This window comes from Microcaecilia unicolor, chromosome 5 (assembly GCF_901765095.1).
Source record: "Microcaecilia unicolor chromosome 5, aMicUni1.1, whole genome shotgun sequence".
NCBI lineage: Eukaryota > Metazoa > Chordata > Amphibia > Gymnophiona > Siphonopidae > Microcaecilia > Microcaecilia unicolor.
In genome coordinates, this window is record NC_044035.1 from 217325948 (window position 1) to 217809083 (window position 483136).

The 483136-nt window shown below is 45.6% G+C and overlaps 3 protein-coding genes across 7 annotated transcripts in view; all 3 read right to left on the bottom strand.

The window, feature by feature from the left end:
• The window catches only part of LOC115471232 (ICOS ligand-like), a gene marked incomplete at its 3' end in the record, with an annotated part of 119548 nt that extends 6375 nt beyond the window's left edge, over nucleotides 1–113173 (bottom strand). Inside the window, 2 exon segments of the mRNA XM_030204936.1 lie at nucleotides 69420–69460; nucleotides 112848–113173. Coding sequence (XP_030060796.1) covers nucleotides 69420–69460; nucleotides 112848–112870 — 64 coding nt within the window.
• Nucleotides 113174–131912: 18739 nt separating this feature from the next.
• NFKBIL1 (NFKB inhibitor like 1) lies at nucleotides 131913–166976 on the bottom strand. 4 transcript variants are annotated; one of them, XM_030203771.1, is made up of 5 exons: nucleotides 166542–166976; nucleotides 153487–153776; nucleotides 153219–153346; nucleotides 134378–134519; nucleotides 131913–133219 (listed from the first exon to the last, which is right to left on the bottom strand). In XM_030203771.1, exons 2-5 carry the CDS (start codon nucleotides 153755–153757, stop codon nucleotides 132669–132671), a joined length of 1092 nt encoding a protein of 363 aa, XP_030059631.1. In that variant the 5' UTR covers nucleotides 153758–153776; nucleotides 166542–166976; the 3' UTR covers nucleotides 131913–132668. The 4 variants fall into 4 exon arrangements, with proteins under 4 accessions (XP_030059631.1, XP_030059630.1, XP_030059632.1 ...); XM_030203770.1 differs by having other exon boundaries at nucleotides 153487–153773; nucleotides 166542–166975; XM_030203772.1 differs by having other exon boundaries at nucleotides 131915–133219; nucleotides 153234–153346; nucleotides 153487–153773; nucleotides 166542–166975.
• A 23379-nt stretch (nucleotides 166977–190355) lies between these two features.
• DNMT3L (DNA methyltransferase 3 like) lies at nucleotides 190356–422737 on the bottom strand. 2 transcript variants are annotated; one of them, XM_030204937.1, is made up of 12 exons: nucleotides 422685–422737; nucleotides 395704–395805; nucleotides 349297–349341; nucleotides 324094–324173; nucleotides 320169–320281; nucleotides 303875–304043; nucleotides 286820–286904; nucleotides 267636–267724; nucleotides 257712–257787; nucleotides 249252–249394; nucleotides 205992–206077; nucleotides 190356–190510 (listed from the first exon to the last, which is right to left on the bottom strand). In XM_030204937.1, exons 1-12 carry the CDS (start codon nucleotides 422713–422715, stop codon nucleotides 190369–190371), a joined length of 1161 nt encoding a protein of 386 aa, XP_030060797.1. In that variant the 5' UTR covers nucleotides 422716–422737; the 3' UTR covers nucleotides 190356–190368. The 2 variants fall into 2 exon arrangements, with proteins under 2 accessions (XP_030060797.1, XP_030060798.1); XM_030204938.1 differs by lacking the exon at nucleotides 349297–349341.
• Nucleotides 422738–483136: the final 60399 nt, after the last annotated feature.

Below are 483136 nucleotides of genomic sequence, written 5' to 3' on the forward strand. Positions count from 1 at the left end.
AGAATTGACTGGATCAGCTGGTACTCTGATAGCAGCGCCAGTAAGAACTTTGTCTGCATGCGGAGAACTACTCTGTAAAGATGAGGAGTAAGGTAAGGCGCTTGAGCTACTAGAGTCTGAAGCTCACCGACCTTACGAGTTGAAGGAACAGCCACTAAGAAAAAACGACCTTCCAGGTCCAATACTTCAGATGACAGGAATCCAGTGGCCCGAATTGAGCTTGCAGCAGCTGGATGAAAACGACATTGAAACCCCAAGATACTGAATAAGGAGTGATAAGGGCTCTGACCGAAGCATAAGAGCCAACTGTGAAAATTATTGTGCTAAGCTCAACAGAAATAATCCCCCCTAGACACATAGAAGGAATTTTCTCAACACTGGGGGAGAAATAAACCTCTCATGAAGTGGACAGCTAAAGGCTGACCTTTTACACGTTGATGATAAGCTCTCATTGCACGAAGATGAATACTGACAGAGTTGGTCTTGAGACCAGACTCAGACAGGTGTAGAAAGAACTCAAGCAAGGTCTGTATAAGACAAGAGGCAGGATCTAGGGCCTTGCTGTCACACCAGACGGCAAACCTCTTCCATGAAAAGAATAACATCTCTTTGTGAAATCTTTTCTGGAAGCAGGCAAGAGTCGGGAGACACTCTTCTGGAAAACTCAACGAAAACTACACATTCAACATCCAGACCGTGTGAGGCAGAGATTGGAGGTTGGGATGTAGAAGTGCCCCCTCGTTCTGTGTAATGAGAGCTGGAAAACATTCCAACTCCAGAAGAAGAGGGAATCGTATCTGACGTAGCTAGAAAGGAGCAATCAGAATCATGGCTCCACAATCTTGCTTGAGAATCAGCAAAGTCTTTTCCACCAGATGTATGGGAGGATACGCATACAGAAAACCTGTCCCCCAAAAAAGGAGAAAGGCATTCGATGATAGACTGCCGTGAACCTGCAGCCTGGAACAGAACTGAGGGACTTTGTGATTGGACTAAGTAGGAAAAAGATCCACTGAGGGGGTATCTCACTCCCGGAAGATCTTTCGAGCTACAGCCATGCTCAACAACCATGACTGTAGCATTATCCTGCTCAGCCTGTCGGCCAGACTGCTGTTTTCGCCAATTAGATAAATGGCTTGGAGAAAACATGCCGCGTTGGCGGGCCCACCGCTACATCTGCATGGCATCCTGACTCAGAGGACAAGATCCAGTACTCCTTTGTTATCGAGTACATCACAACCCGATTGTTTGGTTGAATTAAAATAATTTGGTTGGATAGCCAGGAGGGATGCAACCCTCGTGAGCAGCTTTTGACTGAATAAGGTGGACGGGAAGCCTCAGAATCAAAATGGAGAGAATTAACCACCTCTGAGGGGAATTCCGAAGACTGGCAAACAGTTGGGTCACATCCTCTAGATACCCTAAAGTTGATACCACTGGGAAGCTAGGATGCACTGAGCGGATGTCATGTGCAAAAGTGCCATGGGTGATAAGGGAACACATGCACTCCCAGTCCATGAAGATACGCTGCAGAACAGCCAGGCACTAGGAAAAACATACTCTGGACGCAAAGTGAGTATAAGTATCCTGTAAGTCCAGAGAGCATAACCAATCGTTTTCCTGAAGTATGGGAAGAAGAATGCCCAGGGAAATCATCCTGAACGAAATCTGTTTAGGCCTCCTATGTCTATGATGAGACGCAACCCACAAGGAAGGACCTGGAATAGAAACTCAACCCTTCTTGTCCTGGTGGAACGGGCTCGACTGCATTGCACTGAGAAAGACAGAGAGTTCCTCTGCAAGTACTCACTGATGATGGAAGCTAAAGGATTAAGCTCCCAATGAACAATGTGGAGGGTTTGATTCCAGATTGAGAATGCAGATTGGCCGGTACGGACGTTTTTTTTTTTTTTTATATTGGCTATGCTGAATTGGAGCCAGTCAAAAACCCCTCTCCGGTTCCTGCGGAACAGCTGCAGGAGTCTGATTAGGTGCACGCCGCTAACTAGAACGAGCGTGCTGAGGCATAGCCTAAACCGGCTGTCGAGAAGTAAGAGTATACGTACGACCCCTTAAGGCACAAGGAAAACTACTCTTCTCTTCAAAGAACTTCCGAGATGAGGAAGTGTAAGCACAGCATATCTACAATTTTCTGCTGAGTCTCCTCCTCCAGGTGAGAGGCACACAGTCATGAGAGTCTGCGCATCACTGTACCTAGAGCAGAAATCTAGGTGTTACATTACAAGTGTCGAAATGCCATTGGACAGGAACTTGCAACACACCGTGTGCCACCTGACCACTTGGTGAAAAGGTGTAGCCTACTCTGGTGGGAATGCTCGTATAGATCTGGCAGGACTTGGTTTTGGACGCGATCACGCCAGCCTGGTACGCCATTCCCCAAAGGAGGCTAAGGATGTATGCTCTGGCCCCGGGGGCGCCGAAGCAAGTTCTTAGAACTCCTATCTGTTCTGAGTGGCAGAAGACTCAGATGAAGATGGTAGTCCAGGACCTCGAGCATCTGCATTGGGTTGATTCACAATCTCGACTGTAATGTCAAGACAGATAGAAGATCTAGAGGATTCTCAGCAGAGAAAACCCCATGACCTTCATGTTCATCAGATGAACCATCATTGAACTGAGCTAACTACTCAAACAGAGCAGCTCAGATCCAAACATTGACCAGTATAGAGCAACTGTCATACATACAATTATACCAGAACAGCTATGGAAAATTATGTTCTCCTGTAGGCAAACTGGCTGTTCTTAACATGCATTTCTGGGCCTGGAAGCCAAGGTATGGAGGCGCGGTAAGTTCTACGACGGGGTCAAGAAGTTGCCCCAGTAGGCTGCGAACACCCATACCAGAGGCAGCATCGGTGAAGGAGACCAGGTGAAAAGCTAGATGCCGCAGGAGGCGGTAGCACCCATGGCATCCAATGGTACCCATGGTCCCAAAGCCAAGGACAAAATCTGGAAATGCAAGGGAATCGAAACCAGACTGCCAGGTGACTTCCATAACAGAGATGCGACCGATGGTACCGATAGTACCCATGGCACCGACGGTACCGATGATACACATGGTACCGATGACCCCCGGTACCAATGGAATCCATGGTACTTTACCCATGATACTCTGGTATCGATGGTACCCTTGACATGTGGTACCGATGGTACCCATGATATCCGGCACCAACAGCACCGACGGTACCGATGTACACATGGTACCGACGGTGCTCAAGACACCTGGTACCAATGGCACTCATGGTACCTGGTCATGATATCTGGTATCGATGGTACTCATGTACCAACGGTATCCATGATACCTGTCCATGGTACCGATGATGCCCGATACCGATGGTACTCATGATATTCGGTACCGATGGGCGATGATACCTGGTACCGATGGTCGATGGTGCCCATGATACCTGGTGCCGATGGTGCCCATGACACCTGGTACCGACGGCACCCATGCACCGAAGACACTCGGCACCGACGGTACCCATGGTACCGATGATACCCGGTGCCGACGGGACCCACGGCACCGATGACACCCGGTACCGACGGGACCCATGTACCAATGTTCCTGGCACCGATACTCCTCGGTACCGACGCACCGATGACATTCGGCACCGACGGCACCGATGATACTCGGTACCGACGGCACCCATGGTACCGATGATACTCGGTACCGACGGTACCCATGACACCCGGTACCGATGATATCCACGGAACCGATGATACCCAGTACCGATGGCACCGTTGATACCTGGTACCGGTATCGACGTCCAATGCCAGGATACCTCCATAACAGAGGGAGCAACGCTCTCGGCACCGACTGATGTGAAGCCCCGATACCTCCATAACAGAGGGAGCAAAGCTCTGGGCACCGATGGTACCGACACCCGCTGATGCGCCCGAATGACCTGCCAAGCAGGAGGCGCCGAGGCAGGTGGAGACCTATTCGATGCATAACTATACCCAGCGTGCATCGGTCTCTGTCGGACTCCAGAATGATCTCCTTTGGGCATCCCTGGCAGAGTAGAATACGTCTCGTCTTTGAGACACTACTTGCGCTTCACAGGGAGATGATCCGGCCCAAGACACATCCGCCGATGCGCCCAAATCTCCTTTGGGCATCCCTGACAAGTAGCATAAGTCTCGTCTTTGAGACACTACTTGCGCTTCACAGGGAGATGATCCGCCAGAATCTCCTTTGGGCATCCCTGACAAGTAGCATAAGTCTCGTCTTTGAGACACTACTTGCGCTTCACAGGGAGATGATCCGGCCCAAGACACGTCCGCCGATGCGCCCGAATAACCTGCAGAGCAGGAGACGCCGAGGCGGGTGGAGACTCGCTTCAAAGGTGACACCACTGATTTTGTGTCACCAGGTTGCCCATTCAGTGGCTGAGCAGGGATGCACCTGCTTAACATACACCTTCACCACTTGTGTTGAAGCAGGCTCTCACAGCTCTCGAGAGCCATTTGTTTAAGTTTTAATAAATGGATCTAAAAATGTGGGCTTGTTTTATTTGCTGGCGAGAGAGAGCCCACAGATAACAATATACCAGCACTTTTATAAGAAAAAAGAAAAGAGAAGCTTATAAGCTTTGTTTTCATTTCAGGCACAGCCCCTTGTGACTCTGGCAATTAGTTAACTTTTTCTTGCCCCAGGTACAAAAAGAACCTGTATAAATATAAGCCACAATGAGCCTGCCATGAAAAGTACAAATGAAAAATAAAGAACACCCAAAAGGGTAAAATAAAAAAAAAAAGAGATTTTACTCCGAGGACCTGATGAAAACACGAAGCCCTAACGAACTCCGTGTCTCCTCAGACGCGGAAAAAGAAAAACTGAGGGGCGTGTCCGCACAGTGAGCGGGAAGAGGTGTGCGCACATGCGCAGTACGATCGCTCGCGCGACGGAATGCCGTAAAGAGATTTTGAGATTTTGCTTTAAAATCCTCCGGGGCCGACGTGGCGTCACCCACTTGTGAGAATATCAGCCTGCTTGTCTTTGGAGAATTCTCAGTATCCCAGCAAGTGGTAGAGGTGCAAGGCTGCACAGTCTCGACTGGTCTGGTAGGCCTGGGGATTCCTAATCCTAAGGGGGGGGGGGGGGGGGAAGCTATGGGGTTAGCAGTGTTTGTAATTCATTCTGGCTCCTAATTTCTGCTTCTTAACCAGGGCTCCTTGGCTGCAACTGTGGTCCATGGGGGTCAAACCTGGGTGAAATTGAAAGGGAATGGGACTTGATATACTGCCTTTCTGTGGTTTTTGCAACTACATTCAATGTAGTTTACATAGTACTTATGTGTACCTGGGGCAATGGAGGGTTAAGTGACTTTTCCAGTCACAGGGAGCTGTGGTGGGACTTCAACCCAGTTCCCCAGGATCAAGGTCCACTGCACTAACCACTAGGCTACTCCTCCGCACATTCCTTCCCCCCCCCACCCCTCCCCCCATATACTTTCTGGATCCATGGCCCTGGGGAGCTCCTTTCAGTTTCTAGAGGTCCTTTTTGTGCCTCTGCCCCTGGTGCAGTCTAGGGGCCTTGAGTGCCTGGGAGGTGAGCCTCACCTTTGGTCTATGTAAAAAAGGAAAAAAAAAAACCTAGCCTCTCTAGTTTGGCAGTGCTCTGCGGTCTCTTTTTGTTTTGTGCTCAGTTTGGAAGCACTCAAGCTTTGCCTTGCTGAGAAGGGTTTTTCAGTGGTGTTCTTAGAACCCCCCCCCCCCCCTTCTCCCGTAGCTCTTGACTTTATTCCTAGCTAATTTTTAGTTGAGCTATTATTCCTTCTATGGAGGCTTTCTCTTATGAGCCTGTTTTATTCTGAGTTACCTTGGCCTTGGAGGGGCCTTTTTGATTTGTTTTTTTGCAGTGGCGTAGCAGGGGGGGCTGCCACCCGGGGCGGGGTGGTTCACCGTTGCACCCCCCCCCGACCAGCTCCCGCACCCTACCTTTAAAAAGAATATCGGGAGGCGAGGCGCAGCGCCTCGCGCCTATACTGCACGTAAAAGAAATGTGGACTGTCGGCCCTTCTCTCGCTCTGTCTGTCCCGCCCTTGCGGAAATAGGAAGTTGCGTCAGCGGAGGGCGGGACAGATAGAGCGAGGGAAGACTCGACAGTCCACATTTCTTTTACGTGCAGGGCAGGCGCACGGCGCTGCGTCTCGCCTCCCGATATTCTTTTTAAAGGTAGGGTGCGGGAGATGGTCGGGGGGTGTCGATTCGCCGAGGGAGGGGAGCTGGCAGGGAGCACTCCCCCCCTGAGCTGACACCCGGGGCGGACCGCCCCTCTCCCCCCCCCCCCCCCTCCCGCTACGCCACTGGTTTTTTGTTTTGTTCTGAACCAGTACTTCTGCTGCGTTTTTCAAGTTGGGGGTGCCTTTGGGCTTTTTCTCCTGGTTCAGTTTATATCTGGGTTTCAGTTGAGTGCCTTTGTTTGGCTCTAGCTCCTTTTAAAAACAAACACAAAAAAAAAAAAAACTTGGCACAGAGGTACATCTCAGAGGTCTCTCAAGTTCCCTATCTTGCCCTCACCCAGATCATTGAAGCCTCCATTAGAAGGCAGCATGGTGAGTTTGTGTTATGTGGTTTTCTGGCATTTTTGCTTCCCCTCCCCCCCCCCCTCCATATCAGTGTCTGCCATTGTGAGAGTGTGTGCCTCTGCCCTCTTTCAAGCATGAGAACAGTTGTTTTCCTTTTTTCTTCTGGCACATGATTATTGACAGCATAGGTCAAAAGCTCCCTCTCCTTTGGCTGTGGTGAGGTGTATTTTTTCTCTGCTTTCTTAAACTGTGCAGAAGTGGGCAGTAGTTTATCACTGCATTATCTCCATTTTGCAGAGTTGTTTGGCACCTGTGAGTTAGTGCCTGGAGTTCTAGAATTTTCAGATTTCCATGATAACCATTTAGAGTCCCTCAGCTCGGGCTGCACAAGGCTGGAATATTGGCTGGGGTTGGGGAGATGCAGTTTTTCAGAACACAGTCTTTTAATTATGTGTAGCAACATGGTCAGACTTTTAGGCTGTTCTCTGGACACTGACAACCAAGATGTGTGGAGTGCTTTAGGAGCAGTTACATTTCAAAATAAATAAATGAATACATAATAAAAGGTCAGTAGCTCCTTTGGAAGTGAATACAGGAACGAGGAGTGAGGTGATCAAATTTGCAGATGATACAAAACTATTCAAGGTTGTTAAAACACATGTGGACTGTGAAATATTGCAAGAAAACTGGGTGTCCAAATGGCAGATGAAATTTAATGTGGACAAATGCAAGGTGATGCACATTGGAAAGAATAATCCGAATCATAGTTATCTGATGCTAGGGTCCACCTTGGGGGTCAGGCTCAAGAAAAAGATCTGGGTGTCATTGTAGATAATACACTGAAATCTTCTGCTCAGTGTGTGGTGACAGCCAAAAAAGCAAACATGATGCTAGGAATTATTAGGAAAGGGATGGTGAATAAGACTGAAAATACTATAATGCCTTTGTATCTCTCCATGGTGCGTCCCCACCTTGAGTACTGCATTCAGTTCTGGTCGCCGTATCTCAAAAAAGATATAGCGGAATTAGAAAAGGTTCAAAGAAGAGCGACTAAAATGATAAAAGGGATGGAACTCCTCTTGTATGAGGAACGGCTAAAGAGGTTACGGCTCTTCAGCTTGGAAAAGAGACGGATGAGGGGAGATATGATTGAGGTCTACAAAATCCTGAGTGGTGTAGAACGAGTAGAAGTAAATCGATTTTTTACTCGTTCCAAAAGTACAAAGACTAGGGGGACACTTGAGAAAGTTACACGAAAATACTTTTTAAACAAATAGGAGGGGTACAAATGAGATAAAAAATAAGTAAATATTTTTTTTTTTTTATTATTTTATTTATAAGTTTTAACAAATTATTACAAGAACACTTGTAAATGAAAAAATGGAAGAAAGTATACATCATTTTCATAGGGAAATCAAAATATAAGGTTATAACTTTATCTCATCCATTTCAAGTCCACAATATGAGAGAAAAAACAAGGTACAATTCCAGGAAAAATTTTTCTCATTAATACATAAGATCAAAAAAAGGGGAAGAGAACATAATATGCCTGTTATAATCCTTTTTACGGAGTAGATGTAGACAAAGCCTGCAATTGCTGACTAGAATCAACTGCAAACTTAGAATCAAGAAAATTATTCAATTGACTTGCATCATAAAAAATATATTTGACTGAGCTATGTTTAATCACGCATTTACATGGAAAATTTAACCAGAATAGTCCTCCCAACTGTAGGACCCTTGGGCGGAGCTTCAAAAACAACATTATTAGTGGAGCCATTAGTGTAGTTTTTGGAAAATTAATCAACCTAAGAGTTTTAGCTCTTAGTTGATTTTCCAAATTTTCAGTCTTTTGATGCAAAATAATGTTCTCTTTTATCAAATTTGATTGTATTTGTTGAGAAGTTTTTAGTGCTTCATTACATGAGATTAAAGATTTTTCAGTGTTACTCATTCTAGTTTCTAAAGCTTCAATCTTTTCCAAAGGCAACTGAGTTACTTGTAACACCTGAGATATCTTCTGTGTAAAAGAGTTCTCAAGTCCTACCAAGGCTTCCCAAATCGAGTCAAGAGTTATATTCCCAGGTTTAGAAGGCAAAAATGACTTACTGGGTATAGTAATCGCAGTCAAATCTCTCTTCATTGTCTGCTCCTGGTTCCCAGCCAGCAATTCACTGAGTCTTTTTCCTCCGACTTCCACAGCCGGTAGTTCTTGGTCTGCTGCAGTTCCCTCCACTGAATGCATTTCCAGGTCAGAGACGCCGAGTGCTTCCTGCCCCTGCTGCAGACCCCTTGCCGGCATCATCGGAGGACTCCGCTGTTCGGGGCTAAAGGTGATATCGGCCTCAAGCTGAGGGAGCAAGGAACCTCCCATTGCTCCCTCCTGCAGCGAGGAATCCTGCCCCGTTACACCCACAGGCTGCGCAAAACGGTCCATCGGTCCCGAAACCACGGCAGCTGTGGAGGGAGTCACCCGCTGCCTGCCCCTCCGTTTCGGCATCGCAAGGTAAAAAATTTACTAAAGATTGAGGGGAAACGGGTAACGAGCCGTCTGGCTAGCGTTCCCTTCCGGACGCCATCTTGTTTTTCCTCCGTCAGAATCGTGCCCACCAGTAAATATTTTTTCACTCAATGAATAGTTAAGCTCTGGAACTCTGCCGGAGGAGGTAGTAGTTTAGTGTATCTGGGTTTAAAAAAAGGTATGGACAAATTCCTGGAGGAAAAGTCCATAGTCTGCTATTGAGTCAGACATGGGAAGCAACTGCTTGCCCTGGGATTTGTAGTATGGAGTGTTGCCACAATTTGGATTTCTGCAAGGTACTTGTGACCTGGCTTGATCACCGTTTGGAAAACAGGATACTGGGCTAGATGGACCATTAGTCTGACTTAGTATGTTCTTATGACGAGTAGCCTAGTGGTTAGTGCAGTGACCTGAGAACCTGGGTTCAATTCCCACTGTGACTCTGGGCAAATCACTTAACCCTCCATTACCCCAGCTACTAAAATAAACAAAACAAAAATACACACACACACCTTAGATCGTGAGTCCACTAGGGACAGAAATGTATCTGCATATAATGTGGGCAGCACTGCATAAGTCTAGTAGCACCACAGAAATGAGTACTAGTAGTCCTGAATTCACATATTCAGTTGTCACTTATTCTCCTGAGCTGCTCTCATTATTCTGCTCCACTGTAATTTCCTTTTCATTTCTCATGGCTTTCAAGGGTTCAAGAGAGTTTAGTCTTGTGGTTTCAGCTAGGTTTGCCAACTTCTTAGACTCAGCTCATTTGGGCCTATTAGCTGAGTTTAACATCATAGATTCCACTGAGTATCTTCTCAGCATAGTTTCTGCTTTAATTAATTCAAGTTTAAGGGAAGGGAAATTACTACTACTACTACTACTTAGCATTTCTATAGCGCTGCCAGGGTTACGCAGCGCTGTACAAGTTTAAACACGGGGAGGGACAGTCCCTGCTCAAGAGAGCTTACAATCTAACGGTAATAGACTACGCAGTCAGTGTAGGTAACAGGAATGGGGAAGGTGGTTAGGCGCCAAAAGCAAGGGAGAAGAGATGGGCCTTGAGTAAGGACTTGAAGATGGGCAGGGAGGGCGCATGGCGTATGGGCTCAGGAAGTCTGTTCCAGGCATAAGGTGCTGCGAGGCAGAAGGGGCGGAGTCTGGAGTTAGTGGTGGTGGAGAAGGGTACAGATAGGAGTGATTTGTCCTGAGAGCGGAGGTTACGGGTGGGAACATACGGGGAGAGGAGGGTAGAGAGGTAATGGGGGGCAGCAGATTGAGTGCACTTGAAGGTCAATAGAAGAAATGGGACTTGATATACTGCCTTTCTGAGGTGGTTTGTGCAACTACATTCAAAGTGGTTTACATATGTTCAGGTACTTATTTTGTACCAGGGGCAATAGAGGGTTAAGTGACTTGCCCAGAGTCACAAGGAGCTGCAGTGGGAATCGAACTCAGTTCCCCAGGATCAAAGTCCACTGCAATAACCACTAGGCTACAAGCGAGCTTGGTGGCCTAGATTCAGCCAAGCTTATCTTGAATTCACCAACCTAGCCTCACATGCTTCATCAACTTTAGCCACAGATGCTAGGTCCACCTTATTGGCATATGCTAAGCAGGGTTTATGTTCGTGTGTTGTGTGGATTTCAATTTCCCAGTTTCAGTGGAGCCTTGCATCTTCACTTCTCTGTGTAATGCAGTTGGTGGAGTGCTAGGGTAATACACTGCCTTGAGTAAATTCCTTCAAGCGGCGGTAAATTACTCCTAATAAATAAATACAACTTGCTGGGAAAGCTATACCTCATGGCTGGATATGGCTCCTGTTCCAGGGAGCTGACTTATAGCTATTCAGTTGTTTGGCTTCCCAGCTCACCAACATATCTCACTTATCCAGAAGCTCAGTACTTGTGGGTTCTCTAGCAGCTTTGCAACATAGCTGCACCTAATCTCAAAGTCTATCCTGTCTTTGTATGCACAGGCTCACCTGATCTTAATTTCACAACCTCACCGGGCCTTAACCTTTTGGTCCCATTTGAACCTCTATTTTAAGATTAAACTAAGCTTCTCTAAGCTTACTTGTACTCTCCAAGCCATTGTCCTCTCTTCTCAACTTCCTGTGTCAAGTGGCTTAGCCTAATGGTTTCAACTATATATCTTCTAGTAGTACCAGCTAGATTTTCATTTTTTTCTCTTCAGCTACCTGAAGAGAAAATGTAGCCTGTTATGGGTCAGAAATATTTCTTTCTTTTTTGGAGAGCTGCTGGGATTTCTTCGTAGGTGTTTACAGATTACATTACTGTCACTTTTGGTAGGCAGCTGCCTTTCTGCTCTAGAGTTGTTCTTTTTCATTCTGCCCTGCCTAGGTTGATTCTTTCTGAGTTATCTTTGCCCTCAAGGCTTTGGCAAAATCTTTCCTTTATAGACTCAGTGGCATTTCTCTTGCAGAAGATGCAGTACCTTGAGTAGAGGTTCATAATACTGCTAGCCTCTACATCTCACATTTAGGTGAGAACTGCAATTTCATCATACAGCTCTCTGACACGTTTTCCAATTGCCTTCTGAAGTTTTGATCGTGATTAGGCCTTAGCTCCTACTTGGTACAGCTCTAATTCAGCACACTCCAATAGATGTTGATGTGGTGGATCATTACAATTCTGTTTTGTTGATGCTGTCTGCAGACTGTTTGTGCCTCGGCCGTTTTTTCCTCCTGAGGTAGGGAAGTGTTCTGGGGTGCCTGTACTCAGGGGCAGCCCAAGACAATCTGCCACCTGAGGCGAGGAATGAACCATTCCCCCCCCCTTCTTTCCCCAGCCCCCTTCCACCAATTTACCTTTTCTTTCTCGTTTTTCCAAAGACAGCGGTGGCAATTCCCAGAGGCTGCCCTGCCACTGGTCCTGGCCCCGTTTCTCTACTGCGGCCCACCTCTCTGATGTAATTTCCTATTTCCTTAGAGGCAGGCTGCAGTAGACAGAAGGGGCCGGGACTGGTGGCAGGGCAGCCTCTGGGAATCACGGCTGCCACCTTTGGAAAAACAAGAAAGGGTAAATTGGTGGAAAGGGGTTGGGAAGGAAGTGCAGGAGGTGATACTGTCTCAGGTAGCCTAATGGTAGGGCTGCCCCTACCAATACTGAAGAGACTGCAGACTGTTTTGTGCCTTGGTCATGTTCCCTCAGGTAGGGAAGTGGCCTGGAAAGCCAGTTTTGTGCCCCAGTCATGTTCCCTCAGGTAGGGAAGTGGCCTAGAGAGCCAGTTTTGTGCCCCGGTCATGTTCCCTCAGGTGGGGAGGTGGCCTGGAGAGCCAGTTTTGTGCCTTGGTCAGGTTCCCTCAGGTAGGGAAGTGGCTGGAGAGCCAATTTTGTGCCTTGGTCAGGATGGTCTGTTATGTTAGCTGGTTGGAGAAAGGACCTGGTGGCATTTCAGGCTACCATAGCGCACTGGATTAAGGAGGTCATTGCCTCGGCTTACCTTTTTGATGGCAGGGTGATTCAAGATGCCCTTAATACACATTCTACCAGAGGAAGGCAGGTTTGTGGGCGGAGAGCACTTTGGTACCACAACAGGAGATTTGTAGAGTGGCAGGCTGGGTTTTTTTTTTCATTCCTTTGCTAGGCACTACTGCGTAAATGTTCTCTATCATCAAGGCACTCGTTTTGAGACTTGGATATTAGAGTCAGGACTCCGAGGGTCCCACCAGGGCCGATCTTAGCAAGTGCAGGGCCCTGTGCAGACCAATTTGGTTGGCCCCCACCCTAGCTCCACCCCATTGATAAGATTATTCAATTTTTAGAAATTTTTTTATTTATGAAATTTCAAATAAAGACAAATGAAGCTAAACTTGTACAGAAAAACTGATTGAAATAATAAGCACAATGCTATCAGGGAACCCCCCCTCCCCAGAAATTATTCAAGTCCACTACAATTAGTAGTTCCAATTCTCATAACCCCGGGGGGGTCAGAGGTGTGGACACACAATCTCTCCACTGCAAAACACTATACACAAACTTGTGCAAAAACACAATCATAACCTTACCAAACCATAACAGCACTAATTCCAAGGACAGGACAAGCTACAACCTTATGCGTGGAAAGGCAGAACTGTAATTACACCAGGCTCTAAAACACCAATACACTACCTCATGAAAAAAACAAAACAAAAAGGGCTGCAAATACTACACGCTAGCAGGATACTGCACCTTGATCACACATGAAAAACACATGACACAATAGATATGAAGGCAAAATACTGAACTGGAAAGTTACCTCAAGAAGTCAGACTCAGCATGCAGCAATACTAGAAAAATTGAAACTTAGATGCAAAATATCACAGATGCACATTTCCAAAAGCTGACATATTCCAATTAATAAATTCTGAATAAAATACTTTTTTCTACCTTTGTTGTCTGATCATTTAGTTTTTCTATTCGCTTTGGTCCCATTGTCTTCTGTTTTATGCAGTGTCTTCTTTCCATTTGATATTTTTTCTCTCACCATGTCCACCATCTTCCTGTGTCCGTATGTGTCCTGTCTAACATCTGTAGCCCTGTCCCTATCCTTTCTCCAGTTTCAGCATCTGCCTTCAAAGTGTTCCGACCCAGCCCTTAAATTCAGCAATTTCCCCTCCATCCATATCCAGCATTTCTCCTCACTCCCCTCCATCCATGTGCATCTACTTTCCTCCCCTCCCTACATCCATGTCCAGCATTACTCCTCTCTCCCTTCCCCTCCATCCATGTGCATCTCCTTCCTTTGTCTTTCCTTCCCTCCATTCCTGCCCAACATTTCTCCTCTCTCCCCTGCCCTCCCCTCCATGTCCAGCAATTTCTCCTCTCTCCCTGGGCCCTGTCCTCCCATCCATATCCATCCTTATCCATCGATGCTCCTCTCTCTCCTTCATCTATCCATATCCAGCAATTCTCCTCCCTCCCCTCCATGTCCAGCAATTAATCCTCTCTCCCTGGGCCCTGCCCTCCCATCCATGTCCATCGATCAACTCTCCCCATCCCTCCCGCTCCCATCTCCACCTGCCCGCCCTCTTCTCTGTACTGTTTCAATTCTTCTAGTAATATTTAAATTTACCTCCGTTGCAGCTGCGAAGCGTCAGTGAAAGCGCTGTCTGACGTCTCTCCACCAGCCTTCCCTTGGCTCGTTCGTTCCCTCAGTGCCCCGCCTTCTTCTGATGTCATTTCCTCGAGGGCAGGACACTGAGAGGGAACGAACGAGCAAAGGGAAGGTTAGAGACGTCAGGCAGTGCTTTCACAGACGCTGCGCAGCTGCTGCGATGTCGGAGGCTGGAGCCAGGTAAATTTAAATACCCCGAGTGCCGGGATGGAGCGGAGGAGGCTGACTGAGGCGCGCCACTTGGGGCCCCTTTAAGCACGAGGCCCTATGCGGCCGCCCCGGCCTAAGATCGGCCCTGGGTCCCATCCTAGATACCACTGCTTTGGTACTTCCCATCCGTCTAGGCTGGTCTGGAGAGACACTAAGGAATGAGAAAGTAGATCGTACCTGCTAATTTGCTTTCTTTTAGTCCCTCCAGACCGGCCTAGAATCTGCCCATACTGTTATGATCTGTTTTTCTACATTTTTTGTTATCTCCATGGGAATTTGTTTCCCTGTACTTCCCAAGGGGGTGCTGCCTTTTGGATAGAAGTGGTTTTTTGTTAGCAAAAAAAAAAAAAAAAAAAAAAATCTCTTTAAGCGATAGAGAGAGCTCTCTTCTTGGATAATAGAAAAGGAACCAAAGAGCATTGTACAACTCATTTGAGGCAGCAGATTCTCTGTGACCGCTCTTGCTGTTTGAGGCAGTTGCTTCTTTTGCAGCGCAGCATTCCTGCACATCATGTGGGATTTTGAAGCCACAGGAAAGGGTTAGGGGATATTTGGTTCTTATTCTATTTTTTTAGTTCTTTCTGCTTCTCACATTCATACTGACTCTGGGAGGGACTGGTAGGTGTTAGGTATAGGGGTTAGGAAAAGCACAGGCTTACTGTCTGTCAAATTTTGGGTGACACACCTGCCATCTCTTGCTAACATACCAGTGTGTCCTGGCACACTGGTTGAGAATCACTGCCTTTCGATGAACGCTTTTCCCATTTATTTATTTATTAGGATTTATTTACCGCCTTTTTACTACTAATAATAATCATTTCTATAGCGCTACTAGATGTACACAGCGCTGTACACTTGAACATGAAGAGACAGTCCCTGCTCGACAGAGCTTACAATCTAATTAGGACAAACAGGACAAATATAAGATAAGGGAATTACTAAGGTACTGAACAAGTGAGTAAGGGTTAGGAGTTAAAAGCAGCATTAAAAAGGTGGGCTTTTAGCCTAGATTTGAAGAAGGCCAGAGATGGAGCTTGACGTACCAGCTCAGGAAGTTTATTCCAGGCATATGGTGCAGCAAAATAAAAGGAACGGAGTCTGGAGTTAGCGGTCGAGAAGAGTACAGATGAGAGAGATTTACCCAGTGAACGGAGTTCCCGGGGAGGAGTGTAGGGAGAGATGAGAGTGGAGAGGTACTGAGGAGCTGCAGAGTGAATGCACTTATAAGTCAATAAGAGGAGTTTGAACTGTATGCTGAAACGGATAGAGAGCCAGTGAAGTGACTTGAGGAGAGAGCTAATATGAGCATAGCGACACTGGCAAAATTTAATTTGTGCGGCAGAATTTTGAACAGATTGAATAGGAGAGAGATGGCTAAGTGGGAGACCTGTGAGAAGCAAGTTGCAATAGTATAAGCGAGAGGTGATAAGAGTGTGGATAAGGGTTCTGGTAGTGTGCTCAGAAAGGAAAGGGTGAATTTTGGTGATATTATAGAGAAATAAATGACAGGTTTTAGCAGTCTGCTGAATATGTGCAGAGAAGGAGAGAGAGGAGTAGAAGATGACCCCAAGGTTACAAGCTGATGAGAAAGGGAGGATGAGAGTGTTATCCACAGAAATAGAGAATGGGGGAAGAGGAGAGGTTGGTTTAGGGGAAAGATAAGAAGCTCAGTCTTGGTCATGTTTAGTTTCAGATGGCGGTGAGACATCCAGGCGGCAATGTCAGACAGGCAGGCTAATACTTTGGCCTGGATTCCTGCTGAGATTTCTGGTGTGGAGAGGTAGATCTGGGAGTCATCAGCGTAAAGATGGTACTGAAAACCATGGGATGAGCTCAGAGTACCAAGGGAAGAAGTATAGATGGAGAAAAGAAGAGGTCCCAGGACAGATCCCTGAGGTACACCAACTGACAGTGGGATAGAAGTGGAGGAGGATCCACCAGAGTATACACTAAAAGTACAATGGGAGAGATAAGAAGAAAACCAGGAAAGAAGAGAGCCCTGAAATCCAAGTGAGGACAGCGTATCAAGGAGTAGACTGTGATCAACAGTGTCAAAAGCAGCAGATAAATCAAGAAGGATGAGAATAGAATGTAGACCTTTGGATCTGGCCAGGAACAGGTCATTGGAGACTTTAGCAAGCGCTGTTTCAGTTGAATGAAGAGGGCGAAAGCCAGATTGAAGTGGATCAAGAACAGCTTGAGATGAAAAAAAGTCAAGGCAACGGCAGTGAACAGCACATTCAAGTATCTTGGCTAAGAAAGGGAGGAGGGAGATGGGGCGATAGTTGGAAGGACAGGTAGGGTCCAATGAAGGTTTTTTAAGGAGTGGTGTGACTACAGCATATTTGAAGGCATCAGGAACAGTCGCAGTGGAAAGTGAAAGATTGAGGATATGACAGATAAAAGGGATGACAGTAGGAGAGATAATGTTAAGTAGATGGGTAGGAATAGGATCGGAGGAACAGGTAGTTAGTTTTGAGGAGGAAAGAAGATGTGCAGTTTCCTCTTCAGTGATTTCGGAAAAGGAGGCAGGGGTTGGAGGAATGAGAGAATGGTCTAAGGGAAGGAGAGGTGGAGGTGACTTGGTTGAGAATTCAAGTTTGATCTTGTGAACATTATCATGAAAGTACTCAGCCAGAGTCTGGGGAGAAGGTGAAACGAGAGTTGGAGGTCAAGGCACTTTGAGGAGAGAGTTCAGTGTGGCAAAGAAAAGTCAAGGGTTTGAGCCAAGAGAATTTGTCAACTGGATGTAATAATCCTGTTTGGCAAGTAAAAGCGCAGACTGGAAGGAGGTCAGCAAGAATTTGAAATGTATGAAGTCAGTATGGGCACGGGATTTCAGCCAAAGGTGTTCGGCAAAGCGGGCACAGGAATGTAGGTAGCGGATTCTAGAGGTCAGCCAAGGCTGGGGTTTGGTACACTTTACAGGACGAGGAATGGGAGGAGCAAGAATATCCAGAGCAGAGGAGAGAATAGTATTATAGGAAGAGACAGTCTCATTGACAGATTTGGATAACATAGTAGTAGAGAAGAGATTTGAAACACTGGAGGGCAGAGTAGGAGGGTCAATAGCCTGAAGGGAGGGTGTTTAAGTGTGAAAGTTATCAGATGATAGTCAGAGAGGGGAAGAGCTGAGGCACAGAAACTGGACAGTGAGCAGTATGAGAAGAGGATAAGATCAAGACATACATAGTAACATAGTAGATGACGGCAGAAAAAAGACCTGCACGGTCCATCCAGTCTGCCCAACAAGACAACTCATGTGTGCTACTTTTTGTGTATACCCTACTTTGATTTGTACCTGTGCTCTTCAGGGCACAGACCGTATAAGTCTGCCCAGCACTATCCCCGACAGTGGCCATTCTGGTAAATGGGGGTAGTGGAGCACAGTTGAAGATTGACAGAGGATGTTAAAGCGAGAAACTGAGAAGCCTAAGAGTCAGAGGGATCATTAGCATAAGTGTTAAAATCCCCAAGAATGAGGGAAGGAGATGAAGGTTCAAGAAAGAAGGAAAGCCAGGCAAAGTCAGTAAGAAAAGAAGAAAAGGACTTATCAGGGGGTCGATAAATGACTGCTACTCGGAGAGGCAGAGGAGCGAATGGACAGATGGAGTGGACTTCGAAGGAAGAAAAGCAGTGAGACTGAGGTAGAAGAAGAGGTTGAAATCTACAAGAGGGTGAAAGTAGTAGTAGCCCGACACCACCTCCGCAGCCAACCGGGCGAGGAGTATAGGAGAAAAGATAACCTCCATGGCACAGGGCCGCAACTGAAGCACAGTCTTCAGGGCAAAGCCAAGTTTCAGTTAGGGCAAGCAGATGGACAGAACAAGAGATAAACAGGTCATGGATGTAGGAAAGTTTGTTACAGACAGTACGGGCATTCCACAGAGCGCACGAGAAAGGCAGGCAAGAAGGGGGGAGGAGAGGAACAGAAATTAGATTGGAGACATCACGGTGTGACCTGCACAAATAGAATGAGAGCTGATGTGGAGGACCAGGATTGGGATTGATGTACCCAGCGGAGAGCAGGAGAATGAGCAAGAGAGTACAGAGAAGAGTAGGCAAGGTATGACAACAGCGACGAAGGCGAGATGTACTCAGGTAGAAAGGAGATGGATGAATGGAAGGAAGGAAATGTTGAAGGAAGAGGACAAAAGAGATGGTGAGATGATGAAAGCAGAGGGTGGGCAATGTGTTCGAGCAGTGTACAGTGGTTTCAGATGGAGAAACAGATTAGGAAGGGACAGTACCAAGAAGAGAAAGTGTGCTGAGCCATAAGTAATAACTGGGAGAAAATATAAATGTAAAGAAATAATGCCCCACGCACCTACAGCGGAGGCCCTGAGTGGATCGGAGTGGACCTGGGAGTCACCCTGGAGAAGGCTGTGAGGATATGCTGATGAGTGCAAGTCCTCCACAGCACCTAAAAGGCAGCCGATGGGAGAGCTGGGCACCTCTCAGCCAAGGAAAGGCTTACCAGGGATTAGGCCAAAGCCAGCATTCCTCCCCCTGAGGAAAGAATAAGTCAAACATAAGCAATAGACAATTACAGCAGTAAAAATATTCAAACAACAATACAAAGTATGGCCTAATATAGTACTTACAATGTCAACACAATACGTAATAAACCATTTTAATAGACAGCGTAGGGTATAAACAAAGATGGAACATATAGATAGGTAAAAGAGTAAGAGAGGGGGGCTTGGGTGATACACCGGGGGGGGGGGGGGTGATGTGCAGGGTAGGGGACGCTGATGCGCTGGGGGGGGGGGGGTGCGCAGCTGCGATCTGCCCTGGGTGGAATCCAACCAAGGATCGCCACTGGCCACAAGGGGTACTCTCTGTGGTTTTATTTTCTTTGTACTGCAATAGGTTTTCCCTGGGTGTTTTAAGTTGTTCCCCCACCCCACCTGGTTTTCAGCAGACATTTAAACACTTAGGTGTGGTGGTTTCTGTTTCTGTGGAGAGAGCTGGGGAGCTCTTTGCTTGTCTGCTGCCTGAAGGAAACTCAAACAGATAAGAATTGTGCTGGCTTTATTCCTGGCTTTCCCTCCCCTACAGCTGTGGTTTTACACATTTCTAGTGCATTTCTTAACCTTGTCTTCCCCTTGTCCCAACCAGCTGTGTAGAAAAGTGGCTTAACACAGTCCTAGAGATAGGTTTTACAGCAAACACATTCCACAGGTTTTAAGTTTAAGCCCACCCACCCCAAGACTGACACTTCCTAAATAGCTTTTCTAAATACACTACTTATCACAAATTAACTCCACCCTAATTACAACTGTCTCAGTTTGCTGAGGAGTAAAATTAATCTTGCACACTTTTAAACCCCATCATAGCATACCTGTTCATGCCCATTCCAACAAATCAGGATGACTTTTATTCTCTGTAATAATTGTGGTGCTTTAGTTTCAAGGCAAATCATCTGGAGCCTTAAGGCTTGTCCTATCTGTCATCAGCTCACTAGTTTAAAACAGGAGCTCAGTAAAGTACAGCAGGAATTAGATGCACTTAAAGCAACTTCTAAGATTGCACATCATAATGCACAGAATCAAGCCAAATTCACACCACTGCCTCAAAGGATAAAACCACCTAAGAATAGATGGTTCACCGTAGGCTCAGGCAGGCTTCGTTATGTGACACAGAGGCATCCACCCTCACAAGTGTTGCCCCTACAAAATTCTTTTGCTCCATTACAGCACTGTGATGTTCCTCAAAATAGAACTGAGGCGGAAGAAAAAGCAATGGAGGTGGAACAAAAAGATATGAAGGTACCCAAAGACAAAAAGCACCCCCAAATCACAAATGTTGAAACTTATACCAGAAAATGTAGATGGAAAGCGATGACCACAAATGCTCGCAGTCTAAGCAATAAAGTTCATGACCTTCAAGCCCTGATGTTGGAGGCAGACGTTGTTACAATCAAGGAGACATGGCTAAATGGTTCCCATGATTGGGATGCAAACATACCGGGCTATAATCTATTTAGGAAGGATAGAGAGGGTCGAAAAGGTGGAGGAGTAGCTCTGTATGTGAGAAATGACATCGAGGCAACTGAAATGTCAGGGACCTGGGGAAAGGAAGAAGCAATATGGATCACCTTAAAAAGAGATGATAAAACCTCTGTACACTTGGGTGTTGTCTACAGACCTCCGACACAATTGGATGATCTAGATAAAGATCTGATCACAGATATCCATAAGCTGGGAAAGAAGAGAGAGGTGCTGTTGCTGGGAGATTTCAATCTGCCAGATGTAGATTGGAAAGTTCCGTCTGCGGAATCAGAAAAAGTAGAGAGATCGTGGATGCTTTTCAAAGTGCTCTGCTCAGACAAATGGTGACGGAACCCACGAGGGAGGGAGCGACGCTGGATCTGGTGCTCACAAATGGGGATAGTGTGTCAAATGTCCGAGTGGGTGCCCACCTGGGCAGCAGTGACCATCAAACGGTTTGGTTTGATATGATGGCTAAAGTGGAGGGCGGCCACTCAAACATCAAAGTCCTGGATTTCAAGCATGCTGACTTTAGTAAAATGGGGGAATACCTGAGGAAGGAGCTGATGGGATGGGAGGATGAACGAGAAGTGGAAGGACTGTGGTCCAAGCTGAAAGAAGCTATAAATAGGGCCACAAACCTTTATGTAAGGACAGTAAATAAAAGCAAGAGAAAAAGGAAACCGATATGGTTCTCCAAACAAGTGGCTGAGAAAATAAAGGCTAAAGAGTTGGCGTTCCTGAAATACAGAAAACTTCAAGAAGAGAAACACAGGGAGGAATACCGGAGGAAACTGAAAGAAGCCAAGAGAGAGATACGTCTGGCGAAAGCGCAAGCGGAAGAACAAATGGCTAGTAAATGTAAGGAGGGGTGACAAAAATTTCTTCAGGTATATTAGTGAAAGGAGGAAGACTAAAAAGTGAGACTGAAAGATGCTGCGAACCGCTATGTAGATTAATGATGAAGAAAAAGCAAATTTGCTAAATAGATACTTTTGTTCTGTTTTCACAGAAGAAAATCCTGGAGCAGGACCGTGTTTGACTGGCAACATGTGAGAATAGAGTAGATATAGCACTGTTCACGGAAGAGAGTGTGTATGAACAACTTAAAAATCTAAAGGTGGACAAAGCCATGGGACCGGACGGGATCCACCCCAGGATATTGAGGGAGCTCAGAGAGGTTCTGGCGGGTCCTCTTAAAGATTTGTTTAATAAATCCTTGGAAACGGGAGAGGTTCCATGGGATTGGAGAATGGCAGAGGTGGTTCCTCTTCACAAAAGTGGTGATAGGGAAGAAGCTGGAAACTACAGGCCAGTAAGCCTCACTTCGATTATTGGAAAAGTAATGGAAGCGATGCTCAAGGAAAGGATAGTGAATTTCCTAGAAGCAAATAAGTTGCAAAATCCGAGACAACATGGTTTTACCAAAGGGAAATCATGTCAAATGAATCTCATTGAATTCTTTGACTGGATGACCGGAGAATTGAATCAAGGACGTGCTATGGACGTAATCTACTTAGATTTCAGCAAAGCTTTTGACACGGTTACCCACAGGAGGCTCTTGAATAAACTAGACAAGCTGAAGATAGGTCCTGAAGTGGTGAACTGGATTAGGAACTGGTTGACGGGCAGACGCCAGAGGGTGGTGGTAAATGGAGTTCGCTCGGAGGAGGGAAAGGTGAGTAGTGGAGTGCCTCAGGAATCGGTGCTGGGGCCGATTCTATTCAATATATTTGTGAGTGACATTGCCGAAGGGTTACAAGGTAAAGTTTGCCTTTATGCGGATGACACCAAGATTTGCAACAGAGTGGACACCCCAGAGGGAGTGGAAAACATGAAAAAAGATCTGCGGAAGCTAGAAGAATGGTCTAACGTTTGGCAATTAAAATTCAATGCGAAGAAATGCAAAGTGATGCACTTAGGGAGTAGAAATCCAAGGGAGACGTATGTGTTAAGCGGGGAGAGTCTGATACGTACGGTCGGGGAGAGCGATCTTGGGGTGATAGTATCTGATGACCTGAAGGCGACGAAACAGTGTGACAAGGCGGTGGCCGTAGCTAGAAGTTTGCTAGGCTGTATAGAGAGAGGTATGACCAGCAGAAGAAAAGAGGTTTTAATACAGATTTTGGAGGCCGTATCTTGCTAAGGATGTTAAAAAAATGGAAGCGGTGCAAAGAAAAGCTACAAGAATTGTATGGGATTTGCGTTACAAGATGTATGAGGAGAGACTTGTTGACCTAAACATGTATACCCTGGAGGAAAGGAGAAACAGGGGTGATATGATACAGACATTCAAATATTTGAAAGGTATTAATCCGCAAACTAACCTTTTTTGGAGATGGGAAGGTGGTAGAACTAGACGGCATGAAATGAGATTGAAGGGGGGCAAACTCAAGAAAAATGTCAGGAAGTATTTTTTCACGGAGAGAGTAGTGGATGCTTTGAATGCCCTCCCGCGGGAGGTGGTGGAAAAGAAAACGGTAACGGAATTCAAACATGCGTGGGATAAACATAAAGGAATCCTGTTCAGAAGGAATGGATCCTCAGGAGCTTAGCCGAGATTGGGTGGCAGAGCCGGTGGTGGGAGGCGGGGCTGGTGGTTGGGAAGCGGGGATAGTGCTGGGCAGACTTATACGGTCTGTGCCCTGAAGAGGACAGGTACAAATCAAGGTAGGGTACACACAAAAAGTAGCACATATGAGTTTATCTTGTTGGGCAGACTGGATGGACCGTGCAGGTCTTTTTCTGCCGTCATCTACTATGTTACTATGTCAAGGGAAGAGGCCGTCTTCTTGGAGATCATTTTGGGATTGTAGCCTTTTTGTTTGAAGGATTTAGTCAGGATTTCGAAGTGCTTCTCTCTCTGTCTCTTGGGTCAGAGCAGATACAATGGTATCGTGTGGCTTGGCTGTGTATAATGAACTTTTCTGTATGTGAAGTGTGGAGGTTTTATTAGTGGAAGTAGCTGTATCTGTCATAGATGATTGAAGGATAGTATATATTGAAAGAATTGTAACATTGTTTAAATTGAACGTCTCTTCTACCTCAGTCCAAATCATAAAAAAGTTATCCATGGTAGTATTTAAGGTGTGTAGTCTGATATGTATTCAAGAATGTCTCTTCCAGTTGACAAATTTTCACAAAATCCAGAAGTCAGCCCAAAAACATAAAGAGCCAGCAGTGGACACCTCTCTTGCTTCTCGCTCCCCATCCGTCTATCATTGTCTCCAGTGAAGCTGGGGGAGGGGGGAATCCCCTTCCAGAGCAGAAATAGCTCTTTTAGAAACTGGCTTACTAAGGGCTCTTTTCTTATTTTGTGTCTGTGAACAAAGAAACTTTAGTAAATCAGTTTCTTACAGTGCCTCTGCAAATTACTGGTAAAAGTCAGTAATCTAATCTCCCATTTCCAAAGCATGCTGTCAGCTATGTGACAGCGCCCTCTAGATAGGTGAAACAAAGAGACAATTGCCTCAGTTTCACATGTCACCAAAACCTGGGTCCTTACCAGTCTCTCTCTCTCTCTTTTGCTCGCATATACCTATTCCCCCAGCCTTCACCTAGTTTCTCACTCGCTCATACCCACCCCCAGCCTTCACCCAATCTCTCACTCGCTTATACCCACCCCCCCAGCCTTTACCCATTCTCTCACTCGCTCATACCCACCCCCCAGCCTTTACCCAATCTCTCTCAACCCACCTAGCATTCACCCAGTCTCACTCGCTCATACCCGCTCCAAGCCTTCACCCAGTCTCTTGCATGCTCACATATACCCACCCCTCAGCCTTCACCCCAGTGGCGTAGCAAAATTGTGCACTCTTGCTATGGCTTGCAGAGGTCATCAAACCCCATCAGCTGAAGATTTCCTCCTTCTCAGGCAGCCAGAGCTCTTTCAAACGGCAGCTGGCAGCACTTGCCTCGAGCTGAAACCAACACCAGCCCCTCTTCACATGCTTAGTTTTCATGCATGCACAGCCTGCTGGCCATGGCATTAGCTCAAGGAAAGTGCTGCTGGCTTGTATGGAAGAGTGCTGACTGTCTGAGCAGGAGGAAATCTTCAGCTGGCAGGGTTTGTAGATCCCCTCCTGCTCAGGTATTTAATATTGTGGGCTTGCAGGTGAAGGGAGTGATGAAGAGCAGAGCAGAGGGGGACTAGGGGCGGGGAGAGGGCATGAATTCCATGCCCACCCACCTTGGACTCAGGCCCACCCAAAATTGGCTGTCTGGCTACGCCCCTGCTTCACCCAGTCTCTCTCAACCCCCCTCCTCAGCCTTCACCCAGTCAAATCGCCCCCAGCCTTCACCCACTCTCTCTCAACCCCCCCCCCCCCACCTCTTAGCCTTCACCCACTCTCTCCTCTCTCTCAACCCCCCTCCCCCACCCCTCAGCCTTCACCCACTCTCTCCTCTCTCTCAAACCCCCCACCACTCAGCCTTCACCCACTCTCTCTCTCTATTCCCCTCACCTCACAGGCTGCCTTTGCAGAGTAAACAGCATACTTCCTAGGCCCCGCTATGATTCAGCTCTTGTGTAAATTTGAGCTGCACAGTACAAGAAGCAAGTCCCATGAGACTCGAAACCTTGAGACTCCCGAGCTTCCTGCACCGTGCAACTCAAGTTTATATAGAGAGTCGAATCGCTCTGCAGAAGAAAAAAAAACACTAAAATTCGGAAGGCATTAAATCCTGGGCACCAGTATGCAATTTCTATGTGCCATGGTGTCATGGCACCCAGAATTTGTCAAGCCCTGCTCTAGATAACCACCTAGTGGCAAAATAGAATCCCTTGTTACAAACATATTTGATTCAACAGGAAAAGGTACCCAACAATAGTACATGTGGCATAGAAACATTGATAAATAGCAATGATTCAAAGAATCCTAATTAGCTGGAAAATAAACAATGAAAACTAGTATTTATAACCAACTAAGAAAATAGGGTTGCCAACTAGATCCAGATTTGCTTGACAGGGTTGATCCAGTCCTGACCTTACCCCATTGCATGCAGGGACTTGGGGTTCTGATTTCCCCATTGGATTCCCTAAGAAAAGCCAAGCTACAAGTCTCTGCATGTATCGGGGTAAGCCCAGAACTGGATCAACCCTGTTGGGCAAATCTGGCTCCAGTTGGCAATCCTACTAAGAAAAGAAGCTCTAACTATTTCCCTTCCTCTTCATCAGAGATCCTTTGTACTTGTTCCATCCTTTCTTGAATTCAGAAACAGTCATTGAATCCATCACCTCACCTTTGCTGGGAGGCTTTTCCTGCCCAATGCCTCTCCTCCTTTGAAATGGCTTCTGGGACTTCCAGCAGCCCTATTGAGATTGCAACCGGCATAAGCAGGAGCAATCTTCAGTCACTCCTACTTAAGCCAGATCCAATCTCACAAGACTGCTGCTGGAAGTCCCAGAAGCCATTTTGAAGGAGGAACCGACCATGGGCAGGAGCGAGTGGGGATCATTCCTGCGCCCACCACCCACCAATGACACGATAGGTCCAGGAAGGGGGCTTCTGGTGGAAGGGGGGGATCTTAATGAAGGGGAGCTGCTAGCAAGGGTTGGGATCAGGAGGGGGGGGGCCAGTTTTGTTTTCGTCTTTGGTTTCAGCTGAAACCAAGCAGCCAAGTTCAGTCACAGATTCGGATTTAGTAGAAACCGAAGATCCTGGTTTCAGTCGAGCTGTACTCTAAATCAGGGCCATTTCCAAGCCCCAGCCCCCTTCTCCCACACGGAAACCTATTTTCAGCTCCCAGCCCCCTTCTCCTACCTGCCTCCGTATTCAGCCCCAACCCCCTTCTCCTACCTGCCTCCCTATTCAGCCCCAGCCCCCTTTTCCCACCTGCCCCTATTTATCCCCTAGATCCAGCTCTTTTCCCACCTGCCCCCCCTTTTCAGTCCCCAGCTCCAGCCCCCTTTTCTTATCTGTTCCCCTTTTCAGCCCCCAATGCCCTTCTCTCTCTTGCCTTCCCCCTTTTCAGCCCCCAGCTCCAGCCCCCTTCTCCCACCAACCCTGCATTTAAAAAATCATTGTAGAAACAAGCAAAGCAGATCTGTAATAGGTGCAGCTCTTTATTGTAGGATATCAACTTCATGCACAGATCCATTTTTCAGTGCGCCTGTAAAAAAAGGTCTTTTTAAAATTTTTGACGAAAATGGACGTGCAGCAAAATAAAAATTGGCACGCATCCACTTTGGGTCTGAGGCCTTACCGCCAGCCACTGACTTAGCAATAAGGTCTCTCGCGCTAACCGTGCAGTAATCACCTAAGTGCATCAAGTCAGAGTTACTGCCCGATTTTCGCCACATGCCAGAAAATAAAATATATTTTCTGGAGAATGTAGCGGACGCACATCAAAAATGAAATTAACGCACAAGCCACACGGTAGCCTGGCAGTAACTCCAAACTGACACGCGTTGGGCACCTACGCGGCTTAGTAAAAAGGCCACTAAATGAATTAAAAGGCTGCTGGGTGACCACATAAATAAAAACAATATATGAAAAAGTAAATTAAATAGACTGGTTACTCACTTGCTGGCCAAATGACTATTGGGCTCATTTTCAAAAGAGAAGGACGTCCATCTTTCGACATAAATCGGAAGATGGATGTCCTTCTCCCAGGGACTTCCAAATCGGTATAATCGAAACCCGATTTAGGACGTCTCCAACTGCACTCCGTCGCAAGGACGGCCAAAGTTCAAGGGGGCGTGTGGGAGGCGTAGCGAAGGCGGGACTTGGGCATGCCTAACACTTGGACGTCTTTGACCCATAATCGAAAAAAAACAAAGATGTCCCTGATGAACACTTGGACGTTTTGACCCAGACCTGTTTTTCTTACGACTAAGGCACAAAAAGGTACCTGAAATGACCACATGACCACTGGAGAGAATCAGGGATGACCTCCTGTTACTCCCCCAGTGGTCACTAACTTCCTCCCACCCTCAAAAAACTTCTTTAAAAATATGTCGTGCCAGCTCAGATGTCATACTTGGGTCCATGACAGCACATGCAGGTCCCAGGAGCAATTTTAGTGGGTACTGCAGTGTACTTCAGACAGGCGGACCCAGGCCAATACCCCCCCTACCTGCCTGTTACATTTGTGGAGGGAACAGCAAGCTCTCCAACCACAAACCCACTGTACCCATATATAGGTGCCCCCCTTCACCCGTAAGGGCTATGGTAGTGGTGTACAGTTGTGGGTAGTGGATTTTGGGGGGCTCAGCAAACAAGGTAAGGGAGCTATGTTCCTGGGAGCAATTTATGAAGTCTACTGCAGTACCCCCTAGGGCAGTGATGGCGAACCTTTCAGAGACCGAGTGCCCAAACAGCAACCCAAAATCTAATTACTCATCGCGAAGTGCCGGTACTCATTATGGGAGGGGTCACCACATATGACTCCACCCCATGATAGCCACACCCCCTTACACCAGCCTTGGCGTATATAAACAAACATCATTGAAAATATTATACTAGTATAGGAGAAAAAAATAACATGATTTTCTTTCATTATAAATCATTTCTGTAAGTTATTACAGCTCCAGTATACCCAGTGTAAAATAAGACAGCAGATGTAAATTCTCAAATTGGACATATTCCAAACACTAAAATGAAAATAAAATGATTTTTTTCTACCTTTGTTGTCTGGTGATTTTGTTTTTCTATCCATATTGGTCCTAGTCGCTGATTCTGCTGCTATCTGTTCTCTTAACTCTGTTTCCAGGGCTTCCTTTCCATTTATTTCTTTACTTTCCTCCTTTCTTCTTCATTTCTTGCCCTCCATCCATGTCCAGCAACCCTCCTCTCCCCTCCAGCCACAAATGTCCAGCCACCCTCCTCTCCCCTCCAGCCGCCCATGTCCAGCCACCCTCCCCTCCAGCCACCCTCCTCTCCCCTCCAGCCGCCCATGTCCAGCCACCCTCCCCTCCCCATGCCCTCCCCTCCAGCCACCTTCCTCTCCCCCCTGCCCTCCCAGCGGCAGGCCTCCCTCCCACCCAGCACCAGGCCACCCAGCATCAAGCCTCCCTCCCTCCCACCCAGCACCAGGCCATGCACCCACCCAGCACTCCCACCCAAGCACCAGGCCTCCCACCCAAGCACCCAGGCCTGCCTCCCTCCCACCCACCCAGCACCAGGCCATCCACCCACCCAGCACTCCCACCCAAGCACCAGGACACCCACCCAAGCACCAGGCAGGCCTCTCTCCCACCCACCCAAGCACCAGGCAGGCCTCTCTCTCTCCCTCCCACCCACCCAAGCACCAGGCAGGCCTCTCTCCCTCCCACCCAAGCACCAGGCCATGTACCCACCCAGCACTCCCACCCAGCACCAGGCCACCCACCCAGCACCAGGCCTGCCTCCCTCTCACCCAAGCACCAGGCCATGCACTCACCCAGCACTCCCACCCAAGCACCAGGCCACCCAAGCCTCCCTCCCTCCCACCCAAGCACCAGCCCTCCCACCCACCCACCCAAGCAGCAGCAGCAGCAGCAGCAAGCAGGCAGGCCTCCCACCCAAGCACCAGGCCTCGCTCCCTCCCTCCCACCCAGCGTGCACCAAGGCACCCTCCCACCCACCCGGCGTCAAGCATTCCTCCCTCCCTCCCACCCGGCACCAGCCCGCCATCCCTCCCTTCCTCCGAACCCCAAGAAATTTAAAAGTCTTCCCTTGTCCGAGTAGGTGGCGTCAGCATCAGCAGTAGCAGCGAAAAGCGTGCTGCTGGTTTGGCGCGTCTTCAGCCTTCCGTCTCTCAAGCTCTCTGGTCCCGCCCTAACAGAAAATGAGGGCGGGACCAGAGAGCTTGAGAGACGGAAGGCTGAAGACGCGACGAACCAGCAGCATGCTTTTCGCTGCTACTGCTGATGCTGACGCCGCCTACTCGAACAAGGGAAGACTTTTAAATTTCTTCGGGTTCGGAGGGAGGGATGGAGGCCGGGCGGGCTGGTGCCGGGTGGGAGGGAGGGAGGAATGCTTGACGCCGGGTGGGTGGGAGGGCTAAGTTTCGGGTTAGGCGACCGGCGGCGCACGTGCCAACAGAGAGGGCTCCGCGTGCCCTCTCTGGCACGCGTGCCATAGGTTCGCCATCACTGCCCTAGGGTGCCCAGTTGGTGTCCTGGCATGTCTGGGGGACCAGTGCACTACAAATGCTGGCTCCTCCCACAACCAAATGGCTTGCATTTGGCCGTTTTTGACATGGACGTCTTTGGTTTCGAAAATCGCTGAAAGTCAGAAACGGCCATGTCTAGGGACGACCAAATCTAGGGACGTCCAAATTTAAGGATTTGGACGTCTCTGACGGTATTTTCGAAACGAAATATGAATGTCCATCTTGTTTCAAAAATACGGGTTTCCCTGCCCCTGGATTTCGTCATTTTGCAAGGACGTCCAAATCGCAACTAGGACGTCCCTTTCGAAAATGCCCCTCCTTAGCACCATAACAAGTAAAAAAAAAAAAAAACAGCACAGTTTCTTTCACAAAGGTTAGAACTGTGAACCAAAAAACGAATCACAGCAGTTAGATTTTCTAAAATGTCTCTTTATACCATCACCAAAAGATAGCAGCCTGAGAGACATGTCTAAAGCATAATAAAAAAAAGATAAAAGAGAAGTAACCTATCACTCTCCAGAAAATAGCAGCGATGTTGATTTTTTTTTTTAACCTTTAAATTCAGTCTGACGTTGTCTTTATAGGCACCATATGTTCTGTGAAATGATGCTTACATACATTTTGGTTTTTTTGGAACTTTTACAGCAGTTTTGTAGGTTCTTATGATGGAGTGATTTTGTTTGCATAGTTTCATTAGTAGCACTTACGATTTAAATTTTCCTGCTACCAGTGTTAGTGATCTTGTGTAACTTCTTTTGGATTAATCAAGTGGGATATCAGATTTGGTACTTGAGTCACACTATACTTTTATCATAATATTCAGTACATTTAATTGGTATTTTTGTTGTAGAATTAAACCATTGCATATTCATTATAACTCTTGATGACATCAATTGCAGCATTTTGTTTTTTTACCTTTCAATTCACTGTATCTTACATTGTGTTTATTGGCATCACATGCCGAGTGAAATGTTTACACATACTTTCATTTTTTTGAACTTATACAGCGATTTGGTGGGTTCATATGATGATGCTATTTTATTTGCATATGTTTATTGGTAACGCTTAGAATTTCATTTTTATGCATTTGTGCAGCTCTGTACTTTTAAGATTTGGATCTGTAAGTCAACATTATTTTATACAGCTATACAACCTTTAGGTTGGAAATAGTTTTTTCAAGTTATTTTGGTGCCAGCATTCTGGATGAACTTTGACCTCTGTAAGAGTATAAGTAACGTTGGCTCCCCTCACCATGTTTTTTCCCAGCGAAACAGAAGTGTGTGGCAGTACGTTGCTATTTTTTGTAGAGCGATAGGTTACTTCTCTTTTATCTTTTTTTACTATGCTTTAGATATGTCTCTCAGAACTAGTTATATATTAGGTTTAGGCTGCTATTTTTTAGTGACAGATGGTATAAAGAGACATTTTAGAAAATCTAACTGCTGTGATTTGTTTTTTTGGTTCACAGTTCTAACATTTGTGAAAGAAACTGTGCTGGGGTTTTGTTTTGTTTTTTACCTGTTATGGTGCCGTGGAGGGGCATCGCCGGCGAACTATTTTGGCGGCAGTACAACAGCTGTCCGGAAGCGTATTATCAGAGCCAGCCATCTTTTTTTCCGATAATACGGTTTAGGCCGGCCAAATGGCAGAGTTCGCCGGGTTTGAGATCGCCGGTTTTGTTTTTCAGCGATAATGGAAAAAAATGCCGGCCATCCCGAACCCGGCGAACTCCAAGGCATTTGGTCGTGGGAGGAGCCACCATTTGTAGTGCACTGGTCCCCCTCACATGCCAGGACACCAACTGGGCACCCTAGGGGTCAGTGCGGTGGACTTCAGAAAAAGCTCCCACATGCATAGCTCCCTTACTTTGGGTGCTGAGCCCCCCAACCCCCCCCCCCCCCCAAAACCTACTACCCACAAATGTACAACACTACCGTAGCTCTTAGGGGTGAAGGGGGCAACTACATGTGGGTACAATGGGTTTTGGAGGGCTGCCATTTACCAGCACAAGTGTTACAGGTAGGGGGGATGGGCCTGGGTCCGCCTGCCTTAAGTGCACTACGGTACCCACTAAAAGTGCTCCAGGGACCTGCATACACGCAGGCCTCTAGGACTTGTTGCTGCTATATATAACCTTGGCACACCAGTTGACACCTGAAGACTATCTCTTTGAAAAAGTCCTTTATTTGAATAAGTACGTTTACTCACAGTTAACTGCAGATCAGAGGTTGTGCCCCACTGGCAAAGAGTCTCCCTGGTACTGAGATTAGCAGTAGGTCAGAGCTGGCAGAATGGTGTACAATGCCCTCTTTCAGCAACATTCAAGGTAATAACACATAAAAGGGATCTAAAACTGGCTTACAAAAATGGCCACTACCTCATGGACTACCGGAAACAAAACTGGACACACTCTGACCCAGTTAGCAGGGGGAAAAGCATCATAGGAGTAGAGCCCACTACCGTACACCCACCACAATGCATTGCTGATGCGACTCTGCAGTGCACCTAACAGAAAAGGTGTTACACTCACCCGAGAGCCACATCACAACCAGAGAAAGGCTGTCAGAGGATAGAACACATTCTGCTGTCATGGAGGTGGGTACAGCATTTGAGGCTGGCATACAGGCTGGCAAAATATGTTTATAATTGTGTTTTTTAGTGTGGGAGGGGGTTGGTGACCACTGGGGGAATACGGGGAGGTCATCCCCGATTCCTTCCGGTGGTCATCTGGTCAGTTGGGGCACCTTGTTGAGGCTTGGTTGTGAAAATAAAAGGACCAAGTAAACCCGGCGAAATACTGATGAATGCCATTTTTTTTCCATTATCCGCGAAAGCCGGCCATCTGGTAGCCCTGCCCATGTCCGCCCATGTCCCGCCTTCGCTACGCCGTCGACATGCCCCCTTGAACTTTCGCCGGCGAGGCAACGGGAAAGTGGCAATGCTGTCAAAAAAGCGCTTTTGGCCGCTTTTGAGAGATCGCCGGCCATCTCCCGATTTATGTCGGAAGATGGCCGGCGATCACTTTTGAAAATAAGCCTGATAGTCATCTGGCCAGCAAGTGAGTAACCAGTCTAGTTAATTTGCTTTTTGATATATTGTTTTTATATATGTGGTCACCCAGCAGCCTTTTTATTCATTTACCTTTTTGTATTCATCATTTTTTTTTTTGCTTTATAGCTGTGTATGGTATGGTGATGAAGCCACAGAATAGGTATGTGTCCTATTTATATATATATATATATATGACTATTTATGTTTTTGTTTCAATAACATTAGATATTTGTTCCTATCTACTGGCTAAGTCTATATAATATTACTTAGTATTATTATTATTACTGTATTATATACGTCACGTATATGTATGTTTTTACATGTCATGGTTTTCTAGTTTTTATTCTGTATTTATGTCTTCACATTTATAATTTTGATTGTTATTTATTATTTTGTAGCCCCTGAAGCAGCCCCTTTGGGCGAAACATGGCCTGTGTTGGGCGTTTGATTAAGTTGATATCCTACAATAAAGAGTTATACCTACAACTGCTTTGCTTGTGTCCACACTGGAGTTTGCGGATTGTCTGCCCTCTTGTTTTAAAAAAATCATTTGCAGAGCGATGGGAGCATCTCTTTTTGCTGCCACCACTCTGCCTACTTTCCATCAGGTCTGGCCACTGGCATCATATTAGTGATTATCCATTTCCTGTTAAATGGAGAACTTTGGTGGCCCTTCTTTTCTGACACTGATGCTGAATAGGGTTGGCACAGTACAACAAACAAACTGGGAGAGCGACCAAGGATACCAAAGACAGGAAGATGTACATTAAATGAGAAAGTTTATTTGAAGTATGAAGACTCGACATAACGTCGTGTTTCGGCCGTTAGGCCTGCATCAGGAGTCTCTTTCGCAGAATGTTTCTGAAAAATGATGAAGAGAAATCTTCAAAGTAGCACAAGAGTCTTCAAAAAGACTGTTGTTAGCGTGGACACGTTGGTCTAAACAGACTTCTGCACGCACTGCGAAGTGTTCGATTTTTTTCAGAAACATTCTGTGAAAGAGACTCCTGATGCAGGCCTAACAGCTGAAACACGACGTTGTGTCGAGTCTTCATACTTCAAATAAACTTTCTCATTTAATGTACATCTTCCTGTCTTTGGTATCCTTGGTCGCTCTCCCACTTTGTTTATTGTATCTACCGTGGGGCGGTTTGAGTTCTCCGTCTTCTGGTGGATTTCTTCTTACAAATAGGGTTGGCACAACAGGTAAGTGTGGCATCTTTTGGTGCCCCCCAAATGTTGGTATCCTTCTGCTGTGCTTACCTGCTAATCGTGTTATGCCGGCCCTGAGCCAATCTGTACAGAGTAGCATCTTATCATGTCCAGTGGCAGAATTTTTTTTAAATATGATGCTTCAAGCAAATACCAGCAAAGCAACTATTCATAGCTGGCAAAGACTCATTCAGCTGCCATATCTTTAAAACCCTTCATCAGTTCATATGCTCTGAGTATCTGCAGATTCTACAGTCCATAGATATTAGGTCATAGGTGTCTTTATTAAGATCCACCAAGAAAAGCCCAGCCTACTTCTTGATGGTTTATTTCATTCATACTCTGTATATGATCAAGTACAGTGCAATCTGCTTAAGTGCAAGGGTCTGGGACCAAAAAAATACATGCAGTTAACTGGAGCGTGCACTTCACCGTTGTGACCCAAAGAAGCTTGACATCTGATAAATATATGTACAGTACTGTTTATTATACGTACAGTATACAGTCTCCGTTAACTGACGTTATACAGTCTCCGTTAACTGATGTTAGGCTTACTTGAAGTAATCACTCATAGTCCTCTGTACACTCTTGCGTCTGTGAATTCCACAGACTATGTCTGCCAGACGGTAAAAACTGTCATAGCACTGACATCCAGTGGCCTCCAGATAGGCCTGCACAGTGTTGAGACTCTCCAGCGTTCTTTCAAAAGTGGCAGGAGGTTGTTGAATTTCGTCAGCATGTGCCTCGTTGCTCATTTCATCATCTATTTCATCATCAGCCATTGCCTGCGTGTAGGCGCATATCTGGACATCAGTGCTATCGTCAGCTGTTTGTAGATGGTAATCAACAGCTACGTAGTGATGAAACTCCTCTTCAGTAACACAGGCTGGGATGTCAATAGCCTGTTCATCTGACGCATTTGCAACAGCTGCATCTGTTTCGTCCCTCTCCACATCCCTAACAAAGCTTGCCCGATTGTAGCAGTTCACAATGGTTGCCTGTGTAACATGATTCCAGGCTTCTTTCTGCATATGTAGGGAATCCAACAGTGATAGATTATGAGCCAGTTCAACAGCACGTTTATCCTTGCCAGTCTGGTCATCCATAATGCTCATCAGACGACGTAGCACAAGAGCCCGATAATATTGTTTGAAATTGGCTTTTATGCCCTGATCCATAGGTTGGATCAGAGAGGTAGTGTTTGGTGGCAGGAAGACCACCTTGACGTTAGACAGCCTGACATCATCACTGTGTGCAGCACAATTATCACTAAGCAACAAAATCTGACACTTTTGTGCCCGCATTCTAGTGTCTGCATTAACTTCTTTAGCCACTGCTTCCAAATTTTCCCCAGTCATCCATGAATTTGCGTCAGGTTTTGTTGCTTTGCAGAAAAAGGAAATGATGTCAGAATGACACCAGAAGGCGGGACTAAGGGAACGAACTCATCACGAAGCAAACAGGGAAGGCTAGAGAGGGGCAGCAGGGCTTTAAATAACGCAGCGCTTCAACGGAGGTAATAAAAAAAGATGGATGGGAGCGGGAGGGATGGGGGCGATGGAGACTCGCTGGACATGGATGGGATCGGGAGGGGAGGTAAGCATGGCCTGTGGTGGCGCCCTCCTGCCATGCTTACCTCGTTCACTGGAGCCGGCTCATCCTGGAGAACAAGCTTGCAAGATCTTGCAAAATTTAAGAAGTGGCTCTTGCGAGCCAGTGCGAGCCGGCTCCAGCACACCACTGCTTTGTACCCAAACATTGTGTTATCTCTGTGATATATTGTACCCATACATTGTAAGCCGCACTGAACCTGCTATCGAGCGGGAAAGAGAGGGGTATAAATGCTACAAATAAATAAATGACACAGGAAGTCGCTTAACATTCTTGAAGCAACGGGGCTGTTTGTTCTTTCCAATGACGAGTGGTTCCAACTTCTCACTCCCATCCATATTGCAGCAAAGGAGGATCGTCAGTCGGTCCTTCGACGTTTTACCTCCTGTAGTTTCGGCTTGTTTGAATGCAAGTGTTCCATCAGGAATTGCTCGCCAGTAGAGACCGTTTTTGTCAGCATTGAAAATGTCACAACGTGCAAACTCATTCAAGATGGTAGGAAGAACTGAAACAACCCAATTTTCAGCACCAAAGTCATCAGTGTCTTATTTTTCACCATGCTGTTTCTTGAATTTTATGCTGTTCCTCTCCTTCCATCTTTCCAACCATCCAACAGTGGCTTTGAATTCAGTTAATCCAAGACTTTCAGCTAGCTGATTAACTTTCTCCATAAGCAGTGGACCACTGACAGGAAACTGTCTGCTCCTGACTTGAGAAAACCACCGAAGAAGCGCATCTTCTACCTCCTCAGCTTTTCCCGCCCGTGTTCGTTTCCGGTGTGGATTTGTATTGTTTTGCCAGTCTTCCAGAAGCTGGTCTTTCTGCTTCAAGATACGTGAAATTTGACTGGGATTCACACCATATTCTTTAGCAATAGATGCTTGACTTTGTTTGTTTTCTAATTTTTTAAGAACTTCTATTCGTTCAACCAGTGTTAAAGTCTTACAGATGACGACGACTCCAGTGTACACTCTAACAACATTCTTTCGCTTATTCTGCCTGTGGCAGTTAAAGGGGTGGTAAATTTGAAATCTCGTCGGTTGTCACGCGCCAATCAGCTTCCGTATTCCGTGTGCGCGCTTATGTGGAGTCTTTCCTGCAGAGGAGCGGTCTTAAACCATGCATATAAGCGAATCTTGCACTTATCAGTGATGCGCTAAACTGAAGTTTGTCCCCATAGAAATTGATGGCGCCAAAAACAGAGCATGCGTTTATCCGACGTGCACTTAAATGGAGTACACTGTATTGATATAAGAAACTATTTTCATTTTAAATCAGAACAGTCTAGCAATCTCACTGGATGTATCCACCTTTAACAGCTGTGCCTAGGCTTCATGGATTCAAAGCTTAGACTTTCCTTCCTATGGCAGATCAAATGATCAGCCATTAAAAATAACTGTACTAATTGAATGACTTATTTATTAAGCATGAATATGCTGGGCTCTTATTCTGGTTTAAGAGCCTTTAATAAAGGTTTTGTTCAACCCACAGGACAGGTTATCTGCATGTCAAAAGTATTCCTTGAAACTTATTCAGAGATAGCTTTGAGAATAATTCAACAAAGAACCATTCATTGCCAAAGTGGTGTAGTTTCAATGTAAACTGGGCACACTGCCTAACATGGTTCATTAGCATTAGAGATTTGGGATTCCCTCCCCTTTCCCAGAAACAAGGGTGCAGCAGAACTCTGGATTCCTTCCCATGTCCTAGAATCAAAGGCGTGAAAGGGCTGGGGATTTCCTTGCTTATCCCAAAAACAAGCCAGCATAAGACCTAGGAATCCCCTTTCCTGTCCCGAGAAATGGGGATTTCCCTTCAGGCTCTTTGCAACAGAAAAAAATTCCCTGCCCTTCTGCTTTTCCTTCGAGTTGAGGAAGTATTGAATTTGATCACTGTGTTTGGGTATATAGAGAGAGAACCGCTAGAAAATTAGAATGTGGTTGAACTTGATGGTTCTCTTTAACCCAGACAGCACAATCACCTAGGAAGTGGTATAGATTTTATTATTTTTCTCTTTACTTATACAAGGGTCAGTTCTGAGATTGCAAAGCACATGTATGTGTCAGTGTGAGTGTAAGTGTGATTCTGAGTATTGAAAAGTATGTTTGTATGAATGAGTGGGTAAGCACGAGAGAGCATGGATGACAAGGGGTTTTGTAAATAAATGAGCTCAAAGACATCCTGGAAGACTGCGTAGTAAGCAAACATTTTATGCATGGTCACATACTCTTATCTGTCAAGTTACAGCACTTTCTCCCCAAGCACTATCCACTGAGGTCAGACTAACCTGCCTGAAGTTCCCAACTTCCTCTTTACTTCCACTGTTATAGAGAGAAACCACATCCACCCTTCTCTAGCCCTCTGGGACCAACTCTAGACTCTAAGGAAGCATTGGAAAGGCCAGACAGTGGAGACACCAGCACTTCCTTAAGCTCCTTCAGTATCCTTGGATGTATCCCACCTAGCCCCTTCGCTTTGTCTACCTTTAGGTTAGCTAGCCTCTCATGAAGTCGTCTGAAAATCTGGCAAGGTTTACCACACAACATATATAGAGGATAAAAGAGACTGTTCAAATTCTAAAATTATGACTCTTTTCAATGTCCAGCTTGTGTACTTAAAATAACAGACATTCCACAATAGAGTATGATTTATTTGGGGGGAAAAAGCCTCAGAACCCTACCTCCACCTGTGCTTTATTTATAAGTGGCAGAATATATCAGGGTAGTTTACATCACAAGCATAAAAATCCTCAATTTAATCATTAAAACTCCATATGTTCTCAGTCCTCTGGGAGGGGTAGAGTTAATACCTAGGAGTTTAAAACAAGGAGGTTTGATTGAGAACAGGAGACGGCATTACGTCAAAAAGTTAAAGACACTTAGGTTAAGCTGTGTTTCCCTTTCCCCGCACAGATGTCATTCTTTGTACACTCAAAACAAAGTAAACAAACCTATGAGCTGCTGCATCCACATTGTTCTTTATTGTTGGTAGCATTTTTATTTAATGTCACTTATTTCAATAATTTTTATTGATGATCAACAGGTTAAACAGACCGCCATATGTCATCCCTATACAATAAACAACTAACCATGGTTATACATCTGAAGTTAGCTCATACAGCTAGATCATCGTTAAAGTTTCACATTTTCTCCCCATCCCCATTTCCAACATGTAAAGTCTTTTTATTGGAACCAGTTGCCTCAGAAAACAGACACCAGTACAAGCAAAGCTTCTCACGTATACTACAATATTACAACGTACTGCAAAATTCACCCCAACAACTGTCCAAACTGAAACGATCACTCCCTCCCCCCCTCCCTTCCCACAACCCACTTGTGAACTTTTTAAATATTCAAAATAAAGCTTCGTGCTCTGGAGGGCATGGTTAACCACAATGGCTCCCATACCATGCGAAACCTCTCTCCCTCTGTGCTGTCCAGGGACTTCACACGACATCTATCCAGTCGCATTTGATGTATCAACTGTGCCCGCCAGCATGTTAAGGGTGGCATAAGATCTGATCGCCAAGATTTCAGAATCGTGGTAATACCAAATAAAATTGACCACTGCACATATCTCTTAAAGCCTTTAGGTGGCGTTGCAGTAAATTTGTAACTAAAGAATAATATCAGCGGGTCACACACTACAGAACATTCTCCGAGGACAAGCAGGCTGCTTGTTCTCACTGATGGGGTGACGTCCACGGCAGCCCCTCCAATCGGAATCTTCACTAGCAAAGTCCTTTGCTAGCCCTCGCGCGCCCGCGCGCACCGCGCATGCGCGGCCGTCTTCCCGCCCGAAACCGGCTCGAGCCGGCCAGTCTTCTTTTGTCCGCACTCGGTACGGTCGTGTTTTCGCCGTGTCGAGCCCCGGAAAGTCGACCTCGCGCGTCCAAATTCTGTTTGAGCGTGTTTTTTTCCTTCGGGAAAGCTTTGTTAGTCGGGAAGTGCTCCGGAAACCCTCCGACCGGGTTTCGTGTCAATCCTCCCCGTACTTCCAGCTTTTTGCCCCGGTAAGTTTTCTTTCGTCGTCGGGGTAGGCCTCTTTTCGGCCTCGGTCGAGATTTTTTCTCCCTCTAAATTTTTGGTGCTTCAATTTTCGCCATTTCGGCTTTTGATTTCGCCGGCGTGATTTTTCCGCCCATGACATCGAAGCCTTCCAGCGGCTTCAAGAAGTGCACCCAGTGCGCCCGGGTTATCTCGCTCACTGATCGACACTCGTCGTGTCTTCAGTGTCTGGGGGCCGAGCACCGCCCTCAGAACTGTAGTCTGTGTTCCCTTCTTCAAAGGCGGACTCAGGTAGCGAGACTAGCCCAGTGGAACGTGTTGTTCTCGGGCTCTTCGTCGGCATCGGCACCGGGATCTTCGAGTGCATCGACGTCGTCAGCGTCCAGACCATCTTCCTCGGCCGCCCCTGCATCGAGTGCATCGAGGCATCGGGCCTCTGCATCGGCGCCGAGACATCGGATAGCTGCATCGACGTCGGTGGTACCAGGACCTCGTCTGCTGATGTCGTCGGACGGTGGTGCATCGGGTGGAGTGCAGGTGAGGGCTGTCCATTCCCCTGCTGGTGGCGGTGAGCCCTCGGGTGGGTCTCCTCCTACCCTGAGGGCTCCTGCGGTACAGCCCCCCCGAGATCGACCTTCTTCAGTCTCGGCCCCGAGGAAGCGACGGATGGATTCGACGTCCTCCTCGTCGGTGCCGGGGAGCTCCGGTGACATGCTTCGGAAGAAATCGAAGAAGCATCGACACCGGTCTCCTCCCCATGTCGGCACCGAGAGCTCTGGGTCGCCGAGGGATTCGGCACCCAGCAGGCATCGGCACCGAGAGGACCGCTCACCCTCTGTTCAGGAGGTGTCGATGCGCTCCGCTCTGGACAGCCCGGTACAGCCTCCACGCCCGGAACAGGTACTGACGTCGACGCCTGCATCGACCTCACAGCCTTTCTCTACAGCCGCTCTAAACGAGAGCCTCCGGGCCGTTCTCCCAGAGATTCTGGGAGAGCTGTTGCGCCCTACCCCTCCGGTACCGGCGGTGCTTGCGCCTCCGGTACCGTCGAGCGTGGCGCCGGCTGGCCCATCGCCCAGGTTGAGGTCCCCGACGTCGGTACCGCGTGCGGTACCGACCGCGGCCACCTCCCAGGAAGGCTCCCCGACTACGTCGGCGGAGGGAGCTTCGCCGATGCGGGCGAGGGAGTCTACCTCTCGACGCCCCCATCGTGGACGTGGCTCCACTGAGTCGAGCAGGGCGAGGTTGCAGACACAGGTTCGTGAACTTGTGTCTGACACCGAGGGTGAGGCCTCGTGGGAGGAAGAGGAAGATCCTCGATATTTCTCTGACGAGGAGTCTGAGGGTCTTCCTTCTGATCCCACTCCCTCTCCTGAAAGGCAGCTTTCTCCTCCCGAGAGTCTGTCTTTTGCTTCCTTTGTCCGGGAGATGTCTACGGCCATCCCCTTCCCGGTGGTTGTGGAGGACGAGCCCAGGGCTGAAATGTTTGAGCTCCTGGACTATCCTTCTCCACCTAAGGAAGCGTCCACTGTTCCCTTGCACCATGTCCTGAAAAAGACATTGCTTGCGAACTGGACCAAGCCATTAAGTAATCCCCACATTCCCAAGAAGATCGAGTCCCAGTACCGGATCCATGGGGACCCAGAGCTGATGCGCACTCAGTTGCCTCACGACTCTGGAGTTGTGGATTTGGCCCTAAAGAAGGCTAAGAGTTCTAGGGAACATGCTTCGGCGCCCCCGGGCAAGGACGCTAGAACCTTAGACTCCTTTGGGAGGAAGGCCTACCATTCCTCTATGCTCGTGTCCAAGATCCAGTCTTACCAGCTCTACACGAGCATGCACATGCGGAACAATGTGCGGCAGTTGGCGGGCTTGGTTGATGCTCTTCCCCCTGAGCAAGCCAAGCCTTTTCAGGAGGTGGTCAGGCAGCTGAAGGCGTGCAGAAAATTCCTGGCCAGAGGAGTTTATGACACTTTTGATGTTGCGTCCAGGGCCGCTGCTCAAGGTGTGGTGATGCGCAGGCTCTCATGGCTGCGCGCCGCCGACCTGGAGAATAGAATCCAGCAGCGGATTGCGGACTCGCCTTGCCGTGCGGACAACATTTTTGGCGAAAAAGTCGAACAGGTGGTAGAGTCTCTCCACCAGCGGGACACCGCATTCGACAAATTCGCCCGCCGGCAGCCTTCAGCTTCTACCTCTACAGGTAGACGATTTTTCGGGGGAAGGAAGACTGTTCCCTACTCTTCTGGCAGGCGTAGGTACAATCCTCCTTCCCGACAGCCTGCGGCCCAGGCTAAGCCCCAGCGCGCTCGCTCTCGTCAGCAGCGTGCGACTCAGCAAGGCCCCGCGGCTTCCCAGCAAAAGCAAGGGGCGAGCTTTTGACTGGCTCCAGCAGAGCATAGCCGACATCCAAGTGTCCGTGCCGGGCGACCTGCCAGTCGGAGGGAGGTTGAAAGCTTTTCACCAAAGGTGGCCTCTCATAACCTCCGATCAGTGGGTTCTGCAAATAGTCCGGCAAGGATACACCCTCAATTTGGCATCAAACCCTCCAAATTGTCCACCGGGAGCTCAGTCTTACAGCTTCCAGCACAAGAGGGTACTTGCAGAGGAACTCTCCGCCCTTCTCAGCGCCAATGCGGTCGAGCCCGTGCCATCCGGGCAAGAAGGGCTGGGATTCTATTCCAGGTACTTCCTTGTGGAAAAGAAAACAGGGGGGATGCGTCCCATCCTAGACCTAAGGGCCCTGAACAAATATCTCGTAAAAGAAAAGTTCAGGATGCTTTCCCTGGGCAACCTTCTCCCCATGATTCAGCAAAACGATTGGCTATGCTCTCTGGACTTGAAGGATGCCTATACACACATCCCGATACTGCCAGCTCACAGACAGTATCTGCGATTTCAGTTGGGCACCCGCCACTTCCAGTACTGTGTGCTACCCTTTGGGCTCGCCTCTGCGCCCAGGGTGTTCACAAAGTGCCTAGCTGTGGTAGCAGCGGCACTTCGCAGGCTGGGAGTGCACGTGTTCCCATATCTCGACGATTGGCTGGTGAAGAACACATCCGAGGCAGGAGCCCTGCAGTCCATGCAGATGACTATTCGCCTTCTGGAGCTACTGGGGTTTGTGATAAATTACCCAAAGTCCCATCTTCTTCCAGTGCAGAACCTCGAATTCATAGGAGCCCTGCTGGATTCTCGGACGGCTCGCGCCTATCTCCCAGAGACGAGAGCCAACAACTTGTTGTCCCTCGTCTCCCGGGTGCGGGCGTCCCAGCAGATCACAGCTCGGCAGATGTTGAGATTGCTGGGCCACATGGCCTCCACAGTTCATGTGACTCCCATGGCCCGCCTTCACATGAGATCTGCTCAATGGACCCTAGCCTCCCAGTGGTATCAGGCCGCTGGGGGACTAGAGGACGTGATCCACCTGTCCACGAGTTTTCTCGAATCCCTGTATTGGTGGACGATTTGGACCAATTTGACTCTGGGACGTCCCTTCCAAATTCCTCAGCCACAAAAGTGCTGACCACGGATGCGTCTCTCCTGGGATGGGGAGCTCATGTCGATGGGCTTCACACCCAAGGAAGCTGGTCCCTCCAAGAACGCGATCTACAGATCAATCTTCTGGAGTTACGAGCGATCTGGAACGCTCTGAAGGCTTTCAGAGATCGGCTGTCCCACCAAATTATCCAAATTCAGACAGACAACCAGGTTGCCATGTATTATGTAAACAAGCAGGGGGGCACCGGATCTCGCCCCCTGTGTCAGGAAGCCGTCAGCATGTGGACCTGGGCTCGCCGGAACGGCATGGTGCTCCAAGCCACATATCTGGCAGGCGTAAACAACAGTCTGGCCGACAGACTGAGCAGGATTATGCAACCTCACGAGTGGTCGCTCAATTCCAAAGTGGTGCGTCAGATCTTCCAAGCGTGGGGCACCCCCTTGGTGGATCTCTTCGCATCTCGAGTGAACCACAAAGTCCCTCAGTTCTGTTCCAGGCTTCAGGCCCACGGCAGACTGGCATCGGATGCCTTCCTCCTGGACTGGGGGGAGGGTCTGCTGTATGCTTATCCTCCCATTCCTCTGGTGGGGAAGACTTTGTTGAAACTCAAGCAAGACCGAGGCACCATGATCCTGATTGCTCCTTTTTGGCCGCGTCAGATCTGGTTCCCTCTTCTTCTGGAGTTATCCTCCGAAGAACCGTGGAGATTGGAGTGTTTTCCGACCCTCATCACGCAGGACGAAGGGGCTCTTCTGCATCCCAACCTCCAGTCTCTGGCTCTCACGGCCTGGATGTTGAGGGCGTAGATTTTGCCTCTTTGGGTCTGCCAGAGGGTGTATCCCGCATCTTGCTTGCTTCCAGGAAAGACTCCACTAAGAGAAGTTACTTCTTTCATTGGCGGAGGTTTGCCGTCTGGTGTGACAGCAAGGCCCTAGATCCTCGCTCTTGTCCTACACAGACCCTGCTTGAATACCTTCTGCACTTGTCTGAGTCTGGTCTCAAGACCAACTCTGTAAGAGTTCATCTTAGTGCAATCAGTGCATACCATTACCATGTGGAAGGTAAGCCGATCTCAGGACAGCCTTTAGTTGTTCGCTTCATGAGAGGTTTGCTTTTGTCAAAGCCCCCTGTCAAGCCTCCTACAGTGTCATGGGATCTCAATGTCGTTCTCACCCAGCTGATGAAACCTCCTTTTGAGCCACTGAATTCCTGCCATCCGAAGTACTTGACCTGGAAGGTCATTTTCTTGGTGGCAGTTACTTCAGCTCGTAGAGTCAGTGAGCTTCAGGCCCTGGTAGCCCAGGCCCCTTACACCAAATTTCATCATAACAGAGTAGTCCTCCGCACTCACCCTAAGTTCTTGCCAAAGGTCGTGTCGGAGTTCCATCTGAACCAGTCAATTGTCTTGCCAACATTCTTTCCCCGTCCTCATTCCTGCCCTGCTGAACGTCAGCTGCACACATTGGACTGCAAGAGAGCATTGGCCTTCTACTTGGAGCGGACACAGCCCCACAGACAGTCCGCCCAATTGTTTGTTTCTTTTGATCCCAATAGGAGGGGAGTGGCTGTAGGGAAACGCACCATATCCAATTGGCTAGCAGATTGCATTTCCTTCACTTACGCCCAGGCGGGGCTGGCTCTTGAGGGTCATGTCACGGCTCATAATGTTAGAGCCATGGCTGCGTCGGTAGCCCACTTGAAGTCAGCCTCCATTGAAGAAATTTGCAAAGCTGCGACGTGGGCTTCTGTCCACACATTCACATCCCATTACTGCCTGCAGCAGGATACCCGACGCGACAGTCGGTTCGGGCAGTCAGTTCTTCAGAACCTGTTTGGGCTTTAGGATCCAACTCCACCCCCCGAGGGCCCTGTTTGTTCTGTTCCAGGCTACACTCTCAGTTAGTTGGTAAAATTTTTTAGGTCAATTTCTGTTATGTCCTCGCCGTTGCGAGGCCCAATTGACCATGGTTGTTGTTTTGAGTGAGCCTGGGGGCTAGGGATACCCCATCAGTGAGAACAAGCAGCCTGCTTGTCCTCGGAGAAAGCGAATGCTACATACCTGTAGAAGGTATTCTCCGAGGACAGCAGGCTGATTGTTCTCACAAACCCGCCCGCCTCCCCTTTGGAGTTGTGTCTTCCCTTAAGAGTATTGTCTTGCTACATACTGGACTGGCCGGCTCGAGCCGGTTTCGGGCGGGAAGACGGCCGCGCATGCGCGGTGCGCGCGGGCACGCGAGGGCTAGCAAAGGACTTTGCTAGTGAAGATTCCGATTGGAGGGGCTGCCGTGGACGTCACCCCATCAGTGAGAACAATCAGCCTGCTGTCCTCGGAGAATACCTTCTACAGGTATGTAGCATTCGCTTTCCCACTGTGACTGCAATGAGGAAAGTATGGCCCTCCAAAAGGCCTGCACCCGTGGACAGAGCCAGAACATGTGCCCAAGCGTAGCTGCCCCCCCTCCACATCTTGCGCATGTCCCGTCACAAGACTCAGTTACTCTGGCCATTCTTTTGGGGGCCATGTAGGTTCTCATAAAAAATCTATATAACCGTTCACCCTGAGGGACTGAAAAGTGCATTTTATAGATACTACCCAAGAACCTCTGTCCAGTGTCTGTTGTAACTATGCAGCCAAGATCCTCAGTCCACGCTTTAGTCACCCCTATGTAGTCTATTTCCTGTGTTGTGTCTTTTAGTTGCTGTAAATGAAATCTTAAAGGAACAGAGACCTGTGCCCCCAAAGAGTAGTGTTCCGTCAGGATATCAATTACATCCTCTGTGAGATCTGTCCATGTTAGGGAGGATACATAATGTTTTAACTGAGCATAGGCGAAATATTGTAATCTAGAGATACCAAATTCTTCTATTAGCGCATCTAGTGTTTTGATCTGTCCCTCTTCTGTGACTATATGAGACAAATAAATAATTCCTTTATCTTTCCATTGGCCAAATACACTCGTTCCTGTCCCCGGGGGGAAATCTGGGTTATTACAAATAGGGAGCAGGGGTGTGACTTTTGCACTAAACTTGTATCTCCGACATACCCACCTCCAAGTGGCCCTCATCGGGCGCAAAAGTGGATGCCTTTGGAACGCTCTCGGTGGTATGCTGTGTCCCGTATGCAACAGGTAGCTAAAGTGAGTCTCAGGGAATACCGCTATCTCTGCCTCTGTGTTAGAAAATTCTGTAGTACCCCGGAACCAGTCATTTATGTGGCGCATTTCACATGCTATTGAAAGATTCCGCAAGCTCAAAAGACCCATTCCCCCTTGTTCCCGTGGGGTGGTGATCACTTCCATAGATAATCTTGGACGCTTGCCCTGCCACAGAAAGTTCTGTGTGAGCCTATTTAAAGCTCTCTCCTCTTTTACCCGCAAAAATAGTGGAAGTTGTTGAAACAGGTAGAGCCATCTCGGTGCAATAATCATGTTAAAAAGTGCAACCCGCCCCCACAGCGAGAGGGGAAGGGCCTGCCACAATTTCAGTCTTTGTTTCATATTCCTTATCATTGGGTCGACATTAATTCGGTATAGCACCGATAATTCCTTGGGAATTAATATCCCTAAATACTTAAGAGCCCTGTCCTCCCATCGCAACGGGAAATGCCCCCGCCAGGCCCGTTGTAATGTATCATCTGATGCCAAGGCACATGACTTTTGGAGATTTAATGAGAACCCAGAGAGTCTCCCATATTGTTCTATGATTTCCAGAGTGTATTGTAATGACTTTTGTGGTTCTCTCAGCACCAGCAGGATGTCATCTGCATATGCCAAGGTTTTCACTTCCTCATTCCCAAGTATCACCCCTTTAATGTTCCCTGTTCTATTTAGTGTCCTGATCAAGGGCTCTAAGGAGATATTAAATAGGAATGGTGACAGTGGACATCCCTGTCTCGTTCCTCTGCTAACCGGGAACCATTCTGACCTGCCCCCATTGGCCACCACCTGAGCACCCAGCCCTTTATATAGTGCCCGGACGGACTGAATGAAAACCTCCGGGAATTCTAACCACTCCAGTACCTGGAATAAATAACTCCAGTCCACATGATCGAAGGCCTTGGCCGCGTCTAAACCAACCACCATACAAGGTTCTCTTCGTTCAGTGCACTGGGCCAATGCGAGAAGAATACGTCGCACATGCAAAACCGAGTGTCGTTTGGGAACAAACCCCACCTGCGCCGCACTAATCAACTCTGGTATGTATGCTGACATTCTGTTGGCTAAAACTTTTGCCAAAAGTTTGATATCTACATTGATAAGAGAAATAGGGCGATATGACTCTGGATCGTCTGCTTGCTTGCCCGGTTTAAGTAAAAGCGTAATCAATGCTGTGTTTTCATTTGGAGGAAATTCCCCATCATCTATTACTGCCTGATAGTACTCAAGTAAAGGTGCCACTAGGGACAATTGTAAAGCTTTGTAAAACTCTCCGGAGAAACCGTCCGCACCTGGTGCTGTGTTTGTTTTTAAATCTTTGATAGCCCGCTGTAGTTCCCTCGGTTGTAGGGGAGCCCCTAAACACTCATGTACCCCAGGTCCCAGTTTTGACATCCCCGATTTATCCAGAAACTGGTGTACCAATTCCTTGGGTGGCGGGGCCATAGGGGAATACACTTCACTAAAATGTTTCTGTAGTAGTCTTAGTAACTGAGTTGTTTTATTATGTACAGTCCCTTGATTGTCTTTTAAGGCTACAATCGTCCGATTCCCCATCCGTGGACCCACCATCCTGGCCAATACCCTTCCTTGCTTGTTCCCATACTTGTGTAGCCGAAATTTGTGGTATAAAAGGTGTTTTTGCGTGTGTTCATGTATCAAGGAATTAACTGTGACCTGTAAGGCTTCATAGCTATCTCTATGACTTTGGGTAGGGGATGCCATGAACATTTTTTTTACTTTGCTCAATTGTCTTGTCAGATTAAGAATACTGGCCGCTACTTTTTTCTTTCTAGTCGCCACATACGAAATCACCTCTCCTCTCAAAACTGCTTTAGCGGTACACCAAAACAGGACTGGGTCAGATCTATGTTCAGCATTATACAGGGCGAATTCCTCCCACTTTTGCTGCAAGAAGAGGACAAACTCTGGATCCTTCACCAAATATCCCGGAAACCTCCACCTTTTCACCATCGGGATCCCCGTCCCAGTGTCCAATGTGAGCCGCACGGGGGCGTGGTCAGAGACCAACACCTGTTCAATGTCGGCCGCCATGACACATGGGAACAAGGATGCCGAAGCCAATATGTAGTCGAGACGAGCCCATGACCCGTGTGCACGGGATCTATGTGTGAAGTCCCTCCCTTCAGGGTGAAGAGTTCTCCAGGTATCTATCAATCCAAGGGCATTCGCAAAGGAAGACAACTCGCTCCGACAATGTCCCCGCCCTGCCCCTTGGCTCCTCTGCCCCGTGCAGTCCACCTCTGAATTCATTAGTGCATTCAAGTCCCCAGCCAATATTATGTCCTTTTCACTGTATGGGAGAAGAGCCCTCATTAGGTCAGGGAAGAAGACCGGATCTGAGGGAGTGGGTGCATACACCGATAACAAGTATATTTCTTTCCCTTGAATATTAAGCTTAACCATCAAATATCTGCCCTCTGTGTCCCTCAGAATAATTTCAGAAGAATAGACTAAGTTCTTGCGGTATAAAATAGCTACCCCCCCTCTTCTCCCCCCCGATGATACATAGTCCACCTGTCCCACCCATGTCCTTCTCAGTTTCTCATGCTCTTCATCCGATAATCTGGTTTCCTGGAGGCAGGCAATGTCGGCGTGAAGCCGTTTTAAATGAGTAAGGATCTTTGCCCGTTTTATGGGGGAGGAAATCCCCCCCACATTCCAGGTCACTATGTCATACGATGAAGATTTCACTAGGCAAAGGATCTAACAGGAAAGACAGTAACCCTATACACATGGCTGCAGGGGCCCAGCCCTCCCCCTGCATCCAGAATTCTATTATAATTCTACACAGCATTTTGATAATTTGGCCAATGCGTCAACCCGTCCTTTAACACTGATAAAATTAGTTCACAAGAATCCCCTTTATCTCTCAAACCCTTATCTTCCCCTTCCCCAACCACCCCCTCCCCTGTGACCCAACACCCCAAACAAACTTTTATACTTAGCGATGAATAGTCTTTCATCGTTGATGGTCACCCTGGTGCAGAGGTTCCCCCTCCGTCTGGAAACATTCGTGTTGCAAACATAACAGTATTATCAATTCAAGTTATAACAATTTACTCCCCACTCCAATAACGTCCCATGTTTCTGGTAATAGTATTCCTGCTTCATTTTCAGCTTCCCCTGACGCTGCTTGGCCTTCATGGTGGGCCTTTCAAATTCTCAGGCTGTTGATTTATAAATTCCAGCGCTGCTTTCTCTGACTCAAACTTTGACCATTTGCCTCCAATTTGAATCTTTAAAGTTGCAGGATATGCCAGTGTAAAGCGAATTTGTTTTTCCACCAATTTGGAGCACACTGAGTGGAACCGCTTTCGCTTTTCTTGAATGCTTGCTGGATAATCCGGAAAAATCAGAACCGGAGCTCCATCATAGCGTAAAGTGTCTCTTTTGGTTCGGAAACCTTGCATAATTTCCTCTTTATGAATGTAATTATGAATTTTCACAATTACTGCACGTGGTCTCGAGTGCTCCGATTGCAGTCTGCCTATGCGATGTGCTCTCTCGATGCAAAAGGCCCCACGACTGTCTGAAAGCGCGAATTCTAACTGCAGCCATGTTTCTAGTCGAGGCCCCAGGTTTTTTTCCGGGGTAGACTCGGGAATACCAATAATTCGGATGTTTGACCGACGGGCTCTGCTTTCGAAATCTTCTAGCTTGGCGTTTTGAGCTCGCACTTTCTCTTCGAGTTCTTTGATCACCGGTAAGTGTTTGTTCCAAGAGTCTTCCACCTCGGATACCCGGTGTTCTAGCTCTGTCGTGCGCTTCGTGTTGTCAGCCATGCTCGCCTCCAATTTCTCCAGCTGTCCCGCCAGCGATTCAAATCTGGCATTTTGAGCTGCCCCGACCGCTGCTGTTAGCTGTGCTAGCTGTTTGTCGGAGAACTCCGGCTCCGACTCGATCTTAGCGTCCGCCATCTTGGATTCAGCCGCGGGCAGCTGCTGTTTGTTTTTATCGCTTTTAGCACTTCTTTTCGCGGATCCGACTGGCATTGGGACAAGGTAGGCTTCCATGCACATTAGTATGACGCTCTCAGCTTTCCAAATAATCGCTGCGGGAGTTTTCAATCAGTTTAAAGTGCGATAAACGGAGTGGGAACCTCGGAGCACAGCCTAGCCCCTGCTGCTGCTCTCAGTGCATCACGTGACTCCCCCTTAATGTCACTTATATTTTCAAACATGCCAGCTTGTGCAGCAAACAGATGTATACAGAGGAAGTATAATAATGGAATAACTTTTCATTGGTAGAGTAATAATTTGTTATAAATCATAATCATTGTGTCATTTGGAGGGGCTGGTTATAAGGAATATCCTAGCATGTGTTATATTCATGCAGAGACTGTTTTAGTGGCCCTTTACCAGGAGAAAAACAGACATCATATTATGAGAATCAGGTGCTCAACATTTAGAGTTTGTATCTATCTATTTATTTATTACATTTATATTCCGCATTAAACATGAATTAGGTTGAAACCTGGGAGCATTTAAAATCTTTTTTTTCCTGTGCCTAGATCAAAAGATAAAGATGATTTGTGGGACTTGCTCCTTTTGTTTTGTAGAATGCAGTGGTATATTATTAAAAATGCACTTAATATTGTTTATTATTACTATTTAAAAGAGAGAGATTCAAGAATGAGGGAAGGTGCAGAACTGTCCAGAGTCAGTCTAAATGTGCCAACATTTTCCAGTTCTGTGATATATATATTTATTTATTTTTCAAGTCATTTTTCAATAACATTTTCTCAGTTACTACCCAAATCAAACACAATTATGTTAATTAATACATTTTAGATGTAACTAAATTCTATTATTCTGTCTCACTGTACTTCCAGTTTTGGCACAGTGTAAGTCATCACAAGGACAAAATATAAGAAAACAAATGGACTGCAATAGGAGCTTCTAGCCCCATTTAGTTATGTTTAAACAAATGAGAGATCTGCATGAAAGAAAATATTTATTTTTCTTATTTTGACTTATGAAAACCACTTGTCCCTGAAACATGCTGAAAACAGAATAATCCATTCGTTCAAAAGAGATGAGGTGAAGATGTGATTCCATGTGCCCCAATGAAAGGAGAGTTTAATTGTACTTCTAATCTTTATAACACCAGGCTTCCCAAGGCAGATACAATAACAGATATGATGAACCCATAACTAAACAGGATATCCTCACAGAAATTTGGACATTACTGTATTATACAGAACAGTGTAGAAAAATGAGCACAAAATAAAGCCTTTATTAGTGCTGTTTCCACCAGCTACAATAATTTTTGAAGCTGTTTTAGTGATATTCAGTTTTAATTTCATGATATTTACATCTATATATGGGATGCTTTCAAATAAATTAAAAAGCTGCCAAATAAGTTAAAAAAAAAATATATATATATTGTTCTCCACCTTTTAAGGCACTGTCTATCCAACTGGAACAGCTTTTGACTACAGATGGAGCATGCCTAGGCAGTTCGTTATTTCTAATAATATTTTGCTATTGTTTTCAATAGCGTTTGCTATTGTGGGTGAACCAGTGTGGCAATCTCCGCCTACTGCCAGCAAGCTCTGCCCACTGGCTTCAGCTTTGTACTGTCTCCTGTTCTCAATCTAACCTCCTTGGTTTAAAAGACAGGGCCAGCATGAGGTTAAGGAGGCCCAGGGAAGGAAGAACTGAAGCCCAAGTTTATAACTTTACTGAAAGTGGTTAGATAACTTTGTTCTTTTTAAGACTTGCAAGCCTTGCTAAGGTCTGGCAGGAGCCAGACAGGAGTCGCAGAGGACTTGAGAGTTCACTGGCTGTGCTTGGGGCGGGGCAGCCCCACCAGCCACAGACTGCTTGGCCTTCTAGCCAGAGGACTACTCAAGACTGTTACAAACTCAGAGAAACTGATGCATCTGAGAATCCTGGCCTGTGAGGTAACAGATCCCAGGGCACAGGTGAATAAAAACATTTACTTTCACCTTTATCTAGCTTGTCTGGTGAGTTATTTCCAGGACCACCCCAGAAACCTCACCCGGGGTCTCACACATGTCTTTTCCCCCTATTTTATCTTACTATTTTTTCATTTTATTTGTATCTTTACTTTCTCCGAGGACAAGCAGGCTGATATTCTCACATGTGGGTGACGTCACGTCGGCCCAGAGGATTTTCCAGCAAAATCTAAAAACTTATCAACTGTCCCTGTCGCGCGGGCGGACACACTGCGCATGCGTGTGCACATCTTCCTGCCCGCCGCGCGGGCATGTTCCTCAGTTTCTTTTTTTCCGCGTCTCAGGTGACACGGTGTTCTTTGAGCTTCGTGTTGTCTTGGAGCCCGGAGGTGAAGATATTTTACAAATATCCTTTTCCTATTTTAATTCTTAGTTATTTTCGTTTAAAGTTTCCTTTCTTTTTAGTCGCGACTGTATTTTGGTCGCTCGTTCGGGTTTCTTTGTCCCTTTCTTTTTGTGTCCTTTCATTCTGACACCATCGCATCTTTTGATTTGGCAGGGGCGATTTTTCCTGTCATGTCCTCGAAGACGCCCAGCGGGTTCAAGCCTTGTGGCCGATGCAGTCGGACCATCTCTGGCACTGATCCACACTCCTGGTGCCTTCAGTGCCTCGGGCCTGACCATCGCTCAGAAAGTTGCAAACTGTGTCTTACTATGAAAAAGCGCACGCAACCTTCCCGAGAAGCCCAGAGAGAGAAGATTTTTGGGTCCGGTACCTCGACGTCCATGTCGACCTCGGTACCGTTCACGTCGAGGGCAGCATCGGCATCGGGAGTCCGGGTACAGGCTGCCAAAAGACCGATGCATGCTGGGAGCAGTGATGCATCGAGTGGGTCTCCACCTGCCTCGACGCCTCCTGCTTTGCAGACCCCCCGGGACCGTCCTGCATCGGACCCGACCCCGAAGAAGTGTGTGGATTCCACGTCTTCTTTGCCCGTACCGAGAAGTCTCGACGGCGAGCGTTGGGCGAAGGCCAAGAAGCATCGCTGTCGATCTCCTTCTCGACACGGTACCGGGAGCTCCGGGTCATCGAGACATTCGATACCCGAGAAGCTTCGGTGCCGAGAGGGTCGCTCACCCTCTGTTCTGGAGGTACCGACGCGTGGGTCATCTGGCAGCCCAGTACCGGCTCCCCAGCCTCAACAGACTGTGCCGCCACCTCAGCCTTTCCCGACAGTGGCTCTGGAGGAGCGCATCAAGGCTCTGTTTCCTCTTTTTATGGAGACTATGCTGCACCAGTTGCACTCGGTGCCGGCGGTGTCGGTGCCGATGGAAGCAGAGGTATCGGTTCCGCCGGTGCCGGAGGTATTGGTACCATCGGTGCCGGATGCTCCTGCGGCATCGTGCCTTTTGCCTGAGGTGAGGTCTTCCTCATCGGTACCGCCTCCGGTATTGGTGTCGGCAGCCTCCCGGGTCGATTCTCCATTGGCATTGGTGAAGGAAGCTTCACTGGAGTCTCCTGGTCCTTCGACTTCTCGACACCGTCATCGAGGCCATCATGCCGCTGCGTCGAGACGAGCTCAGATTCGGGCGGCTCTGTCTGAGCTTTTAGCCCCATCTGATGATGCCTCATCTGATGACGATGGGGAGCGTGGAGAGTTCTCTGTTGAGGAATCTTTGGGCATTCCATCTGATTCCACTCCCTCGCCTCAAAGACAGCTCTCTCCTCCAGAGAGCTTGTCTTTCTCCTCTTTTGTGCGGGAAATGTCTGAGGCCATTCCCTTCCCTGTGGAGCTTGTGGATGAGCCCAGGGCTAAGAAGCTCGAGGTTCTGGACTATCCATCTCCACCTAAGTCTTCTGCCACAGCTCCTTTTCATGATACACTTAGGAAAGTGCTGTTGAGGAACTGGGAGAAGCCTCTTTCTTGCCCAACTATTCCCAAGAAAGTTGAATCCCAGTACCAGATCCACGGGGAACCCAGCTTCAAGTGGTCTCAGTTGCCCCATGATTCAGCGGTGGTGGATTCCGCTCTCAGAAGGGCTAAGAGTTCTAGGAACTTTGCCTCGGCGCCCCCGGGGCGGGAGCATAGAACCTTAGATTCTTTTGGGAGGAAGGCGTATCAGGCTGGTATGCTCGCCTCCAAAATCCAGTCATACCAGCTCTTTACGAGCATTCATTTACGGAACTCTGTGCGGAAGCTTGAGAATTTGGTGGATGCACTCCCACCGGAGCAGGCCGAACCCTTTCGCCAAGTGGTCAGGCAGCAGAAGGCGTGTCGCAAGTTCCTGTCCAGGGGCGTTTATGACACTTGCGATGTGACATCTCGATTTTCTGCTAGGGGTATAGCGATGCGCAGACTCTCATGGCTGCGTGCCTCTAACCTGGAGGAGAGAATTCAGCAGAAAATAGCGGATATCCCATGCCGGGGGGATCATCTTTTTGGAGAGAAGGTCAAAGAGTTGATTGATCATCTCTACCCTGTTTCCCCGAAAGTAAGACATCCCCCGAAAATAAGACCTAGTAGAGGTTTTCCTGAATTGGTAGATATAAGGCCTCCCCCGAAAGTAAGACCTAGCAAATTTTTGTTTGAAAGGAGGGCCGCCGAGAGCCGGAAAAGGCCGCCCCCCCCCCCACCTGAGGTCGCCGGGCCCCCCTCTACCCACCCTCCGTCGCTCCCGGAACTAACCTTAAACGCCTCCTTTCACCTTCGCAGCAAGCAGCAGCAGGGCAGACTTCTCCTTCCTTCCGTGCCCCGCCCTCACGGACGTTACGTCAGGCGAGGGCGGGACACGGAAGGAAGGAGTGGCTTGCCCTGTTGCTGCTTGCTGCAAAGGTGAAAGGAGGCATTTAAGGTTAGTTCTGGGAGCAACGGAGGGCGAGCGGGCCAACCCCGATCCAACCCCGATGTTTCCCCGAAAAATAAGACAGCCCCTGAAAATAAGACCTCGCGCATTTTGGGGGGCAAAAATTAATATAAGACAGTGTCTTATTTTCGGGGAAACACGGTACCAGCGTGACAACGCTATGGATTCTCGCTCCTGCCGGGCGCCTTCTGCATCCACTTCCACTACTAGGAAGTTTTTTAAGGGAAGGAGAAGTGCTCCTTACGCTTCTAGGAGTCGTAAATACACTTCTACTTCTCGACAGCTGGTTCAGGCTCTGCCCCAGCACGTTCGTTCTCGTCAACAGCGTGCGCCAAAGCAGGCCCCTGCAGCTCCCCAGCAAAAACCAGGGACGGGTTTTTGACTGTCTCCAGTTGAGCATAGCCGCTATAACAGTGTCCGTGCCTGACAATCTAACGGTCGGGGGGAGGTTGAAATTTTTTCACCAAAGGTGGCCTCTCATAACCTCCGACCAGTGGGTTCTTCAAATAGTCCGGTCCGGATACACCCTCAATCTGGATTCCGAACCTCCAAATTGCCCACCAGGAGCTCAATCCTACAGCTCTTACCACAAGCAGGTACTTGCAGAGGAACTCTCCGCTCTTCTCAGCGCCAATGCGGTCGAGTCCGTTCTACCAGGACAAGAAGAGCTGGGATTCTATTCCAGGTACTTCCTTGTGGAAAAGAAAACAGGGGGGATGCATCCCATCCTAGACCTAAGGGGCCTGAACAAATATCTGATCCGAGAAAAGTTCAGGATGCTTTCACTGGGCACCCTTCTTCCCATGATTCAGGAGAACGATTGGCTATGCTCTCTGGACTTAAAGGATGCTTATACCCACATCTTGATACTTCCAGCTCACAGGAAGTATCTGCGGTTTCGGTTGGGAGCACAGCACTTTCAGTACTGTGTGTTGCCTTTTGGCTTGGCGTCTGCGCCCAGGGTATTTACCAAGTGCCTGGCAGTTGTTGCAGCGTCTCTACGCAGGCTGGGAGTGCATGTGTTCCCTTATCTGGACGATTGGTTGGTGAAGAGCACCTCCCAGGAAGGAGCCTTACAGTCCGTGCGGATGACTATTCAGGTGCTAGAGCTGCTGGGCTTTGTAATCAATTACCCGAAGTCCCATCTCATTCCAGTCCAGAAATTGGAATTCATAGGAGCTCTGTTGTGTACAAAGACAGCTTCTGCCTATCTCCCCGAGCCGAGAGCAGACAACTTTCTGTCTCTGGAGTCCAGGGTTCAAGCGTCTCAACAGATCACAGCTCGGCAGATGTTGAGACTTCTGGGGCACATGGCTTCCACAGTTCATGTTACTCCCATGGCACGCTTGTACATGAGATCTGCTCAGTGGACCCTAGCTTCCCAGTGGTTGCAAGCTGTTGGGAATCTAGAGGATGTGATCCAACTGTCCACCGACTTTCAAAATTCCCTTCAGAGTGGACAATTCGATCCAATCTGGTCTTGGGGCGCCCATTCCAAATTCCTCAGCCACAAAAAGTGCTGACGACAGATGCATCCCTCCTCGGATGGGGAGCACATGTAGATGGGCTTCACACTCAAGGAGCTTGGTCCCTTCAGGAGAAGCGTCTTCAGATCAACCTCCTGGAGTTGCGAGCGATCTGGAACGCTCTAAAGTCTTTCAGAGATTGGCTATCCAACCAAATTATTCTGATTAAAACAATCAGGTTGCAATGTACTACACGAACAAGCAAGGGGGTACCGGATCTCGCCCTCTGTGTCAGGAGGCCGTGCAGATGTGGCTCTGGGCTTGTCAACACGGAATGTTTTCCAGGCCACTTATCTAGCCGGCGTAAACAACAGTCTGGCCGACAGATTGAGCAGGATAATGCAGCCTCACTAGTGGTCATTGAACATGACTATTGTAAGAAAGATTTTTCGAGTGTGGGGCACCCCCTCAATAGATCTTTTCGCCTCTCAACTCAATCACAAGATCCCTCAGTTCTGTTCCAGACTTCAGGCCCATGGCAGGCTAGCATCGGATGCCTTCCTCCTTCACTGGGGAACAGGCCTTCTGTATGCATATCCTCCCATTCCTCTGGTGGGGAAGACTTTGCTGAAACTCAAGCAAGACCGCGGGACCATGATTCTGATTGCTCCCTTCTGGCCCCCTCAGATCTGGTTCCCTCTTCTTCTGGAGTTGTCCTCAGAAGAACCGTGGAGATTGGAATGTTTTCCAACCCTCATTACTCAGAACGAAGGGGCCCTTCTGCATCCCAACCTCCAGTCTCTGGCCCTCACGGCCTGGATGTTGAGAGTGTAGATTTCGCCTCTTCGGGTCTTTCTGAGGGTGTCTCCCGAATCTTGCTTGCTTCCAGGAAAGATTCCACAAAGAGGTTTTATGCTTTTAAATGGAAGAGGTTTGCCGTCTGGTGTGACGGCAGGGCCCTCAATCCTCGTTCTTGCCCTACACAGACCTTGCTTGAATACCTTCTGCACTTATCGGAGTCTGGTCTTAAAACCAACTCTGTCAAAGTCCACCTGAGTGCAATCAGTGCTTATCATCGTTGTGTAGAAGGTCAGCCTATCTCTGGACAGCCTTTAGTTGTTCACTTCATGAGAGGTTTGCTTTTGTCAAAGCCCCCTGTCAAACCTCCTCCAGTGTCATGGGATCTCAATGTCGCCCTCACCCAGCTGATGACAGCTCCTTTCGAGCCACTCGATTCCTGCCATCTGAAGTACTTGACCTGGAAGGTCATTTTCTTGGTGGCTGTTACTTCAGCTCGTAGGGTCAGTGAGCTTCAGGCTCTAGTGGTTCATGCACCTTACCTTTCTTTTCATCGTGACAGAGTAGTCCTCCGCACACACCCTAAGTTCTTACCGAAGGTGGTGTCGGAGTTCCATCTGAACCAGTCAATTGTCTTGCCAACATTCTTTCCCCCTCCTCATTCAAGCCCTGGCAAAAGCAAGCTGCACACTTTGGACTGTAAAAGAGCATTGACCTGGTACCCCTTCAGACAGTCCGCCCAGTTGTTTATTTCTTTTAATCCCAACAAGAGGGGAGTTGCTGTCGGGAAACGCCCCATTTCCAATTGGCTAGCAGATTGCATTTCCTTCACTTACGCCCAAGCTGGGCTGACTTTAGAGGGCCATGTCACGGCTCATAATGTTAGAGCCATGGCTGCGTCAGTGGCTCATCTGAGGTCAGCCACTATTGAAGAGATTTGCAAAGCTGCGATGTGGTCATCGATCCACACATTCACATCTCACTACTGCCTTCAGCAGCATAGCCAACGCGACAGTCGGTTTGGGCAGTCAGTGCTGCAGAGTCTGTTTGGGGTTTAGAATCCAACTCCACCCTCCTAGGCCCATTTTTATTCTGTTCCAGGCTGCACTCTCAGTTAGTTGCTTTTTGTTTCAGGTCAATCTAAGTTATGTCCTCGCCGTTGCGAGGGCCGATTGACCGTTGTTTATTGTGTTGAGTGAGCCTGGGGGCTAGGGATACCCCACATGTGAGAGTATCAGCCTGCTTGTCCTCGGAAAAAGGGTAGTTACTTACCTGTAGCAGGTGTTCTCCAAGGACAGCAGGCTGCATATTCTCACAACCCTCCCACCTCCCCTTTGGAGTTGTATTCCTCTCATCTTTTGGATATAACTGAGGAACATGCCCGCGCGGCGGGCGGGAAGATGTGCACACGCATGCGCAGTGTGTCCGCCCACACGACAGGGACAGTTGATAAGTTTTTAGATTTTGCTGGAAAATCCTCCGGGCCGACGTGACGTCACCCACATGTGAGAATATGCAGCCTGCTGTCCTCGGAGAACACCTGCTACAGGTAAGTAACTACCCTTTTCTGACTACTTTAGCAGCTTCCCTTAGATATTCCAGGTATTGTTGCCTATCTTTCTGCCACATTTTCTTGGTCTCAGAATGTATTTCCTGGTACTTCAGGATCTTCTCCCTCGCCACACGATTCACAGAATAATCACTAGGGACTGACACCTCTATGATTAATATTGTTCTGGTGTTTTTTGGATTTACTACTAAATCCGGTTATCTTGAATCCAGCTTTTTATTCAGTCAGGATGGGAATGTGTCAGATGATCATAACCTCCTTGTTTTCCACAATCCTATTAGGGTCATGATCCCAATGGTTTTCTGGTACAGGGACGTTGTAATGTTTACAGAGTTTCCAATGAATGAGACTTGCCACCCTTTTTGTGCCTTTCTGTATAAAAATTTTCTGCCATCAGCACTTCACAGCCAACCATGAGATGAGTAACCATATCCAGCTCTTTCTGTAAAGTGGTGTAGTAGCCTAACACGGCTACCACACCACTTTACAGAATCTACAAATGTCTGTTGTACCAGTTTTTTCTATGATCACTGTGAACCATCTTGTCTGTAATCTGCTGTCCTGAGCTGCACCTACTGATTCATGTATGGTTCCTGAAGTAGCACTCTATATTTCTCAATGTATTTATGAATTTTCCACTTGTTTTTTCCTTGTTTGCTGATCTGCTTCTTTAAATATCATTTTCTCCTGCTCTGCGTATTCTTTGGGTTCAGTTCCTGTTCTTAAGGTAGATTCTCACTCATTCCTTCTGCTTCTTGTAATACCTGCCCAATTTTAATGATGGAACTAAATTCTGGATGCGTCCTCTTATAAGGACTGTCTCTGCATGTTCAAGTGTACAGTGCTGCGTACATCTAGCAGCGCTATAGAAATAAGCAGTAGTCACAGTTCAGCATCAACAGATCCAAACGTGCACAAAGTCCTGTTAAATAGGCCTGGAAGCCTGTGAGAGTAGTCCTATATGTATAATCTATCTCTATATGGCCCATTCCTCCTTCAGCTCTAGGAATGTACAGTCTTAGCATACACCGATTCTTAAAAACCACTTCAAGAGCGTGGAGTTTTCTGGTTCGCAGCTATGGAAGAGCAGTTCTGTCTCTGCACTGTTGAATGATGACCCACTTGTATGTCTGACTCAATCCTGCTGTCTATGAAAAATATCTGTTATGGTTGAGTAACATTGTTCTATGGAAAATTGTGGAATTTAACTGCGGGGACATTTTTCAAAGTGATTTCTGCTTTGAAAATTACACTGGGTTCTATGCTTCTCTTCACGGGAGAAAATGTGGATAAAGGAGATGAAGCAGAGCATGCACAGGGATTTCTTTTTGAAATCCCCTCACCTGTTTTTCCCCTTGGCACCAGTGGCCAGGTGATTTTTGAAAAGCAAACTCCACAGAGTTGTCCTTTAAAAATCTACTTAAAAACTTTGCAGATACCAAATATCTGCAAGCCTGGAAGCTAATCAGACAAGGTTACACTTGTTCTCCCCTTGACATATGTGTCAGTGATGTATATAATTGGTGTGTTTGGAAATTGGTCAGATTGATAGAATTATACTTATTAGGGTGTATCTATGAAACTGTTGTCTGCAGCTGGGGCATCCATGTGACTCTCCACTGGTCTCCATCTTCATTACTGCATGTAAATTATTACAGTAAAAGGGCAATTTAAAAAATATATTTGTCCCGGGACTTCCGGTGGAGCTGCCGGCCAAGATGGCCGCCGCACATTGAGCTCCACACAGTCGCGATCGGGGGCTCCTGAAAGTCAGATGCTCTCACCCCCCCATCAAGGAACAGATTGCTGATAAGTGGTAGGGACGGAAACGAGAGGGCGATCCAGCTCCCGAAATAACAGAATCGGCGAAATCGGAGCGGAGAGAAGCGGATGCAGCGAGTCACCCCTCCCCCACACCACACGGAGAGCGGCCGGCACCAGACAGCTACCCGACTGGAGAGCAACACATGGCCAGAAGGCAGGAACAGAATGGGCAAAGTTTAAACATGCCAGCAGAGTGAGTTCCTTAAAGAGCAAGAGGGTGCTGGTAAGGGAAGGTGGATCTATGACTGGGGGGACAGATGACGGGGAGTTGGAACTGCTGCATGCAGAAACAGAAGAGTGGGTCAAACGGCCTAAATGAGTGAAAAGAAAGCAGCATGGACTTTGCAATCCATTATCAGCAGATTTAACAGCTGGTAAGGCATACCTACATTGCCACAGGAATAGCAAACGTTGCTGATGAAAGCAGAGCAAATCTGTATCAAGCGCGCAGCCTGGAAATTTAAAGGGACAGTGGCAACCTCCTTCCACTAATATAATTTCAATTCAGGAAGACTGCCGAATATATAGAGCAAAACCTGCCTCATAAACCACTGAGGAGGACAGAGTACTTGGGACACTATCAGGCTCCAAAAGACAGACATCTCAATAGAGCTACTTTACTAAACCGTGTATGGCGACCCGAGGGTCTAAAAAAGAGCCGGAAAAATCCAAAGGTAGAGGCTCAAAGATGGCGGAGAAAAACATCCCTGTCATCACCATTGGTGAGCTCGGCTTGGGCCTCGGAAATCGTGGCGGAAGTTAAGATGGCGGTGGAGGAAACTATGAGTCATCAACTTCAACAAATGATAGACAAGCTGGATGGAATGGACCAAAGGTTCACTACCTTCAAAAGACTTTCAGGAGGTTCAGCAGAGACTGGGAGAAGTGGAAACATCGACGCAGGAATCCTCCACAGCAATAGACGGCCTCAAAAAAACGGTAGCAGTCTTAGAAGATATGTGGATGATTTAGAGAACTGCTCTCAACGGAATAACATAAGATTGGTAGGAATACCAGAATCAATAAAGGAGGGAGATCTGAGAGACTTTCTGGAACCCTGGCTCGCTAAGATATTGCACACTTCAAATACAACTGGACCCCTCAAGATAGAGCGGGCACATTGTCTAGGGCCCAGGAAGGCTCCCACTGATCGGCCGAGGGTGGTCATTTTGTGCTTGCTCCACTACCAACATAAAATGGAGATACTCACAGCTCTCAGGAAAGGTGCAACACTCGAGATTGAGGGACACAAGATACCATGTTTTCAAGACTATTCTACTAAAGTCTCTCACAGGTTTGTGGGCGTCTACATAAACTGTAAATCCGTTTCGGCCTATTATACCCGGTGAAACTACGAATCCAGCATAATGGAGTGGTGAAGTTTATGAAACTGTAGAAGCGGCACAAGCGTTTGTAGACCAGATGGAGAGAGACAGACAGAGTCCTTCCAAAAACAAGTAGACTTTGTTGGTGAGATGGGAGCCATGAGTAAATGAAAATAACTTATGTTGGTGTTTAGTTATTTATCTCTGAAATGGTTACTGTTGCTAATGCTGTTAATGATGTTATATTTCACAAAGGGGGGAAGCAGACACATAATTAGGAAACACACTTGTTATAGGGAGTCCCCGAACGGAGACACGGAGGTTGAGCACCCAAGGTGCCCTTTAGGAGTAGGGGAAGACAGAGGTTGGGAGGGATAGGGGTGGGACTAGGGGGGGGTGGGTACATCGAGAAGACACATCTTCATGGTCAGGAAGGAGAAGAAGGAAATAGGTGGACTGTTAAGGGTTACAACGGGAACACTACCACACAGAGTGCTACCAAAAGGAAAGTGAGGGGGGAACTGGCTGGGATGCCCCCATTGCTCACTAAGAGCAGGTATCAATTTGGTGTATCATTTGAACAATGACATCACGTAATGGCACTTAAGATAGTGACCTGGAATGTGGGTGGCATCTCCTCACCAATCAAAAGACAAAAGATACTCCAGACACTCCATAAACAAAAGGTAGCAATAGCCTTACTCCAAGAGACACATCTGAATGCTAAAGAACATGAGAAATTATGCAGGTGGTGGGTGGGATCCTACTATGAATCCCCGAAACAGGCCAAAAAAGTGGGAGTTATAATATTAATCAAGAAAGGGATTCAAGTTCTTACTCATAAGATTGTGGCAGATACAGAGGGAAGATATGTGCTAGTGCACTTAACGACAGAACATCAACCAGTAGTCTTGTGTAATGTGTATGCCCCCAATACGTATAACAAAGCTTTTTACAAAAAACTGCTCCTACATTTAACAGGTTTTGATGGAATTCCCCTGCTGGTAGGAGGGGACTTCAATGCAGTGGCTGATCCTCGTCTGGATAGGTCGCATGGGGAGAATAAGGGGTCGGGGTCAGATTCGAGAGGCATAAACATGTTAAGTGAGGTCCTTGACCTGGTGGATGTGTGGCGAACCATGCACCCACTGGAGCGGGATTATACTCATTTGTCCCGTGCACACGGCACCATGTCACGTATTGATTATATCTTTCTTTCCCGCACTCTTTTCACAAGGCTGCGTAAGGCAGAAATAGGTCCCATAAAAATATCAGACCATGCAATGGTAACAGCGGTACTGGCCACTTCCTATGGAGATTCCCCACCAGTCTGTATAACGATAAAATATTTTTAGACTATATTTTACAAAAATATAGGCAATTTCAGGAAATTAATCAGGAGCATAGGGGCAACCCAATTTTATACTGGGATACAGCTAAAGCTGTACTACGGGGGGAGATCATAGCATACACGAGCCATAAAAGGTAAGGGAGAAGGAGTTGCTCAGATTGGAAAAAGAAGTAACACGGGTAAGGAAAGCATATGGGCGTCGTCATAGTTTGCAACTAAAAGCCCAACTTTTAGAAATGCAGCAGGCCTTAAAAGAAAGGATTCATCAAAAGGCCCAAAAAATTATGCTTATTACAGATACAACTATATAAATATGCAAACAAAAATAGTAGGATGCTAGCACGGCTGTCAAAACCTAGGCAGGGGCCTTATAAAATAGATGCTTTGTATTCATCTAGCGGTGTACTAGAGAATAAAGATGCTCAAATCAACAAAATCATGCTAGACTATTACACGCATTTGTACTCACCCCCTAATCCACCTCCACTGGAAAGTGAGATGTATCTAAGTGGACAAGATATTGTCCGAGTGGAACTGGAGAGTCTGGCTATGTTAAATGCTCCCATAACAGATGAAGTATCATGGGCAATACAGCAGGGACCCCTTGGAAAGGCCCCAGGCCCAGATGGGTATAGAGGGGAATTCTATAAAATGTTGAAAGAGGAGGTGGTACCACCGCTAACAGCCATGTTTAATGCCATAGTGCAGGAACAACAAATGCCTCCATCCTTAAGGCTAGCACAAATTATAGTATTACCGAAGCTGGGACGAGATACGAAGAAGCCAGAATCATATAGGCCGATTTCGCTCTTAAATTATGAAGCCAAATTATATGCAAAAGTCCTAGCAAACCACCTAGCCCGCATACTGCCAGATGTTATTGAGGAATCCCAAGTAGGTTTTGTGCAGGGCAGAAATATTACAAAAAATGTTAGGAAGATACTTACAACGTTGGAGGTTGCATCCAATCAGGGCACGCCATCTGTGTTAGTCAGCTTCGATGCCGAAAAGGCATTAGACAGAGTGGTATGGGATTTTTTATTTGGGACACTAGAAGCATATGGAATAAGTGGGTTCTTTCAGGAGGCAATACGGGCGCTATACTATCTTCCACAGGCCCAGATTTGGGTTAATGGAATACTATCTGCCCCCTTCTCTATACACCGGGGTACTAGACAAGAATGCCCACTGCCACCTCTACTGTTCATCTTAACATTAGACCCCTTGATCAGACATGTTCAGAGGCATAGGCGGTCGGTGGCCCAACTGTTTGGGGAGGCTAAAGGGGGCGGGGTTAGGAGTGGAGCTTAAATCCATAATTGTCTGATAACACAGAGAAAATAAAAGTCACAATTAATACCTCTTATTAAATTTAGATATTAGATATGTATCATATGTCAAAGAATAAAGTGGTTGCTCAAAGCATATACTAACCACAATCGCTCAACTGCAAAACACTATGCACACCTTTGTGCAAAAACACACTCAGAACCTTACTGTACCATAAATATTACACTGGGCAGAACCTAATACACCAATATACCACCCATACGGAAAATGCAGACCGTCAACAATATGAAACAAGGATTCATAATATCACAATTCTCATGTACAGCCACAAAACACCCTAATTCATGTTTAATGTGGGATAAAATGCCATAAATAAGTAAATAAATATAAACTTTTAATGTTGAGCACCTGATTCTCAAAGTGGACATATTCCAAACACTATAATGAAAATAAAATGATCTTTTCTACCTTTGTTGTCTGGTGACTTTGTTTTTCTGATCTTGCTGGCCCAGTATCCGATTCTGCTGCTATCTGTCCTCTTAACTCCGTTTCCAGGGCTTCCTTTCCATTTATTTCTTTACTTTCCGCCTTTCTTCTTCATTTCTTGTCCTATATCCGTAAGGAAAAGCTGGGTCCTCCGCAGACTTGACTGTCCAGTGGATCCAGCTTCTGCCTATTTTCTCCATCCATGTGCAGTTTTTCTCCTCTTTTCCTTTTCCCTCATCTGCTTCCTCTCTCTTCCCTCCCCTCCCCTCTATGTCCAGCAATTTCTCCTCTCTCCCTGGGCCCAGTCCTCCCATTCATGCTCCTCTCTCCCCTGCCCCCTCCATTCATCCATATTCAGCAATTCCCCTCTCTCCCTGAGCCCTGCCCTCCCATCCATGTCCTTCTCTCCCCTGCCCCCTCTATTCATCCATGTCCTTCTCTCCCCTGCCCCAACTGCCCACCCTCTTCTCCCCCCAAGATCCCTTTCCTTTTTTTTTCTTTTAAATTTACCTCCGAAGTCTGGCAGCGCAGTGTCAGTGAAAGCGCTCCCAGTGAATCCCGTAACCTCCGCTCTCAGGACAAATCACTCGTTTCTGTACCCTTCTCCACCACCGCTAACTCCAGACTCCGCCCCTTCTGCCTCGCATCACCTTATGCCTGGAACAGACTTCCTGAGCCCATACGCCATGCGCCCTCCCTGCCCATTTTCAAGTCCTTACTCAAGGCCCATCTCTTCTCCCTTGCTTTTGGCGCCTAACCACCTTCCCATTCCTGATACCTACACTGACTACACAGTTTTTACCTTTAGATTGCAAGCTCTCTTGAGCAGGGACTGTCCTTCCCCATGTTTAAACTTGTACAGCGCTGCGTAACCCTGGCAGCGCTATAGAAATGCTAAGTAGTAGTAGTAGTAGTGAATGAAAGCGCTTCTCTTCGCTCAGTGACCCGCCTTCTTCTGACGTCATGACGTCAGAAGAAGGCGGGACACTGAGCGAAGGGAAGCGCTTTTACTGGGAGCGCTTTCACTGACGCTGTCACTGAGCCTGTGCTGCCGGACACTGGAGGTAAATTTAAAAGTAAAAAAAGGAAAGGGATCTTGGGGAGAGTAGAGGGCAGGCAGTTGGGACGAGCGGCGAGCCCCGGGCGGGCGGAACTGGGTCGTGTGGGCATCGTTGCGTGAACGTCGTCGAGTGAAACAGGTGACGTCATCAGGATCCGATCCTGCGGCTGGGGAGGCTTAACAAGCCTGAACATGTATACCCTGGAGGAAAGGAGGAACAGGGGTGATATGATACAGACGTTCAAATATTTGAAAGGTATTAATCCGCAAACAAACCTTTTCCGTAGATGTGAAGGCGGTACAACGAGAGGGCATGAAATGAGACTGAAGGGGGGCAGACTCAAGAAGAATGTCAGGAAGTATTTTTTCACGGAGAGGGTGGTGGATGCTTGGAATGCCCTCCCGCGGGAGGTGGTGGAGATGAAAACGGTAACGGAATTCAAACATGCGTGGGATAAACATAAAGGAATCCTGTGCAGAAGGAAGGGATCCTCAGGAGCTTAGCCTAGAATGGGTGGCAGAGCTGGTGGTTGGGAGGCAGGGCTAGTGCTGGGCAGACATATACGGTCTGTGCTGGGGCTGGTGGTTGGGAGGGCGGGACTAGTGCTGGGCAGACTTATACGGTCTGTGCCGGGGCTGGTGGTTGGGCGGCGGGGATAGTGCTGGGCAGACTTATACGGTCTGTGCCAGAGCTGGTGGTGGGAGGCGGGGATAGTGCTGGGCAGACTTATAGGGTCTGTGCCAGAGCTGGTGGTTGGGAGGCGGGGATAGGGCTGGCCAGACTTATACGATCTGTGCACTGAAGAGGACAGTACAAATAAAAAGGTAGCACATATGAATTTATCTTCTTGGGCAGACTGGATGGACCGTGCAGGTCTTTTTCTGCCGTCATCTACTATGTTACTATGATACCGGGTGCCTATGTTCAGAGGTCGCCTGACATACAAGGGGTCACAGTGGGCACAGAAATTTTCAAGATCGCAGCATTTGCTGATGATTTACTAGCCCATCTGACTCATCCTTCACTGCCAGCTCTATTAGAATGTATGGCAGAATATGGAGATTTTTCTGGCTTCAAGTTAAATTTAGAGAAGTCAGAAGCACTGCACGGTGAGGAGAACCAAGAGGAGAGTTGGCAAGGCCGTGTCCCGCTGAAATGGGCAGATGGGTCCTTTCGTTACTTGGGAGTGCAGCTGTCCATGGATACCTCAAAATTGTATCAATTGAATATAGAGAAATTGCTACAGGATACAGGACGCTCTCTTGAGCAGTGGAGCCATTTACCCTTATCACTCATAGGTACAATCAATTTGTTTAAAATGCTCTTTTTCCCAAGATGGCTCTGCATCCTACAAGTTATGCCAATACACTTATTAAGAAGGGATGTACGAAAGTTAAATAGGATCTGTAGGAAATTCCTTTGGGAAGGGAGGAAGTCAAAATTACGTTTAGAATACCTTTATGATAATTGGGCACAGGGAGGCTTGGGATTACCCGATATTCGACGGTATAACCAGGCCTGTCTTATTCGACACCTCCGAGACTGGTTGCTAGACACAAATCAGTTCACCCCGATTAGATGGGAGAGGGCATTGTATAAGCCTTGGCATGTGAATTTTCTTCTGCAGGCCAAATCAAATAGCTTACCGTCAGCATGTAAGAAAAGCATTTTGTTACAACCTTTAAGACAAGTTTGGCGCTTCCTAATGAAAGCTTGGAATCATAACCCAAATGTTAGTGATCAGTTGCTACTTCGAGGAAATGGGGACTTCCAACCTGGAATGGAAGCAGGGATCATTAAAAACTGGTCAGAAAGGGGAATCACTTTAGTTGAACATTTAGTCAACAAGGATGGAAGGTTGTACACATTTCAAGACCTGCAGTAGAGGCTTTCCCTTACCAACAAAGACTATTACACTTGTAGACAATTACACCACTATTGGTTTAGTTTAGACCAAGAGGCTTTGGGTACAAAATTGGGTCAAAAGCTTCGAGAATTCTTAAAGGGGGATGCATATGATCAGGTTTCAATATCTAGCTTGTATAAAGCGCTGCTGCTGCTCTGCCCCCCCCCCCCCTGAATTATGAAGCACTCAAAGAGGCATGGAGTAAAGAATTGGGGTATGAATTGAAGGGAGTAAATTTTGCAAAATTGATAAAAGATATCCCAAAGCAGGTGGGAGGGGCAGAGCTGCAGGAGAGTCAATATAGGATAATACACAGGGGATACATAACACAAACACAAGCAGCAAGAGCAGGGTGGACACCCGATGCTCAATGTCTTAAATGTAACAGAGGAAGAAATACCTTTTTGCATGCATTTTGGAGTTGTGATAGAGTAAAAACATTTTGGAAGGCGGTGCATAAATACTTTGAGAATATCACTGATCAAAGAATAATCCCATCCTGGAGAGGAGCACTTTTAAATAAAAGGGCAGCTTACATCTCAGATAAGAACTTGGATCTATTACTAAGCAAGGCATATGCTGTGGGGAAAAAATGCATACTTAGACACTGGATGCAAGAGGAACCGCCCTCCTTCTGGTATTGGAGGAACAGATTTCATGAGCTGAGGCCAGGGCAGCCCAGGGCACTTCAAAGAAAAGAAAGATGTTTGTTTCTATTTGGAACAAGTATTTGAAAAGCATTTCCCATAAAGCTGAGAAGTGCAGTGTTAAATAAACTCTCAACAGAATAGAAGAAGGAGTAAGGGTGGGGGAGTCTCAGTTCATCTTGGTTGGTTGAGGCTGGAAAGGAAACATAAAGAAAGTGAGGATAATGGCAGATAGAGTTTTAAGTAGCACTAAAATGGGGAAGTATACCTTACCCCACATATTAGGAATGTAGGAAGGTGAAAAGGATGTGTATGAATAGACCATGAAGCGTGGTGCGGGAATTTTAAGAAGGGGGGGAGGGAGATGAGTGGGAGGGGGGGAATAATATCAAACAAGGCGATCAAACATAGAACAAAACATGAGCTATTATTATTGGAAATTAATGTTTGAGTTTATGTTCATTGCTGTATACCGTTTCTTTATTTGCACAAGGAGTATGTTAAAGGCAATAAGGAATAAAGGGGGGATAGGGGAGGAAACTGTAACAAAACAAAATTTGATGATAGCAGCTTAAGATTATTGTACATAAGATCGACAAATTTTATACCTGTCATGTACTTAATCAAATGAGTGTGTTACCATGTGAAATCATCAATAACAATTGTTGAAACATAAAAATATATTTGTCCCGGGTAAAAATACATAAGGAAAGGCTCAGATGCAAGGTTAAGTCAGGAGAGGCAATAACATGAATAGTTTTGGTTTGATTATTGCAGAAAGCCTTGCAGGTAAAAACTACCCATGATGTTCGAACCTATGTGGGCAATTTAATTATTGATCTTGTAATAGATTATTACAACTTACCAACTTGTAGGACACACAGAAGCAGCAACAAAACCCCGGATCTAAAACAAAGCAGTACATTGCAATTAGGATAGTGTATGTTTCACCAGACAGCTTTCACACTGAACCCCCAACAGACCATGCACTATACACCATAAACTTCCATACTTCATCACCAGCAGTTCACATTTTCTGCATCAACAGCTTGATACAAAATCCAGTATGAAGCCTCTTTACAGAAAAAAATTTCATTTACAACTGAATTCTTAAGCCCCGATATCCAATGACACTTAACTGGAGAAAATCTCTGGCACCAACATGATATATATTATTAGTATTGGGGATTGTGCATCACGGATATCCTTGTACTGTCTTCATGAGAAATGAATTTGTTTTTTTCTCCCCAGTGTTGTGGTAAATACTGATTTTGGCTTCTTGAGGTTACCAGTTCAATTTTTGTTTTCCTATTTCTAATTTGTGATCTCTATTTGGTGATGGTCTATCAGTGCATAGGCACCAATGTTTCAAAATGATTGGGAGTGCCAGACACAATATAAATAACCCCTCCCTGGACATAGGGAAGGAGCTTGCTCAATATTAGGGGTACTCAGCATCCACTGGATCATAGGCGGTCGGTGGCCCAACTGTTTGGAGAGGCTAAAGGGGGTGGGGTTAGAGGTGGGGCTAGGGGTGGAGCTTAAATCCATAATTGTCTGATAACACACAGAAAAAATAAATAAATAAAAATAAAAGTCACAATTAATACCTCTTATTAAATTTAGATATTAGATATGTATCATATGTCAAAGAATAAAGTGGTTGCTCAAAGCATATACTAACCACAATCGCTCAACTGCAAAACACTATGCACAACTTTGTGGAAAAACACACTCAGAACCTTACTGTACCATAAATATTACACTGGGCAGAACCTAATACACCAATATACCACCCAAACGGAAAATGCAGACCGTCAACAATATGAAACAAGGGATCATATCATCACAATTCTCATGTAAAGCCACAAAACACCCTAATTCATGTTTAATGTGGGATAAAATGTCATAAATAAATAAATATAAACATTTAATGTTGAGCACCTGATTCTCAAAGAGGACATATTCCAAACACTATAATGAAAATAAAATGATCTTTTCTACCTTTGTTGTCTGGTGACTTTGTTTTTCTGATCATGCTGACCCAGTATCCGATTCTGCTGCTATCTGTCCTCCGTTTCCAGGGCTTCCTTTCCATTTATTTCTTTACTTTCCGCCTTTCTTCTTCATTTCTTGTCCTACATCCGTAAGTAAAAGCTGGGTCCTCCGCAGACTCGACTGTCCAGTGGATCCAGCTTCTGCCTATTTTCTTCATCCATGTGCAGTTTTTCTCTCTTCCTTTTCCCTCATCTCATCTCCTTCCTCACTCTTCCCTCCCTCCATCCATGTCCAGCATTTCTTCTCTCTCCCTCCCTCTCCTCCATCCATGTCCAGCAACTCTCCTCTCCCCTGCCCCCCTCCAGCCATCCATACCCACCCAGCGATTCTCTCCTCTCCCCTGCCCCCCCTCAAGCCATCCACACCCACCCAGCGATTCTCTTCGCTCCCCTGCCCCCTTCAGCCATCCATACCCACCCTCAACAATTCTCCTCGCTCTCCTGCCTCCGTTGCAGCAGCCGCAGTGAAAGCCCGTCTATAGCCTTGTAAGCCTCCCCTTCATTTCCGTCAGTGTCCCGCCCTCGCGGAAAGAGGAAATGATGTCAGAAGAAGGCGGGACACTGACGGGAACGAAGGGAAGGCTTACAAGTGAAATATTCAGATCCTTTTCTCAATAGAGAAACCTCAAACTTGTAAATTTCCACCAATCTCTTTTCACTCATATTTTCTCATTTACCACATAATCAGGCACTCTTTTTTATAATTTCAATTCTTTCTATCAATCCTTACACAAGGAGCTAAAAGCTGCATGTCCTCTCAGTCCAAATCTTCATTTGCTCTCTTCTCTCTGTTCCCGGGCAGATTTCTAACAGGAGCTGCTCATCCAATCAGAGAGCTCTATTTGAATGCAGATTAACATACAGACACTCTAATGGGAATTTTTAGTCAAAAACACTAGATAAACCCTTCGTTTTTGGATCAAACTTCACATTTTTGATCAGAGCCATGCCCTAACATTAAGGCTGTAAACATTTCCAACAATTTTTACCCATAAATATGCAAATGATAACCTCCCAAAAACAGACTAATTTGCATATAGCTTGAGCAAATTTGAGTACATAGCATACCAGGAGGAGGAGCAGTGGCCTAGTGGTTAGGGTGGTGGACTTTGGTCCTGGGGAACTGAGGAACTGAGTTCAATTCCCACTTCAGGCACAGGCAGCTCCTTGTGACTCTGGGCAAGTCACTTAACCCACCATTGCCCCATGTAAGACGCATTGAGCCTGCCATGAGTGGGAAAGTGCGGGGTACAAATGTAACTAAACAAACAAACCAATCCCACTTCCTAGCACCTAAATTCTGCAATTAGATTTAATACAAATACTTTTAAAACTTATTTTTAGCACTTTTAAAATCTCAGGTGTCAGTGCAAGTCTCTTTGGTATGAACTGCTCATGCAGGAAGTCATCCTCGTTAAATATCTCCCTGGCAACCCAGGACACCTCCAGCCAACCCCCCTGCTCTCCCAGCAGTAAGGTAAACAAATTAAACCATAAACCAATTTCTACAACTGGTTACACAAGGCTAGAGACAGGCTTTCACTGCAGCTGCTGCTGTGAGGATGGAGGTAAATCAAAAATTTAAACCCCCCAGAGCAGCGGGACTCCCCGGGAAAAACAGCTGATCCATCCTGCTGCAGCAGGGGAGGCTTAGCCTCCCCAAGCCTCTTATACCGGGCGCTTATGCACTGGATCCACAGAGCTACCTCCTATGTGGCAGTTTTGCCTGTGACCAAGATGCAGTATGCTGTTTGCATGTAGTTTGTGTAGAGATCTATAGCAGTTCTATTTGTTCTGTTTTACCCATAGTAGGTGTACTGATATTTATGTTTATTAAAAGGTTTGATATACCGCTATTCAGATTAAAATCAAAGCAGTTTACAATAGGCTCCAGTGTAATATTTGTAGTGCTGCCTACTCATAGGTAGGGTTCTTGCTGTTTGATTTATAGGAATTAGTGTTACTGTTGTATGACAGTTTTGCTACATGTATATTAAATTCGGATTTTTTTCAGGTTTTGTATTTCACAGTGTGCCTGGTAGTGGACAGATTTATGTTGCTATTGACAAGATGACATGAGAATTACAATATTTTTACATGGGTGACTTCCAAAGAGAAATGTCCTGCCTGTGGTTGGGCAGAGATTGCATTTTTCTAAATTCAGAGCATGTTTACATTTAACTCGTATGTTATGTTTACAGTAATAACAATCATTCTTTTTGGTTTTTCATTTATGTAAGATATCATTATCATTAGCCCCCCCTGTTTACAAAGCCGCCCTAGCGGCTGATGGGGGGCTAATGCCAACACTGCCCATTCAATTTGAATGGGCTGTGTCACCATTTACTGTGCAGCAGCTGCTAGCATGGCTTGGTAAACAGGGGGGTAAATCAGTTAATGTTAAATTACACAATTTTTGCCCTGAATTATGCATTTTCTTTATGTCTATATTTTTACAGAGAGAGAGCGGTTGCATTTATAAATGACAGAACATTTTATAATACTGTGCAGTATTCCTCCATTCCCACCCAGCTACTCCTTTATGCCACTAGCCAGCTAAAATTTTCTGGGGCAGAACACTGTAGTATCAAATGTATGAGTATTGAGAAAAAGACTAATTAGTCCATTATTTTGTTCATAATGTTGCAAAATTGTACAACTGTTGGTGACATTCTTTAAAACGTTTTATTAAATATATGAATTTTCCAAGTATGTGTACATACCAACTTCCTTTCTAACCGCAAATGAAGTATTGTGTCTGTAGGAGTAAAGATCCTGGCCCCGCCCCCAGTTCCACTTCCTTTTTGTCTAGAAATTAAGTGCTGTAAATAAGTATATAAATGTTTGTGCTTGCTGAGTTGGGTCAAGTATGGGAGCAGCTGGTATTCTGTCTGTCCTGCCCCTTCTCCTCCAGTTCTGCGGTCACCACAATAAATTAGTTATTTTACCCAGGACATGAGGGAACTGGAGAGAACAGTGGTAGCATGTTTTGCCATGGTCTGAAAAATGTCTGAACAATTGTTCCTGTTTCAGAAAAATAAAACAATTGTTTGCTTGTTACATCCCATGGGAGGCAGTGGAAATAGGCTAAGAGGGCTCATTGTGCTGCATCTTCTCAAAAAATTGCCAAGAAAGCAGGAAAAGGGGATAAGAGAGATGAGTGGAGCTGTAGAGTTTGCAAGAACACTACTTCCCCCCCCCCCCCCCAATTATATGCACATTTTTTTTTGTTTTGTTTCATTTATGGCTTAACCACTGAGCCCTAGCTTCCCTTTTCAGTCCTAGCACAGCTCTGCTGATCAAACCTTTCACATCATCTGAGCAAAAGAGAATATAAGAATAGTTTATACTGGATCAGACTGTTGGTCCATATAGGTCAGTGTCCTACTTCCAACAGTGGCCAACCTAGGTCACCAGTACTTGGCAGAATCCCAAAAAGTAGCAAGATTCCATGCTACTGATCCCAGGGATAAGAGTGGCTTTCCCCATGTCTGTCTGTTACCACATCCTCTTGCAACGAATTGGGGAGCTTAACTACACATTAAGTGCTAAAATATTTGCAAATACTCGATTTCCATTTACCTATTTTGCTCTACTCAGGATTTTGTAGATCTCTATCATATCCTCTCTCAGCAATCTCTTTTCCAAGCTGAAGAGTCCAAACCTCTTAAGCCTTTCCTTGTATGAGAGGAGTTCCAACCAGGGGCGTAGCCAGACACCCAATTTTGGGTGGGCCTGGGCCCAAGATGGGTGGGCAGAACCTCGCCCCGTCCCACAGGTGATTTGGTCTCTCCTTCTCTCGCCTGCATGCCATATGGTCTCTCAAACATACCCCCCTCCCGTATACCTTTGAAATAGCAGATTTTCACCAGCAGCAAGCAGCAACTAATACATACTGCTCATGTTGGCCCCATACCCTTCCCTCTGATGCAACTACCTGTTTCCGCCTAGGCAGAAATACATCAGAGGGAAGGCTGTGGGGCCAGTGCGAGCAGTATGTATGTCACTGCTCACTGCAGGCGAAGATCTGCTACTTACAAGGTATGTAGGAGGGACACTTGTTGGGGGGTTTTGGCTGGTCGGGCTTGGGGATCCCTGCCAGCCACATCATAGGTATGCTTCCACTGGGTGGGCCTGAACCCAAAGTGGGTGGGCCTGGGCCCACCCAAGCCCACCCCTGGCTACGCCACTGGTTCCAACCACTTAATCATTTTGGTTATCCTGTGAAACTTTTCTAATTCTGCTATATCTTTTTTGAGATAGGGTGACCACAATTGCATGCAATATTCAAGGTGAGGTCGCACAATGGAGTGATACAGAGGCATTATAATATTCTTTGTCATATTTTCCATCTCTTTCCTAACAATTCCTAACACTGTTTTTTTGGCCACTGTCACCACAATTTCAATGCATTATCCACGATGACACCTAGATCTTTTTCTTGGGCGGCATCTCCTAAAGCAGAATCTAGTATTGAATAACTATAATTTGGATTATTCTTCCCAATGTGCATCACTTTTCATTTGTCCACATTAAATTTCATGTGCCATTTGGATGCTCACTGTCTCCTAAATTCCTAAGGTTCTCCTGCAATTTAACAACTTTTAATATCTGAGTCATCTGCAAATTTTATCTCCTCACTCCCACTTTCAGATCATTTATAAATATGTTAAATAGCACCAGTCCCAGTATATCTTTTAACCAGTTCCCAATCCACAACAGAACATTGTCTGAAGGTGTGCTGGGTTGCCAGGGAGATATTTAACGAGGATGACTTCCTGACCTGCACGGAGGACAAATAGCAGCAGAACGGATACTGGGCCAGCATGATCAAAAAAAGTCACCAGACAACAAAGGTAGAAAAGATCATTTTATTTTTGTTATAGTGTTTGGAATATGTCCACTTTGAGAATCAGGTGCTCAATATTAAAAGTTTATATTTATTTACTTATTTATGGCATTTTATCCCACATTAAACATGAATTAGGGTGTTTTGTGGCTGTACATGAGAATTGTTGTGATATGATCCCTTGTTTCATATTGTTGACGGTCTGCATTTTCTGTATGGGTGGTATATTGGTGTATTAGGTTCTGCCCAGCGTAATATTTATGGTACAGTAAGGTTCTGAGTGTGTTTTTGGACAAAGTTGTGCATAGTGTTTTGCAGTTGAGCGATTGTGGTTAGAATATGCTTTGAGCAACCACTTTATTCTTTGACATATGATACATATCTAATATCTAAATTTAATAAGAGGTATTAATTGTGACTTTTATTTTTATTTATTTTTTCTGTGTGTTATCAGACAATTATGGATTTAAGCTCCATCCCTGGCCCCACCTCTAACCCCACCCCCTTTAGCCTCCCCAAACAGTTGGGCCACCGATCGCCTATGCATATAATCATATAGTTCCTTAAGTCCCAAAGGGCAGGTACTACCCCTGTGAAACACTGCAACTGTGTCCTCACCAGTCTAAATTCCTTATAGGGTGCAAACTGTAAGTAACATACTAAGTGATGGACCTGAATGGTCCATCCAATCTGCCCAACAGTCACATTCATTATCAATTCAAGATTTAAATCAACAATGAACATGATATTATATACTTGATCATGGTCTTTCTTTGATGTTTCTGGGACACAGATTATAGAAGTCTGCCCGGCTCTGTCCTTGTGTTCCAACTACTGGAGTTGCTGTCAAAGCCCTGTCCTTGTGTTCCAACTACTGGAGTTCTCGTCAAAGCCCACTCCAGCCTATCCAAATCCGTCTTGTCATTTGTGGGACAAAGACCGTAAAAGTCTGCCCAGCACTATCCTCATGTTTTAAATTACTGAAGTTTCCGTCAAAGCTCTTTCCAGACCATCCTAAACCGAACTACTATATGTGGGACTCAGACCGTACAAACCAGCCCAGCCTCAGTTGATGCAGCCAGAGTCGCCAACTAAGCACCACTTGGCATGCAAACACATACGCAACACTTTAAGTTTTGTTTTTTATATCATTCATTTTCTAATTAGAGATCCTTGGTGTTTATCCCACCCCTTTTTGAATTCCACCACAGGTTTTTTTTTTCCCACCACCTCCCTCAGGAGAGCATTCCAAGCATTCACCACCCTACCACCCCGCCAACCTCAATTCATGTCCTCTAGTTTTACCACTTTCCCTTCTCTAGAAAATATTTGTTTCTATATTAATACCTTTCAAGTACTTAAATGTCTGTATCATAACTCCCCTGACCCTCCTCTCCCCTAGGTTATGCATATTCAGGTCTTCCAATTTCTTCTCATATGTCCTTTGGCACAAGCCCAATATCATTTTTGTTGCATTCCTCTGGACCGCTTCAAGTCTTCTTACATCTTTAGCAAGATACGGCCTCCAAAACTGAATGCAATACTCCAGGCGGGGCCTCACCAACAGGGGCATCAACACCTCCTTTCTTCTGCTGGTTACACTTCTCTCTTTATAACCTAGCATCTTTCTGGCTATGGCCACTGCCTTGTCACACTGTTTCTTCGCCTTCAGATCTTCATACTATCACCCCAAGATCTCTCTCTCTGTCCGTGCATATCAGCCTCTCACTGCCTAAGTGCATCACTATAGAGAAATGTCCCAGTTCTACTCTGCACCCACTGTTGGTGAACGGTTTGCAGAATATATGGCTCAAAAAGAAAACATGAGAACCACAGTGCAGTTTATAACACCAAAATAAGATTAGTTATAATTTTATTTTGGTGTTATGAACTAAACTGTGGTTCTTATTTTTCTTCTTTCTGTTCCTTGTATCTACCTTTTTGCAGAATATATATACATTTATATTTAACATCATCCTGGCTAACTGTGCAGTGTATGGAATGTTTTATATTTAAGACTCAAGCTACAGTGGTGGAAATAAGTATTTGATCCCTTGCTGATTTTGTAAGTTTGCCCACTGACAAAGACATGAGCAGCCCATAATTGAAGGGTAGGTTATTGGTAACAGTGAGAGATAGCACATCACAAATTAAATCCGGAAAATCACATTGTGGAAAGTATATGAATTTATTTGCATTCTGCAGAGGGAAATAAGTATTTGATCCCCCACCAACCAGTAAGAGATCTGGCCCCTACAGACCAGGTAGATGCTCCAAATCAACTCGTTACCTGCATGACAGACAGCTGTCGGCAATGGTCACCTGTATGAAAGACACCTGTCCACAGACTCAGTGAATCAGTCAGACTCTAACCTCTACAAAATGGCCAAGAGCAAGGAGCTGTCTAAGGATGTCAGGGACAAGATCATACACCTGCACAAGGCTGGAATGGGCTACAAAACCATCAGTAAGACGCTGGGCGAGAAGGAGACAACTGTTGGTGCCATAGTAAGAAAATGGAAGAAGTACAAAATGACTGTCAATCGACAAAGATCTGGGGCTCCACGCAAAATCTCACCTCGTGGGGTATCCTTGATCATGAGGAAGGTTAGAAATCAGCCTACAACTACAAGGGGGGAACTTGTCAATGATCTCAAGGCAGCTGGGACCACTGTCACCACGAAAACCATTGGTAACACATTACGACATAACGGATTGCAATCCTGCAGTGCCCGCAAGGTCCCCCTGCTCCGGAAGGCACATGTGACGGCCCGTCTGAAGTTTGCCAGTGAACACCTGGATGATGCCGAGAGTGATTGGGAGAAGGTGCTGTGGTCAGATGAGACAAAAATTGAGCTCTTTGGCATGAACTCAACTCGCCGTGTTTGGAGGAAGAGAAATGCTGCCTATGACCCAAAGAACACCGTCCCCACTGTCAAGCATGGAGGTGGAAATGTTATGTTTTGGGGGTGTTTCTCTGCTAAGGGCACAGGACTACTTCACCGCATCAATGGGAGAATGGATGGGGCCATGTACCGTACAATTCTGAGTGACAACCTCCTTCCCTCCGCCAGGGCCTTAAAAATGGGTCGTGGCTGGGTCTTCCAGCACGACAATGACTCAAAACATACAGCCAAGGCAACAAAGGAGTGGCTCAGGAAGAAGCACATTAGGGTCATGGAGTGGCCTAGCCAGTCACCAGACCTTAATCCCATTGAAAACTTATGGAGGGAGCTGAAGCTGCGAGTTGCCAAGCGACAGCCCAGAACTCTTAATGATTTAGAGATGATCTGCAAAGAGGAGTGGACCAAAATTCCTCCTGACATGTGTGCAAACCTCATCATCAACTACAGAAGACGTCTGACCGCTGTGCTTGCCAACAAGGGTTTTGCCACCAAGTATTAGGTCTTGTTTGCCAGAGGGATTAAATACTTATTTCCCTCTGCAGAATGCAAATAAATTCATATACTTTCCACAATGTGATTTTCCGGATTTAATTTGTTATGTGCTATCTCTCACTGTTACCAATAACCTACCCTTCAATTATGGGCTGCTCATGTCTTTGTCAGTGGGCAAACTTACAAAATCAGCAAGGGATCAAATACTTATTTCCCCCACTGTACATAATTAAACTACTATGACTTTTACTGTATACAAACAGCATTGCAGATTTTAGTTCTATATTGCATATAACATTCTGGTTACTGAACAATTAAATATATCAAAGAAACACAGAAAAATGTAGGCAGATAAAAATCAAATGGCCAACGAAGTTTGTCCATCCATGCCATCTACTCTCTCTATCACTCCCTTAGAGATCCTATGTATTTGTCCCAAGCTCTCATGGCCATATATAGAATGTATTCAAAAAGTGCCCATGCAATATAGAACTATATGTTTGATTACTGTTATATTTATTCATGCATGTATGGTATCTTCAGACCCATCAGAGGTGGTACTCCGTTAGCTGGCGGTCCACCTTCAATAGTTCACATATGGTGAATATTTCCCACCTTTTCTCATCATCGGTCTCAGGTATGAAATACCTATATGTATGTGTATTATATTTTCTTTATATACTTAATTTTCTGATCAGTTTCTTATACCAATTTCCTATTAAGACAAAATTATCATCTTTACTTAGCTTTTGAATTATCTTGATGTCTGTCTATCAGACTAGATATTGGGGCTGTATACCGACAGAGATTTCGCTGGAAAGAGCTTTTTCAAGGTATGCCCCTTTCTGTCTCATAGAAGAGTATCAAATGTTCAGACCCCTTCAACCAAGAAATCATGACTAAGACTTCTTAAAAACACCCATAATATTTTTGGAAAAATAATTCTTCTTTAAAATAAATAAGTACAATGTTATCTGCAACCAATGTTATCTGCAAACAATGTCGTCTTTAATCAAATGCAGGCTATTTCAAGGTGTTCAACTGGACAGATGGGAGCTAATTTAATTGGCCCTTTTACAAAGCTGCAGTAAGCATGTTTACCACAGCAAACAATAGCACCCTGCTGTAATTTTGCCATGTGCAAAAGCTAAAAAATAACATTTTTTTTTGGGGGGGGGGGGGAGTTCTCTGTGGTGCGGTCAATGACAACGAAAGTAGACTTTCATGTGATTTCAGGTTTATTCCTGATGAGTTTGCTGATTTTTTTTTTTTTTTTTTTTTTTTAGAAAAAGGTGTCTAAAATAGTACAAGCTTTTTTGAGTGTTGTGACTGTTGGTGATCAAGCTGGGGTGAATAATAATTGCTGGAACACATTTTTGTCAGTGTCTGGAAGATACGTGTAGGCATATTTGAATTTGTACCAGCCAACAGGATCGATCATGGATCCTTGTAGTCCATATGTTCTCAGGAGTATGTCTGCTTCAGTTGTGTCTGTGTTGATGGTGAAGAATAATAAATCTCTGGAGAGTGGTTTTATCCCAGATGTTCTGAAAGTATCTACTCTTATCCCTAAGGTGAAGTATCCTACTTTGGGAACTACTGTACTCAGCGTTTTTCACCTGGTGGCTATGCTGTGTTGGTGAAGATTGCTGAGAGGGTGGTGTTTCATCAACTTGAAAAACATCTGTTGCAGGGATGATCCATTTCAGTACGGATTCCATAGGGCGCACAGAATGGAGGGGTTGATAGCAGCCACATTAGATGAGGTTTGTCAAGGACTGGATAAACATACTAAAACATAGTAGATGACTGCAGAAAAAGACCTGCACGGTCCATCCAGTCTGCCCAACATGACAACTCATATGTGCTAATTTTTGTGTATACCCTACTTTGATTTGTACCTGTGCTCTTCAGGGCACAGACCGTATAAGTCTGCCCAGCACTATCCCTGCCTCCCAACCACCAGTCCCGCTTATGGTGTTCCTTGATGTGTCGGCTGCTAGTTTTGACACCCTTGATCACTGGCTGTTATTACAGTATTTAGCTGAATGGTTCAAGTCATATTTTTTGGGTAGAACAATGCAAGTACGAATGGGTGTTAAACTTTCTGAAATATGGGTGATGTCTACGAGAGTACCCAGGATTCATCTTTGTCTGGGATATTGTTTAATGTGTACCTGGCTCCAATTGGCCAGGTTTTTTGATCTCATGAGCTGAGTTACAGCATTTATGCAGATGACATACAGTTTTTCATGCCATTAATGGAGCCAGTCCCTGCTATGGTTGATCGATTGAGAATGATTTTGGATGACACAGTGGATGTTTGAAAATCGGTTGACTCTCAATATGTCCAAAACTGGGATTTTGTTAGCAACCAATGATTCTCCTGTCCATTTTCTTTCTGAGGTGGAAGCGTCTGGTACCACTATTAAGATTTCCTCTGTGAATCTTGGAGGTTATGTTGGCCTACCCTCTGTGAATGTACAAGTGTCACGGAACCCGGGGTGGTGAGCCCTTGGGCTGCAGCAGACAAGTCCTCTGGGGAGGCGCACAGCAGAGGCGAACCAGGCACTGAATACAAACAGGCTACCAGACATGGCAAACAGACAGAGCACACTCAAGACAAGCAACAAGCACCACAGGAAAAGGGAGATAGACCAGAACCCACTCATACAGAGTCCAAGCATACGGGCCTCATGGCCAAACTGGAATCGAATCATACCAGAGGGAAGGGGAAAGAAACAGAACGGAATCTCTTGAGCAAGTACAACTCAAGCAGTGCACACACACTGCACTAAACAAAGCCACAAACAGGAGTTCAAAAGACCGTACACACAGGCACAAAGAAACTGAAGGGGAAAAGACAATCCCACTTAGACTTACATGGTAGAAACCACAAATAAAAGATAAGAAAACCACACTGGAAGGCAGCACAGGACTGGGCTTAGAACCCCAGCTATAAATGAATAGTCCTAACCATGTCAAACAAATCACACAGAGAGGTAGCTCAAGGCTTAGCTAGTAGTCCCAGCTAAACGGAAGAGCTGTCCACTCATGGCACACAGAGAGGCAGCTCAAGGCTGAGCTATTAGTCACAGCAAACAGAAGAACCACCCACTCAAACAGAGAGGATGCACAGGAGTGTGCTACCCTGTTTCCCCGAAAATAGGACATCCCCCGAAAATAAGACCTAGTAGAGGTCTTGCTGCAATTGTAAAATATAAGGCCTCCCCCAAAAGTAAGACCTAGCAAAGTTTTTTTCTTTTAAAGCAGGGCTGCTGAGAGCCGGACAAGGTCGCCCCCCCCCCCCCCCACCAGAGGTCGCCGGGCCCCCCCTCCACCCGCCCTCTGTCGCTCCCGGAAGTTGGAACTAACCTTAAACGCCTCCTTTCACCAAGTTCACACTCGCAGAAGCAGGGCAGACCACTCCTTCCTTCCGTGTCCCGCCCTCGCCTGATGTAACGCAACGTCTGCGAGGGCGGGGCACGGAAGGAAGGAGAGGTCTGCCCTGCTGCTGCGAGTGCGAACTTGGTGAAAGGAGGCGTTTAAGGTTAGTTCCAACTTCCGGGAGCGACAGAGGGCGGGTGGAGGGGGGGCCCGGCGACCTCGGGTGGGGGGGGGGGGGCGACCTTGTCCGGCTCTCGGCGGCCCTGCTTTAAAAGAAAAAAACTTTGCTAGGTCTTACTTTTGGTGAAAGGAGGAGTTTAAGGTTAGTTCCAACTTCTGGGATCGACGGAGGGCGAGTGGATGGGAGGGCCCGGCGACCTCGGGTGGGCGGGCAACTCCGATGTTTCCCTGAAAAATAAGACATCCCCTGAAAATAAGACCTAGCGTGTCTTGGGGAGCAAAAATTAATATAAGACAGTGTCTTATTTTCGGGGAAACACGGTAGTAGACACAGCTAAACGGAAGAATGGCCCACTCGTGCCACACACAGAGACCGCTCAAGGCTGCGCTAGTAGTCACAGCTAAACGAAAAACCTCACAGGGAGAACTAAACAGAAAGCACATAGGGAAAACTCAAGACAAGGCCACACAAAGGAACACTCACGGCTATGCCACACATCACTCAAGGATAAGGGAAGCCACTCATGAAGGAACACTCTAATCTGTACCATACAGCACTCAGGGAAGAGGGAAGCCACTTAAAGGAATAATCAAGGGTGTGCCACACAGCACTCAAGGGTAAAGGGAAGCCACCTATTGGAATACACAAGGCTGTGCCACTCAGCACTCAAGGGTAAATGGAAGCCACTCATAAGAATACACAAGGCTGTGCCACACAGCACTCAAGGATAACGGGAAGCCACTTATAGGAATACACAAGGCTCTACCACAGAGTCAAATAACAGTCCCTAGAGACAAATGGAAAAGCAAGCAAACAGGGAAAGCTGCCTTTACATACACAAATCAGATAAGGAGCAATGCTCACAAGAATCAGGAGACAAACACAAACAGGGGTGACATGATACAGACGTTCAAATATTTGAAATGTATTAATCCGCAAATCTTTTCCGGAGACGGGAAGGCAGTAGAACTAGAGGACGTGAATTGAGGTTGAAGGGGGGCAGAGTCAGGACTAATGTCAGGAAGTATTTTTTCATGGAGAGGGTGGTGGATATGTGGAATGCCCTCCCGCTGGAAGTGGTGGAGATGAAAACAGTAATGGAATTGAAACATGCATGGGATAAACACAAAGGAATCCTGTTTAGAAGGAATGGTTCCATGGAATCTTAGCGGAGATTGGGTGGCGATGCCAGTAATTGGGAAACAAAATGGGAGTTGAGCAGACTTCTACGGTCTACGCCCAGATCGTGACTGAATAGATAGGGATGGGCTGGAGTGTAAATTTTAAGGGGCTTCGACGTTAGCTTCAGAACTTAGTACAAGAACAGTACTGGGCAGACTTCTACAGTCTGTGCCCTGAGAAAGGCAAGGACAAATCAAACTTGGGTATACATATAAAGTATCACATACCAATGTAAAATGAGTTTATCTTGTTGGGCAGACTGGATGGACCGTACAGGTCTTTATCTGCCGTCATTTACTATGTTACTATGTTACAAAGAGTTAAAGCAGGCTAAAGGGAAGGGCTGCTTCTACTATACAAGTCAGAAAGAAGCAGGACTTACACTGCAGTCAACGGTTTATGTTTCAACTTTTTTATTGATATTATATACATATTATCACCTCTATAATCCAGGTTCGACAACATGTCTCCCCAATGTTTCCAAACTTACAACTCAGTGATATCATCCATCAACGAACAGTTAAACAGTTTTTTATCCCCCTCCTTTACCCCCCCCCCCTTTTTTCCCCCCCCTCCCTCCCCCTCCCCTCCCCCTAAGACAGAGATCATTCAAGGGGTTTTTATCACATTCTATATCCTCCTTAAGTACAAATATATATTCTTGTATCTAACATGTCAAGTTCAAGAGCAGGCTGCGACCACGCGGGCTCAACGTATCTACATAGCTATTCCAAATTTGCATAAAGGCTTTTTTCTTCTTGAGGGATCCCCGCGCCTCTCTGGCTTCCCATGTGGCTAACAAATGAATTTGATTTCTCCATTGCCAGTAGGACGGGAGGTCCGGAGAGACCCATTGTTGTAATATAGTTTTCTTGGCCACTAAACATACTTTCCGACACCAAATCCTTATCCCTTTATCTTTCATCCGAAACCCTGACTGTGTGTCCAGTACATAATGGTCCCAGGACCCTCGTAATACTCGTCCCACTATAGTGGACATATACGACTGTATCCTACTCCAGAAGGCTCTGATCTTTACACATCCCCAAAAGGCATGATACAGCGTGTGTACTGCAGCATTACATTTAACACAACTTGTACTACTTCCAGGGTTTATATGTGCAAGTTGTTGTCTGGAGAAGTAAGCTCTCATAACTCCTCGGTAACCACATTCTCTCAACCTCTCATCCACCGTAAGGGCGGGAATGTTTCTCAAAGTAGCTCTTACATCCCAAGTCTCCAATTTCCCTCCTGATTCCCTTTCCCACTGTTGTTTAATAGACTGAAATTTCTTGGGCATGGATATTAAAGTTAATGCCTTATGTATTGCCGACACTGTCGCCCCAGTAAACTCCAGCTTTTGGAAAAACTCTCGCACTTTCTCTTCCACTTTCATCTGCAGAGCTGGTTGGTCTAAGCTTAGAATATAATGTTTAATCTGGGCGTATGCAAACCTATCTCCCCAATGTGTGCCCAAGCTATTTTGTACCTCCTCAAATTTCATCATCTTCCCCTCCCCATCCAACATGTGTTCTATCCTTGAAATCCCTTGAGCTTCCCACCTACAAAACGCCACATTCTCTCTTCCCGGATCAAAGTTCAAGTTACCCCTTATTGACAGTAACCCCGTAATTGTGGCTTTTCCCCCCAAAAGTTTGACAAACCCTCTCCATGTCTCCCTCAATGGCTGTAGCAGCACACACTGCTTGAGGCCTATGGGCAGGCCTCGCCGTTCTTGATGTAGCAATGTTAAAAGGTCGTGAGGAGCAAAGTATTCTAGTTCCATCTCTACCGGAGTGTAATCCTCTGCTTTGTTCACCCAATCCCCTATATGTCTCAATAGACAAGCATTATTATAGCTACGCAGGTCAGGTAAACCTAGTCCCCCACTCTGCCATCCCCCCATCAAAAATTGCATTTGCAATCTGGGTTTTTTCTTTGCCCAGCAAAATTGACTAAAAGCCCTATTAACTTTCTTCAAATCCTTCTGTAAAAGCCGAAGAGGCAGCGTTTGCATGGCATAAAGCCATTTCGGAAAAATCATCATGCGAATTAAATTTATTCTGCCTCTCAGTGATATAGGTAGCCCTACCCAGTTAGCAAGATGTTTCTTCGTGTCTGATAATAGGTTATTTACATTGAGCGTATACAGCTGCGTAGTGTCCATAGTCAGTCTAATCCCTAAGTATTTAAAGGAATCTGTCGCCCAACTCAGGGGAAATCCCTGTCTCCATCCCTGTTTTACTTCTTCTGAGGAAGCTAATGCCTCTGATTTCAAGAGATTCAGTCTAAAGCCTGCGTAGTCCCCATATTCCTCAAACGTTTCCATTAAATTAGGAAGGGAGTTCTGAGGCTCAGTAATCATTACTAGTAGATCGTCTGCAAAAGCTGCTATCTTAAAGGGATATTTACCAATGGGCATCCCTTTTATCAAAGGATTTTCTATGATGGTACGGATCAAAGGATCCAAGGTCAGCACAAAGAGTAATGGGGATAATGGGCATCCCTGTCTGGTACCTCGCCTTATCGGGAAAGTCTCTGTCTCCAACCCATTAACTCGTATTGTTGCCCTCGGGTCGTGATATAAAGCTTTAATTACTGATGTAAAGCGTCCCGTGATTCCATAGCCTTCTAACGTGTCGAAGAGAAACTCCCAGTGCACTCTATCAAACGCTTTTTCTGCGTCAAAGCTGATGAGTAGCGCTGGTGTGTTATTTCTTTTTCTCATCTCTAATGCCCCTAGAATTCGTCTTATATTCTTAACAGACGTCCTTCCTTTTACAAACCCTACTTGTGCCTCATGTATTAGATTTGGCAGCACTTTCGCTAACCGATTTGCCATTATTTTTGCTAACAGTTTCACCTCCACATTTAACAGTGATATCGGTCGATATGATTCCGGTATCTGTGGATCCCTGCCAGGTTTTGGTATCACTGTAATTTGTGCCCTGGAAAGATTTACCGGTAATCTTTCTATATCTATTGTCTTATTAAAGTATTTAGTAAGCGCAGGCGTAATCTTCTCTCTCATAAGTTTATAAAATTCCATGCGCATCCCATCTGGTCCTGGGGCCTTCAACAATTTCCCTCTCGTTATTTCCAAATCTACTTCCTCTTCTTGAATTGGACTGTTCAGCATATCTCTTTCCCTTTGAGTTATACCTGGGAGTTGTAGTGTGTCTAAATAAAGAGAGCCCTGGAGCCCTTGGTCCATTGGTGTTTCATATAATTGTTTATAGAATCTGGCAAAGATTTCACCTATCTTCTCATCCTGCCTTACGATCTGTCCCTGACTATCTCTCATTTGTAGTATCCGCCCATTTTGTGGTTTAGGTCTGGCCAAGCGTGCCAACATGCGACCTGATTTATTACCATATCTATGTAGTTGGAATCTATAATAGTTTTGCGATTTAATTGCTCGCATGTGCAGTAATTCATTAAGAGCCACCTGCAATTCCAATAGCTTAGTACGTTGCTCTGGCTGGTTTGTTTTCCCATATGACTGTCTCGCTCTACAGATCATAGAGCTCAATCTTATTATTTCCCTATTTCGGGCCTTTCGTACATGATGTGTATGGCTAATAATTTCGCCCCGAAGAACCGCCTTGGCGGCATCCCAGAACAGTAAGGGGTCAGTCTCGTGTTCCTGGTTTAATGTCTTATACTCCTCCCAGCTTTTCTGAAGCTTTTCACCCAGCTGTCTATCTGTAGATAGTTCCAGGGGGAACTGCCAGGATCTTTGTTTGGTATTTCTATTAGGCATCTCCCATTCCATATATACCCAGGCATGATCTGATATCGTGTATGGTCCTATATTTGTTGTAACCACCTGTCCAAATAAGTCTCTAGTGAGAAGTAAATAGTCTATTCTGGCTTGTGATGCATGTGCGCGAGAATGATGTGTAAAATCTCTCTCTGAGGGGTTAAGCATCCTCCATATGTCTATCAAATCTGCCATTTTCCCCAGTCTTTTTAATCCCTGGTTAGACGCTGTCCCATCCCTCCTCTGTCCTTGGGTACTATCTATCGCTGGTTCCCACACAGTATTAAAGTCTCCACCAACTATTATAGGTAACCCAGCATATTTCATCAGATGGCCTATTATCGAGTTATAAAATTTTTTATCATACTGATTAGGTGCGTATAAGTTGCAGATCACACTCTTCTGTCCATCTACTTCAAGCTCTACTATGACATATCTCCCTCCGGGGTCTATCGTGAGGGGTCTCACTGATGTTGCCACTCCTTTCCGTACTAAAATCGCCACTCCCCCTCTTTTTCCCATCGCATTTGCGGCTATGCAGTCTTGTACCCACCAGGTGCGCAGCTTAGCATGTTCCTCCTTGCTTAAATGTGTCTCTTGTAACAGTGCCACATCAATTTTATATCTTTGTAATTGCTGTAAAATTTTAGATCTTTTAATGGGTGAGTTGATCCCGCCCACATTCCACGTGATCAACTTAACCATTGAAGCTTAAATTGGTCTTCATCAAATTTTACATAATTTCTTACTCCTAAACCTACCCGGGGGGCATCCCAGCCACTGCCCTCCCGGGACAAATCTTGTGATGTACCCACATATTCATCCATTGTTATTCCTTCCCTCCCTTTTTCTTGGGCCTCTTCCCCTGCAATATCCCCTTGTGTCTCTTTTAGTGTGTCCAGCTCCCTTCTCATTTCCCTCTTCCCTCCCCTATCTTTGTCCCTCCTCCCCTCTACTCCCTCCCGTCCCCTTCCCCCCTCCCCCCCTCTTTTGGGCCGTTCCCTGATAGGGAATCCCCACGTATAGGCACCCCCCAACCTCCCTCCCCCTATTCAATGTCTGTTTTGTGTTGTGTCTCCTTATCTTAAAAGAAATAGGGAGATGATAACTTCAACATATGGTTCTTTAACATTCACAGATATTTAACTCAACCCATACTCACACACATTCCTTACTCATTCCATCTCTCAATTCTCCGTACTTCATCCAGTCCATAGGCTTGTGCCCCAGTTACCTCCTTCTCTCAAAACTGTTAACTCTATAACAACTGTAATACCCTCTTCTATTATACTGGCCACTAGCCCATGTACCGATAGTTATCAGGCATACATGTCATTATAGTCCACGATAGCTTCTTTCATTATCTCCTGTTATCCTTCTACATTTCTTAATCTGGTACTCCTCCGCTCCGGTTGTTCCCCTCCTCCTGTGCCATCTGCTCCACAAAGTCCTTGGCTTCTTCTGGCTTTTCAAAAGTGCGAGTTGTTCCCTCGTGCGTTATCTTTAAAATCGCTGGATACATCAGAGTGAAGCGTTTCTTCATTGCAAAACGTTTTGAGCAGATTGACGAGAAAGCTTTCCTTTTTCCCGCCACTCCCACTGAGTAATCCTGAAAACAGATAATACGTTTGTTTTCAAACATCAGATTTTTCTCTCCTCGTGAAGCCTGTAAAATCCACTGCTTATGAGCAAAATTTAAGACTTTCAAAATGACCACACGTGGTCTTGCATCCGTATCTCTGGCGTGTTCCCAAGCGATGTGCCCTTTCCACTCTCAGTGGGCCTAATCAGGGGGAAATTTCACTTGCTCCATTAACCAGCGTTCCAGAGCTGATGTTAAATCCCTGCCCCCCAACTTTCAGGGAGGCCCACCAAACGGAGGTTGTTTCTGCGGGACCTATTTTCCAGGTCCTCTATCTTTTGTTCCAAAGTCTCCACTGTTCTTAAAAGTGTTTTTGTGTCTCTTCCACTTCCATTACCCGGTCTTCCACCTCTCCTGTTCTCGCTGGAAGGCAACACATTCGCGTGTGAGATCTTCCATTCTCGTCTGTAGTATTTCCATTTCGTAGCAATTGGTGTAAGTCGCCGTTCTAAGTAAATCTTCTAAAACCGCTGTCATCTCTGTTGTTATTTCAGAGACCCAGATCGAAGCCACTGTCGGGTCCGCGCTGCTGGATGCGGCGGCCATCTTAAGATCCGTTGTCTTTTGGCGCAACTTATCTTTCTGTGCTGTTTTAGACGCCATCTCCCCTTGTTTTTAAGCTATTATTTACGTGTCCTTAATCAGCTCCGTTTCCCGTTCCAGGAATGGATTTCAGCTAAGCGGAATCGTTATTCAATGCGCGTGGGGGAGAGGTCAGGTGCCGGAGAAGCGTTCAGATGCTACCGCTTTCCAGCATGGCGTCACGTGGTCTCTCGCAGTCAACGGTTTAAAGCAAACAAAGGGAAAAACAAACGTTCTTACCAGAACTCAGCCAGCACCAGTGGCGTAGGAAGGGGGGGGCGGGAGGGGCGGTCCGCCCCGGGTGCACGCGCTCAGGGGGTGCTGGCCCCGCTGGTTCCATGCTTTCTCTGCCCCAGAACAGGTTACTTCCTGTTCTGGGGCAGAGAGAGCAGGGAACCAGCGGGGCTGATGCAGCTCCGAGTGACGTGCACTCGGGGCGGATCGGCCCTCCCGCAGGTAAGAATGCGGTCCGGGGGGGGGGGGGGGGTTTGCACTCCGGCGGGGTGCACCGCAGAGGGGGGGGGGGGGGGGGGTCGCACCGTGCTGCACCGCAGCGGCGACCCGCCGCGGGTGCCATTAGCCCTTGCTACGGCACTGGCCAGCACCCACAGCCAGGTAGGGAAAGGAAAGGCAGGCAGAGACAGAGCACACCCAGCTGCATGGAAGCAAGGAAATCAAGGAAAGCAGCTGGGCTGGCAACAACCAGCTCTCTGAACAGTGAAAGGTAACAAGGGAAACCACACAAGAAAAAAGAACAGGCTTATGCTGGAGAGCCTAGATAACAAGGAAGGAATCTATTCAGGTTCAAACCAGAACCACACACACACACAGAAAAACAGAACAAGGCTTTGCTTGGAAGCAAAGTTAACAGGCTAGTAATCCATACAGGTTTAAAGCAGAACAACACACACAGAGAAACAGAAGAGGGCTTTGCTTGAGAGCAAACCTAACAGGGAAGTAATCATACAGATTCAAACCAAAACCACTCACACAGGGCTCGGGGCTGTACCACAGAGACACAGCTTAACAAGAAGACCAGTTCCCTCAGAATCAAACAACAGTACAACAAGAAAAGAGAAAAACAGACCTGTTGCAAAGGCAAAGCAGGAAAGCTCCCTGGGTCCTTATAAAGGAGTAGGCTGATGATGTCACAAGTAGGAAATGAAGCAGAAGCAGGGAGACCAAAGCAAGGCTTGGCTTCAGGGATACCAAAGCGAGGCTTGGCTAACAAGAAGAAGAACAGGAAAAAAAGGCAGACTGGAGAGGTCACACAGCTAGATACAGAGAAACAGTAGGTCTGGACATAAGGGCAGGGCCACAACCGTGACAGTAAGCTTTGCAAGCTGTGATGAATTCTACTGTTCATTTGTTGTTTGGTTTATCTAACTATGATCACATTACTCCTTTTTTTCTTCTGCAGTTGAAATGTACTCACTCTGCTGCTCCCCAGTATCTCTGCACACTCGTCCTTCCCTACACCCCTTCCCGTGCACTCCGCTCCATGGATAAATCCTTCTTATCTGTTCCCTTCTCCACTGCTGCCAACTCCAGACTTCGCGCCTTCTGTCTCGCTGCACCCTACGCCTGGAATAAACTTCCTGAGCCCCTACGTCTTGCCCCATCCTTGGCACCTTTAAATCTAGACTGAAAGCCCACCTCTTTAACATTGCTTTTAACTCGTAACCACTTGTAACCACTCACCTCCACCTACCCTCCTCTCCTCCTTCCTGTACACATAATTGATTTGATTACTTTATTTTTTGTCTATTAGATTGTAAGCTCTTTGAGCAGGGACTGCCTTTCTTCTATGTTTGTGCAGCGCAGCGTACGCCTTGTAGCGCTATAGAAATGCTAAATAGTAATAGTAGTAGTAGTAGAGATGGCAATCCATGAAGTACAAGATAAAATTTTGACTTTTGCCGTCAGTCAATCGATGTGTATACCATGAATCATTTGATGGACTGTCTTTGTTGGTATCATCCGAAGCAGACGCTTTGTTCTGACTACTCATGCACTTTAGAGGTGCCTGACTTTCGACTTTTTCGTCTGGAAAGCACTAGGAAACGAACTGTTTCTGTAGCAGGTCCTAAAGAATGGAACAAACTTCCTGGTGTCCTTAGAAGTCAAAAGAACTTTGGACAAACTATTGAAGCAGCATTTTTTGATGTGAGTTGCAGGAAGCTCCGATTATGGTGAATGCGCCACACAGTGTTTGGTATTTTTGTTATTTTTATTGTATAGACCGGTGAGTCTGACGTTGGTGCTGGGCAAAATGGTGGAGACTATTATAAAGAACAAAATTACAGAGCATACTCAAAAGCATGGATTAATGAGACAGTCAATGTGGATTTAGTGAAGGGAAATCTTGCCTCACCAATCTACTATATTTCTTTGAAGGGGTGAACAAACATGTGGATAAAGGGGTTGATATTGTGTATCTGGATTTTCAGAAGGCGTTTGACAAAGTACCTCATGAAAGACTCCAGAGGAAATTGGAGAGTCATGGGATAGGAGGTAGCGTTCTATTGTGGATTAAAAACTAGTTAAAAAATAGAAAACAGAGAGTAGGGTTAAATGGTCAGTATTCTCAACAGAGAAGGGTAGTTAGTGGGGCTCCCCAGGGGTCTGTGCCGGAACCGCTGCTTTTTAACATATTTATAAATGACCTAGAGTTTGGAGTAACTAGTGAGGTAATTCAAAGTCGTTAAATCGCGGAAGGATTGTGAAAAATTACAAGAGGACCTTACGAGACTGGGAGACTGGGCGTCTAAATAGCAGATGAAGTTTAATGTGAGCAAGTGCAAAGTGATGCATGTGGGAAAGAGGAACCCGAATTATAGCTACGTCATGCAAGGTTCCACGTTAGGAGTCACAGGCCAAGAAAGGGATCTAGGTGTCGTCGTTGATGATACGTTGAAACCTTCTGCTCAGTGTTCTGCTGCTGCTAAGAAAGCAAATAGAATGTAAGGTATTATTAGGAAAAGAATGGAAAACAAAATGAGGATGTTACAATGCCTTTGTATCGCTCCATGGTGCGACCGCACCTCGAATATTGTGTTAAATTCTGGTCGCCGCATCTCAAAAATATATAGTGGAATTAGAAAAGGTACAGAGAAGGGCGACGAAAATGATAAAGGGGATGGGACGACTTCCCTATGAGGAAAGACTAAAGTGGCTAGGGCTCTTCAGCTTGGAGAAAAGGTGGCTGAGAGGAGATATGATAGAGGTCTATAAAATAATGAGTAGAGTTGAACAGGTAGATGTGAAGCGTCTGTTTACGCTTTCAAAAAATACTAGAACTAGGAGGCATGCGATGAAGCTACAATGTAGAAAATTTAAAACGAATCTGAGAAATTATTTCTTCACTCAACTTGTAATTAAACTCTGGAATTCGTTGCCAGAGAATGTGGTAAAGGTGGTTAGCTTAGCGGAGTTTAAAAAAGGTTTGGAATGCTTCCTAAAGGAAAAGTCCATAGACCATTATTAAATGGACTTGGGGAAAATCCACTATTTCTGGGATAAGCAGAATAGAATGTTTTGTACTTTTTTGGGATCTTGCCAGGTATTTGTGACCTGGATTGGCCACTGTTGGAAACAGGATGTTGGGCTTGATGGACCTTTGGTCTTTCCCAGTATGGCAATACTTATGTTTTTGTATATTATGCACGTGATTTTTGTGTTCCACTCTGGATAAGAGCAGTTTATAAATGCTAATAAATGAAATGAAAATTGCCATGCATTAAATGATTAGAACATGCTCTATATGTAAGCTCTTACCACCTACATAATGGGTAGCGGTAAGGGCTCATGTGCTAATCTGTTTTAATGGCTACACGTTAAACAGCAAAATTTAGCAGGTGACCATTAATACCAAAAATAGGAATTTCAGCCATTTTATCCCAGTGGTAAAAATGGCCTCAGTGCGCTGGAATAGTCCACATAAGGGCTCACTAAAGCCACTTTTTACCACTCTTTGGTAAAAGGGCCCCTTAATCATTAACTGCTCCAAAATTAGGACAAATAATAATAATGAGGACAGTAGACATGAGTGTTATGCTGCATCTTAAATATTAAGTAAATATAAAGCTACCAAATACTCACATTTAAAATCTTTTTTGGATCCTCAGACGACCCATGGGTAAATAACTTCTTTCAAACTCGGCTCTGGCTAATATCCTCATCGGTCCAATCTTCTTAATTTTTTATAAGGTTTTATATATATTATTTTACTTTGTCTATAATCAATTTCTTTTAATCAACTTTTATAATCAAACTGATATTACTTATCTTCAATCATGTATTAATTCAAACTTCAATGTAAGGCCACCTTTCCCAACATGAATTCATGTTTCAGCAATCTGTTTTCAAAGTCGAGGTACCAGAGATATTGTCAAGATTTGCCTGTGCCCAGGAACAGGTTTAGACATGGCTGGGGGCCATGAGAAAAAACCTCCAGTATTCTCCAGCATTGCAGGAGTAAATCTCCAGCATTGGGATGGGCCACCCTTGGCATCTCTGTCACCGAGTGTGAGATACCCTAGATAAACTAATGGTTTCAGTGAAACTGTTAGTTGGTCATTTACTAACAGTAGATATGTGTAAATGCCATTTTATGCAATGAGCCCTGTGGCAGATAAACTGTAATAACTGCATTAGCATGTGCTGTTAGCAAATTAACTCCTTATGTACTAATTAGTATAACATACAAACTTTTCTTCTCCATCCTTTTATACCATATCCCTCCCAATTCCTTCCCCTTTTACCTATCCTATCCTTGTCTACCTCCCCATATTCCAATTTATATATTATTGGGCACTGTTGCCACTATGTTTTATCATAGTTTATAATATTCTTCTTACATGTCCTTTGTAGTGTTTTTTTTACTATGTAAGCCGCATTGAGCCTGCTGTGTGTGGGAAAGCGCAGGGTACAAATGTAATAAATAATAAAAAAATAATAATACAGGTACATTTTTAATGCTTTTGAACCACATGAACCATTGAAAGGATGGATCAGCCAGGCTATATTCAGCACAACATGCCACTGCAGCCCAGCCCAGTGCACTGGAAAGCAAAACATGGATCCTGAAGCTGCACCACAGAAACCACAAAAGTGGACTGCAGAGTTAAAGAGTTCCACCAAAAGCAGCAGAGGTGAAGATCAGAGTGGGCTTCAGTGAACGAAGACAGGGAGAGATTACAATGGAAGGAAGGTAACAAGTAGAGAGCTAGCTAAAATGTATACTGGGAAGAAAGAGCAAGGTTAGGTGAGGGAACTAAATGGAAAGAAAATATGAAAAAAGAGCACAAAGAGCAAAGTAAAAATGTTCTCCCTGGCTCCCAGAGGCGTAGCTAGACACCCAATTTTGGGTGCAATTGAGCCCAAAGTAGGTGAGATGAAAATCGCACACACACACACATGGCATCTCTCCCTCCCCTCCCTCTCCAGGCAAACGGGGTCTCTGTCTCTAACTCCACTCCCCAATCCTCCGGTCATCTGCTTCTTGGCCGGCAACCAGCACTGACTCCTACCCATTGCTCATGCCAGCCCTGAACTTTCCTTCTGATGTAGCTTCTAGGTCCCATGAACTGGAAGCTGCATCAGAGGGGAGGCTTGGGACCGGAGTGAGTAGTGGGTAGGAGTTGCTGCTCACTGCAGATGAAGGACTGAACTTGGATTTTAAAAGGTACCAGATTTTTTTTTGGGGGGGGGGGGGGGGGGAGTTACAGACCCCTGATCACCTGGAAGGGGAAGGAGAGATGCCAGTAGTCTTCAGCTGGTTGGGCTTGGGGATCCCTGCCAGCCACATCACAGCAGTGCTGCTGTTGGGTGGGCCAATTTGCACTGGCATGAATTTTTTTTTCTAGATATGTTTCCACCCCTGCAACTAATTCTCCTATGTAGGACTGCTTTATATAAGATAATACAGGACCTGACTATGATCCCTAACCTTGCAACTAACTAAATCCTATATAATAATTCTCACCACCAACGTTCTAATGTGTCTGCCTGTGTCCGTGGCTCCTTCGGAGTTGCTGAGCTAGGCTCCATAGCCAGGCTGACGTTACTCACAGCTGATTCCCAGGCAGGGGGAGGAGCAGGGAAACACGCGGAGCAAGTGGCAGGGAGCGACACATCAAACAATGACCCTACTCTCCCCCTGCCCCCCCCTCTAGCCATCCATGCCACGACCCCGCTCTCTCACTTGCCCCTCCTTCATTCACCCAGGTTGTGTAAACAATTCTTCGGGGCAGGCAGGAAAGATCCCCGGTCCTGCCTGCTTGCTGCTGGCGCTGGTGCTGACGCTCCCCTGCTGCCGGATCGCTGTTCAAAATGGCCGCCTCCAAGGGCGACCTCCAAGACTTCAGCAGAAGTCTCCTGAGTCTGCCTTTGAAAGTATCGGCGGCCATTTTGAACAGCGATCCGGCAGCGGGGGAGCGTCAGCACCAGCGCCAGCAGGGGGCAGGAAGGACCAGGAATCTTTCCTGCCTGCTCTGAAGAATTGGTTACACAACCTGGTGGATGAAGGAGGGGCAGGTGAGAGAGCAGGGTCGTTGGACATGGGTGGCTGGAGGGGGGGCAGGGGGAGAGTAGGGTCGCTGGACATGGGTGGCTGCAGGGGGGCAGGGGGAGAGGAGGGTCGCAGGACATGGGTGGCTGCAGGGGGGCAAGGGAAAGGAGAGTCGTTGGACATGGGTGGCTGGAGGGGGGGCAGGGGAAGAGGAAGGTCAAAGGACATAGGTGGCTGGAGGGGGGGCAGGGGAGAGGAGGGTCGTCGTTTAATGCGCCGCTCCCTGCCATTTGCTCCGCGTGTTTCCCTATTCCTCCCCCTGTCTCGGAATCAGCTGTGAGTGACGTCAGCCTGGGTGGCTGAAGGGGGGGCAGGGGAGAGGAGGGTCGCTGGACATGGATGGCTGGAGGGAGGGGGAGGGAGGGGTGAGGGGGGTCCTGAGACCAGAGAGGAGGGGGTGGAAGGGGGGCCTCAAACCATAAAGGGAGGGGGGAGGGGGCACACACTCACTCACTCTCTATCTCTCACATACACTCTCTCTGACACACTCTCTATCACACTCTCTCTCAAACATACACTCAGAAGAAAACCTTGCTAGCGCCCGTTTCATTTCTTTTTTTTATAAATGTTTTTATTGTTCCATGGATTCATATACAGGCATCAAGAGCAACATTAATACAAACAACAAAGCATGTCCTGACAACTCTGCCAACAATCTACTGAATTCCATGTTTTATTTTATTTCCCCCCCCCCCAGCAAATACCCCTCCCCCTCCCCTCCCCCCTCCCCCCTATCCTTTATCACTTAAACAGCACACAGACTTAATCAATTATGCTCTTCTTATGTAGGCATCATGAACAAGGCACATGTTCTTCCCCACAGGTCACGATATTGACGAGCACCCAGAGAGGTCACAAATTTATATCTCATAGCCACCCAATGAGCCATCTCAAGCATACTATGTTTCCACACTGCAAGGGCCGGGGGCTCTCTCTGCACCCACTGTTTCAGCACACACTTTTTAAGCAAAATCAAGGCTAACAAAACAAATTTACATTGTGAGACTCTCAACCCTTGCTCCTTAAGAGCCTGCCCACAACCCATTAATGTAATTGAATATTGCCACTCCATTGAGCGCTGTAATATCTCTTCTAAGGTTGTTAGCGCCCCAGACCATAGTTCCTGCAGAGTAGGACATTCCATGAAAGAGTGCTGCTCCCCCACACTTGTCACATGTGTCACTATCCCACATTCCCAGGGCTTTCCCCCTAACTTTAGTGATATGTACCCTGTAAAGAATTCTATACTGTGTGTCTTGTAAAGACGCATTCGGTGTGAGCCCCCGCAGACCTCGGAAGACTGCGCTCAATCTCTCCACCGACACCTCTTCCACAGTATCCTCACTCCACGCTGCAGCTAGTGATTTTAAGTGGGGGGATTGCATTTGCTCCCTAATCAACTGACACCAGCCGGTCAACCTATTATGAAGCGGGGTCATCTGCATAAAGGTGTAATCAAGTTTTGTAAATTGCGCTATCGCCTTGCTCTGACGCTCCACACTCAGTATGTAATCTCGTGCCTGGAGGTATGCAAAGAAGTGAGAGCCAGGAATCTGTAATTCGTCACACACTGTGGCGAACGTGGGAAAGACATCCTCCCCCCGGAATTGACCTATAAACCGACAACCTTTATCCCTCCATTTACAGAAGACTGACCTTCCCATCCCCGCCGGGAAAGCCATATTCCCCACCAACGGTAGGAACGGGCTGACCCCCACTTTATTTCCCGCCTGTCCTCTCCACCATCTCCATGCCAATTGAAGGGCTGCTACATAGGGATTATCCACTTTCTTTCTTGCCCCCTGTACTGCCCAGGATTCTAAAACTGTAAAAGGGTCATTTGGCCTGCACCAGCTCTCCCAAAAGCCCTGGGGGGGGCAAAAAAACCCTTCTCCGTAATCAATTCGTGTATCCACCGCATCAGTGCTGCTACATTATAAACCCGTAGGTCTGGGAGTCGGAGTCCCCCCTGCCCATTATTCCTAGTCAACTTGGTAAACGCTATCCACGAGCATTTAGCATGCCAGATAAAGGTACCTACAATACTTTTATAGGAATGCTCCTCCGAAGCCCTGACCCATAAAGGGAGCATTTGTAACGGGTAAAGTATCTTGGGCAATAAGACCATTTTAACCAGCACTATGCGCCCTAGAAAATTCACAGGTAGGTCTTTCCATTTTTGGCATGTTTTTTATCTCTCCTAGTCGGTCTAACACATTTTTTTTGTATACCCATGCCAGGTTCGCACTAATGTGGATCCCCAAATATTTGATACCCTCTGTAGCCCAACGTAATGGGAAGGAGTGTAAGGTTCTACTAATACACGGGTCATTTACCGGTAGGGCCTCGGACTTGTCAAAGTTTATACTGAGGCCCGAAAAAGCCCCAAATGCTCGGATAAAGGACATAACCAGTGGCAGGGTACGAGTTGCCTCATCCAACAAAAGCAGCATATCGTCTGCAAATAAATTAATGATATATTCCTCCCCACCCACCTTTAGTCCTTTCAGCGTGGTGTCCTGCCATAGTTTTGCTGCCAGGGGCTCCAGAGTCAGAAGAAATAGCAGCAGTGAGAGGGGGCAACCCTGCCTAGTCCCTCCCCCCAAAGTAAATGTATCAGACAGGGACTCATTGACAAGAAGCTGCGCTGTTGGGTGGCAGTATAATGCTCGAACCCATCCCAGAAAATCTCCCTGAATACCAAAGTGGTCAAGGATCCAAAACAAGTAAGGCCAGACAACCTTATCGAAAGCCTTTTCTGCATCAAGGCTTGCCACTATGGCGTCTCCCTTTCTGCCAGCACCTTCCATTAGTATTCGGCTCACCTTCAAGATGTTAGCTGATGCATACCTCCCTTTGACAAAACCCACCTGGTCCGGGTGGACCAGGTCGGGAACCACCTTCCCCAGTCTGTCCGCCAACACCGCTGCCAGGATCTTTATGTCTTGGTTTAATAACGATATGGGCCTGTAGGAACCCACCAATTCCTCATCTTTCCCCGGTTTAGGGATCAACACAATATGCGCATGATTTAATACCGCCCCCAATGCACCCTTTTCCTTGCTCTCTTCACACATAGCTATAAAGGGTGCAACCATGACGTCCTGCAATATTTTATAATACTCCACCCCTAGGCCATCTGGGCCTGGCGCCTTGGCCAACTTAAGGCGCTTAATCACTTGTTGCACTTCCTTACCCTGAATAGGTGCGTTTAACCCCCTCCTCTGTTCCTCAGAAATCCTGGGCAGCCCTAACCCTTCAAAGAATTCCAGGCATTTATCTTCTGAGAAATCCCCTGCTTGGTATAACGCTGAGTAATACTCAACAAACTCTTTTTTAATATCAGCTAACTGAGTTCTGACTTCACCCTCCCTATTCCTTATTTTAGTTATAAATCTTTTTGCCGTTCTTTGCTTCACTAGGGATGCTAGTAATTTACCCGTCTTATTGCCCCACCGGTGTAATTTGTATTTGTATAATTTTATATTATATAGTGCGCTTTCCTCCAACACTTTTTGCACCTCTTTCCTCCGTTCCATATATGCCTTCCTAGTGGTGTCAGAGGAACACCCAATGAGCGCTCGTCGCGCTTCTCTCAGTTGCGAGGTAAGTGTTCGGATTCTCTCCCCTCGTTTTTTATTCAGTGAGGCCACATACGAGATAATCTTCCCTCGTAGTACTGCCTTTGAGGCCTCCCAGAATACTCTTGGGGTCACATCCTGTACATCATTTTCTGCGACATAATCTATCCAGCTCTTTCTCAGATAGGTATTGAACTCCCTGCTTTGATGCCGGGTTCATACGCCACCGGTCAGCCCCCTCCCGTCCTCCCCCTTGCCACTCCATCCACACCGGCGAGTGGTCAGATACCTCTGGCTCCCCGATTCCCGACTGACACACCCCCAAGGCTACCGAGTAAGGCACGAGCAAGTAGTCAAGACGAGAGTGTGTCCCATGAGGGTGCGAGAAAAATGTATAATCAGCCTCATCTAGATGTTGGTGTCGCCATATATCCACTAAATCTAACTCCTTCATCAAAAGTTGACTCCTCTGTCGTCTTGATCTTTGCCTGCCCTTCTGGGGGGTTTACAATCTATAGAAGGGTCACTGACGACGTTAAAATCCCCCCCTATTACTAAGTGATATTGATCAAATGTTACCAATTTAGCGGCCAGCAAGGTGAAAAAACTGTGGGAGTATACATTGGGTGCGTACACACTACACAACCCCACCCGTTTGCCCTGCAGTTCTCCTGCTACTATGAGAAATCTTCCGTCTGGGTCTTGGTACATTCTATGTAAGTCAAAGGTAATGGATTTCTTAAATAGTATGGCTACCCCTCGTTGTCTCCCATTGTAAGAGGCAAAAAATACATCTCCTACCCAGTCCCTTTTTAATTTTAAATGTTCCGTCTTACTTAGGTGGGTTTCTTGCAACATAGCTATATCAGCCTTCTGCCTCTTGAGTGCCTGCAATATTTTCGTACACAATCCTTAAATTAACCATTCGACTGCCACTCATCGTCTCCCCTTGCTTGTATTTCCTTTGCAGAACCCAAGAGCCTCCCAGCTAAGCCCTCGGGCCATTCGTTCACTCTTGTCTCTTTCCATTCTGTGCCTTGTCTACCTACTAGTTTTCCAAATCTCCACCCCTTGGTGATCGTTCCAGTGCTGTTCAATGCATTAACCGCTAAGCCCCCCAATTCCCCCTCTCCCTGCTCCCTTCCCCTAATCCCACCCTCCCTCTCCCCCTTCCAGGTCCCCATCTTAATAATTCCCCCCCCCCCCAGAACCGTTTCCCCTCGCTCACCCAATTCACCACACACACACCCTTCTGACACACCACCAACTCTTCCCGGCTACTCCGCCCCCTTCCTCTTCCCTCCCTTTCCCTGACTCCCCAATGTTTATCCCAGTTAATAACGATAACCTTAACACATAACAATGTACAACACAACCTGTCATCAATACATACTACCAGAAAGTTTTCATCAGGGAGCTCCCACACTTTTAAAGTCTGATAATCTGGACTTATTATTGCAGAGGGTCGAACCAGAAGCTTCTCATATCCGCAGGGCCCGCAAGTGTAGTAGCCATGACCTTCACCACCATGATGTCCTGCCCTGCTGCTTTCATTATAATCACCATCTCTGGTCCTCAAGACCCACTCGTGTATGGTGACTCCCTTTTCTTCAAGATGTCTCCTGACGAATGCTTCAGTGTCCTACAGCCATCCTCAACTAGCTGTGTCACTAAAATCCTTGCAGTTCAGCAGCTCCCACCTCATTTTAAGTTGGTCACAAAGGTTTCCAATGCTTCTGACTTCGTGAAAAACAAAGTCTTATTCTCGTGCAGCACACATACTTTAGCCGGGTACAATAGAGAGAAGCGAACTCCCTTCTCATACAGTCTCTTACACTGGCGACCCATAATCCTCCGCTGGTCAGCCACCGCCGCCGAGTAGTCCTGAAAGAGCAGGATTTTTTTACCATTGTACTCCAAGTCAGGTTTTCGTCGGTAGGCCTGCAAGATAGCTTCTTTATCCATATAATTCAGTAACTTCGCCAGGACTTGTCTCGGTCTGCTATCAGCCGGCCGTTCTGCTCCCACTCTGTGTATGCGTTCCACTTGTGGCGGTTTCCCGCCAAAATCCAGCCCGAATTGTTCCGGGAGCCAGTGTTCTACAAATTTCCTGAGCTCCGACGCTTTGACCGCTTTGGGCAGGCCCACAATCCGCAAGTTATTGCGCCTACTGCGGTTTTCTAAGTCATCTGCCTTTCTCTCCAATTGCTCACACTTGCGTTCCAGCACCGCAATTCTCCCGCTCGCGCCCGCAGCCTCATCTTCACACTGTGACACTCGGTCCTCAACTTGTTGTAAACGGGCGCTCTGGCACTCCACCGCTTCGCGGATATTGTCCACTGATGTCTGCAATTTAGACAGCTTTTCCTCTAGGACCACTGACAGCTGCTGCGCCAATTCTTTAATTAGCTCAGGCGGAATCGGCCCCATTATCGGAGTCTCTGTAGCCGCCGCCATCTTGTTTTCCTCGCAGCAGATGCTTTTCTTCCCCCGCAGGGTCTTTGCTGGCATACCCTGCTTCTCTTTTTTTTATAGGCACTCGCGAGCTTCTCAATTTGCTGCACTCACGATCCTGTGCACGGATATCTCGCTGAGGAGTCACTTCGGGAGGGATTAGCGGGTTATTTCGCCGATTTATTTGAAGGCAGGCTGGAGCCGGTGCTTCGGGCATCCGCTCAGCTCCGCGTCATCAAGTGACCCCCGCACCCGTTTCATTTCTGACAGAAACGGGCCTTTTTTACTAGTAAATAATAAAAGCAAAAATATGTCCAATTTAAAGGGAAAGGGAAATAGGACTTGATATACCGCCTTTCTGAGGTTTTTGCAACTACATTAAAAGCAGTTTACATATATTCAAGTACTTATTTTGTACCAGGGGCAATGGAGGGTTAAGTGACTTGCCCAGAGTCACAAGGAGCTGCAGTGGGAATCGAACTCAGTTCCCCAGGATCAAAGTCCACTGCACTAACCATTAGGCTACTCCTCCACTCATACTTGTCATACTAATTCGAAACTAATTGATGTGGCAACAAACCTCTCTATGAAAAATATGGTTGTACAGTATTTTCTCTACAGGAATGTATAGCAACACCCACTAGCAAAATAACTTACCCTTTGCTATACATGCAAAACACACAAAATACAGAACAAGGGACTGCAAATTAGAAAAGCGCGGACGAAACTGAAACAAGAAACCACAAAAGTCACATGCATCACATTTCCTTTTATATTGTGCACGATACAAATATATGAGAGATGAGCATTCTCAAAGCTGAAATTTTCTGATCACTAAACTAAATTCAATTTTATTTCCATCTCTTGTTGCCTGGGTATTTTTTTTTAATCCCTTGTTCATGGGTTTTCCCCCAGTCTCTGCTCTACAAGTCTCTAAACCCCCAAGTCCTGACTGCCCTCATATTAAATGTCACAACCCATGCTTCTTCCTCAAGTTCCCACTCTTTAAATTAATCCCCTCCCCCCAGTTCTTGTGGAGGGGAGGAAGGGTCTCTCCTCAACCCAATCCCAGTTGGTATTGCCCAGGCCTCTTTCTTATCATCTCATCTCCTTGTTCTTGCTTATCTACTCACCCTATCTCTAAATCACTACTCTCCTGCTTAGTTTCCCAGTCCCTAGTTCTCCTCTCCCATCTCCAAGTTCCCACTCAATCCCCACTCAGGTCACTGGTGCTGCCATTCTGCAGTCTAGAGTTGGGCCAATAGGGGGCGATAGGGAAATTTGGTCAGACCAAAGAAAAATTATTTGGGGCACTAAACTTAACACAAGTGAATGCTTTCTGGCCACAGCAAAGGAGTTTGGTCAGTATTGGGGTCCTCAAGTTCCCCTAGAGCTGGCACCTGTTTGTGATACAGTAGGCCAAGGAGCTACTGAATTTGGGTCTGGTTCCAGACCCAGAAGAGAGGCAAAAAAATAAATAAATTAAAATCAGACAGAAGAGAAAGCTGAGAGCATAAGCTACAATAATGCTGTGACTGGGCCTCTGCAGCCCTGTTGAGTGATTCAGTTCACATTTCCCTTATGGAGCCAGGCAATGGTAAGTGCCTGGCAGGAAATGCTGATTGGCACATGTGTGTCAATCCAGCTCTGAAAAGACCTGTGTAATTTTCAACCTCTTGTCTAATATTTACCAGCAGCTGTCCCTTTAGTGATAAGTAGTCTTTTTCAGTGCTATCAACACTTTCCCCTCTGTATCCCTCTAGATGACCACTAAAATGTGGTATCTTTCCTCTACCTAGGTATTATTAGGAAAAAAATGGAAAACAAAAATGAGGATGTTATAATGCCTTTTATCGCTCCATGGTGCGACCGCACCTTGAATATTGTGTTCAATTCTGGTCGCCGCATCTCAAAAAAGATATAGTGGAATTAGAAAAAGTGCAGAGAAGGGCGACGAAAATGATAAAGGGGATGGGACGACTTCCCTATGAGGAAAAGCTAAAGCAGCTAGGGCTCTTCAGCTTGGAGAAAAGGCGGCTGAGGGGAGATATGATAATGAGTGGAGTTGAACGGGTAGATGTGAAGAGTCTGCTCACGCTTTTCAAAAATACTAGGACTAGGGGGCATGCGATGAAGCTACAATGTAGTAAATTTAAAACGAATCGGAGAAACTTTTTCTTCACTCAACGTGTAGTGTAATTAAACTGTGGAATTCGTTGCCAGAGAATGTGGTAAAGGCGGTTAGCTTAGCAGAGTTTAAAAAAGGTTTGGACAGCTTCCTAAAGGAAAAGTCCAAACACCGTTATTAAATGGACTTGGGGAAAATCCACTATTTCCGGGATAAGCAGTATAAAATGTTTTGTACATTTTTGGGATCTTGCCGGGTATCTGTGACCTGGATTGGCCACTGTTGGAAACAGGATGCTGGGCTCGATGGACCTTTGGTCTTTCCCAGTATGGCAATACTTATGTACTTATGTACCTACCTCCTGGTCCAACATCTCCCCTTCCCACCCCACATCCAGCATTGGTTCCAGCACCTCCCCTTCCCTACTCTAGCCCTGTGGCCTGCATTTCTCCCCACTTACTCTTTACCCTGACCACCACTATCACCCTACCTCTTCATGGCAGCTGCAAAGGTACAAGGCACCAGCATGGAATCTTTCAGTAAGTACCCACAGTCAAGCACTGCCAAGTCCCACCCTCGCTGATGCATTTCCAGTCAGGGGGGAACTACAGCATTGTTTGAGCACAGACCTCTCCTGAAGCTAGGAAGATGTAGGGTGTTAACAGTGGAAGGGGAGATTATACTGCTGTACTGTTGCCCCAGCCCCCTCAAATGTTGCTAACCTAAGCAGGTGCCTAGTCTACTAGTGGCAGGGCAGGCCCTGCCCGACTCTTTAGTGCTGCAAAAGCCAGGTGGTGACGAGGAACAGAGTGAGATGGTGGGAAGGGAATGTAGGGAGATGCTGGAAACTAAGGGAGAGGTAGGAAAAGACAGCAGCTGGACACGTGGAGGGTGGGTGGCAAACAGAAGGAAAGGAGAGATGCTAGATATCTGGGATGGGCGTATGGAATGTTAGGGGAGATGATAAATATGAAAGGGAGGAAAGGGGGTGATGCTTGGACACAGGGGGTAGAGCCTTGAGTTGCCCCTGGTGGTTACATGGCTGAAGATTTGTCTAGGATACCAGATACCAATGAAGCTGTAAGAAGCCAATCACCAAGGCATAGAAACACCAAGAGGCCCTGTTTGTGAATATGGGCTGCCACAACCACAACACACTCGGAGAACACTTTCCTTCTGAAGAAGCTGGGTTAGGCGAGACCATCTGAGAGGCCGTTCAGGAGGAACAGAAAGACACCTGAGGTGACATCCAGACTTGATGATACTGAGCACCCAGGAATCCATTATTTTCTTCCATGCCTGTAGAAAGTAGCGTACTCGACCCCCATCAGGCAAGGGAGTTAGGGTCCTCCAATTTTCATGTACCATAGACAATTTTAATATGAGTTTACAAATTACTAATAGATAATTCTATTTGTAAGACTTAATTCACTGAAATTCTCTCATTTACAATCTCTATATATAAAAGGCACCTCCAACGTTCCAATGAAGCCTCAAGCCGGAAACGTGAGGCGCCAGAGATATCCGGTTTGGCCTGCAGTCAGTGTAGCTCCGCCCTCGCGTCAAAACGCGATGACATAGAGGGCGGGGCGGGCCTGCAGTCACTGTACCTCCACCCTCGCGTCAAAACGCGATGACGTAGAGGGCGGGGCGGGGAACACAACGCACGAGTCCCACAGATTCTGTGACAGCAGCGGGGAGTCCCACACATTCAGTGACAGCAGCGGGGAGAGCGCTGCAAACTTTAATCACAAACTTGCAACCAAGTGACTGAGGGACGGAGGGAGGGAGAGGGGGGTGTGGAAATTGGAAGGGAAGGACGGAGGGGAGGGTCTGGAACTCGGGAGGGAGGGAGGATGGGGGGGGGGGGGATTACCTTGCTAGCGCCCGTTTCATTTTTATCCGAACGGGCATTTCTCACTAGTATAAACATAAAACACATAGACCTTGTAACATAACCTTGCCTATTACAAAAATGTAGATTCCTACCAACTAGACTCCAAAATCATCAAGCCAAAATCTACCCTTTCCCAAAGGACACTTATGGCCCAGTAAATTGGAAATAAGGAATAGCCTAGATGTTAGAGCACTGGGCTGAAGAAGGAACGTTCAAATCCCATTGCTTACTCCTTAACCATCCACTGCTTTAGGTACAAGTGGCGTGGAGGAGTGGCCTAATAGTTAGAGCAGCAGACTTTGATCTTGGCCACTTGCGTTCAGTTCGCACTACAGCTCTTTATGACCTTGCGCAAGTCACTTAACCCTCCATTGCCACAGGTACAAAAACTTAGACTGTAAGCCAGAGAAAATACCTGCATATAATGTGTACAGCACTACGTACCTCTAGTAGTGTTATAGAAAGATTAGTAGTAATACAAGCTAGTGTGCCAATGCATAAAGGTTTGTAGTATAATCAAATTTTACCATGAATCTAGCACAGCAAAATTGCCATGGCATGCTCAAAATAATGAGCATGCAAATTAATGCTTTCGTTAAAATCGTGCCATTAATTTGCTGCTCACTACTTTGCACAAATTTTCCTGTCAGTGCCTGAGCACTGATTGGCTCAGACACTGACAGGAAAGTTGACTTTTTTTTTAAGCATGCCACAGTCTTTTCCCCAACTCCTTCTCTATCAATAAAAAATAAAATTAAAAATCTGGCCCGGCCAAGCATTGCACCCCCCTCCAACCTTTAAAAAAATGGTAGACCCCTCCTTGCCCCCTCACATAAGGCCTTTGTGGTCCAATGGACCACTGAGCCCCCTCCAAAAATAACTTAGAAAAGGCAGGCCAGCCCCCCCCCCCCCCCGAATCCCCCAGAGTCAACCCTGATGGCCTAGTGGTGGCCTGGCCCCTCCCCAAACCACTTCATACCTCTGGAGAAGAGAGGAATGCCTACTCCCTCCTGCTCTGGGCACTGTCATCAAAATGGTGGCGCAAAGCACTGGTTGGCCCCTAACTACCACATAAGGGAAAAAACTCCCTTGTATGGTAGTTAAGCCCCACCCAGTGCATCCCAGAATGCACCGGGCAGGGCATGGCACTGCCATTTTGATGACAGCACTCAGAGCAGGAGGGAGTAGGCATTCCTCTTTCCTCCAGAGGTATGAAGTGGTTTTGGGGGGGCAGGCCACCACTAGGCCATCAGAATGGACTTTGGGGGATTTGGAGGGGGGTCTGGTCTGGCCTTTTCGAGTTATTTATTTTGGCATTCCTCCCTCCTATGGAAGTATGAAGGGGTCTGGGGATAGGCCCACAGCTAGGCCACCAAGGTTGACTTTGGTGGGGGGGGGGGGGGGGGGTCCTGGTCTCTTACTGAACCACCACGGCTTTGCTTTTTCGACCGGGAGAGGTCCACCACAGGAATGATTGTTGGAGTGGGCGGGGGGGCATGTCACAGCACAGCAGCATTGTTGGTGAAGTTCATTCGGGGTCGGGTGGTCAGGTTGGTGGGAGAGAAGGGATTCTGTTAGAAACCTTTTCTCTCAAACAACCTTCTAATGTTGTCCCGGACCTGGCGTTATTTTTCTCTGTGCTAAACACACCCAAGAGCTTTTTTTTAAAGAATTTGTTCAGGTACTAAATGACTGTATTCAAATGTGGTCTTCGCTGAAATCATTAGAGCATCTGGGAGCACACTAATGCCGGTGCTAATCACCTTTAGCACTGGCGCCAGGTTTTGAGCATTGGCCTGTTACATTGTAAGCCCTCCAGGGAGAGAGAAAATATCTAGTGTACCTGAATGTAACTTACCTTGAGCTACTACTGAAAAGGTGTGAGTTAACTTGAAATAAACAAACATCTTCCAGTCTGACTTCTAACTTCTATTACCAGACCTATAAATGACAATGCATTAGTCCACTGCCTTACTAAACTCTGTAGGGATCGCTAGCAATAGTTGCAATTCTGATCTTAGTGACCTTCTTGTCTGATAACTTTTCAAAATATCACTCAGACAACTAGGAGCTACACCATACACCACTTTATAAACAGCTATGGCCTGAAACCTACAGTCATTCATGTTTTCCCAAGAACATCCAGAGAAAACCTTTTGGACCGACTGCACTACCTCGCCACTCCTTGAATAAATCATTGCAGTAATCCAACTATGTTAATATTATAGACTACTCAAAACCAAACAGTGGAAACAAAAATCTTTTTTTTTTTTAATTAGCTCTTTAATGAGACAGATTCAAAATAAGGGAGGAAAAAGACCTCAGTGAGCCAAGTGCACTCAGACTAAAACTCAATGACCTTTAGTGCCGCTTATGTAGGCTCCTATCATAATTATTGGTCTAAAAACCTCCCAATGAATCAAAAAATATTCAATAAATGTCCATGTTAACAAATAGTGTTCATCCAAACTGCTAGTTCAAATCAACTGCAGAAAATAGCCAAGTTGCACAAACAGCTCTGCTCTTCCATCAAGCAAAGCACTGTAATACAGAACAGGACACAGCACTTTACTTTAGAATGAAATGCCAGTGGGAAGTCCAGTAGGAATCCTCGTTTCACCAAAGGTTTCTTCAAGGGTTGCTGCTTGACACAATTACTCCTCACTGTAACTTGTTTCAAGACGTAAAACTAGCACAAGTTCAAGCACATCACAGTGTTAGATCCTGGCTTCAAATACTTCAAATTTCATATAGGGCAGATTTTAAACAACACTCATCTTGCCATTTGACCCACACCATTCTTAAAAGAAAGAGATCCATCCCAGACCATCTCTAAATTTCTTGCTTCCTTCATATTTCATTATCTCCAAAAGAGTACAGATCACCCAAATTACTATGACCAGCTAACTGGCTTCACTTTGATATTATCCAAATTTACAGGGATGGTTTTGTGAGAACAGATTCATCACTATATCAGCACTCTCTAATACATCAAATTCATTTTAATACTAATCACCAGCTGAATGTTCTCAATATGTAGAGCTAGATTTACTATAATGTGAGCAAGTGCAAGGTGATGCATGTGGGAAAAAAGAACCCGAATTATAGCTACGTCATGCAAGGTTCCACGTTAGGAGCTACGGACCAAGAAAGGGATCTGGGTGTCGTCATCGATAATACACTGAAACCTTCTGCTCAGTGCTGCTGCGGCTAGGAAAGTGAATAGAATGTTGGGTATTATTAGGAAAGGTATGGAAAACAGGTGTGAGGATGTTATAATGCCGTTGTATCGCTCCATGGTGCGACCGCACCTTGAGTATTGTGTTCAATTCTGGTCGCCGCATCTCAAGAAAGATAAAGTAGAATTGGAAAAGGTGCAGTGAAGGGCGACTAAAATGATAGCGGGGATGGGACGACTTCCCTATGAAGAAAGACTAAGGAGGCTAGGGCTTTTCAGCTTGGAGAAGAGACAGCTGAGGGGAGACATGATAGAGGTATATAAAATAATGAGTGGAGTGGAACAGGTGGATGTGAAGCGTCTGTTCACGCTTTCCAAAAATACTAGGACTACGGGGCATGCGATGAAACTACAGTGTAGTAAATTTAAAACAAATCGGAGAAAGTTTTTCTTCACCCAACACAAAATTAAACTCTGGAATTCGTTGCCGGAGAATGTGGTGAAGGCGGTTAGCTTAGCAGAGTTTAAAAAGGGGTTAGACGGTTTCCTAAAGAACAAGTCCATAAACCACTACTAAATGGACTTGGGAAAAATCCACAATTCCAGGAATAACATGTATAGAATGTTTGTACGTTTGGGAAGCTTGCCAGGTGCCCTTGGCCTGGATTGGCCGCTGTCGTGAACAGGATGCTGGGCTCGATGGACCCTTGGTCTTTTCCCAGTGTGGCATTACTTATGTAAGGTGCTACCACATTAGCTCCTACTAACGCTATTAACCTGGTTGTTCCACTGGAAGTCCAATTTAATGCAATGGAAGAACCTACTGATTAATAATTTGGGTTAGCAACAATTATTTATCAAACCTAAGATAATATTTTTCAAGTCTTAGTTCAAGAGAATGAGTTCCACAAGCCAGGCACCACAGCATTAATAATTTCTTACAGGACGATGACAGATGTAGGTGAGAAGACACTGGAAAGCTCAATTTACTGTACTGGCAAACGATTAGCTCTAAACCTAGATCTCACTAGTAATGGTTCTCCAAACAAGTGGCTGAGATAATGAAGGCTAAAGAGTTGACGTACCTGAAATACAGAAAAACTCAAGAGGAGGAACACGGAGAAGAATACCGGATGAAACTGGAAGAAGCCAAGAGAGAGTTACGTCTAGCGAAAGCACAAGCGGGAAAACAAATGGCTAGAAATGTAAGGAGGGGTGACAAAAATTTCTTCAGGTATATTAGTGAAAGGAGAAAGACTAAAAAGGGAATTGTGAGACTGAAAGATGCTGCGAACCGCTATGTAGATAATGATGAAGAAAAAGCAAATTTGCTAAATAGATACTTTTGTTCTGTTTTCACAGAAGAAACTCCTGGAGAAGGACCACGATTGACTGGCAAAAGTACATATGAGAATAGAGTGGATATAGCACCGTTCACGGAAGAGAGTGTGTATGAACAACTTGAAAATCTAAAGGTGGACAAAGCCATGGGACCGGACGGGATCCACCCCAGGATATTGAGGGAGCTCAGAGAGGTTCTGGCGGGTCCTCTTAAAGATTTGTTTAATAAATCCTTTGAGACGGGAGATGTTCCATGGGATTGGAGAACAGAGGATGTGGTCCCTCTTCACAAAAGTGGTGATAGGGAAGAAGCTGGAAACTACAGGCCGGTAAACCTCACTTCGGTTATTGGAAAAGTAATGGAAGCGATGCTGAAGGAAAGGATAGTGAATTTCCTGGAAGCCAATAAGTTGCAAGATCCGAGACAACATGGTTTTAACAAAGGTAAATCGTGCCAAACGAATCTCATTGAATTCTTTGACTGGGTGATCGGAGAATTGAATAATGGACGTGCTATAGACGTAATCTACTTAGATTTCAGCAAAGCTTTTGACACGGTTCCCCACAGGAGGCTCTTGAATAAACTTGACAGGCTGATGACAGGACCCGACATGGTAAACTGGATTAGGAACTGGTTGACGGACAGACGCCAGAGGGTGGTGGTTAATGGAATTCGCTCAGATGAGGGAAAGGTGCGTAGTGGAGTGCCTCAGGAATCGGTGCTGGGGCCGATTCTGTTCAATATATTTGTGAGTGACATTGCCAAAGGGTTAGAAGGTAAAGTTTGCCCTTTTGCGGATGATACTAAGATTTGTAACAGAGTGGATACCCAGGAGGGAGTGGAAAACATGAAAAAGGATCTGCAGAAGCTAGAAGAATGGTCTAAGGTTTGGCAATTAAAATTCAATGTGAAGAAATGCAAAGTGATGCACTTAGGGAGTAGAAATCCACGGGAGACGTATGTGTTAGGCGGTGAGAGTCTGATATGTACAGACGGGGAGAGGGATCTTGGGGTGATAATATCTGAGGATCTGAAGGCGACGAAACAGTGTGAAAAGGCGGTGGCTGTAGCTAGAAGGTTGCTAGGCTGTATAGAGAGAGGTGTGACCAGCAGAAGAAAGGAGGTGTTGATGCCCCTATATAAGTCATTGGCGAGGCCCCACCTGGAGTATTGTGTTCAGTTTTGGAGGCCGTATCTTGCTAAGGATGTAAAAAGAATTGAAGCGGTGCAAAGAAAAGCTACAAAAATTTTATGGGCTTTGTGGTGCAAAGCGGTGCAAAGAAAAGTTACAAAAATTGTATGGGATTTGTGTTACAAGACGTATGAGGCGAGACTTACTGACCTGAACATGTATACCCTGGAGAAAAGGAGAAACAGGGGTGATATGATACAGACATTCAAATATTTGAAAGGTATTAATCTGCAAACGAACCTTTTCCGTAGATGGGGAGGCGGTAGAACTAGAGGACATGAAATGAGATTGAAGGGGGGCAGACTCAAGAAAAATGCCAGGAAGTATTTTTTCATGGAGAGAGTGGTGGATACTTGGAATGCACTCCCGCGGGAGGTGGTGGAGATGAAAACGGTAACAGAATTCAAAAATGCGTTGGATAAACATAAAGGAATCCTGTTCAGAAGGAACAGATCCTCAGAAGCTCAGCGGAGACTGGGTGGTGGTGGGAGGTGGGGCTAGTGCTGGGCAGACTTCTAAGGTCTGTGCCCTGAAAATGACAGATACAAATCAAGGTCAGGTATACACATAAAGTAGCACATATGAGTTTATCTTGTTGGGCAGACACAGGTCTTTCTCTGCCATTCACGTGTTCTGTACCTACCCTCTCATTTCACCAGCAGCCACTGCTTACAAATCCATCCAGTCTCTGAGGAGTGATCCTCTCTGTTTCTAAATGTCACAAACGGCGATGCAACTACAGTAAACTTCACCCCAGGAGGACCTCCTGTCTGGGGTAGTGCGAAGGCGGACTGCAATGGTCCCTCCCTCCATACTGCCAAGGTTCTTTACCACCACTATAGGAAAAATACCATCACAACCGCGCGCTAACACAGCTTATTGGTTCCTCGTTCCCCCAATCACACTCACCTATTCTCCCTGGCTGAACCCATCGGCGCCGACTGAAGGAGATCTGGCGCTCCCGCTCGTCTCTTTCTCTCGGTCTGAGGCTCCGACCCGACCGTCTCTTTCTGCGTGTGCACTACAGTCACGCACGCGCTCTCTCCCTGCCGGCCTCCTCTGACTCGTCGCTTCCCAGGGCTTCCGCTTGTCTTTCAGCAGGTGTCTAGACTCTGTTCCGGGCTCCCTCCCGCCTCTCTAGATAAGGTTATCACCTTTACTGGGTGCTGTTCGCTCGAGGCGAACGTCGGGAGCTTCCTTGGCTCACTAATCCCCGCTCAAACGGGTTAGGGTTAGTCCCCTACTACTTCCCACCTCCTTCTCTCAGCTTTGTTCATTGACGCCTACACACCTCCTCCTCTTCCGCTCTCTTGGTGGTTTATTCTTTATTTGTGCAAACTCTGTACATGCGTCTTATCTGAGGCCCCTCGAACTTTGGAAACGCTGGTAGGGGTTATTTTCTGCAGAATTACAGATGTGAATAGAAAAAATATTGAGTGGTTCAGAATACAGTAACAGAAAAATTAAGGCACAGATTGACCATATGACCTATCCAGTCTGCCCACGCCATGCCCTCTACTTCCCATTTCACTTCCTTAAAGATCCTATGAACTTGTCCCAAGCTTTCTAGAATTCAGTTTTTGTCTCCACCACTTCGGGGTAGCCATTCCATTAATTCACCACCCTTTCCACAAGAAGCATTTCCTCAGGTTAATTCTGAGTTCTTTTCACCTTCTTCCTATGTTACCTCATTCCAGAGCTTCCTTTCAATTGAAAGAGATTTGCCTCCTGTGCATTTATGCCATGTTGGTATGTAAATGTCTCTATCACATCTCCCCTCTCCTGCCTTTCTTCCAAAGTATACATACTGAGATCTTTAAGTCTGGCCCGATATGCTTTATGACGAAGACCACTAACTATTTAAGTAGCCGCCCTCTGGCCTGACTCCATCCTATATCTTTTTGAAAGTGCCATCTCCATCATTGTACACAATATTCAAAATGAAATTGCACCAGTCTTATACAGGGGCATCATCACCTCCTTTCTCCTAATAGCCATTCCTACCCTGTGCACCCAAGCATCCTTCTACTACTACTTCTTAACATTTCTAGAGCGCTACTAGGGTTACGCAGCGCTGTACAAATTAATAACTTCTAGCTTTCGCCCTCACCTTTTCTACCTGTTTGACCACCCTAAGATAATCACCTATGATCACACGAAGTTCCGCTCCTTTTGTGCACAAAAATTCTTCACCCCCCCCCACCTAACCATGCAGGTCCCTCTGGTTTTTGAGTCTCAAATGGATGGCTCTGCATTTTTTAGCATTAAATGTTTGCTGCCAAATTCCAGACCATTCTTAAAGCTTTGCTAGGTCCTTCTTTATGTTAGCCACACCATCAGGGGTGTCTACCCTCTTGCAGATTTTGGTATCATCTGCAAAGAGGCAAACTTTACCAGGCAGCCTTTTAGCAATATCACTTAAGGCTGTAGAAATTTGTGGTTTGACATTTTGGCCGGTGCTAACTTGTGATAAGTTGCTGGTCACCAACTAAGCCAGAGACTCCTATGACTAAAGACACCTGCTGTATCCAGATAAACAATCGGAGAAGTGAGTGGGTGTGGGTAAAACTGTAAGGGTGGAGGGGGTATGATGACTGTGCATACCAAGGATAAAGGTCACCCCATATCAAATGAAAACTTATGCTTCCATATCATCAAGCTGATCAATCCATAGACTGGTTGTGTCCATCTACCAGCAGGTGGAGATAGAGAGCAAACTTTTGCCTCCCTATATGTGGTCATGTGCTGCCGGAAACTCCTCAGTATGTTCTCTATCTCAGCAGGTGGTGGTCACACACAGCAGCAGCTCTGGCTAGGCCTCCAAGCCTAATCCTTAGGTTTTGTTGAGGCCTGGGTTGAGGGCTCTTTTGAGCAAGTGCAAACCTGGTGGTGCCAGGTCCCTCCTTTCTCCCCCCTCCCGCTGGCTCCGTAAAAAAAAAAAAAAAAAAATTTTAAACGTCTTTAAAGGCGTTTATTTCGACGTTTCTTTAAACGTTCATTGCAGCTACTCACTGGGACACCAGTTCGTTACAGCTCGGAGCGGCAAGCAGGTAATTTTACCTTTTTATAGCGGGCAGGGGGTTCCCCGATTCTTCTCCTCGTGGCATATGGCGTCGGAGGGCGAGGGCGCAAAGGGTCACTCCCCGGATCGCTGGAAGCGCTTCTAGAGGGGGATGCGGGGGTTTACAACCTGATTCGCCCTTGATGGGTGACAGTTTAGTGACCGATGAATGTCCCGGTCGTTCCTCCGGCGTGGCGGTTTTTTCCCGCCATAAACGCCCATCCCCCCGCTCCTCGCCTCCGCCATCTTGGCCAGCCACGCGGCTCGGACGGCTTCTTCGTGGGCCGCCCTTGAGGTTGGAGACATTAATGCCATGAACGCCCTTAATTTGGGCGACGGCACAAAAGCGGCTAAAGTTAAGCGCCGTTCTTCCCGCGCGGCTCCTTCGCGGAGTTTCGCGCCGGACGCCATTTTGGATGCGCAGCATGTCTCTCCCCCGCTATTGCGAGCGCCGGTTGAGAGTGCGTCTAGGGCTGTTGCCCAGGCTGCGGAAGTGCACAGTCTGGGGGGTTTCTCCCCCGAGTTTGTTTTGCTGCTGCATCAGGCTTTCCTCATACAAAACGCTGCCCCTGCTCCCTCTTCTGATAAAGAGGTTGAGGTTCCCAGAGGTAAACGCCCTCGGGTTGATTTCCAGGCCTTGGAGGACTTTGTCTCCTCCGATGTAGATGAGGGCAGCGTGTCTGAGGTCTCCCAACGGTCCTTTGCGGATTCCTTGGAGGAGATAGATCCCCGCTCGGATGGAGTGGATGACCCCTCTGCAGCGCGGCTTTTTAGCCCAGAGGATTTGCCCACCTGTTGTTACAGGCCATGTACACTTTGAAGATTTCCTCTCCGGAGGACGTCTCTCCCTCAGCCCCTGTTGGCTCTGCCATTATGCTGGGGACGAAGCGCCCGCCTAGAACCTTCCACGTGCATGATGCCATGCACACCTTAATTGCGGCTCAATGGGATGTCCCGGAAACGAGCCTTAAAGTGGCTAGGGCTATGTCCCGCCTCTATCCTTTGGCTGTGAGTGAACGTGAGGCCTATCTGTGGCCTACCGTGGATTCTTTAATCACTGCGGTGACTAAGAAACGGCGTTGCCGGTGGAAGGTGGCACGGCCCTAAAGGACGCCCAAGACAGAAGATTGGAGGCGGCCTTAAGGTCGTCCTTTGAGGCAGCTGCTTTAAGTTTGCAGGCCTCAGTTTGCGGCTCCTATGTGGCCAGGGCGTGCCTGACTATGGTGCAGCGGGCTTCCCCCTCGGATCATTCCTTGAGGGCTGATTGGCCGGCCCTGGAATCGGGCTTAGCCTATTTGGCAGACTTGCTGTATGATGTCTTGAGAGCCTCAGCTAAAGGCATGGCTCAGACAGTCTCTGCGCGGCGGTGGCTTTGGCTGAAACATTGGTCTGCTGACCACGCCTCTAAATCCCGCCTGGCTAGATTGCCTTTTAAAGGCAAGCTGCTCTTTGGGGTCGAGCTGGACAAAATCGTGACCGATCTCGGCACGTCTAAGGGCAAGAAATTACCAGAGGTCAGGGCTCGGGCTAGTACTCGTCCCGGTACCTCCAGAGGACGGTTGCAGGAAGCCCGTCGGTACCGCCCGGGCAAGTCGGGTTCCTCTGCCCCCTCTTCCTTCAAGAGGAATTTCTCCCCCAAGCAGCATTCCTTTCGCAGAGACTGCCGTCCCGGAGGTGCTCCCTCCGGTCCTCCCCCAGGGTCTCGTACCCAATGACGGGGCCTTGGTCCACGCCCCAGTGCAGATTGGAGGACGGCTGTCCTCGTTTCTGGGCGAGTGGACCACAATAACTTCAGACGCGTGGGTGCTGGAAGTCATCAGAGACGGCTACAAGCTAGAGTTCTGCCGACCCTTAAGAGACGGGTTTGTACTCTCTCCCTGCAAGTCTCCGGTCAAAGCTGTGGCAGTGCAGCAGACCTTGGACAACCTGATCCGCCTGGGTGCGGTCGTTCCGGTGCCAAAAAATCAGATTGGCAAGGGACTCCATTTACTTTGTGGTTCCAAAGAAAGGAGGTTCTGTCCGGCCTATCCTCGACCTCAAAGGGGTCAATCGGGCCTTGAAAGTGCGGCACTTTCGCATGGAGACTCTCCGCTCTGTTATAGCGGCAGTGAAGGCAGGAGAGTTCTTGGCTTCCTTGGACATCAAGGAAGCGTACCTGCATATTCCCATCTGGCCTCCTCTCCAACGCTTCTTCTGCGTTTTACAGTCCTGAGACGACACTCCAGTTCAGAGCCCTCCCTTTCGGGTTGGCTACTGCTCCGCGGACCCTTTCCAAAGTAATGGGGGTCATAGCGGCCTTCCTGCTAAAGGAAGGAGTACAGTCCATCCTTATCTGGACGACTGGTTGATCCGAGCCCCCTCTTATGCAGAGTGCGGCTAAGCTATGGACCGGGTAGTTGCTCTTTTGAGCTCCCTGGGATGGATCATCAACTGGAAGAAGAGCCAGCTGCGCCCGACTCAGTCCCTGGAGTTTCTGGGAGTTCGTTTCGACACCCATGTGGGCAGAGTGTTCCTGCCGGACAATCGGATTGTCAAGCTTCAGGCTCAGGTGGACTAGTTCCTAGTAGCCTCCTATTCGGGCTTGGGACTACGTGCAGCTGTTGGGCTCTATGACGGCCACGATGGAAGTAGTGCCCTGGGCCAGGGCTCATATGAGACCACTACAGCTATCTCTGCTGCTGCGCTGGACTCCGATGTTGGAGGATTATGCTGTGCGCCTTCCCGTGGACCCAGCAGTGCGCAAGGCGCTGAGCTGGTGGACGCAGACAGACAAGGTGTCTGCAGGATTGCCTCTGGTGACCCCGGAGTGGATTGTCGTCACGACAGACGCCTCTTTGTTGGGCTGGGGAGCCCACTGCTTGGGAAGGACAGCGCAGGGGCTCTAGTCTCCTGCAGAGGCAAGTGGTCTATCAACCTCCTGGAACTCGGAGCCATTCGGTTGGTGTTATTGGAGTTCATCCCGGTACTGGTGTTGAAGCCTGTACGGGTCCTGTCGGACAATGCCACGGCTGTGGCCTATATCAACCGCCAGGGAGGTACCAAGAGCGCCCCTCTAGCCAAGGAGGCTATGAGTCTTTGCCAGTGGGCGGAAGCGAACCTGGAGCAGCTTTCAGCGGCCCACATTGCCGGAGTCATGAATGTCAAGGCGGACTCTCTCAGTCGCCATACCTTGGAGCCCGGAGAGTGGCAACTATCTGCTCAGGCGTTCTTGGACATCACGAAGCGCTGGGGCCAGCCGAGCCTAGATCTGATGGCGTCATCGGCCAATTGCCAAGTGCCGCGCTTTTTCAGCAGAGGACGGGACCCTCGATCCCTGGGAGTAGATGCTCTTCTCCAACAGTGGCCGACACAAGAGCTCCTCTATGTGTTCCCGCCCTGGCCCATGTTGGGCAGGGTGCTAGACCGGGTGGCAAAGCATCCCGGCAGGGTAATCCTGGTGGGTCCGGATTGGCCCAGAAGTCCCTGGTATGCGGACTTGATCAGGCTCTCAGTCGACGATCCTCTGCGGCTGCCTGTGGAGCAGGGCCTGTTACATCAAGGTCCCGTGGTGATGGAGGATCCCTCCCCCTTTGGTCTTACGGCCTGGCTATTGAGCGGCAGCGTCTGAGAAAGAAGGGCTTCTCAGACAAGGTTATCGCCACTATGTTGAGAGCGAGGAAGCGCTCTACTTCTACTGCTTACGCCAGGGTTTGGCGTATCTTTGCAGCGTGGTGTGAAGCAGGCTCACTTTCTCCCTTCACTGCTCCAATTTCTTCAGTGTTGGCATTCCTGCAAGAAGGTCTGGAGAAAGGCCTGTCGCTCAGTTCCCTTAAAGTCCAGGTAGCGGCTCTGGCTTGCTTCAGGGGCCGCCTGAAGGGTGCTTCCCTGGCTTCGCAGCCAGATGTGGTGCGCTTTCTCAAGGGAGTTAATCACCTGCGCCCTCCTCTGCACTCAGTGGTGCCTGCGTGGAATCTCAACCTGGTGCTAAGAGCATTGCAGAAGCCGCCTTTTGAACCCTTGTCGAGGGCATCTCTGAAAGACCTGACGTTGAAAGCAGTCTTTTTGGTGGCTATCACTTCAGCCAGAAGAGTTTCCGAGCTCCAGGCGCTCTCATGTCAAGAGCCTTTTCTGCAGTTCACTGAGGCAGGAGTGACTATTCGCACAGTGCCTTCCTTCCTGCCCAAGATTGTTTCTCGCTTCCATGTGAATCAGCAGCTCTGTCTCCCTTCCTTTCGTAGGGAGGACTACCCAGAGGAGTACTCCGCTCTTAAATATCTGGATGTGAGACGAGTCATCATCAGATACTTGGAAGTGACCAATGATTTCCGGAAATCGGATCATCTGTTTGTCCTGTTTGCAGGTCCTCGTAAGGGTCTGCAGGCTGCTAAGCCTACAGTGGCAAGATGGGTCAAGGAAGCCATTGCAGCGGCTTATGTGGCCGCGGGGAAGGTGCCGCCTATCCAGCTGAAGGCTCACTCCATGAGAGCTCAGGCGGCCTCGATGGCAGAGGCCAGTTCCGTCTCCTTGGAAGGGATATGCAAGGCGGCAACGTGGGCTTCGGCTCGTACATTCTCCAAGCATTACCGTTTGACTGTGGCTGCACGGGCGGAGGCCCGGTTTGGAGCTTCAGTGTTGAGGTCAGGGATTTCTATGTCCCGCCCTGGGTGAGTACTGCTTCGGTACATCCCACCAGTCTATGGATTGATCAGCTTGATGATATGGAAGGTAAAATTATGTATAATCATACCTGATCATTTTCTTTCCATTAATCATAGCTGATCAATCCATAGCCCCTCCCAGATATCTGTACTGTTTATATTCTGGTTGAATTTTAGGTTCAAGTTTAGCCTTCAGTTACTTCAGGAGGACTTCGTGTTCAAGTTCTTCTTTCACTTGGATTCTTCAAGAGTTGAGACGAGTTTGTGTTACAGTGAGCTGCTGCATTCCTCTCCCCTCCGTTTTACGGGGCTGGATTGAGATTTAAATTCTGCCGGCACTCCCTCCCGCTTCGTGCGGCTGTAGGGCAGCTTTGTACCCCTCCCGCTTCGGCGGTGTTAGGGTCAGTCAGCTCCTCCCGCGGTTGCAGGATAAGCCAGATCCCCCCGCATTGGCGGGGGTGGTGTCCCTCCCCCGCTCCGCGGGGATGAGCTGGACGGATTCCCCTCCCCCACTTGTGTGGGGATGAGCTGGGTTAATTCCCCTCCCCCGTTTCGGCGGTGGTGAGCTGGGCAGAGTGTCCCTTCGTGGGTGTAATTCTCTAAGTGCTGAGTCCTGCGGATGGAGCTTTGATATCGACATACTGAGGAGTTTTCCGGCAGCACATGACCACATATAGGGAGGCAAAAGTTTGCTCTCTATCTCCACCTGCTGGTAGATGGACACAACCAGTCTATGGATTGATCAGCTATGATTAATGGAAAGAAAATTATCAGGTATGATTATACATAATTTTACCTTATGTGCATGAGAGGCCCTAACCGCCTTTATAATAAGAGAATAAATGATAGAATTTGATTCATAACAGGAAACAGAATTTCTGGAAAGATGCATATTCATTAGGTAGGAAGGGTAATTATAATTAAGATAATGAAGAAAGGAAGAAAAAAGTATTTAAGAGGAAACAGAACCGAGGATGGCGAGCCTCAATGTGCCTATACTAGCAGGTGGACATACTGACAGCTCCCAAGGAAAACTGTTTTTATTTGCTACATGTTATACTGTATTGAGTTTATTTGTTGCTGTTTCAATAATTACTGATTAGCTTCTTTGACAATTTGAATAAACATTTATGTCTAATGCTTATTTAGTAGCCAGAGTTTTCTTGCCTAGAATTCTGCCTGGGGGGGGGTGGGGGGGGGGGGGGGGGGGGGGGGGGGGGGGGGGGGGGGGGGGGGGGGGGTGGGGGGGGGGGGGAAGTAAAAATTTACTCGAGGCCAGGAGATTTCCAGAAGGTTACTTCTGTCCCAGAGGCGACAGAAGGTGAAAAAGGTTACCAGTACCTTGGCACAGATGCCTTCTACATCCACACCATGACTTAATTGAGCCTGGTTATTCCTCCTTATTACTTTGGATTTAAAGAATATAGTTGTTATTTTTATTTGAACTTGACCTTGCTTCCCCATTTGTTGTGATATTTATATTTTCCCATTTTTTCTGTTTTGACTTAATATTTATTTATGGTTCATTTCTACCCCACATTTTCCTGTATTTTAGAAATGTAGGGCTCCTTTTAGAAAGCGGCACATTGAATGTGAAGAAGCCCATTCAATTCCCATGGGCTTCTTCCCATTAAGCACACACTAATCGGTAGCACTGTTTTCTAAAAAAAAAAAAAAAAACAAGCACTAAGTGATAATACCCTCCTGTTCTCTTGGATATAAATATAAAATACCTATAAAAAAAGGAGAATGAGAGAAAAATCAAATGGCAAATACAAAAGCAGAGAAGAGAAAAGTGAAAATAAACAGAAAAAGAAATATCAGTGCCAGACATGAAAGAGAAGAAATGTAAAGGAAAACCTAGAAAATAATTTAGGACATAAAGAAAGTGTAAAAGAGACTGGGACCAGCCCAATTAGAAAAATAAAATGCCCAGACAACAAAAGTAGAAAAGAAAAGTGTTACTTAATTAGGAAATGTACATCTTTTCTATTTTGCAGAGTAAAAGAGAAAATGCATTTTTTGTAATATTTTTGAGAGTTTTTGAAGTAAACAGATCCAACAATGCATCGTATACAGCTATAAAATGGTACATTGTAACCCTCAACCATCCATCCACCTACCCCCAACCCCCCCCCCTCCCGCTCAATGCGAGAGATGATATGCATATGTCCTCTACTAGACCATTTCCAAATCTCATTCAAGTGGGATTCAAGAATCAGAGTCACTGTCTATACCACTGGGACTATTAGCCGAGGGGGCATCCAAGTCAATCCCCGATAGAGATCTCCACTCTCTATACTTGTCCCAAAGTTTATAAAATTGAGTCACCTGTCCAGATCGAATAGCCATAAGTTTTGACATCTGATATAAATAATCCATTTTGTGGATCACCTTTATCACTGGTGGTGGGTGTGGGTTTCTCCATGATGAAACCAGTGTTATCTTGCCCGCCACCAGAAAAGTTGAGGCCAAGCGATGTAAAGCTGGTGGGATCCCTCGGGGGCGAAAATACAGTAGACAGTGTTCCTGCTCCATGCATAACGTAGGCATCAGAATTTACACCAGGTTTTATTTGGCGTAATTGACCGTGACTAAATTTAATTGCGTGGAGCAGCACTCAGCATCCTATATAATAATTCTCACCCCCCAACATTCGAAACCTGGCTGCCTGGTGTCCGTAACTTGGGTCTCCGAAGCCCTCTGACGTCACGACACATTACGCAGAAAACCAATCAAGTTGGACTCTGTGCTCGTGCGTCTGACGTCAGACGCACGAGCACAAACTGAGTCCAACTTCACTACTTTTTCCTCCATCACGCGCCGCCGAGAAGGGGACACTTCGGCTGGCTGGCGGGGGTTGGGGTCCCCCGCCAGCACAGGTACGCCAGAGCAGCTGTGGCGGTTTGGCGGAGGGAACGGGGGCTCCCGATGCGACAGGGGGGTCCACTGTCAGGAACTGCGAGGGAGGGGAGTCTAAAAATCGGAGAGAGGAAGCCATGGAGGTGGGGTCTCGAACACGGAGGGGGGTCTGTAATTCGGATTGAAGGAGGGAGGGGGTCTGCAACTGGGGGGGAGGGATGGGGTCTGGAACTGTGGAGGAAGTGATGGGGGTCTGGAACTGGAGGGGGGGAGGAATACCTTGCTAGCGCCCGTTTCCTTTGCCTGAAACGGGCCCTTTTTACTGGTATCCTATAACGTACACCTAAATTAAAGCATACTTTATAGAATATGCTTTGATTTCCGCACAGAAATCCAGGCGCGATATATAGAATCTAGCCTATAATGTCTAAGTAGGAATCTGTAACAGTCCAGCTTGTTCCCCAGTAGATGGTATATTGATGTTCTAGGAGCCAACTTCTATGGTCTGTGTCCCAAAATTGGCGAAGATAGATTTGGATGGGCAACAGTAGACTTTAATGGCGGCTCCAGTAGTTAGAAAGTAAGGCCAATGTCAGACAGACTTCTATGGTCTGTGTCCTGAAAATGGATAACAAACAACCCCCCACTCCCGAGAAAAGACCCCACATAGAAACCCAGACAAAAAAATAGTAAGAGGAGGATTCCAAAGATACAGGTTGAAAAAAAGTTTATTGTAGAAGCACCTCATATAATTCACAAGAGACCCAGGGGCTCCCTGGACAAGACACTGACAACTAAAGGTGTAGGAAGAAGCGGAAGCCCAAAGCTCCAGATCCCTAACAGAGAGATTAATAGCTGAACTGGAAGACAAGAAATGAACCCCGCAGGAGGATACAGATATGAATCTATACTTGTCCCAAAGATTATAAAATTGTCTCATCAGCTCGTAACCTTGGGGTCATCTTCGGGTCCTCCCTCTCCTTCTCTGCACATATTCAACAGACTGCTAAAACCTGTCGTTTCTTTCTCTATAATATCAGCAAAATTCGCCCTTTCCTTTCTGAGCACACTACCAGAACCCTCATCCACGCTCTTATTACCTCTCGCTTAGACTATTGCAACTTGCTTCTCACAGGTCTCCCACTTAGCCATCTCTCTCCTCTTCAATCTGTTCAAAATTCTGCTGCATGACTAATATTCCGCCAGGGTCATGATGCTCATATTAGCCCTCTCCTCAAGTCACTTCACTGGCTTCCTATCCGTTTCCGCATACAGTTCAAACTCCTCTTATTGACCGATAAGTGCATTCACTCTGCAGCTCCTCAGTACCTCTCCACTCTTATCTCTCCCTACATTCCTCCCCGGGAACTCTGTTCACTGGGTAAATCTCTCTTATCTGCACCCTTCTCCTCCACCACTAGCTCCAGACTCCGTTCCTTTTATCTTGCTGCACCATATGCCTGGAATAGACTTCCTGAGCCGGTACGTCAAGCTCCATCTCTGGCTGTCTTCAAATCTAGGCTAAAAGCCCACCTTTTTGATGCTGCTTTTAACTCCTAACCCTTATTCACAACCCTTATTTTATCATCCTCATCTTAATATTCCCTTCTCTTGTTTGTCCTGTTTGGCTGTCCTAATTAGATTGTAAGCTCTGTCGAGTAGGGACTGTCTCTTCATGTTCAAGTGTACAGCGCTGCGTACGCCTAGTAGCGCTTTAGAAATAAGTAGTAGTATGAATCTTACGAAACCCTGAAGCAGGCGGTTATTCCTCCGCAATACAGTCCCAAGTTGGGTCTCTTGTGGAATTACATGAAGTGCTTCTACATAAGCTTTTTTCAACCTATATCTTCAAAATCCTCCTCTAGTTTGTTTGTGGAAGCTCATGGTCTACCCCTACTTTCTTTTTGTCTGAAAATGGAAAACAGAGATTAGGATCAAGCATGCACATTTTATATCATATACTACAAGTGTTGTGTATCTCAGTGGGAAAAGAGGAAACATCTTAAGGTTAAAATTAGCAAATAAAGGGCCCTGTTTACAAAGGTGCACTAGTGTTTTTAGCGCATGCTAATTTTTAGCGCACACTAAAAACGCTAGCGCACTTTGTAAACAGGGCCCAAAATGTTGTTAGCAATATTGTTTGAACTTTTGGATTAATCATGTATTGATAATGAATATGACTATGCTTCAGCCATAATCACACAATCTTGGTATTAGAGTTCTAAGATTGCATTACAAGTGCAAAGTGATGCATGTGGGAAAGAGGAACCCGAATAATAGCTACGTCATACAAGGTTCTACGTTAGGAGTCACTGACCAAGAAAGGGATCTAGGTGTCGTTGTTGATGATACGTTGAAACCTTCTGCTCAGTGTGCTCCTGCAGCTAAGAAAGCAAATAGAATGTTAGGTATTATTAGGAAAGGAATGGAAAACAAAAATTAGGACGTTATAATGCCTTTGTATTGCTCCATGGTGCGACCGCACCTCGAATATTGTGTTCAATTCTGGTCGCCGCCTCTCAAAAAAGATATAGTGGAATTAGAAAAGGTGCATAGAAGGGCGACGATAAAGGGGATGGGACAACTTCCCTATGAGGAAAGGCTAAAGCAGCTAGGGCTCTTCAGCTTGGAGAAAAGGCGGCTGAGGGGAGATATGATAGAGGTCTATAAAATAATGGAGTGGAACGGGTAGATGTGAAGCGTTTGCTTACGCTTTCCAAAAATACTAGGACTACGGGGCATGCGTTGAAGCTACAAAGTAGTAAATTTAAAACGAATCAGAGAAAATGTTTCTTCACTCAATGTGTAATTAAACTCTGGAATTCGTTGCCAGATAACGTGGTAAAGGCGGTTAGCTTAGCAGAGTTTAAAAAAAGGTTTGTACGGCTTCCTAAAGGAAAAGTCCATAGACCATTATTAAAATGGACTTGGGGGAAATCCACTATTTCTGGGATAAGCAGTATAAAATGTTTTGTACTTTTTTGGATCTTGCCAAGTATTTGTGACCTGGATTGGCCACTGTTCGAAACAGGATGCTGGGCTTTATGGACCTTTGGTCTGTCCCAGTATGGCAATACTTATGTACTTATAACTACCTAGGCTTAGAGAATTAATATTATAAAATCCTCCATCAGATGTATATGCATCCTAGATGGGCTCACAAAGTATTGCCAGCAAACTCAGACAACTGTTAGAGAGAACACTGGCTTGAGCATTTCAAAGAGACATGAACAAAAATTTTCTGTTACCTTACCCTGTAAGCACTTCTTACAAATGCAAACAGATATACACACACATATATATATGTAAACATTCACAGGGAGATTGGAAAGAATTCCATAAACAATGCTCTGCATACTTTCCCTACTTGTTTGCCTGTAGTTTAACTATATGCTTATAGCTACTCTGTATTTACTTAGCTACTGGGTGTTGAGCGCAGCTTAGAGGAAACACTGTTCCACTTCTATGAACACAAAAAAAGGGGGGAGAGTAGGGACACTTATGAACACAAATGCAAAAAGGAAAAAGATAAAAAGATAAACGCAAATAAAGAAAATAGTGGGGTAGGACCAATCCAATATCAACATGATGACATAAAAATAGGTTTATTTAACAAATTCTTAAAATATAAATTCTGAAAAAATGAACAGACTCGACGCAGATATGCATTTTGGCACAAACACACCTCCTGGCTCAGGAGTTGACAAATTGACAAATATACCCCCTGTTTACTAAGTCGCGCTAGTGGTTACTGGGTGGAAGCGCCAACACAGCCCATTCAAAGTGAATGAGCTATGTCAGCTTTAGTGCACCATCAGCCATTAATGCGGCTTAGTAAACGGGGAATAAAACTTACAAATGCAAAACTTTATTATTTATAAATCAGGTTAATTTGCAAATATAAAACATGCATAATTGAATTATAAATCATATAAAAATATTTTTTTTATAAAAATAAAACAGCAATGAACATCTACAACCTAAAGCTTGCACCAACAAATAAGACATACCAATTCAGCAGAGTATTAGCAACAATGTTCACAAATCCATGTGAATAAAGTGCTGAATTGCACAAATCACCGAGGAAGACAACCACATTAATTATATCAGTAAATAACATTTAAAAAAAACTTAAAAGTGATGGTGACACAACCATAGAACCTACTAGAAAAGCCTAATATACAAAGAGGAAACAAAAATGAAAATGCATCTAAATAAAAAAAAAAGGAAATTGATGACTGATTTTTTCCCCCCCTCTCTCCCTCTTTTTTCTGTCCTGTTATTATTGTTGTTCCTTTCCTTCTCTGTTATTGTGAACCGCTCAGATGGTATATACTTATGATGCAGTATATCAAGAAAAATTAAACTTGAAACGCGACAGAGTGAAAAAGTGAAGAGACTCAACTGTAATATTGTTGAACAAAAGTGAAACTTGAATTAATGAAGCATACTAACACCTGTGGTCAAGTCAGTATTGGTATAGGAAATGTGGCATTATGACTAAAAGATAACAAAAACAGTGTATTGTACAAAACAAGCATGTATAATGAAGGATGATATCAAAAGTGAAAACTTTATCATTCAAAATATAAGCACTGACACGAAAAACATAACTTAAAACTAAAAAAAAATCAATAGCATACTTATTTAAAAACAGGGCATGAGCTCCAATGGTAGCAAAGCCTACTGCTTGAAGACCAGCATGAGGGAGGCTGAAAATTAATGGAGTACAAAAACACTGACATGCAAGCAGCATGAAGGAAGCTAGACTCAAATGGAGTACCTCTTAAAACTGCCAAAACTAATGAAAAAATGTGAAATAATTGATTGGAGACACCCCAACGACATGAACATGTGGTAATGATACAAACAATATAAAAATCACTGGCAACGTTCTATTTGGAAACTTACCAGGAATGAACTACACAGTAAAAAAAAAAAAGAAGAATCAACAAATAACCTGTTAAAATAACATAAATATTAGAAAATATATATAAAAAAAAAGGATACTTACTAATCCATTGTGGTTTTTCAGAATACGGCATAGCCACAGCAAAACGATTGCAGCTAGAAACTGCATCACATAGAACTGGACACAAGCACTATGGGCTAGATTCATATGGCTCCAAAAAAGTGCTATTCTATAAACCATGCTTAAAGTTAGGCACAGGTTATAGAATAATGCTTATGCCCCGGAAGCATGCCTAACTTTAGGCATTAACATTTCCACCAACTGAAAAGAACTGAAACTGCAAAGGACTGAAATACAAAACAACTTACGCATCCGGCTTCTCCTACATAAGCGCACAACTATGGAATGGCCTCCCAAAAGCTGTGAAAACAATCCATGGCTACCTGAACTTCAGGAAATCACTAAAAACCAACCTCTTCAAAAAGGCCTACCCAACGACCCTACATAAACCTCTTCACCAAGCAACAAAGGATGACTGATCGTACTGGACAACGCACAACCTTCATCCCTTCCGACCCTCCACATATACCTCATTCGATCACTATACAACCTTGTATTTGTTATCAACAGACTGCGCAAATGCCTTTGACGGTACTATGTAAGCCACACTGAGCCTGCAAACAGGTGGGAAAATGTGGGGTACAAATGCAACAAATAAAAAAATAAAATAAAACTTGGTAAAAATGTAGCTGCATACTTATAAGGATTTATTTACCGCATTTTTGAAGGAATTCACTCAAGGCAGTGTACAGTAAGAATAAATCAAACATGAGCAATAGGCAATTACAGCAGTATAAATATTCAAACAATACAAAGTATGGCCTATATACTACTTATAATTTTCACACAATATGTAATAGAACATTTGACAGTGGAGGGTATAAGCGTAGATGAAACATATAGATAGGTAAGAGAGTAAGTGGTGATGCCTTGTAGCGCTACAGAATTGATTAGTAGTAGTAGGTGTTAGAAAATAAGGTGACTAATTTAAAGAACAGTGCACACATGAGGTCATAGAGATGGTTAAATATTATCCCAGCTAGGGTAGGAGTGGATAAACATGTCCTCAGTGGCATTCCTAGGTCGGCTGACACCCGAGGTGGATCGCCGATGCGCCCCCCCCAGGTGCATTTTTACCTGCTGGGGGGGGGGGGGGGTGCCGCACGCCTGTCGGCTTCGCTCGTTCCATGCTCCCTCTGCCAATTGGCATTAATTAGCTTATTATTCAATTAAATTACGTACCAAAAGCCCACTGTCAAAGAAGAGAATGATTACCAAGCTTCAATTTTGTGAGGAACCAAGCCCAAGTGACCTACAGGGGAATAGATTTGATTCTGTGAGGAAGTGGTTTTTGATTGCATTTGTGATTGTTGTTAGGGTGTGTGTGGCCTTCTTTGAGTGTGGCTTTACTATTTTAAATTGGTGTTCTTTTTCTTTCTTTCTTTCTTTCTTTTTCTGCTCTTGTTGTTTTGGGATTATTAACCACTGTGATCTTGTTTTGAGCTAGGTGGTATATAAATGAAATAAACCATAAAACACCATTTTAGTAGAAGTTTGTGTCTCTGGATAGGTGGATGTCTCAGCTTCAGGATTACATTAGAAGTCCACAAGGAAGTAAGGTTGACTGCACAGGTGAGCCATGAATCTAGCCCGTGTCTTTGCAGAACTCTTTATGAGAACCTTATGACTTTATGAGTAAAGTCTTTGTGTCCAGGGCGAAATCCAAAATAGTAGCCCGAGCATAAATCCTGGAAGTGGGGGAGGGGGAACAATATTTAGCAGTTGGGAGGCCAAAATGCTGCTGCCTAATCCAACCTCAACTGGTTTAAGTGTCCCTCTACAGAATGAATCTAGGATTCTTGGTGTGATATTAGACTCTAAATTAAGCATGAAATTCCATGTAGGTTAGGTAGTGGTGTGGAGCAGGTAGAGGTGTCGATTTTTCACTTGTTCAAAAAGTACAAAGAGCAGGGGACACAATGAAATTGCATGGAAATACATTTAACACAAATAGGAGGAAATATTTTTTCACTAAAAGAATAGTTAAGCTCTGGAACTCGTTGCCAGATGATGTGGTAACAGCGATTAGCGTATCTGGGTTTAAAAAAAAGGTTTGGACAAGTTCCTGGAGGAAAAGTCCATAGTCTGTTATTGACATGGACATGGGGGAAGCCACTGCTTGCCCTTGGATTGGTAGCATGGAATGGTGCTACTAATTGGGTTTCTGACAGGTACTCGTGACCTGGATTGGCCACTGCTGGAAGCAGGATCCTGGGTTAGATGGACCATTGGTCTGACCCAGTATGGCTATTCTTATGCAAGAAAATCTTTTTACGATTCGAGGTTAGTCAATCAGATTAAACCTTTTTTTTTTTTTTTTTGGGAGCCTCAATATTTGGTTTGCAATTGTCCAAGCTATGTTTTTCTCTTAATCTGGATTACTGCAATGTTGCATAGAATTACATAGATAGCAAGGTTTACAAAATGTGACAGCCAAACTGTTTTTAGGAGAAGGGAAGGCAGGCCAGGATGCCTTACCTGATTCAATTGCACTGGTTCCCAGTAAGGGCACATATCACATATAAGTTTCTGTTAGTATTTAAAGTTCTTTATGACCTGGCTCCAGGGTAGCTAAACCATTTTGTCTCTTTAGGTCTCTTTCACAACTACCTTCTGTACATGAGAATCACTTGATGGTTAAGTCATTTCAATTAAGGGAAACAAGAGACAGGACTATTTCAGGAAGGGGTTCAAAAACCTGGAACTCTCTGCCTTCTAAAGTGAGATCTATACCATCCTACAGGGATTTCCATGCTTTAAAACTTGGCTATTTCAAAATACCTTTGCTAAACTATTGGTTTAATGGTCTTTGTTGTTTGGACTCCTTCATAACTGTGTTTTATTTGATGTATTTTACATGTTGTGCAAACAGCAAGTTGTACTATATTGGAATCTGTTTTTAAACTATTTTGGTAGCCTATAAATGCCTATTTTAAATTAAATAATGACCCAAAAGTTCGGAGTATTCAATACTTCACCATGAGCCCTGGGGAAAACATATGCTGAATATGCTCCCTCCCACACAATATCATAGTAACATAGTACATGACGGCCTATAAAGACCCGCATGGTCCATGTAGTCCAGAGCCACATCTGCCACTCTGTATAGGTTACACTCAGTCATGATCATATACTAGCAATGGCATTACAAATAGGGCAGTCACACAATCATGAAAGAATAGTTTTATAATTTTTACGCAGGAAAATCACATTCATTGTCAATACGTGATTAAACCAGCAATCCAACAATGTTGCAAACTGACAATATTTTACTCACCATCAACCTTAAGGTGTCTTCCCTTCCCCCCTGAGATACACTCATAGCATGCAATATGAATGTGACACAAAAAATACATACTTGTTCTTGATTTGTCTCTGCTATTCTCGGGGCACAGACCGTAGAAGTCTGCCCAGCAAAGTCCTACTTCCTAATTACGAGAATCACCATCAAAGCCCACTCTAATCCATCCAAATCTTACTACAATCAGGACATAGACCATAAATGTCTGTCCCATTTTGCCATATATGGGACACATACTGAAGTCCGCCCAGTACTGGCCTCACTTCCCTAGTACTGGAATTACTGTCTAAGCACCGACACGTTTTGTTTTGATTCCATCCTTCGTGTTTATCCCATCCTCTTCCACCAACAACTTTTCCATCATCATTAAATTAGGCAACTCGTATTGCTAATCGCAAGATGAGGGATACACATTCCTCCAGGTCACTGTACCACCATTTTCTTTTTCCCACCCATCATGCATGCCCTCTGGATGAACCCTCTGCTTATTCTCACAACCCTCCCAAAGGATCTTGGGCAGTCATGCATTACCCCTTCTAATTTAAACTACTACTTAACATTTCTAAAGCGCTACTAGGGTTACGCAGCGCTGTACAATTTAACATGGAAGGACAGTCCCTGCTCAAGGAGCTTACAATCTAAAGCTTACAATCTAAGAGACAGGTTTACAATCTAAAGACAATCTAAACAATCTAAAGACAAGTGTAGAGTCCGTCTGATAGGGCACACTATATTTCACGAAAGGTTAGGTGCCGAAAGCAGCATTGAAGAGGTGAGTTTTAAGCAGAGATTTGAAGATGGGTAGGGAGGGGGCTTGGCGTAGGGGTTGAGGAAGATTGTTCCAAGCATAGGGTGAGGCAAGGCAGAATGAGTGGAGCCTGGAGTTGGCAGTGGTGGAGAAGGGAACTGAAAGGAGGGATTTGTCCTGTGAGCGGAGGTTACAGGTGGGAACATAGGGGGAGATGAGGGTATAGATCTTCCAACTGTTTCAGTATCTTTCTTTTTTTTTTTTTTTAATTTTTAGAAGATTTTATTCATCATTGCATAGGATAAACAGTCCACTCTCAATAGAAGAAATTACACTTTCATAACACAGTGTGAGTCTAACATTGGGTATCTAGCAAAAGAACGCACCATCACCAACACAATGCTATAACAGTACCCTATTGTACTTCCAACATTTTTAATTTTATACAGAAGTTCCCTCACTCCTTTCGTCCGTGTTTCAGTATCTTTCTATTAGCAGGCATCTCCACAACATACATACCAATGTACCCACTCTTGAAAGAATGCCTCCATCTTTGTCCGTAACACTGTCTCAACCAATTAATAAAATACCTAACCTGTGGGCAGGCATACAAGTTTTTGTTACTTAATCCATATGGTTGACTCCCTTTCTCAAACAGAACCATCTCCCTTAAAGTTGCAAGCCTGCCCCCATCTGCACTTCCCTCTTTCTTTTACCAGACATACTGTTTTTCAGGGAAAGGGCGACCACTAGTCTACTCCTGAACCTGAATTCAACTCACAGGAAGCCAATTTCCTCACAAAACTAATGTGTTCAAGGAGAACAAGGGGCTTGAGAGCAAAGATAACCTACATCTGCCTCTGGTCATCCTGACACATAACCTTTAAAGTGGTTTACAAAGTGCTATTAATTTGCACTGGAAAACTTAAATGAGAAAAAACACATCCATTTTTCACCATGTTTATGTTTATTTGCCACACATTGATGTTGATTTTTATAAATTGTATTACACTAAAATATCAATAAAAATGGCTCTTCCACAGAGTACCCTCTCCTCCATACTCCACTTATGGCTATGCTAAGCAGGAACTATTTCACACTTCCTGCTAACTTGTTAAGGTTCTGAGACAATGCAGTCACAGTATCAAGAATTCGCTGTCGGTCTGCCTCATACAGACGAGGTCCACAGCGCTGAAGGAACTTATCTGGGTGCCAAAGGGCCTGCTGCCTGCGCAGGTAGCGCCTGTATTCTGTTGCATCACTGGAGTCTATGCCATGGAGAATAATGGCCACCATGTCCTCCACACCACCCTTTAGACACGGCCATGGAATGTTGTGATACCTTAGCTGCTCAGTGGCACTTGCAGAAAACACAGTGGCACATTGGTATTCATACCACTGCTTCTTGCTGCTGCGCAGCTCCTGGTGTTGCCGCAAAGATTGCTCCTGGTACTGACGGTGCTCCTGCTCTAAACGCTTTTGGAATTCTTGTCGTTCCTTGTCTCTGTGTTGCTCTTCTGCTGCCTTTGCAGTGCTGCCACTAGGCTGATTTCTTTGATGTTTCCTGCTGTACTCCCTTGCCATGCGCTCTGCCCAACTGTCAAAGCTCTCTGGTTCAGAATCTGCTCGACAGAAGTCCTCTAAAACAACCAGAGAAAATGTTCAGTATTCATAGACTTGTTAAATTATTTCAGAGTTACACATGCTGTACAAGATAAATGTTGATAAGCTAGGACAGATCACACCACCACAATAGATTAAAGAGGTTCTTAACATGAGAAGTTTACAATCAAGTAAGAAGAATGAGAAAAAAAATGGACTGGGACAAGTGCTGTAGTGATAGGTGACAAGAGTGGAATGCTTCTCTCAGAAATATATCCTAACGAAAATGTAAAAAGATGAGGCTCGGTGTATATTAAGAGAAAACCTTCTAACCCAAAAAGAAGGAAAGCAAGGGACAAAGGCTGAAGGTGAGAGAAGCCTGTGCTGAGAATAAAGTTTGGGAAAAGGGGTGTAAATGAGAAATGATGGGAAGCAGGATCAAAGCTGCATTCAGGATGTGATCAGAAATGAGCACTGAGATACAGGAAAACAAAAATAGATGAATGTAGAGTCTTGAAAGTGTTAATACTTCATAAATATTTCCTCCCCATATCAAATATACAAACCTTCAACACATCATCCAACCCAAAATACACCTGTCTTGTTTGTAAGCCATTATTAAATATTTACCTAATAGTTTTAATAAGTAAAAAAAAAAAATATATATATATATATATATATATATATATACTCTTCCTTCTACTTTCCCCCATATTCCCCTACAATAATTCTTCATCATTAAAGTTCTACGATCAGTGTGTTTTTCTAGCAAAAAAGGTGCCGGTACTCAAATGCTAGGACACCTTTCAGGAGTTGGGTGATTACTGAGGGACCCACCCCATAATAGCCAGGCCCCATGCAACCAAGCAGAGAATCTATGACAAGGCAGAATTTGTGTGTAGAGCTTTGAGTTCTATCATTAAAAACTTGGGGACCATGGGTCAATTTTAGCAGACAATGGAAAAGGTGCCGGTACTCAGTACCCCCAAGTACCCCCTCAAAATAAGCCCTGTCTACGATATACATTTTTATCCTGAGCTTTCAAGGCCTCTTTTTAAATTCTATTTTGGAAATATATATTATGTTATTCCCCCTCCCTCGAAGTCTACTTGTTACACTGAGCTGTGAATAAAGTCTTTCCCATTCCATCTTTGTGACAGTTACATTCTCCAAGCTTCTCAGTGATATTTTATTACCATCGTACTGCCCAAAGCTCTCCTGAAACTCATCCTGGCATTCTTCAAAGAGTTTCCAATGCCATTCTCTCTCCACCGCAGCAGGATCCCTCTCTGTATCATCTCTTCCTCCTTCGCTAGATGCCGTCACTCCACAAGAAGACTAAGAAACAGGAGAAATGCCTTTTAACAAGGCTCATAATAATTTAAATAGCAGGGCAATTGCTAACTTAATACACTCCTCCCACCATTAACAAGCATATGACCCCTAGGGTTACCAACTGTCATGAATACAAGAAATCAACTCCCTTATTCTCTGTAGCCACCCTCCAATCAATGTCCCCTATTAAATGCCTCCATGTGTCTCCCTTTCCCTGTCCTTTTCTTCCACTATACCTCCTAACCTGCTCAACTCTTCCCTGCCAAAGCTGTGAGGAGGATCTGGTCACTGTTACTATCAATACATGGCCACAGCAGCAGAAGGTCCCTTCCTGAGCATGAGGACTACAAGTCAGTAATGGCCTCAACTGTCAGTGTAAGCAAATTTCCATATCATCATGCTGATCAATCCATAGACTAGTGGGTTGTGTCCATCTACCAGCAGGTGGAGATAGAGAGCAATCCTTTTGCCTCCCTATATGTGGTCATGTGCTGCCGGAAACTCCTCTGTATGTTCTCTATCTCAGCAGGTGGTGGTCACACACAGCAGCAGCTCTGGCTAGGCCTCCAAGCCTAATTTTTAGGTTTTGTTGAGTGCCTGGGGTTGAGGGCTCTTCTTGAGCAAGTGCAAACCTGGTGGCGCCAGGTCCCTCCTTTTCTCCCCCCTCCCGCTGGCTCCGTTAAAAAAAAAAAAATAAAATTTTGGACGTCCTTAAAGGCGTTTATTTCGACGTTTATTGCAGCTACTCACTGGGACACCAGGTCGTTACAGCTCGGAGCGAGAAGCAGGTAATTTTTACCTTTTTTATAGCGGGCAGGGGGTTCCCCGATTGATCTCCACGTGGCCTATGGTGTCAGAGGGCGAGGGCGCGAAGAATCGCTCCCCGGACCGCGTGTGCGCTCCTAGCGGGGATGCGGGGGTATTAAAGTCTGATTCGCCCTTGTTGGGTGTCAGTTCGGAGGCCGGTCAGTGTCCCGGGTCTTCCTCCGGTGCGGCGGTTTTTCCCGCCATAAACGCCCATCCCCCGCTGCTCGCCTCCGCCATCTTGGCCGGCCACTCTGCTCGGACGGCTTCTTCTTGGGCCGCCCTTGAGCTGGGAGACGTTCATGCCATGGCCGCCCTTGATTTGGGCGACGGCAAAAAAGCGGCTAAAGTTAAGCGCTGTTCTTCCCGCGTGGCTCCTTCACGGAGTGTCGCGCCGGACACCATCTTGGATGCGCAGCATGTTTCTCCCCCCGCTCTACGAGCGCCGGTTGAGGGTGCGTCTAGGGCTGTGTCCCAGGCTGCTGAAGTGCACAGTCTGGGGGGTTTCTCCCCCGAGTTTATTTTGCTGCTGCATCAGGCCTTCCTTATGCAGAACGCTGCCCCTTCTCCCTTATCCGATAAAGGGGTTGAGGCCCCCGGAAGTAAACGCCCCTCGGGTGGATTCCCAGGCCTTAGAGGACGCTGTTTCCTCTGATGTAGATGAGGGCAGCGTATCTGAGTTCTCCCAACGGTCCCTTTGGGGATTCCTTGGAAGAGACGGATTCCCGCTCGGATGGAGCGGATGACCCCTCGGCAGCACGGGTCTTTCGCTCAGAGGATTTGCCCAACCTGTTAATGCAGGCCATGAGCATTTTAAAGATTTCCTCTCCGGAGGACGTCTCTCCCTCAGCCCCTGTTGGCTCCGCCATTATGCTGGGGACGAAGCTCCCGCCTAGAACCTTCCACGTGCATGATGTCATGCACACCTTAATTTCGGCTCAATGGGATGTCCCGGAAGCGAGCCTTAAAGTGGCTAGGGCTATGTCCCGCCTCTATCCTTTGCCTGAAGGTGAACGTGAGGCCTTTCTTTGGCCTACCGTGGATTCTTTAATCACTGCGGTGACTAAGAAAACGGCGTTGCCGGTGGAAGGTGGCACGGCCCTAAAGGACGCCCAAGACAGAAGATTGGAGGTGGCCTTAAGGTCGTCCTTCGAGGCGACTGCCTTAAGTTTGCAGGCCTCAGTTTGTGGCTCCTACGTGGCCAGGCGTGCCTGACGATTGTGCAGCGGGGCTTCCCCCTCGATCCTTCCTTGAGGGCTGATTGGCCGGCCCTGGAATCGGGCTTGACTTATTTGGCAGACTTGCTGTATGATGTCTTGAGAGCCTCGGCTAAGGTATGGCTCAGACAGTCTCTGCGCGGTGGTGGCTTTGGCTGAAACATTGGTCTTCGGACACGCCTCTAAGTCCCGCCTGGCTAAGTTGCCTTTAAAGGCAAGCTGCTCTTTGGGGTCGAGCTGGACAAAATGTGACCGATCTCGGCACGTCTAAGGGCAAGAGGTTACCATAGGTCAGGGCTCGGGCCAGTGCTCGCCCCGGTATCTCCAGAGGACGGTTTCAGGAAGCCCGTCGGTACCTCCCCCCCGCCCGGGCAAGTCGGGCTCCTCTGCCCCCTCTTCCTTCAAGAGGAACTTCTCCCCCAAGCAGCATTCCTTTCGCAGAGACCGCCGTCCCGGAGGTGCGCCCTCCGGTCCTCCCCCAGGGTCTCGTACCCAATGACGGGGTCCTGGTCCATGGCCCAGTGCAAATTGGAGGACGCCTGTCCTCGTTTCTGGGCGAGTGGACCAGGGTAACTTCAGACGCTTGGGTGCTGGAAGTCATCAGAGACGGCTACAAGCTAGAGTTCTGCCGACCCTTAAGAGACGGGTTTTGTACTCTCTCCCTGCAAGTCTCCGGTCAAAGCTGTGGCAGTGCAGCAGGACCTTGGACAATCTGATCCGCCTGGGTGCGGTCGTTCCGGTGCCAGAAAATCAGATTGGCAAGGGACGTTACTCCATTTACTTTGTGGTACCAAAGAAAGGAGGTTCTGTCCGGCCTATCCTCGACCTCAAAGGGGTCAATCGGGCCTTGAAAGTTCGGCACTTTCGCATGGAGACCCTCCGCTTTGTTGTAGCGGCAGTGAAGGCAGGGGAGTTCCTGGCATCCTTGGACATCAAGGAAGCGTACTTGCATATTCCCATCTGGCCTCCTCATCAACGCTTTCTGCGTTTTGCAGTCCTGGGCCGACACTTCCAGTTCAGCTCTCCCGTTCGGGTTGGCTACGGCTCCGCGGACCTTCTCCAAAGTAATGGTGGTCATCGCGGCCTTCCTGAGAAAGGAAGGAGTACAAGTCCATCCTTATCTGGACGACTGGTTGATCCGAGCCCCCTCTTATGCAGAGTGCGGCAAAGCTGTGGACCGGGTGATTGCTCTTTTGAGCTCCCTGGGGTGGATCATCAACTGAGAGAAAAGCCAGCTGCGCCCGACTCAGTCCCTGGAGTATCTGGGAGTTCGATTCGACACCCAATTAGGCAGAGTGTTCCTGCCGGACAATCGGATTGTCAAACTTCAGGCTCAGGTGGACCAGTTCCTAGTAGCCTCTCCGCTCCGGGCTTGGGACTATGTGCAGCTGTTGGGCTCTATGACGGCCACGATGGAAGTAGTGCCCTGGGCCAGGGCTCATATGAGACCACTACAACACTCTCTGCTGCAGCGCTGGACTCCGGTGTCGGAGGATTATGCTGTGCGCCTTCCCTTGGACCCAGCAGTGCGCAAGGCGCTGAGCTGGTGGCTGCAGACAGACAAAGTTGTCTGCAGGGATGCCTCTTGTGACCCCGGAGTGGATTGTCGTCACGACGGACGCCTCTTTGACGGGCTGGGGAGCCCACTGCTTGGGAAGGAGCTCTGGTCTCCTGCAGAGGCAAAGTGGTCTATCAACCTCCTGGAACTCAGAGCCATTCGGTTGGCACTTTTGGAGTTCCTCCCAGTACTGGCGTTGAAGCCAGTACGGGTCCTGTCGGACAATGCCACGGCTGTGGCCTATGTCAACCGCCAGGGAGGTACCAAGAGCGCCCCTCTAGCCAAGGAAGCCATGAATCTATGCCAGTGGGCGGAAGCGAACCTGGAACAGCTGTCAGCGGCCCACATTGCCGGAGTCATGAATGTCAAGGCGGACTTTCTCAGTCGCCATACCTTGGATCCCGGAGAGTGGCAGTTATCGGCTCAGGCGTTCTTGGACATCACGAAGCGCTGGGGCCAGCCGAGCCTAGATCTGATGGCGTCATCGGCCAATTGCCAAGTGCCGCGCTTTTTCAGCAGAGGACGGGACCCTCGATCTCTGGGAGTAGATGCTCTTCTCCAACAGTGGCCGACACAAGAGCTTCTCTATGTGTTCCCGCCCTGACCCATGTTGGGCAGGGTACTAGACCGGGTGGCAAAGCATCCGGGCCGGATAATCCTGGTGGGTCCGGACTGGCCCAGACGTCCCTGGTATGCGGACTTGATCAGGCTCTCAGTGGACGACCCTCTGCGGCTGCCAGTGGAGCAGGGCCTGTTGCATCAGGGTCCCGTGGTGATGGAGGATCCCTCCCCCTTTGGTCTTACGGCCTGGCTATTGAGCGGGCAGCGTCTGAGGAAGAAGGGCTTCTCAAACAAAGTCATCGCCACTATGCTGAGAGCGAGGAAGCGCTCTACTTCTACTGCTTATGCCAGGGTTTGGCGTACCTTTGCAGCGTGGTGTGAAGCAGGCTCACTTTCTCCCTTCACTGCTCCAATTTCTTCAGTGCTGGCGTTCCTGCAAGAAGGTCTGGAGAAAGGCCTGTCGCTCAGTTCCCTTAAAGTCCAGGTAGCGGCTCTGGCTTGCTTCAGGGGCCGCCTGAAGGGTGCTTCCCTGGCTTCGCAGCCAGATGTGGTACGTTTTCTCAAGGGAGTTAATCACCTGCGCCCCTCCTCTGCGCTCAGTGGTGCCTGCGTGGAATCTCAACCTGGTGCTAAGAGCCTTGCAGAAGCCGCCTTTTGAACCCTTGTCGAGGGCATCTCTGAAAGACCTGACGTTGAAAGCAGTCTTTTTGGTGGCTATCACTTCAGCCAGAAGAGTTTCCGAGCTCCAGGCACTCTCATGTCGAGAGCCTTTTTCTGCAGTTTCACTGAGGCAGGAGTGACTATTCGCACAGTGCCTTCCTTCCTGCCCAAGATTGTTTCTCGCTTCCATGTGAATCAGCAGCTCTGTCTCCCTTCCTTTCGTAGGGAGGACTACCCAGAGGAATACTCTGCTCTCAAATATCTGGATGTGAGACGAGTCATCATCAGATACTTGGAAGTGACCAATGATTTCCTGAAATCGGATCATCTGTTTGTCCTGTTTGCAGGTCCTCGTAAGGGTCTGCAGGCTGCTAAGCCTACAGTGGCAAGATGGGTCAAGGAAGCCATTGCAGCGGCTTATGTGGCCGCGGGGAAGGTGCCGCCTATCCAGCTGAAGGCTCACTCCACTAGAGCTCAGGCGGCATCGATGGCAGAGGCCGGGTCCGTCTCCTTGGAAGAGATTTGCAAGGCGGCAACTTGGGCATCGGCCCATACCTTCTCCAGGCATTACCGCTTGACTGTGGCTGCTCGGGCGGAGGCCCGGTTCGGAGCTTCAGTGTTGCGGTCAGGGATTTCTATGTCCCGCCCTGGGTGAGTACTGCTTCGGTACATCCCACCAGTCTATGGATTGATCAGCATGATGATATGGAAGTAAATTATGTATCATACCTGATAATTTTCTTTCCATTAATCATAGCTGATCAATCCATAGCCCCTCCCAGATATCTGTATTGTTTATATTCTGGTTGCATTTCAGGTTCAAGTTTAGTCTTCAGTTCCTGGTCAGGAGGACTTCGTGTTCAAGTTTTTCAATGGATTCTTCAAGAGTTGAGACGAATTTGTGTTACAGTGAGCTGCTGCATTCCTCTCCCCTCGTTTTACGGGGCTGGGATTGAGACTTAAATTCTGCCCAGCGCTCCCTCCCGCTTCGTGCGGTCAGTAGGGCAGCTTTGTACCCCTCCCGCTTCGGCGGTGTTAGGGTCAGTCAGCTCCTCCCGCGGTTGCGGTTGCAGGATAAGCCAGATCCCCCCCGCATCGGCGGGTGTGGTGTCCCTCCCCCCGCTCCGCGGGGATGAGCTGGATGGATTCCCCTCCCCCACTTGTGTGGGGATGAGCTGGGTTAATTCCCCCTCCCCCGTTTCGGCGGTGGTGAGCTGGGCAGAGTGTCCCTTTGTGGGTGTAATTCTCTAAGTGCTGAGTCCTGCGGATGGAGCTTGGATATCGACATACTGAGGAGTTTCCGGCAGCACATGACCACATGTAGGGAGGCAAAAGGATTGCTCTCTATCTCCACCTGCTGGTAGATGGACACAACCCACCAGTCTATGGACTGATCAGCTATGATTAATGGAAAGAAAATTATCAGGTGTGATACATAATTTTACCTTCCTTTGCAAACAGGAAGCCTGCTTAGGGTGGTAACAGGGGATTGCAAGTATGTGCTAGTTCAAAGTTTCTGTACTCAGGACCGAAGTACTGCTCCAGAAATGCACAATGAATATTAATTTTCTTCTTTATCTTTTCTATATAATAAATGGAGTTACCTCTTTCATTTTTTCTTTTTGTATGTATTATCTCAGCTTTTGTTAAATTAGCTATTTTTAAACCACTTAGATGGTGCCCAATGGGCAGTGTAGACCGTTCCTTACAGGGCTCCACAGGTTCACTTTGCTAACTTTAAGGTTTCAAGGGAAACTTGTCCTACCTCAGTTTAAGCTCTGCTTCTAGCAAACACAGGGTAGGAACATCTGTTGAGGGCCACTCCTCTTTCCAGGGTTTTCGCCAGGTACTGCAGCCAACGGGAACAACCTGAGAGAATTCCGTCACTTGGGGCCTTTCCATTCTGTTCTGCTGCAGGCATTTTACCTCCTCCCTGCCCTCCCTAACTCAGCAAGTTAACTCCACCAACCCTTTGCTTCGGTCTTCACTGAGTAAGATTTGGGTGGGATACCAGTGCCAGAAATGGTATTCGAAGCTGACGAGTCGGAGAAACTTAATGAATTCTCTGTAAACCTGGAGGATGTAATGGGGCAGTTCTACAAACTGAAGAGTAACAAATCTCCTGGACCGGATGGTATTCATCCCAGAGTACTGATAGAACTGAAAAATGAACTTGCGGAGCTATTGTTAGTAATATGTAATTTATCCTTAAAATCGAGCGTGGTAAAGCACTGGGTAGGGCTTAATCAACCAGCTATGCTCTTATGGCTGCCCAGAAAGCGTATACGAGCAATGGCACAACTTTTGCCAGTGGCCTTGCAATTCCCCTTACTAACATGGAGTGCAGGTCGACAGTGGTTCTGCCCTAATAGACAATATTTTCGTAAAATGTACATACGGGGTGCACCAGACTTCGGATGGGAATAAGGGGATAAAATCTATAAACAATGGGAGCAGAGAGGACTGAAACACTTAGGGCAACTGTGGGAAGAGGGAACAATGTGCTCATATGAGAAGATACAGGAGGAATTTGATCTCCCACCACATCATATCATGTATTTTGCGAGGGTGCGAGACTATATTACTAGGAAAGCTAAGAAAGAGTTGCAACATAAAGAGACGGAGATAGAACGGGCGGTAGGAGGGGGGGATAGTCGGAAAAGCATTACACGACTATATGCAGCCCTGCAGTCACTCAAAAACCCACTTGTACACTATACACGAAAGTGGGCCAAGGATATGGGGATCAATCACGACCACTCAAAATGGGAGCGAGCACTAGGCTCGCTACTGAGAGGTTCTGTAAGTAGTGCCATGATAGAGAGTGGTAACAAGATATTATATCGCTGGTATTACACTCCGGATAGAATAGCAAAGATATACCGGGGGTATCCAATCGATGCTGGAGAGGCTGTTTAGAGGTGGGAGATATGCTCCACATATGGTGGTCATGTCCAAAAATCAAAAACTTATTGGGAAGAAATCATAGAACAATTGAACAAATGTTAGACAGAACCTTCCCATTGACGATAGAACAATGTTTACTACACTTTAGACCACAGGGATTGCCACTACCATTATATCAATGGCCACCACATTCCTGGTGGCAAGTAAGATAATGTGGCGGCAGCATGGAGAAATCTGGTGGCCCCGCCAACGATAGCGAATGCTACATACCTGTAGAAGGTATTCTCCGAGGACAGCAGGCTGATTGTTCTCACTGATGGGTGACGTCCACGGCAGCCCCTCCCATCGGAATCTTCACTAGCAAAGTCCTTTGCTAGTCCTCGCGCGCCCGCGCGCACCGCGCATGCGCGGCCATCTTCCCGCCCGAAACTGGCTCGAGGAGGCCAGTCCAGTATGTAGCAAGACAATACAAGGGAAGACACAACTCCAAAGGGGAGGCGGGCGGGGTTTGTGAGAACAATCAGCCTGCTGTCCTCGGAGAATACCTTCTACAGGTATGTAGCATTCGCTTTCTCCGAGGACAAGCAGGCTGCTTGTTCTCACTGATGGGGTATCCCTAGCCCCCAGGCTCACTCAAAACAACAACCATGGTCAATTGGGCCTCGCAACGGCGAGGACGTAACTGAGATTGACCTAAAAAAATTTACCAACTAACTGAGAGTGTAGCCTGGAACAGAACAAAACAGGGCCCTCGGGGGGTGGAGTTGGATCCTAAAGCCAAACAGGTTCTGAAGAACTGACTGCCCGAACCGACTGTTGCGTCGGGTATCCTGCTGCAGGCAGTAATGAGATGTGAATGTGTGGACAGATGACCACGTCGCAGCTTTGCAAATTTCTTCAATGGAGGCTGACTTCAAGTGGGCTACCGACGCAGCCATGGCTCTAACATTATGAGTCGTGACATGACCCTCAAGAGCCAGCCCCGCCTGGGCGTAAGTGAAGGAAATGCAATCTGCTAGCCAATTGGATATGGTGCGTTTCCCTACAGCCACTCCCCTCCTATTGGGATCAAAAGAAACAAACAATTGGGCGGACTGTCTGTGGGGCTGTGTCCGCTCCAGATAGAAGGCCAATGCTCTCTTGCAGTCCAATGTGTGCAGCTGACGTTCAGCAGGGCAGGAATGAGGACGGGAAAGAATGTTGGCAAGGACAATTGACTGGTTCAGATGGAACTCCGACACAACCTTTGGCAAGAACTTAGGGTGAGTGCGGAGGACTACTCTGTTATGATGAAATTTGGTGTAAGGGGCCTGGGCTACCAGGGCCTGAAGCTCACTGACTCTACGAGCTGAAGTAACTGCCACCAAGAAAATGACCTTCCAGGTCAAGTACTTCAGATGGCAGGAATTCAGTGCTCAAAAGGAGGTTTCATCAGCTGGGGTGAGAACGACATTGAGATCCCATGACACTGTAGGAGGCTTGACAGGGGGCTTTGACAAAAGCAAACCTCTCATGAAGCGAACAACTAAAGGCTGTCCTGAGATCGGCTTACCTTCCACATGGTAATGGTATGCACTGATTGCGCTAAGGTGAAGTCTTACAGAGTTGGTCTTGAGACCAGACTCAGACAAGTGCAGAAGGTATTCAAGCAGGGTCTGTGTAGGACAAGAGCGAGGAGCTAGGGCCTTGCCGTCACACCAGATGGCAAACCTCCTCCATAGAAAGAAGTAACTCCTCTTAGTGGAATCTTTCCTGGAAGCAAGCAAGATGCGGGAGACACCCTCTGACAGACCCAAAGAGGCAAAGTCTACGCTCTCAACATCCAGGCGTGAGAGCCAGGGGACCGGAGGTTGGGATGGCAGAAGAGCCCCTTCGTCCTGCGTGATGAGGGTCGGAAAAACTCCAATCTCCACGGTTTCTTCGGAGGATAACTCCAGAAGAAGAGGGAACCAGATCTGACGCGGCCAAAAAGGAGCAATCAGAATCATGGTGCCTCGGTCTTGCTTGAGTTTCAACAAAGTCTTCCCCACCAGAGGAATGGGAGGATAAGCATACAGCAGGCCCTCCCCCAATCCAGGAGGAAGGCATCCGATGCCAGTCTGCCCGGGGGCCTGAAGCCTGGAACAGAACTGAGGGACTTTGTGGTTCGCTTCGAGATGCGAAGAGATCCACCAAGGGGGTGCCCCACGCTTGGAAGATCTGGCGCACCACTCGGGAGTTGAGCGACCATTCGTGAGGTTGCATAATCCTGCTCAGTCTGTCGGCCAGACTGTTGTTTACAGCCTGCCAGATATGTGGCTTGGAGCACCATGCCGAGACGGCGAGCCCAGAGCCACATGCTGACGGCTTCCTGACACAGGGGGCGAGATCCGGTGCCCCCTGCTTGTTGACATAGTACATGGCAACCTGGTTGTCTGTCTGAATTTGGATAATTTGGTGGGACAGCCGATCTCTGAAAGCTTCAGAGCGTTCCAGATCGCTCGCAACTCCAGGAGATTGATCTGTAGACCGCGTTCCTGGAGGGACCAGCTTCCTTGGGTGTGAAGCCCATCGACATGAGCTCCCCATCCCAGAGAGACGCATCCGTGGTCAGCACTTTTTGTGGCTGAGGAATTTGAAAAGGGCGTCCCAGAGTCAAATTGGACCAAATCGTCCACCAATACAGGGATTCGAGAAAACTCGTGGACAGGTGGATCACGTCTTCTAGATCCCCAGCAGCCTGAAACCACTGAGAAGCTAGGTCCATTGAGCAGATCTCATGTTAAGGCGGGCCATGGGAGTCACATGAACTGTGGAGGGCCATGTGGCCTAGCAATCTCAACATCTGCCGAGCTGTGATCTGCTGGGACGCTCGCACCCGCGAGACGAGGGACAACAAGTTGTTGGCTCTCGTCTCTGGGAGATAGGCTGCGAGCCAGTCCGAGAATCCAACAGAGCTCCTATGAATTCGAGTCTCTGTGCTGGGAGAAGATGGACTTTGGGTAATTTATCACAAACCCCAGTAGCTCCAGGAGGCGAATAGTCATCTGCATGGACTGCAGGGCTCCTGCCTCGGACCGTGTTCTTCACCAGCCAATCGTCGAGATATGGGAACACGTGCACCCCCAGCCTGCGAAGTGCCGCTGCTACAACAGCCAGGCACTTTGTGAACACCCTGGGCGCAGAGGCGAGCCCAAAGGGTAGCACACAGTACTGGAAGTGACGTGTGCCCAGCTGAAATCGCAGATACTGTCTGTGAGCTGGCAGTATCGGGATGTGTGTGTAGGCATCCTTCAAGTCCAGAGAGCATAGCCAATCGTTTTCCTGAATCATGGGGAGGAGGGTGCCCAGGGAAAGCATCCTGAACTTTTCTTTTACGAGATATTTGTTCAGGGCCCTTAGGTCTAGGATGGGACGCATCCCCCCTGTTTTCTTTTCCACAAGGAAGTACCTGGAATAGAATCCCAGCCTTCTTGGCCCGGATGGCACGGGCTTGACCGCATTGGCGCTGAGAAGGGCGGAGAGTTCCTCTGCAAGTACCTGCTTGTGCTGGAAGCTGTAAGACTGAGCTCCCGGTGGACAATTTGGAGTTTTGAGGCCAAATTGAGGGTGTATCCTTGCCGGACTATTTGCAGAAACCCACTGATCGGAGGTTATGAGAGGCCACCTTTGGTGAAAAGCTTTCAACCTCCCCCCGACCGGCAGGTCGCCCGGCACTGATACTTGGATGTCGGCTATGCTCTGCTGGAGCCAGTCAAAAGCTCGCCCCTTGCTTTGCTGGGGAGCCGCGGGGCCTTGCTGAGGCGCACGCTGCTGACGAGAGCGAGCACGCTGGGGCTTAGCCTGGGCCGCAGGCTGTCGAGAAGGGGGATTGTACCTACGCTTGCCAGAAGAGTAGGGAACATCCTCCTTCCCCCAAAAAATCTTCTACCTGTAGAGGTAGAGGCTGAAGGCTGCCGGCGGGAGAACTTGTCGAATGCGGTGTCCCGCTGGTGGAGATGCTCTACCCACCTGCTCGACCTTCTCTCCAAAAATATTGTCCGCACGGCAAGGCGAGTCCGCAATCCGCTGCTGGAGTCTATTCTCCAGGTCGGAGGCACGCAGCCATGAGAGCCTGCGCATCACCACACCTTGAGCAGCGGCCCTGGACGCAACATCAAAGGTGTCATACACCCCTCTGGCCAGGAAATTTCTGCACGCCTTCAGCTGCCTGACCACCCTCCTGAAAAAGGCTTGGCTTGCTCAGGGGGGAGCGCATCAACCAAGCCCGCCAACTGCCGCACATTGTTCCGGCATGTGTATGCTCGTGTAGAGCTGGTAAGACTGGATTTTGGCCCACGAGCATAGACGGAATGGTAGGCCTTCCTCCCAAAGGAGTCTAAGGTTCTAGAGTCTTTGCCCGGGGGCGCCGAAGCATGCTCCCTAGAACTCTTAGCCTTCTTAGGGCCAGATCCACAACTCCAGAGTCGTGAGGCAACTGAGGTGCGCATCAGCTCTGGGTCCCCATGGATCCGGTACTGGGAGTCGATCTTCTTGGGAATGTGGGGATTACTTAATGGCTTGGTCCAGTTCGCAAGCAATGTCTTTTTCAGGACATGGTGCAAGGGAACATTTCAGCCCTGGGCTCGTCCTCCACAACCACCGGGAAGGGGATGGCCGTAGAACATCTCCCGGACAAAGGAAGCGAAAGACAGACTCTCAGGAGGAGAAAGCTGTCTTTCAGGGGAGGGAGTGGGATCAGAAGGAAGACCCTCAGACTCCTTGTCAGAGAAATATCTGGGGTCTTCCTCTTCCTCCCACGAGGCCTCACCTTCAGGTGTCAGACACAAGTTCACGAACCTGTGTCTGCAACCTCGCCCGGCTCGACTCAGTGGAGCCACGTCCACGGATGGGGGGCGTCGAGAGGTAGACTCCCTCGCCCGCATCGGCGAAGCTCCCTCCGCCGACGTAGTCGGGGAGCCTTCCTGGGAGGTGGCCGCAGTCGGCACCGCACGCGTAACCGACGTCGGGACCTCACCCCGGGCGATGGGCCAGCCGGCGCCACGCTCGACGGTACCGGAGGCGCAAAGCACCGCCGGTACCGGAGGGTAGGCGCAACAGCTCTCCCAGAATTCTGGAGAACGGCCCGGAGGCTCTCGTTCAGAGCGGCTGCAGAGAAAGGCATGGAGGGTCGATGCAGGCGTCGACGTCAGAACCTGTTCCGGGCGTGGAGGCTGTTCGGGCTGTCCAGAGTGGAGCGCATCGACACCTCCTGACCAGAGGGTGAGCGGTCCTCTCCGGTGCCGATGCCTGCTGGGTTGCCGACTCCCTCGGCGACCCAGAGCTCTCGGTGCCGTGACGCGGGGAGGTGGAGGACCGGTGTCGATGCTCTTCGACTATTCTTCCGAAGCATGTCACAGCGAGCTCCCCGGCACAGCACGAGGGAGGACGTAGAATCCAGCCGTCGCTCCTCCGTGGGGCCGAGGTCGGATCTCGGGTAGGGGGGCTGTACCGCAGGAGCCCTCAGGGTAGGGGGGAGACCCCATCCCGAGCTCACCGCCACCAGCAGGGGAATGGACAGCCCTCACCCTGCACTCCTGACGATGTGCACCACCGTCCCGAACGACATCAGCAGACGAGGTCCGGTACACCCGACGTCGATTGCAGCTATCCGATGTTTCGGCGCCGATGCAGGGGCCCCAACCCGATGCCGTCGATCGCACTCGATGCACTGGGCGGACCGAGGATGAAGGTCTGGACGCTGACGACGTCGATGCATCCGAGACACTTTGGTGTTCGATGTTCCCGACGAAGAGCCCGAGCGCATGATCTGGTGAGGGACGTTATGGTACTGGGGCCCGCGCTTGATAACAGTGACCATAATATGATCAGTTTTGACATCGACCTTGAAGTAACTGTACACAGAAAGTCAATACGTTAGCGTTTAACTTTAAAAAAGGAGACTATGATAAAATGAGAAGAACGGTAAAAAAAAAAACTTAGGGGGGCAACTGAGAGAGTAAAACTGTACAACAGGCGTGGACGCTGTTCAAAAATACCATCCTGGAGGCCCAGGCCATACATATTCCGCAAATTAGAAAAGAAAGACGGAAGTCCAAAAGACACACGGCCTGGTTGAAAAGTGAGGTGAAGGAAGCTATTAGGGCTAAAAGAAACGCCTTCAGAAAATGGAAGAAGGAACCGTCTGAAAATAACAAGAAACAGCATAAGGAGTGTCAAAGCAAATGCAAGGCGCAGATTAAGAAGGCCAAGAGGGAGTATGAAAAAAAGATAGCATTAGAGGCAAAAAAACATAGTAAAAATTTTTTTCAGGTATATTAAAAGCAGGAAGCCGGCAAAAGAATCGGTTGGGCCGCTGGATGACCGAGGGGTGTAAAAGGGGCGGATCAAGGAAGACAAAGAGCTAGCGGAGAGACTGAATGAATTCTTTGCTTCGGTCTTCACCGAGGAAGATTTGGGTGGGTTACCGGTGTCGGAAATGGTATTTCAATGCGGACGAGTCGGAGAAACTTACTGACTTCACGGTAAACCTGGAGGACGTAATGGGGCAGTTCGGCAAACTGAAGAGTAGCAAATCTCCTGGACCGGATGGTATTCATCCTAGAGTACTGATAGAACTGAAAAAACGAGCTTGCGGAGCTACTGCTAGTGATATGCAACTTATCCTTAAAATCGAGCGTGGTACCGGAAGATTGGAGGGGTGGTAATGTAACGCCCATTTTAAAAAAGGCTCCAGGGGAGATCCGGGAAATTATAGACCGGTAGTCTGACGTCGGTGCCTGGGAAAATGGTAAGGCTATTATTAAAAACAAAATTACAGAGCACATCCAAGGACATGGATTACGGAGACCAAGTCAGCATGGCTTTTGTGTGGGGAAATCTTGCCTGACCAATTTACTTCAATTCTTTGAAGGAGTGAACAAACATGTGGACAAAGGGGAGTCGGTTGATATTGTGTATCTGGATTTTCAAAAGGCGTTTGACAAGGTACCTCATGAAAGGCTACAGAGGAAATTGGAGGGTCATGGGATAGGAGGAAATGTCCTATTGTGGATTAAAAACTGGTTGAAGGATAGGAAACAGAGAGTGGGGTTAAATGGGCAGTATTCACAATGGAGAAGGGTAGGTTAGTGGGGTTCCTCAGGGGTCCGTGCTAGGACCGCTGCTTTTTAATATATTTATAAATGATTTAGAGATGGGAGTAACTAGCGAGGTAATTAAATTTGCTGATGACACAAAGTTATTCAAAGTCGTTAAATCACGACAGGATTGTGAAAAATTACAAGAGGACCTTACGAGACTGGGAGACTGGGCGGCTAAATGGCAGATGATGTTTAATGTGAGCAAGTGCAAGGTGATGCATGTGGGAAAAAAGAACCCGAATTATAGCTACGTCATGCAAGGTTCCACGTTAGGAGTTACGGACCAAGAAAGGGATCTGGGTGTCGTCGTCGATAACACACTGAAACCTTCTGCTCAGTGTGCTGCTGCGGCTAAGAAAGCGAATAGAATGTTGGGTATTATTAGGAAAGGTATGGAAAACAGGTGTGAGGATGTTATAATGCCGTTGTATCGCTCCATGGTGCGACCGCACCTTGAGTATTGTGTTCAATTCTGGTCGCCGCATCTCAAGAAAGATATAGTAGAATTGGAAAAGGTGCAGCGAAGGGCGACTAAAATGATAGCGGGGATGGGACGACTTCCCTATGAAGAAAGACTAAGGAGGCTAGGGCTATACAGCTTGGAGAAGAGACGGCTGAGGGGAGACATGATAGAGGTATATAAAATAATGAGTGGAGTGGAACAGGTGGATTTGAAGCTTCTGTTCACACTTTCCAAAAATACTAGGACTAGGGGGCATGCGATGAAACTACAGTGTAGTAAATTTAAAACAAATCGGAGAAAATTTTTCTTCACCCAACGTGTAATTAAACTCTGGAATTCGTTGCCGGAGAAAGTGGTGAAGGCGGTTAGCTTAGCAGAGTTTAAAAAGGGGTTGGACGGTTTCCTAAAGGACAAGTCCATAAACCGCTACTAAACGGACTTGGAAAGATCCAAGATTCCAGGAATAACATGTGTGGAATGTTTGTACGTTTGGGAAGCTTGCCAGGTGCCCTTGGCCTGGATTGGCCGCTGTCGTGGACAGGATGCTGGGCTCGATGGACCCTTGGTCTTTTCCCAGTATGGCATTACTTATGTACTTATGAACAAAACGTTCCACTGGGCCAATCTCGCTACCTGAGTCCGCCTTTGTAACAGGGAACACAGACTACAGTTCTGAGGACGGTGCTCGGCCCCCAGACACTGAAGACACGACGAGTGCCTATCAGTGAGCGAGATTACCCGGGCGCACTGGGTGCACTTCTTGAAGCCGCTGGAAGGCTTCGATGTCATGGGCGGAAAAATCACGCCGGCGAAATCAAAATCCGAAATGACGAATTTGAGCACCAAAAAGTTTTAGGGAGAAAATCTCGACCGAGGCCGAAAAGAGGCCTACCCCGACGACGAAAGAAAACTTACCGGGGCAAAGACTGAAAAATACGGGAAGGGGCAAACGAAGCCCGGGGGGCTTCCGGAGCACTTCCCAACAATTTTTTAAAGATTTTCCGAAGAAAACACACGTCAACGAAAAAAGGACGCGCGAGGTCGACTTTCCGGGGCTCGACACGGCGAAAACACGACCGTACCGAGTGCGGACAAAAGAAGACTGGCCGGCTCGAGCCGGTTTCGGGCGGGAAGACGGCCGCGCATGCGCGGTGCGCGCGGGCGCGCGAGGACTAGCAAAGGACTTTGCTAGTGAAGATTCCGATTGGAGGGGCTGCCGTGGATGTCACCCATCAGTGAGAACAAGCAGCCTGCTTGTCCTCGGAGAAAAAGGTGATACATAAAATGGATTACATCTACCAGATGTCGAAATTGACAGCGATTCGAAATGCACAAATGAGCCAATTCATTAAGGTATGGGACAAATACAAAGCATGGAGAGCACAGGCTGGGAGAGAGCTTGATGCTCCTCAGCTAATAGTGCCTCGGATGTGAGGACCAAGGACAATGAGAGAAACATACTCCAGACTGGTAGAGACTCTAACTATAACTAACCAGGATAACTGTGTTATAATATTGAACAGCGAGGAACTCCTTTAAAAGGAGATAGGGAGGAGGGAGGGGGGGTAAAAGACGGGGTTGCAAGAAGGTCAGGTTATTAGACACCTTGAATGTTAAATGTTGGATTTGATGATTGTATTATGTTAAGTAATTGGCTTTTTGATGCTATGCTGTTATAATTCAAGGCATATATAAATAAAAAATTAAAAAAAAAAAAATAGAGCGTGGTACCAGAAGATTGGAAGGTGGCCAATGTAACACTGAGTTTTAAAAAAGGTTCCAGAGGAGATCTGGGAAATTATAGACCGGTGAGTCTGACGTCGGTGCCAGGCAAAATGGTAGAGACTATCATTAAGAACAAAATTACAGAGCATATTCAAAAGCATAGATTAATGAGACAAAGTCAACATGGATTTAGTGAAGGGAAATCTTGCCTCACCAATCTACTACATTTCTTTGAAGGGATGAACAAACATGTGGATAAAGGGGAGCCGGCTGATATTGTGTATCTGGATTTTCAGAAGGCATTTGACAAAGTACCTCATGAAAGCCCCCAGAGGAAATTGGAGAGTCATGGGATAGGAGGTAGTGTTCTATTGTGGATTAAAAACTGGTTCAAATATAGAAAACAGAGTAAGGTTAAATGGTCAGTATTCTCAATGGAGAAGGGTAGTTAGTGGGGTTCCCCAGGGGTCTGTGCTGGGACCGCTGCTTTTTAACATATTTATAAATGACCTAGAGATGGGAGTAACTAGTGAGGTAATTAAATTTGCTGATGACACAAAGTTATTCAAAGCCGTTAAATCGCAGGAGGATTGTGAAAAATTACAAGAGGACCTTACGAGACTGGGCGTCTAAATGACAGATGATGTTTAATGTGAGCAAGTGTAAAGTGATGGATGTGGGAAAGAGGAACCTGAATTATAGCTATGGCATGCAAGGTTCCACGTTAGGAGTCACAGACCAAGAAAGGGATCTAGGTGTCATCGTTGATGATACATTGAAACCTTCTGCTCAGTGTGCTGCTGTGGCTAAGAAAGCAAATAGAATGTTAGGTATTATTAGGAAAGGAATGGAAAACAAAAATGAAGATGTTATAATGCCTTTGTATTGCTCCATGGTGCAACCGCACCTCGAATATTGTGTTCAATTCTGGTCGCCGCATCTCAAGAAAGATATAGTGGAATTAGAAAAGGTGCAGAGAAGGGCGACGAAAATGATAAAGGGGATGGGACGATTTCCCTATGAGGAAAGGCTAAAGCGGCTAGGGCTCTTCAGCTTGGAGAAAAGGCGGCTGAGGGAAGATGTGATAGAGCGTCTGTTTATGCTTTCCAAAAATACTAGAACTAGGAGGCATGCGATGAAGCTACAATGTAGTTAATTTAAAACAAATCAGAGAAAAGTTTCTTCACTCAACGTGTAATTAAACTCTGGAATTCGTTGTCAGAGAATGTGGTAAAGGCAGTTAGCTTAGCGGAGTTTAAAAAAGATTTGGACGGCTTTCTAAAAGAAAACGTCCATAGACCATTATTAAATGGACTTGGGGAAAATCCACTATTTCTGGGATAAGCAGTATAGAATGTTTTGTACTTTTTTGGGATCTTGCCAGGTATGTGTGACCTGGATTGGCCACTGTTGGAAATAGAATGCTGGGCTTGATGGACCTTTGGTCTTTCCCAGTATGGAAATACTTATGTACATATGTAGCTCACTCTCAGCTTCAGTAAGGGAGTGTTCTTATGGGAACCTGGCCATATACTACCCACTCCCTCACACTGACATTACTCCCAAGTTGACACCCCTCCCCCCACAACTTCGACTCGTGTCCTCTAATTCTACTACTTTGCCATCTCTAGAAAAGATTTGTGTAAATTCAGCTCCATGCATGACCCCAATTGTTACAGTACTTACATTTTGACTCATTACCTTTGTCCTTTTTATCCACTTCAAGAGATCACATGGTGTCTTTCCATCCTTGTTTGTAACTTCTACAGCAACCGGGCAGTATTTTTTCAGAAGGACCACCAAGTCTTCATATACTGGAGAGAAAGAGAGACTGCTGGAGTGTGTGATGTGCTGGTACTTTAAAGCACGGTTAGTGCATAAAATTTAGTTACATTCCTCTACATTCACTCTTCACTGTGTGACATCAGATTGAGTTCTCACTGTCCTATTTTACCTCTCTGCCCCCGCCTTGTGGCTTGCCTCGCTGCGATATGCAAGGCTGTATTGCCCTGATGGTCCTGCAGTAGGGGGTCAGCACCATGCTTAAGCAGTATGTGCACCACAGCATCATCGAATAATGCACAGGCTGCATGCAGAAGTGTACGTCCCTTGCGCAAGGTGAAATTAACATTCAGGCCGGGGTGCTTGCGCAGGTATGACTTGATTTTCAGAACGCTGCCCTCCTCCACATAATGGCAAAGTTTTTTCTGTTTCCGGGACACCATCAAGCTCTGGGAGCACCTGCTGGGCAGACAGCATAAAGGAGATAAGCATATAACAGTAAGCACCACTGGTATGCGTTTCAGAATCAGGAAGGAAACATTTGGTTCTCTAGTATACACAACGAGATCGAATACCCATAATGATTATATTGGTTCTACAGTTCATTTTTATATTGAAAATCAAGCCTGTTTGTGATGCTCAAGGACTAGAATTACCCAACTCTCTGACTTAAGAAAGCTGCTATAATCACACATACTCATAAATCACCATTTACACTCACTTTCATACATGTGCCCTATGAATATGTTTACATGACTTGGAAAAGTCTTCACACATCTGTACATCTTTGCATATTGCCTGTTGCAACATGCAGAGCTGTGCTGCCCTGATGACCCTGCAGTAGTGGGGGGGGGGGGGGGGGGGGTGGTCAGCCCATGCTTAAGCATTATGCACATCACGCATCATCACATATTGTACTGACTGCATGCAGAAGTGTACATCGCTTGCACAGTGTAAAATAAACAGTCAGGCTACCTGGATTAATATTTTGCTGTCTAAAAACTACAATTCAGATTGCAACATACATTACACTTGAAATGTGAAAGATTAAATATTCAATAATTAAGCATAAGTCTTTGATTGCTAAGTCTTCACAGCCTTTGTCATACCAAACCAAAATTTCCTCCGTTTCTAAAAACTGCCTTTACAAGGTTCATAATAAGTTACATAGAGCTTGTGTCCAATTATGATTTAAATACTCCCAAATGAAAAATCAAGCTGTGCGCTTTGTACAAAGTGAATTTGTAGCAAATGTCTAAACACGCCGAACACTGGATTTGCCAAAAGTATGCAAGGATAAAGTTATTTGAAGCTACAGACTGGGGGAAGACTATAAGAAAATATATTTGTTTGAATATCCCTTTAGGCACTGTGAATATGACTTGGCACCCTGCTTTGATCAGGCCTCCCCTCCAATATTATTAGTAGCTTGTGGGTTAATGAAAATGATGTGGTAGGTCAATGTGAGGCTTAAGTATCAAACAACTACAGCAAACTCTGGCTGGGAAAAATATTGACTGTTCAACAATTTAAAGATTAGGTCACAAACATGCCCTGTATGAGAGTGTCAAAAACCCAAGAGGACCAAGAACACTAATTAGCTCTAAAGGGAAAGTTCACACAATCTTAGCACGAGAATCCCAGAGTACTACACTCTTTAACTGAGCGTTATACTTAAGAGCAAAACATAATGTTAAAGTGTGCTTATAACTTTAGAATAGGACCATCATGGTCAGTTACAGGAGGACTATGGATTACCATCCTCCCATCTGTTTCATTATCAGCGTTTTAGAAATTACATAAATAATACGTACATAAGTAATGCCATACTGGGAAAAGACCAAGGGGTCCATCGAGCCCAGCATCCTGTCCACGACAGCGGCCAATCCAGGCCAAGGGCACCTGGCAAGCTTCCCAAACGTACAAACATTCTATACATGTTATTCCTGGAATTTTGGAGTGTTTCCAAGTCCGTTTAGTAGCGGTTTTATGGACTTGTCCTTTAGGAAACCGTCCAACCCCTTTTTAAACTCTGCTAAGCTAACTGCCTTCACCACTTTCTCCGGCAACGAATTCCAGAGTTTAATTACACGTTGGGTGAAGAAAAATTTTCTCTGATTTGTTTTAAATTTACTACACTGTAGTTTCATCGCATGCCCCCTAGTCCTAGTATTTTGGAAAGTGTGAACAGACGCTTCACATCCACCTGTTCCACTCCACTCATTATTTTATATACCTCTATCATGTCTCCCCTCAGCCGTCTCTTCTCCAAGCTGTATAGCCCTAGCCTCCTTAGTCTTTCTTCATAGGGAAGTCGTCCCATCCCCGCTATCATTTTAGTCGCCCTTCGCTGCACCTTTTCCAATTCTACTATATCTTTCTGAGATGCGGCGACCAGAATTGAACACAATACTCAAGGTGCGGTCGCACCATGGAGCGATACAACGGCATTATAACATCCTCACACCTGTTTTCCATACCTTTCCTGATAATACCCAACATTCTATTCGCTTTCTTAGCCGCAGCAGCACACTGAGCAGAAGGTTTCAGTGTGTTATTGACGACGACACCCAGATCCCTTTCTTGGTCCGTAACTCCTAACGTGGAACCTTGCATGACGTGGCTATAATTCGGGTTCTTTTTTCCCACATGCATCACCTTGCACTTGCTCACATTAAACATCATCTGCCATTTAGCCGCCCAGTCTCCCAGTCTCGTAAGGTCCTCTTGTAATTTTTCACAATCCTGTCGCGATTTAACGACTTTGAATAACTTTGTGTCATCAGCAATTTAATTACCTCGCTAGTTACTCCCATCTCTAAATCATTTATAAATATATTAAAAAGCAGCGGTCCTAGCATGGACCCCTGAGGAACCCCACTAACTACCCTTCTCCATTGTGAATACTGCCCATTTAACCCCACTCTCTGTTTCCTATCCTTCAACCAGTTTTTAATCCACAATAGGACATTTCCTCCTATCCCATGACCCTCCAATTTCCTCTGTAGCCTTTCATGAGGTACCTTGTCAAACGACTTTTGAAAATCCAGATACACAATATCAACCGACTCCCCTTTGTCCACATGTTTGTTCACTCCTTCAAAGAATTGAAGTAATTGGTCAGGCAAGATTTCCCCACACAAAAGCCATGCTGACTTGGTCTCAGTAATCCATGTCCTCGGATGTGCTCTGTAATTTTGTTTTTGATAATAGCCTCTACCATTTTCCCCCGGCACCGACGTCAGACTCACCGGTCTATAATTTCCCGGATCTCCCCTGGAGCCTTTTTTAAAAATGGGCGATACATTGGCCACCCTCCAATCTTCCGGTACCATGCTCGATTTTAAGGATAAGTTGCATATCACTAGCAGTAGCTCCGCAAGCTCGTTTTTCAGTTCTATCAGTACTCTAGGATGAATACCATCCGGTCCAGGAGATTTGCTACTCTTCAGTTTGCCGAACTGCCCCATTACGTCCTCCAGGTTTACCGTGAAGTCAGTAAGTTTCTCCGACTCGTCCGCTTGAAATACCATTTCCGACACCGGTATCCCACCCAAATCTTCCTCGGTGAAGACCGAAGCAAAGACAGAACTGGTTTTGGAGGAGGTAGATATAGAAAAAGCAATGAGGGCGGGCAGTCATAGGGGGTGTGTATCACATCTATATGGGGCTCTACTTGCTGATCAGGGCCCAATACAACATTATATACAGCGATGGGAGTGGGATTTACAAATAACCCTAGATAATACTCAGTGGGACAAAGCTTTAGAACATATGTTACAAGCCTCTGTCTCCAGTTCCCTCACTGAAAACAGCTATAAAATACTGTATCAATGGTATTATACCCCAAAGACACTGGTAAAAATGTATGGGAAGGGGTCTGATCAATGTTGGAGAGGATGTGCAATGGTGGGGGATATGCTCCATATTTGGTGGTCCTGCCCTAAGATTCAACTATATTGGGCGGAACTGATTGATACGTTCGCCCAAGTGACCGGGGTGCGATATCCAGCTAAACCTGAGGTATGCTTACTACATATTCGCCCACCTGAAGTCCGACTTTCCGACCATCGACTTACGTCCATATGGTTTATAGCTGGGAAAATAGCATTGGCGGCAGCGTGGAAAAGTATAATGACACCACCGGTGATTCGAGTGATACATAAGATGGACTATCTTTACCAAATGTCAAAATTGACAGCCTTGAAATCGGGACATATAACAAAATTTAATCTGCTATGGGAACGATATCGAACATGGAGAGGGCACAATGGGATAGATCTTGATGCACCCCAATTGATTGTTCCTAGACTCTGAAAGTGGAATGATCGATCTTAGTAATACTAACCTTCATTAGTGAGTAAGAGGTTTATGTTAGGGTAGAGGGGTAGGGACGAAGGAGGGAATATGTTATTTCTTCTGTTATTTGTTATGTAAGTTTTACATATATGCTATGTGATTGATACGTGACTATTGTTTATATATTGTTATTCAAAAACTTTAATAAACATAAATAAAAAAAAAAAGAATAGGACCGTCATGGTCCAGACGAGACTTTGTGTTCTTTTCCACACTTATAAGGAAACAGTTACATAGGTCATGGTCAAGCCCCAAGCACCCCACACACCAATTTGTGAGGATCAGTGCAAGATACCACTCGATTATATTGGGTGCATCTTAAAGCCACCGGGGGTCTTCTGGGCCATGTAAAAAGAACCGCATCCAGATCAAACGGCTCAATGGTGATGCCACAAAGGGGCTTATCTCAAATTGAGCTTGGTGCTCAGGCCTAAGAGGGCCTCTGGTGCAGCGAAAAATAAAGAAAACTTTAAAATGCTGAAAACACTAATAAAATAAAAAAGGGGGGGGGGGGGGAAGAAACTAAACTTTTGTGAAGAAAAACAGGTAAACTAGTGAAAAAACTTGCACCGGAAGGCACAAAAAACGAACAGGAGAAGCACTGAGGAGAGATACAAAATGCAACTTCCTAGCTCCGTGGAAAAAAAAGAAGACCGAGAGTCCCACGCTTGCACATCAGACAGGAAGACACTCGCATATACACGGTGGAGCCGCTGCCAAAAGCCTCTTAAAGTTATAGAGCGCTGGGTAGTGTCTGGGCTCTGTCAGATGACATCACCCAGATGTAAGGACATCACTGTCCTCCTTGCCTCAGAGAAAAAGGTACCTACACTGGCCTTCGCAAGGCCAATGTGAACTGCTTCTAAAGCCTTGTAAAAATACTCATTTCAGTAAAAATTTGAATCAGAAGCCAGCAGTCTCTCTCCCAAAGCATGCTGTTGTGTAACAGCACCACCTTGATAAGTGAAGTGGCAACTGCCTCTTTGTTTGACATATCATCATGGCCTGGGTTATAAGAATATAAGCGTTGCCATACTGGGAAAGACCGAAGGTCAACTAAGCCCAGTATCCTGTTTCCAACAGTGGCTAATCCAGGTCACAAGTAGCTGGCAAAATCCCAAAACAGTACAATGCATTTTTTTTTTTGTTACATTTGTACCCCGCGCTTTCCCACTCATGGCAGGCTCTATGCGGCGGGCAATGGAGGGTTAAGTGGCTTGCCCAGAGTCACAAGGAGCTGCCTGTGCCGGGAATCGAACTCAGTTCCCCAGGACCAAAGTCCACCACCCTAACCACTAGGCCACTCCTCCACTTACGCTGCTTATCCTAGAAATATGCAGTGGATTTTCCCAAATCCATCTTAACAATGGCTTATGGACTTTTCTTTTAGGAAGCTATCCAAACCTTTTTTTTATACCCCGCTAAGCTAACTGGTTTTACCACATTCTTTTACCACTTCCCTACCCCCAGTCTTCACTCTCACTCTCTTATCTGCCCCACCCAAGTTTCACTCAAGCTCTCTCATTTTAATAACAGTTACTCCCAGGCAACTGCACTTTGTAGTCTGCCACATATTGCCATTGCCTTGCTAGTCGCAGAGCTGTGTGATACAACAAGTTTGGGAAGTCTCACAGTTTCAAGTCCCATGAGACTTGATAAATGCAAAACTTCCTACACCACTATTCAAGTTTATAGAACCGAACTGCAGTGCACAGCTGGGAGACACTGTTTGTGAGACAACTGTAAAATAAGGAGGAAAAAACATTCAGAGGCATGAAATCCTGGGCACCAGGGTGCAATTTCTAGGTGCTAGTGCACCTAGGATTTGTACAGCATTGGACTAAATGAATTATTTGCTTTGATTTTTACTGAGGTGAGTTTAACCTGTTGCTGATCAGTGTTTCAAAAATGGTTAAGAAATTCAGGGTGTGGTTAAAAAACTTAAGCAAACAGGATAACGGGCTACCTTGCCAGAAATAGTATTAAGGGTGATGATATGGAAGAAATGAAAGAAATCTCATAAGAACAGCCATACTGGGTCAGTCCAATGATCCTCTAGCCAAGTATCCTGTTTCCAACAGTGGCCAATCCAGGTCACAAGTACCTGGCAGAAACTCAAATAGTATCAACATGCCAAGCAACCAGTTTCAGGGTAAGCAATGTCTATCTCAATAGCAGAGTGTGGACTTTTCCTCCAGGAACCTGGCCAAACCTTTAAGCCCAGATACACTAACCGCTCTTACTACATCCTCCACCAATGAATTCCAGAGCTTAAAAATTCATTAAGTGAAAAAAATATTTCTTCCTATTTGTTTTTGAAGTATTTCTATGTAAGTTCATTGAGTGTCCCCTAGAATAGAAAAATTGATTCACTTTTACTCGTTCTACACCACTCAGGATTTGGTAGACCTCAATCATATCTCCCTTCAGCTGTCTCTTTTGCAAGCTGAAGAGACCTAACCTCTTTAGCCTTTCCTCATATAAGAGGAGTGCAATCCCCTTTATCATTTTGGTCGCTCTTCTTTAAACCTTTTCTAATTCCACTATATCATTTTTGAGATGCGGTGACCAGAACTAAATGAAATACTCAAGGTGAGGTCGCACCACGATGTGATATAGAGGCATTATAGTATTGGTCCCTTTCCTAATAATTCCCAGCATCCTGTTTGTTTTTGGCCGCTACTGCAAACTGGCAGAAGATTTCAGTGTATTGTCTACAATGAGACCTAGATCTTTTTCTAGGGTGCTAACTCCCAAGGTAGACCCTAGCATCAGGTAACCATGATTTGAATTATTCTTCCCCAATATGCATCACTTTGCATTTGCCCACATTAAATTTCATCTGCCATTTGGATGCCCAAAGTCTTCCTGCAATCGATCACAGTTCAATGTGTTTTAACAAAAAATTTGCAGATGACACAAAACTATTCAATCACATCATTCATTGTTCCAATTTCCAGATCATTTATGTTAAATAGCACCGGTCCCAGTACAGATCCCTGCGGCACTCCACTATTCACCCTCCTCTACTGAGAAAAATGGCCATTTAACTCTACCCTCTGCTTTCTGTCTAATAACCAGTTCCTAATCCACAACAGAACATTGCCTCCTATCCCACGACTTAATTTTCTCAGGAGTCTCTCAAGAGGAACTTTGTCAAAAGCTTTCTGAAAATCTAGATACAGTACATCAACTAGCTCACCTTTATCCACATGTTTATTCACACCTTCAAAAGAAATGAAGCAAATTGGCGAGGTAGGTCTTCCCTTGGCTGACTCTGTCCCACTTAACTATGTTTATCTGTGTGTTCTGTAATGTTATTCTTTACATTAGTTTCTACTATTTTTGCCCAGCACTGAAGTCAGGCTTACTGGTCTGTAATTTCACAGATCACCCTTAAAAACAAAAATAAATTGGTACTACATTGACCACTCTCCAATGTTCAGGTACTATGGACAATTTCAATGACAGGTTACAGATCACTAACAGCAGATCAGAAATTTCATGCTTGAGTTCTTTCAACACCCTAGGATGCATGACATCCAGTCCAGGTGATTTGCTACTCTTTGTCAATTTGGCTTAGTATGTCTTCCTGATTCACCAAGATTTCTTTCGTTTCCTCTGCATCACTCTTGAAAAAATAGTTTCTGGTACAGGTATATCTCTTACATATTCTTCCATAAAGACTGAAGCAAAGAATTAATTCAGTTTCTCTGCTATGGCTTTGTCCTCCCCGAGTGCCCCTTTCACTCCTTCATGATCTAACGGTCCCATGGATTTCCTCACAGGTTTTCTGCTTCTCATGTACCTGAAAAAGTGGATCCTGTGAGTTTTTGTCTCTGTGGCAAGTTGCTTTTCATATTTTCTTCTAGCCTTCTTTATCAATGTTTTCCATCTAACTTGTCAGTGTTTATATTGCTTCTTATTTTCTTCGTTCGGGTCCTTTTTCCATTCTTTGAAGGATATTCTTTTGGCTCTAATAGCCTCTTTCACTTCACCTTTTAAGCATGTTGGCTGTCATTTGCTCTTATTTCCACCTTTGTAAATACATGGAATACATCAGGTCTAGGCTTCCAAGATGGTATTTTTAAACAATGTCCATGCCTGATTTAAAGTCCTAACCTTTGCAGCCGATCCTTCTAGCTTCTTTTTAACCATTTTCCTCATTTTTAGTCACCTTTCGAAAATGAAACGCTGCTACAGTAGATTCCGTTTGTGACTTTGCTCCAGATTTTAGCTCAAATTTGATCACTGTTTCCTAGAGAACCCAACATTGTTACCTCTAGTACTATGTCCTGCATGCCACTAAGGACTAGATCGAAAATAGCTCCCCCTCTTGTTGGTTCCTGGACCAGCTGCTCCAAGAAGCAGTCATTTATTACATCTAGGAATTTTACCTCCCTAGTGCCCCCTGATGTAACGCTATCCAGTAAATACTGGGTTAACTGAAATCACAATTATACTGTTGCCCAATTTGCCAGATTTTTAACATTTCTGTAAAAATGTCTTCACCTGTTTGTTCTGTCCTGGCAGACGGTAGTATAGCCCTACCAGAATACTCCTTCCCTTCACACATGGAATTTTTAACCGTAAGAATTCCACGCTGCTGTTTCATGCAATCTTTATTTTGACTCAATTCCCTCTTTAACATATAGTGCAACTCCCCCCTCCAATTTGATCCACTCTATCATTGTGATATAATTTGTACCCTGTTAACACAGTGTCCCACTGATTGTCCCCCTTTCATCAGGTCTCTGAGATGACTATTATATCTATCTTTTCATTTAGTGCTATAAACTACCTCTTCCATCTTATTTTTTAGGCTAGTTCTAGCATTTGTATACAGACACTTCAAATTGTGTATTTTCTTTGCATTTACAAGCTGCTTAGAAGTTGACAGGGATAATGTACATCCTTTACTCTACTCTCCCCTTAAACTCTCTTATTAATTTATTAACCGCCTTTTTGAAGGAATTCACTCAAGCTTTCTTTCACCATTGTTGAAACCTCTCTATTAGGATTCCCTAAATTACCTGTTTCAATAGTATCCTTCAAGGATACTCCACACTGAACCATGAGCCCCTGGGTGACTATCAGCTCCCCCCCCCCCCCTTTTTTTTAATTTAAAAGCTGCTCTATCTCCTCTTTAAATGTTAGTGCCAGCAGCCTGGTTCCATCCTGGTTAAGGTGGAGTCCATTTTTTCAGATCAGCCTCCCCCCTTTCCCAGAATGTTGCTCAGTTCCTAACAAATCTAAACCTCTCATCCCTGAACCATTGTCTCCCCTATGCATTGAGACTTTGGAGCTCTGCCTGCCTCTTGGGTCTCGCGCATAGAACTGGGGGGCATTTCCGAAAATGCTACCCTGGAGGATCTGGATTTCAGCTTTCTACCTAACAACCTAAATTACATATGTACATAAGTAATGCCATACTGGGAAAAGACCAAGGGTCCATCGAGCCCAGCATCCTGTCCACGACAGCGGCCAATCCAGGCCAAGGGCACCTGGCAAGCTTCCCAAATGTACAAACATTCTATACGTTATTCCTGGAATTGTGGATTTTTCCCAAGTCCATTTAGTAGCGGTTTATGGACTTGTCCTTTAGGAAACCGTCCAATCCCTTTTTAAACTCTGCTAAGCTAACCACCGTCACCACTTTCTCCAGCAATGAATTCCAGAGTTTAATTATACGTTGGGTGAAGAAAAATTTTCTCCGATTTGTTTTAAATTTACTACACTGTAGTTTCATCGCATGCCCCCTAGTCCTAGTATTTTTGGAAAGCGTGAACAGACGCTTCACATCCACCTGTTCCACTCCACTCATTATTTTATATACCTCTATCATGTCTCCCCTCAGCCGTCTCTTCTCCAAGATGAATAGCCCTAGCCTCCTTAATCTTTCTTCATAGGGAAGTCGTCCCATCCCCGCTATCATTTTAGTCGCCCTTCGCTGCACCTTTTCCAATTCTACTATATCTTTCTTGAGATGCGGCGACCAGAATTGAACACAATACTCAAGGTGCGGTCGCACCATGGAGCGATACAATGGCATTATAACATCCTCACACCTGTTTTCCATACCTTTCCTAATAATACCCAACATTCTATTCGCTTTCCTAGTCGCAGCAGCACACTGAGCAGAAGGTTTCAGAGTATTATCGACGACGACACCCAGATCCCTTTCTTGGTCCATAACTCCTAACGTGGAACCTTGCATGACGTAGCTATAATTCGGGTTCTTTTTTCCCCACATGCAGCACCTTGCACTTGCTCACATTAAACGTCATCTGCCATTTAGCCGCCCAGTCTCCCAGTCTCGTAAGGTCCTCTTGTAATTTTTCACAATCCTGTCGCGATTTAACAACTTTGAATAACTTTGTGTCATCAGCAAATTTAATTACCTCGCTAGTTACTCCCATCTCTAAATCATTTATAAATATACAAGTAAAAAAGCCCCGTTTCTGATGCAAAAGAAACGGGGGCTAGCAAGGTTTTCTTCTGTGTGCATGTGGGAGTGTGTGTGTCCCTGCCCTCTGCCCTCTCTCCTGTGCTGTCTGTCCCCTCCCCCCTCGGAGTCGAGTCCTTCAGTGTTAAGTTTCTTGCTGTGTTTGTGTTACAGAGATAGTGAGAGCTTCTGCCCTCTCTCCCCTCTGAGTCCTTCACTGTTACAGAGAGAGCAATTTGATTTCGTGCTTTGCTGTGTTTTCCTTCACTGTTTGTGTTACAGAGAGAGCGAGGGCGGGGCAGACACTCATGGGGAAACCGGATCTCTCTCCTCCTTCACACTTCCGGCTGGAGGCTTCATTTAGAACGTTGGTGGTGCCTTTTATATATAGAGATTAAAAAGCAGCGGTCGTAGCACAGACCCCTGAGGAACCCCACTAACTACCCTTCTCCATTGTGAATACTGACCATTTAACCCCACTCTCTGTTTTCTATCCTTCAACCAGTTTTTAATCCACAATAGGACATTTCCTCCTATCCCATGACCCTCCAATTTCCTCTGTAGCCTTTCATGAGGTACCTTGTCAAACGCCTTTTGAAAATCCAGATACACAGTATCAACCAGCTCCCCTTTGTCCACAAATTTGGCTAACAGAATCTCCCTCCCATATATTCCTATGTCACTGGTAGCCATACGTACCAAGACAGCTGGCTCCTCCCCGGCACTATCTAAAATCCTATCGAGGTGACGGGTGAGATCTGCCACCTTCGCACCAGACAGGAAGGCCACCCAGGTATCTACATGCCTAATGATCAAATCATCACCTACTAAAGCTGTCCTAACCCCTTTTTTCCTGGGAAGAAGTTCCTGGAGGAGAGACAGTTGAAGGAAGATATGACCAAGGTCTACAAAATCCTGAATGGTGCAGAACACATAAACATTTTGTTTACTCTTTCAAAAAGTACAAAGACTACGGGACACTTCATGAAGTTACATAGTAGCACATTTAAAACACATAGAAAATATTTTTCACTGAACGAATAACTCAAGCTTTGAAACTTGTTGCCAGAGGATGTGTTAAAAAAACAGTTAGCATTATAGGGTTTAAAAAAGGTTTGGACTAGTTTCTGCAGATAACGTCCATAAACTATTATTAAGGTAGACAAGGGGAAAGCCACTGCTTATCCCTGGGGTTGGCACTACTGAATCTTGCTACTTCTTGGGATTCTACAATGTAATTGTGACTTAGATTGGTCACAGGTATAGCAGGACATTGGGCTAGAAGGATCTTTGATCTGATCCAGTATGGCAATTTTTCTGTTCTTAAGAACTCTTCAAAGTACCAGGTCACTTGAGCATCTAAAATACGGGATCTAGCACCTGATGACACTATCCACAACCAAGGGAGAAAGGCTCATGTACTGCTGCCACCACCAACCCAAGGCTAGAGAGATAGCTGTAGATCCTGCAGCAACAGCCTTGCAGAAGAAACTGTAAGACTAGGAACAGGTAGAGGAGAGAAGGAAGCAGCGTGTAGAGAGGCAGGAGAAAAGCCTAGGCAAAATGAGGCAAAAAAAAAAAAAAAAAGTATAAAATACCAACTGACACAACAGTTGAATGTTGCTGGCCAATATTTAGCTATTTTGATCCCCTTCGCTAGAGAACTGAAAACAAACTTTGAATCTAACCCAGGTGAAAAAAAACAAGGTCCTGAACAGCACTAATCAACCCAGTAAATAAACAGGCTCCAGAAGCAGTGTGTTATATAGGTCATTAAATTTATCCTGAGATTTTTTCATTTTTAGTACCACTATACATGATGAATTCATAGCATTTTTAAAGCATTATAATAAACAAATCAATACAATAAATAGGGATCAGCAAGAGCAAGAATATGCACAGAAATAATGCATACAGTACTGAATTCAACCATACCAATATGAAAGAAAGGTACTGTAATGTTTACACATCATTTTAAAGAAGCTCAATAACGGTTTTTTTTTAAAGACAATATACAAAGAAAAAAGACAAAACAAAATAAGGGAGAAAAAAAGCATAAAGGGGAAAAGTCTTTTAACAGGAATATATATAGTTTTTTAACCCTGTCTTCAAAAAAGTTTTTTCTGGCTAATTCCACCCGTGATAGAGTTCTACAAAAATTATTAGCACTATAAATCTGGAAAAACCCATCACACATCCAATGAAACGGAACCATAAGAAATTTCGATCTACTAACATCTGTCGAATATTTCTGATCTGTATTTGTCAAAAAATACGATGCTGTGCTCACTGGACCTTGGTCCGATTCAGCATGGTTTATGTTATCATAGCTAATACACAGATCACTTAAATATGATTTCATATATCTAAAGTTGATAAAATGCTGCAGAGAAAAAGAAACATACTCTTACACAGGTACACACCTTCTGTATATCTCGCTCTTTCTTCCCGGGGATCTCGGATCCAAATGTTCACAGCTGTATATAAACAGCAGAAAGCTGGTTCTGGACGAGGATATGAAATTGATACAGATACATATACACACAGAGAAGAACGCTCACAGGGCCACCACAACTAATGCCTACTGAACACAATAACGCCCACAGTGGAAGCCAATTGGTGGGGCTCAGATCGCAAGCGGAGAACACGGGGTTTTTAATCATCACATCTAGAATTTGCCGGGTACTGCTTACTCTGAAAACAGGAGGGAGGGAGAAAGACAAATTAAAGAAAGTTCAAGTTTCTTTTATATATACGATAGCATGAGCGAAGACAAATAAGCGCATCACTACAGAGATCATTTCCTGTCCTATATCGAACAAATTCCAGTGGAAAGCAAGAGCAGCTGCGGAAAGGTTCCGGGTGGAAAGCACCCGCAGGAGGTGTTTCTGCTGTGCTGTCCAATGAGGTTTAATCAAGGAGGTCTAATAGACAGGAGATGAAGTGACGTCAGAACGCTGAACCCAATTAGATAAATCTACGTTTCCCCTTCCTAGCGCAGCCGTCATCCCCATTCGCTCAAAACAAAGCAAGCAACTCTATGAGCTGCTGCATGCACCTTGTTCTTTATTGTTGGCAGCATTTTTTAAATCTTCATTTATATTTTCAAACATGCCAGTTTGTGCAGGATACCGATGTAAACAGAGAAAGTATAATAACGGAATAACTTTTCATAGGTAGAGTAGTAATTTGTTATAACTCTTAAATCAATGGTCAGTTGGAGGGGCTGGTTACAGGGACACCCTAGTACAGTGATGGCGAACCTTTCAGAGATAGAGTGCCCAAACAGCAACCCAAAATCGAATTATTTATCGCAAAGTGCCGGTACTCATTATGGGCGGGGTCACCACATATGACTCCACCCCTATGATAGCCACACCCCTTACACCAGCCATGGCGCATATAAACAGACATCATTGAAAATATTATACTAGTATAGGAGAAAAAAATAACATGATTTTCTTCCATTATAAATCATTTCTGTAAGCTGTTACAGCTCCAGTATACCCAGTGCAAAATAAGACAGCAGATGTAAATTCTCAAATTCGACATATTCCAAACACTAAAATTAAAATAAAATTATTTTTCCTACCTTTGTTGTCTGGTGATTTTGTTTTTCTATCCATATTGGTTCTAGTCGCTGATTCTGCTGCTCTCTATCTGTTCTAACTCCGTTTCCAGGGCTTCCTTTCCATTTATTTCTTTACTTTCCTCCTTTCTTCTTCATTTCTTGCCCTCCATCCATGTCCAGCAACCATCCTCTCCCCTCCAGCCACAAATGTCCAGCCACCCTCCTCTCCCCTCCAGCCACAAATGTCCAGCCACCCTCCTCTCCCCCCTGTCCTCCCTCCCAGCACCCGGCAGCACCCAGCACCAGGTCTCCCTCCCACCCAGCACCCAACATCAGGCCTCTCTCCCACCCAGCACCCACCATCAGGCTTCCCTCCCACCGAGCACCCACCATCAGACCTCCCTCCCACCCAGCACCAGGCCTCCCTCCCACCCAGCACCCACCATCAGGCTTCCCTCCCACCCAGCACCTAATATCAGGCCTCCCTCCCACCCAGCTCCCAACATCAGGCCCCCATCCCACCCAGCAGCACCCAGCACCAGGCCTGCTTCCCTCCCTCCCAGCACCAGGCCTGCCTCCTGCCCTCCCTCCAACCAAACAAGCAACCATCAACCCGCCCGCCCGCCCATCCGTCCTCCCTCCCAGCAACAGGAACCCCCCCTTCTCCTCTTAAATTTTAAAAGTGTACCTCCTCGGAGTTCATTCAGGCGAAGTGCGTCGGCAGCAGCAACGAAGCGTGTGTTCTTCGCTCGGCGCACCTTCCTTTCTGTCTCTCAAGCTCTGGTCCCGCACACCACCTGAATGAACTCCGAGGAGGTACGCTTTTAAAATTTAAGAGGAGAAGGGTGGGTTCCTGGTGCTGGGAGGGAGGGAGGACGGGCGGGCGGGTTGATGATTGCTTGTTTGGTTGGAGGGAGGGCGGGAGGCAGGCCTGGTGCTGGGAGGGAGGGAGAGTGGGCGGACCAGCGATGGCGCGCGTGCCAAGGGAGAGGACTCTGCGTGCCCTCTCTGGGACACGTGCCATAGGTTCGCCATCACTGCCCTAGTGTTATATTTGTGCAAAGATGTTTTTGCTCCTGGTAATGGGCCACTAAAAGAGACATCATGTTAGGAGAATCAGGTGCTCAACATTCAGAGTTTCTATCTATTTATTTATGACATTGATATCCCACATTTAACATGTATTAGGTTGAAACCAGGGAGCATTTTAAAGCTTTTTTTTTTTTTTCCTGTGCCTAGATCAAAAGAGAAAGGTGGTTTGTGGGAACTTACTCCTTCTGTTTTGAAAAGAATGCCAAGCCTCCCCAGCCCAATTGTGGACTTCCGGTTGCTTGACGCACCCCACACTCCCACTCCCTTTGCGCGTGTGTTTTAATCTTTTACTTCCGTGGCAGCGACGTCAATGAAGAAAAAGACGCTACAGGCTCGCCTTTTTCTTCATTGACGTTGCTTCCATGGAGAGTATGGAGGTAAGCTCCACCCCCTTTAGCCTCCCCAAACAGTTGGGCTACCGACCGTCTATGTCTAGCGCATGTCCTTCATCCGGTTCTTTGGTCACCCAGTCAAAGAAGTCAATAAGATTTGTTTGGCAGGATTTTGGCAACAGCCACCATGGTTAACAGGTGAGGTGAACGAGGCTATTACAGCTAAAAGAACATTTTTCAAAAAAATTTAATAAAGGATCTGAATGAAGAAATCAGGAAGCAGCAAAAGCACTGGCAAGGTGGATGCAAAGTATTTATAAGGAAATCTAAAGAGAATCTGAAGATTGCCATAGAGGCAAAAAAATAAATCCCAATAGTAAAAACCTTTTCAGGTACATTAGAAGCAGAAAAGCCTGTGAAGGAGTCAATGGGACTCAAGGAGTAAAAAGGGCATTCAGAGAAGACAAGGCTACAGCAGAGAGACTAAATGAATTATTTGCTTTGGTTTTTACTAAGAAGGATGTACCTGTGCCAGAAATGGTATTGAAGATTAATGATATGGAGGAACTAAAACAAATCTTGGTGAACCTAGAAGATGTAATAAGCCAAATTGACAAGTTAAAGAACATGTAAATCACCTAGTCCCCCCCCCCCCCCCAAAAAAAAAAAAAAACATGCCCACAACATTTGGACAAACAAGTGTGAAACATCCAAATTCTGACTTCCCAAAATCAGGATTTGGATATTTTTAGCAGATGGATGTATTTTTAGGCATTTTAAGACATCCATCTGCATTGAAAATGAGCACCACAGTAACATAGCAAACAACATAAGAGTAGCCATAATGGGTCAGACCAATGGTCCATCTAGCACAGTATCCTGTTTCCAACAGTGGCCAAACTAGGTCACAAGTACCTGGCAGAAACCCAAATCATGGCAACATTCCATGCTACCAATTCCATGGAAAGCAGTTGCTTCCCCATGTCTTTCTCAATAGCAGACTATGGACTTTTCCTCCAGGAACTTGTTCAAACCTTTTTTAAACCCAGAGGTGTCCTGTGGTCTGATTACCCGCCCTCGACGTCATAATGTTTAAACACAAGGGCGGGGCCCCCCCGAAGTCATCACGTTGTGACGCAAGGGCAGGGCAGAGACAGACGGCCAGAGACGGAAGTCTACACTATGACAAACCTACCAACCCTGGTCTCTGCACTGAAGCCACGGAGTGAGCTTCAGAACGTTGGAGTTGCGAATTATGTCCGGGGTGGGCGGGGCTAAGGGCGTGGCACCCTACTGTTGAGGGCACTACAGAGGGGGGCTTCAGGGGCAGGCTTCAGTCTGGCACGGAGTGAGCGTCAGAGGTGGGAATTATTTATATAGATTTTCTGGCATGTGGCGCTAACCAGGCGGTAATCGGCATTGTATGTGCATAGATGATTACTGCGTGGTTAACGTATGAGACCTTACCACTATTTGAATGGGTAGTGGTAAGATTTCAGACCCAAAATGGATGCGTGTCAATTTTAATTTTGCCGCATGTCCATTTGCGGTAAAAAAAGGGCATTTTTTACAGGTTCACTGAAAAATGGATATGCGCACGTCCAAAACAATCACCTACACTAGCGCAGGCCATTTTTCAGCGCACTTTAGTAAAAGGACCCCTTAATGTTTTACCTAAGAAGGAGATGTCAGGCTGAGTTTGGGGAGTTCTGGGAGGGCTCTGGATTCAGGACTCGTTGGGGTTGGGCCCACCTCAGGATCGCATTCCTGATGTAACCAGTGGTGTGCTGGAGCCGGCTCGCAACGGCTCACCAGAGCCGTTTGTTATTTTTTAAAGAATTTTGGGAGCCGATTGTTAAACTTTAACAACCGGCTCCTAAAATTTGGGCTGGGGTGGCTCGGGTCTCTTCCTGAAAACATCAGCTCCAGCTGCCTGTGGCTTGGAAGTCTCACTTAGTTGTTCTCCTCCTCTCCGCAGCGGCAAAACAAAAAAAACAGCTGATAAAAACCATGCGTGGGGCCGCAGCCCTGCGTGTGCACCTGCCGACTCCCTTCCTCCTCCCTCTCCAAAACAGGAAGTTACAGTCTGAGGGGAGGGAGGAGGAAGGAAGCCGGCACTATGACCCCATGCACATTTCCATTCAGTTTTTTTTGTTTTGCCCTCCGCCAGTGTGACGATCACAGCTCGTGGTTCCGTTCAGGCCGCCGCAGTAAGGAAGTCGGCAGCAGCGAGTGCAGGACTGTGGTTCAAGGTTAGACTGAGAACAGGAGGCGCATGATGAAGTCAAGTAACTTCATTCCAGAGAGGTTTGTCTCTTTTCCATCCCTGTACATTCAAAACAAACAGTCCTTTGAGCTGCTGCATCCATGTTGTCGTTCTTTAATGTTGGTAGCATTTTTATTTAATCTCAATTATATGTTCAAACATGCCAGCTTGTGCAGCATACAGATGTACACAGAGGAGGTATAACAGTGGAATAACTTTTCATAGGTAAAGTAATAATTTGTTATAAATCATAACTAGTTTGCCATTTGGAGGAGGGGCTGATTATAGGGACACTCTAGCACGTGTTGTATTTGTGAAGAGATTTTTTTCTCCTGGTAAAGGGTCATTAAAACAGGCATCATGTTATGAGAATCAGGTGCTCAACATCCAGAGTTTCTATCTATTTATTTACCTATTTTAAGTTATTTATGACATTTATGTTATCCCACATTAAACATGAATTAGATTGAAAACTGGGAGCATTTAAAATCTGGGTTTTTTTCCTGTGCCTAGATCAAAAGAGATAGTCGGCATCCCTGCCAGCAAAGCTATGCCTACCATGCCCGCATGGGGGAGGGGGAGTGAGGAATGTATTGCCCCCCCAATCCACCTCAGCCCTCCCCCCCCCAAATTGTACAGTTGGCTATGCCCAGAGAGAGAGCCTGTTGTTAAAAATTTTGCAGCACACCACTGGATGTAACCCACAGGTCCCGGGCCGCTCCACAGTTAAAGGAAGATAGCTTGAGTCGGCAGAAAGGTTCCCGGTCTTGTGGAGGCCTGCTGGGTCTTAAAATGGCTGCATGTGTTTGCACTGCATTGGGGAACGGTGATGTCAATGATGACATCACATGCGCATGCCATTAGGGGAAAAATTGCCCAATGCTCCGGCCGGTTCGGAAACACTGTACCTCCAATATTTATTAAATATATAAAATGGGGAATACTTGTTTGACCAAAGGTGGGTCTATTAAACATTGAAACCACGATTGTGTCAATCGCGGCATGGCTTTCTGTAATTGTGCAATCATGTATGCGCAGGTCAGGTGCATATGGTGCATTTTTAATTAAAATGAGACCAGAGGTTGCTGGGAGTGAACAGGGGCTCCCTGGTGACCTTAATGACCCTGGAACAGCGTGAAAAGTCACGCATGAGTAGTGAGGTCTAGGGAGACCTGCACTGACACTTGCAGCCTAAATAATTTAAACATTTAAAAAAAATGCAAGGTTTAAAAAGAAAGAATTCTTATTAGGAGAGCTTATAGATGTTTGCCCAAGTGCCATTTGGCCCGTTTTTGAAGAATTATATCTGAGGTATTTGGAGATCTAGAAGAATGCACATTTTTACATAATTCACATTAGGGCATTACTCTGATCTGAATTATATAGTTTAAATCTAAAAATTAAGGTTTTAAAGACTATTTTTTTAATATAAAAATAGAGTAATGGAATGTTAAGTAGGGTCTTTGGGGCCCTTTTAATAAGGCACGTAGGTGCCTATAATAAGGGCATATTTTCAAAGCACTTAGCCTCCCAAAGTTCCATAGAAACCTATGGAACTTAGCCTTCCAAAGTGCTTTGAAAATAAGCCTGTTTGTGTGTCCAACATGTATCAAATTGGCACTACTACCCGGTTACTGCATTCCCCGGGCAGTAATTCCATTTTTGGTGTGCGCACAAAACATGCGGTAGAAAATATTTAAGGGACATTTTACTAAGGCATGCCAAAAATATTTTCTATTTTCTACCGTGGGGCGCTTACCCGGCGGTAATCGGCAGTTGGTGAGCGCTGAACACTTACCACCCAGTTAGCACGTGAGACCTTACTGCTAAGCAAATGGGTGGTGCTAAGGTCTCAGGCCGAAAATGGATGCATGCTGGTTTTCATTTTGCCACACATCCATTTTTCAGCACAATAAAAAAAAATCCCTTTTTTCCAGGCGCACTCAGGAAATGGACCAGTGCAAGTCCAAAACACATGCCTACACCAGCACAGGCCACTTTTGGGCGTGCCGTAGTAAAAGGGCCCCTTAGTGAAAGGAGCTTTCTGATTGGCTGCACTAGTCAGAAAAGGAACCTGACAAGAAACAGTTGGAAAGAGAGCAACGGAAGACATCAGAGAGAGAAAAGGTGTTTCTTAAGGTGTCTGGTTGAGAGGGTGAAATGTGAGAAATAAGTGAAAACATTTGAATGGAATAATAAAGAAATGTTTGAATGTGAAGTAACAGAGAATATTTAAGGGACCTTTTACTAAGGCATTCCAAAACCTGGCCTGTGCTGGTGTAGGCGCGTGTTTTGGACGTAAGCAGGTCCATTTTTCAGCACACCTGCAAAAAAGGCCTTTTTTGTGGCCAAAAATGGATGTGCGGCAAAATTAAAACCAGCGCACGTTCATTTTCGGCCTGAGACCTTACCGCCACCCATTGACTTAGCATTAAGGTCTCATGCGTTAACTAAGTGGTAATCATTAGAGCGTGTATGCTGCTAATTACCACTGGGTAAGTGCCACGCGATAGAAAATTTGTACGTGTTTTAGATGCGTGTCAAAAATGGAATTACTGCCCAGGGCACGCGGTAGCTGGGCTGTAGTTCCAATTTGAAGTGCATTGAACATGTGTAGGCACCTATGCATTTTAGTAAAAGGGCTCCTTAAAGCATTACAGGAGGTTTTGTTTAATTTATGAGAAGAAAAACTTAACCTTAATTCTTCTCTGCTGTTAAATGGTTAAATTTGAGATTATAGAAATTTAATTTGGTGAGGAATTTAAATATAATTCTGAAGAACAGAAGCATATTTCTGGTTCGTCCAAAGAGTATGGAGATGCTCTAAAAAGTTGGAAATATTGCATAAGAAACTGATAAAGTACTGTTCCTGAAAGAAAATAAATCATCCACAGTATTTTTAGCTTTAGAGTTGAAAGGAGAGAAGAAATCTGGGGCCTCTTTTACCAAACTGCGGCAAAAGGGGGCCTGCGCTGCCTTCGGTGCATGTTTTACATGCGCATCTAGGCCCCCCTTTACTGCAGTGGGTAAAAGGGAAGTCTCTCTTTCGTGCAGGAAATGGCCATGCAGTAAGTAAAGCACTGCTCGATTACCGCCGGGTACACTACATAGCACCGAATATGACAGTGCAAGGGGTGGGAAGTACTGCTGGCGGTACTTCCTGTTTAACGAGCGGTAAGCCCGCATTGGGTTTACCGCTGCTTAGTATAAGGGGCCCTGTTCCTTCTTTATTTAGATAGACTCAAAACCTGAGTCTATAATAAGATTCACATTAATTCAAAGAAAGAAAAGAAGATTTATGGAGATATAACATTTCTTTATTGAACCATTTTAGAGTGAATTGAACCGAGAATAGGAAAATTGAGTTAATGTGATCTTTATCTAATTAGATTTTATAGTGCAGGTTTCCTGTGACAGGCATATATATATATATATATTTTTTTTTTTGACACACACTGTGGGGAGGCAGATTCTCTCCTATTATTTTTATGTAAAGGTTTAGGGAGAAGATCAAAGCAGTCATCCAAGACAGATGAAGCAATGAATCCAAGAAAGCCTGAAAATAAAGATAAGAAAAGAAGACGACAGTTACAAAGGACTCTAGGACTTTTAAAAGAAATAGCACATTCACACTAGAGACTTGAACAGGAACAGGGTTCGCAGGAATCTCGCAGAACCCGTGGGGTTCCCAAGGGGATGGAAGCAGTTCTGCGGAGTTCCTGTGGGGACGGAAGCCATTTTTGCAGGGTTCCCGTAGGGACGGAAGCCATTTTTGCGTGTTTCCCTTAGGGACAGAAGCCATTCCTGAGGGGTTCCCGTGGGGATGGGAACAATTCCTGTGGGGTTCCCATGAAAGTGTACACTGCACTTGCGCCTGCCTCTCACTTACTGAGCACCAAGTTCTTTGAGTGCTGTCTACTCCCCCTTGCTTTAACAGCACAGATGAACACATTAGAAAATGGAAGTTATGGAAGGAAGTGACGTCACCGAGCGGAATGGCAGCTTGAGCGCAGAGCTCCGAGTGACCCATGGGGCAAAGATAGAAAAACGACCAGTTACGAGCGCCAAGAACCTCAATAATAAAGCAGAGAGACGCTGCTAATATCGGAGGTGTGAGGAGCTGAGCTGATTGCGACCAGCAGCAGTGGATCTCTCGCAGTTTGCCTTCCCGGGTGAGGGGACAGCACAAGCAGTAAATAAAATGGCCGCTGCAGCACAGGTCCTGGAGAAACGAGCAGCAAGCATGACTGTTGCAGAGCCCCAGGTGGGGGGAATAGATGTGGAGGGACCTGAGGAGGCGCAATGCCCTGACTGGAAGCAGTGGCTTCAGGAAATTCGAGCATATCTGAAGGCGATGTGGGGGGACCTAGCCACTCTTGAAGCGACCTCAGAGGGGAGATACGTGAGCCGGGGACCGAATTGAAGAAGCAACGAGTAGGGAAAGGCCCGAGATGTCTACAGCAGCAGCAATCGGCTGCCAATGTCACTTGATTATGCTTGGTGAACATTTAGCCAGTGTTACGCTCTAATGGACAAGAATCCTGCAGCCACCTGGATGGTCAGATCGTAAGCAGGAGGTTTAAAGCAATTTAAAACAGTTAATAGTGAAGTACATTAATAGTTAGTGTATACAAGTTATATTGTTGTGTTTAGAGACTGAAGGTTAGTCGGGTTAAGTTGAAATGTATAGCGTCCCCTGTGGGAAAACCCGGGAAGGGCCATCTGACTCATACTTTCTCCTTTAACTACCCATGGTGTTGAACGTGGGCAGTTGTAATTGCTTGGGGGGAGGTTGGGAGGGAGGGAGGGGGTTACTGGGAGTGGGGACGGGAGGTAAGGGAGAGGGGAGGGGGGAGTTGAATGGGGGGGAGAGTTGTTAAAGGATAGAGCTCATGACTTATTGGAGGAGCAGGAGTGGGGGGAGAAGGAGTCACGAGGAAGGGGAGCATCAGTTGTGGTGTCCATAGGTCCATCTCAGATAGTTCATGACTGATGTAAATCTACTATTGATAAACGCGAGAGGGTTGAACATCCCCAGAAAGCGACAACTCCTATTTAGGGAGCTGCTCCACCTTCGGGTGGATGTGGCTCTGGTACAGGAGTACCCTAGTATCTATTTTGCATCCAATGGGGAGAACACTAAAAGTAAGGGAGTGCTGCTAGCATTCAGGTGAGATAAGCCATGGAATATTTTAAAAGTGGTCAAAGATAGAGGGGGGAGATATCTGTTGATAGTTTTTTCCCTAGCAGAGCGGATCTATACTATAGTAAACGTTTTCGCACCAAATGCAAATCAGGGGTCCTTTTTTTCTGAATTAGATCAGGTGATCTAAAAAAATATAGAGGGCTCTTTACTTGTAGGAGGGGACTTTAATCTTACGTTGCAGCCTCACTTAGATAATTCCTCACGAAAGACAGGTTATGGCCAAAGAGACAGAGCAAAGCTCAAGGAATTTCTCAGGCATTGGCAACTGATTGACCTATGGCGTCAGGTGAACCAATCTAAGCGTTGTTACACCTATTTTTCAATGGTTCACCAGTCCTCATCTAGGATTGATTTTTGGCTAGGAGAGGTCTCGATACTGGGGCTGGCGGGATCACAACAGATATTATCCAGCACATGGTCAGATCATTCCCCAATACTACTGCAGTTGGTTTTTCCCAAATCTCAGAGAGAGAGGGGGAGTTGGCGGCTAGACGACACTCTCTTGCAAGACCCCACCAATCTGCTTAGCTTAGAACAACACATCAAGGATTATGTCCAGTTTAACGAAAATGGGGAAGTAACACCTACTGTATTATGGGAGGGTTTTAAGGCAGTCATGCATGGCCACCTGATAGCGTTAAAGGCACATGTGTGGAAAACGCGGATATCCAAAAAAGCTGAGTTGCAGGGACAATTGGAGCGTGAGGAGGCCCAACTTCATCGAGATGGGCCTGAGCCTTCCGCGGAGGTCTTAGCCCGGATCCATAGACTTCAAAATCAAATAGGTGACTTAGAATTAGCAGACCTCGCAGAAAAGCTTCAAAGAGCTCGTCAATCACATTTCGAGTTTGGCAATAAAGCAAGTCGGCTTTTAGCCTACAAGCTCAAGCAAAACGCTACCCACAATGTGGTTGTGAGCCTCAGGAGTGGGGGGGGGGGGGGGGGAGTTCATACAGACTCTGAATATATTGAATCGGCATTTGGGGATTACTATAAATCATTGTATGCGGCTGGGGAGGAGGTGTCAGTAGAGGTCCTGGAGAGCTATTTTGATGACATAAAACTTCCCAGATTAGCGGTTAGTGCTGAACAGGCCCTATTGCACCCCATCGAGCTGGAGGAGGTTCTTCAAACCATCAAGGAGCTTCCTATGGGAAAGGCACCGGGACCCGATGGGTTTACTAATAAGTTTTATAAGATCTTTGGGAAGCTATTGGCCCCTCTAATGTTGGGGGTTTTTAATTCGCTTGAGTTAAGCCAGGGGTTACCTCCTATGTGGAATCTAGCTAGCATTACGGTCATCCCCAAACTGGGTAAGGACCCACAACAGTGTGGGTCATACAGGCCAATCTCTCTTCTGGGGGTGGACTATAAAATCTTCACCAAACTTTTAGCGACTAGATTACAGAGGTACCTCCCCACACTGGTTCACGAGGACCAGGCGGGTTTTGTGCATGGGAGGCAGACATTTGACAATATAAGTAGGGCTCTCCATATGCTATACCATACGCAAGAGAGGAACTCCCCCTTATGCATGCTATCCTTAGATGCGGAAAAGGCATTTGACAGAGTGAGTTGGCCCTTTCTCTTTGCGGTGCTGAAAAAGATGGGCTTCTCGGGGCAATTCATACATTGGCTCCAGTTGATCTATAAGGCACCCTTAGCCTCGGTTAGGGTAAATGGTAAGCTTTCCAAGCCTTTCCGGTTACAAAGGGGGACAAGACAAGGCTGTGCGTTGTCTCCTCTACTCTTTGCGATAGTTATGGAGCCGCTGGTAATACAGATACGAACACACCCCGAGATTCGGGGGCCATGAGTGGGGGGGGGGGGGGTTGGAAACCCAGGCTCTTCTTTTTGTGGATGAGCTGGTAGTGGGAGGTGGGGATAGTGCTGGGCAGACTTATACGGTCTGTGCCAGAGCTGGTGGTGGGAGGCGGGACTGGTGGTTGGGAGGCGGGGATAGTGCTGGGCAGACTTATACGGTCTGTGCCAGAGCTGGTGGTTGGAGGCGGGGCTGGTGGTTGGGGTGCGGGGATAGTGCTGGGCAGACTTATATGGTCTGTGCCCTGAAAAAGACAGATACAAATCAAGGTAAGGTATACACAAAATGTGGCACATATGAGTTATCTTGTTGGGCAGATTGGATGGACCGTGCAGGTCTTTTTCTGCCGTCATCTACTATGTTACTTATGTTAAGAGAGCCTTGGTTCTCCTTTCCGAAGGTATTGGAGTTGCTTCAGGCTTATGGGAGGGTTTCGGGTTTCAAGGTTATTTGTAGTAGTAGTAGTTAGTAGTAATCTCGATAAATCTGAGGTGCTGGACATAAATATATCGGTTGAGCAAAAAACACAGCTGCAGGCAACTTCCCCATTTCATTGGGCCCCATGACATATTCGATACCTTGGGGTTAATATCCCAAGGCACTTAGAATAACTTTTCCAATCAAATTTCCCAGAAATGGTAAAGCGACTTTTTACAGAACTACATAGATGGGAGGGATTAACATTGTCCTGGATTGGGAGGATTAATGCAGTTAAAATGGTCATACTCCCCAGAATTCTATATCTCTTTATGGCCCTACCTATCTCCATCCCAGACAGTTTCTTACGAGGCCTCCAGAATAAAGTATTCTAATTTATTTGGAGGAAAAGACCCCCAAGGGTTAGAAGGGAGGTAATGTATCAGTCGAAGGAAAGGGGAGGGATGGGGGTTCCCTCCTTCTTGTCGTACTTTCATGCAGCACACCTCAGAGTATTAGCCACATGGCTTCAAGATACAGGGAAGGCATGGATGAGAGTGGAGCAGAAATGGATGGGACCTTTTCCATTTAGGGCTATCCCCTGGCTATCAAGACAAGACCTAGGAGAGATAATTAAAGGAAATCCACCCATGATTCGATGGCCCTTGCTTGTCTGGAGTAAGATAAGGGATAAATATTTCCCAGGGCGGATATATTTTAGACATATGTTCCTCCGCTTCGCCCCCCAGTTTAGGCCGGGAACACAGTATATGGCTTATCGTCGGTGGGAGGAGATTGGGCTCTGTGAATTAGGTCAAATGTGGGAAGAAGATAAGACCATATCCTTTGAGGAGTTGCACAGGGAATATGGGCTTTCCCCCTTGCAGGCTTTTCAATACTATCAAGTGTGAGACTTCATCACCCGAAGAGCGCAGGGAGAACTAAGTTTGCCAAAAACAAAATTAGAATATGGGTTGGCGAGAGGAGGGGGAAGGGGAAGCATTTCGAGAATCTATGGGGCCCTGCTCCTTTATCATAATCCAGTGGAGCAATACCTATCTAAGTGGGGAAGAGCTCTAGGGATGACATATACATTTCCACAGTGGAAGCTAGCATTTAAATCATTGCTTGCAGTCTCGGTGTCCAGCGCCCTGGTTGAAAATGGACATAAAATCTTATATTGCTGGTACTATACCCCCCCAGCACTTAGTTAAAATGTTTCGGACTGGGTCAGCCATGTGCTGGTGTCAATGTGGTGAAGTGGGGGACATGTTTCGTGTGTGGTGAGCTTGCAAGCATGCACAGCGTTATTGGGAGGGGATACTGAAATTTTTAAGTGAAGTAACAGGGATGGAATACCCGCTGAGAATGGACCATTGTTTGCTTCATTTTAAACCAGTGGGAATACGGAACTCTGTGCATCGCTTTGCTGCTCAGCTGTTTGTAGCCAGTAAGTTGGTGCTGGCGGCGGCTTGGAAACAACCATCCTTGCCAGAACTGCAGATGGTACTACGGAAACTAGACCACATCTGCCTAATGTAAAAGTTGACGGCCTTACGGACTGGTTATTTGCTGCAACACTATAAAACCTGGCCTTCGTATGAACAATGGCTGTCTGCCCAAGCCGCTCCTGACTAATGTTATACATAGATATGACTAAAGAAAATGAGTAGAAGATATAGGGGGAGGGGGGAGGGAAGGGGGGAAGCATATGAGAGAAGGAGAGATGGAAACATGTGTACGGGGTAAGAAGGAGTGTTGTAAATCATATTTTGTATAATGATACGGTTTCTATGACGTTCTGCTTTTAATTGAAAATAATAAAATAAACATGGAATAAAAAGAAAAGAAAATGGAAGTTATAAAAAACCTACACTTAAATGGCTGCTTGTGTGTGGATGTGTCGAGTGATGTTTAGATGGTGACTCTGGCTGTGATGAACTAGGGCCAATACCGGGCAGACTTGTATGATCTGTCTCATACAGTGGGGGAAATAAGTATTTGATCCCTTGCTGATTTTGTAAGTTTGCCCACTGACAAAGACATGAGCAGCCCATAATTGAAGGGTAGGTTATTGGTAACAGTGAGAGATAGCACATCACAAATTAAATCCGGAAAATCACATTGTGGAAAGTATATGAATTTATTTGCATTCTGCAGAGGGAAATAAGTATTTAATCCCTCTGGCAAACAAGACCTAATACTTGGTGGCAAAACCCTTGTTGGCAAGCACAGCGGTCAGACGTCTTCTGTAGTTGATGATGAGGTTTGCACACATGTCAGGAGGAATTTTGGTCCACTCCTCTTTGCAGATCATCTCTAAATCATTAAGAGTTCTGGGCTGTCGCTTGGCAACTCGCAGCTTCAGCTCCCTCCATAAGTTTTCAATGGGATTAAGGTCTGGTGACTGGCTAGGCCACTCCATGACCCTAATGTGCTTCTTCCTGAGCCACTCCTTTGTTGCCTTGGCTGTATGTTTTGGGTCATTGTCGTGCTGGAAGACCCAGCCACGACCCATTTTTAAGGCCCTGGCGGAGGGAAGGAGGTTGTCACTCAGAATTGTACGGTACATGGCCCCATCCATTCTCCCATTGATGCGGTGAAGTAGTCCTGTGCCCTTAGCAGAGAAACACCCCCAAAACATAACATTTCCACCTCCATGCTTGACAGTGGGGACGGTGTTCTTTGGGTCATAGGCAGCATTTCTCTTCCTCCAAACACGGCGAGTTGAGTTCATGCCAAAGAGCTCAATTTTTGTCTCATCTGACCACAGCACCTTCTCCCAATCACTCTCGGCATCATCCAGGTGTTCACTGGCAAACTTCAGACGGGCCGTCACATGTGCCTTCCGGAGCAGGGGGACCTTGCGGGCACTGCAGGATTGCAATCCGTTATGTCGTAATGTGTTACCAATGGTTTTCGTGGTGACAGTGGTCCCAGCTGCCTTGAGATCATTGACAAGTTCCCCCCTTGTAGTTGTAGGCTGATTTCTAACCTTCCTCATGATCAAGGATACCCCACGAGGTGAGATTTTGCGTGGAGCCCCAGATCTTTGTCGATTGACAGTCATTTTGTACTTCTTCCATTTTCTTACTATGGCACCAACAGTTGTCTCCTTCTCGCCCAGCGTCTTACTGATGGTTTTGTAGCCCATTCCAGCCTTGTGCAGGTGTATGATCTTGTCCCTGACATCCTTAGACAGCTCCTTGCTCTTGGCCATTTTGTAGAGGTTAGAGTCTGACTGATTCACTGAGTCTGTGGACAGGTGTCTTTCATACAGGTGACCATTGCCGACAGCTGTCTGTCATGCAGGTAACGAGTTGATTTGGAGCATCTACCTGGTCTGTAGGGGCCAGATCTCTTACTGGTTGGTGGGGGATCAAATACTTATTTCCCTCTGCAGAATGCAAATAAATTCATATACTTTCCACAATGTGATTTTCTGGATTTAATTTGTGATGTGCTATCTCTCACTGTTACCAATAACCTACCCTTCAATTATGGGCTGCTCATGTCTTTGTCAGTGGGCAAACTTACAAAATCAGCAAGGGATCAAATACTTATTTCCCCCACTGTATATGGCAATCTGGTTTAGGATGGGCTGGAAAGGGCTTAGACAGCAACTTTAGTGACTGGAACACAGGGGCGTAGCCAGACTTCCGTGGGAGGAGGGTCCAAAGCCCGAGGGGAGGGGGCACATTTTAGCCCCCCCCCGGCGGCGCCCCCCCACGTCTTTTCCGACCCCCCTCCCGCCGCGAACCCTCCCCCGCCGCCGCCTACCTTCACTTTTGCTGGCGGGGGACCCCACTCCCCGCCAGCCGACGTCCTCTCCGTCCTGCTCCTGCTCTTGTTGCATGCATTGCTGACGTCCTGCACGTTGTACGTGTAGGACGTCAGACTCAGAGAACAGAGTTCTGTTCTCTGAGTCTGACGTCGCACGTACAACATGCAGGACGTCAGCAATGCATGCAACAGCAGGACGGAGAGGACGTCAGCTGGCAGGGAGTGGGGTCCCCCGCCAGCAAAAGTGAAGGTAGGCGGCGGCGGGTTCGCCGGGAGGGGGGTCCAGGCTGGAATCTACGGGGGCCCAGGCCCCCTCAGGCCCCACGTAGCTACGCCACTGCTGGAACATGAGGACAGTGCTGGACAGACTTTTATGGTCTGTTTCCCTGCAAATGAGAAGACAAATAGTTTGGAGTGAGCTTGAATGACAACTCCTGCAGTTGGAACATAAGGATAAGGCCGGGTGGACTTCTATGGTCTATGTACCACAAACGCCAAAGAAAGACCATAATCAAGTATATAACATCATGTTCATTGTTGATTTAATTATGAACTGATAATGAGCATGACTATTGGGCAGACTGGACCATTCAGGTTTTTATCTGCTGTCACTTACTATGTTACTATTAATCCTTTCTGCTCCCAGGCTGATGCGCAGACCTCATCTCTGACACAGGCATAAGAATCAGATGTCACCTGACCTATTGGCGCATGCACATAGCGACCTCTCAGCACACAGTGCTAGTGAATCAGAGACAAATCTTACGTGTGCACACCAGAGTGTTCCAAAATCTAGCTTCTGTTCCTTCCTTGTCTGCAGTGCTGTAGCTCAAACCCAGAGAATGAGCAAGCCGACCAGAATTTTATTTATGTACCATTAAATTCTTGCAGGGACGGGTGACCTCCAAATCCACTACCTACTTTCCTGTGCCCACTCTGCTGAGCGTCTTTTGCTAAAATCCCACATCCATGTTGACTTCACATATTTTAAATTCTTGCTGACCTCCCTCCAGCCTTCTCTTGCACTTGCAAAACAGGACTATTACATCCAATTGACAAACTCTCTTGGCTTCAACCCTCGCTCTTTGCTATATTGAATTCTCTCTTCAAGGTGGCTCAACCACCAACCCTTCCCTTTTCTCCCCAAACGATGGTTGAGCAGTTCCATAACAAGGTTCATAATATTAACCTTGAGTTCCCCATCAGGTCACCTCCATCTCCCCTCCCCCCACTGCATTCTCACAACCAACCCCTGATATCTTTTCTTCATTATCTACATCACTGAAGAAGAAACTGCACATCTTCTTTCCTCCTCCAATCTACCTGTTCCTCTGATCCCATTCCTATCCAACTACTCAGCTCTGTCTTTGTCACGACTGTGGTCGTGACCTCTCTTTGACTCACTTTATTTCCCGATGGTCAGCTTCTGAGCTGGCTCCTGTCTGTTCTTTCACCTTGCACTGTTGTTTCTTTCCTGTAGTGTTTCCACTTCCTGTGTGTTTCAAGCCTCACTTTGGTGTTCAGTGTGTTTCCTGCCTCTGTCCTGTAGTTGTGACATCATTAGTGAGGGCCTTTATAAGGAAGTGGTGGACTTTCATTCAGGGCCTTTGCAATGCCAAAGGTCTCCAGGTTGGTCCGTGTGCAGTGAAGCAGTTCTGTTTTGTTCATAGTCTGTGTGCTCGTGGGCACTTCTGTCTTGATTTCTTGTTTAGGGTGCCTGTGTGCACTTCTGCTTCTGTTCCTCTCTGTTTGTTTGTGTGCTAGGGTCAGCCTTAGTTCTGTTGTTTGTCTGTGTAGGTCAGCTTTGTGTTCTGCCTAGTCTGCCTTGCTTGCTCTAATCCCCTCTACCTTCAGCTCCAGTCCTGTTGTTCCAGTCTTGTCTGTCTACAGCTTCAGTTCCAGTCCTGTGTGTTCCATCATTGCCTGTCTACAGCTTCAGCTCCAGTCCTGTGTGTTCCAGCATTGCCTGCCTACAGCTTCAGCTCCAGTCCCGTGTGTTCCAGCATTGCCTGCCTACAGCTTCAGCTCCAGTCCTGCTGTTCCAGTCTTGTCTGTTCCAGCATTGCCTGCCTACAGCTTCAGCTCTAGTCCTGCTGTTCCAGTCTTGTCTATTCCAGCCCTGCCTGCCTACAGCTTCAGCTCCAGTCCTGCCTGCCTACAGCTTCAGTTCCATTCTTGCTTGTTAGTCCAGTCCTGGTTGGGGGGGGGGGGGGGGTTGCCTCCTGCTGCCACTCGATGACAGTAGGCCAAGGGCTCACGTTGTTCCAGAGTCCGTGACTGTTTGTTTAGAGCCTGAGACCGTCTTTCCTACTGTGATCCCTTCTATCTGTCATATCCTCAGTCTTTCACAATCCAACCATGCTGTAGTTGCACCACCTCTCAAAAAACCTTCACTGGAACCTACCTACCCTTCCAATTATCACCCTATCTCACTCCTCCAGTCGGTTCAAAACTCTGCTGCCCGTCTCATCTTCCGCCAGGGTCGCTTTACTCATACTACCCCTCTCCTCAAGACCCTTCACTGGCTCCCTATCCGTTTTCGCATCCTGTTCAAACTTCTTCTACTAACCTATAAATGTACTCACTCTGCTGCTCCCCAGTATCTCTCCACACTCGTCCTTCCCTACACCCCTTCCCGTGCACTCCGCTCCATGGATAAATCCTTCTTATCTGTTCCCTTCTCCACTACTGCCAACTCCAGACTTCGCGCCTTCTGTCTCGCTGCACCCTACGTCTGGAATAAACTTCCTGAGCCCCTACGTCTTGCCCCATCCTTGGCCACCTTTAAATCTAGACTGAAAGCCCACCTCTTTAACATTGCTTTTGACTCGTAACCACTCGCCTCCACCTACCCTCCCTCTCTTCCTTCCCGTTCACATTAATTGATTTGATTTGCTTACTTTATTTATTTTTTTGTCTATTAGATTGTAAGCTCTTTGAGCAGGGACTGTCTTTCTTCTATGTTTGTGCAGCGCTGCATATGCCTTGTAGCGCTATAGAAATGCTAAATAGTAGTAGTAGTAGTCTTATCCAAGCTACTTGAACCTATTTACTGCCATTGTCTTAATTTTTTTCATCTCAACTATTATTGATCCACTACAATCCAGCTTTTACCCTTTACATTCAACAGAAACAGCCCCTGCCGAGCCTCAAGTGGCCTGTTCTGGCCAGTTCTAAGAGCTTTTATTCAATCTTTATCCTTCTTGACCTATTTTCTGTTTTTTTACACTGATCACCACCTGCTCCTTGATATGCTGTACTCACTTGGATTTCAGGACTCTGCTCTATCTTGGTTTTCTTTTATCTCCAATCAGAATTTTAGTATATGCCTCCTCTACTGCTATCCCACTGTCAGTTGGTGTACTTCAGGGCTGTCTTGGGAACTCTCTTCTCCTCTCTATACACTGATCTCCTATGGTGCTCTGATCTCATGGTTTTCAGTATCATCTTTATGGTGATGACTCCTATCTAACTGCCATCTGAAACTGAACATGGCCAAGACTGAACTTCTTAATTTCCCCATAAACCCACCTCTCCTCTTCCCCTGTCCTCTGTATCTGTGGATAACACTCTCATTCTAAGCTAGTAACCTTGGGGTCACTTTTGACTCCTCTCTCTTTCTCTGTATATACCAAACAACTAAAATCTGCCCTTTCTCTCTGTCATCACCAAATTTGTCTTTTCTTTTCTGAGCATACTACCAAAACCCTTATTCATACTCTCATCACTTCAAGCTTAGATTACTGCAACTTGATTTTCACAGGTCTCTCACTAAACCATCTCTCTCCCCTTCAATCTGTTCAAAATTCTGCTGCATGACTTATCTTCTGCCATTGTCACTACACTTACCTAACTCCTCTCTTCAAGTCACTTCTTTGGCTCCCTATACATTTCCATTTACAATTAAAACCCCTCTTAATAACTTACATGGGCATTCATTCTGCAGCTCAGTGTCTCTTACCTCTCCCTACACCCCTCCCCAGGAACCCAGTTCATCTGGCAATTCATTCTGTACCCTTCTCCTCTGTTGCCAACTCCAGACTCTGTTCCTTTTACCTTACTGCACAGTTTGCCTGAAATAGGCTTCCCGAATCAGTATGTTTTGCTCCATCTCTGGCCCTATTCAAATCTAGGCAAAAAATCCACTTTTTTTGAGGCTGATTTTAACTCTTAACTCCCTAATCATTGGTTTATTATCCATGTTTGTTTTAATCTCTTATTTGTCCTTTTTGTCTGTCTTGAATAGATTGTAAGCTCTGTCAAGCAGGGTCTGTCTCATAAGTGTTTTATGTACAGCGCTGCAAACATCACTGTGGATTGAAATTCCATGTGCAAAGGGGAAAAGGATAGTGATAGGAGTGTACTACCGTCCGCCTGGCCAGGACGAACAGACGGATGCGGAAATGTTAAAGGAAATCAGGGACGCAAACAAACTGGGCAACACAATAATAATGGGGGATTTCAATTACCCGCATATAGACTGGGGTAATGTAACATCTGTACACGCAAGGGACATAAGATTTCTTGATGAAATCAAGGACAGCTTCATGGAACAGCTAGTTCAGGAGCCGACAAGAGAAGGAAAAATACTAGACTTAGTCCTTAGTGGTGCTCATGATCTAGTGCAGGGGGTAACGATACGAGGGCCGCTTGATAACAGTGATCATAATATGATCGGTTTTGATATTGGCATTGAAGGAAGTGAAACTAGGAAATCAAGTACGCTAGCGTTTAACTATAGAAAAGGTGATTACGACAAAATGAGAAAAATGGTGAAAAAAAGACTGAAAGGAGCAGCTCGCAGAGTAAAAAACTTGCATCAGGCGTGGATGCTGTTTAAAAACGCCATCCTGGAGGTTCAGGACAAATATATTCCACGTATTAGAAAAAAGGGAAAAAAAGACTAAACGTCAGCCGGCGTGGCTAAACAGTAAGATAAAGGAAATCATTAGAGCCAAAAAACAATCCTTCAGAAAGTGGAGAAGAGAACCAACTGAAAGTAACAGGATAGATCATAAGGAATGCCAAGCCAAATGCAAAGCGGAGATAAGGAGGGCAAAAAAGGACTTTGAGAAGAAATTAGCGTTGGAAGCAAAAATACATAGTAAAAACTTTTTTAGATACATTAAAAGCAGGAAACCGGCCAAAGAGTCGGTTGGGCCGCTGGACGAAAATGGTGTTAAAGGGGCGATCAAGGAGGACAAAGCCGTAGCGGAGAAATTAAACGAATTCTTTGCTTCGGTCTTCACCGAGGAGGATTTGGGGGGGACACCGGTGCCGGAAAGAATATTTGAAGCGGGGGAATCGGAGAAACTAAACAAATTCTCTGTAACCTTGGAGGATGTAATGGGTCAGTTCAGCAAGCTGAAGAGTAGTAAATCACCGGGACCTGATGGTATTCATCCCAGAGTATTAATAGAACTAAAAAATGAACTTGCGGAGCTACTGTTAGAAATATGCAATCTGTCCCTAAAATCGAGTGTAGTACCGGAAGACTGGAGGGTAGCCAATGTTACTCCGATTTTTAAGAAGGGTTCCAGAGGAGATCCGGGAAATTATAGACCGGTGAGTCTGACGTCGGTGCCGGGCAAGATGGTGGAGGCTATTATTAAGAATAAAATTGCAGAGCATATACAAAAACATGGACTGATGAGACAAAGTCAGCACGGATTTAGTGAAGGGAAGTCTTGCCTCACCAATCTAATGCATTTTTTTGAAGGGGTAAGCAAACATGTGGACAATGGGGAGCCGGTTGATATTGTATATCTGGATTTTCAGAAGGCGTTTGACAAAGTGCCGCACGAAAGACTCCTGAAGAAATTGCAGAGTCATGGAATCGGAGGTAGGGTATTATTATGGATTAAGAACTGGTTGAAAGATAGGAAACAGAGAGTAGGATTGCGTGGCCAGTATTCTCAGTGGAGGAGGGTAGTTAGTGGGGTCCCGCAGGGGTCTGTGCTGGGTCCGTTGCTTTTTAATGTATTTATAAATGACCTAGAGATGGGAATAACTAGTGAGGTAATTAAATTCGCCGATGACACAAAATTATTCAGGGTCGTCAAGTCGCAGGAGGAATGTGAACGATTACAGGAGGACCTTGCGAGACTGGGAGAATGGGCGTGCAAGTGGCAGATGAAGTTCAATGTTGACAAGTGCAAAGTGATGCATGTGGGTAAGAGGAACCCGAATTATAGCTACGTCTTGCAAGGTTCCGCGTTAGGAGTTACGGATCAAGAAAGGGATCTGGGTGTCGTCGTCGATGATACGCTGAAACCTTCTGCTCAGTGTGCTGCTGCGGCTAGGAAAGCGAATAGAATGTTGGGTGTTATTAAGAAGGGTATGGAGTCCAGGTGTGCGGATGTTATAATGCCGTTGTATCGCTCCATGGTGCGACCGCACCTGGAGTATTGTGTTCAGTACTGGTCTCCGTATCTCAAAAAAGATATAGTAGAATTGGAAAAGGTACAGCGAAGGGCGACGAAAATGATAGTGGGGATGGGACGACTTTCCTATGAAGAGAGGCTGAGAAGGCTAGGGCTTTTCAGCTTGGAGAAGAGACGGCTGAGGGGAGATATGATAGAAGTGTATAAAATAATGAGTGGAATGGATCGGGTGGATGTGAAGCGACTGTTCACGCTATCCAAAAATACTAGGACTAGAGGGCATGAGTTGAAGCTACAGTGTGGTAAATTTAAAACGAATCGGAGAAAATTTTTCTTCACCCAACGTGTAATTAGACTCTGGAATTCATTGCCGGAGAACGTGGTACGGGCGGTTAGCTTGACGGAGTTTAAAAAGGGGTTAGATAGATTCCTAAAGGACAAGTCCATAGACCGCTATTAAATGGACTGGAAAAATTCCTCATTTTTAGGTACAACTTGTCTGGAATGTTTTTACGTTTGGGGAGCGTGCCAGGTGCCCTTGACCTGGATTGGCCACTGTCGGTGACAGGATGCTGGGCTAGATGGACCTTTGGTCTTTCCCAGTATGGCACTACTTATGTACTTATGTACTTATCTAATAGCATTACAGAAATGATAAGTGATAGTAGTAGTAAGATAAATACTTAACTTTTTAAAACTTGTCAGTTTAACCAAGGCTTGTCAAAGTTCAGTCCATGAAGGCTGCAAACAGGCCAGATTTTAGGATTCCCCTAATGTGCATGGAAGTAGTGGATCCACAAACTTGTCCTAGTGGTTAGGGTGGTGGACTTTGGTCCTGAGGAACTGAGTTCAATTCCCACTTCAGGCACAGGCAGCTCCTTGTGACTCTGAGCAAGTCACTTAACCCTCCATTGCCCCAGGTACAAATAAGTACCTGTATACAATATGTAAGCCGCATTGAGCCTGCCATGAGTGGGAAAGCATGGGGTACAAATGTAACAAAAAATAAATAAAATAAATTGCTTTTGAAGATTAGCCTCCTTAAGAGATAAATAGAATATTTTAACTGATCTTCCTTATTCTGTATTTAGGCAATATCTTACTGTTGCATTTAGAAATCCTGCTGGATATTTCTGAAATACACACTGAAAAAGAGAATTAAATCTCAGTTTGAATATTTGATAGTGACCAATCCCATTATTCCTGCATTTTCTTGTTTGTCTAACCAATTTCTTTTATAGCCTTTATTTTGGGCATTTTGTTGTTGCCATTTTATAAAAACTTGATTAAATAGAAAACAAAATGCTTGTGCAAGAATATTTGTTTATTTAACATATTTTAATATGCAGTTAAAGAAAATAAAAATGTCAGCTGTTGTCTATAAGAATTCTGGAAAACATTTGAAATATTCCTTCAGTGGAGCTAAAAACTTCTTCAACATCTCAGGCAAGGACTGAGTTTGAAAATCTCTCCGGAAAGATGTAGACAAGTCCAGGTCCCAGTCTGGCAAGGCATACTTACTGCAAGAGAAAGGAACAAAAAGGCAAACTAAGATTCAACTGGATTTCAGAGAAGTGCTAAGAGATATAGGAGGAACCATGAGGATTTTCTTACATACTCTCTAAGAGCCTAGGGACAGGGCAAGAGTAGTCTCCTATGTGTTTGACATCTGTGAGAGTCTGGAGACAGGGGAAGCAATCTCTTGCATGTTCTCTGCTTTTCCTTGTTGCAGCTTGGGAGCAAGGGAAGAGCATTCTAATGCATACTTGCCCATTGTAAGCTGGATATAGGAATACATCCGTTTCCTGTATGTTCACTCTCTATTCTCCACTCCTACCCCACTACATGACAACTGAAATTGGCCATTTCTTGAATAAGAATTATGGGCCCAATATTCAGCCAGAGGTGGACAGCATACTTGCTGTCTGCTGCTGGTGTTAAACCCAGATATTCAATGCCAGGCTGTTTCCGCTGACCAGCAACTGACTATCTGGATTTATTTTGGCCGATAAAAAGTTAACTGGCTATGCCAATATTCAGCGCTAACTGGTTAACTTTTTAGTGGTCAAAGATAGGCCTGCTATTTAAGCGGCCTATTTTGACCACTAAACATAGCCAGTTTGGCCCTGACTATCCACACCTAACCAGTTATATTACGCAATATAGCTGGTTAGCGATTAGCCACTAACTGGGATATTCAGTGGAAGATAACTGGTTATCTCCCGTTGAATATCCATGGTTGGGCGCTTAAATGTTATTTAACCAGCCAGGAGCCGTTCCTGTTGGTTAAATAGATTTGAATATCGGGAGGGGGTTGTCTTTCTTTCTGAGTTCCTATTCTATAGTTCTCCCACAAATCTAGACCACAGTACACACACACATGGAACTGCAGTATTAAGACTACATCAACTCTCACAATGAATGCCTAAAGACTTCCTTCTAGTATACAAGCCAGAGTACATAGGTTTCACAACACATGTATTTGTAGAGGCGGGGAAAAGGAATGAGGAAGGGGAAGGGGAGACAAAGGACACCAGATGATATGCTCAGATTTCTTCCTTTTGTCTGGGCCCCTGGTTTTAGGCTCGCTTCTCATGAAAGCAGTAATCAGAATCAGTGCACTGGCACTGAGGCTCTAATGAAAGAGAGAAAGGGCTCAAAGAGCCTGAGAGCGAGAAAAATTTTCAAATGCATGTGACACACTCCTAACATTTGTCACTGTGTCATAATCCCTTTCAGGGGCCCCCTTTGCCTCTCAAACTCATTGTGACTGAGGTGTATTTTGTGCCAAATTCATCGGCACTGCCATTTGCTCCTGGAGGTGTTTCTTTCTGTGCCAAGACCAACAGGCATCTCCACAGATGTGCGATGTGACTTCACTGAGGGGCCGCATAGGGCCAACAAGAGGCTTGCGAGATTGTGGTGTGCGACCACAGACATGTGCCCGAAGGGGAGTGTCCAAAGAAACACCCTGCCTCTTAGGAGCACCTTGTAGTACTAATGGAGCACTGGCAAAGTATTGGAATATTGCTAATGTTTGACTGGTGTTATTAAAGATGTTAATCTCCATAGGGAAGCCGAAGACAAGGGCCAAGTCTGGTGTGGCTGCTGTATCTGGATCAATGGGCAAACATCTTATCCCTGCGGGAGCTGTTGGTTCTCCAAGTTTGCAGGTACTATCTCCAGTTGGCATTTCTTTGAGCTTCTTGGAACATACTATTCTTCCTTGCCCTCCTAATAAGACATGCTCTTTTGGGGTGTTGGAAGTAGATGATTTATCTCCCTTGGAGTAGAGGCAGCTATGAGTTAAGACCCCAAACATTTTATTGACTTATACAAATTTGCCAACAGTTTTACTATTGCCTGAGGGGGTCCAGCAACCCAGTACTCAGGGGGGTCAGCAGGAAGTTACTTTAAAAGATTTATGGTTGCTTGTTTCTTGCATGGAGATTGGCTTTAAAATGTAATTACCTATAATGTGACTTTTTCTCAAGAGGCTGTTTTGGATAAACATTTATAATCATTGGAAGCCCAGGTGGCTCCTTTGTAGGCAGCCTCAGTTTTAGTGATGGGGTTGAGTTAATAAGTTAATCAATAGAAATAGAATAAAATAAAACAAGATGATACCTTTTTTATTGGACTAACTTAATATATTTTTTATTAGCTTTCAAAGGTAGCCCTTTCTTTGTCAGATCAGAAATAAGCAAATGTTGATAGATGACAGTATATATACAAGTGAAACATCAAAGCATTTCAGTGACAGTCTAACAGGATGAGGGTAGGCTAGCTGAGGGATAGGGAGGGCCAGGTGGATGAGGGACAGGGAGATATGCATGGTGATAAGAGGGTGTCAAAGCAGTAGAATTTTATGATTTATAATGGGCTAGAAAACCCAGATCTTTGTTAAGTCCTGTCTGGTGAGTGTCTTCAAAGGACTTACATTCCTGTATTGTTTTAAAGTTCCCTTTTAGTATTCTTACCATAAAATCATTGGTACAGTGTTCTGCTTTTTTAAAGTGCTGTCCCACAGAGGTGACATTCTGGTTGGTACTGGCATTTTTCATATATCTATGTAAATTAAATCTCTTCTTTAGCATCTGGCTTGTTTCTCCAATGTAGCACCCTTCGTCGCATTTTTTACACTGAATGATATATATCACATTGGAAGATGAGCGTGTGAAGAACTCCTTTATGTTTATTTATTTGTTACATTTGTATCCCACATTTTCCCACCTATTTGCAGGCTCAATGTGGCTTACATGGTACCGTAGAGGCGATCGCCAATACCAGTTATAACAAATACAAAGTGTAGTAGTGGTAAAGTAAAGTTCATGTGTGACAAATACATTGGGGAATCGTAAGAAGAAGAGTTACGTTGAATATTTTTCTTTTCTGAATGAATGTGGGATCCTGTGAAATGTTTTGGCATAGTTTGCAGCTGGATAACTCGTAACCACTCGCCTCCACCTACCCTCCTCTCCTCCTTCCTGTACACATTAATTGATTTGCTTACTTTATTTTTTGTCTATTAGATTGTAAGCTCTTTGAACAGGGACTGTCTTTCTTCTATGTTTGTGCAGCGCTGCGTACGCCTTGTAGCGCTATAGAAATGCTAAATAGTAGTAGTAGTAGTAGTAGATATATTTGAAGGATGTGTGCCACTCTCTTCTTTTTAAGTCTGTGTTGGAGCTTACTTCTCACTAGCTCGTGTTTCAAGTTGGGTGGCTGTTGGAAGACCAGCACTGGTGGGGATGGGAATATCTTTTTCAGTAATTCATCCTCCTGGAGTAGTGGCTGTAGATCTTTTATTATTTTTCTTAATTTTTCCAGCTCTGGGTTGTATGTCACTAATAAGTTAGAAGTACTTGAAAATGCCTGCACAGTTAGAAACCTGTATTTTAAAAAATTTCCTTGTATTTATCTGCTGTCACCCAAGATATTACTATCTTAAGGAAGTGTTAGCACTGCCTTTATCTGATACAATGGCTGTTGCTAATTACTATTATATTTCTAGTAAGAAATGGGTTTCATCAGATAGCTATCAAGATGTAGATCAGTTAATATCCCCAGAACTTGATTTAACATGATTTCTGGAAGACTCTCAGGACACTATTACTTCTAAGTCAACTCTCTTGGTGCCTTTTGTGAATGAGAAAGATAAACTTGCAGTTTTGCTGCAACATTTTAAAAACAAAGATATTTCCTTTTGTGGAGCCACAGTTATAGTATTTCCTTATGTTGCAAGACCTACTCAGCTTGGATGGAAAGCATTTTTGGCTTTGAAGCCTAGAGTCATAGCTCCTGGATCCACATATTTGCTCAAGTTTCTTTGTAAATTATGGGGTTTTGGCACACACTAGGCCATTTTTTACTGCAGCCGGGAAAAAGGCATTTTTCAATAGGGCAGTAAGTAGCTGTGCACTAAAATGAAAAGTAGCATACGGCTATTTACTGCCTGATCCCTTACTACCACCCACTGACCTATAAGTAAGGGCTCAAACGCTACCCATGTGGTAATCATGCAGCATGTGTCAATATGGCCGATTAACCCCAGGAATGCCCCCCATGGTAAAAAATAGAAAAAATACTTTCTACCACAGGAAACAGTGTGCACCAACTTTAAAACTACCGCAGGGTGCCCACGCTACCCCTGCGGTAGTGCTGATTTTGGCACACACTACCCACGTATTAGCCCTTGTAATCAACGCTCCTACTGGCTAAGTCCGAGCAGACTCCTCACCACCAGCCCGGAGCTCTCTGTTTTCCTCCTATTAAGTCAGGCTGTTTTAAACACAGTCCAAGTACAGCCAGGCTTCTCCCAGCACAGTTCAATTAAGTCAGGCTGTTTTAACCACATTCCAAGTACAGCCAGGCTTCTCTCAGCACAGTTCAATTAAGTCAGGCTGTTTTAAACACAGTCCAAGTACAGCCAGGCTTCTCTCAGCACAGTTCAATTAAGTCAGGCTTTGCGCGGGCTCAAAGCCTTGGGTCCCACCCTCTAGGTCAGTCTCTATTCTCCTGACCTCCTCCCGCTTGACCCAGGACTTCCCCCCTATACCTTGAGTGCTGGCTGAGCCATAGCCAAGAGCTCCATGGGTTCGTCTAAGATCAGCTCTGCCTCCTCTTGCTCCATTGCCTCTGGTTCATTCTCCTCTTCTCCTCCAGGAGCCCAGTCCATTTTCTCCTCTCCCCACCCCTTTTCCAGCTGATTACACTTTTCTTCATTAACTCTGATAGGCTGCTTTTCCTTCTCCTGCCACCGGTTCAGCCACCTCCTCCACCAGGGTGGTGACTCAGCTTTTCCCCTTTTCTGGTAGCCCCCTTCTGGAGCTTCTTGGTTCTGCACCCTATTTCTCCTTACCCTGGGTTCTCCTGGGGCTTTCTGGGAGTTGTAGTTTCTTATTGGTATGTCCCTCTTGGAAAAAAACTGAGCAACCTTAGGGTCTTCCCTCCTACCCTCCGGCTCTCTTTTCTCCGGGGGGGTAGCTGGGGTCCCTCTTCCTTTCGGCATATTCCTTACACCCTACCACTGCTTAGTAAAAGGACCCCATATGATATCTTTTCAGGATAAGGCTTGTGTATTTTAGGATTCTTTATAGTTGGATAAGTTCTTGCAAGGTCATAATGGGTGATCAGTTTAGCTTTTGAGTACAGGAGTCTTATTGTGCACTGTTATTAGTGTCAGATCCTTGTTTAAGTTTCTGATTTTGATTACTTATATTTCTTATTTTTTTATAATCACTTTGGGGCCCTTTTACTAAGCTGAACTCAAAAGTGGTCAGCACTGTTTGCAGTATGTAGGTTTCCCGTGTGCTGCGGCCAATTTTAGCCTGGTGGCAAAATGGCCACATTTTGTATATATTCCTGTAATGGCCATTACCGTGGAAGCCCTTACTGCTACCCATCTACTAGGTGGTAAGGGATCCTGCGCTAATCGAGCAGCATGCGGCAATGTACCTGTGCTACACAATTAGTGCAGGGCACACCTACTCACTACCCACTGACATGCCTCCCACGCCAAAAAATTAAAAGATTTTTTAGTGCAGGATTAGTGCGTGCTGATGGGCACACTACCGCAGAATGCCTCAGCATGTTCCCCAGCAGTGCTTTTTGGCATGTAATAGGCATGCGCTAGTGCCTTCCATGGCTTAGTAAAAGGGCCCCTTTCTTTCCTCTTGATGTGTGCTTGTTGGAATAAGATTTGGTGTTTTTTTCCATTATATTTTTGATTTCCTATTGACTTCCATATTCTTATGTTCTTTTTTTCAGAATTGTAAAATTAAAATCTTTCATCAAAAAAAACGAAAGAAAGAAAAGAAACTGTTTGAATAGAAGACAACAAAGGGCAATGGTGAATAGGGTTCAGTCTGAGAAAAGAGATGTTACTACAGGTGTACCACCTGGTCTGGTTCTTTTTAACATTTTTGTGAGCGATATTGCAGAAGGGTTGTCTGCTAAGGTTTGCCTCTGTGCGGATGTTACGAAAATCTGTAATAGAGTAGACACCCCTGGTGATGTGGATACCATGAGAAGGGATCTAGCAAAGCTTGGCCTAGAATTTGGCAGCTAACATTTAGGGCTCCTTTTACAATGCCATGCTAGCAATTCCGGTGAGGCAAACGCAATGAAGCCAATCAATTCCTATGGGCTTCATCACATTTGCCATGCCAGAACTGCTAGTGTGATATTGTAAAAGGAGCCCTTACTGTTTTAAAAAATGCAGGGTCATGTATTTGGGCTGCAAGAACTTGAAGAAGTCATACAGCACAATGGGTAAAGTACTTCTGTGCACAAAAGAAGGGTGGAACTTGGGGATGATCATATCTGATGATCTTAAGGTGGCCAAACAGGTAGAAAAGGCAACAGCAAACATTAGAAAAATCCTTGGGTGCAATGGTCAGCAGGAAAAAAAAAGAGGTGCCTCTGTATAAGTCTCCAGTGATGCTTCATTTAGAATACTGTGTACAATTCTGGAGTCCTCACCATCAAAAAAATATAAACAGGATGGGGTTGGTCCAAAGGGCAGCTACTATAATGGTCAGTGGTCTTTGTCATAAAGCATAAGAGGACAGACTTAAAGATCTCAATATGTATACTTTAGAAGAAAGGTAGGAGAGGGGAGATCAGATGCAGAGTTTTAAATTTAGCGCTATATTGTACTAATTGCCACTGAAGTATTTGTATAAATGGTGTGATGTGATCACGTTGTTTACAACCTTCTTTCAGTTGTGCTGCGGCATTCGTTAAACAGCCAGGCCTGAGAGCTATTTATTTTTGTGTTTCTTGAACTTACAAGACACATGTAAGCCTGGAGTCAATAAATTCCTTACAGTAAAAGTGAACATTCTCCTTTCATGCCCATGCAGGGGTGGAACTACCCTGCAAACAGCACAGGGTGATAAACACCTAGCACTGCTGGGCACCCATGTAAGAAATTAGGACGGTTCCTTAGCTTATTTAAGGCCCCAGTTTTCTACCACCCTGTAGCGTGTAGATCTTCCTCCCAGCGGTATATGGCCTTGTGGGAATGGGCCCTAAAAAATCACCCCCGTCTCAGGGCAACAGTAAAAGGACAGCACTCACAGGAAAGGAGGTTGTTGGATTCCTTGTTCCTAAAACCCAAGAAGCAGACTGAGCTCTAACTAGGGAAGAGCTGCACATCCTTTGAGAATAGTGGGTAAAGGGTTAAGAAGAACAGGCTACCCTGAGCAATTTTGCCAAGGAAGAAGGAGACTTCCCAAGAAGATGCTAGCTTAGACCCAGGGAAAGAAGTGGAGGCTTTTTTCCCAGGAAGAAACCATCCAGCCACCTAATGTCTAGTGAAGAGCTCACTAGTAAAGGACTGGAGCCAAGTTGAAGGGTGGAACTTATTGTTGAGCTTAATTAAGCTGTGGGCTGAGAAGAGAGTTATCCTCCAAAGGAGATGAACAGGAACATCCTGTAAAAAGAGACGGCATGTTCAAAGTGAATGGAAAATGGAGTTGGAGGGATGAGCTGGAGCTGTGTATTTAAAGTACCATTGAAAAAAACTGTATCTCTCCCAAGTGTCTTCCAAGAAGATACTGTACCAAGTTAAGTTGTCTTAGTAGTTAATCAGTGAAGTTGGAGTTGCAGTTATTTATCACCACCCCGCTTATCAAGACGTGGAGAGCTTGAGACAAATGGACACCAAAAGAGCAATTCAATAATTACATGCTTGCATATAACAAAGATTCTCCGAGGACAAGCAGGCTGCTTGTTCTCACTGATGGGTGACGACCACGGCAGCCCCTCCAATCGGAAACTTCACTAGCAAAGGCCTTTGCTAGTCCTCGTGCGCCCATGCGCACCGCGCATGCGCGGCCGTCTTCCCGCCCGAACCGGCTCGTGTTCATCAGTCTTCTTTTGTCCACGCTCGGTACGGTCGTGTTTTCGCCGTGTCGGGCCCCGCAAAGTCGACCTCGCGCGTTCGTCGTGTTGTTTCAAAAAAAAAAAACAAAAAAAAACAAAACCATTCTGTGTGGAAGGAGACTCTCCGGTCTTTTTTCCCCCCACTATTTTCAGCTTTTTCGCCCCGGTAAGTTTTCTTTCGTTGTCGGGGTAGGCTGCTTTTAGGCCTCGGGTCGAAGTTTTCTTCCCCTTGTTTTTCGGGTGCCTTTTCCGCCATTTCGACTTTTGATCTCGCCAGCGTGATTTTTCCGCCCATGACATCGAAGTCTCCCAGCGGCTTCAAGAAGTGCACCCAGTGCGCCCGGGTCATCTCGCTCTCTGACAGGCACGCGTCGTGTCTTCAGTGCTTGGGGGCTGGGCACCGCCCGCAGGCCTGTAGTCTGTGTTCCCTTTTGCAAAAGCGAACTCAGGTAGCGAGATTGGCCCAGTGGAACGTTTTGTTCTCGGGCTCTTCGTCGGCATCGGCACCGGGGGTATCGAGTGCATCGACGTCTTCAGCGTCCAGAACTTCATCATCAGCCGCCAGTGCATCGAGTGCATCGAGGCATCGGCCCTCTGCATCGGCGCTGAGACATCGGACAGCTGCATCGACGTCGGTGGTACCGGGACCTCGTCGGCTGATGTCGTCGGACGGTGGTGCTTCGTCTGGAGTGCAGGTGAGGGCTGTCCATTCCCCTGCTGGTGGCGGTGAGCCTTCGGGTGGGTCTCCCCCTACCCTGAGGGCTCCTGCGGTACAGCCCCCCCGAGACCGACCTCCTTCGGCCTCGGCCCCGAGGAAGCGACGGCTGGATTCTACGTCCTCCTCGTCGGTGCCGGGAAGCTCCGGTGACATGCTTCGTTCCAAGAAGTCGAAGAAGCATCGTCATCGGTCTCCTTCCCATGTCGGCACCGAGAGCTCTGGGTCGCCGAGGGAGTCGGCACCCAGCAGGCATCGGCACCGAGAGGACTGCTCACCCTCTGTTCAGGAGGTGTCGATGCGCTCCACTCTGGACAGCCCGGAACAGCCTCCACGCCCGGAACAGGTTCTGACATCGACGCCTGCATCGACCTCCATGCCTTTCTCTGCAGCCGCTCTGAACGAGAGCCTCCTGGCCGTTCTCCCAGAGATTCTGGGAGAGCTGTTGCGCCCAGCACCGCCGGTACCGTCGAGCGTGGCGCCGGCTGGCCCATCGCCCGAGGTGAGGTCTCCGACGTCGGTGCCGCGTGCGGTACCGGCTGCCGCCGCCTCCCAGGATGGCTCCCCGACTACGTCGGCGGAGGGAGCTTCACCGATGCGGGCGAGGGAGTCTACCTCTCGACGCCCCCATCGTGGACGTGGCTCCACAGAGTCGAGTCGGGCACGGTTGCAGACACAGGTCCGTGAACTTGTGTCTGACACCGAGGGTGAGGCCTCGTGGGAAGAGGAAGAAGACCCCAGATATTTCTCTGACGAGGAGTCTGAAGGTCTTCCTTCCGATCCCACTCCCTCTCCTGAGAGACAGCTTTCTCCCCCCGAGAGTCTGTCTTTTGCTTCCTTTGTCCGGGAGATGTCTACGGCCATCCCCTTCCCGGTGGTTGTGGAGGACGAGCCCAGGGCTGAAATGTTTGAGCTCCTGGACTATCCTTCTCCACCTAAGGAAGCGTCCACTGTACCCATGCACCATGTCCTAAAAAAGACATTGCTGGCGAACTGGACCAAGCCTTTAACTAATCCCCACATCCCCAAGAAGATCGAGTCCCAGTACCGGATCCATGGGGACCCAGAACTGATGCGCACTCAGTTGCCTCATGATTCTGGAGTTGTGGATTTGGCCCTAAAGAAGGCCAAGAGTTCTAGGGAGCATGCTTCGGCGCCCCCGGGCAAGGACTCTAGAACCTTGGACTCCTTTGGGAGGAAGGCCTACCATTCTTCTATGCTCGTGGCCAAAATTCAGTCCTACCAGCTCTACACGAGCATATACATGCGGAACAATGTGCGGCAGTTGGCGGGCTTGGTTGATGCGCTCCCCCCTGAGCAAGCCAAGCCATTTCAGGAGGTGGTCAGGCAGCTGAAGGCGTGCAGAAAATTCCTGGCCAGAGGGGTGTATGACACCTTTGATGTTGCGTCCAGGGCTGCTGCTCAAGGTGTGGTGATGCGCAGACTCTCATGGCTGCGTGCCTCCGACCTGGAGAATAGAATCCAGCAGCGGATTGCGGACTCGCCTTGCCGTGCGGATAATATTTTTGGAGAAAAAGTCGAACAGGTGGTAGAGCAGCTCCACCAGCGGGACACCGCATTCGACAAGTTCTCCCGCCGGCAGCCTTCAGCCTCTACCTCTACAGGTAGAAGATTTTTGGGGGGAAGGAAGACTGTTCCCTACTCTTCTGGTAAGCGTAGGTACAATCCTCCTTCTCGACAGCCTGCGGCCCAGGCTAAGCCCCAGCGCGCTCGCTCTCGTCAGCAGCGTGCGCCTCAGCCAGGCCCCTCGGCTCCCCAGCAAAAGCAAGGGACGAGCTTTTGACTGGCTCCAGCAGAGCATAGCCGACATCCAAGTATCAGTGCCGGGCGACCTGCCAGTCGGAGGGAGGTTGAAAGCTTTTCACCAAAGGTGGCCTCTCATAACCTCCGATCAGTGGGTTCTTCAAATAGTCCGGAAAGGATACACCCTCAATTTGGCCTCAAAACCTCCAAATTGTCCACCGGGAGCTCAGTCTTACAGCTTCCAGCACAAGCAGGTACTTGCAGAGGAACTCTCCGCCCTTCTCAGCGCCAATGCGGTCGAGCCCGTGCCATCCGGGCAGGAAGGGCTGGGATTCTATTCCAGGTACTTCCTTGTGGAAAAGAAAACAGGGGGGATGCGTCCCATCCTAGACCTAAGGGCCCTGAACAAATATCTGGTCAAAGAAAAGTTCAGGATGCTTTCCCTGGGCACCCTCCTTCCCATGATTCAGGAAAACGATTGGCTATGCTCTCTGGACTTGAAGGATGCCTACACACATATCCCGATACTGCCAGCTCACAGGCAGTATCTGCGATTTCAGCTGGGCACACGTCACTTCCAGTACTGTGTGCTACCCTTTAGGCTCGCCTCTGCGCCAAGGGTGTTCACAAAGTGCTTGGCTGTAGTAGCAACGGCACTTCGCAGGCTGGGGGTGCATGTGTTCCCATATCTCGACGATTGGCTGGTGAAGAACACATCCGAGGCAGGAGCCCTGCAGTCCATGCAGATGACTATTCGCCTCCTGGAGCTACTGGGGTTTGTGATAAATTATCCAAAGTCCCATCTTCTCCCAGTGCAGAAACTCGAATTCATAGGAGCTCTGCTGGATTCCCGGACGGCTCGCGCCTATCTCCCAGAGACGAGAGCCAACAACTTGTTGTCCCTCGTCTCGCGGGTGCGAGCGTCCCAGCAGATCACAGCTCGGCAGATGTTGAGATTGCTAGGCCACATGGCCTCCACAGTTCATGTGACTCCCATGGCCCGCCTTCACATGAGATCTGCTCAATGGACCCTAGCTTCTCAGTGGTTTCAGGCTGCTGGGGATCTAGAAGACGTGATCCACCTGTCCACGAGTTTTCTCGAATCCCTGTATTGGTGGACGATTTGGTCCAATTTGACTCTGGGACGTCCTTTCCAAATTCCTCAGCCACAAAAAGTGCTGACCATGGATGCGTCTCTCCTGGGATGGGGAGCTCATGTCGATGGGCTTCACACCCAAGGAAGTTGGTCCCTCCAGGAACGCGATCTGCAGATCAATCTTCTGGAGTTGCGAGCGATCTGGAACGCTCTGAAGGCTTTCAGAGATCGGCTGTCCCACCAAATTATCCAAATTCAGACAGACAACCAGGTTGCCATGTACTACGTCAACAAGCAGGGGGGCACCGGATCTCGCCCCCTGTGTCAGGAAGCCGTCAGCATGTGGCTCTGGGCTTGCCGTCACGGCATGGTGCTCCAAGCCACATATCTGGCAGGCGTAAACAACAGTCTGGCCGACAGGTTGAGCAGGATTATGCAACCTCACGAGTGGTCGCTCAATTCCCGTGTAGTGCGACAGATCTTCCAGGTGTGGGGCACCCCCTTGGTAGACCTCTTCGCATCTCGAGCCAACCACAAAGTCCCTCAGTTCTGTTCCAGGCTTCAGGCCCACGGCAGACTGGCATCGGATGCCTTCCTCCTGGATTGGGGGGAGGGTCTGCTGTATGCTTATCCTCCCATACCTCTGGTGGGGAAGACTTTGTTGAAACTCAAGCAAGACCGAGGCACCATGATTTTGATTGCTCCTTTTTGGCCGCGTCAGATCTGGTTCCCTCTTCTTCTGGAGTTGTCCTCCGAAGAACCGTGGAGATTGGAGTGTTTTCTGACCCTCATCACACAGGACGAAGGGGCGCTTCTGCATCCCAACCTCCGGTCCCTGGCTCTCAAGGCCTGGATGTTGAGAGCGTAGACTTTGCCTCTTTGGGTCTGTCAGAGGGTGTCTCCCGTATCTTGCTTGCTTCCAGAAAAGATTCCACTAAGAGGAGTTACTTCTTTCTACGGAGGAGGTTTGCCGTCTGGTGTGACAGCAAGGCCCTAGATCCTCGCTCTTGTCCTACACAGACCCTGCTTGAATACCTTCTGCACTTGTCTGAGTCTGGTCTCAAGACCAACTCTGTAAGGGTTCACCTTAGTGCAATCAGTGCATACCATTACCGTGTGGAAGGTAAGCCGATCTCAGGACAGCCTTTAGTTGTTCGCTTCATGAGAGGTTTGCTTTTGTCAAAGCCCCCTGTCAAGCCTCCTACAGTGTCATGGGATCTCAATGTCGTTCTCACCCAGCTGATGAAACCTCCTTTTGAGCCACTGAATTCCTGCCATCTGAAGTACTTGACCTGGAAGGTCATTTTCTTGGTGGCAGTTACTTCAGCTCGTAGAGTCAGTGAGCTTCAGGCCCTGGTAGCCCAGGCCCCTTACACCAAATTTCATCATAACAGAGTAGTCCTCCGCACTCACCCTAAGTTCTTGCCAAAGGTCGTGTCGGAGTTCCATCTGAACCAGTCAATTGTCTTGCCAACATTCTTTCCCCGTCCTCATTCCTGCCCTGCTGAACGTCAGCTGCACACATTGGACTGCAAGAGAGCATTGGCCTTCTACCTGGAGCGGACACAGCCCAACAGACAGTCCGCCCAATTGTTTGTTTCTTTTGATCCCAATAGGAGGGGAGTGGCTGTGGGGAAACGCACCATATCCAATTGGCTAGCAGATTGCATTTCCTTCACTTACGCCCAGGCTGGGCTGACTCTTGAGGGTCATGTCACGGCTCATAATGTTAGAGCCATGGCAGCGTCGGTAGCCCACTTGAAGTCAGCCTCTATTGAAGAAATTTGCAAAGCTGCGACGTGGTCATCTGTCCACACATTCACATCTCATTACTGCCTGCAGCAGGATACCCGACGCGACAGTCGGTTCGGGCAGTCAGTTCTTCAGAACCTGTTTGGGCTTTAGGATCCAACTCCACCCCCCGAGGGCCCTGTTTGTTCTGTTCCAGGCTGCACTCTCAGTTAGTTGGTAAATTTTTTAGGTCAATCTCAGTTATGTCCTCGCCGTTGCGAGGCCCAATTGACCATGTTTGTTGTTTTGAGTGAGCCTGGGGGCTAGGGATACCCCATCAGTGAGAACAAGCAGCCTGCTTGTCCTCGGAGAAAGCGAATGCTACATACCTGTAGAAGGTATTCTCCGAGGACAGCAGGCTGATTGTTCTCACAAACCCGCCCGCCTCCCCTTTGGAGTTGTGTCTTCCCTTGTCTTTGTCTTGCTACATACGGGACTGACGAACACGAGCCGGTTCGGGCGGGAAGACGGCCGCGCATGCGCGGTGCGCATGGGCGCGCGAGGACTAGCAAAGGCCTTTGCTAGTGAAGTTTCCGATTGGAGGGGCTGCCGTGGACGTCACCCATCAGTGAGAACAATCAGCCTGCTGTCCTCGGAGAATACCTTCTACAGGTATGTAGCATTCGCTATAGGCAAAAACGTCCAAATTCTGATTTAGATGTTCTATTGAAAATGCCCCTCTCTGTATGTATGTCTGTTCTTTCCATTTTTGTAGTTCCTTTCCATTTTACTTTTTTGGTTTTAGATTGTAAACCGCCTTAATCTGCAAGTTAGTGAAGGCGGTATAGCAAATGTAACTAAACTAAACTTTTCCCAGAGACAGTCACATATGGCAACATTTTAGTCATATAGGACTAGAGTCAGTAAATGGCACCAAAATTTGTGTGCCAAAAAATAAACACCAAGCACTATTCGATAAACGGTGCTATGAGTTGGGCACCATTTATAGACTAACACATAGTGCCAGGATCTGATTTACATCAACTGAAACCTGGTGTAAATCCTCATGTGTAAATTAGGTGCGGATCCCCCGGATTCTATAATTCTGCGTGCACCTTTACTGAACACCACTGACCTGCCCATGCTCTCCCATGGCCACATCCCCATTCATTTATGACCTAAGAGATCTGTGTGTGTATCGTTATAGAATAGTGCATAGCAAGATGCGTGCACAAATCCTAATTGTTGCCAATTAATGACAATTGTTAGTACCCAATTATCAGTGCTAATTGGCTCGTTACTCAACTGTGGGCACCATATATAGAATCCAGGGGATAGAGGGTAATTGTATAAGGAGCTGTATACTTTAAGCGGTAACATATGCATCCACTGTGGGATATTTTAGTCATTTCTGCAAGAAATTTTAAAGCAAAGGCAACCAAAATGAAAAGAGTGGCTCCCTTGTAAAGTAAGGCTAAATAGATTATGGCTCTTCAGTTTGAAGAAGAGATGACCAAGATGAGAAGTAACAGAGCATTACAGAGTCATAAGTGGGAATGATTATTTACTCATTCAAACAGTACCAGGACTAGAGGGTATTCTGATAAATTAATTGTTAGTAAGCAGATTTAAAACAAACTGAAGTAATTTTCTACTCAACACAGTTAAATTGTGGAATTTATGCACAATCCCCCCCCCCCCCCCCCCCCCAAATATTCAACCAGCGGCAGGTAGTATGATTAGCTGACACTGGCAGTGCTGACCCCAGATATTTAATTCTGGGCCGTATTCAGTGACCAGCACTGAATATCTGGTTTCAGTTTTGTCTGCAGCAACTTAACCGGTTAAGCTGATATTCAGTGCTAAATGGTTAAGTGCTTAGCAGTTAAAGATAGGCCACATAAATAGCAGGCCTATCTTAACTGCTAAACTTGGCCGGTTAGTGCTGAATATTCATGCTTAACTGGCTAAGTTGGGCAACATAGTTGGTTAACGGCTAGCCGCTAAGTGATAATATTCAGAAGAGATAACTGGCTTTCTCACACTGAGCTGTTGCTGGCCGATTAAATTGTGCTATCGGGCCCAATGTATCTATAAACCAAGTTCTCTGAAACATAAAATTTCTGAAATCCAAAACAATTCTATGACATAATTATTTTTCACAAGTTCCCAGATGATGCACACAAAACTTTTCTCCCTGTTATCGCTGTGCTACTCTAATGCAAACCCATGGCACAAATCACACAAACCTAACTTAGCTTCTCACTCGCTGGATTCAGGCTAAGAACAATAAGGGAAGATTCACCTCTTCAGGGATGGGATGTTACTCCAGACATGAACTTCACTGAAAATACCTTCATGCTGGACATCATAGATGGTAACTGGGTTTGTCTGTGAGAGAAGAAGGTGTTTGGATCAGAGAAATTTCACAACCAGGTGTGGAGGTGTATTTTCAAAGCACTTACAAAGTTATGTGGAGAGGCATTTTCAATATGACATCTAAGTCCGACTTTGGACGTTTTGCGAAAAACGTCCAAAATCTGAATAGGAGAAAAGGTCATTTTCGAAAGACAAAAATGTCTCTCTTTTGTTTTTGAAAATACAGTTCCGAACATTGTGATTTAGACGTTTTGTTTTTTTGGTCCATTTTCAAAAAAAGAAAAAAAACTGTCCAAGTGCAAAATGCACAAAATCAAGCCATTGGGAAATAGGAGGAGCCAGCATTTTTAGTAGGTTCATCCCCCTGACATCCCAGGATAGCAATTGGGCACCCTAGGGGGGCACTGCAGTGGACTTCATAAAATGCTCCCAGGTACACATCTCACCATTGCTCCCTTACCTTGTGTGCTGAGCCCCCCAAAACCCACCACCCCCAACTGTACACCACTACCATAGCCCTTAGAGGTGAAGGGGGCACCTATATGTGGGTAAGTTTTGGAGGGCTCACAGTTTCCACCACAAGTGTAACAGGTAGGGGGAGAAAGGAGCCTGGGTCCACCTTTCTGCAGTGCACTGCACCCAACACTAGACTAACTCCAGGGATCTGCATGCTATTCTAATGGACCAGAGTATAACATCTGAGCCTGGCATAGAGGTTGGTAAGTAATGTTTTTCATCATATTTTAGGGAGTGGGAGGGGGTTAGTGACCACTGGGGGGGGGGTGGAAAGGGGAGGTCATTCCTGATTCCCTCCAGTGGTCATCTGGTTATTTAGGGCACCTTTTTGTGCCTTAATTAGCAATAAAAACAGGTCTAGCTCAAAACGTCGAAGTTTTAGTCCTGGACGGTTTTCTTTTGTTCCATTATGAATGAAAAGGTCTAAGGAATGCCCAGGTTCCACCCTGAACATGCCCCTCACACTCCCCTTGAGATTTGGATGCACTTCTGGCGGACTTCAGAGAAAAACATCTAAAAATAGATTACGAAAATGCTGATTTGAACGTTTTTGTGAGAAAAATGAGCTCGCTAGTAACCTATGGAACTTTGTAAGTCTGCTTTAAAAATGAGCCCCATATTCTATCAAGAGTTAATTGTTATTTATAGGCAATCTAACAATCATGTTTTCTCTCTTCTCATGGCTCTACCTTTGGTCCTTATTTGCTTTCACATTTAATTCATACAAATTTGCTCAGTAAAATATCTATTTACAAGAATACATTGCGAACACTAGTACACTTGTTATTAGTAACTTGGACCACTGCAATTCCTTATTCCAGGGAATTCAAACCACTGAGATTCAGCAACTTCAGCTTACTCAGCAGTTAAACTAATTACTGGAGCAAGGAAGTATTATCACACAACTCCTTTATTGCAGGCAGAACACTGGCTGCTTATCTCACACAGGGTTATATACAAACTATTAACATTGATTCATAAAATACATCATACAGGTCTGCCCTTATTTTTGTCTTGACTAATAATTCCTTACTCGTTTCTCAGAGAGCTTTGCTTATCCTATCAAAATCATTTTGTTATTCCTTCATTTAAGTGCAGTAGACTTGATAACCATTCATAGCTCTGTCTTCAATGTTGTAGAGTCTATAATGTAGACCCTACACTTTGGAACACTCTGACTAGCCATTTACAACTGGGAATACCATTTCTACCCACTCAATAATGAACGCCCACCATATACAACTTCCCTAACAACTCTCCTCCTTCTTCCCTCTTCTCTTCCTTAATCGCTACACATTATTAACTGTATCTGATCTCCCTTCCTAATCGCTCCACATTACTAACTGTATCTGATTTCCTTATATAACAATGTTAACAAATCTATGTAAGCCACATTGAGCCTGCAAATAGGTGGGGGAATGTGGGATACAAATGCAATAAATAATTACATTTCAGGTATTTAAAAAGAGGCTTAAAACCCATTCTTTTTACAGATGCATTTCATGTTTAATATTCCTGCTTAAATTCACTTTCTAGTGACAGGGTGGAATATGTCAGAACCTACAAGGAGTACTTAGTTGATGCAGCTGTGACTTTTTCTTTCTCTTTTTTTACTTGAATATATTGTATTTTTAAAAAGCTTATTTTATGTTGTTTTTAATGTAAACCGCTGAGAGGGTCAACAGGTGAAAAACGTCTAGGACAGCCAGATGATGAAAGGATGGATACAATGTAACACCAGTGTAGTAAATAAAGGATAGTTTATTGGATGGACACAAATCTGATGTGGCCACGTTTTGGCATTTGCCTGCATCAGGAGTATTGTTTCTGAAATTCAAATCAAATCAAATGAACTTATTACATATATATCTGTAATTAAGAACTAGATTCTATAAATGGTGCCTAAATTATTGCCCCCCCCCAAAAATAGCGCTTATCGCTGTTCTATAAACAACACTCTCAGGCTTCCTTAAATAGATGGGTCTTCAATGCTTTTCTGAAGGGCAAAAGGCCGTTGATTTTTAGGATTGGTCTTGGTAGTGTGTTCCAAAGCTGGCTACCCAGAAAGGTAAAAAAAGAAAAAAAGGTGCCGGTATTCATTATGGGCGGGTCATCAATATGGCTCCACCCCCATGATAGCCACACCCACATTAGCCACACCCCTTAAACCAGCTATGGCGCATATAAACAGACATCATTGAAAATATTATACTAGTATAGGAAAAAAATAACGTGATTTTTTTCATCAGAAATAATTTCTGTAAGCTATTACAGCTCCAGTATACCCAGTGCAAAATAAGACAGCAGATGTAAATTCTCAAATTGGACATATTTCAAACACTAAAATAAAATGATTTTTTTCTACCTTTTTTGTCTGGTGACTTTGTTTTTCTATTCATCACAGTCTCTGATTCTGCTGCTCTCTATCTGTTCCCTTAACTCCGTTTCCAGAGCTTCCTTTCCATTTATTTCTTCACTTTCCTCCTTTCTTCTTCATTTCTTGCCATACATCCACAAGTAAAAGCTGGGTCCTCCTCCATGGAATTGACTGGAGGAGGTATAACGTGGATCCAGCTTTTGCCTATTTTCTCCATCCATGTGCAGTTTTTCTCCTTTCTTCTCTTTCCCTCATCTCCATCCATGTGCATCTTCTTTTTTTTCTTTCCATCCCTCCATCCATGTCCAGCACTTCTCCTCTCCTCCCATCCATATCCAGCAATTCTCCTCTTTTCCATGCCCAGTGATTCTCCTCTCTCCCCTCCCCCCTCCATGTCCACTGATTCTCCTCTCTCCCCTGCCCTCCCCTCCATGTCCAGCAATTCTCTCTCCCCTGCCCTCCCATCCGTCCAGCGATTCTCCTCTTTTCCATGTCCAGCGATTCTCCTCTCTCCCCTGCCCTCCCATCCATGTCCAGCGATTCTCCTCTCTCCCCTGTCCTCCCCTCCCATCCATATCCAGCAATTCTCTCTTCCCTGCCCTCCCCTCTCATCCATGGCCCAGCGATTCTCCTCTGTCCCCTGCCCTCCCCTCTCCCATGTCCAACGATTCTTCTTCCAGCCCATCCTCTTTCTCCACTGCCTGCCAGCATCGGACTCAGCAGCGCGAACGGTGCAGGCAGCGATTGAAAGAGGCTGTCAGCATCGGAGCTTCCCTCTGCGAGTCCCGCCTATGCGGAAACAGGAAGGTGAAACAACATAGGCGAGATTCGCAGAGGGAAGCTCCGACGCTGACAGCCTCTTTCAATCGCTGCCTGCACCGTTCGCGCTGCTGAGTCTTAAAAAAAAAAAGTAAGTAGGGGACTAAGAGGAAGTGCAGGACTCGCCGGGGGGGGGGGGGGGGGAAAAAAAGGTGCCGGTACGCTGTACCGTTGCGTACTGGCACAAAAAAAAGCACTGCAGCTTTGAGACAACAGGATATATTTGGAAATTTCTGATGATCCTTCAGACCACATTTTTACTCAAGTAGAATCTTTAGCTCAAGAAGCAAGGACAACATTTTGACATACAAGACATTTAAAATACCATTTTTTAAACATTCTTCCTAAAATACATAAAAATTTTGAAAATCATCCAGGTAATCTGATTGTTTCTGCAAGGGACTCCCTCCTTGAAAGAATATGTAAATATGTGGATACTTTTCTATCTCCCTTGGTGATGCAGAACAAATCATATCTTAAAGATACAACTTACTTTTTTAATATATTTCAATCTTTATCAATGTCATGTTTTTAATCTTCATGGCTATTAGTTTCTTTGGATGTGTGTTCCTTATATACAAGTATTTCTCAGGGTCAAGTATCGGAAATAATAAGTAATACTATTGAACAAAGCCCTCGTCCGCATGACGTACCAACAGAATTTTTTGTAAATCTCAGCAAGATAGCTTTGATGCAAATAGGGGTAGCCATGGGGGTGTTGTTTGCACCCTCTGTAGCAAACTTGTTTATGTCATCTTTCAAAGATCAATGGGTGTATTCCTCAATATATTACAAGAAGGTGGTCAGCTGGTACGATTAACAGATCAGAATAAATACACAAAGGGTTTCAAATTTTCCAAATATCCCCCAAAAAGCATGAAACATGCAGTCAACTAACAAGATGGCTAACTCAGACTCTGTGTTTAAATAAACGAGGCCTCAAATCTTAACAGACTGGCCTGACCAAATGTGTCAGTCTTTCCCAAAGGAAAGACTTGAAGCATTTAAAGAGAGCTCTTTTATGAACTGGAACAGTAGAAACTGGATGATCTGGTATTGGGAAAGGATGCTTCTTCAGTTAAACTAAGTATTTGTGGGAATTTGTTTTGATATAACTCGTGAACTACCAGCAATGTTTGTTGTAACTTTCTGGATTTGATGTGGACATTTTTGTTTTTTTTTTATGACTAAAACAGACTGTGTGGGTTTTAGCTATTTTTCTCGGGTTTTTTGGTGAGCAACTTTTTTCTCCATTCTTTGAGTTTTTTTTGTTGCTATCTTTTTTCAGGAGAAGGATAATTTATGTTTAAATCATCTTTATTAAGGTGAAGCCAACATTTACAAGTAGGACTCCGAAGATTCATAAGATCTCATCATTCAAAAAAAACGATAAACATTTTGAAATTATTCCTATCCAAAACAGTACTAAATCTTCCCTCCTCCCTCCCTCACCTGGCGTACATCACTGTTAACCATAACAGTCCCTCAGAGGTACAATCATGGCTGGTTCAACAGCTGGCTTCTCACCCTGGGGTGTAGGGTATCCCAAAAGCATTCCCAGACACGCTGAAAGTCTTCCCCTTCTGTGGAGGCAAGGTCCTTGATATCAAAACGTTCCCATTTAAGCAAGTCGATCATGTGTGTTCGCCACATTGTGAAGGTAGGGCCAGTAGGCTGTCTCCAGCAAATCAGTATGACTTTCTGACCAATCATAATTGCACATTGTAGGAAATGTTTAAAACCTACCAGGGCAGGTGTTTGGTATTGAAATACATTGAACAACAGTAACGAATTCTTCTTCACTTGTTGATTCCACAGTCTATTTATACTTTGTAAAATCTGTGACCAAAATTTGTTGACAAAGGAGCATTTCCAAAACATATGGCTTAAATTTGCCGAGTTCTGATTACACTTTGGGCAGTTTCCAGTGGTTCCAAATGATGCTTGATATACTCTGAGTGGTGAAATATAGAGCCTCAGTGTGAATTTATATTGTAATTCCCAATATCGGATGAAAGAGGACTGCTTCTGTATGTCCATAACAAACTGTTTAAACTGTTCCATTGCTACTTCTTCTTCCAACTCCCTGGACCACGCTTGGGCAAATAAACTGTAATCCAAATCCTCTGTGGAATCCAACAGATACCTGTGATAAAATCGTAATGGTACGACTGCTTGTGCTCCCAGGGTCAGAGCTGTGTTCAAAGTGTCCTGTACATCCTCCGTCAGATTCTCCCAGCCCAGTGCTCTAGTATAATGTCGCAGTTGTAGGTATGAGAATAAGTTGGTGGGTGGCCAATTATGTTCACGCTGCAGCTCTGCGAAGAGCTTTAGTCTGCCCTCCTCATCCAGTAGTTGAACCAAGTATTAGATTCTCATTTGCTTCCACCGTGAAAACACTGAAGACATGGTACCTGCCGGAAAATCTGGATTATGAAATAAGGATAACTAGGGTGTAGCTGCAGCGGAGAAGTGATGGTGCCTGCACAGCCAGCACCAGTTTGCTATTGCTGACAGCAAAAGCGGGTTGTGATGTAATGCAGAGTCAGTCTTTCCTGGGATGGTGTGTAGTAGCCAACTGATGTGTACCTTGGGCGACATACAGGCCTCCAACTGCACATTAGAAAATGTACCCAACTGTGTGAACCAGTCATTTATATGCCTCATGGAACAGGCTATTGACAAATACCGTATACTAAGCAACCCCATACTTCCCTGAGCTTTTGGCTTTTGCATTATTACAATAGGTAATCTAGGTCGCTTCCCTCTCCATAGAAACCCCTGAATCGCTGCATTCAGTAATCTTTCTTCCCTCTGTTTTAAGTATAATGGTAGCATTTGAAACAAATATAGCCAACGGGGGGCTAGTAGCATGTTAAACCAGCCTATCCTCCCGACAAGGGAAAGTGGGCTCTCTGTCCAAAGTAGTAACATTCTCTTAGTCTCTTTTAGCAAAGGACGAACATTCATGTCATATAATTGCGATAGATCCCCAGTTGCATTAACTCCTAAATATTTAACTTGATGAGTGGCTCACTGAAAAGGAAAGTGCCCCGTCCACTGTTCTTTAATGAAGTCTGTTGAAGGAAGGGCCACTGATTTATCCAAATTTAAGTGAAAGTCAGACAATGCTCCATATTGTTTAAGCTGTTGCATTGCTAGTGGTAATGACTCTTGTGGCTCTTTCAATATTTAAAGCAAATCATCCACATAAGCTAATGTTTTAATTGAGTGGCCATTCACTTCCGCTCCCTGTATCTCCTTATCATACATAATAAAGGCTCCAGCGAAAGGAGAAACAACAGCGGGGACAAGGGACATTCCTGACGAGTGCCTTTGCCTATAGGGAATTCTTCTGTCCTTATGCCATTTACCAATACCGCCACCCTAGGGGATGAGTATAATGTCATGATCGCTTGCACATACCACCCCCTTAAGCCCACCCAGCGCAGTGTCTGAAACAGAAAGGGCCACCCTACCATATCAAACGCCCCATCCACGTCTAGGCTGGCAATTAAATAAGGGGTGTCAGAATTTCTCCCTAGGAGCAGTGCCTGTAGTAGCTTTCGTACATTCAGCAATGACTGTCAGCCCCTTACAAAGCCCACTTGCTCTTTTTGTATTATATGGGGTAATAAGGGCGCTAGCCTGTCTGCTAAGATTCTAGACAATATCTTTACGTCATCAGAAGGCGGGACTAAGGGCACGATGAACAAACTCATCGAAGCAAGCAGGGAGGGAAGGCTGGAGACGCAGCAGGGCTTAAATAAGGCAGCGCTTCAACGGAGAGGTAATAAACAAGATGGATGGGAGCTGGGGGGAGACGGTTGGGGCGAAGGAAAATCGCTGCACATGTTTGGGAGCGGCAGGGGAGGGAGGAGAATTGCTGGGCAGGGATTGGTAGAGGGGGGCAGGGAGAGAAGCCAATTGCTGGGCAGGGATGGGTAGAGGGGAGAGAAGCCAATTGCTGCTGGGCAGAGATGGGTAGAGGGGGCAAGGGAGAGAAGCCAATTGCTGTTGGCAGGGATGGGTAGAGGGGGCAGGGGAGAGAAGCCAATTGCTGCTGGGCAGGGATGGGTAGAGGGGGCAGGGGAGAGAAGCCAATTGCTGGGCAGGGATGGGTAGAGGGGGGCAAGGGAGAGAAGCCAATTGCTGGGCAGGGATGGGTAGAGGGGGCAGAGGAGAGAAGCCAATTGCTGGGCAGGGATGGGTAGAGGGGGGCAGGGGAGAGAGGAGAGTTTCAGGACATGGATGGAGGGGAGGGCAAGAGAAATTCTGGACATGGATGGAAGGAAGGGAAGGGACAAGGGAGAGAGAAGAATTGCTGGACACGGAGGGAAGATAGAGGAAGGAGATTAGATGAGGGAAAAGGAAGTGAGGAGAGAAACTGCACATGGATGGAGAAAATAGGCAGAAGCTGGATCCACTGTACAGTCAAGTCTGCGGAGGACCAGAAATGAAGAAGAAAGGAGGAACGAAAAGAAATACATGGAAAGGAAGCCCTGGAAACGGAGTCAAGGGAACAGATAGAGAGCAGCAGAATCAGATAGTGGGCCAGCATGATCAGAGAAACAAAGTCACCAGACAACAAAGGTAGAAATTTTTTTTTTATTTTCATTATAGTGTTTGGAATATGTCCACTTTGAGAATCAGGTGCTGAACGTTAACAGTTTATATTTATTTACTTATTTATGGCATTTTATCCCATATTAAACATGAATTAGATTGGAACCTGGGATCATTTAATTTTTTTTTTCCTGGAGAGAGTAATGCATTGCCCCCCCCCCCAGCTATAGCCAGCTCTGTAATTTTGGGGGGGCACAGAGGTGGACGCGGGGGCGCAGAGATGGATGGGGGCGCAGTGGTGGACGAGGGGGCACCGAGGTGGACCGGGGACAGAGCCTGTTAAAAATTTACCAGCACACCACTGCATATACCCTCCCTCTGATGCATACTGAGTGCTAAAATGCTGTTTAAATAACTCTGCAAGGCGACTTCCGGTTGGGGAATGGAGTAGAGAGGCGGAAGGTGAAGCTACTCCGGGACACGAAGTGATCCGCACTCGTAAACAGCGTTCTAAACGAAAATAAAGCGCTTACCTGAAAGCGGGAAGGTGCCCTGCACAGGCGAGAGCCAAACAGCTGAAAACCGCGAGCCATGGCGGCGAAAATAGGGCGGAAAGAGCCTAAAGACCGAGCACGCCCCGGAGAAAACAAAATGGCGGATAAAGGAGCGCCTGACTCGCCCTCGCCTAGTTCGCTTTGGGCCGCGGAGATCACTGAGGAAGTGAAGGCGGCAGTGGAGCAGACGATCGATCATAAAATGCAACTGATCATAGATAAGCTGGACGGCATGGAAGAGAGGCACACCACGCTGATGACGGAGTTGCACGAGGTACAGCAGCGAGTGGGGCAGGCGGAGGAGGAGATCCGGAAAGTAGCAGAGGAGCACCCGAAAATGGCCCGTAGAATGGGAGAGCTGGAAGCGAAGCTGGAGGACCTTGAGAACCGCTCAAGGAGGAACAATTTGAGACTAGTGGGACTCCCAGAGAGTTTGGGGGAAAAAAATCTGAGTGCTTTTCTTGAAAAATGGCTGCCGGGAGCGTTGGAACAATCAGGTCTGGAAGGCAAGTTGAGAATAGAGCGGGCACACCGGCTGGGACCCAGACATGACAACGCAGAGAGACCACGAGTGACCATATTAAAGATCCTGAACTATGCTCATAAGATGGAGATTCTGCAGTGCCTGAGAGCAGGGCAGAAATTGGAATACCAGGGGAAAAAAATTTTATGTTTCCAAGACTATTCGCAAAAAGTATCTGCAGCCAGAAGGGACTTTGCCCCCATCTGCTCAGCTTTGTTTGATCTTAAGTATAAGTTTAGTCTCCTGTACCCAGCAAGATTGAAGGTGATTCATAATGGCCAAGCAGTCTTCTTTGAATCAGTGAGGGAGGCTAAAGATTTTGTGAATAAACTGAAAGGAGCAGACGGAGGAGCACCTGGAGAGAACATTGGTTGAAGTGAACACCGAATAGTAGATCACAATGAAAGGCCGACAGAGAGATGGGGATTAAAGACAGCAGAAACATGGAGGAGACTTTGCGTTGATTAACACACATGTTGATGGTGACTCGTCGTTGCGAGCCAAAAGGACTTCTGGTTGCAGTTGTGCGCAGACTGTTTACTGATCAAGGACACCAGAGGGCTGTAGCCCTCAGAACAATAAGAGAGTGTCCTAATCCTGGGGACACGGAAGCTCACTTGCCTTTGGGCATGTTGGGGGTAAAGTATACTGGGGGGGGAGAGGGGGGGGGAAGGGTTTAAGGGGAAGAAGGGAGGGCGGAATAGGAAGCAAGGGGTAGGCCAAAGAAGGGTTAAGAAGAATGGGCGAATGTGGGTGAATGTGATGTATGTAAGAAAGATGTGGCTGTTTGTTTATAATGGTGGGCGAAATGTAGACAAAGAACTGAACCCGGGAGGTGGAGGCTGGGACACCTCCGGGGTGTATAAAAATTGGAAAGCAGAATTGGAGCCACACATTAATATACAGGGATGACAACTTTAAAGATTGTGACTTGGAATGTGGGGGGCATTCACTCACCAATAAAGAGACAAAAAATCTTGAAGGTCCTTAATGACCAGAAAACGACAATAGCCCTCCTACAAGAAACGCACTTGACACATATAGAACATGAGAAGCTAAAGAGATGGTGGGTGGGTGAGGTCATAGATTCCCCGGCAGTAGGAGGGAAAGGAGGAGTGATAATTTTGATTCGTAAGGGGCTGCATGTGAAAATACGGAAAACTGTAAGGGACACTAGAGGGCGGTATGTTCTGGTGGCCCTGGAGATAGAGAGGCAACCAATGTTGATATGCAATATATATGCACCCAATACTTTTGAGAAGGTGTTTTATAAGACGCTCTTGCGCAGAATGCAAGACATGGGAGAAAGCCTTGTAGTGATGGGTGGTGATTTCAATGAAGTCAGAGACCCGCTACTAGACAGATCGAGGCCGACGGGGAGGGAGCTGTCCAGGGGCCAGAGGGGGTTGGGGTTACTAGAGGAGGCGCTGGATGTGATAGATGTCTGGAGAACCTTGCACCCATTGGAAAAAGATTACACGCACCTGTCCAGAGCCCACTCCACACTGTCCCGTATTGATTATATATTGATTGCAAGGGAACTGTTAACACAAGTGCATAGGGCTGAGATAGGACCAATAGTTGTTTCTGACCATGCCTGGGTATCGATGGAGATGCGACTGGATAACAGCGCGCAGAGGAATTTCTCTTGGCGTTTCCCGACATACCTCTATCGAGATAGGCAGTTTCAGTTACAATTAAAGGCTAGATGGGAACAGTATCAAGGGGAAAATGAGGCCCATAGGAATGATCCGGTGCTTTTTTGGGAAACCGCAAAAGCGGTTCTCCGAGGTGAGACAATAGCTTATAATAGTTTCCAAAAGAAGGTACGAAAGCGAGAAGTATTGAGATGGGAGAAGAGGGTAACAACCTTAAGGAGAGAATATGGCCACACTCAGACACCAGAAGCGCGAGCCCGGTTGTTAGAGGCGCAGCAAACCTTAAATGAACTGCTGCAGCAGACTGCGCAAAAGTCTGCAATGTACTACAAATATCAATTGTATAAATTTGCCAACAAGGGTGGGAGATTTCTGGCTAGACTATTGAAAAGACAGGTGGGGTCCAGAAAAGTGCTATCACTAGCTAATAGCCAAAATGAGTTGAAACACACGGATAATGCGATAGCGGAGATCTTTAGGCACTTTTATGAGCAGCTGTATAAACGGCAAGCAGAGGTGGTGACCCCGAGTGCAGCATATCTTGGCAGTGTGGAGATACCAAAGTTGGAAACTGCAGACTTAAAGATTTTAAATGCAGAAATATCAGAAGATGAAGTAGACTGGGTAGTGCAGCAGAGTTCCCTGGGGAAGACACCTGGGCCGGATGGCCTTAGTAATGAATTTTATAAATTACTTAGACCAGGAATTGGACGACAACTAGCAGAAGTATTCAATGAAGTGGTTAGAAGGGGGCAGATGCCTGAACATATGAATAAGGCTAATATTATGGTAATACTGAAGCCACATAAGCAGGCACACTTACCGGAATCGTACCGACCTATTTCTTTGCTGAACTCGGAGACGAAATTTCTAGCTAAGATTCTGGCGAATAGACTGGCCCGGTTTTTGCCGACATTGCTGGAAGAATCACAGGTGGGTTTCGTGAAAGGTCGAAAAGTGGTTAAGAATCTGAGACGAATACTTGGGGCACTGGAGAGAGTGAGGGACGAAGGGTTGCAAGCCATGTTAATAAGCTTTGATGCCGAAAAGGCCTTTGACAGAGTGGACTGGGGCTTTCTGTTTGAGATCTTAGTGGCCTATGGCATAAAAGGTTTTTTTGAAAAAGCTGTAAAGACATTATATACGGATCCTAAGGCGCGAATTAGTGTCAATGGGTTATTCTCCGACTGGTTTGATATAAGGCGGGGCACCCGACAGGGATGCCCGCTTTCGCCGCTGCTGTTTGTATTGACCCTGGACCCGCTATTGCGGGAAATTAACAGCAAAGTAGAAATTAAAGGCGTTCGGATCCTGGATCAGGAATTTAAAACCGCAGCATTTGCAGATGATTTACTGGCGTTGATAACGGAACCGAAGAATTCATTGCCCCGGTTGTTGGAAAGTATAGGGGAATACGGGGATTTTGCGGGCTTCAAACTGAATCTAGAGAAATCAGAAGCCCTAATCAGTGCTGGGGTAGATCCAGAGATTTGGAGTAGGTCAAAGATTCGCCAGGCGCACATGGAATTTAAGTATTTGGGAGTGCAACTGTCGATGAACCCGGCACACTTATATAAAATTAATGTCCCTCGATTAATTGGGGAAACTAAAGCACAATTAACAGCTTGGGTTTCCTTGCCGCTGTCTCTTCTAGGTAGAATTCATTTATATCGCATGGTCGTATTTCCGAAATGGCTGTACATGTTGCAGATCTTGCCTATCAAGCTGCTGGTCAGAGATCTGAAAATTCTGCAGAGGCACATAGCATGGTTTTGCTGGGCAGGGAAAAAATCGAAAATGAAGTGGAAGTATGTGTATGGGACTCAACGTGAAGGTGGATTAGGCATGCCTGATTTAAAAGATTATAACTGGGCTTGCATGGCTAGACACTTGCGAGATTGGGTCTTGCACTCGACAACATACACTGACATAGGCTGGGAACAAGCTTTGTTTCGACCATGGTCTTTAAATTGCTTATTACACACTAGAAAAGCGAAGATACCAACTCCTTTCCAAGATAGTGTGCTTTTACATCATTCTTGTGTCGTCTTTTCCTGATTTTTAATTTTGTTTATACACACATTTTGTGTTTCATTTTTTTATTTTTTTATTTTTATGTGTATATTTTTGGAATTTTTTTTCCTTGTCACAATTTTTATGTTTTTTCCTGTTTTCATCTTCCTTTCCATTTTTTCACTTTATTGGTATTTAGTGTCATCTTCGCTGTTTTTGTTTACTATTTACAACTGGAACACTATTTCAGAAGCTTGCCCAGACCTGCACTCACATTGGAGTTTGGGAAGAAGGTTAGGGATTTTCTGAAAGGGGATGCAATAGGGCAAACATCAATCTCCTGGTTTCATAAGGCGCTGAGGGAATTAAAACCCCCCAAAGAGGTCAAGGAGGTAGTGGGGAGATGGGAACAAGAGCTGGGAAGTTCACTTGCTATGGAGAAGGTGATAATAGCACTAAAAGGGATGACAGGAGTAGTACATAGTGCAGAACTGCAAGAATGTCATTTTAGAACAATACATAGAGCATACTTCTCGGGTAAGCAAGCATGGCATGCAGGGATAGTGGAGGCCGATAGATGCAGGAAGTGTGGAGTGGCCATGCCTTCTTTGGCACATGGGTTATGGCAGTGTCAGCGAATTCGGGGTTTCTGGACAGCTCTTGCCCGGTTTGTATCGAGGATTCTGGGGTATAGAATACAGTTCACTTTTGAACGAATCATGTTTAGCTCGCCAAGAGTGTGGGCATGGGGAACAACAGAAGAGAAGCTATTTCTGAGTAAGTCTTGTATTTTGGGGAAAAAATGCATATTGAATCATTGGTTAATGGACATACCGCCCTCCTATTGGTACTGGAGGAATAAACTGCATGCGCTTATGATGTGGGAGGCCAGAGGTGCGAGATTTACTCCCAAAAGAAGGAAACATTTCATAAAAATTTGGACAGCATATCTGAATGTAGTAGCGCCCAGAGTTAGAAGTCAGGTATTGAATGAGTTGGAGTGAATGGGGATGAATGCGGAGATAAGAGTGAATGGTGCGGTAGGGAGAAGTATTGGGGGAGGGGAGAGGGAGGGGAGGGAGGGAAGAGGAGGGGGGATGATGCTGAGACATACACCGCCGACAACTGATCATATGGGAACTGTTTTAGCCTTTAAGGGTGTTGATGTGATCAATAAAGCTGTACGACTCATGTAAAGGTGGAGATGCTAGACGAAGGGCTATAAGAAACAAGGCCCTAGGTAGCAGGTCGTGCTTTTAATCTACTGCCTTATGAGGAAGAGTTTTCTTATTCTTAATACCTTGAACGAGTTACTCTATGGATGGTAGCACTGTTTGAAGCTGGTTTTGTTCATAGCTTGAGGGGAGAGGGGGGGGAGGGAGAGGGGATGGGGAGGGGGGAAAAAGTAAAATGTTAACAAGCTGATTTGAATTAGCACATTGATATTTGGTTGGATACCTTTCATTGTATAACATGTACAATTGTTGTTGTTCTCAATAAAAAAGATTTAAACATAAATAACTCTGCAATTTTCTCTTGCTGAGTCGTTACTGTCCCATTCTGATCTCTTAGAGTTGGGATATAGAGCAATTTTCTACTCCCCTTCATTATATTTATTAGCATGTTCTCTGATCTCTCTCCAAACTTTTGAAATTTATATTTGCGATATAATAAAGATCTCATTGTTCGCCCATGTATTAAACCATTGAGCGCTGTTTTCGTGGCTATGAGAGTTTCATATAAGGCAGCTTCGCGGTGTCGTATGTAATGCTGATTTTGTGTCCTTAGCTTGTGCTCAAGATCTATTATGCTTTTCGCTATTTGTCTGTTTCTATTATGTAAGAAATATAAAGTGCAAAGAGTTGAAAAAAGTTCACAGCAACAGGAAGTGCTGACAGTGATTGATTAATGCAACCTCCCCCCCCATGTCTTGAGAGAGAGTGCTGCAGAACGGGCAAGGGCAAGGCGCCTGAGTGTCTGTAAGAGAAAAGAAAAAGTGATCAATAATGGGAAGCAGATGCGGCATATGTTCTGCTTTAAGTTAAAGGATTTATGGTATGATATAGTCTGCACGTGATGTTAGAAGAAAGAGCAGGGAAAAACAGTATTTAAGCAGGTTGAAAGGAATATGTATTAAGCATTCTGACTGCTTTGTCTGAACATGCTTCTTGCATACCTTATAAAAGGTATCCAGTACAATTGTAAATAAACTGTTTATATGGAATATGAAATTCGTCTAACCTTTTCTTCAAAGTGGCGAGCCAGCCAGGAGCGCAGATTTATGCCGCACATGGAAAAGAGAAGGCGAGACGAATGACAAATTAAGTGTTTGTTGTTAATGAAGTTTTTTACAGGATTTTGAGAGAGAGCAAGCGTTGTTTACGCCTGATTTCTGTGTACCACGGATTTGGGAGTGATCAACCTATTGACGTGGACATACGGGTGACGACTCCTGGGCTTGCTAAAGAGAAATAAGAAGACGCGTGAGTAAGCTTACATTGTGGACTTATTAGTGGTATATTTGTTTAGCTTTGTAGTTTTCTTTTTTGTATATTTTCTTTGTTTAAGTGCATTAGTATATTTTTGTAGATTGTGGCTTTATAGGAGAAATTTTAATAGTCAGAATAAAATGGAAGGGAAAGGGGCAGAGAAGAAAGAAACTCCTGTATTTACTTTGTATTTAGATTTAGATAGTTCAAAAAAATGCACCCCTTTGCAGCATGTCATAGAATTATTCCCGTTAGAAAAAAAACAGATTGAAAAAATACATGAGAAATGGGTCAAATATGATGCAAAGGATTCTTTTTTGAGCTGGTCTCAGTCTGGATCGTTTGATCGTCCAAAATTATTATCTCTCCTGACATACATACAAGAAAATAAGAAAAAGAAGAAAAGCTTAGAGAAGCATCTTACTATTTGGAATTTATTTTCAGTTGCGTCTGATTTATTCCATGCAGATGTAAAAAAATTACAGCAAGAACAGGAAAATTATAAAAATTGGCCACCTCCTTATGAGTCAGGTGGAATTACACGAGAAATCCTTTGCCCAATAAGGGACAAAGGATTGAAAGGAGAGCAGAAGCGCCCTAAACCGTGTGAGGGATTTTCTGCTTTAGACGACCCCTCCAGTGATGAAGATGGTTCAAAGGGAGGGGATAATGAGGACAGTGATGTGGGGACTAGGGAACAAAAAAAAGAGGAAAAACGGGTGAGACAGAAAGAAAAAGGAAAATCTAGTGCAGAATCAGGCACTTACCCTGATTTGAAAACCCTAATTACATCAGAACAATATGATCTGGCAACTCAATTTGAAATTGAGGGACGACTGCGGATGTATTCCGAGCCTCCCATGACCATGTCAACCCCAACTCATAAGCGAACAAAAACTATGCCAACATCTTTAACCCCAGGGCCCCCCAGGCCAATTTTTCGAGGCACGCATGTGGCTGCAGAGCTTATGAGACTGAATAATACTAGATATGGTGAGGAATGGTGGGGGGCTACTAGACACTTGTTAAATGTAAAACGACTCCCTTGCCGTGCGATGAAAATGGTCCTAGTACACATGAGGACATTCAGGAATTATTAGAGGTTGTCAATAAATCTTGCCCGGGTATAGGGAATGGAACATTTGTAAAGGAGGGATTGGAATTTGGGATCATTGGTTCCACAAAATAAAACGTGATTTGGAAGAAGAGGTGGAAGAGGAAGGTAAACAGGAGATTTGCAGCGCTTTAGATAGTAGTGCTTTACACATGCCAGTTATGACGCGCTTAGACGCAGCTGGCAATCGAGTACGCCATTACAAACCATACACCCCCGTAGATGTTACAACTTTAGTTGCAAAAATTCCCAGTATAGTGAAAGGAGCTCGTATGTGGTTAGATGGGATAGAACAGGCAACTGCAGGGACTCAATTGACTATTGGAGATTTTAAAGCCCTGTGTGCAGCGTCAGGTATTAGTATATCTCAACTGGCAGTGCAGTGTGGATATCAGCGCCTGCCATCACATACTGTGGATGGGGATGTATACGCAGGGAATAGTAAGGCTGCTCTTTCTGCAGCACTGCATGTGATGTATCCAACCCCAATTGATTTTTCAGCCATTACGGCAAATAAATGGGACCCTAAAACTGATTTTTCAGCGCATTTGACAAAATGTATAAATTTGTATAAGGCTCAAACAGGGCAAGATGCAGATGTGGACCATAATGTAGCAGTATTTTTACACCTATTCATGTCCACACTGCCTGATAATATGCGTAAGAATTTAGACGCTGTCATTGCCCTGTCCTCAAAGCCGTGGCCAGAAATAAGAGAGACATTGATGCATTTTAGTAATGTGCATCGTAAACTGATAGAGACCCCACAGAAAGAACAGGCTAAATTAACTTCTAAGTTAATGACTATGCAGTTAAAAGATTTGGAAAATAAGGCACAGGATAGAAACAAAAAACAGGAAACAATTGTACCTCCACAGGTCATTTACTATGTACAACCGGGATATAGCCGGCCATACCAACCAAGGGGACGAGGCATGGTTAGAGGCACGGGTAGAGGTCGAGGGATGCAAGGATCAGGACCATCACCTAATAGAAGGACGCATGTACAATGTTGGGGCTGTAATCAATTTGGTCACTATGCTTCAGAATGTTATCAGAATGCAGGAATGCCCCAAGTACAAATGCAGACGCAGCAAGGATTGATGCCACAAGTAGTAGGGATACCTGTGAGTGCCCCGCAGACTGCAGTGCAGCAGCCGGCGACGCAATCACAGGGACCAGGGGCTGCAGTACAGAGACAAGGCACTGTAAATGCCTTTCCAACTTGGCAGAATACTCCAGACCAATGCTATTGACTGGAAGCGGACCCGTGTCAGGAAGAGGGAATGATTTTCAGATTAGACACAAGGGAACCCTTTATTACATTGACAATTGGAAAATATGGAACTCCTGTGAGATTTTTGATAGATACAGGGGCGAGTACCTCTGTGTTATGTGCAAAACCACAGGGAGTTAAGCTTTCGAATCAGTATAGAACAACAGTGGGATTTACGGGGATAGAACAAAGAAAAAGGCTAACAGAACCGACTCTGGTGCGCTTGGAATGCCAACCGCACGGTTCAAGGGAGGCTGTGGTACCCTTCTTAGTGGCACCTGATTGCCCAGTAAATTTGTGTGGTAGAGACTTGTTGTCTCAATTAGGACTGTGTTTAGATTTTGGAAATAAAGAAATACCAAGTTTGCTCACTATGGTCCAACAGTTGAATAATGAAAATAAAGTAAGGGTTATGGAAGAATTACCACAACATATTTGGAGTACAAGTGATTCACCATATGGACTAGCCGTAAATGCAAAACCCCACAAGATAGAATTAATAGAAGGGGCAAAGGGGCCGAAGCAAGACCCTTACCCCATACGACCTAAATTAGTATCCAAAACCCTGGAACACATTGGTAAATTATTGAAATGTGGTATTATTGAACCTTCAGTATCCCCGTACAATACCCCATTGTTTCCGGTTCCAAAAGGGGAAAACAATGTAAGGATAGTACATGATTTAAGAGAGCTAAATGAGATTACAAGAAATCAATTTCCGATTTGTGCAAATCCTGCTACTCTTTTGCATACCCAAAATATATATGCATATAACACTGTTATTGACTTGTCTAATGCATTCTTTTCAATACCTCTTCATCCAGAGTCTAGGGATTTGACGTCATTTATAGTACAGAATGAGGCATACAGGTGGACTAGGATGCCGCAAGGCTTTACTGATAGTCCATCGGTATTCTCAAAACAACTAATGATGGATTTAAAGGATTTCAGGAGTCAATTGCCTGACACGGTGTCATTGTTTGTCTATGTAGATGATATTCTATTGTCTGCTGAGACTGAAGCAGAATGCCTAGAATGGACTAGAAAATTATTTTTGTTATTAGGAGAGTTAGGATATAAATGTAATAAGGAAAAATGTGTTATAGCTCAGTCTACTGTCACCTTTTTAGGACAAAATGTTTCAGCAGAACATAAGGTCATTATACCAGAAGTTATATCTATTTTAAATGAAACCCCGGTACCGCAAACAGTTACCCAGTTACGTGCTGTTTTGGGAATGTTAAATTACTGCAGACAATGGATACCAAATTATACACAAAAAGTAATGAGACTGTATAAACATTTGAAACTGCCCGCAGCTACACCAAAGAATACACTCATTGTATTGGAAGAGCAGGATAAGATAGTGCTGGCTAAGATTGTGAGGGATTTGTTATCCCCAGGACCCTTAGCAGTAATAGATATACAATCACCTGTGCATTTGTGGGTAAAAGACATCGGAAATAGTTGGGCAGCTATGATTAATCAAAATAATGAAGTAAATACACCAGTAGCTTTTTTATCAGGCTCTTTTAATCATGTGGAAAAGGGAATGAAAGAAATACCAAAGTTATTGACAGCTATTGTGTCAGCAGTAGGTAAATGGAGAGCACAAATGCCTTTTGTTCCTATTGTAATACATACCAACCACACGATTAAAACGCTGTTGAGCCCTAGCCAGACAGCATTGACAGCCACTAGATTTGGAAAATATCAAGCAGTACTTTTAGGACAAGATATAAGAATAATACCATTAACTAAAGAAAAAGAAATAAGATAGATCTGCTTTTTCCTGTCGATCTAGAGGGTGAGATCGATACTATAGAAATCCCTACATTTCACTGTCTTACTTTTGAACCCTTATCTGATGGGTTAATATGGTTTACAGATGGAGCTTGTGAAAGGACTGTTGCAGGCTTTGCCTGCGTGCAGGTAGATGAGAATCTAAGAAAGATAATGCAAGTACAATATAAAACCCCTCCTGACCATACTGCACAGCATGCTGAACTTTTGGCCGTTATTACGGCCTTACAACACACTGATATGACTCAAAATGTCACTATATATACTGATAGTGGTTACGTTGCAAGTTCACTACAGTATCATATATTAAAATGGCAACGTAGGAGGATGATAACCAGTGCAGGTAAAAATTTACAACATTACACATATTGGAAATTGCTGTTTGAAATTTTGGCCAGAAGGGAACGTGAAGGTAGAAAAACTGCAGTTGTGTGGACCCCGGCCCACACTGAAAGGCCAACCTTTGAGGCACTAGGTAATGCAATGGCTGATGCAGCAGCAACGGAGGTGGTTAAGCAAAGTGAAAAGATTTTGTATAATACTAGACAGACACAGGAAGGGCCACTTACGAATGTAGATAAGATTGAAATGTGGCAGCCAGAGGGACAGGAAAGTGAAAAATGGTTGAAGAGAGGATGTATGAAATTGGGAAGTGAATGGTTTAATGCAGAAGAAGGATTACCTTGCATGCCAATGAGCCAGGCGATTAAGGTATTGCTCAGGTGGCATGCAACCATGCATTGGAACAGAGAAACAATGAAACTGCAATTTGAGCAAAGATTTTGGACTTTAAAAATTGATAACCTGATTCAACAGGTTGTGCAGAATTGCATGGTATGTAATATTAACATACCTAAAAGAGGTCCTAAAATATCACCTGGGACACTTCCAATACCAGAAGGCCCAGCAAAAGAATGGTATATTGATTTTACTGATATGATTGTTCCAGTGCAGGGAAAAAGATATTTGTTAGTTTGGGTGGATGCTTTCTCAAGGTGGATAGAAGCATTTCCATGTAAAAGGGAGACAGCACATGAGGTGGTACAATGCCTGGTAACTCACATTATGCCAAGCCATGGGTGTCCGTCTAGAATAATTTCTGATAACGGGACACATTTTAATAACAGTGTTTTGAAAGAAATGGAAATGATTATGGGTTTAACACACAGAAAAGTATCAGTGTATCGCCCCACCTCCAATGGTTTGGTGGAGCGCTACAATGGCATTTTAAAAACAAAATTGAGAGTCTTATTAAAATCTCTCAATAAATAAATGGTGGGAAAATTATATACATGGCTTGATGTATTGCCATTAGCATTAATGACAATAAGGGCCCAACCAAATGGGCGTACTAAATTGTCCCCATTCCAAATTCAGACAGGACGTCATTTCTTCCCGATGCAGATAGCAAGTACTGATAGCACAGCTCAGTACTGGCAAAAGCTACAGCCAATGTTGAACCTGACAAGTGATATGATCCGAACAAATGTAGCATCACAGGCAGGGACTACTAATGATGTTTGTGCTTTTAAAGTAGGTGATCTAGTACTGCGAAAGAACTTTACACATAAAACATGGAAAGATCCTGTGTATGTAGGACCTTTTGCTATCACGGCCCTTACTCAGACCGCTGCCCGTCTGGAAGGTCATACTTCTTGGATACATTTATCAGATATTCGACGAACTAATAATATTGAAATGGACAAAGAATAAACAAACATCATGTCCCTAAACATGATGGTATTGGGATGTTGTTGTTTTGTTGTTGTTTGTTAATGGACAATGAACACATATAGACTTGTTACAGCGGCCAAGATGTTGAATTTGACTGATTGTATCATATGTGCCCACTGACTGACATCATCCTTGTCCTTGCCAGCTATGATATATGGGACTACAATGATAAAATTATGTCTGTTATCCCAATAATACCTGTGTAAGGGATGATGGAAACTTCATTGGACAAATGAGACTATTTATAAGCAAGCCTTGCTTACGGACAAGTATCCACAGACATCATTTTGATGTCTAATTAATAGTATGACAACTGAAAACATTCCCCTGATAAAGTACAATTACACGCACAATGTTGTAACAGGTAATTGGTCTATAGGAAAAAGTACAGTGATTGTAAATGTCACAGCCACCAGAGAAAAATGTGGCAATAAAACAAGCTGCAATAAGACTTTAACTCAATGGTATGTAACAACCGATTCAATGAATGTTAATAACCTTGGAATATGCTTTTAATTTGTGTAATTTTTAATGCCACATCAGCTAATGAACAGTAAGAATGAATGACAGTGTATTCTCCTGTGATGAAGCTCACTGTCCTATAAATTATATACCTCAAAAGATATAAATTTTGTACCCTAGTACAATTGAATCTGTTTAATGCTGTGTAACATGTGTATTAGCATGTTTGCAAAGATGTGCCAGGATACTTTTAAAATGACAATGGTAACTGAAATCAAGAATGAATAGAACTTTAATATGTCAGCAGAAATATTGAAAGACGTATGATAAAGATGATGGAAAGACAGAGCTTGCAGGCATAGCATACCATAAATAATGAGGGGGTGAATTAGAGGAGGTGTGTATATGAATGTCCTATTTTCTAATCTCGCAGACAAAAGGAAGCCAGTACCAGACCCAAAAGTGCACGCACATAAGAAAGTGTGAAATCTGATAGGTCAGATTTCAAGGGAGGATTGTAAGAAATATAAAGTGCAAAGAGTTGAAAAAAGTTCACAGCAGCAGGAAGTGCTGACAGTGATTGATTAATGCAACCTCCCCCCCATGTCTTGAGAGAGAGTGCTGCAGAACGGGCAAGGGCAAGGCGCCTGAGTGTCTGTAAGAGAAAAGAAAAAGTGATCAATAATGGGAAGCAGATGCGGCATATGTTCTGCTTTAAGTTAAAGGATTTATGGTATGATATAGTCTGCACGTGATGTTAGAAGAAAGAGCAGGGAAAAACAGTATTTAAGCAGGTTGAAAGGAATATGTATTAAGCATTCTGACTGCTTTGTCTGAACATGCTTCCTGCATACCTTATAAAAGGTATCCAGTACAATTGTAAATAAACTGTTTATATGGAATATGAAATTCGTCTAACCTTTTCTTCAATTACTAACAAATGCAATTATTTCTCCCCTAAGAACTACTTTTGCTGTAGACCAGAATAGTATGGGATCATCCAGGTGTTGTCTATTTGTCGCAAGAAAATCCTGCCATTTGGCAGTCAGACATTTGCCAAAGTTTTTGGAAGCAAACAGATATGCCGGAAACCTCCAGCTTGGCATTTACTGAAAATGCTGTGTCATCCCCACATCAATCAACACCATTCTGATATTTCTTCCGGGCCAATTACTGCGGATGACACCTGGGCTAACAGCTCTTGTGAGATGAAAATGTAATCTAAACGTGACATTGTATGATGTGCCCTTGATGTATGTGTATAATCCACTTCCTCAAGGTGCAGCAAGCGCCAAGGGTCTACCAGATCTAGTGCTAAACAGAACGTCTCCAGAATTGACGGGGACACTGGAGTTTGACGATTTTGAGGGTTCGACCGATCTAAATAAGAATCATATGTCATGTTCATGTCCCCTGCTACAATTATTGGTAACTTCGCGTACTGTTGACAGCCTGCATCTGCATTGCAACTTTAAGTGTTCCTCTGCTGAGAGCCTAGTCTCCTGCAAACAAAATATATCTGTGTTGTGTCTCTTCAAGGACGTTATTATTTTGGATCTCTTGATAGGAGAAGAAATCCCCCCCACATTCCATGACACAATGCGCATCTTTTGTCTCGATGCTCTAACCATCACCTAATTTATGCTTATATTCTCTACTGGTCTCAGTTTTCTCTATTTGTCCTGGGGCGCCCAGCTTCACCCCAGCACCAAGTCTCCCAGTGCCCTGTTTTGAATTGTACCTCCAAACCCTTTTTAACCTCCAAGGGTAGTGTAATGTAACCAACCGCCAAACCCCTGGCACATTCTGTTTGTCCTCACAGTGATCCTCAACTTGTCTCCTTCTTTGCCCTTCCCTTTTGTAATCCCCCCCCCCCCCCCAAAACCCTTCCCCTTCTCCATCAGAGCCCTGTCATTATCCATCTCCGCAAGATGGATACGGAAACTCACTTTGTGCTTGAGGTCCTACCCCCCACAGCAATGTTCATTACATCACACGTTATATAATAGAGTTTGCACTTTTTGCTTACAGTATTTCCATTGCCTTTCAACCACACAATCACTGCACATGCATTCATACAATACTTGATCTCTTCCTGTCCATTTAGTTCTTTGGTTACAAAGTCCTTTGCGGCATCTACCCTGTCAAAAACCCATCAGCGGCCTTGCTTCTGTATTTTAAGTGTTGCTGGGTAAATAAGCATAAAACGAACACCTTTCTTGTGTAGGTGACGACAGAGTGGTGTAAATATCTTTCTGCGCTCCTTGTAAGGCGGCAGAATAGTCTTGAAAGATTTTCACTGGGTGCCTGTCATAATGCACTTTGCCTCCTTTCAATCTGTATCCATGTAAAATTTCCATTTTATGAGTGTAGTTGTGGATTTTCATTATAACTGCACGTGGCGTGTGTCGGCCATCTTGGCAGCCCACATGATGCGCTCTCTCCAGACATAATGGCCCATTGTGATCAGACACTGCAAACTCTGAGGTAAGCCATTTTTCCAGCACTGAGACAATGTGTTATCACTAACCGACTCAGAAAAGCCAATTATTCTTAAATTCGCCCTTTGCGACCGGTTCTCTAGGTCGTTTATCTTCTCCGTGAGTTCCTGTACTGTGCTTTGCAGTTTTACCACTGCTGCCTCCGTTAATGGGGCGTCCTCTAGTGCTGATACACGTTGCTTGAACTCGACCAGTCTCTCACCCACATCTGTTAGGGTTTTTTCAAAACTGGTCAGCTGCTTAGAAAGATTATCCAGCTTGGGTTCTATCGTGTTTTCCACAGCAGCGGTCAACTGCAGCAGCTATTCGGCGGAGGACTGGTTGTTATGCGGCGTTGGGCCATCCATATTGTCTGCCGTCGTACGAATTTTCTCTTTTTCTCTTCTAGTACCTTTGCTGACCATCTCTCCTGGCACTGTAGTTATGTATTTGTCCATTAAGGAAGGTCTCGTTGTATCATTTGAACAGTTTTCGTGATGATGGTTTAAAGCAAGTTTAATATGGGACTGGGAACTTTAGAGAGAATGTCGACACGTCTTACTCCCTCAACGAATCACCTGGTCTCCAGAAGGATAATTTAGTGAGGCCAATGATAATATCTGGGAATTGTCAGGTTCTCAGGTTCAGAGCCCGCGGGGCCGGGCTCTGGAGCAAACGTGAGCCCTTGGGCTGCTGCCGAGGAGCGACAGCAGCAGGCAAAACCCACCAACCAACACTGGGTAAGCACACCAGCAGGGACTGCAGGCACTGCCCAGCGAACCGGAACACCTGGACTGGAATCCCCCGGACTGGAGGACACAGGACTGGAACACTGGACTGCAATCCCTCGGACTGGAACACACACCAGACCGGAACACACTGGACTGGAGCACACCAGACTGGAACACACACCGGACCGGAACACACTGGACTGGTCCCCCGGACTGGAACATGGGACTGGAGCACACTGGACTGGTCCACACAGCTTCACCTGCACTTAGCTACTAAGCCCCCCAGAAGTTGAGCTCCTGGGTTCGAGTAGCCGACAGGACTTACTGGATACCGGATGACATAGGGACCAGGACTGGAAACAGAAGTGCTCCTAAACCTAAACTGATCTACTTGCTCCCAAGCCCTAAACCAGCAGGAGTGTTCCTAACAGTAAACTGACAAAAGGACTTCCTAAGCCCTATACTAAACAGGAGCTCCTAAGCCCTGCTCAAGAAAGGGACTTCCTAAGCCCTAAACTAACAGAGCAGGGTACTAAATACAAAGCTAACACAGGTGCTACTAAGCACCAAGCTACAAGCAGAGCTTTACACTAATAAGCTAAACACAAAACTAAACCAGCTACCTAAGCACTGCTCTAGCAAGCTAGATACAACTAACAAGGTGCTTCCTAAGCACTACTCCGGCAAGCAACCAGAAGAGCTCCTAGCACTAAAAGGGAAGACAGGGGAGCCACAAGGAGGGAAGCTAACACATAAGCCAAAAGTGCTTCTAAAGCACCAAACACCAACAGCAAAGACTGCAATGCTCCCAATAGCACAATCCCAGAAGTACTTCTAACAGCAAACTCTGCAGTGTTCCTAACAACACCAAACCCTGAAGTACTTCTATCAACAACAGAGCTTCCAAAGCCCTACACACAGCAATGCTTCCAAAGCCAAGAGGGAAAAGCAAGAAAGCTAAACACACAGTCACCAGTGCACACTGCACTAACACTAACCTGGCCCTTAGCAAAAGCAAGCAGGGAAACTAGACACAACATCAGAAGTGCACACTGCACCACCCTACCTACAGCAAACACCACTGTTGCAAAGGCCCTGAAGGAAACAACACCACTTCCTTATCAAGGCCCTCCCTGATGATGTCACACTCCCTAGACCTAGGCAAAAGCACACTGACCCAGAGAGGCCCAACCCACACCAATGCAAAACCGTGAAACACTTGAAGCCAGTACACCCAAAGAGAGTTAGAGCAACTCAGACTACACCCACAGCTGCAGTGAAGAGACAATTAGCCCCATGCTGCTGGAAGCTGCCAGCACAGAGAGACAGAGCCAGCTCAGAAAGGAAAGAGAAAAGAAACAGAAGCCAGCTAAGAAGCTGACCCTCAGGAAAGAGGTAAGTTTGAGAGGGGTTCAGACCCCAATCATAACAGGAATCCTTTTGGGAAAGACTGACATGTTTGGTCAGACCAATGCTATTTGAGCTTTGAGGCCTCGTTTATTTCAATTTGAGATTTTTTATAGTCCCCACAGTCTTGGTTAGCCATCTTGTTAGCAAGCTGCATGTTTCACGCTTTCTTGGATAAAATTTATACATGACATTTTTTTCCTGTGGCTGGGGACACAAGAAGAGTTTGAAGGAGTTTGTACAATATTTGAATCAATGCCATTCCTTTATTAAGTTTGAAGTGTCTTTTCATCCTTCATGTTTCACATGTTTGGATGTGGTGACAGAGTGGGATGGTAGTCTTTCAAAACATCAGTGTTCACCAGTGCTTTTTTTGTGCTGGTACACGCCGGTACGGTGTACCGGCACCTTTTTTTGTAGGTCCCCTCCCCGACCCAGTCCCCACCTGCCTACCAGCTCCATGCCGACGACCCTCTTCTCATGCCACCCGGCACCGTGACCCAGCCTTTAAAAATAATCTACGAAGCGGCGGAGCGGTGCCTCGCGTCTGCCTATAAAAGAAGAAAAATCGCCTCGTCAGCCGGCCTTCCCCTCACTGTGTCCCGCCCTCTGACGTAACTTCCTATTTCCGCAAGAGCAGCCGACAGATAGCAGCAGAATCAGATACTGAGCCAGCATGATCAGAAAAAACAAAGTTCACCAGACACGAAAGGAAGAAAAAAAAATCATTTATTTTCATTTTAGTGTCTGGATATGTCCAATTTGAGAATTTACATCTGCTGTCTTATTTTGCACTGGGTATACTGGAGCTGTAACAGCTACAGAAATTATTATAATGAAAAAAATCATGTTATTTTTTTTCTCCTATACTAGTATAATATTTCAATTATGTCTATTTATATGCGCTATGGCTGGTATAAGGGGTGTGGCAAATGTGGGTGTGGCTATAATAGGGTTGGGGTCATATGTTGTGACTCCGCCCACAATGAGTACCGGCACCTTTATTTCTACAAAAAAAGCACTGGTGTTCACTAAACCTACTGACTGGAACTCACTGTTGCATTTTTCTAGTATGCATCCCAGACATATATACAAATATACCATTCTCTCAGGGCCCCTTTTACTGAGCGGCGGTAAGCCCAAAGCGAGTTTACTGCTGCTAAACAGGAAGTACTGCTGGGCTACTACAGCAGCCTGGCGGTACTTCCCACCCCTAGCACGTCATCATATCCGACACTACAAAAATATATTTATTTTTGTAGTGCCGGAGTGTACCCGGTGGTAATCGGGCAGCGCTGCGAGCTGTCCAGTTAATGCCAAGGTTAGCACAGGAGCCCTTACTGCCACCTCAATGGGTGGTGGTAAGGGCTCCCCCCCCCCCCCAAAATGGCCACATGACAAGTGCTTTACTTGCCGCCAAAGCCATTTCCTGCAGGAAAGAGAGACTTCCCTTTTACCCACTGTGGTAAAAGAGGGCCTCAGCACGTTGTGAAAAACATGTACCAACGCCCAGCGCAGGCCCCCCTTTTGCCGCAGCTTGATAAAAGGGGCCCTCAATTTCATAGATACCATCACACTTTAAAAGGAAAATTTTATGAGCAGGGTTATCTACAAAAGGTGGTGAATAGAGCTGCTATTATAGCCAGGGCCGGTCTTAGGCCAAGGCGACCGCTTAGGGCCTCACGCTTAAGGGGGCCCTGCGCGGCACGCCTCAATCAGCCTCCTTCGCTCCTGATTCCCGGCGCTCCGGTGGTATTTAAATTTACCTCCGTTGCAGGCAGTTTGGCAGCATCAGTGAAAATGCTGTCTGACATCCCACCAGCCTTCCCTTCGCTCGTTCATTCCCTCTGTGTCCCGCCCCCGAGGATATGACGTCAGAAAAAGGCGGGGCACTGAGGGAACGAACGAGCGAAGGGAAGGCTGGTGAGACGTCAGACAGCGTTTTCAATGACGCTGCCAAGCTGCCTGCAACAGAGGTAAATTTAAATACTTGAAGATTTAAAGAGAAGAGGGCGGGCAGGTGGACATGGGAAGCAGGAGGATGGGGAGAGAAGAGAGCATTGATCGATGGACATGGAAGGGAGTGTCAGGGCCAGGGAGAGAGGATTAATTGCTGGACATGGAGGGGAGGGAGGAAAATTGCTGGATTTGGATAGATGGAGGAGGGAAGGGGAGAGAGGAGCATCGATGGACATGGATGGGAGGGCAGGGCCAGGGAGAGATGAAATTGCTGGGACATGGAGGGGAGGGAGGAGAATTGCTGGAATCTGGATAGATGGTAGAGGGAAGGGGAGAGAGGAGCATCGCGGGACATGGATGGGATGGGAGGGCAGGGCCCAGGGAGAGGAGGAGGGGCAGGGGAAAGAGGAGAATTGCTGGATATGGAATTGGAGGAAAGGAAAGACAAAGGAAGGAGATGCACATGGAGGAGGGGAAGGGATGAGAGGAGAAATGCTGGGACTGGGAGTAGGGGAGGGAGGAAAGTAGTTGATGCACATGGAGGGAAAATTGCTGAATTAAGGGCTGGATCGGAAACACTTTGAAGTCAGATGCTGAAACTGGAGAAAGGATAGGGACAGGGCTACAGATGGTAGACAGGACACAGGCAGGACTGGTGGACATGGTGAGAGAAAAATATTCAAATGGAAAGAAGACACTGCATAAACAGAAGACACTGGGACCAAAGCGAATAGAAAAAACTAAATGATCAGACAGAAGGTAGAAAAAAGTATTTTATTCAGAATTATTAATTGGAATATGTCAGCTTTTGGAAATGTGCATCTGTGATATTTGCATGTAAGTTTCAATTTTTCTAGTATTGCTGCATCCTGAGTCTGACTTCTTGAGGTAACTTTCCAGTTCAGTATTTTGCCTTCATATCTGTTGTGTCACGTGTTTTTCATGTGTGATCAAGGTGCAGTATCCTGCTAGTGTGTAGTATTTGCAGCCCTTTTTGTTTTTTTTTGTTTTTTTCACGAGGTAGTGTAATGGTGTTTTAGAGCCTGGTGTAATTACAGTTCTGCCTTTCCACGCATAAGGTTGTAGCTCGTCCTGTCCTTGGAATTAGTGCTGTTATGGTTTGGTAAGGTTATGAGTATGTTTTTGCACATGTTTGTGTATAGTGTTTTGCAGTGGAGAGATTGTGTGTCCGCACCTGTGACCCCCCGGGGTTATGAGAATTGGAACTACTAATTGTAGTGGACTTGAGCTGAATAATTTCTGGGGAGGTGGGGGTTCATGATAGCATTGTGCTTATTATTTCAATCAGTTTTTCTGTACAAATTTAGCTTCATTTGTCTTTATTTGAAATTTCAAAAATAAAAAATGTTCTAAAAATTTAATAATCAATGGAGTGGAGCTGGGGCAGGGGCGGGGCTACGGCAGGGCGGGGCTAGGATGGGGCCCCACCAAATTGGTCTGCACAGGGCCCTGCACTCGCTAAGACCGGCCCTGACTATAGCATTGTATAATCCCGGTGAGCAGTTGCTTGCTTACAGATCCAAACCACAGGAAAGGGATTTGTTCTCTTTTGTAAAGAAATACACATCTGCTTCCGAAAGTCTAAAGCAAAAGATCTGAAATTATTACCAGAATTGGCAGATTCTAAATTTTTTTTTTCTTTTCAACATAAATGCAATCTATAGGATAAGCTGAGTTTCAGTGATGTTTGGACCCCACAGAGCCCCCCCCCCCTAAAAAAACCATGGGTTGTCATAGGAATTGTGGCAATTGCTCGGTATGCTCTATAATGATACACTGCACGGAATATGTAGACTACAGGACAGGTAAAAGATACGAGCTTACAAGTAATACAACCTGCCAGCCTTCCAATGTGATTTATTTACTAATGTCCTTGTAACCTACTGTATATAGGTTAAGCCTCACACCTTTTGAAAGATGAATATTAGAAAGTTGATGGTACCACTGGTCCCTCATTGTTATGAGATGTGCCATACTTTTGAATCTTTACAATGCCTCGTTTTACAGCAATTGCAGCCATCCTGACGTTGTGAAAATACTTGCATTATTCTGTGCCAAACTGAACAGAAATGGATATTTCTTCTTGATACAGTGCAATCCTGGGGTTTAAACACAGTGATAGAATGGGCAGCCTTCTTTTAGAAATACTATGGTAGAGCTTGAATGGTTCAGCCTGCTTTTAGGAACATTACAGTAGTGCTGAGCTGCCTGATATGCACCTTGAAGAGTTTGTTTTAGCCTCTCTGCCATGTTAGAAACCAGTTTACTGCAAAGTGCTTGTGATTCCACTGACACAGCATAAAGAGAAACAGAGATTTCTCTGTTGGGAATTTTGAGCTAAAATGCCAAGATTTGACTTGGAAATGCAGCTCAACTTCTAAATCTGGAAGACATTGTTAGCAGCTTTGAGACAGATTAAGTGTGAGTGCCTTTACTTGTTTATAGTTTGAATTGAATGCTCTGATATTGAACTATACTGTTTGGACTACAGCTGCTTGTTAAATTATTGTAACATAGTTTCACTCCAATTTGTCTTTCTAATCTTAGTCATTTCCTATTATACATATTTTAGTACATTAACTTTGTTTCTCCTCTTTTCTACATCCATCTTTTTCTTACTTTCTTTCAGATAGCTTTTTAAAAAAAAATCTCATCTCTTTTGCTTTATTACCATTGATTTAGCTCTTCCCTTCTCCCACCCATTCTTCATCTCGCTATTTCCCATGGTTTCACTGCTCTAATTTCCAAAGTGATCTCTCCTAGTCCACCATCTTTTCTTTGTTGGCCTTCAGTTCTCCCTCTCTGTGTCAATCTTCATTAACTTTTCTCTCCATACTTCCCAGACCTACATGTCCTTCTGTCTGAGTCTCCCTATTTCTTAGCCCTCTATCTCTCCTTCTATAGTTTCCATCCTGTCCACCCCAACTTATATATACACTTCGGCATTCCATCTGGCTTCCCCTATTCCCCAGCTTCCATTGCCTTTCTCTGTATTTTCCTGTCTTCCTTTTCTTATTCTCTCTCCCCTTCTGCCAGTCCCCTATAACTGCTTTCTGTTCTCAACTCCCAGTCCCCATCCTCTTTCATAGCTATTCCTACCTCTCACCACTCTGTTTCTCCAATCTTGCTCTTTTTCCTATGCAACTGGGAAGCAGAAGCAAAACAACCTTCACAAATATGGGAGTAGTAGAGCTTTGAAAAGGTAGTAGGCACCATGAAATCACCATAATACGCTGACATTTTCTGCTCAGTGTGCAGCGGTAGCAGCCAAAAAAGCAAACAGGATGCTAGGAATTATCAGAAAAGGGATGGTGAATAAGACCGAAAATACTACAATGCCCTAGTATCGCTCCATGGTGCATCTGCACCTTGAGTATTACATTCAGTTCTGGTCACCATATCTAAAAAAAGATATAGTGGAATTAGAAAAGGTTCAAAGAAGAGCAACTAAAATGATAAAGGGGATGGAACGCCTCTTGTATGAGTAAAGGCTAAAGAGGTTAAGGCTTGGAAAAGAGACGTATGAGGGGAGATATGATTGAGGTCTACAAAATCCTGAGTGGTGTAGAATGAGTAGAAATAAATTGATTTTTTTTACTCGTTCCAAAAGTATAAAGACTAGGGGACACTTGAGGAAGTTACATGGAAATACTTTTAAAACAAATAAGAAATATTTTTTCACTCAATGAATAGTTAAGCTCAGGAACTCTTTGCCAGAGGAGGTGGTAACAGCGGTTAGCGTATCTGGTTTAAAAAAAGGTTTGGACAAATTCCTGGAGGAAAGGTCCATAGTCTGCTATTGAGAGAGACATGGGAAGCAACTGCTTGCCCTGGGATTTGTAGTATGGAGTGTTGCCACGATTTGGATTTCTGCCAGGTACTTGTGACCTAGCTTGGCCACTGTTTGGAAAACAGGATAGTGGGCTAGATGGACCATTGGTCTGACCCAGTATGGCTACTCTTACGTTCTTAGGATAGTAAAAGTATTGCATTTCTAGTCTGACAGCTTCTTCTTTCTCCTGCTCCGGTGCAGGTTTCACTTTTAATTAGGAAGCCCATGCCATTTGGAACCAGGAAGAGAATGTGGCAAATGAGGGCTATTCGATTTTCTTTAAGTCCTCAAAATTTTAGAAGTGTCACTCAAGCAGTATTATTGCCTTATTTAGATTACTGTAATTCATTATATGGGAAAGTTTCTGTAAAGTTGTTAAAGTTACAACTGCTCCAAAATACTGCAACTAGATTAAGTTTGAGAAAGCTTCTCTTTTATTAAGGAGTCTTCATTGGGTGCCTGTAAATTCCAGAAAAGAATTAAAGATAGCTGGTATGGTTTTTAAATCATTGACAGGCCAAAACTCGAAAGAATTGGCAAACTATTGTGTACTTCTATAACTATATTGATTCCTGTTATGCACAAAATTTAACTTTGGCTTTTCCAAGTTTTAGAGGAGACAGACTGAAAAGTCTGGAATCTTCTTTTAGGTAAGTACAAAAATTTGGAATAGTTTTCCCATCCAAACTGAAAGATCTAACTCTTGACTGCAGTTTTGTAAAAATTTAAATACTTATTTATTTTCTGTAAATGATACGGAGCAGTTTCAGTGGCGTACCTAGGGTATTTGACACTGGGGCCAATCATTTTTTAACACCACCCTCCAAAATCCAGTACTAGGCATATTGAGAATACAAAACACAACAAATGTCACTCAGGACCTACAGAGCAATTCTACCATACCATAAGCAGTAACTTCTACAAGTCACACAAGGGTGTACCTAGGAAAAGACAGCATCTTAAACATTGCAGTGAGCACTAGAACATCAATAAACCTATTGTAAAACCAAACCAGCCAGAATAGTACAGATCGTCAATCCTGCACAGTCAATGCCAACAGAAAACCATCCCCCCAATATTCAGAACGGCTGCTGATCAGTTAAATAGCTCTTAACCAGCTATCTGCCAATCAGCAGGGGGATAACATGATTATCCCCTGCAAAATACCCACAGTTAGCGGCTATCTGCCGATTTTTAAACCAGGTTTCGTGGCCATATTTGGCTGCGTTTGGCTGATTTATTTCCATATATTTTATTATTTTCATACATAAACACGCCAGAGTATAAAACATTTCTAATACAACCATCTTGCTAAACAGATTTCCAAATCAGTTTCACATTGCTGGTTTGCGTTTGGCTGATTTAAAGATAACCAGCTAAGTCTGAATATTGACTTAACCAGTTATCTTTACACCAGGCGAAAATAAAATGGATATTCAATGCTGGTCATTGGAAATGGCCTGGCATTGAATATCAGGGCTTAGCGCCAACCACTGGAATTAGCCAGTCTAACTCCTGTGCCTGAATATCAGTCCCCCATGTCTTTTTCACAGACACAGATACAAGACTGATAACGTGTATAGAGGTAATTAATTCCACTCCCTGGCAATTTCATAAGGAAGTGTCGATTCTAGCTCCCTGAGACAACGAATATTGAAATTTTTGGTAATGCCTAGAATTACTCTTATAATTTTTGTCAAGTATAATAATAAATATCATGTATTATGGAACCAATCCATGAAGTATCAAAAGGCAAAGCAACAAAGTTTGATTATTAAACTGGCAACCAGTGGAGACTATGCTTTCAAATTCAGAAGTTCTAAAAATCAGATGGGCCACAATATTTTGCATCGTCTGCAGGTGTCACCACATCTCCATTGACAACCAACATAAATAATATTGCAGTAATCTAAGTGCGTTATCAAATAAGGTCTGGACAATCAATTGGAAAACTCCTGGTTGAAAGCAAGATCTTATGCGCTTTAATTTCCATAATAGGTTTTTTTTTTTAAGGTTTATTTATATTTATTGAGTATTAACATAGCATACAACAATGAAAGCAAACACACAATACAAATACTTCCAACTGAAAATATCAAAACTCTTTGTTTATTGCTACTCTTTAACCCCTTTGTATGTCCCCCTTCCCCTTCCCCCCACCCTCCCCCCTAAACAACTGGCAAGGTAGGGTCGGGCTGCGCCAACCACTCAGTATATGGATCCCAAACATGATGATACACTATTAGGCGACCTTGTCGCATTGCTGTTAGCTTAGACATCAGCTGGATAGTCCAGTTTTCGTAGGATCACTCGTAGTCCAATTTCCATAATAGTTTAAACATCTTGGATGAATATGATGGTCAAAAGTAAAAAAATTATCCTGGAGTTCCTTTCCCTTTCTAAATTAGTTTGTAAACTGCCTTGAACACTTACTTATTAGGGGATATATTAAGTGCCATGTAAACAATAAACAATGCTTTTCCTTCTCAGAGTGAGTTTGCAGGATGTGGGGGGGAGGTGGTGACTATGGCAAAACTGGTAGTAGCTGCAGGCTGCTGGTTAAGCTGTACAGGAGCTGCAATGGTGACAGCAGCAACAGTGCAGTATTGAGACAGGAAGGAGAAGGTTGTGCCACAGCTGTAGAAAAGGTAACAAGCCTGAGGAAGGGTAGCTTGTGCTAATGGTGGCCCCTTTACTAGAGGCCAGTGGGGGTAGCTGAGGCGTACAGTCAGCCTGCAGTTGCTGCCCAGGCCCAAGGAAGAGTACAAGGAGCAGTGTGCAGCCACCAGATCAACATTCTGGGGAAGGGGGAGCCTTAACCAGGGTGAGACCAGGCTGCTGGCATTGGCATTTAAAAAGGAGATAGAGCAGCTTTTAAACTAGAAACTAGGGGAAGGCCGACAGGTGTTCAAGTGTTTGGTTCAGAACAAGGTATCTGTCAAAGATATCACCAAAACAGGGAAGATAGGGTATCCTGATAGCGAGGTTGCAATAGAGACCATAGTAGACCAGGTGTCTTTAAATAGAAAGCAAATAGATTTTTAAGATTGCAAATTATCACTGTCAACTGATGAGCAAGATGTTAATAGGAACAACAAACATAGTTTGAAGTGCCTATATGCAAATGCCAGAAACCTAAGAAATGGAATATATTGCACTAATTCTCTCGGATGAGGGAAAGGTGAATAGTGGAGTGCCTCAGGGATTGGTGCTGGGGCCTATTCTGTTCAATATATTTGTGAGTGACATTGCCGAAGGGTTAGAAGTTAAAGTTTGCCTTTTTGCAGATGACACCAAGATTTGTAACAGAGTGGACACCCCGGAGGGAGTGGAAAACATGAAAAAAGACCTGCAGAAGCTAGAAGAATGGTTTAATGTTTGGCAATTAAAATTCAATGCAAAGAAATGCAAACTGATGCACTTAGGGAGTAGAAATCTACGACAGACCTATGTGTTAGGCGGTGAGAGTGTGATATGTACAGATGGGGAGAGGGATCGTGGGGTGATAGTATCTGAGGATCTGAAGGCTACGAAACAGTATGACAAGGCGGTGGCCATAGCCAGAAGGTTGCTAGGCTGTATAGACAGAGGCGTGACCAGCAGAAGGAAGGAGGTGTTGATGTCCCTGTACAAGTCGTTGGTGAGGCCCCACCTGGAGTATTGTTCAGTTTTGGAGGTCATATCTTGTTAAGGATGTAAAAGAAATTGAAGTGGTGCAAAGAAAAGCTACAAAAATAGTATGAGGAGAGACTTGCTGACCTGAACATGTATACCCTGGAGGAAAGGAGAAACAGGGGTGATGTGATACAGACGTTCAAATATTTGAAAGGTATTAATCCGCAAACGAACCTACTACTACTTAACATTTCTAGAGCGCTACTAGGGTTACGCAGCGCTGTACAATTTAACAAAGAGAGACAGTCCCTGCTCAAAGAGCTTACAATCTAATAGACAAGTGAACGGTTGGGTCCGATAGGGGCAGTCAAATTGGGGCAGTCTGGATTCACTGAACGGTAAGGGTTAGGTGCCAAACGCAGCATTGAAGAGGTGGGCTTTAAGCAAAGACCTTGAAGACGGGCAGGGAGGGGGCTTAGCGTAAGGGTTCAGGAAGGTTGTTCCAAGCATAGGGTGAGGCGAGGCAGAATGAGCGGAGCCTGGAGTTGGCGGTGGTGGAGAAGGGTACTGAGAGGAGGGATTTATCCTGTGAACGGAGGTTACGGGCGGGAACGTAAGGGGAGATGAGGGTAGAAAGATAGTGAGGGGCAGCAGACTGAGTGCATTTGTAGGTAAGAAGGAGAAGCTTGAATTGAATGCAGTATCTGATCGGAAGCCAGTGAAGTGACCTGAGGAGAGGGGTGATATGAGTATATCGGTTCTGGCAGAATATGAGACGTGCAGCAGAGTTCTGAACAGACTGAAGGGGGGATAGATGGCTAAGTGGGAGGCCGGTGAGGAGTAAGTTGCAGTAGTCCAGGCGAGAGGTAATGAGAGCGTGGACGAGAGTTCGGGTGGTGTGTTCAGAGAGGAAAGGGCGAATTTTGCTGATGTTAAAGAGGAAGAAGCGACAGGTCTTGGCTTTCTGCTGGATATGCGCAGAGAAGGAGAGAGAGGAGTCAAAGATGACTCCGAGGTTGCGGGCAGATGAGACGGAATCTGTTCCAGAGATAGGAAGGCGGTAGAACTAGAGGACATGAAATGAGGTTGAAGGGGGGCAGACTCAAGAAAAATGTCAGGAAGTATTTTTTCACGGAGAGAGTGGTGGATACTTGGAATGCCCTCCCGCGGGAGGTGGTGGAGATGAAAACGGTAATGGAATTCAAAAATGCGTGGGATCAACATAAAGGAATCCTGTTTAGAAGGAATGGATCCTCAGAAGCTTAGCGGAGATTGGGTGACAGCACCGGTGGTTGGGAGGCGGGGCTAGTACTGGGCAGACTTCTACGGTCTGTGCCCTGAAAATGGTAGATACAAATCAAGGTCAGGTATACATATAAAGTAGTGCATATGGGTTTATCTTGTTGGGCAGACTGGATGGACCGTACAGGTCTTTTTCTGCCGTCACCTACTAAGTTACTATGTAGAGAAAAATTAAACTTAACCCCTAAAAAGTCAGACTCTGCATACAATGCAACACCACAGAAAGAAACAGTGATAGTGTTGTATGTCCCCTAGTACTGTGCAAAGTATAACTCCCCCCACCCCCGTTTACTAAGCCACATTAGCGGCTGCCGTGCGCTAATGCTGATACAGTCCTTTCACTTTGAATGGGCTGTGTCGGCATTGCCACAAGGCTTAGTAAACAGGGGAGAAAGATAGCAGATGTAAACTTGAAAAAACTAACAAATACCAAACACCACTTTACAAATTAATAAATAGAAATAAAACAAATATGGAAAATACAATACCATTTTACTGGATTAATATATTTAGGTTTCAGAGGCCAGGGCTGTTCACCGATTAAAATTTTTAATTGCATGGTTAATTGCGATTAAAATTTTTAATTGCATGATTGATCGCATAAAGTGTTCCCCTCGCATTTTCACCTGTATAGTGCAAAATACAGACTGCAAATGTAAATTCTCAAAACTGATACATTGTACTTCAGTTACTAAAATGAAAATAAAAATTTCTCGTACCTTTGTTGTCCGGTGATTTTATTTTTCTAATCATCTTATTCCCTGTCTCTGGTTCTGTTCCTCTATCTGTGCTCTGAACTCCTTGTGACCATGGGCAAGTCACTTAACCTTCCATTACCCCAGGTACAAAAAAAAAAAACTTAAGATTGTAAGCTCTCTAGGGACAGAGGAAGTACCTGCATATAATGTGTACAGCGCTGTGTACGTCTAGTAGCGCTACAGAAATTATTATTATTATTAGTAGTAGTAGTATTTTCAGGGCCTCCTCTCTCCTCACTATTTCTTTTCTCTCCTCCTCTCTTCTTCACTTCTTCCCCTATAATATCTTTCACATTCAACTTTCTGCCATTTTTCTTCCTCCTTATATCTGTCTTGTTTCTATCCTTTCCTTTCTCCTGTAACCATGGGCACCATCTCCTCTCTCCTTCTATCTGTCCTCCCCTCCTTGGGCACCATCTCCTCCGGTCTCTCCTTCCACCCAGTGGGCACCATCTCCTTTCTTCTCTCCTTTTTCCTTCCTCTCTATGGGCACCATCTCCCTTCTCTTCCTCTCTATAGGCAGCATCTCATCTCATTACTTCCGTTCCTATCCTCTCCACTTGCACAATCTCCTTTCCCCTACCCCCGGGAGCGCCTGCAGCTTTTTCTTTCCAGCTGCCACACATTCTCTCCTAACCCCCCCCCCCCCCCCCCGTGATTCTCTCAGACTCTTCCTCTCTCCTGCATATATTTTTCTCTCTTACCGCTCTCCCCCTCCCTCCCCAATGTTCCTGCAGCTTGTTCTCTCCTGTCCACCGCACACCCACCCACTGGCAGCCTTTCCTCTGCTGCCACCGGACTTCTCTGGCATCTCATTCCACTGTCCCCCTGCTGCACATGGCCCTGCAAACTTGACTTGTACACATGGAGGGGTATAATCGAAAGGGGCGCCCAAGTTTTCCTGAGGACGTCCTCACAGGACGTCCCGGCAAAGGGGTGGGGAAACCCGTATTATCGAAACAAGATGGCCGTCCATCTTTCGTTTCAATAATACGGTCGGGGATGCCAAATTCTGGAAATTTAGGTCGACCTTAAAGATGGTTGCCCCCGATTTTCGCCGATAATGGAAACCGAGGACGCCCATCTCAGAAACGACCAAATCCAAGCCATTTGGTCTTGGGAGGAGCCAGCATTCGCAGTACACTGGTCCCCCTGACACGCCAGGACACCAACCGGGCACCCTAGGGGGCACTGTAGTGGACTTCAGAAAAAGCTCCCAGGTGCATAGCCCCCCCAACCCCCCCCCCCCCCACCACAACTGTACACCACTACCATAGCCCTTAGGGATGAAGGGGGCACCTAGATGTGGCTACAGTGGGTTTCTGGTGGGTTTTGGAGGGCTCGCTGTTTCCTCCTCAAGTGTAACAGGTAGGGGGGATGGGCCTGGGTCCATCTGCCTGAAGTGCACTGCACCCACTAAAACTGCTCCAGGGACCTGCATACTGCTGTCATGGAGCTGGGTATGACATTTGAGGCTGGCATAGAGACTGGCAAAAAATATTTAAAAAGTTTTTTTTTAGGGTGGGAGGGGGTTGGTGACCACTGGGGGAGTAATGGGATGTCATCCCCGATTCCCTCCGGTGGTCATCTGGTCAGTTTGGGCACATTTTTGAGGCTTGGTCGTATGAAAAAAAATGGACCAAGTCGCCCAAGTGCTCGTCAGTGACGCCCTTCTTTTTTCCATTATCGGTCGAGGATGCCCATGTGTTAGGCATGCCCCAGTCCCGCTTTCGACACGCCCCCATGAACTTTGGTCGTCCCCGCGACAGAAAGCAGTTGAGGACGCCCAAAATTGGCTTTCGATTATGCCGATTTGGGCGACCCTGGGAGGACAACCATCTCCCGATTTGTGTTAAAAGATGGGCGCCCTTCTCTTTCAAAAATAAGCCTGATAGTGGCATTAACTACACGATGCTCCACTTCTCTCTGTGACCGTGTCACGGTTGTGGCCGTGCTCCGTGTCTATACTCACCTCTCCTCCAGTGACCAGGCTCTATGGCTGCTTTTTCCCTGTTTCTCAATCATGTTGCGGAGATCATTCCAGTCCTATTCTGATGTTCCAGCATTCAAGCCTCACTCTGGTGTTCCTATAGCCAAGCCTCACTCTGGTGTTCCTGCAGCCAAGCCTCATTCTTAGTTGTGACATTATTAGTAAAGTCCTTTATAAAGCACCTTGGAACGTTCATGCTTTGCCTTTGCAAAAGAGGTCTCCAGATGAGTTTTTGTCTGTGTGTGTTTGTTGCACTCCCAGAATGCTCTTGCTTTGTCTTTGGTCTGTAATCTTGCTTCAGTCCAGTCCCGCTTGTCTAGTCCTGCCTGTTTTCAGCTTCAATTTAAGTCCTGCTTGTTCCAGTCCTGCCTGTTTTCAGCTTCAATTTAAGTCCTGCTTGTTCCAGTCCGGCCTGTCTTCAGCTTCAGTTCCAGTTCTGCTTGTTCCAGTCCGGCCTGTCTTCAGCTTCAGTTCCAGCCTTGGTTGTTTCAGTCCAGCCAGTCCTTTCAGCTTCAGTTCCACTCCTGCTTGTATCAGTCAGGGGTGTAGCTGCTATGAGGCCCCTGTAGATTTGGGCCTGGACCCCCCCTGCCGGTGAACCTCTCAACCCCCCCTCCCGCCAATCCGCCGCCTGCTACCTTTGCTGGCGGGGGACCCCAAACCCGCCAGCCGAAGTCTTCTTCACTTGGTTTCTTCTGACTGAGTCTGACGTCCTGCACGTTGTACGTACAGGACGTCAGACTCAGTCAGAAGAAACCAAAAGAAGGAAGAAGACTTTGGCTGGTGGGGGTTGGGGTCCCTCGTCAGCAAAGGTAGGTGACGGCAACAGCGGGCGGGGGGTCGAGAGGGTCATCAGCGGGGAGGGGGGGGTCAAAGTTGTTGGAGGTGTCGGTAATGGCGGGCGGGGGGGAGGTGTTGGCAATGGGGGGGGGGGCTAAAATGTGCCCCCTCTCCTCAGCTCTGGACCCCCCTACCGTTGAAGTCTGGCTACACCCCTGGTATCAGTCCTGTCTGTTTTCAGCTTCCCTCCTTGTTTGGGTAGTTTTCCTGCTGCTGCCGTTCGCCAGCAGTGGCCCAAGGGCTCACTATTCCTGAATCAGTGTAACAAGGCAAGTTCGGAGGGTTGCGGGTGGGATGAGATGCCAGAGCGCAGGGTGGCAAGGGAGAAAAGGCTGCTGGTGTACAGCTGCAGTAGGAGACAACAAGCTGCAGGTGTATCAGGGAGGAAGAAGGGCGGTGGTAGGAGAGAACAGCATGATGCGATTAATCAAGTTAAAATTATTAATGCTAGTTAAAAATTTTAACACTTTAAATGAACTGCCCAATTTATAAACACTTATTAACACAGTTACAATACTACTTATCCTAAAGCAAAAAAAGAAAAAAATATATTTTATCTACCTTTGCTGTTTCTGGTTTCTGCTTTCCTCATCTTCTCCTTACTCTCCCCCTTTTATCCAGCATCTGCCCTCTCTCTTCCCACCCAGCATCTGCCTTCTCTCTCTCCCTGCCATCCAGTGTCTGCCGTCTCTCTCTCTCTGCCCCCTCCATTCAGCATCTGCCCTCTCTTTCTCTTCCATCCACTGTCTGCCTTCTCTCTCCTTCTGCCCCTTCCAACCACTATCTGCCCTCTCTCCCTTCCATCCAGCATCTGCCCTCTGTCTCTGCCTCTTTCATCACCATCTGCCCTCTCCCAACCACTGTCTGCCCTCTCTGTCTCTGTCCCTTCCATTCACCATCTGCCCTTTCTCTCTCTCTTTCTGCTCCTTTCATCCACCATCTGCCCTTTCTCTCCTATCCATCCAGGGTCTACCCTCTCTCTCTCTTTCTGCTCCTTTCATCCATCATCTGCCCTTTCTCTCCCTTCCATCCAGGGACTGCACTCCCTCTCTCTCTCCCTTTTTCCATCCACTGTGTACCCTCTCTCTTCCCCTTCTTATATCCAGCATTTGACCTCCCTCTCTGCCCCTTCTTCCATCCAGCATCTGCCCTCTCTCTCTGCCCCTTCTTCCATCCACCGTCTGCCCTCTCTCTCTCTTCCCTTTCTTCCATCCACCATCTGCCCTTTCTCTCTCTGCCCCTTCTTCCATCCACTGTGTGCCCTGTTTCTCTCCCTTCCATCCAGTGTCCCCTCTCTATCCTTTTTACCAGAGCTAACCCCACCCCCACCTCTGCTGCTGCTCCCACTGCAAACTAGCAGCAAAAAAATCAAAACATTTTTAAAAAATGCCAAAAAGGTCATGGGGCCTTACCCACCTGCGGCTGCTAGCTTTGCTCCAGAACAGAACTGGAAGTGACATCAAAAGGGTGGGATCGGCAACCACGGGTAATGCAGACCCTGCAATCTTCCTAATTTTGTTTGTCACCACCGCTGCTAGTCTGCAGGAGGAAACATAGCAGTGGTGGTGGCTGGAAATAGGTTTGGGACCGGCCAGAGGAGAGGCAGCAGTGGCGGCCCAAATAAAGGGACTGGAGCAGCGGGAGCAGAGCACCCCCTTTTGATTTACACCTGGGGTGACCTGCCCCCATCGCCCTACCCTTGGTATGCCACTGAGTAGTTTAACGTATATTTTTTTGGTGTAAGCTGTAATTCACTCCGTTTGTGGGAGGTCTTTTTTTTTTAAATTGTAATCTGCATTGAATCCTAACAGAAAAAATGTGGAATATAAGACATTTTACAGTACAGTAGTATAGTATAGGATATGAAGCACAATACTTTTACTGATTTCTGCAGTACTGCTGCCTATTCTCTGATTAGTTGTTTCTCTTGCTCATCTCATATTAGTGGTGGCCATTGTGCCTGCTCCCCAGCTGCTACATGACTGAAGGATGCCACAAGTGATCTAGGAGACAGTAAAGATTGATACTAGCTATGGATTAATAAGAACAAGAAGACTGGTTCTTCTAGCAACAGTGGCAGGTGATTGTCTCTAGCAGTTCAGGCTGCCTTTTCCATGTGCCCTCAGTAGGCTTCCATGTAGTCTTGGTTGAAAATCACAGTTTTTACATCACCCTAGTATTTTATGTCACTACTTCTTCCTCTGCCAGAACTACTAGCCTGCCTTTCAATGCCACCCTTTCCCTGTGAAATGTTTAAAAAAAATCATAACTTTTCTCTTGCACTGTAATTCCTCAGTGCTGTCAGCACGGTCTGAGTTTCTAAAGCCCCACAGTGCAGTTCTTGTACCTCAAGGAATCGAAATGTCGCTGCATCTTTAACTTCTTCATCCAGCACCAGATTATCCACAAACATCCAGAAGAAGCATTTTGGATTATTGGCTTGTGGCTGCACATAGCTCAAAATGCGGTAATACTGATAAAAATACCAATCTGTAGTAGGATAGAAGAACATATATAAAACCGTAGTTACTGGCCACAAAGAATACCCTGCTGCTCACAAAGGTAATAGTACATCTGTCACCAAGGATATAAACATAGTATCTTGTAGATGTTTTCAGAGATTGACAGTGCAGTTTTATTTTGGGAGTTCTGGGTTAGAAACTGTGCAGCCTTGAGCAAGGTTGCCTAAAAAATGGGAAAGATGCCTCAAAGAATCAGGACAGAATGAAATCAGACAGGTACATCTCTAACAATGATAATGGCTTAAAGTTATAGGAAGACTGTTCAGCAGCAGCAACTACCATCTTCAATATTTTCTTAGTGGCTTAATATAGCTGTTATCGGGACAATTTTGCCTATCTACTGTTGCTTTGCTCTCTCTCCATCCCTCCACTATATGGATATCAGGGCAGTTAGATGTTGTCACGAAACGCCTAGCCATCTGCCTGGGCTACCCCCACGACCATTTAGAGGGTCTATCCCCAGCACAGCTGAGGTCCGCTTGCTGCTTCTGCTCTACACTAGTACCCTCCTCCCACCGACTGGGTCCCAACTGCCTCTGGGCGAGTCTCCCGTTCTCCAATTATACCTAGTAATTTCTAGGTTACTGGGGGCCACACTCCCAGTGGTCCCACAATTCCCAGAAAGCACTTACAGACCCAACACACAAACCACCAGGATTCTTAGTCAGTCCAGAAAAGCAGAGGCAATAAACTAAAAATGTTTATTGTCATGAAAAATCTGAACAATGAACAGAAAAAATGCAATCAGCAAAACAATAACAGGTAACTGAAATATGAATCAATTATAAAACTAACTAAACATTTGTTTACTATCTAAATAGTACCTGAGGAGATCAGGACATATAGCTGTTCACAGGGCCTCAGCAAAGAGATCCTTCTCTCTTTTCTCCCTGGCTAAGACTGGAGAAAAAGCCAGTACATCCTAACTGAATTTTGAGCTTCTGGGCCAATCAGATCCCAAAACAAGTTTTACAAAATAGCTGGCCACATCACTGCAGGTTAACTCTTATCTGAGTTATCTGTAACAGTTTTAAAAATAAACAAGCACCACCTGCTGGCCAAACTAGAAATACACCAAGAAATAATACAGTTTTACAGGCTTAAAACCCACAGTTTTGTCACAGACGTATTTTAAGCCCATTATTACACATACAGAAGCTGAAAACACGCAGATAGCAAAGTTACATATTAAATGGTGGCTGCAAAACACAGAACTTCTTTTGAAAACTGACCCCATATGCTTTATCTCTTATACATAAGTACTGCCATACTGGGACAGACCGAAGATCCATCAAGTCCAGCATCCTGTTTCTTACAGTGGCCAATCCAGGCCACAAGTACCTGGCAAGATCCCAAAAAGTACAATATATTTTATGCTGCGTATCCTAGTAATAAGCAGTGGATTTTCACCAAATCCATTTTAATAATGGTCTATGGACCTTTCCTTTAGGAAGTCATCCAAACCTACATTCTCTGGCAACAAATTCCAGAGTTTAATTACACATTGAGTGAAGAAAAATTCTCTCAGATTTGTTTTAAATTTACTACTTTGTAGTTTCATCGCGTGCCCATAGTCCTAGTATTTTTGGAAAGAGTAAACAAGCGATTCAAGTCTACCCGTTCCACTCCACTCATTATTTTATAGACCTCTATCATTTCTCCCCTCAGCTGTCTTTTCTCAAAGCTGAAGATCCCTAGCCGCTTCAGCCTTTCCTCATAGGGAAATCTTCCCATCCCTTTTATCATTTTCGTCGCCATTCTCTGTACTTTTTCTAATTCCACTATATCTTTTTTGAGATGCGGTGACCAGAATTGAACACAATACTCAAGGTGCGATCGCACCATGTAGTGATACATCCTCATTTTTGTTTTCCATTCCTTTCCTAATAATACCTAACATTCTGTTTGCTTTCTTAGCCACCACTGCACACTGAGCAGAGGGTTTCAACGTATCATCAATGACTACACCTAGATCCCTTTACTTAGCTATAATTCGGGTTCCTCTTTCCCACATGCATCACTTTCCACTTGCTCACATTAAACGTCATCTGCCATTTAGACGCCCAGTCTCCCAGTCGCGTAAGGTCCTCTTGTAATTTTTCACAATCCTCTTGTGATTTAACAACTTTGAATAACTTTGTGTCGTCAGCAAATCTAATTACCTCACTAGTTACTCCCATCTCTAGATCATTTATAAATATGTTTAAAACCAGCAGTCCCAGCAAAGACCCCTGGGGAACCCCACTATCTACCCTTCTCCATTGAGAATACTGACCATTTAACCTTACTCTCTGTTTTCTATCTTTTAACCAGTTTTTAATCCACAATAGAACACTACCTCCTATCCCATGACTCTCCAATTTCCTCTGGTCTTTCATGAGGTACTTTGTCAAACGCCTTTTGAAAATCCAGATACACAATATCGACTGGCTCACCTTTATCCATATGTTTGTTCACCCCTTCAAAGAAATGTAATAGATTGGTGAGGCAAGATTTTCCTTCACTAAATCCATGTTGGGTTTGTCACATTAAGCCATGTTTTTGAATATGCTCTATAATTTTGTTCTTTATAATAGTCTCTACCATTTTGCCCGGCACCGATGTCAGGCTCACTAGTCTATAATTTCCTGGATCTCCTCTGGAACCTTTTTTAAAAATCGGCGTAACATTGGACACCCTCCAATCTTCTGGTACCATGTTCGATTTTATTGAAAAACATCAACAAAAAAGAGAAAAATTACAGCTAGACCCACACTATGGGGCTCTTTTACGAAGAGGCAGTAGGGCTAGTGCCGAGTTTACTGCTGGGCTTGCCCAGGAGCCTAGTGGTAATTCTAGGTCTGCTGCTCACCATTTCCAGCAATAGAAATTATTTTTAATTTTCTGGCACTGATGGGCGAGGAGTGGGCATGCCTGGTGGTAATCTGGCAACACCGCATGCTGCCCAATTACTGCTGGGTTACTGCAGTAAATGGCCGTGCGTCAATTTTTTATATAACCGCATGGCCATTTACTGCCTCCTTTTTTATATTTCAACTTTTTTATTGATGATTCAACATTTTAAACATTGCCAGTATATCTAACATTTGACATTGTAAATAATACAGCATACTAACGTGCATACATCAATAAATTCCATCATCAATGTTTTTGTCATTCCCCCCCCTTCCCCTTCCTACCCTCCCAAACATTCTCATTAACATCCAAACATTTAAGGGGTTTTTGTTAAATAAACATCACATTCATCTTATGCATTTTTTTACCCACCTTTCCCCCCTTTAGTTCCTCCCCCCACCCTTCCCCTTCCTGATGTTCACTAAAAGCATATTTGTACTTATGGGTTCATGTATGTGTACCATTATTCTATAGTTTTATCAGAGTGTGTTGAGTATGAGACTCCGGCCTCTCTGCGATAGTATATCCAACATAGGCCCCCAGATTTTAAGGCAACATTTTTTTTCGACGACAAAATCCTTTTGCATCTCTTGCTTCCCATGTCATTAAAAGATGCACTTGGTTTCGCCAATGCCAGTATTCTGGGGATTTATCCGAGGTCCAGCATTGCAAAATGCATTTTTTTGCCACTAAACATAACTTGCAACTTAGCAATATTTCGTCTGCCGTAAAGCCACGGAATGCCCCTGGGCAGTCCAATAGTAATTGCAGCGGGGTGCCTACTATGTTACGCGATGTGATTGAATTCATAAAGGCCACTATCCTTTTCCAAAAAAGCTGTATCTTTGTGCATTCCCAAAATGCGTGATAGAACGAGTTTTCCTCCAGCGTGCATTTCAAACAGGTTGGTGTGTCAATCCCTCCCATTCTAAAGAGCTGGCGTTGTGTAAAATATGCTCTGTGTGCCACTCTAAATGCACATTCTCTATAATTTGCACCACTAATCAATTTAGCGATGTTCCGAATGTAGGCTGCTATGTCCCAATTACTTAAATCTACTTTTGTATCTGCCTCCCATCTGCGGCGAAGCAGAGACCAATCCCTACCTGGCCCCAAAGTCCACAGTTGTTTTTGGAGCTGTGAAATTGTGGGAGCTTCCTCTGATATTTCATTATAAAACTGTTTAATTTTTTCCCCCAATTGAAACTTAAGTCCTACATTGAGTGTTTGAACACAGTGTTTTATCTGGCCATATCCAAATACATCCCCCCATTTTTCAGCATCAGCAGGTATAAGTTGTCTTAAAGGTTTAATTTTCCCTTCTAAATCTAATAGTGTTTTCAGACACGTGAGCCCCCTCCTTGTCCACTGCTGAAAAACCTGGTTTTCCTGCCTCCTTTTTTAAAAAACTCTTTTACCTGCTGTGGTAAAAGGTGGTCCCAGCTTGCGGTAATCCCACGTCGACGCCGTGGGCCAGCTTTTACCGTCGCTTGGTAAAAGGGCCCCTATATTTGTGACCACAACAGAAAAGCTGGGTCTAACCAGAGGTGTTTGCACATTTCAGTGTATGTCATTACTACAAATTTTGTTATATTTTACAATTTTTTAAATATAATTAGATATTGACATAATTGGAGAAAGGACCTCACTCATACTCCCTTTATGATACCGTAAATATAGTGTTCTTATGGGTTTGCAAATATTGTCATTCGTAGATCCCAAAAAAACTCAGCGGTTGATATTCAAAGCAATTTAAGTGGGCAGGAGCCTCTCCTTCTCACTTAAATAGCTTCCCAGCACATAACCAGGGATATTCAGATGCACTTAACCGAACAGTGCCACTAAATATCCCGAACCACCCAAACAAAACGTGGGCAGGTCAGGGGCGGCACTAGGGAAAAGCCCAAGGTTATGCAGGTGTCGGCAGTATTCAATGTAACGCTGATTTTTAAAAAAGGTTCCAGAGGAGACACCTCATGAGCAACCGGCTCACCATTATCCACATGTTTATTCATGCCTTCAAAGAAATGAAGCAGATTGGTAAGGCAAGACTCTGTCCCATTAAATCATGTTTGTCTGTGTTCCATAATTTTATTCTTTATAATAGTTTCCACTATTTTCCCAGGCACTGAAGTCAGGCTTACCGGTCTGTAATTTTCCTGGATCACCACTGGAACTCTTTTGAACAACTGGTGTTACATTGGCCACCTCCAATCTTCAGGCACTACGGACGATTTCAACAGGTTTCAGATCACTAACAGCAGATCAGCAATTTCATGTCTGAGTTCTTTCAATACCCTGTCAAGGTGATTTATTACTCTTTAATTTGTTGATTTGGATCAGTATGTCTTCCAGGTTCACCGAGATTTCTTTCAGGCTGCACTACTGAATTAATTAGTGATAAATGAAAAAAGTTCTTATAAATTACAGCTAAGCACCCTCTTCCTCTATCCAGTCTTGGAAAGTGGAGAATATTATAACCTGATGCACATAAATGAGATAATACAGGGCTATCTTGCTCATTTAACACTAATGTTCACTGACCTAGCATTAATATAAGAACATGGTACTGGCACTAAGGAGTTATCAGTAAACAAGAAAAGGTCCACAAATACAGATCCCAAGGTCAAAAATGTACATCAGGCATGGATGCTGTTCAAAAATACCATCCTGGAAGCCCAGGCCAAATATATTCCATGTATTAAAAAAGGCGGAAGGAAGAGCAAACGACAGCCGGCATGGTTAAAAAGTGAAGCAAAGGAAGCTATTAGAACTAAAAGAAAAGAAGAAGGAACCAACTGAAAATAATAAGAAACAGCATAAGGAATGGCAAGTCAAATGCAAAGTGCTGATAAGGAAAGGCAAAGGGACTTTGAAAAAAAGATTGCGATGGAGGCAAAAACATATAGTATATTATATTAGGTATATTAAAAGCAAAAAGCTAGCAAAAGAATTGGTTGGACCGCTAGATGACCAAGGGGTAAAAGGGGCACTCAGGGAAGACAAAACCACAATGGAGAGAGTAAACGAATTCTTTGCTTCGGTCTTCACCGAGGAAGATCTGGGAGAGATACCAGTGCCAGAAAATGTATTTAAAGCTAAACAGTCAGAGAAACTGAATGAAATCTCTATAAACCTGAAGGATGTAATGGTGCAATTTGACAAATTAAGACTAGCAAATCTCGGTTCCGGAAGACTGGAGGGTGGCCAATGTAACGCTGATTTTTAAAAAAGGTTCCAGAGGAGATCTGGGAAATTACAGACCGTTGAGCCTGACGTCGGTGCCGAGCAAAATGGTAGAGACTATTATAAAGAACAAGATTAAAGAACATATCCAAAAGCATGAATTAATGAGACAAAGCCAACATGGATTTAGTGAAGGGAAATCTTGCCTTACTAATCTATTATATTTCTTTGAAAGGGAGAACAAACATATTGATAAAGGTGAGCCGGTCGATATTTTGTATCTGGATTTTCAAAAGGCATTTGATACAGTACCTCATGAACGACTCCAGAGGAAATTGAAGAGTCATGGGATAGGAGGTAGTGTCCTATTGTGGATTAAAAACTGTTTAAAAGATAGAAAACAGAGAGTAGGGTTAAATAGTCGGTATTCTTAATGGAGAAGGGTAGATAGTGGGGTTCCCCAGGGATCTGTGCTGGGACCGCTGGTTTTAAACATATTTATAAATGATCTAGAGATGGGAGTAACTAGTGAGGTAACTAAATTTGCTGATGACACAAAGTCATTTAAAGTTAAATCACAAGAGGATTGTGAAAAATTACAAGAGGATCTTACGAGACTGGGTATCTAAATGGCAGATGATGTTTAATGTGAGCAAGAATTGAACACAATACTCAAGGTGCGATCGCACCATGGAGCGATACAAAGGCATTATAACATCCTCATTTTTGTTTTCCATTCCTTTCCTAATAATACCTAACATTCTATTTGCTTTCTTAGCCACCACTGCACACTGAGTAGAGGGTTTCAACGTATCATCAATGACTACACCTAGATCCCTTTACTTAGCTATAATTCGGGTTCCTCTTCCCCAAATGCATCACTTTGCACTTGCTCACATTAAATGTCATCTGCCATTTAGACACCCAGTCTCACTCTACCTGTCACACTTGTGGTGGAAAGTGTGAGCCCTCCAAAGCTCACTAAAAACTTACTGTACCCCTTATATAGGTGACCCCTTCACCCATAAGGTTTATTGTAGTGGTGTACAGTTGGAGGCAGTGGGTTTGGAGGGTTCAGCAGAAAAGATAAGGGGGTAACGGAGAGATGTGTACCTGGGAGCTTTTATATGAAGTTCACAGCAGTGCCCCATAGGGAGCCCCACTGCTCTCTTGGGATGTCTGTGTGGCCAGTCTATCAAGATCATACGCCACATACCCTGTTTTAGGAATGAGAGTCATTACTGGTCATAGTGTATGCGCAAAACTGACCCATTTGGAGACACTGCCCCAAGTGTTACTTTGTGCAAGAGCAATGTAAACTCTTTATGCAATATTGTAAATATATAAATTGAACAAAAATACATATTAGGTATAGAACACATTAAAACTGTTTATATATTTTTAATGACTGGTGAATTATTTCATTCTGAAAAATGTGGTATTTTGAAGAGGAATATGATAATATTTGAACAAAGGCTAACAGTTTGTTCCTGTAGCAGTGATATAATGATACCTCTACTACAAGAATTTTATATCAAGGAGAACAAATATGTAATAAAAAAAACACATGAAATGCTGTTCTAACATTTAATACAGTGCTTCTCAACCCAGCCAGTCAGATTTTCAGGATATCTACAATGAATATGCATGAGAAAGATTTGAATGCACTGCCTACTTGGTTTGCCACTCTATTCTATGCATATTCATTGTGTATATCCTGAAAACCGGTCTGCCTAGGTGCGCCCCAAGGACTGGGTTGAGAAGCACTGATTCAATATATTAGAAGAAATTTTGTGCACCAGTTTTGGTTTGCATATCTTAATAAAACAGACATAAATTAGGCACGGTATTTGAATTATTTTACAGGTAACCGGTTACTAAATTACCTCCTCATAAGTCTGTAGAGTCCTCTGTGAATGTGACAATATCAGATATGATTGGTGAATTATAGTAGCTGGCAAAAGTTGTCAATAGAAGGATGAGTTGTTTTCAGATGACACTATATTTACCTTGGAAATGGGTTGGATTTTTTCCAAATGTTTAGTGTGCTGATATGGTGTCACTAAGGTACCTTCCCACACATGATCAGAAGTTTTTCCAAGAAATCTGTTTAGACATTCCTTCATCACTGCTTGCAGTGCATATCACATGACTTATATGCGTGCACTCTCTTAAATAGTATGTCTTTACAGAACATCTCTTACCAGAGGGGTGGGCAATGTAGCCTCTAGTATCAGGTATGGCTCCAAACACAAAATCTATGTCGCCTAATTCTTTCACCTATGGAACCAAATACAAGCACTTGAACATCATTTGACTGCTGGTTATCTCCCAAGGTTCAACCAACAAATGCTCAATTATTTGCAGTCTGTGTTATCTTTTATTGGATCAATTTATGTGTTATTCAATGTTGCTGTTGCACATCAAATTTTGATACCACATATGTTCTGTCTTTAGATGTTATGGGGCTCATTTTTGAAACAGAAAAATGTCAAGAAAATGGCACAAAGCAGCAGATGGACATTTTTTTTCATAAAAACATCCAAATCGCTATTTTCAAAAGGTAAAATTATGTATCATACCTGATAATTTTCTTTCCATTAATCATAGCTGATCAATCCATAGACTGGTGGGTTGTGTCCATCTACCAGCAGGTGGAGATAGAGAGCAATCCTTTTGCCTCCCTATATGTGGTCATGTGCTGCCGGAAACTCCTCAGTATGTCGATATCCAAGCTCCATCCGCAGGACTCAGCACTTAGAGAATTACACCCACAAAGGGACACTCTGCCCAGCTCACCACCGCCGAAACGGGGGAGGGGAATTAACCCAGCTCATCCCCACACAAGTGGGGGAGGGGAATCCGTCCAGCTCATCCCCGCCGAGCGGGGGAGGGACACCACACCCGCCGATGCGGGGGGATCTGGCTTATCCTGCAACCGCAACCGCGGGAGGAGCTGACTGACCCTAACACCGCCGAAGCGGGAGGGGTACAAAGCTGCCCTACTGCCACACGAAGCGGGAGGGAGCGCCGGCAGAATTTAAGTCTCAATCCAGCCCCGTAAAACGGAGGGGAGAGTAATGCAGCAGCTCACTGTAACACAAATTCGTCTCAACTCTTGAAGAATCCATTGAAAAACTTGAACACGAAGTCCTCCTGAACAGGAACTGAAGACTAAACTTGAACCTGAAATGTAACCAGAATATAACCAATACAGATATCTGGGAGGGACTATGGATTGATCAGCTATGATTAATGGAAAGAAAATTATCAGGTATGATACATAATTTTACCTTCCATATCATCATGCTGATCAATCCATAGACTGGTGGGATGTACCGAAGCAGTACTCACCCAGGGCGGGACATTGAAATCCCTGACCTCAACACTGAAGCTCCAAACCGGGCCTCCGCCCGAGCAGCCACAGTCAAGCGGTAATGCCTGGAGAAGGTATGGGCCGAAGCCCAAGTTGCCGCCTTACAAATCTCTTCCAAGGAGACGGACCCGGCCTCTGCCATAGAGGCCGCCTGAGCTCTAGTGGAGTGAGCCTTCAGCTGGATAGGCGGCACCTTCCCCGCAGCCACATAAGCCGCTGCAATGGCTTCCTTGACCCATCTTGCCACTGTAGGCTTAGCAGCCTGCAGACCCTTACGCGGACCTGCAAACAGGACAAACAGATGATCCGATTTCCGGAAATCATTGGTCACTTCCAAGTATCTGATGATGACACGTCTCACATCCAGATATTTGAGAGCAGAGTATTCCTCTGGGTAGTCCTCCCTACGAAAGGAAGGGAGACAGAGCTGCTGATTCACATGGAAGCGAGAAACAATCTTGGGCAGGAAGGAAGGCACTGTGTGAATAGTCACTCCTGCCTCAGTGAACTGCAGAAAAGGCTCTCGACATGAGAGTGCCTGGAGCTCGGAAACTCTTCTGGCTGAAGTGATAGCCACCAAAAAGACTGCTTTCAACGTCAGGTCTTTCAGAGATGCCCTCGACAAGGGTTCAAAAGGCGGCTTCTGCAATGCTCTTAGCACCAGGTTGAGATTCCACGCAGGCACCACTGAGTGCAGAGGAGGGCGCAGGTGATTAACTCCCTTGAGAAAGCGCACCACATCTGGCTGCGAAGCCAGGGAAACACCCTTCAGGCGGCCCCTGAAGCAAGCCAGAGCCGCTACCTGGACTTTAAGGGAACTGAGCGACAGGCCTTTCTCCAGACCTTCTTGCAGGAACGCCAACACTGAAGAAATTGGAGCAGTGAAGGGAGAAAGTGAGCCTGCTTCACACCACGCTGCAAAGATACGCCAAACCCTGGCGTAAGCAGTAGAAGTAGAGCGCTTCCTCGCTCTCAGCATAGTGGCGATGACCTTGTCTGAGAAGCCCTTCTTTCTCAGACGCTGCCGCTCAATAGCCAGGCCGTAAGACCAAAGGGGGAGGGATCCTCCATCACCACGGGACCCTGATGTAACAGGCCCTGCTCCACTGGCAGCCGCAGAGGATCGTCGACTGAGAGCCTAATCAAATCCGATACCAGGGACGTTGGGCCAATCCGGACCCACCAGGATTATCCGGCCCGGATGCTTGCCACCCGGTCTAGCACCCTGCCCAACATGGGCCAGGGCGGGAACACATAGAGAAGCTCTTGTGTCGGCCACTGTTGGAGAAGAGCATCTACTCCCAGGGATCGAGGGTCCCGTCCTCTGCTGAAAAGCGCGGGCACTGGCAATTGGCCGATGACGCCATCAGATCTAGGCTCGGCTGGCCCCAGCGCTTCGTGATGTCCAAGAACGCCGAGCAGATAGCTGCCACTCTCCGGGCTCCAAGGTATGGCGACTGAGAAAGTCCGCCTTGACATTCATGACTCCGGCACATGTGGGGCCGCTGACAGCTGTTCCAGGTTCGCTTCCGCCCACTGGCATAGATTCATGGCCTCCTTGGCTAGAGGGGCGCTCTTGTACCTCCCTGGCGGTTGACATAGGCCACAGCCGTGGCATTGTCCGACAGGACCCGTACTGGCCTTCAACGCCAGTACCGGGATGAACTCCAAAAGCGCCAACCGAATGGCTCTGAGTTCCAGGAGGTTGATAGACCACTTTGCCTCTGCAGGAGACCAGAGCCCCTGCGCTGTCCTTCCCCAAGCAGTGGGCTCCCCAGCCCGACAAAGAGGCGTCCGTCGTGACGACAATCCACTCCGGGTCACCAGAGGCATTCCCGCAGACAACTTGTCTGTCTGCATCCACCAGCTCAGCGCCTTGCGCACTGCTGGGTCCAAGGGAAGGCGCACAGCATAATCCTCCGACATCGGAGTCCAGCACTGCAGCAGAGAGTGTTGTAGTGGTCTCATATGAGCCCTGGCCCAGGGCACTACTTTCCATCGTGGCCGTCATAGAGCCCAACAGCTGCACATAGTCCCAAGCCCGAAGAGGGAGAGGCTACTAGGAACTGGTCCACCTGAAGCCTGAAGTTTGACAATCCGATTGTCTGGCAGGAACACTCTGCCCACTTGGGTGTCGAATCGAACTCCCAGATACTCCAGGGACTGAGTCGGGCGCAGCTGGCTCTTCTCCCAGTTGATGATCCATCCCAGGGAGCTCAAAGAGCAACTACCCCGGGTCCACAGCTTTGCCGCACTCTGCATAAGAGGGGGCTCGGATCAACCAGTCGTCCAGATAAGGATGGACTTGTACTCCTTCCTTTCGCAGGAAGGCCGAAATGACCACCATTACTTTGGAAAAGGTCCGCGGAGCAGTAGCCAACCCGAAAGGGAGGGCTCTGAACTGAAAGTGTCGTCCCAGGACTGCAAAACGCAGAAAGCGTTGATGAGGAGGCCAGATGGGAATATGCAGGTACGCTTCCTTGATGTCCAAGGAAGCCAAGAACTCTCCTGCCTTCACTGCCGCTATAACAGAGCGGAGAGTCTTCATGCGAAAGTGCCGCACTTTCAAGGCCCGATTGACCCCTTTGAGGTCGAGGATAGGCCGGACAGAACCTCCTTTCTTTGGTACCACAAAGTAAATGGAGTAACGTCCCTTGCCAATCTGATTTTCTGGCACCGGAACGACCGCACCCAGGCGGATCAGGTTATCCAAGGTCTGCTGCACTGCCACAGCTTTGACCGGAGACTTGCAGGGAGAGAGTACAAACCCGTCTCTTAAGGGTCGGCAGAACTCTAGCTTGTAGCCGTCTCTGATGACTTCCAGCACCCAAGCGTCTGAAGTTACTTTGGTCCACTCGCCCAGAAACGAGGACAGCCGTCCTCCAATCTGCACTGGGCCATGGACCAAGACCCCGTCATTGGTTACAAGACCCTGGGGGAGGACCGGAGGGCGTACCTCCGGGACGGCGGTCTCTGCGAAAGGAATGTTGCTTGGGGGAGAAGTTCCTCTTGAAGGAAGAGGGGGCAGAGGAGCCCGACTTGCCCGGGCGGTACCGACGGGCTTCTTGAAACCGTCCTCTGGAGATCCCGGGGCGAGCACTGGCCCGAGCCCTGACCTCTGGTAACCTCTTGCCCTTAGACGTGCCGAGATCGGTCACGATTTTGTCCAGCTCGACCCCAAAGAGCAGCTTGCCTTTAAAAGGCAACTTAGCCAGGCGGGACTTAGAGGCGTGGTCCGCAGACCCAATGTTTCAGCCAAGCCAGCGCCGCGCAGAGACTGTCTGAGCCATGCCTTTAGCCGAGGCTCTCAAGACATCATACAGTAAGTCTGCCAAATAAGCCAAGCCCGATTCCAGGGCCGGCCAGCCAGCCCTCAAGGAAGGATCCGAGGGGGAAGCCCGCTGCACCAACGTCAGGCACGCCCTGGCCACATAGGAGCCGCAAACTGAGGCCTGCAAACTTAAGGCAGCCGCCTCGAAGGACGACCTTAAGGCCGCCTCCAATCTTCTGTCTTGGGCGTCCTTTAGTGCCGTGCCACCTTCCACCGGCAACGCCGTTTTCCTTAGTCACCGCAGTGATTAAAGAATCCACGGTAGGCCAAACAAGGCCTCACGCTCACTTTCAGGCAAAGGATAGAGGCGGGACATAGCCCTAGCCACTTTGAGGCTCGCTTCCGGAACATCCATTGAGCCGAAATTAAGGTGTGCATGGCATCATGCACGTGGAAGTTCTAGGCGGGCGCTTCGTCCCCAGCATAATGGCGGAGCCAACAGGGGCTGAGGGAGAGACGTCCTCCGGAGAGGAAATCTTCAAAATGCTCATGGCCTGCATTAAACAGGTTGGGCAAATCCTCTGAGCGAAAGATCCGTGCTGCAGAGGGGTCATCCGCTCCATCCGAGCGGGAATCCGTCTCCTCCAAGGAATCCCCAAGGACCGTTGGGAGAACTCAGATACGCTGCCCTCATCTACATCAGAGGAAACAGCGTCCTCTAAGGCCTGGGCATCCACCCGAGGGCGTTTTACTTCCGGGGGCCTCAACCCCTTTATCGGACAAGGGAGAAGGGGCAGCATTTTGCATAAGAAAGGCCTGATGCAGCAGCAAAATAAACTCGGGGGAGAAACCCCCCAGACTGTGCACTTCAGCAGCTTGGGCCACAGCCCTAGACGCACCCTCAACCGGCGCTCGCAAGAGCGGGGGAGAACCATGCTGCGCATCCAAGATGGCGTCCGGCGCGACACTCCGCGAAGGAGCCGCGCGGGAAGAACGGTGCTTAACTTTAGCCGCTTTTTTGCCGTCGCCCAAATCAAGGGCGGCCATGGCATGAACGTCTCCCAGCTCAAGGGCGGCCCCAAGAAGAAGCCGTCCGAGCAGAGTGGCCGGCCAAGATGGCGGAGGCGAGCAGCGGGGGATGGGCGTTTATGGCGGGAAAAACCGCCGCGCCGGAGGAAGACCCGGGACACTGACCGGCCTCCAAACTGACACCCAACAAGGGCGAATCTGATTTTAAAACCCCCGCATCCCCGCTAGAAGCGCACACGCGGTCCGGGGAGCGATTCTTCGTGCCCTCGCCCTCCGACGCCATAGGCCACGTGGAGATCAATCGGGGAACCCCCTGCCCGCTATAAAAAGGTAAAAATTACCTGCTTCTCGCTCCGAGCTGTAACGACCTGGTGTCCCAGTGAGTAGCTGCAATAAACGTTTAAATAAACGTCGAAATAAACGCCCTTAAAGACGTTCAATTTTTTTTTTTTTTTTTTAACGGAGCCAGCGGGAGGGGGGAGAAAGGAGGGACCTGGCGCCACCAGGTTTGCAACTTGCTCAAGAAGAGCCCTCAACCCCAGGCACTCAACAAAACCTAAAAATTAGGCTTGGAGGCCTAGCCAGAGCTGCTGCTGTGTGTGACCACCACCTGCTGAGATAGAGAACATACTGGGGAGTTTCCGGCAGCACATGACCACATATAGGGAGGCAAAAGGATTGCTCTCTATCTCCACCTGCTGGTAGATGGACACAACCCACCAGTCTATGGATTGATCAGCATGATGATATGGAACTAATTTTTAATGTTTTTCTATGCAGGTGTGTTTGGGCGGGGGACTAGGGCGGGCTTATGATTTGTAAATTTTTCAGTGATAATGGAACATTGCAAAATGTTGCAGGGCAAAAAAAAACAGGACTTTTTGGCTAGATATGTTTCAGTAACGACTAAGTGCCAAAAAAGGTGCCCAAACTGACCAGATGACCACTGCAGGGATAAAGGCATGATCCCCCCTTAATCCCCCCAGTGGTCACTGATCCCCTCCCACCCAGGTGGCATAGCCAGACAGCCAATTTTGGGTAGGTCACAAAATTTTCTCTGCCTGGCTCTACTCCCACCCTCAAAATATAAACATATTAGCTAATATGGATTGTCAAGCTCTGTGAGATGAAGACTTTCTCTGAAGGTAGTCAGAACTCCCTTTTACCAAGATTGGCAGAAAGCAACGTCCCTAAGCCACTGATGCTGGCACCCTTCACATGCTTAGCTGTCGGTGGCTCAATGATGCAGTTGCCGACTGCAGAGCCTGATAGAAGGGAGTTCTGGCCGTCTTTGGAGGAGGCCCTCAGCTAGGGATGCTTCCCACCAGCTATACAGCAAGGGTCAGGACCGGTGTTAAAATGTTAGGGCCCAGATCAGATAATAAAGGAGGGCCTCCCTCCCAAATTCCTTCTCCTCCATGCCTTCCCTCCAATTCTCCACCTGCCATTACTATCACACCCACAGACCCTCACCAAATACAAAACAAGGGATCACAAATTAAAAATAAAAATATTTAGACAAAAATTGAACTGGGAACCCCAAGAACTTAAACTTAGCATGTACTGCAACACTGGAGAAATAAAAACAGAAATACATTTCCTTTTCTACTGAAAACATTACAAAGATATTTGCTATGTACATTTCCCAAAGCTAACATATTTCATTTAAAACATTCAAAATAAATGGGTTTTCTACCTTTGTGGTCCGGACATTTTATTTTTCCATCATGTTGGTTCCAGTTCTGTTTTCCTGTCTATCGTCTGCTAATTCTCCTTCAAGCAGCTGCTGCCCATTTGTCTTTTTGCCTCTCTCTTGTCTATTCCCTCACTACATCTGCCTCTGACATACTGATCGTTCCTTTTTAGTTCTTTACTTTTTTTTTCTTTTCTGCCTCTGTCAAATCAAATTTCACCCTCTCACCCTTTTTAAATTTCCATCTTCTTCTTTCACCCACTAGCGCTCCCATTTCCCATCTTCCCCAACCCTCCATTTCCTTTCATCTTTAATCTACTCCCCATTACCATACCTCTGTAATCACTATCTGCTCCTTCATTTCCTTGCCACCCTTTCCTGACCTCTCCTACATGGTTTTCACCATTCCCTCCACCCTTCTAGCCCAGCAGCTGCTCCCTATTTCTCCCCTCCCCATTCTCATAGCCTGACATCTCCCTGTCCCTTCTCTCTTCCCTCCTGCTCTCTCCCCCATGGTCCAGCATTTCTTCCTCTCTCTTCCCTCACTCCCATTGTCCAGCATCTCTCCATTACTCCCTTCTGCTCCTGGATCCAACATTTTCCTGTTTCTCTCCACTCCATCTCCTATGTATCTCTCCCTCCAGCTCATCCACCCCCATGTCCAACATCTCTCCCTCTCTCTCTTCCTCCCTCCCTTGTGCCCAGGGTCCAATATCTCTCTTCCCCCACCCTCCATGCAGCATTCTCTCCCTTCCTCCCTTCTACTGCCATGTCCAACATTTCTGCCTCTCTCCCACTGTCCATTTCTCTCTCTCCCTCTCTTGTGCCCTGAGTTCAACATCTCTCCCTTCCTCCCCTCCACCATCATGTCAAACATTTCTCCCTCCCTCCACTCCATATGCAAAATTTCTCCCACTGTCAATTTCTCTCTCTTTCCCTTGTGCCCTTGTCCAACATCTCTCTCTCTCCCAAAGCAGCATCTCTCCCTTCCTCCCCTCCACCATCATGTCCACCATTTCTCCCTCCCCTCCAACCCATATGTAAAATTTCTTCCTTTCTCGCCCCTCTCCACCCCATTGCTGTATCTCTCCATTCCTCCTCTCCACCTCATGTCCAACATTTCTCCCTCTCTTGCCCCCTCCCCCCTTGCAGCATTTCTCTTTCCCTCCTCCACCCCATATACGATTACTCCCTCTCGCACCCCTCTCCCCATTGCAGCATCTCTCTTTCCCTCCCCCACCTCATATACAAGATTTCTCCCTTTCTTGCCCCTCCACCCCATTGCTGTATCTCTCCCTTCCTCTCCTCCACCACATGTCCAATTCTCCCTCTCGTGCCCCTAGTCCATGCAGCATCTCTCCTTCCCTCCCTTACCCCCATATACAAGATTTCTCCCTTTCTCACCCCTCTCCACCCCATTGCTATATCTCTCCCTTCCTCCCATCCACCTCATGTCCAAGAATTCTCCCTCTTTCACCCCTTCCCCCATGCAGCATCTCTCCTTCCCTCCCCCACCCACCCACAACTCTCCCTATTGCTTCAACAGATCCCTGGCATCGATTCCCACACGCTGCCTGCTGCTAACCTGGAACCTACCTCGTTGCTGTGTCCTGCCCCCTCTGTCACAACTTCCTGTTTCTGCCTGGGGCTGGACGGGATGCAGCAGAGAGGAGGCTTCTGGATTAGCAACAGACAGCATGCAGGAATTGCTGCCAGGGACTCTTTGAAGTGAAAGTGACACTTAAACGAGGGAGATGCAGGACCACAGGCGCTGAGCTTGCTTTGTCAAGGGTGCAACGCTGCTGGGTGAGCTTGAGCCCAAACTGTGTGGGCCCAGGCCCACCTGGATCCACCCATGGCTAGGCTCCAGTCTCATCCCCCTAAGAGGTGAAAGTAACAGTACATAGCCGGCTCTATGATAGCTGCAGATATAATGGTCTTTTTAGAACAGCAAGCAGGTCCCTGGCATAGCCTAGTGGTCGATGCAGTGGACTGTAAAGAAGGGGACCTAGGCCCATATCCCGCTCTAACTCGTACACTTGCGGTGGAAAGTGTGAGCACCCCAAAAAACCTACTGAATCCACATATAGATGGCACCTGCAGCCATAAAGGCTACTGTAGTGGTGTACAGATGGGTACAGTACATTTTTTGCTAATCCTGGAGGACTCATCATACAATATAAGGGGATTATGAGGTGAAGTGTACCTGGAACCTTTTATGTGAAGTTCACTGCAATGCCCCTTAGGCTCTCCACTGCTCTGCTGAGATGACTGTGTGGCCAGTCTAGTAGGACTGCTGACCCTCAGACATCCCAAAGACTTGTTTTTTTGCTTGAAATGGCTCTAAAAGAAAGACGCACTGAGCAGACAAACATCTAAACTAGGGTGATCTTCAAACCACAAGATAGACATTTTTCTGGTTTGAAAATGACCATGTTTGGCACTGAAGTTTTGGGCGTTCTTTTAAAGAAAACACATTATTTTTGGCAGAAAGTGAACATAAAGATGGCAAGACCAGAGAGAAAGCATAAAAATCTGGGAAAAAATAAAAATCTGGAAGATGTAATAGGCAGACAAAGGGGGGGGGGGGGGGTTATGCAATAAGACCCAATGCTAAAATAACCTATTTTAATAGTAACCCACTTTGACAACTTCCCCCCTAACATGGTACATCTATAGTGTACCAAATACTCTGTCTCCATTATAATGTGAAAATTGACAGCTATGGAATGTATCAGCACTTTCAGAACTATACTTACATCCTTCCTTGTAATAAGGCTCACATCATGGACATATGTTATGCTCCCATTACCAAATGTATTCCCTATGAATCCCAGCTTTTTCATCTCTGAACAAGAGGAATGAGAAACACAGTTAACATCTCAATTTACATCATATAAACAACTTTTATTAAAAGTGATTTTCTGTATGTTGGATTTAGAAGCCCAACTCCGCACCCCACTAAAATACTTTCATGGCATGTTGAGAGATAGAATTGGAAAATATGAGCTCTCTAAAGAAGCACAGAAATGGAGCCAAGAATTAGTCTTAAATATGAGACCGGACCAGTTAGAATCATGTCTAATGTCAGTTTACCATTTAACAGACAATGCCAGCTGGTGGGAGTTACATTATAAATTTGTACTACGATTACACATCTCTCCTCACAGAGCCTATCGGGCTACTCTGCGAGAAAATAGTAAATGCCCAAGATGTTCAGAGGAGCAGGCCCATTTGGGTCATATGTTTTGGACCTGCAGGAGAATCAAACAATTTTGGATAGCCCTGACCAGGCATGTTTCTACCTTTTGGGAAATTGTTTGGCGCCCATCACCGGATCAATTGTTTGACATCTTCCACATACAGAACCCTATACCACGAGGCATGAAAATCTTTCTAAAAAAAGCTATGTTGATGGCAAGGAAGGTGATATTGCAGCTGTGGTTGGATCCGGCTGGCCCCACGATTGCACATTGGCGCTCGTCAATGATTCAATTTTGTACCTTGGAACGCTCAGGAATATCGGACTTAGCCTCAAAAAAAGGGGATGTATTTTGTTCAACTTGGGCACCTTTTTGGGACACATTGACACCATCAGCACGAAGCAAGATATTGAATTTATAAATTGGACTACTACTACTACTATTTAGCATTTCTATAGCGCTACAAGGCATACGCAGCGCTGCACAAACATAGACGAAAGACAGTCCCTGCTCAAAGAGCTTACAATCTAATAGACAAAAAATAAATAAAGTAAGCAAATCAAATCAATTAATGTGAACGGGAGGGAAGAGAGGAGGGTAGGTGGAGGCGAGTGGTTACAAGTGGTTACGAGTCAAAAGCAATGTTAAAGAGGTGGGCTTTCAGTCTAGATTTAAAGGTGGCCAAGGATGGGGCAAGACGTAGGGGCCAGAAGTTTATTCCAGGCGTAGGGTGCAGCGAGACAGAAGGCGCGAAGTCTGGAGTTGGCAGTAGTGGAGAAGGGAACAGATAAGAAGGATTTATCCATGGAGCGGAGTGCACGGGAAGGGGTGTAGGGAAGGACGAGTGTGGAGAGATACTGGGGAGCAGCAGAGTGAATACATTTATAGGTCAGTAGAAGAAGTTTGAACAGGATGCGAAAACGGATAGGGAGCCAGTGAAGGGTCTTGAGGAGAGGGGTAGTATGAGTAAAGCGACCCTGGCGGAAGATGAGACGGGCAGCAGAGTTTTGAACCGACTGGAGAGGGGAGAGGTGACTAAGTGGGAGGCCAGCAAGAAGCAGATTGCAGTAGTCTAAACGAGAGGTAACAAGGGTGTGGATGAGGGTTTTGGTACAGTGCTCGGAAAGAAAGGGGCGGATTTTACGGACTGAACATTAAAAGATAGATATGCACTAGCAGAAATAGTAAACTTCCTGGGGGGAGGGGGGAAGAGGGAGGAGGGAGGGAGGGAGAGGGAGAAAATATAGTAACATTCATGTTTGTTTATTCTGAGAAGAGACCAACTGTTAAATATGTTTTTCAAATTTGTAAAATTAATCTGCCTATTAATAAAAAGAGTTTAAAAAAAAAAAGTGATTTTCTTGTTTCATTGTGTGCAGAAACACCACATGTACAGAAGATACAAGTTATATTACTGTATTTCATTGGGTGGCATATCTCATATAATGCTGAAACACAGTTAGAGCTCAGCGTGTGCAGAAGTGTTGTGGAGATCTTTGGGAAATGGGCACTGCCCTTCTACAACACTTACACAAAAAATGTCACTAAGTTCATTCCTGGTATCAGGAATTTATTCTGCCAAATTATAAACCGGTTACTACATATTTTATAACTACATATTATAGACTATTGCAATAAATAGAGACAGTAGAGATACACATCACAGATTTTTGGAGAGATAGTCATCGGGAATAACTTGTCCCAGTACCTCCAAAGAGTAATATTGCTAACTAACCCCCAAAATATGTGTAGTCATGGGTATCTCTTATCCAAAAATGTTCAAAGAAAGTGAAGTGTCCCCAGGTGGCCTTTCCTGGGAGCTCACTTCTTTCTTCTTGTTCTTCTTATAGTCAACATTTTTCTTCTATTCTTTGTTGTTGAAATTTTTTCTGTTCTTCTGCTAGTGTTATCTGTTCTTTCTGCCACTGACTTCTGTGACATAGCTCTATATTTGCTGAAGGCACTGGACTAATCAGATTGCAGGCTCTGCCCCAAATGGTATAGTCATGGAAGGGATGTTTTATCCGATAGGCCCATACCAAGTCAAAACAGTGAGGGGTTCTGGAGGTGGACATAAGCTCTGGGGGTCGGGTTGTTCTGCATGTCAGTCTCACTGCCTCTACAGTCCCCACCTGCACAGGAGAGGCTGATAGCCAGATATTTTGAAGATATCTCCAGTCAGTCGCAGACAGCAAAAGCCATAACTTTCACGTCAAAGAGAGGGCTCACGCCTGAGTACTGTCTACCAATTGCAGGCTTTTGTTTTCATCCAAAAATAGAAAAAACCCGAATAGGAATTAGTCAATTGATCAATAGAAAAAAATTCCCATAGACAAAAAAAACAGTAAAAGTGCAGCGAGTATGCAAAACTACTAAATATTATATAATGTGAAGTGAAGGCCTCAGTGTGAGTTATGAGACATACTATACTGCAAGACAACTGATTAGCTGCAATGCTCTATAGTCTGTGAAGTGAATCGTTCCATTTCAGTTCACTCACAGCTACACAATCACAAGGCTTCTCTTGTGTTAAATGTTACAACCGATGTAACTCCACATGTAAAAACTAATAATAATTTTTTAACTGTAGTTTTAAACACACTCAATAACACTATCATTCATAGGGGCCGGCTCTATGGGTGCTTGAGCACCCCCAATATTGAGAAAATTCCTTGTTTATGTCCAGGAAGGGGTTATTTCCACTAGGTTTAGCACCCCCAATAATTGCGAAAAGCTGGCTCCCATGCTATCACTGAAAGCTAAACAACAGCTCGGTCCTCCTACAAAAAGCAAGCAACCCTTTAATTCACAGCTCATTAAAAAGGGTGCCAAAAAGTCAATCAAACAGGGTACACTTATCTTGAAGCATCTTCCCAAACTTCCTTGACAAGAGATGCCAACCAGTTCTACAGATCCATTTCAAAGAAAAAAACCTTCTTCTTCAGGAACCTGTTGTTTTACTTGGCTCTCTTATATTGGTTAATACACATGAAGTCCTGTGATGGTGTGGTTGTGAGTGAACTTGAAACGGAACAGTTCACTTCACAGAGTATAGAGCATTACAGTTGACCAATTGGCTTGTGGTATGTCTCATAACTCACACTGAGGCCTTCACATTGAAAAATATTTAGTAGTTTTGCACACACTCTACACTTTCACTGTTTTTTTTGTCTATGGGATTTTTGTTCTTTTGTTTTCATCCATCACCCCTGCACATTCCTGTTCATCAAGTAACTGGCTGTACCTTACAAAGTCATTTTCTTTTAGCCAGGCATCTCTGAAGCAAATCAGGCAATTTTCTTTGGTTTTGTTCATAATCAAAATTGAGTCTGCCCACAGTGACCTTCTGTTGTCCAAAAGCCTGGGATAAACCAACAACTTGGTACTCTCCATCCCCTCTATCAATTCTGTCTCCCAGAGCTCCAAAGGTGGACACTGTAACCCATGGTGGTACCCTTAGGAAGAAGACCAAGATAGCGTCATGAACTCCAGCAATGCAGCCGACCCCGGCACTGAGGCAGACCACTCTCGAAGGTCGTTGAACTCCTGCTGTTCCTGCCTCAAATCTTCCTTCAGCTCTGTCCACAGGAAGTGTGCCTAGCAGCAGTATTAGCAGTGTATCACTTAGCCCCCCCCCCCCCCCCACCCCCAAAGTTTGGCTCCACAGCAACTCGAAAGCTCTGCTCTAGACAGAGGGCAAGGGACTGAAGGGGAAGAGATACTTCCTCCCTTGGTAAAGGGACCTCTGCTAGTGGCCTCTTCTCACATCTACCCAGATGGAAGACATCCTGAGCAGCAAGTGGTGAGCGATTCTGTCCAGATTGTAGTGCTTCTGGTATTGCTGTGCAAATGCTGCCCAAACTGTCAGTTGTGACTTTGGAGTCACTTTGGGATGCTATGCTGTTTCTTAATACCTCCTTGGCTAATGTGGCCAATAAATTTGTGGTTGATGTATCGAAAGCTGTCAAAACTACCGAGAAACCTTCTAGGGTACTGGAACTGGATACTGTATTGTATATTTTTAAGCTGTAGTTAGATATGGTTTTGTATTAGTTTTATATTATGTATTTTTGTCCTGTTTTGTGATTTATTTTTACTTTGTATGTAATTTTTGCTCTCCGCTTAGAATGATTCAGAGGGCTAGAAATAAATTTTATTATTGCTATTATTAACAACACACTAGTACATTTTTTTTTTTGTTACATTTGTACCCCGCGCTTTCCCACTCATGGCAGGCTCAATGCGGCTTACATGGGGCAATGGAGAGTTAAGTGACTTGCCCAGAGTCACAAGGAGCTGCCTGTGCCGGGAATCGAACTCAGTTCCCCAGGACCAAAGTCCACCACCCTAACCACTAGGCCAGTCCTCCACTGGAGTCAAAAATGGGAGATTTTCAAGAGATTAACAAGGTTCTTCTGTTGAAATGGTGCGTAAATATGTGTGTGAGATTTTGAAATTTCCACCAGACTCTTTACCCCCAGTGGCAAGGGCTCAATATCTGTCATTACCAGCCCACGCTGACTTCAGTGTGGTATCTGGAAAGGAAATATCATGTCTGAACTTGATGGAGTTCTTAGAATCTTCCTTGGAGGTTGTAACACAAAGGATCACTTTAATTGCTAAATTTGGCCTAGAGATGGACAGGTGGTTTTGATATGTTATTTCCGTGTGATGGATGAACTATTTTAGGATCTAAGATTAGAATATTTACTATCTCTAGAGCTACCCAGAAGTGCCACCAAGAGTTCCTAGTCTTATGTTCTAGGGCCTTGGTGCTGGACATGAGTTTTGTTCTTTGATTTCCTTGTATGTGTGCTAAAAATGTTTGAGAGTAAACATTATTTGATTTTTTTTATTATTATTTATTTATTAGTTTTAATCAAATTAAACAAATTATTAAATTTGAACAGGTAATACAGATAAGAAAAAATTTTTTTAACCAAAACATAATTTTCTCCCTAAAAAGGGAGCAAAATTAACAAAGAGAGGAAAAAAACTTAAATCTTCTTTAGACCACAATAAGTGGGGGGAAGGTCGTAAACTAGAATTTTCCAAGTAATTAAATAACAAAATATGCATAGCATGCAACCTAACTCACTTATTTTTCCATTATCTTCAAGTGGATTAACAGCTGGCCAATTTCTTTACACTTATAAATGCCTTCAACTGTTCTGGTTGATGAAAAATATACTTTAAACCCAAATACTTTACAGCGCATTTGCAGGGGTAATTAAGGTAAAAGGAGACCCCTATAGATATAACCTCTGTTCTCAATAATAAGAACAATTTTCTCCTTTCTTGAGTTTGTTTGGTTATATCGGGGTATATCCATACTCTCTTACCCCTGAACAATGCCTGCATTTTTTAAAAATATAAACGTAGCACAGCATCCAAGTCTTGCTGAAAAATAAACGACACTATTAATGTTGATCTTTCAGAGTTCACGTTTAGTTTTGTCTCTAATATCTCAGTAATGTTTAAAGAGTCCTCTTGGTTTTCCCTTGGGTTAGCCGGAAGAGAAGTTACAGATGATTTCTTTTGAGGAATATAGTATACTTTATTAAGTGGTGGAATGGATTCCGAGGAAAAACTTAATACTTCCATCAAGTATAGTTTAAAGGCATCAATGGGATTAATCCCCAGTTCTTTTGGGAAATTCAAGAGTCTCAGGTTGAGTCTCCAATTGAAATTTTCAACTTGTTCTAATCTACGTAATGTAGATGAATTGTCTTTTATTAATGATACGGAGACTTCATTTAATTTAATAACATCTTGCTTTAAACCATCCAATTGCTCCTTAGTTTCTTGCTGCGCTGTAGTAAATGTTTGGGATAAAGTCGCCACAGTACTTACAAGATCTTTAATTTCTTTTGCTGAAGTGGCCACCGTTATTTCCACTCTCTGGAGTGCAGTCAAAATGCTCTCCAGGGTCACTGCTGAATTATCCCCCGGAGTCCGGGCTTGGTGTTCAGCCCTCGACATCGGGCCTCCCTCAGCCTGCGCCGCTCCTGTTCCTCGAACCGAGACCGCCACATCGACCTCTTCCAGGTCACGCAGGTCACGCCAAGGAGGGCGCGCTTCGGGATTCGGCGGTGGTTGAAGATCCGGAGGGGAGAGAGTAACTTCAAGTCCCAAGTCTGGTATGGAATCTTCACCCACGGAGAAAGCAGGGCCCCTCACGGATAATGAGGTAGGTGGTTGCATGGCATATCTCTCGATGGACTGCTGAACAGGAGAGGACGTTCTAGTAGCCGAGGTTGCTACTTTGACTGTCCCCTTACGCTTGGTATGAGGCATAAGGATAAAGGAAAATCTCTAATCACAGCAGAAGAACGAGGAGCTCCAACGCAAACGCTCAGCATGCCGCCAACTTGGACATACCCCCAACAAACATTATTTGATTTTGATCCTAAACAATTACTAGAATTTCTGGTGTCCAGTGAAAAAGTGAGAATGCACACATAATTATCTGACAATCACTGTATGGCTGGCTTGGAGTTTCAGACAGAAAGTTAGCATTTAATGATTTTTTTTATTACCTTATTTGATTTATTTCATTATTCCCCCCCCCCCCCCCCCCCAAAGTTATTATGGTTGAATGTTTAGATAGACTATTCCTTCATATTCTGATTTGTGATTTCTTATTATACTAGTAAAAAAAGGCCCGTTTCTGACATAAATGAAACGGGCGCTAGCAAAGTTTTCCTCGGAGTGTGTATGTTTGAGAGAGTGTGTGTGAGAGTGACTGTGTGAGAAAGAGTGAATGTGCGAGTGTGTGTGTGTGACAGAGAGTGAGGGAGTCTGGGTGCGAGTGTGTCTGTGAGAGAGTGTGTGTGTGAGAATAAGAGTATATGTGTTTGAATGAGAGTGTGTGTGTTTGACTGAGAGTGTGTGCGAGTGCGTATGTGAGACATAGTGAGTGTGAGAGTGTGTTTCACACAGATACACTGTGTGTGAGAGTGTGTGTGAGACAGTGTGAGAGAGTATGTGTGCAATACACAGACTCTCTGTGAGACCGAGTGTATGAGACCGAGAGAGTGTGTGAGAGTGACTGTGTGACACATAGAGTGTGAATGTGATAGTGTGAGACTTAGTGTGTGAGAGTGAGAAAGACACTGACTGTGAAAGAGACAGTGTGTGTGAGAGAGAGAATGTGTGTGTGACAGAGATACATCCCCCCCCCTATTTCTGTAGTCTCAGGACCCCCTCCCTCTGTGGTATGAGGACCCCCTCCTCCCCTCCCCACCCTCTCAGGTTGCAGCCCCCCCTCCCCCCCTCTCAGTTCTCAGGACCCCCTCCCAGGTCTCAGGACCCCCTTCTCTCCCCTTTGGTCTCAGGATCTCCTCCCCCACCCAGCAACCTTCTGTTACTTTATAGGGGAGTCTGTCTTTATGGCGGCACAGGTGCGTGCAGGACCTTGTTTTTCTCTCACTGGTATGTGTGGAGAGGGTGGTTGCGATGTTTGAGGGTTGTTGGGGCAGCGTGGAAGGGCGTCGTGCAAGTTGTTTTTGCGGTGTGGTTCTCGATCGTTTCGTCGTTATTTATTCTCTGTTGCTTTTCGCTCTCATGTCTCGTCACTCATTAACCGGGAGGGCGGCTAATTCGCGAAGCAGGCAGGCTTGAGCCACAGCGGTAAGTCGGGAGGGCAGCTGTTGACCTTTTTTTTTTTTTTGGGGGTTCTGATGTTGACTCATAATGGCTAGGGCGACATCAGCCTGTGCTACGGAGCCTAGCAAACCAACTCCGAACAAGTCACGAACACAGGCAGCCAGACCCATAGAACGTTGGAGGTGGGAATTATTATATAGGATTCCATTTCTCTACTTGTCACAAATGTAAATTGTGATCAGATTATTGGAATAAGTAAAAATAAGAGGTGAAAAATAGAACTGCTGTTAATCTCAGTATGTAAGTCATACGCAACAGTTCTTAGAAGTGCTATTACAGCACAGAAAATGATGGCCTATCCAGACCATATGGCCTAGCCAATCTAATCGTCCATGCTAACTACTAAGCTCTGGAGTCCTTTCCTGTCCCTCAGAAATACTCTCCAATGAGTTCTTGAATTTGGATACTGTCCTTATCTTTACTACCTCCACTGGAAGACTATTCCATACATCTACCATCCATTTATTATTTCCAAGCCAATGAATGTTAAAAAGAAATAATACATAAAGGCCGAGATTCTGTAAATAGTGCTTACACCTGCAGAAACCTGGTGTAAATGCGACGGCTAAGTTAGGCACACTGAGGCTGTATTCTATAACTGCACACACAACTTTTCGGAATGCCCCAACACATCCATGGCCGTGCTCCATTTTGAGTTACACATTAGTAGAGTTAAACGCCATGACTTACAGAATAGCGTGCAACTAGATATATGCATTGTATATTCCTCCCTGTCATGCTCCTCACCTGTGCGCTCATTGCCCGCTCCGCGCCTCCGTGGGAGGGAGCGTCAGGCGTCGGCCTGGCCGACGGTCTTGTGGCCACACACCGCATCTTCGCCCGGGGGCATGGGTCAGAGGGGGCGCCGGCCATCTTGGCAGGGCCGTCGCCACGGTAACTCTTTCTCTTCTGGGTGCGGGACACGGGAACGCGGAAGGTCTTGCTCCGCCTCCAGCTGCCGAGATTGGGTTCCCGCACCACGGCTCCACCCCCCTCCAGCTGCCAGCCACTCCGGAGCCTCGCTCCTCAGCTGACTCCTGTTGCTCCCGATGGTGGGGGCTATTTAGGAGCATCTACTCCTTCCCTCAGGGCTTCGGCTTCTACTTTGGTAGATCTGCGTGTGCTCCTGTGTGACGTTGTCTACTGCTTGCTGCCTGACCTGATCTGACCTCAGCTGGGATCCTGACTACGCGCTGCCTGCTGCCTGACCTTTGCCTGAACACCGGATTATGCTCTGCCTGCTGCCTGACCTTTGCCTGAACACCGGATTACGCTCTGCCTGCTGCCTGACCTTTGCCTGAACACCGGATTACGCTCTGCTTACTGCCTGACCTGACTTTTGCCTGAATACCGGATAACACGCTGCCTGCTGCCGGACCTGACTTTTGCCTGAGCACCAGATAGTCTCCACCTGCTGCCGACCTGACCTTGGCCTGAACACCGGATTGCCCTCTGCCTGACCCCTGCCTGAGTCCTGACAACTTTCTGTTTGCCGCCTGATCTGTTACCTGCTTGAGTCCTGTTTGCGTCCTGCTCGCTGACTGACCTGGTTCCTGCTAGATTCCTGTCTACTCTCTGCTTGGTGCCTGACCTACGACTGCCTGTACCTAGCTGCTCTCTGCCTGTTGCCGTCTGACCCTTGCCTGTATCCGGAAGTCCTGTCGACTGCCTGCACCTGGGGGCTCAACCTTCGGGGCAACGGTGGTCACCACAAGTGAAGCCGCGGGGTTGCTCAGCTGCCTAATGGAGCACAGGTTTGAGTCTTCACCTCTGTGCTCCCAACGGACACAAGAACTCACGAACGTGACAATCCCTATGCTTATCTGCAGGCCTGGCCTGCAAGCACTCAGATCTGCTGTCATCAGCATAAGTTTTGTTTCTCCCTACTACAGCCTGTATACAGAGTACATGAGCCTTATCAGTAAATAGCAAATATTGGTATGCACGTCTTGTAAAGCACATGACAAGGAAAAACACATGAGGAACTGAGGCTATGCGGCCCATAAGTGGCAGACAAAAACTGATATAACCTTAATGGTGAAGTGAGACTGAGGACCCTCCAAAGAAGAAGATGTTCCTCCACAAATATGTGTTTAGAGAAGAAGAAGCCAGGTGTTTCATACAACTTGTTTGTTTGCTGTTGCTGCATGATGGGATTACGCTTTACAGATAAGGGATTAGCCAATGACCACTAAGTGTGCTTGTGAACACAAGCAGGAGAGGATGGTGGAATAAAGGAAATTGCCATTTTTGTATAATGACAAAAAGTAACAGATTATAACCATATACAGTGGGGGAAATAAGTATTTGATCCCTTGCTGATTTTGTAAGTTTGCCCACTGACAAAGACATGAGCAGCCCATAATTGAAGGGTAGGTTGTTGGTAACAGTGAGAGATAGCACATCACAAATTAAATCCGGAAAATCACATTGTGGAAAGTATATGAATTTATTTGCATTCTGCAGAGGGAAATAAGTATTTAATCCCTCTGGCAAACAAGACCTAATACTTGGTGGCAAAACCCTTGTTGGCAAGCACAGCGGTCAGACGTCTTCTGTAGTTGATGATGAGGTTTGCACACATGTCAGGAGGAATTTTGGTCCACTCCTCTTTGCAGATCATCTCTAAATCATTAAGAGTTCTGGGCTGTCGCTTGGCAACTCGCAGCTTCAGCTCCCTCCATAAGTTTTCAATGGGATTAAGGTCTGGTGACTGGCTAGGCCACTCCATGACCCTAATGTGCTTCTTCCTGAGCCACTCCTTTGTTGCCTTGGCTGTATGTTTTGGGTCATTGTCGTGCTGGAAGACCCAGCCACGACCCATTTTTAAGGCCCTGGCGGAGGGAAGGAGGTTGTCACTCAGAATTGTACGGTACATGGCCCCATCCATTCTCCCATTGATGCGGTGAAGTAGTCCTGTGCCCTTAGCAGAGAAACACCCCCAAAACATAACATTTCCACCTCCATGCTTGACAGTGGGGACGGTGTTCTTTGGGTCATAGGCAGCATTTCTCTTCCTCCAAACACGGCGAGTTGAGTTCATGCCAAAGAGCTCAATTTTTGTCTCATCTGACCACAGCACCTTCTCCCAATCACTCTCGGCATCATCCAGGTGTTCACTGGCAAACTTCAGACGGGCCGTCACATGTGCCTTCCGGAGCAGGGGGACCTTGCGGGCACTGCAGGATTGCAATCCGTTATGTCGTAATGTGTTACCAATGGTTTTCGTGGTGACAGTGGTCCCAGCTGCCTTGAGATCATTGACAAGTTCCCCCCTTGTAGTTGTAGGCTGATTTCTAACCTTCCTCATGATCAAGGATACCCCACGAGGTGAGATTTTGCGTGGAGCCCCAGATCTTTGTCGATTGACAGTCATTTTGTACTTCTTCCATTTTCTTACTATGGCACCAACAGTTGTCTCCTTCTCGCCCAGCGTCTTACTGATGGTTTTGTAGCCCATTCCAGCCTTGTGCAGGTGTATGATCTTGTCCCTGACATCCTTAGACAGCTCCTTGCTCTTGGCCATTTTGTAGAGGTTAGAGTCTGACTGATTCACTGAGTCTGTGGACAGGTGTCTTTCATACAGGTGACCATTGCCGACAGCTGTCTGTCATGCAGGTAACGAGTTGATTTGGAGCATCTACCTGGTCTGTAGGGGCCAGATCTCTTACTGGTGGTGGGGGATCAAATACTTATTTCCCTCTGCAGAATGCAAATAAATTCATATACTTTCCACAATGTGATTTTCCGGATTTAATTTGTGATGTGCTATCTCTCACTGTTACCAATAACCTACCCTTCAATTATGGGCTGCTCATGTCTTTGTCAGTGGGCAAACTTACAAAATCAGCAAGGGATCAAATACTTATTTCCCCCACTGTATGTATAATGAAGAAAACAGGAAAATCCTTATATGACCGATAAATTAGAATAGATTATGATTTAGAAGAAATGAAACTTACACCAGTATATAAGTGCAGAATGAGAAAGCTTTGCTGAGCAGATTTTGCTATTCAGTCTGAGTGTCTGGCTTTTCTGGGTGACAAACTGCTCCAGAGAGAAAAATCATTTTGTATTGGTTTAGAGAAATACCAATAAAGATTTTACTTGGTTGCGCTAAATCTGAGTCAGATTTGTCTCTCTTATTCCAGCCAAACAGATTTTTCTCTACGGCTGAAGTGTTTTCCCCTCCCAAGGGCAAGGGACGGGACTACAGCGTAAATTTTAATGAGTGCCAATTAACTTTAATAATTGGTTGTTAACACTGAATTATTGATAGTTACGGGTTCATTACTCAATTAAATTACACATGGATCTTGGGCACATGCCCAAAATTAGGTGAACAAATCTGGGCACTATATATAGAATCCAGGGGAAGGGGTAATTCTATAAAAACAGGTGGCAAGTGCAAGCCTAGAAATAGCAGATAAGTGCCAAGACAACAGGGAGGAGAAAAATGTGTGTACATCATGGCAAACGCAAGTATGTGCCTACAAAAGTGGCATGTTTGGGGTGGAGAATGGACATGCACTGGGAGGGACCAGAGAGCACACTCGTATGATATCTACTATAATAAAACGCACCTCCAAAGTTCTGAAGCTGACTCCGTGGCTTCACTGAAGGGTTCGTAACGGTGTCACATCTTTCTCTGATGCGCCCTCGCGTCAAAACGTGATGACGTCGAGGGCGGTTAATCAGAAGGCAGGACTAAGGGAACGATTCAACGAACTCGAGACAGCCAGGACTTTCAATAACAGGGGCAGGGGATACAGGACAATCGCTGGGTGGCTGGAGTGGGGGCTCGCTGGATGGCTAGAGGGGGGGCAGGGGATATAGGACAATCGCTGGGTGGCTGGAGGGGGGGGGCAGGGGACACAGGAGAATAGCTGGGTGGCTGGAAGGGGGCAGGGGAGACGAGAATCACTGGGTGGCTGGAGGGGGAGGGGGGGCCAGGGGAGAATAGCAGGGTGCCTGGAGGGGGGGCAGGGGACAGATGACAATTGCTGGGTGGCTGAAGGGGGGGCAAGGGACAGAGGACAATCGCTGGGTGGCTGAAGAGGGGGCAGGGGACACAGGACAATCACTGGGTGGCTGCAGGAGGGGGGGCAGGGGACACAGGAGAATAGCTGGGTGGCTGGAGGGGGGCAGGGGACAGAGGAGAATCAAATGGTGGCTGGAGGGGGGGCAGGGGACAGAGGACAATCGCTGGGTGCCTGAAGGGGGGGCAGGGGACAGAGGAGAATCGATGGCTGGCTGGAGGGGGAGGCAGGGGACACAGGAGAATCGCTGGATGGCTGGAGGGGGGGCAGGGGATAGAGGAAAATCGCTGGGTGACTGGAGGGGGGGGCAGGGCAGAGAGGAGAATTGCTGGTTGGCTGGAGGGGGGCAGGGAACAGAGGACAATCACACACACTCTCTCACAGACACACCTGCACCCAGTCTCACTCTCTCTGTCACACACACACACACTCGCACGGTCCTGCAAACCACGCAGAGGGGGGGACAGGCAGGGGGTCCTGAGACCAGAGGGAAGGGGATCCTCAGACCAAGGGGGAGGGAGTCTTCATACCAGAGGGGGAGGGGCTCCTCAGACCACAGAGGGAGGGGGAGGTATCTCTGTGGCACACACACTCTCTCTCTCTCACACACACTCAGTCAGTGTTTTTCTCTCACTCTCACAGTCTCTCACACTATGTCTCACACTGACATTCACTCTCTATGTGTCACACAGTCACTCTCACACACTCTCGGTCTCACACACACTCTGTCTCATACACTTTCGGTCTCACAGACAGTCTGTGTATCGCACACATACTCTCTCACACTCTGTCTCACACACACAGTGTATCTGTGTGAAACAAACTCTCTCTCTCTCTCACATTCACTTTGTCTCACATACGCACTCGCACACACTCTCATTCTCACACACATTCGCACCCAGACTCACTCTCTCTCTCTGTCACACACACATTCGCACATTCACTCTCTCTCTCACACAGTCACTCTCACACACAATCTCTCAAACATACACACTCCAAGGAAAACCTTCCTAGCGCCCGTTTCATTTCTGTCAGAAACAGGCCTTATTTACTAGTATTCTATAAGCACTGGATGTGCATGCTTCATCAACATTTACACCTGCTATATAAACTAATTAGAATGGAAAGATGTCTCCTTTGACCTGGAGTGTTGGTTGATGCACTGTGTTGCTGTTTTGCATCCCGCTCTGGATAAGAGTGGCTTGTAAATGATAATAAATGAAATGAAATGGTGTCTCAGTGCATGTGTGTGTGCATTTGGACATGCCCCGTGCCATTGCTTATTTGTGTGTCTGTATTTTGCAATGTTTGTGTGTGTTTGTGCGTTAGTCCTTGTGCCATAGTTAATGCAGGTACTGGGTGTTGCTGTTGGTGGTGACAAGCATGAATGGAAGAGAAGCACTGTGTCTGTGGGCACAGTGGGGAAGAATGACAGCTGACAGAAGTCTGTCATGGTTTGGTGTTTCCCAGCTCTTGCTCAGGGAAGTGAATATATTGGGTGACTCTTTGGAGAAAGATCTGTAGAAACTGAGCAATGCAGCATGAGACAGTTGAAATGATCCTGTGGCAAAAAAAGCTAGAGCTGTAGTGACCTTGAGGCCAACTGGCAGGGCTTGTTCCCTCCAGGCAATGGACTGTAGGTCTTCTTCCATCTGGTTGCAGAGGTGTACTATTGTCTGTATCAAATCTGAACCTGTGCACACATAGCTCCTATCAGGAGAATCCCCTAACTATATGAACAATTTGATAGACCTTCCTATCAGAAATAGATCAATGTCATCACGAACATATCTCAATTTACACCTTCCCAACAGCAAAGGTATCAAATACAAAACCTACTATGCATCAAGTTTCTTCTTTTTGGGTAGTCAACTTTGGAATGCTCTACCAAGACCCATTCGAGCAATTAACAACTATTTACCATTCAGGAAAATGTTAAAAGTCCCATTTTTTCAAGCAAGCTTATCCTAATGGACCAACTTAATTCTACCAGCCCACCTACAATACTCCTGGCTCTGACGATGACACTGACTCTGACACCAATTATACCTCTCACCTTATTTTCAAATTCCCTTATACTCAATCTCCAATCTTCTCATTAATCCGCAAACGAACCTTTTCCGGAGATGCGAAAGCGGTAGAACGAGAGGACATGAAATGAGATTGAAGGGGGGCAGAGTCAAGAAAAATGTCAGGAAGTATTTTTTCACGGAGAGAGTAGTGGATGCTTCGAATGCCCTCCTGCGGGAGGTGGTGGAAATGAAAACGGTAACGGAATTCAAACATGCGTGGGATAAGCATAAAGGAATCCTGTGCAGAAGGAATGGATCCTCAGGAGCTTAGTCGAGATCAGGTGACAGAGCCGGTGGTGGGATGCGGGGCTAGTGCTGGGCAGACTTATACGGTCTGTGCCAGAGCCGGTGGCGGGGATAGTGCTGGACAGACTTATACGGTCTGTGCCAGAGCCGGTGGTTGGGAGGCGGGGATAGTGCTGCGCAGACTTATACAGTCTGTGCCCTGAAGAGCACAGGTACAAATCAAAGTAGGGTATACACAAAAAGTAGCACATGAGAGTTATCTTGTTGGGCAGACTGGATGGACCGTGCAGGTCTTTTTCTGCCGTCATCTACAATGTTACTATGTTCTCCTCTCCATCCTTTTTACCATATCCCTCCCAATCTCCTTTCATTTTACCTTTCCTATCCTTGTCTACCTTCCCTATTCCAATTCATATATTCTTGGGCATTGTTGAAAATGTGTTTATCACAGTTTATAATATTCCTCTTACATGTTCTTTGTAATGCTTTTTCTTTTACTATGTAAGCCGCATTGAGCCTGCTGTATGTGGGAAAGCCCGGGGTACAAATGTAATAAATAAATAGCTCCACTGTCATGTCCATGAACTCTCTACTGGGTCTGTATACCCTCTGCAGAGGCTTTCTTTTCCTCTCTGCAGAAGTTTTCCTTTGTTCCTTTGCCTCCCTCTTGGAGAAGTTGAATGGGGGGCTACGGAGCGAGGGGCAAGTGGTTAGAGGGTTGGACAGGGTGTTTGGTAGAAAACGGCAAGATTAAGCGGTGTGGATGTTAATGAGTTTGTAAATGGTTAGGTGAGAGCAGAAGGGTTGCTAGTTAGAGAATGGCCTGACCGTGCACTGAGACACCAGCCGGAAACACAATGCACCAACCAATTCTCCAGGTCAAAAGAGACATTTCTTTTCCTATTAATAGCAGGTGTACATTTGGCATGTTCATTTGGTGCTTTCATTGAATCTAATTCTTATGCAATGTGTCATGCATGTGTGGTTCCTGGTCCCACCCCATGTATGTCCACTGTCCCCCAAAATACACACCTTTCTAGGGCATGTATATGTGTGCACCATGCTGCACATGTGTTCACCTGTTTTTGCAGAATAGCACGGTTCCTGACTATTCGGCACCCAGATGCTGTTTTATGGTCCTAATCTTTATAGAATTGTTTCCAGTGTTTTCTACTTGCCTATGTTTAAGCCTACTCTTGTTGCCTTATCTTGTGTCTTGAAAGAATGCTTTTTAGATACATGAAAAAATTATTATGGCTTCTTTTTCTTCCCACTTACCTCTGACTTCTTAATACTTGATCTATTTTTGTATCCTCAATCTCTCTCCTCTTTAGTTTGCCCTCAGCAAATCCTCACTATCTATCACTGGGGAGTGTCTTCAAATGCAAGAGTCTCCCAGACATCTGATCTGGGCTTTCTCCATCTTGTTACATACCTTTCTACTTATTCTATGTCTAATTTGAAAAAAAACTTGTGCCTTCCACCATGGCTAAAACAAATCCAGATTTTCAGAACGAGTATCTGGATAGTGGCTGGCACTGAATATCCAAATACTGTGGTTAATGCTGCTGCTTCAATGCTGCTATCCAGACAACTTAGGACAATTGTTTTGCTGAATATTAATGTTATCTAGATAATTTCACCGCTCTGCCTTAGCTCCAAAAATAGACCAACCCAGCACTATCCTGATAGTGCTGAGACAGTCTGTAAGGCTATCTAACAGCACTGTCCATAAAGTGCTGCAGAATATCCCAGCCACCACAACGTATCCAGTTAGCAGATATAACTACTAATCGAATAAATACTGCTGAATACTGGACCCTTAAGACCCTCATTATTTGGTCTTTTAAGGACATAAAGGTACCCTTGTCTATCTCTACCATGGCATGTGCTATTTTGCTATGTTTTCTTCTTTTCATATGTTTCTAGGCTTTTCTCACTTTGGGTGCTGTGGAAGCTCACCAGCCTTTTGAGTCACTGTGAGCCTGCAAGTCCACAAAGGAAGAGAAAGAAAGCAAATCTTGTCCAAGCAACTATTTTGTGCAGCAACTGCCCTCTGTATTTATTATTATTTTTCATATGGGATTGAGAAATTCATTTTAAATAAAAATCAAAGACAGATAACAAATTTTTTTTTGTTACATTTGTACCCCGCACTTTCCCACTCATAATTTTAAGTTGTTTCTTTAATTTCCAAAGCAATACAACATTCAGACTTTCCAGATTTACATTCCAGATATAGTGCCTGAAAAGTCTCACTCTCTGGTTTTCAATCTCACTTATTTCAGCAGTAAATCTCAGACTACCTTTGGTATCTAAGTAGTATCTAACAGGGCCGCTGAGAGACTGAGCTGGGCCCGGGTCAAGGCCGCCGTTGCACCCCCCCCCCAGGATCGTCGCCATCCCCCCCCCAGGATCGTTGCTACCGCTGCCCCCCCCACATCGCTACTGCTGTCACCACCCCCCTGATCGCTGCTGCCTCCACCACACACTCCCCCCGATCGCTGCTGCCGCCCTCCTGCCGCAACTGTTAAGTACCTTGGCTTGCAAGGAACCCCAAGGCCCCGCCAGCAGAACGATCCTCCAGCGCTGATCTACATTCTGCTGCGTGGCCTTCCCCTGCAGCTGCTTTTCCCTCAGGCCGTCTGCCCTCTCTCTCCCTTCCATCTAGCATCTGCTATCTCTGCCCCTTCCATCCACCTGTCTATACTCTCTCTCTCTCCCTTCCATCCAGAGTTTACCCTCTCTCTCTGCCCCTTTTATCTACCATTGCCCTCCCTCTCCCATCCATCCAGGGTCTGCCCTCCTTCTCTCTGTCTTCCATCCAGGATCTGTCCCCTCTCTCTCTCTCTGCCCCCTCTTTTCAGCCCCCAGTACCAGCCCCATTATCCCACCAGTCTCCAGTTTCAACCCCAGTCCTTTTCTCCCACCACCAGTCCTGAGATTCAGCTCCAGCCACTTTCTCTCTGTCCCCTTTTCAGCCCCAAGTCCCCCCAGTTTCAGCCCCTGCCCCTTTTCAGCCCCCAGTTCCAGTACCAGCCCCCTTATCCCACCTGCCCTCCTTTTCAGCCCCCAGTTCCAGTCTCCTTCTATCACCTGTCTTGCATTACGACCCCTCTTTTCAGTCCCAGCCCCAGCCCCATTCTCTCATCTGCCCCCCCTTTTCAGCCCCAGACCTGTTCTCCCACCTGCCCCTTCTCAGACCCCAGTTCCAGCTCCAGCCCCCTTCTCCCATCTGAGCCCCTCCCCCAGTCTCCACCTGCCTACCCTCAGCCACCTGGCCCCCTGCATTTAAAAATAAAATCTCTCAATCAGCAGCATAGCACCAGCGTGCAGCACCTCGCATCTGCGTGAAAGAAGCAGATCGCCTCAGACCCGGCCTTCTCTCACTGTGTCCTGCCCTCACGGAAATAGGAAGTTACATCAGAGAAGGGTGGGCCACAGTGAGGGAAGGCCATGCCCGAGGCGATCTGCTTCTTTCACGCAGACATAATGCGCTGCACGCTGGCGTTGTGCTGCCGATTGAGAGGTTTTTTTTTTAGTGCAGGGGTGGACCACCGCCCTGCCATTGATCCAAGCTGGAGACCCCGGGGCTGGGCCCCCCAAGAAGGCCCGGGACCAGGGAATTTTGCCCCCCCCCTGCCCCCCTTCTCGGCGGCCCTAATATCAGAAGCTCACTTACACAGCTCAGAGCTGAAGCATGCATGGCACTCACCTATGGAAATGTCACTGAAGAGAGACAGGACCCGGATGGGATTACGCTTGCTAGCAGAAAGTGGCTTAAAAATGTTGACAAATCCCTGCCAAATAAACAAAAGAGCATAATGGAGTGAGGTGGAAGAGCAGCCTAATAGTTTGAGCTGTGGGCAAAGAACCAGGGAAGCCCAGTTCAAATCCTACTATAGCTCCTTGTGATCTTGGGTAAATCACGTAACCCTTCATTGCTTCAGGTACAAACTTAGGGTCCCTTTTACTAAAGCTTAGCATGCAATAACAGAGTTAGCATGTGTTAAATGCTGCACATCCTACTTTAAAACTATGGGCCATATGGCACATAACGCACTCTAATTCTGTTAGCACGCGTTAAGATTTAGATTGGATTATAAGCCTTCTGGGGACAGGGCAATACTTAGTTTACCTAAATGTGACTCACCTTGAGCTACTACTGAAAAAGGTGTGCGCTGAATTCAAATAAATACAATAAATAAATACCACTGAGAGCTGCTGGATAGCAGGGCAGTGATAGAGAGGGAGACATCAAGGAGATGCTGGATAGTTGCTGATGGGGGGGGGGGGGGGTAGAGAGTGGAGATGCTGAATGGCAGGGGAGAGAAAGACAAAGAGATGGAGGAGATGGCAGATGGCGAGGTGGGGTAGGTTGTAGGGTAAGAGGAGATGCTGAATGGCAGAAGGGGACAGAGGGAAGAGTTAGTGAAAGACTGGGGAATAAAAGGAAGGAAATTACATGAAAGCTGTAGGTTGAAGACTGGATAGTAAGAATGAATGAAATCTAAGTGGACAAAGAAGCAGAAAAATACATGGAAGAAAGACAAAGGAACATTTTTATGTCAGAGAAGGCTCTAATGATGGAGGTGAAGAAGACAGGAGGAGAGAGAAAAATGAAATGGACAGGTGCTCTGGAAAGAGAGTTAAGAGAAGACACGAAAAGCAGTAACCAGAGACTGAGGCCGCACAATTAGAAAAATTAATAAAGGTAACACAAAGAATTTCATTCCTAATTTAGGATACAGGCCTAAATTCTATACATGGTGCCTGAAAAATTGGTGCCAAAAATATTTCTGCCTAGGTGTATTCTGTAAACCGTGCCTAGATTTAGGCGCAGTTTATAGAATACGTCATATGCCTACTGGCCATACCTGCACTTACCTCTAGATGCTTCCATTTATGCCAAGTAAAACTTGGTGTAAATACAGGCGCCTAAGTTAGGAGCAGAGCAAGTGTATTATACTATAACCCTGCACGTAGATTTTCGGAACACCTACAGCCGCCCACTCCACACCCACAGCTATGCCATCTTTTTCGCAGTGAACATTGGAATTTACGTGCACCACTTTACAGAATATGCTTAGCAAATTGTGAGTGTAAATTCTAATTAATGCCAATTAGTGTCAAAAATTGCTTAAGTGGCAATCATTGGTGCTGATTGGCTCGTTAAGTAATTAAATTGTATGTGCAAATTCAGAATACGACCAGATTTGCGTGCACAATTTAAGTTGCGCCATATAAAATCCGGGGGATAGTGTAGTAGCTGTATTAGTCCACTCCAAAGGTTAATAAATGAAAATAAGGCAAAATTGGAACATAAAGTAACCCCAGAGTTGTATCACTTGAATGCGTATAATAAGTTAGAGAATCTTAGATACCTTTGTGATAGATGGAAGATGTACCTTTATCCTTCTGTGACCAAACTGCACTTTTTAAAATGGTGGCATTGCCCAAGTTGCTATACCCCCTTCAGATGCTGCCATTTTGGCTGCTAGGAAAAGAGAAGACTATTGGACTCATTTTCGAAAGAGAAGGACGCCCATCTTTTGACATAAATCGGAAGATGGACGTGCTTCTCTCAGAAACGTCCAAATTGGTATGATCAGAAGCCGATTTTGGACATCCTCAACTGCACTCCGTTGCAGGGACGGCCAAAGTTCAAGGGGGCATGTTGGAGGCGTAGTGAAGGCAGGATTTGGGCGTGCCTAACACTTGGACGTACTTGACCCATATTCGAAAAAAAGAAAGACGTCCCTGACAAACACTTGGACGTTTTCACCCGGACCTGTTTTTATTACGACTAAGGCACAAAAAGGTGCCCAAACTGACCAGATGACCACCGAAGAGAATCGGGGATGACCTCCCGTTACTCCCCCAGTGGTCACTAACCCCCTCCCACCCTAAAAAAACATCATTAAAAATATGTCGTGCCAGCCTCAGATGTCATACTCAGGTCCGTGACAGCAGTATGCAGGTCCCTGGAGCAGTTTTAGTGGGTGAGTGCACTTCAGACAGGCGGACCCAGCACCATCCCCCCCCATCCCCCCTCCACGTTTGTGAAGGAAACAGCGAGCCCTCCAAAACCCACCAGAAACCCACTGTACCCACATCTAGGTGCCCCCCTTCACCCGCAAGAGCTATAGTAGTGGTGTACAGTTGTGGGTTTTGGGGGGCTCAGCACACAAGGTAAAGGAGCTATGTACCTGGCAGCAATTTATGAAGTCCACTGTAGTGCCCCCTAGGGTGTCCAGTTGGTGTCCTGGCATGTCAGGGGGACCAGTGCACTAGAAATGATGGCTCCTCCCATGACCAAATGACTTGCATCCGACATGGACGTCTTTGGTTTCGAAAATCGCTGAAAATCAGAAACTAGGGATGTCCATCTCCAAGGATGACTAAATTTAAGGATTTGGACGTCCCTGGCAGTATTTTCGAAATGGAAGATGGATGTCCATCTTGTTTTGAAAATACGGGTTTCCTCGCCCCTGGATCAGGACGTTTTGCAAGGATGTCCAAATCGAAATGTGGACGTCCCTTTCAAAAATGCCGCTCTAAGTATAGTGGCATAATACAGCATTTTATTTGTTGCATTAAAATCTCAAACAAAGTTATCATAAATTGACCAGAAAAGACACAATGGGGTATTCTGCTCCCAGATTTACGTTTGTATAATGTAGTGGCATTACTTAGATAGATTCAGGGGCTATATAATGTAGTGACTCATTATTTACCTCCAGAGTTTGGTATGTTAGTGGCAAGTGACTTTGATGGTATGACTGCTTCATTTGCCAGGTTTTCCTCATTGGATGAAGGGCTTAGAACCTTTAGGTGGCAGAGATTCTGAAATCTCTCTCTGAAAGTATCCCCCTTCTTGGATTTATTAGGTAACCCTCAATTTAAACCGGGATTGGGGCAGTCACTTATTCAACAATGGGTGGTTGCAGGTTGTAGGGCTCTAGGTGACATTTTGCAAGTAGCAGACGAGGATTTCCCTATTTGAACAAGTAAAATGAAAATGAAATCTTTCAAATTATTTAATACATCACTTGCAGATGCAACATTGTCGGATTAGTCTTCAACAGAGAGCACAAACTTGTGCCAGATGGAATGAAATGGATGAAGATTTTCAGGGTTTACCATATAATCCATGTCCATTTGGTATCAAGATGGTCAGTCTGCAAAAAGAGTGACACAAATTGTGGTCTTCTGATTTGGGGGTATAATACACTATGACTAATTTGATTAAGATATGGAAGGAGGGTTATAGGCTTCTTACTAGTGTGGATTATCACAAAATAAGCCCCATATTCTAGCAAGAGTTAATTGTTATTTATAGGCAATCTAACAATTATGTTTTCTCCCTTCTCATGGCTCTACCTTTGGTCCTTATTTGCTTTCACATTCAATTCATACTTCTAACCTACAAGCAAATTTGCTCAGTAATATATCTATTTACAAGAATACATTGCTTTTGCCCACGTCAAAGGGTGGGTGGGGGGGGGGGGGGGGAACGGACAAAAAAAGTCATTCTCTTTTGTATACTCTATAGAGATCTGTCCCTTCTGGCACTGTTAGCAGTAGCAGAATTGTTGGAGGGATAACCAAGAGAAATCATTATCACTTAACTGTAACCTACATATTGAAATTAGACAATACTACAAAACTGAAATTGGACCAAATTACAAAAAGATACACACAAACTCTTCCAACTTGTGAATAAATTATTAGATACCACTCCAGTCACCAACAACAGCATAGACACACCAGGAGCTGACGACTTGGCGAAGTACTTCAAGGAGAAAATCATTCAACTGCGACTTAAAATACCTGTTAGCCACATCGAATACACCACACTCCTAGACTGCCTGGACCCAGACCCTGGAATCTATCCAGCAGACAGGATCTGGACTGAATTCACAATACTACCGGAAGATCTTATCTCACAAACGCTTAAAAGATACACCAAATCTCACTGCAAACTAGATATATGCCCAAACAACCTCATGAAATCGGCCCCTCAACAATTTATAATGGACCTAACAAACCACGTGAACTTTATGCTACAAAATGGACTCTTCCCAAGGGAAAAAGGTAGCATTTTACTCACCCCTATACCCAAGGATGCAAAGAAAAATGCTAATGAACTAACGAACTGTAGACCAGTAGCATCCATCCCCTTAATTACCAAAATAACAGAAGGTATAGTGACCAAACAACTCACAGACTATCTAAACAAGTTCTCAATATTACACGATTCTCAGTCAGGATTTCACTCTAATCACAGCACTGAAACCGTACTAGTTACGCTCATGACCAAACTCAAACAATTGATAGCAAACGGCAACAATATTCTACTGTTACAATTCGACATGTCAAGTGCATTTGACATGGTTGACCATGGAATTTTACTACACATCCTCGAATACTTCGGAATCGGAGGCAACGTTCTCAATTGGTTCAAAGGGTTCCTCACTACACACTCATATCAAGTGACATCAAATTCGACTACATCAGCTACATGGATACCTGAATGCGGAGTTCAACAGGGATCCCCCCCTCTCACCGACCATATTCAACCTAATGATGACACCCTTGGCCAAACTACTATCGAATCAGAACCTAAACCCATATATATACGCTGATGATGTAACAATCTTCATCCCATTCAAAAAAGATCTAAGGGAAATCTCCAATGAAATCAAGCAAAGCCTACATATTATGAATTCCTGGGCAGATGCATTTCAGCTGAAGCTCAATGCAGAGAAAACCCAATATCTGGTTCTAACCTCGCAATACAACAAGAATAAATTTACCACCATCAACACACCTAAACTAAATCTACCAGTGTCGGACTCCCTAAAAATCCTTGGAGTCACCATTGATCGACACCTAACACTTGAGAACCATGCAAATAACATAACTAAAAAGATGTTTCATTCAATGTGGAAACTGAAAAGAGTTAGACCATTTTTTCCAAGAACTGTCTTCCGCAATCTGGTACAATCATTGGTACTCAGTCATCTGGACTATTGTAACTCACTCTACGCTGGCTGTAAAGAGCAAATACTTAAAAAAAAACTCCAGACAGCACAGAATACAGCAGCCAGACTAATATTCGGCAAACCAAAATATGAAAGCGCGAAACCCCTGCGGGAAAAACTACACTGGCTCCCACTAAAGGAACGCATCACGTTCAAACTTTGCACCCTAGTCCATAAAATCATCCATGGTAACGCCCCAGCCTACATGTCAGACCTGATAGATCTACCTCCCAGGAATGCAAAAAGTTCCTCTCGCACATTCCTTAATCTTCAACCTCCCAAGTGCAAGGGTCTGAAATACAAATCAATGCATGCATCTACCTTTTCCTATACGAGCACGCTGCTCTGGAACGCGTTGTCACGTAACCTGAAAATGGTCTATGAACTGACCAATTTCCGCAAACTATTGAAAACCTATCTCTTCGACAAGATATATCACAAAGATCAACATGTGTAATGGTATAATCTAACATGTGTAACTGTATAATCTTTAAAACTTCCAGACTGTCTTATAATGTCTTTCTGCTTTGACACCTTCATGTATTTCTCCACCATGTAACACAAAACCCTCTGTAAACCAAATGTATCTTCACTGCTATTTCCAGTATCCATGACAAATTGTAAGCCACATTGAGCCTGCAAAGAGGTGGGATAATGTGGGATACAAATGCCATAAATAAATAAATAAATAAATAAATAAATAAATAAATAAAATAAATCCATTGAATTAGGCTTACAACCAAACACTACACATCAGGAAAAAAAATTCCTAAAACCTGACAGGATAAGCTGAATCACTATATATCCCAACAACAAGTAAAGAAGTACACTGAGCTACACCCACAGAGTAAATATCCCAACAACAGGCAAAGAAGTACATTGAGCTACACCCACAGAGTAAATTTTAACAGGCCCTCAGATATCACAATAAAACTACCTGCTTCCTAAAGATTAAAGAACAGGTGAAGATTAGTAAGGTTTGGACTTTGGTAGGCCTTTTCATTTCTTTTATCCATAGGTACAAATACCTCCTACACTTGAAGTATGAAAAAGAAACAGAACCCCCCTAAAGCTGTGGCTCTCATTACAGCTTCTGCTTCTGTCCAGACCGATTGCTTGGCCCAAGGCAAGATTCTGGACTCATGTGATAAATGCATGCACATTGAATCCATCATGAAGGAAGTACAAGAACTAAGAAAGGAGGTGGCAAGGCTAAGAAGCATCTATGACAACCAGAAATCCATCCCAGACATGCATATTGAAATATTGTGGATCTCCAGCAAAGGGAGAGATGATCTTGTACAGGAAGAGGACAACTGGACCCAGGTCACCAGATCCTGCAAAATCAACCCCCCACCTCCACTTAACCCTTCATTGCCCCAGGTACAAAATAAGAACCTATATATAACATAAACCACTTAGATTATAAAACCACAGAAAGGCGGTATATCAAGTCCAATCCCCCTTCCCTTTCCCTTAACAAGAATGCGTTGGATTATGTGATCACCTGCTCAGGATTACTGATGGTCCCCCATGAAGCACCTTGAATCAGAATAGAATGTGATGGATCTTTGATCACCTGCTTGGTAGAATTGAATATTCCTGTGTAATTGTGAATGTTTCTTCTGATTTTGTCATTGTGCTTCACTGTGTTCTCTTATTTTGTGAATGTAAATAAATGCTTCTTACTCATTCTTATTCATTCTCACCATTGGGGTCCTCATTTATTAGAACACTGATGTGGCCACAAAATTGCCTGAAAATGCCTCAAAAATACATCACTGCTTTAAAATGCATGTTATAAGCAATCCAAAATGAAACCTTGTATTTATCTTCATTGACTAATATACTTATATTTAAAAATGCAATTCCTAAGGAAAACTAATTTAAATTGAGGGTTGATGACAAGTTATTTATATTTCAACGATTTTTATTGATGACTTGACTAAGCAAAGAAACATACAGCCATCTGGTGATACAAAATATATAACCTAGTAACAACCCATCAAGTGTTCCTGTATAATACAAAACGCCATCAAGTTTCCCCCCCCCCCCCTTTGAACTTCCCCATTCCATATCTCTTCCCCTCCCCCCCCCCATTAGTATTCAACAGTTTTTTAGTGACAACAAATTACAAAACCACTAACACCAAAATAACATATACACAGTATATTCTGCTGGTATATCACCCTGACAACATAAATCGTTTTCATTATATTTGAACCCATGTATCCCCCTCCCTTCCTCTACCCCCTCCACCCTCCCTATATTCCCATATAATGTTTTCCCCACCGTGCACCAGCATTAAGTATAATATCAATCATAATTTATTAAGGATTAGACTTCTTCCCCGTTGTGTTATCTTGGCCAAGTAGGGGTTCCAAATCCCAAGAAATCGGAGCTTACGTTTATAAGAACCTCTAGCTTCTTGTGCTTCCCAAGTAATTACCTGATGTACTTGGTTTCGCCAGTGCCAGTATTCTGGCTTGTCTTGTGAAGCCCATTTTTGCAAGATGCACTTTCTTGCTATCAAGCAAAGCTTGCGACACAGCAAGGCTTCACCCGCTCTAAGCCCTCTAAATGTGTCCGGACAATCAAGTACCACCTGGGCAGGCGTTCCCTGTACACATTTCGGCATCATAAGAGAAAGAAAAGCCACCACCCTCTTCCAAAAACATCTTATAAGCGGACATCCCCAAAACCCATGATATAAAGAATTATCAGCTAAGTTGCACTTCAAGCAAGTGGGTGTCTTTATTCCACCTGCTCGGAATAGCTGAACTTGTGAGACGTATGCTCTGTGTATAACTCTGTATGCGCACTCTCTATATCCTGCACCAGTAATTAATTGTGTAATGTTCTTAAGATGCGCTGCAATATCCCAAGAAGCCAGATCTTGACCTACATCTACCTCCCAACGTCTCTTAAGCTGAACCAGCTCCTTTTCAGGCACTAATGCCCAAAGTTTCTTCTGTAGATTAGAAATGGAGGGGGCCTCACTAGAGACTTCGGCAAATAGGGTTAAAATTCTCTCTCCTAAGCGAAACTGAAGTGCCACCTTATCGAGAGAGTGAACATAGTGTTTCAGCTGACAGTGTGCAAAGGTGTCACCCCACCGAATGGATTCCTGAGGGATCAGATGGTTTAAAAGTCTAGGCTCTCCTGTGTGGCTTACCACTGTCCCCAAGATATTGAATCCTTGTGCTTCCCACCGCACGAATACTGGATTTTCCTGTCCGGGTCCAAACATAGGATTCCCTCTAATCATTAAGAGTTCCGACACCTGTGGATCACCTCCCAGGTGTTTCCCCAAGAATCTCCATGCATCCCGTACAGGTCCCAGAAGTACAGATTTACCTCCCATTTGTGCCAGTGTTGCACCATCCCCATGCAACAACGAGACCAGTTGGTAAGGTTTAAACAATTCCCTTTCTATGCCCAAGGGTGTATGGTATTCAGAGAAACAAATCCAATCACGTACTTGTCTCAAGTTACATGCTATGTTATATAATTTAATATTAGGTAATCCCATGCCACCTTGCTTCCACCCCCCCCAACAGTAAGGGCAACCGAATCTTTGCCTTTTTATATGCCCAACAAAACCTCGTCACCAAACGATAAAACAGTCGTATATCTTTCTGTAATAGTCTTAATGGCAATGTTTGCATGACATATAGCCATCTAGGGAGAATAACCATGCGTACCAAGCACAGTCGACCTGACAGTGACAGTGTTAACGCCTTCCAAGCATCCAATTGCTGTTTTGTTTTCTCTAACAACCATTGTATGTTTATTCTATATAGTTCCACTGTCCTTGCAGTCAGTAATATACCCAGATAACGAAAGGAGTTCTCCACCCATCGCAGTGGAAACTGTCCCACCCATGTTCTACGGGTCTCTGCCGTAATCGCCAGCGCTTCTGATTTGTCATAATTAATTTTAAATCCTGAGTATGGCCCAAATTCCGAAAATATTTCCAACAAGTCTCCCAGTGACTCCTGGGGATTAGTAAGCACCACTAGCAGGTCATCAGCAAAGGCTGCCACTTTAAATTCTCGTTCTCCAAACTTCACCCCACTAATTGTCATACAAGAGTAAATATCGCAGATCAAAGGATCCATATATAATGCGAAAAGTAAGGGTGAAAGCGGGCAACCCTGCCGAGTACCCCGCTGAACGTTAAATACTTCAGAGTGCATCCCATTCACCCACAGCCTAGCTTGTGGCGCCTCATACAGAACTGCTATCGCCCTCATAAACCGCCCCTGAAATCCATATTTATCTAGGGTAGAAAACAAAAAAGGCCATTCCACCCGATCAAATGCCTTTTCGGCATCAAAGCTGATCATAATTGACGGGTCACCTGTGTTCTCTAAACGTTCTAGGGAGGCTAAAATACATCTAAGGTTCCGTGTTACCGACCTCCCCTGAACAAATCCCACTTGTGCCTCATGGATTACACCTGGAAGCACACGTCCCAACCTGTTCGCCAAAATGTTTGCAAATAATTTTACTTCCTGGTTAAGAAGCGAGATTGGCCTATAAGATGTTACCAGGGTGTGATCTCTTTTTGGTTTAGGCAGTACTATTATCTGGGCTAAGTTAAGGTGTTTTGGTAGCTGGCCTTGTTCCACCCAAGAATTAAATGCCTCAGTTAAAGATGGCACTATGGAATCCCCCAACAATTTGTAAAATTCTGCCCTTAAGCCATCTGGGCCCGGAGCTTTACCTAGCTTGCAACTTCCTATGGCCCAGCTCACCTCATCACTACTTATGGGAGCATTCAAGACCTTACATTCTTCTTGCTTAATGTGTGGTAGTAAAACATTTTCCAAATAAAGGGCTTCACTAAGGCCACTCTCCTCTTCTGGGTTATATAATTGCTGAAAAAAACTTTGAAAAACATCTCTTATCTGCATGACGCAGTATACCCCCTTCATCTCTAATGGTTAAAATATGTCTGGACGTGTTCTTGGAATTAATCAGCTTCGCCAGCATCTTGCCCCCTTTATTTCCATATTTATAAAGTTGAAATTTATAATATGCCTGCGACTTAACTGCCCTGTCGTGTAGTAAAGTATTCAACGTAGTCTGGACATTTATAATGTTTTGTCTAATCTGGGGAGTAGGCTGTTCTCCAAATTTTTTTCGTAAACCAAATAATTGTTTTTCCAAGCGTAAAATTTCATTATCTCTGGCTTTCTTGTGGTGACTAACATAACTTATTATGTCCCCTCTCAAAACCGCTTTTGCAGCCTCCCAGAATAAAGTGGCCCTATCTTTCATCTCTTCATTATTGTGTGAATAGTCCTTCCACTTATTTACAAGAAACTCCCTAAAGTTTCCATCTTTGTAAAGATAACTAGGAAAAGACCAACCTCTCCCCTTTCCCTCTTGAATCCCCACTTTCCATGACATCGACACCGCTGCATGATCTGAAATTATGCAAGGGCCAATTTCAGCTCCAACTACATCCGAGAAACTCTCTCACGAGACCAACAAGTAGTCAATCCTGGAATGAGTTTCATGAGCTCTAGACTAATGCGTATATTCCCTGTCTGACGGATGTAGGACTCGCCATACGTCTATAAGGTCAAGTATTGAGCAGAAATCTGGCAGTCCCCTCACCTTCATTGACCCTTGCCCTGACGGAGGATTAGATCTATCCATCTGAGGGTTCCAAGCCATATTAAAATCTCCCCCTAACACCAAAGGTATAGATTCTATTTTAGATAAAATCGCTACTAAGTTCTTATAAAATTTAAGGTCAAGCTGGTTTGGGGCATATATACTTCCCAGGAGCAACTGCTGTCTGTTTATTGTCGCCCGGCAGAAAATAAAGCGTCCGTCCGGATCTTTCATGATGTTATTAAGTTGCATTGCCACCCCTTTTCTGATTAAAATGGCCACTCCTCTTTTGCGGCCTACTGCCTCTGAAGCCACACACTCCCCCACCCACCATTTTGCTAATTTAGCATGTTCACTCTCCGACAGATGCGTCTCCTGCAGAAACACTATATCTGCCTTAATACATTGTAGATACTGCAGTATTTTAGATCTTTTTAGGGGGGAATGAATACCCCCCACATTCCACGTAATTATCTTAACCATGTTTCCTACAAGTAATATTAATTAACCCCACTTACTTAACATCCCGCACCCAACCAACCAATACTACTCTTACGTGATATACCTCCTTCTTATTGAGCCAAATATTAGTGATCCACCCCTTCTCTCCCATCTACTCCATCTCACTTGTTATGCAAATTATATTCTGCAAGTAAACTCCCACGAATATGTATTTGCCAAACTTAACATTTTTAACATTTCTCCCGCTCTCTCCGGCACCCTAAGAACCTGCACCAGGGAGGGCATACACCATCTCTCAGCTCCCACAATACTATAACCTTAGATATTATTAAATTTTCTTAAACCATTAAATAGCAGCAAATGCAATATATTTGTAAACCCGGTAAACAAATTTAACCATTTAGAACATATCATCTCGCTAGCACTGCACTGTTAATAATAATCATGTATTCTACGAACATCCAGTCTCGAGTTAAACTCTTCAGCAACTGGCCAGCCCGTTGGTGGGTAGTTTTCCCTGTTCCCTCATAAAGGAACGTGTATTGCTGCACACCACCAGCATATTATTTGCCTTAAGCTTACTCTCTACTGCCCTAATTATTTGAAAGGGCTGTCAGTTATCTTGGTTTTGCATTCATTGTTTTGCCAGACATGGTGATGCAATTTCCTCCCCTTTCTTCCACCAGTCCTGAACAGGTTAAATATAAAGTCCTGCTCTGCACTTGTGAAGCTTAAGAGTAATTCAAAACTAATAGTTAATATAAACCAGTAGATAACCCAAAAACTCGAATATTTTCAAACAGATCCACCAGATTCTTTTTGCACCTCTCTGCTGGTATCTGTACACCTTGCCGTCCTCCAGTCCCAGTTCTCCGTCAGCAACAAGTAGAGACCAGGTATTAAACAGTTTTCTCAATTCCACCATTGAGGACTATTAACATTCAGGACTCTGCCAACATGTGGTGTTCATTAAGCTTTTTCTCGGCTTCTGTTGCTGTTTGAAAGGTCTGCCAGAGGTCTTGCACTTGCACCCGTAGTTTCGCGGGATATTGCAGAGCGAACTTTATCTTTTTTGCTGCCAGCTTTGAGCAGATTGGATGGAATCTTCTTCTCTGCTCCTGTACTGCTTGGGTGTAATCCTGAAAAATCAGTATGTTCTGTCCTCCATATTTCAATGAATCTCTCCGTATCTTGAAGCCCTGGAGAATTTCAAGCTTGTGTTTGTAGTTTAAGATTTTTGCCACTACTACCCTGGGCTTAGCATTTATCTCCAGCTTTCTTCCCACATGGTGTGCGCGCTCAATCACCAACGGACCCGCCGAATCTGTTAGGGCCAATTCCTTTGTCAACCAAGCCTCCAGCCATGGCTCTAGGTTGCGCTCCGGTAATTGTTCGGTAAGCCCTACAATGCGCACATTGTTCCTTCGTGATCTGCTCTCCAAATCCTCGATTTTTAACCCTTGTTCTCTCAGCTGTTGCTGTAAATTTCGCAAGTCGGGACCATAGCTGCGTGTATCGTCTTCTATTGCAGAGACTCGCGTTTCTAAGTCGCTTGTTCGAGTGCCTAGTCCATCCATTGCCATTTGGAGATTATCTAATTTATCATTTAGCGCTGTCCATTTCAGAGCCCAAGCGCTCGTAATTGCGCCGGTCAACTGGGAAAGCTGCTGCTCCGTGAAACTCGGCACCGCCGCTTCGAGGCCTACCTCCGCCATCTTGCCCTCTGCGCTGCTCGCCTTGTTTTTTCCTTTATTGGCCGGCCGCTGGGTCATTGTTGCTGGCGATTTCGTGATATATTTTTCCATACACTGTTATTAATTAGCTCAGCGAATTTTGAAGGACTTCTCCCTGGTAAATTAGGCTGTTTACGGGATGAGGGTCTTGGAGCTGAGGCACCACGCTGCTAGCTCAGCTCATGACGTCACGTGACCTATGACAAGTTATTTAAATAAAATCCATCCTGTAATGCTTATCAGCCTTTATACAATAAAAGTACTCAATAACAAACGCCATTCTTTTATGTGCAAGCTCATCATATGAGTGTATCAAAGATTTCACAGCTATTATAGGTTATTGAAAAATAACAACTTACAATATAGAAGTACAGAGCTGCATCAGCTCTGTGCTAGACCACAGCTGTCAGTAAGAAAGAAGACGCTGATGGATTTGTATTCTAACAGCCTTACCTATATTACATATTGTCACGTCTGTGGCCGAGACCCCTCTCAGACTCACCTTATTTCCGGCGGTCAGCTTCTGGGCTGGCTCCTGTCTGTTCTTCCTGTGTTAGCTCTGTCTCTGTATGCTGGTTGCATTGGATTGTCTGTGTGCTGTTTCCCGTTCCAGACTTCAGCCCAGTCCAGTCCGGATCTTCTGGCCTGCCAGACCTGCTTGTTTTGTTTGAACCTGAACAGCACCCATAGTTGCCTGGTGATTGCTGCAGCTGAGCCTTAGCTGCTGCTGGGCTTATTAGCCATTTGGAACCTCTCTGCCTTTGCATCGTCTAAGGCCCTGGTATGTTGGTGCTTGTTGCACTTCAGCCTGAGTTTGTTTCCTTGTTCTAGTTTCTTGCCTGTTTCTAGTTAGTCTATGTTTAGTTTAGGGTTTGCTTGTTTCTTAGTCTTGCTCCTTGTTTGTAGTTCTTTGTGTAGTGCTTAGGTTTCTGTGTTGTCTGTCTTCAGTGGCTGCTTGCAGCTTCCAGTTTCTGTCCTCTAGCTTGTCCTTTCCCTGCCTTGTGTTGTGTTGTCTATTCTGTGAGTCCTGGCCCAGTTTCCTGCCTTGCTGCCCATGTTTAGTCCTTTTCCCTCTGACCCTCAGTCCCTGTGCTGCCTAGCTGTTCTCCAGTCCTGCCTTGCCCAGTAAGTCTCGCCAGCCACCTGCAGCCAGGAGCTCAACTCCAGGTGAAAAGTGGCCAAGTGCAGGTGAAGTTTAAGGATCCCTGCTCTGCTTTAGTCCTGCTTGTTTGCCTCTGCTGCAGCTCCAGTCCGGAGTTCCAGTCCTGTTCTGCCTAGTCTCCGGTGTGGGGTGGTTTTGCCTGCCGCTGCTGCTCCCCGGCAGTGGCCCAAGGGCTCACAACCCAGTTTCCAGGTTTGGAAAACGTGACAGAATGCAAAGGCCATGAGCTTGGCAAGATCACCCTCCCAGCGGGGTTTCCAGCCCAGAACTTTGGCCCCTGTGGGCAATCCGGGTTACCGCCCGGGGGCAGCTCCTGTTTCCTATGTGAAGTTCGGTTCTGGCGTTATGATTGTTCTTGATCTTTTCATGACTCTTGAGGAATATCGTAGAAAACTTTTGTCTGACCCACTCTTGAAGAAGTGGCCTGAGGCTTCAGCAGAGAGGTAGCATATCCGGCAACTTGGGCTCATTGAAAACCCCGTTTCAGCCCTTGATCCTAGGACCCTGCTCTGGTTATATCGCCACCTACTGGTCTCCGACCCCGCGCTGCAGGATATTCGGGAAGCTGCCACTGAAAGAAAGCGTCTTGAGGATCCCAAGCTCCAGGCTTACCGGGAGTCCAACCTGAGGGACGCTGTCATCTGAATTGCTCCGGAGTTCCCTCCGAGTTCCAGTGCCAGCCAAGCTGTGGCATCTAAGCCGAGTTGCAGTTCCTGCCCAGATGCTGAGTCCAAGCCGAGACCTAATTCCAGCCAGGTTCAGAGACCTGTCCGAGCAGTGCGTCTAATCGAGACTCCTATCCCAGTTCAAGTGGCGCTTCCACTCAAGCCTCGGAGTCCAGTCCGAGTGACGCCTCTAACTGAGCCTCTGATTCCAGTCCGAGTTGGGCTTCTGACCGAGTCTCTGATTCCAGTTCAAGTGGCGCTTCCACTCAAGCGTCGGAGTCAAGTCCGAGTGACGCTTTTAACCGAGCCTCCGATTTCAGTCCGAGTGGGGCTTCTGACCGAGTCTCCGATTCCAGTGCGAGCGGCCCTGCTAGCCAAGTCGCTGCCAAGTTCTAGTGCCAGTCGAGATGCTGAGTCCGGATCGAGTTGCGGTTCCAGCCAAGATGACGCGGAGTCCAATCCGAGTTTGAGTTCCAGCCAAGATGAAGCGGAGCCCCCTCCGAGTTTGAAGTCCAGCCAAAATGATGCTGAGTCCCCTCCGAGTTTGAGTTCCAGCCAAGATGAAGCGGAGCCCCCTCCGAGTTTGAAGTCCAGCCAAGATGATGCTGAGTCTACTCCGAGTTTGAGTTCCAGCCAAGAAGATGCTGAGTCCGGATCGAGTTGCAGTTTCAGCCAGGAGGCTGAGTCCCAGCCAAGATGGTGCTGAGTCCACTCCGAGTTTGAGTTCCAGCCAAGAAGATGCTGAGTCCAGACCGAGTCACAGTTCTAGCCTAGATGCTGAGCCTAAGCCAAGTTCCAGTTCCAGTCAAGCTGCTGAGTCCAGGCCGAGTTCCAGGTCCAGCCAAGATACTGAGTCCAAGTCAAGTTTCAGTTCCAGCCAAGTTGCTCAGTCTCAGCCGAGTTCAAGTTCCAGTCCAGCTAACCATGGTCCTGTTTTGAAGCTCCTCTGTAGGTTTCAGCATTGTTACCCATGGAAACCTGAAAGCTCTCGTGGGGACACGGGAGCCTTGAGGGGGAGGTACTGTCACGTCTGTGGCCGTGACCCCTCTCAGACTCACCTTATTTCCGGCGGTCAGCTTCTGGGCTGGCTCCTGTCTGTTCTTCCTGTGTTAGTTCTGTCTCTGTGTGGTGGCTGCATTGGATTGTCTGTGTGCTGTTTCCCGTTCCAGACTTCAGCCAAGTCCAGTCCGGATCTTCTGGCCTGCCAGACCTGCTTGTTTTGTTTGAACCTGCACAGCACCCATAGTTGCCTGGTGATTGCTGCAGCTGAGCCTCAGCTGCTGCTGGGCTTATTAGCCATTTGGAACCTCTCTGCCTTTGCCTTGTCTAAGGCCCTGGTATGTTGGTGCTTGTTGCACTTCAGCCTGAGTTTGTTTCCTTGTTCTAGTTTCTTGCCTGAAGTTCTTGCCTGTTTCTAGTTAGTCTATGTTTAGTTTAGGGTTTGCTTGTTTCTTAGTCTTGCTCCTTGTTTGTAGTTCCTTGTGTAGTGCTTAGGTTTCTGTGTTGTCTGTCTTCAGTGGCTGCTTGCAGCTTCCAGTTTCTGTCCCCTAGCTTGTCCTTTCCCTGCCTTGTGTTGTGTTGTCTATTCTGTGAGTCCCGGCCTAGTTTCCTGCCTTGCTGCCCATGTTTAGTCCTTCTCCCTCTGACTCTCAGTCCCTGTGCTGCCTAGCTATTGTCCAGTCCTGCCTTGCCCAGTAAGTTCTGCTGGCCACCTGCAGCCAGGAGTTCAACTCCGGGTGAAAAGTGGCCAAGTGCAGGTGATGTTTAAGGGTCCCTGCTCTGCTTTAGTCCTGCTTGTTTGCCTCTGCTGCAGCTCCAGTCTGGAGTTCCAGTCCTGTTCTGCCTAGTCTCTGGTGTGGGGTTTTGCCTGCCGCTCCCCCGCAGTAGCCCAAGGGCTCACAACCCAGTTTCCAGCTTTGGAAAACGTGGCACATATAAACATTGTGTTAATCCAGATTTTGCCCACTCGAGTCAATTCCTGTTTCTGTCTCCCTTTAAAAGCTTTGAATTAATTCCACCCTGCCTCTGCATTGCCTGAGGGATGGTCCACAGTTACTGAGAGTTTCTCCTTACACATTCATCGTAGAGTCTCTTCACACAAGCCCTCCACTTCACTCTGCGCTGCAGTAACCCATGACGATCCATGGGTAAGCACAGGAAACAGAACCACATGTTCATGGCCTTCACCCTGCATGCTGTGCCAGGTCTCACCAAAAAGTCCAGACACTCGGTACAGTAACATCTGAACAACAACAACAAAATATCAAACAAACAATTAATCAGGAGATGTCCCAAAACAGATACACAATAATAAACAGTCTTTAAAAAAACAAAATAACGTGGAGGGGCATAATCGAATAGGGACGACCATCTCTAAGGGCACCCATCTCTAAGGATGTCCTGGCGAAGGGGTGGGGAAACTGTATTATCGAAACAAGATGGGTGTCCATCTTTCATATTGATAATACAGTCGGGGACATCCAGATTTGCAACTAACCAGCATCTATAACCGCCCTGCAGGATCTCTTCAAATTTGGCACTGTCAGCGCAAATGGTAAAATGTACCAAAGTTCAAAGCCAATTATTAAAAAAGAGTCTGCCTGAATCAGCTTGTGAACAGTATCATCTGAAAGAGAAAATTGTGCTCTACAACACTGATATGGTGGCATTGCAAAACAAAAACATATCAGTGTTATAGAGCACAATTTTAATGCCACCATATCAGTGTTGTAGAGCACAATTTTCTCTTTCAGTTGATACTGTTCACAAGCTGATTCAGGCAGACTCTTTTTTAATAATTGGCTTTGAACTTTGTTACATTTTACCATTTGCGCTGACAGTGCCAACTTTGAAGAGATCCTGCAGGGCGGTTATAGATGCTGGTTAGTTGCAAATCTGGCAGTATTATGTCCAGCACAAGCATAATGCTTGTTCAAAATGTCAAGTCCTTATCTTTGTTTGCATGGAAGTTGTTGTGGTCTGAATATTGATCCAAATATGTTCCGATGAGTTGCAACCAATTTTGATGCACACTTTTAGTCAAAGTTTGACTGGATTTTGCATTCATAATGTTAAAATGTATTTCATCGGAATTAGCATCAAAAACTGTACAGGATTTGAATTTTTTAGCCATTCTTATAAATGTGTTTGGATTTTATTAGACTCCAAAAATGGCATTTTGGTAAATGTTGCGCACTCATGGACTGACAACCATTCAGAAAAGGGGGTCTAGATCTTCAACTATTGCAGTTAGAGACCTCAAATTTTGTGAAACTTCGTTTAACACCTGACTCGCGCAACAAATAAAATTTGAACAAAATTGGAAACATGATGGTGGGAAGGTTTAGACCACTTGGCATGGAATGACCCAACTGTACACCACTACCATAGCCCTAAGGGGTGAAGGGGGGCACGTAAATGTGGGTACAGTGGGTTTCGGGTGGGTTTTGAAGGGCTCACATTTACCAGCATAAGTGTAAAGGTAGGGGGGGTGGGCCTGGGTCCGCCTGCCTGAAGTGCACTGCACCCACTAAAACTGCTCCAGGGACCTGCATACTGCTACCATGGAGCTGGGTATGACATTTGAGGCTGGCATAGAGGCTGGCAAAAAAAATGTTTAAGTTTTTTTTTAGGGTGGGAGGGGGTTGGTGACCACGGGGAGTAAGGGGAGGTCATCCCTGATTCCCTCCAGTGGTCATCTGGTCAGTTTGGGCACCTTTTTGAGGCTTGGTCATGAAAAAAAATGGACCAAGTCGACCAAATGCTCGTCAGGGACGCCCTTTTTTTCCCATTATTGGCCAAGGACACCCATCTCTTAAGCACGCCCCAGTCCCGCCTTCGCTACACCTCCGACACGCCCCCGTGAACTTTGGTCGTCCCCGTGATGGACTGCAGTTGAGGGTGCCCAAAATTGGCTTTCAATTATGCCGATTTGGGCGACCCTGAGAGAAGGATGCCCATCTCCCGATTTGTGTTGGAAGATGGGCACCCTTCTCTTTCGAAAATGCCCCTGATAGTAAACCATGACAGCAGATAAAAAACAATCAATGTTGTTCTTCTGGTTTTCTAACACTTTGGGTAAATGAGCACATACATTCATGGGGCAACTGTTACACTAACCATGTAGCATTTAGCATGTGTTTGCAGGGGCCCAGTGCACTCGCAGGCCAATAACCATATGAGGTTCCCTTTTAAAAAGGCAGCCAAAGGGAAGGAGGGAAGATACTTGGTCCAATGTACCCGCACATGCTTTGAAACAGGTACAAATGTAGCTGTGAAAAACTGCATAAGACATTCTCTCCCTTTACTTCTCTTTGTCCCAAACATGCCCCTTTACTGACATCCGTTTTAATAGGTCCAAACCTTTTAGATGTGGGGTTGATAACGAAACACTTACTAAAGCACCCAGCAAATATAACTAGTAACAATCTGAAAACTATATAGTTGCATGCAGCTCTTCTCAACAAGGCAAACGCCAAAAAGTGGGAAACAAAGGAAGGCTGGACAAACCACAGGATCAACAAAGAGAGTTTGTTACTGCAATCAGTAAAAGCAATGCATAAGAACACTCTCTTGGGACTCTTGCGTTCAGTTACCGTCTGGTTTCTGCTCTTCTCAACAAAACAGAACACAGTTCATTATTTCCTTGTGCTATTGTGAAACTGCAACAAACTTCATACTTCCTAAAATTTTCTAAATTGCACAGAAATAAATTGATAAAGATATCTACTCACACCCACCACTACTTTTATTTTCATCGGGTTGCTTTCAAACATGTTATCTTATTGATTAATTAGTAAATCAAACTTTATCTTTCAAAAGTATTTCAAACAGTGCAAAAACTTTCACCATTTTTTGTAGAAAAATTTCAAAGAAATTAAATACTTGGCTTTTCAATGTAACATGCTGTAAGAGCAAAAATCGGACCAAGCTTGTTTCTATGCAGAAAAAACAACAAAAAACAAGATGAGCATGAACAGGATGGCAAAAAAAAGCTGTAAGAGACTAGATTATAATATGGATTCCAGTAATTATTGGCCACTTTAGATGTAATTCCTGTCAATGGTGTGAATATACTTTGACAGGAATAGATTGGACTGATCCTCAGTCGGGCCAGATGTTCTTGTCTCATTCACATAGGACATATAATTCTAGCAATGTGATTTATGTCATCTTATGTTCTTGCAATCTTGTCTATGTTGGCTGCAGTTCAAGACCAAGCAGAACTGAGCATTTCTTGTTCAAAAATATGTAAGACGAACATTCTTGCACTGAAAGCATCAATATTGAACAGCCTTTTTCTAAAATGAAACATCCAAAAATTGAACACCAAAAAAGCAGGTAAAAAAATGTCTGTCTGGCATCATTTCTACAAAAATGGCCACACAGTCATCCCTGTAGAGCAGAGGGGCAGCCTAGTGGTCGGTGCAGTGGATTTTAAACAATGGGACTCAGGTACAAATGCCACTTTAATTCGTTTATGCGTTACTGTGATCCCTCCAGGAACAGAAAAAAACCTCCAGATGTGGAACCTATCCTCATTGAGAAGAGTCCAGACCTGGGAGGCACACCTGGTAAGCAGTGGATTGGTCAGCCCCCTGACATCATCTAAAAAGGCCAACCAGGAAGTAACATAGTAGATGACGGCAGAAAAAGCCCTGCATGGTCCATCCAGTCTGCCCAACAAGATAACTCATATTTGCTGCTTTTTGTGTATACCCTACTTTGATTTGTACCTGTGCTCTTCAGGGCACTGACTGTATAAGTCTGCCCAGCACTATCCACGCCTCCCAACCACCTGCCCCTCCTCCCAACCACCGGCTCTGGCACAGACCGTATAAGTCTGCCCAGCACTATCCCCGCCTCCCAACCACCAGTCCCGCTGCCCACCACCGGCTCTGGCACAGACCGCACAAGTCTGTCCAGCACTATCCCTGCCTCCCAACCACCAGCCCCGCCTCCCGATCTTGACTAAGCTCCTGAGGATCCATTCCTTCGGCACAGGATTCCTTTATGCTTATCCCACGCATGTTTGAATTCCGTTACCGTTTTCATTTCCACCACCTCCCGCGGGAGGGCATTCCAAGCATCCACTACTCTCTCCGTGAAAAAATACTTCCTGACATTTTTCTTGAGTCTGCCCCCCTTCAATCTCATTTCATGTCCTCTCGTTCTACCACCTTCCCATCTCCGGAAAAGGTTCGTTTGCGGATTAATACCTTTCAAATATTTGAACGTCTGTATCATATCACCCCTGTTTCTCCTTTCCTCCAGAGTATACATGTTTAGTTCAGCAAGTCTCTCCTCATACGTCTTGTAACACAAATCCCATACCATTCTCGTAGCTTTTCTTTGCACCGCTTCAATTCTTTTTACATCCTTAACAAGATACGGCCTCCAAAACTGAACACAATACTCCAGGTGGGGCCTCACCAACGACTTATACAGGGGCATCAACACCCCCTTTCTTCTGCTGGTCACACCTCTCTCTATACAGCCTAACAACCTTCTAGCTACGGCCACCGCCTTGTCACACTGTTTCGTCGCCTTCAAATCCTCAGATACTATCACCCCAAGATCCCTTTCTCCGCCCGTACCTATCAGACTCTCCCCGCCTAACACATACGTCTCCCGTGGATTTCTATTCCCTAAGTGCATCACTTTGCATTTCTTCACATTGAATTTTAATTGCCAAACCTTAGACCATTCTTCTAGCTTCCTCAGATCCTTTTTCATGTTTTCCACTCCCTCCGTGGTGTCCACTCTGTTACAGATCTTAGTATCATCTGCAAATAGGCAAACTTTACCTTCTAACCCTTCGGCAATGTCACTCACAAATATATTGAACAGAATCGGCCCCAGCACCGTTCCCTGAGGCACTCCACTACTCACCTTTCCTTCCTCCGAGCGAATTCCATTCACCACCACCCTCTGGCGTCTGTCCGTCAACCAGTTGAAAAGAGCACCCACTCCTGATTGTATCAGGAGAGAGGGAGCGATGCAGCACCTACCCTCGCTAAGAGGAGTCCAGGCCTTGGAGGAACACCTGGTGAGAAGCTGCACAATCGACCCCGTGACATCATCTACAGAGGCCGAGTGCGAAGTTGAAAAGAGCACCCACTCCTGCAGTATGCAGTTGCAGGGGCGTGACCAAAGGGGCATGCCCTTTTGAAGCCCTTTAGAAGCCCATTCTTTTTTCAGGTGCTGGAAGTTATGGGACTAGGAGGAAGGTTTGGACAATGGGTTTGAGGATTACACCAGAAGCCTAACAGTAAAATTATGGTTTATGGGGTTCAATCTGAGGAATGTTTTCTACATAGAGGGGTTCGGCAGGGATGTCCTATGTCCCCACTTTTGTTTTCCCTGGCAATTGAACCTGTGAAAATGGTGATCTGTAAGAACCTGGGTATAACACCCCTATTTTGGTGGGAGGTCAGGGTCACAAAATTCTTCAATACATCGATGATATTCTGCTTTTTGTGGGGACCCTGGGACCTCTCTGCCCCTTCTGCTGGAGGAGATCTCTCGGTTTGCTTCACATTCTGGTTTTAAAACCAATGCAGATAAAACTGAGACTCTGATGTTTAATACAGTGTCAGGGACCCTGGATTCCCCTTTCCATCTCAGTTGGTAACTCGAGGGTTTAGATATCTAGGAATTCAATTGACAGATAAAGTGGCAGACCATTATAAGCTTAACTATGTGCCGCTAATAGACAGAATACAGCAGTATCTGGAGAATTGGGGGAAATAAGACTCTCTCCTGGTGGGGTAGAGTAGCTACTATAAAAATGATGTTTCTTCCCAGATTCTTCTTTTTCTTCGCACAGTTGCCTATAGCCATCCTGATGGACTAAAATGTTAATATATTTTTTCCAAATCTTTTTATTTTTTGTATACATTTACAAATATTCGCAACAATATAGCATATAAAATATAACAATTGTACAACAATAATCGCTTAATCGTTCAATTACATAATTTTACATTTGCTCTCCTATTCTTCCCTTCCCCCCTCCCCCCTTTAACCTTACATTACTTAGCATCTTTAAATCCCTCTCCATTGTTCATACATATGCCAAATATTTTTGAATTTTTGTAGTTGCCCTTTTCGGATAGCTGTCAATTTCAACATTTGGTATAGGTGGTGTAGTCTACATTCTACCACCTGCATTTTGGGGACTTTCTTCTGCCTCCAAGCTTTGGCTAGAGCCAGTTTAGCTGCTCCAAGGAGATGAATAGCCAGCTTGTGACAGTGTATCGGGCTCTTCTCAGGTCGTATGTTCAATAAGCAATGCATAGCTTGGCCCGGGTAAGCTATCTTTATCATATAATGTATCTTGTCTAAGATCTCGGCCCAATACTCTTGTACCCGGGGACATTCTCACCGGTCCCTTTCCCCCCACATTCTCTCCAGCAGTCCGTTGCAATCTGTGGATAAAAGTTTTGTAATTGCACCGGGGTATAATACCATCTATACAGGATTTTATATCCATTTTCTGCCAATGGCTGGCTTCAACAGATGTCTATAACTACCTGCCCACCATTCCTCCGTGCATTGAAGCTGGAGATCTTTCTCCCATCTCCCCGTATAGAAACCTTGGGGCGACGAGAGAAGGAGCAATGCTCTAGACAGACGGGTTATTCCGCCTTTGCCGCCCCCCCCCCCCCCCCCCCTCTCATCGCTTGTTCTAGCCCTGTCTCAGCAATTCCAACTCCTCTCTGGCCTGCCTCAGGATATAATTCCTTAAGCAGACATAGTACACCATGAGGCATATTTTCAAAGCACTTAGCCTTCCAAAGTTCCATAGGTTTCTATGGAACTTTGGAAGGCTAAGTGCTTTGAAAATATGCCTCCATGTCTCTTTCCTCCAGGTCATACTCTTCCTGCAGCTCCTCGAAAGTTTTTATTTCTCCATTACTCCACATCTGTCCCAGTGTATTGAACCCTTTCTTGGCCCATAGCAAGTATGTTTTCTCTTCTACCCCAAGGGGAAAGCCCGGTGCCCCTCCTATGGCCATCTGCAAAAAGTATTTTCTATCTGGGAATGCCCTCCTCCTTATTTGAAGCCAGGTGTTTAATAAGTGTTTAAGGCCCACCAGAACTCTCCCTGCTACTGCTAAGATATCTCTTCCCGAACTCCACAATATATTACTTAAGCACCGGGTACCCATCCAGGCTCTTTCCCAATGCAACCATTTCTTGGTGTTCGTCGGGTCCCACTCTGCTAGGATCCTAAGTTGTGCCGCCTGGTAATATAAATACAAATTTGGGACTCCCATGCCACCCTTAGATGGAGTTTGAAACATCATACTCCTACGTACTCTAGGTGGTCTCTTCCTCCAAATATATGCGAACATTTTTTTGTTTAATTGTTGAAAGAAAGCTCGGGGGATTGGCAGTGGGAGAGCCATAAATAAGTACAGCAATTTTGGTAGGAGCATCATCTTTATGGCATGAATTCTGCCCAGCCACGTTATAGTAAGGCCTTCCAATCTGTCCAATTCACCAAACAGCTCTCTTATCTTCTTTGGGGGTTAACAAACATATTCTCTATCCTGGGGGGGTTACCATTATACCCAGATATCTTATTGCTTTGGTTGCCCAGTGGAATGGGTATAGTTTAACATCTTGGCCTCTCCCTGGGGCATAGTAAGATTAAGTATCTCTGATTTATCTACATTTATTTTAAAGCCTGACATCCTCCTGTATTGCCTCAATTCCTCCATAACCTGCTGGAGCGATTGAGCGGGGCGAGTCAATGTCATCAACACATCATCAGCAAAGAGCATGATCTTATGCTCTCGTAAACCTCTGACTACTCCCCGAATATTCTCATGCTCTCTAATCCTCTTGGCTAATGGTTCAATTGATAGTGCAAAAAGCAGGGGAGATACAGCACATCCCTGCCTTGTCCCTCTTCCCAGGTTTAACACTGTCGTATGGGACTCATTTATTTTTAGTGTTGCCATAGGGCTAGTATATAGCAATTGCAACCACTTTAGAAATCTCCCTCCCATTCCTATCTGTTCTAAGACTGCAAACAAAAATGCCCACTCCACCCGGTCAAAGGCCTTTTCCACATCTACCAAAAAAAGAATGACCGAGTCTGTTTCATCGGATGCCTGTTGAATTATATGCATCAAGCATCTGATATTATCATACGTCTGTCGGCCTTCTATAAAGCCCGCCTGATCATCATGTATTATAGGCGGTAGCACCCTCTGTTTGCCAGAATTTTAGTAAAGATTTTATAGTCAATATTTAGTAAAGATATGGGTCTGTATGAACCACAACTCAGAGGGTCTTTACCTGGTTTCTGGATTAAAACTACCTCGGCCAATCTCCATGAATATGGCAATTCCCCTGCTCCATCAAAGGATGCTATCACCTTGAGCAGCAATGGTGCTAACCATATAGCAAATATTTTATAGAAGAGTGCGGGAAAGCCTTCGGGCCTGGGGGCCTTATTCGTGGGCAGATTCTTTATCGCTTTCTCGACTTCCTCTAGTGTCATGGGGCTTGACAGTATTTCTAACTCTTCTTCAGATAGTTCTGTGAGCTTGACCTCATTCAAATATTGCCTAATATCTTCCTGTGTGGTTTCCAGTTCTGATTTATATATTTGGGCGTAGTAGTCCCCGAGCATTGTCTGTATCTCTGCTACTTCACTGACCAACCTTCCCGAGGTGTCTTGTATACCCAATATAAAGTTCCTCTGGACCTGCTTTTTTAATTTATGTGCCAGGAGCCTACTAGTTCTATTCCCAAATTCAAAATGCTCTTGCTGTGCTTTTTGCATCTGGTTTGCTATTTCTGACATTTGTATTTCATTAAGCTGGACCCTGTAGTGTTGTAGTTCCTGCAATATCTTTGTATCTGTCGGGTCGGTTTGATGTACCCGCTCACTGCTCTCTGTCTTTCTTCTAATTTCAGTCTCCTGCTCTGATTGTCTTTTGTTGGTATAGGACTGCAAAGCTATTAGTTGACCTCTTAGGACCGCTTTCATGCCCTCCCATATGCTCGCTGGATGTACCTCTCCTGTATCGTTAAACTTTATATATTCAATAATATATTTTGTGGGTTTAACAATAGAGCTTCGTTTAATCTCCAAAACTTCCGCCCTTTCTCCTTAGTGCCTGTTTGCATCGACAACACCACCATAGAGTGATCCGACCAGGTACAAGATTCAATCGCCACCTCTTCTGTTTTGGTTCTCACCGTCACTTCACCCAGCCAACAGTAAATCCTCGAGTATGTGTTATATGGGGGTGCATAATGGGTGTAATCTTTTTCAGACCCATGAGTGTCTCGCCATAAATCCATCAGTCCCCACCTTGCCAGCCAGGTCTTAAAGGCCATACGCTCTCCCTTGGCATACCCCACTGTGCCACCCGAATTGTCTAGTTTTGGATCAATCGTTAGATTAAAATCTCCTCCCACCAACAGATGACCTTTAACATGTCCCCGGAGGATCCGCTCCAGTTCTCCCAGGAACTTCTTTTGACCCTCATTGGGCGCATAGACACACAGCATAGTATAGTACACATTGTATTGGGAGACTATCAACAGTAAATATCTGCCTTCTTTATCTTTAACTGTATTGTGTATTATCCAAGGGTGCGCTCTTGAAAGCGCAATCATAACCCCTCTTTTTTTTTATCCTCTGTACTAGATGCACTTGCCAAACATGCAACCCACCCACAACAAAGGCCACACATTAGATATTATTACCCACAAATTCCCATCAGAACCTAATATCACACCAATAGATACAAAGTGGACAGCCACGCCATGGTCCGGATCACTACAAAGCAAACCTCTCCCTCCGCTGGAGAACAAAAAAGACACAACAAAAACAGGAGCAAAAAACCTATACTACGAGAGGCAAAATAGACCCACCAACATTCTGGCAGCAATTCTATACAGACGAATGGACAACACCCACAGACTCGTCCCAATTTCTCCAAGAATGGGACAACAGATGCAGAACAGTACTAGACAACATAGCACCAATTCAAACCAGAACCACACATAGAAAAAACTCAATACCATGGTACAATGAAGAACTGAAAGAACTAAAAACACAGGTCAGAAGATTAGAATGAGCATGGACCAAGAAAAAAGACGAACATACACTCAAAGACTGGAAACAGCTACAAAGAAAATACAAATACACTATCAGACAAACTAAAAGAACATACTACAAAACCAAAATAGGACCAAACTACAAGGACACACACAAACTCTTCTCACTCGTAAACAATCTTCTAAATACTACACCGGTTACCTCTAACAACACAGACAACTGTCACGTCTGTGGCCGTGACCACCCTCATACTTACCCTGTTTCTGGGAGTCAGTGACTGTGCTGGCTTCTGCTTGTCTCTGTGTCTGTCTCTGTCTTAGTTTCTCTCTGGCTCTGTGTGCTGATTGCCTTACTGGACCTCACCTGTGTGGGCTATGCCTCTTCCAAGATGGCTGCCGCCTCCTCTATGCCAGTATCCAAGATGGCTCCTGCTTGTCCTTCCTGTGGGCTCACTTCCTCTGTGTGTCAAGCCTCTGTTTGGAGGCAAGGAACTTCCTGCTTCTGTCCTGCTGGTGGTGACTCATCAGTGAGTTCCTTTATAAGGAAGGCCTGTGCTTGCAGTCAGGGCCTTCGCATGGTGTCATTGTCTGGTGTCATGCCCAGAGGCCGACAGGTTAGTTAGTGTGTTGCTGCTCTGCTTCTAAGCCTGTCTTCTGTGTGGGCTTCTTGCCCTTCTGTGTGGGCTTGCCCTTCTGCTTAGTACCTGTGGGCTTCTTGCCCTTCTGTGTGGGCTAGTGCCCTTCGGTTCCCAGTACCTGTGGGCTGCTTGCCCTTCTGCGTGGGCTGCTAGCCTTCTGCCTTTAGTCTGTGTTTGCAGCCTGCCCTTCTCCCTGCTTGTATATTCTGTGTGCACATCCTGAACCTTGTATATCCTGTGTGCATATCCTGGTCCCTGCTTGTTCGTCCTGAGTCCTGGTTTTGGCTAGCTAGTGTTATCCGGTTTCCTGCTCTGCCTAGCTACCTTCTGTCCCGTGTGTCTACCTTGTGCCTTGCTTGTATATCCTGTGTGCTTATCCGGATCCCTGCTTATGTATCCTGATTCCTGTATCTGTCTAGCTAGCGTGTATCTTCTGGGGGATTTATCCTGTTACCTGCCTCGACCTAGCTAGTGGGTTTGCCCAGGGGGCATTCCCAGTCTCCCCTTCTTCCTTGCTTGCATGTCTGCCCTAGTCCCTGCTCCTGATAGCTTCTGTCTGTCTAGTCTGTCTGGGGTGTCTGGCTTAGTGGCTGCGTGCAGCGCTTAGTGCAGTCTAGTATTGTTCCCTCGTGTTTCCTAGACCCGAGGTGGGTCCTCTGGATCTTCAGTTCCGGCCTTGCCCTACAAGTCCTGTCGGCCGCCCGCACGCTAGAGCTCAACTCTAGCGGAAAGGTGGCTAAGTACAGGTGAAGCGGTTCCTTTTCAGCCGGTTCAGTTGCCTACTTCCAGTCCAGAGTTCTGGTCCGGTCCTTCCGGACGTCCAGTTCCAAGACGGTCTTGCCTGCCTCTGCCACTCCGCGGCAGGGGCCCAAGGGCTCACAATTCCCAGTGCTGCCTTGAGGACCTGACAGTATGCCAAGTCCCTCGAGACCGCGACAACAACCCATCCGCAACCAATCTTGTGAATTACTTCAATGAAAAAATTATAAAGCTCCGACGCATGATACCTACCAACATCACTGAATACACAAGCATCCTTGAATGTCTAGATCCAAAACCTGGGGAAAGCCCAGCAGATCGATCATGGACCAACTTTGACACTATATCGTCAGATGAATTCTCACAATGGCTCCGAAAATACGCCAAGTCACAATGCAAATTAGACATCTGCCCCAATAGCCTAATAAGATCCGCCCCCAAACAATTCAAAAAAGACCTCACGAATCATATAAACCACAGGCTTCAAAATGGTCTCTTTCCCACGGAGAAAGGAAACATCTTACTTACTCTGCTGCCAAAAGATGCTAAGAAAAGCACAATGGACCTAAACAACTATCGCCCAGTAGCATCTATTCTGCTCATAACCAAACTCATGGAGGGCATAGTGACGAAACAACTCTCTGACTACCTAAATAAACACTCAATTCTGCACGAGTCCAATCAGGATTTCGGTCAAATCACAGCACCGAAACGGTACTAGTATCCGCAATGAACTCATTCAAACAAGCAATTGCACCTGGTAACAACACACTCCTCCTACAATTTGACATGTCCAGCGCCTTTGACGTGGTCAATCATGGAATACTACTACATATACTAGAATACTTCGGAGTAGGAGGTACAGTTCTCAAATGGTTCAAAGGATTCCTGGCCACAAGATCATACCAAGTAACAACGAATGTGGACACATCACCCCCATGGATACCTGAATGTGGAGTTCCCCAAGGATCCCCACTATCACCAACTCTCTTCAACCTAATGATGATACCTTTAGCCAAACTTCTAGCCAATCAAAACCTTAATCCCTACATATATGCAGACGACGTCACGATTTACATCCCATTCAAACATGATCTAAACGAAATCACCAATGAGATCAACCAAAGCCTCCAAATCATGCACTCCTGGGTGGATGCATTCCAGCTGAAACTCAACGCAAAGAAAACACAATGTCTCGTACTCACCTCACAACACAACAAAAACAACTACTCCACAATAACCACACCTTACTGTTCTCTCCCCATCGCACAAAATCTAAAAATTCTTGGAGTTACTATTGACCGAAACCTCACACTCGATACTCACGTAAAGAACACAACGAAAAAGATGATTCACTCCATGTGGAAACTCAAAAGAGTAAAACCTTTCTTCCCAAGATACATCTTCCGTACCTTGGTACAGTCAATGGTAATAAGCAGTGGCGTACCAAGGGGGGGGGGGGGCGGGGGGGGGCGGTCCGCCCCGGGTGCACACCGCTGGGGGGTGCCGCGGTGCGCGCCTGTCAGCTGAGTTCGCTAACTTCGCTGCAGCTCCCTCTGCCCTGGAACAGGTTACTTCCTGTTCCGGCCGGGGCAGAGGGAGCTGCAGCGAAGTTAGCAAACTCAGCTGACAGGTGCGCGCCGCGGCACCCCCCCCCCAGCGGCGTGCACTGGGGGGGGGGTGTCATTTCGCCGGGGGGGGGGGCGCATCGGTGATCCGCCCCGGGTGTCATGCAGGCTAGGATCGCCACTGGTAATAAGTCATCTGGACTACTGTAATGCACTGTACGCTGGCTGCAAAGAACAGACTATCAAAAAACTCCAAACAGCCCAGAATACCGCCGCCAGACTCATATTTGGAAAAAACAAATATGAAAGTGCACAACCCCTAAGAGAGAAACTTCACTGGCTCCCACTCAAGGAACGAGTTGCGTTCAAGATCTGCACGATTGTACACAAAATCAGTCACGCAGATGCCCCAATCTACATGCTAAACCTTGTGGACTTGCCTCCCAGAAACGTCATAAGATCATCCCGCAAATTTCTCAATCTGCACTTCCCCAGCTGTAAAGGATTAAAATATAAGCTGATACAAGCCACCACCTTCTCTTACATGAGCACACAGCTGTGGAATGCATTACCTACAGCCCTGAAAGCTATTGATGAAATAACTAACTTCCGCAAATCTCTGAAGACACATCTATTCAACAAGGCCTACAAAGAGAACCCATAGCCTTACAAAACTACCTCACCAACTCACCCAGTTATTACAGTCCACCTTATATCCTGCCTAACACCTTCCTTCTCTCTTCCCTCACCTTATCTTTGTACATTACTAATTGTATCTGATATCATGGAATGATTATCTTATAACCAAACTCTGTAAGCCACATTGAGCCTGCAATTAGGTGGGAAAATGTGGGATACAAATGCAATAGATAATAAAATAATAATAATGCGCAGCAGACATTGGGATATTGCTTATGCTTTACTAAATATTCATGCTTCCTTTGAAGATGTGTCTCTTGTAGAAACACCACATCTGCCTTTTGACGCAACATTTCTCTGAACATCTGCTTTCTTTTTTGCGGGGAATTTAATCCTCGCACATTTACAGTTACACAATTAAGCATTGCAATACACCGATATACTAGCTATCCAATTTGTAACCTTATCATATACCGGGATTATTCCCCATTTCCCCCATCTATTCCTCCCTCCCTCCCTCAATTTCCCACCTCCCCAGGCATCTTCAAATTCCCTCCCCTCCTCCCCCCACCCCATCCCCTAGCCTGTTGCCATAGCATCCGAACCCAAATTGGTTGGAGCTTGAAAAGAGGATTGTGACCCTCTAGCCCCCATCCACATCATACAGCATTTGAACTATTGTCCTTATCAATTAGCCTTCTTGTCAATCCGGCCTTATTGTATTTGTCCCAACTTAACTTTTCAACCAAAAACATCAGACAACCAACCAGCCGGTTCCATCCTCCAGCTCCGATTCACTTCTTGAACTCTCATAATACATTGTTGGCTTCTAGCAGGTCAGTCTCCATCAAACTTCTTGTAGTCCGATGTGATCTTCAGGTGAGACGACCTGCTGATTTCTGGCGTTGCAAACACTTGTGCCCCACCCGTTGCCATTGCGGGTGAGACCACATCTCCTGACTTGGCTGGGAAGTTCCTGGCGTGGAATGTGGTCCTGCCTGTTGATCTCCCTGGAGTATCTCATGGGCCTCTGCCAGCGATTTAATTTGATGCTGCTTTCCATCTTTGTAAAATGCTAGCGCGAATGGATACCTCCAGCAATAGCGGATCCCCATCTCTCTTAGTTTGGTGGTTAGCAGTTTGAGATCAGCTCTTCGTTTTAGGGTTGCCGCTGCCAGGTCCTGATATATTTCTACAGAATACGAGTCCCACTTGAAGTCACTTGTTTGTCGCGCCGCTGTAAGCACTCGTTCTTTCCATTTGAAGTCCTGGAAACAGGCTATTATGTCTTTAGCAAGGTTTCGTCGATTGGCTCCTAATGCCCGATGTGCCCGTTCCAAAAAGATTTTTTCCGGTGGCACCGGGTCAGCTGAATCTGCTAACATTGAGCTTACTATTTTCTGCACCACCTCTTCACTGTTTTGGTATGTCGGGGTCTCAGGCACGCCGCGAAATCGGAGGTTGTGGCGTCTGCTCCTCTTTTTCAGGTCCTCCAATTTATCATTGATTATTTGCTGTCCCAGCCGCTCATCTGCTAGCTGCCGCTCCAGGGAGCCCAGAGTCTCTGCGTGTTCTTCCATGCTGCTCTCCGCTTTCTCAACTCTATGCCCCAGCTCTGTAATCTCGCCTCTCAGGTCTGCTCCAAGAGTTGCCAGCTCCGAGCGCAATGCTTTCAGGTCTGATCAGATCTCTTGAATCCAGGCACACAGTTCTGGGAGTCCAGCGGTCTCCATTTCACCTTGGCCCTGCGTTGCGAAAAGATCCCTCAAGGCCTGGATTTCCCCCATGGACTGGTCCTCCATCTCCTCAATCACTCGGGCCGCCATGTTTTTTTTTTTTGGTCGCGTCTTGTTCAAACGCGAATTGCGAGAGACTGATGGACTCTGCTCGCTTCTGCGTGGCCATGTCGATATCTCGCCTGTCCGCTACTTCAGCAGCTGATTTCATTCGGGTTCCCACGGAGCCAAAGCGGTCGAAATCGTTAATTATTGCTGTGGGCTTTCGGGAGCACGGCGCTTAAGCTGCCATGTTCTCCGATGACATCACTTCCCCTTCCATGTGGCAGGGGAAAAGGCCAAGAGTAGGACTCCATAAATTAATGCAGCAGGTAGCTCAAGGGGATGTGGGGGATCTTCCTAATCTAAAAATGTATTATCAAGTTGCAATTCTAAGGGCCTTTAACGATGATCATGATTGTACTAGCCACAATTATTGGGTACCTATTGAAAAGGCCCAAGAGAGAGAGCAGGGTGGTTTTGTGGCCGCACAGAGATCGGGAGTCACACAGCCCCAGGAGTCTGGAGCAGAAGTCCCAGTTGCATGGCACCTCTTGGACGGCATGTACTAAAGATCTGGGATTAACAGGGGTTCTTCATCAGTTTACTAGATTGAGTGATCATAGCCCTTTTTCTACATCATATTTTCACTCCTTGTTACAAAAGCTGCAAATTATAGGCCTCACACATTGTGTGTACTTTTGTACAGGGAGTTTTATTATCTCAGCAACAGTTACAGGACTTACTGGACTCTAAGATAGTAAAATGCAGCCAGTAGACAAGCGAGGGTGACAAAAGTGCATATGTATGTATATGTTTCACATTATGAAGAGGAAACATCTCCTTAACTTTTGTGGGAGTTTTATTCTTGTTGTTGCTGCTGTTTTCTAAACTTATTTACCTGCTGCAGGAGGAGACATCACATATGAAAAGGGTTCTTCCACCACCACAGATAGTACAATAAGACTGGTAGCCATCTTCATCATATAAGAAAAACACATGCAGAAAATTCTCCTAGTAAAAAGAAAAGATTCATTGATTGACGTAAGTCTCTGCATAACATGTCACTCTTGTACAGGTCCAGAGGAAGAGATTTTAGCAACCACCATCACTCTTCAATTTAAGAAAACTAAGGGGTCCATTTACTAAGGGAGAACTACTGAAGATGTCCCAGCTAATGTGCGCTTACTGTGTTCACAACTTCTGGGTTTGGAGGAGGATGTGTCCCAAGTGGAGCTGGAACAGGCTCACTGGACTCTTGGAAACCCTATGGATAACCGTCCTCAGGACAATATCACACACTTTGTGAAGTTTGCAGACCGGGAGCGCCTTTTGCAATGTGCTCGTCAGATGCCAACACACCCTGTCCCTAAGGTTGAGTATGTAACCTGCTTTGGACATTTTGCTTAAAGACAAAGATTAGTTATCGCTGGGCCTTTCCTTTTGCATTATGTTTTGCAGCGGGGAGTAAGCTGCACAGAGTTTGGTCTCTGGCAGCAGCTTGGAAATTCTGCCTGAGGCTGGCCTTACTCCAACTGTACAGCCCCCAAAGAATGTGACTCCAGTGACTAAAGCTAAACTTCAGAAATGGCAGAGGGTGCCTAGCAACCCGAAGAACCTTCCGAAGATTTCCAGTACTGATGGCCCTGCTTGACTTTGCTTTTCATTGTCTGTTCTCTTTATTGAGTTAATGGAGTCCTTCCTATTACTTGTTTGTTATTGAGTGGCTGGTTTAGAACTATTAGCTTTTTCTGGTTGGTTTGAGTGTGAGTGGGGGTGGGGGGGCAGGGTGGTTTGTTTTGTGCAGTGAGTCAGGTCCTCCAGTTCCCATTCAGAGGTGGTTGTGACGTCTGACTGGTGTGCAGTGTGTCTGGATGGGAAGGGGGAGGTCCAGAGGGGGGGGGTGGGGATTTTGTTGTTATCATGTGGTTTGGGTATGGGTTCTCTCTGATGTTTTTATTAGCCCTTCTCACTCTGTGCTGATGTAAAAACTCATAAGTCATAACATTATAAGGGCTTAAATTCTCCGCAAAAATGCCAGACTTTTTAAGGAGTTACTCCATCTTAAACCACATGTAGTTTGAGCATCCTTCTGATAAGGATTATACTTTTTTTTTTTTTTTTTTTGCATTCTCATGGGACTTATTCCTGATTAGATTATATATTTCTGGATAAGTTATTTCTGAATTTTTTTTGGTGGGGGGGGAGGGGGGTGGCTCTGCTATAAGGAGCATTACTATCTCTGATCATTCTCCGGTGTGGTCAGTTATTCCCTCTCTTTGCAAGGAAGGAAGAGACTGCAAGTGAACTTTGAATACTCTCTTACTTCAAAACCCTGAGGTTATTGCGGGATATAGGGAAAGGGAATGGGACTTGATATACCACCTTTCTGTGGTTTTTGCAACTACATTCAAAGCAGTTTACATAGTATATGCAGGTACTTATTTGAACCTAGGGCCAATAGTGGGGTTAAGTGACTTGCTCAGAATCACAAGGAGCTGCAGTGGGAATTGAACCCAGTTCCCCCGGATCAAAGTCTGCTGCAATAAACACTAGCTACTCCTCCACTGTTTAAGGACTTTATTGATACTAAGCTTCATCTGGTCCCTCAGGCATTGTCTGGGATACTCTAAAAGCGGTTTTCCAGGGTTATTTCCTTCAACGGGCTAGCAAGAGAGCCCGGGCTCAGGTAGCTGATTGTTTAGTAAAAATCCACTCTCTCGAGGAATGTCATAAGGTGATGGGTTCTGTATCTACCTTGAGTGAACTCTAGGCCACCCGACTTCAACTAGATGCTATCTACTCGGAACAACTGTGTTTTTTGAATCTTAAACGTCAATGGGTTCAGAATAAACACTGTAATAAACTGGGTCACTCTTTGGCTAGTAAACTGTGCAGGATTCGAGCTGATCGTACAATTGTTAAAGTGCGAGATGTAGGGGGCTGAGTCATGTTTCGTTCCTCCTTGATTCATAAGAGTTTTCAGGAATACTATCAAGCTTTTTATAACCAAGATCCTAATATTTGTCCTGATACAATTGAAGCCTACCTCACTGCTCAGGACTTGTCTATTTTAACAGCAGACCAGCGTGCTGGTTTGGAACACCCAGTGACTTCTCTTGAGCTGTAGACAGTCCTCAAAGGGCTACCGATGGGTAGTTCTCCGGGTTTGGATAGTCTCCCTAATAATTCTATAATAGTTTTGTAGGGGAACTTGCCCCTCTTTTGGCGGAGACATTTAATGCGGTCCGTGATGGTGGGGAGCTACTGCCTTCTATGTTGGATGCATGGATAGCTGTCATTCCAAAACCTGGGAAAGACGTAACTGATTACTGCCCCATGTCTGTGCTCCATTCAGATGTCAAAATCTTGGCGAAGGTTTTACCTAATCAGTTGGTGGCTGTCCTTCCCTCTCTTATACACTTGGACCAGGTGGGTTTTGTGCCCCATAGGCAAGCCCTTGACAATGTACGCTGAACAGTAGATTTGCTATATCACACTAAACAACAGTGCCTTCAGATTAGATGCCGAGAAGGCATTTGACAGGGTTAAGGAGGCACCTATATGTGGATACAATAGGGTTTTGGTGACTTTGTAAGGGGTCACAGTTTCCACCACAAGTGTGACAGGTAGAGGGCTATAGGGACCTGAGCCCCCCACTTCATAAAGCACTGCACCGACTACTACACTATTCCAGGGACCAGGATGCTACTCTAATAGACCGGACTTTAACGTCTGAGGCTCTCATAGAGGCTGGTAAGTCATATTTTTATTCACTTTTTTTTTTTTGGGGGGGGGGGGGGTCAGTGACCACTGGTGGGGTATTGGGGGTCACCTCTGTTTCCCTGCAGTTGTCATTTAGGGCACCTTTTTGTGCATTATTTGTTATAAAAACAGGTCTAGCTCAAAACGTCTTAGTTTTAAGTCCTGGATTGTTCTGTTTTGTTCCATTATGGCTGAAAAATGTCTAAGTCTTAGGAATGACCAAATCCCACCCTTAACACGCCCCCTTGAGATTTGAACACACTGCAGAAAAACAACATAGAAAAACGTAGAAAAACAGGTTTTGAAAATACTGATTTGGATGTTTTTGTGAGAAAAACATCCAAATGCTGCTTTATTCCACTTTTTAGTCATTTTTCTCTTTCAAAAATGAGCCCCAGAGACTCCAATGTGACTTTTTAAAAACAGCCTGAATCTAGTACCTACTTGGCCTTCACACATAAGTGATCTGTTAAAAAATTACTCTCAATGCATTTACATGTGCATTTCATAAAATGTGTGTGTACACTGCAATTCTGCCCAACCTAATGGGCCCTTTTACAGAGTGGTGGTAAGCCTAGTAGCGCTTTAGAAATGTTAAATAGTAGTAGTAGTAGTATTCCGGGACCGCCAACCCAACGCGTCCGCCAACAGTAGTTCCGGGTTGAGCACTCACCATTTCCATGGGGGGAAAACCCCAGAAATGGTTAGTGCGGTGGTAACCCAGCAGTTTAATGCAGGAGCCTTTACTGCCACCTCAATGGGTGGCAGTAAGGGTTCCCGCCGCATGGCCACGCGGTAAGAGTTTTCTTACCGCATGGTCATTTTGTTTTTGGGTCTTTTTCCCGCAGCTTGGTAAAAGCACCCTTAAATCCCTAGGAATGCTTATTCAGAGATTGGGGTACCCAGTCTTTCTGTGTACCTACTTTTTATGGATGTGTATCTGCAGACAGTTTTGTAAAAGTCATTTCCATGTGTAAAATGTTCTCTACACGAAGACATAGTTTTATAAAATTATACCCATTACCTCCATCCTAGGCTCTCTGGCAATATGAGGCACTCACCTTACATGGGGGACAGAGTGCTCCATGAAATATAGGGTGCAGGGTGTCTACTTCAAGGCTTCCACAGCTAATGCAGATTTCTAGAAAACAAATGTACCTTTTGTTAATTATAACTTTGTTCTTCAGAGGTGGTGGTATCTTTGATTATTTTCCATCAATCTCCTTAGTTTATGTGGAAGAGGGTACTTCAGAAATCCTACTGTCTCCTTTCTGTACATCTCTATCACAGATTAACAGACATGCTATTTAACAGGCGCTCCATTCTATCCAGTGGTGTCTATTGCTCATATTTTTTCTGTTTTTATTTAGCTCATACCTTTTCAGTAACAAAAGGGCCCTTTTACTAAAGCACGTCTAAAAGTGGCCTGCGCTGATGTAGGTGCGTGTTTTGGATGTGCGCAGGTCAATTTTTCAGCGCGCCTGGAAATAATGCATTTTAGTGGCCAATGGACATACGGCAAAATTAAAACCAGCACGTGTCCATTTTCAGCCTGAGACCTTAGCACCACCCACTGACTTAGTGGTAAGGTATCATGCACTAACCCGGCGGTAAGTGACCAGCACACGTAAACAGATTACTGGCGGATAAGCACCATGCGGTAAAAAATGGAATTACCGCCCAGGGAATGCTGCAGCTGGGCAGTAGTTCTAATTTGGCGTGCATTAGACGTACATAGATGCCTATGCGCCTTAGTAAAAGGACCCCATAGTAAATGATGACAAAGACCAGTATGGTCCATCTAGTTTGATCAATAAGGTGGCTAGAGCTGGACCTGCCACTCCGTGCAGGTTACACCCTTTCATCTTTGTTTAGGGCTATACATACCATTCCATGTAAGTTACCCCTCTATGCCTTTACTGAAGTGTGAAAATCATTCAAAGGAATTATGCTCCTAACTTTGGGATTCTTTTACAAAGCTGCGTTACTGATTCTCAGAGTGGCAAATGAGAGAAAGCCCATTCAATTCCTATGGGCTTCCTCTCATTTGCCACGCAAGAATCGCTAGTGTGGCTTTGTAAAAGAAGCCCTTTGAGAGTTACGTTTGGACTCTGAAAATTAACTAGGACTTAATGCTTAAATTTATACTCAAAATTTCATTAAACTCCTAAATTAAGGAGCATAAAACAATGGATGGAAACGGGCAGATCTAGGACGGGGAAAAAGGTTAGGAGCTTGCATTGATTTTCAGCAAAATTCAGATGAATATTCAGCTGAAAACTTAGGGGTAGATAGAAACATAGAAACATGATAGCAGATAAAGGCCAAATGGCCCATCCAGTCTGCCCATCCTCTGTAACCCCTAATATTTCCCTTTCCTAAGGGATCCCATGGGCTTATCCTGTGCTTTCTTAAATTCTGACAGAGTCCTTGACTCCATGACCTCCGCCGGGAGGCCATTCCTCGCTTCCATCACCCCTTCTGTGATTCCTACTAAGCCTATTCCCTCTTAACTTCATTGTATGCCCCCTTTCCTTCAGTTGAAAAAGGCTCACTTCCTATACATTAATGCCCTTGAGATATTTAAACCTCTGTATCATAACTCCTCTCTCCCAGTGTATACATGTTGAGGTTCATAAGCTTGTCCCTATAATTTTTGTGTTCAAGATCATTTACCAATTGTGTAGCCGCCTTCTGCACCCAAGCATCCTTTTGGCTTTGACCATCACTTTTTCTACCTGTTTGGAAGCTTTAAGGTCATCAGACACAATCACCCTCAAGTCCCTCTCTTCCTTCGTACACAGAAGCACTTCACCCCCTATACTGTACCATTCCCTTGGATTCTTGTGACCCAAGTGCATGACCCTGCATTTTTTAGCATTAAATCTTAGTTGCCAAATATAAGACCATTCCTCCAGTTTTGCTGGGTCCTTCCTCATGTCATTCATACACCCTCTGAGGTGTCCACCCTGTTGCAGAGTTTGGCATCATCCGCAAAGAAACAAACCTTACTAGACAGCCTTCCACAATATCACTCACAAAGATATTAAAAAGAGCTGGCCCGAGGACCGATCCCTGCGGTACTCCACTGATAACAAACATGGAAGTCTTGTGAGGATGCTGCTGGAAGTCTTGGCAGCAATTTTTAAAAAGCAGAGAGGAGAGGATCAGCACTGCGGTACCGGGCAGGAAAGAGTGGGGATCTTTCCTGCCCTGAAGAAGCCATCAGACCACTAGGCTACCTTGAGCTATGTGCCGGGAGGGTACCCAGGGTCGGAGGGGAGGTGGATGGATGGAGTCAGGAAAGTAAAAGAGTTAATTCTGCATCCCCTTCCTCGTGCCATCATCACTGCCATACACTCAAAACAAAGCAAGTGAATCTATGAGCTACTCCATCCACGTTGTCATTCTTTATTTTTGGTGGCATTTTTATTTAATCGCCCTATATTTTCAAACAAGCTGGTTTGTGCAGCATATGGATATACACAGAGAAGTATAATGACAGAATAACTTTTCAAAGGTGGAGTAGTAATTTGTTATAAATCGTAATCAGTGTGTTATTTGGAAGGGCTGGTTATAGGGACACCCTAGCATGTGTTATATTCGTGCAGAGATTTTTTTTCTCCTGGTAAAGGGCCACTAAAACAGACGACATGTTATGAGAATCAGGGGCTCAACATTCAGCGTTTCAATCTATCTATTTACTTGTGACATTTATATCCCACATTAAACATGAATTAAGTTGAAACCTGGGAGCATTTAAAATCTTTTTTTATTCCGGTGCCTACATTTAAAGAAAAAGATGGCATGTGGGAACTTGCTCCTTTTGTTTTGTGAATTGCAGTGATGTATTATAAAAACGCACTTGCCTTTTTTATTACTACTTTTTCACAGAAAGGTATTGAATAATTAGAGAAGGGCTTCCTTCATGCAGCAGTTTTGTCCAGCATCAGTTTAAATGTGCCAACAATGTCTAGTTCAGAACACTATTAGCTGCCAAGATCATACAAAGTTAATTATTTATTTGTTACATTTGTATCCCACATTTTCCCACCTATTTGTAGGCTTAATGTGGCTTACATAGTACCGGAGAGGCCTTTGCAGGCTCCGATGTGAACAAATACAGGGTGATGTTGTGGTAAGATCAAGTTCATGTGGCACAGCCACATTAGGGAATCGGAGAACGGAAGAGTTGTGTTATGTCCATTACGTGCTTTAGTTTGGTTGTGTTGCAGAGATTAGGCATTTAAGTTGGAACAGTAGGGTATGCCTTTTTAAACAGGTTGGTTTTTAGTGATTTCTGGAAGTTTAGGTGGTCATACGTTGTTTTCAAGGCTTTTGTAATGCGTTCCACAGTTGTGTGCTTATGTAGGAAAAACTAGATGCGTAAGTTGTTTTGTATTTAAGTCCTTTGCAGCTTGGGTAGTGCAGATTTAGATAAGATCGTGTTGATTTGGATGTATTTCTAATTGGTAAGTCGATCAAGTCTGTCATGTAACTCGGGGCTTCTCCGTAGATGATTTTGTGAATCAGGGTGCAGATTTTGAAGGCAATGCATTCTTTGATTGGGAGCCAGTGTAGTTTTTCACGGAGAGGTTTTGGACTTTCAAATCGCGTTTTACCAAATATAAGCCTAGCTGCCGTATTTTGAGCGGTCTGAAGTTTCTTTAAGGTTTGTTCTTTACATCCCGTATAAATTCCATTGCAGTGACTTGGTACCATTGATTGTATCAGGTTGCGAAATGTTTCCCTCAGGAAGAACTACTTCACGCGTTTGAGTTTCCACATTGAGTGGAACATTTTCTTTGTTGTGGATGCCACTTGGCTCTCTAGTGTTAAGTTACGGTCCATTGTAACGCCGATAATTTTCAAGCTATCTGAGATAGGAAGGGTGTGATCTGGGGTGTTGATACTTGTGGGGATGTCCACGCTGTGTTGGGATGAGAAGATGAGACAATGAGTTTTTTCTTTATTGAGTTTTAGTTGAAATGCATTTGCCCATGAATCCATGATTTTCAGGCCAAGCTTAATTTCGTTGGTGATTTCTGTCAGTTTGGTTTTGTAAGGAATGTATATTGTGACATCGTCTGCATATATGAAAGGGTTAAGGCCATGGCTGGATAAGGACTTGGCAAGTGGGGTCATCATTAAGTTGAATAGGATCGGTGATAGCGGAGATCCTTGTGGTACTCCACAGTCTGCTTTCCACGGTGATGATATGTTTGAATTTGATTTTACTTGATATGTTCTTGTGGTTAGGAAGCCCTTGATCCAGTTAAGTATGTTTCCACCAATCCCAAACTTATCTAGAAATCTTATTAATATATTATGGTTTACCATGTTGAATGCACTAGATATGTCGAATTACCTTTCAGTATTCTTACTGTGAAATCACTGTGAAATCACCAGTGATTTCACAGTAAGAATACTGAAAGGTAATTTTAAAACAATACAGGAACGCAAGACCTTTGAAATAAGAATGACTGAATATTTTGACACCCAACAAACAGGACTTAATAAGGATCTGGGTTTTCTAACTCATTATAAAACATAAAGCTGTATTTCTCTGTTTATTTCTCTGTTTATTACCCTCCTCTCACCTACCAACACCCATTCTGTTAGAATATCAGTGAAATGCTTTGATGTCCCCATTCATACCCCCACCCTCCCACTCTGTCAGACAGTCAAAGTAATGCTTTGATGTTTCTCTCATATATACTATCTGCTACCTCATTTGCTTATTTCCGATCTGAGGAAGAAGGGCAACCTTCGAAAGCTAATCAAGAAATGTATTAAGTTATGTCCAATAAAAAAGGTATCATCTTATTTTCTTTTCCATGTTTTATTTTGTTTGATTTCTATTGATAATGTGTAATATTGAGAATTTGTTTAAGTAATCTGTAAGTTGTTTGCTTACCATGCTTTCCATCAGTTTGACCACCAACAGAATAGATGCTACTGGACGGTAGTTAGCGATTTCGTTTGTTTTTTTCTTGGTATCTTTTGGTATTGGGGTGAGTAGGATATTGCCATTTTACGTAGGGAACAGGCCTTGCTGAAGCATGTAATTTAGGTAGGATGTGAGGTCTGCTATGAAGTGGTCAGGGGCAGATTTCATTAGGTAGCTGGAACAGGTATCTAGTTTACAGTGAGTGTTGGAAAACCTACTAATCACCTGGGTAACTGTTTCAACGGTAAGGAGGGCGAACTTTAACCAGGTCCGATCTGCCAGGTATTCTCCAATGGTTGGCTCCAATTCATTAAGGAAGTTTTCAACGTCAGCGTTGTTCTGAGGTAGCGTGTTGTGTAGGTTTACAATTTTTTCATTGAAGTACTTCGCAAGTTTATCTGCAGATGGGACGTCTGTATTCGTGGTAGTGACCAAGTTGGTGTCTAAGAGTTTGTTCACGAGTTGGTATAATTTCTTCATGTCTTTGTAATCTGTCTCTATTTTGGTTTTATAGTATGATCTTTTGGCCTGTCTTATTGAGTATTTGTATTTTCTTTGTATTTGTTTCCATGTGTTGAGTGTATGTTCATCTTTTGTTTTATTCCATGCTCGTTCGAGTTTCCTGGTTTGTGTTTTTAACTTTTTCAGTTCATCGTTGAACCATGGTGTCCAGTTATGCTTGCTTGGGGTTCTTGTTCATAAGGGCGCAATTTCATCTAGTATGCTTTTGCATCTTTTGTCCCATTCTATGAGGTAGTATATGGAGTCTGTTTGTGTTGCCCATTCGTTATTGTATATTAGTTGCCAGAATGTTTTCGTGTCTACTTGACCTCTTGTGCTGTAGGATGTGTGTTCTAGTATTCGTTGTATACCTTTCTTCCACCAATGTAGGGGATAAGTTTAGTTTGTAGTGGTCGGTCCAGGGTGTCTCTGTCCATTTTGTATTTGTTATTGTTAGGTTCTGGTCTGTTGAGAGTTTGTGTGAGATGAGATCAAGTGTGTGTCCTTTGATGTGGGTTGCTTGCATTTGTGGCCATTTGAGATCGTATAAACGGAGAAATTCCTTACATTCTCATGCGTTGATAGAGTTCGGGTCTTCTAAGTGAAGGTTGATGTCTCCTAGTACTAGTGTATTGGAGTTGGTTACACATGTGTTTGAAATGAAGTCCATGAAGTTGGTCTGGCCTTTGTTCCAATTACCTGGAGGTCTGTAAAACAAGACACAATTCACATGATCATGTAGGGTTTTGTTGTGGATTCTGATTGAGGCAATTTCAAGTTGAGGTGTTATGGACTCGGCAGTGGTTTTGGTGGTAAAGTGAGACCGATAGATTAGTGGTATGCCTCCGCCTCTCTTTTCTTTTCTGGTCCAGTGTGTGATTTTGTATCCTGGAGGGCACAGGTCTAGGATTATAGGGTCCTTTTGGTCATGGATCCAAGTTTCAGTGAGGAAGAGTAGGTCAAGGTTTTCTGACATGATCCAGTCTGTTAGTATTGCTGTTTTATTTACAGCGGATCTGGAGTTGACGTAGCCCACTTGGATTGTTTGGAATGGGTCATCTGTATTTGGTGTTAAGTGGACTTTTGTTAGTTGTCGTTTCTTTGTTGAGGTGAGTTTGTTTGGGCCCTTCTTTCCCTTCTGTTGTGGTTGTTCGCATGTAAGTGTTCTTCCTTTGCTTAGGTTGTTATCAGTTTGGTGTGGTGTGGTGTATTTGATCAATCTATGATGATTGTGTAGTATGGGTATGATGTTGTTTTCTGCAAGTGGGGTGGTTAGTGTTAAGTGGAACAGTGTTCGAGAGTAGATTATTAGGAGTAGTTTGAGGGTATTCATTATGGTATATATTTCCTGTGGTTACTATTAAGACCGTGTTGCCCCAATCTGCTCTCCTCACAAGCCTGCCTTCTCCGGTTGATCAAATGCAGTGCAAAAGGCTCCTTCTCAGGCACGCCCATCCTGCTGAAGGTGTCTGAGTTCTCTAGCAATTATTCAGTTTTTACTTCAGTTTTTACTGTCAGGCATTTCAAGCCTTGTCAGTTGTAAAGTCTCAATATCTTGAAATATAATAGGCACTTTACTCACGGTCTGGTGATCGGACACGTTGCCCAGGGCACAGAGACTCCGCAACCCTGGGAGCTATGTCTATGTTGGAGGTAGACACTAGAGGGGGGGGGGCAGCAGCCTCAGGCTGCCGCTACTGCTTTGCTCTGAGCCCCTCGGAGCCTCCGCTGCGCTGCCTTCTCCTCTTCTTGCTGCTGCTGCGCTCTGGTCTCGGTCTAGAAGAGCGTCCTCATGCCTCCATAACTCCCATGCTCCTGGGGTAGCTCCACCGGACAGTGCTCCCCTTTCCTGCTGCCGTCTGAGGAGGCAGAGCTGGGCGCACGACCGCTTCCACACAATCCGTGCGGTCCCCCGTGGGAGAGGCTCGATTGTCTCTCCCTGCTCTGGGTGGGCGGGTGGGTGAGGAGGCAGAGTCGGGCGCGTGGTCGCTGTCCCGCGAGCCTCGTGTGGCCCCCCCCCCCCCCGTGAGGAGAGGTACGGATGCCTCTCCCTGCTCCGAGGGCAACAGCAGTGCCGTTCACTGGACCCGCACAGGCTCCCTGAGCGCCATCTGCTGCCTCGTGCGGTTCCTCGTGGGGGGGCAATTCAGACTGGTGCCCCATTAGCTCAGCACAAGTTTGGGCAGCTGTTTTGCTTAACTTTATGCAATTGCTTAGATGGTAAGTGCAGGCTTGGAATTACTGCAGGCAGTGGAGAGGGAAAGAGGAGATTATCTGAGAGGTTCAGGAATTTGTAAGACAAAGAGGCGTCATTGACCATAACCATACCTTGGAATGTAGCCAGGGGAAATGCTTGGTAATTTGGTTTTTAAAGTCCAGTATCTAATATTTAACAGGCACTTCTGTTCATCAAAGACATGCAATAGATGGATGTGTTTCACTCCTGTGAAATTATTTGGAATTTTAATGCTGAGGAAGCTTCAGCAAGATAACAGAGCTTTTGAGGTAGTATAAGTTATAGATATGAATATTATCTCAAAAGTTGTAGTGGGGGTTTAGTTAGCAGTTTCTGATCCTGGTGTCCTTTGTTCCAATTGATGCAGATCTCTGGAGGTTTTTCCGTTGTAAATCCAGCTTATTTCACAAGCAAAGAGAGTCAAAGATCAAAGGCTTCCAGCAATAGAAAACAAATGGCTGTACTTAGCACTTCTATGTGAATTTCTTTAGAAACTTAATGCAGGGGCTGATAGTTGACTTTAGTTTTAAGAAATCTAACAGTTTTAGAAATAGTTATGTGGTTAAAACGGATTGTAGGTATGAACTTTATAGTTTCTGGTTTACTACGGGAACATTGGACATTAAAGGGTTAAACAAGGTATAAACGTTTGAGCATACATACATTTTGCCAAATGCGCGTGTAAATTGTGACTTCTCTCAAACTCCACCCCTAAGCATTTCTACTGTACAAGTACATGCTAGCTTGTACCATGCAATACTTAAGACCCCCCCCCCCCCCCCCCCGAGTTGAATACTGCATTTAAAGGATTGAAAGGACAGTGGACAAGATGCCTCCAATACCTTTTAACCATCCGCTGCATATTTTGCAGCCTTTGCTGAAACTTTTCTAAAAACCCATTCAGAAAATGAAGCCAGAAATAACAGAACATGAAATTGGGAAGTCTCTTTGCTGAAGTAAAACCATGGAATTCTCTGCCCACAGTTGAAAGAATATGTGCTTTTCCACAGAACACATCAATGTCTCCGCTATATGATAGATTAGACATACATTTCAACCTTGCTTAGTTGGACTGATTAAGGCGGGTATCGAGACTGTGGATACATCACTGGTGCAAATTCCCAAGGCATCTCTTGATCAGGGTATTTTATCAGCCTTAGTTAAAAGGTGCAAGTGTTTAATTTTTTTTGAAAATAGTGTCCCTGGATATTGAGGGTCCTGCCAATTTTTGGCTTATTTCTAGTTTGCCATTTCTGGCAAAGCTTATTAATGTAATGTGCTTAACTATGTACTAGAATCGTTTGCATCTTATCGTGAGATTCACATGCAGCAAGTCAGTGGACCTGGATGAGTCTCTGATTGGAGCTCCCTGAACTCAGGGGTTCTCCAAGGTTCTGTATTGCTGACTTTACTGTTTAATATCTATTTACAATCCATATATGATGTTTTGATATGGATTTTTTCCTTTTTTACTTTGTGGTGGATAGCCTATGTCAAGGACAAGGTTGGGTTTATTTGATAATCCGCTTAGAGTTAGACCATTAAAGTGATGTACAGAAGTAAAATGAAAAGCATAAGGTACAGATAAAAACATAAAAAGAGCGACAAGGACATAAACAAAACTAATTAATACTAGTAACATAGTAAGTGACGGCAGATAAAGACCTGTACGGTCCATCCAGTCTGCCCAACAAAGCAAATTATGTTCAGTAGAAAATAAATCTGTTGCCTTAGGCTGCTTGCTATGTGAATATTGCATCAAGTATTACATATTAAGGGCTTTTGCTTTACGCTTTGTTTTAATTCATTCATTTATCCTGTCCTTATCCAGTCCTTACATGTACATGATTTTGCTTTTTAATTCCAAAGGTGAATCCTTAGGGTGGTTGAACAATTAGGTATAAAGTGTGATGTATCTGACTTTATTGTTTTGGAATTTGGACTACTTAGGGTCCTGTGCTGATCTGTACATCTGCTGTCTTAGCAGAGTACGGAAGAAAATGATTTATAATACTTTTACTAGTATTTTTACTGCTTATAGAATCTGGCTGGGGTGGTGCCAAAACCCTATACTAGGCCTCAGCCTGGGCTCAAGGGCTCACGACCAGATTAACACCATTTCTTTTCCCCTCTCCTGTCTATTCCCTCATTACACCTGCCTCTGACATATTGTTCGTTCCTTTTCTTTTCTGCCTGTCAACTCAAATTTCACCCTTTTTCTCACTCTTCTCCTCTTTACTTTTCAGCTACCTATCAAATCTTCATCTCTCATCTACTAGCTGTCCCATTCCCCATCTCACTTCTTCCTTAGCCCTCTATTCCCATTACCACATTTCTACCCTCTGTAACACTATCCTCTCATTCATTTCCTTGCCACCCCTTTCCTGGCTTCTATCACATGGTTCCACCATTCCCAGCGTCTTCCTCTCTCCACCCTTCTGCCCTCACCCCCATAGTCCAGCATTTCTCCCTCTCTTCCCTCACTCCCATTGTCCGGCATTTCTCCCTTCTGCTCCTGGATCCAACATCTCCCTCTTTCTCCCCTCTCCACCTCCTATGTATCTCTCCCTACATCTCATCCCCCTCCTTTGACCAACATCCCTCCCTCTCTCCCATTGTCCGATATCTCTGTCTCTCCCTTCCTTGTGCCCCGCGTCCAGCATCTCTCCCTTTCTCCCCTCCACCATCATGCCTAATATTTCTCCCTCTATCTTGCAAGCACCATCTCTCCCTCTCTTGCCCTTCTCTCCTCTCCATGCAGTCTCTCTCCCTCCCTTTCTTGCCCCTCTCCACTCCTTTGCTACATCTCTCCCTTCCTCCCCTCCACCCCATATCCAACAATTCTCCCTCTCTCGCCTCTATCCTCCCCCCCACCATCTCTCTCCCTCCCTCCCTTGTGCCCAGGGTTCAACATCTCTCCCTTCCTCCCCTTCACTATCATGCCCAATATTTCTCCCTCTCTCACACTTCCTCTCCGTGCAGTTTCTTTCCCTCCCTCCTTCCCCCATGCATCTCTCACCCCGTACAGCATGCTCCCTCCCTCTCTCCCCCTCCATGCATCTCTCCTTCCCTCTCTTGCCCCCCCCATGCAGCAACTCTCCTTCCTTCTCTTGCTCCCCCATGCAGCAACTCTCCTTCCTTCTGTTGCCCCCCTGTGCAGCAACTCGCCTTCCCTCTTTTGTCCCCCTGTGCAGCAACTCGCCTTCCCTCTTTTGCCCCTCGTGCAACTCTCATTCCCTCTCTTGCCTCCAATGCAGCAACTCTCCTTCCCTCTCTCACCCCCAGGTGCAGCAATTCTCCTTCCCTCTTTTGCCCCCACGTGCAGCAACTCTCCTTCCCTCTCTCACCCCCAGGTGCAGCAATTCTCCTTCCCTCTTTCGCCCCCACGTGCAACAACTCTCCTTCCCTCTCTCGCCTCCACGTGCAGCAATTCTCCTTCCCTCTCTCGCCCCCATGTGCAGCAACTCTCCTTCCCTCTCTCGCCCCCTGTGCAGCAACTCTTTCCCCCTCTCATTCCCCCCCTCACAGCAAATCTGCCTCCCTCTCTTGATCCCCCATGCAGCAACTCTCCTTTCTTCTCTTGCCCTCCCCCCGCAGCATCTCTTCTTCGTTCTTTCCCTCACCTCACCCATCCCATGACTCTCCTTGCTTCAGTGGGTCTCCAGCAGTGACAGTGATTCCTATATGCTGCTGCTGGCCGCTAACCCGGAAGCCTCCCCTCTGTAGCGTCTCGACTCCCACCCAGGCAGAGAAACAGGAAGCTGTGGCAGAGGAGAGGCTTCTGAGTTAGAGGCAGGTAGCAGCATATAGGAATTGCTGCTGTGAACCTGCTAGGGAACCCGCTGAAGCAAGGAGAGTCATGGGATGGGTGAGGTGAGGGAAGGAATAAAGAAGAGATGTTGCACGGCACGGGCCCCACTGGAAGAAAGCGCCAGCAGGACAGCGAATGCCAGTGTTTTTAAGATGCACCCACTGACTTCCGGTTGGGCTATGGAGGAGTGAAGAGGGGAAATATCGCTGCTCCGGAGCACCCAAGAAATCGGCATAATATTCAGCATCTAAACCTAACCCAAGAGTATAAGAATATATATAAAACGTCCCTGTATACGAAGAAGGTGGTGAGGAGACGGAAAGAGAGTGAATGGCAACGAAATCGACGCGAAAAGAAAGCCGCGAAAAAGGGCGGGCTGTAGACACCAAAATGGCGGAGAAAATTTCGCCGCCGTCCCCTACACCGAGTTCACTGTGGACCGCGGAAATAATCACGGAAGTAAAAGCGGCGGTAGAGCATGCTATGGACACTAAAATGCAAAAAATCATTGATAAATTAGATAGCATGGAGGAGAGGCACGTGTCCATGATGGCGGACATACAAGCGGCACAGCAACGGCTTGGGACGGTGGAGGATGAATTAAAGAGCATAACTACTGAACACCCAAAGTTGTCCAAACGGGTACAGGACTTAGAAGAAAAAATCGACGATCTGGAGAACCGATCGAGGCGGAACAACTTACGCCTGGTCGGTCTCCCAGAGGCCTTGCCTGACAAAGATCTGCAGAACTTTCTGGAGACTTGGATCCCGCAGGCAGCAGCGCTCCCAGAGCTGGCTGGCGACTTCAAGGTGGAGCGAGCGCATCGGTTGGGGCAGCGGCAAGCAGGGGGAGATCGACCCAGAACAGTAATCTTTAAAGCGCTCAACTATGCCCATAAAATGAAAATAATACAAGCGCTGCGTGGCGGGAAACATTTGCAATTTCAAAACCAAAAAATCCTGTGCTTTCAGGATTACTCAGCTAAGGTGTCGACCGCGAGAAAGGCTTTTGTACCACTCTGTTCAAAACTGTTTGAGATGAATTGTCGTTTTAGCCTCCTTTACCCGGCAAGACTGAGAATTCAAGATGGAGGTAAAGTGGTCCTTTTTGACCGCGTGGAGGAAGCGAAAATCTATGTGAACAAGTTGCAAGACGACAGACAGCAACCCACATAAGCAATATCATAAAGAAAGACAGATATACTTTGTGGAAATCGAGGTGGTTTGATTTTGAAGCGGATGTAAAACCACCTGTTTGGCACCTGTTTGGCAGTAGTAATTTTTCAGAACATAGGATGAGGGAACTGAACCTTATGTGCACTGCGGATGGATTGCAGCTGAGGCAGAGAGCAAATATGAAGAAGGATATTAATCACTGAAAGGAGTCTAATGAGTGAACATTGCATGGTTGGGACAATATAGCCGACAAGCTGCAATACTGAAAAACATATAATCACTACTGGGATCAGTAGAACAACTATTTGATGAGTATTATAAACACATTGGACAAGATAATGAATGGCAGGATGGCTGAGGGAGCATTTGAATGAATGGAGGATTGGAATGATGAGTGGAGCGAGGGGGGTAAAGTGATAGGTTTAAGGCCACCTGAAATGTAAAAGGTTGTACCCTGCTGTGGTCTATATAACAAAGAATTTAGATGAAGATCATAATTCTAATACAGGTAGAGTCCCTATGGACCGGGATGGACCACAGTGGGGTATCTACAGAGGTATATAACACATGGTATAGAATGAATGACTGAATGCCACTGAAGAGATTATATGCTAGACTAGGAAGTGGCAGAGAGAAGTTTGAAGAGTGGCTGAGAGGAGGCATGCTCGAATGATCTATGAGGGACAATGCTATGTTTGAAGGAATGGAGGGAGGGGACGGATCCGACTAGCGGAAAAGGGATTGGATGACCTGTACATGCAAGGGTGGGTAGCTCTAAGTCCAGAACGGAATGGATTCGGGGAACCGAATGGGAGGACTGGGGGAAAAAGGGAAGGAGGGGGGGGATGGGAGTTTGGGGAGATGGGAGGGGTTTTCGGGGGGAGGGCATTGCGCACAATTTGTAGAAACATTGGATGGGGGTAAAACTAAGAATTTGGAACATTCAAATCTGGAGGGGGGGCGGAGGCTGGGACGCCCTCTCACAAATAAGAGAAGAAAGACACTAGAGGACACTACCCAAAGGGAGAGATTAGGGATAGGTTAATATGTCTAACCTAAAATTTATTACTTGGAATGTTGGAGGGATTCACTCCCCAATAAAGAGGCATAAAATCTTGAAAGTACTTAGAGATAGGGGGACCTCCGTTGCCTTCTTGCAGGAGACGCACCTTTCCGCGATGGAGCATGCTAAGCTTAAAAGATGGTGGGTGGGCAGTCTTGTAGAAGCTCCAGCAAAAGGAAGGAAGGGGGGTGTAGTAATTTTATTCAAAAAGGGCCTGCACTTAGAGATAAAGAAGGTCATTGTGGACCCAGAGGGCAGATATGCTTTGGCCTCGGTAATTCTGGAGCGCCAACCTATGCTATTGTGCAATCTTTATGCCCCAAACATCTTTGACCGAACATTTTATACAAAGGTGATTAGACAGATATTGGACATGGGGGATATACCGATAATATTAGGAGCAGATCTTAACGATGTGGCAGATCCTCAAATGGATAGATCCAACCCTACTGATAGAGAATTAACAAGGATAGTGAGAGGGGTGAACCTATTAGAGTCAGCATTGGGTCTGGTGGATGGATGGCGAACATTAAATCCTTTGGAGAAGGACTTTACACACATGTCAAGGGCACACTCCACACTATCTAGAATAGATTATCTGCTAATATCAAGAGAACTCTTCACGCAGGTCGAAAACACAAAAATAGGGCCCATAATGATATCCGATCATGCTTGGGTGGAGTTAGGCCTTCGGGGAGGGCGTTCTGGGCAAATGGAGAGCGGTTGGAGATTCCCATCGCATCTATATAGAGATAGAAACTTCACTCCATTCTTACTCTCCAAGTGGCAACAATATAAAATAGATAATGAACAGCACAGATCAAATGTAACTCTGTTCTGGGAGACAGCAAAGGTGGTGCTCAGGGGAGAAATCATTTCATATGTGAGTCACCAAAAGAGAGTGAGGAGGCGAGAGCTTTTACGCCTAGAAAAACAAGTGACTGTCCTACGACAGCAATATGGAGTGAGTCACTCATTGCAAATAAAGAAGCAATTATTGGAAACCCAACAAACATTAAACGAGCTAATACATCTAGAGGCCAAGAAATCATGGGCGTACTATAAATATCAACTATATAAGTTCGCGAATAAGGGTAGCGCTCTCCTGGCTAGATTAGCAAAGGGTAGTACGGGTCGGAGTAAGATAGCCACTCTGGTGGATTCAAAAGGGAAGCGGGTGAATGATGATAAAGCAATCAACAAAGTGTTTAGGGAATTCTTTGCTAAACTGTATGAGTCACAGCAATCTCAGTTGGTAGATAGTGACGTTTACCTGAATAGCATAGAGCTTCCTAGAGTAACGAGTGAAGAATTATCACAGCTGAGTGCCCCAATAGACACAGAGGAAGTGGCATGGGTAATTAAGCAAAGTGCTCTGGGAAAGGCGCCAGGTCCTGACGGGCTCCGCAATGAGTTCTATAAATTATTACAGGACGATATTGGTCCGGTCCTGACAGAGGTCTTTCAGGAATCTATTCAGCAACGAGCCCTCCCGAGACATCTGAACACAGCACAGATTATAGTTTTAAGGAAACCAGGTAAACCTGAAGATCAGCCAGAATCTTACCGTCCCATATCCCTACTTAACACTGAGGTCAAACTTTTGGCCAAGATATTGGCAAACAGACTGGCAAGAGTATTACCATCATTAGTAGCTGAGCCACAAGTGGGGTTTACTCGGGGAAGGGTTATAGCCAAAAATATAAGACGGATTCTGGCGGCTTTGGAGACAATTGGAAGGGAAGGACACCCAGCTTTACTCATCAGCTTTGACGCTGAAAAAGCGTTTGACAGAGTGGACTGGGGCTTCATGTTTGGTATATTAAAGGCTTACGGGATAGAAGGCTGGTTTAATGAAGCTGTGCAAACATTGTATAAAGACCCCGAAGCCCGTGTATACGCAAATGGTATAACTTCAGATAGATTTAAGATTAGAAGAGGAACTAGACAGGGATGCCCTCTCTCCCCTCTGCTATTTGTTCTAACTCTGGATCCACTGCTGCGGGAACTGCAGCTTAATCCCGATGTAAAGGGGGTACATATAGGGGACTTTCTTTTTAAAACAGCTGCGTTTGCAGATGACCTATTGGTATTGATAACTGAACCTAGAGATTCCCTCCCCTACCTGATGGAGAGTCTGGCGGAATATGGGGACTTTTCTGGTTTCCGATTAAATCTTTTAAAATCAGAAGCGTTGGCTGGTTCAGATGATTTGCGGAGGTTGTGGGGAGAGGGATTCCCATTGCAGTGGGCAAACGCATCATTTAAATATTTAGGAATCCAGCTGGCAATGGACCCGACGAGGTTATATGACATTAATGTGCAAAGGTTCCTTCGGGAGACAAAGGAGCAACTGATGCACTGGGCAAATTTGCCATTGACTTTATTGGGACGATTGCATTTGTTCAGAATGATGGTCTTCCCTAGATGGCTCTATCTTCTACAAACCCTTCCTCTGTGGCTACTCAAAAAAGATTTAGAAACCCTTAGGAAATTAGTGATGAAATTCTGCTGGGGGGGTAGAAAACCTAAAGTGAGATGGAAATACCTATTAGGGGCACAAAAGATGGGGGGCTTAGGACTCCCAGACATCCGCAAGTATAACCAGGCGTGTCTGTTAAGACATTTGAAAGATTGGTTGATGGATTCAGATACTTATACACATGTGGAGCTTGAGCGAGACCTCTTTAGGCCTTGGCACCTGGTATCTTTGATACACTCTCCAAGGAGAGATTTACCAGAAAAAGTAAGAGGAAGTGTGCTATTAAAGTCAATGAGACATGTGTGGAAAACGGTGCTCATGTATTGGGGGCAGGATAGTAGAGGAAGTGTGTGGTTGCCTCTGAGGGGGAATGTTTCATTCAGGCCCGGAGATGAAAATAGGATTTTCCGATTATTAGAGAGTAGGGGAGTCCATTCGTTGGACGAGCTGGTAAGGGAAGATGGATCCTTGCTCTCGTACGCTGACTTCTTGGAGAAGTGTGGGCAGAAAACGGCCACTTGGCTGGCGTACAGGCAGTTATATCACTATGTGCATACCCTCCCACCAGATAGTCTACACCCACGATTTGGGAGACAATTAAGAGAATTATTAGAAGGAGATGCAGCGGGACAAATCTCAGTGTCCTGGTTTTACAATAAATTAGGTAGGCTTGCAAGGGAACGGGACCTGACAGAGGTGGCACATAGATGGAGTATAGAGTCAGGCAGAAACATCTCTACACAGTTAATATCGTCAGCTCTTCAGAGTGGGGTAACCATAGTTCACAATGCAGAATTACAGGAGTGTCACTTCCGCACTATCCATCGGGCCTATTTCTCTCAGAGACAAGCTTTTAGAGCAGGAGTCTTGACCACACAGAACTGTAGGAAGTGTCTTAGGTTGGAGGCAAACTTATTTCATGGGATTTGGCAATGTAGGTCAATATCATCATTCTGGGCGGCAATTGGTAGATACCTGACAAGGGTGTTGGGGCGCACAATTAGCATAACATTTGAAAGAGCTATATTCAGTATGCCCAGACTCTGGATGGGAACCACGAGGGGAGAGAAATTGTTTCTCAGCAAGGCCTGCATATTGGGGAAAAAATGCATCTTACTCCACTGGACTGAGGATTGCCCACCCTCCTTTTGGCACTGGAGGAATAGACTCCAGGAACTATTGACATGGGAGTCTAGAGGAGCGGGACTGTCGCCGGGAAGGCAGCGGAGGTTTCTAGCAATATGGGGGGCATATATAAACACCATATCACCTAAGGCGAGAAGTCAGATCTTGAATAGACTTCCCTGGGACCAGTGAAGGGAATTGGACTATAAGCAATGCGCAGGGAGGGGAAGGGAGGGGGGGGGGGGGGGGGGATTTTGGGGGAATAAGGAAAGAGTCTTGGCTAGGTAGGTTAAAGGATGGATGAGGCCCTGATCTCAAGACCATACCTGACATTTGTTTAACGAGTTCAATATATATTACGGTTATTTCCCAGTTCAGGGAAGGTTTTAGATGACTGAGGCTCAGGTCATTTTGAAGTTAATAAAGTTAATAAAGTATACCAACCTGAGAAGGAGGGGGAAGGGATGGGGGGCATAGGGGGGAGAAAAGCTTCTAAAACACAAAATAGATGGTTGTTTTGTATTATCTTTAACCTTGGTCTACAAGAGGATACTGCCGCAATATTAAACGGCCAGGTATGTGATCTGCGGTTTCGGTGGATCAAGATAGGCAACCAATCAGCAACATACAACAAGAGTTATTAGTTGAATTTAATATTTTATTTGGATGTTTATGTACAAACAAAGAGATAAATATTCTGTTTATAAGCACAAAGGTTTGGGGGGGGAGAAAATGTGGGAGGGAGGGGAGGGGGGGGGGGGGAGGAAAAAACCTAGATAACAGAAACCACTGATTTTTCCATATAAGTATGTTATATTATTTACACAATTTTACATCGAAATGTACATTCATGTTTAACATGCTGAACCATTAATAAAAACTGTTGAAATATAAAGATGCACCCACTGCTGGGTGGCTACACACCTGCTCCTCACTCTCCCACTCATGCCGTTCCTCCCCCCAGTGAATCTGAAGACTTCTACAAACCAGTTCTAGTAATCCCCTGGGAAACCTCTCAACCCAGTTTACTAGGGGATCCTATCCCACTGAGCAGAAAGTACAAGCAGTAACTAAGAAAGTCTTTGTGATACTAAGGAAATTAAGGCGGAATAGAGGTTATGATATTCTATTAGTTAGCTTTTGTTCTCCTCAGAATCCAGATTAAAAACCATTAAATAATAGATACTTGGCTACAGCAGCACAAGATGATACTGAATGTAGCTAAAACTAAGGCCTGTTGGTTAACTGGCCATCTGAAGGGCCCTGCAGTGTTGCCTCAGTTTTTTGTTGGTAAGGTGGATTTATCAGAGTTTTTCCATTATTTGGGAGTTATTTTGGTTGGTAAGGTGGATTTATCAGAGTTTTTCCATTATTTGGGAGTTATTTTGGAAGCTAGACTGAGATTTGATCAGCAAGTCTCGTGTGTGTTGCGGACAGGTTCTCAGGTTCTGTGTATGCTACATTTGGTTAAGCCATATTTTGATGTGGCTACTTTGCATTTGTTTTTGCATTCATTGTTGATTTCCAAATTAGATTATGGGAATGTACTGTATTTGGGTATTCCCCATTGTTTGAGTAAAAGATTGAGAACTTTACAAAATGTAGGAATTGATTGGGGGGATTGGGTTTGAGGGATCATGTGACCCCGCTTTATCTTCATTTTCACTGGTTGCTGATGGAGTATCGCCCTATCTAAAAGGTCCTTAATCTGGTGAATCAGGTATTATTTGGGGGTGTTTCTCCATAAATGAAGGCAATGCTTTCTCTCTATGTGCCAGCTAGGGCATTAAGGTCAGCTAATTCTTTTTTTTTTTTTTTGGGGGGGGGGGGGGTCTTCCTAACTCTTCCACCAGAGACTGTGCCTTTTTTGGGCAAGCTCCGGTCCTTTGGAACCGTGGTTTAAGTTACATAAGAACATAATAACAGCCATACTGAGTCAGACCAATAGTCCATCTAGCCCAGTATCCTGTTTCCAAACAGTGGCCAAGCCAGATCACAAGTTGAAACTGAAAACCTATTTTTTCAATGTGCTTTTGGGCAGGGGGGCTGATCCTAGGATATGACATGAGAAAGTCTGCTGGGACAGTATGATGAATATGTTTTTAAAGTTATTGTTTTTAATGCGGTGACTGGAGTATGATTGATTCTATCCTATCATGAATTTTTATATGTAAACCACTCTGATTTCTTTTGTAAGAAGAGTGGCATATCAAGAGTTTTAAACTCTTTAACTATTAAAATGTTTTGAATCTGATCAGTTTAAGCTAATAATGCAAACTCTTACCACATCTGGATTATTGCAACGTAATTTATGTGGATTGTAAAGAAATTTTGTGTAAAAGGTTGCAATCTTTACAAAAATACAGCGCCCGGTTGTTTAGGGCGTCCAAATTTGACAGAATAATATCATTGTTTATCAAACTAAACTGGCTTCCTGTTGAAGCTCAGGGTATTTTAAAACTAACCCCACTGTTTACAAAGCCGCACATTACCGTACCAGCAGCCGCTACTGTGGCTTTGTAAACAAGGGGGTATGGTTTTGGGGTTTTTTAAAATATTACATGGCCTGGCTCCAGTACATTCAATGATCTGTCAGCTATGAACTGTGAACACACCTCTAGACACTACTTAGAACTTCATTTTCCAAATTCAAAAACAGTAGTGCATAAATCTGTGTTTTCCCTATCATTTGCATATTTGGCTGCTAAGTGATGGAATTTATTACCTATTTCAATAAGAGAGACATCTCAGTATAAATTGTTTTATAAACGTATTTCTGTTTCAGAAATCTGTGTTACTTAAAGACTGAAAGTCATATTTCCTGGTTCATATGTTGTTAAGTTTCTAGGTATTCCTAGTGTCTTGTTAACCACACTGAACTTTGTTGCAGGTTACAAATGTCAACTATAAATGTAAAATGTGAAAGTGGGATTTGTAATATCCCTGCTACAAGGGGATCCACAAAGGAGAAAGAAAGGAGCAATAGTATAACAGAGCTGCAGTGTCCTCCAGGGCTCCCCGCCGTACGGGGAAGACTCATGGGAAAGATTCCCTCAACAAATAGGTATTCAGGTCAGTTATAAATGTAGATAAAGATTCCTGGTATATTAGTTTCCTACCTCTTTTCTGTTACCACTTTTTTGAAGAGAAACCACATTAGCCCTTCTCCAGTCCCATGGAATCTCCCCCATCTCCATGAATCTGTTATCATATCCTTTAGAGGACCTATCAGAATCCCTCCTCAATGACTCTTTTGGCACTCTCTCCCCAGTTTTGAGATGATGCTTTTTGTTATTTTGTTTACATGTTGCATTTAATTTGTGTTCTTTCTGGCTTCACTGGAACTCTATAAATAGCTTTGATGTGATTCCTTACTGCAAATGGTGGTATACCAAATCTATATAAATAAATCCCACCTTGAACGTTCTGAAGCTCCCTCCAACTGTGGCAGTGAAGTTCTGAACTGCTGTAGTCCTCCTGGCTATTCGGACTACTTACCACCGCCCTCAGCCACGCCCCATCTGCGACCTACGCCACGCCCCAACTGGACATAAAAAGCACCATGAACGTTCTGAACCACACTCTGAGGCTTCAAAAGTTCGTATGTTCGAAGCTCTGTAACCACTTTTAAGCACAGTACATCTGTGCGCCGCCATGATCTGAACGAGCGTCACAGCTGCAACACCCACGGATGAGCGTCACACCAATAGGAATACAACAAGGGAGGAGCGTCTGAGGCGAAGGCGTCAATCGCCGTTGCCACGCAACGGAATGCAATCACGCGCCATGCACCTATCAAACAACTCAAACAAAAGAAGGAGCGGACCTACGGCTTGCACAGCACGAGACTGCCGCCCAGCTGAGGAGAATACCGCTGCCCTGACAGTGCTATCCTGCAGAACCTGCCGCTCCGAACTGCCATCCGAACCCGCACCAACAAACAAAAAAAGTGAACAGACAGCCTCCAGCAGCCTTCGGGATACACACTAACAAAAAAAAAAAAAAACAAGTGAAGAAACAGCCTCCAGCAGCCTTCGGGACACACACTAACCCAAAAAAAAAAACCCCCGTGAAGAAACAGCCTCCAGCAGCCTTCGGGACACACACTAACCCCCCCCAAAAAAAAAACGTGAAGAAACAGCCTCCAGCAGCCTTCGGGACACACACTAATCCAAAAAAAAAAAAAAAACCTGAAGAAACAGCCTCCAGCAGCCTTCGGGACACACACTAACAAAACAAAAAAAAAAAAAGGTGAATAAACAGCCTCCAGCCGCCTCAACAGGGGACTTCACAAAAACTGAAAGCAGGAAGATAAAACCAACTGCAGTCTTCTCTGGACGAGGTTCACAGCCGCCCTGAACCGCCCTGATACTGCAGCAGTAACAACAGGGCAAGCTGGATGAGGTTCACTTTAAGGGAGGGGGCATGGAACTTGAAGGGGAGACAGACAAACACATGGAGAGGGGGTGAGAGAACAGAATGGGAGGGAAGGGGAGAGGAAAAATTATGCAGATGGAGGGCATAAAGAGAGCACAATCCCTGGATAAAAGAAATAATTCAAAACAGAAACACAGGGGGGGGGGGGCACCCTTACATTGCCACTCACAGGAGGGAAGGGGGGAAAACTAACAGAAAGGGGGTGACTGCACTTCACACAGAAGGAGGGGGCCGTGCACACATACACACAGTCTTTCACTCTCTGTGTCACTGTGACACACACTCTCTCGAACACACACACACACACACACACTCTGTCTCACTGTCACACCCACATTCTCACACAGGCATACACAAAACTCCTTTTTGTTTTCTTTTGTTTACACTTGCACAGCTGATAGCTGCTCGCTGCCTGCCGTGCCCCTCTTCCTTTTTACAAACATTATGCCACTTTTCCTCTTTTTCCCTCTTTTCTTTCTCTACAAACATGACAAGGGGGTTGGAACAGGAGGTCCTGCACAGCTCTCTCCACTGTTGCCACAGGCTAAGCAACAGTTCAGGCACAAGGAGGGGAGGATGAGGGCCAGAACAGGTACACAGACCACAGATGGAGGCGGAGGAGGGGGTCCTGACAGCACAGGTGAAGGGGGGAGGGGCGACCCACAGCCCTGAGAGAAGGGCTGTAGGGAAACCTGAAAGGAGGGGGGGAGACTGACCAGACAGGGAGATGAGGGGTTCTGCGACAACACAGTGGCAGACGCAGACGGAGGGGGGTCCTTCCAGCCAACATAGGGAGGGGGGGGGGATGTATCTCCGTCACACACACTATCTCTCACACACACTCTCTCTCTCTCTCACACACTGACTGTCTCTCTCACTCTCTAACACTGTCTACAACACACACTATGTCTCACACTCGATCACATTCACTCTCTATGTGTCACACAGTCACTGTCAAACACTCTATCACTCTCATACACTCTCGCTCTCGCTCACATACCCACTCAAACACACTGTCAATCTCACACACACACTCTCTAACAGACACACTTGCAGCCACACACATTCAATCTGTCTCTCTCACAAAGTCACTCTCACACACACACTCTCTCAAACATACACACTCCGAGGAAAACCTTGCTAGCGCCCGTTTCATTTGTGTCGGAAACGGGCCTTATTTACTAGTAATACTATAAATGAAACTCCTAGGATATATGTCATCTGGTCCCATGGCTTTGTCCAGTGTTAGTTTTGCAAGTTCATATACCCTTTCTTCAATGAATAGTGTGGTACCTACTCTATTCCCATATGTATCTCTGTCAATCATCAGTTATCTTTCTCCAGGATTTTCTTTTGTGAACCCAGAACAGAAATCCAACATTTCATTTTAACTCAGATAAAATAGTGTGGTGCCCTTTTGATTGGACTAACTTAATATATTTTTGAGAAGCGTCTGAAGGCGGAACCTTATTCTTCAGGTCAGAAATGAGAAAACGATGCCATTATGGTCAGAATGCTTAAAAGGTAACTTTAAAACAATCCAGAAATGAAGTTAAGATGATGAAACATTATGACACCCATCTTATGGGATTTAACATGGATCTGGGTTCCTACTACACTGTAAAACCATATAATTATACTGCTTTGTCAATTTCTGATTACCCACCCTCAAACTGTCATTAGAATGCTTTTCTTTTGTGCTTCCCCCTCTATTCAGATGTTGGACATTTTGTGCAAAACATCCAAAGTTGGACTTAGACATCATATCGAAAGTGCTCCTCCAGGTAACATATAACATAGTAAATGACGGCAGATAAAGACCTGAACGGTCCATCCAGTCTGCCCAACATTAGTCTGAGTGCTTTGAAAATACGCTTCCACGTGTTCTGAACCAGAGTAATTTAGTCTTTGAAGGATTAAATTTCAAATGAAAACTGTTAGCCCAAAACAGAATCTTAGAAACACATGTTAAGAGTTTTGAAAGACAAGAGTGAATACTGGGATCTACTTTCTGGAGAATAAAAATATCATCAGTATATCAATAGAGGTATTCACCCTCTTCCAATGCAACTTATTTCCTTATTGATATGTTTGGGTTTATGTATTTTGTTTCATATTTTGTAATGACTTCTTTTTAGCTTGTTAGACAATTGAAATCGAAATTGTATGGGAAAATGTCATAAATAAATAACTGAATTCAGTGTGCTCATAAAAACATTAAAGACAATGAGGGATACATGCAACCCCTGGGGGATCCTACAGTTGGGGTTCCAACAGTGCGAAAGATCACCTCATACTTTCACTACATATGAGCGACACTGAAGAAAATTCTGGTATTCAGCACTTAGTCAGCCAGGGTTACCACATAAATGGGACTGCATAGGACTGTAACATAGTAAATGACTGCATCCAGTCAGCCCAACAGTCACATTCATTGTCAATTCAAGATTAAATCAACAATGAATGTGACATTATATTTATTTGTTACATTTGTATCCCACATTTTCCCACCTATTTGCAGGCTCAATGTGGCTTACATAGCACCGTAAAGGCGATCGCCAATACCGGTATGAACAAATACAGGGTGATGTTGTGGTAGGATAAATATACTTGATTATGGTCTTTCTTTGTTGTTTCTTATGTTCCAACTACTGCAGTTGCCATCAAAGCCCACTTGTCCGTCTTGTCATCTGCGGGACACAGACTGTAAAAGTCTGCCCTCACATTCCAAATTACTAGAGTTTCCGTCAAAGCTCTCTCCAGCCCATCCTAAATCAGATTGCTATATGTGGGACTCAGACCCTACAAGCCTATGTTTTATCTTAATACAGTAACCCACAGCCGCTTCAGTTCTGAATATTGACTATGCATTAGCCAGATCTGCACAATCCAGATACTGAATGCTGAAGCCCAGACATGGTCTGGCACTGCACATCCAGGAATAACACTGGTGGCAGTCAGCTAAACGCTCCCACCGCCAGCTGAATATTAGCTCCATAGTATGCTGGACATTGGTAAGGTAGCCTTAGCTCTATCTTTACATTTGTCCGTTCAACCTCATGGATCCTTCCTCTCCTTTTTTCCAGGTTGTTTGATATTGAAATATCTGATACAGTTTTACAGTGGCTCACCTCTTTTCTGTTGAACTTCCTTTCAAAATTTCTCTGTTTTACGCCCATCTTTAATTTTTCTATCCTCTTTTTAAGTTTTGGCTCGTCTACTGTTTAATATTTTTTTGACCACACTGACCACCTTCGTTCCAGATTTGGGAATCTTTCTTTATTCATGGTGATGTGTACATTTCTGATTATTTATACAGATCCCCTTCATCCAAATCTATCATAGTTAAACCACTGTATGAAGTTCAGTGACCTGTCTTGGTCTTGGGCTGGCACTGGGAATATACACAGGATTTCTGGTCAACTGTCTGCCTTTGAAATACTGAATAACTAGAACTGAGGCATGCACATGGTTATAACTCACCCTCAATGTGCCGGTGTTTGACATTCACTTCATACGCAATACAATCTGTAAAAAAAAATCAAACTAAATCTGGCTAGTGTTTATGCAAACATTTCTTTTTTCAAAAACGTATTCATTAATTTTTACACTAACAGTTTTATCATTCCTTTGGGATTCCAGCTCAATGGAAACTGGCCTTTACTATGGCTGAAGCACTAGCATCTTTGATTTGCAACTATATAGATCCCCTCTCTGTTATTTGGTGGATAAGTTGATGTATAGCAAGGAGAAAGAAGGAAAAGGTACTATAGTAGACCTGGACGATGTAAAAGGAGTCTATGGAGGAAAAGGAAGGGGAGATGATGGTGAGTAGAAATAGTAGGAACATGGGAGTAATAATCTAGACAAGAAAGGACTCAGTGTACGTCCAGGAGGGTCTCTTCTTGTTTCCTTCATCTTACCAAATGGAGAGCACCGACTTGAGAAAAAGGTGCATTCACATAGCACTGTCACACACGCACAGGAAACAATGATTCCATTGCTTTTGTCCTGCACCACTCCCTAATTCACTAATCACAGGGTGAGCAAAACTAGCACGTGCCAGATTTTTTTTTTTGTAACTACTATGGATAGCCACAAATGTTGATGCCTTGCTGATGTATAACTGCTCTGTTCCTACTTGATCTCTTTTTGAGCATGGCCATTGGGATCTTTCAGCAATCCTGATAAATCTGCCCTTCCCTGCTAGGTTCTTGTAATATCCCTATACTTCTTCCAGTTCTTATACCTTATTTTTTTTTATATTTCAACGGTTTTTATTGATGACAATAAACATTGTAAACATAATCCATAAATTCAAACACTTCGTTAACCTAAGAACAGGTCACTGTTGCGTACATACATCGTAACTGCATCATCAATATTTTCTATCATCATTTTCTCCCCCCCCCCCCCCCCCCCCCCCGGTTAACATCTTCACAATAATCTTCTTACTTCATAGTGTCTAGTCTTTTCCAATATCTATTACAGGACTATACCCATTTACAACCTGGAGTGCTTATCTCCTGAACACCCCATTTGCTAAGGCATTCCAAGTCTATTTAACACCGCACTTCGTGCTTTGTGGGATATGTTTTGCAAATACTTACTCCATATATTAATAAACTCCTTTCTTTTCTTTGGATTACCATAAGCCGTCCTAGCCTCCCAGAGCATTAATTCATGCATCCTATTTCTCCAGTACCAAAAGGAGGGTGGATCTTCTTGCATCCAGTGTTTAAGTATGCATTTTTTCCCCACTGCATATGCTTTGCATAAAAATAGCTCTATATGTCTGTCTGATATCCCATATGCATCCCTTTTGTTCAACAACACTCCTCTCCAAGAGGGGAGTAATCTTTGCCCTATGAGATGTTCAATATATTTCTGTATCGCTCCCCAAAATAGTTTTATTCGAGCACATCTCCAGAATGCATGTAAAAAGGTATTACTTTCTCTATTACACTTGTAGCATTGAGCTTCGCCTATCCAACCCGCTCTTGCTGCTTGTTTTTGTGTTATGTATCCCCTGTGTATTACCCTATATTGACTCTCCTGTAACTCTGCCCCACCTACTTGTTTTGGTATATCTTTTATCAATTTTGCAAAATTTATTCCTTTCAATTCGTATCCCAGATCCTTGCTCCATGCCTCTTTAAGTATCTCGTAGGTACGGGGGGGACTCAGTGATACTAAAGCTCTATGTAAACTCGATATTGATACCTGCCCGTGCGCATCTCCCCTTAAAAATTCACGAAGCCTGCAACCAAGCTTTGTGCCTATTGCTTCTTGGTCCATACTGCACCAGTAATGATGTAGTTGTCTATATGAGTAATGATCCTGGTTGGCTAAGGACAATCTCTGCTGCAGATCCTGGAAGCCATACAACCCTCCCTCCTCATTAACTAGGTGTTCGAGCAAGGTAATCCCCGCCCTCGACCACCTATCAAATATACCTTTCTCCATTCCCGGTGGAAAGTCCCCATTTCCTTTTAGTGGAAGCTGATCGCTAACATTGGGGTTTTGCTTCCACATCTGCATGAGCGATCGCCAAATACTTCTCATTGGCCGTAGCAATATGCTTTTCCGAAAGTTTAATGGTAAATTTTTTGTTTTGGCCTGCAATATGAAATTCAAGTGCCAGGGCTCAAATAGTATTCCCTCCCATCTAGTCGGCGTATACTGGCTTGTATTGAGCAGCCAATCCCTAAGATGTCGCAACAGGCATGCTTGATTGTATCGTTTTATACAGGGTAATCCCACTCCCCCCTGCATCCAGCCATCATACAGATATTCAAAACGAACTTTTGATTTCTTCCCCCCCCCACAGGAACTTTCGGATTATTCTATTTAACTTTCTGATGTCTTTACCCAATATATGTAGTGGCAATACCTGTAATATGTAGAGCCACCTTGGGAATATAATCATTTTAAACATATTGATTCTGCCTATTAATGACAGGGGCAAATGATTCCATCTCTCGAGAGAACTGCTGGTGTCTTGTAACAACTTTTCTATATTGATTTTATATAAATTAGTAGTATCCATAGTCAAGCGCACTCCCAGGTATCTGAACGATTCCTCCGCCCATTTTAACGGTAGTTGTCCTTGCCATTCTCTAACGTGGGCTCCCTCCCTCTGCATAGCTTCAGACTTCTCTAGATTTAGCTTAAAACCTGAAAAGTCGCCATACTCTGCCATACACTCAATGAGAGCTGGTAATGATTCCTCTGGCTGAGTCACATGTGCTAATAAGTCATCAGCAAATGCTGCTATTTTAAAAGTTTCCGTGCCCATCCTAACTCCCTGTACATCGGGTGTTTGTTGAATATTTCTAATCAATGGGTCTAATGTTAATACAAATAATAAAGGTGATAGTGGGCTTCCCTACCTTGTTCCCCGACAAATGAGAAAGGGAGGGGACAATATTCCATTCGCCCACACCTGGGCTTGTGGAAGATAGTATAATGCTCTAATTGCCTCCTGAAAAAACCCTGTTATTCCATACGCATCTAACGTTCCAAACAAAAAGTCCCATACTACCCTGTCGAATGCCTTTTCGGCATCGAAGCTGACCAGCACCGACGGCGTGGCCTGCTCCGCTACCGCCTCCAATGTTACTAATATCTTTCTCACATTTTTTGTAATATTTCGACCCTGTACAAATCCCACCTGTGAGTCTTCAATAATATCTGGCAGAATTCGCGATAATCGATTTGCTAATACCTTGGCAAATAGTTTAGCCTCATAATTGAGTAGCGAAATTGGCCTATAAGATTCTGGTTTCTGTGTGTCCCGTCCAGGTTTTGGGAGCACGATGATCTGAGCTGTCCTCAGGGAGATGGGCATTTGTTTTTCTTGCACTATGGCATTAAACATTAATGTGATGGGTCCCACTACTTCATCCCTCACCATTTTATAGAATTCTCCTCTATACCCATCTGGTCCCGGGGCTTTCCCCAAAGGTCCCTGCTGTATGGCCCATGATACTTCATCTTCCGTTATGGGGGCATTTAACATATCTTGGCTCTCTATATCTATTCTCGGAAGATTTTGTCCCTCCAGATACATTTCGCTATCCATCGGAGGTGGGTCTGGGACATCGTACAGCTGCCTATAGTAATCTTGCAAAATTCTGTTTATTTGGGCATCTTTATTTTCTAAAGTTCCATTTGACGAATATAGTGCGTTTATTTTATGGGGGCCTTGCCTGGGTTTTGCTAACCTAGCCAACATCTTTCCACCTCTGTTAGCATATTTATATAATTGATATCTATAAGAACCATAGTTGTGTTGGGCCTTACTATGAAGTCTCTCATTAAGGGTTTGCTGCAGTTCTAAAAGTTGGGCTTTTAATGTGACAGTATGTTGACGTCCATATTCCCGCCGTACCCATGTTATTTCCTTCTCTAACCAAATCTGTTCCTTCTCCCTTGCCTTTTTTGATGGCTAGTATATGCGATTATCTCTCCCCTAAGTACTGCCTTTGCCGTGTCCCAATAAAGTATAGGAGTTGTCGTATGTGCCTGATTGGTGTCTTGGAACTGCTTATACTTTTTAATTATAAAATCTCGGAATCCCTGATCTTTGTATAACCAAATAGGGAACCTCCACCGGAACTGTCTGACCTCTCTCTCCAAAGGCTCCCATACGGTCATTACCATTGCATGATCTGATATTTTAATGGGGCCTATTTCTGCATTACATATTTTACTAAATAGTGATCGAGATATAAATATGTAATCAATCCTCGACATGGTGGCATGTGCGCGAGACAAATGAGTATAGTCACGCTCTACGGGATGCAATGTTCGCCACACATTCACCAGGTCCAGGACCTCACTTAACACATCCAGTCCTCTGGATTCCGTCCCTGCTCCTCTTCTTCCCCCCTGTGATCTATCCAATGTGGGGTCCACTACTGCATTGAAATCTCCCCCAACTAGTATGGGTGTTCCTTCAAAACTTGTTAAATGGTGTAAACGTTTTTTATAGAAAGCTTTGTTATACGTGTTAGGAGCATACACATTACATACAACTACTGGTTGACGTTCTACAGTTAAATGTACCATTACAAATCTTCCCGCATCGTCAGCTATTACTTTGTGTGTGGTAATTTGCACCCCTTTCTTGATTAGAATTATGACTCCCGCTTTTTTTGCCTGCGCTGGGGATTCATAATATGAGCCCACCCACCAACGACATAATTTCTCATGTTCTTTGGCATTTAAATGCGTTTCTTGAAGTAATGCTATTGACACCTTTTGCTTGTGGAGTGCTTGGAGTATCTTCTGCCTTTTTATCGGCGAAGAGATACCTCCCACATTCCACGTCACTACTTTAAGGGCCATTAGGTGATATCGTAAGTTAGCTGTAATATTACCTTGATTCCTTCTCTGACTGAGCGGGGAGGGCATCCCAGCCCATACCCCCCCCCCCCCCCCCCCCCGTAGTTGATCCTGTTTCCACATGGGTGCTCTCCTCGTGTGTCACCTACTGTGTTGCCTGTATTCCCCTGTTCCTCTGTAACCATGAAGTTCTTGCTCCTCATTGTCCCTCCCCCCTCCCTCCCCCACCCACCCACCCCCCCCTACTACCCAACTTCCCCATATTCTTATTAGCACCTATAGTGCTCTACTTCCGTGCTTCCGACCCGGGATCCCATCTAGTCCAACCTTGCTTATATTTTATTTGACCCCTTCCCCCTCATTTTTACCTTATTGACTTTACAAACAATATCAACAACTTCAAAACTTTATAACTCTGCATCAAATAGTCACTGGTCTCCTCACCACTTCTGCTCCTCCTCTACTGTAGTACCAGTCTCTCTTTATTATCCACCGCACTCTTCAGGTTTTGCTCGACGTTCTCGGCCTTTCATCCTCCAGCCGGTCCACAAATGCTTGAGCGGCTTCCACCGTATCACAAAATCTGACTGAACCATTGTGCTGGATTCTCAATTTTGCTGGATACAATAAACTGAACCTTATCTGCATTTTATGTAGTCGCCCACAAATTTGCGAGTATTGCTTGCGCTGGAGGGAAACTTTGGTAGAATAGTCCTGAAAGCACAGTATCTTATGTCCGTCCACCTCCAGCTTCTCTCCTTTCCGAGAGCTATTAACACGTCCATCTTATGTTGATAGTGTAGCATTCGCAATATCACCACTCTTGGCCTTGTGTTAGTCTCTTTTCTTGGACCCAAACGATGTGCTCGTTCTATCTTGATTGGTCCCGCGGTACTTTGGTTAGTCAAAATCTTGGTGAGCCATGGCTCCAAAAAACCTCTCAGTTCCACCTCTGGTATTGATTCTGGTATGCCTACCAGCCGAAGATTATTCCTTCGAGATCGATTCTCCAAGTTGTCCACTTTATCTTCCAAGGTTGTCACCATTGCCTGTAGATGCTCGATGGATTTCGATGCCTCCTGCGAGGAGGTTTCCACCTCCCCCAGTTGCTGTTGAACCTCCTGGAACTCGTTAGTAAACGTGGTGATTCTTTGATCCATTCCTTCAAGCTTGTTAATTATTTGCTGTAATTTGTTGTTCATGGTTTCCTCTACCGCCATTTTTACCTCCGTGACAATTTCCGTGGCCCAAACGGAGCTCACTGATGGTGACGGTGGGGAATTTTTATCAGCCATCTTTGTACCCCCGCTCTTATTCTTCTCCGGCTCTTTCCTGGAGCTTCTGGTCGCCATACAATAATACAGGAGGTAGCTGTAGTCTATTCGACTGATTTAATACTATTCTTTAACCCAGTTTCTCAGCTGCAGTGGGTTGACTCGGCTTTTTATTATGTGCTGGATACTGTTTTATTAGTCTTTGTCTCTATACTAAGTATTCCTCTTTCTCTTTATTATTCAACTGGCACATCTTCATTTACAGTGACTGGTGCTGTGTTCCTTGCTCTTGTTTCCCCGTGCTTCTCTGCCCATTAGCTCTCCGCTATTTTCTCCAGATAGCACGTTACCTTGTCCTCTGCTCCTCGTGCCCCACACTCTTATCCGTCCTCCGCCGCACCCTCATCTGGCTGCTCCTACCTGCAATCTCAATCGCCCGCTCCAGAGCACACCAGCGAGACCCTTTTGTCTTTTTGATCTTCCAGGTCTCCCGTCAGCATCGGGCCCGTAGTTCCGCTCCCCGCTGGCCGCCTCCGGCCCCGACTCCACGCGGTTGCGGTCGGACGCGGCGATCGCCGATTTCATCACCGCGCCGTCTTTACCAATCGGCTTCGCGGTTCTCAATTATGCGCCTGGGACTTTCCTCCACAAGAACCCGTCCACTCCATCTTATTCTGGGGGTTGGAGCTGTCGAAATCGATGGGATCCCTGGTCGTTGCTTACAGGAGCTCACATTACAGCGGCCATCTTGGCCCGCAGCTCCACCGGAAGTTATACCTTATTTTTTTAATATATAAGGTCATTTTTAATCACTCTTGAGTTGTGCAAATCTGTGTTCAATTTTTTCTGAAAAACACTTTAGGCCTCTTTTCAAGCTGCACTAGAAGTTCCCAAGAAGCAATGCCGACAGAGTCCGTTCAAAGTGAATGGGCTTTGTTGACACTACTGCACTAGGAGCCGCTAGTGCATCTTGATAAAAGAGGTCCTTTGAGGGTAATTTTTTAACAGGCCACCCTGGTTCAGAAGGCAAGGTACCTAAGTATCTTTATACGCTTATGTGTAGGTAGACTCCAGTTTAATAAACTACTCAAGGCACGCTAGTTTGTTGTAGCATTTTTTTTTTCAAATTACTGTATAATGGACTTGGAGATGGTGGAGCAATGCTAATGGTTTATTTTATTATTTTTATGTTGTTATAATGTATGCATTATTGGAAACCGCCTAAGAATTAGGTAGGGTATAAGTTTTTAAAATAAGTAAATAAAATTGCCCCAGAAACACTGCAGAAATCATAGCTAGTCAGAAGCATGTGTAAGTATTCGAACACAAAGTATGCACGACTCCAGCCACTCTCCACTCAAAATCTGCCCAAAATACGCCAATACTTGAGACGTGTTGATGTCAATGCCCGTACTTTTTATGTGTAAGATAATTTTGCATATAAATGTGAAAAAGTCTTTATAAAAATTACCATCTTTACTGATTCTCTAATTAAAAAAGCATTCTATACTATATAGCAATGAACAGCATTATGAACAAAATAAATCCCTCCCTTACAAGCAATAGCTATGCCCCCTTCCCTCCCTTTTCAAAGTCCACTTCCCATGCCACACATCAACAGAAATTATTCCCAGGATCACTCAAATCACAGAAACCTTGCGTCTTCTTTACATCTCTTTTTCTAGATATTCCAAAATTGGTCTCCATCTTCTCCACACACCCTGCCTCTTCCCTGGAATATTATCTGTTAGCTTTCCATTTCAGCCATATGAATCTTACCTCTCTCCACCAAGCATGCAAGCAGGGACATCCAGCTCTTCCATTTGTCCAAAATAACTCTTGAGTTCAGCTAGTAAGAGTTTTACCACTATATCGACCACTGGAGTGAAGGATGTGGCCTAATGGTTAGTGTAGTGGGTTGCAGACCTGGGGAACTAGGTTGATTCCACTGCTGCCTGATGGTTAGCAGTGGATTGAGATCCTGGGGAAGCAGGTTTAATTCCCTTTGAAGCTCCATGTGATCCTGGGCAAGTCACTTAACCCTCTGTTGCCCCAGGTACAACAGTAGTACAATGTACTACTTAGATTGTGAGCCCACTAGAGACAGTCCCAGTACCTGTAAAATGAAACTGTAAACCACTTAAGTCAAGTGGTATAAAAAAGAAAAAATAACTTATCATTTAGGTCCTCTGGAAAATACAACAACTTTTGGTCTTCGGGTACTGAAATGCCAGTGATGTTTTTAATACACTCTTTAACTGTATTCAAATATGTTGTAATATTGGGCACAAGTATGTGAGGGAGTTCTAAAAAGGAGCACCTGATTGGAACTTATTCTATAAAGGAAAGCAGGTGCCTACTTTTCTTTATAGAATACTAGGGTTACTGGGTATATCGCACATATGCGGTTAGGAATGAGATTGTATGCCAGCCACAGACCTGGTGTAAATGCTTGCATCTAAATTTGGGAAGATGCAAATGTAACTTGTAATATTCTGTAAGTTACAAGTGGAATGTGCATTATGCCCAGGCTTTACCCATATGTATGTCCACCTGCAAACTACGCACTGTCATCAATACATGCGTGTTTACAAAGCAGTGCTTACAGGATTACTGTCATTTAAGCGCTTATGTGCAAATATGCCAATATTCTGGTTAAGTGCATATCTGGCTTGTAAATGTTAGCGCATTCTTTATAGAATTACCTCTAAATTGTGAAAAGTGTTCCTGCTTTTTACAGTTCTTCCATCATAAATCCAAAAAAATGCCTATAAATAGTATGCAACCTCACTGGAGTCAGGTGTCCCCTGGTGACATTTTATACTGTTGTCAAAGTATATTTGCTGAAAGGGAACATTTCCACATTTTACAAAAGATAGCATTCTATAATTTCTTGTCAATGAAAATTGAATCAGTCACACAAGTGGGTGATATATGATCATATGACAGTGCTGGGATGGAACAGCTCTCCCGTAGCTCAGAACTCCTGTGTGCAGTTTGTTTCAATAAAGTCCAACTTTTCCATTCTTCAGTTACAGCCATGTCAACTATGAAGAATATGGGAAAATGCGGAGTTGTTTCATAAGCCACCTGGTAAATATCCTAGACATTTGGACCCTTTAGGCAGGAAACTGCTATTGGGCAACTTAATCTGTCCAAATTGCATCTTGTAAATTTTATTTAAGTCAATATGGGGGCCCTTTTACCAAGTTGAGGTAAAAAGGACACTGCACTTGCAGCGGTTGTTTTTAGTACACTGGGTAAAAAGGTCAAAAAAAATACATGGCCAACGTGGGAAGATTCACTTACCGCGTGGCCATGCAAGGAGTGAGCACTTAACACCACCCACTGAGGTGGCAGTATGGACTCCCGTACTAACCCGGTGGTAACCAGGTAGCACACAGCGCTGCCCGATTACCGCCAAGTTAGCACCTGCGGAAATATTTTCAAATATTTCTGCTAGCACAGGAAATGGCACGTGCTGGGGCTGGAGCTACCACTGGCACCCGCAATGGGCTGTCAGTAGCTCCAAATTGGCACGCGGTAAGCCCACGTTGGGCTTACCACCTCTTTTTCAAAGGATGCAAAGTTTCCCATCCAGCCTGTTTCCAAAGCCACAATCTGATCAGGCACTATCTTGGCTGAACCAGATGAATGTGGAACCCATTTTATATGCTCAGTGTGTGATGTATTCAATATGGGGGGTCGATATTCAAACCAGTGGCGGTCAGCATATTTTTAAACACTGACCACCGTGAGCAGAATTAGCACCAGAAATTCAATGCCTGGCCATGTCTGGGCTATTCTTCAGATGCTAGCCACTAGAGCTTATGTGGTTTCCCAGCCGATGATCAGGTGGGATCCATATAAAACACTCATGCGAGACCTGGCTGAATACTGGCCAGAATCCACATAAGGGATGCATGTGCCTTCTGCTCCCTCGATTTCCCCCTCCCTTCCACCATCCAGAAGCAGCCCCTGTCCGATCCCCCTCCCTCCCTTCCAGTCCCCTTGGAAGTTAGGACAATCTTTTTAATATTCTAACTTTATGCAGTTGCTCAGCTGGTGAGCTGACTGAAAAGTGCTGCTACTAACTGGCTGTTTCCACCCCCGCCCTAACTCTGTCCCTGTTCCGCCCACAAATTAGCAGTTTTGGCATGGGCAGATAGAGGGGATATTCAGTGCCACTGTTAAGTGCCACTGAATATCTCCAGACAGCCCCAACCAAACAATTTAAATGGCCAGAAGCCTCTCCTGGCTGTTTAAATCGCTTTAAAATATCGAACCCTCCGTTTTCTAAAATCTGTTTTCACCACTGCAGCTAAATGTCTTGCTTTGCAGCATGTCTCCTGACTCCACGAGGATTCATACAAGACTAGCTGATGCTCCCTGTAATGCAGACTCCATCTTTGGTCATAAAGTAAAGGAATCAGAGGTCAACATCAAGGACCAAAGCTCTAATTTATAGCATCTCTCGACTGTGCCCACACCATCTACATCCTCCTCTAGATGAACAGTCTGCTCTTTTACGCGCCAAGCAGGATTATTATATCCAACTGACCTACTCTCTTGGCTCTAAACCCTCGACTTCTCTTCACCACATTGAACTCTCTCCTCAAGGTGCCCCCTCCCCCAAACTCCCCCTTCATTATCTCCTCAGACCCTTGCTGAATTCTTTCTCAGACAAGGTTCAAAAGATAACCTTGAATTCTGTACCTCGCCACCTCTCCCTCCACTAGTCCATTCCCTCTCCCTCCTTCCCCTCATTCCTTTCCTCCTTTCCTGAAGTTACATAGAGGAAATTACACTTCTCCTTTCTTCCTCAAAATGTACCACCTGTTCCTCTGATCCCATTCCCACCCACCTTCTTAATGCCATCTCACCTGCTCTTATTCCTTTTATCTGTCACATTCTCAACCTCTCACTTTCCACTGCAACTGTCCCTACTGCCTTTAAACATGCTGTGGTCACACTCTCCTTAAGAAGCCTTCACTCAGACCCTACTTGTCCCTCTAATTACCGACCCATCTCCCTCCTCCCTTTTCTCTCCAAATTACTTGAGCGTGCTGTTCACCACCGCTGCCTTGATTTTCTCTCCTCACATGCTATTCTTGACCCACTACAATCTGGTTTTCGCCCTCTCCACTCAACCGAACTGCGCTTAACTAAAGTCTCCAATGACCTATTACTGGCTAAATCCAGAGGTCAATATTTCATCCTCATTCTTCTTGATCTTTCCTCTGCTTTTGACACTGTTTGATCACAGCATACTTCTCAATACCCTGTCCCACTTGGATCCAGGGCTCTGTCCTTTCCTGGTTATCTTCCTACCTCTCCCTCCGCATCTTTAGTGTTCACTCTGGTGGATCCTCTTCTACTTCATATCCCTCTGCCTATCGGCGTACCTCAGGGTTCTGTTCTTGGTCCCCTCGTCTTTTCTATCTACACTTCTTCCCTTGGTTCATTAATCTCATCCCATGGCTTTTCCTACCATCTCTATGCTGATGACTCCCAAATCTAACTTCTTCTTCCCCTGATATCTCACATTGCATCAAACCAAAGTTTCAGCGTGCTTGTCTGACATTGCTGTCTGGATGTCCTCAACGCCACCTGAAATTAAACATGACCAAAACCGAGCTTCTCATTTTCCCCCCCCAAACCACCTCCCCACTCCCCACTGTTTTCTATTTCTGTTGATGACTCTCTCATTCTCCCTATCTCCTCAGCTCGAAACCTTTGGGTCATCTTTGACTCTTCTCTCTCCTTCTCTGCTCATATCCAGCAGACCACCAAGACCTGTCGTTTCTTTCTTTACAACATCCGTAAAATCCGCCCCTTCTTTCCGAGCACTCTACCAAAACCCTCATCCACACTCTTGTCACCTCTCGTTTAGACTACTGCAATCTGCTTCTTGCTGGCCTCCCACTTAGTCACCTCTCCCCCTCTCCAATCGGTTCAAAACTCTGATGCTCGTCTCGTCTTCCGCCAGGGTCGCTTTACTCATACTACCCCTCTCCTCAAGTCGCTTCACTGGCTCCCTATCCGTTTTCCCGCATCCTGTTCAAACTTCTTCTACTAACCTATAAATGTACTCACTCTGCTGTTCCCCACACTCGTCCTTCCCTACACCCCTTCCCGTGCACTCCACTCCATGGATAAATCCTTCTTATCTGTTCCCTTCTCCCTACTACTGCCAACTCCAGACTTCGTGCCTTCTGTCTCGCTGCACCCTAGGCTGCACCCTAGGCCTGGAATAAACTTCCTGAGCCCCTACGTCTTGCCCCATCTTTGGCCACCTTTAATCTAGACTGAAAGCCCACCTCTTTAACATTGCTTTGACTCGTAAGCACTCGCTTCCACCTACCCTCCTCTCCTCCTTACTGTACACATTAATTGATTTGATTTGCTTACTTTATTTTTTTGTCTATTAGATTGTAAGCTCTTTGAGCAGGGACTGTCTTTCTTCTATGTTTGTGCAGCGCTGCGTACGCCTTGTAGCACTATAGAAATGCTAAATAGTAGTAGTAGTAACAGATGCATCCAAGCATTGCAGAAGGTTGTCTTATTATAGAACTTTTGTTCATCAGACAACCCCAAGTCTTAAAGTTAGCACTTATTTGCCTTCTTGCATTACTTGCCCAGTGTTCCACTTTTACGAAGTCTTGTGAGCAAAAATGGGACAAAGGAAGCAGGTGATGCCTTCATAACCAAAGCAACATTCTACTTTCTGACTGCTCTCTACAGTCACTGGCAGTGTCTCTCCATAAAAAATCCTGTCCTACCTGTAGAAGGTAGGGTTCCATCTTTTCAACAGCAAAGGGAACATGCACAAACCATCTGGGATTATTTGATCATGTCACAGAGAAAGAGCTTGAAAAAATCTTGAAAGGCTTATGGTTGATATTCTGCACTCTTGACCCTTGCTCGGCAAAGGTAGAATGGCTAGCAGCAAAGGCCTCATTGAATGGCCACTAAACTGTCAACTCCTCTCATGTCGATGGCAGCTGTCAACACACTAAAAAGGATAATGGTGTGCCCCCTAGTGAAAAAGAGCTCCCCTGACCAGGACACGTTTGAAATTTACTGACCAGTTTTTCAACATTCTTTTCCTGGCAAAACTTATACAACAGTCTGCATTCAACTCAACAATAGGATAAATGAAAGCAACTTGATAGAACCATGTTGTCGTGTTCCACGTGCCTACCTGCTCTCCCGCGGCGGGGAACGGGAGTAGCGGCCTCCACGGCGCGGGAGGACGGCCGAAGGGTCCCTGCATGGGGGCCGGCGCTGCCGCGAGACTGGCGGGTCGGCTGGGACCGCGGCCGGTCTCTCGGGTGGAGGAGGCCGGGACGAGCTTCGCGCCGCCCAAGATGGCGGCGCTGGGACGAGGGGGGCCGACGTCCTCTTCGCTCCGTAGCCAGGGGGCTCGGGAGCTCCGCCTACCTGCACCGTATTGGAGGACCAGGGGGTGACTCCGCCTGGGAGATCGGGCAGAGCCAATCCGAGGGCTCTGCCGACTCCCAGGGCCGGATTGGTGGGGTTCTCCCTTGGGGGTGGGGTGGCGCGATATTTAAAACACGGGAGCTAGCTGACATCGGCGCTTCAGGTTCTGTTCCCGAAGCCTGTGCAGTGGGTCCGTGGAGCGTCTTGGTGGACTTATCCAGAGACTGTGCTGATACCAGATACGGATTGCTAGCAGCCCATGCTAGCCGCTTATCCAGAGACTGTGCTGATACTCAGATACAGATTGCTAGCCGCCCATGCTAGCCGCTTATCCAGATACTGTGCTGATGACTCAGATACGGATTGCTAGCCGCCTATCCAGAGACTGTGCTGATACTTAACTACTGTGCCTGACTGCTGGTTGCTGATTGCCCAGTTATTCCCGACTCTAGCCAGGCCAGTCCATCAACCCCGCAGTTCCAGCAGTCCTGCCTGGCCGCCTGCAGCTGGGGGCTCAACCCCTGGTGAACGGCGGCCGCCGCGGTGAGAATTTGGGGTTGCACGGCTGTCCTCCGAGGTCCTTCGGGGCCTTGCGGGACCTAAGTGCTCACCAACGTTAAAGACAAGACACATGTCAACCTGGCTTCAGTCCTGGGGTATGGAACACAGACAGCTCTTGTGCCATTTCTTGATAATCTTCACAGAAACCATGACAGAGGATCTGATGTGATGCTAGTGTTGATGGATTTCTCACCAGCCTTTGACACTGTGCATCATAATATCATGCTTACAAGACTGGCTGCAATAGGTATCGGTGGCATAGTATGTACATTGTTCAAATCCTCTTTGTCCACACAGACAACAGCACATCATCACCTTGGGCACTGAATGTAGAGTACCACAGGGATCCACAGAGTCACCTATTTTATGTAATATATACCTCAAGCCTTTAGCTGAGCTGCTTTAGTTGATGAACACAAAATTCTGTATCTATGTTGATGATGTGCAACTAACCATTGAACCAGATCTACCCACTGCTTTGAGTAAACTGACTGCCTGTCAAACTGCAACTCAGGAATGGTAAAAAACAAAACAAGAAACTCTTTCTGAGCACAAGCAAAAAAGAGATTATGTGGGCTCTGTAGGAGTATTTACCTGAGATCTCACCTTTGCTGGTCTTGACCTATATAAGCCGAACCATTCTGTTATAACAATATGGACACTTCTGCCTATGGCCTGCATACATCTGTATTCATCAGAAGCCAGCTTTTTCTACAAAGGAAAATTACTGCTGAACAACCATGATGACTTCATCCAAGGACATATTCTTCGTTGCAAACTAGCCCTGTTATCTCCTGGGAAGATGGAGGAGAGAGGACCAGAAAACTGGCAAGAGGATAGAAGACTCGGAAAGAGCAAGAGACTGATTTCCTAAACACCAGTGAACTGCATACCTTGTAACAACTCACAAGGTTAGCTCAGCTACAGTACAAAGCCTCACCTAAAGACTGTCATCTGCATCCAGAATACAGATCTCTGACTTTATTCCTGGACTGAGAGATTCGCTGAGGCTTCAGCTTGAGTCTCAGAGTAGGAATCCGCTTCTTTACTATTGGAAGACTGCCAAAGATGGCAAGGTGAGATAGCAGGATATACTACCTATGGTCATGGGGATAATTAGTCCTTGCTGGTTTATGTCATGACTTATGGTCTGTGAATTTAGCTGCTGTGTATTTTGCATAAGATGTGTGGTGTAAGTTCTCATAATAATCATTAGGATATCAGTATTGTGATTGGTTGTATAATCACTCGTTAGTCTATTAGGATAATCATATATCATTATCTATATTTTGGTGATAATCTATTTTTATAGCAAGTTATTTTGTATTTTGCTTAGCATTTCGCTTCAGAACTATATATATATATATTTTTTTTCTTTACCTAATAAATAATATATATTCCATCTGTGGCATTGTTCCTTTTTCTAGCACAGCTAGCTAGCCATTGGGGCCAAAGAGGTGTGCTTCCCTAGACACGAGCCCAGAATAATTGCTATTTAGTAGTGTTCTGTCAGCTAAGTACCTCAGGATATATATATTAGAAGTTGTCCTCCTGGATATATACCCCTACAGTTCCTAACACAAGTGAGCAGGCACCTGACTTCAAAATCCAATTTAGGAAGTTTGAACTCTCCCCAAAATCACAGGTCACGAACTCTGGGATACTGCTAGACCCATTACTAACCTGATCCTGCAAATATGAACAACCTTTAAAAACTGTTTCTACCACTGCAGAAACTACAAAATTCTCTCCATATGCACTATTGAAAAGACCACTTTCTAAGTAATATCTGTGCGGCTTACAATAAGAAAATTAGGAAGGAATGGGAGTTACAATACAAAAGATGTGAGGGAAGAGGGAGGAAGTACAATAATTATAGGAAACTGGGGGGGGGGGGGGGGGGGGGAATTGTGACATCTCCTGCTGAGCGAAGTGGTAGAAAATACTAGCTATATGGATCTGCAATTGGAAAGGTTTTAAGGTCAGATTTGTATTTGGCTAGGGAGGATGATAAACGCAGATGGTCGGCAGCTCATTTCAAGGTTCAGGACCCTGAACTGAGAAACTGGATTGTTGCATGGTGTCATATCTGATTTTGCGGAAATATGGAACAACAAGTTGATTATTCTAGGCAGATCTGAGTGGTTCATGAGGGGACAATAAGGGGTGAGATAATGTGATAAATAGGACGATTCACCAGATGTATGACTTTTATAAACGGAAGTAGCAGCTTGTGGACACGTGGAGGGGCATAATCGAAAGGGGCACCCAAGTTTTCCTGAGGATGTCCTCGCAGGACATCCCGGCGAAGGGGCGGGGAAACCCGTATTATCGAAACAAGATGGGCGTCCATCTTTCATTTTGATAAGACAGTCGAGATGCCCAAATCTTAACATTTAGGTCGTCCCTTGAGATGGTCGTCCTTAGAATTGGTCGTTTCTGACTTTCGGCGATAATGGGAGGAGCCAGCATCTGTAGTGCACTGGTCCCCCTCACATGCCAGGACACCAACCGGGCACCCTAGGGGGCACTGCAGCGGACTTCAGAAAAAGCTCCCAGGTACATAGCTCCCTTACCTTGTGTGCTGAGCACCCCAACCCCCCCTAAAACCCACTCCCCACAACTGCACACCACTACCATAGCCCTTATGGGTGAAGGAAGTACCTACATGTGGGTACAGTGGGTTTCTGGTGGGTTTTGAAGGGCTCACAATTTACCACCACAAGTGTAACAGGTAGGGGGGGGATGGGCCTGGGTCTGCCTGCCTGAAGTGCACTGCACCCACTAAAACTGCTCCAGGGACCTGCATACTGCTGTCATGGAGCTGGGTATGATATTGGAGGGCTGGCAAAAAATATTTAAAAAAAAAAATTTTTTTGAGGGTAGGAGGGGGTTAGTGACCACTGGGAGAGTAAGGGGAGGTCATCTGGTCATTAGGGCACATTTTTGTGGCTTGGTCGTAACAAAAAAAGACCAGGTAAAGTCGTCCAAGTGTTTGTCAGGGACGCCCTTCTTTTATCCATTATTTTTTTTTTTAATAATATATTTATTGATTTTTATCCAACAGAATATAGCAAACATGTCCATTCACATGGTACATTAAGCCAACGTCTTCCGTTAATTATGGAAAGTATATAAGCAAACTCCTTGCCCCCCCTCCTCCCAATCCACCCTGCCCCCCCTCCCTCCCATGAGGTAACTCAACACGTACAACTCAAACTCTTGAGGATCGGTACTTACTAATGGGTTACATCTCCAACCCTCGCCACTCCATATATGTGTTCCTGTTTTAAGGAACGAACCACTGTACCGCTTCTACTAGCTGTCATTTTGTCCATTATACAGCAAAATCTAATTTTGCCAGCACCTGCTCCACGTAGGAGCCACCACCTGCTTCCACAGCTGGCTATCAAGGTCCGAGCTGCTGTAACTATATATTACCAGCAAACCATGTTGGCTTTACTGATCCCTGCCTCCGGAATGTAAGCAGACACAAGACCCCGGAGACAGTGCGACCCCGAATCCCCAGTTTCTCTTGTCTTTGGGCCATTAAGGTCGTCCAGAACCTGTGAATCACTGGGCCCCTCCCACCATATATGCCAGAATGTACCTTGTGCCCCACATCCCCGCCAACAAGTCGACGTCCCTGTTTAAATATACGGGATAGCCTATGTGGTGTAAGATACCACTGATAGAGCATCTTATAGCCATTTTCCACCAGTGGTGTCGACACCGTGAAGTTTAATAATGTTTTAAATATCTTAGCCATGTTTCCTTCGGATATTGGACTGCTAGTAAAGCTTCCCATTTTTTAATATATGGAGTCAGGGGAAACGAGTGGTGCAATAGTGCTTTGTAAATTCTAGATATTACGCCTTTTCCTGCCCCAGAATCCATGGCCCGTTCTAGTTCAGTAATTTGTAAAGACAGGCATACCTTGGCTTTCCGCTGTATAAAATCTCGGACCTGCATATAATGAAATTTATCCCTGTCCATCAGCCCAATTCTCCTTTAGAGTGTCAAATGTGCAGCAGTGTCCCTCCACCCATAACTGTCCACAGTACTCGTAATGATTCTGCCGACCACTGCTTATATGCACGCTCATCCCGACCCGCTGGGAAATCCAATGCAAAGATTATGGGGGTATTTAAATGATACTTCCGACCCGGGAACCAGGTTGTTCTACACCTGATCCATTCTTTCAAAGCCACCCCCATTTGACCCTGTAATCCCTGTGTAAGGACTCTTCAATGACGGTATAGGGAGCCAAGGAGCCACCCATAATGGGATCCCCCTCAAGCCCCACTGTGCCGCATGTGACCACGGTCTGGTAAGTCCTTTCTGACCTATAGCTAACATTTGGAATAATGATGCTCTATAATAACCAAAAATTCGGTACCCCATCCCCCCATCCCTTCTAGATTGATACAATACATTTCTTGCAACCCGCGGGGGTTTTTTCCGCCAGATAAGGCGAAGACCTTTCGGTGTAGCATCTTGAAAAACGTTTTCGGGATTTGGATGGGAATTGCATAAACAGGTATAGGAGCTTTGGGGAGTATAGACATTTTCACCGCCGCTATTCTGCCCATCCAGGACATCCCCAGCCCTCCCCATCTTTCTAATTCCGTGAATAAAGCTTGCGTTTTAGGGACAAAATTTGCCTGAAACAAGTCCATCGTATTCGGGGTTAAATTCACCCCCAGATAGCGTATAGCCTTGGTGCCCATTTGAATGGGAATAGCGGCTGCAAGCTCTCCTGTAGTCCTGCTGGAAATTGTATAGCTAAAAGTTTCTGATTTCTGTATAGTAATTTTTAGGCCTGCTACTCCTCATATTTTTAAGAATATCCATCACTGCACGCATAGACTCTTCAGGATTTGCTAAAGTTAGTAGAACATCATCCGCATAAAGCATTAGTGTCCTGACTCCCCATATTTATGCCCTGAATCCGTGGCTCCTGGCGAACCATCCGGGCCAGCGGTTCCATAGACAAGACAAACAGCAAAGGGGACAGCGCACACCCCTGCCTCGTGCCCTGAAACAACTCGAACGGAGCTGTACTCCTGCCATTGATTTTTAATTGAGCCAGCGGGTTACGATAGAGTGCCATGACCCAATGCAGAAACTGGCCACTAAATCCTACGTATTCTAGCAACTTAAAAAGAAAGGGCCACAGCACTCTATCGAATGCTTTTTCTGCATCCAGTGACAAGAAAAACCGCTGGCTGCCCTATCCGCTGTATTCTGTCCAATAAATATTGCGCTTTTCTGGTGTTATCAAAAGTCTGCCTAGTTGCGACAAAACCTGCCTGGTCCTCATGTACCAGGCGTGGAGCACTTTTTGTAGTCGCGTCGCCAGGATCGTGGTGAAAATTTTATAGTCAGTTCCCAACAGGGAGATTGGCCGATAAGATCCACAATTCTGAGGATTCTTATTGGGTTTGAGCAACAACACCACACTCGCCAACCTCCACGAATGGGGGAGTGTAGTCCCCGTCGTGATATTGTTAAAACACCCGAAGTAGCACCGGTGACAGAATGGCACGAAAGCATTTATAAAACCGGTTGCCAAAACCATCTAGCCCCGGTGCCTTCCCTCCCGCAGTCCCTTTATAGCTGTTTCAATTTCCTCCTCCTTGATAGGGGCCGATAACATTTTCCGCTCTGTTTCTGTCAGAGTGGGGAAATCTACCCTCTGTAACAATGCGTGTATGATCCCTCTTCTGGGAAGGTTTCTGGCTGGTATAACCGCTTATAGTATTCACAAATTCTCTTTGAACATCCTCCACCTGATCCCACACCCGCCCTTCCTCATCTGTTATGCTATTAATGTTATTTGCGATTAGCTAATTGTTTTAATTGTATGCCAATAGCCTACTAGCTTTGTTGTTAAATTCATAATACTCTTGCTGAACCCTTTGCAGCTGTTCCTGAATGCTCCTATTTTCCAATGCTGCCAATTGGACTCGAGCTCTATGTAGAAGCTCCTGAATATTTGGTGCAGTCTGTTGCTGCTTCACCTTGGTATCAAGAAGATCTATTGTGGCTCGCAGTGCTATTTCCTGCTGTTTAATCTCTTTGTGTAATGCGCTTGTTAAGGATATCATCTTACCACGCATCACGACTTTTAGGGTTTCCCACAATATCTCAGGTGTGACTTCCGGTGTATCTTTATGCTAAGAAATTCTTTTAATTCCCCTTCAATGATTTTCACCTGTTTAGGGTCATTTAGCAAGCTGTCCGGAAATTGCCAGTTTCTCCTCCCATCCATCCCTGTTACCTCGCAATGAAGAACACTGGGGCATGGTCAGACCATGTACGCGTCTCTATTCTGTAGATATAACTGTAGCATTAAACCCGGCTACCCATCCACATGTCAATTCTGAATTGTGTGCATGAGGGGCTGAGTAGCATGTGTATCTCTTTCTGCTTCATGTAGAGCCCGCCATATCACCAATCCCCCACATATTCAGAAAATGTATTAGTCGGCTCCGCTCCGCCTGTGCGTAGTGCGCAGCCTCCCCTGTATTGTCTACCTTAGGATCTATGGTAATATTGAATCCCCTCCCAGCAGTATCTCTCCCTGAATAATCTTTACCATTCGCGAGCTGACCTTTTCAAAGAATTCACCCTGTGCTTGGTTAGGAGCATAAATGTTTACTATTGTATACAATTGGCCCTCCAGTTTGCCCACCAACATTATAAAGCGGCCCCCATTGTCCCTTGTCACATCAATAGTATCCCAGGCCAGTCCCCGCTTCAATAATATCCCCACACCTGCTGTCTTTCTCTGCAGCTTATTAGATGCCAAGTATTGTAACGGGTAACGTGAATCACCCACTAAATGTTCATGTCTCTCCAGTAAATGTGTTTCTTGTACCAGTATAATATCTGCCCCTATCCTACTGGCCTCTTTAAAAAAACTCTTTCGTTTTTGTGGAGAGTTTAGGCCACGGGCATTGAATGACATCAGTTTTATCGCTACAGACATTGATTTAGCCAGCAGAACTTCGCTATTAATCCTTTCATAAAATAAGTCCCCCTCCCGATAGCCTGAAAATCTTTTCTTTCTGAGTTACCCCCCCCCTACCCCCCCATCCCTTTGCATCCAGTGGGACATCCTATTCCCACCTATTAGTTAGTTGAGAGAGCGGTGATCCCTCGCATGCCCACCCATCTTTATGATAGTAAGAAAGAAAAAAAAAAAAATACATATATATATAGCAATATCCTTATAGCACCCCCAGAGCAACTTCTGCAAAGGTATAACCCCACATATACCTCCTTCAAATTGAATTACAGAGTCCCTGTCACATTTTAGTTCTCAAGGTCCGTCTTTGGCGGTAGGACTTTGCTGCTGGCTGGGTTGATGCCTGGTAAGTCGTCCCTTGCCTCTGGTCACCCGTGTCCAACCTTGGCGGGTCGAGCGCATCCCAGCCGTGGCACCCGCTCTTTCCGGCACTGTCTCGACCTCTGGCCAAGTAGCTCTAGCTTCCTCCACGGTCCGGACGCGGTGCCATTTTCCATCCATGCTGTAGGCCAGAGCAAATGGGTATTGCCATTTGTAGGATATCTGTTGATCGCGTAGGTATCTTGTGAAGCTCCTTAAAGCCGCCCGTCGTTGCAGCGTCGAAGGCGCCAAGTCCTGATATATTTCAATCGGGATCGTGTCCCATTTAATATCGTCCTTTTTCGTGCTTCCCTCATAATGGCCTCTTTGATCTTATAGTCCGAGAGACAGGCTATAATGTCTCGAGGTATATTGCACGAGCGCGTGACAACACTCTGTGTGCTCGATCTATCTTATATCCTCCGGGGCCACCTCGTGCTGTTCGTCCGACAAAAGCATGCTCGCTATCTGCTGCACAATCTTTTCACAGTGCAGATACTCTGCTTGTTCAGGGATACCCCGGATCCGTATGTTAGAGCGTCTACCTCGATTCTCCAAATCTTCCACTCGATCTAAGAGAGTGTTATAGATTTCTTGTTGTTCCTTCAAAGCTGTGTTCATTGTGCTTAACGCCTCTTGCTGCTCATCTACACAATCGTCCACCTCTGCCACGCGTTGGCCCATCTCTGCTAATTCGCCGCGAAGCTCAGCGGCTAGTTTTGTGATGTCTTCACGCCCGCCCTTCACTTCTTCTCGTATCTCCATAAGGAGGGCATGGAACTCGCTTACCGAGAGATCCACATCTCCCGCAACTCCACTCTTCTCAGCCTCCCGGGTAGCGCCTGTGGCCTGCGCCGCTCTCGGCCCAGCCGCCATCTTGCCTCCTTCCGACTGCGGCTGGTAGGAGAAAGCTTTTAAGGTTTACGTGGCCCCGATGACTCTTTACCGGCCATGAGTACACTCGTTAGGGCTTCCGACGCTTGTTTTAAAGGTGACCTGGGGGAAATAAATCACCGCTGTGCTTAAAAAACGTGATCTTTCTTGTTGGGCATGCAGAGCTCCTTGCTCACGCCGCCATCTTACAGCGTGACGTCACCGCTCCCTCCTTTTATCCATTATTGTTCGAGGATGCCCATGTGTTAGGCATTACTACTACTACTACTTAACATTTCTAGAGCGCTACTAGGGTTACGCAGCGCTGTACAATTTAACAAAGAGAGACAGTCCCTGCTCAAAGAGCTTACAATCTAATAGACAAGTGAACGGTCGGTCCGATAGGCATGCCCTAGTCCCACCTTCGCTATGCATCTGACACGCCCCCGTGAACTTTGGTTATCCCCGTGACGGAAAGCAGTTGAGGACACCCAAAATCGGCTTTTCGATTATGCCGATTTGGGCGACCCTGTGAGAAGGACACCCATCTTGCGATTTGTGTCAAAAGATGGGCACCCTTCTCTTTCGAAAATAAGCCTGAATGTGATATAGGAAGCCAGTGTGCTGCTTTTAAACAAGGGGGTGACATGATCATATTTAGTATGGCCTGTAATCAGCTTGTTAGCTGTGTTTTGAAACAACTGTAATCGCTGAAGGTCTTTAACGTGAAGTCCTTGGAACAGTGCGTTGCAGTAATTGAGTTGGTTGAGAATATTAATTGCTGAAGAATGTAAAAGAGCCTTAATGGAATGAATAATGTGGAGTTTGAAGAAATGAATGCTTGATCACAGCAGAGATTTGTGGAATGAAGGAAAGCGTTCAGTCAATAATGACCCCCAATATTTTGGCACTTTGGGCTAGTAGGACTGAAATAGAATAATAGGTGTTGCTAATGAAGGAGCAAGCTAATTAGAAAAAAGAAGGATCTTAGATTTATCAAGGTTGAGTATAAGCTTGTGCTCATAGAGCCAGTCAGTTACCATGGTCAGTCTGGTATTGATATGCTGTATGTGTGTAAGGTTAGCCGGGTCAAGTGTGCATAGGTTTTGAATATCGTCAGCGTAGACATATGAAGTGAAGTCTAGTGATTGTAGAAGTGTTGGAGAGGTGAGAGAAAAAGATTGAAAAGAGTGGGGGCTAGGACTGAACTCGGTACCCAGATGGGAGAGGAAAGGAATGTGATATAGTGCTGCTAGTTTGTACTATGTATGAGCGGTTGGATAGATAGGAGGTAAACTACTGAAGAGCAGTATCTTTCAATCCAAGTTGACAAAGTCTCTTAAGGAGGATGGTATGGTCGACGAAATCAAAGGCCGCAGATAGGTCAAGAGACAGCAGAAGAACCAGGTACAGTGACCTAGGAAATAGTGTATATAGGGTCATAGTACAAGGAGGGATGTTTCGGTACTGTGATAGGGGCGGAAGCCTGTCTGATTCAGGTGAGTGCCAATGTTTTATTTAGGAAGTAAAAAAGTTGGGTATGAACAGAGGATTCTGTAATTTAGCTATTAAGCGAAGTTTGGCGATCAGGCAATAGTTGCGGTCCTACAATCCTTAAGCTTTGAGCGAATTGTGGCCTGCTTCTAGGAAGACAGAATGTAGCCTTGTTCTAAGCTGGCAGAGATCATGGATTGAATAAAAAGGACAAAATGAGTCAGAGAATTTTTCACAAGAGATGATGGAATAGGATCAAGAGGGAAGGTGGTAGACTTTATGCCACTGACAGTAGTAGAAACTGCAAGAGTAGAGGGAGAGCTAAATTTATCCAAGTGCTACAGGGAAGATGAGGGGAGGTTGGTGAGAAAACTGAATCAGTAGGGATAGGCATGATAGTCAAGATGGGTGTCAAGGTGGTTGGAGTGGTGAGGGATTTGATTATCTCAAATAGATTGGCAGTGTTAAGGGCCTTAGAAATCTTAGCAGTGTAGTATGTCCATTTGGCGGTTTGGATAGCTGTCTTATAGGTAGATACTGTTGTTTATATTCAACGGTATTTTATTGATGACAATAAACATTGTAAACATAATCCATAAATTCAAACACTTCGTTAACCTAACAACAAGTCACTGTTGCGTACATACACATAACTGCATCATCAATATTTTCTATCATCATTTCTCCCCCCCCCCCCCCCCCCCCCCGAGTACACATCTTCATAATATCTTCTTACTTCATAGCGTCTAGTCCTTACCAATATCTATTACAGGACTATACCCATTTACAACCTGGAGTGCTTATCTCCTGAACACCCCATTTGCTAAGGCATTCCAAGTCTATTTAGCACCGCACTTCGTGCTTTGTGGGATATGTTTTGCAAATACTTTACTCCATATATTAATAAACTCCTTTCTTTTCTTTGGATTACCATAAGCCGTCCTAGCCTCCCAAAGCATTAATTCATGCATCCTATTTCTACCAGTACCAAAAGGAGGGTGGATCTTCTTGCATCCAGTGTTTAAGTATGCATTTTTTCCCCACTGCATATGCCTTGCATAAAAATAGCTCTATATGTCTGTTTGATATCCCATATGCATCCCTTTGTTCAACAACACTCCTCTCCAAGAGAGGAGTAATCTTTGCCCTATGAGATGTTCAATATATTTCTGTATCGCTCCCAAAATAGTTTTATTCGAGCACATTTCCAGAATGCATGCAAAAAGGTATTACTTTCTCTATTACACTTGGAGCATTGGGCTTCGCCTATCCAACCCGCTCTTGCTGCTTGTTTTTGTGTTATGTATCCCCTGTGTATCACCCTATATTGACTCTCCTGTAACTCTGCCCCACCTACTTGTTTTGGTATATCTTTTATCAATTTTGCAAAATTTATTCCTTTCAATTCGTATCCCAGATCCTTGCTCCATACCTCTTTAAGTATCTCGTAGGTACGGGGGGGACTCAGTGATACTAAAGCTCTATGTAAACTCGATATTGATACCTGCCCGTGCGCATCTCCCTTTAAAAATTCCCGAAGCCTGCAACCAAGCTTCGTGCCTATTGCTTCTTGGTCCATACTGCACCAGTAATGATGTAGTTGTCTATATGAGTAATGATCCTGGTTGGCTAAGGACAATCTCTGTTGCAGATCCTGGAAGCCATACAACCCTCCCTCCTCATTAACTAGGTGCTCGAGCAAGGTAATCCCCGCCCTTGACCACCTATCAAATATACCTTTCTCCATTCCCGGTGGAAAGTCTCCATTTCCTTTTAGTGGAAGCTGATCGCTAACATTGGGGTTTTGCTTCCACCATCTGCATGAGCGATCGCCAAATGCTTCTCATTGGCCTTAACAATATGCTTTTCCGAAAGTTTAATGGTAAATTTTTTTTTGGCCTGCAATATGAAATTCAAGTGCCAGGGCTCAAATAGTGTTCCCTCCCACCTAGTCGGCGTATACTGGTTTGTATTGAGCAGCCAGTCCCTAAGATGTCGCAACAGGCATGCTTGATTGTATCGTTTTATACAGGGTAATCCCACTCCCCCCTGCATCCAGCCATCATACAGATATTCAAAACGAACTTTTGATTTCTTCCCCCCCCCCACAGGAACTTTCGGATTATTCTATTTAACTTTCTGATGTCTTTACCCAGTATATGTAGTGGCAATACCTGCAATATATAGAGCCACCTTGGGAATATAATCATTTTAAACATATTGATTCTGCCTATTAAGGACAGGGGCAAATGATTCCATCTCTCGAGAGAACTGCTGGTGTCCTGTAACAACTTTTCTATATTGATTTTATATAGATTAGTAGTATCCATAGTCAGCGCACTCCCAGATATCTGAACGAATTCCTCCGCCCATTTTAACGGTAATTGTCCTTGCCATTCTCTAATGTGGGCTCCCTCCCTCTGCATAGCTTCAGACTTCTCTAGATTTAGCTTAAACCTGAAAAGTCGCCATACTCCTGCCATACACTCAATGAGAGCTGGTAATGATTCCTCTGGCTGAGTCACCTGTGCTAATAAGTCATCAGCAAATGCTGCTATTTTAAAAGTTTCCGTGCCCATCCTAACTCCCTGTACATCGGGTGTTTGTTGAATATTTCTAATCAATGGGTCTAATGTTAATACAAATAGTAAAGGCGATAGTGGGCATCCCTGCCTTGTTCCCCGACAAATGGGAAAGGGAGGGGACAATATTCCATTCGCCCACACCTGGGCTTGTGGAAGATAATATAATGCTCTAATTGCCTCCTGAAAAAACCCTGTTATCCATACGCATCTAATGTTCCAAACAAAAAGTCCCATACTACCCTGTCGAATGCCTTTTCGGCATCGAAGCTGACCAGCACCGACGGCGTGGCCCGCTCCGCTACCGCCTCCAATGTTACATAAGTTACATAAGTACATAAGTAGTGCCATACTGGGAAAGACCAAAGGTCCATCTAGCCCAGCATCCTGTCACCGACAGTGGCCAATCAGGTCAAGGGCACCTGGCACGCTCCCCAAATGTAAAAACATTCCAGACAAGTTATACCTAAAAATGCGGAATTTTTCCAAGTCCATTTAATAGCGGTCTATGGACTTATCCTTTAGGAATCTATCTAACCCCTTTTTAAACGCCGTCAAGCTAACCGACCGTACCATGTTCTCCGGCAACGAATTCCAGAGTCTAATTACACGTTGGGTGAAGAAAAATTTTCTCCGATTCGTTTTAAATTTACCACACTGTAGCTTCAACTCATGCCCTCTAGTCCTAGTATTTTTGGATAGCGTGAACAGTCGCTTCACATCCACCCGATCCATTCCACTCATTATTTTATACACTTCTATCATATCTCCCCTCAGCCGTCTCTTCTCCAAGCTGAAAAGCCCTAGCCTTCTCAGCCTCTCTTCATAGGAAAGTCGTCCCATCCCCACTATCATTTTCGTCGCCCTTCGCTGTACCTTTTCCAATTCTACTATATCTTTTTTGAGATACGGAGACCAGTACTGAACACAATACTCCAGGTGCGGTCGCACCATGGAGCGATACAACGGCATTATAACATCCGCACACCTGGACTCCATACCCTTCCTAATAACACCCAACATTCTATTCGCTTTCCTAGCCGCAGCAGCACACTGAGCAGAAGGTTTCAGCGTATCATCGACGACGACACCCAGATCCCTTCTTGATCCGTAACTCCTTACGCGGAACCTTGCAAGACGTAGCTATAATTCGGGTTCCTCTTACCCACATGCATCACTTTGCACTTGTCAACATTGAACTTCATCTGCCACTTGCACGCCCATTCTCCCAGTCTCGCAAGGTCCTCCTGTAATCGTTCACATTCCTCCTGCGACTTGACGACCCTGAATAATTTTGTGTCATCGGCGAATTTAATTACCTCACTAGTTATTCCCATCTCTAGGTCATTTATAAATACATTAAAAAGCAACGGACCCAGCACAGACCCCTGCGGGACCCCACTAACTACCCTCCTCCACTGAGAATACTGGCCACGCAATCCTACTCTCTGCTTCCTATCTTTCAACCAGTTCTTAATCCATAATAATACCCTACCTCCGATTCCATGACTCTGCAATTTCTTCAGGAGTCTTTCGTGCGGCACTTTGTCAAACGCCTTCTGAAAATCCAGATATACAATATCAACCGGCTTCCCATTGTCCACATGTTTGCTTACCCCCTCAAAAAATGCATTAGATTGGTGAGGCAAGACTTCCCTTCACTAAATCCGTGCTGACTTTGTCTCATCAGTCCATGTTTTTGTATATGCTCTGCAATTTTATTCTTAATAATAGCCTCCACCATCTTGCCCGGCACCGACGTCAGACTCACCGGTCTATAATTTCCCGGATCTCCTCTGGAACCTTTCTTAAAAATCGGAGTAACATTGGCTACCCTCCAGTCTTCCGGTATTACACTCGATTTTAGGGACAGATTGCATATTCTAACAGTAGCTCCGCAAGTTCATTTTTTAGTTCTATTAATACTCTGGGATGAATACCATCAGGTCCCGGTGATTTACTACTCTTCAGCTTGCTGAACTGACCCATTACATCCTCCAAGGTTACAGAGAATTTGTTTAGTTTCTCCGACTCCCCCGCTTCAAATATTCTTTCCGGCACCGGTGTCCCCCCCAAATCCTCCTCGGTGAAGACCGAAGCAAAGAATTCATTTAATTTCTCCGCTACGGCTTTGTCCTCCTTGATCGCCCTTTTAACACCATTTTCGTCCAGCGGCCCAACCGACTCTTTGGCCGGTTTCCTGCTTTTAATGTATCTAAAAAAATTTTTACTATGTATTTTTGCTTCCAACGCTAATTTCTTCTCAAAGTCCTTTTTTGCCCTCCTTATCTCCGCTTTGCATTTGGCTTGGCATTCCTTATGATCTATCCTGTTACTTTCAGTTGGTTCTCTTCTCCACTTTCTGAAGGATTGTTTTTTGGCTCTAATGATTTCCTTTATCTTACTGTTTAGCCACGCCGGCTGACGTTTAGTCTTTTTTCCCTTTTTTCTAATACGTGGAATATATTTGTCCTGAACCTCCAGGATGGTGTTTTTAAACAGCATCCACGCCTGATGCAAGTTTTTTTACTCTGCGAGCTGCTCCTTTCAGTCTTTTTTTCACCATTTTTCTCATTTTGTCGTAATCACCTTTTCTATAGTTAAACGCTAGCGTACTTGATTTCCTAGTTTCACTTCCTTCAATGCCAATATCAAACCGATCATATTATGATCACTGTTATCAAGCGGCCCTCGTATCGTTACCCCCTGCACTAGATCATGAGCACCACTAAGGACTAAGTCTAGTATTTTTCCTTCTCTTGTCGGCTCCTGAACTAGCTGTTCCATGAAGCTGTCCTTGATTTCATCAAGAAATCTTATGTCCCTTGCGTGTACAGATGTTACATTAACCCAGTCTATATGCGGGTAATTGAAATCCCCCATTATTATTGTGTTGCCCAGTTTGTTTGCGTCCCTGATTTCCTTTAACATTTCCGCATCCGTCTGTTCGTCCTGGCCAGGCGGACGGTAGTACACTCCTATCACTATCCTTTTCCCCTTTGCACATGGAATTTCAATCCACAGTGATTCCAAGGAGTGTTTTGCTTCCTGCAGAATTTTCAATCTATTTGATTCAAGGCTCTCGTTAATATACAATGCTACCCCTCCACCACTCCGATTCACCCTATCACTACGATATAATTTGTACCCCGGTATGACAGTGTCCCACTGGTTATCCTCCTTCCACCAGGTCTCAGAGATGCCTATTATATCTAATTTTTCATTTAGTGCAATATATTCTAACTCCCCCATCTTATTTCTTAGGCTCCTGGCATTCGCATATAGACATTTCAAACTATGTTTGTTGTTCCTAAGTACATCATGCTTAGTACTTGACAGTATTAATTGGCAATCTTTTGTCTGATTTTTATTGTTATTTAAAGATACCCGATCTACTACAATCTCTTTGCAACCTCACTATCAGGATACTCTATCTTCCCTGTTATGGTGATATCTTTGAAAGATACCTTATCCCGAACCATGCTCTTTGAGCGACTGTCGGCCTTCCCCCCATTTCTAGTTAAAAGCTGCTCTATCTCCTTCTTAAACGCCGATGCCAGCAGCCTGGTCCCACTCTGGTTAAGATGGAGCCCATCCTTTCGGAATAGGCTCCCCCTTCCCCAGAATGTTGCCCAGTTCCTAACAAATCTAAAGCCTCCTCCCTGCACCATCGTCTCATCCACGCATTGAGACTCTGGAGCTCTGCCTGTCTCTTGGGCCCTGCGCGTGGCACAGGTAGCATTTCAGAAAATGCTACCCTGGAGGATCTGGATTTCAGCTTTCTACCTAAGAGCCTAAATTTTGCTTCCAGAACCTCTCTCCCACATTTTCCTATGTCATTGGTACCCACATGTACCAAGACAGCGAACTCCTCCCCAGCACTATCTAAAATCCTATCTAGGTGACACGTGAGGTCCGCCACCTTCGCACCAGGCAGGCAAGTCACCAGGCGATCCTCACGTCCACCAGCCACCCAGCTATCTATATGCCTAATGATCGAATCACCAAGTACAACAGCTGTCCTAACCTTTCCCTCCCGGGCAACATTTGGAGATATATCCTCGGTGCGAAAGGATAATACATCCCCTGGTGGGCAGGTCCTGGCTACAGGAGTACTTCCTACTTCACCAGGGTGATGCTCTCCTTCTAGGAGACCTCCCTCCTCCAAGGTAGCACAGGGGCTACCTGACTGGAGGTGGAACTTCTCTACAACATCCCTGTAGGTCTCCTCTATGTACCTCTCTGTCTCCCTCAGCTCCATCAAGTCTGCTACTCTAGCCTCAAGGGAACGGACACGTTCTCTGAGAGCTAGGAGCTCTTTGCATCGGGCACACACATATGACACCTCACCAATTGGGAGATAATCATACATGTGACACTCAATGCAAAAGACTGGATAGCACCCCTCTCGCTGCTGGGCTGCTGACTCCATCTTAGTGTTTTTTGAGTTTTTCCGTAATTTAAAACTTGCTAAAGTATTAAGGATATCAGCCTATCACTAACTTACAGTTCCTCCTTTAAACCCCAATCTTCAAGTTCCGAAAGCACAAGCAAAATTTGTTCACTTACCAGAGAAATATCCTCTTCTCCCAGAACTTATTAGAAGGAAAGCTGGGCAACCTCTCAACCAAGAAAAGGCTTACCAGGGTTAGGCCGAAGCCAGCATTCCTCCCCCTGAGGGTCACTGATGTTACCAATATTTTTCTCACATTTTTTGTAATATTTCGACCCTGCACAAATCCCACCTGTGATTCTTCAATAATATCTGGCAGAATTCGCGATAATCTATTTGCTAAAACCTTGGCAAATAGTTTAGCCTCATAATTGAGTAGCGAAATTGGCCTATAAGATTCTGATTTCTGTATGTCCCGTCCAGGTTTTGGGAGCACGATGATCTGAGCTGTCCTCAGGGAGATGGGCATTTGTTTTTCTTGCACTATGGCATTAAACATTAATGTGATGGGTCCCACTACTTCATCCCTCACCATTTTATAGAATTCTCCTCTATACCCATCTGGTCCCGGGGCTTTCCCCAAAGGTCCCTGCTGTATGGCCCATGATACTTCATCTTCCGGTATGGGGGCATTTAACATATCTTGGCTCTCTATATCTATTCTCGGAAGATTTTGTCCCTCCAGATACATTTCGCTATCCATCGGAGGTGGATCTGGGACATCGTACAGCTGCCTATAGTAATCTTGCAAAATTCTGTTTATTTGGGCATCTTTATTTTCTAAAGTTCCATTTGACGAATATAGTGCGTTTATTTTATGGGGGCCTTGCCTGGGTTTTGCTAACCTAGCCAACATCTTTCCACCTCTGTTAGCATATTTATATAATTGATATCTATAAGAACCATAGTTGTATTGGGCCTTACTATGAAGTCTCTCATTAAGGGTTTGCTGCAGTTCTAAAAGTTGGGCTTTTAATGTGACAGTATGTTGGCGTCCATATTCCCGCCGTACCCGTGTTATTTCCTTCTCCAACCAAATCTGTTCCTTCTCCCTTGCCTTTTTTTGATGGCTAGTATATGCGATTATCTCTCCCCGAAGTACTGCCTTTGCCGTGTCCCAATAAAGTATAGGAGTTGTCGTATGTGCCTGATTGGTGTCTTGGAACTGCTTATACTTTTTAATTATAAAATCTCGGAATCCTTGATCTTTGTATAACCGAATAGGGAACTTCCACCGGAACTGTCTAACCTCTCTCTCCCAAGGCTCCCATACGGTCATTACCATTGCATGATCTGATATTTTAATGGGGCCTATTTCTGCACTACATATTTTAGTAAATAGTGAACGAGATATAAATATGTAATCAATCCTCGACATAGTGGCATGTGCGCGAGATAAATGAGTATAGTCACGCTCCACGGGATGCAATGTTCGCCACACATCCACCAGGTCCAGGACCTCACTTAACACATCCAGTCCTCTGGATTCCGTCCCTGCTCCTCTTCTTCCCCCCTGTGATCTATCCAGTGTGGGATCCACTACTGCATTGAAATCTCCCCCAACTAGTATGGGTGTTCCTTCAAAACTTGTTAAATGGTGTAAACGTTTTTTATAGAAAGCTTTGTTATACGTGTTAGGAGCATACACATTACATACAACTACTGGTTGACGTTCTACAGTTAAATGTACCATTACAAATCTTCCCGCATCGTCAGCTATTACTTTGTGTGTAGTAATTTGCACCCCTTTCTTGATTAGAATTATGACTCCCGCTTTTTTTGCCTGCGCTGGGGATTCATAATATGAGCCCACCCACCAACGGCACAATTTCTCATGTTCTTTGGCATTTAAATGTGTTTCTTGAAGCAATGCTATTGACACCTTTTGCTTGTGGAGTGCTTGGAGTATCTTCTGCCTTTTTATCGGCGAAGAAATACCTCCCACATTCCATGTCACTACTTTAAGGGCCATTAGGTGATATCGTAAGTTAGCTGTAATATTGCCTTGATTCCTTCTCTGCCTGAGCGGGGAGGGCATCCCAGCCTATACCCCCCCCCCCCTGTAGTTGATCCTGTTTCCACATGGGTGCTCTCTTCGTGTGTCACCTACTGTGTTGCCTGTATTCCCCTGTTCTCCTGTAACCATGAAGTTCTTGCTCCTCATTATCCCTCCCCCCCATCCCTCCCCCACACTCCCCCCTACTACCCAGCTTCCCCAAATTCTTATTAGCACCTATAGTGCTCTACTTCCGTGCTTCCGACCCGGGATCCCATCTAAACCAACCTTGCTTATATTTTATTTGACCCCTTCCCTCACATTTTACCTTATTGACTTTACAAAACATTATCAACCACTTCAAAACTTTATAACTCTGCATCAAATAGTCACTGGTCTCCTCACCACTTCTGCTCCTCCTCTTACTGTAGTACCAGTCTCTCTTTTATTATCCATCGCACTATTCAGGTTTTGCTCGACGTTCTCGGCCTTTCATCCTCCAGCCGGTCCACAAATGCTTGAGCGGCTTCCACCGTATCACAAAATCTGACTGAACCATTGTGCTGGATTCTCAATTTTGCTGGATACAATAAACTGAACCTTATCTGCATTTTATGTAGTCGCCCACATATTTGCGAGTATTGCTTGCGCTGGAGGGAAACTTTGGTAGAATAGTCCTGAAAACACAGTATCTTATGTCCGTCCACCTCCAGCTTCTCTCCTTTCCGAAGAGCTATTAACACGTCCATCTTATGTTGATAGTGTAGCATTCGCAATATCACCACTCTTGGTCTTGTGTTAGTCTCTTTTCTTGGACCCAAACGATGTGCTCGCTCTATCTTGATTGGTCCCGCGGTACTTTGGTTAGTCAAAATCTTGGTGAGCCATGGCTCCAAAAAACCTCTCAGTTCCACCTCTGGTATTGATTCTGGTATGCCTACCAGCCGAAGATTATTCCTTCGAGATCGATTCTCCAAGTCGTCCACTTTATCTTCCAAGGTTGTCACCATTGCTTGTAGATGCTCGATAGATTTCGATGCCTCCTGCGAGGAGGTTTCCACCTCCCCCAGTCTCTGTTGAACCTCCTGGAACTCGTTAGTAAACGTGGTGATTCTTTGATCCATCCCTTCAAGCTTGTCAATTATTTGCTGTAATTTGTTGTTCATGGTTTCCTCCACCGCCATTTTTACCTCCGTGACAATTTCCGTGGCCCAAACAGAACTCACTGATGGTGACGGTGGGGAATTTTTTTCAGCCATCTTTGTACCCCCGCTCTTATTCTTCTCCGGCTCTTTCCTGGAGCTTCTGGTCGCCATACAATAATACAAGAGGCAGCTGTAGTCTATTCGACTGATTTACTACTATTCTTTGTCCCAGTTTCTCAGCTGCAGTGGGTTAACTCAGCTTTTTATTATGTGCTGGATACTGTTTTATTAGTCTTTGTCTCTATACTAAATATTCCTCTTTCTCTTTATTATTCAATTGGCACATTTTCATTTACAGTGACTGGTGCTGTGTTCCTTGCTCTTGTTTCCCCGTGCTTCTCTGCCCATTAGCTCTCCGCCATTTTCTCCAGACAGCACGTTACCTTTTCCTCTGCTCCTCGTGCCCCACACTCTTATCCGTTCTCCGCCGCACCCTCGTCTGGCTGCTCCTACCTGCGATCTCAATCGCCCGCTCCAGAGCACTCCAGCGAGACCCTTTTGTCTTTTTGATCTTCTAGGTCTCCCGCCAGCATCAGGCCCGTAGTTCCGCTCCGTGCTTCCCGCTGGCCGCCACCGGCCCCGACTCTACGCGGTTGCGGTCGGGCGCGCAATCGCCGATTTTCGCCGCGCTGTCTTTGCTTAGCGGCTTCGCGGTTCTCAATTATGTGCCTGGGACTCTCCTCCTCAAGAACCCGTTCATTCCGTCTTGTTCTGGGGGTTGAAACTGTCAAAATCGATAGGATCCCTGGTCGTTGCCTGCAGGAGCTCACATTACAGCGGCCATCTTGGCTCGCAGCTCCACCGGAAGTCCCGATACTGTTGTTTTAAATGTGGGAAGGGTGCTAAGAATGCACCAGCATCTCCACTAATGTAAGCTATGTCTGTGTCAGTCAACCATGTCTCTGTGAGGCAGAGAATATCTGTTAGGTTTGATCATGAGCCCTTGGGCCAGGCCGAGTGCTAGGATAGACTAGGGCAGACCGAGCTCATGCTATACAGAGACAAAGGGCTACGAAGCCCAGCACACTCAGGGAGACCAGTGAGCACCACAAGAAAGGGAAACAGACCACTCGTACGGGCCGCAAAGCTGAACTGGAACCCCATGTACAGAGTCCAAACATATGGGCCACAAGGCCAAACTGGAACCGAAGCACACAAAAGGGAAGGGAAAAAGAACAGAGAGAAGTCTCAGAAGGGACTGGCACTCAGGCCGCGCAACGAAAGGTCACAAGACCAAACACACAGATACTAACAAAAGAATAAGGGAACCCATGAAGAAAGGAAGCTCAAGCTATGCCATACAGCTAAAACGAACGAGTAGCCTTCACAGGATCCAAAAAAGAGCTACAACAAATATAGGGAAAAAGGGAAACCACACAGAAAGACAGCTCAAGCTACACAGCTAGGCAAGGAGTAGTCCTCAGTAGATCCAAACAACAGATACAGCAGGTAAAGAGGAGAAACGCAAATCACATACAGAGACTGCTCAAGTTACACAGCTTAGACGAGGAGCAGTCCTCACAAGAACCAAACAACAGATACAGCAGGTAAAGTTTTAAGGCAGACTACACAGAGAGACTGCTCAAGCTACACAGCTTAGATGAGGAGCAGTCCTCAGTAGATCCAAACAACAGATACAGCAGGTAAAGGGTTAAAGGGAAACCCAAATGAAGGAAGTAACCTCCCATGGACTCACCCAGCAAACACAGCAGGAAAGGGTAAAAGGCAGAGCACACAGGGAAGCTGCTCACAGATGAACAACAGCAGAGCACACAGAGAATCAGCACACAGCTGAACAACAGTAAAGCAATCAGAGGGCGCAGACTCCTACAGACTCAAGGAAGAAACACAAACAAAGAAAATAATGGCAACCACACAAAAGAGAATTCACACTGTGCCACATGCACAGACTATGCAGAACCAAGGTAAGCTCACAGCTGAAGGAAATAATGCTACAGTGTCCTATGCAGGCAGAGGTAGGCTTAAATAAGGTCTGGCATCTGACGTCAGCTGCCTCAGACGTCAGCCCAATTCCTGACATAACCAATCAGGAGCGACATGCAGTCACTACCCTGCCTGTCCCAGTAGGATCATAATAATATCCAGCTGGTGAGAGAGAATGAGATCATGGACCAGGTGTTTACTGCGTAGGAAGTGAGAGTTAAGTAGGCCAATACAGAAAGTGGAAAAGGGTGGATGTGTCCTAGTAGGACAAGAATTAGGAAGAATGGATTGCAAATAGCATACCTGTGGCCTTTGATGTATTGGTTGGCAAGGCTGTGGTCAGTAACCCTAGACCACTTGGATTTGCTGAAAAAGACACATAAGAGAGGAATACAGTACCAAAAATAGGAAAGGGAAAGATGTACAGAAATAGAGCGCCGTAGTGTCCGATAAAATGCGCGCTCAGGGTGCACACAACCTGCTCCTTGTGCCTGCGCCGCTAAGGGCTTAGAATTTATAGCAGCAAGAACCTAATTTATAGCAGCAAGAACCTGTTGTCACTTCCAGAGTGGATGGGGCTTAGCAGCACAGTAATGCCACATTCACAGCGGGAACTAAGCATCAGGGAGCACTGGAGTGGCCAGGAAAACAAAAGCAGAACAGCAGTGAGCAGGTACAGCACACAAAACAAGCAGACAGCAGAAAAAGTGCACTGCTAAGGGCTTAGAATTTATAGCAACAAGAACCTGTAATCACTTCTACAGTGGGCGGAGCTTAACGGCACAATACGTGGCGGGAACTAAGCACAGTGGTCCATGACATGACAAATGTCACAACTGGATTACTGTAATGCCCTGAGCATTAGTCAGGCCAAAAAAAGTTTGATCATCTCAAACAAATTCAGAATTCTGCAGTACCAAGAGCTACAAGAGGCATGACCACATCACAACATCACACCCTTCCAGCAAAAACTACACTGGCTACCAGTATCTTATAGAGCCCAATTTAAAACTGTATCTTTGATTTTCAAGGTTCTTAGACAAAAAGAGCCACAATACCTAAAGAATAAATTAACTCTCAGTAGTCCCTACACTGGAACTCACTCTCAGAGGTTCCATGTCAAATTCAAGACTACTTCTACTTCCAGAAGCAGGCAAATGCCTTGCTCCTCTCCCAAGCCTTTGATACATGAGGAGAATTACTATCCATTCACTCTGCACCTGAGCAAGCTTGCTGCACACCCTGTAACTTAGACTAATTCCTCATACCTTATTCAACTGAAATATAATTTGCTTTCATTTTAGCCACCTTCTATTTATCCCAAAGACTTTGAACTACCATCTTGTCCTGGGTAACTGGGTTTGACTCCCACTGTGGCTCCTTGTCATCATGAGCAATTCTCTTAATCCCTCTATTGCCCCAGGTACAAAAACTTAGAATTTGAGCCCACTAGGGACAAAGAAGGTACCTGCATATAATAAAAACATAAGCTGTTTTGGTTATCCCACAGAAAGGCAGTATATCAAATCCATGACCCCTTACCTTTACCCCTTTTACCTCGATTAACTTGCCCACTTGGCTACCTATTAAAATGTTTCAGCACGCTCTCAGGTGATCATGCCCCCATCAATAGGCTTCCAACTAGAGAGCTGCACGGCTTCCATCCCCATGGGAACCCTGAGACGGAGGCAGTTCCTGCGGGGTTCCCGCGGGGATGGAGGCAGTTCCTGCGGGGTTCCCACGGGGATGGAACCAGTTCTGTGGGCTTCCCGTAGAAGTGTAAGCTGCACCTGCACCAGCCTCTCATCTACCGAATACCAATTTATTTGAGTGCTGTCTCCTCCTCTTCTTCCTTGCTTTAACAGCATAAATGTGGAAAATCTTCCATTAAGGAGGTGGTAGAGTCACAAATGATGACGGAATTCAAAAAGGCGTGGGATGAACACAGAGGATCTCTAATTAGAAAATGGAAGTTATATAAAAGCTAACCTTAAATGGCTGCATGTGTGTGGATATGTCAAGTGACACTTAGATGGCAACTCTGGCTGTGATGAACTAGAGCTGATACCTGGCAGACTTGTATGGTCTGTGTCTCATACATGGCAATCTGGTGTAGGATGGGCTGGAAAGGGCTTAGACAGCAACTTCAGTGGCTGGAACATGAGGACAGTGCTGGACAGACTTTTACGGTCTGTGTCCCACAAATGAGAACATGAATAGGCTGGAGTGGGCTTCGATGGCAACTCCAGCAGTTGGAACATAAGGATGGGGCCAGATAGACTTCTGTGGTCTTTGTTCCAGAAACACGAAAGAAAGACCATAATCAAGTATATAATATCACACTCGTTGATTTAATGATGAATTGATCATGAGTGTGACTATTGGGTAGAGTGGATGGACCGTTCAGGTCTATTTGCTGTCACTTACTATGTTACTATTAATCCTCTTTGCTCCCAGGCTGGTGCACAGACCTCAGCTCTGACACAGGCACGAGAATCAGATGTCACCTGACCTACTGGCGCGTGCATGTGGCGACCTCTCAGCACACACTGCCAGTGAATCAGAGACAAATCTTACATGTGTGCACCAGAGTGTTCCAAGTTCCAACTTCCGTTCCTTCCTTGCCTACAGTGCTGTGGCTCAAATCCAGAGAGAGACTGAGGGAGCTGACTGGTACTTAAATTCTTGCGGGGACGGGTGGGGACGGGTTGGGATGGTTTAAATTTTTGCGGGGATGGGTAAGATTCCAGTGGGGATGGATGGGGACGGGTAAGATTCCAGCAGGGACGGGCGGGGATGGGTAAGATTTCTGTCCCCGTGCAACTCTCTACTTCCAACTTCACAATGTCTAATCATTTCTCAATTCAAGAAAATATTAAGTCAAGCTACCTGTATTGTAGGATCTTAATATTGTCTTTACCTCTCTCATGAAGATGCCTTTTGAGCCAATGGGTTCACTTCACACAAGCATGTTACCTGCAAAGTGCTCTTTCTTGTAGCAGTTACTTTGGCTAGAACAGGCTTGTCCAAATTCAGTCTATAAGGCCACAAACAGGCCAGATTTTCAGAATATACCTAAATGAATATGCATGAGAGAAATTTGAATATAATAAGGCGTTCCGGTGGAGCCATGCAAGATGGCCGCCGAGAAGTGAGCTCCGTCGTACCCCGAACGAGGCCCTGAACCTGTGGGCTCCGGACCTCCTCCTGGAAGATCAGACAGCTACCTGAGGCTGGTGGGAGTGCGGGGGCACAGGCAGAACAGCAAAAGAACGCCCAGCAGGAGCGGGGAGAGCCACGGGAGCGCTGAAGAACAGACCGCGATCCAAGATGGCGGCCAGAGACGGAGCGCGCTGTACCTTGAGGTGCGGGACCCGAAACCGGGGTCGTTAGAGGGCAGTGAAAAGAGAGCTGGCGGCGCCCCCGACGGACTGAGATCCGGGAGAGCCGAGGTGGGTGCAGCGGAGGTCAGTGTGACGGGCCCCCCCACCCCGGAGGAGAATACCAGCAGCGGAGGGAGCTGAGGAAGCCAGCAGAGGACAGCAGGAGGAGCGGTGGAGACCTGGTTCGGGGAGAGGTGGAGGAGACATGGCGTAAGCACTCCCCCCCTGTAGGGAGCAGAAGCCTGAAGGGGCAGAAGACATAAGTTAATCACCAGTGCAGCTGAGAGAGCATGTGGGAAGCCAGGATAAGGAGCAGTAAATGTAAAGGAAAAGAGCCTCCCCCTGGATGGAACAGAAGTCTGGAGCTGATTGATGGACTGTGGGGGACGAGTGCATTTTGATCCATAATAGAACATAGTCTACTAATAGAGAGGTCTGAGTTCAGGGGAACACCTGGTGAGGATACAAGCCAAATGTAATTCACTAAGGGGTGAGAAAGACAAAGGCCACAGCTAACCAGCCCCAAGAGACTTTTAAGCAAATAAAGCCAAGAAAAGGAGATAAACAAGATGCCGCCGAAAAAGAGCTTAGAAAAATTCCGGTATGCGGCAGAGCAGGTGGGGAAGGTGAAAGAGGAGGTGGCAGGAACCAGCCAGGGAGTGGAGAGGATGGTCGCGATCCCCTCAGACTCAGAGGAAGATTCCCTCAGAGAAGCGGGTGAGAGCAACGAAGAAATCACTAAAGCACACGTGGTGGGCTGGTTCAAAGAGTTGAAGTCAGAACTGGAAGGGGTCTGAAAAGATATCCAAAGCACGCTCCGAGAGATCCGGACAGAGATTGGAGACCTGGGGACATGGGTGGATGGAGTAGAGGAGAAGATGGAAATAGTCCAGGCTGAAGTACAGAAAAAAAAAAAGCAGAGGCACATGTTGCAGCAACAGAAATCCAGCAGTTAAAAGACCAGGTGGAGGACCTGGAAAAAAACAGATCCCGCCGCAACAATTTATGGTTCAAAGGAATCCCAGAACTGGACATTTTCAGCAATTGTGAGGTGGTGATCAAAGAACTGTGTCAATATACCTTAAGTCCTGAGGGTGAAGATGTGCAACGAGACATCAGCCTGCAACGAGTACACCGAAGTGCGGGTTCCCAACAGGAATCCGCACCGAGAGATATCATAGCCTATTTTCTGGATTTCCCTACCAAAGAACTGATATTGGCAAAGGCAAGACAACAGAAGGTGATACAATGGAAAAATTATAAGATTGGAATATACCAGGATTTGGCGGGAACCACGCTGCAAAAATGAAGAGCAATGGGAGAAGCGACAAGCTTCATGAGAGCTAAAGGGATTCGATATAGGTGGCTTTTCCCCTTTGCAATATGGCTCACGGTGGCGGGAAAGTCATGGAAGGTGAAAACACCTGCGGAAGCATGGGAGGCGCTGAGGCTGTTGGGATGTGAGGGACTCCCAGACCGGGAGCAACAACCACCGGAGGTGGAGCCAAAAACAGACTCGGCATGGCAGATGGTGGCTACCAGAGGGAAGAGGAATGACAGAAGCACCTCCTGATGACCTAAGCGAGAGGAAGCAGTGATAAGTTTGACGAACTGTCATGAACAATGTTCAATTTTGATGTCTGGTGGTGGACTGACCTAGTGCGGGGGGTGTTTTGGGGGGGGGGGGTAGGAGGGGATGCAGGATACCCACTAAATAGATTAAAGGGGAAGGGAGAGTGGGGGAAGTGCAGGGGGTGGAGATTTCGGGGGAATGGGGTCCTTGGGGGCAAGGGCGGAGCCTCCTTTCTGACCGAAGGACTAAGTCATATCCAGTGTGAGGGGAGGAAGGGGGAGGGGGAGATATAGAGGGGAAGGGGGGGAAGTTAGGGCAGGGACGAAAGAGGAGAACTCAAGGAGGGGGGAAGGGGAGGGATTGAAGATGGGTTCCTGGAATGTCAACGGGCTCAATAACCCTGGGAAAAGAACAAGGATAATGAGGTGGGAGGTGATATTCCTGCAAGAGAAACACTTGAGGCCCAGGGATGGACATCTGCTACGCGGTAAAATGTACAAAGAGGTGGTGACACACCAAGGCGCAGGGGGGAGGAGAGTGGGGGGAATGGCCATACTGATAAAACAGACATGTGGGATGATCATTAAAAACGAATTCAAGGACACAACAGGGAGATGTGTGGCCTTGCGGGGACTGATACAGGGGACGGAGGTAACACTGATTAACATTTATGCCCCTAACACGGAACAGGGGGGATCTTTTCATACATTATGGGAGGAGATTCAAGGGTTTATAGGGGGACAGGTGATTGTAGGAGAAGATCTCAATATAGCCCCAGATGCTCGATTAGATCACTTGGGAGGAGGGGGATATCAGTCGAGTTCGGGGAGAAAGGCACTTTATAAATTTTTGAGACAGATGGAATTGGTAGATAGCTGGAGGATGGTAAATGGTATGCAACGGGGATATACGTTTTACTCCCATGCAGCGAGCTCCTATACTAGGATAGACGGGTTGTGGGTTCATCGCAACTGCGCACAGATGGTAGAGGAGGCAGAAATAGAACCTATTCAAATTTCTGACCACGCACCTGTGTGGATTAGATTACAGGGGTGGGGACACAGGAAGAGGAACACCACTTGGAAACTTAATGAGTCTCTCTTGGGGGAGGAACAGGTGAGGGAGGAGGTACAGGCCACTATACAGGAATACTGGAAAATTAATGACACAGGGGAAGTGGGGGATGGGATCTTGTGGGATGCGATGAAGGCAGTGGTGAGGGGAGTACTGATTAAATGGGGAGCCAGGAAGAAGAGAGAAGGGACAGGTGATGATGGCTTTGCGGCTGAGAATGAACAAGTTGGAAAGGATCCACCAGAGAAATCCATCTTCACGGGTATGGGCAGAACTCAAAAAGACTAGGGGAGAGCTGGATCAGGCGCAGATGGCTGAGGTCGAATATATGAGAATGTGCCTTCATCAGCAGTATTTTGAATTTGCCAACAAATCAAGCAACATGCTGGCCTGATGTCTGAGAGCTAAGAGGGGGAAGTCGATGATACAGAAAATAAGAGATGAGAAGGGGGGATGGGCGTATTCTGATCAGGACATAGAAAAGGGATTTCTAAAGTATTACAAAGAACTGTATACAGCACCGGAGGGGGAACAGCCAGAGAGTATAGCTCGATATCTGGACCAGATCCCCCTGCATAGATCAAATGAGGAGGAGAGCCAAAGGATGGGGGAACCAATAGGACCGGGGGAAATACAGGGGGTTATTAAAAAGCTTCCTAACGGTAAGGCCCCTGGGGTAGATGGATTCACGGCCCGGTTCTATAAATATTTTGAGAGCTCAGTCAGCCCCAGACTTATACGGTCTGTGCACTGAAGAGGACAGTACAAATAAAAAAAGTAGCACATATGAATTTATCTTCTTGGGCAGACTGGATGGACCGTGCAGGTCTTTTTCTGCCGTCATCTACTATGTTACTATGTTACTATTTAGCCCTATATTGCTGAGGGTGGGAAATGGAGTCCTAGAAGGAAGGGAGCTCCCGAGATCTATGCTGGAAGCGGGGGTGACGGTCTTGCCTAAACCTGGAAAAGATCTGACTAGGTGCGGGTCCTATAGACTCATCTCCCTATTGAATGTGGATGCAAAAATTATTGCCAAAGTGTTAGCGAACAGATTGGGTAGACTGTTGCCTAAATTGATCCACACAGACCAATCGGGATTTATACCAGGGAGACAAGTGGGGGATAATATTAGAAGAACACTACACCTGCTATGGGATGTGCAAAAAACAGATTTGGGAATCACCATACTATCGATGGACGCGGAAAAGGCATTTGATAGGGTAAATTGGGGGTTCCTGCGGGAGGTGTTGGGCAGAATGGGACTAGGAGGGAATTTTAGCCTATGGGTTGATGCTTTGTATAGGAGCGTTTAATGGTATATAGGAGGGAGGGAGAGCTCCGACGTAAACGGAGATGGACAAGACTTCAACAAATGATCGAGAGACTTTAGAGGGATTTGGGATATATTCCAGGGAGGGGGGATGGGTGGGGGGGAGGGTAGTATTAGGGGACTAAGGGTTTATGTGGAGCGGGGTGGGGAAGGGGGGCATTGGGGGCAATGTTGATCCCACCATCTGTGTTAGGCAAGCGAGAAGCTAAGCTGAGGATAACACAGGGGGGAACAAGGTTGGAGAGCATTGTTTTAAGGGAACAGTTTGAAATTAACAGGTTAGGCTGATGTTTTGTAATACCAGTTAGTTGGAAAGTAAGTATATGGAGACAATGCAAAGAGATGGAAACCTATGCTGCTGTATACTGAATGGTTTGACTGTTCCAAATGTTAAAAAAATATTTAATAAAAATCAAAAGTAAAAAAAAATATATATAATAAAGGCAGTAGACATGAAAATCTCTTTCATGCATATTCATTTGAGATATTCTGAAAATCTAGCCTGGTTGCAGCACTCAAGCATTCAACTTGGACCGTCCTAGTGAATTTAAGGCTTGGTCACATTTGAACTATAAATTCAATGTTTCATCACAAGGTAGTCCTTTGTACTCATCAAAAACAGTCATGCCTTTTTATATCAATGAGTGTTTCCTACGTTTTGCCCTAAACCTCATAAGAATCCACATTAGAAGTCCCTTCACACTCTAGACTGTAAAAGGTCTCTCTCTTGTATCATCAATCCTCCATGATGAGGGTAAAGGCCAAGGCACAGACGCTCGCATCCTGGAGTTGAATGAATGACTGTGTGGATGTCGTCACTGAGAGAGTTTTCAGCTTTCTGGACCATGGAATGATTTTCCAAAGCTGTTGAGCAGAGATTGTGTCCATCTATCAAAGAAGGGAAGAAATGTCTTCAGCAGCAGATTAAATCCCTCTTCAGTAGGTTAACCAAACTACAATCATTGGGTCTGGGTGATCAAAGCCCCCAGGTACGCATAAGCACTCAGGTAAGTGAATCAGTAAATATCTCTGCACAAATGGGAAAAAGGAGCAACATCTGGAAAGCAGTGTACACTAATGCCTGCAATGGTTCTGAACCTACAGGCTGTGATGGATGTGGCTGATTTGGATTAGTGACTGGGATATAGTCAGTGCGTTTTTTCTAGTGAAAAAGGTGCCGGTACTCAAATGCCAGGCCACCCTTGAGGGGAGGGGTGCTGGGTCGCAGAGAGACTAAACCGGGCCGTGGTGCAAGGACAACACTTGGCAGCATGCACATATAAGTGCAATTAAAAGTTTAAAAAGTAAAAAAAAGTTCAAAATATTCAGTTAAAAAGTATAATAAAATAATTAATGTGGCTGGAAGTTTTTTGCCAATGATGAGATTGAAGGCTCCGAAATGGCTGTGCCACAAATAGTAGGAGTCCTTATGAGGCTTTTTCTTCCATTTTCCTCCTTTTTCTGTTTTTTTTTTTGCTAAAAAAGTGGCAAGACATAGAAGTGTTAAACGCGAAATCAATTGTTAAGATTAATTTTGGGTGAAGAGGACTATCTGTATTTGTTTATAATGAAAACTAGAAGAAGGCATGGGTGCATATGGAGAGGATGGCCAATAGGAAAGGAGGTGATATTGCCTCTGTATAAGTTTCTGGTGAGACCTCATCTAGAGTACAGTGTATAATTCTAGAAACTACACCTTCAGAAAGACATAACAGAATGGATCTGTCCAGCAGGCAGCTACTAAAATGGTTAGTAGTCTTCATCACAAAGTGTATGGGACAGATATAAAGGTCTCAATATGTATACTTCAGGAGATTATCATGATAGAGATGTTTGCATACCTTCATAGCATAAATGCACAGGAAGTGAGTTTCTTTCAACTGAAAGGAAGATCTGTAATTAGGGGGCATAGAATAAAGAAAGGGAACCTACTCAGGAGTAATCTGAGGAAATACTTCTTCACAGAAAGGGTGGTGAATTCGTGGAACAATTTCTCATTTGAGGTGGTGGAGACAAAGACTGTATTAGAATTCAAGCAAGCTTAGGACAAGTACATAGGATCACTAAGGCAGAAAAAGGGCTAAAAGATGGCATGGATGGGCAGACTGCAAAGACCATATGGTCTTTATTTGCCTTCAGTTTTCTCTGTTTCTATGTCTTGCTTGACCACAACAGAATTGCTATTCCAGTAGCCAAACGAACTTTAGTAAATTGGCTAGCATCTTGCATCCAATTCTGTTATGAACAAACTGGCACCCCTGTACACAGTAAAATCAGGCCTCACTATTGTCGCTACCATGGCTCTCTTGAAATCAGCTTCACTAGACAGCATGTGCAATGCAGCAACCTAGTGCTTGATTAATACCTTCACTTCATATTACTGCTTGGACCAGTTCACAATCAGAGACTATGCATTTGGTTAAGCTAATTTGGCCAACCTGTCTTTGTAACTGGCAACTCTCACATTTTTCTTTATGACCAAGCTGCTCTGGGTAAATGGCTAAGTTATGGCTCAACTGGAGCAGCCTTGAGCTTGGGAGTCCGCCACCAGAGTGCTTGACTCAATTATGCTTGTTGATGGACCAGGCAATGTTTCTCACCTGTAAAAGATGTATTCCATAGGCAGCAGGGTTGATCAAGCACACAATCCCTCTTGCCCAAGTGTTACATTCCTTCCTAAGCTATTGAACTAATGGACTAAGTTCCATCCTGCCACTGTTGGATGATGTCACTCACTTGTATGCCTGATCAATGAAAACATCTGTTGCAGGGGAGAAATAATGCTTTATTACTCTCCTCCTCCCGAGTGACCCATATTCCAGTCTGTACAATGCTGTGTTTAATATCTGAAACATTATTTGGGAAGAGCTAGGGTGGAATAGAGGTATGCGTGTACTTTATTAAATGCGGGCATATGCGCACAAAACAGCACTCTCTATAAATCACATATAAATACAAACCTCTGTTGAAATTTTGAGGTGGTTCTGGCCCATCAGTAGATGAGATTGATGAGTCCACGAACATGACATCAGAAGATTCACTCTCCGACTCAAAACTCACTACTGGAAGTCAAGTGGAAAAGGAATCAGATTAGCTTTGAAAGCCTAAGCAGGTAGACAAATTTTTACATTGGTATATGTGTTACATCTGTTGTAAATTGATTTACTTGTGCCGGAAAGAAAAATGTTATGAATTAGACCTGCTTTAAAAGTGACTAGCTCAAGATTTGGACCCTCACATTTCCTGCCTTGCCTCCTCTGTGTCCCACCTCCTCAAGTCCTTGCACACAACTGCCAGCTCCCCACCCTCCCTTGCTCTATACCTCATCCTCTTCCCCCACCAAACCCTCATTGTTCTCAAACCCCCACACCTCCCATTCAAAATCCCTACCAGGTTGTCTTCTGTTTCTCATTGTTTCTCTGTTTGTCCACTCCCAGTTTGTCACTGTGCTTTGTGCTACAACTGTTTGTGTGAGGACTGTGTGCTGTTGCTACCATTTGTGTGAAGACTGTTTGCTGGTGCTCGGAGAATAAGCTCTGGGGGCTGGTGCTGGATCTCGCTGGGTGCAGTAGGTTAGTGTAAAGTGATATTACTGGGCTTAGTGGGTTGGACCTGTGGTAGTGGGATACCTGCATGTCTACTACTACTACTATTTAGCATTTCTATAGCGCTACAAGGCATACGCAGCGCTGCACAAACATAGAAGAAAGACAGTCCCTGCTCAAAGAGCTTACAATCTAATAGACAAAAAATAAAGTAAGCAAATCAAATCAATTATTGTGTACAGGAAGGAGGAGGGTAGGTGGAGGCAGGTGGTTACAAGTGGTTACGAGTCAAAAGCAATGTTAAAGAGGTGGGCTTTCAGTCTAGATTTAAAGGTGGCCAAGGAAGGGGCAAGACGTAGGGGCTCAGGAAGTTTATTCCAGGCGTAGGGTGCAGCGAGACAGAAGGCGCGAAATCTGGAGTTGGCAGTAGTGGAGAAGGGAACAGATAAGAAGGATTTATCCATGGAGCGGAGTGCACGGGAAGGGGTGTAGGGAAGGACGAGTGTGGAGAGATACTGGGGAGCAGCAGAGTGAGTACATTTATAGGTTAGTAGAAGACGTTTGAACAGGATGCGAAAACGGATAGGGAGCCAGTGAAGCGACTTGAGGAGAGGGGTAGTATGAGTAAAGCGACCCTGGCAGAAGACGAGACGGGCAGCAGAGTTTTGAACCGATTGGAGAGGGGAGAGGTGACTAAGTGGGAGGCCAGCAAGAAGCAGATTGCAGTAGTCTAAACGAGAGGTGACAAGGGTGTGGATGAGGGTTTTGGTAGAGTGCTCAGAAAGAAAGGGGCGGATTTTACGGATGTTGTAAAGAAAGAAACGACAGGTCTTGGCGGTCTGCTGGATGTGAGCAGAGAAGGAGAGAGAAGAGTCAAAGATGACCCCAAGGTTTCGAGCTGAGGAGACAGGGAGAATGAGAGAGCCATCAACAGAAATAGAAAACAGGGGGAGTGGGGAGGTGGGTTTGGGGGGAAAAATGAGAAGTTCGGTTTTGGTCATGTTTAATTTCAGGTGGCGTTGAGACATCCAGATAGCAATGTCAGACAAGCACGCTGAAACTTTGGTTTGGATGCAAGGTGAGATATCAGGGGTAGAAAGGTAGATTTGGGAGTCATCAGCATAGAGATGGTAGGAAAAGCCATGGGATGAGATTAATGAACCAAGGGAAGAAGTGTAGATAGAAAAGAGGAGGAGACCAAGAACAGAACCCTGAGGTACACCGACAGGCAGAGGGATAGAAGTAGAAGAGGATCCACCAGAGTGAACACTAAAGGTGCGGAGGGAGAGGTAGGAAGAGAACCAGGAAAGGACAGAGCCCTGGAATCCAAGTGAGGACAGGATATCAAGGAGTATGCTGTGATCGACAGTGTCAAAAGCAGCGGAAAGATCAAGAAGAATGAGGATGTCAATCATGGATGTCAATCATGGATGTGCTGAATGCTACTGTGGCTGACACTTTGCTGGATGTGGATGAGAGTTTGGAGGGAAGTCCCAGAAGAAGATACCCCAATCCCAGAGTATTTAGGCCCAGGACCCACTTCATGGACCTCACTGATCAGCAATGCCTTACTAGGTATCGCTTTGATAGAGCTGCCATACAGCACCTCTGTGACCAGCTACAACCCCCTTCTCCAGGACAGGACATGCAGGAATAATCCAGTGCCAGCCCATCTTAAGGTCACTGCCCCCCTTACCTTTCTTGCCACCGATACTTTTCAGTCAGTGCTAGAAGTCAATGCAGGCCTCACCCAGCCCATCTCCAACTGCCTTGCCCAATTGCTCGATGCCCTCCTCACTCATACTGTAGGAGTATTTGCTGTGATCTCACCCACCCTGTGTGCATATGAGAGCACCTTTACAGCCAAAATGGACGCTGCAACCTTTCACCTATATGTCTGACTACCAACTGTGCAGAAGTCAGAATTTCAGCTTGTAATAGATTTACTGAAGCCTGCACCACCTCCAAGGTCACTCTGTATCGGGGGAGAATGCATGTCCCTGAGGGAGAGAGAGAGAGAGAGAGCTTACGAGATAAGACGGACAAAGGAAGCTTCATACAGATGCTGGGAGTACATGGTGGGATTATTTCTGATTGGCTCCCAGAAAACTGATTGATCTGAGAAGCGGGAACAGAAAGAGACTAGTTCCTGAAGAACAGAAGAAGAGAGAAGAACAGAAGAACAGAAGAGGAGAACACTTGCATTTCTGCAAGCACCTAATTTACCTGAGAGACTTACTGATAATACCTGGCAAAGCTTTTCCCCAGATTACAGCTGTCTACAGGATCTATACTGAGTCTGTATCATCTGTGGCTGATCAAGACAAGTGCATCACCTGAGCTTGTGGGACCTCGCTGAGGCATTCGGCTGAGGAATCGGAAGGAATCTGATCTGATAACCGGGACGGTGAGATCATAGTTTACTTCCTTCAGGCTGGGTTAGATAATTAGTCTGTGCTCGGACCCATCAGATGTGTGACGTCAGGATTTATGATCTAGTTGCTGTTAGCCTAGTATAAGATTTGCGTGGTAATCATTAGGATCTTGGTATTGTGTTTATCTGTCATTACAGATTTTAGCCCATAGGATAATCAGAGTTATTCTCTATATTTTGGTATCATTGTGCATGCAATCAGGAATTGCTGATGCTATAAGCTGATAAGAGTTTTCTATATTTTTGTATATAACGCTGTATAAATAAACTAATATATTCCATTGGTCTGTCCGTTATTTTCCATGCAGCTAAGGTTGGGCAGAGGCCACGCCCCCTAGACATAAGCGAGTACATAGGTAGGAATTGGCCTCTTACAAAATATACATATAACCACCTACAAATTGGGGCTCTCGTCCGGGACGGTTGGTGCAGGAATAACAAGTTAAAACGTTTCTGGGTCTTTTCAGAAAGCTGTTTTGACTCTCTGTTTTTTTTTGCACGAACTGCAGATTTAACCTAGCTGACGGCAGAACTTTGTTTATACAGCTGTGTTTTATTGCTGTAATTGGTTGACAGATTTATTACTCTGAGCTTCAAAAGAGGAAAAAACGGTCTCTAACTCTCTGTAAGGAAGGAAAACAGGGTGTGTTTAGTCTTTAACATGGCGACCGGCACTGTTGGCACATTGCCTGAAATGCTCCTGAGTGAACAGGAGAAGGGCGTGCTTAAAATATTACTGCCACTCTCTCATAGTAAGACAAAACCAGCTCCTCCTACAGTAGAGTCTGTACGTGCTTTATTTGGTAGCAGTTCACCGAATAGCTCAGAAGCATATGCTACGGTTTTAAATACAATTATAAAAGAGAAACAGCATTTGTCACAATGGATGCTTTGTGAACTGGGCGTGTCTCTTTTGGCAGTTAAAGACTCTTTGATGAATGAGATAAGACAGGTATCTGTACCTCTAACAGATCGCATAGCAGAGTTGCAGTTAGATTTGTCCCAGACTAGGGAAACTGTCCAGGAGCGAGACAGTGAGTTAGCTGCATTACGAGTTGATTTACAGACTGCCCAATCTGCTTTAGCAGGGACCAATGTAAGCCCCGCCCCACCTCATTCTTCTGAAGAGATTTGTACGGAGTGCCAGACACTGTATGATAAGTGTAAAACTTTGCAGTGTGACCTAACTGATTGTGAAGCACTCAATTACACATTAAAGCAAGAAATTGCCCAGTACCTCGAGTCTTTTGATTCGTTGCAAGAGAAATTTTCTCGTTTGACTGATGCATTACACAACCAGATTAGGGAAACAGATAAGTTGCAGACATTAAATCGGGAGCTAAAACAGGTCTCAGAAGGTGTTCAGAGTGAGTTGCGCAGGGAGCTAGTGGCCACTCAAGAACAATCTGTGTCTGTGTTTCAAGATTGGCACGCAGCCAAGCTAGAGTTGGCGGAGTTAAAAGAGAAACAGGAGACAGTCTCACTGCAATTAGAATGTACAGTGAAGGACAGAGATTCATTGTCTAAAGCATTAGATGAGTGCACTGTAAAGATTTCCACAATGCAGCAAGAGCTTACGCACATGGCGCAGGAAGAAGTACCGTATACCTTAGAGTTCCCCGACAGTTTTGCTGCGGGTCACCCAAGCCCAGCTCCCGAAATGAACCGTTACGTGAGCCGGGAGGGACCCGAGTTAAACACACCCATTGGGGGCATGGCTTCGGTTCTTTCCCGCCCCTCTGTACAATCCAGCCCCATAGTGGCTGGTGAACGAAGCAGCAGACCCGAGACAGTGACACACCCACTGGGGGCACGGGTCCAGGGACTGCCTGCTGAAATCATCAGCTCACTTGGTCAGGTGCCTAGCTCAGGGCCTCAGCCTTCGGCAGATCCACCCAGTTTTAGCGATACACCTGCCCCGAGGTTCTCTACACCTGGTAGTGATCAGCGGCATTTCAAACCGGAACCCAAGAAAGGAATGTCTATGGAGAGGCAAGCATATATTATAAAGATGCTACGCACCGTAATAGCGCCTTTTAAAGAGTCTGCCTTGGTATCCATAGAAACCCATCTTAAGGCAGTGCATGAACTCCTGCAGACCATGCACGTCTCTTCTGAGGATGACATCAGAGCCCTCCTCAAATGGACTTTTAGTACCGAGTGCCATGAAGTTCTAGATTTGATCATGTCCGATAACCCTGATTTACGGTCAGTGGAGCAAGCCTTAGCGAAGCGCTACGGTCTCTTTGCCAACTCTCTTGAAGCGAAGCGTGCAGCGTATACTATTAGTTGTAATCCGGAGGAGAGTCCGCGGGAGTGGGCCCATCGCTTGAAGCGTGCATTTTACCAAGGGGGGGTGCCGCCTGATTCTAAAGATCTTGAATTTGGTGATTTCAGGGAACTTTTTATACAGGGTCTGCCTGATCCGATAAAGATTCCCTTGGCAGGAAAAAACGCAGAACCCTATTCCAGCCTTCTCAAGCAGGCTGAAGGAATTTTTGAAATCTGTCGCGCCAAGCCAATCGCAGAGACTCCGAAACCGGCATCCAAGAGTCGCAACAGGGTGATACCACCCGCTGTTTGTGCGGTCACTTCCACGCTTTCTCTGGAAAACAAAGCGCCGAGACCAACTACGCCGCCGGGCTCTCAGGCCCTGCCGCGGGATGCAGCGCCCCCTATTGCACAGGAGGGACAGCAACAACCTAAAAAGAAGCGGTTTAATCAGAAGAAGTGGAACGCAGAGAAGATCCGTGCTATGCAAGCTCAGCTGGACCAATTGATGGCAAGATGTTCAATCGCGGAGTCTAGCAGTGTACCTAAGACACCTCCATCTCATAAAAAGGTCAAATTCCAGAAGCAGAAGGACCAGTCTTCTAGACCGCCGACCCCTCCGGGGCTTAGCGTTAAATCTGTTGAGGTGGAACAGCCATCCTCTTCGGAGGAAGAACAAGAATGACTAGACGTGGCCACAAAACCTGTTACCGCAAGCGTCCCCACTGTCCACGTGGATGCGTTGTCGCCCATCAGTGAGGAGTCCCCCGTGAACCATGCTGCGTCTCAGCCCTCGAACCCGGAAGGGCCTCTTTCAAAAGACTCATCCCAGGAAGTCAGGTATTTTCTAGGTAAGCTTATATCTAAAGGTTACAGATATACCGTGGAGTTGTTAATTCAACAAGTACTTTCCTGTGAAGGTCTCCTGGATACAGCCTCAGAGGTGACTTTGGTCACCCAGGGCCTGTTTCAGAAACTCGAGGCATCTCTAGGGGGGGGTCAGGATGTGCTGCGTGTCACACCGTGCGACTTGTCACTGGTGGCCTATGGCAATCAAAGTATTGGAACTGTGGGACAGGTTTGGCTATCTTTACAGCTTGGACAGATGACCGTCAGGCACCCTGCCATCATCACTACCAGTGAGGGTGAAGAATTTCTGATTGGAAATGACCTTTTGAAGAGATTTCGGCCTGTTTTGGATTATGACGAGGAAACGATCTGGTCTAAGGTCACTCGACCCCTTAAATATGTGCGAGGGAGATACTGGCGTACAGTCGGTGATGCCAACTCTGTGGAGCTACAGGACACTCCCCTGCGGACTGATCTCCGGTGTTCCGCGGATCCGCCCATGCGGGAGCCTCCGCTGACAGAGGCACCAAAAGGGGGTCAGAAGCATGAAGAGCTGGTGCAACAAGCGGACCAACTAGAGATTGTTTCACAGGACTCAGCCAAGACGGATGACTTAACAGATACTGTGTCTCCCGTATCACTTGAAATCTCATCTCCTCTCTCTGCTCCTGATTTTGCTCATCCTTGCAAGGTGACTGTCATCACCCAGAAAGGTGATGAATTCACCATACCAGTTCAGGTGGCTAACACCCAATTGCTTCAAGCTACTTTACTGTTCACTAGTGATCTCTCCTACATCAGTGACTCTTTGTACAGCCAAATTCGTAAGTCTGTACAACTTCCCTTCAGCAGATGTTCCTCTACTTCGGTACAGGTACCGGGACAAGGCTCCAAGCCGCTTGACGGAATATGTGGCCTTCCCTTGACTGTGGGAAAGAAGACATTCACTCACCACTTCTCTATTGTCCGGGGCTTGAGGGAACCCTTATGTTTGGGGTCAGATTGCCTTGTACGACTGGGAGTTTATGTGGACCTGGTGAATCTTGTCCTGTGGAGTAGAATGCAGAACAACCCAGTGGAACTTGAACCTACGGCTGTTTGTTTGAAGTCTGGACAGACCATTCCCCAGGTCTGTGAGGTAGTCTGTGACAAGGATGTAACCATTCCAGGAAGAGTTCGGGATTTTTCCCTCAAGCTTCGCCTCGCTCAAGGACAACGTCTGCTGGATGATGTAGTGTTCTTTAACCCACATGCCCACTTTCGAGACCTTGGATTGGCAATTGGTGTTCTGCCATGTTTGGAGGTCACCGGTACCACCTTATACCTGTTGGTCACCAATCCACAGTCTGCTGAAGTTGAGCTATCTGCTGGAGATTCTTTTGGCTTTCTGGTTGGCCAGTCTTTCCATGATGTCGAGGTAAGTTTGCCTATCCTTGGCAGGCTGCCTTCTTCTTGGGACACCTGCCAGGGGGGGGAGACGACTGACAGTTGGTTTACCTCTCCCAGGGGCCTCATATCTCTCGAGTTTGTTTGGCCCTATGATGCGACATGTGCTCAGGTACAGGTGGAAGATGACTTCTTGTTTCTGTCCAGGGAAATGTCTGTACCTCAGAAGCCTCGAAGGGTGAATTCTGTGGAAACCTCAACCTTGCAGGAGGACATTGAAGAACAGGTGGAAATTTCATCCAACCAACCTTTCTCAGAGTTTGATGCTATGGTGAAAGAGCAAGTGGAACAGGCTGATGCTTGTGTCTCCTTTTGAGATGATGACAGGTAGGGAAATGACATTACCAATTCATTTGTTGTACAGGACTAATGATGTGAAATTGTCCAGTGCTACCTCCACTCATGAATATGTCACCCAGTTGCGTAAGCATTTGCAAAGTGCCTTTGCCTTTGCTCAGAAAAACTTGGAAAGTAGCGCTAGAGGTAGAAAAGCCTATTATGATCAAGGGACTACCTCTAAAGAATACCAAATTGGCGACAAGGTATTCTACTTCAATTTTGCCAGAAACAAGGTTAAAGAAAGGAAGTTTCTGGCTAGTTGGCGTGGTCCATTCCCAATAGTGGAAAAAGCTTCACCTGTGGCTTACCAAATTTGCCTCAAGAAAAATACTAAGGGTGAAGACACCCTTAAATGGGTCCACATCAATCAGTTGAGACCACGTCATCCCAGTCATTTGATTCCAGACGTATGTGTTGATGACACGAACTGTACTAACACCCCAACAGCATAGTCTGTTTTCTTTGTACCTTGCAGATGCAGAAAAGAACCCTGATGATCGTGTTCTGGATCTCCGTGCTGCTGGGATCGTGGTCCAAGATGATCGAACCTGGTCCCATGTCTGGAGTTGTTCTGCAAGATACCCCTGGCTTCCTGATTACCCAGTCCCAGATTGTTCCCCAGAAAGTAGTTGTGTCCCTTGACCCAATGCATGTACTACTGAAACATTTCAATATGAGTCACTTATCTCTGTCTGCTGTTACCCATTCCTGGTTTTTCAATTATATGCAAAATGCCCGTGCACAAGTGAAGAACATTTTGCATCAACTGGACAAAGTCATGGTACAACCTATGCAACCTTATAATTCCAGGTCCAGATCTAAGCGTTTTCTGGGTCTTGCCGGTGGTTTGATTTTTTCGGCCATTGGTTCACTTTTTGGTATTTCCATGTCTGTTGCCAACGTAGTTTCTGTCCAAAAGCTGCAGGCCAATATACAAGCCATCCAAGCAGATTTGAAAGCCATCGAGACCAAATTGGTAGTCCAACAGAGCCAACTTGTGGCCCAGGGTAAAACTATTGCTGATACGGTCACTCTTGTGAATTTACATACACATACAGTGGTGGAAATAAGTATTTGATCCCTTGCTGATTTTGTAAGTTTGCCCACTGACAAAGACATGAGCAGCCCATAATTGAAGGGTAGGTTATTGGTAACAGTGAGAGATAGCACATCACAAATTAAATCCGGAAAATCACATTGTGGAAAGTATATGAATTTATTTGCATTCTGCAGAGGGAAATAAGTATTTGATCCCCCACCAACCAGTAAGAGATCTGGCCCCTACAGACCAGGTAGATGCTCCAAATCAACTCGTTACCTGCATGACAGACAGCTGTCGGCAATGGTCACCTGTATGAAAGACACCTGTCCACAGACTCAGTGAATCAGTCAGACTCTAACCTCTACAAAATGGCCAAGAGCAAGGAGCTGTCTAAGGATGTCAGGGACAAGATCATACACCTGCACAAGGCTGGAATGGGCAACAAAACCATCAGTAAGACGCTGGGCGAGAAGGAGACAACTGTTGGTGCCATAGTAAGAAAATGGAAGAAGTACAAAATGACTGTCAATCGACAAAGATCTGGGGCTCCACGCAAAATCTCACCTCGTGGGGTATCCTTGATCATGAGGAAGGTTAGAAATCAGCCTACAACTACAAGGGGGGAACTTGTCAATGATCTCAAGGCAGCTGGGACCACTGTCACCACGAAAACCATTGGTAACACATTACGACATAACGGATTGCAATCCTGCAGTGCCCGCAAGGTCCCCCTGCTCCGGAAGGCACATGTGACGGCCCGTCTGAAGTTTGCCAGTGAACACCTGGATGATGCCGAGAGTGATTGGGAGAAGGTGCTGTGGTCAGATGAGACAAAAATTGAGCTCTTTGGCATGAACTCAACTCGCCGTGTTTGGAGGAAGAGAAATGCTGCCTATGACCCAAAGAACACCGTCCCCACTGTCAAGCATGGAGGTGGAAATGTTATGTTTTGGGGGTGTTTCTCTGCTAAGGGCACAGGACTACTTCACCGCATCAATGGGAGAATGGATGGGGCCATGTACCGTACAATTCTGAGTGACAACCTCCTTCCCTCCGCCAGGGCCTTAAAAATGGGTCGTGGCTGGGTCTTCCAGCACGACAATGACCCAAAACATACAGCCAAGGCAACAAAGGAGTGGCTCAGGAAGAAGCACATTAGGGTCATGGAGTGGCCTAGCCAGTCACCAGACCTTAATCCCATTGAAAACTTATGGAGGGAGCTGAAGCTGCGAGTTGCCAAGCGACAGCCCAGAACTCTTAATGATTTAGAGATGATCTGCAAAGAGGAGTGGACCAAAATTCCTCCTGACATGTGTGCAAACCTCATCATCAACTACAGAAGACGTCTGACCGCTGTGCTTGCCAACAAGGGTTTTGCCACCAAGTATTAGGTCTTGTTTGCCAGAGGGATTAAATACTTATTTCCCTCTGCAGAATGCAAATAAATTCATATACTTTCCACAATGTGATTTTCCAGATTTAATTTGTGATGTGCTATCTCTCACTGTTACCAATAACCTACCCTTCAATTATGGGCTGCTCATGTCTTTGTCAGTGGGCAAACTTACAAAATCAGCAAGGGATCAAATACTTATTTCCACCACTGTAAAATTAGTGCTAACACAGCTGATTTGTTGACAATTAAAGGTACCATGAATGAAGACCGTGTGTTTATACAACCTGTTAAGGACCTTATCCAGGATTTATTTAGGGAAGTAGATACCAGTGTTAGTAAGCTAATGCAGGGACAGATACCAACGTACCTGATACCATCTGATGTGGTTAAAGATGCCTTTGCCAAAGTTACCCGTTTGTCTATTGAACCTTTTCAAATTCAAATCGCATTTCATTTAGGTACTGCCTTTCCCCTTTATTTGGATATGGAGCGTATGGAAATTGCCTTCATCCTTAATTTGCCATTTATTATGCCTGAGAATGTATACCAGCTTAAACAAGTTGTAAATGTAGGTACTTGGCATGAGAATTTGTACCTTAATGTTGATACACCTAAGTATGTTGCTTACCAACAGGATGCTCCGCAACATTATTTGGTCCCTAACTTAGACCTTTGCCACAAAACTAAAGATGTTAATTGGCTATGCCCTGGTAAACCTTTCCTGAAAGACACAACAGAAGCTCTTTGTGGCTTGTCCACAGAGAATGTTCAAGAGAAGTGTAAGGTTACCGTGTCAAAATATGACGATTTTTCTGATACCACTGTAGCTGTACTGGATACGGTATGGTTAGTTAGCACACCTAGTACGGAACTTACTGTCACCTTTCAGAAGCATGATGTAATCAACCGTTACACTCTTCCTTGCAATGTTTGTGTAATCGCTGTACCCAAGTATGCTGTTGCCCATGTAGGAGGAGTTTCCCTGTTTTATCTTGACACAGACCCGGTTGTTTCTGAATTGGAAGTGCTTGATGTATTTCGTGGACATCCTATTGACTTTGCTATGGACCTTATACCATTTTTACAGTCCAAAGACTCTCACACTGTTGAATTATCTGTCGACCATGAGACTCTCGAGGTTGCAGATTACAAACGTCGTTCATCTGATGTCACCCAGTTCCACATGTCCACTCACGTTGTCATCCCACTTTTGACCATCTCGTGGTTCATCATGTTCCTGTGTGCTGTAGTGTTTTGGAGAGACCTTCGTCATTTACGCTATCGCGTAAACACTTTGTCACCTACGGCGATGAGATTGCAAGACTTTATGTAGTTACCTCTAACCAGAGTTTTGCCAACAATTTATTCCATTTTCACTTTTCTGTACTAATATGCTTTGCTTTGCATGATGTGATTTTCATGATCTATGTGATTATGGTTCATGATTTGTTTGATTAATTTTCATGCGGGTTCTATTATTCAGTATTTTGCTGTCTTAGCATTTGTGATTTCCTTGTGAACATTATTTTGCTTAATTGAACTGTTTGAAGAGTGTTAGTTTGCATTAGTTGAGATTTACTTTGAAACTTTTTGTAGTTTTGACCATGAAGTTTGTACCTGAATCCTGACTGAACTGTCTGGCTTATTTTTGTAGTTAGGTTGGAGAAGGCCTTTACTCCTTTGTAGTAATTTCCATCTCCAAGGGGGGGAATCTGTAGGAGTATTTGCTGTGATCTCACCCACCCTGTGTGCATATGAGAGCACCTTTACAGCCAAAATGGACGCTGCAACCTTTCACCTATATGTCTGACTACCAACTGTGCAGAAGTCAGAATTTCAGCTTGTAATAGATTTACTGAAGCCTGCACCACCTCCAAGGTCACTCTGTATCGGGGGAGAATGCATGTCCCTGAGGGAGAGAGAGAGAGAGAGAGAGCTTACGAGATAAGACGGACAAAGGAAGCTTCATACAGATGCTGGGAGTACATGGTGGGATTATTTCTGATTGGCTCCCAGAAAACTGATTGATCTGAGAAGCGGGAACAGAAAGAGACTAGTTCCTGAAGAACAGAAGAAGAGAGAAGAACAGAAGAACAGAAGAGGAGAACACTTGCATTTCTGCAAGCACCTAATTTACCTGAGAGACTTACTGATAATACCTGGCAAAGCTTTTCCCCAGATTACAGCTGTCTACAGGATCTATACTGAGTCTGTATCATCTGTGGCTGATCAAGACAAGTGCATCACCTGAGCTTGTGGGACCTCGCTGAGGCATTCGGCTGAGGAATCGGAAGGAATCTGATCTGATAACCGGGACGGTGAGATCATAGTTTACTTCCTTCAGGCTGGGTTAGATAATTAGTCTGTGCTCGGACCCATCAGATGTGTGACGTCAGGATTTATGATCTAGTTGCTGTTAGCCTAGTATAAGATTTGCGTGGTAATCATTAGGATCTTGGTATTGTGTTTATCTGTCATTACAGATTTTAGCCCATAGGATAATCAGAGTTATTCTCTATATTTTGGTATCATTGTGCATGCAATCAGGAATTGCTGATGCTATAAGCTGATAAGAGTTTTCTATATTTTTGTATATAACGCTGTATAAATAAACTAATATATTCCATTGGTCTGTCCGTTATTTTCCATGCAGCTAAGGTTGGGCAGAGGCCACGCCCCCTAGACATAAGCGAGTACATAGGTAGGAATTGGCCTCTTACAAAATATACATATAACCACCTACATTACCTTCCCCACTACCATCCAGGCCCTCCAGAACAACATGGCTCAGTTCTATGCCACAGACCACTTCCCCTCAGTCAATGTCATCATTGACTACACACGTCACACTCAGACACCCCTCCCCCCCCACCAAGGGCACACAAGGCAACCTAGAGGAACAGAAAATGATACCACTCCATGAACATACAATAAAATACAATATAAATACAATTACATTTTTTGTATACCACATATACTGCAAGGTTCAATGTGGTTCACAATGCAATCTAGCCGAACATACATCGGGAATTACAAGTCAATAGAACAATTATATAACGATCATAACCCAGGTATTTCTTAAAAAGATGAGCCTTTGGAGGGGGGAAATTAAAATATGTACATTTGGCATTCTCTCATTCTAGAACTGTAAATGCTTGAGTTTTGTAATTAGTCTGTTGAATTTGATGTTTATGTATACTCAATGTTATGCCAATAAACAGATATATAAAAAAAAAAAAGATGAGCCTTTAAATATTTCCTAAATATTACTACTACTACTACTACTATTTAGCATTTCTATAGCGCTACAAGGCGTACGCAGCGCTGCACAAATAGGAACTGACTTTTCTTAATGAAATCTGAAGAGAATTCCAAGTACATACAATTAAGTGGAGTGGAGGAGTGGCCTAGTGGTTAGGATGGTGGACTTTGGTCCTGGGGAACTGAGTTCGATTCCCACTTCAGGAACAGGCAGCTCCTCGTGACTCTGGGCAAGTCACTTAACCCTCCATTGCCCCATGTAAGCCGCATTGAGCCTGCCATGAGTGGGAAAGCACGGGGTACAAATGTAACAAAAAAAAAAAGTAAGAAAGAATAGCATTATAGGCTCTTTTGGAACGATATGGTTTAAGTCAGGGGGGAAAATGCCAACATAAACATTCCTGTTAGACTTGCAAACCACCCCACCTAAAGGAAAAAGAGTACTACTAAGATAGAATGGAGGAAGTCCCATCAAGATTTTGTAAGCTGGGTGGCACCAATTTCAAATTCAAGTCAGACCATAAGAGGAAGCCAGTGCAAGGATCTCAAGAAAGGAAGTGAGCTGAAAAAATATGCCTAGCAGAAGTATTTTGAATTGACTGTAATTTAGTTAACTGTTGTCTTGAGCTCCCAGCAAAAAATAAGTTGCAGTATTCTAGTTGTGATACATCAACAGGCTCTGTACCACCAACCTGAAAGACTGGGGATCTAAAAAGGCTCTAATCCTATGCATGTTTCTCATTAAAAGGAAGGACTTCTTAACCAATGATGATACTTGAGAATCTGGTGTAAGTTGACTGTTGAACAGTACACCAAATATTTTCAATTGAGACTCAAAATGAAATTGTAAGCCATCAAAGCAGAGAAGAGTATTGTTCCAAATATGATCCGATTGTACACGTAGCAAAAACTTTGTTTTATCTTTGTTCATTTTCAGAAAGTGATCAGCAATCCATGTTTCAAGTTATTTTATACATTTCGCTACATGGCACGCAGTGTCAGTGGGCATCTACAGGTATTATTATAGTGATGTCATCCACATAAGAGAAAATCTTAAAACCTGTTGACGCTAGATAATAGCACAAAGAGCTCATCAAAACATTAAACATGATGGGAGACAATGAGAATCCCTGTGGGACACCACATTGTGGTTTCCATGCAGTAGAAAGGGTTTTCTGAAAGCATACCATATAGGACCTCAAGCTTAAAAAGCTCTCAAACCACTGTGGGACCTTACCCTCTATTCCAGCAAACTTGTTAACATAAGGTTGTAGTCTACTAGATCAAAGGCACACGGTAGATCGAATTGCAGAAATACAGCCCTTCGGCCTCTACTCATACAAATACACACCCGTGTCTGTGAACCCTGCTCCCCCCACAGGTAACAGAGGCTACCCACCAGCGAACTTGGCTAATAACTCCCACTGGTTAGCCCCAAAATGAGGCGGAGGAGGAATATAACAAGAGCCACAAGAACACCTGCAACATCACTGAACACACCTTTAGCCACCTGAACACACATTTTCTGTTAAACATTTATTTTGCCATTTGAACATCATATCAAAAACGCCCCTCTAAGTGTGCTAAATAAAAATAAAATTTAAAAATACACTTCAGCCAAACAACTGTTCTCAATCATTCATTCTGAAGTATTTGTTTCAATACTTTCTACACTGAAATAACAACTTCCTTCAGCTTCATAGTTACATCCAAAAAGGGGATGTAGTTTTAAGAACTTCATGGATTATATCTTCTTATTAATTTTATGTGATGATTTTCATACTGGATCAGCATAGAGATAATCAGAAGATATATACATAGTAACATAGTAGATGACGGCAGAAAAAGACCTGCATGGTCCATCCAGTCTGCCAAACAAGATAACTCACATTTGCTGCTTTTTGTGTATACCCTACTTTGATTTGTACCTGTGCTCTTCAGGGCACAGACCGTATAAGTCTGCCCAGCACTATCCCCGCCTCCCAACCACCTGCCCCTCCTCCCAACCACCGGCTCTGGCACAGACCGTATAAGTCTGTCCAGCACTATCCCCGCCTCCCAACCACCAGTCCCGCTGCCCACCACCGGCTCTGGCACAGACCGTACAAGTCTGTCCAGCACTATCCCATATTCTGTCTACTGCGGTGTATTTTGCAATCCTGTAGGTAGTCTGTAGAACGAGAGGACATGAAATGAGATTGAAGGGGGGCAGACTCAAGAAAAATGTCAGGAAGTATTTTTTCACGGAGAGAGTAGTGGATGCTTGGAATGCCCTCCTGCGGGAGGTGGTGGAAATGAAAACGGTAACGGAATTCAAACATGCGTGGAATAAGCATAAAGGAATCCTGTGCAGAAGGAATGGATCCTCAGGAGCTTAGTCGAGATCGGGAGGCGGGGCTCGTGGCTGGGAGGCAGGGATAGTGCTGGGCAGATTTATACGGTCTGTGCCAGAGCCGGTGGTTGGGAGGCGGGGATAGTGCTGGGCAGACTTATACGGTCTGTGCCCTGAAGAGCACAGGTACAAATCAAAGTAGGGTATACACAAAAAGTAGCACATATGAGTTGTCTTGTTGGGCAGACTGGATGGCCCGTGAAGGTCTTTTTCTGCCGTCATCTACTATGTTACTATGTATATTTGTGGTTTTGCAAGGTTTGATCTTGTGTTTGTTTGTTTTTGAAGTATTGTGCAAGCTCGTCTGCAGTTGGTGGTGTTTCAATTGTTGCCAATATGTTCTGGGTTTTTAGTAGTTGGTTCATGAGTTTGAATATTCTTTTCGTATTGGTCTGGTCGAGGTTCGTATATGTACTATAGTGTTCTGTTTTCGCATTCGTGTATGTTCTTATGGCTTTTCTCCATATGGTTTTGTTTGCTCCTATTTTGTTTTTGGCCCATGAGTTTCCTATAGAGTTTCTTCATGTATGTTAGTTTGTCATTAAACCATGGACATGGTTGTTTTGTGATTTGTGATTTTTGTTTTGAGTGCTGCTATTATGTTTAGTGTGTTTTCACTTGTTTCGTCCCAGTTTCTCATGAAGTGTTTATCCTTGGGTGGTATGTCATTGAGTTCTTTTATTGTTGTTGTCCAGAATGGGTAGTTGTCTACTTTTCCTCTGGTGGTGAATGTGTGTTGGATTCTTGGCTTTCTTTTCTTGCCATTTTCTTTCCATTGTAGTGTGAAAGTGAGCTTGCTGTGGTCTTAATATGGTATCTCTTCCCATGTGTGGTTTGTTAATATGTGGTTGTTACGAGTTGAGAATCTATGGGCTAGTATGTCTAATTGGTGTCCATTTGTGTGCGATGAGGCTCCTTGTGCTGTTGTGAAGTTCCATTGGTTTATGAAGTTTATTAGTGTTCTGGTGTTTGTGTTGTTTTGTTTTTCTAGGTTCAGGTTTATGTCACCTATTAATAGGGCATTTGGGTAATTGGTGCAAATGTTTGATACAAAATCTGTGAAATCATCTTGGGCGTTTGCTCCAGCTTCCTGGAGGGCGGTAGAATAACGTGATGCAAAGTTGCTCAGGTGGAGGGGCGTAATCGAACGGGGCACCCAAGTTTTCCTGAGGGCATCCTCACAGGACGTCCCTGCGAAGGGGCGGGGAAACCCGTATTATCGAAACAAGATGGGCATCTCAGAAATGACCAAATCCAAGGCATTTACACCGGGCACCCTAGGGGGCACTGCAGTGGACTTCAGAAATTGCTCCCAGGTGCATAGCTCCCTTACCTTGGGTGCTGAGCCCCCCAACCCCCCCCCCAACCCACTCCACACAACTGTACACTACCATAGCCCTAAGGGGTGAGGGGGGGCCCTTACATGTGGGTACAGTGGGTTTGTGGTGGGTTTTCAAGGGCTCACATTTACCACCACAAGTATAACAGGAGGGGGATGGGCCTGGGTCCGCCTGCCTGAAATGCACTGCAGTACCCACTAAAACTGCTCCAGGAACCTGCATATTGCTGGCAGGCAGCTGGGTATGACATTTGTGCCTGGCAAAAAATATTTTTTAAGTTTTGTTTTTAGGGTGGGAGGGGGAGTAAGGGGACCACTGGGGGAGTAAGGGGAGGTCATCATCGATTCCCTCCGGTGGTCATCTGGTTAGTTCGCGCACCTTTTTGAGGCTTGGTCGCAAGAAAAAAATGGGCCAAGTAAAGTCGGCCAAGTGTTCGTCAGGGACGCCCTTCTTTTTTCCATTATCGGCCGAGGACGCCCATGTGTTAAACACGCCCCAGTCCCGCCTTCGCTATGCTTCCGACACGCCCCTGGGAACTTTGGTCGTCCCCGCAACGGAAAGTTGGGTACACCCAAAATCGGCTTTCGATTATGCCGATTTGGGTGACCCTGGGAGGACGCCCATCTTCCGATTTGTGTCAAAGGATGGGCGCCCCCTTCTCTTTCGAAAATAAGCCTGTTACTGTTTTGTCGGTGATTTTGCATGCCAGATTTTGATTTGTGTTTAGCAACAGGTTCTACTGTGAAGGAGGATTTGTATATTATTGCAATGCCTCCTCCCCTCCTTTTGGTTCTGTTGATATGTATTATTTTGTATCCTGGTGGGCATAGGTCTAGCAGGGTCATCTTTGAGGTGAAGCTAGGTTTTTTTTTTTTGTTACATTTGTACCCCGCGCTTTCCCACTCATGGCAGGCTCAATGCGGCAGGCAATGGAGGGTTAAGTGACTTGCCCAGAGTCACAAGGAGCTGCCTGTGCCGGGAATCAAACTCAGTTCCTCAGTTCCCCAGGACCAAAGTCCACCACCCTAACCACTAGGCCACTCCTCCACTCCAGTTTCAGTTATGAGCAGTAGTCCAAGTTATTCTGTTTCTATCCAGTCTCTTAGTAGTGTTGTCTTATTTACTGCCAATCTCGTGTTTATGTAACCTATTTGTATCAGGACATACGTGTCATGTTTAATGTTGTTTTTTTTAACAGTTTGTAGTTGTCTGTGTGGTCTGCCCATTTTGCTCTTGTTGTTTTGTTGAGTGTTGTTCATGTTTAGTTTCACGTTGCTTGTTGTTTGTTTGGCCTCTGCGTTGTTGTTCAGGTGGTGATTGGGCTCTTCCAGTTGCTGGAATGGTCATCTTCTTCCTGTGATGTGTACTGGTATTTTGTTCCATTCGGTTGGAGTTGCTGTTGGTATCCGCATTATCCACATTGTTATTGTATAGTAGGAGATCCATGCCCTTATGTTGGGGGTTACTTCTCGCTTGGGGGTGTTTGCATGTGAATGTGTGTGTTTGGGCTCTAAGGAGCTTGTGTTTGTGTGGGGCTGGTTGATTTTTTTTTTTTTTTTTACCTTGGCTGGGGGTTTGCCCGCATCAGTGAATGATCAGATAGAAGAAAGGTAGCTAGCACATAACAACAATACCCGCAGCAGTGAAAAAAAGTCCTTCAGTTACGGTCACGCCTAAAGGATAAATGAGCAGTGGAAGTTTGATGTGTTATAGATAGGGCTGTACATTTAACGCGTTGATAGCACGGTTAACACGCTAAATGCTTAACTAGCATAAAAATTTTAATGCAGTTAACGCATTCCTCTGTCTCTCTATCCCCCAAATCCAGCTTTGCCCCATCTTGTCTCCCTGTCATCTCCCCCTCCCACTGGCTTACTCATTTGAGATGGTCTGGAGCTTGTGCACCAATCCCCTACTTCTCTCTTCACCATGGCTGTTGCAGCAGCAAGCAAAAGACAGGCGCAGGGATGTTACCCTCTGCATGCTGCCGCTGGCTCTGTCGGACCCAGAAACAGGAAGTTATAGTAGTAGTAGTCTGGAGCTCTTGTGCCGATCTCCTGCTTCTGGGTCCAGAAGAGCCAGCAGCAGCACGCAGAGGGGAATATCCCTGCGTCTATCTTTAGCTTGCTGCCATTGTGAAGAGAGAAGCAGGGGATCCGTGCCCAAGCTCCAGACCATCTAAATTGAGTAAGCCAGTGGAAGGGGGAGAAGACAGGGAGACAAGACAGGGCAAAGCTGGATATGGGAGCCAGGGGAAGAGACAGGGCAACTCAGGATATCGAGGATGAGAAAAGACAGGGCAACTCAGGATATGGGGATGAGGTAAGACGGGGGAGTGAACAGAGGCAGAGCAGTCCACACTATGGGGAGGGGAAAAGATGGGGCAATGCAGGATATAGGGGAGACAAAGCAATAATAGATGGTTGGGGGTGGGGAAAGAGAGATGGGGCAGTGAGGGATAATGGTTTTGCTTTTTGGTAGTGGTGGTGGGGAAAGGAGGAGATACAACGTGATAGTAGATGGTTGGGGAAACCGAGATACAGAGTAATGTTGGATGGTGATGGTGTATGAGAGGGAAGAGATGGGTGATACCGAACAGTGGAGGGGAGAGACAGAGAGGTGATGCTGGATGGCAGGGGAAGAGAAGGATAGATGTGGAAATGGGTGATGAAAGAAAGAAAAGAAGAAAGAAGGGAGATGGTAGACATGAACAGAAGGTAGGAGAAAGAAAAAAAGGGGAAATGCACATAGATGGCAGGGAAAGGAAGAGACAAGATTTGCAGCCCATAGATGGAGGGAAAGGGAAGAGTTGGAAACTAGATAGACATGAGAAGGATGCAGAAAATAGAAGAAAGTTGGACATTAAAGATGAATACAGGGCAGGTGTCAGGTTCAAAACACGCAGGCACGGACTCGGGAGCAACGTGAGCCCTTGGGCTGCTGACGAGGAGCGGCAGCAGCAGGCAAAACCCTCCAACCAGGACTGGACCAACAGGACTGGAGTAGAAGCTGTAGGCAGGCGAGGCAGGAATAAGCAGAACCGGAATGGACTTGGCTTGGCAGGGACCGGAATCAGGAAACACAAGCAGGATTCAGGATTGGCAAACAAGCTTGGCTAGAACAGGATTCAGGAACTAGCGTGACTGGAACAGGACTTCACCTGCGCTTGACCGCCGTTCCCTAGGGGTTGAGCCCCTAGGTGCGGGCAGCCAGCAGGACTTACTGGACCGAGTGGGTAGAAACAAGCTAGACTAGACAGGGTTCAAGGTACAGGGTCTCAAACAGACAGGATACAGACACAAGCTTGGCTAGAACAGGATTCAAGATACAGGGTCTCAAACAGACAAGGTACAAGGTTCAAAAACAGAAGGGGAAGGAAGCCAAAAGCAGACAGGGAAGGAGCAAACAGGACAGGATTCAGGAGACTCAAACAAGCTAGGAACACAGACTAAGACTAGGAATACTGACAAGAAACAAGGCAAAGCAAGACAAGGCAGAAGTGCACAAAGCACACAAACCTCAACCTTTGGCGTTGCAAAGGCAAAGCAACAAAGCCCACAGGCGCTTAAAAAGACCATTACCAGCTGAAGCTCAGATGCAGGAATCTCAAGGCAAGTAAGGGTGCTGCATAGGTACAAACAAGCCAAGCAAGTCTGGCAGACCGGAAAATCCGGACCGGACTCACCTCTGGAACATGTTTGGAAAACAGCAACAGATAGTCTAAAGCAGTCACCAGTACTGGCCACCAGAGAGTGAGGTGAGCACAGACCAAGAAAACAGTCACAATCGTGACAGCAAGGAGTGACGAAGAAAGGAGGAGAGAAAAGATATAGTGAATGGACAGGAGATCTTGGAAACAGAGTTCGGAGCACAAAGTCAGGGAAGCAGAACCAGAGACAGGGAACAAGATAATTAGAAAAATAAAATCACCAGACCACAAAGGTAAGAAAAATGATTTTATTTTCAGTTTAGTAATTGAAACATGTCTGTTCTGAGAATATATTTTGTATTGAACAGGACGAAATGTGAGTGGGAATGTTTTACGTCATTAATGACGCGATAAAATATTTTATCGATGTGCGATTAACATTTTTAATTGATGAACAGCCCTAGTTATACAGTACTTGCTACTGGATATAGTGCATTAATTACCCTGAGAGAGAACAATCAAGGCTGAAATATTAATTGTAGTGGTGTTGCCACACTAGGTGGGAGGCAAAAGTGTTCAGCTATGAGTGTCTGTGGTAGTCAGTAATTAGGCAGGTGGGAAGATCACGTCAAGAGTGCCTTAGAAGCTGCGCAGCATGTGAGCTGTGTGATCGCAGGAGCAGATTTAAATCAAGCCGTTTGGCGCTCCGGGCAGCTTGGGGAAGAACACCATTTGGAGAAAAACACCTTTTATTTTCAGTAGTTTGGTGCTCCGATCAGCAAACTACTAGCTGGAGAGTGGAGGATGCTGTGTTGAAGCGTGGCAGCCGACAGGAGCAGTGTAGAGGGCACATACTTGCTGCAACACCCCCAGGTGAGAGGTCTTGGTTCTGGGCTGCTGTTCTTCAATGGTGACTTGTGTAGCTCTGAATAGGGTGCCTGCAACTTTGTGTAGGATGCCTGCAGTACAGGTGGTGGGCTGTCCAGAACTGGGCTCTTGCAGGGCATGGACCCAGACCCCCAGTAGCAGCTCACCTTTCGCAGTTCAGCTGCATCCAGGGTTCCTGCAACCTCGGAGTGCACCGCTGTGCTGACTCCTCTGCTGGCCGCTGCCAAGAATGGTGAGAGTGAGACTACGTTGTCCATCTGGGCTGAAGTGCGTTGTGGTGTGCCAATGTTTGATTGCACTGCCAATCTGCGTCTGCCTGCTCTGGTCTGCCAGCACCGGACTGCTCTGTCGAGCTATGTAGTCTAGTCGGTTCACGGGATAAGGTTGGCTTTCCTGCTAATTTTGCTCCTAGGTTCCTCTGGACAGGCTGTAGTGTCCTCTCTGTCTGATTTGACAATTTCCTTTGTTTGCTGTTTGAAGGAAGGTTAGAAACGCACAGTTCTATTTTTCAAGTTGCCAGTTTGGAATTACTGCAGGCAACGGAGAAGGGAGGGGGGAGATGAGCTGAGTAGGACAGATATTTTTGAGACAAAGCAGAGTAATTGACCTTAAGCAGTTTCTGGAATGCAGCTATGCTTTTTTTAAAATCTCTTTTAAGTCAGAAAACATTGATTTTCTTGAGGCTGTTGTATCTTCTTTCCCAGATTATTGGGGTGTATGAAGATCTTTGATTTATTTGGCCAGAGCAGATTTTTGTATTAAACTAGGTGAGGAGGTTTCAGAGCTTTCTATCTATTCAGTTTAATAAAAGCCAGTTTGTCTTTTGGTTAGGGAAGGAAAGCTAGATGGTCTGCTGTGGGCCTCAGTCCTGGAGCAGACATATAAGGGCCTTACGCTGAATCCTTTTGTATCTCATCTCTTCACGGTGTGGGGGAGGCTGAAAAGGAAGGTAAGAGGAACAGGGAATAGATCTACATATTTATTTTTTGTTATTTTTGTTACATTTGTACCCCCCGCTTTCCCACTCATGGCAGGTTCAATGCGGCTTACATGGGGCAATGGAGGGTTAAGTGACTTGCCCAGAGTCACAAGGAGTTGCCTGTGTCTGAAGTGGGAATCGAACTCAGTTCCTCAGTTCCCCAGGACCAAAGTCCACCACCCTAACCACTAGGCCACTGGCTCACACAGGAACCCAGGTTCCCAGGGGGAAGGGAAAATAAGGTATTCCAAAATTGGTTTCAAAAAGGGCTCATGCGGTTTCATGAGTGCCTAGATGAGGGTCGAATACGGACATTTGAAGAACTACAGGAAATGTATGGGTTAGTAGAGTCCGATTTATATGCGTACATGCAGGTCAAACACTTTATTAGTACAGAGAAATGGGCCAGGGAGGAATTCAAAAGACCAAGAGGGATTTGAAAAAGTATGGGGGGATATGGATAAGTAGGGGAAAGGAATTTCACGGATATATGGACACCTCAGGGGGCAGAGTTTTATGAAAATGACCTATATGGAGGCATGGGAAAAGGACTTGAATCAGGATGTTTCGGAGGCAGAATGGAGGAGGGTATGCTTGGAAGTCAAGAAAGCCTCGGTGTGTGTGCTTATTAAAGAAAATGCGTATAAAGTGCTGAACAGACAGACACCTGATAGAATTAAAAGAATGTTCCCTGAGTTTCTGATAGCTGTTGGAGATGTGGAAGGGAGACGGGAACTTTTTTTCATATTTGGTGGGGGTGCAGTTTGATTCAACCTTATTGGAACGATATAACGGATAGGTTGTCTAAAGTTCTAGAAAGTACTTTTCCATGTGATCCTAAATGGTGCCTCCTGGCGTGGGGGAACCAGAGGGAAAGAGATGGCAACAGAGACTCAAGAGAATGGGGTTAGCCGCTGCAAAAACCACTATTGCAATGCATTGGAAAAAGTCCGCTGGGCCAACTGTAGGTAATTGGGCTGAGAAATTTAAAACCATTATAGAGTTGGAAAAATTGACTGATAAGCATAATCCAGAGGCACCTGAATGGATTCATCTAACAGATATTGAGGGGGTTTAGGGGGGCTGTTGGGGGAATCAGTTGTTCAGGGGTTAGTGGGGGGGGGGAGGGTGAGGGGGGAAGGGTGGGGGAACAGGGTGGATAAAAGGGTTATAAGCATAATGTTAAAATAAAAATTAAATTGTTGCATTGTCATGTGCTGGAGCCAATGGCTCGTTGTTATGTTTGAGATGTTATTTCAAAAAAAATTCAAAGTAAAAAAAAAAAGCCAGTTTGTCTGTGGCTGCAATTAACAGGGTAGTGTTAATTTCACAGACAGTGCTCCATATGGGTCTGAGGGCCAGATGCACTAAACTTTACAAGCCATTAACGAGCAAGTAGTAAACCCTGGCATGCACTAAATATTTTTTTCCGACGGTAGCAGCTAATGCAAACGGAATGCAGATGAGCAAATTGTGTAGAATCCCTATTGAAATGAGATGCACTAAGTTTTTCCACTTCCCCTAACGCTGGAAAACGCCGGGAAAGCTAACGAGAGGCTGTGTGGGCTTCGAAAACTTTATAAAATGTAAAAAAAAAAATCAGGAGGGGGCAAAAACGCTCGTCAGGAGCGTCCTTTATGGACGTTCTTCACTGTAGGTATTATAGGTTAAAAAAAAAAACACGTCCTTTATGGACGTCCTTTATTGACAGCCTCTTCGGACTTCCCTCCTTTGCTCCTGGCCCGTCCTCGTCTGACGTAAGTAACCTACGTAGGATTTTTCCCAAGTCCATTTAGTAGTGGTTTATGGACTTGTCTAACCCCTTTTTAAACTCTGCCAAGCTAACCGCCTTCACCACGTTCTCCGGCAACGAATTCCAGAGTTTAATTATGTGTTGGGTGAAGAAATATTTTCTCCGGTTTGTTTTAAATTTACTACACTGTAGTTTCATCACATGCCCCCTAGTCCTAGTATTTTTGGAAAGCGTGAACAGATGCTTCACATCCACCTGTTCCACTCCACTCATTATTTTATATACCTACCATGTCTTCCCTCAGCCGTCTCTTCTCCAAGCTGAAAAGCCCTAGCCTCCTTAGTCTTTCTTCATAGGGAAGTCGTCCCATCCCCGCTATCATTTTAGTCGCCCTTCGCTGCACCTTTTCCAATTCTGTTACAGTCTTCTGGATTGAATTGTAGCTCCATCTTGACTGTGACATGTAGTTTGCTTACAGCGACAGTTTCTAAGAGTTGATAGTTTTTGCCATTCTGTGTTAGCAGATTATGTCGTGTAAGTGAGATACTGGTTGCTGACTCTTGAGCATTATCATGGTTCTTGAGAATATAGAAAGGTTTGACTTTAAATGAGTTTTGTAAGTTGTTATAATGTCTCAGTCTGAAAAGTGTTTTTGAATTTAACAGTTTCATTAATGCTTTTAATGGGGTTTGAAAGTTGTTATAGCGGTCAGATTCTGTTTCAGGGTTTAGATTTATAAGTTTTATTAAAGTTCTACTTGCAATGACATTATTATAGTCTCTTAACCAGATTACTGGTTTAAGTGGCAGTGTCTAAGAACTGACAGGGTTTTTTTTCTTTTTCTTCTTAGTATTGGTGTGAGAAAATTCTAGTAGTGTGTGAAATTCTTGTAGCTAACCTTAGCACTTTATTACTCTGTTTTTCTATTAGGATTTAGGAGTTTTATTACTGTTTTGGTTAAAATGACATGATTACGGTATCTTAATGACATTATTGAACTTATAGTGCCACCCTGACTTTGATGTGTGTGCAGTTTGCTTACAGCGGAGGTGTTTGAGTCGATAGTTTTTTTTCTAGTTAGTGCTGGTGGGACAATACGTTAGTGGCGAGTGAGATACTGGTAGCTGACTCTAGCTCATTATTATGGTTTTTGTGAATATGTTTAAGTTTGGCTTTCAAATGAGGTTTATAAATTGTTTTAATATCTCAGTCTGATGCAGTTGTTGATTTTGTATTCAGTAGTTTTATTAACGTTTTATTCAAAATGACATTACCACAGTCTCTTAACTATATTATTGGATTAAATTGTAGCACAATCAGTGGTGTGCTGGTAAATTTTTAACAACAGGCTCTCTCCCCGGTCCAACTCTGTGCCCCCCCCCCCCCCACAAAATGGCAGAGCTGGCTATACCAAGGGAGAGAGCCGGGGGGGGGGGGGGGGGGTCATGCATTACTCTCTCCGGGAATTTTTTTTTTATGCTTCCAGGTTCCAATCTAATTCAAGTTTAACGTGGGATAAAATGCCATAAATAAGTAAACAAATAGATAGAAACTCTGAACACTGAGAACCTGATTCCCATAACATGATGTCTGTTTTAGAAGCCCATTATCAGGAGAAAAAAAATCTCTGCACCAATAACAGGGTTAAATGTCATAAATAACTAAATAAATAAATAGATAGAAACTCTGAATGTTGAGCACCTGATCCTTATAAATTGACATCTGTTTTAATGGCCCTTTACCAGGAGAAAAAAAGATCTCTGCACAAATATAATACATGCTAGGATGTCCCTATAACCAGCCTCTCTAAATGACACACTGATTATGATTTATAACAAATTACTACACTATTTATGAAAAGTTATTCCATTACTATACTTCTCTGACCTCTGTGTACATCTGTATGCTGCCAAAGCTGGCATGTTGGAAAATATAAGCGAGACTGAATTAAAATGCTACCAACAATAAAGAACGACAACATGGATGCAGCACCTGATTCTTATAACATGATATCTGTTTTAGTGGCCCTTTACCAAGAGAAAAAAATCTCTGCACAAATATAATACATGCAAGAGGGTGTCCCTATAACCAGCCCCTCCAAATGATACACCAAGTATGATTTATAACAAATTACTACTACCTCTATGTTCATCCGTATGCTGCACAAGCTGGCATGTTTGAAAATATAAGTGAGATGAAATTAAAATGCTACCAACAATAAAGAACGACAACGTTTAACGGCAGCGCGGGAAGGGGAAACAGACTAACCTAAATAGCTTCAATTTCTTTATTTCATGCTGTCTCCGTCCTCATCCAAACCCAGCATCATCTCCCTCCTGCTCCTCTGTGAGTCCTACCTCTCTCAGCTTCCATTCCCTCTCTGGCCATTCTTCAAACCTTACTCTTCCAGCAACTGTAGTGGTAACACGTGACACTGCCTGGTCCTCCCGGAGGCTTGTCTCTGCCGAGTAGTGTACAACCCTGCTGATGCAACTTCCTGTGGGTGGGATCTGGCAGAGAAAAGGCTCCGGGTTGGTCAAGCAGTGGTGATGGGGGGGATGATGAACCTAAGCGACGACATGATGAGGTATGCTGGGGGAGGGAAAGAGGAGGAGAAAAAAAAAATAGATGCTTGTGTGCTCGCTACCTGACTCCAACAACCGGCTCGCAAAAATCAGTAAAATTTAACAACCGGCTCCAGCACACCACTGAGCACAATAGTCCCAATGCAGGCAGCTGGTACAGACAAACAGGAAGAGCTGCAAAGTTGGAAATTCAGGTCAGCAGCACTCAATTGATGCAGATGGAATAGGTCTTTCACGCCTCTGGCATCAGCCTGCTCATTTTAAGTTTGCAACTCCTGAATGATGTCACTTAGGGGGTGGAGCTATCAATAGTCCCAAGGCAAATTATCAGTGTCAATGCTGAACTAGTTGTTAATAGGAATTAAAAACATTGTTTGAAGTGTCCGTATACAAATGTCAGATGCCTAAAAAATAAGATATGAGAGCTAGAATGTATAACACTAAGTTAGTATTCTTCATTGCAAGGCCCGGGAACCAAAGGCAGCCCTCAGGGACCTCTTGGCCGACCTGCACAGTCTTTCTATTTTTTTTTTTTTGCCGCCAAATATTGGGCATTCTCTGTCTTGCCTCCTTCTCCCCACCTCCTGCAGCCCAGCTTTGTTCATTCTAGCTGTCCCTCCCTGATTCCAGCATCTCTCTGACCCCCGACCCACCCCCCCCACCTGCCTCCCGCCTACACATTGATCTTACACACTTGGTCCTCTTTCCAGCAGCGATTCAGCCAGGAACTCTACAGCCAGCCCCAGGAGCCTTCCCTCTGTGTGTCCCTCCCATGTGGCAACAGAAAGTTGCTGCAGAGGGAAGGCCCCTGGGATTGGCCCGATAGAGCCTGGTTCAATCACTGCCAGAAAGAGGATCAAGCTTGCAAGAATGTCAGGTGAGCAGTAGATAGATAGATAGATAGATAGGCAGGCAGGCAGAGATGCCGGGAAAAGAATGGAGCGTAGGGAAAGAGAAAGATCAGACTGGACCAGGCAAAACCAGGGGGGGGGGGGGGGGCAAGATGACAGAGGGAGGGAAAATGGGCCAGAGTGAATGATGCCGGATCGAGGCAAGGGGAGGGGGGCTGCTTACCATGGAATATGGAAGATAGAAAGAGAGAGGAAAATCTAGACAGAGAGAGGGGTGAACCTGGACATGGGGAGGGAAAAAGATACATCAAAGAGATGCTGTATGGGGAGAGAGCACAGGGACATGGAGATAGATGGCAATTGCTGGACATGGGAGACACAGAAGAGTGATGCTGGATGCAAGGGAAGCCAAGAGAGAGGGAGGAGATGGTGCACATGAATGCAGGGAGCAGAATGGAAAATGAGGAGATGGAGTACTGTACATGGATGGAGGGGAAGGGGAGAGAAGAGAGGAAGATGGATGGGAAGGAGAGGGAAGAGATGTTGTTCATGGACAGATGGGAAGGGGAGAGGAGAGAGGGAGATGGTGCATATGGATGGAGGGGAGGGTAGAGGAAGGAGAGTGAATATGGATAGATGAGAAGGGAAGAGGTGGAAAAGTAGATAGATATGAGAAGGAGGCAGAAAAATTGAAGAAAGCTGAATGTGAAAAATCAGTTGAGTGGAGTAGAGTGGAGGAGTAGCCTCATGGTTAGTGTAATGTGCTGAAAACCTTGGGAACCGGGTGACTATGGGCACATCATTTAACCCTTCATTGCCCTAGGCACAAAACTTAGATTGTGAGCCCACTGTTCAATATATTTGAGTGACATTGCCGAAGGGTTAGAAGGTAAAGTTTGCCTTTTTGCGGATAATACCAAGATTTGTAACAGAGTGGACACCCGGGAGGGAGTGGAAAACATGAAAAAAGGATCTTCAGAAGCTAGAAGAATGGTCTAAGGTTTGTCAATTAAAATTCAATGCGAAGAATTGCAAAGTGATGCACTTAGGGAGTAGAAATCCACGGGAGACGTATGTGTTAGGCGATGAGAGTCTGATATGTACAGACAGGGAGAGGGCTCTTGGGGTAATAGTATCTGAGGATCTAAAGGCGACGAAACACTGTGACAAGGCGGTGGCTGTAGCCAGAAGACTGCTAGGCTGTATAGAGAGAGGTGTGACCAGCAGAAGAAAGGAGGTGTTGATGTCCCTGTACAAGTCGTTGGTGAGGCCCCTCCTGGAGTATTGTGTTCAGTTTTGGAAGTCGTATCTTGCTAAGGATGTAAAATGAATTGAAGCGGTACAAAGAAAAGCTATAAAAATAGTATGGGATTTGCATTACAAGACATATGAGACTTGATTACCTGAACATGTATACTCTGGAGGAAAGGAGGAACAGGGGTGATATGATACAGACGATCAAATATTTGAAAGGTATTAATCCGCAAACGAACCTTTTCCGGAGATGGGAAGGTGATAGAATTAGAGGACATGAAATGAGATTGAAGGGGGGCAGACAAGAAAAATGTCAGAAAGTATTTTTTCATGGAGAGAGTGGTGGATACTTGGAATGCCCTCCCGCGGGAGATGGTGATGAAAATGGTAATAGAATTCAAAAATGCGTGGGATAAACATAAAGGAATCCTGTTCAGAAGGAATGGATCCTCAGAAGCTTAGTGGAGATTGGGTGGCAGCACCAGTGGTGGGAGGTGGGGCCATTGGTTGGGAGGCAGGGCTAGTGCTGGGCAGACTTCTACGGTCTGTGCCCTGAAAATGGCAGATACAAATCAAGGTCAGGTATACACATAAAAGTAGCACATATGAGTTTATCTTGTTGGGCAGACTGGATGGACCGTACAGGTCGTTCTCTGCCGTCATCTACTATGTTACTATGTTATGTTACTAGGGACAGAGAAAGTGCCTGAATTCAATATGTAACCCACTTTGATTGTACCACAGAAAGGTGGTATATAAAGAATCTAATAAATAATAAAAGTACCAACACCTGGATGTAAAATAGAATGTAAAGAAGGAGAGAAAAGAAACAGCAAATGGACAACGAGGCCCTGCAAATAAAATTAAGAATGCAGGCAAAGGGAAGTGCAACGAACATGATAATCAGAAAAATAAAATCACCAGACAAGGTAGGAAAAACAATTTTGTTTTCAATTTAATGATTGAAATATTTCAGTTTTGAGAATTTACGTATGATGTCTTTATATTTGCACTTTCAGGAAAAAAATAGATTTCTTTCTAGTTCTCTGGTGCTGCACTGCATACACAGCCTGGCATCTTAAGGGTTTCATTTGTCTGCACTATAGTACTTTTAGTTTGTGGTCCTGTACTTGAACAGGGGCCATCTGTGTTCTGTATGTGTGACTGAGGCCAGGTGTTCTGGTAGGAATTGATATCAAGAAGCATTGTCGGTGATGGCACCAAGTAGGAAAATATTTGTTGACTCTCCTTCAACCCTTTTGCACCCAAAACAGACCACTGCACTAACTGAAAAGAGATATCTAATAGGCATTTCTGAGACCTGGTAGGACGATAACCAATGGGACACTGTCATACCAGAATACAAATTATATCATAGGGATAAGTGGATCAAATTGGTGGAGGGATTGTGTTATATGTTAGAGGTCCTTGAATCAGATTAAAAATTCTATAGGACACAAAATACACCTTGGAATCCTTATGGATTGAAATTCCATGTGTAAAGGGGAAAAAGATAGTGATAGGAGTGTAGTACTGTCCGCCTGGCCTGAATTAATAGACAGATGTAGAAAAGTTAGCAGAAATTAGGGAACCTAACAGACTGGTTAATACATTAAAATGGGTGATTTTAATTACCAACCAAAAGCTGTAGTTAAAAGCAGTAAAAAACAAAGATTCCAAAATCCCAACTGCTTCACACAAACTTTACTTATCTCTCTATATAATAATTGGTCAATCTGTGTCCCTGGAAGGCTGGCTAGCAGGTTCGTAACTGTATACTAATGAGCTTAAGTCAGCTCGCCTCCAGGGTTCCCTTCCCTCTCAGTTTCCAGCCCTCGCAGAAAGACGAAATGACGTTAGAGGAGGGAGGGACACTGAGATGGAAGGCTGGAGGCTACGTGAGCCAAGCCGAGCCTGCCGCCGCTGCGACCTCAGGTATGGAGTGGAGTGGAGGATCGCTGGACATGGATGAGATGGGAAGGGAGGGTAGAGGAGGGGAGGAGAGAATCGCTGCACATGGAGGGGAGGGCAGGGGAGAATCGCTCACCATGGAGGGGAGGGAAGGGCAGGGGAGAGAGATGAGAAAACGCTTAGACGACAGCCTTCCTAGAGCCCGTTTCATTTGTTCTGAAACAGGCGTTTTTGCTTGTGTGAAGGATAAACTAATGGCTATAAATATTAATAAAAAAAAGTAAAGAAAAAATACCTCAGAAAAGCATTGTAACTCCTAATATAATGAAGTCATCAGTGGTCTGAAAAAAAACTCCACTCATAAAAAATATGGCTCCAAAAATGCTCAAATCCTTCACATAACTTATATATTTATGGAATTATTTTTAAATGTTTATAGCATTAAATGTCACCATCCAAACAATTCCATGGTTACCCTCTCTCATAAACATTAAGTACTTAGGTAAGGGGGTTTCCAAAGCTGGTCCAGCACCCCAACCAATCAGGTTTTCAGGATACCCACAATGAATATTTATGAGAGAGATTTGTGTGCACTGCCTCCAGTTCATCTCTGTGTTACCTTCTAAGAGTATATTTAGAAAATTAAATCATTTTGTCTGCTGATCTTATATTGATTGTTAAATAAGGCCATTCTGGTGCTTATGGAAGGAATATATATGTATATGTCATAAAAAATTATTAAATTTTAGCTCAATGTACAGGTACATATATATAAATATATATACTTATTAAACTATCATTGAAGAAACATATTATACCTATTTATATCTAAATAAATCCTCCTTAGAACAGAATTTTGAATAGAAAGCAACTTATTTTTGCTGCTATAGCCTGAAAGACAATAAAAACAGCAAAATAAGAAATAAGGATAGGAGTGGGATGGAGAAGCATGCCAAACAAGGGCTATTAACTACAATACTTCATGCTATAACAGTAAGAAAAGCCTGCCATAATGTAACCAACACCCACCTATACTTTAAAACTCACATCCACTCCGCAAACACAGTACTGCACACACCTGTCTTCGGGTCACTGGACGCTATCATTACACTTTCGCTTGTTCCCGTGTCACTATGTACATTGTACACCGTGTCCGGATTACTTTCCACGTCTATTTCCACTTCTATCTCTTCAATTACTTTCTGCTGCGCAATTCTGTGCTTACTCTGTGGCATGATGTAGTCCAACACGCTAACCAGTTCACCGCGGATCCCCACGTGCATACACTATCTTCGCCACACCCTCAAACGTACTGTGCACAAGGAAGTTTGATTGAGACTTGAGAGTTGCGCACCTCCGAGTCCCGGCCCTGGGCATTTCGCCTACACCCTATACTACTGTAGTCTCGATCGTTCTTCCTGTGTGAGTATTTTATGTGACACCATAGAGCTTAGGCCATGGTTCTGCTAGATGATCAGTGCTATGTTGATTTTGCTTAGTACTTTAGCAGTGGCTCAAGGGTTGTCTTCCATAGTTTGGTGAACAATGGATTTTTGAATCCTTATGTGTTGCATGCCCATGTTTAGTATTTTTCTTGTTGGTGTTGTTGCTGGTTACAGATTACTGCAGCGTTTGGTAAAATGAACAGTAGCAGGACTTTTGATGTCCAATATTCATGTCATCAACATTCAGTTATATCCCTTTTGGGCAGTGGTGTGCTAGTAAATTTTTAACAACAGGCTCTCTCCCTGGTCCAACTCTGCGCCCCCCCCCCCCCCCCACAAAATGGCAGAGCTGGCTATACCAAGGGAGAGAGCCGGGGGGGGGGGGGGGTCATGCATTACTCTCTCCGGGAAATTTTTTTTAATGCTTCCAGGTTCCAATCTAATTCAAGTTTAACGTGGGATAAAATGCCATAAATAAGTAAACAAATAGATAGAAACTCTGAACATTGAGAACCTGATTCCCATAACATGATGTCTGTTTCAGAAGCCCATTATCAGGAGAAAAAAAATCTCTGCACCAATAACAGGGTTAAATGTCATAAATAACTAAATAAATAAATAGATAGAAACTCTGAATGTTGAGCACCTGATCCTTATAAATTGACATCTGTTTTAATGGCCCTTTACCAGGAGAAAAAAAGATCTCTGCACAAATATAATACATGCTAGGATGTCCCTATAACCAGCCTCTCTAAATGACACACTGATTATGATTTATAACAAATTACTACTCTATGAAAAGTTATTCCATTACTATACTTCTCTGACCTCTGTGTACATCTGTATGCTGCCAAAGCTGGCATATTTGAAAATATAAGCGAGATTGAATTAAAATGCTACCAACAATAAAGAACGACAACATGGATGCAGCACCTGATTCTTATAACATGATATCTGTTTTAGTGGCCCTTTACAAAGAGAAAAAAATGTCTACACAAATATACATGCAAGAGGGTGTCCCTATAACCAGCCAAATGATACACCAAGTATGATTTATAACAAATTACTACTATCTCTATGTTCATCGTATGCTGCACAAGCAGGGAAGGGGAAACAGACTAACCTAAATAGCTTCAATTTCTTTATTTCATGCTGTCTCCTTCCTCATCCAAACCCAGCATCCTCTCTCTCCTGTTCCTTGGTGAGACCTACCTCTCTCAGCTTCCATTCCCTCTCTGGCCATTCTTCAAACCTTACTCTTCCAGCACCAGCAGCTGTGTAACACGTGACGCTGCCTGGTCCACCTGGAGCCTTGTCTCTGCCGAGTAGTGTACAACCCTGCTGATGCAACTTCCTGTGGGTGGGATCTGGCAGAGAAAAGGCTCTGGGTTGGTCAGGCAGTGATGAGGGGTGGGAGATGATGAACCTAAGGGAGGACATGATGAGGTATGCTGGGGGAGGAGGGAGAGAGGAGGAGAAAAAAAACCCCAGATGTTTCCAGCAGTGGCCAAGCCAGGTTCACAAGCACCTGGCAAGATCCCAGAAAGTAAAAAAGATGTTATGCTTCTTATCCTAGAAATAAGTAGTGGATTTTACTAATAATAATTTCTATAGTGCTACTAAATGTATGCAGTGCTGTACACATTATGCAGATACTTTTCTATCCCTAGAGGACTCAATCTTTTTTTTTTCTTACCTGGGGCAATGGAAGGTTAAGTGACTTGCCCAAGGTCACAAAGAGCTGCAGTGGGAATACTGCATATTAAACCCAGATTTAGCACAGCATCTTTTTGGAGGGGATACCCTGTATATTTTATTGTAGGTCGAGCATTAAGCAGAGATGCTAAGTTGCCCATTTCCAAGCTACAGACATTTTGGACACTGTTGGTTTTGAACATACATCCCAAAGCAGTATCGGATTTGTAGCGCCTGATCCTGACCCTTGTAATCAGTGTTGCAAGTCTAATGCACCAGGATGGCGTGGTCAGAAATCCAGGACTCCCAAAATCTCCAGCCTGGGGGCAAGATGCACTAAAGACTCATTAAAGCCAGTGGCGTACCAAGAGGGGGACGGTGGGGGCGGTCCACCCCAGGTGCATGCCGCTGGGGGGGTGCTGCATGCCTGTCGGCTCTTCGTTTTCATGCTCCCTTTGCCCCGGAACAGGTTACTTCCTGTTCCGGGGCAGAGGGAGCATGAAAACGAAGAGCCGGCAGGCGTGCGGCACCCCCCCCCCCCAGCGGCGTGCACCCGGGGGGGGGTTCTTTCGCCGGGGGGGGGCGTCGCGCTGTTCCGGGGGGAGGGCGCTGCACCTGGGGGGGCGGGGCGCATCAGCGATCCGCCCCGGGTGTCAGCCCCCCTAGGAACGCCACTGATTAAAGCCCTTTCCTTACCGATTCCCTTAGCAAATCGGTAAGGAACGGGCATGCATCAAGGAATAGGAATGCAAATGAGCTGCTTGTTGTAGCTCACTTGCATTCTCTATTCCGTCATTAAACAGTCGGCCAGGTTAGTGCATTTCATTACAATAGGGTTTCTACACAATTTGCTCATCTGCATTCCGTTTTCGTTAGCTCCTACCGTCGTCGGAAAAAAGTCTTTATTGCATGCCAGGGTTTACTACTTGCTCGTTAATGGCTCGTTAAGTTTAGTGCATCTGGCCCTGGAACCAGTGGCATAGCTGCAGGTGGGCCTAGATGGGCCGGGGCCCACCCACTTAGGGTTCAGGCCCACCCAACAGTAGCATATGTTTAGCAGTAGCTAGTGGGGATCCTAAGCTCCGCCAGCTGAAAACGTCCTCTGATGGTAACAAAAACGTTGTTCTCCAAGATTCTGGCACCTGCGCATGCTCAGTTTTCAGCACATGCCTGCTGCAGGCTGCCAAAGTGGAGAGAAGCATTTTCCCACCAGCTGAGATATTTTTTTGGTGGGAGGGGGAGAACGCTTGGTGCCCACCCACTTCTTGCCTAGGCCCACCCAAAATCTGCTGTCTGGCTACGTCCCTGCCTGGAACTGGTGATTTGGGGCCAGATGCACTAAACAATCGTTAGAGCACTTTCCTTACCGATTCCATTAGCGAATCGGTAAGGAACGGGCATGCATTAAGGAAAGGGAATGCAAATGAGCTGCTCATTGTAGCTCACTTGCATTCTTTATTCCATCCTTAAACAGTCGGCCAAACGGCCGGTCGAGTATGCGCAGAGCAGCCAAGCGTTATGCTGTCTGCTCTGCGCATGCCAAATACGCCTCCCTGAGCCGCCCAAAGACGCCGCACTGCTCACCCCCTCTGATGTGGCTCAATCCAGAGGACAGTGCAGTTGAGGACGTCCATCAAAAAAAACTTCAATTTTGGCCGTCATTCCCCCCTAGCAATAATAAAAACGTCTTTTTTGGCAGTGCTTCACTCAGCTGAAAGACCAGGAAGTCTCTGAGCCAATCACAGCGCCTTTAGCTCGGCTAAAAACGTTGTGATTGGCTCAGGGACTTCCAGGTCTCAGCTGAGTGAAGCACTGACAAAAAAGACATTTTTATTATTCCGGGGGGAATGACGGCCAAAATGGACGTTTTTTTTGGATGGGCATCCATTTTGACCGTCATCCCCCCCCCCCCCCCCCCCCACACACACACACAGAATAATAAAAATGTCTTTTTTGGCAGTGCTTCACTCAGCTGAGACCTGGAAGTCCCTGAGCCAATCATAACACGTTTACTGAGCTAAAGGCGCTGTGATTCGCTCAGAGACTTCCTGGTCTCTCAGCTGAGTGAAGCACTGCCAAAAAAGATGTTTTTATTATTGCGGGGGGGGGGGGGGGGGGGTGATGAGCAAGGAAACCTCTTCTTCAGGGTTCAGCAGCAGGGTTAAAGACTGGGGGGGGGGGGGGGGGATGACGGTTTTTTTGAAGCGGAGTGTTTTTTTGTTCCCCGGGGGGGGGGGGGGGGTTTGTTACTTTGGGCCAAGTTTTATCCCGCGCAGCCCCAACGAGAGGTACAGCTCTCGTTAGATTTTACAGCATTAAGGCAATCAGAAAAGGTTAGTGCATCTCATTACAATAGGGTTTCTACACAATTTGCTCATCTGCATTCCGTTTTTGTTAGCTGCTACCGTCATCGAAAACAGTCTTTAGTGCCAGGGTTTACCACTTGCTCGTTAATGGCTGGTTAAGTTTAGTGCATCTGGCTCGTTAATGGCTCGTTAAGTTTAGTGCATCTGGCCCTAAAGGAGGGAAAAGTCCATATTTTCGATACTAGTGAAGCAGCTAAGTCACAAGTGCAGCAATGGTTCCCGAATTGATACGACTATGGAAGGCTTGTACAGGATTACCTACCTATACCCTGTCGGGGGGGGGGGGGGGGCTGGACGCAGTGGTTTGATTCTCCATCTGTTGAATTAGTACCGAGAATTATGTATTTTTCTTTCCATCTCTGTTGCACAATGTACCTAGTCAGGTTTTAGATATATGTTTATGTCAACATCCTAGATTTCTACGGTGTGATTTTTTATGTTGTGCGTAATTGTGGGGTAATATGGGGTCTGGGATATGAAAAAGGGGGACGTGTGTGGGGAGGGGGGCGGGATGCAGCATAACACTGACACTGATGAGTGTGAGAGGGGCTGCTGGGGAACAGGATTAGGGGGGAGAAGTGGGTGGGGTGGGAGGGGGGAAAGAGGGGGGAAGTTCTGTGTAGTAAGGAGCAAATATGGAAGTCTTATGGGAAGTGGATGATTTTAATGAGTGTTGAAAAGTGTGTGTAGTTAGTTGCTTACCAGAGGGGAGGCTGGGCTCTCTGGTGGGTTGTCAATGCAAATGTTATATTGTGTATCTGTACCCATTTCTATGTTGCCCATGATGGCGCCTAAGGGTTTGGAATTAATATCATGGAATGTGTCGGGTGTTAACTCACCAATAAAAAGATCTAAGATTTTGCAGTACCTGGGAAGGCACAAAGCTGATATTGTGGGATTGCAGGAAACTAAACTTAATTATATCGAACATCAGAAATTAAGAAGGTCATGGGTGTCTCAATGTTATTATACTTCTGCACCCAAAAGTAAGGTGGGGGTAGCCATATTGATTCATAAATCAGTGCCCTTCATTCGACACAGGATCACCAAGGACACAGAGGGCAGGTTTGTCATAGTGGAGGGGAAACTAAATCATTCTAACATCACTCTAGTCTCAATCTATGTAATTAATGCTGCACAAAGGCTCTTTTTTAGGAATATAATAGCAAAATTGTCCACTATTGCTGGACCTAAAATTCTTCTGGGTGATTTCAATGCTATCTTGGATTCGAATCTAGATACTACAGCTGGGACACAGAGATCTAGGCCTAGATCTACAGAAGGCCTAGGGGTCTTTTTATGTAGTTTAGATTTGGTGGACCCATGGAGAACGTTGCATCCACAAGAGAGAGATTTTACGCATGTCTCCAAGGCCCATGCAACATAGTCCTGAATAGACTATATACTTGTCTCTAAAGACTTGTTCCATAAGATAGAGAGGGCGGAAATTGGACCCTTAGGCCCAGATGCATCAACCAAACGTTAAAAAATTAAAAACGTAAAAGTCCTTAACGAATTTTAAAAAACGAACAATGCACCAAAAAAACAAGTCGCACATGTTTGGTGTGGTATTGTAAAGTACAATGCATCAAACTGGTGTAATCCCTGTCGGTAATCGGCCCCTAAAGCATGCACAGAGCAGCCAAGGGTTATGCTGGCTGCTCTGCGCATGCCACAAACGTCAACCCCCCCCCCCAAAAAAAAACAAAACACAAACACATGGATCGGGAGGGGGCAAAGGCGCTTGTCAGGAGCGTCCTTTATGGATGGCCTTGCCCCCCCCCCCCGCCCGAGGTCGCCGCTACTCCCCGCTTCCCCCCCCCTGAATTAAATTTAAAAAAAAAACAAAATTCAAAACTTTAGTAGCCCCGGGCCCCCCTCCCTTCCTTTCTCTCAACTCTTTCTCCCCACAGCTCCGCCTCCCGCCATCCTCCGCCCCCGTGCCCCGCCCCTGCCGCCACCCCTGAGGTCGTCGCTGCCGCTCCCCCCTCCTCCTTACCGGGCCCGCGCAGTGCCTCTCACCTCTGTCAGACAGGGGCGGGCCCAGGAGGAAAGGAGAGACGTGAAGACTGGAGGCATCAGCTGTTCTTTCTGCCCGTGCAGCGCCTTCACACAGAGCTGAGAGGCACTGCGCGGGCCCAGTAAGGAGGAGGGGGGACCGGTGGAGGGGGGGAGCGGCGGCGACGACCTCAGGGGTGGCAGCGGGGGCGGGGCATGGGGCGGAGGATGGTGGGAGGCGGAGGCGGAGCTGTGAGAGAAAGCGTTGAGAGAAAGGAAGGGAGGGGGGCCCGGGGCTGCAAAAGTTTTGAATTTTGTTTTTTTTTATTTAATTCAAGGGGGGGGGGAAGCAGGGAGTAGCGGCGACCTCGTGCAGGGCAAGGGGGGACAAGGCCATAAAGGACACTCCTGACAAGAGCCTTTGCCCCTATTACTACTACTACTTGACATTTCTAAAGCGCTACTAGGGTTACGCAGCGCTGTACAATTTAACATAGAAGGACAGTCCCTGCTCAAGGAGCTTACAACCTAAAGGACAAATGTACAGCCAGTCAAATAGGGGCAGTCAAATCCTTTTTTTTCACTTTTAGATTGATGCAGGGGGAGCGGGGAGAAGCAGCGACCTCGGGTGTCAATAAAGGACGCCCCTGACGCGCGTTTTCGCCCCCTCGCTTTTTTGGGGGGGGGTTTACATTGAAGATTTTAGTCGGACAGCCCTAACGACAGGTACAGACCTGTCGTTAGCTTTGCAGCAGTTTTCCAGCGTTAGGGCAGGCGGAAAACTTTAGTGCATCTCTTTTCAATAGGGTTTCTACACAATTTGCTCATCTGCATTCCGTTTTTGTTTTCTGCTACCGTCGTCAGAAAATGGCCTTTAATGCATGCCACGGTTCAAAAATTCTTCGTTAAAGGGTCGTTAAAGTTTAGTGCATCTGGGCCTTAGTGATTTCAGATCACTCACCTATCTATATAATTGTAGATCTGGGAGGTACCAGGGAGGGGAAAAGAGGGAGGTGGCGATTCCCGGCCCATCTTTACACAGACCAAGTCTTTAGACGATATCTTACCCAAAAGTGGGAGGAATTTCTCAATAATAATAAAGAACATGTCTCAGATCCGATTTTGATGTGGGATGCAGGAAAGAGGAGATATTATATCTTTTGTTACCAAGCAGAAACAAGCCAGTCATATGATTTATTTAGAAAGGAGAATTAGAATGTTAAAGAGGCGGATGCGGACACATCCAACTATGGCATGTAGGCACTCTCTAGAACAGGCGCAGGCGGCTTTGAATAACCTTTTCCAGGAGCAGGCTCAGAAAAATATTTCCTTTTATAAGTTTCATCTTTTTAGATTTGGAAATAAACCTGGTAAACTTTTGGCGAATCTTACAAAAAGCTGGACTGGGTCAACTGCAATATCTGCGCTTCGAGATCCGCAGGGCCAGATTGTGACTGAGCAAAAGAAGCTAGAGACATCTGTGCCCAATTATATAGCTCTCTGTATAGGGCAGAGGGCAGTGGACAGCAGGAGAAAATGGATTCTTTCCTACATACTTGTGGAGTCCTGTGTTTATTGGACGAGGAAAAAACTAAATTGAATGAGCCCTTATCTAGACCTGAAATACAGAGAGCTATAAAGAGTTTGAAGCTGCATAAGTCGCCTGGGCCTGATGGGTTCAGCGGCGAATTTTATAAAATCTTAAATACAGAGTGATGGGTCTCTTGGGAGCTTACTTTGACACAGCTATACAGAGGGGTTTTTTTTCCTCAGTGGTCCAACCAAGCATTGATTACGGTCTTGCCCAAGCCAGGGAAGGACCCTTTACAGCCAGAGTCCTATAGACCTATCTCTCTCATAAATGTAGATCTTAAATTGTTATTGAACAGTTTAGCTGAGGGACTAGCCATGGTGATACCTAAGCTTGTGGGATCTGATCAAGTGGGGTTTGTGAAGGGATGGCATGCTGGAGTAAATGTAAGGCGTATGAACTTGGGGCTGGAGCGTTGTGCTCAATTGTCCACCCCTGCTCTGGTTATTAGTTTCGACTCTGAAAAAGCTTTTGATAGGGTAGAATGGTCTTTTTTATTTTCATTACTGGGCTTATATGGTATAGAGGGTATTTTTCTACAGGCTATACGAACTCTGTATACAAACCCATCAGCGGCCGTGTTAGTGAATGGAATATCATCTGAGGTTTTCTCTCTAGAGAGAGGAACAAAACAGGGCTGCCCGCTATCGCCTTTGCTACTGTATATATTCTGTTTTTGGAGCCTTTGCTGGTGCAGCTTCGAGGTAATAAGCATATAATTGGGATTGAAGTATCAAGGACGTGTGCTCCACTAAAGTGCATGGCGTTTGCAGATGATATAATGCTACTTGTGGTGGAACCGGGGCGGACACTGCCTCTGGTGCTACAGATGTTTGTAGACTTTGGTCAAATATCTGGGCTTAAGTTGAACATCTCAAAATCTGAGGCGTTACTGATTAATTTGCGGGTTGATACTTTAGGGGCTGATTTCCTGCTGAAAGAGGCAGCAGGCTCCATTAAGTATTTGGGTATGTATATACCCGCTGATATGAGCAAGTTGTGGATTGCTTGCGGTTATAGTCAGGGCTGCCTTTGGCCCTTTCGGGCAGAATTTTTCTGTATAACATGTTTATAGTGCCCAGATGGTTATATCAGTTGCAGACACTGCCTTTGTGGTTGAGAGAGGCGGATTTGCGGAAGTTGTATAAGGCATTACGGATATTCCTGTGGAAGGGTAAAAGGGCTAGGATTCCTTTATCTACATTCATGATACCTTGTTGAAGGGTGGGATCGGGCTTATGGATCTGAGACAGTACAATTTAGGCTGTGGAATGAGACACATTAGGGATTAGCTTTTGGGTACATCGTGGTTTACACCCAGGGAGGTGGAGGCTATGTTTCTGCACCCCCTGTTGGCATCATATACAGTGGTGGAAATAAGTATTTGATCCCTTGCTGATTTTGTAAGTTTGCCCACTGACAAAGACATGAGCAGCCCATAATTGAAGGGTAGGTTATTGGTAACAGTGAGAGATAGCACATCACAAATTAAATCCGGAAAATCACATTGTGGAAAGTATATGAATTTATTTGCATTCTGCAGAGGGAAATAAGTATTTGATCCCCCACCAACCAGTAAGAGATCTGGCCCCTACAGACCAGGTAGATGCTCCAAATCAACTCGTTACCTGCATGACAGACAGCTGTCGGCAATGGTCACCTGTATGAAAGACACCTGTCCACAGACTCAGTGAATCAGTCAGACTCTAACCTCTACAAAATGGCCAAGAGCAAGGAGCTGTCTAAGGATGTCAGGGACAAGATCATACACCTGCACAAGGCTGGAATGGGCTACAAAACCATCAGTAAGACGCTGGGTGAGAAGGAGACAACTGTTGGTGCCATAGTAAGAAAATGGAAGAAGTACAAAATGACTGTCAATCGACAAAGATCTGGGGCTCCACGCAAAATCTCACCTCGTGGGGTATCCTTGATCATGAGGAAGGTTAGAAATCAGCCTACAACTACAAGGGGGGAACTTGTCAATGATCTCAAGGCAGCTGGGACCACTGTCACCACGAAAACCATTGGTAACACATTACGACATAACGGATTGCAATCCTGCAGTGCCCGCAAGGTCCCCCTGCTCCAGAAGGCACATGTGACGGCCCGTCTGAAGTTTGCCAGTGAACACCTGGATGATGCCGAGAGTGATTGGGAGAAGGTGCTGTGGTCAGATGAGACAAAAATTGAGCTCTTTGGCATGAACTCAACTTGCCGTGTTTGGAGGAAGAGAAATGCTGCCTATGACCCAAAGAACACCGTCCCCACTGTCAAGCATGGAGGTGGAAATGTTATGTTTTGGGGGTGTTTCTCTGCTAAGGGCACAGGACTACTTCACCGCATCAATGGGAGAATGGATGGGGCCATGTACCGTACAATTCTGAGTGACAACCTCCTTCCCTCCGCCAGGGCCTTAAAAATGGGTCGTGGCTGGGTCTTCCAGCACGACAATGACCCAAAACATACAGCCAAGGCAACAAAGGAGTGGCTCAGGAAGAAGCACATTAGGGTCATGGAGTGGCCTAGCCAGTCACCAGACCTTAATCCCATTGAAAACTTATGGAGGGAGCTGAAGCTGCGAGTTGCCAAGCGACAGCCCAGAACTCTTAATGATTTAGAGATGATCTGCAAAGAGGAGTGGACCAAAATTCCTCCTGACATGTGTGCAAACCTCATCATCAACTACAGAAGACGTCTGACCGCTGTGCTTGCCAACAAGGGTTTTGCCACCAAGTATTAGGTCTTGTTTGCCAGAGGGATTAAATACTTATTTCCCTCTGCAGAATGCAAATAAATTCATATACTTTCCACAATGTGATTTTCCGGATTTAATTTGTGATGTGCTATCTCTCACTGTTACCAATAACCTACCCTTCAATTATGGGCTGCTCATGTCTTTGTCAGTGGGCAAACTTACAAAATCAGCAAGGGATCAAATACTTATTTCCACCACTGTATGCTACATGCTCGGGCAGCACACTTGGTCGAGGCTTATGGGAGACATGTGATCTGGAGGTTTTTGAGGAACGTTTGGAGGGCTCTGTGTACCACTTTACGAGGTTTTAGATATGTTTCCCCGTTTCTGACTTTGAAGGGGAATCCTGACTTCCCTCCTGGCATGGGGAGTGGAGGAATTTTTGGGGAAGAAAGGGGGAGGGATGTACATTGGGCAGGAGATCTGCTGGATGTGGAGGGTACAGTGCTTCCCTTCTCTACTTTGCAAGAGAGATACGAGCTGGTGGACTCTTGATATTTTTATGTTTTTGCAGATGAGGCACTATATTTCCTCCTTGCCTGTGACCCACCTTGGGGCTTCTTTTTGCTCAGCAGGTTACGGTATGTCTGAGGTTGTAAGACCTGGAGCAGCCTCGCCTCTGCCAATACGTAAAAGCCCTTTATGAGGTTCAACCTGACCTATCTCTACAGAATGTGGCGGAGGCATGGTTGGGGGAATTGAAGAGCAGTGTTTCAGTAGCAGTGCTTCAAACCTTTCTTAATAATATTGCCAAAACATCTATAAATATGCTTCATAGAGAACAGGAATATAAATTTTTATGTTTAAATGATTTTTATTAACTTTTCACTTAGCACAACATACTTATAATGCATAATGTCCAGGCAATGTATTCCGCTAATACAGTCACTTCTATATTTTTATCAGTGTCTGGACTCTCTTTACAACTTAATTTCATAACACCCACTCCATCAATTTAAACATCCCTCCCCCCCCCCCCCCCCCCCCCCCCCAGGGTCTACTACCCATCCCCCCTTCCCCCCCCCCCCCCCCCTTAGAGGCAGGTTCCATTGTCCTTTTGTAGACGTCCATTTTTGTTTGATTTTTTTTACATATTCAATAAGTATCCTCTGGCCGCAGGTGACATAGAGTCTAGAAAGGGGCCCCATCTGCGTTGAAATCTCAGATCTCCGTCCGGGGGCCAACGATTAATTTCTAATCTTTCAAATCTCATCAGCTGTATCATCTCCCCTCGCCAGAGTTGGTTTTGAGGTGGTTTCGGGGACAACCGAGCTGTAAGTATAGTTTTCTTGGCCACAATGATGGCCCGAGCCGCAAACTCCCGCATGCCCGGGGCCACCTGGCCTTGCATTTGTAGTTTCCCAAACAGCATCTCTGGTCCAGGGCACCAGTCGAGTTGCCAAATGCTTGAGATCCATTGTAACAGTCTCTCCCAAAATGCTCGCGTGGCTGGGCATGTCCAGAACATGTGCCCACATGTAGCTCCCTCAGCTCCACATTTTGGGCATGCTCCGTCCGGGGAAAGCCCCATGTGAAAGGCCCTCCTCGGCGGTATATGGGCTCGCATCACCATCCGGTATTGGAGCTCCCAATGCCCTGCCATTGCAGTCGTCCGCCTCAACCCTAGGATGTGGTCTTTCAAAGTTGCTGCCATTATAGTCCCATCCAGTTCTCCACATCTCTGCTAATTTCTTATAGTCCAGCTCAGGGATTGTATCTTTTATATGTCTATGGTGGAAAGTGAGTGGTACTTTCTGTTGTGATCTAATAGTGAATGCTTCTGCCAGTTCCTCCTGGACATCCTCTGTCAGGGAATCCCAGGGTAAGCTAGCTATGTAATGTTTCAGCTGATAATAGTAAAACAGATCCGACGCCAGTAGATGATATGTAGACTGTAGTTGACGAAAGGGTTTAATTTTTCCATCTTCTGTCAGCACCTATACCAGATACACCAAGCCCTGTTGTTTCCATCTCCGGTAGGCCTTATGTAGCTGTCCTGGCTGAAAGTCTGGGTTCCCACTAATAGGTAGGTATGGTGTTGTCCTTGCTGAGAATCGGTGCAATCTACAAACCCACCTCCAAACTGCGCGTGCTGTTGTAAAAATACCTGTGTCCTCAAACTCATTTTGAACTTTTGTCCTTGGTGCATGTAACAGATATCCAAAGTGCATGTTTTGCAGTGCTGACTGCTCCAATGTGGTGGCTGAGAAATAGTTAGTGCCTCTCAACCAGTCATTTATGTGGCGCATGCCACTTGCCACCGTCAGATATCATATGTTCTGGAGTCCCAGGCCACCATACTCCACTGGTGTATGTAAAATCGACAGGGGTATTCGGGGCTTTTTCCCCCACCAGAGAAATCTACTAATGGCCCTGTTTAATGTTTTTTCATCCTTTAGGGAAAGGTATAGTGGCAATACCTGAAATGCGTAGAGCCATCTTGGCACTATCATCATATTTATTATGGCAATACGCCCTATTAAGGAAAGTGGGTATGCCTGCCAAAGCTGTAACCTAGCACATGTGTCTCCCATTAGCCTAGTAACATTTAATGCGTATAGTTGTGATAAATCCTTTGGTACCCGGACCCCAAGATACTTGAATTCTTCCTCCGCCCAGGTCATCCTAAGAGTTCTTTGCCATTTGGCCCCTTCCCCTTGCACCATCATAGCTATTGATTTTGTGAAGTTTAAAGTGAAACCCGATAACTTACTGTACTTGTCGATTATTTTTAACAGACTCGGTATGGAGCTATCCGGGTTCGTGATTAAGATCAGCAGGTCATCCGCAAATGCCAACGCTCTTATATCGTGAGTTCCCAACCTAACCCCTTGTATCCCCTCCTCCGATTTTATTGCTCTAAGTAAGGGCTCTAAGGACAAAATAAATAATAAGGGTGAAAGGGGGCATCCCTGGCGCGTTCCTCTACAAATCTCAAACTTTTCACTTCTCACCCCATTAATAAGTATTTCAGCTGTTGGCTCAGTGTAGAGGGCCCTTATGGCATTGTAAAACCACCCTTGAAACCCTATATGTTGCAGTGTGCCAAACATGAACTCCCAATCTACTTTATCAAAAGCTCTTTCGGCATCGAGACTGAGGAGTAATGTTGTTACATTTTCTGCCTTACTCCGAGTCATTGCTATTAATAGTTTACGGACATTCCCTCCTGCCTGCCTCTGTCTCACAAACCCCGTTTGTTCTTCTCCTATCAGCCTAGGCAATATGTTTGATAGTCTGTTTGCTAGGATTTTCGCTAGAATCTTATTGTCTACATTTAATAAAGAAATGGGCCGATATGCCTCCGCTTGGTCCTCTGGTTTACCCGGCTTCGGCAATAGGGTGATGAGTGCCGTATTTGCGTAATGGGGGAAACTCTTAGTCTGAATTACACTGTCAAAGTAGGCTCCCAAAGTTCCCATAAATGACGCTGGCAACAACTTATAAAACTCTCCCAAGAACCCATCCGGGCCCGGCGCTGAGTGCAGCGCCAGCCCTCGGACCACCCCCTGAAGCTCTTTCCCTTGGATGGGTTCATTCAACCTTTGTATCTCCTGTTCTGTCAAATGCGTGATGCCCACCTCCCGCAAATAATCGTTTAACGATGTCTCTCTGGGCCCTTGCTGTTTTTTATATAGTTGAGAGTAATATTGAACAAATATCTGCTTTATCTCTTCATTTTTAGTCTTTATCTTCCCTTGCTTATCTTTCACCGCTGTAATCACCCTATGAGGTTTCCAATTCGATACCAGCTTTGCTAACATTGAGCCCACTTTATTGCCGTACCTATACAGCTTGTATTTGTGATAAAACATCGCTCTGGTAGCTCTCTCATGTATGTGGGAGTTAAGAGCTACTTGTGTCGTTTTTAGCCGTTCCCAGGTCTTTTTATTTGGGTTGCCCACATACTGCCGTTTGGCTCTCTGGAATTGTTTTTCTAATTGTGTAATGGCTCTAGCTATCTTTTTATTTCGTGCTGCCACATAAGCTATCACATCGCCTCTTAAAACTGCCTTTGCAGTCATCCAGTAGAGACTAGGGTTATCTATATGTTGCGCGTTAGATACTGCATAGGTTTCCCATTTTTGATTTAAGTATTGTGAAAATTCTTTATCCCTGTATAGGTACCCCGGAAACCTCCATCCCCTACCCGCTTGGTAGTAACTAGGGGCCTCCACATCCACCCACACCGGGCTATGGTCGGATATCTCTTCTGGGCCTATCTCTGCTCGTACTATTTCTGGGAATACCTCTCTGCTAACCATGATGTAGTCAATCCTCGAAAGGGTCCCATGAGCCCTGGATACATGAGTAAAGTCCCTCTCGCCTGGATGTAGTGTACGCCATGCATCTAGGACTCCCAGGGTATGCATAAACGTACGTAGGGCCCGTGCTTTTTGGCCGCCACTCTGTTCTCCGTTCGGTCTTGAGCAATCTTGTGCTGGGTCCGCCACTAAGTTAAAGTCGCCCATTATTATTAGTGGGTATTTTAATACTGCACACATTGCCGTACAAGGGACCGATAAAAGCCTGGATCATATACATGGGGCCGTATAAGCCTAATAACACCATTTGCCTCCCCTGCAGCCATAGCCGCACCAGCACATATCGTCCCTGAGGGTCCTTGGAGAGTAGCTCAGCCTTAGCGGCCACCCCCCCGTTCTATCAATATCGCCACTCCTCTTCTCCGCCCATTTGCTGACGCTGAAAAGACCTCTCCCACCCATGACCTTTTTAATTTTTCATGCTCCAGCTCGGAGAGGCGGGTCTCTTGTATACATGCTATATCAGTCCCTTGGCGGCGTAAAGCCGACAAAATTTTTGCCCGCTTTATAGGTGAAGTGATTCCTCCCACATTCCATGAAGTGAAACGAATTTTTTAAATTTGTGTCATAGGTAGCTAAGTGCAAGTTCCAACAATGGTCCCCAATATTTAAGCCTTCTCTCGGGAGTCCCGCCTCCCCCCCCAAGCATCACCATCCCCAGGCACCTCCATGATTTCTAAACTTCCATCATATTGCTTTGAGTGGTGCAAGGTTGCTTCTGTCCCTCTATCCTCCCCTTTTTTGGTGTTTCTGTTCCAACAATCCTCCCTGCCTCTTCCCTCCCCATCCCTCCCCCCTAACTGCCCTCCACCCCATCCCTCCCCCATCTTTGTCCCTAAACTTCCCTTTCCTTTTATTCCCCCTTCTGATCTAACCCGCCCCCCCCCTACAGCCCTTATCCCTTTCTCATTCCCTCTTCTATCACCCCTCTCATTTCGCGGTGCTACTCGCAAAATGACCGCTCCCTTTAGAGGCAAGAGGCTCCCGCCCCCGTGTCCCTCCGATAACATTTTTGTCTAAACCGACAATGCTTTTAAACAGGTAAACCTTTAACATGGCAGTGAAACATTCATCAAACAAATAACTTTCAGCTTTCAACTTCATACCCCTTATCTGTTAAAAAGGATTTCACCTCAGCCACTGCTGTGAAATGGTGCCATTTCTCCTGGTGCAGAATTTTCAAGCGGGCTGGAAACATTAGGGCAAATTTTATGTTCTTTTTGATTAGCCAGGTACACACTGGGTGAAAGCTTCTTCGCTGTTCTTGGACAGATTGTGAGTAATCCTGGAAGATTAAAATTTTATGTCCATCATATCTGAGCTCTTCTCTTTTGACGCGAAAGCCCCTCATAATTTCCACTTTATGTCTAAAATTGAGGATTTTTGCTACTATTACTCTGGGGCGATTTTTGGCTTCCTCTTTCCGACCAACGCGGTGTGCTCTTTCAATTACCAGCGGGTTCCCGGAGTCTGTCAGCGCTAGTTCTTTTGCCAACCACGCCTCCAGCCATGTTTCCAAGTTTTGTTCCGGAATTCTCTCTGGGATACCAACTATTCGAATATTACTCCTTCGGGAGCGATTCTCCAGGTCCTCCAGTTTCATAGCTTGTGCTGCCACTTGTTTTTTAAGGCTCACTATATCAGGGGCCTGCGAGCGGACATCATCCTCGAGTGCTGTTACTCTCGTCTCCAGGTCCCCTGTCCGGATTCCCAGCCCATCGAGGCCGGTTTTAATTTCCTCCACTTGCTGTGAAAGCGCACTCCAGCGCGGGTCCAGCGCTTTTATCACTGCTGCGGTTAACTGCTCCAACTGAGCATCAGTGAATATCGGAGTCGGCATCGTAGTGTTGTCCGCCATTTTAGATTCACCACCTCCTGCCTTGTTCTTCTCTTTCCACGTTGATTTCTGTGCCATCCCAGGTGGAGTTTTTTGTAAGAACTTTTCCATAAATTATTCGTCGCACATTCGTGATTTAGTCGGTTTATGACTTTGTAACTGCGATTAATTTTCGCATTCAGGGGCGGGAAACCTCGGAGCCGAGTTCAGCTGCTGCTGCTCCGCTCACCGCATCACCGGAAGTCATAAATTTTTATTATGAACCTATATTGCTCCTTGGAGGGCTTTTAAAGCCCGGTTTGCTGAATCAGGCAGATGTCCCAAAATGTGGGCAAGATGGGGCTACACTAGGCCATATGTTCTGGACTTGCGAAAGGACTCAAGTCTTTTGGGAAGGGGTGAGGAGTTTTTTTGTCCAGGTGACTCCGGAGGAAGATTCTGCTCCATCCTGTGGGCTTTTTATTACAGGATGGGACACAATTGCAAGTAGAGTCGGACGCGCAGTGTCTTTTTTTGGCAAAGACCTTACTTTTGGCTAGAAAAGTCATTCTTGCCCAATGGTAGAGGAGTGTGGTAGCCGTGTTAGTCCACTCTTAAGGTTATCAATAGAAATCAAACAAAATAAAACATGGAAAAGAAAATAAGATGATACCTTTTTTATTGGACATAACTTAATACATTTCTTGATTAGCTTTCGAAGGTTGCCCTTCTTCGTCAGATCGTCATTTTCCGATCTGACAAAGAAGGGCAACCTTCGAAAGCTAATCAAGAAATGTATTAGGTTATGTCCAATAAAAAAGGTATCATCTTATTTTCTTTTCCATGTTTTATTTTGTTTGATTTCTATTGATTGCCCAATGGTGAATGCACAGAGTTCCCCAGTTATCAATGTGGTGTTCACTGTTGTTTGATATGGCACTTTTCGAGCGTAAGTTAGTGGGTAATGAATATATATGGCCGCCCTTGCTCTCAGTAAAATACAGGTCAATGGCTCAGGCTAGAGAGCTAGGCCTCTACAAGCAAATGGCTCATAATAAGAGCTGGGCTTCTCTTAAAAATCCAAAGTCATCTCTGATACAAAATACATATTTCTGCAGCACAAGCTGAACTGAGTTCTCAGGGAGCTGGCACGGGAGGGGGTCCTTTGCTCTTATAAACATGCCTGGGACTGGCATCGGTGAAGAGTCATGAGAAAGATGTTTAGGGCTAATGAAAGTAGATAAAGGGGTAGATGTACATAGTTAGAGAGTACTCAGAGGGAGGGGGGAGCTGAGAAGAGCTGAGCTGAGAAGAGCAGAGTGACTGATGAAGTCATCTCGCCAGCTGTGCTTTGCACCCCTTTTGTGTATAGTTAGAACCTGGGACCCAATGAAATCACCCTTATCGGTTCCTTATCAACTGATAAGGGATAGCAAGTTCTGCTGACAAAGCTGGATTCCATTGGAATCAATTGGGTTGAGACAGTATAAAGGAAGCACCCCGAGAGGTGTAAGAGGCAGATGCAGATGCTGATGGAGGAGAAAGACAGAGCACCACAGAGAGCTGGTGTGTCTTGTGATTCTGTTCCACTGTATGATTGACTGACTTGCTGGTATCCTCATTATTGGGTAATGTATCAATGCTAATTAATACTAATAAACTATATCTCCTTAGCTAATTAAAACTGGGTTCCTCTTTAATTACAGACTTAGCTACGGCTGAGTCTGTACCGAACTGCCATGAGCAGATTCAAGGTTGGGAAAGCTAGATATTTGGAGGGCATATGTAACTTTGCCCAGAGATATGAGATGGGCCACTGCTTCCGCTGCCTGATTAGTAAAGGCAGATTCTTTTTTTTTTAATCATCTTTTTATTTATTAATAACTTTTCAATACAAAATAGCAACTCAGGCTAACAGAGAAGTAAAGGCAGATTCTAAGGAAATAAACAGTAACAGACTTGAATCTCAGTGGAAACTTTTCCAGGATGTTTGGGAACCTTATTGGTCTATGCTTACACACAAGGAGTATAGCCTGCTCTTGAATGTATAAGGGGTAGGTTGGTTGGGCTATCTAAAATATTAAATGACAACTTCGTATTATGATATCTATGGGCTTAATACAGTACCTTGTACAAATTAATGTGTTAGACCTGATGTATTTAGCTTCCTCCTATGTTTAAACATGTTTTTTTCTGTTTTGGTTGGGGGAGTGGGAGGGTGGGGGGTAGGGAGGTTAGGTGGGGGTATACATGAAAAATGTGATGGAGGTCTCATGTGTTTTGACTAATTGCCGGATAATGGCATATGTTATATATAAATAATGGTGATGTGGTATGAGAGATACAATAATTATTGCTTTTTGCTGATTTGTCTATTGATATAGACAGTGTTTTTCTCTGTAATGCTGAGAAATCCAAATAAAGATGATGTTAAAAAAAATTCTAAAGCAATATGTATTTTCAGTTCAGAAATTGAAAGTGTGAGCATTGCTTCTCAAATATTCAATGAGATGATGCTCATTACAGTTTCCAACAATTTGTTGACTACACTGAGCACAATTTCAGTACTTCATCTTTGATGGAAACTGGATACCAGCAATGGCTTATTCTATTTTTGTTTCAATCAAGCTTTGTTCTTTTTGAAATGTGTTAATTAACTTCAAAATAGCAGATTGAGACGCACCCTCAGTCTGGAAAAAAGTGTCACCCTTCAACTGAGTTTAGGAAATCCCTGCTGGCTGAAATCAAAACAGTTACAAATCTGAACTGGAAACTTTGCTCGCTGTCATTGATTTTGACATTGTAGCCAGCCAATCTAGGGGTCCGATGCACAAAGCTTACTGTACTGTTAATGTTTGCTTTAAACTGGTTCTAGTCAGTCTAAAGCAAACATTATTTAGCGAGCAATATTATGTTTGAAACTTACAAGCAAGTAGTACAATTGAAGTAGATAACTAAAGAATGGTGTGTGGCATCTGAAAGTAGGAGATTTAAAGTATAACCAGCAACATGCATAGACAGAGTAAAGTGTTGAATAAGGTTGATGTTGTGAAGAAAAAGATTAAAGTCCTTGGTAAAGGAATTTGAGGGATTATCCATATGAGTACTGAAATCTCCTACAAAGACAGCATAGGATGAAAGCAAGCGGTAGTTGATAATGGTTTCTTGTAGCTGTAGGCTAGAAACAGGGGACTTTGGTGGTGGGATATATTCAAGTACTAAATCTACAGGAAAGGGGGTGTGCAAGCAGTGAGTCAAAAGTTCTGAGAATGTACAAGTTTGAGAGTAATAAGTGGTCGGGGTATATTACCAAACCATTTCCCCTCTTACGTTGGCGCATAGCATATCAGTTATACCCAGGTGGAGAGGCTTGAGCTAAGTAGGCAGTATCTGTCTCCAAGAGCCATATCTCTGTGAGGTATAGAATGTCTAAGTGATAGTCTAGGAAAGGTCCCTAATTAGCACATGTCTTGCACATAGCACCCTTACATTAAGAAGTCCCACCCAGATATTCAGAGGTAGGCAGCCCAGCAGAGACAGTAAGGAGGAACACATGGGGGAGAATGATAAGGTTCAAGAGATTTCTCACCTTATAATCTGTGAATTGATAGGAAGTGTGTTATAATTGCTCCAGATAACAGGAATAGAACAAGTAGTGACCATGGGTATAAGTGAAAGAAGAAAGATGAGAAGTGGTGTACAGAAGAGAGATGCAGAAAAGCAGGCATGATGAAGCAGTTTGGCATATACTCTGGGTGCACACAGAGTGCACAAAGGAGCATGAGGAGCATGTCCTGAACCTTGTGTATGCTCCTCAGATGTGCGCCATTAAGTTTAGATTTTTTTTAACTGTTTTTATTGACAGGAGAGATGCATGAATAACAGAAAACAGACAACAAGAGAGCCACATCTTTTATCCAGACCATACAGATACAGTGATAAAACATGAAACAATGAGATGAAGACCATCTAATACAAATACCGAGTTATCCTTGCCAAACAGAACTACAGCAAAATATTACAGTCCTGTCAAACTCTCTCCCTCTTTTTCCTTTGTTTTTCAAGGAAGCAACTTACAAACCCCCCACCCTTGCACCCTCCCTTTCCCTCAGGGCTGAACAACAACTCCTGTTAATGAAGCCATACCTTAGTTATTAGCTAGCTGCAAAAAGCATTCCTGGCATTTCCGCCAAATGCTGAAATAGACTTGGACACATTTTTGAGTAGTATCCAGGGACCCCTCCCTCTTCCACGTCCCCATTTGTAACAAACTTGCATGCCACTTAGCAATGGGAGGGGGATTCCCATCCACCCAGTGCTGCAAGATAACTTTCCTAGCCAACACCAAAGCTAAAAGAATGAACCTATATTGCATTTCGGAGATGTCCTGTGCCGCAAGGTCTAAATCTGACCCCATAAGCAGAATCCCGTAGGACCATTTCAGTGAGGTATTGAGAACCTCCTCCAAAAGAACCAGGACTCCCCACCAAAATTCCTGCAAGAGAGGGCATTCTAAAAAATGAAGCATCGGTGTACCCCTCCCACGTTTACATTTGTCACAACCCTCAGAGTCCCATAGACCCATAGCTGTGCCTCTACTGTTAGTGAGATATGCATTATGTAAGATTTTAAGTTGAATTTAATGAAGGCGTATATTTGGAGTGATAAACGCTCATGAAGACGTACATTTGGAGTGATTTTAAACGCTAATAAACAGCACACTAGTTCCTGCACCGTTACCTCCACCCCCATCATCACACCCCATTGTCTCATGAGGTGCTTAAAGAAAGGGGAGGGATGCCACACCTTTCCCATGCAGTACCATTTGGAAAGCTTATTGTGTTCACTGGGCATCTGGGTGAAGGCCCTATCCGCTGTGAAAGAAGAGGGCTTCTGATTGGGTCCCCTCAGTGTATGAATATAATGTCTAATTTGTATATAGGAAAAGGAGGAGTTCCGAGGAAGGTGCCAAAAATCCCGGCATTGTGCGAAGGTTGGACATTGACCACCCCCTACCTCTGACAACTGCCCTACATACCGGCATCCCTGGCATGACAACGATATAAAATGCAATCTACCCTGACCTGCAGGAAAACTTGGATTGTCTCGAATTTCAAAAAAGGGGATGGGCCCTCTACCACTCCCAAGCCAACTTAAGTGGTCACAGGAGTGGGTACAGTTTAATTCGTGCCCCCTTAGAATGGATTGCATTGAAAACTGAAAAAGGGGAGGCAGCTGTCTCCCAGACGTCCGAGGGGGCAGATGCAAAGTGCCCAGTGTGTAGTTCATGGATCCAGCATAGGATCGCTGCAACATTATAGAGTCTGAAATTGAGTAAATTAACTCCCCCTATCCCAAGTCAGTTAATTTCGACCAATTCGCGCACGGCGCACCCCCCCTCCCATGTAAATGAAGAGATGATCCCCCTATATGTTTTTTCATTCTTACTTGTAACCCAAAGTGGCATCAATTGGAGGGGGTACAGAATCTTAGGCAGTAGAACCATTTTAACTAACGCCACCCGTCCTAGAAACAAAACAGGAAAATCTTTTCACTGGTGACAAAGATCCCATATGGCGTCTAGTTTCTCCCAAACATTCTAATATTTTGGTCCAAGTGTAGAAACACGCCTAAATATTTAATAGAGCCTCGGGTCCAAGCTAAGGGGAAATCAAGTAATTGCTTACATGCACAATTGGTAGAGTGCACCATTGCCTCCAACTTTTCAAAGTTAATCTTAAGCTCAGAAAACGCCCCAAACTTCTTAATAAGATCAATAAGCACAGGGATCCCCCCCAGACGCCTTGCCCAAGAATATTAGCATGTCATCTGCAAATAAGTTAATTTTATACTCTTGGGTCCCTACCACAATGCCCTTTAACGCACAAGACTATCAGATTTTACTAGCCAGAGACTCAAGAAATAGAACAAATACCATGGGGTATAGAGGGCACCCCTGTCTTGTTCCCCGCTCCAGCGCAAAAGGCTCAGTAAATTCACCATTGAGAAGCATTTGCGCCGTGGGTTTGCTATATAAGGCTCTTACCCAGTGGTGTAGGCACAGGTGGGCCTGGATGGGCTGTGGCCCACCCACTTAGGGCTCAGGCCCATCCAACAGTAGCACATGGTAATGAAAATGCTGCTCTCCACAATACTGGCACCTTCGCATGCTCAGTTTTTAGCGCATGCCTGCTGCAGACTACTAAGGTGGAGACTGGAGAGAAGCATTTTCCCACCAGTTGAGATATTTTTTTGATGTGGGGGTGGGGGAAAGAACATTTGGTGCCCACCCACTTCTTGCCTAGGCCCACCCAAAATCTGCTGTCTGGCTACGCCCCTGCTCTGATGCACTTCCTGTTTAGTAGGGCCGGATGGAAGCGGCAGAGGAGCGGAGCTGCCTGTTTGAATAGCAGCGCAGCGCTGCGTGACGAGCGAAGAAAAGAGAAGCACAATTTCAGGGCAGGCACTGGCAGGTAACGCTGATCGCTGCCTCTCGGACAGCCATTCCCCGAAGCCGCGGGAGAAAAGGCAGCGACAGCGATGAAGGATTTGGATGGGCGGGCCTGGAGGGAAAGTGGGTGGGCCTGGGCCCATCCAGGCCCACCTGTGGCTACGCCCCTGACGTTAACCAGAAACAATGCGATAGTATATCAGATGCCAAACCCCACACATGTGAAACCAGCATGTCCCGCCAAAGACCCGGCTTGCTGCCAAACTGAAAAGTTAACCAAGGTGCGATAGGCTGGCAACATCTCCACTCACATTTCCAGGGTGGACAGTAATCCGCATATGATTCAAAATAAGGAGCACCTGCAACTAGGCCTTTGGCTCGGCCCCCCTCATCATGCAGACACTCAAGGGTTTGTTATCCACTATGACTCACTGATTCATCAGCGACCGAGACCTCCACACTTTGTCCTATCGCCAAATCTTGGCTGGTAAACTTGGAGAGAGTTGGTAGAACAGATATACTATGCAGCCCCCAGGGTATGTCCTTTATAATGTTAGATACTGAGTTCCAGACCGCCAAAACACAGGCTCCCCGCTAGGCAGAAGGGATCTTATCCATGAAAGCTTTCAGTTCCTCTGTACTCGTTAGGGAAACTGTGCGATTCTCGTGGGTAATCCGCACCCGAGCGCGGGTATTGAAAAACAAATTTGGTACCCTTTGCATACAGCTGGGAGCAGTAAGGAGCCAGGGTTCTTCTTCGTTCCATCACCCGAGCTGGAAAATCTTGAATCAGCAGCAGCCGACTGCCATTATGTTCCACTAAGCGTTGCTTCTTATATAACTCTAGCAGCTTAGCTTTGATTGCATAATTTAAGTACTTGATGATAACCGGCTGTGATTTTCCAGAGTCCTCTTGCCAAATTCCAACACGATGCATTTGTTCCACATATACTGGGCCGACCTCCGGCTGGAGCCCCAAGGTCTGCAGAAGCCATCTTTCAGTAAGATCTTTCAACTCAGTTTCTGCAATGATTTCAGGGACGCGTATGATACGAAGGTTATTCCTATGGCCTCGATTTTCCTGATCGTCCACTTTGTCTATGAGTGATTGAACTTGGGCCTCCAAGGCTCTAATACGGCCCTCCGCTGCGTTCACAAGGTTCTCCTGGGCGGAGATGCGGTCTTCGGCTTGCTGGATATGTACCGCATGCCACGCTAACTTTGATTTTCTCAAGCCCCGCGTGTAATTTGGCGAGCTTATCGTCCAGTAGTTGCGAAAGATATTTCATGGACACTTGCGCTGTGTCCTCCATTAAAGTTTGAGGCACTGGCGCTGTCTGACTAGATGGAGATGACGACACCATCTTTTTCTGAGCTGCGTTTACCTTTTCCCGTGCGGGACGTGGTGTTTTTACTGGCATCCCGAAGAAGCCCTTCAGTATCTCCGATTACCACATCCGACTTTACCAGCTCTTGTCTGACATTCTGGTTTAATTTTGGGGGATTATTCGGAGAGAAAATACCAAAAAAACAGATGTGGGAAGCAAGGGGGAGAGGAGCAGAGCCACCAGATGTCCGCTCAGGCTGACACCATCACATGACCCCCAGAGTTTAGATTTAAAGAGAAGCATTACTGATGCCACTTCCAGGAGTTGAGCTAATAATTCAGATGCCATGTTCCAGCACAGAGGAGGACAGGACAGGCAATGGCACTAATGATAATACCTGCAAAACACCAAACAGAGTCCACAGATTAAGAAACAGACAATTTGTGCCGCAGATGGAGTTTAGATTTAAAGAGAAGTATTACTGATGTCACTTCTGGGAGCAGAGCTGAACAGTTCAAGCACCTTGTTAATGGCACAGCAGGGGATAGGACCAGGAATGATGCATCAATTTCAGGATTGGAGCTGAACAGTTTGGGCAAATCTTGGTGAACCTGGAAGATGTATTAAGCTAAGGGCCCTGTTTACTAAAGCATGCGCTAAAAATTAGCGTGCACTAAAGTTAGAGACACCCAGAGGACTATATGGGTGTCTATGTTTAGTGTGTGCTAAAAAAGCTAGCGCACATTAGTAAATAGGACCCTAAATCAACAAATTTTAATTAATTTAGGCTTTTATAGCCTACAACTTTTGACCTAATAGCTGTAGAGTGAGTTACGTTGTTAAAATTCTGAAAGAAAAATAAAAACAAAATATAAAATTCTAAAGTTCAATCCAGCTGGACTAGACAGTATACACCCAAGGTACTGAAAGAATTATTGTTTAAATTGCAGATGTACTTTTGATAACTGTTCACAGTACCTGAAGATTGGAAGGTAGCCAACGTAATGTCAAATTTTTAAAATGGTTCTAGGCACTATCTAGGAAACTAAAGAGTGTAAACCTGACGTCAGTTCTAGGCAACATAGGAGAAACTATTATAAAGAACAAAATTATGAAACATAGGCAAGCATAGTTTAATGGGACAGAGTCAACATGGATTCTGCCAAGGGAGGTAAAGTGATCAGATTCGCAGATGACTACAAATTATTCAAAGTTGTTAAATTGCATGTGGACTGTAAGAAATTGCAAGTGAACCTTGGGAGCAAAGCAGGATTTTCAGCACTGTCATTTTGCACAGAATTTTTAGCCACAACAATTTTGGTTGCAGTCAAAATTATTGCTCCTCTTATACCGGCACCAAAACAGCAATTCCCCTGCTCCTCACACTAACCCTGCCTGTAGTGTCAAAGCTGGTGCAATATTACACCTTCTTCTTGAAGATGCCATGGACGAGAAAGGAGGTGGTGGTGGCCCCTGTAAGAGCTCTAAAAGACAGTTTATCTCTTGGTAGGCAGCTTGGCTCGTCGGGTCTACATCTGTCAGTGCTGCTGAAGGTCAGGGCCATGACATGCCCCTGTTCAGCAGCATGTTGTGTGCCAGGCAGTGTTGCCAGATAGAAAAAAAAAATTCCCAGCCCAATTCACACCTGAAAGGAGCCCAAAATAGCCCAACCTTCCTGAGGAACGGGGGGAGGGGGGGGGTCCTCTTCTCTTGCTGAAATCCCACGTGGTCACTGCTCAGCGTTGAAATCCCATATGGTCACTGCTGCCACCTCTCACAGGGCTGATGAGTCATCAGCTGATGACCTCATCACCCACCTCACCCTCCTATTGGTCGAATTTTGAGCCAGAATGAGGCTTGAGAAGCACCAAGCCTCATTCCAACACCAAATTCTACCAATAGGAGATGGAGATGGAAACAGCCCAAAAATTTTCAACCACCCGCAGACAACTTATTAAAGGAGCCCAATTGTGCAGGAAACCAGCGGAGTTGGTAACTTTGGTTCTTGGGAGCAGCCATGGATCCTGACTTTGAACAGAAACATAGTAACATAGTAGATGACGGCAGAAAAAGACCTGCACGGTCCATCCAGTCTGCCCAACAAGGTAACTCATATGTGTATACCTTACCTTGATTTGTACCTGTCTTTTTCAGGGCACAGACCGTATAAGTCTGCCCAGCACTATCCCCGCCCCCCAACCACCAGCCCCGCCTCCCACCACCGGCTCTGGCACAGACTGTATAAGTCTGCCCAGCACTATCCCTGCCTCCCAACCACCAGCCCCGCCTCTCACCACCGGCACTGGCACAGACCGTATAAGTCTGCCCAGTACTAGCCCCGCCTCCCACTACCGGCTCTTGTCACCCAATCTTGGCTAAGCTCCTGAGGATCCATTCCTTCTGAACAGGATTCCTTTATGTTTATCCCACGCATGTTTGAATTCCATTACCGTTTTCATCTCCACTACCTCCCGCGGGAGGGCATTCCAAGCATCCACCACTCTCTCCGTGAAAAAATACTTCCTGACATTTTTCTTGAGTCTGCCCCCCTTCAATCTCATTTCATGTCCTCTCGCTCTACCGCCTTCGCATCTGTGGAAAAGGTTCGTTTGCGGATTAATACCTTTCAAATATTTGAACGTCTGTATCATATCACCAGGAAATGTGGGCTGCCCCAAGTGATGTCTATGAGGGAGGGCAGAACAGTCTTTCAGAAGAACCATCCTCCCTCATAGCCATTGCCTGGGGCAGCCCACATTTTCCTGATTGGTTACCCCGGCCAGCATCTCTCAGGCATAGAAAAGTATAATTGTACTGGTTTTTGGTTGTTTAGCTTAGGAACATATTCACATATACCAGAGAGGACCCACAAATCTTTGTGTCTGTGTGACCTTTTATTCCTAAATACCAGACAACGAAATGTTACCAAAACTAAACAAAGCCGAACTCCCTACACCGGACTACCTCACTTACACAGATACAAGTAACGCATTAAGCACCACCACTTTATTCCCCATACCGGAAATGAACTTCCTATATTTGACTGTCTAACTATCCTATAATTTACTCTATCATCTATGAACTTTAATGCAATACCACCTTGTAATCTACTCTATCATTTACGAACTACAATGCTATACCACTTTGTATTTCTCAGATCCAGAAATGGCGATCGCCACTACGGCATAATGTAACTTACTCTATCATCTATGAATCATTAATGCAATACCACTTTGTATTTCTCAGATCCAGAAGTGGCGATTGTCACTACGGCACATTGAGCCTGCAAATAGGTGGGAAAATGTAGGATACAAATGCAACAAATAAATAAAAATAAATAAATTCCTTATCTGAGCCTGGAATCTGCAGCTGTTCAGATTTGGCAAGATCTACAATGAGCTGTAACCTATCTTGTTGCTGCCTGCAGATTACAACCAGTTCCTGATTACTTCTCTTGCTTTGCAATAAAAGGTGTATCATATCTAATTCTTGTGTGTGTGTTTCTCTCTAGCTCGTATGCATATGTCATAAGGAAACAGACTAATTAATCATTACTGCCAGTGGCTTCTTGCAGTATAAAGCACTGTATACCACACAACTTTGGAATGTAAGATGAAAACCACACCTAGCCTAATATTCAATTGCCATTCCTATACCATGGCATTGTGAAATCTGTGAGTTGGCTGTCTGCCACACTTAAATATGGATAGCTACTGCCGTTAATGACGTGTTAAGCTGTCCTGCAGCACAAAGCCATCAGTCAGGGGGAAAAAAGAGCACACGCATTAGACGAACACATTATGACAAAGGGGATAAAGAGTATGTGACTGTGGGAGAGATGTATATAGGGAATACTAAAGGAGACTATACCATTTGCACTGCGGGAACGGATGGCAGTGTCATCCCGTGATACCTCACTCCTCAGCTCCCTGATCTCCTAGCAGAGATCCTGAAAGCACATCCTCATTTGCTGTTGCTGCTCCGCGAAATGCCTTTTGGCTTGCTGCTGTAGTTCATGGAAATTCCTTTTCAGTATCTCACACAGGTCGCTCAAATGGGTGTTGGCGTTCTCCAATTCACGCATCAATGCATTGCCCACCAAATTCATCTGCTTGCACTGTGCATCAGACACGAGGCGCACCTGCTCACATATGGCATCTGTCGAATGCTGAACACGCCCAGCCACTTCTTTAAGCAGTGTATTGATACCCTCATTCCACTTGGCCTGCATCTCCAACAGCTGGCACCTATCCTCCCATTCCTCTGTAGAAGGGGGTGCAGGAGGACAGTCATTGTGTGACTCAACAGCAGAAGATACGGGGGTGATGTCGACGAGCTGAAGGGTCACGGTTTCTTCCGACTCCCCATCCTCTCCTCCCTGTGTAGGCGTTAGTAACCATAGCCCTTAAAATAGAAAGGATACAAGTTACACACACACACACACACCACCAACGTCCTATTTTAACTTCATGCAACACACAATGCCACCTCCGTACTCACGTGCTTCTTGTTCATCCTGGCTGCAACATGGTGCTGCAGGCTCTGACACCCCTGTGGAAGTGCCCGCAACCGGATGGCCACCTACCAAAAAAAAAAAAAAAAGGCCAGCCAATTAACAACTTGCTGCTGCGCCCACTACTACTGGTCCCTTGCAGCACCCCACAGCACTCACCACCTTCTCTGTCCTCAGTTGTGGGACATGGGGTCCCACCTGGTAATCTGGTGTCATCTTCCAGATGTTCACCAACAAAGACAAACACAAACAAGTTTGATCCAAACCCACCCATCCAGGGGCGTAGCCACGGGTGGGCCTGGGCCCACCCAGTTTTGGTTCAGGCCCACCCAGCAGTGGAGGCAGCAAAGCGGAGGGAGCAGGCTGAGCTCCGATCCCGCATCTGCCTCCCTCTCTCTCATGGCAGCGCTTCCCAAACGTTGCCCACCGCCGCCACGATCGCAGGATTTACCTCCCTCTGTCTCAGCACTCAGCAGCAGCGGTAGCGAATCATACATGCTGCCTCCTTCTAACCCGGAAGCGGCAGAGGAGACGCTTCCGGGTTAGAAGGAGGCAGTGTGTATGATTCGCTACCGCTGCTGCTGAGTGCTGAGACGGAGGGAGATATATCCTGCGATCGTGGCGGCGGTGGGCAGCGTTTGGGAAGCGCTGCCGTGAGAGTGAGGGAGGCAGATGTGGGAACGGAGCTCAGCCTGCACTGCAAAATCTTTTTGGGGGGGAGAAGAGGGCTCCGGGCGGGCAGGTGGAATCGCAGGACATGGATGGGAGCAGGAGGGGCGAGAGGAGAATCGCTGATGGCTGGAGGGAGGGGATAGGGGAGAAAAGAGAATTGCTGGTATAGATGGATAGAGGGGGGAAGGGGCAAGAACAGAATTGCTGGGTATGGCTGGATAGGGGCAGGGCAGAGAGGAGAATTGCTGGGTATGGTATAGATGGATAGAGGGGGGCAGGGGCAAGAACAGAATTGCTGGGTATGGCTGGATAGGGGCAGGGCAGAGAGGAGAATTGCTGGGTATGGATGGATGGAGGGGGGCAGGGGAGGGAAGAGAATTGCTGGGGATGGATGGATGGAGGGAACAAGGGGAGAGAGAAGAGAATTGCTGGGTATGGATGGATAGAGGGCAGCAGTGGAGAGAAAAGAATTGCTAGGTATGGATGGCTGGAGGGGAGAGGAGAGTTGCTGGACATGCGTGGATGGAGGGGAGGAAAGAGGAGATAGGAAGGTTGCTGGACATGGGTGTATGAAGGGGAGGGCAGAGGAGAGGAGGGTTGCTGGACATGGATGGAAGGAAGAGAGAAGAAATGCTGGACATGGATGGAGGGGATGTAAGAGTGAGGAAGGAGATGAGGTGAGGGAAAAGGAAGAGAGGAGAAAAACTGCACATGGATGAAGAAAATAGGCAGAAGCTGGATCCACTGGACAGTCAAGTCTGCGGAGGACCCAGCTTTTACTTATGGATATAGAGCAAGAAATGAAGAAGAAAGGAGGAAAGTAAAGAAATAAATGGAAAGGAAGCCCTGGAAACGGAGTTAAGAGGACAGATAGCAGCAGAATCGAATACTGGGCCAGCATGATCAGAAAAACAGTCACCAGACAACAAAGGTAGAAAAAAAATCATTTTATTTTCATTATAGTGTTTGGAATATGTCCACTTTGAGAATCAGGTGCTCAACATTAAAAGTTTATATTTATTTTATTAATAAAAGTGGCATTTTATCCCACATTAAACATGAATTAAATTGGAACCTGGGATAATTTAATTTTTTTTTCCTGGAGAGAGTAATGCATTGCCTCCCCCCACCCAGGCTCTCTCCCCAGCTATAGCCAGCTCTGCAATTTTGAGGGGAGGTGCACAGATGGACGGAGGGGGGGTGCAGAGGTGGACCGGGGAGAGAGCCTGTTGTTAAACATTTACCAGCACACCACTGTCTACTGCCCACCCATCCAACCTGTTGGCCCACCCAAAAATTGACTTCTGGCTACGCCACTGCACCCATCACCACAGTTCTTACCGCCACCCCATTGTCTGCAATACAACAAAACAAACTCACCCTCCATATCATCAATGGCCTCCTCCGACTTGTCGACATCACCACACAGGCCAACTACCTGCTCACGGCCAAGGGTGGGCAACATAGCCTCCTCCAGGGGGGGGTCAGCTCCAAGGCACAGCGAGGCCCACCCCCTGTACCCTTTCCATGCTTCCACTTCTTCCGTGCCACGGCTTTGATGAGACCCCTGAAATCTTGCCAACGATGCTTACACTGCTCCACAGTGCGCCTCTGCACACCAACAGCACTCACATCCTCCGCAATCTTCCTCTAGATTTGTTTTTTTTGGCCAAGGGAGAGCCTGGACTTTTTAAAAAGCCGGCCAAACTCTTCGCATACACGATGCACCAAAACTTCAAGCTCGTCATCTGTGAATTTTGGTACACACTTCCGCTTACCATTGCCATCAGGGCCCCCACCTTGAACCAGTGTTTCCTCCTCCTCCTCCCGTCAGGGCACATTATCCTCCATTGCTTCCAGAAAAAAAAAAAAGGAGATGTTAACATAAGAAGCACACTTACCACCCAGCTATAAGCTCATCTCTCTGCATGAAACGTCTCACTTACCTATGAAAATGTGAAAGCACCTCTAAAAAAACAAAAAGGAAATCGGGAGTCAAGCCATTGCGAGTGATTAAAAAATCACTCATGCGCGTATAAGCCCCGCTTCCGAGTGACGTGTATCTTACACACCCCAGACGCACGTCTATGATGCGTTTTTGTAGATATGTGCACAACAGCCACAGCAATACCGTGTGCCTAGCGAATTACTATTGTGCGCATGTGTTTCCTACACCACTAGCGGGGCTTTCATCAGGTTAGCGATACTTTCATGCATCCACCTTTGTAGTACCGCACCAATCATTTGCATATGTTTTTTTTAGAGCACCCATCGTTTTTTCTTAATCAGTATGTTTAGAACATGACCTTTACATTTTCGGTTCTTCTACGTTTCTTCGATGCATCGAGCCCTCAGGGGGGCCAAATCAATGCTGCAGGTTCAGTTGCTGATGATGTGTGCTGGTAGTGTGCTGATCAAAGGTTAATTATTTACAGGCAGAGAGGTGTTTTTTTCCACTTATTTTACTGTGAGATGAATCTGACTGTAAAAGAGAAAGATGCACTAAAAAAATCGTTAAAGCCCTTCCCTTACCGATTCCCTTAGCAAATCGGTAAGGAATGGGCATGCATTAAGGAAAGGGAATGCAAATGAGCTGCTCGTTGTAGCTCACTTGCATTCTCTATTCCATCATTAAACAGTCGGCCGGTCGAGCATGCGCAGAGCAGCCAAGTGTTATGCTGGCTGCTCTGCGCATGCCAAGAACGTCCTTTATGGACGTCCTTCACTATATATAGAAAAAAAAGACGAGCTATATATAGAAAAAAATGGACGTACTTTATGGACATCCTTTCTCCCCCCCCCCCCCCCCCGTGGTCGCTGCCGCTCCCCCGTGGCCCCGCCCCCGCTGCCCCCCTGAGGTCATCGCCACCATCGCCGCCACCCCTCCACCCGCTCCCCTCCGTCTGCCACCGGGCTGGGCCCTCACAGCACCTCTCACCTCCATGTGAAGACGCTGCAGCAAGCAATAGCTGACCGCTTCCCTACAGACTTCCCTCCTTTCCTCCCTGGCCCGCCCTCGTCAGACAAGGGCGGGCCAGGGAGGAAAGGAGGGAAGTCCGAAAGGAGGTGATCAGCTGTTGCCTGCTGCAGCGCCTTCACATGGAGGAGAGAGGCGCTGTGAGGGCCCGGCCCGGTGGCAGACGGAGGGGGGCGGGTGGAGGGGGGGCGGTGGGGGCAGGGCCATGGGGGTGCGGAGGATGGCGGGGAGGCAGGGGCTGCAGGAAGCTGACATTTCAATGCAGGGGGGAGGGGAGAGCGGCGGCGACCTCGGGGGGGGGGGGGGGGGGCGGCGGCATTGGAAGGGAAAAAAAAAGCCATGTGCACGTCAGGGACGTCCTTGAAGGAAGTCCATGTTAGGCACTTGAGAAGGACGTCCCTGACGAGCACTTGGGACACGCAGCTTGTTCTTTTTTTTTCTTTTTTTTTTTTTACATGGGTGTTAGGCACTTTCCCACTGGTCTCCATGGGTCCGTTCACCAAGCCCCAGCCTAACGAGAGGTGCAGACCTCACGTTAGGTTTTCCATGATAAGGGGAATCGGTAAACGTTAGTGCATCTCATTATAATAGCCTTGCAACGGTAGTACAGCTCCTTTGGATCATTTGCATTCTGTTTTCGTTAGCTGCTACCGTGATCGGAAAATGGCCTTTAGTGCATGCCAGGGTTTACTACTTGCTCGTTAATGGGAATTTGTGACACAGTGGCAATTAATAGACATGTGGAGGCGCAGAAATCCCCTTACATGAAGCTATACACATAGTTCTAGCCACAGGTCCTTTTCTAGAATAGACTTCTGGCTGGGGGACATGTCTGTTAATGGGCAGGTGGGAATCATACAGATAATACCGTGCACATGTCCGAACCACTCTTCGGTTCTCCTTCAGATGGCCCCTCCAAGGCTTAGGAAAGAGAGACAAATGTGACATCTAGACGATGGACTCTTACAAGACCCGTCCAATGTAGTAGCCCTAGAACTACATCTCAAAGATTATGTCCAATTCAATGATAATGGGGAGGTAACACCTACTGTATTATGGGAGGGGCTGAAAGTGGTTATGCGCGGCCATTTAATAGCATTGAGAGCACATAACAGGAAAGTGCGCTCGGCTACGGAAGCCAACTTGAGGGCAGAATTTGAATGTGTAGAGGCTCAGCTGCATAATGAGGGGTCCCGACCATCGGCTTCCCTGCAAGAACAGGCCCACAGAATTCGCTATCAGTTGAGTGACCTAGAACTTGCTGACTTGGCTGAAAAGCTTCAGAGGGTCCCCCAGTCCCATTTTGAATTTGGGAATAAAGCCAGTAAACTCCTAGCTTATAAATTAAAACAAAAACGTGGTCAGAATGTGATCACGAGTATACATGACAGGGGAGGGAGGGTTCATTCGGATTCAAAAAGCATAAAGCTAGCATTTAGAGAATTCTATGAGGCACTCTATACTCCGGAATCGGAGTCCGCACCGGAGGCATTGAAGACATATCTGGAGGGCAAAGACCTTCCTTCCCTGTCAGAGAGTGCAAATAAGTAACTTTCAACTCCATTCGAACTTGACAAAATAACTCAGGCGATTAAGGAGTTGCCAGTGGGTAAGGCCCCAGGAGCAGACGGTTTTTCTAACAGGTTCTATAGAGTTTTTGGTAAGCACCTGGCCCCATTCCTGCTGAGGGTTTTCTACTCCCTTGGAGAGAGCTTGGAGCTTCCCTTTACTTGGAATCTGGCAACCATTACGGTTATTCATAAGCAGGGAAAAGATCCTCAGCAGTGTGGCTGTACAAGAGGCCAAAATCCTGATGTGTATTCTTTCTTTAGACACGGAAAAGGCCTTCGATCGCATTAGTTGGCCATTCCTCTTTGCAGTGTTAGAGAAGATGGGTATTTCTGGCCACTTTGTGCGTGGGCTCCACCTGATCTATAAGAGGCCATTGGCTGCGGTAGGAATCAATGGAACTCTGTCCCAGCCGTTTCGCCTGTACAGAGGGACAAGGCAGGGCTGTGCATTATCCCCACTGTTATTTGCAATAATAATGGAACCCCTAGCAGTAAGAATTCGACAACATCCAGAGATCCGGGGCCCGAGATTAGGGAGTCAGGAGACTCGGGTTCTCCTATTTGCAGATGATATCTTGCTTATGTTACGTGAACCCCTGATCTCGTTCCCATTGGTGCAGGAAGAGCTGCGAGCATATGGGGCGATGTCGGGCTTTAAAATCAATTTTGATAAGTCGGAGGTGTTAGATATAAATATACCTGACCAGCAGAAGAAGCTTCTTCAGTCCTCTTGCCCATTTCGGTGGGCGCCCCAATATATTAGGTACCTAGGGGTCAATATCCCTCGACAAATTGAAGAGTTGTTTCAGGTGAACTTCCCTGAAATAACAAGATGGTTGCTTAAAGATTTAAATAGATGGGAGGGCCTGACCTTATCCTGGATGGCAAGGATTAATGCGGACTTCAAGATGCGGCGTATCAGGCATGGGAGGGCCTGGGATTATGTACATTGGGTCAGATGTGGGAAGAACATACAGCGTGGAGGGCTCAGGGAGATCTTCGCGTATTAGAATCAGAAATAGAAAAGGGAATGATGGGAGGGGGAGGCAGGGGGCCATATCAAGGATATATAAGGCACTGCTACAATATGGGAATCCAGTTGAATACTATTTATCCAAATGGGAACAGGCTATAGGGGCGACATATACTCTCCCCCAGTGGAAGCTGATATTCAAATCTCTACTTCAGGTATCAGTTTCCAGTGCGTTGGTAGAGAATGGGCATAAGATGTTGTACAGTTGGTATTATACACCAAAGCCCCTAGTAAAAATGTTTAAAAAAGGCTCTGATTTATGTTGGCGTCAATGTGGGCAAGTTGGAGATATGATACATATTTGGTGGGGCTGCAGATATGCTCAGCAGTATTGGACAGATGTACTGAACTTACTGTGGGAGGTCACTGAGATACGATACCCAATGAAGCTGGAGCATTGCCTACTGCAAGCTAGACCTACAGGAGTGCAGATGTCAGTGCATCGATTCGCAGCACAGTTGTTTGTAGTGAGCAAACTGGTCCTAGCAGCAAGATGGAAACAGCTCACTCTCCCAGACCGGCGGACAATCTTAAATAAACTGGACAACAACTGCCTGTTATCGAAACAGCTTTACGTAAGAGACAGTTGTCCACCCATTATAAAACATGGGAACAATATGAACAGTGGTCATCCGCATGTAATACTTCTGATGCCCCGAACTAATGATTCAAGGGGTTAGGGGGGATGGGTGGGTTGGCTAGAAATTATGAGAAAGTGATAGGAGGGAAGGGCGAGGGAGAGAAGGGCAGGGATGAAGGGGAGGGAGGGAGAGGGATTGGGTTGGAATTAAGAAATGAAGATGCTGGTAAGAACAATGGTTTATTGAGTATGTACAAGTTCATGTTAATGTTTTGAATATGAGTTTCTTGTTGTAGAGCTGCTTATTGAAACCAATAATAAAAAAAAGAGAGAACAACATAGCAATACTTATTTGATATTCTGCTGAGTTCAAGGGTTCAGAGGGAGCAAATTTTTGTAAATGAGGAAAAAACACGTGTAAAATTCAGCAGAACTAGCATTGCATTTTTACTTTTGGGTTTTTAAATTTTGAGGAAAAATGTCATATGCAAAAGAAATTGTTACGTTCTTACGGTCCAACTACAGCTATGAATAAAAATATTATTATTGACAACTTACTTTTTTTGTGGCTAACTTTCCAACCTAAAGGCAAATCTTAAATTTTAGGTTTTTTTCCCTCCTTGCAGCTTGGAGCTTTTGAGGACATGGTTAGTTTATATTGCTTACATTTTTTCTGAAATTCAGCTTGCGTATCCACCATGACTACTTACATCAGGTACAGAAGTGCTGAGCTCCCTCAGGAAGGGGGTAATGGCAATACATGCTGAAAAGGTCTATTTTCCCTCATCTGGGCCACACCCTCCTAGGCACATCCTTCCTGAACTACCTTAAGGGGAACTAGGATTTGCCTAGGCACTTCCTCACAGAAGGATGCAGGCACACAGAAGCAGGTGACCTGCCTAACACCTAATTTGAAGAGTAAAGTAATGAAATCATTAACGAGATTAACCAAAGCCTCCAAATAATGCACTCCTGGGCAGACACATTCCAGCTTAAACTAAATGCAGAAAAAACACGTCTTGTTCTCACCTCACAACATAACACAAAAAACTTCTCTACCATAACCACACCATACTGTTCTCTGCTGGTCTCTCAAAACTTGAAAATTCTAGGAGTAGCCATTGAGCGAAACCTCACTCTCAATGCTCACGTGACAAATACGACGAAAAAGATGTTCTATTCCATGTGGAAACTCAAAAGAATAAAACCTTTCTTCCCGAGATACATATTCCATACCCTGATACAGTCAATGGTAATAAATCATCTCGATTACTGCAATGCACTGTATGCAGGCTGCAAAGAGCAGAACATCAAGAAACTCCAAACTGCCCAGAATACTGTGGCCAGACTCATATTTGGAAAAACCAAATATGAAAGCGCAAAACCCTTAAGAGAGAAACTCCACTGGCTTCCACTTAAGGAACGTATTGCATTCAAAATCTGCACAATGGTACACAAAATTATTCACACAGACGCCCCAACCTACTTGCTAAATCTTGTGAACCTACCTCCCAGGAACGCCACAAAATCATCCCGCAAATTTCTCAACCTGCACTTCCCCAACTGCAAAGGACTAAAATACAAGAAGATGCATGGTACCACCTTCTCCTACATGAGCACGAAACTATGGAACGCATTATCTAGAGATCTGAAAATAATGAACGAAACAACTATCTTTCGCAAACCCCTCAAAACATATTTCTTCAACAAAGCCTACAATGAAAACCCAGAACCTTACTAATCCACCTCTGAAAACCCACCATCTAGTATACCTAATAAATTTCTTCCTTCTTCTCTATACTTCTTCCCAATTAAGCTCTGCACAACAATAATTGTACCTGATATCCAGGATTAACTGTATTTAACAAAATTATGTAAGCCACTTTGAGCCTGCAAATAGGTGGGAAAAATGTGGGATACAAATGCAATAAATAAATAAAGCAGGTCACCACCTGCTGCTGTGTACTGGAATACCCTTGGTATGCATCACAATTCCATTTAGGTGCTAATTTGCAGAGGCGCACAAATGTGTACCAGGTTTCATTAATTTTCACAACAAAAAAATTAGGCACCTCTTGAGCAAACACTTGTATGCCTTATTGTACATCAATTATGTGACACATGGAGGGGCATTTTCGACATGTCATCTAAGTCTGGCTTTGGACGGTTTGCAAAAAACGTCCAAAATCTGAATAGGAAAGAAGCCATTTTCAAAAAAGAAAAACGTCTATTTGTTTTTTTTTTTTGAAAAATACTATTGAGGACAAGGTTTGTGATTTGAATGTTTTGTTTTTTTGTCCATTAAAAAAAAAAGTCCAAGTACAAAATGCACAAAATCGAGCCAATGGGATATAGGGAGAGCCAGTATTTTTAGTAGACTGGTTCCCCTAGACATCCCAGGAAAGCAGTAGGGCACCCTAGGGGGCACTGCAGTGGACTTCATAAAATGCTGCCAGGTACACATCTCACCACTGCTCCCTTATCTTGTCTGCTAAGCCCCCAAAACTCACCCAAAACCTACTACCCCCCAACTGTACACCGCTACCATAGCCCTTACAGGTGAAGGGGGCACCTATATGTGGGTACAGTGGGCTTCTGGTGAGTTTTGGAGGGCTCACAGTTTCCTTCACAAGTGTAACAGGTAGGGAGAGGTATGGGCCTGGGTCCACCTGACTGCAGTGCACTGCACCGACCAGTACCTTACTCCAGGGATCTGCATGCCATTCTAATAGACCTGAGTATTACATCTGAGGCTGGCAGGTAATGTTTTAAATCACATTTTTTTTTTGGGGGGGGGGGGGGGGGGAGGTCATCCCTGATTCCCTCCTGTGGTCATTGGGTCATTCAGGGCACCTTTTTGTGTCTTATTCGTTATAAAAACAGAGCAAAACATCATAGTTTTAGTCCTGGATGGTTTGGTTTTGTTCCATTATAGTTGAAAAACGTCCAAGTCTTAGGAACACCCAGATTCCACCCTTAACATGCCCCTGACAGGCCCCCTTGTGATTTGAACGCACTTCTGACGGACTTCATCTAAAAATGTCTAAAAATTGGTTTTGAAAATACCAATTTGGACGTTTTTGTGAGAAAAACATCCAAATGCAGATTTATGCCACTTTTGGGCTCATTTTCGAAAGAGGACGCCCACTTTTGACATACATCGGAACATGGGCGTCCTTCTCCCAGGGTCATCCAAATCGGTATAATTGAAAGCCGATTTTGGATGTCCCCAACTGCTTTCCATCGCAGGGACGGCCAAAGTTCAAAGGGGCGTATCGGAGGCATAGCGAAGGTGGGACTTGGGCATGCCTAACACTAGGACGTCCTCGACCTATAATCGAAAGAAACAAGGACGTCCTGACGAACACTTGGGACGACTTTACCTGGTTGTGTTTTTCTTACGACCAAGGCACAAAAAGGTGCCTGAAATGACCAGATGACCACCGAAGAGAATCGGGGATGACCTCCCCTTACTCCCCCAGTGTTCACTAACCCCCTCCCACCCTCAAAAAACATCTTTCAAAATATGTTGTGCCAGCCTCAGGTCCGTGACAGCAGTATGCAGGTACCTGGAACAATTTTAGTGGGTGCAGTGCACTTCAGGCAGACAGACCCAGGCCCATCCCCCCCTACCTGTTACGTTTATGGAGGAAACAGCGAGCCCTCCAAAACCCACCAGAAACCCACTGTACCCACATCTAGGTGCTCCCCTTCACCCATAAGGGCTATGGTAATGGTCAGTACAGTTGTGGGATTTGGGGGGCTCAGCACACAAGGTAAGGGAGCTATGTACCTGGGAGCAATTTATGAAGTCCACTGCAATGCCCCTAGGGTGCCTGGTTGGTGTCCTGGCATGTCAGGGGGACCAGTGCACTACAAATCATGGCTCCTCCCATGACCAAGTGGCTTGCATTTGGTCGTTTCTGAGATGGACGCCCTTGGTTTCCATTATTGCCGAATCAGAAATGACCAGGTCTAGGAATGACCATCTCTAAGGACAACTAAATTTCAGGATTTGGGCGTCCCTGACCGTATTATCGAAACGAAAGATGGACGTCCATCTTGTTTTGAAAATCCAGGTTTCCCCGCCCCTGGATGGGGACGTTTTGCAAGGACGTCTAAATCAAAACGAGGACGTCCCTTTCGATTATGTCACTCCATGTGGATATTTTTCTCTTTTGAAAATGAGCTCCATTATAAAATATGCTTTTGGGTGCCTAAGTACATCTGAATGACAAACATAGCAGAGAGACAGGAAGCAGGGCTACAGAACCTGAATTTTGCTTCAGGAGAGCTGAGGTGCCTGTTAAGAGAAGTCAGGCCTAACCGCAATGTGATGTATGGGCTTGCTGGTGCATGAGTTGGCGTCAACCAAAAAGTAGCTCTATAGCATGGCATCTGTCAGTGCCTCAGTGGCATTTACCAACAGAACTGAGATGTGGAAGATCTCAAAATGAAATGGAGGGATTCAGAAGTCATAGCCCACAGCAAGGAGGCTGCTAGATGTCATGAGGAATTTGCAAGTTACATAGCCCTGACTGGCCTGAAGAGGTGACCCTGCCACCACTGCAGGGGTCAGTTAGCATGACACTGAATACAGATGAACAGGTAAGAATCTGACTTTGTTATATTCCACACTGCACATGTGCTACATATGTTTGTGGTCACCCCCTTATCTTCTTTTCCTCCCATTCTTCTCTTCTACTCCTATAGGTGGTTGTGGGATTATGTGAATACAGTCTATAGCCTCCAGCCCAGATGGAAAGCTTGTTGGCTGATAGAATCCTGTCATGGTTTGGTACTGCTCTTGCTCATGCCTAAGGAATTTGATATATTGGGTGTCTTTGTAGAAAGCACAGTGGGAACTCAGAAACAGAGCAATATGGCTGCCTGGCTAGTGCCTGCTGTGGCCATGAGGGCTGTCTGGAAGAATCTCATGGCAAAGAATTCTAGGGCTGTGGTGACCTTCAGGTAGACTGGTAGGGCATGTCCCCTACAAGTTATGGGCTCAAGATCTTCCTCCAGCTGGTTACAGAGGTGTACGTAATTGTCTCCTTAGTAAACCTGAACCTGTGCACACATTGCTTCTCACTCATATCCATAAACAGTGTTCTTGGCTGCTACACACACTGCACAGGTCTCTCCTTCTGTTGCTTCTGTCACCTGTAAGCCAATACCCACAGCAGCAACTTGCTTCCACTCATGTTTCCAAACCATAAATTGCACTTGGTACACACCAGCAGTGAAAACCAGTGACCACCACAAACAATAAAACAGAACCACAACCCACACCCTGACAAACACACAGCAAGACAGACAGGGTTTACACACATACAGCCATACAACACATGGCAGCCAGCAGTAGAAGGCAGACAAACACACACACTGTTGCACAGAAGGATGGGGTGAAGGGGCAAAGAGTGGCCAAAGATGAGGGGAAAGGGGTCAGATGTTGAGAGGAGACGATGGGGTGTTTAGTACAGAGGAGCCCAAGGACGTGAGTGGGTGATATTGGGGCTGTATAGGGCTAGGTAAGGGTATAAAGGAGGATAATTAGAGGATGTATTCTCAATGGAGACGTATTCTTTTTTTTTTTTTACTTTAAATTTTTATTGAATGTTTTGAAATATTTTTAAACATTTGATTAGACAGACCATTCGATATACACCACTGTGTAGTTCCATTTCTTTACATCATCTCAATATATTGGCTGTCCCACTAACTTATACTATCAACATTGACACATCTTGTTAATTTCACTCCATTCTCTTAATACAGTTCCCTCCATCCATGTTCCTCTCTATATTGTTCCCAGTTTTGTTTTTCACCTTCCCTAACACAGGTGGTGGGATCAACTTTGCCCCCTATCTTCACCCTTCTCCTCCCTCAACCCTCCCCCACTCTCCTTCAATTCTTAATCCCTAAATAATTCTCTCCCCACCCTTTTCTCCCTGGCCTCCTTCCCTGGAATGTGTCATGGAGCTGTATTCTCAGTAGTCAGTGGGGTTCCTCAGGGGTCTGTGCTGGGACCGCTGCTTTTTAACATTTATAAATTATGTAGAGATGGGAGTAACTAGTGAGGTAATTACATTTGCTGAAGACACAAAGTTATTCAAAGTTGTTAAATCGCAAGAAGATTGTGAAAAATTACAAGAGGATCTTATGAGACTGGGCGTCTAAATGGCAGATGACGTTTTATGTGAGGAAATGCAAAGTGATGCATGTGGGAAAGAGGAACCTGAATTATAGCTATGTAATGCAAGGTTCCACGTTAGAAGTCATCAACCAAGAGAGGAATCTAGGTGTCGTTGTTGATGATGCGTTGAAACCTTCTGCTCAGTGTGCTGCGGCGGCTAAGAAAGCAAATAGAATGTTAGGTATTATTAGGAAAGGAATGGAAAACAAAAATGAGGACATTATAATGCCTTTGTATTGCTCCATGGTGCGACCGCACCTCAAATATTGTGTTCAATTCTGGTTACCACATCTCAAAAAAGATATAGTGGAATTAGAAAAGGTGCAGAGAAGGGCAACAAAAATGATAAAGGAGATGGGACATCTTCCCTGTGAGGAAAGGGTAAAGCAGCTAAGGCTCTTCAGCTTGGAGAAAAGACTACTGAGGGGAAGATATGATAAGAGGTCTATAAAATAATGAGTGGAGTGGAATGGGTAGACATGAAGTGTCCGTGTACTCTTTCCAAAAATACTAGGACTAGGGGGCATGCGATGAAGCTACAAAGTAGTAAATTTAAAGCAAATCAGAGAAAATATTTCTTCACTCAACATGTAATTAAACTCTGGAATTCATTGCCAGATAATGTGGTACAGGTGGTTAGCTTAGCAGGGTTTAAAAAAAGGTTTGAACGGATTCCTAAAGGAAAAGTCCATTGACCATTATTAAATTGGTCATGGGGAAAATCCACTATTTCTAGGATAAGCAGCATAAAAGGTTTTGTACTTTTTTGGGGATCTTGCCAGGTATTTGTGACCTGGATTGGCCACTGTTGGAAACAGGATACTAGGCTTGATGGACCTTTGGTCTGTCCCAGTATGGCAATACTTATGTACTTATGAGTAGGCCCTGAACATGTATAGAGATGCCCATAATTAGCACAAAATACCAACAAACGTTCTAGATTTTAAAAAGACAATTTCTCAGCCATTTAGTCACCATTAACATCTATACAATTGGGAGCCCCAGTTACTCGTCATCAGTATGCACATGGTTTATAGACTACTTGCACATGCTGCTCTTTTTTAGCACCTAAATGTACATGATATGATGCAAATAGTATTATGTTATAGCATATCACTTTAGTGCATACATTGCATTTGGGCACCAATTTGTCACATTTGCACACTAAAAGGGCACACACACTTTCTAAAATAAGGGGGTTAAGGCCAAGGCAATCTGTAACAAAATTCAGACACGCTATTTGGATACAGCCCCCCCCCCCCCCACCCCCCTTGGCACTATCTGGATAGTAACAGGGCAGAGCATGGGTGGAACCAGGGAGGTCTCAGAACTTATCCAGAATGTGGGGAGTCTGCTATCCAGAACTTATCCCAATATAAGTCAGGACAGCAAAAAGGTCCTCCTATGATATTTGGATAGGTTACATAAGAACATACAGTAGGTCCATCCAGTCCAGTATCCTGTTTCCAACAGTGGCCAATCCAGGTCACAAGTAGCTGGCAGAAACCCAAGTAGTAGCAACATTCCATGCTACCAATCTAGACAGTAGGTTAAATATCCCTATTATCTGAATACATTCTGGCACCGACTGTATTTTACGGATCTTCAGTGCAGTCCATGATCTGGATAGTGGCACAGAATATCCAGATATTTTTATACTGCTGCAGGTGTAATTTTAACAAATATGTTGACCCCAGTGGCTGAATATTGACCCAAAAGAGTCTAGCTGTTCGCCCCATAACACATCATGTATCAAGTGCTATTTCCCTGACACTGCTCTGCTGATGATTTGTTTCTTTTGTGGGCACAAAACAGATAGCATTCATTTTGGGGTGTTATTAGGGTACCTTATTTATTTATTTTTAGTTATATTTGTACCCCGCGCTTTCCCACTCATGGCAGGCTCAATGTGGCTTATAACAAATTGGGTCCCAAACAAGACTACCATTAGTAAGTACAGTATCAGGAATAAATGCATCACCGTTTATCCTTAGATCCAAATACATGCCTTGGGCAATTAACCTGTGATTAGGTACATTATCAGCCTTATTTTCGAAAGTGATGGGCGCCCATATTTTGACCCAAATCGGGAGATGGGCGCCCATCTCGCAAAGGCGCCCAAAAATCGGTATAATCAAAAGCCGATTTTGGGCGTCTTCAACTGCAATCTGTCACAGAAATGGGCAAAGTTGATGGGGGCATGTCGGAGGCGTGGTGAAGACGGGACTGGGGCGTGTTTATCGGCCGAGGAGAGATGGGTGCCTTTGGCCGAAAAAAGAAAGGCATTTTTAGTGCAAATTTGGGTCATTTTTTTGGACCCTTTTTTTTTCCACGAACAAGTCACAAAAAAGTGCCCTAAATGACCAGATGACCCCTCCCACCATAAAAAAAAAACAACTTTACCAACTTTTTTTTCCAGCCTGTATGCCAGCCTCAAATGCCATACCCAGCTCCATCACAGCAGTATGCAGGTCCCTGGAGCAGTTGTTAGTGGGTGCAGTGGACTTCACCCAGGTGGACCCAGGCCCATCCCCCCCTACCTGTTACACTTGTGGTGGTAAATGGGAGCCCTCCCAACCATCTGCAAAACCCACTGTACCCACATGTAGGTGCCCCCCTTCAGCCATAAGGGCTATGGTAATGGTGTAGAGTTGTGGGCAGTGGGTTTTGGGGGTGGGGGATTTGAGGGGCTCAGCACCCAAGGGATGGGAGCTATGGACTTGAAAGCTCTTTAACTTTTTTTTTTACTTGTTACAAGTGCCCCCTAGGGTGCCCGGTTGGTGTCCTGGCATGTGAGGGGGACCAGTGCACTATGAATCCTGCCCCCTCCCATGACCCAATGCCTTGGATTTGTTCGTTTTTGAGCTGGGCGCCTTCGGTTTCCATTATCGCTGAAAAACGAAACCGCCCAGCTCAAATCTGCACAACTCTGATGCATTTGCCGGGCACAAACCATAGTATCGAAAAAAAAGATGGGCGCCCATTTTTTTTCAAAAATACGGTCTGTCCCATCCCTTCACGTATCCGTTCTCGGACATAGATGCCCATGGAGATGGGCGTTCGCGTTCGATTATGCCCCTCCACGCTTATCAAGAAATGAACACTTAGGTCCTTGTCTAGATGTCCATGTTTCTGAACGATAAGACAGTACCATTTAATTCTTAGAACTATACACAGTGCCATCTCTTCTACATCCTTATGAGTTTGAGGGTGATCTTCTCCCTACCCAGGATAAAAATGAAGAGACAATGGAGGCATTAATATACTTGCTCTAGTATAAACATATCCTTTCCAGATTCTCTCACTGTTCTCACATCATGCTTCCCTGAGAAAAGGAACAAAGAGAGTCAGTTTATTTTACTTAAGGTATTTATGTGCATGTGGACAGGCAGCAAATTAGCGGCCTGATCCACAATTATACCACTGGTGTTTGCTGGGTCAGTGGGAATCCACCCACTGGCTGTAAGGTCTGAGTCAGCCTAGCCAGTGATGATCCTAGGTCGGTTGCCACCCGGGGTGGATTGCCGATGCGCACCCCACCCCCCCAGGTGCATTCTTGGCTGCTGGGAACAGTTCCGGGGCAGAGGAAGCAGGGAACCAGTGGAGCCGACAGGCGCGCAGCTGCTCTCTGCACTCCTCCAGCGGCGTGGACTCCTCCCGGGGTGGACCGCCGGGGTGGACCGCCCCCACTGCCCCGCCCTTGGTACACCGCTGAGCCTAGCAATCTGATGTCTCTGATAAGCCCTGATCACAAACAACAAGTTCCTGAGGCTAGTAGAGAAAGGAAACACAGAAGTGGTTAGCATGTTGTCACTTAACAAAACATGCTTATACACATTGCAGTGATAATCTACCACTTGTGCCTTCTCCGAGTTAACAGGCACTCCTGAAATATGGTCACCCTTGTGACTCAAGAGATCAGTTAGCTCTTGAATGGGGTTGAAGTGGCTATAGGATGCGTCCTGCATTTCCACTTCAGCACTGACTGACTCAGGGTCCAAGTAAGACATTGACACTATCCCTGAATTGACAGAATGTTTGGTTCAGAGACATAACACCTGGTATTTACTAATGATACCTGATTACCACTGTCAAATTTGTACATAATGCCTGCAAACTCTGTTACAGATGCCTTGCATTTCTCAGTGGTCTCAATAAAGGATATATCACAAAAGGTTTCAGTGGCATCCTGTGGGTCATTGTGGTGGTATGCCACATACTCAAGTGTGTTAACCTTAGTATAAACATTATCCTCAGATACCACACTAAACATCTGCTTCAGTTGATCAACCTTACCACGTAGAATAACAGGCAAACTCACAAACATAAGTTCCAGTTCTGCATTGATGTGTGAGGGGCTTGCCATTTTCAAACGAAAGACAAGCTGCATTAAGACCTGTTCCAGCTGCCTGAGAATATTGTGAACATGCATGTTAGAGAACAGTCTGTCAATGACAGGAAAATGTTTTCTAATCACATGCTGGGGATCTAATGCCCTGTACACATTTTGTGTAACCATATGGGACTGTGTACTGTGCAATACCACACCTGATTTACGACCTGGTCTAGCTAGCTCAGGCTTTACTACTTCTGGGACACATATGACAAACAGTAATAACATGAGAAATAAAGCTTTCTCATACCTATTTGTCTCTGGGGTGCAGGTCTTATAATCCCAACCCTTTTGTCTATAGCACTTAGCCTGTCCTTTTCCTGGACTATGCTGACTGGATTCTAGACCTTTGCATGTCTGTAACCTTTTATCAGTACCTTTGGTATGCATGCTTCATTTCCTGATCTGACCATTTGAGGAATATTTAAGCTGACCTGTATAACTAGGGGGTTTACTCCGAATACCTGCTACTTCTATCTTGGAAGAAAGAGATATAGAATTATGCAACACTTTCCGTTTTAAGGAACTGTGTTTACGTACAATAGACTCTCATCATTACCAGAAAGGATGGCATGAGAATTTCTCACTGAGATAGAATCAACTTTTAACACAGAGGGAGACATGTTAGTGTTTATCAAAGCATATGGCTTATCAACAAAATTCCTGCCTCAGGATCCATTTCAGTGTCTGTGCCAAATTGTCTTAGAGGCTTTAATTCTCTGGGCAAACAGAATGGCTGCAAAACTCTTCCTCCCTCTGACTCTTGCAGTGATACGGCTTCTGCTTTTCTAGATTCAGGGCCAAATGCACTAAACTAAACGAACCTTTAACGACCCTTTAACGAACAAGTTTTAAACCGTGGCATGCACTAAAGGCCATTTTCTGACGGCGGTAGCAGCTAACGAAAACGAAATGCAGATGAGCAAATTATGCAGAACCCTATTGTAATGAGATGCACTAACCTTTTTCCGATTGCCTTAACGGTGGAAATTGCCGGAAAATTTAATGAGAGGTTGTACCTCTCGTTGGGGCTGCGCTAGATTGAAAAATTGTCAAAAACGTATGTCATATACGCCGCCCGAAGACGCTGTGCCGCTCACCTCCCCGTTTTTCAATCAGCTGACATCGGAGAGTGCAGTTGAAAGCGTGCATCACAAAAATAGCCTTCCATTTTGGCCGGGTTTTCAATCAGCTGATATCGGAAAGTTCAGTTGAAAGCTGCATCACAAAAATAGCCTTCCATTTTGGCCAAATAATAAAAACTTCCTTTTTGGCTGTGCTTCACTCAGCTGAGAGACCTGGAAGTCTCTGAGCTAAATGGCTGTGATTGGCTCAGAGACTTCCAGATCTCTTAGCTGACTGTGAAGCACCCAAAAAAGACGTTTTTATTATTTGGGTGTGAATGGCGGCCAAAATGGAAGGCTATTTTTGTGATGCACGCTTTCAACTGCACTCTCCGATATCAGCTGATTGAAACGGGGGTGAGCAGCGCGGCATCTCGGGCAAGGTGATATCATAGGTTTGGCGATTGTGCGCATGCGTTTCCTATACCCCTGGCGGAGATTACACCAGATTAACGATACTTTCATGCATCCGACGTTTGAATACCGCACCGAACATGTGCATCTTTTTTTTTTCTAAAACGGTAATGACTTTTCCGTTTTCGGTTGTTTTACGTTTTGTTGATGCATCTTGCCCTCAGTTAGACTTAGACTTAACAATAGCACTCCCCTCAAGGGGAAAAGCTGGAGCTGTCATTCCCTCACTGTTCTTGGTTGAGGGAGGAGCTGGCACAACTAAGTTACATTCTGATAAAGATGCTGATGCAGCATCTCTTTGCTGACTTCTGCTACTAAAAAAGAAGGGGGAGGGTCATACATCATACTCTCAGGACCAGTGCTAGGGTCTCTGGCACCCCCCTGCAGACTATCAGTTGGCGCCCCCCTTCCCATCCAGCATCTCCTTTCTCCAGGGCCGACGAGAAAGCTGCGCCCGGGGGCCCGCCCCCGAGGTCGTCGTCACTGCCCCCCTCCGTCCACCACCGGGCCAGGCCCCCCTGAATTCAAATCATAGCATCTCACCTCGACCTCGCTCCGTGTGAAAGAAGCACAGCAGCGGCAATCTGCAGATCGCCTCCCTTCGGGCCTTCCCCTTCCTGTGTCCTGCCCTCATCTAACGCGAGGGCGGGACACAGGGAGGGAAGGCCCGAAGGGAGGCAGTGGTGTGCTGGTAAATGTTTAACAACAGGCTCACTCCCCAGTCCAACTCTGTACCCCCCCCCCCCCAAATTGCAGAGCTGGCTATAGCCGGGGAGAGAGCCTGGGGGGGAGGCAATGCATTACGCCAGGAAAAAAAATTAAATGATCCCAGGTTCCAATCTAATTCATGTTTAATGTGGGATAAAATACCATAAATAAGTAAATAAATAATATAAACTTTTAATGTTGAGCACCTGATTTCTCAAAGTGGACATATTCCAAACACTATACTGAAAATAAAATGAATTTTTCTACCTTTGTTGTCTGGTGACTTTGTTTTTCTGATCATGCTGGCCCAGTATCCGATTCTGCTGCTATCTGTCCTCTTAACTCCATTTCCAGGGCTTCCTTTCCATTTATTTATTTACTTTCCGCCTTTCTTCTTCATTTCTTGCCCTACATCCATAAGTAAAAGCTGGGTCCTCCGCAGACTTGACTGTCCAGTAGATCCAGCTTCTGCCTATTTTCTTCATCCATGTGCAGTTTTTCTCCTCTCTTCCTTTTCCCTCATCTCCTTCCTCACTCTTCCCTCCCCTCCATCCACCCATGCCCAGAAACCCTCCTCTCCCCCCCTGCCCTCCCCTCCATCCACCCATGTCCAGCAATTCTCTTCTCTCCCCCCGCCCCCCTCCAGACACCCATACCCAGTGATTCTCGCTCCCCTGCTCCCCTCCAGTCACCCATGCCCAGCAATTCTCCTCACTCCCCTGCCACCCTCAAGCACCACCTCCCAGCGGTTCTCCTCTCTCCTGCCCTCCCCTTCATCCACCCATGTCCACCGACTCTCCTCGCTCCCCTGCCCCCCCTCCTCCAGTCACCCAGGTTGTCCAGTGGATTCTTCAGGGCAGGCAGGAAAGATCCCCAGTCTTGCCTGCCCACTGCCGGCGCTGACTCTCCCACGGCGCTACTGCATCGCTCTTCAAAATGGCTGCTGAGACTTACAAGGGCGGCCTCCAAGACTTCAGCAGAAGACTTGCGAGGCCACCGCTGGAAGTCTCGACGGCCATTTTTAAAGAGCAATCTGGCAGCGGGGGAGGGTCGGCGCCGGCAGCGGGCAGGCAAGACTGGGAATCTTTCCTGCCTGCCCCGAAGAATGCCTTCTTCAGGTACTCGGAGGGACCCTGTAGCTCGGGGGAGGGAGGAGAGAGGGCTCACCCTCAAGAACAACCGGCTCCAGCACACCACTGGGTGGAGGGGACTGCGGTGCCGGGCCCCCCTTGGAGGCCCAGGGAATTTTGTCCTCCTTACCTCCCCCTCTCAGCGGCCCTGCCTTTCTCTGTTCTCTATCCCCCTTCTCCCACCCCATTCCCTTTCAAGCCCAGTGCCTTAAAAGGTGAAGAACAAAAGGGTTTTTTTTGGTTGTTTTTTTTTACTCCAGCTTTTTTATTTATTTGAAAGCTTCCCCTATGTAGATATTAATATCATGAAATAAAATTGAATATCATTAAAACTGCTTACAAATTATTGTAGCTGGTGTAGAGGAGTGTGGTAGCCGTGTTAGTCCACTCTTAAGGTTATCAATAGAAATCAAACAAAATAAAACATGGAAAAGAAAATAAGATGATACCTTTTTTATTGGACATAACTTAATACATTTCTTGATTAGCTTTCGAAGGTTGCCCTTCTTCCTCAGATCTGAATACACACCAGACCAAACCTCTAAAATACTACCGGTACATCGATGACATTTTTATGATTTGGACAGAGGGTGAAGAAACTGTGAAACAATTTTATTCTGCATTCAATACATACCATCCTACAATCAGATTCAAAATTGACTACTCCCCAGAAAAGTCAATTTTTTGGACACCACGGTCTCAATCAGTGATGGCTGTATACAAACATCTATATACAAGAAACCCACAGACAGATGCAGCTACCTCCACAACTCCAGCTTCCATCCTTCACATACAAAAAGATCCATCATTTACAGCCAAGCCACAAGATACCACCGTATCTGCTCTGACCCAGGGGACAGAGACAGACACCTTAAAAGCCTGACTGAATCCTTCAAACAGAAAGGCTACAACCCCAAAATAATCTCCAAGAATATTGCCTCCTCCCTCAAAACACCCAGGGAGAATCTGCTACAGTACAAAAAGAAAAAATCCACAGACAGAATCCCGCTTGTAGTGACATACAATCCAGAGCTGGAAAAACTGAGGAAAATCATAAGAGATCTACAACCTATACTCCAGGAGGATGAATTACTGAAAGAGATATTTCCATCCCCACCAGTACTGGCCTTCCGACAGCCACACAATTTAAAACACAAGCTAATCAGAAGTAAACTTCCATCACAGACTGAAAAGGAACAGAAGGGCACACTTCACTGTAATTTATCCAGTTGCAAACTATGCCAAAATATTTCACAGGACCCCAAAGTCATCCACAAAGGAAAGATATTCAACATAAAGGGATCTTTCACTTGCTCATCTTCCAATGTGGTATATATCATTCAGTGTAAAAAATGTAACGAAGGATGCTATATTGGAGAAACAGGTCAGATGCTTAAGACAAGATTCAATTTACATAGACATCATATGAACAATACTGGTGCCAGCAGGGTTCCCACGCCTGTTGGGCAACATTTTACAGGACCAGGACACTGTACCAGTGACTTCACAGTGAGAATCCTGAAAGGTAACTTTAAAACCATACAAGAACGTAAGACCTTTGAAGTCAGAATGATTGAATATTTTAACACCCAACAGAAAGGACTTAACAAGGATCTGTGGTTCCTAGCCCATTATAAACCATAAAGCTGTATGTCTCTGTTGATCACCCTCCCCTCACCTATCCACACCCATCCTGTTAGAACGTGGTACGGGCGGTTAGCTTGACGGAGTTTAAAAAGGGGTTAGATAGATTCCTAAAGGACAAGTCCATAGACCGCTATTAAATGGACTGGAAAAATTCCTCATTTTTAGGTATAACTTGTCTGGAATGTTTTTACGTTTGGGGAGCGTGCCAGGTGCCCTTGACCTGGATTGGCCACTGTCGGTGACAGGATGCTGGGCTAGATGGACCTTTGGTCTTTCCCAGTATGGCACTACTTATGTACTTATGTACTAATATCAATGATATGTTTTGATGTCCCCATGCATACCTCCGACCCACCCCACTCCTCCCACCCTGTCAGACTGTCATAGTAATGCTTGAATGTTTTCACTTATATACACTGTCAGCTAGCACATTTGCTTATTTCCGATCTGAGGAAGAAGGGCAACCTTCGAAAGCTAATCAAGAAATGTATTAAGTTATGTCCAATAAAAAAGGTATCATCTTATTTTCTTTTCCATGTTTTATTTTGTTTGATTTCTATTGTAGCTGGTGGAAACAGCACTAATAAAGGCTGCATTTTGTGCTCCTTTTTCTACACTGTTCTATAGAATACAGTAATATATGGCCAAATTTCAGTGAGGATATCCTGTTTACTGATGGGTTCATCAACTGTTGTTGTAATCTGCCTTGGGAAGCCTGGTGTTATAAAGCTGGGAAGTAAAATTAAATCTCCTTTCAGTGGAGTACATGAAATCACATCTTCACCTGTCTGTTTTGTACAAATGGATTATTCTGTTTTTGTTTTTTTTGTTTACAAATGGATTATTCTGTTTTTTTGTACAAACGGATTATTCTATTTTGAGCATGTTTCAGGGACAAATGGTTTTCAGAAGTCAAAATAATAAAGATACATATTTTATTTCATGCAGATCTCTCATTTGCTTAAACATAACAAAATGGGCTATAAGCCCCTAATGCAGTCCATTGGGTTTCTTATATTTTGTCCTTGTGAAGACTTATACTGTGCCAAAACCTGCTGCCACAGTAATACCGCCATTCCCCTCCCGCATACTACAACCCCCCTCTCCCACACACAACTCTCCCAAGAAGACCTACCTTGATCCTTGAAGGCCGCCCTGGTGGTGTAGTGGCCTCTGCTGCTGCAGGGACAGGAAAGAATCCCACTCTTTCCTGCCCTCTGCCACTCCTCCATCTCCGCTTTGTTCTGTGCTGTGGGTAGCGCCGCTGTCATTTAAAAATGGCTGCTGAAAGGGTGGGAAATGAATGGGGGGGGGGGAGGAGAAAAGTTCTGGGTGGGAATTGTCCTGAGGGGAATTGCCCTAGGTAGGAACTGTCCAAGGGGGAATTGGTGAGTGGAACAGTCTGGTGGGAACTGTCCGGGTGGCTACTTGCTGGATACCACATAAATTTTTCTTGAGTTCCGTGCTAACAGAGATATCGGATTGTGCATGACAATGCAGCACAACTACCAAAGAGGTATCAGACTCTGAAACAGTGTGCTGGTCAGGGGTGGACTGACCGTTCAGGCAACCGGGCAGTGCCCGAGGGCCCAGAGGCTCTGCCTGGATGCCCGCCGTTCTCCCCATTCCCACATACTACTCTCCTGCCGCGGCCACCACTGCATTTTAAAAACATCGGAATCTGCGCGTCACGTTTGTGACCGTTTCCCTTGTCTGTGCTCACCTCACCCTCTGGTGGCCAGAACCGGTGGCTGCTATGAACTGTCACACGTTCCAGACTTCAGCCTAGTCCAGTCCGGATCTTCCAGGCTGCCAGACTTGCTTTTCTTGTTTGTGCCTGAACAGCACCCGTAGCTGCCTTTGTGATTCCTGCAGCTGAGCTTCAGCAGCTGATGGGCTTTATTAATCACCTGGAAACTTCTGTGTTTGCCTTTGCATCATCTAAGGTCCCTGGTATGTGGGCGCACTGCTGCCTAGTCCAGTTCTAGTTTGTGTGTAGTTATCTTTAGTTTTATTGCTTAGTTCCTAGTCTTTTCTGGTCTGCATTTCCTTGTCTTGTGTCTGTGTTCCTTTTTAGTGGCTGCTTGGCAGCTTTCAGTCCTGACTATCACCTGTCTGTGTTTCTGTCTTAGTGGCTGCCTGGCAGCTTTTAGTCCTTACTCTGTTGTGTGTTTCCTGTTGGTAACCAGTTCCTGCCCTGTCCTGTAAGTCCTGCCGGCCGCCTGCACCCAGGGGCTCAACTCCTGTGGAACGGCGGTCAAGCGCAGGTGAAGTCTAGCGGTTTCCTGCTCTGCCTGTCCCTGCTTGTTTGCCTCTGCTGCAACTCCAGGCCGGGGTTCCAGTCCTGTTCTGCCTTGCCTCTGGTTTGGGGGTGGTTTTGCCTGCCACTGCCGCTCCACGGCAGTGGTCCAAGGGCTCACAAACCCTGTGCTTCCATGAGAAGCTTGACACTGCGGTGCAGTGCCTTGTGTATACATGTCTGTGAAAGACGCAGATCGCCTCGTTGTCGGGCCCGCCCTCCTCTGATGTAACTTCCTATTTCTGCAAGGGCGGGATGCAGTGAGGGAAGGCCTGACGACGAGGCGATCTGCTTCTTTCATAGGCAGGCAGACGCGAGGCACTGCACTGCAGATTCCAAGGTTTTTTTTTTACTTTAAATCTGTTTATTGACGTATTATGTGAGATATACATTCATAGTGTTTCAACAAATAACATTACTAGTACAACAGACAACTATCAATCCTTCTTCAAACGTCAAATCATTTTCATCTTTTATCCCCGAACAACCTACCCCCTACCCTCTCTTCTATATTTAATCCTTTCCCCCCCCCCCTCCTCTCCAGCCATTTCACTGTAACCAAAATATTTACTTTTGTATTGTTAAATGAGCAGTAAAATAAAATGGTGAATTCAACTTATACTCATATTGTGGGGTATTTATTGATATTGTATCTAAATTCCTTCCCTCCCCCCCTCTTACTTATGGGTAGACCCATTCTTGTACCTTTAGAAATACAGTGTATTACAACAGCCAATATACCTATATACCCAATTACTACATATGTATTGTTTGGCAACATTCCCAAAAAGTATGAATAGTGAACCAAACACTTTAGGCATTATTTGGTACTACCCTGCTACATTAAGCTCCAACTCCACCCCACCCTGTATTATGATTCAGCAAAGCAACATTGTATTGGCCACCGAGCAGGAGAAGCACATCCATCCCTTTATTGCCCCTATTACTATCCTACCCCCACCCCTCTCCCCTTACTATCTACCTCCTCTTCCTTCCCACCCCTACCCTCCCAAACTAAGGAGACCTCCAAAAGTTAACATACAATCTGTTCCCACCTCCCAGAATCAAAGGGAATTGAGCACCATACTTCTACCTCTTGTATGTAGTGACTGAATGTATGGGCCCCAAATGCCCAAAAATGACTTCCTCCTCCTAGAAGAGCCCCTTACACCCCGGCG

Excerpts from the sequence above, each read along its gene's own strand:
- NFKBIL1 (XM_030203771.1), bottom strand. The coding sequence starts at position 153,757 with ATGGTGTCCCGGAAACAGAAAAAACTTTGCCATTATGTGGAGGAGGGC. Across the intron at positions 134,520-153,218 it reads CAAAGGTAATGAGTCAAAAT|TCTTCTTGTGGAGTGACGGC; the intron begins GTAAGTACTGTA and ends CCTGTTTCTTAG. Across the intron at positions 133,220-134,377 it reads GAGCTTTGGGCAGTACGATG|AGGACTTCTGTCGAGCAGAT; the intron begins GTAATAAAATAT and ends TGGTTGTTTTAG.
- DNMT3L (XM_030204937.1), bottom strand. The coding sequence starts at position 422,715 with ATGGCCAGAGAGGGAATGGAAGCTGAGAGAG. Across the intron at positions 304,044-320,168 it reads GATGTCTCCTCCTGCAGCAG|ATGTTACTGTACCGAGTGTC; the intron begins GTAAATAAGTTT and ends GTTGTTGTTCAG. Across the intron at positions 190,511-205,991 it reads AACATCCCATCCCTGAAGAG|TAAGTATGCCTTGCCAGACT; the intron begins GTGAATCTTCCC and ends TTTCTCTTGCAG.